The sequence below is a fragment of the Emydura macquarii genome, unplaced genomic scaffold, assembly GCF_026122565.2.
Source record: "Emydura macquarii macquarii isolate MOO-44397 ecotype Brisbane River unplaced genomic scaffold, CSIRO-AGI_Emac_v2 contig_746, whole genome shotgun sequence".
Taxonomy (NCBI): domain Eukaryota; kingdom Metazoa; phylum Chordata; order Testudines; family Chelidae; genus Emydura; species Emydura macquarii.
The window spans coordinates 409,321-866,394 of NW_027130883.1; the positions used below are offsets into that span (position 1 = coordinate 409,321).

General features: G+C 53.7%; 16 protein-coding genes, 2 long non-coding RNA genes and 1 pseudogene across 34 annotated transcripts; 7 read left to right on the plus strand and 12 right to left on the minus strand.

Moving 5' to 3' along the window:
* The first annotated feature begins 349 nt into the window (after positions 1-349).
* ZBTB32 (zinc finger and BTB domain containing 32) lies at positions 350-8,106 on the plus strand. Its single transcript, XM_067542976.1, has 7 exons — positions 350-1,096; positions 1,256-1,842; positions 6,071-6,162; positions 6,487-6,567; positions 6,936-7,094; positions 7,296-7,463; positions 7,877-8,106. Exons 1-7 carry the CDS (start codon positions 350-352, stop codon positions 8,104-8,106), a joined length of 2,064 nt encoding a protein of 687 aa, XP_067399077.1.
* A 3,009-nt stretch (positions 8,107-11,115) lies between these two features.
* KMT2B (lysine methyltransferase 2B) lies at positions 11,116-37,925 on the plus strand. Its single transcript, XM_067542890.1, is given in 40 exon segments — positions 11,116-11,360; positions 15,761-15,836; positions 17,560-18,771; positions 18,774-19,591; positions 19,890-19,988; positions 20,125-20,287; positions 20,571-20,811; positions 21,157-21,212; positions 24,711-24,733; positions 24,897-25,143; positions 25,352-25,446; positions 25,809-25,907; positions 26,410-26,523; positions 26,686-26,832; positions 27,359-27,454; positions 27,576-27,693; positions 27,816-27,929; positions 28,109-28,293; positions 28,645-28,737; positions 28,870-28,977; positions 29,166-29,239; positions 29,336-29,457; positions 29,582-29,685; positions 29,918-30,055; positions 30,357-30,515; positions 30,801-30,921; positions 31,138-31,216; positions 31,899-32,053; positions 32,453-32,677; positions 32,975-33,079; positions 33,082-34,390; positions 34,627-34,725; positions 34,832-34,929; positions 35,270-35,407; positions 35,545-35,619; positions 35,846-36,023; positions 36,295-36,402; positions 36,589-36,672; positions 36,885-37,014; positions 37,229-37,925. Coding segments are annotated over 38 exon segments (7,698 nt in total). The 5' UTR covers positions 11,116-11,360; positions 15,761-15,836; positions 17,560-17,666; the 3' UTR covers positions 37,505-37,925.
* A 1,079-nt stretch (positions 37,926-39,004) lies between these two features.
* IGFLR1 (IGF like family receptor 1) lies at positions 39,005-41,762 on the minus strand. The gene is made up of 8 exons (XM_067542952.1): positions 41,716-41,762; positions 41,216-41,382; positions 40,948-41,137; positions 40,721-40,826; positions 40,290-40,440; positions 39,993-40,094; positions 39,467-39,559; positions 39,005-39,405 (listed from the first exon to the last, which is right to left on the minus strand). The coding sequence occupies exons 2-8, from the start codon at positions 41,355-41,357 to the stop codon at positions 39,050-39,052; spliced, it is 1,140 nt and encodes a 379-aa protein (XP_067399053.1). The 5' UTR covers positions 41,358-41,382; positions 41,716-41,762; the 3' UTR covers positions 39,005-39,049.
* Positions 41,763-44,640: 2,878 nt separating this feature from the next.
* U2AF1L4 (U2 small nuclear RNA auxiliary factor 1 like 4) lies at positions 44,641-48,153 on the minus strand. Of its 2 annotated transcripts, XM_067542977.1 has the most exons (8): positions 48,086-48,146; positions 47,793-47,880; positions 47,460-47,526; positions 47,168-47,217; positions 46,803-46,901; positions 46,394-46,527; positions 46,095-46,190; positions 44,641-45,576 (listed from the first exon to the last, which is right to left on the minus strand). In XM_067542977.1, the coding sequence occupies exons 1-8, from the start codon at positions 48,127-48,129 to the stop codon at positions 45,492-45,494; spliced, it is 663 nt and encodes a 220-aa protein (XP_067399078.1). In that variant the 5' UTR covers positions 48,130-48,146; the 3' UTR covers positions 44,641-45,491. The 2 variants fall into 2 exon arrangements, with proteins under 2 accessions (XP_067399078.1, XP_067399079.1); XM_067542978.1 differs by lacking the exon at positions 46,095-46,190 and having other exon boundaries at positions 48,086-48,153.
* A 9,526-nt stretch (positions 48,154-57,679) lies between these two features.
* On the minus strand, positions 57,680-69,039 carry LOC137149436 (IgGFc-binding protein-like). Its single transcript, XM_067542953.1, has 11 exons — positions 68,269-69,039; positions 67,435-68,028; positions 65,973-66,549; positions 64,725-65,314; positions 62,974-63,541; positions 62,022-62,623; positions 60,797-61,370; positions 59,840-60,039; positions 59,006-59,386; positions 58,150-58,438; positions 57,680-57,765 (listed from the first exon to the last, which is right to left on the minus strand). The coding sequence occupies exons 1-11, from the start codon at positions 69,037-69,039 to the stop codon at positions 57,680-57,682; spliced, it is 5,232 nt and encodes a 1,743-aa protein (XP_067399054.1).
* Positions 69,040-70,448: 1,409 nt separating this feature from the next.
* Positions 70,449-86,506, minus strand: LOC137149437 (keratin-associated protein 16-1-like). Its single transcript, XM_067542954.1, has 2 exons — positions 86,455-86,506; positions 70,449-72,742 (listed from the first exon to the last, which is right to left on the minus strand). The coding sequence occupies exons 1-2, from the start codon at positions 86,504-86,506 to the stop codon at positions 70,449-70,451; spliced, it is 2,346 nt and encodes a 781-aa protein (XP_067399055.1).
* A 9,347-nt stretch (positions 86,507-95,853) lies between these two features.
* On the plus strand, positions 95,854-96,506 carry LOC137149402 (uncharacterized). Its single transcript, XR_010918770.1, has 2 exons — positions 95,854-95,960; positions 96,172-96,506. It is a non-coding gene; the product is annotated as an uncharacterized lncRNA (long non-coding RNA).
* Positions 96,507-105,316: 8,810 nt separating this feature from the next.
* On the plus strand, positions 105,317-290,966 carry LOC137149438 (IgGFc-binding protein-like). Its single transcript, XM_067542955.1, has 58 exons — positions 105,317-105,407; positions 105,783-105,836; positions 107,756-108,982; positions 109,613-109,953; positions 110,723-111,296; positions 112,832-113,430; positions 114,152-114,701; positions 115,208-115,797; positions 116,253-116,826; positions 117,730-117,929; positions 119,907-120,048; positions 120,472-120,803; positions 122,016-122,589; positions 123,304-123,899; positions 124,573-125,137; positions 125,731-126,326; positions 127,564-128,134; positions 130,639-130,838; positions 131,656-131,787; positions 193,269-193,288; positions 218,166-218,496; positions 221,417-221,990; positions 222,450-223,027; positions 223,514-224,084; positions 224,772-225,367; positions 228,720-229,293; positions 229,551-229,741; positions 230,200-230,341; positions 230,969-231,309; positions 232,724-233,297; positions 234,504-235,081; positions 235,571-236,141; positions 236,770-237,365; positions 239,178-239,751; positions 239,981-240,174; positions 240,766-240,907; positions 242,050-242,390; positions 255,859-256,432; positions 260,385-260,962; positions 261,425-261,995; positions 262,723-263,318; positions 266,159-266,732; positions 266,955-267,148; positions 267,599-267,740; positions 268,580-268,908; positions 269,260-269,833; positions 271,531-271,859; positions 272,373-272,958; positions 273,803-274,131; positions 277,636-278,209; positions 279,424-280,022; positions 281,841-282,405; positions 283,440-284,035; positions 284,153-284,723; positions 284,906-285,105; positions 286,876-287,250; positions 289,313-289,599; positions 290,752-290,966. Exons 1-58 carry the CDS (start codon positions 105,317-105,319, stop codon positions 290,771-290,773), a joined length of 25,161 nt encoding a protein of 8,386 aa, XP_067399056.1. The 3' UTR covers positions 290,774-290,966.
* Positions 136,388-155,951, minus strand: LOC137149392 (IgGFc-binding protein-like). Its single transcript, XM_067542891.1, has 14 exons — positions 155,848-155,951; positions 154,696-154,746; positions 152,461-153,693; positions 151,810-152,135; positions 150,529-151,105; positions 149,029-149,627; positions 147,073-147,592; positions 145,914-146,482; positions 144,862-145,393; positions 142,652-142,851; positions 141,793-141,928; positions 140,900-141,228; positions 138,472-139,036; positions 136,388-136,498 (listed from the first exon to the last, which is right to left on the minus strand). Exons 1-14 carry the CDS (start codon positions 155,936-155,938, stop codon positions 136,452-136,454), a joined length of 5,775 nt encoding a protein of 1,924 aa, XP_067398992.1. The 5' UTR covers positions 155,939-155,951; the 3' UTR covers positions 136,388-136,451.
* On the minus strand, positions 160,465-180,238 carry LOC137149378 (IgGFc-binding protein-like; annotated as a pseudogene).
* LOC137149425 (IgGFc-binding protein-like) lies at positions 203,734-216,595 on the plus strand. The gene is made up of 5 exons (XM_067542945.1): positions 203,734-203,845; positions 207,647-207,703; positions 211,215-212,485; positions 213,234-213,240; positions 215,316-216,595. The coding sequence occupies exons 2-5, from the start codon at positions 207,649-207,651 to the stop codon at positions 216,593-216,595; spliced, it is 2,613 nt and encodes an 870-aa protein (XP_067399046.1). The 5' UTR covers positions 203,734-203,845; positions 207,647-207,648.
* A 5,001-nt stretch (positions 290,967-295,967) lies between the features above and the next one.
* On the minus strand, positions 295,968-360,548 carry LOC137149439 (IgGFc-binding protein-like). The gene is made up of 29 exons (XM_067542956.1): positions 359,441-360,548; positions 358,906-359,246; positions 357,679-358,252; positions 355,400-355,998; positions 353,043-353,610; positions 351,755-352,344; positions 350,695-351,268; positions 350,228-350,427; positions 349,874-350,015; positions 348,912-349,243; positions 347,990-348,563; positions 344,970-345,568; positions 343,478-344,042; positions 342,045-342,628; positions 341,349-341,919; positions 339,856-340,055; positions 337,003-337,383; positions 334,313-334,532; positions 323,421-324,689; positions 318,483-318,805; positions 315,683-316,256; positions 313,739-314,337; positions 308,378-308,942; positions 305,854-306,449; positions 305,140-305,710; positions 304,449-304,648; positions 302,522-302,902; positions 301,057-301,343; positions 295,968-296,016 (listed from the first exon to the last, which is right to left on the minus strand). The coding sequence occupies exons 1-29, from the start codon at positions 360,546-360,548 to the stop codon at positions 295,968-295,970; spliced, it is 14,136 nt and encodes a 4,711-aa protein (XP_067399057.1).
* A 34,422-nt stretch (positions 360,549-394,970) lies between these two features.
* Positions 394,971-397,267, plus strand: LOC137149440 (sushi, nidogen and EGF-like domain-containing protein 1). The gene is made up of 4 exons (XM_067542957.1): positions 394,971-395,150; positions 395,920-396,201; positions 396,564-396,701; positions 396,896-397,267. The coding sequence occupies exons 1-4, from the start codon at positions 394,971-394,973 to the stop codon at positions 397,070-397,072; spliced, it is 777 nt and encodes a 258-aa protein (XP_067399058.1). The 3' UTR covers positions 397,073-397,267.
* Positions 397,268-407,700: 10,433 nt separating this feature from the next.
* On the minus strand, positions 407,701-414,843 carry LOC137149394 (membrane-spanning 4-domains subfamily A member 4D-like). Of its 6 annotated transcripts, none has more exons than XM_067542897.1 (8): positions 414,779-414,843; positions 412,041-412,177; positions 411,212-411,367; positions 410,000-410,116; positions 409,130-409,186; positions 408,610-408,744; positions 408,163-408,282; positions 407,701-407,967 (listed from the first exon to the last, which is right to left on the minus strand). In XM_067542897.1, exons 3-8 carry the CDS (start codon positions 411,356-411,358, stop codon positions 407,851-407,853), a joined length of 693 nt encoding a protein of 230 aa, XP_067398998.1. In that variant the 5' UTR covers positions 411,359-411,367; positions 412,041-412,177; positions 414,779-414,843; the 3' UTR covers positions 407,701-407,850. The 6 variants fall into 6 exon arrangements, with proteins under 6 accessions (XP_067398998.1, XP_067398999.1, XP_067399001.1 ...); XM_067542898.1 differs by having other exon boundaries at positions 412,041-412,160; positions 414,779-414,807; XM_067542900.1 differs by lacking the exon at positions 414,779-414,843 and adding an exon at positions 413,373-414,613 and having other exon boundaries at positions 412,041-412,160.
* A 1,968-nt stretch (positions 414,844-416,811) lies between these two features.
* On the minus strand, positions 416,812-421,176 carry LOC137149442 (membrane-spanning 4-domains subfamily A member 8-like). Its single transcript, XM_067542958.1, has 7 exons — positions 421,113-421,176; positions 420,477-420,662; positions 419,704-419,820; positions 418,951-419,007; positions 418,171-418,314; positions 417,745-417,864; positions 416,812-417,405 (listed from the first exon to the last, which is right to left on the minus strand). The coding sequence occupies exons 2-7, from the start codon at positions 420,600-420,602 to the stop codon at positions 416,812-416,814; spliced, it is 1,158 nt and encodes a 385-aa protein (XP_067399059.1). The 5' UTR covers positions 420,603-420,662; positions 421,113-421,176.
* A 1,342-nt stretch (positions 421,177-422,518) lies between these two features.
* LOC137149396 (FXYD domain-containing ion transport regulator 5-like) lies at positions 422,519-427,039 on the minus strand. Its single transcript, XM_067542904.1, has 10 exons — positions 426,956-427,039; positions 425,775-425,832; positions 425,096-425,164; positions 424,747-424,818; positions 424,010-424,063; positions 423,691-423,753; positions 423,535-423,570; positions 423,369-423,443; positions 423,110-423,158; positions 422,519-423,022 (listed from the first exon to the last, which is right to left on the minus strand). Exons 1-10 carry the CDS (start codon positions 426,959-426,961, stop codon positions 422,998-423,000), a joined length of 507 nt encoding a protein of 168 aa, XP_067399005.1. The 5' UTR covers positions 426,962-427,039; the 3' UTR covers positions 422,519-422,997.
* Positions 427,040-429,844: 2,805 nt separating this feature from the next.
* Positions 429,845-434,299, minus strand: LOC137149401 (uncharacterized). Its single transcript, XR_010918769.1, has 4 exons — positions 434,187-434,299; positions 430,663-430,695; positions 430,250-430,324; positions 429,845-429,874 (listed from the first exon to the last, which is right to left on the minus strand). It is a non-coding gene; the product is annotated as an uncharacterized lncRNA (long non-coding RNA).
* A 3,695-nt stretch (positions 434,300-437,994) lies between these two features.
* On the minus strand, positions 437,995-444,764 carry FXYD1 (FXYD domain containing ion transport regulator 1). Of its 7 annotated transcripts, none has more exons than XM_067542905.1 (9): positions 444,631-444,764; positions 442,998-443,124; positions 441,610-441,674; positions 439,975-440,007; positions 439,646-439,720; positions 439,113-439,149; positions 438,839-438,888; positions 438,545-438,583; positions 437,995-438,185 (listed from the first exon to the last, which is right to left on the minus strand). In XM_067542905.1, the coding sequence occupies exons 3-8, from the start codon at positions 441,665-441,667 to the stop codon at positions 438,561-438,563; spliced, it is 276 nt and encodes a 91-aa protein (XP_067399006.1). In that variant the 5' UTR covers positions 441,668-441,674; positions 442,998-443,124; positions 444,631-444,764; the 3' UTR covers positions 437,995-438,185; positions 438,545-438,560. The 7 variants fall into 7 exon arrangements, with proteins under 7 accessions (XP_067399006.1, XP_067399009.1, XP_067399007.1 ...); XM_067542908.1 differs by having other exon boundaries at positions 441,610-441,677; XM_067542906.1 differs by having other exon boundaries at positions 442,998-443,213; positions 444,631-444,725.
* Positions 444,765-447,810: 3,046 nt separating this feature from the next.
* On the plus strand, positions 447,811-454,961 carry LOC137149393 (leucine-rich glioma-inactivated protein 1-like). 5 transcript variants are annotated; one of them, XM_067542892.1, is made up of 9 exons: positions 447,811-448,271; positions 450,460-450,531; positions 451,383-451,454; positions 451,613-451,684; positions 452,271-452,342; positions 452,602-452,771; positions 453,198-453,362; positions 453,558-454,069; positions 454,547-454,961. In XM_067542892.1, the coding sequence occupies exons 1-9, from the start codon at positions 448,087-448,089 to the stop codon at positions 454,850-454,852; spliced, it is 1,626 nt and encodes a 541-aa protein (XP_067398993.1). In that variant the 5' UTR covers positions 447,811-448,086; the 3' UTR covers positions 454,853-454,961. The 5 variants fall into 5 exon arrangements, with proteins under 5 accessions (XP_067398993.1, XP_067398995.1, XP_067398994.1 ...); XM_067542894.1 differs by lacking the exon at positions 453,198-453,362; XM_067542893.1 differs by lacking the exon at positions 451,613-451,684.
* Positions 454,962-457,074: the final 2,113 nt, after the last annotated feature.

Genomic DNA, 457,074 nt, shown 5'->3' on the forward strand with positions numbered 1-457,074 from the left:
CAAGGCCGCCACCCCTTCTATGCACCCCCCTGGCCTGTCCCCACATCCCTGTCTGTCCGTCCCCCAGACTCCTCTCCCTCCTGCACAATCCCACCCGGGGCTGGCAAGGGGGGGGGGAATGAGGGACAACTGTAGCCCCCCCATATCTGTGGGACTAAAGTGAAATGGGAGGGGGCGGGCGTCCAAATGCCTCTGAACAGAGCCAGGCAGCCATCTTTTGCAGCCCCCCCACCCGCCCCACTGATGGGCTCCCTCTCCCTCTGTCCCCAGAAGGAAGAGCCGCACAGCTGATGGAGGAGCTGCCGCCCGGCCAGCAGCGCCCCTGAGCCCCGCGCCCCACGGCGGGGAGATGGCGCGGCGGGTCAGGCTGCACAGCCCCTCGCACCCGGGCCTGCTGCTGCACCGGGCCGGCGAGCTGAGGCGGGCGCGGGCCCTGTGCGACGCCCTGGTCCGCGTGGGCCAGCGGGACTTCCCGGCCCACAGCCTGGTGCTGGCCTGCGCCAGCCACACCCTGGCCCGGCTTCTCCTGCCGCAGGGCCCCAGCAAGCGCTGCAGCCTGGATTTCCTCACGGCCGCCACCTTCCAGCACGCCCTGGACTTCGCCTACACCGGCAGCCTGGAGGTGGCGGCGGAGGAGCTCGCCAGCCTCCTGGACGCTGCCCGGGTCCTGGAGATGGAGGAGCTGGAGCGGGCGTGCCTCAGGGCGCTGGGGAATGGCGGCCATGACGGGGTTGGCGACGGAGCTGGCGGCCATGACAGGGTTGGCGACAGAGCTGGCGGCCATGACAGGGTTGGCGTTGGCGACGGAGCTGGCGGCCATGACGGGGTTGGTGACGGAGCTGGAGGCCATGACAGGGTTGGCGTTGGCGACGGAGCTGGCGGCCATGACGGGGTTGGCGACAGAGCTGGCGGCCATGACAGGGTTGGCGTTGGCGACGGAGCTGGCGGCCATGACGGGGTTGGTGACGGAGCTGGAGGCCATGACAGGGTTGGCGTTGGCGATGGAGTTGGCAGCCATGACAGTGTTGGCGTTGGCGATGGAGTTGGCAGCCATGACAGGGTTGGCGTTGGCGATGGAGTTGGCGGCCATGACGGGGCTGGCAACGGAGCTGGAGGCCATGACGGGGCTGGCGTTGGCGATGGAGTTGGCGGCCATGACGGGGCTGGCAACGGAACTGGAGGCCATGACGGGGCTGGCGTTGGCGATGGAGTTGGCGGCCATGACAGGGTTGGCGACGGAGCTGGCGGACATGAGGCAGTTGGCGACGGAGCTGGCGGCCATGACGGGGCTGGCGGCCATGACAGGGTTGGTGCCCAAGCCGCGAGGAAGGAGATGGCAGATGCGTGGTCCCAGATGAAGTCTGTGGTCACCAGCCCTGCTGGCGAGGCTGTCGCGCCAGGCAGCCACGACCTCGCTTTCCTGGCCGACGGGCCCTGCCTGGCCCTGGCTCGGCCCGACAGCCAGGGGAGCCAACTCCAAGATGGCGGCTTGGCCCCCAGTTGGGTCCTGTTTGAACACTCCTCCCGCAAGCCGCGGGGAAGCGTCATCACAGCCACAGCCCGGACCCTGCCTCAGGAGCGCCGCGCCCATCCCTGGCCCCCGCAGGCGCTCTGGGGGCCGGAGGGGATGGTGGCCGGCTACCAGCCCTGCCCGCCATTGCTCAGCTACCAGCTGCGGTCGCTGCCTTCGCCCTTGGGCAACCTGGGCCCCCCGCACGTGGCCCTCTCGGCGTCTGTGGGGTTCCACAGCTACGGCCGCCCCTTCCCCTGCGGGCTGGAGACGGGGAAGCCGGGAGCCCTCAACGGGACGGCGGGCAGGGAGGAGCAACTGGACGACCCGAGGTGAGCGGGGTGAGCGTGGGAGAGAAACCAGAGATGATGGGAGTGTGTGTGTGTTGGGCGGGGGCGGGCTGGGATGCAGGACTCCTGGGTCCTATCCCTGTCCCTGGGAGGGGAATGGGGTCTAGTGGTTGGAGCAGAGGGGGCTGGGAGCCAGGACTCCTGGGTTCCATACCTGGCTCTAGGAGAGTCTAATGGTTAGAGCAGGGAGGCTGGGAGCTGGGAGGGGGGCTTCTGGCCCCCCTCCCCCCGCGGCTGCGAGGCGCGCTGCCTCTGTGGGAATGGGCTGCGTTGCACATTTCCTGCCTGGTTTCCTCGTGGCGCCTTCCAGCCGGGCGCTGCTGCAGCTCTGAGCGGGGCGCCGGGGCAGGCAGGGGCCGGATGCCCCCGCGCCTCGCCAATTGCCGCTGTCCTTTCGCAGCCTGGCCCCCGGCGCCGGGCCGGCTCGATTAACGCCCCCGCAGGGCCTCAGTGGGGTCCAGGCACTGCTGCCGGGGGGGGCGCTGGCCATGGGGGGAAGTCCTGACTACCCCAGCCCTGGCCTGGCGCCGTGGGGCTGCTGGGGGGGGGGGAGCAGGGTGCTGGGGGGAGAAATTCCCCTGATCTCTCTGCTTTGCAGTCCTGCCTGTCACGGCGCAGGGGCCCCCCCAGGGACCCCCCCAGCCCCTGGTGACGTACAGACCCTCAGCCGAGCAGGTTCCTGCCCCAGAGATGAAACGGGCCTCACGGGTGGGGGTGGGCGGGTGACTGGGCTGTGGGGTTTCCCCCAGCCAGCCCCACACCCACACACCCGACTTCAAAGGCCTGAGTTGTTCCTAGATGACACATTCCCCCCTGGCCCAGAGCGGCTCACATTTTCCTCTAGGCCAAATCACTAGGGAGGTGGGGAAGTGAAGGGGTTTTGGGGAGCTGTAGGGATGGATCTGGGTGGGGGGCAATGGGGCAGTGGGGGATATGGGGTGTAGGGGTGGATCTGGTGGGGGCAGTGGAGGATATGGGGTGTAGGGGTGTATCTGGGGGGAAGAGGGGGGATATGGGGTCTAGGAATGGATCTGGGGGACAGTGAAGGATATGGGGTGTAGGGGTGGATCGGGGGGGGGCAGTGAGGGATATGGGGTGTAGGAATGGATCTGGGGGACAGGGTGGATCTGGAGGGCAGTGGGGGATATGTGGTGTAGGAATGGATCTGGGGGACAGTGGGGATATGGGGTGTAGGGGTGGATCTGGGGGGCAGTGGGGGATATGGGGTGTAGGGGTGGATCTGGGGGGCAGTGGGGGATATGTGGTGTAGGGGTGGATCTGGGTGGGGGCAGTGGGGGATATGGGGCTTAGGGGTGGATCTGGGGGAGATGAAGGGGATATGGGGTCTAGGAATGGATCTGGGGAGGACATATGGGGGCTGGACAACAGGCAGCCCAGTTCTCAGTTCTCATAGACCGGACGGGACCACCATGATCACTGCTCTGACCAGCCCGTTGCCGGCCACAGACCCTCATCCTCTGGCTCCTGTAACAGACCCAGCCTCTGGCTGAGCTACTGACCTTCTCAGATCATGGTTCAAAGACGTCGACCTTTCACCCCCTGTGGGGTGCCCTGGGGGCCAGGGATTGTGCGGTGGCTGTTCCCAGCCGTGTGCATTGCACACGGGGTACGTGCCCTTTCCCCTCGCCCCGCACACGCCTGGGGCCTGATTTCTGGGCTGAACGTATCTGGCTTGAGCTTCCAGCGTCAGATCAGGGCAGATCTTCCTCTGAGGAGCCAGTTATTAGCTGGCCGTTCCCCCGTCGGTGCGTACAGACTGCAACCAAATCACCCTCCGCCCGCGCTGGGCCCCGCTAAAGAGATCGAGCCCCTGGACTTTCTCACTCGCAGGCAGCTTTTCCCATCCTCGAATCATCCTCCTGGCTTTTCTCTGACCCCTGTCCAACTGATCCACATCCCTCCCGGAAATGTGGGCTCCAGGCCTGGACACAGGACCCAGCTGCGGTCACACCGGTGCCAAACTCAGAGGTCAAATAACCTCCCTTCTCCTACTCCAGATTCCCCCGTCTATGCACCCCTGGCTCACATTAGCTCTTCTGGCCGCATTGTGGCACTGGGAGCTCATCTGCAGCTGATTAGCCACCCTGGGCCCCAAATCCTTTCCGGAGTCACTGCTCCTCAGGAGAGAGCCCCCATCCCGATAGTCTGCCTGACACACTTTGGTCCCAGAGGGACACGTTGATATTTAGCCGTATTAAACCGCATCTTGTTTGCTTGTGCCAAGTTTTCCAAGCCACCCAGATTGCTCTGAATTGGTGACCTGGTCTCTTCCTTATTTCCCACTCCTCCGCTTGTTGCGTCAGCGGCACACTTTATCAGGGATGATATTGGGTTTTTTTCCAGGTCATTAATAAAGATGTTAAACAGTGCAGGGCCAAGAACATTTAGGGTTCCTTTCTGTTCCCAATATGCTTTAAAAACTCCTCATTGTCCTTAGGTCTGCTGGCCATACAGTGTGCCTTGCATCCTTTTGCTTCCCTTATCCAATGTCTACAATTCCAAGCTTCCAATTTATGGTCATTGCCCTCCACTTCCCCCTTTCCCCATTTGTTATATATTTTCTTTTTGTGTTTTAGAGCCACTTGCACTTCTCCACTAAGCCAGGTTGGTTTCAGAACCGGCATGGCCTTCCTTCTCCAGTTTGGTTTTTGGGGCACCTAGTAAAAGTGTCCTTAAACAATTCCTAATGATCCTCACATTTTTTCTGCTGCAATCCTGTCTCCCAGCTAAGCATTTCTTCGCACGTGGAGCCCTCTAGTGCCCAGCTGGGACAGACACCACATTGCTCAGCTCTGAGTTCCCAAAACCACCTCAGAGCTGGCATCAGCCAAGGGTTGTGGGGGTGTCACAGAGGTGCAGCATTGGGGCTGCACCCCCGGCTTTGGAACAGTTTGGAACAAGGGGGCTCACATCCTTTGGCCATGCGGCCTCAATGCCTCCTAGGCGGCACCTTGGGGCCTGCAGCTCTCCTGCTTTGCCCCACACAACGGAGCCAACGGAGCCCGGCTCCCTGGAGGGCCGCATCTGCTGTGCCAGAATTGATGCCGGTTCCTGTGCCCCCCACGGCTCGTCCTTTGTTCTCGAGCTGGGAGGGGTCTCTGCACAGCTCCCCTGCAGCGAGGTGGGAAATCCCAGCTCCTTTGGGGGGCAGGTGGCCAGGTGACTCCATCTTGGGGACGGGCATTGCCCATTGATACGGGGTCAGCCAGTCCGTTTTCATGACCTTGTTAACGACCCGTCCCAGCTTGGCTGCCGGGTTCTAGGGGGATGGGGATCTGCAGGGTGAGCTGCGGGGAGCTGTGGGATTCTAGGGGGCAGGCCAACGCACCCAGAGTCTGGGGCACAGGCTGGCCATGCCAGCGGGATCTAGCCCAGTGGGGCATGGCGCACAGGAAGGTTTTAGATCTGGCACCCAGCTTTGTCCGATCTCGGGGGGGGGGGGGGGGTGTCCCGGCTCATGGGCACCCCGGTGCGTGGCATGGCCTAGCTGTGCCAAGGTCATGCCCACCGGTGCGCGCCACCCAGAGCCGTGTGGACTAGAGCGAGGGCCAGAAGCTCCCGGCGCTGGGCTGGAGTGGGACAGTGGACTGTGGGCTCAGGGCAGCCGCTGCTATGGGGCGGATCCTGGACCCCCAGGGTCAGTGCCACGCCCCAGCTTTCAACCTGGCAGCGTCCCAGCCCCCGTGGGCTCTGGCTCTCGTGGTCCCTGCCCCACCCCCAGGGCTTTGCCCCCTGCCGTGCTTTGCCCCGGGTCTGGGCCGTGGGGAGTCCTGCAGCTGCGGGGTGGCGTGTGGCCAGAGGGCAACATCTTCTCAGTTTGTCCATCGCGATAGGTCGGCCTGGGTCAGCCCCAGAATGACCCCATGGCTGGGACAGATAGTGACCCCCCTCCACGTGGGTCCTGGGCCGCCCCCCCGCACAGTCTCCACCCTGCAGCCCCCACTGGGAGCAATGGGACATGTGGGGAGCCTGCAGCATGTGCTTTGTCCCAGGGGTCAGAGCCGTGGGGCGCTGGGGGGCAATGGGGGTCTAGGGAGCGATGGGGGGATGTCAGAGCAGTGTGTGGGGGGGGGGGGAACAGAACAATGTGGGTCAGAGCCAGGAGGGTTTACGGGGGGAGATTTTGCCTGGCCCCATCCTGAGCCCTGTGGGTCAGTGACTGTTTAACCCCTTGTTTCCCTCCACCCAGGCTGCTGGCGGTTCTTGCCAAGAGCTCCGGCTGCGACCTCTGCCCCTGGCAGGGCCCGGACGCCCTGCGCCCCCCGCTGCTGTGCCCCCCACGTAAGGACCCCCTGCCCCTCCCCCCTCGCTGTGTCACCCCCCTATGGACCCTGCCGCTCTGCCCCACCATGCCCTGTCTCCCGCTACGGGCATTTCCTGGACCCCTGCCCCCAAACACCCACTGCCCCCTCACCTCTCCCAACCCTGCCCTCACCCCCCACATCTCTCTCTGGCTCCCCTGGCCTCCCCTCGACCTCTCAGCCACCCCCCTGCCCTCCTCCCCGAGTCCGGCCCGCCCCAGCTCTCCCTCCCCCCAGCTCCTGACCCTCCCCATACCTCAGCCCTGCCCCACACCCTGTCTGACAGTCACCCCCATCTCCCCAGGGCCCCAGCCGCTCCCCCACCCTCCCTGCCGGGCCCAGCAGAGCTGTGACAAGGACCCCCTGAGCACGGCACCCCCAGGAGGTGAGAAGGGTGGGGGGAACCTCGGGGGGGGGGGCAGTGACAGCGGGGGGGACCCCAGAGGCAGTAACGATGGGGAGGATCCTGGGGGGTCAGGGACAGCAGGAGTCAGGAAGGGGTTTCTCCCAGCAGGGGGTGCTCTGTCCCAGGCAGAGGGAGGTGGATGTTTTGGTTGTTTCTGATGGGCAGGCTGTTATTGTAGGGTCACCCGAGAGCAGTGGGACTGAAAACCCTGGGTTGGCCAGGCCCATGGGTCTGATTTGGGTGGGGGGAGGGAGGGAGGGATCAGAGACCAGCAGGGCCCATTGGGGAGGGACTGGTGGGGCCGTCTCGGCCCGTCTCTGAGCCACGTCTCTCCTGCCCCTCCCCAGAGTCAGCTGCCACAGCGTCGCCCACCCTGTACCTGATGTGTGGCCCCCGGTGCCCTCCCCGGGCCCTGCCGGCCGGCGCCTGGAACTACATCTGCCAGCTGTGCCAGCAACGGTTTCCCAGCCGGACGGCCCTGCGCAGCCACGGCCGCAGCCACAAGGGTAACGGCTGGGCCCACGGGTGCCCCTGGGCCCCGCAGCCAGCTGGCGCCCCTCCCCCCTGACCTGCAGCCCCTGCTCTCCCAGCCCTGGGATCCCCCTTCCCCCCACAGACACCCACATTCCTGACCCGCAGCCCCCTGCTGGGCCATCCCGCAGTGCTGCCGGTGCCCCTCCTTCCTGACCCTGGTGCCGTCCCTGCAGGAGAACGGCTGTTGGAGCGCGAGTTCTGCGTCCCTGGGGCCCGGGAGGAGGCCGGGCTGCGGGGGCACCGGCGGGCGCACGCGGGCGAGAAGCCGTACCAGTGCGACGCGTGCAGCAAGCGCTTCACCCTCAAGCACCAGATGGAGACGCACTATCGGGTCCACACCGGTGAGTGGGACCCTCCCCCACGGGCCTCAGCCCCTCAGGTCACCCTGAGAATCGGGGTGCTTCCCTGGCTGGGTTTGCACCCCCCATAGCTCCTGGGGATCAGGGATGTACCCCACTTGTGTTGCAGGCTGGGGCGTAGCTCCCAGCCCATCGCCCCCCACTCCCAGCCCTTTCCCCCACTGGGAGTCGGGGCATTCTTGTCCCCCCACCTTCCTGGTCCGGTGGGGCATCCCACGATCCTTTTATGCCCCCCCAGCCCAGCATCCAGCCTGCCCCAGCCCTAACCTCAGTGCTGCCCCCAGGACAATGAGGCTTGGGGGGGGGATGAGAGAGGGAGGGGGTGTCTGCCCTGGGGGGGGGAGGGGCTAGGGCTGCCCCCCTCCCCACTCTCATTTCCCCATCGCCCCCTGCAGGCGAGAAGCCGTTCCAGTGCAAGCTGTGCCCCCAGCGCTCCCGTGACTACTCCGCCATGATCAAGCACCTGCGGACCCACGGCGGCGCTGCCCCCTATCGCTGCACCCTCTGCTGCCACTTCTGCCCCAGCCTGGCCGCCATGCAGAAGCACATGAAAGGCCATCGCCCCGAGGAGCTGCCCTCGGACTGGACAATCGAGAACACCTACCTCTATTCCACCTCCTCCTGAGCCGGCCCCGCCCGCTCCCCGCGGACACCGGCGGGGGGGCATGTGCCTGGCACGGGACGGGGGCAGGCACCGCTGTGGCAAACAGATCTGCGGCTGTGCCTGGCCCGGGGAGGGTGCAGGGACCAGCGTAGGTGTGGCAGAGAGAGAATTGCGAGTGCGCCTGGCACAAGGAATGGGCACAGCTGGCCATGGCTGAATCTGCAGAATATGAATCCGTGGCTCCCCGGCTCTGCCCGTCACACGCGGCGCGCCGGGAGCGCCGCCCGCTGGCTGGGAGTCGCGCGTTGGCACTGGCCACCCATGGTGTGAACTTGCCGCAGGCCAGAGATGAGAGCCCATGTGACGTGGATCCGTCCCTGCTGTTCTCCGCTCTCCCTGTAGGGGGTGCTGCACATCACCCTCAGTGGGGGGCTGGGGAGACCCCAGTTACCCTGTGGGATGGAGAGGGGGCTAGGGGTGCTAGGTGAACCCGGATCAGTGGGGATTAATTTGTTTTGGGGGGGAGGTGTCTGCCATTAGCCTGGCAGGACCCCCTGCCCCACATGGCCAGTGCTGACAGCTGGGACTGGAGCGGGCCATGGGGCGGGGGGGGGGAGAGTCTCTGCCAGCCCCCAGCTGCAATGTCCAGGAGTCACAAGCAGCTGGGGAAGGGCCTGCCTTGGTTACGGTGGGTCATTAGCCCGGTGGGAGCAGGGTGGGGGGCAGGACTCGTTAGGCCGCGGGAATCCAGGTGACACTAAACCAACCGGAGCAACAAGCAGGGAACAGGGAAATTATCAGGGGAGAAAGGGGGTAAGAACTAGCCCCGGGACAGGGACTGGGGAACTGGGGGAGGGGATAGATGGGGTTCCCCCGGCACCACCCCGTCTGTCCTTCCACCCCCACCCCTTGCTCCTACGTCCTCAGCCTGCTTTGGCTCCTCTGTCGCTCCAGGCACTGTACGGAGCCCTCCCCCTCTGCAACGGGACCGGGTCCCCAACACGCCGAGTCAGAGATGCTCCCTGCCCCAAAGACCTTCCCAATCTAGACAAAGGCAGAATCTCCCCATTGCATGGCTGGCGAAACTGATGCCCAGCGAGCCACAGCAACCGGAGCACCGGGACAGAGCCACCAGCACCCAGCTTGGCGCCTCGCCTGCCAGACCTTCGTGTCCAGCCTTCACCTTGGGTTTGCCGGCTGCGTTGCGGTGCCAATGGCCGTTGGGTGTTGGGTCCCATCCCTCGCCCCCTTTGTGGCCAGGGCCCAGAAGCTGTGTGCGTGTTGCCGGGGAGGGGATTTTCGTTTCCTATTAAACATCTCAGGGATATTGAAGCTCTCTTTTATTTTCTACTGATCATAAAAGTTCTGTGCCCCGGCCCCTGCCTGTAGCGACATTTTGGACACATGATCTTTCCCGCTCAGCGCCCAGCTCCGGGTGTCCCATAACTGCGGAGAGTCTCACAGATCCATTCAGACATTGGCTCTTGCCCGGCGGATGGCAGGGAATAAAGCTGGCAAAGGCACCCCACAGGGTCTCTGCTGTGTTTTTTTCAGCACCATGTGTGTGTGTGGGGGCCTGGAACCCTGTTTCCTCAGTGCCCCTCTCAAGCCAGTTAAAAGGGGCACCCGCCAAAGCTATTTGTCATGTGGGATGTCTTTGATAAAAGGATGTGCCACGACTGGATGCAGGCCCTGCTGCCCCATCCCCCTTCCCCATTCAGCAGAACCTCCTCAAGGAGAATCCCCAGTGGCTGTATGCGGTATGTGACACATGGATTAGTAGGATGCCTGCAGGCTAGACAGCTGCTGCAAAATCTGGGAGCAGGGGGTTGCCCAGCCTGACCCAGGACTACATCTCCCACAGTGCATATCAGGCTCATGCAGCGCAATGCTTACTGGGAGTTGTAACCTTTTATCCTCTTCAGCCTGTGGAGTGATGGGTCTCAGAACTACATTTCCCATGGTGCCCTGGGCTAAGAGTGGGCAGGCTGAGCCCAATGTATGCTGGGAGTTTTAGTAGAATTGCCACCACCAGGCAATGTGAGACGGAAAGGAGCATTTAGGATAGTGTTTTCCATGGTGCACTGCTGCTGAGCCTGAATGGCCGGCACAGCTGCGTGGGCACAGGGCCTGCTGGGAGCTGACCACCCATTGCTGCATGGGGACGGAAAGGGAAACTGAGTCTGCATATCCCAGCATGCACTGCATCTCTCCTACCTGGGCAATGCCTTCTGGGATCTGTAGTCTTTATCCCCTTCTAAGAGCAATACATGACTACAACTCCCATAATGCATTACTGACCCACTGGACTCCATCACCCATGATTCAACATGGTCTTTCTCTCTCTCTCTCTCTCTCTCTCTCTCTTTCTCCCCCTCCTCCCCCAGCTTGGCAGCTGCAATGCCTGCTGGGAGCTGTAGTCTCCTCGCCATTATTATCTGTGGGTCCTCTGAGTACACTGCCCCTCCCCCAGACTCCATGCCCCATGGTGCCCTGAGGCCAGTGGTGCTGCAGTGCCTGCTGGGAGTTGTAGTCTTTTCATTCCCTCGAGGCTCGCTCCTGCGGGAAGAGAGGCGCTGGGACCGCCTATCCCAGCATGCATGATGTCTCGCCGAGTGGAGCAATGCCTTCTGGGAGCTGAAGTTTTCTCCCCTTCCTGCAGGCCCGAGAGGACTACAACTCCCATGGTGCATTGCAGAACGGATCTCGCCCCATGGACTCCAATCCCCATGATGCAACGGAGCCTCTCCCTCGGCTTGGTAGCAGCAATGCCTGCCGGGAGCTATAGTTCCCGCCATGCTGCGCTCCTCCCCGTCCGGACTCCATCCCCCATGGTGCCCCGCGGCCAGGCTGGGCTGGGCTTGGGACCGCAGTGCCTGCTGGGGGCTGTAGTCTCCGCCCCGCGGTGGCCAATGGGCGGCGCCCCTGCTCGGACTCCATCCCCCAGGGTGCCCCGCGGCCGGGCCGGGCTGTTATTGCGGCGGCCCCGCCCCCCGGGCCAGGCCCCCTCCCAGCGGTTAAAGATGGCGGCGGCGGCGGCGGCTGCGGCGGGCGGCGGCGGCTCCGCCTGGGCCCGGGGCCGCTTCCCCGGGCGGCCGGGCGGGGGCCGCCCCCTGCCCCGGGCCGGGCTGCGCACCCGGCTGCCCCTGCGCGGCGGGGCCGGCGGGGACGGGCCCGGCCTGGGGGACCCGGCGCTGCGGAGCCTCCTGGGCCTGGGCTGGAGCCTGCGCCGCCTGCGGGGCCTGCTGGGCGGGGGCAGCAGCGAGGAGGAGCCGGTGAGTGCGCGGAGGGGCCGGGCTGGATGTGGGGGGCGGCCGCCAGGAGCTGGGGGGAGAGGGGCCTGGGGTAGGGCTGCATGGGGGGAGCGGGGCCTTGGGGGTCGGACTGGGGGGGGCTGCATGGGGGGGGCTGGGCCTTGGGGGTCGGACTGGGGGGGGCTGCATGTGGGGAGCGGGGGGAGGGGCGGGATGGGGGGCTGTGACTTGCAGGAAGGTACTTGGGGGGGTTGAGGGGGGTAGGGGCTGGAGCTGGGGGCTAGGAACTTGGGGGGCTAGAGGCTGGGTTAGGCAGGGGTTGGGGGGCTGCCTGGTGGGGTGGAGGGAGAAGAACTGGTGTGAGGAGGTGGGGTGGCTGGAGCAGGGGGAGGGGATTGGTGGGGAATTTGAGTGGAGGGGTTGGGGGGTGAGGGTTGTGGGGCTTTGAGATAGGAGCGTGAGGGGGTGAGAACTGCTGGGGTCTGGGGGGAGATGAGCTAAGCTGGGGGCTGAAGAGCCTTGGGGTCGGAACTTGGGGGTGGGTGGGAGCTGGGGGGCCAGGGTGGAGAGGAGCTGAGGGGGTCTTATAGGAAGGGGGCTGGGGGGGATGATGGAGGGGAGCTTGTGGGGAGGGGGCTGGAGTGCAAGTTGTGGGGCATACTGGTGTGGTACATGGGCAGGCAGGAGAAGTTGGGGGATGTTATGGGGAGGGAGTGGTGCTCGGGGAGAGATTGCGGGGAGCCTGGGGGGCTGCTCTGTGGTGGGGGTGGGAGGTGAGGCCCCAGGCCTGGGGTGTGGGTGAGGTTGAGGTTGGGGGATGAGTGCTGGGACCCCAGGGCTATAGGGGGATTGAGCGGTTTGCAGGGGAAGTGGGAAGTGAAGGGAGAAGCTGGGGTGCTGGGAAAGCCTACAGAGACAGGAGCCGGGGCCCCAGGACTGGGGGTGTGTGGGGAATATTGAGGGGAGGAGATCAGAGAGGGGCTGTGGTTCTGGGGCTGGGAGACCTTATGGGGATGGGTCCCTGTGGAAGGGTATGGGGAGAGAGGGGCAGTTAGGGGTTGGAGGACTCGGGGGGGCTGGGAGCTGAGTTGGGAGGGGCCCCTGTGTGGGACTGGGACAGTGTTGGGGTTTTGGTCTGGGGGAGGCATTGCTGCCTATGGGACTGCGGAGTTGTGAGGCGCAGCCCCCCAGCATGTAGAGGGGTTTGTCTATGTGATTGGAGGTGGCACCTGTCTGGGAGGGGCCCATTCTGTGTGCCCCCTGCCCAAACAGCTCTGCTGGGCTGGGGTCTGGCAGACGGGGGTCGCTGGGGAGGGCACAGGGGGCATGTGCAGTGCCCGGCTCACCCTGGCTGGCTCATCCCGGCTCTCCCTGGCTCTGGGCTTGGCTCATCACAGCTTTTCTGTGTCCTCCTCCTGAACCAGAGTTTGGCTTCAGAGTGTGGGCGGCGACTGGCAGTGCCGCCCCAGCAGCTTCCAGGCCTGTCCTGGCCATGGTGCAACTCGGAGCCCTCCCCGCGCCCTCTGGGGGCGGAAAGTTGCTGTGAACTGTTGGCATCTGCCCGGGAACCAAATTTGGTTTCTCACCTGCCTCCTCCTCACTGCTTGGGTCCCTCTTTGCGGGCACAGATAGACTGTCTCCCCCCTTCATCCCTCTCTGGCCAGGCCTGCGTGCAGTGCAGTGGGGGGTGGGGGGTTCCCCTGCACTGGGGGACCCCTGTGAACGGCTAGCTGGCTTGTGCTGCTGTGGGTAGCGGCCGGCAAGGTGTGAAGTCGCCGCACTGGCTGCTCCCTCCCTGCCCTGCTCCAGGAGTGAGGCTGAGTCTTTGGCGCAGGCATTCCTACCCCTTGTTGTCATGCCCTGTGCTCCTCCTGCCTGGCATGGGCAGGCTGTCCCTGTGGTCACGCCGGCTGGCACCGGAAGTGCAGACCTGTGACGCTGGTGCTGGGTTTAGCTCTGAGCTGGCCTCCCCTGCAGCGCAGTGTCGAGAGCCCCCTGACCACAGTCTTGGTGCATGGGGTGGCAGCGGCATTGGCGAATCAGGATTTGGGCCCCCGGATTAGGGAACAGGCAGCACTGGGGAGACGGTGTGGCCTAGCGGATGGCGTGCTGGCACTCTGGAGACCTGGGGTTCAGCCCCAGCTCTGCCACTGGCCTGATCCCCCTCCATGCCTTGGTTTCCCTATCTGTCTAAGGGGCGTGATGCCCCTGGCCTCTTTGGAAAGCAGTTGAGGTTTACAGATGGAAAGGTGGGGCTGTCCTAGTGCGTAGGGGTCCTGGTCCCGGACAGGCCCCTCTGCGCTAGATGCTGCACACATCAGTCTCTGCCCCAGAGGCTGAGCTGTCACTCCCATGGGCCGGGGAACTTGCCCTTCATGTTTTGAAAGGAAAGCTCTTTGTCTCACCTGGTCACAGGACTCCGGGAGCACAGCCTTGGTGAGAGGCGCCAGCCCTGCTGGAGTGGGCAGTGTTTGGGGCTGAGGCCAGCCCTGGCAAGGGCAGCCAGCTGGCATGGGTCCTGTGGGACTGGATCAGTCTGCCCTCCGGATCGTCTGTCTCCTATTAGTATAGGGAAGCCGTGTGCCCTGCGGGTGACCCTGGTCCATATGCCCTCAGGCTGCCCAGTGGTGGGTGCCCATGGACAGGGCAGTGCTGCTGTCTTCTGCAGGGGGTGTAGACAGATGAGACCCCGACTCGCGGGGGGGCTGCAGAGTCCAGTAAAGGTGCTTGAGATAAGGTCAGTGCAGACCTGGGGCCAGATCAGAGGTGGTGCCCCCTAGAGGGGAAAGGTCCCACGACCCAGTCCGTGCCCTGGGGCCCACTCAGTTGGTGCCCCGTTCCCTGCTCCTGCTATTTCCCGGCTCCATTTCACTGCAGCTCTGCCAGCGTGAGGTCGCTGACTCCCTGATCTTGCCAGGGATTCTTCATGGGGCATGAGGAGTTGGGCGCCAATCTCCAGCCCTCCCAGCAGAGGGGGCTGTTGCTGTTTGCACCCGGGGCAGAGTTACATGTGTACCAGCGGGTGGCGTTGTCCTGGCTCCCGCCTCCAGGAGTGTGCCTAGCGGTAGCTTGGCCTTCCTCTCCTGCTGCCCAGTGAAACGCTGGGTGTACACGCAGCTCTGTGCCCAGGCTGACCTCCGGCCAGCCCCGGCTCTTCCCAGCGCAGAGGTGAATATCGCCTCCTCCAGGTGCCTGACGCCCCCAGCGCTGGCCGCTGCTTGGAGGGGCATCTGCGGAGGGAGAGTCTGGTGGCGTGAGCCTGCAAAGCCCTGCACGCTTGTGGGCGTGCACCCAGCAGCTCCCATGCATGCCGCGTGGCCTTGAACTAGGAAAGCAGCTGGTCGCGAAGCGTCCGCGATGGAGGCACAGCACCGCCTGACTGGCAGAGAGGAGGGGCAGTGCCATGCACGGTTTGCACCACGACGCCACTTTTAGCCTCTTACTGTAGTTAACTGCTGGGGCCAGTTGAGCCAAAGTGTATTACGCAGGGACGGCTCATCCGGTGCTGAGGTGCGGCTCCCTCTGGGGTGGGGCAGCTGTGGAACAGTCTCTCAGTGACAGCTTGCCTCTGCTGAGATGCAGCTGTTTCTGGGGTGAGGTAGCTGGGCATGGCTGCATGATGATAAAGCACTTGTGTCTTGTGCGTCTGCCACGCTCCTGTCTGAGGGCAGTGGCATGTCAGTGCTGTGTGGCGTTGTATGCGGCTGTTTCCCAGCTGCCCTGTCCCAGAGGTGGCTGCATATCAATGCTGGATGAATGCAATCTGATCCCCAGCCTCCATGTGTGACATTGGTTGGCTGCTATGTCTCTCTGCCTCAGTTTCCCCCGTACACTGGGGCAGGTGCTCCCCTCGCTGTGGCTTGCATGCTGGTTGGGGCATGGCTGTCTCTTGGGCATCTGGGGGACCCTGATTGTGCCCGAGGCTGTGTCTCCGTGTGCGGCAAGGAAGCTGGGCGGCCCCGCATGGTGCAGCAGGAAGCCTGAGAGCCAGTTACTTTGTGGTTAGTGCTGGCTCGTTCCCTGAAGCTCCTGGGGTTCCCCTGCGCACCCCATCTGGAGACTGTGGGGGGGGGGGCCCTGGGTACAGTCCTGCTGAGAATGGATGAGGAGCCTGCCCCACCTGGCAGCTCAGGGGTGTCCATGTCCTTGTGATGGGGAGCTGCCCAGAGTAGGTCTGTGTAGCATGGGGTTGGGTGGAGCCTTTTTGCTGGGCGGGGTCTAGGGAATGTCATTGGGGCCATACATGGGGGGGGGTGGGTGGGCGGGAGGAATCTGGAGGCATGGTGTTGCTTGGAATAGGTCCGTGTGGCATGTGGGGTGGAGCCTGGGGTGGTGGGTGGGACTTGTGCTGGGGGGCAGAGCACTGGGGTACAGGCTGGTGCCCTCCATCTAACCACAGCCCTTCTGTTCTCCCCCCACAGGAAGAGTTCCTGGGCTTCCCTCCCGATGAGCCTGTCTCCCAGAGTTCCCTGCGTGCTGCCCTGCGCTCCCAGAGAGGTGAGAGCATCGGCCGGCCCGGCCCCACGGGGATGCCTCCTAGATCCAGCGCTGGGGAAATGTCAGCCCTGGCGTCCCAACGTCCCGTACCTCCTGCCCCCCCGTCACGTCTCCTGCTCTGTGGTTCTCCACGGGGACGTTGGGGTTCCCCAGCTGCCTCGGCTTAGCACTGCTGCACCGGGGCCTGGCTTGGCCGTCTCCAGCGGCAACCACCTCCCTCCCACGGGGGTCAGCTTGCAGGGCCTATCTGATTCTCTGAAGCCGTTGACAAATGGGGTCTGCCGGTGAAGGGCCTTGGATGAGGCTCTGATCCTGTTATAATGACTCAAACCTGGATGCTTCCCTTCTCCCTGGATGCGGTGGGGGTGCTCGGGGCAGGAAATCTAACAGGCAGGCCCCGCGGGGGGCTCTCGCTGGGCACACCAGGGCACGGTTGATCCTGAACTGCCACTCGCCCCTCTGCCGCCAAGCGAATCGACTCGCCGCTGACTTCCCAGCCGCTCTCCCGCCTTGTCCCTGCACCTTGGCCGCGCGAGGCCTGGTGTGATCGCGGCTCTTGTGCCGGTAGATCAGCGGCGCTGGGGGGAGTGAATCTTGACTAAGGCGTCGGCTACACTAGAGTTCACAGCGGCAGCTCCCTGAGTAGCCGCTCTAAGCTGCCGGCCGGGGGAGCGCTCTGCTGTCTGCTTCACTCCTCCAGCCCATGGGAACCACGGTAGCTTAGTGGGCGGGAGACTCTCCCCTGCCGACACAGGGCTGTCTGCGTCGGCGCTTGTGTCGGTGTAACGTACGTCGCTCGGGGGTGATTTGGTGACCTAAGTGATGCTGACGTAAGCTGTAGTGTAGACACGGCTTAAAGCTTCCCCCACCTGCCACCTGTAGCCTCGTTACGCCAGCCGTACTTGCCCGCTCAGGAAGGGCGATTGCTGCGTCGTCTTCCCCATCTAACAGCATCCCCTCTGGGGTCAAGCTGCCAGCTTTTCCTGGCAGAGTTAAAGTGAGACAACTTGCATCCCCACTGAGAACGTGCTTCTCTTCTGCCGGCCACTGCTTGGCCGTGCCAGCTTCCTGCAATGCCCAGGGGCGCCTGGTCAGGGCGAGGGCCCCTCCTGGTGGATGCCAGTGCAGCCCCAGCCGGGGAATCCGGGATTCTCTTCGTCCAGCACCACCAGCCCCTGCCAGCTGTGGCTTCCCGGCTGTCCGTCCCGTTTCCCCTGGGGAAAGAAAAGGGGGCAGGGGGGGGGGCGCTGGGAGGAGGGACACGGGACAGGCTGGGGCTCTGCTGCTGATTCCCAGCATCACCCCAGGCAGGTCACTGCATCTCACTGGGCCTCACTTTCCCTATTTGTAAAATGGGGATAATCTGCCCCTGGCGGCTGTTGAGGCTGTGAGCTCTTTGGGGCAGGACCTGTCTCTGCTGTGTGTCTGGGCAGCACCTGGCATGCTGAGGGGACCCCACTCTAACAGATATGGGGGTGTCTGTGAGTTGAGGGGCCCTGGCATGACTGGGGCTCCAGTCTCACTAGCTCAGGTCACACAGCATCCCCCAGTGTTAAGCTGGGCCATAGTTGAGGTGGATGTTTGCTGTGTCCCCCCCCAGCGGTGGGGGGGCATGACGCCTGCTAACATCCCTTGCTAGCTGGGTCGGCAGGCGTGCGGTGACGCCGCGGGCAGGGTCCTGAGTCCTGGATGCCAAGATCACCCCCCTCCCCTCTCGTTGCAGGCACATTGCCCCAGGCCAGTGGCAGGAAGAAGAGGGACGCGGCCCTGCCCGCCGCCCCCTCCAAATCGCCAGCCAAGCCGCGGAAGGGCGAGGCCCAGCGGGAGCGCATGGTCAAGGCCCTGGCCGAGCTGCTCCAGAGATCCAGGCCCCCGCCGGCCAGGCCAAGCCCATCCCCAGGCGCCAGCCCCAACCAAGTGACCAGGACGCCACCCGAACAGGCCGAGCCAGACCCAGGGCCCTCTGAGGCCGTGTCCCCTTCCTTCTCCCCCAGCAGCCCCCCCAGGGGGCAGAGCCACGACTCTACGGCGTCCCACCGGCCGCGGGGCCGCCCCCGGGGCTCCTTCAAGAAGAAGCCGGGAGCCCCTCGGCAGGGCGCCAAGGCTCCCGGCGCTGCCCCGGCGCCCCCCAGGAAGAGCCAGCAGCCGGCCCAGTCTACCGGCTTGAGTGCCGGGGCGAAGGGCCCTGGGCGGGGGCGGCAGAAACTGCCTCTGCTGCTCAAGTTCGTCTCCAAAGCCAAGCGGCTGAAGTCAGGGCGGGTGGCGCTGACTGGTGCCCGGCTGAAGCCCCCAGCGGACAGGAAGCCGGGTGGCCAGAGGAGGAAGAGTGACCCACTGAGGAGGAAGGATGCTTCGGCTGGAGGCTCCCCTGGCCCCCCTGCATCTCCCCCGCCTCCCACTTCCCCTCCCCCTCCGGAGCAGCCCCCCAACGAGGGGCTGGCCAAGCTGGCCTCTCCTGCCCAAGCCCGGTGGAAGCGGCGGAGGCGGGCGCGGCAGCTGGCCAGGGCCAAGGGCACTGGGGAGGAGAGGCCGGTGTCCCCCCCACGCCCACCCCAAGTGGAGGAGGCAGCGGTGCCCCTGGCCTCCATTGCCCAGTCCACGCGGGCGCAGTGTCTGAAGCGGGGACGGGGCCGCCCGCCCCTCACCCCCAGCCAGCGGGCCGAGCGCGTGGCAGCTGCCCAGCGGGAAGGGGCCGGGGGGTTGGGCGAGGAGCCCCCCGGGCACAAGCCCACCTTCCTGAAGAACATCCGCCAGTTCATCATGCCCGTGGTCAGTGCCCGCTCCTGCCGCCTCATCCGCCCTCCCCGGCGCTTCATCGACGAGCCCCCCCGGCGGGCACCCCGGGCCAAGGCCCCTGAAACTGGGGTGCCACCCCCCGTGGAGCCCCCGGCCCCGCCGCCGGTCCCCAGCCCGGAGGGGGCACCTACGCAACCCCCCGCTCGCCTGCCGGGGACCCCTCCCCGCTCTCCTCACCCCCCGCCTCCCCTGGCCTCTCGCCCCCTGCCTCCCCACTCCCCACCCTCCCCGGCAAGCGGCGCTCCATCCTGCGGGAGCCCACCTTCCGCTGGACCTCGCTCAGCACCCCAGCCCCTTCGTCCCCCGAGGCGGGCAAGCCCCTCTTCCGGTTGCCCCCCGAGGAGTCCCCCCTCTTCTCGCCTGGCCCCCTCCCTGCTGGCCAGCCGCACCCTGCTCCCTCGCCACCGGCCAGACGCCCCCCACTGCTCCGGGCGCCTCAGTTCACCCCCAGCGAAGCCCATCTGAAGATCTACGAGTCACTGACGGTGCAGGCCGAGGAGCCGGAGCCCGTGTGCCCCGGCGAGGCAGGGAAGGAGCCTCCCCCGTCCCCCATGCCCCGGCCAGAGCCCCCTGTCCCGCACTACGAGCCGGTGGTGACCCGCAGTGGCAAGCGGCTGCTGGGCCGCACCAACCACCTGACCCTGCCCCTCTTCGGGGAATCCCCCTCTGCTCCCCTGGACACGGAGCTGATCAAGATGGAGGATGTGGATACGCCGGGCGTGGTGCGCAAGGTGGCCATCCGCCGCGTGGCCTCGCTGGCCGGCCGTGAGGCCGAGGGGGAGGAGGGCTCCGGGCTCGAGGCCGAGAAGCCAGGAGCTGTGGCACCTGCCCGGGAGGGGGCGGCGCTGGCCGCGCAGCCGGCCCAGCTGTCGGGCATGGACAAAGTGTACAGCCTGCTGACCCGCGCCAAGGTGCAACTCTTCAAGATCGACCAGCAGCAGCTTCTCAAACTGGCCCCGGTAAGAGATGGAGATCCCTATCCTGGGCGGGAGGGGGGGGGGGGGGGCTGTGCATGCTGACCCAACAGGACTCCTGGGTTCTCGTCCCCGCTCTAGGAGACTTAGCTCCCAGCTTCCCTGCTGTAACCCCCTAGATCCCACTCCTGTCTCAGATCTGGGGGCAGAACCCAGGAGTCCTGGGTCCCCTGCCCCATCTTAACCCCAACCCACCACCCCCCAGAGCCAGGGAAAGGGGGTGGATTCCTGTAGCTCTGGCCTCTCTGTCACAGCCACCTCTGTGTCTGTCTCCCACCTGCAGCCATTACCTAGTGTCAAATCCGAGGAGAGTGCGGAGGCTGCGGCAGGGGAGGCCGTGCCGGACCCTGGCAGTGCGGACCGGAGCGAGGCCAGGAAGTTGGTACGCTGGGCCAGGAGCTGGATTTTGCGGGAGGGGAGGACTCGGTGCAGAGACGATGGGGGAACACAATGGTGGGGGGGGGGGGGGGAGAGGGCTGTCTCTGCCGCTGGTGCTCACCCTGTCCGTGTCCCTGCAGGGCCAGGAGTCCCCGGTGCAGGGTCCCCGGATCAAGCACGTGTGTCGGCATGCCGCGGTGGCACTGGGCCAGTCGCGTGCCATGGTGCCCGAGGACGTGCCCCGCCTGAGCGCCCTGCCCCTGCGTGAGCGGGAGGAGATTGCCGCCTCCCCAGCTGCCGAGGGTGAGTACGGAGGCGGTGCCCGCTGCTCCAGGGGATGCAGTGCCCGGGAGGGAGACCCCGGGTGACTTTCCCCTCGCCATCAATGCTGGCCTTGGGGTGGCACCGGGGGCGCTGTGCCATGGAGATGGGCTCAGTAGGGAGTGCTGGGGGGTAGATTGGGAGGGCTCGGAAGGGGCGCTGCGGTATGGGGCGCCCTCTTGCAGGGGGCCTCGTGCCACACAGGATGGGGCAGGGAGACTCGATGTGGGGGCGCCCCACGGTAACCCTGTCGCGTCCCCTGCAGAGACCTCCTCAGCCTCCGAGAGTGAGGGCGGGCCGGTGCGGCGGGGGAAGGCGGAGTCAGCAGTGGTGAAGGCCCCGCCCCCTGTGCGCCGCCCTGCCCCCCACCACCCGGGCAAGAAGAACCGCATGACGCGCTGTGGCAAGTGCAAGGGCTGTCTGAAGCTGCAGGACTGCGGGACGTGCGTCAACTGCCTGGACAAGCCCAAGTTCGGGGGACCCAACACCAAGAAACAGTGCTGTGTGTGAGTGCCCCCCGGGGCTGGGCTCAGGGCGCCTGGTGGCTAGCTGGCTCCAGGAGGGGAGGGGAGTCTAGTGGTTAGAGTAGCAGGGGCTGGGAACCAGGACCCCTGGGTTCTCCCCCTGCCTGTGCCCTTGTGTGGCTTAAGGGCAACGCCTGGCTGGACGGCTGCCCCCAAGGCCCTGCATGAGTGCCCTCCCTCTCGCTAGTTCCCCTCTGAATCGCAAGTGATGGATGAGCCCCCTCTGCCCCCCATGCGTGTGGCTGCCCCCCTGTGTCCCTCCCGCTCCCGGGGCAGGTCTCTGCATTCAGGCCCCTGCGCTCTGACCGGCTGTCTCTGCCCTGGCAGGTACCGCAAGTGCGATAAGATTGAGGCACGCAAGATGGAACGGCTCTCCAAGAAAGGTGAGGCCAGCACTGCCGGAGCCTGGCCGGGGGGCTAGAGCAGGGGGGCCTGGGAGCCGGAGCCTGGCCTGGCCGGGGGCTAGAGCAGGGGGGCCTGGGAGCCGGAGCCTGGCCGGGGGCTAGAGCAGGGGGGCCTGGGAGCCGGAGCCTGGCCTAGAGGGGGCTAGAGCAGGGGGGCCTGGGAGCCGGGGCCTGGCCGGGAGGCTAGAGCAGGGGGGCCTGGGAGCCGGAGCCTGGCCGGGGGGCTAGAGCAGGGGGGCCTGGGAGCCGGAGCCTGGCCGGGGGGCTAGAGCAGGGGGGCCTGGGAGCCGGAGCCTGGCCGGGGGGCTAGAGCAGGGGGGCTGGGAGCCAGGGCTCCTGGCTTCTCTCTCCGGCTCTGCCAGTGACTTGCTGAGTGACCTTTAGGCAGGCCCCAGGTGCTGTGTGCCACACGTCCCCCCCCCCGAAACTGAGCACAGCAAGCGGGGGATGGGGGGTTTGTGCCGTATGGGGAGTTGGGGCGTCTTCTCTCCCCGTCTGCTCTCACTGGGGCCCACACCTCACCATGCTACAGGAAAATCACCATGGCGGAGCCTGGTGGGCGCTCTCCGCTGGCTACTGCTCCCCCACACCCCCGCTGCTCTGAGCTACATGTTACAAGGACCGTGAGAGACACCCCCCCCACAGCACAGCGCCCCTAGCGCCGCCCTGGGGTATCGGGGCCAGCAGTGAGAGGGGAGATCGCTCTCTCCTGAGCAGGACCCCCTCCCTTCGCTGCATTGTCCCTCACTGAGACCCCTGCCCCATGGCAACCCTCTTGAAAATCTCTGGGGCGCTCCGCTCTGACCACTGGAGCGGGGAGTCTGGGGGAGCAGCCTACATCCCCTGCCCCAGCTGTGGGCGTGATGTGAATCTAGAAGCCGGCCTTGCAGAACTCCTGGGTTCAGTGGACGTTGGTGCAGGGCGGGGTTCGAACGGAGCCGCTGCTCGCTGCCACTCGCTGCCTCTCGCTGCCTCCTTGCTAGGTCACTAGTGTCTGAACGTGTTTCGTGGCGAGGAGCTGCTCCCTTTCGGGAGCGGCGCCCCCCACTCTGCATCGATCCAATCTCCCCTCCCCCCGCCAGCTCCTTTTCCCCAGCCCTGTCTGTGAAACACTCAGCAGTTGTAAGCAGCAAGGGTTACGGTGGTGTCATCATTAGACTCCAGAGTTAACACTACGATGATTGCAGGGTGGTGGTTAGGGCTCTGGGTTACCATGGCCCGAGTTGCCATGCTGTTGTCGTTCAGTTTTAATGGAGTTGTTAAGGTGCAGGGTGAGCTCGAGAACAAGACTGCTGCGTGTGGCCAGTAGGGTTCAGAGTTAACATGGCTGCAAGGTTGATGTGTTAACTCTGGACCTTAATGACAACACAATGTTGCAGTTAATGTGCCTGCCTTAAGGTTCTGAGTGAACTTGCCGGCAAGGTTGGTACATGCATGGCCAGGAAGGGAAGAGGTTAATGTGGCAGCCAAGCGGGCATGTACGCAAGTGATAGGGGTCAGTGAGCACGTCGATGAGGTTGCCACAAATGGTCACTAGGGTTCAGAGTGAACGTGTGACAAGGTTGGTGCTGATCAGGGTTGGTGAGGCTGCAAGGTTGGCATCTGTGGAGTTGTTAGGGTTCAGAGTGAACGTGATGAAGTTGGTGACTGTGTGTTGCCAGCAGGAGATGGGGTTAACACAGTGATGAGGTAGGTGGGCACGTGCTCATTAGGGACCAGAGTCAACGCGGTGCTGAGATTGGCGTGCACATGTTGCCTTGAAGGGACGGGATTAATGTGGTGGCGAGGCTTGCGTGTGTGGTCATTAGGGACCAGAGTGAACATGGCAGCGAGGTTGGTGCCGTGCAGTCAGTAGGGTTCAGAGAGTGGGAGTCCTCAACTGGCCGTCCCCAGGCTCCTTACAGCTGTTGAGTACCACGATGGTGCCATAGAAAGTGGGGTGGGGGCCACCTGCCTCACACAGCCCCTGTGGGAAAAGGCCCTGGGTGCTGCCAGTCAAGGGCTGAGACCTTGTGGCACTGCTGGGCCCGTGTCCTCGCTGGGGCGTGAGAAATGCCCAGCAGGGGGATGGGGGGGTGGATTTAAACATCCAGAGCCGGGAAATGGACTGGGGTGAAACCCACTGGTGGGTGTTGGCTCCCAGCTCGTGCAGGCGGCATGGCCTAGTGGATACAGCTCTGGGCTGGGACCCATGGGAAATCTGCCTTGTCCCCAGCTCTGCCACTGGCCTGCTGGGGGGAGTGGGCAAGTTGCAGCATTGCCCCGTGCCTCAGTTTCCCCACCTGTGCTATGGGGATAACCCCCCTTTGTCTCTGTGTGGCAGCTGCCCTGCTGAAGGGGCAGGGTCTATGGGTCCTGCACCCCACCCGTGCTGCCATTGGTAGTTCAGCCCCCTCCCCAGTCTGCACCTGCCCTGTAGCTGAGGAGGGAAACTGACCCGGCCCGGCCGCCCCATCCTTTGTCCTCCCCGCCCAGAGCCGGCCCCGGGGGCTGAGCCAGTCAGCCAGTCTGTCCCCAGCCAGCCGGGAGCTGCTAGCACGGCCTGCAGTGCTGGGGGGCAGGAGGTGACCCCAACAGGTATCTGGGGGGCGGCTGGGGGGCACATAGGCTGGGCTGGGGCCAGTGGGGTGACGGGGGTCCCATCCCCTTGGGGGAGGGGAAGTTGTTCCCAGTGGTTGTATGTACATGGGGGGGGAGGGGAGGGAGCCATTGTGCTCTGTGGCTGGGTGTGTGAATGGGGCGGAGGAGGGGCGCCGAGGGTGTGTGAATGGGGGAGGGGAGCCCTGGGGGTGTGTGAATGGGGCGGGGGAGGGCAGCTTGTTGCACCCACTGGCACTGTGCTGGGAGCCAGGACTCCTGGGTTCTGTCCCTGCCCGCTCTCTGCCCTCCGCGTTGCAGGCTCCTGGGGCGGCCCCTCCGTACAGCGCCTGGGGTCAGTGTTGGGGGGGAGGGTCTGTGCAGAGCCCAGTGGGGTGGGGGTTGGTCTCTGGGCACCCTCTAAATGCCCCGACCAGTGAGGTGGCAGCGCCCCGGCTGACCCCAGCCCAGTGTATCCAATGGGGGGGGTATCTGGGGAGGTGGGGGCAGGCATGAGGGGTCGCCTTGGCTGGCGGTGGGTGCTGTGGGCAGCCGGCAGTGGGGCAGGTCAGGAGTGGACATGGTGCTCGGTGGGGTGGACGGGTCTGTGCCCCACTGAGAGGAACAGGGCTGGGGGGCTGGCTGGGCTCCAGCAGGCAGGAACTGAGGGGGCCTGCTGCAGCGTGGCTGCAAACCAGTGTCTCTCGGCAGACGGGGCGGTGGTGGGGCCACGGTGTCAGCCGCCTGCAGGTTGCACTGCGCCGTGGGGCTGGCAGCGCCGCGGGCCCATGTCTTAGTGATTCTCGGCCGCCCACAGGTCATGGGGCTGTGAGGCTGGCATGCCAGGGGCCCAGCGGTGCCGTGGGCCCGGGGTCAAGCTGTCGCTCGGCCGCCCTGCAGGTCGCGCGGTGGTGGGGCCGGCGGTGCCGTGGGCCCAGGTTCTCACTGTGGCTCGGCCCCCCTGCAGGTCGCGCGGTGGTGGGGCCGGCGGTGCCGTGGGCCCAGGTTCTCACTGTGGCTCGGCCCCCCTGCAGGTCGCGCGGTGGTGGGGCCGGCGGTGCCGTGGGCCCAGGTTCTCACTCGGAGGTCGCGCGGTGGGAGCCGGTGTCGCAGTGGGACTCGGAGGACTCGCAGGAGGAGTTCCCGGTGCCCTGGGAGCTGACGCTGGGGGCGACGGAGACGGCGGAGCAGGAGGCGCTGCTGCAGCGCAAGTCGGCCCGGCGCTGCGTCAAGCAGAGACCCTCCTACGACATCTTTGAGTCCACGGACGACTCGGACGCCGAGCTGCGGCCTGGCGCCACCACGCCCCGCAGGAAGCCCTCCCGTGACTCGGGTGAGCTGCCCCGGGCCTGCTCCGCTGGGACCGGCCCGCCGGCATCGGGGCGGGCTCCCCTCTCCCTGTGCCAGGTTGCCGGCTCCCCTGGGCTGGCTCCCCCCACCCGTGCATGGGGGTCCCAGCCCCAGGCTCCCCTCCCGGGGTGCGGAGGGGCCAGGACCTGGGGGAGCTGCTGGCCCTCTAACAGTCTCTCTCCCTGCCCTAGATCTGCTCCCCATGGAGGCAGAGGAGCAGAGCAGGCCGCGGAGGACGCCGCTGCAGCCTGTTGTGCAGCTGAAGGCCAGGAGGAGGCTGGAGAAGGTGAGGTGCCCCTGGGCACAGAGTGGGCGCTGACTGGGGCACAATCGCCTCCCCCAGCCCTCAAAGGACCCAGCCCCAGGGCAGAGGGAGAGGAGCCTGCATGGGGCCCTGGGGTCCCAGCCAGTCACTGGCGGGTGGGTGGGCAGGCGTCTGCCAGGGCTGCGACCCCCACACTTGTTGCATCCAGGCCACACGTGGCTGGCACTGGCTAGTGCCGTGGGAGGGGAGATGGCGGGGAGGGCGTGAGGCTCCGTGTCCCATTCCCTGCCCCCGAGCCAGCCTGTGCCCGGCCCTGAGGCTGGATTGGAGCCGGCGCCCCATAGAGGGTGAAGGTTCCCTGACTCCCTGCTCCGCCCCCCCAGGATTCTCTCTCCTCCGGCTCCTTCCCTCCCTTCCCCAACGGCTGGAACGGGAAGCAGAAATCCACCGACGGGATCCACCGGCTGCGCGTCGACTTCAAGGTGAGGGGGGCAGCTGCTGGCGGGCACTCCTTAGCCCCGATGGGGCAGTCTCCGTGCCCAGCTTGGCACCGCTGCGGGAGGTCGGCCCTGGCTCACTGGTTCAGAGCAGGCTCCCGGCCCCTTCCCTCAGTTGTCTGGAGGGTTACCACGCCCTGGCCCTCCAAGCGGGTGTGCTCAATAGTTGCTTCTTGCCTAGTGCCCACACTTGGGGTGGGCGGGGCCCTTGTCACCCTTGCCCTCTACCTGAGCAGTGCCACTGAACCATGGGGTTGGCATAGGGGGCTCTGGCCAGAATCGCCAGCCTGTGTCCCACGGTCTGACGCTCCCCACCTGTGATCGCGTGGGGTGGGCGGGTACAGAGGGGGGCAGCCCCAGCCCTCAGACACAGCCTGAGTCGCTCTCTGCTGCCCCAGCCAGCCGTCTCTGGGGCAGGGTGGGGGGGGGCTCAGCCCTGGCCCAGCTCTGGGCGCTCACAGCCGTGGGGCGGGGACCTGTCTTGCAGGAGGACTGTGACCTGGAGAACGTGTGGCTGATGGGCGGGCTCAGCGTCCTGACCTCCGTGCCCGTCACCGCCCAGCTCGTGTGCCTGCTCTGCGCCAGCAAGGGCTTCCACGAGGTGAGCGTGTGGGGACCCCGGACGCCGGGGTTCTCTCTGGGCTCGAGGAGGTGGGGGGGAGTGGGGTCTGGTGGGTAAAGCAAGGGGGTCTGGGAGCCAGGACTCCTGGGTTCTATCCCGGCTCTGGGCGGAAGCATCTCATTGGGCCCCTTCCCTCCCCAGCTGGTGTTCTGCCAGGTCTGCTGCGACCCCTTCCACGTCTTCTGCCTGGAGGAGGGCGAGCAGCCACTGCGGGAGCAGGAGGAGAATTGGTGCTGCCGGCGCTGCAAGTTCTGCCACGTCTGCGGGCGCAAGAACAAGGTCTCCAAGGTAGGTGCCCTGGTGGGGGGCTTCCTTCCAGCCAGCCCTAGCCTGTGCCCCAAGGCGCCACTAGGGAGCGCTGTGGGGCAGGGGCAGGGGGGGGGCCTCTCCCTTGGCAGTCAGGGCTGCCCCGATGCCCCAGAGTTGGCCCCGTGCGCTGTACACCCACCATCCGACAGTCCCTCGCCGCCAAAAGCCAGGCTGTGAACCCCGGTGTCCGGGCCGCCCCTGAAATCACCCCCGTTGGCAGCGCGATGGGGGCTCTGCCCAAACCGGGTATCCAGCAAGGCCGGGCACTTGGCGACTCCTGCACCCCGTCCCAGAGGAGCCGGGGCTCGGCACCAGGCAAGTAGCCCGTGGTGGACCAGTCCCTGCACCCCACCCCAGAGGTGGCTGCATCTCAGTCCTGTCCCTCCAGTTAGCGTGGCCGGGCCGTGGCCTCTGGCTGCCAAGGGGTAGGCTCGGGGCGGAGGGGGGCGCGTCCGTCCGTCTGTCTGTCTCACACTTCTCCCCGCTCGTTTCTGCCCCGTCACAGCAACTGCTGGAGTGCGAGCGCTGCCGCAACTGCTACCACCCGGCCTGCCTGGGCCCCAACTACCCCAGCAGGCCCACCCGCAAGAAGAAGGGCTGGGTGAGCGCTGGGGCGGGGCGGGGGGTGGGAGGGGTCTGTCCTGGGATCGGCAGGGGTCAGGGTTGGGGGGGGTTCCTGCCCCCTCTCTAACGCTCCTGTCTTGGCTCTGCTGGCTCCCCAGATCTGCTCCGCCTGTATCCGCTGCAAGAGCTGTGGGGCTGCCCCAGGGAAGAACTGGGACGCGGAGTGGTCCCACGACTCCAGCCTCTGCCCCCCCTGCTCCCTGCTCTACGAGAAAGGTGTGTGGGGCGGCAATAGCGGGGACTGGCTGGCTCGGGGCGGGGTGGGGAATGGGGCGCGGGGCCTGTTCCCTCTGGGGGTGCCGGCTCCATGGGCTGCACTCACCCGCTCTGCCCCCCAGGTAACTACTGCCCCATCTGCTTGCACTGTTACGAGGACAACGACTACGAGAGCAAGATGATGCAGTGCGCCAAGTGTGAGCACTGGGTTCACGCCAAGTGCGAGGGGCTCTCAGGTCAGTCTGTGCTGGTGGGCCCAGTGCCCCCTAGCGCCCCCCTGGGGCAGGGCAGGGCCCTGCTCCCTGCCGCACGGCGCTCCCAGTGTGTCCCCCAGTCCCCTTTCGCTTGGGGCTGCCATCTAAGCCCTGGCCCCCAGGTGGGGCTGGCTGCCCCTGACCGGCTCCGCTCTCCCCAGACGAGGGCTACGAGATCCTGTCCAACCTGCCGGAGAGCGTGGTCTACACCTGCCGGCCCTGCTCGGGCAGCGACAAAGCCAAGTGGCGGGACGTCCTCAGCTCGGAGCTACGCAAGGGCCTGCGCAACGTGCTTCAGGGGCTGCTGGCCTCCCAGCACGCCGGGCCCCTGCTGCAGTGTGCTCAGGTATGGCTCCCTGCGCCCCAGAGAGAACCCAGGCATCCGGGTTCCCAGCCCCTCCTGCTCTAACCCAGCAGACCTCACTCCCCTCCCAGCGCCAGGGAGAGAACCCAGGTGTCCTGGCTCCCAGCCCTCTCTTCCCCCGTTAGTCTGTGTTGTGGTGATACTGGCTGGCAGCTGCTGGCGGGGGGGGGGGGGTCTCTGGCTGTGCCGGGGGGTCAGTTCGAGCTTCCAGCCCCTGCTCTGGGCACAGTGGAACACACAGGTTGGGGGGAGGGAAGAGATGGTGGGGGGAGCAGGCCCTTCTCCCCAAGTGACCCATGGCTGTCTGGGGCACTGACCCCTGTCTCCCCCCAGTGCTGCCCGGATGATGGCGTGAAGGTGCACCGGCGCCCCTGCGACCTGCGCACCGTCAGCAGGCTCTTTGAGCAGGGCCTCTACGGCTCCGTGGTGAGAGGGGGCGGGAGCCCTAGGGACAGGAGGGGGGAGGCCCAGAGAGTGGTGGCTGGGGGGCGGGAGGTGTGGAGGGGGGGCAGGGCAGGGCGGGGAGTAGGCCCTGCCCCCACTGTCGGTCTCCCCCAGCACGGGTTCAGCGAGGACGTGGTGGCCATCTTGCTGCGGCACCTGGAGCAGAGCCAGAGCCCCGAGGAGGAGCAGGGCGGCCCCTCCGCCAAGGCGCTGTACATCGAGGTACCGCGGGCACGGCACACCGAGCGTGGGGAGTGGGAGGGGATCCCCTCGGGCCCCCTCGGTGTGGCTGGGGAGGGGAGGGGGGGGACCGGCGGTGGGCGGGGCCCGAGGCGGGCGGGGCCCTGTGGGGGTGGTGGGCTCTCCCAGGTGCCCCCGTGCAGCCCCCACCGCTCCACTGTCTCCCGCAGCTCATGGCGCGCTCGTTCAGCTGGTTCAACGCAGAGGATGCCAAGCGCTGGCAGCGGCCCAGCTGCCTCCCCAAGTGAGTACCGGGGGGGCGGGCGGGCGGCGGGGACGCTGGGTGGGTCAGGGGCCCTGGCTCCCCCGTCCTCACACTGTCCCTCTGCCCCCCCCCCAGCGGCATGCTGCCCGACGCTGTGTTGCCCCCCTCCTCCGACCACATGTACGCACAATGGCGCCGGCCCGAGGAGCCCGGCGCCACTGAGAACGGCCAGCTGGCGCCCGGAGACACGGGCACCGGTGAGTACGGGGGGAGGGCCTAGGAGCAGGACTCCTGGGTTCTGTCCTGGGCTCTGGGAGGGGAGTGAGACCCTGGCCGTCGGGGTCGCCCGGCCCGCACAGCTCTCATCCCCTCTCCCTGCAGGTGGGCAGGACCCGGCCGCGCCGGCAAAGCAGGGCCTGGGCGGTGGCCCGGAGGACAAGCGGCAGTGTGCCCTGTGCCTCCAGCACGGGGACGCGCCCTCCAAGGTAAGGCCTGGCTGCAGCAGGGACCGTGCTGGGGGCAGGGAGCTGTCAGCTGCAGAATGTGGGGTGATCCGGGAGGAGAGGGGGGCTCGGTCCCCAGCTCTGGGAAGGGAGGGGGGGTCCAGTGGTGAGAGCAGGGCTGGGCGCCAGGACTCCTGGGTTCTGTCCCAGGTTGCTGCTGGAGTTTGTGCTCTTGGCTGGTGATGCTGATCCTGATCCTGTCCCGCACCCCCAGGACGCGGGGCGGCTCCTGTATATCGGCCAGAACGAGTGGACCCACGTCAACTGCGCCGTCTGGTCGGCCGAGGTCTTTGAGGAGAATGACGGGTCCCTCAAGAACGTGCACGCTGCCGTGGCGCGGGGCCGCCAGATGGTGAGGGGGCGTGTCCCGGCAGGTGGTTTGACTGAGGGGATGGGGCTGAGGCCTGGGGGCAGGGCCTGTCTGCCAGTGGAGGGTGGGGCCTGTCTGCCAGTGGATGGTGGGGCTGCGGCTTGGTGGGCGGGGCCTGTCTTCCAGTGAGAGGTGGGGCAGGATGGGTCTGAGTGGTGGTGGAAATGCCTTCTGTCTGCCAGTGGGTGGAGTCTGTCCCCATCTGACTGAAGGGGTGGGGCTGAGGCCTGGGGGCGGGGCCGAGCCGTGGGGCTGCCCCGTCTCACGCCCGCTCTGCCCCCAGCGCTGCGAGCACTGCCAGCGCACCGGGGCCACCGTGGGCTGCTGCCTGTCGGCCTGTCTCAGCAACTACCACTTCATGTGCGCCCGCCTGCGCCGCTGCACCTTCCAGGACGACAAGAAGGTTTTCTGCCAGAAGCACACGGACCTGCTGGACGGGACGGTGAGGGGCCGCGCCGGGGGCGTGTGGGGCAGCCGCAGGGATGGGCCCAGCTGCTGGCTGGGGGATGTGGGGGGTGGCATGAGCCGGGGGAGGATGGGGAACGGGCCCTGGGGCTAGGCCATGACCTCAGCTGGAGATCGGGGGCTGGGGCTCTGTGGTGCATTGCGGGGTCCCCATGGCCAGGCTGTCCCTGGCAGGAGGTCACTGCTAAGCCACGCTGACCCCAGACAAGGGGGGCAGGGCCAGGGGGTTCAGCCTAGTGCTGACACCCCCCCACCCCTCCAGGAGATCGTCACCGAGGATGGGTTTGCGGTGCTGCGCCGGGTGTACGTGGACTTCGAGGGCATCAGCTTCAAGAGGAAATTTATGGTTGGCCTCGAACCCGACACCGTCAACATGATGATCGGTGAGTGCGGAGGGGGGGCTCCCCTCTAGGGGGTGCTGGCTTCTTCCAGAGCAGGGACTGGCTGCTTGGGGGGGAGCAATTGGGCACAAGGACCTCTTCCCTCTAGGGGGCGCCGGCATATCTCTAGAGCAGGGGATTGCCTGGCTTGGGGGGCAGGGAATGGGGCACGGGGCTCTCTCCTTTAGGGGTCTGGGCTCACCCCATCTCTGGTTTTAGGCTCCATCAGGATTGACAGCCTGGGGTTGCTGACGGACCTGTCTGAGTGCGAGGGCCGCCTCTTCCCCGTTGGCTACCAGTGAGTACCCTGCCCCGGCGTGGGGCCTGCCCCACTGGTCCCTGCCCTGGGGTCCCTGCTTGTGGGATTCTCCCCCATAGTTCCGCTCTGTGTTTGCTGTAGGGATAATCCCACCCCTTGTTTCTACCCTCCCAGCCCTCCCTTGGGGAGCTGAGCAGGCAGCTGGGGAGGGGCCGTTCTTCGGTTTGCGACGCGCTGGAGCAGCCGGACGGGGGGGTGGTGTCAGTCTGTCTGTCTAGCAGCGCGAGGGGAGGGCTGCAGAGGACACGCACGGTTCCCACCCAGCCCTGTGAGCCGACGGCGAGACCCGTTGGGCCGCGCGGGCATCCGGCCGCAGGCAGGGGAAGCTCCCACTGGCAGGATCCCTGCACTCGCTGGCTGCGCCCCGCTCAGCACTGGGGGGCGTGGGACGCTAGGCCCCGGGACCTCTTCAGAGTGCCGGGGGGTGCTGGCGTCCTGGCGCGGGGGGAGGAGATCCCGGCTCCTGCAGAGGGGTGCTTGTGGCTGGGCTCAGCGCGGGGGTTCCTGGAGAGACTCAGGCGTGTGCTGTCCAGGAGCTGAGATGGTCAAACGGGCTTGTCTGGTTCTGAGCGGTGCCGGGGGGCCCCCTCGGACTGCAGGGTCCCCAACCCCCCCCATGGCCCTGCTCTGACAGCTGTCATCAGAAGCCCCCTCCCTCCAGGTGCACCCGGCTGTACTGGAGCACGATGGACCCCCGGAGGCGCTGCTGGTACAAGTGCCGGATCCTGGAGTGCCGGCCCCGACCGAACCACGAGGAGCCAGACTCGCTGGGGGGGCAGGAGGAGAACCGGACCATTGCGCACAGCCCTGCGACAGGTGAGGGGCAGCGGGAGGGTTGACCCTGCTCGGGTTTGCGGGGCGGGGGGGACACTCTCCACCACTCAAGGGGGCGCTGTGGTCCCGACACAAGCCAGGCCAGTTGTGGGAAGGGGCTCCTGTCCCAGGGGGCCAGGCCTTCCTTGTCCTGCCTGGGAGCCGCCATCCTCCCACCCTGGCAGAGGATAAAAGAACCACTACTGCTGCAGCTAGGGGAGACTCCCTCCAGCTCAAAGTATGGTGTTATGCGCGGCTGTTCCCTAGCCGCCTCGCCCCAGAGGTGGCTGCATCTCAGCACCAGGTGAGCATCCCAGGGCTGTCTCCAGGGCCATGCAGTCGGCTCTTCATGCTTGGGCGGCTCCCCACATTAGCTGGCGCATGCTTTTGCTCCTGTTTCAGACGCTCACCTCGGGGACCTGCACCTCCCATGCGCAGCGCCTGCCGTGCTGGCACCGGAGCGCCACTCGCCTTCTCACAACCCGGGGCCCCTGCCTCCCCCAGAGCCGGCCGTCCCTGCTGCCTCCGTGCCCCGCTCCCTCTCCGGAGCTCGCATCAAAGTGCCCAGCTACTCACCCACGCGCCGACCCCTGGCCGGCATCTCCTCCCGCCCGTTGCCGTCGCCTGGTAAGTGCCCCGGCATGGCCGGGGACCAGCTGCCCAAGGGAGCAGGGAGGGAGAAGGACGTGCTCCTCATGGCCCGGCCTCTCAAAGGATTCTGGGAGGCAGGCGTCGTGGGCGAGGGTGTCGTGGCCCAGGGGATTCTGGGAGGTGCTGTGTGTGGTGGGGTGTTGTGGCCCAGAGGATTGTGGGATACATTCTGGGGGCTGTCTAGTCTGATCCTGCCTGGGAGGGGCTGGAGTGAGGAGTGCGGGATCCCCCCGCCGGTGCCCGCGTCTCACCCCCCTTCTCCCCCCTCCCCAGGCAGCACGTCGTCCATGGCCCACCACATCCTGACGGTGGGTGACCCGGACTTCACGCCACTGCGCCGCCCCCGGCGCCACAGCCCCCTTTCGCCGCGCCCGCCCCCCGCCGGCCCCTCTCGCCTCTGCACCCTGCCAGGACACGGCCGCTAGGCGCCACCTCTCTCAGGGCCGGGGCCGCTTCCCTAGGGAGCAGCCCCCAGCACCCCCCTACCTCAGCCGGGCCCAGCCTGTCCCTGGCCCACCCGCCTACCTCCCCGTCGGCGCCGCCCTCGCCCCCCGAGCTGGCCTTTGAGGAGCTCAATGTCTCGGACCTGGAGTTTGACGACAGCCTGCTGGACGAACCCTTCCAGGAGGGGGCGGAGGGCCGGGGGCCCTGCCCCTCGCCCGGCCTGCCCCTGGCCGCCCCCAGTGAGGACGAAGAGGAAGAGGAGGAGGAAGGGGCGGAGGGCGCCGGGCGGTACTTCCGCTTCCCCCGCACGGTGGTGACGCGGGAGCTGGACCTGGCGCCGTACCCGCTGGACCTGCCGCTGCCCCACATCGACCAGCTGGATGGAGTGGATGATGGGGAGGGCGAGGGGCGGGGTGCCAAGGGCAAGCGGGCGGAGCCGGGGGCGGAGCAGGGGCCAGCCGGCCCCGCCCCCCCGCCTGAGGATCTGCCCTCGGAAATCGTGGACTTCGTGCTGAAGAACCTGGGTGAAGGCAAGGCGCCGCCCGCCCCGGAGCCCAGCGTTAACGGCAGCGAGCCGGGCCCCGCGCCCGACCCCGGCCGTGCCTTGGGCTGGGTGCCGGGCAGCCCGGGCGTCCGGGTGCTGGGCCCCGAGGCGCCCGCCCCCCCCAAGCCCGGCTCCAAAGTCATCCTGGTCAACAAGCTGGGGCAGGTCTTCGTCAAGATGCAGGGTGGGGAGGAGGCGCCGGCGGGGGGCAGCCAGGAGGGGCCGGGCGCCCCCACCAAGCCGGGCCCGGCTCTGCCCCCGCAGCCCCCGGCTGGCCTGGGCACGGTGATCTTCCGGGCCGCGGCCCCACTGGGCGTGGCCAGGAGCCCGGTGCCCACCTGGACCATCCGGGCGCCGGTGCTCAGCATGGTGCCCATGGTGAATGTGCTGCGGCCGCCGGGCGCCAGGGGGCAGCTGGCCCTGGGCCCCTCGGCCCTGGTCACGCCCTCGCTGGGGCTGCCCCAGCCCTGCCTGCTGCAGCGCCTGGCCCTCAACTCGAACCTGCTCCACCTGCCTCCTGCCCCCTCGCCGCCCTCCCACCAGCCCCCCAGCGGCGCCAAGAGGGTCTCTGCTGTTGCCAGTGGGCCCCCCAAGAGGCCCAAGCTGGAGGAGGAGGAGCCGCCGCCGCCCCCCACGTCGCCAGCTGGTGCCCCCGAGAGCCAGAGCAGGAACGGCCTTGCCTGCCCCCCGCCGGGCCCCGGGTAAGTGTCTGCGCTCCCTGACCCACGGGGAGCAGTGCATTCTGGGACATGGGGAGCCCCAGCTGGTGTCAGCTCTGTGCCATGGGATGCTCCTTGCCCCAGCCCCGGGCTCCCCACAGCCCCCTGCAGCACTGCTGTGCCTCACTCCTGACCCCCTGCTCTGTCAGTGCCCCTCAGTCCCGACCCGCAGCCCCCATGGCCTGCCCCCTAAGTCCACTGCTGTGCTGGTGTTGCAGGCCCGGCCGTGTGCGCATGAAGACCCCCTCGGTGCGGAGCGTCCTGGAGCTGGCGGCGCTGAAGGAGCAGGTGGAGCTGAGCGATGGGGGCAGCATGGGGTGAGTGACAGCCCTGCCCCCCCCCCACTTCTCCCCCCCCCCCCCGGCTCCTCCGTCCTGGCCCACGGCCCAGCTGTGTTGAGCTCCCTCTGCCTGCCCCCTGCAGGTCGCCCACGGACCCCTCCCTGGCCCCGGAGTGCAGCCCTCGAGTGCCCGATCCCATCCTGGAGCCTCTGCCGGAGCCCACGTGGCAGCGCTACGCAGGTACCGGCCGTGCTGGCAGCCCCCTGGGCACAGGGGAGGGGGCGTCGGGGGGCACCAGATCCTGGGGAGTGGGGCGGGGCCGGGGTGTGCAGGGGCTGCAGGGCACCGTGCCACCAGGAGTAGGGTTGAGGGCCGGGGCACCCTGCTGCAGGGGCATTGAGGCCTGCCATGCCATCAGGGGGGCTTGGGGGGCACCGTGCTGCAGGGCTGGCTGGAGGGCACGGGGGGCTCCTGCTCCCAGCTCTGTCGGGCCTGCGATTGGCACAGGGCGCCCGTGGAGATGTGGGTTGGGACCAGCCCGCTGTGCCTGCCCCTCCCCATCCTCCCTCTCTACCCTCAGGGGAGCTCTCCAGCTCCGACGAGGATGCCCCGTTCCGTGAGGATAAGGAGAATGAGGCGCCGCCCAAGAGCCAGCCGCACCTGCGCTTTGAGATCAGCGCCGAGGATGGGCTCAGCGTGCAGGCGGACAGCATTGATGGTACGGGGCCTTTCCCTTGTAGGGCGGGCTGCTGGCCCCATCTGGGTGTGGGGGCATTGCAGGGAGTGAGGCATGGGCCATTCCCCTGTAGGGGCGCCAGGCAGCCCAGGGGCTCACGCGCTCTGCTCTCTCCCCAGGTGCCTGGAAGGCCGTGATTGAGAAGGTGCAGGAGGCACGAACCAACGCCCGCCTCAAGCACTTGTCGTTCGCTGGTTAGTGTGTGGGGAGCCCTGGCCTGGGGTCTAGGGGTTAGAGTGGGGGTGGGGCTGGGAGCCAGGATTCCTGGGTTCTTTCCTGGCTCTGGGAGGGAGTGGGGTGTAGGGGTTAGAGCGGGAGGGGGCTGGGAGCCAGGACTCCTGGGTTCTCTCCAGGCTCGGGGGGGGAGGGGCAGTAGCGGGGCTCATGGCTGGCCACTGACGCCTGTGGGGGCTCCCTCAGGCATGAACGGGGTGCGCCTGCTGGGCATGCACCACGACGCCGTCACCTTCCTGGTGGAGCAGCTGCACGGCGCCAAGTCCTGCCACAAGTACAAGTTCCGCTACCACCAGCACGAGGAGGAGGAGGAGACGCTGCCCCTGAACCCCAGCGGCTGCGCCCGTGCCGAGGTCTACGTCAGGTGGGGCGCGCCTCGGCTACGCACCCCCGCCAGCAGGGGGCGCTGGGTGTCCGGGACATCCTGGGGTCTCTCTGGGTGGGGTTAGGCTTGGTCTCGGGGGGAGGAGGGACGGGACACCCCGAATTGGGAATCCATCCTGGGGTAAGGATGCTGTTGGGGGCGGGGCTAGGGACCTGGGGCATGGGTGGGTCAGAGGCTGTGAGGTGCGGGATGGGGGTGGCTATGGGGGGGGGGGCTTAATGGTGCTTTAATTCTCCGCCCCCCATCCCAGGAAATGCACCTTCGACATGTTCAACTTCCTGGCGTCCCAGCACCGCACGCTGCCCGAGGGGGGCGCCTACGAGGAGGAGGAAGATGAGGTGCAGCTGAAATCCACCAGGTAATGGGTGCGGGGAGCCAGGACTCCTGGGTTCCCTCCCTGCTCTGGGAGGAGGGGAGTGGGGCTGGTGAGTTAGAGCCGGGGGGCCTGGGAGCCGGGATGCCTGGGTTCTGTGCCCGGCCATGGGGCGCCTGGGCGGCGGGCAGGCTCGGCTCTGACCCACTCCATGCCCTGCTCTCTCCCCAGACGCGCCACCAGCCTGGAGCTGCCCATGGCCATGCGCTTCCGCCACCTCAAGAGAACCTCCAAGGAGGCTGTGGGCGTGTACAGGTAACGGCCCCGCCCCTTCCAGCACCCCTCAGCCAATCCTGGGGCCTGGCCCATGGTGTGTGAGGGGGGGCGGGGCAGAAAGGGGCACCTGGCTCCAGCTGGCATCTCCTGCTCACCCTGCGCTCGCTCGGCTAGTGATGCCTGGCCCCCGCCCCATCTGCTGCCCCGATCCCGGGTCAGACAGCGCTGACCCCGTGTCACCTCCCCCCCAGGTCGGCCATCCACGGGCGGGGGCTCTTCTGCAAACGCACCATCGACGCGGGCGAGATGGTCATCGAGTACTCGGGCATCGTCATCCGCTCGGTGCTGACCGACAAGCGGGAGAAGTACTACGATAGCAAGGTGCGGGGCTCGGCCGTGGGGGGGGGCTCGGCTGTGGGGGGGAGCAGGGGACTTGGAGAGGGCTGGGTGGGACAGGTGGTGCGATCCATGGGCTTGGGGGAGCAGGGAGGGGGCTGCTGATTGGGGGTCTGTGGGTTGGGTGCAGGTGGCCGGGGGGGGGGGGGAGGCAGGAGCAGCTGTGGGGCACCCCGTGATCCCCCCCCGCCTCCCCCAGGGCATCGGCTGCTACATGTTCCGCATCGACGACTTCGACGTGGTGGACGCCACGATGCACGGCAACGCCGCCCGCTTCATCAACCACTCGTGCGAGCCCAACTGCTACTCGCGCGTCATCCACGTGGAGGGGCAGAAGCACATCGTCATCTTCGCCCTGCGGCGCATCTTCCGCGGCGAGGAGCTGACCTACGACTACAAGTTCCCCATCGAGGACGCCGGCTCCAAGCTGCCCTGCAACTGCGGGGCCAAGCGCTGCCGCCGCTTCCTCAACTAGCCCCGCCGGGGTCTCCTGGCTTCCTGCTACCTCCCCCCCCCCCCCACTTCCAGCCCCAGGCACTGGGCTTGCGGGGAGGGGGGCAGGGGGAGGAAGCTCAGCCCAGCTGTTCGACGCCCCCAGGCGCTGGCCTGGCTTGGGGAGGGAGGGCCCCTAGCGTCTGTGCTGGGGGCCAGGGTCCCGTGCCCCAGACTCCTCTGCTGTGATTTCTTCCCCTCGTGGCTCCTGCCCCCCTATTGCCCTCCTTCCCCCGGGGGGAAACAAGACTTGACATGGGGCAGGCCCCTTTGGGAACAGGGTCTCGCCCCGTTTTTCAGAGCCCTCCACTTTGGCCGGGCTGTCGGGGCTCACCCCAGAGCAGGGGTGCGCAATCACTCCCCCAATCTGCACTATCAGAGGCACGAGGGGGGGGGGGTGAGTTTGCCCAGCCCCTGCCTCCTGAATCTGGGCTTCCGGCTCCAGGCGGGGGGGGGCTGCTTTCCTTTTTGTATGGGGAGGGTGTGGGGGGGTCAGGGTGGGGCCCCCTGCAGCCCCCCCCACGGGCCACCCTGCTCTGTAGATATTTGTACAGATGTTTCTAAACCTGTTTATTTTCTATGCACTTTTTTATTTAAGGCGGCGAGTCGGCCCCGTGCCCCCTGGCCCCGCCCTGTTGGTATAATTTTAAATAAAAGGCCATTTTCACATGCTGCGCACTTCCCTGGGGCAGTGTCAGGCTGCTGCTGGGGGGGGGAGGGGGGACAGGGAGAGGGGCCAGAGAGTGGGGGTGTGCTGACACCTGCTGGCAGGGGGGAGAATGGCTTCTGGAGATGGGGCAGTGGGTCCCAGGGCTGGGGTGCTGCCCCATAGGCTGGGAGGTTTGGTTAAGGCCTGGGGCACCACAGTCTTAACCTACTCAGCTGGAGACTTGGGAATGCTGCTGCGGCCGGGTTCATTGCAGGCGCTGGCCCTATGCCGTGTTATGTGCAGCTGTGCCCCACCCTAGAGGTGGCCGCCTAGCGGTGCTGGGCGAGTTGTTGCCATGGTTTGTTGCTGTGGCTGTTTCCCAGCGGCCCTGCCCCACAGGTGGCCACATCAGAAAAGTCCCAGCCGTGGGTCGGGGTCAGTTACTGTGTCCCGGCTGGGGGTCGGCATCAAGGTCTCGCTGCAGCTTTGGTGCCTCCTGCTGGCCCTAGCGCAGGGCCTTTGACGTGACCGGCTTTGGCACCGAGTCCAGGGCTAGGCGGGGGTGAGGGGGGGTAGCCCCCCTCCGCTGCACCTGGCTCTGGCGGGCTGCCTTTTTCTGCAGTAATGCTCCATGGCTGCCCTTGGTGCAGGGCGAGGCTAATGGCTCAGATCCCAGGTGTCCTGCCAGCCTGCGCTCGCCGTGATCCTTGCAGCCCCTGCCCTCCTGCCGAGGGGCAGTTGGCAACCTAGGGCTGCTGCTCCGAGCCCGCTGGGCGTTCAGCCGTACGGCTGGGCCGTGAGAGCGGACACAGGTGAACGACGCCCTGTCTTGTTACCTTCCTCCAGCGGCAGGTGGCGGGGGGGGGGGGGGCACTGGTGTCAGAGCTGGGGGCTGTGGGAGGATGCTCCCAGCTGCACCCCCTCCAGCACCTGCAGGGCATCCTTGCGCCCCATGGCAGCCAGCAGCCCAGCCAGCTCCCCCAGCGTGGCGTCGGGCTGGCGGGCAGCCACCGTCTCCAGGGTGGCGCGCAGGGGGCTGCGGGTGCTGCGCAGGGAATAGGCGTAGTCGATCCAGGTGGCGGAGAGGCCGTAGCGGGCGGCCAGGTGCCGGGTGCCCCCCCCAGCCTTTCCCTCGGGGTCCAGCAGCATGATCAGCTGCTCCAGCAGGTCGGCGTCGTCCAGCAGGCGCTGCAGCGGCGCCCCCCCAGGCCTGTGGAGCAGACAGAGCGGGTGAGCTGGGTCCGGGGGGGGGGGGGGGGGGTGGCATGGCTGGTGGAGGGAGGGAGCTGCACTTACCTACACAGCCAGCCGGGGGCGCTGCGAGGCTGGTCGCTTCCTCTGTGCTCAGTGGGGGCGGCAGGAGGCGGTGCTTAGCCATGAGGCCACAGGCTGGGGAGCAGAAGGGGAAGGGTGAGAGTGGGGCCCGGGCCCCTCAGCGCGGGGGGGGGGAGCCAGGAGGCCAGAGCAGAGCAGCCTCCAGAGCCCCAGCCACTGCCCATGGAGCTGAGCCTCGCCCCCAGGGGCTAGGCTCCACCCACTTCAATAACACTGCATGCAGGTTGTGAGCTCCTCCCTTGTAGGCAGGCCCCTCCCACTCTCACAAAGGGCCCCTCCCATAGTGGGTCAGGGCCCTCCCCTTCCTAAAAGCCCCGCCCCCATGTGGCAGGCTCCTCCCAGCCTTTGCCTCAGGCCCTCAATGAAAACGGGGGTGGGGGAGGGACAGGCTGCAGCCCGGGGGAGGAGCTTAAAGGGCAGAGGGTGGGGTCTATTGCAGCATGGGCAAAAGGGGAGTCGGTGGGTACGGGGCGGGCTGGCTACTCACCCTGGCAGGGCCGCTGGCTGCACCGCATCCAGACAAGAACGAGGGTCCCAGCCACCAGCATCAGCACCACTAGCGGCAAGAGGGTGATGTATCCAACACAGCCTGCAAGGGGCGACAGCGGGTCATGGGGGGCAGCTCCTGGCTTCTCTGGCCATGCCCGGGGGGGGGGGGGCGGTGGCTGTGGGGGGAGTGTCTGGCCTTGCCCAGCCGGGGTTGCTGTGGGGCAGGGGGTGGGGGCAGCTCCCGGCCTGGCCCACTGGGGGGGCGCTGACAACCGTAACTGCGCACCCCACGTACCGGCCGTCTCGCTGGGGGGTCCATGCCCTCCGGGGTGCTGAGGGGTCCCAGGGATGGAGGTAGGAGCGGAGCCAGGAGTGTAGCTGGAGCTCTTCAGAACCTCAGCAGGCAGAAGCGAAGTGGGGGACCCAAGGGAGGCCCCGCTGAGGGTCTGAAAGGCAATCGGGCAACAGGGAATTAACACATCTGAGCCCCCCCCCCCCAATAGAAACCTGGAGTCCTGGATCCCAGCCCCGCCCCCTCTAACCACTAGATCCCACTCCCCTCCCAGAACCAGGGAGAGAACCCAGGAGTTCGAGCTCCCCCAACCCCCTCTAATCACCAGACACCGCTCCCCTCCCAGAGCCCTGGAGGGAACCCAGGCGTCCTGGCTCCCAGCCCCCCCGCTGTAACAGTCTCCCCTGCCTTCGAGGGTCCACTCCGGCACGTACCGTGGCGGGGCTGGTGCAGTCGAGGGCGGCCCGCACGGCGGCGTGACACTGCTCGGCCGGGAAGCAGCACCGGGTCTGGCACCTGCCGTCCGGCCCCTGCCGCTGCCTGCGAAGGGAGCGAGAGGCCACGTCACAGGGGGCGAAGAGCAGCCCCCCTCCGACCCCCCGAGAGAACCCAGGCGTCCTGGCTCCCAGCCCCCTGCTCTAACCCAGGCTGAGCCACGTACCCGGGGGCGCAGCAGTGGGCGTCGTGCAGGGGCGTGCAGGGGGCGAGCTGGGCGCCGGGCGGGCAGGCGGAGCAGGGCTGGCAGCGCAGGAAGCGCCCGTCGTTGAAGGTGCCGGAGGGACACTCCTGGCTCGGCGACGCGAAGCGGCCGCCTTGGTCCCTCATGCCGCAGTTCTCGGTGAACTCCCGCCCTGGGGAGACCAAAGGGTGGGTCAGAGTCCCCTGCCCCACGGCACGGTGCCCCCTGGCTGAGCCCCCCCCCCACTCACCGAGCAGCGGGACGTGGTGCGCGTAGCCGATCTCGCAGGGGACGCAGGCCTGGGCCCCCTGATGCCAGTACTGCAGGCGGCCGCAGCGGCTGGAGAAGGGTCGGGCGCCGGGCAGGAGGCAGAGCAGCAGGTACAGCAGCATGGCGGGGCCAGGAGCGGGAGAGGGGCTGGGAGACGGGGGCAGGGTGAGTTGAAGGGGGGGGGTCACCTACACCCCCCTTGCTGCTTCGTCTGCCAGCTCAACCCCAATTCTCCATCACACCTACCCCAGCCCCTGCTCTACTGGAACCCCCCTGCTGAGTCCAACCACACTCAGGTCCTTAAATCGCCCCCTGCTTACCTCAACCTTCCCCCAGCTGCACCCCCCTTCTCACAGTCCCCCTCCAGCCTGTGCCGCTGCCCCACACCACCTCCCCTTCACAGCCACCACAACCCGTGCCTCCCCCCAGCTCACCCACCCACCTGTCCCCCCAGGCTCTCCCCCCTGCTCTGTTTCCTACTGTCCCTCCACGTCTGTCTTGGCTGGTAAGTTACACGCGCGTCTGTTTCGCCGTTCACCAGGGGAAGGGGTGTGGACTCGGTCAGGCTGGTCCCCCCGCCCCTCAAGCTGCACCCCATTTCCTGTTCATCCTGCAGGCTTCCTGAGCGTCAATAACAACCATGTCAACTGAAGCGGATATATTCCGTGAGCTCACCAGTGCCAACCACAGGGGGATTACCCAGCAGCCGCTGAGATGCAGCGACCTCTGGGGTGGGGCGGCTGGGGAACGGCTGCAGGTAACACCGTGTTTCTCAATTATATTTCGCCGCGGCACCCTTGCGCGGCCATGCCATACCCTCCGCCGACAAGTCCAGGAAATCTTCCCCTTTCCGGCGGTGCGCTCTCTGTTTTCTGCGGCGCGCTCTCTAAGCTGTTTTCCGCGGCGCGATCACAGCTGTTCGGCGGTGCGCTCGCGGCTTTTCGGCGGCGCACGATTTCTGTTAATTTCGGCGGCGCGGTTCCGCTTTTTCGCAGAACCCTTCAACTCAGCCTGCAGGACCCGAACACTATGTGAGAAACACTGCCGTATAGGGATGCCTCACCCACCCTTGAGATACAGCTACTTCTGGGGTGGGGCAGCTGGCTAACGGCTGCACGTAATGCTGCACTCACCACCACTGAGACTCAGCCGGCTCTGGGGTTCTTGCAGCTCATGAATCTAGGCAAAACGCAGAGGCTGTGAGTGCAGGAAAAGACGGTGACAGTAAATGCCGCAGAACTCAGGGTGTGTGGGCAGGACTGCAAACGGGCGGGAGGATTCTTGGTAGAAGGATGGGCACTGAGTGGAACTCTCGCTCCTACAATCCGAGGGTGTTGGGTGCACCTCAGGGCCAGGGTGAGCCATCCATGGGTGGCATTATGTGTGGTTGTTCCCCAGCTGCTCCTCCCCAGAACTGGCTGCATTTCAGCGAGGGGCATGCCGTCGCTCTGTGGCTGTTACAGTTTCTGTTGGGGAGAAAAAAACTTTCCACCTTTGTGAGCTGGGATACAGATTAGGGGGCAAGTGCAGAGGAAATATTTTCTGCCTTTTGGGCCTAGCTCGTTCCAAATCACACCGCCGCCTGGGAATTGAAAAAACCAGAAGCTTCTTTTCCCTCTTTCTGCAAATCCAAAGCAGACGGGAGAGGCCGAGATCTGAGTTCTGCAAAGCCACCGGGCCAGATTTGGATAGGGGCTTAGGACTCGAGAGGTGCAGGGAGTCGCTTTATGGGACTTTCACAGGTTCCCAAGTTACGTTTGTGACGCTGGCAGGCCAGATGCCAGCTCGTGCCCGGCTGCAGGTGTTAGCTAAGACCTCGCAGACTGGGAGCTGAGTCACCAGTGTGCTAGTTTTGCTCAAAATACTGATTAGTCAGGAGAATGTGTTCAGCCCCTATGCAATGCTTGTAAATAGCTGCCTGCGGTAATCTCACATGCAGCGTCGCTATTCCTGGCAATAAGGAAAGATGTAATTTTTGCTTCCTAACTCGGAAAAGCGTTTGCTCTGAACTTGTGAACCGGGGGCCGGCACCCAGCCAGGAGGACAAGCGAAATCAGAGAGTCCTCAAGAATCATTGCAATACAACGGATTGTCCCACTTGGGAATGCGACGTGCAGGGACGCTCGGTCTGCGGGCTTGGAAGCAGAATGAAAGAACTCGAATGAAGTCACAGGAAAAACGTCCGGCTTTTTGGCTGCTTGGCTCTGCCAGGGCCAGAGGCTCTGAACCGAATGAAGCAGAGATCCCTGCGGGGGGCCGCCTGCAAAGACAGATCACTACATCCCGCCACTCTTCAGTCAGATGGCAACTCATTGGTGTGGGCATGGTTAGAGCCTTGCGTGACCTTTACAGACGAGGTAATTAAATTGTATCCGACCCACCATCCACACTCCAGCTTTTATATGGACCCGCATCCATGCCCAGCGGTTCTGAATTGGACGTCTGTGGTTTCAGAGTGTCCGTAAGCAGAAGCCTAGAACCCCCCATGAGTTGAAGCCCGGGGCCCTAGCGTGCCCACCCCGTGGGGCTTTATCTCTAAGGAGGGCGCTGGGGCTCAGGGTTTTAACCCCCGTTGGGCAGAGCCCCTGAAACCATGCTCCCCCCCATTTGACAGCCATTGTTCTAGAGCCCGTGCAGATAAAAAACGTGGCTCCACATCCCATCCACCATCTGCAAAGATGGTAAACAAAGAGCCGCATCTGCAGATACAGATGAGAGTCGTGGATGTCCACAGATTTGCAGGCCTCTCTGTATGTTTGGTTGCCTTAACCTCTAAATAAGTCTCTTATTCCTCACCCACAAACCTTTTAGCTAGTTTATGAGGGGATCGGCGCCAGCTGCTGTCTTTGGGGGAAGACCTAGGGCTGGTGTTTTCAACCTTTTTTTCATTTTCGGCCCCCTAAAACATTTCCAATGGACGTGCGGCCCCCTTTGGAAATCTTAAGACAGAGTGTGGGGCCCCCTGGAGCACAGGTTGAAAACCACTGATCTAGGGTCCCAGTGGATCTGGGGTAAGTGACCAGTCGCGACCTGAATGTGGTGTGATTTTTGGTGTCAGTGCCCATTGCTCACACAGGCCCCTTTGTCTGGGTGGCGAAATAGACTGGACAGCCGAAGGAGACTGTCTGCACCTCCATGGTGAGACTGTTCCAGTGATCCAGGCGTTTACATTTGTTACTGGCCTTTGGGGAAATCTAATTCTAGACCAGTCCCCCCCAGCCTGTGGGGATCTGCCCTGTTACTGACAGTCTGCGTGAGTCATGCCCAGACGGCCTGACACTTAAACACCCAGCCGGGTGTGGTACCAGACCAGGTTGTGAAGCGTTGGAGGGCAGCTGCTGGGAGGCACTAGCTAAGAAGGAAGGTTTGTAATTATCTGCCTCTTTAGACCTCAGATCACACCCCAAAACAACCGCTGCAGTCACTAAGGGCGGCTCATACTTAACGCGGAAGTTCCTTTCAAAGGCCAAAGGTTTTGATCCACTTTTTCTCTTCTTCTGGCTCCTGCCTACTGAGGGCGATTTCTCGAAGAAGGGAAGAAGCCTTGGAAAATAGCGGGTCGGGGTGTTTTTACTGGAATTCCATGTTGCAGCTTGATACGACCCCGGCGTAAAAAACACAGCCGCGGCAGGGAGGCAACACAGCCGGCTCGGTTGAAAAGGTCAAAATGAAGACGCTGACTCAGTGGTTGTGCTGCTACAGAGCTGGGTAAAGAAGCGGGCCCAGACAGGCACCGTGCTACGTAGGCAGAGGCAGTGCCACGGTGCGCGGGAAGGTTGGACGCGGGGTCAAGTCAACATGGGTACTGGGAAGGAGCCTCACTTCAGGAACGGGGCTTGACAGGACACGTGCAAAACCAGATTTAGTTCCCCTCCTGCGCTCCCTGCAGCCCGGAGCCCCCTGCCCTGCCCCCCATGGCATGGCCCCTGCTGTGAGTCGCTGTAAGCTCTGATTTGTGCTGCCTCTGGACTCAATGAGACGGGGGTGCAGGGGGGGGTCATGTCTAGTTTATTGCAGCTTTCATCATTACATCCCATGACCATTGTGCCCAGGCGACCCCCCCAGTCTGGAAGAGGCCTCTCCCCAGTATAACCATGGGCTCTGCAGGGTTAGACTAGCAGAGTGTAAATATTGAGAAGCTTTGGGGATCCCCCAAACCTTCCCACCCTGGGGGATCCAGTCATTGCACCCTGCTGGGTCTGCGGCAGGTCGGGGGGCGGCCTGAGTCCCGGTGGCTTGGAGGAGGCAGGGAGCCGTCAGAAGCGGCCATAGCGATGGTCATGTGAGCGCTGGCGTTTCCTGCCATGGGGCCGGTCCTGGGAGCGTGAGGGGGACGGGGCCCTGGGGGAGAGAACAGAGTCAGCACGGCCACAGCCTGACCCCAGGGGGCTCTGTGCCCCCCTCCAGTCCCCAGGGGGGGTTGTGTCCCTCCAAGCCACTAGAGATCCCTCTGGTCCCTCTATGTCCTGCCCTGCCCCACCCCGCAAGCTGCATTAGAGTGTGCTGTGTTCCACTCCCGCCCCCAGGGGGCGCTGCATCCCCCTCCAGCCCCTGGAGACCACCACAGCCCCCAGGAGGAACCCCCTTCACTCAGAGCTTTCCCCTCGGCCCTCGCTGTATCACCCCCTCTTCCCCACCCAAAGCTCCCTCCAGGGGGCATGCCCCTCGGGGGCCACCCCTCATCTTTCACCCAGCACCCCCAACCCTACCCCCCATTCTACCCCAGAACCCCTTCCCCATCCTCATGAATATTAGCCCAGAGACCTCCCTACCCTGCCCCCGCGGTACCCCTGCATCCCCCTGCTCTGGGAGAGCACCCTGCAGAGCTGCTCACCCCCCTCCAGCTGCCCCTCACTCACCGCCGGCGCCGGCTGCGCCCGTACAGTTGTCTGCGCAGTTCCCGGGATATGGGCCGCAGATGCATGAAGTTGCAGAACCCCCCACGTGTGCACTCCCTGCGGGGCAGAGAGCCAGGGAGTGACGGGTCGGCAATGGGGATCCCTCCTGGCAGCTGGTACTGGGAGTAGGGGGCACTGACCCTGAAGGGTCAATGGGGCTGGAATGCCTGGTGGGTACCTGCCTGGGGATGGGGGGGGATCCCCGAGGGGTTAACGAGGGCAGAGTCCCAGAGGGGCCGTGCCCATGCCCGGTCACTTACCCCATCTCGTACTGGCGGCAGCAGGATTCGCGGAAGTCAGTGACTGGGGACAGCTCGGCCCGCACGGCCTGGCCGTTGAACCAGCGATTGTTCAGCTCCGCCACGGCCCGCTCGGCGTCTTCCTCCCGCCGGAACTGGGGAGGGACGAGGGTGTAAGGGGCCTGCCTCTAGGGGGTGCTGGTCCCAGTCCGGCCGCAGGGCAGGGACTGGCTGGTTTGGGAGGGTGGGGAATGGGAGACAGGGCCTTTCCCCTCCAGTTGGCAGCGGTTCTGATCTGGCCTGAGGGTGGGGACTGACTGGCTAAGGGGGGGCCGGGAATGGGGCACAGGGTTTTCTCCTCCAGGTGGCCCCGGTTCTGATCCCAGGGTGAGGATTGGCTGGCTCAGGGGAGCGGAGAACTGGGGGTTACCTTGACATAGACGTTGCCGACTAGGTGGTCCCCGAGATTGTCACAAACGTTCATCTCCTCGATCTGCCCGTACTTCTCCTCCAGCTCCGTGAAGACCTCCTGGCAGAGGGACAGAATGAGCTTCATGGAGCGAATGCACAGTGATGCAGCAGGGGGACGGCTCGCCCGATGCTCAGATGCAGCCACTTCTGGGGCGGGGCAGCTGAGGAACAGCCGCATAGCGATGCCACAGGAGGATGGCTTGCCTAGCACGAGACGCAGTCAAGCCCCCTGGCTTCTATTCCCAGCTCTGGGAGGGGAGTGGTATCTAGTGGTTAAAGCCAGGACTCCTGCGATCTATCCCCAGCCAGTTCTCAGTGACTCACCTCAAAGAAATTGTCGTAATGCTCCTGCACTTCCACATCGCTGACATGACCTGAAGGAGAGACAGACAGACAGACTCACTCACTCCACGGTCGGACAAAGGGCAAGCCGTCCGCTGTACCTCCTGTCGCCATGGGAGAGGGGCATCTCCAGAGGCTGCGAGCTTCCTCCCAAGCAAAGTGGCAGCCAGGCTCATGGACGGAGGCCCGACGATGGTGTTAAGGGACGAGAAGGCCGGGGAGGCTGTGCACTTCCCATGTAGCTGAGCTGGGAGGGGGGGGATCAGGTACTCACAATGTGAGCCGTCTGCAGACTGGGCTGTGTTCTGCGGGTTCCGGTAGAGATTCAGCAGCACGATGGTCTAGAAACGGAGACACAGACACAGTGAGGAGCCCGTGTTCCCTGGCTGCCCCGCCCCAGAGGTGGCTGCATCTCAGTGCTGGGCAAGCCCTCCCCCTGCAGAGTTATGGGTGGCTGTTCCCCAGCTGCCCCACCCCACAGGTGGCTGCATTTCAATGCTGGGCAAACCCTCCCTGTGCAGTGTTATATGCGGCGGTTCCACAGCTACCCCACCCCAGAGGTGGCTGCATCCTGACGCCCCCCTCCCCACCCCTCCGCCCGGCTCACCTGGCTGAAGGTGGGTTTGTTGTGCAGGCGGGAACACCTGTCTCCGTGCCGACAAGCCCCGATCTTAAAGTAAAAAGAGCAGTTAACCCTGGAAAAGGGCCAGAGACGTGTCGTGAGCGAGGGGCTGGCGGCTCCAGCACCCACCAGCCTGCCTGGGACCCCTCCCCCCGCTCTAACCACTAGACTCCCCTTCCCTCCCCACCCCTCCCTTCCCCCAGCCGGGGATACAACCCAGGGGTCCTGCTCCTCTGACCTTTGACCTCTGGTCACCTCTGACCCCTCCCCCCACTCACTTGTCTTTCTCGGTGCCGAAGATGGAGGCCAGGTACTCGGCCATCTTGCCTCGGCCGCCTGCCTCGCCTCGGCCCCGCCCCGGAGCACGCTGGGAGTTGTAGTCCCTATCTCCCCAGGGGGCGAAAGCCGGCCTCGCCCGGGATCCCCGCCCGTCTCCATCCTCAGCCCTCGCACTCGCAGGGGCCGAAGAGCCCAGAGGGGCCGGTGGGGAGCGACGCGCCCCTTCACCCTCCGTCAGAGAACGGGACTACAGCTCCCAGCACGCACCGCGGCAAGATGGCTGACACCTCCTCCCCCCGTAAGTGCAAAGGCAGGGACTGCGGCCCCCAGCATGCTCCGCGGCAAGATGGCTTCCTTATATTGGCCGTTGCAAGGACAGGGGACTACACTTCCCGTAATGCACCGGGGCAAACAGCTCTTTCCCCTCCCCCCTGCCTGTTACACAAGAGGGGAGCGATTCCCAGCATGCAGAGCGAAGGCGACGGCCCCAGGGCTGGAGTCCTTCCCGGACTACAAATCCCGGCATGCCCGGGGCCCTGGCTGGCGGGGAGGCGGCGTGTGCGCTGATTGGATCAGCCGGCGGCGGCGGGGCGGGGGTGGGTCACGCTCAGTCACAGGGGCCGGGCCGGGCCTTGGGCGCGGGAGTGGGTGGGTGTGTCTTGGTGGGCGGGGCCCGTGATAGGGAACCAGCGTCTCCGGCCTCGTGCGTGGCTGTCTGAGGTGGTGACGTCCGGCCGGGCCGTTAACGCCTGCTTGAGGAGCCTCCGAATTGACTCCGGCTTCGGTTAGCAGCAGTGTGAACACGCCCAGCCCCGGATCGGTGTGTCTGCCCCGCTGCTAAAGGCTGGTGCCTCTTGGCAACGTCCAAACTGCTCAGGAGGTTTTCACTGAGCAACTCGTGTCAGTCCTGGGCGCCGGGCCAGGATCGGGCCCTGGTCACCGGGCCGGGATCAGGCCCTGGGTAGCACGTGTTTTCTGTGCTCAACACACCCTCTTTTACATTCATCCCTTTTGGGGGCCCAGGATGAGTGGAGGTCGCCCAGGGGCTGTTAGACCCTCTTCATTTCCACCTGGATTTGCCCCTCCTGTTCCCTGGAACAGGGCGCTGGATGTGCGGCGTTGATTTCAGGGATCGCCTCCTCAGCCTGACCCGGCTTGTTGGAAAACACCTGCTGGGGCGTTTCAGCACGGTCGTGATTTCTCACCTTTCCCCTGGGACTGACCTTTAACGTAGATGGTCTCTTAGAATACGTGCTAACTACGTACGCTAAACAATCTGTTCCACCTGGCATTTAGCTGTGATGCGAAGAGTACCTTTCCCAGAGCGTCTTCTTCCCTCTGTCTAGCGTGAAAGCGTGTCTCTCTCACCAGCAGTTTTCTGAACCTCACTTTGGGAGTGACCTGAACTCTGCAACCCAGAGTTTTAAAAATCATCGTGTTTCAATGCCTCAGCCACATCCATCTCATTCAGTACTCACAGTGTTTTACGTGGCAGTGTGGGCTATTCTTTTCTCGTCCGGAAACTTTTGCAGTACACACATTCTTTTGAAAATGGTGGTATACTCCTCAAAACAATCCCTGTCTGTATGCAGGGCACATTTGTCCCTGCTGGGTGACTTTGGGGGAGTAATATCCGTGAGTTGAGGGGTCTGCTTTTGTAGTTCATTATGTTCAGTCTCTCCTCTCTTCTTTTCTTGGGCTCCAGTTTCTGCCAACCTCTGCTGGTGTTCATGCTCTCTCTTTTTCTTCTTCCTCTAGAGTAGTTTGAACCCAAGGCTTTCCAGCGGCAGCCTTTGCCTCTCCAGCTGTATCTGTTTTGGGCGTTCAGTTGTAGGGTTGAAGGCCTGTCTCTGCCCTGCTCTGCAGCCTCCAATCTTCAGGCCTACTGGGGAAACTTGTCTCTCTTTTGTGTGGCTTGTGATAGGCCTTGAGAAGGACTCATCCACGTTTTTTTCCTGCAGTGAATAAGCCCTTCTCGCACAGCTCTTCCAGCTGCTTTTTGCTGTGCTTAGCATCTCTTTCATTGCTCATCCTTCCTCTTCTGCAGTCCTGTTTCCTTGCCTGAAATAAACAAACTGCAAATAACAAACATCTTTCCTTATTCCCCACCTTCACCCTCTTTAGTCTCTCAGTAACTGGCGGGCAAGTGCTGGGAGCGTGGTTTGTGGTTATCTAGAAAATGGGGAACAGATTTTGCTGACAACACCACTGTTTGGTTTCTCAGGGTTACCCAGTAGTTTCCTTCCATGAGAGGGCATCTTTCTTGTCCTGGCACCGCCTCGTCCTCTGGGCTATTCCAGCCTTGTCTTTATCTTGCTGGTTAACAGTAGATGCACCCCAACATCCTTTGAATAATTCCCGTGTGCGATCCAGCCTCTGTCACTGGCCCCTCCCAGAAATTCCAGATCCTCTGCACCCAGTGTGCCCCAGTTTATGTTTTTTCTTAAACCACTGCTCCTGCAAACCACACAACACTTGCGAGCACTTACAATAAAAGAACTAGGGGTTATTTAAGAAAGAAAAATCTAACTAGAAATGAGAGAGAGGTGGAAACAAGTGGCTACAATACAAAACATAAAACCTGAAGCAGGTTGATGCTAATCAACCGTTAACTTTCCTCTCTAATAAAGTAGATTTTCCCTTCTGCACGTTCAGGCTTATGTAGAGCTGGCTGATTTCAGACAAATCAGAATCACGGGGTTCATGAATGGCCCCTCTGACTTCCCCACTTCTCAAGGGGTTTCCCTTTGTTGCACTGAAAACCCTCTTTTGTTTCTATTCACAGCCAGGGCCGATGCTGTCTGTCGCAATGCTCCTTTTGCACCTTTGAGTGGTTACAGCGGATTGAATGGGAAACCATCTGAGGCAACGACAAAGTCTTAGTCACGTGCAAGGCTAAACGCTTGAAGCTTGTGTTGCAGCATCGGCCAGTCAGCATGGGGTGAAGACTTCTCTGCGCCTGAATGGCCCATCACCGAGACATCCTGGTGACCAAGTGTAATGAAGTGGAAATTTTCTGTAATATTTTTATGATGTCTATTCATGCCTCAGATTCCCCTGTATTTTGCATGGCTGCCCAGTGGTGGAAAAAAGGTCCAAGTTTGCTCTCAGGGCAGGCTAAAGACATAGGTGGGTTTTGCCTAGATGTCTGACTATGAATGGGCCATTAAAAAAATGATTAGGAATCTTGACAAGATACGAGCTTTCTGTAGATACTTTGATATTCTGCTGGCCCTGTGGACAGTGATGTGGAGTCTTGAGAGGAGACTGGCCCGTTATGTCTTCTACCTCACTATGTTCCGGCCTCACACCTGGATTTCCCACTTGGTATCTGAGATACATTACTTGGATCTTGCTACTTCAGGTGCTAAGCAGCTTGCTGGGCGTGACAGCGTACGGCTTGCACACCTGGGAGCTGAGAATCTCCCGTTTTGCCATAAATAGCTTTGTGGTCAGTATGTGCCCTGGCAAAGTTTGCCATTCGCAATGCCTGCTCCCTCTGTTTTGTGGGATTCGCAAGCTCCCTTCTGACTACCTGTGGCGCTCATCGCTGGAGCATCTCCTGGTGGCTGCGTCTGGGGATTAGCTCTGCCCGGTCCAACCGGTCCTTCCTTCGCTCTGTTCGTGCTGCAGCCTCTCTTGCTGTCTAGGATTTGCAGTGCTTCGTCATCATGGCTTGGCCCTTCATCTTAATGGCTTGGCCCTCTGGCCAAATCACTATACAGTTTTCTCCTGCTGGGGTATCAAAGTCTCAGTGGATCAGCTGTCCGGGTGCCATTCCAGGCAGTTTTCTGATTCACGACTGTGCCGCTTTCCCAGTGTCTGGTTGGGGAACCTGGGCCCACTCGCTACTCCAGGGGCTAGCCCATGGACCCTACAATCACAGCCAAGTCTGCACTGTCCCAAACCCTACTGGCATTTCCCTGGGCTTCTTCCTACTCCCGCCTCTGCAGACCCTTTCTGCGCACACTTCCTGGTTTTGTACAAGCCTCCACCCCCCCGCCCAGATCGGCCCCCACTTCAATTAGTCCTTGTCAGTCCAGCCAAAATTGCCCCCTAGATGCAGCGTTCTAGGTTTATTAGTCCCTTCTGAGCCACCTTCACCCGTCACACTACTCTGGCCTTCATTTCCTTCGAAGAGATCCATTCTCTGTACAACAGATTTTTATCCCAGGTCACTTTGTCCACCGTGGCCCCCCTATATTCACATTCTACATGCTACGGCCATGATGTTTGTCCAAAACATGCCTTGTAAGGCATCACTGGAAAATGAATAGCAGCCTGGTCATGAATATCACTGTAAGATGTGCGCGTTAGCCTTGTATGTGAAGTCAGGAAGTAACATTACTTCACCAGGGCTGTCCGAGTCAAAGACTGTGGGTCTGCCTCAATTCACCGATAAGCCAGAAGCGAAGCTCTCAGGCAAACCACCGGGGCTTGGCTTGAGCTTGAGAGACAGAGGCCTGGTCTACACTAGAAAATGAGGTCGACCCAAATATGTCGCTCTGGGGCAGGAAAAATCCACACCCCTGAGCGGTGTGGCTAAGCCAACCTAAGTCCCTGTGTAGACAGCGGCGTAGGGAGGGTCTCCGGTGCCTGGGGGCCAAACCTACATTTGCGCCCCCTGCAGACCTCACGCCTCCCCCGCACAGGGCAAGAAGGATCCCAGCGCTGACCCCCAGCTGCCCCGGGGAGGGCTTCTGTACCTGCGGGGGGTGCAAATGCAGGCTTGGCTCTGCCGTCCCTCCTGCAATTACCCAGCACGTGGCACCCACCTCTCCCACTGCAGCCCGGCGCCAGCTTGGAGGGGGTCTGGGCCGGCCCTTCAAGATGCATGGGGGGGGGAGGCGCTGAGGAGTGCTCCTCAGAGTTTCCTGTGCCCCCGGTTCCCCACCCATCGTGAAGGGCTGGCCCGGCGCCCCTCTGCAGGCTGGCGCTCGGGGGCCTGGCCCCCCCGCCCTTCCCCTCAGTACGCCGCCGGTGCTAGGTTGATGGAAGAATTCTGCTGTCGACCTAGCTACCGACTCTCAGGGAGGTGGATGACGTACAGCAGTGGGAGACCCCTTCCCATCAGTGTAGGTAGCATCTACACGGACGCGCAGCATCTTAAGTGTAGACAAGTCCTGAGAATTAACACGGCTCCTGCGTTCCAAGGAGACACAGGAAACAATCCCCAGGGGGCTCGCCTAACTTTGAGAACAAAGACAATTCTCTGGCAGGATAAGGAACTGGGACTCCATCTTTACTTCTCACCAGAGAAGACAAGGGAACCAGCACCTCATACTTCTGTGGAAGGTCCTGCCTGAGAGACAGTCAGCCATGATGGACCAAGAGTAATCGGTGAGTGAAACCATCTTAACCAAAGGCCATGCCATGCTAGAGTAAGTTCTAGACTTTTCTGTGCATGTTTTCACTTTTATTTGCTTGTGACCGTCTCCGCCTTCCTTTGTGTTTCCTCGGCATCACCTCACCCATGTTCTGTTGTTAATTAGCTTGTCTCATTTTACTGTAAACTAACCCCGTGCTGTGTTGGAAGGGGAGTGATGGTTAACTCCAGTCAACGTGGCAAGCTGCTGGGGATTGTCTCTTTAAAGGAGAAAAGGAACCTTGTTATTTCTCTGAATGGTCCAGGAGATGGCTGGGCATGTCAGGGTTGATTGTGTCGGGGAAATTTGGGACTGGAAGGGTGGTGGTAGGGTCACCCCCAGAGCTGGTGGAAACCAGGGTGGGGCGGTCGTGTTGTCAGCAGGTTGCTGGGCGCAGAATCAGGTTGGTGTACAACAGGGACACTCAGGGTACTGCACGCTTGTCTGCTGGCTGTTGGTGTGTGAGCTGTGGGTCGCAGCCCCCCAGAGCATGAGACCTCTGGCTCCCAGGGAGAGAGGTGTCCTCTTTCCCTGTGGCTAGTTCTCCGAACTTGGCCAAAGATCCATCATAGAATCATAGAATCCCCAGAGGTCATCTAGTCCAACCCCCTGAGCAGGACTAACCTCTGGCTCCCCCAGGGCTTTGGAGACCTGTAAGGATGGAGATTCCTCACCTCCCTAGGTAACCCATTCCAATGCTTCACCACCCTCCTAGTAAAAAACTTTTTCCTAATGTCCAACCTAGACCTCCCCCTGCAACTTGAGACCGTTGCTCCTTGTTCTGTCATCTGCCAAAGATCCATCCCTTTCTGCTCCATCTCCAGCCTCTCCTCTCTAATCACCCACTCTCTCCATCTTTTGTAGTGGGGGGCCCATCCCTCTGCTCCATCTCCATCTCCACCCATTTCCAATTTCCTCACTACGCTTCAATCCTGGCAGGGATCCTGTTTCAAAGCCGGGGCTTCCCCTTTCATCTCTCTGCTCCTCAGCCTCTGAGTTTTCAGAAGTCGCATCATTCCCGTCACAAATTCATAGACTCCAAGGCCAGTCATCTCGGCCGACCTCCTGTACATCACAGGCCAGAGAACGGCCCCAGAATAATTCCTAGAGCAGGAAACACCACCAATCTTGAGTTCAAAATTGTCACTGATGGCGAATCCACCATGACTCTTGGGAAATTGTTCTAATAGCTAATTACTGTCACTATTAAAAATGTCCACCTTATTTCCTGTCTGAATTTGTCGTGCTTCAACTTCCAGCCGTTGGATCGTGTTAGATTGAAGAGTCCCCTATTAAATGTTTGTTCCCCATGTAGATACTTACAGACTGTGATCGTGTCACCCCTTCACCTTCTCTTTGTTAAGTTAAGTAGATTGTGCTCTTTGAGTCTATCATGGTAAGGCAGGTTTTCCAGCAGTGTTCCCTTCAGGACATCGCAGGTGATGGCTCTATCTGCTTTGTGACCATGAACTTATTTTTCTGATGATTTGCAGCCCGCTTTTCCCTTTGCTTGCATGTGACCATAAAGGCAATATTGGCATCTGTTGCCGAGTCGTTACCCACAAGAATACCTGCACGCGTTGAGTCTGATAATCCAGCTTCAGCCAAACTTGAATCCCCAAGACATTTCACGTTTACACAGGACAGAGGAACCTCAAACAACACACCCTCAGTGCCTATCGGAGACATCCCCCTTGCCGGAGCGAACAATCTTTGGCTCTGTTGAATTGGACTGACTCATGGTAAACTGAGACTCGGCATCTCTCCACCCCTGCAGGTCCTTTCCATCAACCACATGTACCCCGTGTGATGAATTACAGATTTCTGTAGTATGGTATCAAAGAAATTTCCACTGGAAGGAACCTCGAGAAGTCATCAAGTCCAGCCCCCTGTGCAAATGCACGACCAGGTGAACCTAGACCTCTTTGTCCAGCCTGTTCTTAGATACCTCCAATGACGGGGATCCCACACCCTCCCTTGGAAGCCTGTTCCAGAGTTTAACTCCCCTTAGTGTTAGAAAGTTTTTCCTAATATCTAACCTTAATATCCCTTGCTGCAGATTAAGCCCATTTCAGCTTGTCCACATTTATGACCCATATGTATGACCTGTACCTAACCACTAATTTTGTGCTGTTACCCACCGTGTATATAAGGGATAAATTGCTTCCTGTAGAACAGGGGTATAAGGACAAGGCATAGCAGCTGGTTGCTTGGATGGTCTGACACAGGTCATTAAACATATGGGATGAGGCCTCAGTCTTTGGCTGACCAGATTAGGGAGGTAAATAAATCATCAGGCTGGAAATAAAATGTTTGTGCTTACCAAGATAAGTGAATGGGTCAGTAAGCTAAAAGACAAGACGTCTGAGCTAGCTAAGATAAGAGGGAGAACACCCAGGGAAACATTTCCTGTGAACAAAATTACAGCGGACAAGATAAATTAGGAATGCAGAGTTGAGGTAAAGAGTAGGTCGAACATGGACAGTACGTGGCCAGAACACGCTGCACAGGGATTGGTTCCTACCAAGTAACCACGCCAATCTGAAAATGTGTGTGCAGTGAATGCAATGAGACGTGTAAATGTATTTAAGGGAGAGGGTTTCTGTGTAACTTGGGCGCGGTGATGTACCCTGCATTTGCATCCCATCTGTGTTTGCATCCCACCTGTGCATCGCAGGCCACAGACGACACCCACCCACCCTGAAACCTCTGGCTGAGTGATTGAATTCCTCAAAACTTCAAGTTAGAGGAACTCCACTGTTTACTCTGGCTCAGACCGGCAAATGGCCTGTGCCCCATGCTGCAGAGGAAAGCAAAAGCTCCCCAGGGTCTCTGCCAATCTGGTCTGGGGGAAAACTCTTCTTTATAAAGGTTGATCATGCCAGACCAACCTGATCTCTTTTCTATAGCTGCATATTTCATTCTGCCGTCCTGCCCGCCTTTGGGGCAGCTTTCCCCAGGTTTTTCTCTCTTGATCCAGTTACACCAAATCTCTTTTCAAAGGAATTAACAACTCCCCCATCTCCGATGCCTCTCTATGGCTCTCCAAAACATCAGCCAGGTCAGCTGCCTCCAACACTGTGGCAGGTTTTTATCCACAGGTTTTGCCTTGCGCGCTGATGGAGAACCATTACACAATGGCTCTGGACCAGCATAATACTATTTCCCGAGTGTCTGCTCTGTGCATCTGCTTCTCTAGACACTCCTCCAATGGGGAACAAGTATGGAATACCCGGCTCTTCCATCTAACAGAGAAAGGCCTAACACCATCCAATGGCTGGAAGGTAAAGCTGGACACGTTCAGACTCGAAGTGCGGCGTACATTTTTAACAGTGAGGGGAATTAACCATTGAAACCATTTCCTAAGGGTCGTGGTGGATTCTTGGTCACTGGCCATTTTTAACTCAAGGTTGGGTGTTTTGCTAAAAGCTTGGCTCTGGGAGTTATTCTGAGGGCAGTTTTCTGACCTGGGTTATCCAGGCGGTCCGACTAGGTGATCACAATGCTCCCTTTTGGCCTTGGAGTTCATGAATCTATGAATCTGCCTCCTGGTGCAAGTTTCCCCCCCTAGTCTGTGCATTTCCCTGAATTTCGTTCTCCAATGCTCAGGGGTCCCTGTGATATTGCTTTTCACCAGTCTAGTCCTCGCTCTGTCCTTTGGTGCATCTACTTAGTGTTCTATTAGTCATTCATCGCTCTCTCTTTCTCTCCCTCTCTCTCTGTTTATCTATCCAGAGACTCAGAAGAGGTGCCGTGCTACAGAGAGCAGGGCAGGGGGGCTCAGTAGAGGTTATTTGTTTTAGCCACATGCAAAGAGAAATGGCTAACTAAGATGTAGGTGAGAGACAAATGAAGACACAGAAGCAAATCTAAAGCCTTTGCCAGAAGCATTTATTGATTCGTAGATTCTTACAGCGGTTTCAGTTGAATTCAGGATTCTCCTTCACTTCCTGTCCCAAAGTGTTGCTGTGCATCTGTGTGTTAAACACCTGTTGCACCCACCCCAGAGGAGGCTGCATCTCAGTGCTGGGCGAACAATCCCCATGCAGCGTTGCTGTGCCGCTGTTCGCCAGCTGCCTCCCCAGAGGTGGCTGCATCTCAGTGGCAGGTAAAGCGACCGCGACATAAATAATTGGCGTAACACTTTGAGACAAAAAGGGGCTTGATAATATTAAGTAAAAAACATGGAGAGTTTTGAAATCAGGCATTAGTTTGCAATCTAGATCTTCAGCTGGTGAAAATCCGGGGCTGGGTCAATGCCGATTGACAGCAGCTGCGGATCTCTGCTGCCAGAGTTTTTAAAGGCAGCTGCTCTGCACAGGGATCCAGGCAAGAGAATTTAGGGCTGGTGCTAAGCTGGGGTCCGTTGCGTCTCAGAGAGTGGTGGCTTTCCGGAGTGCGACCCGAATCCTTGGAGGGCTTCAGAAATTCGTATCTCAGTCATCCTCTAAAAATAAATATAAAGGGAATAAAAAAGCCAATCACTCAACTTCCTCTTTTGTTTGGAATAAAAATTCTGCTAGTCCAAAAGCACAGGGTTAAACGGGCCCGTGGGTCTGAGGTGGGGCAGGAGGTGAGGAGGGAGGCTGGGTTGGATGGGCCCATTGGTTTGATCTGGGGCAGGGGATACCAGTCTGGGGCACTGGCCCCATGCCTCCCTTGGACACAGGCTCTTGGTTCTGCTCTGCCCCACCTACCGTTCTGGAGGTTCTCGGAGAAACTCCAATAGCTGAGGACCTCGCCGATGTTGTCCACCACCGTCCCATCGGGCAGGCGTAGGTCGTCGGCACCGTTCCCGTTGTAGTTCCCGCAGGCGGCCTGCACTTTCCTGGCTAGCTTCCCGTCAATTCTCACTGTCACATCCCCGTTGGTTCTGAAGAGAACCCTCAGCGCCGAGCCCTGGGCCACGGTCACCACATTCCCTGCCCGCCGCACCGACACGACTCTGGAGGGCCTGGCCGGGAGCCGCACTGGACGCCCATTCACCTGGAATGTACAGATGGAGAGGTCGCTGCCCGAGACACCAGAGAGACAAAGAGGGGGGGATAGAGGAACACCTCCGTCTGAGGGGAGGGGGTCTGCGTCGGATGGGTACCGAGACAGATATTGTAGGTGCAAGGGAGGGATGGATGGACGGACAGACATTGCAGATGGCATGGATGGACAGACACTGTAAGTGCAAGGGAGGGATGGTTGGATGAATGGATACTCAAGGCACAATAGCTAGATGGACAGATGCTATGAGTGCTATGGGTGATGTGCGGACACTAGGTGCTGTGGATGGATGGAAGAGGGGATGGACATTGTAGGTGCTATGGATGGATGAGTGGGTACTCGAGGCACAATAGGCAGACGGATGGTTAGATGGATGGACAGATGCTATGAGTGCGATGGATGGAGGGACACTAGGTGTTATGGATGGAGGGACACTAGGTGGTATGGATGGATGGATACCGTAGGTGGGATGGATGGATGGATGGACGGACACTGTAGGGGCAACAGGCAGACAGAGTGACAGGCCCCCAGTGGCACCTCTCTGGCTTTCCCCCTTACCAAGACCCTGCCGTTGCGGTTGACCAGGATGGTGAGCCTGTGGAAGTAGACGGTGACAGCCGTGGCTTTGGGCGCATTGCACCTGCGGCAGGTCTGGAACTGTACCACCACGCGGAACCAGCTAGCAGCCTTGGTGTCGATGAGTGAGGAGATCTCGTAGGTGCCGTCCTGGGGCACCTTCCCCGAGACCCCGTCATAGGAGGTGAAGACGTCGCCTCGGGTGATGGTGCAGTTCCCGTCCCGTCTCACGCAGCCCCACCGGCCTTGGCTCAGCTCGCAGAACTCCCCCACTGGGCACTGGAATGGCTGGCATACCACCCCGCCCCTCGGGACGCATCTGCACCGCTGCCGGCACCGTGCTGTGAGCACCCTCTCACCCGGCTGCCAGGAGAGAGAGACACAGGGTCAGAGAGAGAGCAGGACACCTGGGTTCTATCAGCAGCTCTGGGAGGGGAGTGGGGTCTAGTGGGTTAGAGCCAGGGGGGTTCGGAGTCAGGACTCCTGGGTTCTATTCCCAGCTCTGGGAATATCCAGAATGGAAAGTTACATCCTTTCTGATTTCATAGGAGCAGCTTCAGACTGGAGGATTCAAATGTTAGAGTATTTCAAGCTACCTACACCCCTTCGAACCCCTCCATCCCTCTCTCTGTCTCCCCACAGCCCCCTGTCTCTCTCTGTCCCCACCCCATCACATGCCAATCTTGTGCTGAACCTTTGGTTCCACAGCTCAGTGTGGGGCAGCCGTGAGTTCTCATTTGGGTCCTTCTCTGCCGCCAGCTGCCTGGCGTGCTGGGCTGGTTTCAGCTGGGCTGGCCCTACTGGGCAGGGGCTCACCTTGTAGTATCTGCCGTTGCGGAAGCAGTGGCAGTGGCGAATGGAGACGCACTCGTAGCCGGCCCAGAAAAAGCCTTTGTTGCACTGGCAGCCCTCGGCGCAGACCTTGGGGCACTTGGTGATGTTGGCCACCCCTTTGCAGCTGCTGGAGCAGGGGTTGGCACAAAGTTTGTAATGGCTGTTGGCCGGGCAAGTCTTGGCTAGAGGGGAAGAGAGGGGAATGGAGAGGATTAGTGCATGGAGAGAGGAGATGGGGAGGGATGGAGCAAGGTGCAGGAGGAGGGGGAAGAAAGGGTTTTATGAGAGTGTCCTCTTTCTCCTACTCTTGGATGCATGGATGGACAGAGATGCTGCTGATGGATGGATGGACACAAATATTACTGATGAATGGAGGGCTGGATGGAAGGATGGATGAAACTTCGGGTAGATGGATGGACAGAGACTGCAGATGGATGGAAGAATGGCTGGATGGGTGGACAGAGATACTGTGGATGGATGGTTGGATGGACAGAGATATTGCAAATGAAGGGCTAGGTGGATAGACTGGTGGATCGAGGGAGAGAAAGCTATTGTGGGAGGATAGAGGGATGGCTACTGCCCCCGGCTGAAAGGATGAAGAGAGAGATACCATGGATGGTGGAATAGCCGGGTGGAAAAATGCTGTGGATAGAGGGGTCTGTGGAGAGAGAGATCCTGAGCAGGCATGGAGGGAGTGAGAGAGAGATTTCAGACGGATGGATGTGGAGGGAAGGATGGACGGACAGACAGTTGGGTAGAGATAGAGATGTTATTAGTAGATGAATGCTGTGGATGAGCGGAAGGAGAGAGAAATAGATTCTGAAGAGAGGAGGATGCTATGAATGGATGCACCAAGAAAGAAGTGGATGGAGGGATGCAGAGACAAGCAGAGGGGTATCGAGGCGGGATGGATTGATATTGGCCATGGGTAACACTCACGGCAGAACTTCTTGGTCCTCCAGGGCTTGATCTTGACGCCAGCAGCCTGGCAGGCCGTGACGTAACTGTGGATGGCCCTGCACATCAGCCGCCGGTTCCCACCAGCCTTGCACAGATCATGCACGCAGTTGTTGAAGAAGACGGTGGGGTTGAGGGTGGAGTAGCAGGCGCTGAAAGGCCCGTAGGGTGCCCGGATGATGCCGCAGTAGTTGTTGTGGACGTAGCTTGCCTTCCGGGACTCCTGACAGGCAGGGCAGACCAGGCTGGCGCAGCCGTGGTCGCATACGGCCCCAGGGACTTTCACCCTCCAGGAGACACCCAAGTCCCGCAGGTCCCTGGCCAGGTGGCCGTTGGGCCGCAGCAGATCGTCGTGTGGTTTGCCGTTGTAGTTGCCGCACAGGCCACAGGTCTGGCTACGGTAGCTCTTCGGCACGGTGATGGCCAGGTAATAGTTCAGGTCGAAGGAGAGGTGCAGGCCAAATTTGGTGCGTAACACCACGTTGGCGCCATGGTAGTAGACGCGCACCAAGCCGCTCTCCAGCTGGAAGGGAAGGTAGTAGGACATGCCATCCACCTGGGGCAGGGGAGGGGAGAGAGGGAGGTTAAAGAAGAACCGTGGCATTTTTACTGTGTAATGCGTCTATTACTGTATAGGCTCTCTTACACATCCATCCACCCCTCCTCCTTATCCTTCCATCCCCCCATTCATCCATCCATCCATACATCCATGCACCCCACACCTTCACCTTATCCATCCATCCACCCACCGTATCCGTCCATTCCCCTTGTCTGTCTGTCCAGCCGCCCACCCCCCTTCCACCAGTTCACCCACCCACCCACTTTATCCATCCATCCCCACACATGACCCACCATCCATCCATCTCCCCATGCTCCCGTCCATCCATCCATCTCCACCCTTGACCTTCCATCCATCCCGCAGATTCTCCTCTCTTCATCCATCCACCCACGCACCAGTATCCACCCCCCAATGAACTGTGTCCGTTCATTCACTAGTATCCATTTATGCATATCCTCATCCACCCACCCAGCAGTCTAGTGTATCCATCTCTCCACCCTTTTCTCTTTGCATCCCCTTATCCCTCCACCTGCCACCCCTCTGCATCCTTCTTCCCCATCTCCACACCCTGCCTTTCCCCTATGTCTTGCTGATTTGGGCTGCCAATTAGAGGCAGAGGCTCCCCAAGACCCCCATACCCGCTCTTACCAGGACAACGCCGTTCCTGTTCCGCACCAGGGTGAACGTGCGTCTGTAGACGATGATGGACACGGTGTTGGTGACGGCGGCCTTGCTCTTGCCTAGCCGTTCATTCTTCACGTGGATTGCGAAGGAGGGCAGATAGCCCTTGCGGACACAGCTCTTGGCAAGCACATAGGTGCAGTTGCCTTGAAAATCGAAGGGGAAGCCATCGAAGGTCAGGTAGTGGGGGTCGCCGGCAGCATGGCACGTGCCGGTCCTGGGCACCACGGGGTGGCACTTCTGGACACCGTCCACCACCCGGCACTCCTCGTTGGGGCCGCAGGAGAAGTCGTGGCACTCCACGATCCCGCCCGCCTGGCACGAGCACCTCTGCTTGCAGAAGCCATTGGGGTAGAAGGTCTCGCCCGGCTTGTAGTAGAAGCCCCGGTGGACGCAGCCACACTGGGAGAGGGGGACGCACTGGTCGCCGCTCAGCACAAAGCCTTCGTCGCACACGCAGCCCTCCCGGCACTTGCTGGGGCAGCGGGATGGAGCATAGAGGCTGCGGCAGGTGGCTGGACAGCTGCTGGCACACATTTCGTAGTGGCTGTTCTGGGGGCAGGGCGGCCCTATAAGGGAACATCAGAGGGATGTGGGTGTGCAAGCTTCCTAGTGCATCTGACCCCTATTCCTGTGCCCCTCCTCTCCATCCCCCTCCTCCCACATGCCCCTGCCCCACTCTCACCCAACCAGATACTGGAGAGAGGACCAGCCCCTTGGATCCCACCCCATCCCTGGATGGCTGCGATGGGACATTCAGAAGAAGTGGACCATGGAAGTGTCACCAGCTGGCTTGTCCGGTGGAATGAACTTATACGGTGTGCCCAGTGGGAATCGAACCTGGGACCATTGGGTCTAAAAGCATGAGCCACGGGGATGCGGGCGGGAAGAGAGGACACCATGGGGTGGGCAGACTCACGGCAGAATTTGTTGCTCCTCCACTCGTAGACCTTGGCACCAACTGCTTGGCAGGCTGCAGCGTAGCAGGCGAGGATGTGGCAGACCACAGTCTGGTTGTCCTTGTGGGAGCAGCGGTCGAAGATGCAGTCTTTGAAGTACCCCTCCGGGTTCACCTTGTTGTGGCACTTCTTGAATGGGCCATCCTTACTCAGTAGGAGCCCGCACTCCTTTTTGCCCTTTCTATGCTGCTTCTCCACCCTGGCGATGTCCATGCAGTCTTCCTTCTCCATCTCCGTGCAGCCCGGGATGTCCCTGGCCTTCCAGCTCCTCCCAAAGTCTGATGGGGTGGGCGCCGGCAGCAGGTTGCTCATGGTCATGTCGTTGTCATCCTTCCCGTCGAAATTGCCACACAGGCCGCACACCGAGCGTCCGTAGGTGGTCGGCACCTTCACCCGGACGTGGTTCTGGCCGTCAAAGGTCACTGTCAGGCCGAAGGCCGTCTTCACCACTATGTCCCAGCCTCGGTGGTAGGCCGAGATCTTGTCGTAGTCGATATTGTAGGGGAGGTTGATCTGCAGGCCGTTCAGCTGTGGGGGGCAGTAGCGGAATATGAGGGGAGAGAGAACGCTGTGGAATTCAAACTGACCTTTTGGCCAGGGAAACATCTTTAGCCTGGGATAAAACACCCAGCGGTGTCTAGGTGAATACAGACCCCAATCAGTAGGGAGGGGACTGAGCTTGGAACGTCGGGGGTACATCTTTGACGCCCGGAGCCTAATCCTGAGTCCTTAGTGTTTAGTCAGTAGTTTTAATTCATTACTCATGACTTACTCGTGATTCCTTCCTAGCTCAGTAGTTACTCATCCTCTACTCATGATGTACTCATTCCATATTCAATAGTTATTCATTCTCTACTCGCTACTTATTTATACCTTATCCCTTAGTTACTCATTCCATACTCACACCTTACTCAGTAGTTACTCATTACCTACTAAGAAGTTATAATATCCTTGCTCCTTACTCAGTATTTATGCCTACCTTCCTTACTCAGTATTCACCACTTACTAAGAAGTTACTCCTTCATCAGTATTTATGCTTTATGCAACCAGTTCTTACTCTGTCCTTACTCATCTCTTACTCAGAAGTTACTGTTTCCTTGCACCTTATTTAGTACTTACTCATTCCTTTCTCAGTATTTACTTGATATTTATTCATTCATTACTCATGACTTACTCATTCCTTACTAGTTGCTCAGTAGTAAACTCATTTCTTGATCCTTTGTCAGTATTTATTCACTTGTGCACTTATTATTCAATACTTGTTCCTTATTTAGTAGGTAGTCATTACATATGCCTTATCCAGTGCTTATTAGCTACTCACTAATAATTCCTTACTCATTCCTTACTCAGCAGTTACTCTTTCTTTTCTCAGTACTCTCTCTTCACTCATTCTTTTCTCAGCACTCACTTTTTATTCCTTCCTTCCTCCATGGTTACTCTTTCCTCAATACTGACTCATTCCTTACTCAGTAGTTCCTTATTTCTTCATCATTCCCTACTCTGTGCTTACTCACTTTTTACTCGTTCAGTATTCTGTGGTTACTCATTTCTCACTTGTTCCTTACTCAGTACTTTCTCTTTACTCATGCTTTATGCTGTATTTACTTGCTCTTTACTGGTTAATTACTCCCTGTTTTCAAAAGGAGGAGCCTGCATCTGTGTAGCTACATGCTGCTACTGCATACTTACCCCACAATGACTGCACACTTACCCTGACCTTTCCGTGGATAATGACGATTTTCACTCCATAGACCTTGATCTCCACCACCTTGGTGGCAGAGCCGTCCTTGCCGCCCTTCCTCTCGTGCTGCACCAGGACCTGGAACTTCACCAGGCTGGAGTTCTTGTGGCACAAGCCAGCCAGGAGGTAGACGCAAGTGCCACGGAAGTCGTAGTGCAGCCCGTCGAAGGTGATGTAGTGCGACTCCCCCAGGGCGGTGCAGGTTCCATAGCGGGTGGGGTAGCAGCTCCGGATGCCGTTGGCCACTCGGCACTCCTCACCCTCCTGGCACTGGGAAATCTGGCAGGTGACCTGCCTGCTATGCAGGTTGCACTGGCACTTCTGCCGGCACATCTTATCCCCCCAGAACTGCTCTCCCGGGGCGTAGAGACGTCCCTTGTGGACGCAGCCACAGCGCCCCTTTGGGATGCACTGACCCCCATCCAGCATGTAGCCATGCTTGCACTGGCAAGTCTCTATGCATGGCAAGCGACACTTGTCCTGGGATGCAAAGTCATTGCACGTGGAAGGGCAGGCGGAGCCACAGAGCTGGTACTGGCTGTTCTCTGGGCAAGGCAGAGCTGTCAAAGGGAAAGAAACCGGCGTCAGTGGTTTACTGCTCCCTAAAAAGCCATGGCCACCAGAGTCTCTGCTGCATGCTATGGGTGCCCCGGGGTCTCCGCCACACATCAGAGGCACTCAGAGCCTCCTGATCTGCAAACATGCCCTGCTTCCTGAGCTAAAGGAGAATCACCCTCTGTTGATAGCTGTATGGAGGGTATGACACACAGCTGTTCAGGTCTGATACCATCCAGCAGAGGGAGGTGGTAGTTATATGCATGAACACCACACACAGTACATCCATCCAATTACAGTCCGTCTCCACCCACAGCATACATCTAAACACCCTTCTGTAATATCTATCCATCCATCTTCCATCTGTCTCCACCTATCTGTTCATCTCCCCATCCATCCATGGTTTCTATCTATCCATCTAACATATGTGTCTGTCCGTATATCCTTCTCCTCTATCTATCCACCCTTCTGCAGGATTTATATCTGTCCTTCCATCCAGACATTTACATCACACTCCGTCATATCAGGATCCAGAGCCCCATCCTGGTGGAAACCAAGTGAAAAACACCCATTGGGCACAACACCTATGTCCCCAGCCTCTCCCCACACTCCCGGCACCCAATAATATGGCTGCCTCTGGCCCCGTCTCCTCTCATTACTCACGGCAGCCCGCCTGCTTCCTCCAGTTTTTCACCACTGCGCCCTCCCGCTGGCAGGCGTCCGCATAGGTCTGGAGTGCCCGGCACAGGATCTGCTTGTAGCCGTCGTAGGTGCAGAGGTCGGCCACGCAGTCGTCCAGGAAGGTCTTGGGGTTGATCAGGGCGTGGCAACTCTGGAAGGGGCCGTTTTTGGCCGTCTTGGTGATCAGGCCACAGTAGGCCTCTCCACGGTATTGCCTCACCAGCTCCGGCAAGCAGCCCCCGCACTTGCCCTTGCAACCGTGCCGGCACAGTGTGTCGCCATCCTCCACTTTCCAGCTCTTGCCGAACTCCATGGCGTTGGCGGCCGGGTGCCCCGAGGGGGTGAGGAAGTCATCGCCGGGGTCCCCGTTGTAGTTGCCGCACAGGCCGCACAGCCGGCCCAGGAAGGCCTTGGTGACCTTAACCACCAGGTAGTAGTTCCAGTCGTAGTAGACCTTTAGCCCGAACTCAGCCTCAACGACCAGCTGGCCTCCCCGTTGGTGGAGGCAGAGCTTCCCGTCATGCAGGTTCACGGGCAGGCGGGTCCGCTGACCGTTCACCTGGGGAGGGGGAAGGGAACAGTCTCTATCTGGATGAACACTGAGCATGCAGATGAGGGGAAGGGCAGCCTTGTGGCTGAGGGTCCCTGAGTTCAATTCCCACCCGTGCCACAAATTCTCTGGGTCTCTCGCTCAGCATCGGCTTTGGAGCTGGGCCAGGCATTAGGAGTGTTGATTCCTGGCTCTCTCAATGACCTCTCATATTGGGGTGGGGTTTTTTCTCACACCCCTTTACACGGGATCTGGATACCAATTCTCCATGGGACCCAGGCAGCCTAATCGGAAGAACTCAGCCATGCTCTCCCAGCGCCGCCTTTGGAAAGGCTGTTCCTTGGATGCTCCTCTGAGCTCCTCCGCGGGAGCGTCTAGGGCCCTCGCAATCATTAGCGGATTTAACATCACAAGCCCTGCGAGGCACGACAGGGCTATTCTCCCCATAGTCGAGGGGTCAAACAGAGACTCTGTGGCACAGCGGGGAATTATAAACCCAGGTCTCCTACCTCCTAGGCTGGTGCCCAAATGTCTGCAACAGCCTTCCACGCCTTTTCGGCTGCTGGATTTAGACTGTGAAGTCTTTGGGGTAAGGCCTGTCTCTGGCTGTGTGTGGGCAGGACCCGGCACAATGGGGCCCTGATCTCAGTTGGGCAGGGCCTGTCTCTGGCTGTGTCTGGGAAGCAGCCGGCAAAAAAATATGGCCACTGGATGCATCTGATCCACTCTGTTACAGTCAATGGAACGGGATTCCCCACTCATACACAGAGGTGTAACTCCATTACTCCAGGGGAGCCACTCCGGATTTACACCAGGGTGAGTGAGAGGGGACTCCGCCCCATTGGCCCCAGTGGTGGCCCTGTGGATTGACCCCGGGTTGCGCTGGGTCCTTACCCTGGTGAGCCCGTACTCGTACTTGACCATGGTGATGTTGTAGCCGTAGGCCTTGACGGTGACCTGGCTGACGAAGGAGACCCGGGTGTCGCTGTGCTTCTGGCTCTTGGCGGTGATGTGGAAGGCCGGGAGCTTGGGCTTGTGGCTGCAGGTCTTGACCACGGTGTAGCTGCAGGTGCCGTGGAAGTCGTAGCTGTGCCCATCGAAGGTGTGGTAGTGAGGGTGGCCCGAGGCCCAGCAAACAGGGTGGGAGCGTGAGGCCGGGACGCACTGGGGCCAGCCACCAGCCACCTCACACACCATCCCTTTGCTGCACTGGACAGTGTCGCAGGACTGGTGGGAGGGCACACACTTGGGCCAGCCATTCACCATCTGGCACACGGTGCCCGGTTTGCAATGCACGCCGTCACAGGAGGGTTTCTTGGGCACGCACTTGGGCCAGCCGTCTACCATCTGGCACACGGTGCCCGGTTTGCAACGGATTCTGTCACAGGAGGGTTTCTTGGGCACGCACTGGGGCCAGCCGTCCACGATCTGACACACAGTATCTGGTTTGCAACGGATGCTGTCACAGGAGGGTTTCCTTGGCACGCACTGGGGCCAGCCGTCCACGATCTGACACACAGTATCTGGTTTGCAACGGATGCTGTCACAGGAGGGTTTCCTTGGCACGCACTGGGGCCAGCCGTCCACTATCTGGCACACGGTGCCCGGTTTGCAACGGATTCTGTCACAGGAGGGTTTCCTTGGCACGCACTGGGGCCAGCCGTCCACCATCTGACACACAGTATCTGGTTTGCAACGGATGGTTTCACAGGAGGGTTTCCTTGGCACGCACTGGGGCCAGCCGTCCACTATCTGGCACACGGTGCCCGGTTTGCAACGGATGCTGTGACAGGAGTGTTTCCTTGGCACACACAGGGGCCAGCCGTCCACCATCTGGCACACAGAGCCCCGTTTGCAATGCACGCCATCACAAGAGGGTTTCCTTGGCAGGCATTTGGGCCAGCCGTCCACCATCTGGCACACGGTGCCCGGTTTGCAACGGATTCTGTCACAGGAGGGTTTCTTGGGCACGCACTGAGGCCAGCCGTCCACGATCTGACACATGGTATCTGGTTTGCAACGGATGCTGTCACAGGAGGGTTTCTTGGGCACGCACTTGGGCCAGCCGTCCACCATCTGGCACCCGGTGCCCGGTTTGCAATGCACGCCGTCACAGGAGCGTTTCATGGGCACGCACTTTGGCCATCCATTCACCATCTTGCATATGGTACCCACTTTGCAGGCGGTTTCAGCACAAGATGGAGGCGACAATGGGGCAGCTCTGAAAAACCTCATACACTTGGGCCAACCATCTACGGCCTTACACACCGTCCCTTCTTTGCAGTGTACTCCGTTGCAGGCCAGTGGGTTGTGCACGCACTCAGGCTGGCCATTCACCAGTTTGCACACGGTGCCCTCTTTGCACCTGAAGTGGTGGCAGGACGGCACTGGGACACAACGGGGCCAGCCTTGAACAGTCTCACACGCTGTCCCCGGCGGGCACTGGAAATTCAGGCAGGATGGTGGAACGGGAACACACTTGGGTCCATCTTTCCCCATCTCGCACATGGTCCCTTCTTGGCACAGAAAGGAAGCACATGAAGAGGGCGGGGAGGGGACACACAGGGGCCACCCCTGAGCCATCTCACACACCATCCCCTCTTTACAATGGGTGGTCAGGCAGGACGGCACAGGCAGGCAGTTGGGCCAACCATTTACCATCTTGCACACTGTCCCTTCTTTGCATTGAATTCCTTTGCAGGATGGTGGGATATGGACACATCTGGGCCAACCATCCTCTACCTTGCACACGGTCCCCTCTTTGCAGTGGGTATTCTTGCAGGTGGGCACAGGGACACACTTGGGCCAGCCACCTTCGTCTTGGCACACGGTCCCCTGTTTGCACTGGGTGTTCTGGCAGGATGGCACAGAGACACACTGAGGCGAACCATCTACTATGCTACAAAAAGTGCCCTTCTTGCAGTGCGTGTTGTGGCAGGAGGGCACAGGGACACACTTGGGCCAGCCATCTACAATTTGGCACACAGAGCCCTTCTTGCAGTGGGTATTCTGGCAGGAGGGCACAGGGACACACTTCGGCCAATCATCTATGATCTGGCACACGGTCCCCTTTTTGCACTGGGTATTCTGGCAGGTTGGCACAGAGACACACCTGGGCCAGCCATCTACTATGCTACAAAAAGTCCCCTTTTTGCAGTGGGTGTTCTGGCAGGACGGCACAGGGACACACTTGGGCCAGCCATCTACAATTTGGCACACAGTGCCCTTTTTACAGTGGGTGTTCTGGCAAGATGGCACAGGGATGCATTTAGGCCAGCCATCTAGGACCTGGCACACAGTGCCCTTCTTGCAGTGGGTGTTGTGGCAAGATGGCACAGGGACACACTTGGGCCAGCCATCTAGGACCTGGCACATGGTCCCCTTTTTACAATGAGTGTTATGGCAGGAGGGCACAGGGACACACTTGGGCCAGCCATCTAGGACCTGGCACACAGTGCCCTTCTTGCAGTGCGTGTTGTGGCAGGAGGGCACAGGGACACACTTGGGCCAACCGTCTATGATCTGGCACACGGTCCCCTTTTTGCACTGGGTATTCTGGCAGGTTGGCACAGAGACACACCTGGGCCAGCCATCTACTATGCTACAAAAAGTACCTTTTTTACAGTGGGTGTTCTGGCAGGACGGCACAGGGACACACTTGGGCCAGCCATCCGTAGTTTTGCACACAGTGCCCTTTTTGCAATGTGTGTTGTGGCAGGAGGGCACAGGGACACACTTGGGCCAGCCATCTACAATTTGGCACACAGTACCCTTTTTGCAGTGGGTGTTCTGGCAAGACGGCACAGGGACGCATTTAGGCCAGCCATCTAGGACCTGGCACACAGTGCCCTTTTTGCACTGGGTATGCTGGCAGGAGGGCACAGGGACACATCTAGGTGAGCCATCTATTATGCTGCAATAAAAGATGGCACAGGGACACACTTGGGCCAGCCATTTGCAATATGAGTGTTCTGGCAAGATGGCACAGGGACACATTTGGGCCAGCCATCTAGGACCTGGCATATGGTGCCCTTTTTACAATGAGTGTTGTGGCAGGATGGCACAGGGACACACTTGGGCCAGCCATCTAGGACCTGGCATATGGTACCCTTTTTGCAGTGGGTATTCTGGCAGGATGGCACAGGGACACACTTGGGCCAGCCATCTAGAACCTGGCACACAGAGCCCTTTTTGCAATGGGTGTTCTGGCATGTCGGCACAGGGAAGCACCTGGGCCAGCCATCTACCATGCTGCAAAAAGTACCTTTTTTGCAGTGGGTATTCTGGCAGGACGGCATGGGCACACACTTGGGCCAGCCATCTGTATTTTGGCACACGAAGCCCTTTTTGCACTGGGTGTTATGGCAGGTTGGCACAGGCACACACCGAGGAGAGCCATCTACTACACTGCAAAAGGTACCCTTTTTACAGTGGGTGTTGTGGCAAGATGGCACAGGGACACATTTGGGCCAACCATCTATAATTTGACACACAGTGCCCTTTTTACAATGAGTGTTGTGGCAGGATGGCACAGGGACACACTTGGGCCAGCCATCTAGGACCTGGCATATGGTGCCCTTTTTGCAGTGGGTATTCTGGCAGGAGGGCACAGGGACACACTTGGGCCAGCCATCTAGGACCTGGCATATGGTACCCTTTTTGCAGTGGGTATTCTGGCAGGAGGGCACAGGGACACACTTGGGCCAGCCATCTAGGACCTGGCATATGGTACCCTTTTTGCAGTGGGTGTTCTGGCAAGATGGTACAGGGACACACTTGGGCCAGCCATCTAGGACCTGGCATATGGTGCCTTCTTTGCAATGGGTGTTCTGGCAGGATGGAACAGAGACACACTTGGGCCAGCCATCTATATCTTTGCACACAGTCCCTTTTTTGCAATGGGTGTTCTGGCAGGATGGAACAGAGACACACTTAGGCCAGCCATCTATAATTTGGCACACAGTCCCTTTTTTGCAATGGGTGTTCTGGCAGGATGGAACAGAGACACACTTGGGCCAGCCATCTATATCTTTGCACACAGTCCCTTTTTTGCAATGGGTGTTCTGGCAGGATGGAACAGAGACACACTTGGGCCAGCCATCTATATCTTTGCACACAGTCCCTTTTTTGCAATGGGTGTTCTGGCAGGATGGAACAGAGACACACTTAGGCCAGCCATCTATATCTTTGCACACAGTCCCTTTTTTGCAATGGGTGTTCTGGCAGGATGGAACAGAGACACACTTAGGCCAGCCATCTATATCTTTGCACACAGTCCCTTTTTTGCAATGGGTGTTCTGGCAGGATGGAACAGAGACACACTTAGGCCAGCCATCTATATCTTTGCACACAGTCCCTTTTTTGCAATGGGTGTTCTGGCAGGATGGAACAGAGACACACTTAGGCCAGCCATCTATATCTTTGCACACAGTCCCTTTTTTGCAATGGGTGTTCTGGCAGGATGGAACAGAGACACACTTGGGCCAGCCATCTATAATTTGGCACACAGTCCCTTTTTTGCAATGGGTGTTCTGGCAGGACGGCACTGGGACACACTTGGGCCAGCCATCTGTATCTTTGCACACAGTGCCCTTTTTGCAATGGGTGTTCTGGCAGGATGGCACAGGAATACACTTGGGCCAGCCATCTATGATTTGGCACATGGTCCCGTCCTTGCAATGAGTGTTCTGGCAGGACGGCACTGGGACACACTTGGGCCAGCCATCTGTAGTTTTGCACACAGTGCCCTTTTTACAGTGGGTGTTCTCGCAGGATGGCACAGGGATGCAGTTGGGCCAGCCATCTAGGACCTGGCACACACTTCCCTTCTTGCAATGGGTATTCTGGCAGGATGGCCTAGGGACACACTTGGGCCCACCGTCTGCCATCTGACACACAGTTCCCTCCTTGCAATGGGTGTTTTGGCAGGATGGCACAGGGACACAGCTGGGCAAGCCATTCTGAAGTTCGCATACTGTCCCCTGTTTGCATTTGGTGTGATGGCAGGATAGTGGGTTGGGGACGCATCTGGGCCAGCCGTGAACAATATCGCAAGTAGTCCCTTCTTTGCAGTATACTGAGGAGCAGGTTCGAAAGTCAGGGATGCAATCTGGCTCTCCATTCTTGTTGATGCACTGGTGCCCCCTTTGGCACTGTACCCCACTGCAGGGATCTGGGTGCTTGAGATGCTGGGGTTGAGCATCTGAGAAAGAAAAATACACCTAATTAATTTAAAAGGCCACAGTGGAAGAATCATTCAGGCTCAGGGCAAGTTCTGTCACTTGGGTGGTAGCGAGCAGGAGCTGGAAAGGAAGCTGGCATCTACAAACAACAGTGTGAGACAGGACAACATAGGAACACACCAGGGCCAGTCATCTGTGGCATTGCACATTGTCAGCTTGCATCTCTCCCAGCTATTTGCATCTAAGATGTAATACATCGGGGGTAAATGACTGGGAGGAGAAAGAGCTATTGAAACTGTAGGAGAACTTTGGCACAGGAACCAATGGGAAGAAACTGGCCATGGCTGGAAATTAGACGAAGCTTTTTAACCACAAGAGGAGAAAGTCTGTGGCACAGCCTACCACTAGGCATTGTGGGAGCTGTGATACAGGAACTTCTTGATTCCAACTAGTGAGGGATCTTAGAGATTCACAATCAGATATATGCATATTAAGTTTACCAAAGGGTGGCATATGAGGTCACTACCAAGACCCAAAAGCCCACTAGTCATCTTAGTTGTTGCAAAATGTACATATGGATAGTGTTTAAAGAATTACACAACTGTGCTGAAAATGCTGTTCTGAAAGCCTGTGAATTAAGGCAGGTCCCCATATTACGAGCGAATTGGACTTGACATAACCGCAGCCATTTTGTATATTTAGCCACCATCACCTGGAAGTGAGAACACCTCGTAGTCAGGGATAATTTGGTCTTTGTCGAAGCAGAGCAGACAAAACAGCTGCACAACTTCAGTGTTGTTAGCAAGGATAGATAAAGTAAGAGATTCATGGGAATGGGAGGGAATGTGGATAGCTATGACTGGTTGGCCACCCTGAGTTAGAGTGTATACTTGGGGGAAGTTTGTAGAGAGATTTCAACAAGCTAGGAGCCTGACATCCAACTCCCTAGCACCTAAGAGAAAGGCTGGCCACCGAAAAACTGCTGCTGACCACACGACACCACCTCAGACTTTGGGTAACTATATCTAGGGTGCTGTAGATTATTGTTATTTTTGATGTGTGCTTTAGACCCAATAGAAACAAGGATATTTGGGTGAAAGCCCTCTTTGAGTACCAATCATTTATCAGACGGAGGAGCTGTATCCCCATTGATTTATGTCCTGAAACTGCCTGGAAAACAAAGACTAGTTACCATAGTTTTGGGTTCAGAAAATCCTGGTGAGCCAGCCAGGAGTACTGGAGAGGAAAGGGAAGATTGGCACATGCACAGTTTGCTGCAATAGAGACTAGAGGACACTGGAACAGGGTCACAACCTGTAATTCCTGTGCCGTAGTCCACAAGTCAATTTATGGATACATTTTGTTACTGGGACACAGGACTCAGGCTGGTAGCCTGGTCAAGTGAGAAAATATGTCAGAAAAGGGAATATCTGGAAAGACAGAAAGATTGGAAATGGTTTTGGATAACAGTTTGACAGCTTTTGTACAGGAATATGGTAATGGTCCTTGGAAGCCTGGAGGCTGGCCTGGCCCCGGGGCGTTCCTGCAGCTCTGTAAGCAATGGGAAACCTGGGCCAGCGTGGGAAAATGGAAATCTTCAAATATAAGGCAAAGAAAAAGGCAGCATTGAAGGGATTATGGATGGTAGTGACGGTATTAGATAAAGAAATAGATCAGTTGAAGGAAAGAGTAGAGGAGTTAGAGAAAGATAAAGTTAAGAAAGAAAAGGAAGCAGTTAGCTTGAAGGCAGAGTCAGACACCCTCATGTCTAGCCCCTACAACTCTGACTGATGCAGCACAGATAGTGGTGTGCAGAAGCAAGTGTGTGACAGTGAGAGAGAGAATAAGAGGCTGGAGCAGGAAATCTGTGAATGGAAAATGCAGGCACAGGAAAGCAAGACAGTGGTTGGCACCTTACTGAAGGATTCCCAGAACAAGACCCAGGCAGACCACGGGTAATGTAAGAAACAGATTTGGGCTCTCAGAGCAGAGTTGGGAGAGCAGAGGCTAATTGGGTTTGAAGCCAAAGGGGCTTGTAGTCTGGGGGAGGGAGATGGGTCAGAGGGGGGTCTCCATACAGCCCTTTGCTCCAAACACTGGAAGTGCTGTGGAAGCCCCCGCCCATAGCGCCCATCATAAACACCACGGTCAGGAAAATTGGTCCCCAAGAGGGTAACCAAGGGTGGGAGTAATGGGTAGAGTCTAGGATCTTCTCCCCTGATGGCGTTAGGGCCTCAGGGAAATCAATAGGTCCGCTAAACCAGAGTCCAGCCTTGGGATGGCGGGCGAGAATAGCTGACACCCCTGGTCTCATTTCAATAGATGTGGTGGCCTTGGCCAGGGAATGCACGCCCCCTCGAGGACTTTACAGGGTTCCCTTATGCTATCCAAGTGGGGACCTCTCCTGAAGATGATGATTCCCAAAGGCATCACTTGTAGGGGAAAGTGATAAAGACCCTCTTACCTGAAGAAAGCCCTGGAGTGCTATACCAGAGGTGGCCAAAATTACTGACCCGCTGAGCCACATACAACAATATTTAGAAGTGAGAGAGCCAGGGTGTGCCTGCCGGGACCCGGGGCTTCAGCCTTGTGGTGGGGCTCGGAGCTTCTGCCCCATGGAGCATGCCTGCCAGGGCATCAGCCCCACTTTTGCTGAAGCCCCGAGATCCCCCTCCACGCTGGGCCGAAGCCTCTAGCCCCACCACCTCACCGCAGGGTAGAAGCCCCAAGCTCCCTACCCCAGTCTGGTAGATGGAGACTGCAGGGGGGGGAAGGGCCTCCGTGAGCCGCACTTTAATTGTAAAAGACCTGCATGTGGCTCACGAGCCGCGGTTTGGCCACCCCTGTGCTATACCATCAAGAGACACAACAGGCAGGGGAAAGGCCAGAAAGCTATATGGCTAGAAAGAAGCTGGCTTTTAAATGTTCTGGGTTGCTGGCTCCTGCACAGCCTGGATATGCCATTCGTGAGTTTAAACAGGCCTTAATCCGAGGGTTTCTCCTCATGATTCGTAATTTCGTGTGGCCCTGGTAGGTACAAACACAGAAAACACAGTGCTGGGAGAAAGAGGGAACAGGGCCAGAAAAGCTTATGAAGTGCAGCAGGGTATTTATCTCCCCAAAGAAGAAATTCACTAAAAGAGCTGCAATAACCCTCCCAGACAATGCTCTAAAGGCCAAGGAAACAGGGGGAAAGGGAAGGACAAGGGAGACAGGCCGTACAAAAGAACCCCTGATCCCCGGTGGGCCGAAATTTGGAGATGGCGCCTGAGGTCTGAACAGAGGGAAAAGATAGATGGGTTGCCCACCCTGGAACTTTGATTAAAGGTGGTTGAGCATGAAGGGAAGACACCGAGTATGACACCTGTCGCCTCCCTATCGGGAGGCTGGGCACCCCTTGCTTCACAGGGCTTTAATGAAGCAGAGAGCATTGTCCCTTTTTTGCAGGAAGATTCCATATAGGGTGGGGCAGAGGGAAAATAAGGGCTAATTTGGCTTGATGGATCAGTTCTGCAGAAAAGAACCTGGGGGTAACAGTGGATAAGAAGCTGGATGTGAGTCAGCAGTGTGCCCTGGTTGCCAAGAAGGCTGATAGCAGATTGGGCTGCATTAGGAGGGGCATTGCCAGTAGATCGAGGGAAGTGGTTATTCCCCTGTTCGGCATTGGTGAGGCCGCGTCTGGAGTATTGTGTCCAGTTTTGGGTCCCCCACTACAAAAAGGATGTGGACAAACTGGAGAGAGTCCAGCGGAGGGCAGCGAAAATGATGAGGGGGCTGGAGCACAGGATTTATGAGGCCAGGCTGAAGGAACTAGGTTTGTTTAGTCTGCAAAAGAGAAGAATGAGGGGGGATTTGATAGCAGCCTTCAACTACCTGGAAGGGGGTTCCAGGGAGGATGGGGCTAGGCTGTTCTCGGTGGTGGCAGATGACAGAACAAGGAGCAATGGTCTCAAGTTGCAGTGGGGGAGGTCTGGGTTGGATATTAGGAAAATGTTTTTCCCTAGGAGGGTGGTGAAGCTCTGGAATGGGTGACCTAGGGAGGTGGAGGAATCTCCATCTTTAGAGGTTTTTAAGCTGCGGCTTGACAAAGCCCTGGCTGGGATGATTTAGCTGAGGTTAGTCCTGCTCTGAGCAAGGGGTTAGACTAGACACCTCCTGAGGTTCCTTCCAGCTCTAATCTTCTATGATTCTATGATGTGGGAGGTGAAGGAATCCTAGGATTAGCGCCACTCCATGGCCGGTTCTTGAAAGTGGCAGCAAGTCATGGAGGCTCATGGTAGATTTCCTCTCGCTTAACTGGGTAACTCCACCGATGGCCCCTGTAGTGGCTAAGTATGAGGAGGTGATGGCCTCTATTACAGGAGGGGTCTGGTGGTTTTCTGTTTTAGATTTGGCCAGTGCTTGTGCTTGGAGTAACTCTGGGGCAGGAGGGACCCTCCCTTGCCTGACCGAGTGTGGAGCTGATGCCTAAACTCCCGGCTCTCAGGTCCTGTCTGGGATGGCCAGTTTCTCGAGAGTTCATTGAAGGGTTTTCGGAGAAGGCAGCCCTGCTCCACCAACTTTTAAAGAAAGGAGCAGGGTGGCAATGGGGCCCTCTGCAGCAGGACGCCAGGGGTCAGTTGATGCCAGCTTGAGGTCAGGCCCCGGCCCTAGCACAGCCGAAGGCGGACCCGTCCTTTGTACTTCAGCTGGCAACTACCGAGAGGGGGATGGGAGCGGTAGGGAGCCAGGCTCATGGCTCAGGGCTCCGATCTCTGGCGTGTGCCTCCAAAACTTTAGGTGAGGTAGAAAGGGCGGTTTTGGCATTGGCGTGGGCTGTGCAGCACGGGGAAGACCTAGTGGGATTGTCACCCGTCCCGTTAAGAACCGTTCACTCCCCCGGGAGAATGTGTGCTCACTGGCAAGATTAACAATGGCCACTTGTCCAGGTTCCGGACTGGCGAAATGGACCCTAGTCTTGTTAAACAAAAATGCGGACATGGGAAAAACTCCCGTGCTGTCCCCGGTACCCTCTGGCCCTTACGATTAAAGCTGTGAGTCTGCCATGGAGGTTGCGAAATTCCATGACTTTCCGCGACCTCCCTCCGTGACTTCCTCAGCTGCAGTGGCTGGTGCGGTTGACCTCACGGCCGGCTGCTCAGGTGGCCTCGTGGCTAGCTGCACTCCAGCTGGTGCTGGAGCGGCCCCGTGGTTAGCAATACTAGCTGCTGCTGGAGGGGCCAGCGTAGCAGTGTTCCAGGGGGCGGCCTGATCAGCGGCCCCGGGAGTAACCCCAGAGGCCATCGGAGAGCTGTCACTGGGGGTCTCAGAGCAGCAGGTGTCTGGGGGCAGTCAGCCACTGCCTCTGGAGCAGGGGTCAGCCGTCAGCTTCCGGGGCCCCCCAGGGCAGTGGTGCTCCAGGGCACCGCCAGGGCAGTGGTGCCCCCAGCCCTCCCCAGAGTAGCAGCGCCCCCTGGCCTCCTCCGAGCAGCGGCATCCCGGAAGCAGCTAAGATTTAGTCAGGGGTATTTTTAGTAAAAGTCATGGACAGGTCACAGGCCGTGAATTTCTGTTTATTGCCCCCAACCGGTCCATCACTGTCACTAAAAATACCCCTGCCTAAATCTTAGCCTTACTTATGCTAGAAGGAGAGGTCCATGATTGTCCTTCGCCGGCGCTGGCCCTCCTGGAGTCCCCACTCCGGGTGGGTCCTGTTATTATGACCGGGGGAAGCCATACACCGGGCATGCCGCCGTGAGCGTTCCCACCGATGAGGTCTTAAGGGGGCAGAGCTCGCCACGCGCCGGTCTGGCAGTCGAGATTGTGGCTATAGCAGCAGCCCTTGAGAACAGCCCTGCTGTGCAGAAGGTAGCCGTGTTTACGGATTTGGGTTGGGTCCTCCGAGCCCTAGCGACCTGGGCTCCCAAGTGGGAAAAAAGAGAGGTCTGAAGTCGGCGGGTGAGAAACCCGTGGTACATACCGCCAAGTTAGTGTGCGTGTGGGCACTGGCAGAGGCACGAGGTACGGTCAGACACGTGGGAAAAGTGAGAGCTCATAGGGAAGGAACTGAGGAGGCGAAGTGGAATAATGGGGGTGACGAGGAAGCAAAAAGGGGAGGTGAAGGAAGAGGAGATGTGACAGCCAAAGGAAGGCAGAGCTCCTATGGCAGCAGTAAAAAAGCAAGTCCCTGAGCAGATACATTGAATTTCCCTTCCAGGTCAGGATCCCAGGCTGGAAGAGCTAGAGGAAAAGGGAAGGCACAGAGAGAGGAAAGTGTGGCCGAATGAGTCCAGGTTGCTCCTACCGTCTAAGGCTGGGGAAACAGAGGCAGTGTGGGGCATGCCCACAGCACCGAGGATGGAAATGAATTTCCCTAGCCCGTGCTGGGGGACATTTGGGAGCAGAGAAAACTTTGGCCAGATTGCAAACTGCCAGCAGGTGGCCGAACATGAGTAACGATGTGGAGCAGTTCATAAATAATTGCTGCTGTGTGCAGCCGACAATGCAAATTCCAAGGTGATTAAAGGGCCTCCTGCACACCAGAGAACAGAGGGACCGTGGGTGGGCCCAATTGCAACTTGATTACATTGGCCCTCTAGCAAAGACAGGCAGGGATAATCAGTATTGCCCATGTGAGCCGTCCGTGCCTAGGGCAGCCACCTGAAAATGCCAAAGTCAGGGCAGGCAGCAAAAGGAGAGCAGATTCTCCCAGCACTGGTGGGTGACACTGAAGTCAGACTTCCCAGCCAGCCACAAACAGTGCTGCTGATTCCCCACACTGGTTATCAAGAAGCCAACACAAAAATACACACAGCCCCCTTTACTGCATTCCAGTCTCCGGCTCCCAATCAGCCTCTAGGTCAGTAAAGAGACCAGTTATTTAAACTCTATGCTCTTTACCAAAAAGGTTTCTCCTGACCCCAAAGGATCAGCCACAGCACCAGATCAATGTAAGTTTGGATCTTACCCAAAATCCCACGCTGCCAGCCAATCCTTTAGTAACTAAAACTAAAGGCTTATTACACAAAGAAAGAAACAAACTATAAGAGAAATGTTAAAGGATTAAAGCAATCAGACACATACAAATGATTTGAAAGTCCATAGATATCAGGTTTCTAGGAGAATTGTGGAGTTAGCAGGCTTGTATAGTCCCTGTGGTGCACATCCAGTACCTGGATGGGTCTCAGTCCTTTGTTTCACAGCTTCAGTTATAGATGAGTTGATCCAGAGGTAGATAGGGGCTGAACAGGATTGAAGACAGACTAAAGACAAAATGGATCCCGGGCAGCTGCCTTTATGTTCTTTGGTCTGTGCCATGCTGCTTGTGGAATTTTACAGGGACCCAAAATGGAGTCCAGAGTCACATGAGTAAGTCGTGGTGACTCATCAGGTGTATCCCTGGCTTCTCGCCCTGGGCCCCTTGCACCTGTGAATTTCTTAATGGGCCATTAAGCAGGCCATTGTTCTGCAGCCATCCTGTCTGGGGCGTTACCCAGACACAGCACAATTTGAAATACAAATATAGCAACCGTATCCATAACTTCCATCACACACATAACATAACACAGGAACATAAACATCATCATCTTACTTAGCACATTACAGCCTTTCTACCAGTCCCTGACACGGCGTATCTCACACCGATTATTATGATTTTGACACACTGATGTTAAATATTATAATAAATGCTCTCCCCCATCCAGCCAGTGTGACACCCCCAACGCGAGATTGGTGTAATCAGCGCTCCTGAATACACCTCAAGGGTCCCCCTGATCAAGTCAGCGTCACAGCCTAGTAATTGCTGACCCATTTATGAAATGGATTGAGGTGATCCTCACCCAAAGCAACACAGCCCAACAACGGCTCCGTTGCCTACCAAACGTACGACAACTAGGGGAGATATCCCAAAAGAAATTGATTCAGATCAAGGACCCCATTTCCCTGGGGATAGCACTCCAGGGATTTGTCAAACATTTGGAATTAGAGGTTGCACATAGCTGGACCCTGCCAGAGTCCCGGCCACGCAGAGCGGGTGAACCACACCCCGAAAACAGCGCTGAGAAAAGTAGGACACCAACAAGGGAAGGACGGAGACCAGAGATCGCTGTTTGTTCTAATGGCCATAAAGGATCTGTGGTTCTGCTTGGAGTAACTCCATTCAAAGCCATGGCTGGAAGAGACGTGCGCCGGCTGACCCGGGCCAGTCCTGGGTGTTTTATTGCAGTGTAGATGTGCTCATGGACTCATAGACCTTAAGGCCAGAAGGGCCCAGCATGATTATCTAGTCTGACCTCCCTGCACATGGCCGGCCACAGAGCCTCACCCACCCGCTCCCGTAATAGACCCAGACTCTCTGGCTGACTCACCGACATCCTCAAAGCCTGGTTTAAAGACTTCAAGTTACGGAGAATTTGCCATTTACACTAGTTTAAACCTGCAAGTGCCCCATGCCCCACGCTCTCTGCCTGTCTGAGCGAGGGGAAAATTCCTGCCCGACCCCAAGTCTGGCGATCAGTGAGACCCTGAGCGTGTGGGCAAGACCCACCAGCCAGACACCCGGGAAAGAATTCGCTGCAGTCACTCAGAGCCCCGCCTTCCAGTGTCACCGGCTGTTGGAGATATTTGCTGCTGGAAGTCGCAGATCGGCTACAGGCCGTTGTAGGCTGTCCCGTCACACCCTAAACTTAGCAAGCTCAGTTTTGAAGCCAGTTCGGTTTTTTGCCCCCCCCTCCCGGCTCCCCTTGGGAGGCTGTTTCAGAACTTCACTCCTCTGAGTGTTAGAAACCTTTGCCTCATTTCAAGCCTAAATTTGCTGATGGCCAGTGTCCATCCGTTTGCTCCGTGTCCGTTTCATATCTAAGTGCTGTGGGGGCGGCAGCGCAAGGTGTAACTGGTGAACTGGGGTGTGCTGGTCCTGTGGGAGCAGCGGCTCTGCGCGCCCAGGGGAACCAGGAATTGGACGCTCCTGGGGGACGCTCAGCAGGCTTGGGGGGTTGGCGTGTCCGATTGCTAATGTCAGCAAGGCAGCGGGCCTGCGTCGGCCGAGAAGCGGGTGCTTGTATTGCCCGTGGTTGGGGGAGGCGGGCAGCTGATCTACGGCCAGAGAGGATGTGTAACTCATTGCTGGGGGGGGGGGGGCACAATTTAAAGGTTCTGGGGGACCCGTGACCGCCCCAACACATTGCCTCTGAGCTGAGGAGAAGCAGGAGCGCCAGGGCAGCGGCGAGCGTGCGCCTGGGGGAGCACTGCATGGCAGCTGGGCTCCGGGGGCAGGGGCTGCCTCTAGGGGGCATCGCCGGCCCGTGCCAGGCTCCTTCGGGGGAGAGGCACGAGCATGTCAGGGCAGCTTGGAGCTGTGCCACCCCCCCTGCCTGGGGAGTGCTCGGCCATGCAGAGGTGGCTTGGCTCAAGGAGAAAGACAGAGAGGGCTGCCGGGCAGCCAGCTAGCACCCCGGCTCCCGCAGTGCGGAGAGCCGGGCCCGGGCCGGCCGGGCGGCTCCCACCAACTTCCCATCGTGCCCCACAGTTTGAAAACCTCTGTTCTAAATGGAAGGCAGAAATCTGGGGGGGGGGGGGAGGGAAGGAGGAGGTGGGGTTTTCCTGTCTCGTGCTCCCCCCATCATGTGTCGCCTCTGCCTATGGCAGGCGTCATTTAATTTTGTTTCGGGGAGACCTTGACGAATTTGTGAGTGGGACTGCGTAACAAGGCTGTTGGTTGTGTGTGTGTGTGTGGCGGGGGGGGGGGGGGGAGGGGAAGGGGGACAGGGCTCGGCTGCTTTGTGGGGTCCCTTCTGGTTTATGTCTGTATATATGTATATATCTACAGAAGAGAAGAATGAGGGGGATTTGATAGCAACCTTCAGCTACCTGAAAGGGGGTTCCAGGGAGGATGGAGCTAGGCTGTTCTCGGTGGTGGCAGATGACAGAACAAGGAGCAACGGTCTCAAGTTGCAGTTGGGCAGGTCTAGGTTGGACATTAGGAAAAAGTTTTTCACTAGGAGGGAGGTGAAGCAGTGGAATGGGTTACCTAGGGAGGTGGTGGAATCTCCATCTTTAGAGGTTTTTAAGCTGTGGCTTGACAAAGCCCTGGCTGGGATGATTTACCTGAGGTTAGTCCTGCTCTGAGCAGGGGGTTGGACTAGATGACCTCCTGAGGTCCCTTCCAACTCTATGATTCTATTCTATGTTCCTAGACTCTCATGCTTCAGGGCTTCAGTCAGTCACCTGCAGGGGTCAGGAAGGGATCCCCCCCCCACACTGTATTTTGGGTAATGATTTTTCTCCTGTCTCTGAAGCACGGGGGATGGCCATGGCTGGATAGTGGACACTGGGTGCCATAGGCCAGGGCTCTGTGATGGGCATCCGGCATTCTCTCGCTCAGGTGCTTGTTTGGCTGGTTCTCACCCGCATGCTCAGGATCTAGCTGATCACCATAGGTGGGGTCAGGAAGGCATTCCCCCCCAGCTCAGACTGGCAGGGACCTTGGGGGATTTTTCACCTTCCTCTGCAGTGTAGGGGGAGGGTCACTTGCCAGGTTTATCTGGGTGTTTCTCACTTAATCATTGCCCTGCCACTGGCGGACCTTGGTCCCTCCTATCCTTTGCCTGTGACACTTCAGAGTCCCGTCTCCTGTGAGCTGTAACGTTGGTCTCATTTTGGTGGTTGGGATGAGCGTGCAGGTGCTGGGGGGTGTTGGGGGACTGTGATGTACAGGCGCTCAGGCCGGTTGATCTGATCCTCCCCTCTGGTCTTCAACTCTATGGCTCCCAGATTCTCTATATGATCCTAAACTGGAGTCACTCCCTTTGACACCAGATGGGCTATGTTTTTACTGGTGTGGCACTCCACTGAGATCCAGGAGTGATGGGGGGCAAGAGGGAGGCTGAGGGGGATGGGGATGTGAGGGGCCGGAGAACATAAGAACGACCATCCTGAGTCAGACCCACAGACCATCTAGCCCAGTATCCTGTCTTCTGACAGTGGCTGGTGCCAGATGCTTCAGAGGGAATGAACAGGACAGGCAAGCATGGAGTGATCCATCCCCTGTCCACACACAGTTTCTGGCAGTCCAGGACTAGGGACACCCGGAGTACAGGGTTGCGTCCCTGACCCTCTTGGCTACTAGCCATTGCTGGACCTCTCCTCCAGGAACTTAGCTCATTCTTTCTTTAACCTAGTTACACTTTTGGCCTCCACAGCATCCTCTGGCAGCAAGTCCCACAGGCTGACTGCGCACTGTGTGAAGAAGTGCTCCCTTATGCTTGTTTTAAACCTGCTGCCTATTCGTGACCCCTGCTTCTTGTGTTCCATGAAGAGCATCACGATATTTTTTGTCTTAGTATCGATCCCTTTCGTCCTAACTTTCTGGTAGCTCTTTTGACAGCTGCTGCACACTGAGTGGATGTTGCCAGAGAACTATCCACCGGGACGCCAAGATCTCTTTCTTGAGTGGTAACAGCTAATTTAGACCCCAGCATATTGTTCGGATGATGTTTTCCAACGTACGTTACTTTGCATTTATCAACATTGAATTTCACCTGCCATGTTGTTGCCCAGTCACCCAGTTTGGTGAATCCCTTTGTAACTCTTTGCAGTCTGCTTTGCATTCAACTATCTTGAGTAATATTTTTTCCATCTGCAAACTTTGCCAAGCTCACTGTTTAGTCCTTTTTCCAAATCATTTATGAATATGTTGGACAGCACTGGTCCCAGTACAGCTCCCTGAGGGGCCCCGCTATTTACCTCTCTCCACTGTGAAAATTGACCATTGATTCCTACCCTTTGTTTCTTGTCTTTTAATTAGTTACTGATCCTTGAGAGGATCTTCCCTCTTATCCCATGACTACTTACATTGCTTTGGGGACGGATCTTGTCAAAGGCTTTCTGAAAGTCCCAGTACATTATATCCACTGGATCACCCTTGTCCACATGTTTGTTGACACCCTCAAAGAATTCTAGTAGATTGGTGAGGCATGATTTCCCTTTCCAAGAGCCATGTTGACTCTTCCCCAACAAATCATGTTCATCTATGTGTCTGATAATTCTGTTCTTTACCAGAGTTTCAACCAATTTGCCTGGTACTGAAGCTGGCTTATCAGCCTATAATTGCCAGGATTGTCTCTGAAACCTTTGAAATAATCAGTGATACATTAGCTACCCTCTAGTCATCTGGTACAGAGGCTGATTTAAGCAGTAGGTTACATGCCACAGTCACTAGTTCTGCACTTTCACATTTGAGTTCCTTCAAAACTCTTGGGTGAATCCCGTCTGGTCCTGGTGACTTACTACAGTTTAATTTATCAATTTGTTCCAAAACCTCCACTACTTACACCTCAACCTGGCCCCTTTTTGCTCTGCTGTTTACCCATAGTGGTGTTTTTTTGGTCCTTTCTCTGAAGGGGAGAGGAAGAAGGATGGGAGATGTGGGGGGCCGGAGGGGGGGTGAGGAGGGATCAGGGGGATGTGAGAGGCAGGAGGGAGGCTGAGGAGGAAGGAGGAGTATCTGGGGTAGGGAGAGGGGGCATGCTGGGGAGAGAGGCAGGGGATAGAGGGGAGCTGTGTTATGGCAGGTGAGGGGGTCCCATGGTTCCCCCTTTAGCCAGTGCAGGGGGAAGGGGGGGGGGCCCCAGGTACAATAAACATCGTCTGGTAACATACTGATGAATCGTGACAGCGAGGAGCATCCCCCCATATACAGCACCTGCCCCCTCCTGTGTATAGCACATCCCCTCCAGCACACAGCATCTCCCCTCATGTACACAGATCCTCCCCCTCCAGGTATACAGCACGTCCCCGCCAGCTCGGGCCCTAACAGATTCACAAGCCATTTTGGTAAATTTCACAGTCGGGATTTAAAAAATCTGAAATTTCCCGGCTTCAGCTATTGAAATCTGAAATGTCTCAGGACTGTAACCGTGAGGGTCCTGACCCAAAAGAGGGCGGGGCTGCGGGGTTGCAGGGCTATTGTAGGTGGGTTGCGGTATTTCCACCCTCACTGCTGCACTCAGCTTCGACGGCCGTGCAAAGGAGGGTGGCATGGCATGGTTTTGCCATCTTTACATCTGTGCCACTGCCAGCAACAGCCATGGAGCTTCCTGCAGCCGGGGGAGGTTCCTGGAGGTCGGTCTGATCCGGCCCCAGGAGCAGGGGAAGAGGAATTCCTGTCCTGTCCCTCCCCAGATCAGCCAGGACTAGCAGCTGGAGCCCGGCGCATGGTAGAAGTCCCCGGCTGGGGCAACCCCAGCCCTGCCCCTTCCTGGCTCTGGCTCCAGTGGGTTAAAGAGGCCTTGGGCTGCCTGTGTGTGTGGGGATGGAGATGACCATGGCGCCCCGTGACCACAGCACCCTGGGTGGTCGCCCATGTCGCCCATCCGTAAGGCTGGCCCTGTTTCCCCAAAAAGTGACAATCCCCCCGCCCCATACCAGGCCACCTTCTCCTCTGCGGTGCTGCTGGCATGCTGCTGCCTTCGGAGCTGGGCGCTTGGCCAGCAGCTGCTGCTCTCCAGCCACCCAGCTCTGAAGCAGCACAGACAAAAGGCGGCAATACCACGACCCACCTGCAATAGCCAGATTTCATGGGGGAGGCCTGTTTTTCATGGCCATGAATTTGGTAGAGCCCTACCACCAGCACATGGCATGTCCTTTGTGTACACAAATCCTCCACCCTCCTCCTGCTGGTATCTAGCACACGTGCCCCTGTGTACAGCACGAGCCCCCACCCTGTGTACAGCACCCGTCCCGTAGTTCAACTCACCGCAGAGGAGAGCGAGCCAGGTGCAGAGCAGCAGCATCGGGACGGCCCCCATCTCTGCAACAAACAAGGGAAAATAAGAAATGGGAACTGGAAAAGAAAGAAGGGCTGGGGCCTAGAACTCAGGAGTCCTGACTCCCAGCCCCACCCCAACCACTAGACCCCACTCCCCTCCCAGACCTGGGCATAGAACCCAGGAGTCCTGACTCTCAGTACCATCCCCCCACTCTAGCCACTAGATCCCACTCCCCTCCCAGACCTGGGCATGGAGCCTTGGAGTCCTGACTCGCAGCCCACCTGCTCTAACCATTAGATCCCACTGCCCTCCCAGACCTGTGGATACAGCCCAGGAGTCCTGGCTCCCAGACCCCCCCACCCGCTCTAACCATTAGACACAACTGGATTTACCTCGTCAGGGCCATCTGGCTGAAGCCCCATCTGGATCGTCAGGCTTTTGTACTGTCTGCATCCACGGGTCCAGCCAATGGCGCGAGGGACATGCCCACTTGGCACCCTCCAGCAATATTTCACCCCCAGCTCCTTTTTGGGTGGGTGGAGCCTCCTGCTCATTGGCTGCTCAGAGACTCCATGGGCGGGAACGGTTGGCTGGATAGCCGGTGGGACCTTCCCAGTGCTGTTTTGCAATACTGCTAGCTACCACGTGGGGGCAGCCATGAGTGCTAGGTGCAGGATTTATCTATCTATCTATCTATCTATCTATCAAGTGCCCACCTCCTCATCGCCATGAGGACGAAGGTGAGAACGTCACGCTGGGACTCAAGGTCCATGTGCCAGTGCCGAGGTCTCTGGGCAGCTTCCAGGAGTGGGGTGAAAGCCCCATCCTTGGGGACATGAAACGCTAGGACTGGGTAAAGCCATGAGGCGCAGCCTGTCGGGAATCAGCCTGCCTTGGACACGTTCCAGATTTTGGTTCACACTCATCTTTTGGCAAATCACTTTTGCCATGGGGAGGGCAGTGGGGTCCAGGGGCAGTGACACCGTCCTGGGGGGGTCAAGGGTCCTGGGATCTTTTCCTGGCTTTGCCATTGATGGACTGTGGGACCTTGGGCAGGTCTCTCTCCCGCTTTGTCCTCCTTCCTGCTCCCTTTGTCTATTTAGATTGCGAGCTTTTTGGAGCAGGGACTGCCTCTTGCTGTGTCTGTGCAGCGCCTGGCACGATGGGACCCTGATCTCAGCTGGGGCAGGGACTCTCTCGCTGTGTGTCTGTGCAGCATTTGGCACAGCGGGGCCCTAATCTCGGGTGACAGTTAAATCCTGCTCTGGAGATGTTTCTAACAGAAGAGCTGAGAATATAAACCAGGAATCCTGATTCCCAAGCTTCAGTGCTAACCACCACATCCTACTCCACTTCCAGGGGATACATCCCAGGACTCCTGACTCCCAGCCCCCCGGCTCTAACCCTCTAGCTCCCCTCCCTGATCTGGGAGCAGATACCAGGCCGTTGTCAATATCGTGAGCCCATTCTGAAAAGCATGGCCCGTTATGAGATGAATGTGCAATCAGTGCCAGCTGATCGGAGGGGGGGAATGGCGCTTTGTTTGAATGGCCGTGACCCAGAATGGAGCTACCCAGACTGATTTTATCCGTTTTGCGTTGGGTCAACTCTACACTATCGCTTCTGCCTTTTCTTCTGATAATTGCTGAGCAAAGGAACACCTGGGACCTAATCATTTTCCAGGACGCAATGCTCCCTATTTCTTAGTGAAAAGTTTGATTGTATAAAACCACAATCTCGAGCCAGAAAATGCTGGTTGAAAGGTTTTTTTTCCAGGCTGGGGATTTGTGTATCAAAACATTGCAATACAGATGTATTTACTTATTAACATATCTCTTCCAGTATCCGCTAGAGGCCGCTGACTGAGATCAGGGCCCTATTGTGTCAGGCACAACACAGATACACAGCAACCAAGATGAGGGCCCCAGTGTGCCAGGTGCAGTACAGAAACACAGTAATCAAGATCAGGGACCCTTTGTGTTGGGTGCTGCCCAGACACACAATGAGAGACAGTCCCTGCACCCATGAGCTCAAAGTCTAAACAGAGATGTCTGACAAAAGATGGATGCCTTGTCTATATTCATAGTTGCACTGTTTTAACTTTAAATCAGATTTAAATCAGTTTACTTAAATGGATACCAAATGTGGTGTGGACATGCTTAATCTGAATTAAACCTACTTTATTATAAGCGGCACTGGTTGCACTGCTTTAGTTCATGTGGCCCGAGACATCCCGTTATGACAGCCTAGATTGCTTATAACTTTGCCAGATTTAATCAGTTTGGGCTGAAATCTCCCATGCTGGGGTCTGACTCAGGCTGCTGGGTTTTCGGTTGGAAGTTTCAGCATAAACAGTTTAGCCATTTTCAATGTTAAGGGAAAATACCTTGTTTTGCCCATGTTATTATTTATTATTTCACAACTGTTGCCTTGAGAAGCTCTAGCACATCTATGCTGTAGAACAGGGACTTGACATTTGGAAGCGGGAGGTGTTACCCTGGTGCCAGGGACGCGCTTTTTCCCGTGTTCCTGAAAATCTGCCAGAATTTGGCCAAAAATCTCCGTTTGCACATGCTCAGTAGAGACACTTTGGCAGCTAAATTCACCAGTGATTCCATCTGCACTGAGCATGCTCCAGCTCCGGCGTCTACATGTGCTCGCTCTGCCCTTCCCCACAGACCGGGCAATAGTGCTACAGCCTAGGGCTGCTGGGTCTCAGCAGGACTTTCCCCGGACCTGCTCCTCCACAATGCTGTGGAAATGAAACAGGCATCAGCGCCTGTGTTTGTCCTGTGGTCAGCGCCCCGTCTGCTGGGCCCAGGTAGCGTGGAGGAGGAAGTAGCTGGACTTGAATGGAGGGGAGACAACAGCCGGATCTCAGGTGTGGGAGAAGATTGGGACAAGGAGCCTTGCGGGGGAGACTGGGACTGGCTGGGGAAGGTGCCTGTGGGGAGACTGGGAGCCAGGGGGTGAAGACTGGGCCTTGGAAGGGGGAACGTAGAGGGGGAGACTAGGAGTGTCTGGACAAGGAGCCTGGGATGAGGAGGGACTAGGACAAGGAACTAGGAGTGGAGAAGAGACAGGACTGGGAACGGGACTGGCTGAAAGAGTGGGGCAGAAGTGGTCAGGATTGGGGGGAAATGAGCAGAGGGGTCTGTGCCCACTAGAAGACACTCCCCTCCAAGGCCGGGAGTGGAATGAGGTGTCCTGAGTTTCACCAGTCCTCTGCTATCAGCCAACATCTATTGGCAAAGTGCATGTCTCAGCCGCCTCTAGTGGCTGGTCTGCACAGAGGATAACAACCTACTACTGCGATCAGTTACACCATTAGCACAAGGCTGGGGTCTTCTGGAAACAAAAATGTATACGATCCTGTAATCAGAGACTGTCTCACACTGCGGATGCACAAATTAAGGTTTCACACGCAGCATTAACTCTGGATTTTCCTACCTTTGAAGTGGTTGACTTTGCAACCTTAATCATGTTCTTTAAAAGCATGTTTGATGAAATAGTGATTTTGCTTAACTTGCTAAGGGCAAGGGGGGACTAGCTGGGTCAGGGAATGGGATGTGGGGCCTTTGGGGACCTGTGTCACTGCATCTATTGCACTCGGTACAGCTCCCTAGTATCAGAGCAGTCAGTTCAGGCTCTCTGCAAACTCAGGCAGCAACACTGTGTTGGTTATGCTTCCATCACATTTTCAAGGCGTTTTTGCGCCCATGATGGCTAGAGCGTCATGTCTTTTTGTTTAATGGGAATTGAGATTGTGGAGCACAATTGATTTTTTTTCTCTGCACACCTCTGGCTAGAGCTTTGTGCCCTGGGTGGCAGGAGTGCAGGGGAGGGCCATCTCGGCTCAGACTCTAGGCTGGGCCTCAGGACACCTGGGTTCTTTTCCTGGCTCTGTCATGAACGCCCTCTGTGGCCTTGAGCAAGTTACTGCCCCGCTCTGTGCCTCTGTTTCCCTACCTGACAGTGGGGTCAGGGGGAGAAAACCTATTCATGACTGTGAGGCACTGAGATAGGCTGTTGATAGGGGCCATATAAGCGGTTAGTGAGATAAGAGGGGCTGCCTCCAAGACATGGCTGAAACCCACTGGTGGCAGCATGGGGATATTTGCCAACACATTCTGACCACAGAGTTCCCTCCACACAAAGATAGTAAAGGATGAGCCCATCTTCCTAAAGACGATGGTTTAACATCAGCCTGTGGTTCTGTGGAGAATCTGGACAAAGGTAAAGATGCTGAGGCTGTTCTCTGATGTGATGTCATCTAGTGGTTAGAGCACGAGGGCTGGGAGCCAGGCCTCCTAGCTTCTCTCTCTCCCTCTAGGAAGTGAGTGGGGTCTAGTGGTTAAAGTACAGGGGGTAGGGAGCCAGGTTCTAGTCCCTGAACTGGGCTCCAGAAGAGTTTTTACAGGGACCCCCCAGGGTGCACGACAGGAACGCTCACACTGTGAACCGAATCGGTATCATTTTATAAGCTTTTATTACGAGAACATAAAATGATAGACAAATGACTGATTAAAAGAAAATGAATAAGCAAATGGATAATGGGTCGGATTACAGTCTTACTCTAAAGACACGTGTGATATATACATATACGGGATGCTTTGGATTAATATACTCACACCCTTCCCTGGTGACCTGGTTGAGAGAGATGTCCGGTTCCTCAACTCTTGAGTGGAGGGGTGGGGAGCCAGGTGATGTTCCAGCGCTAAGAGCTGTAAGGCTAAGACTACAAACAAGAACAGATTTAAAAATTGTATTAAAGATAATGTTTAAAAAATGGTCAGATACAGAGTTTAAACGGAAGAGTTCCTGGACATCCAGGCGTAATGTACAGATAATCAGTGGGTACAGAGTTTGGTTGGGAGTCAGGGAGTACAATGAAAGGATAATGTGTGGTATCCTGGATGGGGGGGTAATAGGTATGAGGGTTAACAGTACAGGCGATCAGTAATTCGGGAGCATCACTTATTGTAGGGGTTACATAGAGTGCGGTTAATGGGGAGCAGATATGTCCGTAATAGTGGGTTGTCCCTTATTGAGTCAGTGATGTGGTGAAGATAGCCCGTTAGTCTGTAAGTTCCTCGCGGTGGTGCTCCGGCTCACTCGTCCCGGTACTGTCTGTGCCCGGAGATGTGCTCAATGTAAATGTCTCTCGACCACCGGATGGCGTCAGACACCATGAGGCGCCGCATCAGCCGGGCGTGGCGCCGACCCACGCCGCAGGCCCGCAGCACACGCTCGTTGCGGGGATCCCAAGCGCCCAGGGCTCCGACGATCAGGGTGTGGGTCTGAACCTCGTAGCCCTATTAAGGATGAGCTAAGAACAAAAGCTTTTAACAAACACCAACTAACAGGAGCTGAAAGACGCAGTCGCTGGTGATCCCCCTGAGTAACATGGTTTTGCCCCTTTGTACACCCGGAACCATAGGGGTCCTCCTTCGAAGCCCAAACTTGGCTTCCTCACCCCCAAATTATTCGGGTACACTTATTTGATAGGCTGGCAGGTTGGTGCGTATTAATGACGGCTCCATCTCCTTTCCAGATGGTTTGCTCACCTCACCTTTGTTATTCCTGGCCCTTTCTGTGGGTTTTGTGGTGTACCTGTGAATTTTACTTGGGGGATAAACTGAGGCAGCCCCCCGTCTTAATGCCTCTTGATTTATCTAGGGTGAAGGTTATAACCATGTGTGTCTTATCCTTTAACTCATCATTACTTAGCTGGGCCAAAGGTCCCGAACGTATGTATGCTAACGGCCTTAGCTCTCATCCCGGATATGGCCTGTCGGGTACCTTACGTTACAGCTGTAATACGGTAACATGAAGCTGTGATTTGAGTACAATAGTTCAATCTGTAAGGAAAGGTGTATATATGCGAGCAAGCCGGCTCGTTTCACAGGCTACATGCCGAGGGGTTTTCGCCCCAGCGCCCTGGTTAGATGCGGTCGGGAACTTTTCGGTAAACGTTTTTCCCTCGGGGAAAAAAGCAGACTCAGTGAAAAGAAAACTTTTCGGGGACAGGTCTGGGCCACGAGGGCAGGGAGTCGCTGGGCCAGCATGACGGTTTTGCATCCAGCGTGCGCACGCTTTAATTAGCCAGCAGCCTGGGGGGGGGGGGGGGGGGGGGGGGGGGGGGGGGTGTGTGTGTGTGTGTGTGTGTGTGTGTGTGTTAGGGTGTTGGGCCGGGGAGTGGAGACACAGGGTCAAGCCCCTTCTCTGTCTGGTTTGAGACTTGAAGCTGGATCCCCTTATCTCAGGTGAGGAATGTGCTTGACTCTCTAGTCCATCGGGTAGGGCCCTAACCGCCGGGTATTGGCTACTCCGGGATGCGGCTTTCTCAAGCCCTCCATGAGCATTTTTGAACGATCTTGGGGTGTTTTTGTCCTGATGAGGAAGAAAAACCAATTTTGAAAACTTTTCATGAAATGGACGTCTTGTTCTCAGCCCAGCCCTCCTCCTGATTAAAGTCGTATCCAGGCCACCCGTGCAAAAACTCCCCCTCGAAACAACAGAGTTGGATTAGATACAGGATTCCCTTTCCCATCACATCCCAAACTATGGTGCGGCTGTATGGGTGTTCCCCAGCTGCCCCACCCCAGAGGTGGCTGCATCTCTGTGCCAGGTGAACCATCTCCATACACCGCCTGTGTACAGCTGTTCCCCAGCTGCCCCACCCCAGAGGTGGCTGCATCTTAGCGCTGGGTGGGTGCTCACTGCAGAGTGCTGTGAGTGCCTTCTTGCTGGAAAGCATTGTTTCGAAGCAGGAGAATTGGGCTCATGAGACCCGAACCTGCAAAGGGGCCGAGGTCCCTGACGGGGGTGGGGGCTGCGGGGGAGGGTGGCTATGAGTTACTATTGTTTGAAGGAACAAAAAGATCCTGAGTTAATTCCTTTACAGCCTCAATTATCATGAGCAAGGGAGCAAGAGAACCTGTGAGGACACAGCCACCCCCCAGCAACCAGCTAACAATAGGCGCTGACACCAGCCAACCCAGTCCTTGGGACCCAGCGACACCACAACCCGGATGTCCCTGCAGACACCAGCTGGGAGGCGCCGGGGGAGAGGTGTGAATTGTCTAAAGGCCAAAAAAATGACAGATCCCGGGTTCTATCCCTGGCTCTGGGAGAGGAGTGGTGTCTAGTGGTTAGAGCAGGGGGGGCTGGGAGCCAGGACTCCTAGACTTTGTTACTAGTTGTGCCACTGAGGACCTCTGGGGCCTTTTGCAAGTCCCTTCTCCATGCCTCTGTTTTCCAGGCTATAAAACCACTTCTTCCCAGGGGAGTCGGGAGAACTGAGTCCTTAATATGTCTAAAGGGTTGAATAGGAAGCATGTTGCCCCTGAGAAGCAGCCCTGTCTGGGGTGGAGCACTGCACACAGCACAATGTAACAGGGGTGGGGAGTGGATAAAAATTGGCAGAGGGCAGTTGGGAAATGCCTGGTCCAAGAAATAGATAGCTTCAGTGCAAAGATGAACTAGGCTTTTCAAAACCCCTCCTCCCCCAATATCCAGCATGGGGTGCAGTTTATACCCTTTGGACAGGTCTGATATTCCCAGGGAGCAACATATTTCAAGACCGACAGGTGCACTGGTGCAAAAAATATTACTGATGCCTACCTGAATCTGCGCCTGTTGCTGGGAGAGGAGAGAGCTGCCCCTAGTGTGACCGATGCAGCAACGCTGCCTGAGTTTGCAGAGAGTCTGAGCCCATCACTCGGAGGGGGGAGTTCTCAATGAGGGTTAACCTCCCCCCCACTGCTCTCGGGGTCATGCCAGCCCCACCCAAGCAGGGAGCTGTGTAGCACAAACATCCCCGTTGCAGGACAGCAGTCCCTTTCTGTTACTTTGGTGGGGCAGGAGGTGGCTCCATGCTGCCGGGGCGAGGCATGGCACAGGGGGTGGAGTTGCAGGGGTCTGCAGTTGTCTTAACCCAGGCCTGGATAGTTACCAGCCCCATTGGGCAGGGAGGAATTGACAGCCCCATCGCACAGACCTCCCCATTGAGCTACAGGAGCCAGAACCTTAACGTGCAGTAGTAGTAGGTCGTTATCCTGTATGTGCTCCAGGGAACTAGGTGACACCCACACAAAGCCAGGGACTCCTACACCCGTCTCCCCGCCCTGGGATAGCAGCCACATCTGTCTGATTGTGATTCCCAAAGGAGGAGGGATTCTGGGCAAGAAATGCCAAGGGGCAAAGGTGCCGGGATATGAGCTTGCGTCCACCCTTCATCAGCTGCTGCCACGGGTGTGTAACCATCAGGGAAAACTGAGCCACAGCCAGCGGAAGCAACTTGGATACAAGGTCACACACTGAACTCAAAACAGAACCCAGGAGTCCTGGCTCCCAGCCCCCCACTGCTCTAACCACTAGACCCCACTCCCCTCCCCGAGCTAGGGCTAGAACCCAGGAGTCCTGGCGCCCAGCTCTAACCACTAGACCGCCCACCCCCCGTCCACCCTAGAGCACAGAGCTGGGAGCTAATATTCAGCGGCAGTGTGTGTGGAGCGCGCCCCCTGCTGGAGGGAGCGTGTCCCCGCCGCTGAGAGGCCCGTACGCCGAGGCCCCGTGTGCGCTGCGGCCGGGCGGGAGAAGGGAGCAGTTCCAGGCACTGCCCAGCCGGGGGCGCCCGCCCACAGGCGGCGCGACGCCGGCTCCGTGCGGTTGGGGAGGATTCGGTTTCGATTCAGTGTCGGGATCGGGGCGTTTGACGGAGGCCGGGGCTCGCGGTGCGGGGCTCGCGTTTTAATGCGGAGCCGCTGAGTTAGAGCCTCAACAACTGCTGGCATTAAATCATTGTCTGACCGCCCCCACTGTCTGACCCCGCCACCAACGCCTAATCCCCCCCCCACTGTCTGACCCCGCCACCAACGCCTAATCCCCCCCCCCCCACTGTCTGACCCCGCCACCAACGCCTAATCCCCCCCCCACTGTCTGACCCCGCCACCAACGCCTAATCCCCCCCCCACTGTCTGACCCCCCCAGCGCCTAATCCCCCCCCACTGTCTGACCCCGCCACCAACGCCTAATCCCCCCCCCACTGTCTGACCCCGCCACCAACGCCTAATCCCCCCCACTGTCTGACCCCCCCACCCCCCCACTGTCTGACCCCCCCACTGTCTGACCCCGGACTCCCAGTGTTTGACACCCCCCCCCCCAGAGTCTGATTCCCACCAACTGTCCGGCCCCTCCAGAATCTGACCCCCCCCCCACTGTCTGATCTCCCTGGTGTCTGCCCCCCGTCCCCAATTTCCTGCGTCTGTGGACATTTAAATCAATACAAATTGTATAAAAATTGATATAAAAAATCAATCTCTGTCAAGCCTAGGTGAGAGATACACAAAGTCTGGCTAGAGACAGCCCCACATCTCATCCCCCTGCTGTCCCAGCCCTGGGCTCCTGGCCCCCCCCCCCCAGCTCAGCCGATGCCCTTGAGAGTTGGAAAGATTCTCTGAAGATCTACCCTCAATCTCCCCTGCTGCAGGTTAAGCACATTCCTGCTTGTCCTTCCCGCAGCGGACATGGAGAACAGCTGCCCCCCATCCTCTTTGTAACAGCCTGTTACATGTCGGGAGCCGGGCGTTGGGTCCCCCTCGGTCTTCCTGCTTCTAGGTCCAGCAGGCCCAGTCCTTCCGACTGTTCCCCACAGGTCGGGTTTTCCAAATCGCTGATCACGTTTGTCGTCCTCCCCCCAGACGCTCCCCAGTGACGCCACATCTTTCCTAGAGCGCGGCGCCCGGAACTGGGCCCAGGCTTCCAGCTGCGTCCTCCCCGGTGCCGAGCAGAGCGGGACCATTATCTCGCGCCTCTTACCCGTGACCTGAAGCAGAGCGCTGCGTTGCTGGAAAGCTGCTTCCCCCAACAGAAGTTGGGCTGATAGAAGAGATTCCCCTGGCCCGCCTTGTCTCTCTAGTGTGACACTCCTGTTTATACAGCGCTCACAGATTCACCACCCCAGCTGGCACCCAGGCCCTTGGGGGGGCTGACTCCCTTTAGTTTGCTACCATACAGCTCCAGGGGGGTGACCTGTGACCTTCACGACCTACAGGGGTTAGCTCACCCCATGGCTTCCTGCAGTGAATCCAGCCCAGCCATGCTGTGGTAGGTACCAGCTTTGCCTCCTCCCTCTGTGATCTCTCTATCTCCCAGATCAGAGCCCTTATATCTCTGCCGGCTCAGCTCTTTCCCCAGGTGCTGGACGCCTTTCCCCTTCCTTCTCCAGCTCAGGGCTGCTGCTCTGCTTCCCTGATGAGCGGTGGGGGGAAATCTCCTGCCTCCTGGGTGTTAGTCACTTGATGGTCCCGGCCACTGGGCTTCACACTGTCCCTGCCAGACCCTCCATTCACCGTGCAGCGCTGTCCCATTTGTTGAGGACTCAGATTTCGTGAGGCCAACGCTCCATCTCCCTCCCTTCCCACTCAGTACGAGTGCACAGCAGTACGAAGCACCAAGGGAAACAGAGGCACGCAGCGGTACGATGATAGATTACTCAAACTCCCATATTTGTCACATTTCTTCCCCGAGACCACACTAAGCAGGGTTACTGTAACCAGAAGCCTCGGTGAGCTCCAACCCTCAGCTAGTCTGGGACTTGTGAGTTCACGCGAAACCACGGCTGTTATCCGTTGATCTTAAAGCATCTTTTCTGTCCCCTTTTCTACCTCCTACCTGGCGTGTTCAAGATCCTTACAGCCCAGTTTCTAAGTGATCAGACGTACCGTTTTCATAGCACACTGCCGAGCAGGTTAACAAGAGGTTTTATCCTTTAGATGAAACAAGCAGGATGCATCTGGGATTCTCCTGCCATCCCAAAGCCTTTGCAGTTTGAAATTGGGATGGGAAATTGGAAAACCCCTTCATCTCCCAGGGGTTTTCTAGGCATAAGCAAGAGATCCCCAATGCTTAGCCTGCGTTAGCTCTCAGGAGCATATAGAGCTTGCTTATTATAGACTCTGCTATCGCCTTTTGAAACTTAAAACTAACTCATTTGTGTGTGTGTGTGTTTACCTGCTTTAACCTTATGAATAACTCTCTTATTTCCTTTTCCTAGTTAATAAATCCTTAGCTAGTTTGTTAGCGGCTTGGCGTTCTCTTTGGTGGGAGGTCTAAGGTGCAATTGACCTGGGGTAAGCAACCCGTCCTTTGAGACTGGGAGTAACCTGAAAATTGCTGTGATTTTTGGTGTCACGGACCGGCTATCACAATGGCAAACTTACCTAGGTGACGTGATAGATCGGAGTGCCCAAGGAGACTGCGGTGACTCCATGGCTAGGCTGTTATAGGGCCGGAGGAGTTTACACTTGATAGTTGGCCGGTGAAATCTAAATATAGATCTCACGGTCGGCTTGGGGTGTGTGCCCTGGTTCCTAGCAGTCTGCTCTGAGGGTTGGTACCCACACTCCTGAGCCATGGCAGGACAGCTTGACACTCACAGCTTGCCACAGTCGCCCTGAATGACCATTTCTTTTCTGCAGCATCCTCACCCTGCCTTCAATATTCCTGAGCTTTGCGCTGCCTTTTTGTTCTCTCTGGCGTCTCGCTGTCAGAAGCAGGGATCCACTACAGTGGCGCACAGTCCGCGTGTTAGCTTTAGGGACAGGGCCCCTGCTGACCAGCCCCGCAGGGTCGGAGCGGCGCTGCTTGGCCCGAGGGACGAGCAACCGAGGAGTTGGATCGGCTCACGAAGCACTTGCAGCTGGGGGAGGCTGCGCTCCTGGCTCCGTGGACCGCAGTCACCCCAGCCCTCCCGCACAGAGATGCCGGAACAAGAGCGTTGGGGGTGTCACGCTGGCTAGATTGGGGGGGGGGGGGCGCATTTATTATAATATTTAACGTCAGTGTGTCAAAATCATAATAATCCGTGTGAGATACGCCGTGTCAGGGACTGGTAGAAAGGCTGTAATGTGCTAAGTAAGATGATGGTGTTTGTGATGCTGGTGTGTAATGGAAGTGATGGATATGTTTGTATCTATGTTTCAATTTGTGCTGTGTTTCTGGGCGACACCTTAATGGCCTGTTGAGACATTCACAGGTGCAAGGGGCCCAGGGGGAGAAGCCAGGGATATACCTGATGAGTCACCACGACTTACTCATGTGACTCTGGACTCCATCTTATTCCTGTAAATTTCCACAAGCAGCATGGCAAAGGCCAAAGGACAGAAAAGGCAGCTGCCCCACATCCATTTTGTCTTCAGTCTCCAGCCTACCTCTGGATCAACTCATCTACAACTGACCTGAAGCTGTGAAACAAAGGACTGAGACCCATCCAGGTACTGGATGTACACCAGAGGGACTATACAAGCCTGCAAACTCCACAATTCTACTGGAAACCTGATATCTATGGACTTTCCAGTTATTTGTATGTACGTGATTGCTTTAATCCTTTAACATTTCTCTTATAGTTTGTTTCTTTCCATTTATAATAAACCTTTAGTTTTAGTTACTAAAGGACTGGCCGGCAGCGTGGGATTTTGGGTAAGATCCAAACTTACATTGATCTGGTGCTGTGGCTGACCCTTTGGGGTCAGGAGAAACCTTTTTGGTAAAGAGCATAGAGTTTAAATAACTGGTCTCTTTACTGGACCTAGTGGCTGATTGGGAGCCAGAGACTGAATTACAGTAAAGGGGGCTGTGTGTATTTTGTTTTGGCTTCTTGATGACCAGTGTGGGGGAATCAGAAGCACTGGTTGTGGCTGGTTGTGAAGTCTGGCTTCAGTGTCACCCACCAGTGCTGGGAGAATCTGCTCTCCTTTTACTGCCTGCCCTGACCTTGGCATTTTCAGGTGGCTGCCCTAGGCACGGACGGGCCACAGTTGGGATGGCAGGGAGGTTGATGGTTGGGGGAGAGACATGGGAGATTTGGTTTGTGATATTTCTGCCACCCAATAAAGCAAACAGGGATTTTCAAAAGCAAACTTCTCTGAGTGCAAACTGCTTAACAGCAGCAAACACTGAGGGGTATCCCAGCTGGGAAATCTCACATGCAGCCTTATTCAAAGGTAGCGCAACTGACCGCGATTATTTGGGGTCGGGAAGGAATTTTTCCCCCGGTCAGATTGGCAGAGACCTTGGGGTTTTTTTTTGCCTTCCTCTGCAGCATGGGGTACGGATCAGTTGCAGGTTTAAACTCATGTAAATGGCAGATTCTGTGGAACTTGACTTCTTTTAATCATGATTTGAGGACTTCAATAACTCAGCCAGACGTTGGGGTGTATTACAGGAGTGGATGGGCGAGGTTCTGTGGCCTGAGATATGCCGGAGGCCTTAAAGTCTACGAGTCTTACACACACTAAGCCGAAAAGTGCTGGGAGCTTGTCCTCTGACCCTGAATGGGTCCCAGCATGCAGCATGGTAGTTCTCTACATCTTCCACCCGCCCTGTGTCCATCCCGCTGTCCATGGAGTACGGAGATAAGGGGGTGGTTTGCGCCATAATGTTCTGCAGCGATTGTGTTTGCTGCTTGAGAAGAGTCGCAGGGGACTTTATGTAGCTCCCTGTCCCCTGTCTCTGCTTTTCTTGGAGCACGCACATGCATCTTTCAATCCTGGTCTTTCCAGCTACTCTCCAGGGTCCCTGCCGTCCCAGTCGGCAGCCTCTGAGGACTGGAGAAGCACAGCTATGCTGGCATAAACCCCTTGTGTAAACACAACCTACCACAACAGCTGCAGTTTTCCTGCTGGGGACACCCTGTCCCCAAATGCTGCTCGCTGTGGTGACAGAAGCGCTCTTCTGGTGGCATAGCTGGGGCTACACTGGGGTTTTCGCCGGCACAGACCAGCCAGCTAGGCTGGGATACAGTTTAAGCAAGACTAGGCCATCTTCACATGTGCCTTGTCCTCCAATCCCAGCTTTCACACTGGCCAGCCCGGCAGAGCAGGAATTCCCGGCTCTAATAGTTTATTTGCCAGCTTCATGTTGACTTGCTACTTAACACTAAGAGAGTGTTTAGCAAACAGCTTTCTCATAATCCCAGCTCCAGCGACAGGGCAAATATGCGTGGCAGCCGGGGGAAGGGCATGCAAGGAAGATGTCTGACCTAAATCAGTGGGGCTTTTCTGCAGCTGTGGTTTGTGGCGTTAGGAAGACCTGGGATTTCACTTGCGCGTGAGAACAATCTTTAGCAGCAGAAGGGTCCTGAGCAGCGCACTGGAGAATGGTGCTGTAGGCCTGGTTCCAGGAAGGGCGTGGGGTGTAGTGGTTAGAGCAGGGGGCGGGGATCCAGGACTCCTCGGTTCTATTCTGGGCTTGGCTACTCAACCTTTGGCTGTGAAACAGCTCCAGTGCTGGCTCTGGGCCCTGCAGTGTTGTACCACGTAAAGGGAGTAGGTGAAGTGCTGAGGGATTAGCAGTTCAGGGACAAAAGTGAGGTTGCTCCAGGTCATTAGATACACACCTGAAATCTGAGAGAAGAGGTGCCGGTGCAGCTACGGAGTCAGAGGGATGGAAGAACACAAGGGGGCCAGACACCCCAGCTGGGGTCAATGGGCTGCAGCGCTACTGAAATGCATGATTTACACCAGCTGAGGATTTGGCCCTTTGGATGGTGGTGTGACTGGTCCCGAAATGAACATTTGTACTGAGAACAAGTAGAAGTCAGACTCCTGGGTTCTATTCTTGAGTTGGGGGGGGGCACTGATGTCTAGTGATTAGAGCAGGGGGCGCTGGGAGCCAGGACTCCTGGGTTCTTTTCCCAGCTCTGGGCTGGGAGGGGTGCACCCTGGTTACAATTTGCATGAGTGGCAGATCTGACACCAGCGGGTGTTTTGCACACGGAAGTATCATGCCCGTCACGGAGTCATGAGGGGAAAAGTGTCTGCAAATATTGACTGACACCCTGGGCTAACAGGGGTGCAGTGTGTGCTCAGGGCAGTGGGCCAGTCACACAGGGAGCAGGGCCATGCACAGAGCCACGGGGGCACGGGAGTGATGATGACAATGGCTCTGTTATACCCCAGTGAATACAGCCCCCATTTCAGTTACGCTGCAGGAAATCAGGAGTCACTGGGGCTGAGTCCCCTCTCATTAACCTTGGTGTAAATCAGGAGTAACTCCATTGGGGTCACTGAGGCCGATTCCTCTCCTGCTCACCCTGGTGTAAATCAGGAGTAACCTCACTGGGGCCAGTTCTGCTCTCACTTCCCCCGGCATAAATCAGAAGTAACCCCACTGCAGGGGGAAGGGAGGGGGGGTCACTGGGGCTCATTCCCCTCTCATTCAGCTAGGATTAACTCTGTAGCACTGCCTTCCTACACTTCACTTGTGCAGTGTATTTGGACGGAAGCCGAGGGTGCAGAGATCAGCATCTAGCCCTACCGCTACTGGGGTGAAAAGGGTGAGAGCAGATTGACAGCAGCCATCAGAATCTGGATTAACATCTGTGGCGTTCCTCTGGGTTTCCTCCAGGCAAAGTGTGTTGGGAATCAGGCCCTGGTCCCATCACGGTCAGAGAGCTACTCCGGATTTCCCCTGCGCGATTGAGAGCAGAATCCAGTGACGACCCCACTGCGATCAGGGGGCCAGGAGTGACTCCGGAGTCACTCCAGGGAAGTGAGATCAGGGTCTGGCTGTCCTGAGTCCGGCCGGGTGCTGTTGACACATAGCAGCACTGAGGTATTAGCGCCTCCCGGATTAGGCGCAGGGACCATATCAGAACTAATTGGGCCCTTGCAGCCGTTGCTTTGAGCCTGTGTGTATCTAGCAGAGGGAGATCAGAGTCACTTTCCTTTACAGTAGGATAAACAGAGAACTGACCATCTGAGGCCAGGTCTACACTTACCTTGAAATTCGGCGGCAGTCGACGGGAGTTACGCAGAGCAGCTTGTGTAACTCCTGTTGCCTTCGTAACTCCTCTTCTTCGTCGTGTCTTTGCTGCGCTGCGCCGATGGGAAATGCGTTCCCAGTGACGCAGCGTTGCGCCACTCGGGGTGGTTTTAACGCGTTGACTTCCGGATCCATTGAGCAGGTCTTCGCTGACCACTCAGCCGATCCGGATAGATCGATCTGCCGGTGGCGAATTTGCAAGTGGCGTGAGATGCAACACCAGCAAACTGGCCCCGATTCCCTCCCACTCAGCCTGCTGTAAATCAGGAGCGACTCCACTGGAGGGTTGAGTTGCCATTAAATCAGTAGGGTTGAGTTGCCAATTAAGTCACTCCTGATTTACACCGGGGGCAGCGAGAGGAGAAGGAGCCCCAGTGACACCTGTGGAGTCACTTTGGATTCACCCTGTGAGACTGCAGCTCCATCGCGTCTCCATTACTCACTAAACATATTGGAACAGCTAAAAATAGCCTCCAACTTGCCCCCTCGCCACCCGCATCCCACCTTCCCTCCCCATGTAGGGTTTCTGGGCCCGTTCCCCAGCTTGGAGCAGTTGGCCGGAGCGATCTGGAGTCCCAGAAGCGGGGCCGGTTCACAGATGTGGGGGAGCAGGCTGTGAGCAGGTGCTGCGGGAAGAGGGGTCAGTTGAGGGGGGGAGGCGCCATGCTGTGGGGAGTGGGGTAGGGGGCTCAATACTCATCCCACACCACCTCTCATGGACACTCACAGCCATGGCTCCCCACAGCAGCCCCTCCAGCTGGGTGCTGGGGCCTGGGCCCTGGCGCACTCCTTGTGGTCAGGCAGAAAAGTTCCCCAAAGATCGGTGGTTGTGAGATAACGTGTCCGGGGTGCGGGCTCCCCTGAGCTGCGATGGGCCACGGGCTGCCTGGCACGGGTCCGGCAGCTGTGCCCTTCGCGCTGCCGCGGCCAGTTTGGTGGGAACCAGCCGTGCCAGCGATGGACACGTGGGGCCTGCCATACCCAGCCCCCCAGGAGTCCCCGAGCTATCCCCAGGGTTCATCGGGGAGGGATCTCGGCAGCAGGAGAGGCAGGCGGCGTGGGGCATACAGGCTGGGGGCAGGGGTGCTGAGGGGTGCAGAGGCAGCTGCTTGAGGAGCACAGGATGGGGGAGAGCGGGCTCGGGGGGGGAGACCCTGGCAGCAGAGCAGCTATGCCAGTGCCTGCAGTGCCTCCGCTGGTGTCAGCGGTGGGATGACGAGGCACTGCCTGGTGTGGCCCTGCCCCGCCTCTGCTGGTGTGAAAACAATCACAAATATTGACACTAATAGGGGAGTGCTGGGCCAAGGGGTGGGGCCACTCGGAGGAGGGGCAGGGGAAGGAGGGACTTTGGGGGCGGGGGCAGGAGGATTGGGGGGCTGGAAGAGGAGCCTGCTCATTACAGCAGCTGCCCACAGGACTGGGGGGAATTGGGACTTGAAGGAGGCTGGGCGCCAGGACTCTTAGGTTCTATCCCTGGCTCTGGGAAACGAGGGGGATCGAGTAGCTGGAGACAGGGCCCTTCGGCCGTGGCTCCTTTATTCCTGGGTGAATGGAGACGAAATAAATTGGGCAAACATTTTCTCCCAGGGCAGGCGCCTGACCCATGTCCCCCATGTCTGCCACCTCCACTCCCTCATTGATGCTGCAGGGGCCCATTTACCCTGGAATCCTGTCTCTGGTGGTCTTATGGTTGGGGTTTGTCACAAGAAAGGCAGCGATCCCCCCTAATGGCCAGTAATGGAACAACTCCTTGTGGGGGGTGTTTCCCCTTAATCCCAGGCATTGTGGGTTTCCATCCCATAATACTTTGAAGCTCCTGCCTAACTCCGGGTGGTCTCGGCAGCTACATGAGCCTCCTGCTCTTTTCGCAAGCCCGGCTGAGGTCCTTGACTGCAGTTGCACCTTGTGGCGAGGAGTTCCGCAGGCCCCTGGTGCCTCGTCCCTTCCCCTCGTTCTTTGAATGACAGGGTGACGGGACCTGACTACCTGGTCTGCCTTCTTCCCCCCAGTCCAGAGATTTAACCCTCTGTCGCAGCCCCTCCTATTCGACATCTCTCTATGCCTCATTTTGCAGCTCCCTTTGCCCTGAGTGGACCCTCCGCACGGAATCGCCCTCCTCCAGGAAGCTGTGATTGAACCCAGCCCAGTTGCCTCACCCATGGGTGTCACCAAACCCTCCCAAGGAATCCTTTGCTATATAAACCCCTCACGCTCCACTGTTGGGCTAGCCAGGTGCTTCCAGCAGGTAAGTCGGATTCGTTCCTTTCTCTCTTGCCCCAGCCCCTCGCCCTGCATGCGGGTGGCGGCGGGGAGGGGAACGGGACATTTTGGGGGCAGGCGATTTAATGCAGCATGGATTCAAGTCCAATAGGAGTCGGATAGACAGACAGATGGAGGGTGTGTATGGGGATGGACAGAGCGATCGATCGATAGATAGTGTATCTGGGGATAGACAGACAGATAATCAGAGGGGGTGTATGGGGATGGACAGAGCGATCGATCGATAGATAGTGTATCTATCTGGGGACAGACAGACAGGTAATCAGAGGGTGTGTATGGGGATGGATGGGTAGCTAGCTAGAGGATGATATGTATGGACATAGATCGCTAGACACTCAGATGTGTACTGAGGCCTAGGGGGAGGGACGCAGACGCTCAGATAACGGATGGTGCCAGAGGAAAGCGCAGGGCGAAAGGAACAGGAGAAGGTGGTTGCTCTGGAGCAGGAAGGGAGAGATAAATGACCGAGGGATGCTTCCATGGATGATGTTTTGGGGTGGGGCGCATGTTGCAGGGCCCATATGAGGCATCACCTCCCCCCAGAAGCTGGGAAGAGCCACACCGGACCAAAGCAATGGGCCCCTCTACCCTGGTATCCCATCCCCCATCCCCGTGGCATTAGAGCAGGAGCCAGACACCGCCTGGTGGCCAATGGAGGGATGACCTGCCCCAGGGCAAGTTGCTGACTTACCCCATGCCAGGAGGGATGAGTCTCAGGGGGATCTGTTGGTATCCGACCACATGCCGGGGAGTCTGCAGCTCCGTCCCCCAATCTCCATTACCATCGCGCTAAGGCGATATGGGGCAGATGGTCCTATTGTAACCCTTTGTGGTTGGGACAGAATGTGGGAGGGACTAGGGGATAGTGGACAGCGAGATTCATCAGAGGAGACCCTCTGAGAGCTGGGGATAGGATCTGACTCCCAGCCTCCCTCCACCCAGAGCTGGGAATAGAACCCAGGAGTCCTGGCTCCCAGCCCCCCTGTAACTCACTAGACCCCACTCCTCCCCACCCAGAGCTGGGAATAGAACCCAGGAGTCCTGGCTCCAAGTCACCTTGGGAATCCCAATTCCCTATCAGTGCTGCCCCTGGTCTGCCCACCTCCGCTCCCCCCAGGATCCCCAGCTTCTGAGGGCGAAGGTGGCCCCGATCGCCTCCCACCCCATTCCCCCAGATTAACCCTCTCCCCTACCCCTTGTTTTGCAGCCATGGCACCAAGGTGGACGCTGCTGCTCTGGGCCGGGCTGGCGCTGCTGGCGGGTGAGTGGGGATCCGATGCGGGGCTGGGGGGAGCTCGGGGTGTGGGGAGGGTCTGGGGGGCGGAGCAGGGATGTGGGGTTACCAGAGCTGGGACGGGGGCAGAAAAGAGCATCCAAGGGCTGGGACCAGACCCGGGCAATGGGAGGACCCACAGGGCAGGGAGGGCGGGAGAAGTCTCCACTCGCCCTAGGTAAATCAGGAGTGACTCCACTGGGGTTAATGGGGTCACTGTCCTTCTCCCTCACCCTGTGTGAACAGGAATAACTCCACTGGGGTCACTGGCGGCCAGTTCCACGCTCCCTTATCCTGGTGTAAATCAGGAGTAACTCATTGGGGTCATTGGGACCGATTCCCCCCCTACTCACCCTGGCGGCGATGGGCCATGTACATTTAAGCACACTGCTGGGCCAGCCTCCACGGTGCCCCGTGCAGCCTGGGTCCTTGGGCTGCTGTTCCAGACAGGCACAAGTTCAAGCAGCCTCAGGGCTGCTGTAACATTTGCAATGCAAACTGCTCCTGGCCTGGTTCTGGGCTGCAAGGCAGCCAGGGGGTGGGTGTCTGGGGCCACGGCCTCTTGCCTTAGCCACGCCCTTAAATTGAGGAAGGGGCGGGGCATAGCAGCAGCTATCGCTGCCTTCTGCCTGGCAGCTCTTCCCGCCCCTGGCAGGGGCCATGCCCCAGGTGTGCAAAGCTCAGGGACATGGCTTCAGTTTGCACACTTGCAGGGTGTGCCCACAGGGTGCCGCACACTCAATCGGCACATGCGATGGGGGCAGGGTGAGCGGCATAGAGCTCATCTGGGTGTGTGTGTGTGTCTGTGTGTGTGGGGGTACGTTAGTGTGTGTGTGTGTATCAGCATGTACGTGTGTGCCAGCATTTTTCTGTGTGTGTGTGTGTGTGTGTCAGAGTGTGTGCACGTCAGCGTGCAGGGGCAGTTTAGCGTTTCCCTTCTGCCCTGCCCCTCCTTCAGCCTGGTTGCCTCTGAGCTGGGCTAGACCAGCTGGGGAAAGAGGCTGCGAATACAGCTGAAGATGGGCACAGAGCAAGGGTCTGCTGACCACACCCACTTCAATTTGACCACACCCCTTCTGACCACACCTCTTTTTCTGATAGCCAAGCCCCTTGTCCATCTGGCCACACCCCTTTCCCCTTTTTTTGCCAGTTTTTCCCCCTCTGGCCACGCCCCATTCCCAGCTAGACACACCCACCCTTCAGCCATGCCCAATTCCCTGTGGCTCTGCCTTTCCCCCGGTGCCCGGGCCCATTAGCCCATCGTGGTGCCGGTGTCAGGGAGGGGCACAGTGCTTCTCCTGGAGAGCTGGTTACACTTGAGTTAGGGCTGTTTCCTGCCAGGGTTGAGCTGGGTTTTGAGGCCTCCAAGAGCAAAGGTGGCTGGGAGCCAGGACTCCTGGGTTCGGTCCCCAGCTCTGGGAGGGGAGTGGGGTCTCACGGCTAGAGCAAGGGGCTGGGAGCCAGGACTTCTGGGTTCCGGCCCCAGGTCAGGTTAGAGCCAGGAATTTTCAGATTTGGAATCTGAAATCAGGTTTCCTGGCTCACGGGGGGTGTAAATCCACTGGCTTTAGAGAGGAACTGGCCCCAGATGGTAACACCACCACCTGGACTCAGCTCTCACACACGCAGTTGCGGGGTGACTGCTCATTCACACTAGACTGAGTGAGAGGTGAATCAGCCCCACTGAGGGCCAGCAGAGCTGTGTGTATGGGGGGCAGCCCAGGGCTGGGGTGGCAGGGATCTATAGGTCAGGAGTGAGGGGCACCGGCAGGGCAGTGTATGGGTTATTGAGGGCTTTCGCCATTGCTATTAACTCTTCCCCATCATTAAGGCACATAAAAGCAGCTCCAAGACCCCCCTAGAGGGGCTGGCTCGGTGACTCCCCCTCTCTGTCCCGCTCCCCTCAGGCTCTAGCATGGCCGGCCCCATGGGCCGGGAGTTCATCACGGCCTTCATGCAGAATTACCTGGTCAGCAACTCCAAGGCCGACTTCCGGCTCTTCGTCTCCGGCTACTCACCCTCCACCGTCGTCACCGTCGAGGTGCGCAAGTCCCATTTCCGCCAGACCTTCAAGCTTGGCAAAGGCCAGACGGTCTCGGTGAAGATCCCGGCCAAAGCCGAGATGCCCGGCACCACCAAGTTCTGCAACACCGTCCTGGTGCAGGCAGACAAGGACGTCTCGGTCATGTCGCTCAATGCCAAGGAACTGACGGCTGACACCAGCGTGGTGTACCCGGTCCAGAGCCTTGGCGTAGAGTACTATGTCCTCACGCCGGCTGGAGACGCCGCCGGGACCTACAAAGAGTTCGCCGTCATGGCGTGGCGGGAACCCACCTCCGTGGAAATCCACCTGAAGGGCAGCGTGAGATTCCAAGAGCGGGTCTACGAGGCCGGCAGTAAAATCACCCTCTCCCTTGGGCCCTATCAGGCCGTCCAATTCCAAAGCAACCAGGACCTCTCCGGCACCCGGGTGGTGTCCCTGAAGCCGGTGGCCGTGCTGAGCGGCCACAGCTGCGCCCAGAAAAACACCAACTGCAACCACGTGGCTGAGCAGCTGCTGCCCGTCTCTGGGTGGGGCACGACTTTCTTCGTGCCGCCGATGCCCTTCCAGGCCAAATTCGACCTGGTGTATGTGGTCGCTGCCCAAGCCACGCTGCTCAGCTACCTCTCTGGCGGGGCCCCGCGGAGCCAAAAACTGGTATCTGGGCAGGTCCTGCAGCTAGAGGTGACCCTGGCCAACCCCCTGTACATCTCCGCCAGTGCCGGCATTCAAGTCTTCTTCTTCTGCATCGGCGGGGCCCAGGGCAGCGTGAGTTACGACCCCTTCTTGGTCAGCATCCCGGATGTCTCCAGCTTCTGCTCCTCCTACTCCATCACCAGCCAGCAGGGCTTCGAAAACTATGCCATCCTTGTGGCCAAGACCACGTCGGCTGCTGGTATCACCGTGGATCAGCGACCCCTGAACGGGGCGCGCTGGAGGCCGATCCCCGGCACAGACTATTCCTGGGGAGAGTTGAACCTGGGCATCAGAAGCGGGGCCATCTTGGTGGAGCACCCCAGTGCAGCCTTCGAACTGTTGAGCGTCGGGATCGCTCAGCGGAATAGCTACGGCCTGGCTGCCCTTTGCCTGCGTGGTGAGTGCGGGGACGGTTGAGGGGAAGGGGGCGATGGGAGGTGTCTGGGGGGTTGTGCTGCTGTTGTGAAATCGTAGGGTGGCGATTGGCATGAATAGACCCTACGGGGGAGCCCATTCATAGACAGGAAGGTCTCCAGGGCAGGGGCGCTGCACAGGGAGCCTGGTGCGGTCCTGCCATGCTCATCCCAAAGAGCATTCACAGCAAAATTCAGTCTCCCATCCGTCCGTCCGTCCGTCCGTCCGTTCATCCATCCATCTGTCCCCATACACCCTTCCATCCATCCATCCCTTCTTCCATCCATCCGTCTGTCCATCCATCCATCCCTCCGTCTGTCCATCCATTCATCCGTCCATCCATCCATCCGTCCCCATACACCCCTTCATCCATCTATCCATCTGCTCCATACGCCCTCCATCCATCCATCCCCATACACATCCATCCATCCCCATCCATCCCTCCATCTGTCCGTCTATCTATCCATCTATTCATCCACCCATCCATCGTCTCCAATCAATCCCCCCACCCATTCTTCCCTTCCATCCACCCCTCCACACTTCACCCTCTGCTCCCTGTTATAATGCCCTGCCTATCTCTCTGCTCGCCCTTTCCTTCCCATCCTATCCCCAGCAATCCCGATGCCCTCCTGCAGCTCCATGCAGTGCCGGAAGAAGGAGACTTGCCAGATGACCAGAGGCAGACCCGTGTGCGTGGCCACCTCCATGGCAACCTGCTGGGCACTGGGTGATCCCCACTACCGCACCTTCGATGGCCGTAACTACGACTTCGTGGGCACCTGCACCTACACCATGGCCAAGACCTTCAGCTCGGACGCAGCTCTCCCGGCTTTCCACATCACGGCCAAGAACGAGAACCGGGGCAACCAGAGAGTCTCCTATGTGGGCTTCGTGACCGTGCAGGTCTACGGCTACAACGTGTCCGTGGTCAGAAATGAATACGGATACGTGAGGGTAAGAATGTGCCCATCCCCTTTCTCTCTTATCTATCCATCTAGCTTTTCTTTTCTTTTCTTCCTTCATTTTTCCTTCTTTTCTTTTTCTTCCTTCATTACTCCTCATTTTCTTTGCTTTACTTTTCTTTGCTTTTCTCCCTTCATTTTTTTCTTCCTTTACATTTCTTTTCATTTCTTCCTTTATTACTTCTTTTCTTTTGGAAAAAAAAAAATTATTTCAGGTCAAAAACAAAAATAAAAGTGTTAGACATTTTCGGCAAATCGAAAAGTTGACTTTATTTGTTTTGGGGTAAACAAAATGTTTCATTTCAGTTTCAAACACTGTAACATTAAAGGAACTTTTGAATCGAGAAGTTGCCAAAGATGAAAACAATTTGATTCCCCCCCTCCCAGAATTCCAGCAGTGAATTGTTTTGGTATCACCGAATCTGCATTTTTTTTTTTCCTGAAAAACTGTTTCAGTCAAAAATTTCCCCCCGGCTCTACTGCCAGGCTGGGCTGGAGGACCACCTACCTGTGTCCCACCTCTATCAGCAGCAGATGTTTCACGGGAAGGTGCAGGGAACCTGTGGGAAGTGGTGACAGTTGCCCGCCCTGAGAAATCGCTCTTGTAAACACCATGTGGCTCGTGGTGAAATGGGTGCTCCTGACTTGGCCTGGGTGGGCTTTGAATGTACCTGGTTTTTAAGGGAGTGGTTGTTGGGAATAGGACACAGGCCGAAGAGCGTGCCTGCAATGATGACCATTGCTTGTGGCCACTCTCCCAGGTGAACGCTCAGCGCTCCCGCCTCCCCGTCTCTCTGCTGGAGGGGAAACTGAGGCTGTATCAGAGTGGGCGCTCCGTGGTCATCGAGACCGACTTCTCCCTGCGGGTCTCCTACGACTGGGACAGCTCGCTGGTGGTGAAGATCTCCAGCAGCTTCTGGGAGAGCGTGCGCGGCCTGTGCGGCAACTACAACGGAGACCCCGGGGACGACTTCGCCGCCCCAGATGGGGCGCAGACTGCCAGCCCTGTGGAGTTCGGGAGAAGCTGGAAGGTGGAGGACGGGGACAGGTTCTGCTGGCACGACTGCCACGGGAAGTGCAAGAGCTGCTCCCCGGAGCTGGTCGGCAGGTACATGGCCGAGCCCTTCTGCGGCTGGATCAGCAAAGGGGCGGGCGGCCCCTTCAGCCGGTGCCACTCTGTGCTCGACCCCAAAATCTACCTGGACAACTGCGTCTACGACCTGTGCATGAACGACGGCCGGCAGGAGATGCTGTGGCAGGCGCTGACGAGCTACGCCGACGCCTGCCGGAGAGAGGGGGTGGCCGTTTCCGACTGGAGGAGTCTCGCAGGCTTCCGTGAGTCAGATGAACCCCGGGTTTGGTCCTAGAACTGGTGCCAAAGGAATTCAGAGAGCTGGCTGGCTCAGGGGATGGGACCCGGGGCCTTTTCCCTCTAGGGGGCGCCGACGGGGCACGGGCTGTTTTAGGGGGGTGGGGAACATGATGGGTCGTCTCCGGTGAGGATTTTGTGGCCAATCCTCATTGCTAGCGGTCTCCCAGATTTGCGGCTGTGAAAACGGCGTCCCAGACTGTGCAGTCTGCTCTCCGGCTGCCCATCGCTGAAGGCAGAGCGGAGGGCGGGGGCTGCTGGCCGGGCGCCCAGCTCTGAAGGCAGCGCAGAAGTAAAGGGGGCAATACCGCGTCTCTCCCCTCTAATGGGCTGGTAACCCCCCTTCTGGGTTGGAACCCCCCGCTTGAGAACTGCTGCGGAGAAAACACAGTTTTTCCGGGGGTCAGTTGTGGCACAAATAGCAAATTTCGGGGGACTGCGCCGCGATTGAAATAGACCCCCCATCCCCGTAACACATTCCCCCTACAGAGGTGCTGGAGAGGATGGATCCGTAGCTGAAACCCGCACCTCTGGTTTGTGGGGGGGACCCTGGACCCCGCATCTGGTGGCTCCCAGAGACACAGACTCTCGCGCCATACTGTCATGAGGCTGCCCATAATAAATAGGGCAGCTATTCTCCCCCCGCCCCCACCGCCTCCCCAGTGCCTCCACTGGGACTGAAACCAGGCTGTGCTGATGGTGCTCTGCTTCCAGGCAGTTGGGGGGAGATGGTTAATTCGGGGGGGGGGGGCAGCAGGGAGGAGCCTATGGGCAGGTGAATATAGGAGGCAGGAGGGGAAGGGGAGGAGTCTGGGGGGCAGAGGAATGTGGGGGCAGGGAGAGTGGGGGGGGGGGCAGAGAATGCAATGGGGAGAAATGTGGGAGAGCAGCTGACCAGAAAGCTGGATGTGGGGGGTCAAGGAGGGGCTGAAGTAGGGGGGCAGAAAGGGGAAGATGGGGCAGAAAGGTGGGGCGGGGTAGCAGGGACAGACAGGTGCACAAAAACACACAAAAAGCAGGGCTCGTCCCCTCCAGCAGGGGGCGTCAGGGACACCCCCCCCCCACTTAACCTGAGATTATTTTGCAACACCTCCCTCCCCCCACTCCCTTGGGACAGGGCTGTTTTCTCATGATGTGTGAGTACAGCACCTTGCACAGGAGGTGCTGATCAGAGCCTTTAGACTCTGCTGTGCTAACAGCAGTTGTGGGGGGGCTGCAGGTTAAAGAAGCTGGAAACAGACCAACCCCTGCCCCACCCAGGAAATATTTAATTTCACCTATAAAAGTCTCATGATTTTTGACCATTCCTCCATTTTTCGGCGGGTCGGCAGGGGGATGCAGGCTGCAGGTGCTTGAGTTAAAGGAGCACTGCCTCAGTGGGCAGCAGTAGTAGAGCTCTTATCCTGTCTCTGAGGCTGATGCATGATGGTGGTGGTTCAAGCTGTAGCATGTGCTGAACGGAGTGATATCCCAGTGACCCCTCTGCTCATCCATTTGACAGCTCTGTCCTGCCCGGAGAACAGCCAGTACCAGTCCTGCGGCTCGGCATGTCCTGCCACCTGCAACGACCAAGCGACCCCTAACAACTGCTCTTTGCCCTGCGTGGAGACCTGCCAGTGCAACGCGGGCTTCGTGCTGGACGCTGGGAAATGCATCCCCGAAGCCGGCTGCGGGTGCGAGTTCGAGGGGCTCCTCTACGCTCCCGGAGAGCAATTCTGGGGGGACGGCACCTGCACGAGACGCTGCGTCTGTGACCCAAAGAGCAGGAAGGCGAGCTGCCAGCCCACGGGGTGCAGGGCTGGGGAGCAGTGCCGGGTGGAGAAGGGCATCCAGAACTGCTACCCCACCGGCTACGCCAGCTGCATGGCCAGTGGGTACTCCCACTTCCGCAGCTTTGACGGGCAGAGGTTCAACTTCCAGGGCAGCTGCCTGTACCAGCTCTCCGGGCTGACCAAAAAGAGCCAGGAGCTGGTGGATTTCCGGGTCCTGGTGCAGAACGCCCGCCAGGGTGGCCGATTGCTGTCCTTCAACAAAGTAGTGCAGGTCCAGGTTTACGGCGTGGAGATCACCATCAGCTGGGCCTATCAGGGCAAGATCATGGTGAGTCTGTGAGCCTGGGCTGGGGAGGACTGGGCTGGATCCCTGCTGGTCTGATATGATGTCAGCCTGAGGTTCTGCACTTCCTGTCCTAAACTCTCCATGCAGCAGTGGCCTTCCCCTGGCCCCATCAGAGGAGTCCAAAGTACAGGTGTTGATACAACCGCTTGATGAGGCTGGGAAGTGCCCATTTCACAGCTGGGGAAACTGAGGCACAGAGAGATTAATGGGGTCATACAGTCACCCAGCAAGTCTGGAATAGAACCGATCATTACCCCGCCCAGCTCTAACCAGTAGACCCCACTCACCTCAAAGCTGGGAACAGAAGCTGGGGTTCCTGGCTCCCAGCACCTCCTGCTCTAACCCACCAGGCTCCCCTCCGCTCCCAGAGCCAGGGAGTGAACCCAGGAGTCCTGGCTCCCTGCCCTCCTGCTCTAACTCTTTAGACCCCACTCCCCTCCCAGAGTGTAGGATGGTATTGGGAGCTCTGGATTCTGTGTCTTAACCTCAAGACCATCTGTCCCCCCAGTAACTTGTGGGCTGCGAGGCAGCTGCCCTACCCCAGAGCCGGCTGCATCTCAGAGCCAGGGGACCCGCCTCCTTGTGACGTTATGTGCGGCTGTTCCCCGGCTGCCCCAACGTAGAGGCAGTTGCATTTCTGCACTGGGGCTCAGTGATCCCTGCCTAGTCTCGTTGCAAGGTCTCTCTCTCTCTCTATCCCTAGGTGAACGGCGTTTTGACCAACCTGCCGTACCAAGTGGACATGGAGAAGATCTCCATGTACCAGAGAGGCTTTGACGCCGTGATTCAGACAGATTTTGGACTCAGCGTCACCTTCAACTGGCACAGCCGGATCACCGTCACTGTGCCCAGCACCTACGCCGGTGCCCTGGGGGGTCTGTGCGGCAACTTCAACGGGGACAGAAAAGATGAGCCAGCGGGGAAAGCCGGCGCAGGTGCTGGGCTCAGCTGGAGGGTGGCCGAGCCCTCGGGCTGCAGCGAAGTCGACGTGGGGGCCTGCCCCGACCTGGAAGCCCTCGCCAACCGCCAGCGGGGTGTCAGCACCGAGTGCGGGATCATCCTGGAGAAAACCGGCCCGTTCAGAGAGTGCCACAGCCAAATCGACCCCGAGAGCTTCTTCCTCGACTGTGTGTTTGACCACTGCCTGTCCAAGGGGCAGCTGGCCGTGCTCGGGCAGGTCATTGCCGGCTACGCCTCGGCCTGCCAGGCCGCCGGGGTGACTTTGTACCAGTGGAGGCAGCACGTCTTCTGGAGTGAGTGTGCGCCAGTCACACGGTGTTGGCGGCGGGGCCGGGTTTCCTGGGCCGCGCGAGGGCGTCGGGAGGGCTGGCTGGCGTGATGCGCCCGCCTAGCCTTCCGCTCTGCGACACCGTGCAGTGCTCTAGTCCCTGATGAGGGAGAATATTTACAAACCTAGATAATCCAGCCAGATAACCGCCGGCGTCAATGGGCCGTAGCGCGGCTGGAGTCAGTGGGGCAGATCCCAGCTGGTGTAAATCAGCACCATTGCATTGAACTCAATCCCGTTCCACTGACAAACACCAAGGAGGGTTTTAACCTGTTCCCCCAGACACCCCCTGAGCCAGCTCAGGGAATGGGCCTTTCCCCTCTAAGGGGTGCCGGCTCGGATCCTGCCCCAGGGCAGGGGACTGGCTGGCTCAGCGGGGTGGGGAATGGGGGGTGGGGCCTTTCCTCTCCCGGGGGAGCCGGCCGGGGTCCGAATTTGCTACCCTGACACGTCGTTCTGCTCCTGTCGTAGAGCTGGCCTGTCCCCAGAACAGCCACTACGAGCTCTGCGCCCGAGGTTGCCAGGCGACCTGCAGCAGCCTCTATGCCTCGACCCCGTGCCCGGCCCAGTGCCAGGAGAGCTGCGTGTGCGACGAGGGCTTCATGCTGAGCGGCGACCGCTGCGTGCCCACGGCCCAGTGTGGCTGTGTCCACCGGGGCTTTTACTACCAGGTCGGGGAGACCTTCCAGCCGACGTGCCAGGAGCAGTGCGTCTGCCAGCCCGGCGGGGCCGTGGCCTGTAAGGGCTTGTCCTGTGGCCCCAACGAGGAGTGCAAGGTGGCAGGCGGCGTCCGGAGATGCCACCCGCTCGGCTCCGCCACTTGCACCGTCTCCGGCGCCTCCCGCTACACCTCCTTCGACGGCGTCGCCGCCAGCCTCCCCGGCGCCTGCACCTACGCCCTGGCCACCACCTGCGCCGACGCCCGCCAGCTGCCGCCCTTTGCCGTCCACCTGGAGAACCGGCCGTGGGGCAGCGGGAAGGTCACCGTGGCCAAGCTGGTGTCCGTCCGCCTCTACGGGACCACCCTGGCCCTGCTGCAGGGCATGAGGGGGATAGTCAGGGTAAGTCCTGCTCAGGGGAGGGGCCTGGGAAGGTCCGACTCTGCAATGGGGTAGGCGCCGGGCAGGACCTGTCCCTGCATCTCAGAGACGGCAAGGTGGTGCCCCCAGCTGCGTTCTGTCTCCCGCCATCTGCATCTGGGACTGGCCTCTCCGGGGCAGGAGGATTAGATCTCCCTATGCGGGGGCAGAGAGCCGGGGGCAGAGAGAGAGGGGCTGATCCTGAGTGACTCTGGAGTCAGTCCTGTGCAATCTGTGAGCTCGCTCTGGATTTATCCCGGGGACGCTGTGATCAGATTCTGGCCCTGACCCTATCGCAGTCAGGGAGTGACTCTGGATTTACACCGAATCTGGCCCGGAATGGAATTCAGCCTGCCCGCTTGCCTGCTGCATCCCTCTCTGCCCCTGCCCCCGTGTCCACTGCCCCATGCTCACAGGGAATGCTCTGTCTCCCCCAGGTGGACGGGGTGTCCTACAAACTACCTATGGTCACGGCCGATGGGCGGCTCCGGGTGTATCAGCACGGCACCAACGTCCTGGTGCAAGCCGACTTCGGCCTCACCGTGAGTTACAACCTCCTGTACAACGTGAGAGTCACCGTCCCGGGGAACTACCGGGGCCAGACGTGCGGCCTGTGCGGGAACTACAACGGGCGTCGGGATGACGAGTTCCTGCTGCCCGATGGCAAGGCGGCCCCCGACCCGGCGGCGTTCAGCTCCGCCTGGAAAGTCCCCAGCCCAGGGGTGGCCTGCGAGGCCGGATGCGCTGGGAACAGCTGCCCGGTTTGCGACGAGACCAGGAAGGACGTCTTCAAACAGCGCAACTACTGCGGGCTGCTCACGGCCTCCGATGGCCCCTTCGCCACCTGCCACGGCACCGTCAGCCCCGGCGTGTATCTCAACAACTGCCTGAACGATGTGTGCCTGGCCAAAGGGGACTCCCAGGTCCTCTGCCAGAGCGTCCACAGCTACGTGACGGCCTGCCAGGAGGCCGGAGCTCCCATCCAGCCCTGGAGGAGCGCCTCCTTCTGCCGTAAGTGCTGCTGGTGTCGCACGGGCCTGTCCCATTCGCACCCCTGCCTCTGGGGGGGGGCGCGTCAGTTCTGGGCATCTCATTCCAGCCCCTTCGTCTGTTTGTTTCTTCTCATCCACTCTCTCCTCGTCCTCCCGCTCTGGCTGCATCCTTGCTCCCTCCAGGTAGGCTGTCGGTCAGATTTGCAGGCTGGGTGCGGGAAGGGAGCTGTACCCTGGAAAACAATGACTCCGGAAAGGACCCAGGTGTCCTGGTGGAGCCAGCTGCCCATGCGCTCCCCGAGCAATGCTCTGGCCAAGATGACGGCACGAGCCGGGGCTGGAGAAGCAGGGGGATAGCGAATTGAAGCTGGGAGGTAGGGTCCCCTTGAGATACGGCATCAGGGAGACCATGACTGGAGGCTGCGCCCAGCTCTGGGGGGCCGCACGTCGAACAGGATGTTGGGGAATCGGGGAGGGTGACGGGGATGATTCAATGCTGGAAAACCTGCCTGAGAGCCAGGAAGTGAAGAAGTTTAACCCAGAGAAGGCTCAGAGGGGACTAGATCCCGGTCTATCAGCACCTCCCTGGGAAGAGATTTTGGTGAGCAGGGGGCTTATTAACCCAGCTGACAAGGGCAGAGCGAGAGTTGACGGCCGGGGGATGAAGCCAGACAAATCGAGACTGGGAAGAAGGGGCAGATTTTCCCCAGGGAGGGGAATTAACTCTGGGAACGACTGCCCCAGCGACAGGGCAGAGTCTCCAGCCCTCGGAGTCTTTCCATGGTGACCGGCTCTCTCTAAAAGCACCGCTCTAGCTTAACCCCCAGATCTGGGCTGGGGCCATGCAGGAGGGCAGCCTGGTGGCTCACGATGCTCCCTGCAAATCTGTGACTCTGGGAATCGATAATTTCTCCTCTTGAAGCTCTGAGCTGTCCGGCCAACAGCCACTACGAGGTCTGCGCCGACCTCTGCTCCACCACCTGCGCCAGCATCACCGACCCCACGCCGTGCCCGGAGACCTGCGCCGAAGGCTGCCAGTGCGACGACGGCTTCTTCTTTGACGGCCAGGGCTGCGTGATGGTGGAGAGCTGTGGCTGTTTTGAGAAGGGGAGATACTACCAGGTACTGCTCCCTGCTGGAAGATGCGGGTCGGATCCTATCACCCCTAAGCTAAGTGGGAACTAAGACAGTTCCTTAGCCTAGAGGTGCATATGGTGGATCAAAACATTGGTCTACGGGGCTTGGCACCTCACCCCGGCTGGCCATGCTTAATTCCCGAACTCCAGAGAAAGACACAATCCTGATGTGCCTCTTGTCACTAAATTCTATAGGCAGTTCCTGGATCCCACTTGGATTTGTTATGAAAGATACTCAAGAGACTAAATAACCACCATCAATCCGCTTTATTGCTAAAAGTCCACAGTAGCATAGTTAGGGTGATGCAGCCTCGTTGTAGCAGTGTTGGTCCCAGGATATTAGAGAGGGGCCGAGGTTGTAGAGTTTCTCTTGGAGTTGTTTGGGGAAGAACTTGATGAGCTCCTTCAATTCCTGGGTAAATTGTGGTGTGAGGTGTACTGTGAGTTCTTTACAGGAGTGTTGTCATCTTTCTTGTCTCTCTCTAGTTAGACTTGGCAGATTTCAGTTTTTACGGTTTAATCATTTCGACGGATAATATCGATGTTTGTTTAAGCATTTATTTTTATTTTTATTGATTTACGTTTTCACAATGAGCAAAAGTGTGGGTTTGAAGCATTTTATTTTGTCTTATTTCAATTTTCACAGCTGCGCAAAGCTGTGGGTTTTAATCATTTACAATTTTGTTTTATTTATTTAAACTTTAGCACTTGCGCCAAATTATGGGAGTGTGTCAGACAATGGGGGAGCCGGACGATAATTATTTAATGACAGAAGCCACTGAGATTCAAAAAGTTACAGCTTTATAACCACGACAGAACAGATTGTCAACATCACATGTCAAAATACACACAGTGAATAGCCTTAAATCAAACTCTGAGAAGGTTGCTGCATTTTTCTTACTTTGCCTCTCTGAATTTCAACTATTATGGATGGAAATGCTTTTCCCATGGTTTGTCTGTGTACGGGAAAATTCATGTTTAGCGCCATTTACCGATACAAATCTAATCCTTCTGAATCTAAGAAATAGCACAGGAAAACAAAGTTCAATACAAGACCAATTTCTGGGAATCTGTCACATCCTGCGTGGTTGAATTCCCTTTAGAAAGAACACTGGCATCCAAAGTTACCCCTCCTTTTTATACCCATCCTGTTTACAAGTAAAAAGATATGTAAATATCATCTAGACTCGATTTAACCCATCATCTTTGTACCTTGTTTTTTGGGTACTCTTTTCCCTTTGTTCTGAACACATGGGTGTGACGGCATCTTGTACCAAGAGAACACCCCATCCTAGTTCTGGCAGTTTTTCTATCAACTTCAGCCAAAGTTATTGCTGGGTGTTATGGGATACTTTGCATAAGTAAACAGGTTTATAGGAAGACATCGGCCTGTTTAGGCCAGGTAATTGTCTGTATACACAATATAATATTACAGTGCTATTGTCTGCTTAATGCATATTCATAGGTTAATAGATTCATCGTTTCCAAGGCCATTGTGACCATCTAATCTGACCTCCTGCATAACACAGGCCAGAGAACCGCCCCTCAAATCATTCCTAGAGCAGATCTTTAAGAAGGGGAGCAGGGTGTAGTGGTTAGATCAGCGGGCTGGGAGCCAGGACTCCTGGGTTCTGTCCCTAGCTCTGGGAGGGGAGCAGTGTGCAGTGCACTGGTTCTCAACCCGTGGGTCACTTGTGGCCCAGCCAGCCACAGCTGTGGCCCATGTGACATATATATTGTGTGGATGTGGCCCACATAACACACAGAGAGCTGCATATGTGTCCCACAAAAGTAATTAGGTTGAGAACCACTGGTCTAGTGGCTAGCACAGGGGGCGGGGAGCCAGGACTCCTGGGTTCTCGCCCCAGCCCTGGTTTACCTCCACCAGAAGTGCTCATCAGTGAAACTGAAAATGTGATTGTCCTTTTCGGTGACGTGGGATTATTTCCCCTTTCCCAAACAGCCCAATGAGACGGTCCTGGTGAACGGGTGCCAGCAAAGCTGCGGCTGCAGCCCGACCCAAGGGGTGACCTGCAAGGCCCAGAGCTGTGCCAAAGATGAAACCTGCGAGACCAAAGACGGTGTCGTGGGCTGCATCAACAAAGGTAAAGGACAGTGGCTGCTGTAAACGGGCTGTGAGGGGTTCTTGTAGGTCATTATCTGTGCTACCAGCTAAGAGTAGGATCTACTGGTTAAAGCAGGGCGGGGGCTGGGAGCCAGAACTCCTGGGTTCTGTCTTTAGCTCTGGAAGGGGAGTAGAGTCTTGTGGGTGGGAACCAGGACTCCTGGGTTCTGTTCCAGCTCTGGGCAGGGAGTGGGGTCTAGTGGTTAGAGCAGGGATGGAGGCTGGGGGTCAGGACTCCAGGATTCTTTCCCCAGCTCTGCTACTGCCTTGCAGTGATTTAAAGCCTAGTCCTGACTCCAGCAGGGGGATTTGACCGACTGAGCTAAGTTCTGGCTGGACACCTTCTTAGGCTGACGGGGGTGGCTCAGACCTCACCCCTCCCTCTCGGGTTCTCCCCCTTCAGACCCCTGCAAATCCCTGAAATGCCGGACCAAGGAGACATGCAAGGTTGAGAACGGCCGCGCGACATGTGTCCCCAACTACAAGGCGGTCTGCTGGGGCTGGGGGGACCCGCACTATCACACCTTCGACGGGCTGAACTTCAACTTCCAGGGCACCTGCTCCTACACGCTGGCCAGATACTGCGGGAGCGACCCCAGCCTGGAACCCTTCGCCATTGACGAGAAAAACGACAACGCGGGGGGCAGCCAGGCCGTCTCCTACGTGCGCCTGACCAACATCTACGTCTACGGGTACAACGTCTCCATCTACAAGAAAGAGGTCGGCAGAGTCCGGGTGAGTCTCCCCGGGTCGGGAGTCAGCACAGTCGCGACACAAAGATGCTGCACACCAGCACAACTGCCATAGAGCACAGCACGCCCGCGGCACGACGCACCGCACACCAACCCAACATAGCATCATGGCGCAACCGCAACACAAAACACCACAATATCACACAGCGCAGTCACGGTATGACAGCCCACAAAGAGTGTCACATATCTTCTGATACACCTGTACCGCCAACACAACGCAGCACCACAACACTGCCACTGTACTGTGTACAGCATCTTCCATAGCACCGGTACCCACAACACAAAACACTGACACTACATTGTGTAAAGCATCTTCCATAGCACCTGCATCCCCCCCACAATACACCACAACTCACAAAATGGACACTATATTGTGTATAGTGTCTCTTGTACCACTAGTACACACAATACAGTCACTGTATTGTGTATTGCATCTTCCACAACACCTGTACCCCCCAACACTCAATGCTGCCACTGGGTTGTATATAGCATCTTACAATACACCTGTACTCCCAACACAACATGCAATACTATCACTGTATTGAGTATAGCATCTTCCATTGCATCTGCACCCCAACACAATGTACCCCAACACACAATGCCGCCACTGTATTGTGTATAGCATCTTCCATTGCATCTGCACCCCAACACATTGTACCCCAACACACAATGCCGCCACTGTATTGTGTATAGCATCTTCCATTGCATCTGCACCCCAACACAATGTACCCCAACACACAACGCCACCACTGTATTGTGTATAGCATCTTCCATTGCATCTGCACCCCAACACAATGTACCCCAACACACAATGCCGCCACTGTATTGTGTATAGCATCTTCCATTGCATCTGCACCCCAACACAATGTACTCCAACACACAACGCCACCACTGTATTGTGTATAGCATCTTCCATTGCATCTGCACCACAACACAATCATTATATTGTGTGTAGAGTCTTCTGGAGCACCTGTTCTCCCAACACACAACGCCGCCACTGCATTGCGTATATTACAGCATCTTCCAATACAGCTGAGCTCAACACAACACACAATCCTGACCCTATCCTGCCTAAAGCATCGTCTGTAGCAACCGCACCCCGCCGCCTCGTGTCCCCGCTGCTGCGTCGTCACATGCTCCCTTTCCTGTCCCATGCGTGGACGGCCACGGCCCTAACGCCCCTTCCCCTCTGCAGCTGAACGGCGTCATCGCCAGCCTGCCCGTCACCCTGGCCGATGGCAAGCTGCGGCTTTTCCAGAGCGGCCTGAGCGCCGTGCTGCAGACGGACTTTGGCCTGGAGGTCTCCTTCGACTGGGACTGGCTGGTGCAGGTGACTCTGCCCAGCAGTTACAATGGCGCCACCTGTGGCCTGTGCGGGAATTACAACCAGAACCCGGCGGACGACATGCTGACGCCGGAGGGCACCCGGGCCAGCTCGGTGGTGGAGTGGGCCTCCAGCTGGAAGGTGAGGGACCGCGACCCGTTCTGCTGGCACGTCTGCCAGGGGAAATGCCCCACCTGTGAGGAGGAACAGCGGCAGCGCTACCAGCGCGACGAGACCTGCGGCCTGCTGGCCAAGGTGGAGGGAGGCCCCTTCCGCGAGTGCCACCACAAGCTTAGCCCGGACAACTTCGTGGACAGCTGCATCTACGATGTCTGTCTCAACGGGGGTGCCAAGACCATGCTGTGCCAGGCGCTGGGCGCCTACGCTGCCAGCTGCCGCAAGGAGGGGGTCGCGGTCAACGACTGGAGGACGCCGTCCGGCTGCAGTGAGTGTCGGGCAGTGGGGAGTGGGTTAGATCAGGTGGGGCTGGGAGCCAGGACTCCTGGGTTCTGTCCCTGGCTGTGGGATGAGAGTGGGATCTAGTGGTCGGAACAGGGGGCTGGGACCCAGGACTCCTGGGTTCTGTCCCTGGCTCTGGGATGAGAGTGGGGTCTAGTGGGTTAGAACAGGGTGGGCTGGGAGTCTGGATTTCAGGGTTTTATCCTCAGCACTACATCTCCCATGATTCACCAGGGCTATAGACTCCCATGATGCACTGCTTCCCCTTCCCAAAAGGGGAGAGTATGGTGCATCGTGGGTGATGTAGTCTGAACATGGAGCTTGGTTTACAGACGAGAATGAGGCACTTGAGCTATGCCCCGCGGCGGCACTAGGGCAGCATTTCTGAATAGAACCTTTTTTTTTGAAATTTCTTTTTGTTTGTTTGTTTGTCAGCTGACATTTTTACCAAAAATGGACATTTTCCATGGGGAAGCGAGACCCCCTTTTTTGATCAACTCTCACATTTCAGGGCATGACTGACTGAAGGGGCAGGAGGGGATTTTTCTCCAGTCTGCAGCTAGCTGTGGGTGTGATGCTTGCGTGTGTAGCATCCTCGAAGGGAGGTGAAATACAGGATTGGCTGGACCACATTCTTACACATCGGGATTGGTGTTTGATCAGTTTGACTGTTGTTAATTCTCCCCCATTCTGATCCCAGCCCTGCCCTGCCCTCAGAACAGCCACTATGAGGCCTGCGGGAATGCCTGCCCGGCCAGCTGCTCCGACCGAACTGCCCCCTCCTCCTGCCGCGAGCCCTGCGTGGAGACTTGCCAGTGTAACGACGGTTACGTCCTCAGCGCCGGCCAGTGTGTCCCTGTGGGGAGCTGCGGATGCGACTACAATGGGCGCTACTACAAACCCAGCGAGGCGTTCTGGGCCGATGAGAACTGCCGCTCTTGGTGTAGGTGTGACCCCAGCCTGGGCATGGTGGTTTGCCAGGAGACCAGTTGCAAGACCAGCGAGAGATGCGCCGTGGTCAACGGGGTCCGTGGCTGCCATGCAATTGGCTATGCCACCTGCACGGCCTCCGGGGACCATCACTACACCACCTTCGCTGGGCTGAGATACAACTTCCAGGGCACCTGCCTGTACCAGCTGGCTGGGCTCTCCTCCAAGGACCCCACGCTCACCCCCTTCAACGTCACGATATGGAACAACCGCGGTAGCAGGGCCACGTCCTTCACCGAGGTGGTAAACGTGGAGGTGTACGGCAGAATCGTCACGGTCAGCCAGCAGTATCCCCGCAGGATCCAGGTAGGAAAGCAACCACGGCGGGGGAGCAGGGATCTTGGGGCCAGTTCCCCAGCTGGTGGGAATCAGAGGGTCTGAGTTCTGGGGACTGGGTGAACCGAGGATCCAGCCATCAGTGAAGCAGGGGGCCGACGCGTTGGAGAACCTCAGCGCTGCGTTGTGTGTCTGATATGCTGCTACATACTGGGAGCGGGAGCTCAGAGAGGGGCCGTCGCCTCTCAGCGTCTGTGCTCTGCCCAGCGCTGAGCCGCGGTGCAGGAAACAGGGGAGGAGATTATTGTTACAAAGGTCAAATTTTCCACTCGGCTGTTCCTTGGTGATTTTCAAACGCAGGGCCTCCAGGCTCTTTAGAACAGATACACACCATTCCGGTTCAATTAACAGGGAAACTGAGGCACGGAGCAGGGCAAAAACTTGCCAAAATTTACATAGGCAGTCAGGGGAAGGGCTGGGAATGCAGCCCGGGCGTTCTGTCCCTCCCAGCTCTAACCACTAGACCCCACTCCCCTCCAAGAGCTGTGGATAGAGTCCAGGAGTCCTGGCTCCCTGCTCTGCAGCTTTAACCACTAGACTCCACTCCCCTCTGAGAACTATGGATAGAACCCAGGAGTCCTGGCTCCCAGCCCTGCCCCCTCCATGTAGTGCACATTTAAGAATTAAGCCACGTCTCTTCCAGGTGGACGGCGTCTTCGTGGCGCTGCCTTTCTACCACGAGGAGACGCTCCAGGCCTACATCAGCGGAGGCCAGGTCCTCATCAAGACCGCCTTTGACCTGACGGTGACCTTCGACTGGGGCAGCCTGGTCCGGGTCACCGTGCCCAACACCTACACCAACGCCCTCAGCGGCCTCTGCAGCATCGGCAACCAGAGCTCTGGCCAGGCTCCGATCCCGCAGGAGGGGAGCCGGGCCCCCGACGGCGTCCGCTTTGGGCAGAGCTGGAAGATGGGGGAGGTCCCGGGCTGCTCAGATAGCTGCCCCGGGGACTGCTCGGTCTGCAGTGAGGCTCAAAGACAACCCTACAGGGGAGACCAATATTGCGGGGTCCTCACCAGAGGGGACGGGCCGTTCAGGGAGTGCCACGGGGTTGTCAACCCAGCCCCCTTCTTGGAGGATTGTCTCTCCGACACCTGCCAGTACCAGGGGCATTACTCGGTGCTGGGCAGCGCCATCGGCGCCTACGTGGCAGCCTGCCAGGCTGGGGGCATCCGCCTAGGGTCCTGGAGATCGGCCTCGTTCTGCAGTGAGTGGTGCCTGTGAATTCTGCTTTAGGGATGGGTGTGTGCGCACCAGCCACTGCTGCTGGGGGGCCGGGGGGAGATCAGAATTTCTCGCCTGTATGCCCCCTGCATTTATGTGTGGCTTATTGCTATCTAATGGAGATTGGTCTGCGGCTCACGCAGTCGGGGATGGGTTAGAACCCAGGAGTCCTGGCTCCCAGCTCCCCTGCTCTAACCTCTAGACCCCACTCCTCTCTCAGAGCTGGGCATAGAACCCAGGAGTCCTGGCTCCGAGCCCCCCCGCTCTAACCACTAGACCCAACTCCCCTTCCCAAGGCCAGGAATAGAACTCAGGAGTCCTAGCTCCTAGCTCTGACCTGCTCTGCTCTAACCACTAGACCCCCTCCCCTCCCAGAGCTGGGCATAGAACCCAGGAGTCCTGGCTCCAAGCCCCCCCTGCTCTAACCACTAAACCCCACTCCTTTCCCAGAGCTGGGGATAGAACCCAGGAGTCCTGGCCCCCAGTTTCACACCCACCCCATCTCTGTCTACTATACCTCAATGGGCCTTTTCTCTCACCCCCGTCTGCCCGTTCCTCTCTCATCTTCTCCTGCAGGCCCCACCTGCCCCCGTCACTCTCACTACGAGCTGTGTGGGAGCGGCTGCCCTGCCACCTGCCACGGCCTCTCGGCGCCGGACGGGTGCGACGCCCCCTGTGCCGAAGGGTGTTTCTGTGACCCCGGCTTCCTCCTGAGTGGAGACCGGTGCGTCCCCATGGCGCAGTGCGGCTGCGTGCACCAGGGCAGGTACTACCAGAAGGGCGAGGAGTTCTACCCCAGCGCCTCCTGCCAGGAGCTGTGCCAGTGCAAAGACAACGGGGTTGTCGAATGCCAGGAGGCCTCCTGCGGAGCCAACGAGCAATGCCGGGTGGAGAACGGCGTCCGGGGCTGCCACGCCATGGGCTGCGGCAAATGCATCCTGGCCGGTAATTCCCACTACCTGACCTTTGACGGACAGGCCTTCGACTTCCAAGGCTCCTGCGCTTACGCCTTAGCCAAGGTCTGCAGCACTGGCCCCCGGCTGGCCAACTTCTCCGTGGTGGTGGAGAACGAGAGCGCTGGCGGTGGCCGTGTGGCCGTGCCGAGGAGGGTGGTGGTCTCCGTCCCTGGCTACGCCGTCGCTGTGGAGAGGGGCAGGAAATGGACAGTCGTGGTAAGTCCCCGTTCGCTGCTTGTTCCGTAGACTCGCCCTGGTGCCCTGACGTCCAGAGGTAGCGTGGTTTAGAGGCTGGAGCGGATGGGGAGAGATGGCTCCAATGGTGAGGGTGCGCCGGAGATTTGGGTGCAAGTCTCTGCTCCACCAGAAACTCTCTGTGGGACCTTGAGCAAGTCCCTAGACATTTAACCTGGGTTTTAGCCCTAGTGAGGACGCAGACTCAGTCTTTCGAGTGCAGAGAGAGAGAGGAATTGTGGGAAGGCACTGGAGGACTAAGGACAGGGGAGTTCTCTCGCAGTTGATGGGGAAAGGATCCCAGAATGTCTCATCACAAAGAGCCTCAGGCGATGTCCCCCAGACACGCATGGGTGAGCACGGAAATGGCAAAGGCATGGCAACATGGGTAAGGCTGTGCAATGGGGATACACCCACCCAGGCGAGACTAAGCTGGATGTTCAGACCTGAGTAAGAATCACCCGGGTTAGCGGTGCAGCGAAAACATACTCTTTGTCCATCTGTGCCTCAGTTTTCCCAGTTGTACAGTGGGGCTAATGACGCTGCCCTGCCTCCCAGGCAGAAATTGTCATAATAAATATGTTAAAGGTCGTGGGCTGCTCAGATATCAAATTAATGCCGGTCAGATAAAGACCTAAAACAGAGCAAGGGCCACTTGGGCTCTGTTCCCAGTTGTTCTGCCGGTTGGCCCCGAGCAGGTACCACGGCGCCATTTCAGAAATAATTGGGTGTTTTGCTGAAAAAAGTTGAAATTTTCCTTGGGGCCAGGGTGGGAAAAAGCCCATTTCCTGACCAGTTCTACTAACTCAGAAATGCCAGTGGTCCCATAAGTGTCTATATGTAGCCTAGCCCCAAGAGAGGGGCAGAAACCTGTGTTAGTATGGGTTACATCTCCATGACCGTCATGGCATTCACTCCCCGAAATCCACCCAACCTCTCCCAATTGCATTTAAATCAAGATCCTGTGTTAAGAGAAGAGAAGATGAAATAAATAAACAGAAGGCTACGAAAGAGGCCTTGGAGATTTTTCTTGCCCAGGTATGCCTCCTGGAAGACTAGCTAGATGAGAGACAGAGCTTGACCCATTGAACTTGCCGCGGAAGATAGCCAACATTGGCTCTGAGTCATGGGAAGCGCAGGTAGATCAGCCTATGCAAACTCAAATCCGTCTTTCTGAAATCTAACCCAGTGATGGCAAATGTCCCTTTCCTTGGCACAGGTGAACGGCGAGCTCTACACTCTGCCGCTGGCCCTAGACAGCGGGAGAATCCGCGTGAACCAGGAGGGGAACAATGTCGTCGTCCAGACCGATTTTGGCCTCAAAGTCCTTTACGACGCCTCCTATTACGTCTTCGTGTCCATCCCGAGCTCCTACAAGGGGCGCGTGTGCGGTTTGTGCAGCAACTTCAACGGCGACAAGAATGACGACTTCCTGCTGCCCAGTGGGAGGAGCGTCCAAGACGTGAGCGAGTTCGGGGCCTCCTGGAAGGTGCCCGTTGATGGTGCCACGTGCTCCGATGGCTGCGGTGAGAGGTGCCCTGTCTATGATGCGGACAAGACGGCGCCGTACCAGGCCGAGAACTCCTGTGGGCTGATCAGAGCTGCATCGGGTCCCTTCGGAGACTGTCACTCACTGGTCAGCCCTGTGGACTGCTTCAACAACTGTCTGTATGACATGTATGCTACCAGTGGGGCAGGAGAGACCCTCTGCCAGAGCCTCCAGGCCTACGCGGCCACCTGCCAGGCAGCTGGGGCCAAGATCAGAGCCTGGAGAACGTCCTCCTTCTGCCGTAAGTTTATAGAGCAACCTGCAGACCTGGGTTGAGGTAACTTCCCAGACCCCTTCTCTCCTCTCTCCGCTCCCTGTGACCCCAGGTCTCCTGAGCCCAACCCTCTCCCCACCCTCACGTTGCCCCCCCTAACTTGCTTGTCCTCATCAGCTTGTTTAATAGGAAAGTCTTAAACAAACAAACAAACAAAGCCTAGGAACCGAATCCAGAAAAAAAAAAACTTGAGTTGGTCAGGCCAGGAAGGCACTGGTGGAGCTGGGAATTGAAACCAGAAACCTGGTGTCTTAAGGGTGCGTCTACATGGCAACACAAACCAACAACCAACCCAGCAAAGAAACCAGAGCTCGGCCTGTGAATAGCGTTGCCAACCTCCGGGATTGTCCTAGAGTCTCCAGGAATTAAAGATGGTGAAAAAACCTACAGGCCTCGGGCCTGTAAAACAGTAACTTAGCCAAACGCGGCGAGGCGCAAGGCCTAAAGTCTTGATAGAAGCTGCTAACCAATAAGTGACATCTTGTGCTACACGGTCACAAGACGAGAGCGCTGTCACAAGCTAAAGTGCTGCCGGGTAACCACACGATGGCAGAGAGAGGCAGGCTGGGGCAGGTGATATTGGTGGAAGAGTCAAGCTCGAAAGAGATGAGTGAGTCCAATAAAAGAGGTTAAGGCCACCCCCTCTCCCCCAGTTCTTGGTTCTCTGACAGAAGCTGAAGTCCAGCATCCAGCGGCTAGGCAATACAATGGGTTAATTGGGATAATCCAGCAAGCATCAATTCCAATGCATCACACCAGTAATTTTTCCTCCCTACTTCCTGTTTGACCTCAGTTTTTATAGGGTACCTTAACCAATCATTTAAAAAAAAAATTACACGATAATTCTTTAACATATGGTCACATAATTCTCTAACCAATCATTCCCCTACCCCTTAACTGATTACAATTAGTTATGCAACAGACAGAAACAATCAAAGCATCAGACAGAAATAATCAGAAAAGTGGGTGCCACAGAGACCAAACAATACGCAGTGTAGGTTCTACAACCACAACTGTTGAGAAGTGCTTAAAAACCAGACAGAATGTGATCAGACACAGCTTTCTTTAAGCATTCTAGGATCTTTTCTTTATCTGGAAGCGTCAGACTGTATCGCCTTCTAAACAGCCTGGTATTACCGTGTTTTACTGTCATTTGATTGGGACGTGCGGATGTGACCGCATGCTTCCCAGCTTATGGCTGCCTCTCTTGCTTGTTTTTGCTTAGCCAAAGTACATGGCCTCAGACAGTCACAGTGAGAGAAGGCCCATAGACAGGCGGCCTGTGCTTTTGATTCTTTGTTTCTATGGCCCTATAACTAGCTAAGTGATAAGAATATGCTTAAAAAATATAGGCCTTTACAGGCAGGCCTAAATATCTATATTCACCTCGCCCGTTTGGTCTCTCTAATATCCTGGGAATGACGTGGCTAGGACAGCTCTGCAAACAGCATGGTAACTAATTGATGTATATGCTAATAAGCTTGAGGTAAAAGTCCTAGCGACTTATTGGAGAAGGGCACCCCAACATTAGTAGGGTGAGGAAACACAGATAAGGAAAAGGGGCTGAAACCCCTACTGAATATGCATTAGGCAAAGTGGGCGTTGGCGTAATTTAGGACAAAATGTGGCCCTCGATCCATGCCGTCCTGGGAGATTTCTTGATCCTGCCAGGGGCAAGGGCCATGTGTGGGTCATCTTAGCTGCCATGTGGCTCCCGCAAAGGAGGGTGTGAGCATGCAAGCGCTGGGTGCTCGTATTCTCTCTGTCCACTTTGCTACGTCGTAGTGGTTGTGATGTTGCCGATCGTGCTAATAAAATTCTTAGGGGGAGAAGCTGGGGGAGGGAGAAAGTTGACCGTGCTCTCCTTCGGGTCTGAAGTTCTTCAGAGGTTCTGCGGTGACCTGAAGAAGAGCTCTGTGTCGCTCCAAGGCTTCTCCCTTTCCCCGGCAGAAATGGGTCCGATAAAAGATATTACCTCCCCCACCTTGTCTCTCTCATGTCCTGGGCCCAACATGGCTCCAATGCCACTGCACAGAAAAGTTACGAATTCAGAAGGTCTTCGCTCACTCCTACACTAACCGTAATGCCATGGCTGGCCGAGGCAGCTGAGTGAGCCCTGCCAAAACCACGCCATGTTAATTGGAAACTCTAACTAAGATCTAACCAACAGATCAGCCAACACCTGGGCTCCAAGGCTCATTGCTACTCCGGGTATTTTTTTTTCCTCTTGCAGTGAAGCCGTATCCATAAGCACAAAGCTGCATTTCCTTAAATCTTCAGCTCAGCTCCCCATGCATGTGAGTGAGAGGGAGATGTATCTTATTCACCTGGCTTTGCTGTACCAGACCTATCCCCCTGTATATTTCTGCAGGCGTGTGATGGATCTAAAGCACATGGATTTGCTGCAGTGTTGCTTGGGCATTTACTCTTCGTTTTATTCCTTCCTCTCTCATTTCTTTCTCGCTGTCCAGCCCTTGCCTGCCCAGCCAACAGTCATTATGAGCTGTGCACCAGCTCCTGTGATTTCACCTGTGCCGGCTTGTCTGCCTCTGCCCAATGCACCGGGAAATGCTTTGAGGGCTGCCAGTGCGACGCCGGCTACGCGGCTGACGGGGAGGCGTGCGTGTCCATGGATCGGTGCGGCTTCATGCGTGACGGACGCTACATCAAGGTGGGTGCTGGCTTACCGGGGCATTACGTTTCTCAGGCCGGCCGCTGCCATTGGTGCCTGCTGACTTGTAGGATTAGCACAGGACGGTAAGAGGAGGGAGAGCTGAGTCGAGGACACTGGCTTCAACTGGGAAAACAAAGAGGGGGGCGGTACTTTCCCAAGCTCCACCCATGAGTCGCTGCTCAGGTCAACCTCGAAACAAAACATGTTGATTTTTTCTGCTTTTCTGCTTCACCATTTCCTTCAGTGGAATGAATGAAGCCAGTCACGAGGGTTTAAAGATGGGGGACGTTGAAACAAAACATTTTGATTTTGTTCAAACAAAACGGTCGGTTTGTCTCGACACTACATTTTTTAGGACTTTTCAATGAGGTGAAAGTTTTGACCAAGTTCCTTTTCAGTTCGACCCAAAACAATTTGTTTTGGAGTTGTCAGCCAGCCAAAAAAATTGCTGTTCACACAATTTACTCACGTCTCTATTGCTGTTTTCTGGTCTCGCGCTGCTTCATTCCAGGGGTGTTTTGACACCCCTGATTCCAGATCCATTGAGATTTGATTCCCTCAAGCTGAAAGTTGAAGGGAGAGATAAGCAACCACTTGAAAGGCTGGGAAAGGCCCCTGAAATCAGGCGTCTCCCAGTTGATCTGGGCAATCTGTCTCTGCATTACCAGTGCTTCTGCATCTGTTCTTAGCAAGGTCCCAGTCGGCTGCCCACGGTGTGGGGGAGGGAGGCATGGCTGTTTCCCACCTCTGACATGGAGTCTTGACTCTCCAGTGATAGTTTAACAAAGTTGTTTGCCTGGGAATTTCCCTGCAGGTCGGGGAAAGTGTGGTCTCCGGAGACTGCTCCGAGAAGTGCACCTACCGTGCTGCTGGCGGGCTTGTCTGTGAGCAATACAGCTGCTCCGCTGGAGAGGACTGCACGCTCCAGAACGGGGTGCGTGGCTGCGTGAAGCGGGAAGGCCGGTGCACGCTGGTCCCCGGAGCCCAGTTCACTTCCTTCGACGGTGCCTCAGGGAAATTCCTCGACAGCGGGACCTATGAAGTGGCTTCCCTCTGCAACGGCAGCTCCCCCTCCTGGTTCAGGGTGGTGGTAGAGGTCCAGGAGTGCGGCGCTGGGGGAGTGGCGGCTGGCACAGCCATCTATGTCTTCTCCCAGGAGGCTTTTGTCATCGTCAAGAGGAACAAGGAGACGTGGGTAAGAGGGGACCGGGTTAGAAGTGGCTCAGACACCGGGGAAAGCGTCCTGCAATTAGAGCTATGCTCTCACTAGATAATAAAAACCCAGGGGGTCTCACCCATTGGGGACCAGCACTCACGTTATACCTGGCTGTTACACAGCACTTTCATCAGCAGATCTCAGAGCATTTTACAAAGGAGGTTGGCCTGATTCGTCCCAGCCAGGGCTTTGTCCAGCTGTCCTTAAAAACCTCTAAGGATGGAGATTCCACCACCTCCCTGGGTAACCCATTCCAGTGCTTCACCACCTGCCGAGTGAAAAAGTTTTTCCTAATATTCAAATGAGACCTCCCCCGCTGCAACTTGAGACCATTGCTCCTGTGATGATTTAGGGGTTGGTCCTGCTTTGAGCAGTGGGTTGGACTAGACACCTCCTGAGGTCTCTTCCACCCCTCATCTTCTATGATTCGGTGACTCCACAGTTGGGGAAAGTGAGGCAGACAGGGGACCGAGGATTGGGCCATGGTCAGCCAGCACGCCGGGGTGGAGTTAGGAGTAGAATGCAAGTTTCCTGAGTTCTAGGCTGGTGCTCCAGGCACTAGGACACCCTCATTTGTTCCACCACGGTAACGTGGCCAATAGACGTTAGCCCTGTGACGTGGCCCATGGACTCTAGATCCTTGCCGCTCATTCACCATTCATCTCATCCTCCTCTCCTACCCCCTTTGTGCATTCCAGGTGAATGGGCGCCCCGTGAAGCTCCCGGCTCAGCGCTCCGGCATGTCCGTGAGCGAGTCTCAGGGTGGCGTGGCCGTGGGTCAAGGCTCGGAGATGCAGGTTCTGTTCAGACCCAGCGGGGAGGTGGTGGTGAGGGTCAGCGAGAGGCTGGCTAACAAGCTGTGCGCGTCCTGCGGGAACTTCAATGGCGACAGCGCCGATGACCGGCGGCTGCCCAACGGCCAGGTTGCGGGGAACATCGCGCAGGTCATCGCTGCCTGGAAGGCCAGAGACTTCGCTGGCTGGTGAGTGGCTCTGCAGACAGCCTATTTTGGCCACCTCAACCCCACCTGCCTAACAACTGATTGAGCGGGTCTTCGGCCAGATCTCTCCTATGAGACATGGGCTGGGTCTCCAGAGGATGCCCCGAGCCCACTGATTTTCAGACCCCCACCCCCTTCCTCATCTCTCTCTCCAGCCAACCTGGCTTCCCACCGCAGCTCAGACCTTACCCTCTTCTGCAGATGAGGAGAGGTAGTACAGAGATGAAGTGACTTGCCTTAGCTCACCAGCAGGCTGGTGGGAGAGCTTCTGAGTCCCCGTCCAGCTTGCTATGCACCAGATCAGGCCTTTCTTCCACCTCCAATCCCCCAGCCATTCCTGCCTAGACCCCCATTCTTTCCCTTTGCCAACACATCACCCTGCTGACCCCCATCCCTTACTACAGCAGAGCATGGCAATGGTGCTATGGGGCAGCTCATCACTGGGCTGGGCAAGGAGGCCTCTGAGACGGAGGTCAGCTCTGGCTGGTGGTGGTGTAGACAGGGCTGCAGGCTGCCTTGAACTCCAGGTTCTACATCTTGCTGGTGGAGCCATCACCATTCTGCTTCCAAGTGCCAGAAGCCGGGCCTGGCTCACTCGAAAAATGCACCGTCCTGTTCATCCCCTCTGGTATATCGGCCCATCAGAGGCAGGCTATAGGGTTAGATGGACCATTGGTCTGACGGTATCTGGTTGCTCTTACGTCCTAGAACTGGGTGAAGCTTTTTGCATGCAATTTTTTTGGCACCTAATTGAGGGAAACTGAAGCGGTTTCGATGGTGCTGACTTGTTTGCTTATTAAAAAGCTTTCGGATTCTGCCAAATTTTAAACTTTGTTTTGACATTCTTTGAAACAGGACATTCTGATTTCACTTCGAAATGGACTTCAAGCTCTCCCTTACTCGTTTCACATTTTTTAAGTGGCCAGCATCAGCCTGTTCTGATTTTTGTCCAACCAAATTTTGTTCCAGCTAAAACCAATTTTCAATTTGCTGAGTGTTTGAAAGTTTGTAATCTGATCCAAACTCAATTTGACCTGCAAACACTGCCCCCAACCCCCTTCAAAAAAAGTCTGTGGCCCAGCTTTAGCTGAGTTGTATTTTTGATCATGGTGGAGGCTAATTGTTCTCTCTCTTCTAGCAAGGAATAACTTCACCTGGGACCATCAAAGATAAGCACTGCACCTACCCTGGACTCTGCATGTCATCTGAACAACTGCTAACCACCCGGTGCTATTGTGATATCAGAGGTCCAGTTGTAAGACACTCTGTAATATCAGTCATCTGCTGAACAATAAACTCTTCACTGCTATCTTGCAGCGTCATTATTGCGCCTTGCATTCCTATTACACCTTTTAGCAACGCATGCTCAGGAGGATTTGGGAGAGCGTCTCAGAGCCACCAGTGGGTTAGGTGAATCGTGATTTCATAGACAAGAGCGGAAGGGTCCATTGTGGTCATCCAGTTTGGCCTGCTGTATAACACAGGACTTCTCTGAACTGAAGTTCCTGCACTAATTAGTTGAACCAGAACGGATCTCTTAGGAAAAGCATCCAATCGGGATTTAAAAGCCCTTGAAGAATTTACCCATGACCTTGGTGAGATGTTCCACTGCTTAGTTACCCTCGCCATTAAACGTTTTGCATCTTACTTCATCTGAATTTGTCAAACAAGATCCGCTAGCTGGAAGCTGATGCTAGACCTTTGGTTGCTAGATTGAAGAACCGTCTATCAAGCGTCTACTGCAGCACCCAAGAGAGTCCTAGAGAAGATCAGAGCCCTGCTATGTCTGAACAGGGCCACACAGCACCTACCCTTCTGAGCCCACAGTATCAGCAAGTGATCCTTTTACATGTGGGAAACCAGGACAGAGTTCCTGCTTCCCAGTAGGTCAAGGCACCTTCCTGCTGCTGCCCACAGTCACCAAGGAAGCCTCAGAGTATATCTGGGGCTGAAACCAGCATATCCCACCCCCTTTCAGTCCAAGGTCATGTCCAGGCACCAGAGGTGTAGCCAGAACTGATTTTTTGGTCAGGCCTGTGATTGACAGGGGTTGGTATAAGCTAAACAGAGGCTGATAACATGGCATCAATTGTTTCAAGTCTGATTGGGTGGGCCTGCTTTCAAAGTGGAGGGGCCATGACTCACTCAGGCCCACCCTTCGCTACACCACTGCCAGGCACTACTAAGACAATCTTCAATCTGTCCACTCTACAGATCTTGCATGAGGAAGGGGACAGATGTTTTTAGAAGGCAATGGGGGCGGGGGGGGTTGTATCTCTTTTGGTGCAAGGCCCAGTGTTTCATTGGCCATGCACAGGAAGGCCTTAAAAACCACATCTTATCAAGGGCTAAGCTTCAGGAACTGCTCGATGGCACCCCCCAAGCAGAAGCCCTCCCCATTTTGGTTCACATTGGAGCAAAAGGACACATGCAGTGAGCAGAGAATAGATCTGACTGAAGGTGTTTTACCTCCCCGAGTAAAACAAGGAGGCCCCCTTCCATCACAGCCCATCCTCCGCCAGATTATAACAGGCTGAAAACAGAAAAGATGGGGAAAGGACAGCCAGAGAGCCCCTGCCAGGGGGAGATGGGAGGGCAGAATCCCTAAGGGGGGGGGGGAGAAGAGAATGAGAGAAGGAGCAACGCAGTTCAGTGTGCTAATGGCCCAAGTTGAATACAAGTCACATCCATGACTTGCACTAGCTCGAATGAAAACAGGAGAGGCCTTGACAGAGGATTGGGCTCCATCAAGGCCAGGCTACGTGGGGAGAAATTAGCCTTCCCCTATTCTTTCTGGGTGTGGGAGATTCATCTGCAGACCCTTTTAGAAATCTCAGCTGCTCTGGGGAGAGCAGGTTGTAAGCTACTGGCCTAGAGAAAAGAACTTTGGCTTTTTCCTCCCCGCTACTAGAGACAAACTTGCCTGTTAAACTTTCCGCAGGTGGGGTGGGCTGAAATTAAGAGGGCAGAAGGGGGGGGGGGGGTACTAGATCTCCTGTGTGCATATTCCAGGCCACCAGCACCAGCCACACCCTAAACCCAGCCACCCAACTTAGACTCAACTTTTACTCCCAGCCACTGCACAGGGAATGGAAGAAGAATCGGTGAACATGGCCCAAACACTGCAAAGCTTGTCATTTTGAGGACTAGGCCCCTGTGTTTCTGGTTCAGGCCTGCCCCCAGAGCAATGGATATAGTGTGAGGTGGGGTCCAGACTCCATGTTCCCCTACAGGGGAAAAAAAAAAAAAAAAAAAAATCATTCACCGGAAAAAAAACAAACAAAAAAAAAAAAAAAAAAAACAAAAAAACCCCACACACCAGGTACCAGATTCTGTTCCAGAGATTTCAGTTTATTTGGGTTACATTTCAACATGGTGTCTTTGTTTGCCACTCCTAGCCCCCAATCTGGACTGGATCCTCCATTTCGGATTCCTCCACAGCTGGAAAAAAAAAAAAGCAGAGAGGAACATGAATGAGTGGAGAGATGTAGGTCTGACTCGTGGCTGGAACAAGGGACCTCTCTCAAGAGATGCCGCAGCCGGTCAATGAAGTCCCTCCTACAAGAGGAAGCTCTTACGCCCTGATTTGGGGCAGGAGTCGCATCTCAGTGCAACTTGGTCGCATTCAGGAGCGTAGTTATGTAGCCAGATTTCAAGGGGAGTTCCACACTTAGCAGCCCCCATAGAGAATTAAAGAGAACCCAGGAGTCCTGGCTTGCAGCACCCCCTGCTCTAACCCCCCAGACCCTACCCCCAAGGGGAGGATTAGGAGCTAGCAGGAATAGTGATGTCCTTTCAGAGCGGATGTGGAGGGCATGACAGAAGGGAATGAGACACCAGCTGGTATTTGGGTAAATCTGGAGTTGAGAGACAGGGTCACGTGTCTGCAGGGGTCAGGGAGGAAGCCAGCACTGAGGTGCTTCGCATTTATACAGCGGAGGGCAACACCTGCAGCTGGCTCTATGGACCAGCCACTGGAAAAAGTCACGTCAGGGATTTAAGGCCAGGCGGGACCAACGTGGCCCATCCAGTCTGAAGCACCAACACAGAACTTCTGAGGTGCAGCCCCGCAGGGAGGAGAGGCTGGGGCAGGCCTGAGGGGATGGGGGGGAGGGAGGGGGGGCAGCCTGGGCCACAGAGCTTGTAGTAGCTGTGCAGGGGAGAGGGGGGGGGTCCATCTACTTGCCATGACCTCACTAGCAACCTCCCCCCCTCCTTGCCCAGCCCCAGGATCCCAGGCCTGCCCTTCCCCCTATTCACACCCGACACCCTGGAAGACCCATAACTGACATGGTCCCCTCCCCACACCCATTCTTTAGCGAGACTGAAGAGCACAAAGCTAAACCTGAGGAGGAAGAATCGGAGCAATGCCCGAAGGTCCTCAGGGGGCGTCTGAACAGCCACGCACCTTCCACTGCGGCCCAGTAAGCCCTGCTCCCTCTTCTCAGCTGCCCCAGCTCGCCCCACCGAGGGCCCAGCCTGCTGCTCACTCTTCAGGGGGGCTCTGGGCTCACCCCTCCCTAGCCAACATCTCCGCCTTGACTGTGCTTCCCCACGGCCAGCTGCTCCCCCCAGGGTGTGTGTCCTGACTCTGCCACGGACTCCACCACACAGCAGCTGGTTGCCCTCCAGTGGCCAGAGGGTGTCCAGGACCCTTCGGAGGCCATCAGTACCACCTGCGAGTTGCGGACTTAGATTCTCATGGTGTTAGGCCCAGGAGTTCAAACCCCCCCGTGACAGCTCATCCAGGGAGGTCATCGCAGTGGTGAGGGCTGTCCCCTGTCCTCAGGGGATCCCAGATGCAAGCCTCCCTCAGTGAGGTTCTGCAGGAGGCCCAAGGAGAGGATCCCTCCCAGCGTCTCCGTGACTAAGAGCACCCAGCCATGCCCTGCTAGGTTCCCCCCCCCCCCAAAAAAACAAACAAACAAAAACCACACTTTTGCCCACAATGATCTGCGCTCCAGGGCTTTCCCCAGTCTGGAGACAGCCAACGGGGCTGCCACCCTCCCACTCCGCAGGCAGAGACCTCAATAGCCCTCATTAGCCCCCCCCGGCTCTCTCCAACCCCCCACATTCAATGGGATCCATGCCCCCCCCTGCTCCTAGACAATCCTGTTTTCAGACAGGAAGCTGTTAGGGGCTGGACAGACACTGATTGCCTTGGGGGGGAGGGGGAGAGAAGGAGGTGTGGATTAGAGCCCTGGAACAGGAGGGCCGTATGAAAGGCAGGCAGATTAGTTACTCCCTCAGCCAGTAGCAATAGTAAGCTGTTGGCCAGACTCTAGGTGCTATTGCACCAGGCCAGAGCCCCACCAGCAGAAGTGGATGGAGGAAAATATTGCCTTAAGGGGGCTGAGAGGCAGCCCCCCTCCCCGGTCAAGATCCTGTAAGCAAGAGCCAAGACGGTCACTCACCGCATCCAGCTGTGGCTCTCCAGTCCAGGATGATACCTTGGTACCGACAGGTGGCTGCGTAGGCCTCCAGGGCCTGGCACAGGACACGCCTGGCACCGGTGTAGACGCAGACATCCGCCATGCAGCGCTGGAAGAAGCTCTCTGGATCCACGGCTGCGTGGCAGGGCTGGAAGGGCTCCCAGTTGAGCAGGCCGCAGTAGGCCGCTGAGTGGTACAGCCGCAGTGCCAGGGGCCCACGGCCACACCCCAAGCGCTGCCTTTGGTGGGAACGCCAGCACGATCCCTCGAGGGGGACCGACCAGCTGGCTGCCCACTCCAGGTCGGACTGCATCGGCGCGTGGCCCGGGGCCATCCTCTCATCTGCCGTGTTGCCGTTGAAATTCCCACACAGGCCGCAGGTGCGGTTGGCGTACGTGCTGGGGAGGGTGACCACCAAGCGCCAGCCCCAGTCGTAGGACACGCGCAGGCCAAAGTCGGTCTCCAGCAGGGCGCTCAGCCCACTCTGCCACACCCAGCCCCTGCCAACTCCAAGGGAGACGGGCAGGGGGCTGGAGACATTGTTAACCTGGAGGGCGAGAAGAGCAGGTATTGTAGCTGGGCCGTTGAAGTATCCATGTTCCAGGCCAAGCCAGGGGTTGGGGCCTGGCAGACCAAGTTCTTGGCCTACTAGCTCGTGGAGAGGACCTAGATGCTGCTTTCAGAAGAGCGCCCCACACCAGAAGCACATCAGGTGGGCAGAGATGCCCAGACACCTCCCCCAGGGGGACTCACCCCAGTGGTACTCTGCCCCCACCCTAGCGGTGGCTGGGCCATAGAGGAACCCCCAACTTATAAACCATGCTCCAAGGTGGGTTAAGATTCAGTCCCAGTCACACCTCCTTGGTCAGAGGCATGTGCGCCAGTGCTGGGCAGCTCAGTGGGTGCTCAGCACCTCAGAGATTGCCCTAGATTTTGGTTGGAGGCCTCAGATCCTTCTGGTGCCCAAGACTGGTGGCCACTTCTGAAAGTCTGGGCTTCCAAGTAAGGAATTTGCCAGACTGTTCGGTGCTTGGGTTGGATGTTGTGGACTTGGTTATGGCCTGGAGAAGCCGGCATGTTGGGTTGGAAGGAGGCATGGTGCACACGAAGTGGAGACACTGAAAGATTTGGTATTTGTTTCACAGGGTTTGGATTGGAAGACGTGGTACTTCAGTGACCTTTTCCCACAATGTTTTTAAATTCAGAGTTTCTCCTCAGAAGCACTAAATGCGGGACAATTCGTTCCAGAAACTTAGTCCAGGCCCACCCCCACTAACATCTGGGTTCCTTCTCCCACTCTAGGAGAGGGAAAAGGAACCCAGGAGTCATGACTCCAGCCTTTCCACACTACTTCACTTTCCAAGTGGGAGGTCTTGAAGCTAGAGGAGGGGTTGGATTTATTTGTTCTACCATAGCTTTCCTAGAGATAATAGTGTCTTAGAAAGCTAGAGTAGAAACCACCACCACTGACTGATGGCCATTGCCAGAGATAGATGCTTGAAGTCTCAAGAAGCCCACAGCATCTATTTCATTCTGATCTCCCCCTCACCATAAGGAGGGGGGGGGGGGAGATGAGGCCCAGAGCCTGACTTAATCCTTGAAACATGGAGTTTAATAAGACACCTGGTCAGAATTTGGAATTTCATCCTGCAGGACATTTCAGAGTTTGGTCCCATTTGGGACCGAGGCAAAATTTTCCAAGATCTGGAATATTTCATCTCACTAAAAGTGGCTTGTTTTGAATTACAATTCAAGACATGATTGTAAATTTACTGCCAAAGAGTGTTCTGATGTTGAAGCGATCATGGGATATCTGTCACGTAGCCAGAAAAGATTGCTGATCTGACAGTTTTGGAAAACAAAGATCTCTGGTGAAACAGTCAGCTTTGTTTTATAGCCACTCCCAGAATTTGAAAGCATTAACCCTGGATATAGGCAGTCTCATCTAGCCAAAACTTGGCCACATTCAAGGACAGCCTGTGCCAGGGAGCTGCCGTTTCCCTTCATGTGAGGTGTATTTTCCTGTGATCACCTTTCAATTTGCCTCCTTTCACATCTATTGAGTATCCCCTTATTCCTAGGCCAGGAGTTGGATTTCCTGTTCCTATCCTAGAGATATAGGCCATTTGCTTGCTTCCAGAGGTGAGGCACCCTAATCATTTTCATGTTCTCAGAGGAGTTTCCCCACACCCTTAATCAGTCTAAGTCTTGAAAGACAGGTGAAAGCTGAGAGGATGAATTGGTGTGTGTGGGAGGGGGGTGGGTGGGGGTGAGGAGGAGGAGGAGTTCCCATCTGGGATCTCCAAGAGATGGATCAGAGGGACAGGCCAATTAGACATGCCTTTGCAGAGATGGAGCCCAGAGGAAGCGGTCACTGCAGGTTCATCCCCACCCTACAGGCTGTTCTTACCCAGATCCTGCCGTATTCCAGCTTGTGCATAGAAATGTTGTAGCCATAGACGCCAATGTAGACCCAGCGGGTGGATGTCACAGCAGGGTCTCCAGGAGGATTGTTGTGAGCACGGATGGTGAAGGGCACCTGCTGGGCATCCTCACCGCAGTATTCCGCTATGGTATAGAGACAGGTGCCATGGAAGTCGTAGTCATAGCCATCAAAGGTGCGGTAGTGCAGGTGGTCCCAGACCAGGCAGGAGGCTGTGGGGAGGGGCACACACTCCACCTGGCCCTCCTCCACGTGACACATCTCATTGGGCTGGCATGTGATGGACTGGCAGAGATCTGAGGGGAAGAGGGTGTGTTAGATGGACCTGACCCTAGCAGCTCCAGGGGGTCTGATGTGCCCATAGGATGATGCTAGAAGCAAAAGGTTCTAAGACCTGGCATGTTTAAGGGCAGCCAGATTGGGAGATCTGGTAGCGGAGGCTAGCATTCAAGATCGGGATCAGAGCTGAGCCCCACAGAACTTTAGCAATAACCTTTCTAGCAGACTTCGCATACAGCAGCACTGAGGCCAGAGGGAAGTAGGGTTCACGCAGCTGAAATCTGGACAGCTCAATGATCTCTTCCAGGAGCTCAAATGGAAGCACTTTGTCCATCATCCTTTCCTCCCCCAAGCTATCAGCTGTTGTGGGGGGTAAACTGAGGCACAGTAAGGCTGAGACTCAAAGTCCCTTCATGGGCCAGAGCCAGGGATTGAACCCAGGAGTCCTGACTCCCAGCCACCCCTGCTCTCCTCTGCCATTGGCAGGTGTTCTACAAGCCCCTGAAGTTGTAACCTTTGGGCCTGCTGACCTCCCCGGGACACATGCCTCAGTCAGCAAAGTAGGGAGCCCGGCTCATTACCGTAACATCCCACGAGACCCTCTCTGACAGCGCAGCTTTCCTGTGCGGTGCAGGCGTTGGCTTGGCAGACGAGTTCTCTGGCCGGACTGCAGGTGCACTTCTGCTGGCAGTGGTCCTTCACCACCACTGAACGTGCCTGCCGAGGAGTGGGCAGGTTGGTCCTCGATGAGCGCGCGAAGGACACCGCCCCACACATTCCCCATGGAGGCCTAGGGGCAGGCTACTTCCATGTTTGCTTGGAAACGGGCACTTTGAGGGTAGACTTCCAGCCCACGGAACAGGAAAGGAACCTCCAGGGTCACCACATCATCAATCCCTTGTGTTGCAGCCATCCTGCCAATTCTGTGCCAATTACAGGTGGCCAGACTGATTGCACCAAACGGTCCTCCCCAGCCATCGCGTTATAGGAGAGGTTCTGCTGTTTACCCTTTTCTGTTCCCTCCTTCTCTGGAGTTTTTCCAGGTAACTATTGGTAGTAGAAATATCTACATGGGCAGTCTAGTAGACCGTCTAATTGGCTGTTTTTCCCTCCACCCCACTTCCCATATCAAAAGTTGATTTGTCCCACGTCCCCAGAAGGGGACATTTCAGCACCTGCTGCGGTGCCTCATGGGAGATGTAGTCCCAATCCCACCAGCTGCACCACGTCTCCCATTAGGCGCCCACAGATGAAAACCAGCTCAAACACGGATGTTCCCCTGGTAGTTCTGGAGCGGCCTAGTTCTAAAGAGGCTGGTGCTTTTAGCCTCACCCTGATTTGGGTGAGATATTGGCTTTTCCCATGGGATGAAGAGCGCCATCAGCTCCCTCCGAATCCCCTCTGTGCCCCATGGTGGCAGCACCGCATTTGGTTCCCTACCTTGTAGGTGGTGCCGTTGCTGTAGCAGCCGCAGCTTCCAGGCCTCACGCAGGTGGCGCCATCCCAGTAGTAGCCCTTGTGGCACTTGCAGCCTTCCATGCAGCCCCGCTGACATGGGAGCCCAGCCTCCTTGGCCAGACAGGCTGCAGAGCACGGGTCCATGCACAGGGTGTAGTGACTGTTCTCGGGGCAGTGGAGGGCTAGGTGGAGGAAGCCAGAAGCATCAGTCTCCATCTCTATCCTGACTTCACCTGCTCTGGCCACAGGACCCCCCCCCCACATCTGGGAAGAGAACCCAGGAGTCCAGGCCCCCAGCTCCCATCCCCCAGCTGTGGGAGGGACTAGAACCCAGAAGTCCTGCTACTCAGCTCTAACCACTGAACCACACTGTTAGCACCTGCATTCATAAGCACCCAGCTCTAACTCTGTTCAGCCATACATCTCAAAGCACTTTGTACAACGGGTTCAACCTTTTGTAGATGGGGGACACTGAGGCAGAGAGGTGCCAGACCTGTCCAGCACTATCTGGAAAATCAGAGGCAGAGTTGGGCTAGGACTTAGGTCTCCTGGATCCCAGAGCCCTAGCCAGGTTACACGCCCCCCCCACCCCCCTCCAGCCATTGTGCTTCGCTGCCCAAGGCAGGAGGATTCTCTACACCGAAGTAGAGACCAAAATCTTCACTAGATCAGTCTCTAAAAGACAGTTTTCTACCCTCCATGGGAAGGTAGAATCAAAATTCAAAGCTAACTTCACAGAAGAGGGATTTGTTTTAAAAAAGTCACTGGAGTTCAATTTGACAGGAGACAGTTTTCCTCAAGGTGGAAACTTTGAAAGTTAAACACTCAGCCCCAACGTGAGACAAGTTGGACCAGCTCTGCGGGCACATCTAGACTACAAAATTAAGTCGCCCTAACTTGCGGTGGCAGACAGCGGCCAGAGTAATTACCTCACTTGTGTACGTCTACACCTGTCTCCTTGCGTTGTTGGAGCGTGGTCCTCATCACGAGTGCTTGTACTGTGACTGGCTTTAGGTGCCAGCCCACAACTCCTCACCCTGACGGTACAGTTGGTTTAGCAACTGTGTCTACACCGACACCACATCCTAACTACATTGGCCTGGACTCAACGCTGCTTGGGGAGGTGGAGTTAAGTTGGCCCCGTTACTTCGGAGGAAGAGACGTTTAACTGTCGACACTTCCACAGAGAAGTGGACATAAGCGGCCTTGTTTCAGCCTCGCTCTGTAATGTAGGCCAGACCAAAGTAGCATCAAGTCTTAGAGCTGAATGGCTAGATTCCAAGAAGGAGACACCCCCCACACCCAGTAAGGCCTTGTCTAGGCTAGCACTTATGCTGTGAAAAACTGTCACTGGGTGCGAACCGCCTTCCCCACAGCAACAGAAGTTTTGCCGGCATACATGCTAGCGTAGAGAAGGCCTCAGAGCGCAGCATTGCTGGTACAACTGCATTACACGAGTGGCTGCTTCCTATCTCACTATGGTCAGGGATCACGCCTGACAGCCATGCCTGAAGCAGCTTGTCACCTAGGGCACATCTACACGTCACACGGCACCGAGGCAGCGTTTACGCTGACGGAAGAGTGTTCCCCCATCAGCGTGGGTAATCAGATTCCCGGAGAGGCAGTAGCTAGGTCGACAGGAGAAGCGCTCGCTGTCTGCACGGGGAGTGGGGTTAGGTTGGTATCCTACATCCCTCCGGGGTGTGGCTTTTTTACCCCTCGTCCCAGTGACGGTTATACTGGGAAGGTCTGGTCTACGCTGCAGACCCATAGGCATGGCCTAAGTCAGTGGGCGTTTGGAACGTTTACGTCTTGTCTAGACTATCCTCAGAGGCCGTGTCTACACTGCCAAGCGGTAGGGCTTGAACCCCAGATCCCAGCTTGACTCCAGCTCAGAGCTGCCACCCCATGGGGTCCTGGGCTACCATAGTGGTGTGTGGATGGAGGGGGTTAGACTGAAGGTCTTGAGCAAGAGTTTAGACCCTGGAATTACATTGCTGGGTAAGTCAGGGGGTAGAACCTGCCTTTAGTCCTTGTCTGGAGGAAGACACTCACCACCTATCCTGGTGAGTGGTATCCCCGACTCCCTCTCTCCTAGAGTGCTGGTTCTGATCCAGCCTAGGAAGAGATCCACTAACGCATTCCCCTTTGGGCACCCGCCACGCCCCTTATTCTAGGGAAGTGGAACTTACGGCAGGAAGCCAGGTCCCTCCAATGCTCCAGTGTGACTCCAGCGGCTTGGCACATGGCTGCGTAACTCGACAGCGCACCGCAATGTACGGTGGAGCTGCAGTTCCCTGAGCAGGCGTCGGAGAGGCAGGCATTGACATAGGGCAGGGGTTTGACGGTGGCATGGCAACTGGCGAACGGGCCATCCTTGGCTATCAGGAGTCTGCAAGGCTGGCTTTCGTTGCCGGTGCACGGCGGCCACTGGAGCTCCCCTTCCACGTAGCAACCTGGTCCCACGTCTGCAAAGGCAGATGCATTGGGGGAGATGGAGCCATCCAGCAATGTGCTGGTGTCACTGGAGGAGCCATTGTAGTTGCCACAGAGGCCGGCCACGTGCCTCTGGTTAGGTCCCGGGATGCTGACAGTTACAAGGGAGGCCCCGTCGTAGGCAACTTGGAGGCCAAAGTCTGTCTCCAGGCGAAGGATTCTGCCATGCAGGAAGACACGCACCGAGCCACTGAGATCCAGGGGCAAATAGCCCCACACCCCATCCACCTGGGAAGGAATAGGCACCCGTGGTCAGTGGCTGGGGTCAGCAAGACCATGGGCTAGAGAGACTCAACCCCCAGGTCATCAGCAAAGCAACTGTGGCCTTTGACACAGGCCTGTCAACTGAGCTAGCAGGGGGCAGCTGTTCTCCGCTGGAGCAGCCACAGAGAGACAAGGGCCACCAAGTCCTTGTGGTTGCCTTGGCCCTGATCATCTCCTCGCTAGCCAAGTCTGTCCCTTCCACCATCCAGTTATTTGCTCCATCAGCTGTCAGGGGAGCCTTGGAGTGCTGGCATTGGACATCGGGGAATCCCCTAAATAAAGCAGAGTTAACGCCCCCCCCCCCAGCCCCAAGAGTACTCAACCTCTGAGGAGGCCAATCAGTGAGCAGGCTGCATTTCCCAGGGAGCTTGGGATAATCAGTCCATGCTCCCTGCCTGGAGCTGGGAGTGGGACCCAGGAGTCCAGACCCCCAGCCTCCCACACACTTTGAGCCAGTATCAGAGCCCACACGCTTTGCACGAACCTGGATGGCTGCGGTGCCCCGGGACAGGGTGAGCCTATGGCCAGGTACCCTGATCTCCGGCCAGGTTGCCTGGCTCTCCCCGCTCAGCAGGGAGACAGAAAAAGCAGTCAGGTTCCCCGCTGCCGGCATCTCGGCCAGGACACGGCTGCAGTTCCCCCGCAGGGTGAGCGCCATCCCATCGAAGGAGATGTGGTGGCCGCTGCCGAAGGCTGAGCAGGTCACGAAGGGGGCAGGGAAGCAGCCTCGCCGCCCTCCCTGGATGCTGCACGCCTCATGGGCCCCACAGATGTGGGGCTGGCACTCCACCCTCCCAGGGGCCTGGCACGTGCACCTCTCCTGGCAGGCCTCTGTGTAGAAGGAGCTGCCCAGCGGCCAGTACATCTCTTGATGCAGGCAACCGCAGCCTGCTGGGAGCACACACCGGTCCCCGCTGAGCACGTGGCCTGGGGTGCATCGGCAGCCCTCCCGGCACGGCAGCAGGCAGGGGCCCGGGAGGGAGCGGTTGCAGCAGGTGGCAGGGCAGGCCGGGGCACAGGGTTCATAGCGGCTGTTTGGAGGGCAGCTGGGACCTGTGGGAGAGAGGCAGAGGGCTGGATGAAATCCTCTGGACATCCCACCATGGGCAGGGTGCAAGCCCAGAGCCTTTGACACTGAGCTACAGGTGCAGCTATTTCCCCCCAGTGGGGAACAGGATCCCCCCCCCCCCCCATGGCCACTGGGCCTCCCCCTTCCAGCATGACATCTGTGGGTCCCTGCCAAGGGCTGGCAGCTCTCCAGGGCTTCACCCCTCCATCGTTGGGTCCGCAAAGCAGAGCCACAATAGTCTAGCCGGATTATGCTAGGAACAGAGACTTGAGCACATTCTCCCCACCCCCCGCTAACAGGGGTGGAGAGTCAGATCTGGGCTGGCCATTGATCCAGCCACATTCCCATGCATTGGGCAACAGCTGGGAGGTGGCTGCCGGGATCAGGATCCAGGTAATGGAGGGGGAAGGTCTGGCTCCCAGCCTCTCCCGCAGCCAGCCCACCCCTTTCACGCTCCCAGGTAGGCAGGAGCCCCTGGGCCACCCGCTAACTTCTTAGCAACAGAACCCAGGAGTCCTGGCTCCCAGCCCCTCCCCCCTCATGCCCACCAGACCCTGCCGCCCTCCTCACTTACTGCAGAAGCTCCCGTTTCTCCACGGGTCGACGGACGCTTGGGCTTCCTGACAGGCAGCTGTGTAAGCAGCCAGAGCACGGCACAAGACGGTCTCATCCCCCTGGTGGGCGCAGAGGTCCGAGATGCAGTCCCAGAAATACCCGCTGGGGTCTACGGTGCGGTGGCAGCCCCTGAAGGGCCCGTTCGCAGCCGTCATCATGCCACAGCGGTCTACGGCCCCGTATCTCCGAGCCCTGGCGCAAGCGGTGCAGTTCCCCTTGCACGCGGCAGGGCCGCATCCCACGGCAGCGCTTTGCACGTCTCCAACACCTGGGGATGCTCCTCCGCCCCCAGGCACGTTGCCACACAGGCCGCACACCCCAGCGACGTGGGTGGTGGGGAGGCTGAGCCGGAGCCGGCCGTCCCCGTCAAAAGCTACCGTGAGCCCGGAGTCTGTCTTCACCAGCACATCCCAGCTGCTACGGAAGACCATGAGCTGGTTCTTCAGGAAATAGGGAAGATGGACCAATAACCCATCCACCTGGAAGGAGATGGAGGGACACAATTAGCTGCAAGGGTTTGGGGAGCAGAGTTTAGCTGGAGCCCTTTGCAGGGAGTAGCGGAACTCTGTTTGAGATGCCTTTCCTGCTTGTTGTGGGACTCTTGTTTAGGACTAAGCCACCAGGGCACCTCTCCAGGGGTCTTAAAATAATCCTGTTTTGGTTCTCTTTAAGCCACTTTTCTAGCATTTCCTGCCTGTGAAAAAACCTCAGACATCTGAAATCTTGAAGCTGCAGGAGAAAGGGTCTCCCATTCCGGGCATGTCTCAAGATGTGAATGATGCTTTGCTGATAGCAGACAGCAGCATGTCCCAGCATGCTGGGACAGCTTCCTGCACAGATAGGGGGATGGAGCTGGAAGCTAGCCTCACAGAATGGAAATGAAGGTGCAGATCTTAGATTTTTGCCTACAGGGGAAGCCATCCTGATCACCAAGTTCAAAAGCTGGTCTCACTAGCAGCAGTTGGTCCAATGAAAAGATCTTCTCCATCACGTGAAGATGTCTCTCAACTTTGGTTTCAGACAAGGTGGATGAGAAATTTTTTATTGGATCAACTTCTGTTGGTGAGACAAGTTTTTGAACATCAAAGAGCAGGTACCTGGAGAAGGTAACTAGAGTGTCCAACCTGAAATCCATGGTGGGACATATTTAACCGGCCATAGAACCCACTCTGGCCCACCATGGATTTAGGTTGGACACTCTAGTTACCTTCTCCAGAAATGAAAAAAGTGTTGAAGCTCAAAAGCTTGTCTCTTCCCTCAAGCAGATGTTGGGCCAATAAGAGATGGGGTTTTTGACAAGCCAGGTGAGCCAAAGATCTGCTCCAGCCCAAGAACTTGGTGTGAGCTAGACGCAGGAATGACAGAGAAACTGGCTTGGATTACAGAGGTCAGGCCAGATGATCAGTGTTCTTGCCTAAATTAAGGCCAAGAGAACCACCAGATGAGTAGTAGGTTTATGGGCATCTCAGAACTAGATTCGGGCAGAGATTCTGTAGGAACTGGGTGAGTTGCAAGTCTAGCAGACACAGGAGATCAGGCATTCAGCTTAGAGAGGAGTTGTTCCTAGTAGCTCATCAAAACATGGGTTCTCTCCAGGGAACATGCCAATGAACACTTTTGACTTCGTGAAATCAGGTTGCCAAAAAAGTTTCAGGTTTTCAGTCAAAAATTAGGATTTTTGGTTGGTTTGGTTTTATTGACTTTCAGATTAGATTCAATTTTTTGTATAAAGTGGATAAAAGGTTGAAGTTGGAGGTTTGGATTTGAACAGGGAATGTTTTCATCCATCTCAAGTGAGGGGTTTTGGGTATTTTGTTGCACAGGAAGGTTGTTTTCATTCTCTTCCAACACCCTCAAGTCAATTTCCCCCCCCAACAAAATCCAGTTCCTGCCCAACTCTGCTCCATCTACTCACCAGGACTGTCCCTCTCTGCTCCTGGCTGAGAGAGATCACTTTATCATACACCCCAATCTCGACAGACTTGGTGGCAGGGCCAAGCCGGCTCGGGTCAGGGCGAGTGTGGACTTGGACGTAGAAGGGGACCGTGCCAGAGAAGACATCCTCAGAACAGGACCCCGCCAGCCGGTAGCTGCAGCCGCCCTGGTGTTCAAACCGGCCCCCGCTGAAAGGGACGTAGCGAGCGTCCCCGTAAGCCAGGCAAGAGGCATAAGGAAGAGGATGACAGCCCCATGCCCCGTCCACCAGATGGCAACTCTCCTGGGCCCCACAGCTGGTGTTGTGGCATACCACCTCCCCGGTGGCTGCGTGGCAGGTGCAGACACTCAGGCAAGACTCCCCCCAGATCTTCCCTGCCGCCGGATAACGTCCCTCCAGGGCACAGCCACATTCCCCCCGAGGGATGCAGGCCGCAGCACGCTGGAGGAAGCCGTTCAGGCAGACGCAGGTCTCGTGGCAGGGGGCAGGACACTTGTCGGGGGCAGCGAGATCGGAGCAGGCTGCCGGGCAGGCAGAGGCACAGGTCTGGAGGCGGCTGTGTGGGGGGCACTGGAGCGCTGAAACAAGGGGGAAAAAAAAGAGGCAAGACCCAGCAGTTGCTAGTGCGTTAGCACAGACTTTTTCCATTCCTCAAGCAGCCAGGAGGGTTCGTGTAACCCACTGATTCTCCAGGCCCCCCACCATGGCTCCAGCCCCTTCATAGGGTATTTGTGCAGGTCACCCCAGGGCAGGCCTATGCAATGGCCTATCCATTGTCAGACCCACATGGGACACCAGGCTACTTATGTGGGTCAGCTGAGCTTTGGGAGAGACTCACCCGATAATAGCTCCTGCTCCGATGGCAGAGACCCACCACCTCAGCTAGGAGGGAAGTTGCCCTCAGTCTAGACCTACAATGAAGCTGCCCCATGTCAACCTGCTCTTGGCTAGCAGGCAGCCTGGCCACCCCCATGTGGCAGAGGGGATCTGGTTAGCCTGTGGCCACACAGCAGATGGGAAGTGGAGATGGAACCCAGGAGTCCTGGCTCCCAGCCCCCCAGCTGTAAGCAATTCCACACTCCCACAGATTTAATTTCACATCAGACAAGAGGCAGCTGGGTTTAATCAGCCCTTAAGAGATACCAGTTTTGCATCCCAGTGGAGACAGACAGGACACCAGCCCTTACTGCTTGAGAGAAAGTAGCTGGGAGCCAGGATCCAGGGTTCGGTTTCCTGATCTGGAAGGGGAGTGGGATCTAGTGGTTGGAGCAGGGGGTGCTGGGAGCCAGGACTCCTGGTTTCTAATCCAGGAGCTGGGAGGGGGACTGGTCCAGCAGTTGATCCAGGACTCCTGGGTTCTTTGCACTTTGATGGGGCAGCTGGCAGGCTCAGCGACTCCCGGGCAGCAGGTGCTATGGGAGGGTAGCACACCGCCAGCTGCTTGCTTAGAGCACATCCCTATGCACTTGGGATACTCACTGCAGCTCGACACCTCCCGCCAGCCATCCAGGGTGATCCCCTCAGCCTGGCATACAGCCGCGTAGGCCGCCAGAGCCAGGCACAGGGACCGCCGGGCTCCCCCACTCATGCACAGGTCGGACAGGCAGCTTTCATAGAAGTCCTGGGGGGGAACCACTAGATGGCAGGGGCTGAAGGGTCCCCCCGGAGCTCTGACCATGCCGCACAGTTCCTGGCTTCCGTACAGTGCCGTGACGTTGGCAGAAAGGCAGCGACGGCACCGCCCCGGGCATTTGCTCCAGCAGGGCCGCTCATCTGGGCCGGGGACCCTCCAGGCATTACCAAAGGCGGCAGAATCCGGAGCCTGAGCGCCCCCGGGCATGACCAGATCATCACTGGCATTGCCATTGCTATTCCCACACAGCCCCTGGACCAGCCCCTGGTAGCTGCCGGGGATGACAACGGTGATGTGGGGCGGCTGGCTGAAGGAGAGCCGCAAGCCAAAGCTGGTCTTGATAACGCTGGACACTCCGTGCTGGGAGATGCGGACCTTCCCTCCTCCCATGGAGGCAGGCAGGGGCCGGCGCTGATGGTTGACCTAAAGGCAGCGAAAGCCAAGCTGTGAGGGGGTGTCATGGGGGGATCAGCAGCTCTGGAACTGGGGCTACTCTGGCACCTGAGCTGCCCGAGTGTCAACTGACCCCAGCTGTGAGTGCCCAGGGAGGCATGGGACACAGACATTTTGCAGTAGAGGAGGCCAGGCAATTAAGGCCACCAATGCACCTCTTGGGAACCCAAGCGGCTGGGTATTTCTTTCCTCCAAGACGGCGGCTGGGCCTGCTCAGCTCTCTGGCCCTCCCATCGCACGAGTGCAACGCTCAAACCCCGTTAGGCCAGAAGGGGACCTGAGCTCTTGCAGAGACGCCTCCTCCCCCCTGCACCTGCTCACAGGTGGTGCTACCTTCAAAGATCACCATTGGATGGGTTTTTTAGCAGCACAGCATCCCCTAGGGGCACAATGGGGACTGCACTCAAGGGACAACACTCCACGCTGAGCCCCCCCCCCCGCGCCCCCCAGCACACCCTAGCACCACATGGGGTCAGCACGGATAGTAAGGGGAGAGCACCCCAACCCGGCAGAACCTAAAGTTGGCTGGAATTCCCTCCCCACCCCTTCCCAAAAAAAAAAAAAAAAAAAAAAAAAAAAATCTAAAAACCTTAGCCAAGCCCAGCCCAAGAGTCAGCATCACCCCCTCCCCCCATAGCAGAGCCACAGGCCCCATACGCCCCTGGAGAACTCACCCAGGCATGGCTGGCATCTGACCCCATTAGCCCAACCACGAGTTCGTCATCAGGCAGTTCCAGCACCACCAGGGAATCCAGGCCAGCCGAGCCCTTCTGGGCGGTCACGGTGAAAGCAGGCAGCCTCTGGCCGAGTCCATCTGTCTGGACCAAAATGACGGTGCAGCCTCCTGGGAACTCGTAGCTCTGCCCATCAAACGTGCGGTAGTGGGAGCGGCTGGAGACCCAGCAAGTTCTGCTGGAGGCTGCATAACAGAATGCAGCACCACCGGTCACCTTGCATCTCTCCGCTGGTCTGCAGTGCATGGAGCTACAGGGCCCTAAGACTAGCGGGAAGAGAAGAAGGTGGAGGGACAGTAGCCCATGCTGAGGCGGGATCCCTCAGTGTGCTGGACAGAGGCAATGTGGCCTAGTGGTTAGAGCCAGGACTCCTGGGTTCTATGCCCAGGATGGGCAGAATTCTTGGGCGTTTGAGGAGTTAAGCCCTAGGAAGCCATGAGATGGTCTCCTCTGCCCCATGCTGTAGGAAGTGGGGGATATCAAGCCATCTGGAGAAGAATGGCTTTGCCCCAGGTCCAGAATAGATCCAGCTGTCCCCACCCCGACTTTCATCACTTCCCCAAGCCCACTGCAGACCCACCAATGACCCACCTTTGTCGAGACACACCGCTGGGGAGCCGTAGCCATTCATGTGAGAGATCCCCACGCTGAGCAGCCCGAAGGGGGCGTGGGGATGAGCCAGGACGTTGTAACCCGAGTCTGGTGGCAGCGCCATCGCAGCCCAGGTGAAGCTGGTGTTGGCAATGCCCTGCCAGTCGAGTGGGGGCATCTCTTTGCCATTGAAGGACAGCTCGGAGACAGCAGAGGTGGGTGTGACGAGGAGGACGTAGCTGGTGAAGGAGGGGTGGGAGATGGCCAGGTAGGATGTGCAGTAGCTCCCAGCTGCCGGTATGTTGAGGAGGAATGGGTCAAAGGAGAGATTGTCCATCAGCCTGCCCCCGGTACTAAAGAAGATCACCTGGACAGCTGCTGTGCTGGAGATGTACAGTCCCTGAGACTCCCCAACCCACTGTTCTAGCACCTGCCCTCTGGTCATGTTCACCAGCTGGACGTGGGCCCCCCTGTGGACAGCGACCTCCACTTGCTGCGCTGCGGTGATGTACACCAAGTCGTGACCGGGTTGGAAGGGCAGGGGTGGGACCAGGAAAGAGCTGCCCCAGCGGGGCACTGGGAGCAGCTGCTGGAAGACGTGGTTGCACTGGCTGTTCCGCCGGGCACACGTGTTGCCGGAGAAGACGGCCACGGGTCTCTCTGCTACCACGCGGCTGCCCGAGAGGTCGTCCTTACTTTGGAGCTGCACAGCAGATCGCTCCCCCAGGGAGAGACGGAGCCTGCTCCTGGCCCGGTACCGGAAGTTCTCAAATATCACCGAGCCTTTCAAGTAGACATCCACCAAGTTGCGTTGGCCGTGGTTGACGATGGCAAACTCCTTGAATGCGACATCTGGCTCCCCAGATGGGGTAAAGATGTAGTACTCCCGGCCCCACTCCCGTACTGGGTAGAGAACAGAGGCAGCCGTTGTGTAGAGCTTATCGTTGAAGGCTACCACCAAGACTTCCTTATCCGCCACCACCAGAACCGTATGATTGGTCCTGGAGCTGCGTAGCATCTCTGTGTAGGAAGGAAGCTGGACAGAGACTGGTTCCCCAGGCTGGAGCAGCAGCCGACTGTGGAAGGAGGACCGACTCACCGTGACATCCACCGTGGTGTTAGGTGAGTAGCTGGCAATATGCAACTCCAGGTTGGGCAAGCCATAGGAAGAAACAAAGTTCTGCATGAAAACAGTGACAAACTCCTGGCCCAGTGGGTCTGCCGAGCAAGGACCTGGAAGGGAGATGAATCGGATCCATTACAGGAGCGATTTGATTTCCTCCCTTCCCTATACAGTGGGATAGCAGGAGAGACTAGAGCCGGATAATGTGGCCAGAACATGGGTCACTGACAAGGTTTTGCTATGAAGTTTCCTCAAACAGATGGTCAAAAAGCATTCTGAGATCGGCAGGTTTGGCTCAAATTGGACTATGAAAACTGATCTTTTTCCTTCCCAAATGAGGAAAAGTGTCCCATTTACTTTCAAATTTAGTCAATTTTTAAAGCCAAAAAAAGAGGATGCAACATGCCACCCCCAAAAAAACCCACCAAACCAAACACTGGTCAAATGGAAATTTCAAACTCAAAAGTTGTTTCAAACCAAACTAAATGTTTTGGCCAATCCAAAGTGAATTGGAGGTGGGTTTTTTGTTTAATTCCAAGTTGATTTGGTTTGACTCAACCTGGATCTCAGTTTGGTTCCCAAACAATACAAATCTCTTCACGGCACTCTAGTGTCAACCCAGGGCCTTAACAGCCACAACCTGCACCTCTGTCACTTGAGATGAGGGATGAACTCCACCAGCCAGCAACAGTAGTAGACACTTATCCTCAGGACCAGCCAACAAAGGGGTGGCATGTAGCCTTTTGCAAATATGCTCCGTTAGCAAAGGGGAGGCAGTGTGGCCCAGTGAATAGGGCTGAGAATCAGGACATCTGGGTTCTCTGCTCAGTTCTGCTGGTGACCATGGATAAGTCACTGCCCCTTTCCAGGGTTTTTAAGCAGCTCAGACTGTAGCTGCACAAATCCACATGCTCAAGATCTTACCATGGTTACAACCCTATTGCCACTCAGCAGCAGGGCCTGGATTGCTTAGAGAAGACTCACCACATGAGGTTACACTATAGTGACCATGACACAGCTGAGCAGTCCCAGGCTTGTCCTGGAGAGGGCAGCAGATGCACAAGCACATTCATTAGCATGAATAGTGGATCAGTTTCAGACCCTTTACTCACCCAATAGCAGGGCCAGGATAAGCCACAGTAAGTGTCTTTTGGCTGGCACAGCTGAAACACAGCAGAAGATCATTAAATCCATCAGGACCAACAGCTAACTGTGTGTCTGTCTATGCCACCCCACCCCCACCTTCTTGAGTGCATTTGTTCCCACAAGACCCCCTGGGAGGCAGGATAGTGCTATTAACACCCTTCTACGGATGGGAAACTGAGGCAGACTGATTTGCCCAGGAAGTCAGTGGCAGAGCAGGGCTGCCTAATCTTCAGCCACTGCCCCGGCCACTGGGCCAGCTCTCCTTCTGTGCAGGGCTGGGCCTGCGTTTCCAGGCATGGCTAGTGGTTTTGAGCAACTGCTTCAGAAGAGGAAAAAAAAAATCAGAACCCATTAAAGTCTGAAATTAGGCAGGCAAAAAACAAGCCCAGGGAGGGATGTTTGAGGGCCCCCCAATACATCATAGTCACTGGTGCAGGGCCCCACCCTTCCCTATGTCACTTTATTTACTGACTATTTTGGGGGCTCTGGTGTCACCATCCCCTCTTCCCCCACCCACAGCAGCCCTGCCAGAAGAGAACAAGGCCCCTCAGTTCAGGCACTTTTGGGCACAGGCTGTCACACCTCACCCTGTAAGAAGCCACTTCCGGGGCCCAGAGTAACCACAGCTACGAGCCCCCACCATGCACCAGGCCTAGCTAAGCAGACCCCCCCAGTCTGCCCCTCAGAGAAGCTGGTGAGCCCCACTAGACAGCTCACCAGCTATTTAAAGGTATGCTGGCCTGCAGCTGGAACTCCAGAGTGATCCTGAGGAAATCCCCTCTCCCAGTGCCTCAGTTTCCCCTCCCCCACACTAGCTTCCTCTCTGTAAGGCCCTTGGAGATCAATGGATGAAGAACCAGGGCCTGTTATTCCCACATTACATCCAGGTCAGCAGAGGAAGCCCATTAGAGGGAAGCTGGGCTCCGGCCTGGAGGTAACATCTCCTCCCTACTCCTGAGGGACACTTCAGAGCACTGAGCCTCTGACTGGCCATGGGGAGAAGGGGGCAGACATCAGAATTAGCAAGATTAGCCTAGTACTTGTCCCCTCCCCCCAGGGCTAGCCCAGAACAGAGCCATCAACATCCCCCAGTCTCTCTCCTCCCACCCCCCATTTACCTGCACAAGCTGGAAAAACCCAGGGCTGCCCCAGACCAGAGCCGGTGGTTAGCCAAGCCCCAGGGAGCTGCTCCTGCCTTCCCCCCTCCATTGCTAGAGCAAGCCTGGGCCATGAAGCTAGTGAGGCCTGCCCGGCTATTTAACCCTTTCCAAACGCTGGCCTGATTGGCCGAATCCTGACGGGTGCAAGGTGAAGCTGGGAAGCCCAAAACCAAACAGGTGCCAGCTGCAGGCCCTTACGGCTAACACAGCCCACGGCTGATTCCGTGACTGGAGCAGGTCTGGTCACCAGCATCGGCATACAGGGCTGGAAGGGGGCTTGACGGGTCTTAAAACCCAGCCCCCTGTGCTGAGGCAGGGTCAAGTAACCCCAGATCCTCCCTGACAGGGGTTTGTCCAACCTGCTCTTGAAAACCTCCAGTGACGGGGATCCCAAGAACTCCCTTGGACGCCTGGTCAGGGCTGAACTCCCCTGAAGTAGGAAGTTTTTCCTCATATCTACCTTAAATCGCCCTTGTTGCAGATTAAGCCCATTACCGCTTGTCTTATCTGCAGTGGGCATGGAGAACAACCGAGCCCTGTCTTCTTTATAACAGCCCTAAACACAAGCCTGTTACCAAGTCCCCTCTCGGTCTTCTTTTCTCCAGACCAGTGGTTTTCAGCCTTTTCTCATTTGCGGACCCCTAAAACGTTTCAAATGGAGACGCAGACCCCTTTGGAAATCTGAGGCATAGCCTACCGTCCCCCAGGGGTCCGCACAACACAGCTTAAAGACCCCTGCTCTGACTGGACTAAACATGCCCGGTGTCCTTACCCTTTCCTCACTGGACAGGGCGTGGGGGGTGTCGGGTTATTGCTGTCCAGTTAGTTATACATTTGGGGGGGAATTTGGGCAATATTTTTTTACGAGTCCCTGGCCTGCCTCAGTTTCCCTCTGGGCTGCAGGCTGCTATGCACTTTGAGCGTTTTTGTCGCCCTCCTCTGGACTCGCTCCAGTTTGTCCCCATCTCCCCTGAGGGGCGGTGCCCAGTGTCAGAGAGCGCGGGGCTGGAGCACGGGGCAAATCCTGAGGCCTGAACCAGAGGCTGGGAACCAAAGTCAGGCCCTGGGTTAAAGCAGCTGCTTACAAGTTCCCCGCCCGATGCACGGCCTTGGCGAAGGGACTGCGAGTGTGGCTAGAACACGGGCACCCCTGAGAAGCAACCGGTGCCGGGGACGTGTGTGAACACGCTGCCAAGGATTAGCCGGTGCATCCTGACCTGACACCAGATAAGAGGGTTTGACAGAAGTGACAGACAGGGATGCTTTGCCCGAGACACCCAGGAGCAAAGTAGCAGATGTCATGAAACTAAGGTGGGACGCCAGTTGTTTGTCTCAGTCTAGAAATGTCGGTACTGCGCCTTCACCCTTTGTGGGGCCGAGGGGGTAGCAGAGACTCCTGCGGCTCAGCCGCTCCTTGCCCCTGGGCCCTCGTTTGTTAGTGTCCCTGTAACCCCGGAGCCAGGGCGCTTGTGCCATGCCTTGAAGGCAATAAACCTGGCCGAGCGCCTCTGTCACCGAACCGTGCCTGTGGTCTTCGTTTCTGGGTAGCACGATCGAGGGCTGCTGATCCGCCTGTCCGTGCAGGGCTGGCACATCGCACGGCGAGAGCACGCCCGCCTGCCGGCTGACCACACCAGCCACTGAGTGCAATACTCGTCACGAGGCCTGGCCAGTGCCAAGCGGAGCGGGACAGCGATCTCCCGGGGCCTGCATACCCCATGCTTGTTAATGCACCCTACCAGGATATTAGCCTTTTTTGCAGCTGCGTCACGTTGTTGATGCACATTCAATGTCTGCTCCGCCGTCACCCCCAGATCCCGCTCCGCAGCGTCGCCCCCCTCACCAGTTAAGTCCCCATTTTGTAGTCGTGCATTTGATTTTTCCTTCCTAAGTGTCAGACCGGGCGCTTGTCTTTATTGACGTGTTAGCTTTTACCACCCCGGCCGTGCACTGAGCAGCGGTCTCCACTGAGCAGTCTGCAACGCCATCCAGGCCTCCTTCTCTGAGGCCAGCTTCTCCGAACCCACTCAAATTCTGCCCCCTGTCTGTGCCACCCACATTCCATTTCTTTTGTGGATGGGGGGCACCTACTTATATTAATCACTTCAGTGCAACGGGAGTGATTGGCTGGGCGCGGGAGTGTCGGGTTATTGCTGTCCAGTTAGTTATACCTTTGGGGGGGGGGAATTTGGGCAATATTTTTTTACGAGTCCCTGGTCTGCCTCAGTTTCCCTCTGGGCTGCAGGCTGCTATGCACTGAGTGTATAAGTCAGGCCTTAGGTTTGTAGTTTGTTTAATATTTCCCAGGAATTTATCAGTGCTTATTACAAACATTTTAACAAAAGGGGTGACAATTGGTAAAAAACGAAAATAAAAGGCCATAGGCAGCTGGTGCTTGTTCGAGGCAACAGTCCCAGTCCACGCTGGAGATGGGCTGCATGCCTCCATGCTACCACGATGTAGCAGCTGAGAACACATCCCGCTCACTGCTGGCTGTTCTCAGCTGCCGGGACCCTGCTCATCTTGTCCGCCCCACCCCCCCTCCGCCCCCATTGGAGCAGCAGCCACCCACCGGCAGTTCCTCTTCTTTGCGCAAGCCTGCTGTGTTGGCTGGCAGGGTCTTTCCGAGGGGAGGGCATCCCCCGGTGTCCAGCCCCAGCCCCCCACTCTGCAAGAAGAGATGGCAGTTACCCAGTCCATCCTGCACTAAGCCCCTGCTCTGACTCAGGTTTGAGCCCAAGTCCCTGTCTTCTGTCCACACACCAATCAGTCTGACCCAGGTCAGCAAGCGCTCAGGACCTGGGTCCTAGGACCTTGCTGCGGATGGTGGGTCATAGCCCGAGTCCCCTCCCAGGCCTGTCATTTTGCAGTGTGGACACAGTTCAGGCGCGGGGTTGGAAACGTTGAGTTCACACGCCTAGGGTCCCGCAGACCTGGGTTTACAACGCCGTGTAGACATATGCCTACGGGCCTGGCTGCAAACACTCAGATATAACTGTGCCCTGAACGTGCCTCTTGCAGGAGCCTGCCTGGACTGGACCGGCTGCAGGGAGCCGAGGAGAGAGACAGGGGTGCATGGGGGAATCAAAGGTTACTGACATTTACCGATAACCGTCTATACTGGTGTTATACAGTGACAGGCTGGGTGAAGTAATACCTTTTATTGGACCGACGTCAGTTGGTGAAAGAGACAAGATTTGATCTTATACCAGGCTCTTCCTCAGATCTGGGAAATGAAGACGGGCTCCGTGTAAGCTCAAAAGCTTGTCTCTCTCACCGATAGAAGTTGATCCTCACCCAGCTTGTCTCTATAGTATCAGGAGACCAAAACAGCTAAAACACCACTACCCGCAGAAGGCGTTAACATCTGCCAGCATAGGGCGTCTTGGATCCAAAGCCCATCGCAGGTCTCTTTAAAGCCCCGTGCTGTGCCAAACAGAAAAAGCAACCAACTCTCTTTATGTAGTAAAAAAAGTTACAGGCCATGGGGGTGTCTGCCCCAGGCAGTAGGTCATGGGTCAGGTCAGAGCCGACCCTGGTGGATTAACAGGGGGTCCTCCATTTGCAAACACAGGGGTTCGGATCAGTGCTTAATTTGTAATGGAAGAGGTGCTGGGACTCAAGCAATTAGGTGCCGGCACTGGAGTAATTTTTTTTGCTTTCATATCGGACGTGGTAAGCCCAGAGATGCCAGGGCTATGAACTAGAGGTGCCCAGGCTCAGCCCTGGCACAAATTAAGCACCGGTTAGGATGCTGGTGTCAGCCAGGAAGGTAGGAGAAGCAGGAGCGTGAATCTGAATTTACTCTTGCACTCAGCGCCCTAACGTGTGTTTGACTAAAACATATTGTCCAAAAAGGCGCCCAGTCTTAAGCTGAAGGCTTTGAGAAATGGCGAATCCACCACTCCTCTTAGGAGTTTGTGCCCGTCGATAACCACCCCCAGTGGGAAATGTTTGTGCCGAATTTCTAATTGGAATGTGTCTGGCTTCAGGTTCTAGCTGCTGGTTCTTGATCTGCCTTTCTCTGCTAGTTTCAAGAGCCCTCTGGTAGCTGGGATTTTCTCATCATAACAAAGTCACCTCTTGATTTTCTTGGTTAGCTAAACAGATTGAATTCCTTAAATCTTCCACTGTAAAGCGTTTTCTGCAGGCCCTTAATCCCTTATGTGACTTTTCTTCACCTTCATTTTTTCTTGACTGAGTACCTGCCTCTGATTTTGTTGCAGGGAGAATGGACAAAATGCAGAAGGTGGAGGGGCATTTATGAGCACTAATGGTTTCTACAGTGATGTAAGTGGGCATGTCACTTCACGGAGCAGTGAAAGCGATGGCGTCTGGCTCCAGGAAGCTTACAATTTATGTGCTGAATGTTTGGGAAAAAAATGTCTTTGAAAAGATCCAGGGTGCCATTCACTGGCTTTTATGAAGTCCAGGTTTGTATCGTGCAAGATTTCACAGAGGAAAACAAAGTGCAAGGTCTGCTGATCATGGGGTGAGCTTGTCAACTTTTGCAAGTATAAGATGTGGGCAGCATCTGTCCCCTTAGAAATTATAGTCCATCAGAAGCACTACCGCAGAGACAATCCACTTTACTGAGGACAGAAAGAAATGCACCACAGCTACCACACAGCATCCTTTGAGCTCTCCTATACATTTAGTTAACAGAAATGGCAAAACTATTGTCACAGCGCCGTCTGCTGGGCCACTGGTAATATTACAAAACACAATAATTCAGAAGCGCAATGGACGCGCATCCATGTAATGGACAGCACCGTAGAACACATTCAAATAAAGCAGCTGCCATGCCAGCTCTAAGTTATATGCATTCTAACTCGTCCACTGTTGGGCGCCCCAAATCCTCATTATTCTCCCTCCTATGCGCAGCCGTACGTGCCGTTCTTGAGCATGCAGCTCTGTCCGGGCTCACAGGCGACTTTCTGACACACCAGGTTGCTTCGGAGGTAGCAGGTGCAATTCTCGGTGCAGTTGGCGGAAATCACAGTCTCCATGGACTGGGAAAGAAAGCAAGAGTCTGATGTGAAGCGCTTGTCCTTGGTCAGAAACAGGGGTTAACGATCTCCATTCAACCCTTTCAATGGTGTAAATGTAACTGCCATGCCCACCGCCCGTGAAAATCCACTGGCACCACTTGAGTTACTCTTTATTTGCACGAGAACCCACTCCCTGCCGGGGGCGAGGGGCGGAGACTAGAACCCAGGAATCTGACTCCCAGCCCACCCCAGCCCTTATCTGATCCATTAGATACCACTTCTCTCCCACAGCTAGGAATATAACCCAGGAGTCCGGACTCCCAGACTTGTTACTTCCTCACAAGACCAAGCTCCTGCAAACGGGTAGTCACTGCAGACATTATTCTGTGGCTGAACCTGTTGATTACTATTAGCTGAGGACTGGGCTCTGAGCGCTGGACTGTGATGTTCAGCTCCAAAAGTACATCAGAAGGAGTTCTTTAGTGCCGGACAGGATTTTTTTTTAGCTCAACTGCTCTAATGGCCTAGAGGCCAGGATTCTGGCAGCTGGGATGAATCTTAACTAGACCCAGGCCTCAGTGTAACCAGTAGAGCTTGGTGAAATGTTTTGAATGAGGAGTTTATTTCTCCCAAAATGCAACTGTTGGGAAATTTGGGGTGAATTCGGCAAAGTTCTGGGCGAAAAAGGAGTCTAAAGGTCTAATTTCAAGCTTTTCGAAAGGAGACATTTTGATCTTTCATTTCGAAACACCATTTCGTGCAGAGATTTTGCTAGATTTCATTTTCTTAACAGGATAAAACCCCCTCAAAACTAAATGAAATGATATTTTTTCTTCAGTTTTTCGTTCTGGCATGAGAAAACAAAAGAGTTTCCTATCTGACCCGTAACAATTCCCCCCTCCCTCAATTATTTTCTCAGTTGTTTGCTCAGCTCTAGTTACCAGGTACCTACCTTGACATATCTCCCGTATCTGAAGCATCCACAGTCATCCAGAAACACACAACTCTCTCCGTCAAACAACAGCCCGTTGTTGCACTGGCAGCCTTCGAAGCATCTCTCTGTGCACTGGGGTGAATTGGCCAGGGTGGCGCAGGTGAAATCACAGGAGCGGGTGCAGAGTTCGTAGTGACTCCGAACTGGGCAGCTCAGAGCTAGATTGTGTAACAAATGAGATGCAAAGATCAGTGAAACACAAACCCCGCCATATACACAGACCACGTTCCTCTACTGACTTCTCCTATAAACACTCTGGTTAAGTGTGTGCACTCTGTCCCCCTCTAGAGGATAACAGTCTACAACTGGTGCCAGTTTTCCATTAAGAAATACTTATTCCTGCAAGGTTATATATGTAGGAATAAGCAATGCCGGCCACACCCACAGAATGGAGGACTGCATCCTGAACAGCAGTGACTCTGGAAAGGATCTGGGGTCACTGTGGATGAGCAACTGGATGCAAACGCGCAGAGCAATGCTGTGGGAAAGAGGCCAAATTCCAGTCAGATGTAAGACACACATTTTTAACCGGGGAGGGGGAGAGACACGAGATTAAACGTTGGAACAAACTCTCAAGGGAAGTGATGGATTCTGCATCTCTTGGTGCTTCCAGTCGAGACTGGGGCCAATGTCCTGAGGCCAACACTCCAGACAGGCATAACTAGGTGAAATTTAAGGTCTTGTGATTGACAGGACAGACTAGAGCAGTGGTTCTCAACCGGGTGTACGTGTACCCCTGGGGTACGCAGAGGTCTTCCAGGGGGAACATCAGCTCATTTAGATATCTGCCTAGTTTTACCAACAGGCTACAAGAAAAGCTGTAGTGAAGTCAGCACAAACTAAAATTTCATACAATGACTTGTTTATACTGCTCGGTATACTGACATGTAAGTACAATATTTCTATTCCAGTGGATTTATTTTATAATTCTATGGTAAAAATGTGAACGTTAGCAATTTTCCAGTACTAAGGCGCTGTGGCACTTTTGTATTCTTATGTCTGATTTTGCAAGCAGGTAGTTTTTAAGTGAGGTGAAAGACAAGACAAATCAGACTCCTGAAAGGTTGAGAACCACAGGTCTAGAGGATCCAGTTGTCCCTTCTGGCCTTAGCATCTATGAATCACACTCTGCAGAAGGCCCCAGATCCTAAATGTGGTGATGGCCGAGGATGGAGTCAGTTCCCTTTCCTCCACAGTTCAGTTTGGCCCCGCATCCCCTCCTCTCCCTCTTCCTGAGCCGACATGCGGTTTGTACGGGCGTTAAGTGACACGCAACAAGGGGAAATCAGTGGGACCGATGTGAAAGGCAGCTGAGGGCGGCAGGTTGCTCTATAAACTTACGGCAGAAGGAGGCCGTTCTCCAGGCTCTGATCTTGGCCCCAGCTGCCTGGCAGGCGGCCGTGTAGCCCTGGAGGCTCCGGCAGAGGGTCTCTCTCGTCCCGTTGGCAGCACACATGTCATACAGACAGTGGTTGAAGTACTCAGCAGGGCTGACCAGCGAGTGACAGTCTTGGAAGGGACCCAAGGCGGCTCTGATCAGCCCACAGGAGATCTCAGTCTGGTACGGGGCTGTCTGGGTGGCGTCACAGACGGGGCACCTCTCACCGCAGCCATGGGAGCACGTGGCACCGTCAGCGGGCACCTGCCAAGAGGCAATAAACACTTCCACCTTCTGGGTGCGCCTCCCACTGGGCAGCAGGAGGTCGTCGTCCTTGTCACCGTTAAAGTTGCCGCACAAGCCGCACACGTGTCCCTTGTAGGTGCCGGGGACGGACACTAGGAGGTAGGAGGCAGTGTCGTAAAGGACTCGGAGGCCCGAGACGGACTGGAGGATGATGTTGTTCCCTTCTTGGTTGACCAGAAGCTTCCCCTCATCCATAGCCAGTGGCAGATTGTGGAGCTCCCCGTCCACCTGTGCCAATGAGAGAGAAATTTACCCATCCCTGGTGGGGATTCAGCACCATGTCCTGGCACCGCACGCATGCACAGACTTACAAATATGGCCAGGAACACACTAGAGTCAGCTGAGGAACACATTAGCCCGAGGAGTTACTGGCATCCATGAACTTATTCTGGCTATGCAGTGGTGTCAAAGTAACTCCAGATGCGCACCAGTATTAATGGAGTAACTCCAGATATACACCAGCATCAATGGAGTCATTCTGGATTGACACTGGCATCAATGGAGTGCCTCCAGATGTGCCCTGGTCTCAGTGCAGATACTAGATATATACCAGTGTCAAATGAGTAATCCTGGTATCAGTGGAGTTACTTCGGATATACACCGGCATCAATGGAGTTATTCTGGGTTTACACTGATGTCAATGGAATAACTCCAGATATTCACCAGCATCAGTGAAGTAACTCGGGATATATACCGGCATCAATGGAGTTATTCTGGGTTTACACTGACATCAGTGGAGTAACTCCAGATATTCACCAGCATCAGTGAAGTAACTCGGGATATATACCGGCATCAATGGAGTTATTCTAGGTTTACACTGACGTCAATAGATTTACACTTGTACAGGTATGAGCAGAATTTGGCCTGGAACTACAAACACTTCTGTCCCTTCTGGGGCTTTGAATAGCTGCAGATGAGGTCGCCTGAGTTGACCGGAACCATCTGGCCTTTTCATTTGCTCTCCACTTTCTGAACTGAATCAAGTTGATTTCTCTGGAGGATATATGGTATATCTATCTATCTGTCTATCTCTGGATATATAAATTTGAGGGTATGTGCTCCAGGCTGTCCCCAAGAGAAGGAACTGGGAACTCAGGGTCCACAGCGATCTGGCTGTGGCTAGAGATCCCTGCTCTGATGACCGGGTCAGTCATGGATTAGACCTGAGATTAATCGGAAATGTGGACTTACCGCAACCTTCCACTGCCTCCCCCTTTCCATGGTGACGGTGGAGCCATGAACGGAGACCACCACTGCCCTCATCTGAGCCACACGCCCACCGCCAGCGCTCTCCTTCTCCACCACCACGGAGAAGTTCACCAGCTCAACGTCAGCGCTGCAGACTCTGGCTAAGGCGTAGGTGCAATTGCCGTGCAAGTCGAAGGCCCGTCCATCAAAGGTCAGGTGGTGGGAATCACCGGCCACGGTGCATCTGCCTGCAGGATAGCAGCCCTGGACGCCGTTCTCCACCCGGCACTCCTCACTGGCTCCGCAGGAGGACTCCTGGCACTCGACAACCCCGCTGTCTTTGCACTGGCACTGCTCCCGGCAGGAGGCGCTGGGGTAGAACTCCTCGCCCTTCTGGTAGTACCTGCCCTGGTGCACGCAGCCGCACTGCGCCATGGGGACGCACCGGTCTCCACTCAGGAGGAAGCCGGGGTCACAGAAACACCCTTCGGCACAGGGGGCGTCGCACCCGTCTGGCGCCGAGAGGCCGTGGCAGGTGGCAGGGCAGCCGCTCCCACACAGCTCGTAGTGAGAGTGACGGGGGCAGGTGGGGCCTGCAGGAGAAGATGAGAGAGGAACGGGCAGACGGGGGTGAGAGAAAAGCTTGTGGACTGACTCAGCCAGTCTGAAAATAAAACACCCCCAAAACAATTTCATGTGAATTTAAAGCATTTTGGTTCCATCCATTTTTTAAATATTTTTTTCTGCTGATTTTTTTTTATCATCTTAATTTGTTTGCTTCCAAAATTGATCATTTCCCGAACCCAATATTTTTCTGCTTGGGCAAATACAAGGATCAAAACCTTCGATGGAAGATCAGGCCCAAGCAGTCCCTCAAGGACACATGATCTGCATGAAACCAAGTGGCCAGGGGACTGAATAAGAGGTGGAGGAAGGTGAATGTAACCATCAGAGACACAAACGAATGACAATCTCATAATTAAGGGCAAAGGAGAAGGAAAAAAGGCAGTCGCAAAATTCAGACACCTAGAAGGAGGACAAACCTGGAGGGGGCCAAGAACTTTCCAGCAGAACATTTTTCCATTGGAAAATGCCTTTTGTTAGAACTGAAACTTTCTGTGGGAACCCCAGAGCTGGGGAGAGAACCCAGGAGTCCTGACTCCCAGCCTCCCCTGCTCTAACCCACTAAACCCCACCCAGAAGCCACTTGAAGGATCTTTGGTGACAAGTTCTCCCTCCATCCTGAATTCCTTTTCATCCCAGAGGAAGAGACCAAGAGGAAGACAGTTACCGCAAAAGCCATTGGATCTCCAGGGCTCTATCATGACCCCAGCAGCCTGGCAGGCCGCGGCGTAGCTGGCGAGGTTCTGGCACACGACATCCTGCTGCCCCCTGAAGAAGCAATAGTCATAGGTGCAGTCTTCGAACTGGCCCTCGGGGGGGATTTTGAGGTGGCACTCTCGGAAGGGCCCGGCATTCTCAAGGATCATCCCACACTCCCCACGGATTCTCCTCTGGTGCCTTCTGATGGCTGCGAGGTTGGAGCAGTCCGGCTTTTCAGCTTCAGTGCAGCCCGGCGTTGCTGCCACCCTCCAGCTCTGCCCGAAGGCCGTTGCGTTCGGGGCCACTCTGCCATCCCTCATGGTCAACTCGTCTCCCTTGTCACCGTTGAAGTTTCCACAGAGACCACACACGGCGCCGGCGTAGGTGCTTGGGGCGGTCACAGTGACTCGGCTCTGCCAGTCGAAGGCAACGGTGAGATGGAAGTCGGTCTGGATCGCTGCCTCCTGTCCTCTCCGGTACATGGAGATTTTGCCGTCGCTGGTGCCATAGGGCAGGTTGAGGAGCACGCCGTTCACCTGTGAGCAATTGGCAAGGGACCCGTGAGAGTGACGGAGAGACGTCATCTCACCAGGCCCCAATGTACCGTCCAGCAGTGGAATGCAGCATGTCTAACAGCCATGCAGAAACACTGCACAGGGATCACCCACTAAGCACTGAAATACTCCAGACTTATGAAAACAAACCAAGTTTGGAGGCTGTGGGTTGGATTCTGATCTCGCCGTCACTGCTTAAAAAAGAAAAAGAAAATCGCAAAAAATCATCAAAAGCATTTCCATGCCTTTCACACTGGCTCATTTTGGACTTTTCAGATTTTTCAGTGGAATATGTTGGTTTTCTTTCCCTCCCCCTCACCCCCATTTTTGAATAAATTGTACCTTGTGAAAATTGGCAACATCAAGTGACCAAACACGAAGAAAAGATTGAGAATGTTGTTACAATCTAAAGCAAAGAAAAACTTACTCATCTACTTTCTGCAGCCCCTTCACATACAAGGTCAAGTGTTCTCTGTCAATTTCTCAAAACACCGCACCAGTTCAATACCAGCGGCTCTGGTCCATTTTTGACTCTTATGGCAAATGTAAGAGGGCTGTGAAAACCTTTGACTTCGAATAAGGGGCTGCCAGTTGGAAAAGCTTGTGGGGAAGACTTTTGGGGCAGTTCTCTGGGCAGTGTTGTACAGCAGGTCAGCCTAGACGACGGTCCTCTCTGGCTTTGGAATGGATGAAAATCTGGATGATCACAGAGGTCCCAAGCGAACACACAAAAAGATCAAAGAGGTAACCGTGGCTGACCACGAGGGCTGATGAAATCTTTCCTGTCAAAACTCTTTTTTGATGGAAAATTGATTGGTTTATTGAATGAAATTTTCTGCAAAAAGTGCAGGTCACAACAAATTGGATTTTGTTTTTTTGGCAGCAAAACTGTGTTTCCAACCCTCCCCGCTCCAGATCAGGTTTCGGCTGAAAACAAGAAATATTTTATCTGACCACCAAAATATTTTGATTCTGAAATGCCACGTCCTGCTTCATGGGAGTTGTAGTTTGGGATGCCATTTTCCTTTATGTGCTCAGCCCCCCGGCTGGCTTCCATCTCCTATGATGCCCTGTGGCTATGGGCCTGCCATGATGCACGGCCTTTCTTCACCAGGCAGGGAGACCGTGATGCATCATGGGAGATGTTGTCTGATGTGGAAGCCCAGACTACCGAAGAATCCAAACTACAACTCCCATGAGGCACTGCGGTGGCATTTCAGAATGGAAATATTTCGGTTTGGGGGCAGAATGTTTCAGATTTAGATTTTTTGGGGGTGAAAGCTTGAAATTTTCCCTGCAGAATCTCTGCCCTCTCCCCGTTTTCCACCCAGCTCCATTGGTGAGACAGGTAGAAGGAAGATGAAAAGTGCAATGAGGAGTGAAGACAATGAAAACGATGATGACGGGGGGGAGATTGGATGACGACCCAAACCAGGAAGCTGTGGACACAATGCAAGACAAAGCAAAAACTCTAACGAAGGGTGACTCAGGACTGAGCAATGACCGAACTCACCAGGATTCTCCCCGGATAGTCCCGGCTGACCGTGACATTCATGCCGTACGCTTGGACCTCCACAGCTCTGGTGAAGGACACGACTCGGTGGCCCCTGTTGCCATTCTGCACCAGGACCTGGAAATCCACCAGCTCTTCCCCCTCCTGGCACCGCCCGGCCAATTGGTACAGGCAGCTGCCCTGGAAGTCAAACCTCTGCCCGTCGAAGCTGGTGTAGTGAGGGTCCCCGCTGGCCGTGCAGCTGGCGTAGCTGGTGGGGTAGCAGTTCGGGATGCCCTTCTTCACCCGGCACTGCTCCCCAGCCCTGCACCCCCTGGCCTGGCAGCTCGCCTGCCTGGTCTGTGGTTCGCAGACGCAGCGTCTGGTGCAGTCGCTGTCCCCCCAGAATTGCTCTCCGGGGGCGTAGAGTTGCCCCTGGAACTCGCATCCGCAGCCGGCCTGGGGGATGCATTTCCCAGCGTCCAGCACGAAGCCCGCGTAGCACTGGCAGGTCTCCACGCAGGGCAAGGAGCAGTTGCTGGGCGCCTCTGGGTCGCTGCAGGTGGCAGGACACGCGGAGCCGCAGGGCTGGTACTGGCTGTTCTCCGGGCAGGGCAGAGCTGTCAAAGGGACAAGACACAGGCATCACTGGGATATTGCTGTGTTCAGCATCGATCATCTTGGCACAGAGTCAAGGGGGCCCAGCTAAACGCTCTGCAGCAGAGCAGCCCCCAGCGATGCCCCCAAACTTGCTGGGAGCCCTGACCCACAGAACTGGAGCTGGCAGAGCCCCGGCACATCCCCTCTCCTCCATCCCCCTCGGCCAGGGAACGAATGACCCCTGGTCTGTTCTCCAGCCTACTGTTAAATGCCCCTAGCAATAAGGCTTCTCTGGGGAGAAGTTCCCCCCCCACCCCACGGATCTCCCCATTTGCACAGGCTCCCTTGCTGGTTTCCCTTGTGCTCATGCTCATCCCATCACCCCTGGGACCACCCTACACAATCCCCCTCCTCCAGGGTTTACTCCCGGCACCCTACGAGACTCCTCCAGTCGGAAACGGCCACCCCCTCTCCCCGGCAGGCGTCGGCGTAGCTCGTCAGCGCCCGGCACAGCATCTCCTGCTGGCCGTCGTTCATGCACAGGTCGTAGACGCAGTTGTCCAGGTAGGTTTTGGGGTCGAGCACAGAGTGGCACCGGCTGAAGGGGCCGCCCGCCCCTTTGCTGATCCAGCCGCAGAAGGGCTCGGCCACGTACCTGCCGACCAGCTCCGGGGAGCAGCTCTTGCACTCCCCGTGGCAGTCGTGCCAGCAGAACCTGTCCCCGTCCTCCACCTTCCAGCTCTTTCCGAACTCCACAGGGCTGGCAGCCTGCGCCCCATCCGGGGCGGCGAAGTCGTCCCCGGGGTCTCCATTGTAGTTGCCGCACAGGCCGCATACATTCTCCCAGAAGCTGCTGGAGATCTTCACCGCCAGCGAGCTGTCCCAGTCGTAGGAGACCCGCAGGGAGAAGTCGGTCTCGATGACCACGGAGTCCCCACTCTGATACAGCCTCAGTTTCCCCTCCAGCAGGGAGACGGGGAGGTGGGAGCTCTGGGCATTCACCTGGGAGGGACGTACAGAGCAATTGTTGAGGACCCCAGCTGCTGAGACCCCAAGACCTCCTGCATCACTTCGATTGGCTCCTGCAGCTCCCTCTTCACTAGCCTTCCAAACAGTCCCAGCCCCAGATGTGGAAAACCTCTCCTGGGCATTTATCCTGGGCTGCTTTCCTCCCTCGGGGACCCATGAAATCCAGCCCACCGTGAGATACGATGAACGAGGCCAACCCAGATTTCAGCATTCCCCCTTGGATCCAGGTTGCGGGTCGGGAGTGAGGGGCACCAGCAGACCTCTAGGGTGGGGGAGCCCAGGGCTGGGTTATCAGGGGGCGTTGAAATTCACAAGAGGCCAAGGCAATCCTACAGTGTGGTGGACTCTCACCTGCACTCTCCCCTTTGTGTATCTGTCCATCGAGATGGTGACATTGTAGACATGGACCCTCACGAAACCAACAGAGGAAACACGTGTGTCGCTCTGGTACTCGTGCTTGGCCTCGACGCTGAATGACGGGAGAGTCGTGTCTGAGTTGCAGGTCCTGGCGATGGTATAGGTGCAGGTGCCCGGGAAGTTGAAAGCCTGCCCATCGAAGGTGCGATAACGCGACTCTCTCTGCACCTGGCAGGTGGCTTCTGACACGGCCACGCACTCGAAGTTGCAGTTCCTGATCTGGCATATTTCCTGCTTCCTGCACTGAGCGGTGCTGCAGGAATGTGGACTGTCTAGAGAGAAAAGATTTGCCAGGCCACAAAACCCCACACCAGTTGTGATACAGACACTGTGTTGTGTCACCGACTCATACATCTGTGGTGACACCTACTAGCGAAGAGGAGAGCTGGTCCTGCCCTGAAGAGGCGCTGTACCTCGAAAGCTTGTCTCTTTCACTAGCAGAAGTTGGTCCAATCAAAGATATTCCCTCACCCCCTTTTCTCTCTAACACACACAGGCTTGGCAGAGTTTGATTTTCATTGTTTTATAATTTTGACGGATAATATTGATGTTTGTTTTCAAGCATTGTTTGCAGTTTGTATCAATATAAATTTTCACGGCTTTAAGCAATTCCCCCCCCGCATTTTTTACTGATTTATATTTTTACAGCTGTGGGAAATTATTGGGGGGTGGGGAGGGTCAAGTGACGATGATTTAATGACAGTAGAGGTTGAGATTCAAAAAGTTAAAAACACAAACTGTCCACACTGCTTGACAAAATCTACAAAGTAAATAGCTTTCAGTCTAACTCCAATAAGTTCTCGTGCAGCCATCTTTTTCCTTTGCCTATCTGTAAATTTCAATGATCATGGATGGAATTTTTTTGGTTAGTTTTGTGGGTGTAAGGTGAAATGGACATTTATTGACATTTACTGATAAAAAATGTAGTCCTTCCAAGCCTAGTTATATGCTACCAAATTCACTAACAATAGATAGATACGCTTGGAAGCACCAGATTTGTATCAGTAAATGTTGGTAAACATTGATTTCATTGCACATGCAAAACCGATGAAAAAGTATTTCTACCGATGGTCAAAATTTACAGACAGGCGACATGGTAAAATCTCAAGCAGCATTTTTCTTAGAGTTTAATTTAAAGATATTTGCTTTGTAGATTTTGACAAGCGATGTCAAACTATAAAACTATAAAACTAACTTTTGGAATCTCAATGTCTGTCATCAAATAATTATCATCTGATGGCCCCAGAATTTCCCACAACTGAAAATTTAAACAGATACAAATTAAAAGAAAAGTTGAAGATGCATAATTCTGTGTAGCTGTGGAAATTTAAATGTATAAAAATAAAATTCTTTAAAACAACAATTGATGTCATCTCTCAAAATTATGCAACCTATACAATGCATCAGCTCAAAGCCAAAAATGTCTGGTGACACCTACTGGCAAAGAAGTGATCCACATGAAATTCCTTCTACTGAAATTTTTTTCCTATTGTTAGTGTATTTGGTAGCATCTATTATAATAAAAATAATTATTATTATACCCCACCACCAACAAGCTCTTCTTTAGCACTTGTCATCCATAGATATCATTGTGCTTTACTGAGGAGGTCAGTATTGTTATCCCTATTTGAGAGAGGGGAAACTGAGGCAGAACATGGGGAACATGATTTACCCAAATTTACCCAGCAGCAGAGCCAGCAATAGACCCCCAGGTCAATTGAGGGGCACTCTAGTGCTCTACCCATTTAACTATGCTGCCATCCCCCCACTCTAGAGGCTCCAACCAAGACTGAGGCCTGGTTGCGCTAGGTGCTGTACAGATACATAAGAGTCAGTCCCCGCACTGAAGAGCCAACCATCTAAAGAGGGAAGATTGCCATCCCTGAAAGGGGCCGGGGCTGTCTTATTTGTTCGGTGTCTCTGCAGTACCTGGCACAATGAGGTCCTGGCCTAGGGCAGGGGTGCCTCGGTACTAGCATCACTCTGACAATGTCCCCATTTTTCAGATGGAGAAACTGAGTCACAGAGTGTCAGTGACTTGTCTGAGCTGGATGGGAGTCAGGCACTGAGCTTGCAAGGCAGCGTGGGGACTCAGGTGGCTTTGTAGCTCCAACCAGTGGAAATGTAGGCACCTAACGGGTGAGGTGACAGATGCTGGATTTCAGCATTTAAAGAATAAATGGGGCACCTAAAAAGGGGTCAGATCGGGGAGTTAGGTGCCCAAGTCCCCCTTCTGTCCGTACACCAATCAGTTTGACTTGGGTCAGCAAGCATCCAGGACCCAGGTCCTAGGATCCTGCTAAGGACTGAGTCAGAGCCCGAATCCTGCTGCGACTCGGTGCCAAGCCTCATCATTTTGCAGTGTAGACGCAGCTCCAGCTGCAGACCCGAGCCCGAAGGGCGGCGCCGTGTGACACGGACATGCTAGCACAGCTGTGAGATCTGCATCCAGCAACTGTCAACCCAGGTTTACAATGCAGGGCGCATACTCACGCCTGGGCTTGGAAACACACAGACCCTGCTTTGCCGGGCAGTGCGGACACATCCCTTGTGTGTCTCAGATCTTCAGCTGTACTGTAACACCCAGCGCTCACTCAGCCTTTGTGACATGATTAGACGGGGACGGATTCGATTTTTATCGTGAAATGTGGATGCCAGAGAACACACACAAGCCGACGAAGAATATTTCCATCGATTATAATCGAAATTCATAGTTAGGCAGAGAAAGAAAGAGACTGCCTGAGGCTGAGAGAGAGTTTGGTATGAGGTTATTTACTTGGGCTCTTTTGACACAGGATGCTGACAATATGCCTTTTGATGGCGATACAGCTTTACCTTTTTACATCTCAGTCGCTGCTGTTACTAAATAATTATTGTCTGAGCTCCCACAATTTCTTGCAGCTGTGAAAATTTAAATGAAGAATAAAAAGGCTTAGAAATAAACGTCAATATTATCCGTCAAAATTATAAAACCATGAAAATGGAATTCTGCCAAGCCTAGACATAATACAAGCATGAAAGTCGTTTGGGTTTGTTTTTTGTTTTTAAACTGTGGCGGTCTGCTGCTCAGTACAGATTGAAACATTTGATCGTCTTCCCTAGATCAAAGTGTGACCTGTTTGCCATGTAATGAGACAGTCTGACACAGTGTCAGTGTGTTTCCTCTTAGCATTAGCAGGAGCCATTTTGATCTAAAGAATGAGATAAGATTTTTCAGTCTGGATTTAGCAGCCTTCAGTCCCTCCCCCCCCCCCCCCCCAAAGCAAAGTTGTCACCCATTTGGTGTCGTAAAGAAACAGAACCCAGGAGGACGGGCTGATCTGGAAAAGAAGATCAGATGCTTCCATCTCTGCTAAGCAGCAACTCTCCACTTGCGGCTTTTTAAAATTTATTTTTGAAAAATAAAAAAGGAAATTCTCTAATTCTCGTTATTATCATTATGCACGGCTACTCCTTGAACTAACACAAAAGTGATTTAAAATAATATTCAAAAACCCCCTCAAATAAATTGCAATGTGAAAATTTCATTTTCAAGCCAAGCGTTGCAATTTTCCTCAAGTGGAAGATTTTTCTGTTTCGGGAAATTCTGGCAAAAAATCAGCCTGGTGACGCGAAGCGTCTCGGTTTCATTGGAACAACCTTTTTGGGTGGCAAATCGTTTGGGGGGAAATCTCCCTACCAGCTCCAATCAGTATCTCTTCCCTCGCTTTACAGGTGGGAAATTGGCACCTACAGTAGAAGTAACTTGCACAATGTTACCAAAGCAGCAGATCTGGGAACAGAACCAAACTCGCCATGCAGTGCGCTAGCTACTAGGCAACACCTCCTCCAAAGCAATTTAGACACATCCCTGCTTCATGACTTCCAAAGGGGTTGAACTCGGAGCTGTGGCTTTCATCTGTAATAACCAATGGCCTAAGCTATGTAATGAGGATAACGACGCTTCTCTCCCTCACCCCGGAGATGTGAGACTAAGGTAAAGAAGGGAGGCATGCCTACGCTAAAGGCCATGACAGAAACAGCACTGGGTGAAGAGCTGATTTTTCCGTTCATTGACAGTTCTGAAAACATCAGAAAAAAACTGGTTTGGGTTGAACTAAACGTAATGTTTGTTTGGAATTTTTGGCTGATCGGAAAATTCCATTTTGGGTGGAATGAAAATATTTCATTCATCCCCGAATGTTTTATTTCTGGCCATTTCTAAAGGGCTAAATTCACCAACCAGGAGGCGATGTCTCTGTTATAAGCTTCAGCCAAGTGCTTCGGGCATGCATGTGAGAGATCCAGGTTCAAGTCACTGCTGTGAAACAAGCAAGCACCTTACCCGCCAACCTATAGGGCATTCTGGGGTAGCGGAGTCTCAGCATCTCCTGTGAGAGCTGTTCCACTTTGTATAAAATCCTTGATCAGTCACTGGGCCAGCAAAAGAGAACAAGTCATAGATTCCCCAGGCCAGAAGTTGGGCCATCTAGTGCAACCTCTGTATTGCTCAGGCCAGAGAATTGCCCCAAATATTTCCCAGGGCAGATGTTAGAAAAACAGCCAATTTTGAGTTAAAAAAACGCACGTGATGACAAATCCACCACGACCCTTGGGAGATTGCTCCAATGGCTAATTACGTCTACCGTTAAAACATTACGCCTTCTTTCCAGTCTGAATGTCTTTCATTTCAACTGCCAGCCCTTGGGTCGCGTTAGATCTTTCTCCGCTAGACTGAACATCCCTGTAGTAAATATTCGGTTCCCCAGGTAGGCATTCATGGATCAGGGTCAAGTCACACCTTAGCCTTCTCCTTGTTCAGCTAAATAGATGGTGCTCCTGGACACTACCATGCTAGGGCAGTTTTCTAACCTTTACGCTTGCGGCTCCTTCCCAGGGTAGCCTGGGGGTTAGCAAGGGAGTAGCCCCGCCCTGCATTCAAGCCCCGCCTGCCAGGAATATTTAATTATTTCTACAAAATGGAACAGCATAAACAGGTTTGGTGGCTCAGACATTCGCCTCTACGTAGCAAAAGCCAGAGTCAAATCCCTGTCCAGACTGGGAGATGTCTCCAACAGTTCAGGGAAGCGCCGTAACCACTAGGCTCCAGCGGCTGCATGGATGGTTTTGAAGCCCCCTTGTGAATCTCACCCAAATGTTTATTTGTCAAATTCACGACTAGTTTCCGGGCGACCCAAACCTGCCTTTTTCGGCAAACAAACCATTTGTCTGGAAAATTTCCCCCGCCCCAGCGCCACATACCAGGAGCGAAGATAGGCAGAAAAATTGGACTCACCACATGCGCAGAGAGCCTGCGAGCCGTAGCCTGCAAACTCTGCCGAGATCCCGACGCTCAGCACCCCGAAGGTGGAGCTGGTGCTCTCTAGGGAGTGGGAGCTGACCCCTTTGCCCAGGTCATATGTCGCCCAGGAGAAATCTGTGTCCGGGATTGGTTGCCATTGGACGTTGCTGAGTGATTGTCCGTCCGTGGTGATACTACCAGCTTGGGAGCTCTTCGCCATGATTAGCGCGTAGTTCTGGAAGCCCTTTATCCCATCCAGGTGGTAGGACATGCAGTAGCTTGTGATGGGAGGGATATTGATGATGAAGGGGTCGTAATTGAAACCGTCATTGCGACCCCCCGTGCAGAAGAAGACAACTTGGATTCCAGCACTGGAGGTGAGATACAAGGGCTTCAGTTGTGTGATGTTGAGGGTCACCACCTCCCCAGCCACCATGTCCTTCCTGAACTTCTCTGGCCCCCAGTGATAATTCAGGCTGCTGGTCTGGGAGGCTACGATATACACAACGTCATACTTGGGCTGGAAAAACAAGGGTGGGACGATGAAGGCGGTGCCCCAGCTGGAGACCGGCAGGAGCTGTTCCACCACGTGGTCGCACGAGCTGTGTTTGGAGGTGCACCTGTGACCACTCAGGAGGGCCACCTGTTTCCAGGACACGATCCTGGAGCCAGATAAGTCCTCTCGGCTCTGGAACTGGGCAGCTTCGAAAGCCAGGAGGAAAACGGTGAGTCTGCTTCCTGCTGCGTACTTGACCCCTCGGAAGGTCACGGCTCCTTTCAACTGGACACTGACCGTGGTGGGGAACTGCCAAGCCACCACGGCAAACTCCTTGTAGGCGTCATTTGCCTTGCCGCTTGGTGTCAGGGCATAATACAGCCTCCCCATGCTCTCCACAGGGTACACAACCGTGGTCTCAGACGTATACTGTTTATCGCTGAGGGACAGAATGGTGATGTTTTTATCGGCACACACCAGCACGGTACTGTCGAATGTCCCGCTGGCCACCATCTCCACCGCAGGGGGCAAGTGCACAGTCACTGTCTGCCCCTGCTGTACCGTGACGTCCCTCCGGAAGGTGGAGTTGTGCACGGTGACGGTGACCAAGGTGTTGGCAGAGTAGCCGGTGATGAGCAGCTGGAAGTCAGGAACTTTGTCCCGGCCATTGTTCTGCATGAAGGCGGTGATGAACTCTCTTCCGAGGTGGCTGGCTTTGCAGAGGCCTGGAAGGAGCGCACACAGCAAAGAAAAATAAGGCAATTCCAGAGACCGTCTGGACACAAGACCCACCAACAGCACCTAGCACACAAAGGTCTCAGAAGAGCCAATGGCTGGAAGTTAACGCCAGGCAAATTCAGACTGGAAACAGGGTGCAAATTCTTAGAGTCCCACTAATTCATTACAATTTACCAACGGTCCTGGTGGATTCTCCACCATGGACCATTTTTAAACAAAGATTGGATGTTTTCCTAAAAGCTCTGCTCTGGTTCAAACAGGAATGAATTCGGGGAAATTCTCTGGCCTGTAAAAATCAACGGGAGTTCTGTGGCACTTTAAAGACTAACAAATTTAATTTCTGCAGGCATCAGCTTTCGTGGGCTGCAGCCCACTTCGTCAGATGCCTTCATCTCTGGCCTGTGTTATACAGGTCAAAAGAGATGGTCACAGTGGAACTGTCTGGCCTTGGAATAGAAGAATCTATGAATCTGAAGCAATTTTGGGGAAAGCAGAGATTCGCCGGAGGGTTAGATTGCATCTCGCAAACTTAGAACACCAAGAGTTTCCAGATGCCTGGAAGGGTGTTAATGACGTGATGGCTCTAGACTGGTTACTTTGACAACAAGCCTGGGCAAAATAATGGGGAAATGGAGACAGGAGTATGGGAATGTAATTCCTGCCAGTCAACCTGGTTTTAGGGTATAAGAACAAGGAGAGCCATACTGGGTCAGACCAATGGCCCATCTAGCCCAGTATCCTGTTTTCAGAAGGTGGCCAATGCCAGGTGCTTCAGCGGGACTGAACAGAACAGGCCAGTTATTGATGGATCCGTCTCCTGTCATCCAGTCCCAGCTTCTGGCAGTCAGAGATTAGCGACATCCAGAGCACGGGGTTGTGTCCCTGACCATCTTGACTAATAATCCCTGATGGACCTGGCCTCCAGCTACGTCTCTAAATCTTTTGTGGAACCCAGTTATACTTTTGGCTTTCCCAGCGTCCCCTGGCATGAGAAAATAGGTCTGGTCAAACACGCTCCATTTCATTCTTTAATGAGATTACAAGTTTGGCTGATGAAGGTAAGTGCGTGGAAGTTATAGACTTGTGGAAGGCGTTTGACTTAGCAAGACACCACATGCTGATTAAAAAATTAGCACTGACGCAGTATCCCCAGGGCACATGTTCAATGGGTCGAGAACTGGCAGATCTCAAAAGGCAGTTGTCACTGGGGAATGCCGGTCGGAGGAGGGCTCTGCAGGGATCAGTACGTTTTCACCAGTGCTATGGAACTACATATAGAATTACTGCTGAGAAAATGGGGAGATGGCACAAAGTTTGGTGGGATGGGAAAGAATTGTGAGGGCGGGGCCAACATCCAGAGCCACCCGGGTTGCTTGGTGAGCTGGGCCCCTTCCAATAAAATGTGTTTTAATATCTCTGCATGCCCAGTTCTACATCTAGGAACCAGGAACGCAGGCCAGAGCTGGGATGGGGGGCTGCACGCTGGCAAACAGTGACTCTGAAATGGATCTAGGAGCCATAACGGACAAGCAACTCAACATGAGCTCCCCGTCAGACACCGCAGGGCTACTGCAGTCCTTGGCTGTATAAACAGAATAGTGTACAGGAATTGAGAAGTGATTTCCCTTCTGCATATGGCTTTGGAGAGCCCGATACCGGGATAGTGAGAGAGCCACAGAGCTCGCTCTGTTTAGTTGGTGGACAGAAGATTGAGAAGTGCCTTGACTCTAGTATGTAAATAATTTCATAGGACGGGAAATAGCAGGTCCTGAAGGAAGGCGGAAGAAGAGCCGAGAGCTGGGAGTTCAAGCCAGACATATTCCAAGTGGAAAGTAGGCCCAGCATTTTAACCATGAAGGAATTAAGCAGTGGCACAAGCGTCCAAGGGAAGTGCTGGCTTCTTCTCCTGTTGGGGTCTGTCTACGCAGCAAAGAGAAACGCACGGCTGACCCGTGCCAACCGACTGCAGGGATCTTTCAGTGCCGTGTAGACTTCTGGTCTTGGGCTGGGATCCCTCAGGGCCATTTTGGCTGGTCTATATGGGAGGTCAGACTCCATGAGGGGCCCTTCTGGCCTTAAAACCCATGACTCTCTAAATCCCTTTAGGCTTTAGCAAAGGCACCTCCACAACCCTCCGGCCCCCCCCCCAGCCGAGCAGGAAATTGGCAGAGTCTTGCTGATGTGATGCATGGCCCAGCAGAGCTGAGAGAGAGAAGTAGCTGGTGCTAAAGATTAGCCGCAAGTTGCTGCCTCCCACTAGAGCAAAGGGGAGGGAAAGGCGCCTCTCAGAGGCATGTTCCCACCCCGGCTTTGCTGCTGGCACCGCCCCACACTCAGGGCTTGTGTCAAGGCTCCCTCCGACCCCGAGCGAGTTCCCTCCGGCAGAAACTCAGCCTGGGCCGAGGGCCGGCACCAGACACCACTTCAACCCCAGTTAGGGGCTCAGAACTCTGCACATCCGGCCTCCGCCCCAGCTCCCAGGAGAGGCATGGTTAGTTCTATCCAGCACGGTACGGCGCTCTGACACACATGCACATACAGCTGCAGAACTGACCCTATCCAGCAGGGGGCAGCGTTCTCTCTCTCTCTCTTTCTCACACACACACACACACAATCCTCTCCAGCAGGGGCACTCAGGAGAAATGGGGGTTTAAGTGGCTGTTTTTGCACCTTCTGGCTTTACTCGGCCTTTACCAGCTCTGGGACGCAGAGAATTAATTCAGGGAGCAGCAGGAGGATTCTCCACTCTCCTGCACTTTGGGTGACCAGTGATACTAGTGTAAACTGGGCGTGCAACACAACCACACCAGAGCGCCCCCACATCACACAGTTTACTGGGGTAGCCCCCCAGGGCATGTGAAAGTCACAGTCCTCCTAAACTGCTGCCAAACAGCCAGATTTCCAGGACTGGTGGAGAGGCAGGCTGGGTTTTGTGCCCCCGTCCTCGAGGGGCTGGGTCTGTCACAGAGACGGGGAAGTCATGGCCCCAGAGATTACAGCGTGAGTCATTGGCAGAATCAGGAGTCCTGCTTGCCACCCCCGCCTACTGTAATCCATTAAACCCCACCCAGAGCCAGGATAGAACCCAGGAGTCCTGGCTTCCAGCCTCCCCGCTTTAACCACTACTCCCCACTCCTCTCCCAGAGCCAGGATAGAACCCAGGAGTCCTGGCTTCCAGCCTCCCCGCTTTAACCACTACTCCCCACTCTCTGCCCAGAGCCGGGATAGAACCCAGGAGTCCTGGCTTCCAGCCTCCCCGCTTTAACCACTACACCCCACTCTCTGCCCAGAGCCAGGATAGAACCCAGGTGTCCTGACTCCCAGACCCCACTTCCCAAAATCTTGAAAACTCTCCTGGGATGGGGAAACCCTTTCCCTGCTGGCTCCAATCCAGCCCCCCTTTGGCAGCTGAGGATACCCAGAGGCAGCGGGTTGCATCTTCTTGAGCAGAGACCCCCACGTCGCAGCCCCCTATTGGGATCCCCCCCGCGCCCCACATGTCACACTCACCCCCCAGCAGCGCCAGCCCGGCCCAGAGCAGCAGCCTCCTCCTCGCCGCCATGACTGCAAAACAAGGGCAGGGGAGACCGTTGAGTTAATCCGGGGAGATGGGGCCGCGACTGCCAGCCCAGGGGCCCCTAGGGGCGATAGGGGGCCAACTTCATCCCCAGAAGTGGGGGAGCCCCTGGGGAGTGGAGATGGGGAGGCCAGGGGACCAACTGAGTATGGGGATGGGGGAAATGTACACCATCAAATCCAGACACTTTCTGACCTGACCTGCTGTGAGGGTATCACAGAGTAGCTAGTGGTGAAAGCTCTCCCCAGTTCTAGGAGGGGAGTGGGGTCTAGTGGTTAGGTGGTGGTGGTGGGGGGGGAGGTCTGGGATACAGGACTCACTGTCTGACCTTTATCTATGTCCTTATCTATCCCTCCCCCTACACACCCCTCTGTCTATCTACCCCCTCCCTCCCCATACACCCCTCTGTGTGTCTCTCACCCTCCTCCCTCCCTCTACACACCTTTCTATCTATCTATCCACCCTCTTCCTCTCCCCCATACACACCCCTCTGTGTGTCTGTCTATCTAATCGGCTGTTTTCCGACTCAACATCAAACTCCCAACCCCTCATTCAGTGCCCTCCTTTTGGGGGACTTTGGGCATCCCTGAACCCCAGGGACCTCGCCTGGACCCGCGGGTGTCTCCATCAGTTGGGCAGCGAGGGGCCATTCAGCTGGGAACTGAAGCAGGGATCTGGGAGCCTCATTTGGCTGGTTTCAGCCTCCTTTCTCTCAATCCTCTGGGTCCAGCTCTCTAGTGTGTCTCTGGGACCAGCTGTCTGTGTACAGCAACTGGCTGGCTGCGTCTGCACCGACTTCTCGCATCCTGCGCCTCTCCCTGCTGGCCCCCACAGCCCGTTTGACGCCCCCGGAGCTCAGAGACCCAGGGATGGGAGAAGGAATTCTGTGGGCCAGGAGTTCAGCCTCCGCCCTGGGAGACGGAGCCGAAGTGTGGCCGGTGGGGTGAGAAAGAGAGGAGAGAATTGGACTTACCTCTTCAGTGCACCTGGGCAGCCGAGCACCGGAGTCTGAGGGGTTTATATAGCCAGGGACACCCCGCCCGTGTCTTCAGGTGACACCTGTGGAGCAGGATTTTAGTCACAGCTTCCTGGAGTGCCGGCACACGTTAGATATGAGTAAGCTGCAGCTGGGCAGACAGGCATGTGCCTGGGCTGTTCCTACCAGAGGGCTAAAATGAATGTGACACTAACACAGGCAGTCACTTGAACTAGCAGCCTGATCCCAAACCCACCCACTCCCCTGGGTCCAAGATTAGGGGCAAGCCCCAGCCACTGCTCACACCGCAGCGTCTACATGGCAGTTCTGTAGCCTGGTGTCCAAGATCTGGGTCTCATCGCGCTAGGCACCGCACAGACACCAGATGAGAGACAATCTCTTGCCCTAAAGAGTCTGTAGTCAAAACTGGCAAGGTGGGAGGGCAATATTGGCACCAAGAGGAGAAGGGACATGGCCAAGGTCACAGAGTTAGTCAGTAGCAGAGCTGGGAATAGCAGCCCTGACTTCTGGTCCAGCACCCAACCTATGGCAGCTCTGTCTGTTCTGCTGTTAGTCCATTTTGTGACTTCAGTACCACTGGCTGCAGGTTTCAAAGAAAAACATTTTCCACCCCAAAATGGCCTCCTCCCCACTGGAATTTTTCATAAAAAAATTTCAATTTCCTTCCCTACCTCCACTCCCCAAAATAATTTTTTGGGAGAAATTTTTCTACAGAAATTTTAAACAAAAATGGTTGCTTATTGGTCTGTCTAAGATATAGGGAAAGAGATGGGTGCATATGGGGGTAGATAGAGAGATTTTTTGGTTTGTTTCTTTAGATTTAGGAGGCCAGAATTTTTCCTACTAAATTTTCCATGGGAAAAATTCCCCTTTGGCAGTTTGAAATTTGTTTTCTGCAAGACATAAAAATGAACTGAAAAATGTAATTCCATTTCAAAACCTTGATTCAAAATGAAAACTGTTTTGTTTCCACCTAAGATACCATTTTGTTTTGGATTTGGAAACAAAAGAAAAACATTAGTTTGTTTTTTCCCCTCCTTTTATCTTTTTTTAAGCTGGAAAAGGAGTTTAAAAAGGAAGAGAGAATGCAGAAACTACTTTCCTACATGAAAACCGATATTTTTTTTCCAAAAAGGCAAGTGCAACGTGGACAAATGTGAGGAGGTTTTTCACCTTTTTTCCATTAGAAAATAGGAAAATTGTCAGAATCAACGTTTTCCCACCAAACATTGCAGTGAAACCAGAGTTTAACTCGGGAAATTTTCCAGTTCACAAATTCTGTCCATCACTAATTTCAGGGTTTTTTTCGAGGGGTCTGAATTGCCATTTTGATTGGTGGGTTTAGTCACATGGGAAGATTTTTACCAAAATTAAAACAAAATTCTTTTTCAGCAGTTATCGTTTTCCAAGGGGAAACAAATACTGAAAAAAAAAAACCCAATTCTGCAAAACATTTCCTCCAAAAAGAAAAAAAATCAAAGCATGAAAAATGAAGGGAATTAAAACTCTTTTCAGTTTGCTGAGAAGTCACTAAATGTCTCTTTCTCACCAGATCTAGCTGAGATCTTGTGGATTCTCACGTAGTGAACTGGTTTCTTTTGGGTCTCTTTGCTGGGAGACCCCAGGATTGAATGAACTACTGAGACATAAGGATCGGCAGTGCCGTGAACTCTGTGTAAGTGTGAACGCTGCCCTCTACTGCAGGGAATCAGAACTGCTTGATTGAAGATGGCATTTGCACCCGTTTAATTAAATCGATTTCAAACCCCATTCGGAAAGCAGGGCAAGTTTGGTATGTAGACAAGTCCTGAGTACCTCAGGCTAAATCAACTCAATCAAATGAATCCAGTGTCAGTGCATTTACACAGGGAATGGCATCTGTTTAACTAGATCCAAAACCCTCCTGGTGTCATTCATCGATTCTAGATCAGCATAAAAACAAAAGGAACCAGAATAAAATTCATGGCCGAGCCCTGCTCCTGCTCGAATTTCATATCAAAGCCAGTAGCAAGCCCTAAAAGTTTGCTCATGATTTTCTCACAAAATATGGAGAAATTGGAGCTGGCTGGGAAATAACTTTCTTTATCCCCTAAACTCCCAGCTCCCTCTGCTCTACCTACTAGACCCCACTCCCATTCCAGTGCTGGGGATAGAACCCAGGCGACCAGACTCACAGCCTCTGCTCCTTGAATCATCAGACACCCCCACTCTAACTCTGATTTGGGGGGGGGGGAGTGGTTTGACAGCCCCACCTAAACATTTTCACCCAAAATTGCCATTTTTTTTGGCAAAAACTTGTAGAAAAAAGCATTTTCCATGGACCGATCAGAGCTTCCTGCGGAGGAAGGAGTCTGTGGTTTGCGCTGCCATGTGGATCGTGGAGTGGATAGTTCCGCAACGCAAACACTCTGGTGTGACGTTCAGAGCAAATGCAAGTGACACCCTGGGAGCACGTACTGAACAAAGCTGCAGAGGTCAAGTGCAGCATGGCAATAAATGGTGCCAGGCCTGGCTAGTGATCAGTTGCTCAGCTTGAATGGGAAAGCAAAGGGGATTTTCTTCCTCTTAATGATGAATCAGGTCACAGCTGGGGGGGATGTGAGGCAGAGATTTGCAGGGCAGGGAGCCAGCTGACATGACACGGCTGGGGGTAGAACCCAGGAGTCCGGATGGCCATACCCCTCCACCCCCCCTGTTCTAACTACTAGACTCCTCCCCAAGCTACAGATAGAACCCAGGAGTTCTGACTCCCAGCCTACCCTGCTCTAACCATTACACCCCACTGCCATCCCAGATCCAGGCTAGAACGCAACAGTCCTGACTCCCAGCTTCCTGATCCCACTCCCCTTCCAGTGCTGGGCTGGGATAGCACCCAGGCTGCTGTCTGGTGCTCTCTAAGGAAGCTGCACTGCACAGGATTTTATCGTCTCCGAACATTTATAGGTTAGCAGATCCTGCCTCTTGGCAGGGGGTTGGATGCACTCGATCACCCTTGCGATCCCTTCCAACACTCCGGTTCTATGATTCCAGGGCTCCTCTTGCATAGCTCAGGACCCTGATGACATAAAGGGAATCACAGTCACTCCTCAGAGCTATAAACGACCCCCTGTTAGCAGCCTGGGGCCAGACCCCAGCTGGGGTCAATGGGCCATAGCTCCAACAGGATCACTGGGGCCAGGTCCCCGGCTGGGGTCTATCAGCTGTAGCTCCGTTGCAGTCAGGGGGTGACTCTGGAATGATTCTGAGGCGCCTGAGATGAGAATCCGGCCCTGCCCCACTGCAATCAGGGGGGGGAGTGACTCCAGGGGAACTGAGGTCACAATCCAGCTCGGATCCCATTGCACTGAATCCTTCTTCTGTTCCCAGGATTGATGGACACTGGGCTCCCCTCCTGCTAGCACTGGCTGTGTTCAGCTAACCCAGCTCCCATGCCCTGTGGGACGCGCACGGAGGGATGCAAAGCAGTTCCAGGGAAGTAGGGTCAATGAAGGCAGGCTTCCAAGGCAAACCGCAGAGCCCCGGGGGACATACTTTGCGGTCTGAGTCTGGCTGCCCAGTGGTCTGGGCCAGAACTGCCCAGATCCTGCAGTGAGGGAGACACCCAATGGCAGGGCCTGAGCTGACGGCTCTGGGCCCGATCCCCCCTCACTCACAGCGGGCCACTGCTCCGGGGCACGTTCTGCCCTGCTGAGTGCAGGGTGTGCTCATCTATACCCACCTCATGTTCCCCAACTCATCCAGTCACCCCCCTGCGGCTGGATGAAAGCCAGCACCCCCTGAAGGGGAAAGGCCCTGCGCCCCATTCCCCACCCCCTCAGCCAGCCAGTCCCCCGCCCTGGGGCCAGATCAGAGGTGGCATCCCCTAGAGGGGAAAGGCCCCATATCTTATCCCTCCCCCCACCCCAAGCCAGCCAGTGCCCTGCCTTGAGGCTGGGAAAGGCCCCCTATCCAATTCCCCATTCAGCAGGTAGCCCTGAAGAGGAAGAAAAGCCAGTGTTTACTTTGCAATGCACAAGGAAGGAATGCAGCCCCTGCGGGTCACTGAATGAGCTGGCCGGGGCTGTGCACTGGAACGAAGCTTTCCAGTGAAGTGGGTATTTGCTTTGTGTAAATAACCTGAGCTCCAAAAAGCAGGCTGAATAAACAGCTCCAGTTCTTAAAGGGCCAGTGGAAGAGGACTCCAGGTTTGCACCTGGGCCCTCCAAGAGGATTCGCAAGCTAATGTTCGGGGATTATTGATGGTCAGTGATTTAATACCGTGCTACTCAGCTTAGAGGGGAGGCTTTTCGGATCTGGTTACAAACAGGTGTATTGTTCTCCCGCTTCTCTAATGACCCCAGTTGGATCACACGGGGGGGGGGGGGGATTGAACTAGCCACCTCCAAGTCTACAACCACAGACCAGTTGTGTGTCTGACAAAGAAGCACTTGCTTAGAACAGGTGTTCTCAACCTTTTTTCATTTGCGGACTCCTAAAAAACGTGACATGCTAGTTGCGGCCCCCTTTAGAAATCTTAGACATAGTCTGTGGACCCGCAGGGGTCTGTGGACCACAGGTTGGAAACCACTGGCTTAAAAAAAAGCAGCCAACTGGTGAGCTGATGTGCAAGGTGTCACTACTAGCGGGCAAAAGGGCCCTGCTGGGTTAGTGGGGCTTTTGGATGAGTGGGGAAACTGAGGCGCACAGCAGGGTGTCACCTTGTGTGGCGAATGGGGGCCAGCATGCCTATCAAAATTGTTCTCTCTCTTTCAGCCTCAGTAAAAGTCTTTATTCCCAGACTGACTCCCAGTCCCAGCCCTTGCCTTAATCCCCATAAAGTAAACCCCACTCTCCCCTGGCTTTCACCTCCCCTGTAACTACTAGACCCCACTCCCCTTCTACACTGGGATAGAACCCAGGAGTCCTGAGACCCAGTGCCTCTCCACACCCCCACTCCCCTCCCAGAGCCATGGAGAGAACCCAGGAGTCCTGACTCCCAGCCCCACTCTCACCTACTGGACCTTGAGGGCTTTGATTTCTGTTGGGGTCTGTAAAACGCCTGGCATGACGCGGGTCCTGATCTCAGCTGGGCCCTGATACAGAGTCCAATGAGGATGGTAGGACTCAGCTCCCCTTACCCTGTCTCTGGTCGGATCCGTTCTCATCACTTCTCTTCTCAGCTCTGGGATGGGGCAGCGAGCAGTAGGGTGCAATCACACCATTGCTAGCTGCGCCTCTTCGGGCACAGAAGAGAAGAGGAGTTCGACAGACAGAGGGACCTAGTGGGTGGATAGAGAGAGAAGGTAACAGATGGACACAGGCACAAGACCCAGACTCGGTGCTCCCCAGTGCTGGCTGAGGGAGCCGGGGAATGGGTCAAAGGGCCTTTCCCCTCTAGGAGGTGCCGGCTCCCATCCGACCCCAGGGCGGGGACTGGCTGGGTTGCGGAACATGATGTGTCGGTATAAATGAGCACACCCAGCGCTCAGCAGGGCAGAACGTGCCCCGGAGCAGTGGCTCTGCGTGAGTGAAGGGGGAATCGGGCCCAGAGCCGTCAGCTCAGGCCCTGCCACTGGTCCATCGCAGCCGTGGGTGTCTCCCTCACTGCAGGATCTGGGCAGTTCTGGCCAGAACAACGAGGCAGCCAGACTCAAACCACAAAACTCGTCCCGCGGGGCTCCACGGTTTGCCTGGGAAGCCTGCCTTCACTGACGTACGTCCCTGGAGCCACATTGCTTCCCTCCCTGCCCTGGCATGGGATCTGGGCTAGCTAAACGTGGACAGGGCTAGCTTCGAATCTGTGTACAGCCTGCGCCTCTCTCCAGCCAGCCCACAGCTTTCAGGGTCTCTGCCTCTCTCCCTATCCATCGACAGGCTCCCTCAATCTAGTGAACTCTTCTCTACGCTGTCTTTACAGCTAGTTATTGTACCTCAGCCTTGTCTAGCCTGGCTCATCTAAAAAAGGGTCTCATAGATTTAAGGCCAGATGGGACCCTCTTGATCATCTAGTCTGACCTCCCGCATGTTGCTGGCCACAGAACCTCACCCACCTACTCCTGTAATAGACCCTAACCTCTGGCTGAGTTACTGATGCCTTCAAATCATGATTTAAAGACGGCGCGTTACAGAGAATCCACCATTGACTCTAGTTCAAGCCAGCAAGGCCCCCAGCCCCACGTTGCAGAGGAAGGAGAACCCCCCCCCAGGGTTTCTGCCACTGTGACCTGAGGGAAAATTCCTTCCCGACCCCACATATGGTGATCAGTTAGACCCTGAGCGTGGGGGCGAGATCCACCAGCCAGACACCTGGGAAAGAATTCTCCGTCATAACTCAGAGTTCTTCCCATCTAGTCTCCCATCAGTGGTGACTGGGGATATTTGCTGTCAGCAGTTGAGATGCACCATATACATCATACCAGCCCCTCCGTGAACTTATCCAGGTCAGTTTTGAAGGCAGTTAAGTTTTTTGGCCCCCACTGCTCCCTTTGGGAGGGCGTTTCAGAACTTCACTCCCTTCCCTCTCTGGTCAATACAAGAGGGGAAAACAGCCCAAATCCAAGCAAAATGATTGACCTTAACAGAACGTTTTCTGGTTTGTGAACATTTTCATGATTTCATTCAGCTGCAGAGCCCTGAAATTCCACTACTCTGGCCTCGGGCTTTGGACAGTTTCAGGCAGGAAGCTGATGTTTTCATTTTCCCAAAAAGAAAATGAAACGTTTTGGACAAAACTGCAGGTTTCCCCCGGAACACTTGAGTGTTGCAAGAAGGGTGTTTGGTGCCAGAAACTCATTCTGACACCACGTGCCTGGTCAGCTCAAGCAGTTGGCATGACAGACGCCTGGGCACTTGGCTTTGCTTTTACAGGGACCCTGAGACTGGTTCCAGGATCCTGTGATGAAAGATCAGGCTCTGGAAGTCCTGGCTCCCAGCCCCGCTGCTCTAGCCTACTAGATCCCACTCCTCCCTCCCCAAGAACCAGGGGTAGAACCCAGGAGTCCTGGCTCCCAGCCCCCCACCAGCCCCCACTCCTCTCCCAGAATTCCTGATCCCTAGCCTCCCCTGCTCTAACCACTAGACTCTACCTCTCCCCATCCAGAGCACAGCCACCCACTGTGTCCTAAATTTCTTCCACTACCAGTGCTATTCCAAGAGGGGCAGATTCTTCTTTGAAACTCAGATGTCTTGATCACCAGCAAAACGCTGCGCTGACACCCGGCTGTCGCTTTTCTGGGGTTACCTGCGTTAGGAGAGAGGGCAGGCCTGGAGCACAAGGCATCGGGCAGGGCCCGAACCAGAGGCTGTGAACCGAAGTCAGGCCACGCATTAAAAAATGCGCTTACAAGTTCCCTGTCGACACATGACCTTGGCAAAGGGATTGTGAGTGGGGCTGGAACACAGGCACTCCTGAGAAGCAACCGATGCCAGGAACGTGCGAGAACACACTCACAAGGATTAGCCGGTGCATCCTGACCTGACACCAGATAAGAGGGTTTGACAGAAGTGACGGACAGGAGTGTTTTGATCAAGACACCTGGAGCAAGGTACAAGGGGCGGTAAAAAGCAGCTGTCATGAAACACGTTAAGTGGGATGTCAGTCTGTCTCAGTCTGTGTCAGGATATCTTGCTTGCAGTCATGTATCCGGCCTCTTCCCAGTGACAAGTAGGGGGAGGGACCCAGGCCAGGTCCAGGACCTGTTGCACGTCCCAGCCCAGAGAGCCTGTGAATCGCAGCCTTTTGCTGCACCCCTTCCTGCTGCTATCTCCCTGGGCCACTTCCCCCCAGGCCTAGCACCTTCTTCACCCACTCTCAGGACCTACCACGATCAGCTTTCACCATCCCACCCCATCCCCTGCCAACCATAGCTCTGCCTCAGGGACTACCGGTTCCTCAGCCTATAAGAGACACAGCCTTCTCTCTCAGCCTCCAGGCCTGCACTGCTCTGTGCTGGCCTGCAGTTGATTTTATACGGGCCTGCTGACCTTTGATTGGCTGGTCCTCCCAGCCTCTCTCCTACTGGCAGCTTCCCACGCACAGGGCCCAAGCATAACTTTTTCGGGCTCAGTACAAACTTGTAACACGGGCCCCCTCCCACACACATCCCACAATCCCTCGTCCCATCCATACAATCTCATGAGCCATGAAAAAAGTTTGAATTCTGAAATTACTGTTACATATTCTACATTTCTGAAAAACGCCCCCCCCCCTTTGCTATTTTTGTTTAACATAACACCCAGCCTGAGAGTCCTACAAGTTTGCTGACTATTTTATAACTTTTGGGTCATTATAAAGGTATTAGATCCTGGCAGTGTCTTGATTTTTTTATTTTAATGGACCAGTGTGACTGCAAACATTTTATAATCAGGCCAATTCACTTTAAAGCTTTATTTTTCTGGCCTTTTTCATTGCAAAATCATGAATTAGCCCCCCAAAGTCAATTTCTCTTGCAAGTTCACACTCAATGGACAAGATAGCGAGGTGGCTTAACTGTTCTTGCCCCATTGTAGAATGCCAAGATCTGGACAATAGATACATAGATCCAGGGAAATAAGTTTCTATAAATATCCTCAGGCATGATCTACAATTTAGCCTCAATTTTTTTCTCATAGTAATGGGGCCTCCGGTCCCTGGTAAAGTGTATCCTTCCCCCCCGCCAGGTGGGGGCCCTGACCACGCAGCATCCCTAGGGCTGCTTTTAACCCTTTAAGTGCCAGTGTGGGGCAGACGCCCCACCACAGACACGCACTGAGTCAGACACAGCAGAGATCTGTGGAGTGGGACATGGTAACTGTGTCCATGATTTGTGTTTCACGGATCACTGTAACTTGTCTGCGTTACAATCAAGCCCTCGCTTGTCCAGCTAAGAGGCGCTATGGACTCTGCCTCTGCTCCAGGGATTTCCCCTGCACTGGCCTGTCTGGTTCAGACCTGTGCCCACAGAGATGCTTCAAAGGCTTGCTGTGCAATGAAGAGCCCCTGTTGGTCAGGAGATGCATGTGTCTGTGGGAAGCTGCAGGTGCTTCCACGAGGAGAGATATGTGAAGGTAGACTCTTGGTGATCCTTTTTTGACCAGCCCTATCACAGATGAAGGATCATTACCCCCCTTTTTTTAATGGGGAAACTGAGACACAGAACCAGGCTGTGACTTACCCATGATCACGCAAGGATTTTGTGGCAGAGCTTGGGTTTGAACCCTGACCTCCTGCTCCAGTCCCTTAGCACCAGGTCTTTGCTAAATACTCAGCTACCCCGGCACATCTTTGATGAACCTACTTCATTCCCCCTCAATCACTGTTCCTTCTGCTAACTGCACGGAGGATGTCACTTGCTTCCCTAGAGGTACATTCATCTGTGAGAAAGTGACCTGCCCGGTGGGACAGACCTACGCACTGAAGGATGGGGTGCAGCCGCCAGGCACCGTAGACCGATAGCTAGCCTGAAATGCCTCATCACAGTTTGACAATAGATGCCGTACGCTCACTGCTGCTTCTGTGTCATACTTGCTTATATTCCCACCGCTTGATGTGCTTTCCTTCGTGACACCCTGCACTGTATAAACAAGCTTAGACGGATTAGGTTTTTACTGGTAATTGTCGATTTCACCATACACACAGGCTCCCACGAAAAAGTACTTTCACAGATGCTAATTGGAATTTACAGGTGGGCAAAGTAAGAAAAATGCTGCTTGAGAACGTCTTAGAATCAACTTCCAGCGATTTAGCCTTTTGAATTAGGTTTGGGACACTCGGCCAGAAAGGGCAAAGCCACTTGGCAAGTTGCATGGCCTAAATCTGACTTTTAAAGACATATTACAGGAAAATACAAACGGTCTGAGGGTCATTCCTTACAAGTAGACTACAGCTTTGATATGCAAGTGTATTGGTGGTGGTTATTTGATGTTGTTTACATATACCTTGTTAGAGGTTAACAATATAGATCAGCTGCTTTCCTGTCTATTACTGTTGTTCTATTGAGTAAGAGTTCAAAAGGGAATATTAACATCTACATGGACCTTCGTTGCAATATCATTTGTCTGTATTACTGTTTGAGGGTTAAGTAAACTGTCTGTTAACTGTGCTGCTAATGCAACCAATACCAATGTGTGCTTAGGAAATGAAGGTTTTACTTCAAAGAACAATGTACATTACTATTCTCCGCTCAGCAGAATATCTGTGGGAGATATTTAAACGGCTATTGCTGCCTGTATTGTCTGAGGAAGGCCCCTTTGCATAAAGATCAAAGCATCGCTTTCATCGAAGCCCCCGGGAGGGAGTTACCTGCATGCGCCCTTGCAGCTATAAAGGAAGCTTCAGGCCTGATTCTTTTTATCTCACATCTGTCCAGGCTTGTAGGGGAAAGTTTGGATCTCAAGATTGGGATTCCAGCACCAGGGATTCCAGAATCACCCTGCTGATTCTCATAGGAGAAACTGAACTAACTCTGCGTATGGACTATTTAGTCTTCATTTCTCTGCACTGGATATCTAAGAAGGAAGCTCTGAATAAGGACTGATGACTCCCCAAGCTGTCCAAGTAATTTCAGAGACTTTGCAATTTAAGAACTTTGCAACTCAGTTACCGTCTCTGCTTTGAAACTGACATAACTTTATTTTTCTCCGTGCATGTATACTGAGCTTTTAACCATTACTCTCTTTCCTTTTATTAATAAATACTAGTTTAGTTAATAAGCATTGGCTTTAGGCATGTATTTGGGTAAGATCTGAACTATTCATTGACCCATTTGGTAATATGTTCGATCCTTTCGGATTGGGAGAACTTTTTTTATATATGATGGATACAGATTTTCAGTAATCCCCGTCATGTTTGACTTAGCTGTCTGGGTGCTAGCCAAAGGGCTGGGTAGTTTTAAGGAAACTGTTTTGTCTTCTGAATGACCAGTGAGGTGATCAGAAACTTTGTTGCTGGCTTTGTATATCCTATGGAATAAAAACCACCAGTATTTAGGTCTTTGCCTGCCCGGTTCTTTGCAGTTTGCCCTGTTTAAACTATCCCCGGGAGACCAAAGGCATAGGCTTGTTACCAGTGGACTAGTGAACGGATTGGAAAAATGGGCACAATTTGCTGATTTAAGGGTATTTACTTTCTACCTTTGGACAGGACGTTGACAGTTTATGTATGAACGGTTTATCAAGCTTGAATCTCAGCGTCTACTGTCATTAAAGAATTGTCTGAGCTCCCTGCTCCGAATTTCCGAGTTGTGCAAATTGAAATCCTTAAAAATAAAAATGCTTCTCAATAAACATCCGTCTTAGCCGTCGAAATGATGAAAACATAAAAACCAAATTCGGCCAAGCCTGTGCGTAAAGTGGGATGAAAGACGAGCTTGGCTCTTTGTCAAAGGGATTGTTGAATTTGGCATCTGCTATGTCAAAAATTTGCTGCGTATTTCTTTTTATCCTGGGCTTGGGGGTGTGTGTGTGTGTGGGGGGGGGGGGGAGGAGGTTGTTATCTGACACTGTTAATGTTGACCCACTGCCTCTTCCCTCTCAGTAAAACTAACATGCATAGGGGGCAACTGTCTTCTTGTGAAAGAGACCCAATGGAGAAAGCTTTCACGGTGTAGTTGCCTAACGCTATCTTCGGTCTGTATGTACATACCCTTTGCTCTCTGCCTGACCCAGTTTTAGCTCTGTGGTAAAGGCACAGAGGTGGAGGAGCTGTCTTCAGCTTCTAGCTCTGTCTGATGTGACTAGGGGTCGGTTCACCTGGGCCGACATTTCAAGAGGGTTGGGAAATGGGGCCTCTTGTGTTGAAGGGGTGCTGGTTCCGATCTGGTCCCTCTCTGGGGTGGGGGGTACTGACTGGCTCAGGGGAGCGGACAATGTGAGATGGGGCCTTTCACTTCTAGGGGATGCTGATCCCAATCCAGTGCTAGGTCAGGAGGACTGGCTGGCTGAGGGCATCTGGGGAATGGGCTATGCCTGGGTCTTTTCAGATGTAGGGCACCAGTTACAATTTGACCCCAAAGTCAGATCACACACCCGTGGCTAACAGCCTGATAACAGCAGTGCACAGAGATCACTCAGTCAGTGCCACAATGCAGCTGCCTCTGGGGTGGTGCAGCTGGGTAACAGCCAGCCAGATGGCAACACCACAGGGCGATTGCTTGCCTGGTATTGAAATGCAGCCATTTCTGGGGCGAGGCAGCTGGGTAACAGCAATATGGTTCACAGGACTGCCCACCGTCACTGAGATACAGCTGCCTCTAGGTTCACAGTTCTCAGTGACATCTGCACCCCGGGTGTGAGAGGTTTCTCCTCTGGTGCAGAGGGCCCCCCCTAGCCCCACCACTACATTCACTGTAGCCACTGACTCAGATATATTCTACCTTGGGTTGTCCCAGCACCACTACACCGATTGAGAGCTCTGCTCTATCTCTTTGTGAAGGTTTTGTCATAGTTCAAAGTTAACTGCACCCTGCCTGGTCTTCCTTGAGTGCAGTCACTTAAAGTTTCAGGGTCCTGGCCTTCAGAGACCTCTCGGGCACAGCCCTGTATCTCCCTCCCTTCAGACAGAGGGCTTCAGCTTGCAATCCCTCTGCACCTCACTGTGATTTCCTGAGCCTGCCTGCCAAGCGTCCAACACCCTGTTGTGAATCATTCTCCAGGGGCTGTCTGCCAGTTACCAACCAGCCTTCGCAAAGCAACGTACATTTGTTCTTAGAGTAAAAGCACTGCAGAGAAAACGAACTAACCGAAGCCCCTAGATGCCTGCCACCAGCTTTCCAAGATCACCCATCAGTTTTAGGGGCCCTCACTGGACAAAGTCTTGCCAACTTCTCTGCAAGATGGGGGGGCCTCCTCAGACTGGGCGACAAGAATGGCAGATGAAATTCACGTTGTTAAATGCAAAGGTATGCACCATGGAAAAATAATCTCAACTATCTGTACACAATGATGGGGTCTAAATTTGCTGTTCCCACTCAGGCAAGAGATCTTGGAGTCATTGTGGATAGTTCTCTGAAAACATCTGCTTAATGTGCAGAGGCAGTCAAAAAAGCCAACAGCATTTTAGGAACCATTAGGAAAGGGATAGATAATAAGACAGAAAATATCATAATGCCGCTATCTAAATCCAGGGTTCGCCCAACCATGCAGACTATGTGCCGTTCTGGTTGCCCCATCTCACAAAAAGATATATTAGAATTGAAAAAAGGACAGAGAAGGGCAAGGAAAATGATTAGGGTGTGGAACAGTTTCTGTACGAGGAGAGATTAAAACGACTGGGACGGTTCAGACTGGTAAAGAGATGATTGAGGAGGGGTATGACAGGGGTCTATAAAATCATGACTGGTGTGCAGAAAGTGAACAGGGAAGTGGTATTTACCCCTTCATGTAACACAAGGACCAGGGATCACCTGATGAAATGAATAGGCAGCAGGTTTAAAACAAACGTAAGGAAGTACTTCTTCACACGATGCGCAGTCAGCCTGGGCACCTTGCTGCCAGGGATGTTGCGAAGGCCAAAAGTATAACTGGATTCAGGAAAGAATGAGAGACGTTCCCGGAAGATAGGTCCATCACTGGCTATTAGCTAGGATGGGCAGGGATGCAGCCTCATGCTCCGGGTATCCCTAAACCTCTGACTGCCAGGAGCTAGGACTGGACAGGGATGGATCACTCGATAATTGCCCTGGTCTGTTCATTCCTTCTGAAGCCCCTGGCATTGGCCACTGCTGGAAGACAGGATGCTGGGCTAGCTGGACCACTGGTCTGACCCAGGATGGCTGTTCTTAAGTTCTTTGCCCTCTCACAAATGTCTGCAACCAGGATCCACATGCAGTCAACCAGGGGTGGATAAATGCACGGGCCCATGGGCCCTGTGCAAAGGGACCCCTGCCAATTTGGGCATCCCCAGCAGGAGTGCACGAATCTCCGTAGAAGGGAGGGGGCCATAAGACCCTGCTCCTCTCCCCAGCCTTGGCCCTCCTCTTCCCCCAGAGGCCCATCACCCTGGCCAGTCTGGCTTTCATTTATACCAAGAGCAATTGCCACACCCTAGTTTTTCAGGACTCACTGGCTAAACTCCCATAGACACTAAGCAAGACCAGAGTTTGAAGTGAACCACCTAGATCCAAACTATACAAGAGGCGAAAGCAGCAGTGCCCTGAGCTGTCGCCCCCTTGGCTCAACTCTTATCCTGAAGGCTGTGCACACGTTAGTTCTTGTGCACTCTATAATCATCAGCAGGACAGTGGTAATTTACCAGGCTAGAGAAACTAATTTATTTCCTTCTCCAGAGTTCCAAAAAACCCAGTATCTCAGGAATTCAACTGGTGAAATGTTTTTTGTAGTTGTTTGGCATGGGTCGGAGAGGGGGAGGGGGGGAAGGTCCAAGCAGAGGCGTATTGGCTAATCAGGACTTGGCAGCGTATGGGATATTTACAGAATTTACCAGAAATTAGTCAGTGTCTGGGCAGTCATTGACCTGAATTCAAACAGTGTAGCAATTCCGCTGTGTTTGCTAATTCTGCAGATTCTACGCCAGACATTCAAATATCTGCAAAGAGGGAGATCCGGGAACCCTTTGTTTGTCTCTTTGGGTATGTCTACACTGTACTAAAACACCCGCGGCTAGACCACATCAGCTCAGTTGGGCTCGCGGGGCTACACATCGGCAGTGTAGATATTCAGGCTCTGCAAAGAGGGTCCCATTGCCCAGGCTCCAGGCTGTGCCGGACTGTCTACACTGCAGTTGTGTAGCCCCACAGTCTGAGTCCACGTCAGGTGATCTGGACCAGCTGCGGGTCTCTTATTGCCATGTAGACATATCTTTGAGAGAACTGGGGCCCGGCTCTGTCATTAATTAACTTGAGAGCCAAGTACAGACATCAGTTGGCAGGATGGCGTGGGTTCTGAGTGGAAACAGATGTTGCCTGAAAACGCAGTGAGAAAAGCAACCACCAGCTTCCAGAGCCTGGCCATTGCTCTTGGTACAAAGGAAAGACGCAGAGATGCAGAGAAGGAGAATGGACAAATCTCTCTCTCGCTGCTTCTCAGAGGTCAATTGAAAGCACCAAGGGGCTGACGAGAAGAAATCTGGGGTTGTTCTCTGGTATTCCACTACCTGCTGCTTGTTTGATGGCTGGAGGAACGTAATGGCTTCACTGGATCAGAAGCATGGTCTGTGCTGACCTACGGGCCTCCTGTCCCGGGTTCCAGTCGACTAATAAACCTGACTTCTTTGACAGCGCTGGCTGAGTGTCACTGCAGACGCTGGCAGGGATGCATTGCTTCCTGAGATTGCACAAGTCTCCCTTAGGCGTCTGTCTCAGCTGGCGTCGCTGTACAGAACTCCCAGTGGGCAGCAGCGGTGCTGAAAGCCGAGAAGTCCAGTCTAAGGAGGGGGTGATGCTGCGTGGCTTGCCCTGGAGAAAGAGTGAGACCCCTACGGGCTCTGGAACACTGAAGGGTTCTTACCAGAGACCGTTCCACAGCTGGGGCCATAGCACTGATCCCGTGGATCCATGACAGGAGGTCAGACTAGATGGTCACGATGGTCCCTTCTGGGCTTCAAGTCTATGAGTCAGGACTCCTGGATTCCATTCCAAGGCCTGGGAGTGGAGTGGGGTGAGATGGTTGGAGTGGGGGGCTGGGCATCTAGATTCCTGGGCTCTATCCTCAGCTTTGGGAGGGGAGTGGAGTCTAGTTGTTAGAGCAGGGGGGGCTGGGAAGCTTTGGGGGGGCCAGCAGGGCTGTCAAAAATTCAGGCTCTGCAAAGTCTGCACCACGCTCCTGGTGTCCCTGGGTTATGGGTCAATCATTTTTGTCTTCCTGATGGAAGCAGTTTGTGGTGGAGACACAGGGCTCAGGAGCTGCCAGTGGAGGCCACGGCCACGAGTTTAGGGGCAGAGATGTCCAGACCTCCCAGCGGTCGGCAGGAGCTGCAGGCACGAAGGGCCGAATCTCGCAGGCCAGAGGATCCTTAGACACATGGAATAGGTGCTCAGAGACAGCCACTCCCTGTGCATTGGCAGGGGAGGCTGCTTTCACACTGGAAACATGGGTAGAGTCCTCCGGCCCCTCACTCCCCCCCAGGGCCTGCTCGGGGAGGGGGCCAGTTGGCCACTGGGGACAGGACCATGGTGCTCCCTTTCCCACTGCAGCGCCCCGTGAACCCACTGCAATATCTTTAGAGATCTTATCGTCCCTCGGGTGGGTAGGGGAAAGCGTCGTTCCATCTGTGGCCAGCAGGTCTGATTGCCCACTCCGCCTCCCTGGGGCCTGGGCATCCCTGGAAAGGCCAGCTGCCCCGCAGCGCACAGGGGTAACTGTGCGACTGCACCTCCGCAGGGAGGGAGCCTCACAGGCCGTCCGCCGACGGCCTGTAATGTTCGTGCTGAGCCGTGCACCCTCCAGACTGCGTGCCGCCCGCCTGCCGCGCCGTGCACCCTGGGGAACGGATCCATCTGATCGGAGCGGACGGTGATAGCTGCTGGGAAGACATTCACCGGATGGAGACTGGGACTGTTACGGCGACTGTTTAGCCCCGCGCCGTGAAACCCCATCAAACGCACCCCGGGTGGGTTACAGCTCCTGCTATGAAAGCCTTCATTCTGCCTACAGTACAGATTTCACTAGAGCCCAGCGGGGGGCGGGGGTGCCGGCTGTAGGGGTATTGACAGATCTTCCTTATTCCGTATGGCTGAGGAATGGGATTATGACTTTACAAACCGGCGAGGGCAATCCGACCCTGCTCCATGAATAGCTGATTGGGGGTGGAGGGGGTTGTATGCCCCTGGCCCATATCAGAGAGGAAATAATCTCGAGATCAAGGTACCTCCCCAAACTTCTGAGACTGGTGGGGGGTGGGAGGGAAGAGACAGCCTCCTCCATAGGTGTAAGAAGTCCTACTGACTGGAAAGGGAGATTTCTCCGCATCCTGAACCTCAGGGGAGAGGAATACTCTTTGCCCCTGCCATAGCTGGAACCAGAGGCAGAGCATAGACACGCACCGGGCAGGGATGGTCCAGAGAACACTTACCTAGACCTGTCGAGGTCCCTTCCAGGCCTATGTTTCTGTGGCTCCATGGTGACAGCAGTGTGGGGACACTGAGGCAGCTGCGGTGCTCTGCCCAAACGCTGGTACCCACCCACCGGTGGGAAATGGCCAGCTAAAGAGCAGGATGGCCGCTTGACGGAGGTAACTACAGCCAGGAAAGAAAATGAACTTCTCCCTGCAGTCTAAGACTGCCTGACGGTCTGTGAAAATGTATCGGCCCCTGAGCCGGGTGGGGGAAGGACTGCTGCTCGCCTTGGCCCTGCGTGGGGAGGCTCCAAAGGACACCCCAATGGGGTGGGACATCACTATTCTTCCTCCTCTCCCTAGCTGTATTTAAGCCAAAGGGGTCCCCAGCCCCAACCAAGCAGGTGGGGCAGAGAAAGGAACTGGGTGATGGGGAAATTGGAAGAATCTTCCTTGCCCTATCCGTCTGCTGTTAAAAGCCAGGCATGGCTGAGAGAGACTTTGCTGGGAGTCAGCCCTGCCTTAATTCTCCCTTTGGTCCAAAGCATTGCTTCCTGGGGCAGCCAATGCCTAGAAGGACAAAGGAGCACCCCCCACGCTCCCTAGGACCCGGATGGGAGGTGGGATAAGTGTAAAATGAAAGAATTAAAGTGATCTTAAGCTCGGTTACGGGAATATATATATACGCTGGAAAGACTAGCAAACAGGAGGAAGGCCTTCAAAATAATAAGTGGCGGGGCCAGAAGGAATGAAATAGGGAGGACATCGGGTTCAAAGACTAACTATCGAGATCGGAGAAGTGTCTGCAAAGAAGAACTCTGACCAACAGGGGCGATTGCAGATGGTTTGAAATAAAACAAAGAGAATCTGTCTTGAAATGAGCCGACACGGCCCTTCCGCAGCCCACATACCAGTGGCCAAGGCTGTGTGGATCCAATGGCAATCAAAAACTTATTGCACAGCAAGAAAGTGGGGAGGAAAGGCGCTGGGGAGAAAGGAGGCTGTAAATCTGATCTGGATTAAGGCTGATAATAGGGGTGAAGCGTCTTCAATTAGATTTTAGCTGAAGTCAGCAACTGGCAACATCACTTGTTTGTTAAAGGATATAAAAAGTAATCTCTTGTTAAATTTCAGCTTTAAAATCTAACTGGCATGTTGGCAAATTCACAAAATTGGCTCCACCTCATTTGATTTAACTCTATGCATTCAGGCAGGCAGCAATACAAAACCAAGCAAGGGAAATCAAATCACACATAATGATCATAAAAAATAATACTGATCTTTTCCCCGTCCATCACATCTCTCCTACCTTTGAAACAGGACTTGTGTTCACAGGAACACACAGAGAGTTAGGGGGAAAACATTTATACTCTTCCCAAAAGAATGCACACTTCTTTTATTTTGTTTTATTTCCTTATTCTACTTTATTTCTTAGACTCCTCAAATCTAACACACACCAACCAATTACAGAGAGAGCGAAAGCAGACTGCTCCTAAGTCAGAGAGGCACAACCCAATGTACCGTCCCTCCTGGATAAAGCATCCACTGTTACCGCTTTGATTTCAAACCTCATGCAGTTCTCATCACCCAACTTCCACACTTCTCGTATCCAGTGTAGGATTGGTAGGGACCTTGAGAGGACATCTATTTTGTCTCGTTGTGCTGAATCAGGACCAGGAGTCAAATCAATGTTAAAAAGAAAATATGACAGAACAGTTCAAATCCATCACCTTTATCTTTCCCCAGGGCCATCCCTATGGGGATGTGGGGCCCAGGGCAAACCACACTGTGTGGGCCCCCTGCCCACAGGCCAAGCCTGCATTTGGGCCCCCACAAGGCCTCATGTACCCCTTCCCCCGCGCAGGGCAGGAGGGATCCCCAGCTCTCGTGGTGCCGCCCACAGCTGTCCTGGGATGGTGCGGACCAGTACCTGCGGGGGGAGGGGGAGGAGGGGTCTGGGGTGTGGAGGGGAAGAAACACGCTGCTTACCTCCTCCTGTGCGGGGACTCCCCCATAATTATCTGCCACGTGGCACCCGCCTCTCCTGCTCCAGCCCCACAGCCTGGTGCTGGTTCCGACGGGGTGACTTCACGATGTGCAGGGGGTGAAGGAGGCTCTGAGGGGTGGCTGTCGCTGCATGTTATGAAGGGCCGGCCCAGCGCCCCCCAGCAGGCCGGTGCCCAGGGGCCTGGCCCTCTCAGTATGCCACTGCCCAGCTCCTGCAAGATCCTGGTGCGAAGCTGGGACCCTGGTGGCTGCAGCCTGCCTCCCCACTGCACGCTGCCCACCCAGTCTGGAGTGGGGCCACCAAAGCACGGGGCCTGGGCGGGCACCCTGACCCGCCCTACCCGAGGGATGGCTCTGCCTTTCCCTCTGGAGCTTGCTGTGGCTAAGCCTACATGACCTGCCACTTTTGGCAGCGTATAGCGCACGTGTGGCTGCCCACCACAGTGAAACGTACGCTGCGTCGTATGAGTGAAAGACTCCGGCAGAGGGGAGGCAGTGGGAAAGGTGGAGCCTTTTCTTCCCTGCCTTCCCACACCGCAGGAATCTTTCCCTGTGGCGGGGAAAGGCTGCGGCAGTGGGATGCTCCACTTCCAAACATAGCAGTGTAGATGGGGTGGCACAGCTTGGGGCAGGAAAGAACACATTGGGTGCGTACTCTGGGTGTGCACCCATGCTTTTCAGGCGTGTCTTTACGGCTTAATCCTTGCCTCACGGTGTTATTCAAATACCAAATGTCACAGGATCCTCTCCAGGGGATAAGGCAACAAGCCACGTTTATTGTGAGTACAGAAATTTGGTAAATAGTATTGTGATAAAGTCAGGCCAGAGGGCCTCAAAAGGGCGTACCAGGGCCAGAGCGTGAGCTCTAGAAGGCCAAAACCCCTTTTTCCTGCAAGCAGGGGAGAGATGATTGCAGGGCAATTAGAGACACCTGGACCCAATGAAGAGCTAGTCCAGGTGTGCTTAAATCCTGCGTTCCCTAAAGGGAGGGGGAGAAGCACAGGAGAAGGAAGCTGTTAGAAGGCTGGTAGCAGAGGAGAAGGAAACCCTGCAGGCTAGGAGACAGTGCTTCTCTGCAGCTGCAGAAGGAGAAAACCCCTGGCCCCAGCCAGCAGAAGGAAACTGGAGCAAGGTACCTCCAAGGGGAGACAGGGTCACTGGGAACTCCCTGGCCCACTACGAGGGGTTGAAGTGTGAGATCCACTAGGAAGAAACTGGCTGTTGACCACAGTATCAATAGTGCATTACAAATACAGAGACTCGTGGTAATAAAGTCTACTTTGTTGACACCTGTTTCAATGGGTCCCTTCATTCACACTCCTACACACAGACAGGGGGACAGACAAACATACACAGGGGTCTCACAGATGTTCTAGTTAGCAGCCTCTGGGTGCTCGTGGTAGTCACTGGCCAGGTGACTGTAGCACGAGGGTGAGGAGCAAGGTTCTGTCGTTGCGCATCGGTACTCCTGGCTGGTTGGTGATGTAGACCCGAACCTTCAGCCTTCATCTTTCTGTCCCATTTTATAGGGAAAAGACCTCATGTAAGTCTAGGGGTTTTTACTCTGTTATGCTGCATCTGCATTTGGTGTGAACCTTAGTCACCCACATTATTGCAAGCCTGATCAGATTTTGTCCTTTGAAGTGGGCTGATTCCAAAGTTATGAGGGTGGACTCCTCTACGGCCAGTTGAGTGGCAGAAGTTGTTATCTTCGCTCCTTTCTTCCTCCCTCAAATGTTTGAGATGGGGCTGGTGTTTTCTTCATCATGTTTCAACATCCCTTTCTGAGAGCAATTGTTCAATCACTCTCCCTGTCTACACCCACCTCAATTGCTCAGCCATTCACACTGCAATCCTCAGTGTCAATTCCTAGCTGAAGAATTCACATATCTTTTAAAGCAAACATTTCATTTTTGCCAATGTCTTTCACAATTAGGTAGGTATATTACATTTCACCATGTGGCTTCTTATACTTAAAATAGGATTTTTACAAATATTCTGCCAGCGGGTAAAATCAACAGCTAACATTTTCAGGGGAGTGGTTTTACAAACAATCTCAAACTAGAATTATTCAAAGTGAAGCCAAACTTGAATTTATTACTAAATAACCATGAATGTAGGACTTGCAGAGAATAGCTTAGACAAAACGGGGGATCTCTGGTTCCAATGATATGCAGTAAGTGGATATTTTAAAAAGACTGAAGTGAACATTTCAAAGGGTAGAACAATAGAGTCAATTGAGGTTTTAGCTTTTGATTAAAGGTACAGTGTATCAGACTGAAGTGCCTCTTGGTAGGAAGAGGCGGGGTTGTGTTTGTGGCTCTGTTCTTTCACGTATTTCATAAAAGCGGGATTGGGCCAACAAGGGGGGTGGGGCAAGGGGGCTGAGTAATGTATACTACACACTACTCAACAAACCCTGCAGTGTAGACGCATCCTATCAGGGCACACATGGGGAGTTTTTCATGCACCTCTGCCCTCCCTTGTCTCCCTAAATCTTTCAATTTAACCCTGCTACATTATTTCCCAATAATCGCGCTAAAGGAATATCCTCCAATATTCCCCTGATCAGCATCCCTGAGCCTTCTGAAGTGTCCCTCATGTCTTAGGCTGTTAGCAGCGCAATGGAGATCCCTTCAGCAGCCTTCTCTCAGGTGTGTTTCCCGCCAGCCCCTGATGCAGATGCATGGCTTGGTCGGGGGCATGCAGCTCCAGCATCCTGTTGTGCCACAGATTCGTACCACCCGCGCCCTTCGGATGGCTGGCTGTTCACTACTCTCTCGGCTACAACAAGGCATATGCACAGAGAGGAGGGTCTGCACCCATAGGGATAGCTCACTGCCCCTATGGGCAGCACTCCAGCCCCTCTGGCTGGACTAACACAAAGATAATCTGTGACAGTGCATAGCCAGATCCCTGGTGTAAGGCCACTGGGCACTTTGCATATTTATTCCCCCTCTCCTGGCCGGGGTAACCCCACAGATCCCTGAAATCTTGCCCCAGGAGTTGGCGTGGCCAGCCTCCTGATTGTTGTCTCACGGCACGCACAGACACAGAAGTGAGAGAAAAGCATAAACGCTCTCGCTGGAAGGTTGCAAGATAACATGACTTTCTTTCTTAGATTTCAGAATGATCGCACACAAGAGACCAACATCAGAGAGAGAAAAAGAAGGCTGCTCCATACCTTCCTATAAGCTGTCTGCAGACTGACTGCTGCTCCCAGGCACTTCACTATAGAACTCCGCAGCCTGCAAGCGGCACCGGGAACCCCGGCCTCTGCTGTTAAAGCGAGAGTTGGCAGTCCCAGCGCTCTCCTCAATACCCAACACTGCTGAATGGATGTTGCACAATAGGACGTTTTTCACAAGCGTCAAGATAAGAGTTGATCCATGGCTTTGCTATATTGATTCCTCTGAAACGTTGGTTGGATCTCGGATATCATGAATTCAAACTTTGGTCAGCAGGAGGTTTGCCAGTGAGTTCCGTGGAATTGGGACTTGCCAACTGCTCTCTGTATAAAAGGAAGAAGCAGAGAGAGTGAAAGACAGAAAGCGAGAGAGATGCAATGGACACATCTTTCCCACACTGCTTCTCCGAGATAAAGCAGTGAGAGGGGCTGAAGGTAAGATATTCTGCACTGTTCTCTAGCATTTCAGTAGCTGCTGCTTATTTAAAGGCTGGAGGAATGTAGGATTTGCTGCTGTTCAGCTCCATAGCCTGGCTCCCCATAATGGACAAATATGCTATAACCTGCCCAGGGGGGAAATTTCATCTTAGCCCTAGTTAGTGAATAGTATCTGTTGCTCTGACCAATAAGGTGCCAATAGCCTTTAGATAATTATGATCCCAGCTAGTTTGACTGTGGAAGGTCTTATTGATATACAATACTACTAAATACTTTCCCTGAATGATCGATCTGTCTTAGGTACTTAAGTTTGCCCTCATTAATATAGTATCCGAGCTCCTCATAAGGTATTTATTCTCGGGACACACCTGTGAGGTGGGAAACTGCTATTAGCCCCATTTGACAGATGGCAAACTCCAGTCCAGAGAGATTAAGCAGCTGGGAGCTGTGATTCCCAGCTCAGGTTGACACCCCCGCCCTCGCTCTGCTACAGCTAATGGGCCTAAAGTAGCGGTGTGGCCGCGGCCTAGCTATCTGCATGCAATCCTGCCCAACCCACCGGAGAAGCACTCTGGCAGCTAGCCCATTCTGCCGCCCACCGTGGCCATGCTGCTATTTTAGTAGAGCTGGCGTGTGTCCATCTGCCGAAGCCGGGAGTTACCTCTCTCGGCTGCTGTGTGGACCTGTCCTGAGGCCTTCTCTACACAAGAAAAATAAGTCTAGTCAAGTGGTGAAATTGACAAGTACGGCAGCCCCTCCACCGCTGTAAGGGGACACAGTGTCTAAGGGCAGTTTTGTCAGCGGGGTGTGTGTGTGTGATTGTAGTGTGTACCCCAGCACTGTTTTGTCAACAAAAGCTGACTTTTGTCGACAAAACTCTCTAGTGTAGACCAGGCCTAAGGGACTCGCCCAAGGTCACAGAGTAAGTCTCTGGCAGGGCAGGTACGTGAGTCTTCTAAGACCCAGGCTAATGCCCTAAGCACTGGACCATCCTTCCTCTCTATAACCATGAAAAAATGTATTTCCTCTTATCACTCTTCAGTCTGTTGCTGTTTTATTTCATTTGGTGTCCCCTTGTTACACTGGGCGACAAGATAAATGGGAGCTACCAACAGACCCATGCAGTATTTTATATTTTTGCTGAAAGCTAAGGTTCTCAAAGAGAGAAATATAACTCTTACACCAGCTGCATCACAAGAGCGGCCGCCTGAAAGCATCCCAATGCCAGCACTTCCCAAAGGTTTCCTAGATTCATTGGCTAACCCTCAACTTGATAGAAGCAAGATGGGTGAGGTGCGATCTCGTATTAGACTAGCGGTTCCCGACCTTTTCTCTACTGGACCACACCTTAATACCTTGAATTATTTTGAGGCCCCTCCACCATATCGTCTCGAAATGAACTCGTGAATATGCGGGAGCCAACCCAGAGCTCTTCAAGTAGTTTTTCAAAAAATGTCGTGGCACAGCTGCTCAGGTCTGACGGCACACTGGTTGGGAAACACTGTATTACACCAACTTCTGTTGTTGGAAGGGATAAGCGTTTGAGCCACACAGAGCTCTGGGAAAGGTAACCAGAGTGTCCAAGTTAAATATAAGGTGGGGAGATTGGTAAGCAGAAGGGGTTAACGCATGTTGCAAGAAACCACTTGAAATGAAGTGGGCAATGAACACCGCAGCAGGCATAGGACAAAGGAGGGTTAGTGAGTTACAAAGTGTTGTAATGAGCCATAAAACCATGTCTCTGTTTAGCCCGACATGCGCATGCTAGTATCTAGCAGCGTTATCAGTTTAAGTTCCCAGGCTCATTTTTTTGAAGACATTGTGCAGGTTTGCTTTGAGGATGAGACCTGAGAGCTCATTTTGGAGAAATCCGTCCTGACCCCTCTCTTCTGGCCTTCAAACAACCCTCCAGTCGTGCCAAGCTCATCATCAGAAGCAAGCTCCCCACAGAGCCGGACGCTCCGACGCAAAGCAGCACCAAACCCTGCCAGAACAACAGATGCAAAACCTGCTGATGTAGCTCCATTGTTACAATGATCAATGCTCCCCGCCACGCAGCGTTCGAGATCCATGGCTCCTACACGGGGCTATTACAACATGTGGCGTACCTCATCCAGTGCATCAAATGCCACAGCAATAATGATGTGGGTGAACCCAGACAAACACTGCACTCTCAGATCGACTCTCACAGAAAAATGATAAAAGACAAAAACACCCTCGCACTCATGGGCAAATACTTTCCACCAAACAATCAGTCCACCTCTGATCTCTCACTCCTCATTCTCAAAGGAAACCTGCAGAATACCTTCAAATGACAAGCCTGGGAACTTAAATTCATAAGTGTGCTAGACGTTCAACACCATGCTCTTAGCAGAGACACGGGACTTATGGCTCATTCCAACAATTTGTAACCTATTGGCTCTCCTGTGGCCTATGCCCGCGAGCCTGGCTTGCAGATATATCTTAAGATTCGGTAAAGCTACAAGCAAGTTTGTAACGACCTAATACAAACAGTTATAATAATTTTGTGAATATCTGTTTCTACATTAATATTGACGTGTCTCCCCTGCACCACTAACCTAGTGCTGGAACAATTCTCTCAGCATATCACACATGCGATACAAAATGTGGTTTGTGTTCTAAATTAATTGTTTCTAAAAAAAACCTAAGGTAATTCCTGCCAAATCTTTGTTAAGCTACTTCAGTGGTTACAGATAGATCACACACACTGTGACAGGGTCAGACTAGATGGCTACCGGAGAGGGCTAGAAGGCCAATTGATCAGCCCCAGGCTCCCTTTTCCCCTGGTAGCTGAGCAGGGTTTAATCCAGGTTAATTAACACACCTGGAGCCAATCAAGGCCCAGGCCAGGACTTGTTAAAAGCCTCCCCTCCCGGTGTGAGGGTGAGATGAGCTGCTAGAGTGTGTGAGCAGGCAAGATGCTGTCAGAAGCCAGGAGGGTTACGGCGAAGGAGCAGAATGCTGGCAGAAGAGAATCCTGCAGGTACAAACCCTGCCCGAAGAGGGCAAAGGATCTTTCTCAGGCCTGGAGGCCTGAGGGAAAAGACCCAGCCATAAGGGGAAGATAGAACTGGACATTTGGTTTGGCATTACCATGCCCAGGCTGTCTGAGGTCAAGAGCCTCCCCTGACAAGGAGGCCAGGAAGGGCCCCTGTCCAAGCAGGGTATTGACATTAAGTCAAGAGCACAGGGAAGCCAGCAGCTTTCCTGAAACCACAGCATGAGGCTGCTACTTGTAGGTTCCCTGGGTTAGGGTCTGGAGCTGTGTGTGGGACTGGGCCCCCCTCCCAGCCATTCACTGGAGGGGCAAGAGCCCCAGTGAAGAGGCAAAGGCCTGTGAGAACCAGAGGCAGGACTGGGACCCAGCAGGGAGCGGCCATCTTAGAGAGGCTGTATTACCCTCCCCCACCACTAGAGGGTGGAAGAACACGAAGGGGTGAAGCATTCCCTGACCTACCACTAGAAGGAAGCGCTGGACCCACTGCGGTAGCTTTGTCACAATACATTCAACCAACATTATTGGTGGAGCTGGTTAAAATTATCTTTTAATTCCAAGTGTTTATGAATGTCATGATTTTTTTTTCCAGCCTACTTCAATGATTAGAATATTCTAGTTATGGAAGAGCTGGTGACAGATACATTCATTCAGACCATCACTATGTTGCACTTTTTGTATATAATGCACAGGCCTGGAAGCCTCTGTTCATGTTTCACAAAGGTACACAAAAAGTCACTGTGTTCTTAATTCATTTTTATGTCTTTTGTTTCTCTTTTTAGCTATGGGGTTCGCAAATCTCATCCTATACCACTGGGCCTGGATATTCATGCTATGGAGTGAGTATTCAACAATAACACAGAAATTGGTCTGGCTTTCACCGGGTGTCCATATAAATTATCGCTGCATGAAGTTCAGCATTTTCATGTCATGTGGACATATCCCTCCTGAATTTTGTGATCAAGCAACTGGAAGTAGAAATGAACCCAAATCTTAAAGCAAAGAACATAAGAATGGCCATATTGGGTCAGACCAATGGTCCATCTAGCCCAGTATCCTGTCTTCTGGCAGTTGTCAGTGCCAGATGTTTCAGAGGAAGTGAAAAGAAGAGGAGAATTTATTGACTGATCCATCCTTTGTTGTTCAGTCCCAGCTTCTGGCAGTCAGAGGTTTAGGGACACCCAGTGCATGGGGTTGCACCCCTCACCATCTTGGCTAATAGCCATCGATGGACCTATCCTCCATGAACTTATTTAATTTTTTTTTAGCCCAGCTATACGTTTTGCTTTCACAACATCCTCTGGCAACAAGTTCCACAGGTTGTTTGTGCGTTGTGTGAAGAAGTACTTGCTTATGTTTGTCTTAAACCTGCTGCCTATTAATTTCATTGCGTGACCACTGGTTTGTGTATTTTATGAAAGGGACAATAACACATCCTCATTCACTTTCTCCATACCAATCATGATTTTATAGACCTCTATCATATCAGTCCCTTAGTCATCTCTTTTCCAAGCTGTAAAATCCAAGTCTTTTTACTCTCTCCTCATATGGAAACTGTTCCATACCCCTAATAATTTTTGTTGCCTTTCTCTGTATTTTTCCAATTCTAAGATACCTTTTATGAGATGGGATGACCAGAACTGCACACAGTATTCAAAGTTGTGAGTGTACCATGGCTTTATATAGTGGCATTGTGATATTTTCTGTCTTCTTTTTCACCCCTTTCCTAATGGTTCCTAACATTGTTAGATTTTTTTTACTGCTGATGCACATTGAGCGGGTGTTTTCAGAGAGCTATCCACAATGACGCTAAGATCTTTCTTGAGTGGTAATGGCTAATTTAGACCCCGTCATTTTTTATGTATGGTTAGGATTATGTTTTCCAATGTGCATTACTTTGCATTTATCAACATTCAATTTCATCAGCATTTTCTTCCCCCGTCACCAAGTTTTGTGACTCTTCACTGTCAGCTTTGGACTTAACTATTTTGAGTAGTTCTGTACTGTCTTCAAATTTTGCCATCTCTCTGTTTACTCCTTTTTCCAGATATGAATGTGTTGAACAGCACTGGTGTCAGGTCCTTGGGGCTATTTAATTCTCTCCACTATGAAAACTGCCATGATTTCCCTTTACAAAAGCTGTGTTGAATCTTTTGCAACATATCATGTTCATCTATGTTTCTGATAATTCTGTTCTTTACTATAGTTTCAGCCAATTTGCCTGGTACTGAATTTAGGCTTATCAGCCTGTAATTGCCAGGATTGCCTCTGGAACCTTTTTTAAAAATCGTCGTCATGTTGGTTATCTGTCAGTAACCTTGTACAGAGGCTGATTTAAGCAGTAGGTTACATACCACAGTTAGTAGTTCTGCAACTTCATAAACGAGTTCCTTCAGAACTCTTGGGTGAATCCCATCTGGTCCTGGTGGTTTATTAGTGATTAATTTATCAATTTGTTCCAAATCCTCCTCTAGTGAAACCTCAGTCTGGGACATTTCCTCAGATTTGTCACCTAAAAAGAATGGCTCAGGTGTGGGAACTTCTCCCATGTCCTCAGCACTGGAGACTGATGCAAAGAATTCATTTAGCTTCTCCACCACAGCCTGGTCTACTTTGAGTGCTTCTTTAGCATCTTGATCGTCCAGAGGACCCATTGATTATTTGACAGGCTTCCTGCTTCTGATGTACTTATAAACATTTTTTGCTGTTAGATTTTTTTGTCTTTTGCTAGCTCTTCTTCAGATTCTTTTTTGGCGTGACTTTTTTACACTTGACTTGCCAGAGTCTGTGCTCTTTTCTATTTTCCTCAGTAGGGTTCAACTTCTAATTTTTAAAGGATGTCTTTTTTTGTCTCTAACTGCCTTTTTCACTCTGCTGTTTAGCCATGGTGGCATTTTTTGGGCCTTCTTACGGTTTTGCTTTATTAGGGGTATACATACAGTTTGAGCCTCTATAATGGTGGTTTTAAAAAAGTTTCCATGCAACTTGCAGGCATTTCACTCTTGTGACTGTTCTTTTTAATTTCATTTTAACTAGCACGTGTAGAGTAATCGCAGATGATCTGATGGAGGACGCTTGTGAAAGAGGCAAAACAGGGACAGTGACAGAGTGGGGAGGGAGTAAAATGGGACCCAGTTGGGACCACCACTCCACACAGCACCCCCCTGCACCCAGAACTGTGCAGAAGAGAAACCCCCTCCGACTTTGGGGGCAGTAGAGGGTGCCTCCTTCCCCCCTCCTTGTCCCATGACCTTGGAGATAAATTGCCAGAGACTCCAGCCTGTAGGAGCAGCTGCAGAAGTAGACAAAGCAGGGACCTTAGGCTAGAGCTTTGCAGGATAATCTGGGCTCTGTCCAGAGTTGCCACTGATTGAGTGATCATACATAAGATACTGAGGTCAACATTTCAGGGGCTAAGGGAATGGGATACTGGGCCTTTCACCTCTAGGTTCCTGGTTCCAGCTCAGCCCCAGATCCAGGGGAAAGATTGGCTGGCTCAGAGAATGGAATATGGGGACTTTCACCACTAAGGCAACGTTTTCAGTCTGGTCCCAAGTTCAGGGGACTGGCTGGCTCGAGGACAGGATAAAGGGCCTTTCACCTTTCTAGGGCACAATTTCAAATCTAGCCTTGTGTGTGTGTGTCTGCCAGGCTCAGGGATATGGACAAATAACACGTCCTGTAGCCTCTGTGACCAGACACTAGGGAGAATCATGAGCACGCACATTAGGTCAGGCGTATTCCACTCAACTTTGTGAGACACTGGAGATTTGTGAACGTTCCCATGAATGCGAGGCGGTCGTCCGAATGCTGAGGAATAAAGAACAATGTTAATGGACTAAGAAGGGCAGCGAGAACGTGATACTTTTAGTCATGAAAATATCCAAGACTCAGGTTCTTTCATATTCAATCCACTCTGGCCCCAATCTACATGCTCATGCAGAGGAGTTGCTGTTTTATCAGTAGAATTTGATGGCTTTCTTAAAGACCCAGCTCCTGAAATCAATACATTACAGGAGAATCGCAGCTTTCATTTTATAAAAAAAAGTGGCTGTGAAGAAAACATTGGAAAAAGCGTGTCCTCAAGGTTCAGAGAACAGGAGGCAGAGAAACAGAGCACTACAATTACTTAAAAACAAAACAAAACACCAAACTAATGATCTGAAGCCAAATTTATGATTTTCTGGAACATGACATGATTTTTGAATGTTTGGGGTTGGAATGTTGTCACAATGAAGTCTCCTTAATAAAACTGATACTGAATCAAAACAGGGTGTTTCAAAAGGTGGGAGTGAACTGATTTGTGATCTTTTTTTTATGCCTATCTCCTCCATCTTTCTGTCTCTGCAGGTGTTTCTGATATCTCCGTCGCAGTGCCATCTGAAGAAATACTAGATCCCCCTTGCTCAGGCCCCCAAGGGACAGAATTTATCACAGTCTTCATTCAGAATTTCATGCCAAGATACGGCAGTGCAGACTTCAGGTTGTTCATCACCGGCTATACCCCTGACACGTTGGTCACTGTTTCTGTGAACAAAGCAGGTGTTAGGTTCAATGTCGAGGCAAATCCAGGAGAGACAACAGAGGTGCAGATCCCAGAGTTTGTGGAGCTGACTGGAAGCAAAATATCTGATCACACGGTCATCGTCCGGGCTAACCATGAGATCTCCATCCTCTCTCTGAACTATAAGATCCATACGGCTGATACCACTGTGGTATACCCTGTGGAGCAGCTCGGGACAGAGTACTATGTGGTGACTCCAGTGGGGGATACAGAAGGTCTCGAAAAACAGTTTGCTGTGGTAGCCTGGCAGGACCCCACCGTTGTTGAAGTTTACCTTAAAGGGGCTGTAACTTTCCAAGAAGAAACCTACAGAGCAGGATCAAAACTGGTCATCTCGCTTGGAGCTTATCAGGCCGTTCAGCTGCAAAGCCACGATGACTTATCCGGCACCAGGATCGTGTCCCAGCATCCTGTGGCGGTCTATAGCGGACACGTATGTGTCAAAAAGCACACCAAATGTGACTATGTGGTTGAGCAGCTGCTGCCGGTGGCCGTGTGGGGCACCACGTTCATTGTACCGCCCTTATCCTTCCAGCCCAAATCTGACCTGGTGTACGTGGCTGCTTCCCAACACACGCGCATTGATTATCAGTCTGGGAGGGAGAAATCCAGAAAGAACCTGGTTGCTGGCCAGGTTGTGACATTTGAAATTAAAATCTCTCAACCTTTGTACATCTCTGCTAGTGCTGGGATCCAAGTCCTCTTCTTCAGCACTGGTGGGGCCAAAGGGAAAATTGCGTACGATCCCTTCTTCCTGATGATCCGAGGTATCTCTGGCTACTGCCAGACCTATAACATCCATGGGCAGGAGCTGTTTGAGAACTATGCAGTGATTGTAGCCAAGACATCTGAGACTGCTGATATTATCATTGACGAGGAACCACTACATATGACTCTGTGGAGGCCTGTTCCAGGAATACCATACTCTTGGACTACATACAGCTTGGGAAGTGGACTTAGCGACCACACCATAGAGAACCCTATCTCCCCATTTGGTCTTCTGAGCGTTGGGATTAAAGACAAGGCTGGATATGGTTCATCAGCTATTGGTGGAAGAGTTAAGTACAATACACTTGATTGTTTTTCTTACCCTCCCAGCCTGCCTTCCACCACCTTTCCCTCTTCCCTTCCTTTCCAACCCCTCAGACAACACTCCCTCTCAGAATCAAAGGCTAGAACCCAGGAGTCCTGCCTCTCAGTCCTCGTGCTCTGAGCACTGGATCATTGCGACAACAGATACCAAATGTATACTCTGATATGTAAGTGAAATAGGATTTCTCTGTCCTCCGCTCCACATGTATTTTGAACCTGCAGGGGTGTCTGGCAGACATCCCCTGTGAAGCAGGAGGAAACTGGCCCCTCTTCTCTGCCACAGATATACATCAATAAGGCTCATAAATGAGAATCATTAAAAGAAAATGGACCGAACCATCCAGACCGTAGCCCCAACCATTCACCTAGATGGCCAAAACTGGTTGCACCACTTTAACTATACCGATACAGTGTTATATCAGTATAAAGGTGCTTGTACCAGTGTCTTGTAAGGGAAAGGAAATAAGCGCATAAGATGTATTGGAGTAAGGGCTTGTCTACATGACGGTGCCTTGGCTAGTATAGCTATGTTGGAAGAGACCCCTAGTGGAAATGCCGTATAAATCAGCAAAGAAGATCTGCTTTACCACCTCTCCGAAGAACGTTAGCTTTGCAAACAAAAGCACTTCTCTGTTGGCATAGTTGTGTCTACCCCAGGGATTTTGCCACCGTATGTCGGCTAAATGGTGTGATTTTTTTTTCCACACTTCTAGCTGACAGGTATACTGGCAAAACTTTGTAGCGTAGACAAGGACTAAGCCCCCTTCACATTGAAAGAACTGCACCCACACTAGTGGTTGGTGTTACTAATTTGGCATAACAGCCCTAACTGACTTAGTTATATCAGTACAAAATCTGTGTGTAGACGGGGGCTTGGATGAAAAGTGAGAGTCTGGAGTGCGCATGCATCATCAAAAACATGCAATGACCAATCCATGCAGGGGGCAGAGTTAAGCGCAAACACGCAAATGTATGCAGCAGGGTGACTCAGGCTCAACCACCTGATGCCAGAATTCCTGGGTGGATGTCTCTGGCGTGTAGCATGCGGCTATCTCCATACAGGAAAGGGAATAAGCAGCTTTTCCCAGCTATAGCCGTGACACACAATGGGCTGTACTACTATAAGTATCTGGGCAAAAAAGAAGTTTTACTAGTATAAGGATTTGTCTCCACAGGAAAGATTTTTTTGGTTTGAATATAAACCAATGAAGTGTACTAGTATAACCCCCTGAATAGACACTCTGAGGCAAGGTCTACACTAGGAGCAGTTGGCTGGTATGGCTGTACCGGTACGCTAGACTGGCGAAGCACTCCTAGGGTGGACCCAGATTATACCAGCAACACAGTGTTTTTGCCAATATATTTTATTGCACACTAGCTCTCGAGCTACTATGGGGAAAAGGAGTTCTTTTGCCGGTTTAGTTAAACCACCTTCCTGAGCAATATCAGCTAATCTGGTAAAAGGAACCTTGCCACAACAAATTGTGTCTACACTGGGGTTTTTGCTGGCATAGCGGTGCCCATTAGGAGTGTTTCCCCCCCCCCCCCCCACTTTTCAAGCTGAGATACTTATGACAGAAAATCTCTACACTTTAAACTCTAAACTATACCCTACTCTCAGCTATGTCTACACTAAAACACTATAGTGGCACAGTGTAGACACGACAGCGGTGAGGGGGGTTCTCCCATCACTGTAGTCAATCCATCTCCTTGAGATGTGGTAGAGAATTCTTCCATCAACCTAGCGCTGTCTACACAGGGACTTAGGATGACCTTAACTATGTTGCTGAGGGGTGTGGATTTTTCACGCCCCTGAGAGACATAGTTGGGTCAAACTAATTTTCTAGTATAGACCAACCATCGGTAGTGAAAATCTGGTCCAAGTCAAATACCCTATATCAGCAAAAGAGCAGGTTTGTCGGCATAAACTGTCTACACTAGAGGCTTTTGCTGGCATAGCTATATCGGTCAGGTACCTGGTCTGTCTTCTGACTGACACAGCTACTCAGGTTGAAATCTGTAGTGTAGACATGGCCTTATTCCACTATGAGGGCCCTTTTTATTGGATTAGTTTGTCACTTGGGAAGGGGTGTAAATAAAACTGAAAAAAGACACTCATCCTGGAACACGGGTGTCCACACTGAGAGTTATACCAGTAAAATAATACCTGTATTACTATATCGTACAACCAGTGAAACTTTATTATGTAGACAGGACCTTAGGCATCTTTACAGCAGTATAACTGGATCTAAACAGGAGTTACATTTGTATGATTCTGTTGGTATAAAATCACATCCCTAAACAAAACAGTTATACTGGGACAACTAGTGTGTAGATTAAGCTAAATTTAGCTGCCCAGGAAAATTCAGTTGAGATGGGGGAAAATGCATTTCTCAGTACAAATGTGGATGGACCCTGAGACAAAGGGTAAGACACTCCAAGGCCTGGTCTACTCCAAGAATTAGGTCGGTTTAACTATGTCAATCAGGGGTGTGAAAAGTTCACCCTCCTGAGCGACTTAGTTAAGCTGACCTAAGTCTCCGTGGAGACAGCGCTAGGTCTCATATTCATCTGGGGGTGAATGAGAGACTAGAGGGAGAGAGAGAAGTACAGCTGGCCTTGAAAACGTAATGACGACATTCACTCCCAGAACCAGGAGTCCCAACTCCCACTCCTGTGTCTGTGCTCCTTGTTAACAGTACTAGGAGAGCTGGCACCAAACAACAACAGCAGGTCTTGTAAAATGTTGGTGTCCTGGTTTGTGATGCTCTTTTATATTTGTCTCCTTTCTCTAGGCATTTCTAGTACTACCCCCACTATTAAACCTATAGATCTTCCCAGTACTTCTTGCTCAGACCTCCAAGGGACAGAATTTATCACTGTCTTCATGCAAAATCACTTACCAAGTTATGGCAGTGCAGACTTCAGGTTGTTCATCACCGGCTACACCCCTGGGACATCCGTCACCGTCTCAGTCAATAAAGCAGAATTCACAAACACTATCACTGCAAATCCTGAAGAGACAAAATCTGTGGCGATCCCAGCGTTTGTGGAGTTGGCTGGAAGCAAAACATCTTACCACTCGATCATCGTCCGGGCTGACTATGAGATCTCCATCCTCTCTCTGAACTATAAGTCTTATACGGCCGATACCACTGTGGTGTACCCTGTGCGGAGCCTTGGGACAGAGTACTATGTGGTGACTCCAGTGGGGAAACCAGATGGTCTCGAAAAACAGTTTGCTGTGGTAGCCTGGCAGGATCCCACCGTTGTTGAAGTTTACCTCAAAGGCGCTGTGACTTTCCAAGAAAAAACCTACAGAGCAGGATCAAAACTGGTCATCTCGCTTGGAGCTTATCAGGCCGTCCAGCTGCAAAGCCGTGATGACTTATCCGGCACCAGGATTGTGTCTTGGCATCCTGTGGCTGTCTATTGCGGACACATATGTGCTTTAAAGCACACCAAATGTGACTATGTGGTTGAGCAGCTGCTGCCGGTGTCTGGCTGGGGCACCACATTCATTGTCCCACCCTTATCCTTCCAGCCCAAATTTGACCAGGTGTACGTGGCTGCTTCCCAATACACTCACATTGATTATCTATCCGGGAAGGTGAGAACCACGAAGGATCTGGTTGCTGGGCAGGTTTTGACATTGGAAATCAAAGTCCCTAACCCCTGGTTCATCTCTGCGAGCGCCGGGATCCAGGTCCTCTTCTTCTGCACTGGTGGGACCAAAGGGCAAATCAAGTACGATCCTTTCCTCTTGACGATCCCAGATGTCTCTGGCTACTGCCAGACCTATAACATCCATGGACAGGACCTCTATGAGAACTTCGCACTCATAACAGCCAAAACATCAGAGTTTGGTGGTATCACCATTGATAAGGAACCCTTGAGGAACATTGCATGGAGGCCAGTTCCAGGCACAGCATTCTCTTGGGCTGAATACAGGCTTGGCAAAGGGTTTAAAAGAGAAACCATGGAGCACCCCAGCTCTCCATTTGGTCTTCTGAGCATCGGGATTGCAGCTGGGTCCGGGTTTGGTTCACAAGCTATTGGTGCAAGCAGTGAGTAAAGTCATTTCCGTTATGTCTTCTCTCGCCATCTTCATTTAGCCTTGAGCCCTGACCTGTAATATTACAGAACTTTGCCTTGAAAGATGAAAAGACTCGTTGGGTCTCAATCTTTGCCCTGTGCAGCTTCTGGGGTGCCCAGCAGAGCCGGCTGGGCAGCTGGCAGGGCGTTGATCACACTCTGAGATTTTTCTCACTGCGTGTTGCCTGGGGGCTGCTCTAAAGGGAGCCAGTGGGGCTATGGGGGGGCCATTAGTCAGCTGGGCACTGTGAGATCCCATCACATCCCAGCCACTCTCCTTTGCCTGATGTGCCGCCCATGGCGTGCGCCTCTCTGCTCCACCACCTGCCCTTGGTGTTGCAGGGACGGAGATGTAGAAACTGGTTCTGTTGGCCGCGTGCCTGCTATTTTCTCACCCATGACACTGATTTCCCAGTAGGGGCTTGTCAAAGGTTTCTGTTTCCTTTGTGCCACGTGCCAGGGATGGTCTAGATAACCCTTAATCCTGTCTTGAGTGCAGGGGACTGAACTAGACCTTTTGAGGTCCCTTCCAGCCCAAGAGTCTATGATTCTGAGAATGGTGCAAAGGGCACGTGTATGGGACTAGATAGATGTTTGTGTGTTGATAGATTGATATCGAGGGTGTAGGGCAGTGGTTCTTAACCTTTCCAAACTACTGAAGCCTGAGTCCCACCCCCACGGGGCTGAGGCATGTAACTTAGTTTCATGGCGCCCCTGTGGCTCCAGGCAATTACCTTTCTTGCCAGCCCCAATACCAGCTCTGCACTTGCGACCCCTCTAAAACTCCAGGTTAAGAAACACTGGTGTAGGGGGTAACATATGGATAGACAGATATAGAGGTCGTTGACAGACACATAGAGATGGATAGATATAGACAGAAAGATATAGAAAGTGACATGGGGAAATAGGTGGACAGAGATTAGAGGGGACAATAGATATTTAGATAGGTGTGGGGGAATAGATGAGTGTGTGTGTTGAGAAAAGATGGTGTGGGAATAGTGTGGGGGGATAGATAGGTTGATCAACTTCACTCCACAACTGCCCCTTTTATTCTCTTCACCCCAGCCTTGTCCCCCTCGGCACCTTCTTTTCACTTTTCACACTTTTCATTCCTCCTACGTAAACCCACCCAAATAAAATAATAATTAATAACAATAATAAAAATCATGGCACTAACATGCTGTTATGTTATTCGGTCTGCTGGTGCATTACCCCTGTTTTCCCACCAGGTGTCTGTCTTGTCTATTTCAATTGTCAGCCCTTTGGGGCAGGGACCATCTGCTGATCTGTGTTTGTGCAGCATCTAGCACATGGGGACCCCATTCTCGGTTGGGCCTTAGGCATAAGAACTATGGTTAAATTTAAAAAAAAAAAAAAAAGAAAAGAATGATCAATCATCTTGTCTGTTTCACAGACAGACCGTGGGATTCTGTAGAGAATAAATGTAGTTCAGATTTTTCCACCGTCCCTCAGCCTTTCTTTGCTTTTAAGTAACTGATTAGTCTGGTGTTTTTTGTCTTTCAATTGCCTTTCTGGCTAGATATTCTGACACCATCCTGCAGTTTGGTCCTCTGCAAAGAAGGAGCAATTTGTAAGATGATAAATGGGGAGCCAGAGTGTGTGCTAACTTCTTCGGCGACGTGCTGGGCTGGCGGCTACTTGCATTACCACACCTTCGACGGCCGGCCGTATGACATCCACGGCGCCTGCACCTACACTGTGGCCAAGACCTGTGGGTGTGACTGCGACCCGCACACCTTCGACATCACGGCAGAGAGCAGGACCAGGGGGACCACGCAGGACTCGTACATTGGGGCGGTGACCATGCAGGTGGATGGAGTCACTGTCACAGTGGCCAGGGCGGAGGTCGGCTTTGTGAGGGTGAGTGCCGGGTGTGTGGGAGTGGTGTGTGTGGGGGGGGGCACTGTCCCTTCAGAGTTGCGCTGACCCCAGTTCCACAGCATGGTGCCAGAAGGTGGATGACTTGGCGTGGGGGGCTGTCGGCCGTGTCTCAAACACACAGGATCTGCTGTACGACGCTGGGCAAAGTGTAGACCCGAGGAGTATGGGAATTACGTCGTCCCCGGCCCGCCGTGCAGGAGCAGGGCTGGTAACCCAGCTATCGTGGGCAAATCCCAGCTCCGCTGAGTCCGTCCTTCTGCAAGTTCCCCAGCAATTTCTAATGTAACAGGGACCCCTCTGAGGTCCCGCCGGAGGAGAAGCCCCACTTCTGGATGCAGGAGGACATTGCCTGAGCTGTAAAATACAGGGAAACTGAGGCACATCTAGGCAGGTCACGGGCTCTGCTTTATGGAGCCTGCTCTAAGTGAAGTGCCTCAGAGGCTTCGGAACATTCTAGACATTTCTTTGAGCCCTCTCGCCCCTCAAGTGCTGCTCCTAACGGCTCCAACCGACGCAGGCCCAGCGTTGCCGCGTCTTGTGGTTTTTTCGCAAGTGCCGGGGCTTGCAGGGGGCCGGGGCTTGTCTGGCGATGGGCGCGAGAGGCTCCAGCCCCCAGGGAAGGCCAGCCCCACCGGTAGCCGCCAAAGTCGCTCCCCTCCGCTCATCCCTCTCGTTCAGGGTGACGGAGCCAAGAGCCCAGCACAGCTCCTACCCCTCCCCTCCCCTGTCCCAGGAGCGGCTCCTCTGCTCCTCCCCCCCTGCAGCACCCAGCCTGGAAAGGGGTAAATGGGGGTGAGGAGCCTTTGGAACTGCCCCCATCCTGCTGTAGGCTCCCCCCCCAGGCCTGGGGCGGTGTGAAGAATCTCAGGGGGAGCAGAGGAGAGGCTACGGGGCCTGAACTGAGGGGTGGGGACTGCGGGGTTGGTCTGAGCAGGCTGGACTGGTGGGGCGAGGTCTGGGGGGGTTGAACTGATGGGGGCTGAACAGCTGGAGGTGAGGGTTTGGGGGGTGAACTTGGAGGAGCTGGGGGGTGGGGACGGACTGGAGGATGGATTAATTCCTTCGCAGAGGATGGGTAAATGTGGGGGTGACAGCTCCTGCAACCTTCCCCTAGAAATTGTCACGCACACGCACTGAGACGGGGGAGTTCCAACCTCAAAAGACAGGCTGAAAATTGCAGTGCACTCTTCGTTCAAAAAGCTCTTGATTTCTTGGGGCTGATCCCATGATTTTGAGGGTCTAACTCACGATTTTTGGTCTCTCGCGATCGGCACTATTGTAGACCACTCACCCACGGGGGTGGCTCCAACCCACACGGTCCCCCTCCTGCATAGTCGGTCTCACTAATTCCTATTCCGACGCCTTTCGTCTACAACAGGCTTGTAGCGGGTTCACGTAACCCCCCCCCACTCCCATTGATCAGGTCCTCTGCACCCACAAACCGCGCGCAGACGTCAGCTTGGTACTCCCATCAGAGCTCTTTATTTACAACGTATATCCCACCACTATCTAACAATATACCGTCCAGCCTACCAACCCCAGGGGCCTCACTCCTCCGGCTACAGATCAAGGGAGCTCACCCTCCTGCTTCTCCCTTTGCTGCCTGTTTGCACCCCCCCTTTGTGCCCCGCACTTCCTTCCTGGGAGTCTTTATAGTGCCTGGTTAACGAGCCCAGCGGCTACTCCCCATCCACCCATTCTGTGCAGGGTTTACTCAGCCTTTTCCAATTCCCTCCGATTAGGACACCAGGACTATTTGAGTAGCAGGAGGTGGGCAGAGGCAAGACTGCCCACAGCAAAAAGCCCCTCCCCCAGCCTAAGGGGAGAAGTTACTGAACCCGGGACTCAAGTAATTGCGGGGAACAATGAATGAAAAAACAGGGACGGGCGTGAAGGTCAAAGGGCTAAACAGAGGGAACCTGAAGGGGACACTGAGCAGAGAACCCCAGATAGCGCCCACTGCTCCTCAAAAGTAGCCAAGGAGTCAGCGGACGTGGCCCAGAGGAACTCTGCTCAGAGATGTGATTGGACGGAAAAATGGAAATAGGCTCCACAGTCACAGAGAACCTCCTCAGCCAACCTCGTCTCCCGGTTTTGTAGATGGCCGCTTTGGCCAAGGTGAGGAGGAGGTGGATGAGGAGGTCCCACGACTTCGTGGGGCCACGGATGGGGTGCGTGTAGATCAGAAGTGTGGGGAGAAGTGCAGCCGGAACCTCAGGAGGAGGTTCTGGAGGAGCCGGAATAGGGGCTGCAACTTGGCACATTCCAGGTAGATACGTGCCAAGGTCTCCCTCACGCCACAAAAGGGACAGGCTTCAGGATGGGGGGTGAACCATGCTGGGTACACGCCTGAGCTCAGGGCTCTGTGAAGGAGCTGTTTAGGACACCAGTGGCAGGGGACTGAATCAGCCCTGGTCTCTCCCAGCCCCCTGACCCCAGGCTATACCAAAATCATGGATCGAATGCAGGAACTGGATGGAAAAATCCCAGTGAAATTGTTTTTCTTTAGTATTTGCCAATTTGTCCAAATCAAAAGGTTTTGAGGAGACGGTCCAATGGTTTTCTCCCACATTACCGACCTCACTCTCTGGCTTCTTGCCAAGAGGACTGCCTCCAAGCCAGGTCTCCATTCCCCCTCCCAGAAAATTTTTCGATTTTTTGGATTTATTCTAAATTGGGACACAACTCAATATTGAAATCCTTTGCCATAAGAGTTATTTTTCTCTGGCCAGATCTATCTAATGTCATGCTACAATCTTTCTGGTTCCCCTGTGGGTCCAGATTCACTGAAAATTTGGGGTGGGGCCCATTGCCAAGTCGAGGAGAGGTCAGAATGAAATGTAAACGAAAGACCAGTGCATTCGATTGTGACCTTTGCCCTTTCTTTCTCACCACGAAGGTGAATAACACCAGGGCCCACTTACCCATCTCCTTCAACAACGGAGCACTTCGGCTCTATCAGAGCGGCACCTCCCTCATCCTCCGCACCGACTTCAACCTCAGGGTGTTCTACGACTGGAACAACCACCTGAGAGTCACCGTCCCCAATGACTTCTCCGACAGCCTGTGCGGCCTGTGTGGCAACTACAACAGGGACTCCTCTGATGACTACTGGACCCCAGATGAGGACGAGGATACTGATGTCATTATCCTGCAGCAAACTCAGATGATGGAAGATGAGGACCAGTTTTGCTGGCGCAGTTGCATTGGAGGTTGCAGGCCCTGTGACGCCAACATAGCCAGAAAATACAAGGCAGAGTCCTCCTGTGGCCTGATAAGCAAGGTCTCCGATGGGCCCTTCAGCCAATGCCACACCAAGGTGGATCCTACAGTCTACTTGGACAACTGCGTGTCCGATCTGTGCTACAACGACGGCTACAGGAATATCTTGTGTGAGGCCCTGAAGGCCTACGCGGACGCCTGCCAGCTGGAGGGGATCAGGATTGGGGAATGGAGACAGCTGGCCAGATGCCGTGAGTACAGATTCACATGCTAACATTATAGCAAGGAGCCTGGGGCTCAGCGCTCCTGCGTTCTATTCTTCACCTTTGAAGGGAGGGTGGCCAAGGGGTTTGAGCAGTGGTTGGGGTCTGAGGATTCCTAGGCTGTACTGTACCCACAGTATCTCTATGCCTATCTGTCCATGGTATTCTAAGGTGGCTCTCGCTCTGAATACCTAACGTCCACTGACGACACATGGGAGGCTTAGGTGAGATTATGCCAATTTTTAAGTCAATCATCCCTTTGTGGGCCTGATCCTTGAAGGTGTCAGGCACTTCCTGCAACGTGCGGAGCATCTTTGACTCTTCTAGAAGTCAGTGGGATTGGAGAGCCATCAGCGCCCAACCTGATAAATCCCTTTCTCTTATTTTAAATAATGCTTTGGCATGGAGAGGATTTGCTGCTAAATCTGTGGGTCCTTCTCTCCCCAGCCATGGAGTGCCCCCTGGAGAACAGCCAGTACCAGCTGTGCGGAACGGCCTGCCCGGCCACGTGTGTGGACCCTTCAGCCCCCAGCAGCTGCCAAGACCCCTGCGTGGAAAGCTGCCAGTGCAGGGATGGTTTTGTGCTGAGCCAGGGGAAATGCATACCCCAGGGCAGCTGTGGGTGCCTGTTTGAAGGGCGCCTTTATGCCCCCAACGAGAGCTTCTGGGTCGACGAGGCATGTGGGAGACGGTGTATATGCAACGCAGCCACTAGGCAAGTCCAATGCGTGGCTGCTACATGCAAACGTTCAGAGAGGTGCGAGCTAGTGAACGGCGTGCGGGGCTGTTACCCCACCAGCTACGCCACCTGCTCTGTGACAAGGAATCTGCACCACGTCACCTTTGATGGACAGAGATACGACTTCCAAGGCACCTGCCGCTACCAACTCACGGCCCTGTGTAAGAAGGCGGGGGGTCTGCTGGACTTTGAGGTCTATTTCCAGGAGAACAGTACTATTCCCGTTCAGATCAAGGTGTATGAGACTGACATCAAGGTCAACAATGAATTCCCTGGCAAAATCATGGTGAGTTTCAGAAATCACCTCTACTCTCTAAAACATTTCTGGAATGTCGCCTGTGTGATCAGAGGTTAGCATTTGCCCTGTTTTTCAAAATCCTTCCATGAACTTTCTACAACTAAGTGGATTCTTATGTGAATGGGAGGCCAGTGGAGAAGCTGATGGATTGGGGTAATGCGGTTACACTTCTTCTGTGTGAGAAGGTGTCCATAACATCCAGTATATGTGGGAACTTGGGGAGCTGGGGCTCAGGTAAGACAGAGAGGAGGGACCTGCAGTAGCCAATCCAGGGAAATGAAAGTCTGGTTGGAGGATCCTTCCCATTCTGGATATCAGGGATTCAGGCAGGCTGTAGAGGGAGATTAGACCAGATAGGACAAAGATTTTGTGAGAGGTAGATTATTATTATAATCAGGGGTAGAGCTCTGTGCTGGGGTGAGGTTCCATCAGAGGCAAGCAATGTTTAATATCCCGCGTGTCTTGCTTTTATAGGTGAACAGTTTCCTGATTAACCTTCCTTTCAACCTCGATGATAACAAAATCACTGTGTATAGAAAGGGCTGGGCCACGGTGATCCAGACAGACTTTGGACTCACCGTTACCTTTGCCGGGTGGTCAGGGCGCACCACGGTCACTCTGCCAGTCACCTACGCGGGCGCCGTGTGTGGTCTGTGTGGCAACTTCAACGGTGAGAGGGAGGACGACTTGCTCATGAGGGATGGCACACTGGCACCGAACCCCAGCAGCTTTGGCCAGAGCTGGAAAGTGGGAGACCTCCCGGGATGCTCTACAGTAACGATACCACCGTGCGCAAGTCTAGAGGCTATTGAAAAACAACAGCGAGGTAGCAGAGGGCAGTGTGGGCTCATCCTACACAAGAGCGGCCCCTTCAGAGAATGTCACAGCAAAGTGGACCCCGAGGGATACTTCCTAGACTGCGTGTACGGCTATTGCGCCCTCAGTGGGCGGGACAGTAACGTCTGCCAGGCCGTTGCTGGCTATGCCGAGGCATGTCAGGAAGCTGGAGCTACGATTCATCCCTGGAGGACTACAAAATTCTGCTGTGAGTTCCTCGTGTTCACCACTGCCTGCCCCACGGGGATTGTTAATTCCTGTTGGCTGGTAGATGTGGATCTAAACACATTTTATCATCTTCCACAGCACATAGTTACAAAATGTCCTCTCGCCAAAGGATGGGTACAATACAGGTAGTGGCCATCGGACCTGTCCCCATTACATGCTCTGTCAGTGTGGTGTACCTGGGGCCAGAGAGATGCTTTCTAGTGATGTAGTGTATTTCATGGCCCATCCAATCCCGGGCTTCCCTGTTGAGAATGGGACATAATCTGAGCTGGGACTGGTGGTGGCTTAGTAATTGGGATGTTTGTCATTTAGGAACTGGGCCAGGAACCCACAAACTCATCTCACACAAGCCATTTCCTGGGAATGAATTTTAACCACTACTGACCCGGATTCAAAACAAAAAGCTAGTAGTGAAACCATGAATCCAAGACACAAACTAGAATCTTAGGTTTTGGAGAGAGATTATCTATCTGTATCTCATCCCTGGCCTCTCTGAGGAAGCCAGTCCTTCAGACCTGGGGCTGGATTTCAGATGGTGCCTTCAATTATTTAACCAAACCAAGGAAATAGAACATTAGATGATGTAATAAAATTGCCTCTTCTCGTGATGCTTCATTTTGCACATTGTTAATGCACTATTTGAACCAAGTCTTTGTTCTAATTACAGCTCCATCCTGTCCCCTGAACAGTCACTACGAATTATGCAGCAGCAGCTGTGATCTGACATGCAGCACCCTCTATGCCCCGGTGCAATGCACATCCCAGTGTAAGGAAGGCTGCGAGTGTGACGACGGCTTTGTTCTCAGTGGCGACAGCTGCGTCCCCATTTCCCAGTGCGGATGCCTCCACAGGGGACTTTACTACCAGGCTGGGGAGACCTTCCACCCAAGCAGTTCGTGCAAGGAGCAGTGCGTGTGTCAGGCTGGTGGGGAGGTTGTGTGTAAGGCATTCTCCTGTGGTGCTGGTGAGCAATGCAGGGTGGTGGATGGAATCCAGAAATGCCATCCATTTGGATCTGCGACCTGTTCTGCCACTGGGCATTCTCACTACCTCTCTTTCGATGGGGTGTCCTTTGACTTCCAAGGCACCTGCACCTATATCCTGGCGAAGACCTGCACCGATGCCAGGCACCTTACAGCGTTCACCATCAATGTAGAGAAAGAAGCCTGGGGCAGCGGGAACACCTCCATGGCCAACCTGGTGTCCATCCAGGTGTACGGAATCACGCTCACCCTGCTGCAGAAGAAACAGGGGCTCATCATGGTTAGTCCTTCTCCATATTCTCATTTAGATCTTTCTTCATCCCACATGGACAGAAGAGATTCTGTTCTATTCAATTCACCCACGTATCACCATAGTATCTGAGCATCTTCTGGCAATGCATTAAGCAACTTGATTAACATCGATCACATTTGTTCTTGAATCCTTTCCCCAGGGGGAGTGGTGTACCCAGCAGAATTTTTCATATTGTGTGTGTGTGTGTGTGTGTGTGTGTGTGTGTGTGTGTGTGTGTGTGTGTGTATCACACACACACATGCTGGTGTATAAAGATGTGGAGAAGGCAAGTTCATAGAAATGCACTTGGTGCCTTGCACTTCGAGCAGAAGGTGGTGGGGTTTGTGCTGGTCCTTCTTTCCGGTGAGTGTTCATTCCTCAGGCTTGGGATGGCTTCCAAGAAAGCTCTGTTTTCTGGACAGATGAGCATTAATCTTAATCACAGAATCATAGAAGTGTTGGACTGGAAGGGACCACAGTCGGTCATCTGGTCCAGTCCCCTGCACTCAGGCAGGACTACATAATAACTACTCCTGAGAGGCGTCTGTCTAATCTTCTCTTAAAAACCTTCAGTGATGGAGATTCCAGAGCTGCCCTAGGCAAGTTAATCTAGTGCTTAACCAACCAGACAGCGAGGAAGTTTTTTCCTAATGTCCATCTTAAACCTCCCTTGTTGCAATTCCAGTCCATTGCATCTTGTCCTATCCTCAGAGATTAAGGAGAACAATTTTTCAGCCTCCTCCTTTTAACAGCCTTTTATGGACATGAAAACTGTCATCATGTCCCCCTCAGTCTTCTCTTCTCCAGACTAAACAAACTCATTTTTTTTCAATCTTTCCTCATACGTCATGTTTTCTAGACCTTCCATCATTTTATGTTGCTCTCCTCTGGGCTTTCTCCAAATTTTCCACCTCTTTCTTGAAATGTGGCACAATACTCCAGTTGAGGCCTTATCAGCGTCGAGTAGAGCGGAAGAATTATTTCTCCTGTCTTGCTTACGACACTCCTGTTAATACATCCCTGAATGATGTTTGCTTTTTTTTGCAACAGTGTTACACTGTTGACTCGTATTTAGTCTGTGATCCACCAGAACCCCAGAGCCCTTTCTGCAGTACTCCATCCTGGGCAGTCCTTTCCCATTTGTAGAAAGTCCACTTGTGCTAGAGGAGCAAAGCTGTTGACCACCGTCTTCATCCCGGAGCTTAAATCAATCTTTAACGTACCCTCTACTTCAAGGATAGGCAGCACTTGAATACCTGAATGATTTTAGATGATGGTGGGGACCTGACTACCCTCGTTTGTACCAAATAGCCACATCTCCTTGAATTAAAGTCCTCCCAGAGGAAATGACTGGTGGGATTACATCTTGTATAAGATAAAACCCAACTGGTCCCTGAAAGCGCCAGCCATCAACATCAATGACTCTGGTCACCAACAGTAAATCTGATCACCTTTATGGCCGCTGAGAGTTTGGTATTAAGCTTGTCACGGATGTCATGATTGCTGGGAAAGTGTCCATTGCAGCAGCATAACGGGGTGCTCTACTCACTGCAGGTGGCGCCTCCTTCTGGTTGTTCTGGGGATTAGCTCTCTTCCAGGTCCAACACCTCCCCTTGTGGTCTCTCCTCTCGTTATCCTGTCTCTCACTCTGGGGCCCCCTCTCTCGCTCCAGGAGCTGCAGCTTCCTCTTCCTGACTCGTCCTCTGGCCAGTTCACTATGTGGTTTCCCCTTCTGGGGTCTAGAGTCTCACTGGACCCGCTGGACAGGCAATGCCGCTCTGCCAGTGGCTGGTAGTGGAACCCAGGCCTGCCCACTACTCTGGGATCTGGCCCAGGGACTCTACAGCATGCAGCCAAGGTCTGCTCAGCCTTGCGGCTGTCTCCCTGGGCTGCTTCCTCTGCCTCCCACAAGCTTTCTTCTCCACCCTTCTCTCTTCTGGGTATGTACTTCCCTCTGGGCCAGGCTCCCACTCCTTCCCTGGGTTCTCTCTTTCCTCTCTAACACAGAGAGGGTGCTGCAGACTTCCTCACTGCCTCCCTCTCTGTTGCCAGCTTCCTGGCTTTATAATAGCCCAGCCCACACCTGCTCAGCTGAACTTCATCCTCCAATCAGAGGTTGCTCCTCCAGTCCAATCCCCTCGAGTGTGGCCTGTCACACTAATTGGCTCCATTCCCAGCTTCCTTCACCCTTTCAGAACCGATATGGGGTGAGCCCCCCCATCCCAGGCAGGCTATGGTGATGTCGGCAAAGGTGTTGGGCGAGCCTGGAGAAGCTTTGGAACAAGAGTTTTCATCATGGAAATTGATTCAATTAATTCCATGGTGTCTCTTGTTGGAAGGCAGTTGAGCATCTTGAAGATAAGGACTGAGACCTTGAGTGGGATTTGATGTTCTGTGGGCAGCCAGGGTAAGGAGTAGAGGACAGGTCTGATGCGTTCACAGTAGACCGCGCTGCCGAGGAGATAAATTCCAGCGCTTTGCACCAGCTGGAGTTTCCTAAGAACTGAAGACTCTTTGCCCACGTATGTCACTTGGTGCAGTCCAGCCAAGAGGGGACAAAGGTATAAATATCGGAGGCCAGGTCATCCTCTACCAGGATGGGACAGAGCCTCCCAGTCAACTGGAGATGATGGAAAGCATTACTCATGAATGTTGCTATGTGAGAGCCTCTGTTCGGCAAGCTGAGTATTTTGTAACTCAGCTGCATCTTTTCTTCCTCTCCTCTTGATTCACAGCCCATATTTATGAATAATAATTATTTGGGAACCCCCCCTCCCTCCCATACATACCTCATATTTTACAAACATGGGATGAAATTCCTCCCCATGGTAATTCCACTGGCCATTCTGTTCAAGAATCTGTCCCATGGTCAATTCCCTTGAGAAGCCTATAGTTTAATTTGGAACAAAGTGAACCTGACATATAGAATTGGTCCGGATAGGAGAGGAAGGGAAGTGGTGAATGGAGAAGGATTCATGAGAAAAGTGGGTTTTCGGAGAGAGAGGGAGATGGAAAAGCAGTGGGAGACTACTTTGAGTTCAGGAGTTGCCGTGACAAGGAGGTGGCCAAACATTGGTGGAGAAGACAGGGATGGAAAAGAGAGAGGATCGGGAGGCATGTGGAGGGATAGGGAGATGAGAGAAGAAATGTAGGCCAGGGTAACAATGTCAAAAGCTTGGAAGATGAGGACAAGTCATTCCAAAGTGAAATCTGAAGTCATGGGTCATTCTGGATTTACTCCATGGGGAGAGCAAGAGCCGATTTATGAAAACTCATTGTCCCACCCCTTGTCCAGTGTCTGCTCCCCCCTGCTCACACAGGAATGCTCTGTCTCTTCCAGGTGGATGGGGTGTCCCACAACCTCCCTGTGATCACAGCCAACAGGCGGCTCCAAGCCTATCAGCACGGTACTAACATCCTGGTGCAAACCGACTTTGGCCTCACTGTGAGTTATGACCTGGTTTACCAGGCCAGAGTCACGGTTCCGCAGAGATACCAGGGCCACACATGTGGTCTGTGCGGGCACTACAGTGGACGGCAGGATGGCAAGTTCCTGCTCCCCAATGGCAGGCCAGCGTCTAATGCGGCAGCATTTGGCTCTGCTTGGGAAGCCCAGATCCCAGGCACGTCCTGTGTAGACGGATGTGCTGGGAACAGCTGTCCTGTTTGCGAGGAGAAGAAGAAGGACGTCTTCAAAGGGCGCAACTCCTGTGGGCTGCTCACAGACCCCGATGGCCCATTTGCCACCTGCCATGCCACGGTCAGCCCCAGCGTGTATCTGAGCAACTGCCTCTATGATGTGTGCCTGGCCAGGGGAGACACTGAGATCTTGTGCCAGAGCATCCACAGCTACGTGACGGCCTGTCAAGAGGCCGGGGTCACCATCCAGCCCTGGAGGAGCCGCTCCTTCTGCCGTAAGTGCCCTGATATTGATGGAGCTCAGATATCCAAGGTGCACTGGCTGGGGGACAAGCGGGGAGAGGGAGACCACATTTATGGGCACAGAACTCTAGATTCCTGGGATTCTTCGAGACTCTTCTGGGTGTGAACCAACAACCTCAGATGTCCTTGTCCTCTCCTTTCTGTGCTGTTCTCCTCTCGCTTGTCTCTGTCCCTCTAACCTGTGGCATGAGATCTGTCCAGCTACTAATTATTTTTATCTCTATTTAAGCTATGAGCTGCCCGGTCAACAGTCACTACAAGGTCTGCAGTGAACTCTGCACCAGCACCTGTGCTGGAGACATCGTGGACTGTCCGGAGACCTGTGCCGAAGGCTGCCAGTGCGACAGGGGCTTCTTCGATGGCCAGGGCTGTGTGACTGTGGAGAACTGCGGCTGCTTCGAGCACGGGAGATACTACAAGGTACTGCCCCGAGCAGTCTGGATCGGATCTAATTTTTGCTCTACACCTCTTAAATCCTCCATTTAGGACTACTCAGGAATAGGGTTGGCTATAGTGGTCAGAGCATTGGCGCATCCGGCCTGGCATCCCCGCCCTGCAAGGACCCAATACCCAAGGGTCCAGAAAAGGCAAGAAGATTAAATGCATTTTGCCAGTTTTGGGGAAACGGAGATGCATAGAAAGGCAGTGACTTGCTCAAGGCCGCACAAGGAGTCAGGAGCAGATGGGGGGACAGAACCTAGGGGTTGTTCCTGGCCCTCAGCTCAGTTCCTAGCCCATGAGACAGAAATCACATTATGACACGATACTTTTTCACACACCTCGCCCCACAGCTCTGGGTTTAGCACTGCCAGAAATGACCAGAAATAACCGTTCCCAGTCACGCTGCGTTATTTCCCCTTTTCCAAACGTCCCGTCAGCCCGGTGAGACGGTCCTGACCAACGAGTGCCAGCAAAGCTGCAGCTGCGTTCCCGCCCGAGGGGTGATCTGCGAAGACCACAGCTGTTCCAAAGGAGAAACCTGCCGGATCAGAGACGGTGTCATGACCTGCATCAGGACAGGTGAGGGACAGTCACTGATGGCGACGTGCCTGAGGGGTTATTGCACAGGTGTCAGTAAAGTCGTCGTGTTTGTTTCCTTTTCACTCTCTCACCCCCTTTATTTAGCCTGTAACTCTGAGCTGTAATACAGAATTCTGCTGTGCACTGCCAGGGAGCTGATTAAAACCTGGGGGCTGCTCTACATGGAGCCCGCTGGCAATGACCCGATAGGAGCCATCAGTCAGCTGGGCACCGTCCGAGCCCATCACAGCCCAGCCACTCTCCTTCGCTGGCTCCATGCTGCCCGCAACATGCCCCTCAGTACTGCATCACCTGCACTGGATGTTGTGGGGACGGAAACATAGGAGACGGCTCTGCTGGCTCTACGCCAGGAAAGATCTCACCCAGGCAGGGCTTCCCCCAGCAGGGAACGTGTGAGAGATTTCTGAAGGGCGCCTGTGAAGTGTGTATGGAATGGATGGATGGATAGATCGATCATTCGGTCCATTTCACAAACAAGCTATTTTTAGAAGAAGGATTCCAATAACACTAAATTTCATCCCGATTTTCACACCACCCTCCCCCTCTGCTCTTCACATAACTGATTAATCTGGTGTTTCTTGTCTTTCTATTGTCTTTCCCTGCTAGTTATTCCAAAGCCATCCTGCAGTGTGGTCCGTTGCAGAGAAGGAACTGTTTGCAAGATGATAAATGGGCAGCCAGAGTGCGTGCCAATCTCTCAGGCCACGTGCTGGACTGGGGGTTACTTGCATTACCGCACCTTCGATGGACGGGCGTATGATTTCCACGGCACCTGCAACTACACGGTGGCCAAGACCTGCAGGGCTGACTCCAGCCTGCCCTCCTTCCATGTCACGGCCAAGAGTGAGAACAGGGGGAACACACAGGTCTCCTACGTTGTGTCGGTGACAGTCCAGGTGGATGGAGTCACCGTCACAGCGGCCAGGGCTAAGGTCGGCTTTGTGTGGGTGAGTGCTGGGCGCACACCTGTGAGCTTTGTTAAATAGAGGGCAGGAACCTGCGGCCTCCACCTCCCCATTGAATTACAAGCTAGACAATGTCCGGCGTTGTCAGTACTTGGAAAAAAGGATTGCAAGATGTTGTAGTGGGTAGTACCGTTGATTTAGTAAGGGGAGCGCTGCCACCAGATCAGTGCTGTCTCCCATGTATCAGCACTGTTGCACTGCACTATATTTAGAGGTGTAGGTGTCTCAGTGACAGGAACTTTCTCCAGAGTTAGCATTGAACTCAAAGCCCAGCAGTTCCCCAGCATGACGCTAGAGGGTGCTGTGCTGAGAGGAGCAGGGTGTGTGGCTCAGGGTGGGAGCTGTCAGCTCTGTCACAAGCACATGGGATCTACACGCAAGATAGACCTGAGCACTTTGGCCAATACATCTCCCCAGCCCATCATGCAAGAACAGGACCATCACCCTAGCTACTCTAGGCAAATCCCAGCTCCACTGAGTCCATCCTTCTGCTACTTCCCTGGTAGTTTCTAATGTAACGAGATTCCTCTGAAATCCCATCTGAGGAGAAGCCCCACTTCTGGATCTGGGAGGACGTTGCCTGAGCTGTAAGATATGGGGAAACTCTGAGGCACATCTAGGTGGGGCAGAGCCGCCTCCAACCTGAGGTATCTCAGGGGCCCTAGAACGTTGGAGACAGCTCCTTGAGACCTTTTGCCCCTAAAGTGATGCTGCTAACAGCTGTCACCAACTTAACCCCTCTCCCAGTGGAGCTGCTCCCTAATGGCTCTAAGTAATGCAGTTCCCATCGTCTATAGCAGTTCTCAGCGATTCGTATTGGCAGCCCTTTCGTCCACAATGGGCTACGCTGAAACCAGGGATCCAACACTGGAACCGTTTGGAAAAATTCCAGTGAGTAGCAATGGACCCAATTCACAATTTTCAGTGCATCTGGACCGAAATCTGAACCACAATTAGATTGTAGCATGTTGCTAGATCGAGCTGGCTGAGAAAGTGGGAGAGGATTTCAATAATGTGAAAATTAGTTTCATTCCAATCTGGAACAAACCCCCAAAATTACTAAATTTTCTATGATGGAGAATGGAGTCCTGGCTTCAGGTCAGTCTTAGAAACCAGGCAGATTTCAATCAAAACTGCATTGAAGAGGACCCATCTCCTGAATACGTTTCCATTTTGGAGAATAGTCAAATACTTAGAACCTTGCACAGATAAAAATTTTGTATCCACGTTTGATCTGCGATCCACCAACGTAGTCCATGGATATAAAGTGGCTAGCGACAGATTTGCAGGGCTCTACAAATACTAGTGAAAAACTATATCTGAGAAGAGGTCACTCTGTAAATGACAGACCTGTGCACCCGATTGTGACCTTTGCCCTTTCTTTCTCATTGCGAAGGTGGATAACACCAGGGCCCACTTACCCATCTCCGTGAACAACGGGGCGCTTCGGCTCTATCAGAGCGGCACCTCCCTCATCCTCCGCACCAACTTCAACCTCAGGGTGTCCTATGACTGGAACAACCACCTGAGGATCACCGTCCCCGGGGTCTTCTTGGACAGACTGTGTGGCCTGTGTGGCAACTACAACGGAGATCCCTCTGATGACTTCCGGACCCCGGCCGGGGCCTTGGCTCCCAGTGTCTCCGCCCTGGGGGCAAGCTGGGCAGTGGAAGATGAGGATCAGTTTTGCTGGCACGATTGCATTGGAGGTTGCAGGCCCTGCGCTGCCAGCATAGCCAGAAAGTACAAGGAGGAGGCCTCGTGCGGCCTGATAAGCAAGGTCTCCGATGGGCCCTTCAGCCGGTGCCACGCCAAGGTGGATCCTACAGTCTACTTGGACAACTGCGTGTACGACCTGTGCCACAACGACGGCTACAGAAATGCCCTGTGTGAGGCCCTGAAGGCCTACGCGGATGCCTGCCAGCTGGAGGGGGTCAGGATTGGGGAATGGAGACAGCTGGCCAGATGCCGTGAGTGCTGCTTTTTATGCAAAAGTCTATGATTCTCGGGTTCCAGTCCTGACTTTGGAAGGGCGTTTGGGTTTGAGCAGTGGTTGGGAAATCGGGACACTTGGGTTCTATTATACCCACAGCACAGGTCTGGTCTTGTCTGTCTGTGATGTTGTTCAGGTGCCTGCAGAATGTTGTGTTGTAGACTTGTTATATCAACGTACAGCCACCGCAGTAATTGAATTGGTTTCACACATCCACACGATGCTCCCCGTGTCGGCGGTGCATGTCCTCACCCAGCGGCGCTTGCACCATTTTAACTGTCAGCAAGTGGGACAGCTTCTGAAAGGCAGCAAAAGTCGATCTAAGCAATGCAGCGTCTACACTGACACCAGGCTGACCTCAATACGTCCGACTAAGCGCTGCGCCTCTCGTGGAGGCAGAATTAAGTCAGTGTAGTGGGTGAGTTACAGAGGTGGGAGCTACGTTTTTGTGTAGACGCTGATAGAGAGAAGTCGCCGTAAGGCAGCTCACTTCGAACTAACTGTGACCAGGCTTCAGGCTTCTGACCTTTTTGGTTAGACTCCAGGTCAGAGCCCCAACTCCTGCCAGCTGCCAACCCTTTATTTTCCCCACCTCAGACTTCCCAGTCCTTTGTTCTGGAGCTGGGGTAGTTTTGCTCCACTTCCCTGCCGAGAGGTGGGGCAATCCACCCGCCCCAGGGTCGTTCATTACTAGCTGTCAGTGTCCTGATGACTGGATTTGCCGTTCTGTTCTCGGATTCTCCTTTGGTGCACCTCGGCCAGTCCTTTTTAATGACATTCAGGCCTATGTCTCTTAGCCCTGAGAGCAAACAGTCTTTTTGCATCCACTGGGTACCAACAATGGCATATGGGGAAACTGAGGCGCACATAGGGTTATAAAAATAGTACATAAAATTCCCACTTCATCACATCCTGTCACTTGGAGTATCTAATGTCCACTGATGACATAGGAGAGGTTGGGCTAAGATGATTCCAGTTTTTAAGTCACTCTTTCTACTATGGCCTCCTCCTGTAAAGTGCTAAGAACCTCCTGCAACATGCTGAGCACCCTCTGCCCCTGTTGAGGTCCCTGGGACTCGAGGACTCTCAGAGCCCCACAAGATACAGCCCTTTGTGTCTATTTTAAATAATGCTTTGGCATGGAGAGAACTTGCTGCTAAATTGTGGGTCCTTCTCTCCCCAGCCATGGAGTGCCCCCTGGAGAAGAGCCAGTACCAGCTGTGCGGAACGGCCTGCCCGGCCACGTGTGGGGACCAGTCAGCACCCAGCAGCTGCCAAGACCCCTGCGTGGAAAGCTGCCAGTGCAGGGATGGTTTTGTGCTGAGCCAGGGGAAATGCATACCCCAGGGCAGCTGTGGGTGCCTGTTTGAAGGGCGCCCCTATGCCCCCAGTGAGAGCTTCTGGGTCGACGAGGCATGTGGGAGACGGTGCATATGCAACGCAGCCACTAGGCAAGTCCAATGCGTGGCTGCTACATGCAAACCTTCAGAGAGATGCGGGCTAGTGAACGGCGTGCGGGGCTGTTACCCCACCAGCTACGGCACCTGCTCTGTGACAAGGAATCTGCACCACGTCACCTTTGATGGACAGAGATACGACTTCCAAGGCACCTGCCGCTACCAACTCACGGCCCTGTGTAAGAAGGCTGAGGGACTGCTGGACTTTGAGGTCTACTTCCAGGAAAGCAACACTGCTCCTGTGCAGATCAAGGTGTATGAGATTGACATCAGGGTCAGCAATCAATTCCCTGGCAAAATCATGGTGAGTTTCAGAAATCCTCTCTACTCTCTAAACACTTCTGGAATGTCGCCTGTGTGATCAGGAGTGGGTTACAGAACGTGCGTGGAAGGGTTTTGAAAAACAGGGCAAATGTTAAGTGGATTCTTATGTGAATGGGGGACCAATGGAGAAGTTCAGGGATTGGGGTGATGTGGTTATGATTCATATGTGTGAGAAGATGTCACTAGCAGTTCCCTCCTCTCTGTCCTACCTGAGCCCCAGCTCCCCAGGTTCCCGCATACAATGGATGCAATAGCCAAGGCCAGAGAGAAGGAAGGTCTGGTTGGGAGCTCCTGCCCAGTCTGGAGATCTGGGATTTGGCTGGCCACCAAGGAGGGAGCAGGCCAGCCTGGATGAAGATTTCAGTAGCAGTAGTTTATTATAATAATCATGGGCCAGAATTTTGTGCCAGTAGCTAAGATTCCACCAGAACGAGCAATGTTTAATATCCTGTGTGTCTTGCTTTTACAGGTGAACCGGTTCCTGATTAACCTTCCCTTCAACCTCGATGATAACAAAATCACTGCGTATAGAAAGGGCTGGGCCACGGTGATCCAGACAGACTTTGGACTCACCGTTACCTTTGCCGGGTGGTCAGGACGCACCACGGTCACTCTGCCAGTCACCTACGCGGGCGCCGTGTGTGGTCTGTGTGGTAACTTCAACGGTGATAGGGAGGACGACTTGCTCATGAGGGATGGCACGCTGGCACCGAACCCCAGCAGCTTTGGCCAGAGCTGGAAAGTGGGAGACCTCCCGGGATGCTCTGCAGTAACGAAACCACCGTGTGCAAGTCTAGAGGCTATTGAAAAACAACAGCGAGGTAGCAGAGGGCAGTGTGGGCTCATCCTACACAAGAGCGGCCCCTTCAGAGGATGTCACAGCAAAGTGGACCCCGAGGGATACTTTGTTGACTGCGTGTACGGCTATTGCGTCCTCAGTGGGCGGGACAGTAACGTCTGCCAGGCCATTGCTGGCTATGCCGAGGCATGTCAGGAAGCAGGAGCTATGATCTATCCATGGAGGACAACGAAATTCTGCTGTGAGTCCCTCGTTTTCACCACTGCCTGCCCCACGGGGATCGTTAATTCCTCTTGGCTGGTAGATGTGGATCTAAAGACTGCAGAACAGTTTTAAGAGACAAAGGTCCCTCTCAACAGGCTGGGCTCAGCACTGCTCGTGGCCTTGGCAGCTGAAACCGGGGACAGAAAAACACGGTTCATGGATGTCGTGTGTTCTCCATGGCCTGGCCAGTCCTTCGCTTCCCTTCTCAGATGGGGATGTAATCAGAGAGGGGCTCAGGGTGGCTTACTAATTGGGATGTTTGTTGATTAGGAACTGGGCTGAGAACCCATCAACTCATTCCACACAAGCCGTGTCCTGGGAATGAATTTTAACCACTACTGAACTGGATTAAAAACGCTAGTAGTGAAACAATGAAATGTATTGGAAGCCTCACCTAGGAGAGAGATTGTCTGTATCCCATTGCCTGGCCTCTCTGAGGCAGCCAGTTCAGTAGACCTGGAACTGTATTACAGATGGTGTCTTTCATTAATTAACCAAACCAAGGAAATAGAATATTAGTATCTTGAATGAAATTGCCTCTTCTATAATGCTTCATTTTGCACATTGCTAACACACCATGAGCTAACTCTTTGTTCTAATTACAGCTCCATCCTGTCCCCTGAACAGTCACTACGAATTCTGCAGCAGCGGCTGTGATCTGACATGCAGCACCCTCTACAACCCGATTCAATGCACATCCCAGTGTAAGGAAGGCTGCGAGTGTGACGACGGCTTTGTTCTCAGTGGCGACAGCTGCGTCCCCATTTCCCAGTGCGGATGCCTCCACAGGGGACTTTACTACCAGGTCGGGAAGACCTTCCATCCGAGAGGTTCATGCGAGGAGCAGTGCGTGTGTCAGGCTGGTGGGGTGGTTGAATGTAAGGCGTTCTCCTGCAGTGCTGGTGAAGAATGCGGGGTGGTGGAAGGTGTCCAGAAATGTCATCCATTTGGATCCGCAACCTGCTCTGCCTCTGGCCATCCGCACTACCTCTCTTTCGACGGAGTCCCCTTTGACTTCCAAGGCACCTGCACCTACATCCTGGCCAAGACCTGCACCAATGCCAGCCACCTTACACCATTCACGGTCAGCGTAGAGAAAGAAGCCTGGGGCAGCGGGAACGTCTCCGTGGCCAAGCTGGTGTCCGTCCAGGTGTACGGGATCACACTCACCCTGCTGCAGAAGAAACAGGGGATCATCATGGTAAGTCCTCCAGATTCTCATGGACAGAAGAGATTTTATTCTATTCTATACATTTATTTGTTTTGTGTTTGGCTACCTCTAGTGCCCCCTTGTGGTGCTGCTCTCTCAGCGTCCCCTCTTGGATTCCTCTATAGCTCACTAGACATGTCAAATAACAACTGACCTCCTTGGGGTCTGGCTTATTCCATTAGCAAACATTCAAAATAAAGCTTTCAAGTCCATCCATTTTTCTCCAGACCAGGTCAGTCCGAGGCTTTTCCAGCCTGTAGTCATGCTCCTCATGTTTCTGGTTTCCCTGCTGGAGCCTATTCACTCCCGGCAGGCCCTTCAGTCCTCTTGGCTCTCCTTGAGAGCTCTCTCTGCAGGGCCAGCCCCCCATCTTCATCCTGCTGCTCTTCCAGGGGAAGCAGGTTATTCCTGCTCAGTGTGTCTCCTTCGTAATCAGGGTTGGCTGGCCCTTGGCCTTAAAGGACAAGCCACCCAGTTACAAATTCTTATATCAAACTCATCCATGTAGTATTTGAGCATCTTCCAGCACCACACTAAGAAACTTGACCAACTCTCTCATATTATCGCCAGGAGAAGTTGTGCGTGCAGGGCAAAGTTTTGTAATGGATTCACTTTTAAAAGATACAAATGTGCACATGTGTTGCCACATATATATATGGCAGTCAGAGAAACGCACCTTGCACTTGGGACGGAAGTGGTGAGGTTTGTGAGCTTTCTTCATTGCCGCGGGAGTTTATTCCCCCGTCTCAAACTGGTCACTAGTAAAACTCCATCTCACAGGCAACGTTATCTTCACTGAAGAGAGGTCCGTTGTGCCAGAGAAACGGAGTTGTCAGCTACGCTCGCCATCCCGGAGGTTTAATTGATCTTTTAGTTACCCTGAGCCCAGGCCATTGAGCGCTGTGAAGATAAGGATTGAGAACGTGAACTGGATTCAGTGTTCTCTTTGGGAGGCAACAGAGGGAGCCGATGAGTAGTCAGTGATGGTGAGGAGATGCTCCGCAGAGTTCTGTATCCTCTGAAGATTCCTGAATGCTGTAGGTTTCCTGGTATATCACATTGCTGTAATCCAGCAGAGAGTTGAGAAGCCATGAAATAATTGAGGCCAGCTCATCATCATTGGGATGAGACAGAGTTTCCTGGCCAACTGGTGATGGTAGGAAGCATGACTCATGGATGCTGCTATGTCAGAGCATCCTCTTAGCTCAACTTGATCTTCTTTGCCTCCCTTCTTGGTTCATCCGCCATGTTTCTGGGAATTAATGATTTGGGGAACCCCCTCCACATAATTCACATTTTGGCAACTGTAAACTTCCTCCCCATTTTAACTCCATTTGGCCTCTGTGCTGAAGAGTGTCTCCCATGATATATTCCCCCAAGAAGCCAGCAGTCTAACTTGGGACAAATACAACACACAGGAAATTGGTCAAGATAGGAGAGGAAGGCAAGGGGGGAAGGAATGAGGCATCACGGGAAGTGGGGTTTTTGGAGACAAGGGGGAGATAGACAAGAAGTAGGAGCCTGTTCTGTGTGCAGAAGTTCTCATGAAAAGGAGGTGCGAGACAAACAGGGGTGGAGAAAATCGGGACGTAAAGTGAGAGAATCGGGAGGAAGGTGGGGTGAAGGGGAGAGGAGAGAAGAGATGTAGACTAGCGTGACAGAGTGAGACGCTTGGAAGGTGAGGACAAGTCGTTCCAAAGTGAAATCTGGAGTCATTCTGATTTATGCCATGCGTCAGTGAAAGCAGAATCTCAAAATGTATTGTCTCCCACTTGCTCATGGGAAATGTTCTCTCTCTTCCAGGTAAATGGGGTGTCCCACAACCTGCCTGTGATCGTGGCTGACGGGCGACTTCGTGCGTATCAACACGGCGTGAACGTTCTGGTGCAAACCGACTTCGGCCTGACTGTGAGCTACGACCTGGTTTACCAGGCCAGAGTCACCGTCCCAGGGAACTATGAGGGCCAGACGTGTGGCCTGTGCGGGAACTACAATGGACAGCAGGAAGACGAGTTCCTGCTCCGTGATGGCAGGACAGCCCTTGATGCAGCAGCATTTGGCGCTGCTTGGGAAGTCCAGATCCCAGGAGCATCCTGTATAGACAGCTGTGCTAGGAACAGCTGTCCGGTTTGCAAAGAGAATAAGAAGGAGGTTTTCAAAGGGCGCAACTACTGTGGGCGGCTCACAGACCCCGATGGCCCCTTCGCTGCCTGTCACAGCACGGTCAGCCCCGGCGTGTATCTGAGCAACTGCCTGTATGATCTATGCCTGGCCAATGGGGCTGCACAGGTTCTGTGCCAGAGCGTCCACAGCTACTTGACAGCCTGCCAAGAGGCCAGGGTCTTCATCCAGCCCTGGAGGAGCGCCTCCTTCTGCCGTAAGTGCCCTGAGACTGAAGGAGCTCTGGGAGGCGCTGTGGGAGGGGAGGAGGTGAGCATCACTGAGAATCTTAGTCAGGGGTGGGAACCAACAATCTCATGTTCCCTTCTAAAGGGGCCCTGGCCCCGTCCTCGCTGTCCTGTTCTCCTCTGCTTCTTGTCTGTCCCTCTAGGCCGCGGTGTGAGAATCTCCCAGCCCTCAATTATTTATTTCTCTCACTATTTAAGCTGTGAGCTGCCCGGTCAACAGCCACTATGACATCTGTGCCGACCTCTGCACCAGCACCTGCACTGGAGACATCATGAACTGCCCGGAGACCTGCGCCGAGGGCTGCCAGTGCAACGACGGCTTTTTCTTCGATGGGCGGGGCTGCGTGGCTTTGCAGAGATGTGGATGCTTCAAGCATGGGAGATATTACCAGGTACTGCCCCCTGCTGGAGCATCTGGGGCTGATCTCATTTTTGCTCCTCCCATGGCTTAATCCCTACACTGGTCAGGAATAGAGGGTTTGCTATAGTGGATCAGAGCGTTGGTCCATCCGGCCTGGTGTCCCCACTCTGCTAGTGCCCAATGCCCAAAGTGCCAAGAAGGACTAGAAGATTGAATGTCCTTTGCCTGTTGTTGGGCAACTGAGGCACAGAGAGGGGCAGTGACTTGGCTAAGGTCACCCAGTGAGTCAGGAGCAGATGGGAGGTTAAAACCTAGGCATTGTTCCTGACATTAAATCTAGCCCTCAGCCTGTTAGACAGCCTTTCTCCTTAAAGGCAAGAGGAAACAATATCCTGACACAATGGACATGTTTTTTAGATTCCAAGGCCAGAAATTTCCATGGTGATCATCTAGTCTGACCCCCTGTATATAACACAAACCAGGGAACCGCCCCAAAATAATTCCTAGAGCAGATCTATTAGAAAAACACATCCACAGATCTGGGTTTAGCGCCGTCAAATTATTTTAAATCATCGTTTCCAATTACATTGCGTTATTTCCCCTTCTCCAAATGTCCCATCAGCCCAATGAGACGGTCCTGACGGACGAGTGCCAGCAAAGTTGCACCTGCGTTCCCGCCCGAGGGGTGACCTGCAAAGCCCACAGCTGCTCCCAAGAGGAAATCTGCCAGATTAGAGATGGCGTCCGAGCATGCATCAGCAAAGGTAAAGGAAAGTCACTGTTTGAAACCTGTCCTGAGGGTTTATTGCACAGGCAGTGAGTAAGTAGCTGTGGTTATGTCTCCCACCCTTCTCGCTCTCTCTCTCCCTTCATTTAGCCTGGAAACTGACCCATAATATTACAGAATTTCGACTTGAAAGATGTTAAGACTTGTTGGGTCAGAGACTGTCCCCTGTGCCGTGTCTGGTGCGCACAGCAGAGCCGGGTGGGCAGCTGGAAGGGAGCTGATCACGCTCCGTGATTCTCTCCCCGGGCACGACCTGGCGGCTGCTCTAAACAAAACATCCTGGCTATGGCCCATTGAGGCCATTAGTCAGCTGAGCACTGTCAGAGCCCATCACCTCCCAGCCGCTCTCCTTGCCTGCGCTGCTCTGGAGGTCTGCTTGGGCCTAATTTTTGAGGAGTCCAACCCCAAGAAGGTCAAGTCATGTTCTGACCCAGCCTGACTTTTCCCATGAACCTGAATGAGCGCTATGGCCATCTCCTGCTCATGGGGTTGGCCTGGCTGTGGCTACATATAGCATCCACCTCCCCAGAGCTGCAGTGTGTGTGTCGTGGGGCAGCTCGCTCACGCCACAGCCCACACAGAGCAGCCAGGTGGCGGTGGCTAGTAGGAGCTGGGCATACAGCTTCCTCCATGCTGATCCAACAGCCAGGAGGAAAACCGCTCACCCAACCCAAGCAGGTCCCGTTGATTTCCCACTCAACCTGACCCAGACCCAACACTCGTAGTCAGCTACCATTGGTTTGGGTTGCGTTGCAGGGCGCTGCTCCATGCGACCTGCCACATGCCTTCTGCGTTCACCCCTCCACTGGAGGTTGTGGGGCAGAGATGTAGGAGCTGGCTCTGCAGGCTCCAAACCTCCTATGGTCTCACTCAGGCAGAGATTTCCCAGCAGGGGACCTGCGGGAGATTCTTGAACAATGCAAGGGAAATGTGTATGGAGATAGATAGACAGATAGATAGGTCATTCGGTCCATTTCACAAACAGGCTATTTTTAGAAGAAGGATTCCAGTGACGCTACATTTCATTCTGATATTCACACCGCCCTCAGCCCTCACTCTGCTCTTCATATAACTGATTAATCTGGTGTTTCTTGTCTTTCTATTGTCTTTCCCTGCTAGATATTCCAAAGCCAACCTGCAGTGTGGTCCGCTGCAGAGAAGGAACAATTTGCAAGATGATAAATGGGCAGCCAGAGTGCGTGCCAATCTCTCAGGCCACGTGCTGGACTGGGGGTTACTTGCATTACCGCACCTTCGATGGACGGGCGTACGATTTCCACGGCACCTGCACCTACACGGTGGCCAAGACCTGCAGGGGTGACTCCAGCCTGCCCTCCTTCCATGTCACGGCTAAGATCGAGAACAGGGGGAACACACAGGTCTCCTACGTTGTGGCGGTGATCGTCCAGGTGGATGGAGTCACCGTCACAGTGACCAGGGCTGAGATCGGCTTTGTGTGGGTGAGTGCTGGGTGCACACCTGCCCCTTGCTCCTACACATCCCCTGTAGGCTTTGTTGAACAGAGGGCAGCCCCCACCTCTGTGTCCAATCACAAGCTGGACAATGTCCGGCACGGTCAGTACTTAGACAGGCTATCTTGAAAACATTTACCCAAGGCGTTGCAGGGGGGTAGAATCGTTGAGGTAATAGTGGGTTCTCTCCTGCTTACTAGCTGCTGTCTCTGAAGCTCCACGCTGTGCTGGGGGGTGCTGTGCGACGTGGAGATGTACAGGTACCCCGGCAGGGAGCCTTCTCCCCCTTGGAGTCAGTGCTGATCCCAATGCCCATCAGGGCAGTACCAGGCGCTGTGTGTTCATGGAGTGGTGACCCGATTCCGAAGCACTGTGCATGGGGCTACTGCCAGCAACTGGGACGTGGCTGGTCAGACCTAGTGGTTGGAGCAGTGGCAGTTAGGGCTAGTGGCCAGATCTGGGGACAGGAACCAGGAGACGCAATACCAGGGCGAAAACAACCCCCTCAGGAGCTTCTCCCTAACAGCTCTAACCTCCCCCACAGGACGCCTGCAGTTTCTCATCCCTCCTCCTTGTCTCTACATTAGGCCATACCATAATGATGCTTTTAATATTGGAGCTGGTCAGACAGATTCAAATGAGATATTTCTCGTCTGTGTTTCCTGATCCATGGGCTAGTCTAGCAAATTCGATTGACCCCGATGTGTCACCCAAGGGTGTGAAAAATCCACACTCCAAGCAATGTAGTTAAGCCATCCTAAGGGCCGGTCGACATTTACAGTGCTGCACCGGTGCAGCTGTGCCACTGTAGTGCCTAGAGAAGACTCTCTCTATGCTGAGGGGATGCTTCTCTAGCTGGCGTAGGTACTTCACCCGGTCTACACTACCGAGTTAGACTGACACAGGCAGCTTATGTTGACCTAACTACATAAGCATCCACATTAAAATGCCTCTCCCACCGATATAACTTCCCCGCTGCACCAGATTAATAATTCCATCTCCACGCGAGGCGTGGTGTCAATGTCGATGTAGTTAGGGTGACGCAGTGTCAGTGTAGACACCGCGTTGCTTACATCGACCGTTATCGGCTTTCAGAAGCCATCGCACGATGCCCCACACTGACAGTGCAATCAGTACAAGCGTTCCTCATGAGGACGCACTCCAGCGACACAAGGATGCGTACAAACAATGTAATCACTGCAGCGGCCGTATGCCAACATAAGTTAGGTTGACTTAATTTTGTAGAGTTGACGTGCTCTGACAGGTGGTAGCTGTGTCAACGGGAGAAGCCCTTCGCCCCCTCCCGTCAACACAGTGCTGTGCACACCGTGGATTGGGTCATTATAACTGTCTTTTATAACACATATAACTGTGTCACTCAGTATAACCGTGTGACACAGTTATATCAATATGAGCTGGGAGCGTAGGCCAAGCCTCAGTTAGGACAACAGAATAATTCTTCCATCGACCTAGCTACTGCCTCTCAGGAAGGTGGATTACCTATGCCAACAGGAGAACCCCTCCCATTGGCACAGGTCATGTCTACGCTTTAATGCTACAGCCGCAGAACCGCAGTAATCCGAGTGTAGACAAGCCTTTGGAGTGTCAAAGCAAAATGCAAGGTGGAACAGATCGTTTAGCCCAGTGTTTCTCAACGTTTTAAGAAGCAAGTACCCCCTAACCTCTGAAAATTTTAATAAGTTCCCCAACACTCAATATTCCACAGGATTTTATATTTACAGACTAATGGGAGTCATAACTTGGAAGAAGGGCTGAATATATAGGGCCAGGATATGACGGATGTCGGATCTAGTGTGGGTAGGGTTACCACCTTTACACCGGGGGTGCACAGCTCAAGTATGTACCTGGGCTAGAGGTGATGTTGGCCAAAGCCAGGAGGCTTTGAGCAGCATGCCAATGCTGGAGGATATAAAGCGCTGGGCCAAATTTTTTGCCATAGATTTGAGAGGAGGAAGGGGTGAGAGAGAGTTACCCTCTTGTCCTGTCTCTCTGGTAAACTCTGGGGCTGCCATAGAGCAGTGAAATTGACAAGTTTACCGGGCACTAGGCTTTGAGCCAGTGATAGGGGGCTGCTGTCTGTCTGCCAGGCCGGGAGGTGGGCGACTGCCACCCAATCTGAGCTGGGGCAGAGGAGGCTTCCGTGCCGGCTGGGACCCAGGGATGTGGGCAGGCGGCTGCTGCCCTTCTTCAGTCCAGGGCACTGGAGACTTTCACTCGGCTCGGAGCCAAGGTGCAGGCGGCTGCCACCCAGCTGTGACCCCAGCTCACGAGACGCAGGAGGTTGCCACCGGGCTCCCACCTGGGAACTGGGACCCAGTGGGGGATGCAGGTGGTTGCTGCCCGCCTTCCCCAGAAGCTGGGGGCTGCCGCCTGTCTCCCAGCTCAGAGATGGGACCTGGCAGGAAGTGGGTGGCTGCTGCCCGCCTCCCTTAAGAACCAGCGGCTGCCACACACCTCCTAGCTGGGAGCTGGGACTGGGTGGGAAGCGAGCTGCTGCCGCCACCTGGCTTTCCCAGAAATCGGCAACTGCAGCCTACCTCCCCTTCACTCTGTTTTTCTCTGGGTACCCCCGCCCTGTGTCTTGCGTACCCCTGGGGGCATGCATACCACAGATTGAGAAACTATGGTTTAGCATAAGTAGTTAACACCCCTGAAGTCATAGGACAAAAAAGGGGGATAAGCGGGTTACAGATTGTTGTAATAAACCATAAATCCAGTGTCATTATTAAAACCATGGTTTTTAGTGTCTAGAAAAGTTATGAATTTAGGCTCCCAGGCTTCTCTTTGGAAGGGGGGGGGAGCTGCCATTTTTAAATCAGCTTTCAGAACACTGAAATCCTCCGCAAAGTATTACCTTTCTCCACCCACCTCTAGTTAATACGTTTTCACCTAATTCTGGTTCCGATTTGGGTTTTGATTCACTGAAAATTGTGGCTTGCACCCTCTGTTAATCTGAGTAGGGGCCACTCTCCCTGGCCAGTGCACCCAATTGTGACCTTTGCCTTTTCTTTTTCACTGCGAAGGTGAATAACACCATGGCCCACTTACCCATCTCTCTGAACAACGGGGCGCTACGGCTCTATCAGAGCGGGACCTCCCTCGTCCTCCGCACCGACTTCAACCTCAGGGTGTCCTACGACTGGAACAACCACCTGAGGATCACTGTCCCCAGGGTCTTCTTGGACAGACTGTGTGGCCTGTGTGGCAACTACAACGGGGATCCCTCTGATGACTTCCGGACCCCGGCCGGGGCCTTGGCTCCCAGTGTCTCCGTCCTGGGGGCAAGCTGGGCAGAGGAAGATGAGGATCAGTTTTGCTGGCACGATTGCATTGGAGGTTGCAGGCCCTGCACTGCCAGCATAGCTGGAAAGTACAAGGAGGAGGCCTCGTGTGGCCTGATAAGCAAGGTCTCCGATGGGCCCTTCAGCCAGTGCCACGCCAAGGTGGATCCTACAGTCTACTTGGACAACTGCGTGTCCGACCTGTGCCACAACGACGGCTACAGGAAGACCCTGTGTGAGGCAGTGAAGGCCTACGCAGACGCCTGCCAACTGGAGGGGGTCAGGATTGGGGAATGGAGACAGCTGGCCAGATGCCGTGAGTACAGATCTGTTTGCCAACGTCTACGGTCTGCTGGTTAGACCGGTGAGCCTGACGCTCAGCCCTTGAGTTCTAGGCCTGGTCTGGGGAGGAAGCAAGTGCCCGTGGTTTTGGACTGAGCAGTAATTTCAGAAATCAGGACTCCTGGGTTCTACTGTACCTACAGTACTCGTCTGTCCATGGTATTGTTAAGTGTCTGTCACTTTGCGTATCCGACGTCCACTGACAACAGCTGGGGCTGGGGTAAAACAATGCTGTCGGCCTGATCCTGTAAGGTGCTGAGCGCCTCTTGCAACATGCTGAGCACCTTCGGCTCCTGCTGAGGTCACTGGGATTCGGGAGCTCACAGAGCCCCGCAACATACACCCCTTTGTGTCTATTTTAAATAATGCTTTGGCATGGAGAGAACTTGCTACTAAATTGTGGGTTCTTCTCTCCCCAGCCATGGAGTGCCCCCTGGAGAAGAGCCAGTACCAGCTGTGCGGAACGGCCTGCCCAGCCACGTGTGTGGACCAGTCAGCCCCCAGCAGCTGCCAAGACCCCTGCGTGGAAAGCTGCCAGTGCAGGGATGGTTTTGTGCTGAGCCAGGGGAAATGCATACCCCAGGGCGGCTGTGGGTGCCTGTTTGAAGGGCGCCCCTATGCCCCCAGTGAGAGCTTCTGGGTCGACGAGGCATGTGGGAGACGGTGCATATGCAACGCAGCCACTAGGCAAGTCCAATGCGTGGCTGCTACATGCAAACGTTCAGAGAGATGCGGGCTAGTGAACGGCGTGCGGGGCTGTTACCCCACCAGCTACGCCACCTGCTCTGTGACAAGGAATCTGCACCACGTCACCTTTGATGGACAGAGATACGACTTCCAAGGCACCTGCCGCTACCAACTCACGGCCCTGTGTAAGAAGGTGGGGGGTCTGCTGGACTTTGAGGTCTACTTCCAGGAGAACGGTACCGCTCCTGTGCAGATCAAGGTGTATGAGACTGACATCAGGGTCAGCAATCAATTCCCGGGGAAAGTCCTGGTAAGTTTCCCAAATTGTTTCTAGTCTCTCTCAAACATTTCTGGAAAGTCCCCTCTGTGATCAGCACAGGTTATAGTGCATGGAAGGATTTTGAAATATAAGGTGAATTGTAACCAGGTTATTCTGTGACTAGGGAGCTAAGGGAGATATTGAAGGATGAGTGTGACGTGGTTACACTTCGGATGTGGAAGAGAGTGTCTGTCCATCACAGGGTGCTCTCTTCCACACTGGGTGCCTCCTTGTGGCTGAAAGTTGGGATTAGCTCTGCCTTTCTGAAGCCCCTTCCTGGAAGGGCTCACTCCAGCACTCTCTCTCAGGACCCAACGGCTCCCTCCTTGTGGCTTGGCCGTCCAGCCAGCTCACTGTCGTTTTCCTTTTCTGGAAGGTTTGTCTCTGCACCAACCTTCCCAGGCTCTCTTCCCAATTCACTGTCCTCAGTTGTGCCACTTTCCAGTGGCTACTAGGGGAATCTGGACCCAGCCTTGTCTCAGAGTTCCAACCCAGGCACCCTACAACCAGCAGCTAAAGTCAGCCCTGTCCCACGCCTTGTTTTTGCTTCTCTGGACTGTTTCCTACATTGCCTCTCTAAGTATCCTTCTCCACCCTCATCCAGGAGCACCCTTTCCTCCTGGCCAAGACCCCTTCTCTCCCTACCCTCAGAAAGCATGACTCCAGACCTCCTCCCTGAAGCCCCCTTCTGCCCTCAGCTACTTGGCTTCATACCAGCCCCACCTGTTTCTATCCAAGTGAGATGCAGCCTTTAATTAGTCCTCATTGCTCCCTGGCGTCTCTTCCACGTGCAGCCTAAGTGGTATATTGGCCCACCTGGCCACCTTAACCCCTTTCAGGGCTGGTGTGGGGCGAGCACTCCCTCAGTGTCAATAACATCCAGCATCTGTAGGAACCTGGCGAGCTGGGGCTCAGGTAGGACAGAGAGGAGGGACCTGCAATAGTCAAGCACAGAGGAAATGCAAGTCTGGTTGGAGGATCCTGCCCAGTCTGGAGAGCTGGGACGCGGGCAGGCTGTAAGGACCCGGAGGCTGGACTGGATGAAAATTTGAGCCGAGGTGGATTATTATCGTAATCATGGGGCAAGCAATGTTTAATATGCCATGTGTCTTGCTTTTATAGGTGAACGGTTTATTGATTAACCTTCCTTTCAACCTCGATGATAACAAAATCACTGCGTATAGAAAGGGCTGGGCCACGGTGATCCAGACAGACTTTGGACTCACCGTTACCTTTACTGGGTGGTCAGGACGCACCACGGTCACTCTGCCAGTCACCTACGCGGGCGCCGTGTGTGGTCTGTGTGGTAACTTCAACGGTGAGAGGGAGGACGACTTGCTCATGAGGGATGGCACGCTGGCACCGAACCCCAGCAGCTTTGGCCAGAGCTGGAAAGTGGGAGACCTCCCGGGATGCTCTGCAGTAACGATACCACCGTGCGCAAGTCTAGAGGCTATTGAAAAACAACAACGAGGTAGCAGAAGGCAGTGTGGGCTCATCGTCCATAAGAGCGGCCCCTTCAGAGGATGTCACAGCAAAGTGGACCCCGAGGGATACTTTGTTGACTGCGTGTACGGCTATTGTGCCCTCAGTGGACGGGAGAGTAACGTCTGCCAGGCCGTTGCTGGCTATGCCGAGGCATGTCAGGAAGCTGGAGTTATGATCTATCCCTGGAGGACAACGAAATTCTGCTGTGAGTCTCCCGTGTTCACCACTGCCTGCCCCACGAGGATCACTATTCCAAGCTGACTGGTAGATGTTGATGTAAATATTCAGTTCAACATGTGCTGTTCCCTAATTAACAAAGAAGGCCTCTCTCCAAAGGATGGGTAGAGCACAGACAGTGGCCATAGCATGAATTTTTTGGCACTATTGATCTGAATTCAAAACAAAACCCTAGTGGTGAAAAGCTCAGCAGAACATTCCCAGGCCCATGAGCCATCCAATCCCTACACCTTGATGTTGGTCCAAATTAGAAGCGTAGCCCTGGGAGAGAGATTACCTGAATTGCATTGCCTGCTGTCTCTGGGGCACCTGGTTCCCCAGATCTGGGACCCGATTACAGATGTTGCTTTTTTATTAATTAACCAACCCAAGGAAATAGAAAATGAGAAGCTTTAATGAAATTGCTAGTTCTGTGATGCTTCATTTAGCACGTTGCTAATGCACCATGAGCTAACTCTTTGTTCTAATTACAGCTCCGTCCTGTCCTCAGAACAGTCACTACGAATTCTGCAGCAGCGGCTGTGATCTGACATGCAGCACCCTCTACAACCCGATTCAATGCACATCCCAGTGTAAGGAAGGCTGCGAGTGTGACGACGGCTTTGTTCTCAGTGGCGACAGCTGCGTCCCCATTTCCCAGTGCGGATGCCTCCACAGGGGACTTTATTACCAGGCTGGGGAGACCTTCCACCCAAGCAGTTCATGCAAGGAGCAGTGCGCATGTCTGCCTGGTGGGGAGGTTGTATGTAATGTTTTCTCCTGCAGCCTTGGTGAGGAATGCGGGGTGGTGAATGGGGTCCAGAAATGCCACCCATTTGGATCCGCAACCTGCTCTGCCTCTGGCCATCCGCACTACCTCTCTTTCGACGGAGTCCCCTTTGACTTCCAAGGCACCTGCACCTACATCCTGGCCAAGACCTGCACCGATGCCAGCCACCTTACACCATTCACTGTCAGTGTAGAGAAAGAAGCCTGGGGCAGCGGGAACACCTCCGTGGCCAAGCTGGTATCCATCCAGGTGTATGGGATCACACTCACCCTGCTGCAGAACAAACGGGGGCTCATCATGGTAAGTCCTTCTTCTGACCCTCCTATAGATCATTCTTCACTTGTCTTGGACAGGACAGATTATCTTCTGTTCTGTGCTGGTTTGTCACCCAGCCAACCACCTCCTGAGTCTCCCTTTGTGGACAGAAGTCATTGTGTGTGGCCTGCCTTGGCATCCTCATTAATTTACAAAAGGCTTTTAGAAATCCAACAGCAACAGGCCTCCTTAAGGGTCTCATTCAAATACAAGTTTTCACATATACCAAGTATCTCCTTATCTGATCATTCCCACGTATTTCCTGCCTGCCATCTCACTCCCTTAGTTTCAGGGTTCTCTGCAGGAACCCACCAGCCTCTATTTTCTCATTTCTCCCTGAGAACTCACTCTGCTGGGACAGGAGCCTGGCTTCTTCCTACTGCTATTATAGGGGACTCGTGATTCCTGATGAGGTATGCCTACTTAGGAATAAGAGTTGGCTGACCCCCAGGCCTCTAGTCCCTAAGGGGCAGGCCACCCTGTTACAAGGTTCTTGTAACAGGCTCATCACTGTAGTATTTGAGCAATATATTAAGCAATGTGACTAATATCTTTCTCATGTTTCTTCTCTCCTCCTCTCCCCAGGGAAGGAGGTGTGTGCAGTGGGGTGGTTTGTTGTGGATTTTTTTGGTATAATAATAAATGTACATGCAAATTGCCATATATACGTATTGGCGAAAGGAGGTCAAAGCAGGCGCCTTGGCCTTGGAGAGGAGGGTGGCCAGGTTTGTGTGGGTTCTTAGCTCCTGAGGCAGTTCATTCTCCAGTCTTGGACCAGCTCCCAATAAAGCTCCGTCTCCTGCAGAGACAAAGTTTATCCTTATTGCAGAGATCCCCATTGTGACAATGGAATGAAGGTGTCAACCAAGGTCTTCATCCTGGTGGTTTAATCAATCTTTTAGATACCCTGGTCCCGGGCCTTTGAGCTCCTTGTGACAAGGACTGAGAACTCGAATTAGATTCTGTGTTGTCTGGGAAGCCAGGGTAGGTAGCGGAGGACAGGTTTGATGTGTGCAGCAGCCAGTGTTGCTGAGGAGACGTGCTGCAGAGTTGTGTAGCACTTGAAGATTCCTACGGGCTGAAGGCTTCATGCCCGGGTATATCACCTTGCTGTAGTTCAGCGGAGAGGAGACAGAGCCGTGAATGGTTGAAGCCAGTTCATCTTTTGTCAGAATGGGATGGAGTCTCCTACCCACCTGGAGATAGTAGAAAGCCTTACTCATGGGTGCTGCTATGTCAGAGCTTCTCTTGGGCAAGATGAGCATCCTCCTGCTCAGTTCCATCTTTGCCTCCCTTCTTGGTTAGCCCCCCTATTTATGAGTATTAATTATTTGGCGAACCCCCTCCACGCACCTCACATTTTGCAAACACGGGGTGAAATTCCTCCCCATTATATCTCCATTGGCCTCTGTGTTGAAGAATCTGTCCTGTGGCATAGTCCCCTGGGAAGCCTACAGTCTAACTTAGGACAAATCGAACCCAACACATAGGAAATCAGTTGAGATAGGAGAAGGGGTGAAGGAAGGAAGCGTCACCAGGGACGTGGGTTATTAGCGGGGGAGATGGAGAAGACATAGGAGACTGTTCTGAGTCCAGGAGTTTGGTATGACAAGGAGCAGGCCAAACAGGGGTTGAGGAGTTGGGAAAGGTAAGCGAGAGGATCGGGAGGGAGGGTCCTGGGAGATGAGATCAGAAAGGTAGGTCAGGGTGACAATGTCAAGAGCTTGGAAGGTGAGGATGAATCATTCCAAAGTGAAATCTGGAGTCACGAGTCATCCTGGATTTAAGCCAGGGTGTCGGAGAGAGCTGAATCTCAAAACTCGTTGTTCATAGCCCCTACCCGGAGATGCAGCGTCCACCCTCCCTACTCATAGCGCACGTGTTGTCTTTTCCAGGTGGACGGAGTGTCCCACAACCTCCCGGTGATAATGGTCAACGGGCGGCTCCAAGTATATCAGCACGGCATTAATGTCCTGGTGCAAACTGACTTCGGCCTCACCGTGAGCTACGACCTGGTTTACCAGGCCAGAGTCACCATCCCAGGGAGCTACCAGGGCCAGACGTGTGGCCTGTGCGGGAACTACAATGGACAGCGAGATGAGTTCCTGCTCCCCGATGGCAGGACAGCCCCTGATGTGGCAGCATTTGGCTCTGCTTGGGAAGTCCAGATCCCAGGCGCATCCTGTGTAGACAGATGTGCTGGGAACAGCTGTCCTGTTTGCGAGGAGAGGAAGAAGGACGACTTCAAAGGGCGCAACTACTGTGGGCGGCTCACAGACCCCGACGGCCCCTTCGCTGCCTGTCACGACATGGTCAGCCCTGGCGTGTATCTGAGCAACTGCCTGTATGATCTGTGCTTGGCCAACGGGGCTACACAGGTTCTGTGCCAGAGCATCCACAGCTACGTGACGGCCTGCCAAGAGGCCAGGGTCTTCATCCAGCCCTGGAGGAGCGCCTCCTTCTGCCGTAAGTGCCCTGAGACTGAAGGAGCTCTGGGACGTGCTGTAGGAGGGGAGTGGGCCAGCATTACTGGGCATCTTATTCCAGGTCTTCGGGCTTCTTCTGGAGCTCTTCTGGGTGGGAATCAACCATCTCATGTTCCCTTACAAAGGTTCTCCTCCCTGTCCTGTTCTCCTCTCCTTCGTGTCTGTTCTTTTAGGCCACGGTGTGAGATCTTTCCAGACATCAATTATTTCTCTCTCTATTTAAGCTGTGAGTTGCCCAGCCAACAGCCACTTCGAGGTCTGCAGTGAACTCTGCACCACCACCTGTGCTGGAGACATCATGGACTGTCCAGAGACTTGCGCTGAAGGCTGCCAGTGCGACTATGGCTTCTTCTTCAATGGTCAGGGCTGCGTGAGTCTGGAGAGCTGCGGGTGCTTCGAGCACGGGAGATACTACAAGGTACTGCCCCAAGCAGTCTGGATCTGATCTAATTTTTGCTGTACACATCTTAAATCCTCCACTTAGGACTAGTCAGGAATAGGGTTTGCTATAGTGGTCAGAGCATTGGCGCATCCGGCCTGGCATCCCCACTCTTTTAGTACCCAAAAGGACAAAAAAGGCAAGAAGATCCCTTTACTCATTGTGGGGGAAACTGAGGCGCAAGGAGGGCAGTGACTTGCTCAAGACCATCCAGTGAGTCCGGAGCAGATGGGGGGATAGAACCTAGGCGTTGTTCCTGGCCCTCAGCCCATTAGACAGCCTTTCTCTTTCATGTTAAGAGACATCACATTATGACACGATACTTTTTCACACACATCACCCCACAGCTCTGGGTTTAGCACTGCCAGAAATGACCAGAAATAACCGTTTCCAGTCACGCTGCGTTATTTCTCCTTTTCCAAACGTCCCGTCAGCCCAGCGAGACGGTCCTGACGAACGAGTGCCAGCAAAACTGCAGCTGCGTTCCCGCCCGAGGGGTGATCTGCGAAGACCACAGCTGTTCCAAAGGAGAAACCTGCCGGATCAGAGACGGTGTCATGGCCTGCATCGGCCCAGGTGAGGGACCGTCACTGACTGAAACACACCCTGAGGGGTTATTGCACAAGCGGTAAAGTCGTTTTGATTACGTCTGTTCATCCTCACACTCTCTGCTCATTCATTTAGCCTGGAGCACTGACCCGTAACATTACACAATTTCCATTTGAAAGATGGAAAAACTTGTTGAGTCAGAGTCTCTGCCCGGTGCAGCTTCTGATGTGCACAGCAGAGCCAGCTGGGCAGCTGGCAGGGAGCTGATCACACTCCCAGATTTCCTTGGGTGTAGCCCGAGGGCTGCTATAACTGGCTGTGGGAGGCCATCAGTCAGCTGGGCGCTGTCAGAGCCCATCACATCCCAGCCACTCTCCTTTGCCTGCTCCACGCTGCCCACAACATGCCCCTCAGTGCTACACCCACCTGCGCCGGGCGTTGCAAGGAGGGAGACACAAAAGCCGGTTTTGCTGTGGTCTCACCCATGCAGAGATTTCCCCAGCAGGGGACTTGCGGGAGGTTGGTGAATGGTGCAAAAGAAGTGTACATGGGCCAGAGGGAGAGAGACACAGAAGGAACGTGTGGGGATAGATCGATATAATGAAGTGTGGGGGGAGGGACAGAAAGATAGATGGACAGTACTGATTAGTCGAATGTTTCCTGTCTTTCTATTGTCTTTCCCTGCTAGATATTCCAAAGCCAACCTGCAGTGTGGTCCGCTGCATTGAAGGAACTATTTGCAAGATGATAAACGGGCAGCCAGTGTGCGTGCCAATCTCTCAGGCCACGTGCTGGGCTGGGGGTTACTTGCATTACCGCACCTTCGATGGACGTACGTACGATTTCCATGGCAACTGCAGCTACACGGTGGCCAGGACCTGCGGGGATGACTCCAGCCTGCCCTCCTTCCACATCATGGCCAAGAGCGAGATCAGGGGGAACACACAGGTCTCCTACATTGTGTCGGTGACCGTCCAGGTGGATGGAGTTACCGTCAAAGCGGCCAGGGCTGAGGTCGGCTTTGTGTGGGTGAGTGCTGGGCGCACACCTGCCCCCTGCTCCTACACACCCCTTGTTGAATAGAGGGCAAGATACTGCAGCTCCCACCACTGACCAAGGCATGTTGTGGGCAGTGTGGAGCGGGCAAAGGAGAGTAGCTGGGATGTGCTGGGCTCTGACCATGTCCAGCTGATTGATGGCCCCTATGGGACCACAGCCCCCAGGCAACACGCAACATAGACAAGGTCCAGATAGGTCCGAATAGGGAACACCCTCTGCTCAGAGCCAGTGTTGACACCAGGGCCCAGCACGCACTATGTTGAGCTGTAGGGTGCCGGGTGGGTGACCTAGAAATCAGTACTGACCCCAGTGTCTAGCTAGCGGGTGCTGTGTGGCAGGGAGTGGTGATGGGGGGTCAATCAGGGGCACTGTCCCTCGGAGTTGTGCTGATCCCAGTTCCCCAGCACGGCGCTAGAGGGTGCTGTGCTGAGTGGAGTGGGGTGCGTGACTGGGCGTGGGGAGCTGGCGGCTGTGTCCCAAGCACACAGGATCTACATGCCAGATAAAAGTGCAGACCTGAGCTCTTTGCTCATTCCATATCCCCCGGCCCGTTGCGCAGGAGCAGGGCCATACCCCAGCTTTCGTGGGCAAATCCCAGCTCCGCTGAGTCCATCCTGCAAATTCCCCGGCAGTTTCTAATGTAAGAGGGACCCCCTCTGAGATCCCACCTGAGGAGAATCCTGACTCCCGGATCCAGGAGAATGTTGTCTGAGCTATAAGATACAGGGAAACCGAGGCACATCTAGGCAGCTCAGGGGTTCTGCCCTACAAAGCCTGCTCCAACCTGAGGTATCTCAGGGGCCCTGGAACATTCTGGACAACTCCTTGAGATCTCTTGCCCCTCAAGTGCTCCTCCTAAGGGTCTCACCCACACTGCCCCTTCTTCCCACAAGAGGCACCTCCTAATGGCTCTAACCAATGCGCCCCCAACCCCTAGAGTAGCGCCCACTCATTCTTCTCTCCAGTCCTTTCCTCTACAACGGGCTACATCAAAATCATGGATATAATATTGGACTGGGTTGGAAAAATCTATGAATGACCATGGGGCCAAATCATAATTTCCTGTGAATCTGGACACAAACCGGAACCAAATTTAGATGAAAACAGCAGATTCGATCGAGCTGGCCTGAGAGAGCTAATTCCATTGGCTGAAAGATTTCAATATTTTGAAAATTAGCTTCATTCCAATCTGAACGAAATCCATCAATTGCTAAATTTTCTAAGAAGAATGAAGCCCCAGCTCCAGGTCAGACTCCATGGCAGGCTGCCAAGGAGCTGGTGGCAGGGAAAAACTAAACAGATTTTGAAATCTGCCTCGTTTCCTTCAGGACTTCTTGGAAACCTTATGATTTGGATGAATCAGCAAATACTAGTGGAAAAACCGTAGCTGAGTAGAGATCAGTGTGTAAATGACAGACCTGTGCATCCGATTGTGACCTTTGCCCTTTCTTTCTCATCGTGAAGGTGAATAACACCAGGGCCCACTTACCCATCTCCCTGAACAACGGGGCGCTTCGGCTCTATCAGAGCGGCACCTCCCTCATCCTCCGCACCGACTTCAACCTCAGGGTGTCCTATGACTGGAACAACCACCTGCGGGTTACCATCCCCAATATCTTCTCCGACAGTCTGTGCGGCCTGTGTGGCAACTACAATGGAGATCCCTCCGATGACTTCCGGACCCCGGCTGGGGCCTTGGCTCCCAGTGTCTCCGCCCTGGGGGCAAGCTGGGCGGTGGAAGATGAGGATCAGTTTTGCTGGCACGATTGCATTGGAGGTTGCAGGCCCTGCGCTGCCAGCATAGCCAGAAAGTACAAGGAGGAGGCCTCGTGCGGCCTGATAAGCAAGGTCTCCGATGGGCCCTTCAGCCGGTGCCACGCCAAGGTGGATCCTACAGTCTACTTGGACAACTGCGCGTACGACCTGTGCCACAACGACGGCTACAGGAAAGCCCTGTGTGAGGCCCTGAAGGCCTACGCGGACGCCTGCCAGCTGGAGGGGGTCAGGATTGGGGAATGGAGACAGCTGGCCAGATGCCGTGAGTACAGATTTGTTTGCCAACGTCTACGGTCTGCTGGTTAGACCGGTGAGCCTGACGCTCGGCCCTTGAGTTCTAGGCCTGGTCTGGGGAGGAAGCAAGTGCCCGTGGTTTGAGAATGAGCAGTGATTTGGGAAATCACGGCTCCTGGGTTCTACTGTTGTACTACAGTACTTTATCCATGGTATTGCTAAGGTGTCTGTCGCTCGGAATATCTAATGTCCACTGAGAACACCTGGGTGGCTGGGGTTAGGTGATGACAATATTTAAGACACTCATAGAATCCTAGATTCTAAGATCAGAAGGGACCATCATGTTTATCTAGTCTGACCTCCTGCACACCGCAGCCCATACAACCTCGCCCACCCACTGATGTAATAGACCCAGGACCTCTGGCTGAGTTACTAAAGTCCTCAAATCGTGATTTAAAGACTTCAAGTTACAGCGAGTCTGCCATTTACACTAGTTTAAACCTGTAAGTGACCTGTGCCCCAAGATGCAGCAGAAGGCAAATAAACCCTAGGATCTCTGCCAATCTGACCTGGGAGAAAATTCCTTCCTGACCCCAAATCTGGCAATCAGCTGGACCCTGAGCATGTGGGTGAGACCCATCAGCCAGACATCTGAGAGAGAATTCTCTGTTGTAACTCAGAGCTCTCCCCATCTAGTGTCCCGTCACTGGCTATTGGAGTCATTTGCGGCTAGCAGTCACAGATCAGCTACAAACCATTGTAGGGCAGTCTCATCACACCATCCCCTCCATAAACTTGTCAAGCTCAGTCTTGAAGCCAGTTAGGTATTTTGCCCATATTGCTCCCCTTGGGAGGCTGTTCCAGAACTTCACTCCTCTGATGGTTAGAAACTTTTATCTAATTTCAAACCGAAACTTGTTGATGACCAGTTGATATCCATTTGTTTTTGTGTCCACATTGGGGCTTAACTTAAATAACTCCTCTTCCTCTCTGATATTTCTCTCTCTGATGTATTTATGGAGAACAATCATATCTCCCCTCAGTTTCTTTCAGTTAGGCTAAACAAGACAAGCTCTTTGAGTCTTGTCTCATAAGGCAGGTTTTCCATTCCTTGGACCATCTAGTAGAACTTCTCTGCACCTGTTCTCAGAGCCGTCCCTAGGGTAGGGTGGGTCGGAGCGACCGCCCCCGGCTCTGTGCTTTGGGAAGCCCTGCTCCAGACCGGGTGGGAGGCAAGCAGCTGCAGCCCTCCCGGCTGGGAGCGGAGACCAGGAGGGAGGCAGGTGGTTGCCACTAGGGTCCTGGCTTTGTGCCGGGACCTGGCGGAATTGGGGAATGGCGTACCAAGGGAGCCAGGCCCCCAGGCGCCAGCCTGCGGAGGGGAGCCAGACCTGCCCTTCACAATGCACAGCAGCAGTCACCCCTCAGAGCCTCCTCTGTCCCCTGCACATTTTGAAGGGCCTGTCTGGCACCCCCCCACAGGCGGGGGGGTGAGGCTGCCCTGTCCGACCCAGCACCAGGCTGCGGGGCTGGAGTGAGAGAGGTGGGTGCCACTGGGCTGTAAGTGTGGGGGGGAGGCAGTGGAGCCCCCGCACAGGAGAAGGTAAGCGGTGTGTTCCCCCCTCAGGTACAGATCCGCCCCCTCCAGGGAAGGTGGGAGCGGCGCCATGGGAGCCGGGGACCCCTCCTGCCCTGCGTGGGGGTATCTGAGGCCTTGGGGAGGTCCAAATGCAGACTTGGTCCCGGGCGCTGGGTGGGAGGCCCACACAGTGTGGTTTGCCCTAGGCCCCGCACCTCCGTAGGGATGGCCCTGCCTGTTCTAGTGTGAGTTCACCTTTCTTAAACCTGAAAGACCAGAATTGCACACACTATTCCAGAGGAGGTCTCACGAGTGCCTTGTATAATGGTACTAACACTTCCCTGTATCTACTGAAAATACCTCGCCTGATGCACCCCAGGACAGCATTAGCCCTTTTTCATGACCGCATCACATTGGCTCATAGTCATTCTATCGCTTCCAACTGATAAGTCTCCAGTTTATAGCAAGAATTTTTGTTGTTAGTCCCTAAATGCACAATTTGCACTTTTCAATTTCATCCCATTTCTATTACTTCCGTTTTTTAGATCATCAAGATTTTCTTGTATGATTTTCCGGTCTTCCTCCATATCGGCAATATCTCCCAACTTTGTGTCATCTGCAGATTTTATTAGCACGCTCCCACTTTTTGTGCCAAGGTCATTAATGAAAATGTTAAATAAGATTAGTTTGAGTCTGATCCCTGATGGACTCCGCTAGTAACCTCCCTCCAGCCTGACAGTTCACCTTTCAGTAGGACCAGTTGTAGTCTCCCCTTTAACCAGTTCCTTAACCACCTTTCAATTCTCATATTAATCCCCATCTTCTCGAATGTAACTAATATTTCCCAAGTGGAACTGTATCAAATGCCTTCCTGAAATACAGGTAGATTAGATCTTTGTCTAAAAAATCAGTTATCTTCTCAAAGAAGATCAGATTGATCTGGCATGATCTACCTTTTGTAAAACCATGTTGTATTTTATCTCCGTTACCATTTACCTCTATGTCCTTAAGTGCTTTGTCTTTCAAAATTTGTTCCAAGACCTTGCATACAGTTGAAGTCAAACAAACAGGCCTGTAGTTTCCTGTATCACTTTTTCCTCCTTTCTTAAAAATAGAAACTCTATTAGCAATTCTCCAGCCATAGGGATGACCACTGAGTTTACAGATCTATTAAAAATCCTTGTCATTGGGCTTGAAATTTCATGTGTCAGTTCCTTTAATGTTCTTGGATGGAGATTATCCAGGCCGCCTTGATTTAGTCCCATTAAGATGTTTGAGTTTGACTTCTGCCTCAGAAGGGGTCATTTCTACTGCCATATACTCGTTCCCATTAGCTACCCTGCCACTACCCCTAAACTCTTCATTACCCTCTATAATAACTGAGGCAAAGTATTGGTTCAGGTGTTGGGCCATGCTTAGATTATCTTTAATCTCCACCCCATCCTCAGTGGCTAGTGGTCCCACTTCTTCTTTCTTTCTTATTTATATGGCTATAGAAACTGTTACTATTGGTTTTTGCAAGGTCCAGATCTGCCTGACTTTTGGCATTCTCACTTTATCCCTACGCTTTCTGACCTCCAAAAGAGAGTTTTCCTTGCTGATCCATCCTATTTTCCATTCCTTGTAGGCTTTCTGCTTTCTCTTAATCACCTGTTTGAGATGCTTGATCGTCCAGCTTGGTCTGCAACCCTTCTCCTGAATTTTTCCCCCTTGCTTGGGTGCAAATTTCTGATAGTTTCTGCAACTTTAAGTCAAAGTAACTCCAAGCCTCCTCCATAATCAGATCCTTGAGTTCTTCAGTCAAGACCATCTCCCTAACTAATTCCTTTCATTTTTAAAACTTTGCCCTTTTGAAATCAAGGTCCCTAGTTGCAGATCTATTTTTGTTTATCCTTCCATTTAGTTTAAACTGAATTAGCTCATGGTCACTTGAACCGAGGTTGCCACCTACAACCAGTTCTTCTACAAGGTCCTCACTACTCACCAATACTAAATCTAAAACGGCATCCCCTCTTGCTGGTTTAGTGACTACTTGGTGAAGAAATGTGTCAGCTATCCCATCCAGGAAAATCTGGGCCCTACTATTATTTCGTAACACCTTTCTTCCAATCTATATCTTGGAAGTTAAAGTCTCCCATAATCACACAATTCCCAGTAGTATTTATTTCATTAAAACCATTAACAAGGTCTCTATCCAATAACCACTCTTTCTACTATGGACCTGATCCTGTAAGGTGCTAGGCACCTCTTGCAATGTGCTGAGCACCCTTGACTTCTGCTGAGGTCACTGGGATTCGGGAGCTCACAGAGCCCTGCAAGATACAGCCCTTTGTGTCTATTTTAAATAATGCTTTGGCATGGAGAGAACTTGCTGCTAAATTGTGGGTCCTTCTCTCCCCAGCCATGGAGTGCCCCCTGGAGAAGAGCCAGTACCAGCTGTGCGGAATGGCCTGCCCGGCCACGTGTGTGGACCAGTCAGCCCCCAGCAGCTGCCAAGACCCCTGCGTGGAAAGCTGCCAGTGCAGGGATGGTTTTGTGCTGAGCCAGGGGAAATGCATACCCCAGGGCAGCTGTGGGTGCCTGTTTGAAGGGCGCCCCTATGCCCCCAGTGAGAGCTTCTGGGTCGACGAGGCATGTGGGAGACGGTGCATATGCAACGCAGCCACTAGGCAAGTCCAATGCGTGGCTGCTACATGCAAACCTTCAGAGAGATGCGGGCTAGTGAACGGCGTGCGGGGCTGTTACCCCACCAGCTACGGCACCTGCTCTGTGACAAGGAATCTGCACCACGTCACCTTTGATGGACAGAGATACGACTTCCAAGGCACCTGCCGCTACCAGCTGACAGCCCTGTGTAAGAAGGCAGAGGGACTGCTGGACTTTGAGGTCTACTTCCAGGAAAGCAACACTGCTCCTGTGCAGATCAAGGTGTATCAGACCAACATCAAGATCAGCAATCAATTCCCTGGGAAAGTCCTGGTGAGATTCCCAAATTGCCTCTAGTCTCTCTCAAACATTTCTGGAAAGTCCCCTCTGTGATCAGCGCAGGTTATGGACAGTGCATGGAAGGATTTTGAAATATAGAATGAATTGTAACTAGGTTATTCTGTAAACAGGGATCCAATGCAGATATTTAAGGACTGGGGTGCTGTCATTAGCATCCAGCATATGTGAGAACCTGGGGAGCTTGGGTTCAGGTAGGACAGAGGACTGAATTGCAGTAGCCAACGAAAAAGGAAACGAAAGTCTGGCTGGAAGATCCTGCCTAGTCTGGAGAGCTGTGATACAGGCAGGCCATAGGGAAGGAAGCAGGGCAGACTGGACAAACAGTTGAACAGAGGTGGATTCTTATTATAATTATGGGCCAGAGCCCAGAGCTGGGGCAAAAGGTTCCACCACAGGTGAGCGATGTTTATTATCCTGAATGTTTTGTTTTTACAGGTGAACGGTTTCCTGATTAACCTTCCCTTCAACCTCGATGATAACAAAATCACTGCGTATAGAAAGGGCTGGGCCACAGTGATCCAGACAGACTTTGGCCTCACTGTCACCTTTGCCGGGTGGTCAGGACGCACCACGGTCACTCTGCCAGTCACCTACGCGGGCGCCGTGTGTGGTCTGTGTGGTAACTTCAACGGTGAGAGGGAGGACGACTTGCACATGAGGGATGGCACGCTGGCACCGAACCCCAGCAGCTTTGGCCAGAGCTGGAAAGTGGGAGACCTCCCGGGATGCTCTACAGTAACGATACCACCGTGCGCAAGTCTAGAGGCTATTGAAAAACAACAGCGAGGTAGCAGAGGGCAGTGTGGGCTCATCCTACACAAGAGCGGCCCCTTCAGAGGATGTCACAGCAAAGTGGACCCCGAGGGATACTTTGTTGACTGCGTGTACGGCTATTGCGCCCTCAGTGGGCGGGACAGTAACGTCTGCCAGGCCGTTGCTGGCTATGCCGAGGCATGTCAGGAAGCTGGAGTTATGATCTATCCCTGGAGGACAACGAAATTCTGCTGTGAGTCCCCCGTGTTCACCACTGCCTGCCCCACGGGGATCGTTAATTCCTCTTGGCTGGTAGATGTGGATCTAAATGCTCAGGTTATCATGGGCTTCAGAACATTTCTAAATTGACAAAGAAGCCCTCTCTCCAAAGGATGGGTATGGTTATTGGAGCTGCCCCCTCATCCTGCCCCATCAGTGTGCTGCAACCTGGGCCAGAGAGGCACTGTCGAGAGATGTAGTGATGCCCTTCTTAGCCCATCTAGTCCTTGGCTTCCCTGCTGAGACTGGGACATCATTACTGCTGGGACATGGCGGTGGTTCACTAACTGAGATGTTTGTCCACTAGGAACTGTCCTGGAAACCCATTAACTCATCTCCCATGAGCCGTCGTCTGGGAATAAATTTTAGGCACTACTGACCTGGATTCAAAACAAAACCCTAGTGTTGAAAAGCTCAGCAGAACATTCCCAGGCCCATGAGCCATCCAATCCCTACACCTTGATGTTGGTCCAAATTAGAAGCGTAGCCCTGGGAGAGAGATTACCTGAATTGCATTGCCTGCTGTCTCTGGGGCACCTGGTTCCCCAGATCTGGGACCTGATTACAGATGTTGCTTTTTTATTAATTAACCAACCCAAGGAAATAGAAAATGAGAAGCTTTAATGAAATTGCTAGTTCTGTGATGCTTCATTTAGCACATTGCTAACGCACCATGAGCTAACTCTTTGTTCTAATTACAGCTCCGTCCTGTCCTCAGAACAGTCACTACGAATTCTGCAGCAGCAGCTGTGATCTGACATGCAGCACCCTCTATGCCCCGGTGCAATGCACAGCCCAGTGTAAGGAAGGCTGCGAGTGTGATGAGGGCTTTGTTCTCAGTGGTGACAGCTGTGTCCCCATTTCCCAGTGCGGATGCCTCCACAGGGGACTTTACTACCAGGCTGGGGAGACCTTCCACCCAAGCAGTTCATGCAAGGAGCAGTGCGTGTGTCAGGCTGGTGGGGTGGTTGAATGTAAGGCATTCTCCTGCAGCGCTGGTGAGGAATGCTGGATGGTGGATGGTGTCCAGAAATGCCACCCATTTGAAGCCGCAACATGTTCTGCCTCTGGCCATCGGCACTACCTCTCTTTCGACGGAGTCCCCTTTGACTTCCAAGGCACCTGCACCTACATCCTGGCCAAGACCTGCACCAATGCCAGCCACCTTACACCATTCACTGTCAGTGTAGAGAAAGAAGCCTGGGGCAGCGGGAACACCTCTGTGGCCAAGCTGGTGTCCATCCAGGTGTACGGGATCACGCTCACCCTGCTGCAGAACAAATGGAGAATCATCATGGTAAGTCCTTCTTCTGATCCTCCTATAGATCATTTTTTATATATTTTGGACATCAGAGATCCTCTTCTGTTCCGTACTGGTTTGTCCCCTCATGGCCAGAGGTCATTCTGCAGGTGACCTCCTCGGCTTCCCCTCTTGGACCTCAGAATAACTCTTCCAAAATCCAATAACAACCCTCCTAGGGAGCTGGTTTATTAAATTAACAGATATTACAAATAAAGTTTTCACGTCCATCCATTTACCTCCTTATCTGATCACTCCCATACATTTCCTGCCTGTCTTCTGACTCCCCAAATGTCAGGTTTAATAATGATATCTGTACACACATGTTGCTATATATCTATGTTGGAGAAGGGAGGACAAAGAAATGCGTCTTGTACTTGGAGTGGAAGGTGGGGATGTATGCAATTGTCCTTAGTTCAGTCCACATTCTTGGGCAAGCACCTAATAATGCTCTTTCACGTGCAAAGACAGTTTACCCTTATTGTAGAGATTTCCATTGTCCCAGAGGACTGAAATTGTCAGCCACGTGTAGCCCTTCTGCCAGATGGAGTCAGCAGCAAGAAAGGCCGGGTTCAATATCTAGGGGTTCCTCTTAACAATACAAAACAGAACCGGCTTCAGCCCTCACCCAGTAATCTGGGAAAATTAAACACCTCACCTGGGCATCTCTAAGAGGCAATACTTCCCCGCTTGCACAGAAAAAGGGAGAAGGAACCCAGCATTAATTTGGGGAAACACCACAACCAAGATTCAAAAGCATGTGACAATGAGCAAACAGAGTACAATGGGAGGGGTCTTTTGCCTCAGTTTTTCACCTTGTGGTGTTCAAGTCCGACAACAAATGTTCCTTTAACATATCACCCCCTCTCCCTGCACTGCGCCCCACTCACAGTTGCTGTCCTAGGTCAGTGCAGACCCAGAGTTCGGAGGTGTGTTCGTGTGAGTTCACCTCCCATCCCAGGGGGGAAAGTGTCCAGCAATACCTTGGCTCACAGTTGTTGCTGTTCACTCTGACGCTGCTGGCTGTTGTGCCGTCAGCCACTGCCCCGCTGTTTACTCTGCCACTGCTTCTGCCACCCCCACCCCACCCACTCCTGCTGCTGCACCCCAGCCTGCTACCACTGCCTCTCCGCTGTGATATCCCGTTCTGAGGTCCCACCACTTGACCCAGCTCTCAGTGATTTCAGAGGGTACAGGGGAGCCTCACTGCTAGAACAGGCTGTGCGGCCTCTGACGCTGCAGCACTGACTAATGCCAGATCTAAGACTCAGCTTCTGGTCACCTGTGATTTCAACTCTTGCAACCACCCAACAAAACAGCGGAGAGTCAAACAATGTCTAGGACTCCTTAGACTGCACCACCATCACCATTCTTTCCCTGGGATCTGGCCTCCCTACCCCCTACTTAGCGAGTGAGCGTCAGTCTATGGGGGAAACAGTGCCTCAATCAATCAGGATCTGCTACGCATGGGTTTTGCTACCCTTTACTCGAACAATCAGGGTAACAACATTTCATTAACCCTGTAACCCAACACCAGCCAAAATTGATCACTCTGGCAAAGCAGCCTCCTCCGCTGAATACCTAGGCAGAGTAGGTGTTCCTGAAGTCCTTTCCCCTAGCTCATCACTAGTCGTCAGGGGAGAGCTCATTCACACCTACTTAAACCTCTGGGATGAAAACCGAGCGTGACTGATCTTTCAGATACCCTGAGCTCATGCCACTGTGCGCCTTGAAGGACAGAGAACTTCACCCAGACTCAGTGTTCTCTGAGAAGCCAACGTAGGGAGCCAAGGACAGGTTTGACGTGTTCACAGCCAATGTTACTGAGGAGATGTGTGGCAGAGGAGTGTCCCAGCTGAAGTTTTCTAAGTGCTGAGGGCTTCATGTCTGGTTATATCAAATTGCTGTAATCCAGTCAGGAGTTGACACAGACATGAGTAACTGAGGTCAGGTCATCATCCGGGAGGATGGGATGGAGTCTGGTAGCCAACAGGAGATGGTGGAAAACATTAGTCACGGGTGCTGCTATGTGAGAGCTTCTCTTGGGCACAGTGAGCATCCGCCAGCTCAGCTCCATCTTCTCTGCTTCCAGTCTTGGTTCAGAACTGGGTTTTCAGGAGAGGAGGTGATGGAGAAGGCAGTTCTGAGTGCAGGTGTGGGCATGGAGCAGAGGCGCAGGCCAAAGATGGGTGGAGGAGACGGGGATGGTAAAGAGACGCTCAGGAAGGAGGTGGGCGGTTAGTGAAAGGACAGCAGAAATGTCCACGGGGGTGAAGAGCTTGGAACATGTGGACCAGAAGTTTTCCCTTGAAGATTTGCCTCCATTTTTTTATAACCTGAGTGTTGACGTTGAACCTGAACTCTCCTCCTCCTCCTAACCCCACTCTCACTGCAAATCTGCCTGTAGGCAATGGCATCTTTATCCTTCTCCGCCACTGGTTTACTCAGCCTGGGCTGAAATCCTCCCTCAGGCCTCCATCTCCTCTCCCCTTGACTTGCTGGGTCTTGTTTGTTTGAGCTTTGTTGCTGAGATGGAGGGAGTAGGAAAGAGAGAGGATCAGGAGTCAGATGAGGGGCGGAGAGAGATGGGCCAGAGTGACTATGTGATACTGTGATTAGGGCTTTTACTGCCTCTCATTTATTGCAGGCTTAGGACCAGATTCTGATCTCAGTGGCACTAGTGTAAATCTGGAGTAATTCCAGAGTAAGATCTGGAGTCATTCTGGATTTAGGCCATAGTGTCATTGAGAGCAGAATCTCAAAAATCACTGCCCACAACTCAACACCTACAATGTCCGCTCCTCACAGCTCACAGGGGAACGCTCTGTCTCTTCCAGGTGGACGGGGTGTCCCACAACCTGCCGGCAATCATGGCTGATGGACAGCTCCGAGCGTATCAGCACGGCACCAACGTCCTAGTGCAAACCGACTTTGGCCTCTCTGTGAGCTACGACCTGGTTTACCAGGTCAGAGTCACTATCCCAGGCAGCTACCATGGCCAGGCGTGCGGCCTGTGCGGGAACTACAAAGGGCAGCAGGATGAGGAGTTCCTGCTCCCCGATGGTAGGTTGGCTCCCGACACCGCATCCTTCGGGTCTGCCTGGGAAGTTCAGATTCCAGAGGCAACATGTACAGACCAATGTGCTGGGAACAGCTGTCCAGTCTGCGAGGAGGGAAAGAAGGATGTCTTCAAAGGGCGCAACTACTGCGGGCTGCTCACAGTTCCCGACGGCCCCTTTGCCGCCTGCTACGGCACCGTCAGCCCCGGCGTGTATCTCAACAGCTGCCTGAATGACGTGTGCCTGCGCAATGGGGACACCCGAGTCCTGTGCCAGAGCGTCCACAGCTACGTGACGGCCTGCCAGGAGGCCGGCGTCAGTCTCCAGCCCTGGAGGAGCGCCTCCTTCTGCCGTAAGTGCCATGATGCTGATGGAGCCCTGGGACGCACTGGGGGGGAGGGTCATAATTTCTAGGCATCTCATTCCAGACCTCTGGGTTTCTTCCGAGACCCTTCTGGGTAGGAGCCAACCTTAAAAAAAGTGTCCTGGTCCTCTCCTTCCCTTCGTGTCTCTGTACCTCTAGTTCATGGTGTGAGATCTTTCCAGACATCAGTTACTTCTCTCTCTATTTAAGCTCTGAGTTGCCCAATCAACAGCCACTACAAGGTCTGTGCCGACCTCTGCTCCACCACCTGTGCTAGACACATCATGGACTGTCCGAAGACTTGTGCTGAAGGCTGCCAGTGTGACGATGGCTTCTTTTTCGATGGCCAGGACTGTGTGGCTCTGGAGAACTGTGGGTGCTTTGACTATGGGAGATACTACAAGGTACTGCCCAGTGCTGGGGTATCTAGGTCTGATCTCATTTTTGCTCTGTGCACGTCTTAATCCCTACATGAGTAAGGAATATAGGTTTTGCTAGAGTGGATCAGAGCATAGTTCCAGCCAACCCGGCATTCCCGTTCTGCTAGTACCCAAGCGTCAAGAAAGACAAGAAGATTTCATTCCCTTTGCCTGTTGCAGGGAAACTGAGGCACAGAGAGGGATAGTGACTTGCTCACGGCCACACAATGAGTCAGGAGCAGATGGGAGGTTAAAACCTGGCCCTCGAGTCAGTAGCCTTTCTCTTTCATGTTAAGAGGAAATAATATTATTATAGAATACATATTTTCATACACAGCACCACACAGCCCTGGATTTTGCACTGCCAGAAATGACTTTTAATAATCTTTTCCCCATTCTGTTGCGTTATTTCCCCTTTTCCGAATGTCCCCTCAGCCCAGAGAAACCGTGCTGACAACCGAGTGCCAGCAAAGCTGCACCTGCGTTCCCACCAAAGGGGTGTCCTGCCAAGCTCACAGCTGCTCCAGAGAAGCCACCTGCCAGATCAGAGGTGGCATCATGGGTTGCATCAGCCCAGGTAAAGGAGAGTCACTGACTGAAACATTCCTGAGAGTCAGCCCAGGTAAAGGAGAGTCACTGACTGAAACTGAGGGAGGAATAATTAGTTTACAAGAGATTATTTATGAAGCTTTCCTTTCCGAAGAAATACCCCTCCTCAAACCAACCAGCCTGATCCTGCTTAGCTAACACCAGCTCACAGACACAGGTGGCCAATTTGTAGTTCAGCAATGTGTCTGCCCCTGCTAGCAAACCAGCAATGGTGTAGTTCAGCATTTCTCAGTGTTCATAGGCCATAGGCGGCGGTGGAACCTGTTCGGTGGCCTTCAGAGGGAAGCAGCATAAGAACTAAGCTGTGGGCAACTTGGGAGTTAGGAGAGGAGGGAAATCCCTGCGATGAACTTTTCCTCCCATGGGCGTCACAGGTGCTTAGCACCTCTTAGAATTTGACCATTGGCACCTGCAGCTCCCACTGATTTATGGACTGAATTCTCTCTCCCAATGGAGACACTGGGAGTTAGCCAATGTGACTTCAGTGCCATATCAATGCATTATTGAGGGTGCTCAGCACATTGCTGGATCTGAGCCATAGGCACTGGAGCACTCACATACCTTTAAGCATGTGTGTAGCCTCATTGATTTCAACTGAATTCACTTGGTTAAGTGTTTTGCTCGATTGGGACTTCCAGAAAACCAGGTGCCACTGAGTATCCTGGGCTTCCCAACTTCTCAGAGTGCTCTGGGTGGCTCAGCTGGTTCAGCATGAATGCTGTGCCCAGGGCAGGGATGGCTTCCCCAGCCTAGACACTGGGCTTGAGTTCCCTGCCCTGTTGATGTGACTGGGCTTTCTCCTTTCAGATGCCTGCAGAACCCTGAAATGCCGGACCAAGGAGACATGCAAGATTGAGGATGACCAAGCGTTATGCGTTCCTGACTACACTGGAATCTGCTCGGGTTCGGGGAACATGAAGTACCAAACTTTTGATGGCCTGAAGTTTGACTTGCAGGATTCCTGCAAATACACAATCGCTAAGTACTGTGGCAGTGACCCCACCCTGGTGCCCTTCACCATTGATGAGAAGAATGACAACCGGGGGAGCCAGGATATATCCTTTTGGCAAGTGACCAACATTTACATCTATGGGTACAACATCTCCATCTACAAGAGGGAAGTTGGCATAGTCCGGGTGAGTTTCCCAGCTCGGGGCTCCTTTTCCACTTATACCAAACAGATTTTTGTGTAGTGTCTCTCACACAATGGAATCCTCATAAGCTGAATATATCATGTTGGCAATGCAAGTACATAATGCATCTGGTCTTGTATGGTTGTGATAGATAGATAGATAGTGTAGTGAGAAAAATACTCTGTTTATTCAGGGAAATTCACGTTAATTTCAGTGATTCTTTTACACGCTGCTGGTTAGAGTGACAATAAATTACAGCCAAAATGAGTGGCAAGGTGACAGCTGCAGTAAGAACAAGTGAGGATGAAAGAGCAATAACACCTATCATGCCTCCCTCCTCCTCTCTGTCTCTAGCTGAACAGTGTGATCACCAGTCTCCCAGTGACGCTGAAAGACGGTAAAATCAGACTGTACCAGAATGGCCTTAGCACTGTCCTGCAGACGGACTTCGGCCTCCAGGTGGCATATGACAAGAACTGGCATGTGGCGATTACCCTCCCCAGCAGCTATTACGGGGCTATGTGCGGCCTTTGTGGGAACTTCAACCAGAAACCAGAAGACGACATGATGTCATCCAACGGCATCAAAGTTTCCTCCATCGTGGGCTGGGCAGATAGTTGGAAAGTCCAAGACCTGGATCCCCTTTGCTGGGATTACTGCCGAGGGAACTGCCCACTGTGTGATGCGAGCAAGATGGTCCTGTATAGGGGAGAAAATCACTGTGGGATGATCAGCAAAGCACCAGGAGGGCCCTTCAGAGAGTGTCACTCCAGTGTGAACCCTGATGATTTCTTGAACAACTGCATCTTAGACATGTGTCTGAATGAGGCAGACAAGAGGATTCTGTGCGAGGCGCTGGAGGCCTATGCGGACGCCTGCAGGAAGCAGGGGGTCACTGTCGATGGCTGGAGGACAGCGTCCGGCTGTGGTGAGCCTAGCAGCTTGGTTTCTTCCTGTCCGCAATAGCGCTAATCAATCTATTTACCCGGTTGATGAGCATGGGGATAGAAATATCCAGGATCCCTGGGCTATTGGGGTCAGGTCTTAGGGTAGAGCTCCCCCAAATTCAATGTTCCCTGGCAGTCATTCATCCGAGAGCTAACCCACCTGGCCCTGGTAGTTAATGAGATCTAAAACAATCACCGAGTCAGCTGGTTTGGGTGCATGTGCACAGCAGCTGGGAGGCATAAAGCTCAGATGGACATTTCATGCAATCACTCGACTTGAGATAGCATCTAAAAATATCAGTGTGGATGCAACGTCACAGGTGGCAGTCGAGGCTAGCTGCCCGCGTCTCCTATGTACACAAACCTATAAGTGTGATGTATCTGGCAAACAGCAATGGTGAAGTTCAGTATTTCTTAGGGTCCATGGAGCATAAAGGTCTGCGGAACCTTTTTGGTGGTCTTCAGAGAGAATTAGGATGACAAGATAACCCAATTTTATAGGGACAGTCCCGATATTTAGGGCTTTGTCTTATATAGGCGCCTATCCCCATCCTGATTTTTCACATTTGCTATCTGGTCACCTTAGAATGAAGCAGCTATAAACCATTGTGGAGTTAAGAGGGGAGGGAGCGCCATGAGATGAAACTCTTCTCCCACTGAAATGCATAGGGACTGAAGATGCTAAACTTAGCACCTGCAGCCCTTGCTGACTTGTAGATTGAAATCCCGTTCCCACTGGAGTCATTGGGAATTAGCCAATGACTTCAGTGCAACAGCAACGGCTTATTGAGGGTGCTCGGCATATTGCTGGATCACATCCAGACGCACATGAGCACATGCGTGACTTTAAGAGTGTGCGTAGCCTCATTGATTTCAATGGACCTACGCACATGCTTTGCTGGATTGAGATTATAACTTGAAGCAAGCCAAATTCTGTTGATTATCATGGACTTGCCATCAGCTCTGCATGCAATGGGCGTCTTAGCTGGTCCCGCATGAAGGTTTTGCTCATGACCAATCTGGCTCTCTCATGCTATTATTTTGATTAATTGAGAACTTGCAGCTTTGCCACTGAAGTTTATGGTTGTATGGTAAGTCTAAGTGGGGGTAGGCAAGTGCTTGTGTTTGTGCTGAGAAATTTTGGGAGGGTAGCAAAAGAGGAGTGTGTGTGATGAGGGGCTTAGAGTTTGGGGTTATTGTGTGTTGGCTGTGTTGTCGTGTTGGTAGTTGTGTTGATTTGTATCTGGGGGGACTGGGCTGGAGAATTTTGTGTTGGATTGTGGGAATGACAAAACAGGGGTGTGCGCCTCGGGGATCATGCTTGGGGATTTTGTGGATTTGTTTGGGCATGGGGACTGTGTTGGCGAGTTTGTGTTAAGTTGTACTGGTGGCAAATCAATCTTTAAAGAACTATGGGGCAGGCTCCCTTGTATTGCTGACTCATTACAATCAATGAAATTGTTGAATGCAAACTAGGTATAGAGTAAAAGTGGTGATTGGTGGAGGTATCTCTAAATCACAATGGTCTAGGACTCTTGGCATGGCATAGGCACATGCCTTACTGGTTTATTATATATGGATTATTACTTATTTATTTATGCTACTGTAGCGCTTAGGAGCCTAGATGCTGGACTTGAGTTCCCTGCCATGTTGCTATGACCAGTGTTTGTTCTTTCAGATGCCTGCATAGCTCTGAAATGCCGGACCAAAGAGACATGCAAGACTAAGGACGGCCACACAGCATGTGTTCCTGACTACATGAACACCTGCTCGAGCTCCAGCAACACGCACTACCAAACTTTTGACGGTCTGAAGTTTGACTTCCAGGGCACGTGTACCTACACCCTGGCCAAATACTGTGGGAGCGACGCCACCCTGGAACCTTTCACCATCGATGAGAAGAACGACAACAGGGCGACCCGGGATATCTCCTTCCTGCGAATGAGCAACATTTACATCTATGGGTACAACATCTCCATCTATAAGAAAGAAGTTGGCAAAATCCGGGTGAGTTTCCCAGCTCAAGGCTCTGCCACTTTTCAATTTACGAGGCACAGGACTTTAGTGCCGTGTCTCACACAAACAGGATGAGCTGCATATGTCATGTGGGCTATACAAGTACCTAAATACATCTGAGCTGTATGTCTGAAAACTTTGTCAGAGAGAGAGACAGAGAACGAAAACAAGACTTTGTAGCTCGATCAATATGTGTTTCAGAGAGGTTGAATCTATATAGAGGCATAGCTAATGCAGCAGACAGATCGATAATGTAGGTAGATAATGAAGCTAGATAAATACTGTGATTATTCAGGGAATTTGCATTGATTTCAGTTGTTCTTCCCGAGTAAGGAATGGGTAAAAAGTACTTAAGGATTTGACCTCTTTATCTTGCTTGCTGCTGGTTAGAGTGACAATGAATAACAGCCACAATGAGCTGTGAGGTGACATTCGGAGTAAGAGCAAGTGAGGAGGAAAGAGGAATAACAGACATCATGTTCCTCCCCTACTGTCTGTCTCTAGCTAAACGGCGTGACCACCAGGCTCCCGGTGATGCTGAAAGATGGTAAAATCAGACTGTTTCAGAGAGGCCTCAGCCCCGTCCTGCAGACGGACGTTGGCCTCCGGGTTGGGTACGACAAGAAGTGGAATTTGGAGATCACCCTCCCCAGCAGCTATTACGGGGCCATGTGTGGCCTTTGTGGGAACTTCAACCAGAACCCAGATGACGACATGATGTCATCCAGCGGCATCAAAGTCTCCTCCATCACGGGCTGGGTGACCAATTGGAAAGTTCAAGACAGGGATCCCTTTTGCTGGGATTATTGCCAAGAGACTTGCCCGATGTGTGAGGAGAGCAAGAGAGATCTGTACGGTGACGACAGTCACTGTGGGGTGATCAGTAAAGCGCCAGGAGGACCCTTCAGAGAGTGCCACTCCAGGGAGAGCCCGGACAACGTCTTTGACAACTGCCTCTATGACGTGTGTCTGAGTAAGGGGAACAAGACCATTCTGTGCCAGGCACTGCAGGACTATGCGGACATCTGCAAGGACCATGGGGTCACAGTTTATGACTGGAGGACACCGTCCAGCTGCGATGAATCCAGAGGTTGGTATTCTGTTGAAACAGGTGACAATGGGATCCAATCCAACAGCTTACCCTATTGATGGAGGGGACGGCGACTGATCTGAGCGTGAGGATGGGAATATCCAAGTTAGTGGGGCATTGGGGTCTGCTCTGATTCTTAGGGCAGAGCTCCCCCTGCATTGTTTCCTTTATTAGGGTAAGTGCAAAAACTCACAAGCCTGAAAGAATGACAGACAGGTAGCTAATCTGCAATTTGGCTGTAAGTACAATGTATGTAGCAAGCAGACAATGGTGCAGTTGAGTGTCTTTGGGCCACAGGAGTCTGTGGAACCTTTCTGGTGGTCTTCAGAATGAAGCCGCATAAGAACAAAGCTATGGGTGATCCAAGAGTTAGGAGGAGAGATCCAGGAGATGAACTTTTCCTCCCATTGAAATCCATGGGACTCAAAGGTGCTTACAACTCTCAGAATTTGACCCCTTGCACCTGTCATTCTCTCAGATGCATGGACTGCAATCTCCCTCCCAATGGAGTCAGTGGGAATTAGCCAATGACTTCAGTGCCACAGCAATGGGTTATTGAGGGCATGCTGGGTCAGAACTAGGGGCATTTAAGCACATGAATAACTTTAAACATGTGAGTAGCCTAATTTCCTGATTTCATAGCCTGATTTGGCTCACACGGTTGAGTGTTTTGCTGGACTGGAGCTTGCAGCAAGCCAAGTTCTGTCGAGTATGCTCGGGGTACCTTGGTTGGTTCAGTTGGTTCTGCAAGAATGCTGTATCCATGGCAGATCTTGCTCCCCCAGCCTAGACGCTTGACTCGAGTCCCCAGTTCTGTTGAGGTGACTGAGCTTTTTCCTTTCAGAAACCTGCAAGAGCTTGAAATGCAAGACCAAGGAGACATGCAAGACTGAGGACAGCCGCGCGACGTGCGTTCCTGACTATGTGGGAACTTGCTGGGGCTGGGGCGACGCACATTATCACACCTTCGATAGTCTGAAGTTTGATTTCCAGGGAAACTGCACCTACACCATTGCCAAATACTGTGGCCATGACTCCTCCCTGGAGCCCTTTACCATTGATGAGAAGAATGATAACAGGGGCAGCCAGGCTATCTCCTTTCTGCGAGTGACCAACATCTATGTCTACGGATACAACATCTCCATATACAAGAGGGAAGTTGGCAAAGTCCGGGTGAGTCTCCGATTTCAGGACTCTTCACCTTTCTGAGTTCTAACACACAATAATTTGGCATAGTCTCTCTCTCGCACAAATGGTGCCCTAGAATCAGGGGTTGTGAGAGAAAGAAACAGGCAAATGGGAAGAAAGATGTTTCCAGGTGACATTTCTAACCTCGGAGAAGGTGGGGCGGTTGTTTCAGGTGTTGAAAGATGCCTGGGAAAAGGCTCTCCCTCCTGTAGAAGGGACAGAGAAAGAAAGGAGAGTTGGTAGATAGATACTAGGAGTGAAATCGTGACCCTGTTGAAATCAACGCAAGTAGGTGGCATAGCTCACAGGTCTCAGGAGATGGCTATATTCTGTATTTAGTTATGGCACATGTGTCGCAGCGTGAATTCAGAACTATATACTCCCCACAATGCACAGCGGAATGGCCTGTCAGAAGTTTTCACAGAGATTAAAGGGAGAATACAGCCATTATTTAGTAACCACACCTTGAATACTGCATGCAGTTCTGGTTGCTCCATCTCAAAAAGATATATTGGAATTTGAAAATGTACAGAGAAGGGCAACGGAAATGATTAAGAGTATGGAACAGCTTCCAAATGAGGAGTGTTTAAAAGACTGGGACTTTTCAGCTTGGAAAAGAGGAGATGAAGGGGGGACATTATCACAGTCTCCAAAAACTTGAAAGGCTGCCATAAAAAAGAGGGAGATAAAATGCTGTTTTTTGTCACAGAGCACAGGACAAGAGGCAATGGGTTCAAACTACTGCACAGCAGATTTAGATTTCCTAACCGTAACAACAATAGAGAATGGAGCAGATGGCCTGGGAAGGTTGTGGAAGTGCCTTCACTGGAGGTTTTCAAAAGGAGGCAGAATAGCCATCTGTCTTGGATGATTTAGACATAACGAATCTTGCATCTTGGCAGGGGGGTAGACTAGATGACCCTTGCTGTCCCTTCTGATCCAATGGTTCTATGATTCTAGGTGTGGGATAAACATCCCATCACACCCTTGTCGTTTTAACAAACTGAATGGGGTAGGAGCTGGAGGTTGCTACAAAGAATGAAATACCAAAAAAAAGGATGAGGAGATTCACATAGACAGGTCAGGAAAAAAGAATCAGTAAAAGGAACAGGCAGAAGATACAGGAACAAAGAGCAGAAATGTATCTGAGCCTCTAATGGAGCAGATTTTCTCACTATGCAATGAAGGGAACAAGAAGGAAATGAACCCTAAATAAATAAATACACATTTAGTTACTACTAGAGTTGTGCAAATAATAGATTTTTCAGTGCATTGGTAATTCTGAAAAAATTGGGGGGAAAGTTTTTAGTGAACTGAAAACAAATTTTTAAAAAAATTTTGGTGAAAAGTCAAAAGAAAATTGTTTCCACTTTCAACAAAATGTTTTGGTCCCATTTCAAGCATTTTAAAAATATTTGAAATTTTTTAAAAATAAAATTAAAGGAAATTTCAAAACAAAAAGTTGTTTCAGATTGGAAAAATTGAAATGTTTATTTTAAAAATGTTGAAACAAAACCTCTCCGCTTTTTTGGATTATTTTTTTCTCCGCCAAAAGAAGTTGGTGAAACTGATGCAAATTGATGAATGGTTTCAGTGCACAGAATTTGCATTTTTCGCCAATCAAATGTTTTGGATGAAAATTTTTGCCCCGCTCTCGTTAAAAACATACGAATGGCCATATTAAATCAAACCAATAATTCATCTAGTCCAGTGTCCTGCCTTCCGGCAGTGGCCAATGCCAGGTGCTTCAGAGGGAATGAACAGAACTGGGCAATCGTCCCTTCACACCCCGGTCATTTTAACAGACCAAATGGGGTAGGAGCTGGGGATTGCTACAAAGAGTGAAATACAAAGTAAAGGACAGAGGAAATTCACACAGACAGGTCAGGAAAAGAGAATCAGTAAAAGGAACATGCTTTGTCGCTTGCCTCTGGATCCTTTCCAGTGTCTCTACATACTTTCTATACAGCAGGGACACAGTACTCCAACTGAGGCCTAACCAGCACCAAGCAGAGTGGTGCTATCACCTTCTGTGACTTGCATGCTATGCCTCTGTTAATGCAACCCAGAATTGCATTTGTACATGCCATGAAAAGGTTAATATAGGCCAATTAATCTGCTTGCTTGCACCTGGAGGGTGGGCCAGGCCTGATGAGAAATAAAGCCCAGCTGGGGGAGAGCAGGGCTTGTCTCCATAAAGTGCTGGGGGAGCCCAGATGGAGAGAGAAAAGACCCAGAGGAGAGGAGGTGGGGAGTTCTCAGGGAAGCAGCATGAGGAAGGCTGAGAAGGAGAAAGCCAAATAGGCTTCTCCAGGGACAAACTGGAGGCCTCATGGGAGCCTGCCTGAGCCCCTGAGTAAGAGGAAGAGTGGGCCAGCCCTGAATTGTGGGGCGGAATGGGGCATAGGACAGTCTACACCTGGAGAGGCACCTGTGACTAGGTGGCCATGTGGGCTGAAGGTTGGGATTTTGAATGCATTCCTTTAGGACTTTAGTAAAGGATTCTGGTGCCATGGAAGGGACAGGACTGTAAAGACATCTGTCTGGAGGGCTAGGACGCTCCTGTGGCCAGATTAGGCCAAAGGAGAATGGGGGAAGACAGATGCACATCTGTCACAATGCCTCATCTGGCCACAAGAGAATATGTGGGGGCAGCTGGCAGTACTTTTGCCACACAGGGCTTAATAGCTGGGGTTGTCACTGAAGTGTTATCTAGGGGCTTTAAAGTGGATGTTCTGATCCGCTTAGTAGGGGCAGGGGAGTTTACACCTTTGGGGTCATCATTTCAGGCTCTCTGCAGACTCAGGCAGACATCACTGAACTAGTCACCCTTGGAGGCTTGAGAGGCAGAACATTATTTTTAACTAAATAAATAAAAATGAAAGCTTAGATTCTGGAGATTCTCAGTCCGTCTTGTGGGCCACACAAATATATCAGATGGGTTGTACGTTAACACATAATTAGATATTGTAGATAGATACTGTGGGTGGGTAAATAATATAGCTGGATAATGTGGACAGAGAGATTGGTGGGTGGGTGGACTGGTGGATGGATGAATGGTTCGATTCTGTAGATGAGTAGCCAATATAGCTAGGTAGTGTGGATGGATAGATAGACATAGAGAATTTCGCAGACAGATACAATAGGAAGATATTGTAGATAGAATAGTAGAAATGTAGGGCCAGAAGGGACCTCAAGAGGTCTTCTAGTCAGCTCCCCAGGCTGAGGCAATATTAAGTGTACCCAGTCCATCCTTGACAGATGTTTGTCAAACCTGTTCCTAATATATTCAGGCCAACTTGCATTGATTTCACTGGTTCTTCCTGAGTAAGGAACAGATAAAAGTGATGAGGATTTGGCCCCATTTTGTACATGCTGCTGGTTAGAGTGACAATGAGATATAGCTGAAACAAGTGGCAAGGTTACGTCTGCAGTAAGAACAAGTGAGGATGAAAGAGCAATAATGCCCTGTCCTGTCCTTGTCTCTAGCTAAATGGTGTGATCACCAGTCTCCCGGTGACCCTTGAAGGTGGTAGAATCAGACTCTACCAGAGCGGCCTCCACGCCATCCTGCAGACGGACTTTGGCCTCCGGGTGGCATACAACTGGAACTGGCATCTGGTGATCTCCCTCCCCAGCAGCTATTATGGAGCCACGTGTGGCTTATGTGGGAACTTCAACCAGAACCCTGAAGATGACATGCTGACATCCTATGGCACCAGAGTCTCCTCCATCGTGGACTGGGCTGCTAGTTGGAAAGTCCGAGACCTGGATCCCTTTTGCTGGGATTCCTGCCAAGAGAACTGCCTGACATGTGATGAAAGCAAGAGGGAGTTGTACAGGGGCGACAGTCACTGCGGGTTGATCAGCAAAGCCCCGGGAGGGCCCTTCAGAGAGTGTCGCTCTCGAGTGAACCCCAACGACTTCTTCAACAGCTGCATTGATGACGTGTGTCTGAATGGGGGGGCTACGAGTCTCGTGTGTCAGGCTCTGGAGGCCTACGCAGTCACCTGTAGGGACCAGGGGGTCACCGTCTATGACTGGAGGACGCCATCTGGCTGTGGTGAGCCTCACAGTTCGGGGTCCTTACTGATGCGGGCGGTGATCGGGCTAGTCAGTAGAGAGGGCTGGATGTTCTTCGTCGGTGGTGTTTCGCGGAAAAATGCCATTCTTGTTGAATTCAAAATGTTTAGAAAAAAGCGCAGATTTTGATAAAATGTCATGTAAAAGGATAAGGCAGAGTGTAGGTTGATTACATTTAGAATGGAGCGTTTTGATCTTTCATTTCGAAATGACTTTTGACACCACAATTCATTATTCGCATATATATATATATATAAACATTTTTTTAAAAGTTTGATGAGGTAGAAATCAAAGTAGTGTTTTGATTTAATCAAAACAAAACACTTCGATCCACCTGCAACGACGTCTGGGGCAGGAATTTAACGTCTGTTCCATCGGAACAGAAGAAAATCCAGTGCGAGCTCTCTACTCCACTCCTTGCAGTACAGCGCCCCCTAGTGTCACCCTGGGGCAGAGCCCCCACATGGGTGGGGGGAAAGGTACACTTAATGGGGCCCTGGAGGCCCTGGGGGGCCCGGACCAGGCTGCAACCCCCATTGCCATGAGGAAAAAAATGTTCATGGCTCATGAGATTGTATGTCTGGGATGAGGGATTGTGGTATGTGTGTGGGAGGGGCCCATGTTACAAGTTTGTCCTGGGCCTGAAAAAGTTATGCTTGGGCCCTGCTCTGGGGAATTAGAATCAGTTCAGACCCCAAGGAGAGAACATCCCCTACTGAGCTTCCACCCCGGTCCCTGAAGCACAGTGCCACACTGGGGCATGGGAACCAGCACTGACTCAAGTGGAGAACACCTCCTAATCAGAGCCTGCTCCTCTGTCTGCAGCACAGCACAGCACAGCACAGCACTGCACCCCCTAGCCCCACACTGTGCCATTAAGGGCAGCACTGACTCTTAGGGCAGTACCTTTACTGAGCACTCCAGGCAGACCCGACGTGTTCTTTATACCCAAGATCTGACCCTGATTGGCTCCTGGCCTGGGAGATTTGGCTGCCAACACAGATGGCATTTTGGTTCCTGAATGCAGAAGTTAATTCCGCGGTCCTTTTCCTTTTGGCCGTTTCACGCAGCGTGGATGATGCCCTGGCTGCTGATTACATGTAACAATTGGTCCGTAGTTCTCACTGTGTCTAGGCTGGTTGTGTCATTCATTTCCTATATTTTTAAATCTCCCCCTTTCCAATCCCATCCCAGCTCTTTCCTGCCCTAAGAACAGCCACTACGAGGCCTGCGGGAACGCCTGCCCAGCCAGCTGCTCCGACCGAACTGCCCCCTCCTCCTGCAGGCAGCCCTGTGTGGAGACCTGCCAGTGTAACGACGGTTACGTCCTCAGCGCCGGCCAGTGCGTCCCTGTGGGGAGCTGCGGCTGTGACTACAATGGCCGCTACTACAAACCCAACGAGGAGTTCTGGGTTGATGAGAACTGCCGCTCTCGGTGCAGGTGTGACCCCAGCCTGGGCACGGTGGTTTGCAAAAAGACCAGCTGCAAGGCCAAAGAAAGATGCTCTGTGGTCAACGGGGTCCGTGGCTGCCATGCAACCAGCTACTCCACCTGCATAGGTACCGGAGACCCTCACTACACCACCTTTGATGGGAAGAAGTATGATTTCATGGGTAGCTGCATCTACCAGTTCGCAGCTCTCTGCTCCGAGGACCCCACGCTCACCCCGTTCAACGTCAAAGTGGAGAACAACAACCGAGGCAGCAAGGCCGTGTCCTTCACCAAAGTGGTGACCTTAGAGGTCTATAACGTGACCATCAGCCTGAGCCAGGATCATCCGCGCAAGATCCAGGTACAGATGGAGGGTCAATGGGGAACGCTGTGAGTTATTTCAGTGATCTCTTGTCTGGGTGTTTTTTTTCAGGTCTAGGAGGGGAGTGCGGTCTAGTGGTTGAAGCAGGCGATGCTATGAACCCCAGCTCCAACCTTCTACTTCTGTCTAGGGGAAGTGGTTTGAGCTAGGATTCAGACATTTTGGGTTTTATTCCTTGCTCTGCCTCTGACTGGATTAACAATCTAGGGCTTCCTGTCTTTGTGCCTCTATGGGCAGTCCTACGCTCACAGTGTAGCACTTCCGGGAAGATGTTATTACGCTGACAGGAGAGCTAATTAATCCACCTCCCTGACAAGCGGTAGCTATGTCAAGAGACTAAGTCCTACCTTTGACATAGTACTGTCTACATCAGGGGTTAGGTTGGTAAAACTGCATCGCTTACGGCATGAACTTTTCACATCCCTGAGCAGTCTAGTTATACTGATGTAAGAGTATAGGGAAGACCTTACCTATTTCCCGAACTCTACAAGGAGGATCATCATACCTCTTCACTTCACAGGGATGTTGTGGGCAGAGCTCAGCAAATGACTGGTTCTTTGATTCCTTGCCAGTTCTGAAAAAATTGACAAAAGTTCTGCTTTGAGTCAAATGAAATGTTTCATTCAACCTGAACGGAAGCTATTTGTTTTCTTTCTTGGCATTTTTAAAACAAAAAGCAAAGAAAACGGTGGGCTAGATTCACGCAATGGCCAGAGGTGCTAGTGACTTCCTTTAGGCCAGTAGTTAAGCAATCATGTGGGATATGGAAGACCTGGATTCAATTCCCCTGATGGGGAGAAGGAATTTGAATTTGCTGGAAAGTCCCCTAGCTAGTGGACTATGGAATATTCTGGGGCAGGGCTACACTTAAAATTTAGATCGATCTAAGCTCCATCACTCAAGGATATGAAAAATCCATCACCCTGAGCACCGTAGTTAAGCCAACCTAACCCCTGGTGTAGACGCAGCTAGGTTGATGGAAGAATTCTTCCATTGACGTAGCTACCACTGCTCAGGGAGGTGGATTACCTACCTCCATTGGAAAAACCTCTTCTGTCAGTATAGGATGTGTCTAGACCTCGATGTGACAGCAGCACTCTCCTGTTGAAGCTGTTCCCCTTTACATCACATACTGGCCCAGAGAGCAAGAATAAAAATGATTCTATACCTGGTTGTTAAGCACTTGGCTGGGACCACCCACATTCAAATTCTTTCTCCATTGGGTAGTTAGTTAGTTATACAAAGTAAAACAGCTTCCTCAGGAGAGACTGAGATTGTCTTGCACAAGAGTAGGTGGGTAGGTCATTCTGGTGCTAAATGTGATACTGAAGTTCAATTGCTGTTCTTTATCAGGTAGTTTGGGGAATTGAACCCAGGCCTGTTATATCCCAGGGGAGTGCCCTAATCATTGGGCTAAAGGAGACTGCTCACGCACCTGGCCTCTTGCAGAGGCAGCCAGAAATTGTTTTTTCCCCCACCACAACTATCCCACCAATTTTTATTGAATTTGGAAATAGTTTCGGCTTGATAAAAAACTGCATTTATCAGCAAGTACGTTATTTGTGCGAGATATTTCACCCAGCTCTAGTCTTTAATGCTTCAGCTCTGTAGTGCTCCTTGGATAGAAGGAGCTTTGGAAAAGGAAAGGGTTATTAGTAAGGGGCAATGGGGTGAAATATTAATACATTGGGTTATCCTTCTGAAGCCAGCCCATCTATGGCAGCTCTGTGGAAGTGGAATTATTTCAGGTTGAGTGCAGAGTGAAATCCTTGACAATCTCTACTGTATGTTTTCCAGGTGGATGGTGTCTTTGTGGACCTGCCCTTCTCCCACCAGGACAAGTTTAAGGCCTACATCAGCGGAGTTCACGGCTTTATACAAACTGATTTCGACATGAGAGTGAGCTTTGACTGGTACAGCTACGCCAGGGTCATCATACCCAATACGTACGCCAACGCCGTCTGCGGCCTCTGCGGTAATGCCAATCAGGATCCCAGGGACGATCTGACCATGAGGGATGGAACTCGGACATCTGATGAGATTCAGTTTGCCGACAGCTGGAAGGTTGGGGAGGTCCCAGGTTGCTCGTCCAGCTGCACCGGGGACTGCACAGTCTGCAGTGAGGCTCAGAAACAACCCTACAAGGGAGACCAATACTGCGGGATCCTCACCCGACAGAGCGGGCCATTCAGCCAATGCCTTAGGGCTATCGACCCATCTCCCTTCTTGGATGATTGTCTCTACGACACCTGTCAGTACAAGGGTCACCGTGATGCTCTGTGCAACGCGATCAGCGTCTATGTGACGGCCTGCCAAGCCAGGGGCATACGGATAGGGCAGTGGAGATCGGCCTCGTTCTGCAGTAAGTCCTAGAATCTGCTTTAGGGACTGGCTACTGCATGTATGCACCAGTGCCCTCTGCAGGGTGGGGTCGGAATACCTCACCCACCCAGTTCTGTGTTTTAATTAACAGTCTGCAATCTCTTTGTTACAGGTTCAAGACCTAGACAGTTCCACCGTGCGATTAAAATGTATATGGTCCCTGAAATATTTTTTTCATGCCATGTCATGTTACTTGATGGCTAGATGTCCCGTAAACTTTCTCTTACAGCTTATCTTTTCTATTCCTCACCTTTTTCATGGCTTGTCTACCCTTACAGTGCTGTAGCACTTAGTGAAGATGCCACCTATGGTGATGGGAGAGCTTCTCCATCAGCAAAGGTAATCCGTCTCCTTGAGAGGCAGTAGCTAGAACAATGGGAGAAGCTCTCCTGTCACCATAGCGCTGTCTACACCAAGAGTTGGAGGGTATAACTGTGTGGGTGTGGATTTTCCAGAACCCTTTGCAATGTACTTATACCGATGTAAGTCTATAGTGTAGACTAAGCCTTAGACTTTGCCTTCCCATCGTAAATTGAATTAATACTTTGGCATTTAGAGATGTAGAAACACTTCATATACGTTCATTAAGTCTTGTAATCCACTGTGAGGTAGGTAAGTATTGTTATCCCCATTTGATTGGCTGGGAAAACAAGGAAAAGAGCTGTTAAATTATTTGGCCAAAGGTGCCCCCCATAAGTAAGTCCTGAGCCCCCCTGTTTGCAGCATAATGGAGGAGTGCTGATTCCCAGTACTACAGTCTTGAGATGACCCTTCCTCCCACAGAGGGAATAGAACCCAGGAGTCCTGGTGTTCAGTCCCCTAATTTAATCACTAGACTATACTTTTCCCAGAGATGAAACAAAAACCAGGAATCCTGATTCCCAGATACCTGCTCAAATCCTAATGGATGTGAAAAGAAATAGCCTTTCAAAGCCATTGATCAAGATGGTGTGTTAGTTCAACCAGATTTCTCCTCACGCAGCTATTCAAATTCTCTCTGATCTTTTTCTTCAGGACCCACCTGCCCCCTTAACTCTCACTATGAGCTCTGTGGAATCAGCTGCCCTACCACCTGCCACGACCTGTGGGCTCTGGATAGGTGTGATAAGTCCTGTGCCGAAGGGTGTTTCTGTGATGCTGGATTCACCCTGAGTAGTGACAAGTGCGTCCCCATGGCGCAGTGCGGCTGCGTGCACCAGGGCAGGTACTACCAGAAGGGAGAGGAGTTCTACTCCAGCGCCTCCTGCCGGGAGCGGTGCCAGTGCAAAGACAACAGGGTCGTCGAGTGCCAGGAAACCTCCTGTGGAGTCAATGAGCAGTGCGTGGTGAAGAACGGAATCCTAGGCTGCCACGCCGTGGGATATGGAATGTGTGTCACATCCGGCGGAGCTCACTACATCTCCTTCGATGGACGGGCCTTTGACTTCCAGGGCTCATGCACTTACACCTTAGCCAAGGTCTGCCGCAGCGACCCTGGTCTGCAGAACTTCTCGGTGGTGGTGGAGAACGAGAGATCTGCCGGTGGTCACATGGCTATGATGAAGAAGGTGGTGGTCTCCGTTCATGGTTACGCTGTCACCATGGAGAGGGGGAGGAAGTGGAAGGTTGCTGTAAGTCCCTGTTGGAGATTAGTTTTATGTGACACTAATGCCATGTGCGTGTGTGTAACATCCGTACACTGCTGAGTCCCCACCAGTGACGGGTGAATTTGCCTCTCGTTTGCACAGGTGGACGGGGAGCTCTACACCCTCCCGCTGGCTATGGATGACGGGAAACTTTGGATCAACCAGGAAGGAAACAACATCATTGTCCAGTCCGCCTCTGGCCTCCAAGTCTTTTATGACACAGCCTCCTACCTATTAGTGTCCGTCCCCAGCACCTACAAGGGACGCGTGTGCGGCTTGTGCGGCAACTTTAATGGGGATAAGAATGACGACCTCCTGCTGCCCAGTGTGAAGAGCATCCAGAATGTGGATGAATTTGTCGCGTTTTGGAAGGTGCCCGTTGATGGCGTCACGTGCTCTGATGGCTGTGGTGAGAAGTGCCCCGTCTGCGATGCAGCCCAGACGGCACCATACCACACAGAGAACTCCTGTGGGATGATCACAGCCACCACAGGTCCCTTCAGGGACTGTCACTTGCTGATCAATCCTGCAGAGTACTTCAACGACTGTCTCTATGACATGTGTTTCACCAATGGGATGGGAGAGACCCTCTGCCAGAACCTCCAGGCCTACATGGCCGCATGCCAGGCAGCTGGGGCCAAGATCGAGACCTGGAGAACGGCCTCCTTCTGCCGTAAGTTTACCGGCCAATCTACAATCTGTGCGTCATTAACCCATAGTTTCTTGTGCTATCCGACCCCGCAATGCCTCTCACACTTCTAGGCTAAGTAAGATCCTGTTTATTAAGATGGGAGACCTCAGCTTAACTTGGGTTTTTGTCTGTGATGGTCGTTAATTTTTCTTCTGTCCCTCCAGCCCTCACCTGCCCGGCTAACAGCCACTATGAAGTGTGTACCAGATCCTGTGATTTCACCTGTGCCAGCTTGTTTGCCCCAGCCCAATGCACCAGGAAGTGCTTTGAAGGCTGCTGGTGTGATCCAGAATACGTGTCTGATGGGGATGCATGCGTGTCCATGGACAGGTGTGGTTGTGTGCACAACGGACGCTACATCAAGGTGGGTGCTGAGTTATTGGGCCTGTCTCCTCCCTGATGCCACCATTCTCCTCTGGCAATGGGATTCCCAATGGAAGCTGAGTGACTGTAGAGTGGCATGTCCTGTATCCTACACATATGGCTACATGTAAGACCTAGAGCCAAATTCTGCCCTCCGAGTCATCCGTGCGTAGGGCCCTACCAAATTCATGGTCCATTTTGGTCAATTTCATGGGCATAGGCTTTTTAAAATAGTCAATTTCACAATTCCAGATGTTTACGCCTGAAATTTCAAGTGTTGTAACCATGGGGGTCTTGACCCAAAAGAGGGTTGTGGGGGTCGCAAAGCTATTGTAGAGGGGTTGTGGGATTGCCACCCGCACTTCTGTGCTGCCTTCAGAGCTGGGCTGTGAAGACAGAGCAGCCGAAGAGCTTCCTACAGCTGGGGGAGGTACTCGGAGGTGGGTCTGATTTCCCCCCGAGAGTGGCTGTGCGTGAAAGAGGAACTCTTGTTTTTCCCCAGCCCCGCCAGGACTAGCAGCTGGAGTCCGGTGCATGGTATGATCCCCTGGCTGGGACACCCCCAGCCTCCCCCCCCCCCCCAGCCTCCACCAACAATAGCTAAATTTCACAGTTGAGCTCTGATTTCATGGTCCATGATGTGTTTTTCACAGGCATGAATTTGATAGGGCCCTACCCATGCGGTTTCCATTGCAGTCAATAGCAGCTGTGCGTACAAAACACGTCATTTCTATCACAGTGATGGCCTTCCATAGTCCAGACCTAGAAGACCTTTTCCCATTTCACACTGAGCCCAGAGCATTCTGGGAGGATGCCAGGACTTCAGGAGTTTAGTTGGTTCTGAATGGTTGCCCGTGCAGGGCAGACTTGATCAATGACGCTCACAGTTTATGGGTCTCAGTGGCTTGATCTAAGGAACTCCCCAATAACCCGGGACATTACATGGATCCCAGAAAGTTCTGAGCATGGGTTCAGATCAGACAGGCACCCAGATATGCAGGCACTGAGATGAAACTTGTTTGCTGGAGATTGTAAAACAGAGCTGGAAGTACCAAGAGGGAATGAAATTACGTGCAGCACGTTGGAGACTGAGCAAGTGTAAAGTAGGGATGTGTCTAGGGAATGGAACACAGGGCCTCTCTCTTCTAGGGTTGCCAGCTCTGATCCAACCCCAGATCAGAGGGACTGCTTGGCGAAATGGGACACAGGGCCTTTCTCCTCTAGGGGCAATGGACTCCAATCCAGCCCCAGGGTTGGGGGGATTGGTTGGCTTAGGTAGGCGGGGAATGTGATATGGGGCTTTTCCTTTTTGATGGGGCATCAAGTAGAATATGAGGCCTTTCCCCTCCACAAAACCAGTTCTGGTCTGGTTCCTTGGAAACAAGATCATTGGCTGATGGCCTCTCGGTAAAGAAAAGTGTTGGTGCAACTCAGCCAAAAATCTGGTTGACAAATCTGCCTTTCACGTGAAAATCACTACAGCAGCCGGCCCCCTTGTTAGCCCTAGGGGAAGGGGACATTGTTAGGTGTAATACCTCAGCCTGGAGGCTTGTCAGTCCTGCACCTTTATCTCTGCTGTACCCACCTGCTCTTTCTCTCTGTGATCAGCCTTGCTGGAGCTGTTGTTTCGGGAAGGTACCTGACTGCTTCTCCCTAGTGATCTCCTCATGCAGGGCTTTTCCATATACTGCTGCTTCCAGTCCCTCCTGCTGAGGTACGATTCCCTTTGCTTTCACTTAACAAAGTTGTTGGTCGGGGTATTTTCTTGCAGGCCAGGGAGAGCTTTGTCTCCAGCAACTGCTCTGAAAAATGCACCTGCCAAGCCTCAGGTGAGGTCATCTGCGAGGAAACAAACTGTAACGAAGGGGAGAAATGCACGCTCAGAAACGGGGTGCGTAGCTGTGTGGAGCAGGAGGGCCGGTGCACGCTGGCCCCAGGAACATGGCTCACTTCCTTTGATGGCATCGCGAGGGAAGTCCTCCTTGAAGGCAACTACGAGATGTCTTCCCTCTGTGAAGGGATCGACCTCCCCTGGTTCCGGGTGGTGGTCAGAGTGTTCAAAGAAGGTGGCTTGGCTGTTCCGGAAGGCATCTACGCTTTCTTCGAAGAGGGTCTTGTCCATGTCAATAAAAAAAAGGAGATTTGGGTAAGAGGAGGCTGGGTTAGCACGCCCTACACCAAAGAGGGGCAAAAATCTGGGAGGAGAGGGGGGAGTCACTACTGAGATCCCCACTTTACTGAAGGGAACTGATTTGCCCAAAGTCATATGGAGAGTCAGCAGCAGAATCAGGACCCAGTTCTAAACATTAGACCCAGGGATAGAACCCAGGAGTCCTGGTTCCTAGCTCATCCCTGCTCTAACCCCCTAGACTCCACTCCCCTCCCAGAGCAAGGGATAGAACCCAAGAGTCCTGTCTTCCACCTTCCTGCTCGACCCTCCTGGAGATGGGACTAGAACCTAGGAGTTCTGAATCCTAGCCCACTCATTTAATCAGGGGATTAAGCACCACACGGAGCTGGGAATAGAGCCCAGGAGTCTGAAACCCCTAACGTTCTCCTCTAATACCCAGCTTGCGCTGCCACCCATATAAAGGTTGTTCCTGACATGCCAGCATTCTCACCGGCAGTAGCTCAAGGGAGCTATTGTGAGGAAAAGAGTGTGTGTAAAGCGTGTGTGGTTTGTTGATCAGGATGATGGTGATTTGAATAGAACCGGTTCTGATTCCGGCTGGAAACTGGGAGTGAAAAATCCATATCTGTTTTATGGTCAGGATTTTCGACAAAACACTTTTGGACAAAAATTGCCTATTTGCTGAACCCAAAACTTTTCGTGAAACAGGCTTGGTTTTGATGAAGTTCTGAAATGGAAAAAAATTCTGAAAAAAAGTTTCAGAATGGTCAAAGAAACAGCTCGATATTTTCAAAATGAAAAACAGTGGTTTTCCATTTCAGAATAACTTTGTGTTTAAAAATTTCAACTAATTAGTCTAAAAAAAAAAAGTTAAAAGGAAAAAGATCAAAATAGAAATGATCCAACTTTACTGAAACATTTCAATTGACCCGAAACAAGCAACCAAAAATTCAGGCTTTTGATTTGCAAAATTTTTTAAAACTTTTCATACTGATTCAGGATGAGAAAAAATTTCAAACTCTCAAAAAATTGTGGCAGTACTGGAAAACTCTTCCTCACTCAGCTCTAATCTGCATATTTACAGATCTTCCAACAAATCTGGTTTGAGTCTGGTTCTAATGACTGAAGGAATAAGTTTCGAGAGAGCTTTGTTTTTCCTGTGCCAGTTATTATTATTATTTCTATTACAGTAGGGGGTGGAGGAACTGGGAATCAGGACTCCTGAGTATGATAGCACAACGAGGCCCCAACTATGACCAGGGCCCCATTGTGCCAGGTGCTGCACAGGCACACAGAGAGAGACAGTCCCTGCCCACCTGAGAGCAGGGTCTCTGTTACACAGAGCTTTACAACTAACTAGACAAGACAAGACAAAGGGGGATACACTGGATCAGAGTCACACAGGAGGTCAGTAGACAGTCGACGAGCTATAGACAGAGCTGAGGTCTCCGGTGTGGCAATCGAGAACTTGGACTGGGATGGACACCCTTGCCTCGGACGACTGGTGGCCCCTATTTATTGCCTTTCACAGTCAATATGATTAGATCTGTGCTTTTGGTCTGTGTTTGTACAAAGCTTGGCACCATGGGGTTCCAAACACCCCTGGGATTCCTCGGTGCTGTTGCAATAGAAATAGTGCATGCTACTACAGAAATGTGAGCTAGTAAAGAGCATGTTTGTGTCAGAAAAGACGTAGAGATGATTCCCTTAGTCACACCACAGAATGAGGAGCAGAACTGGAAAGAGATGGCTTCATCTCCCAGAGTGGAGGGGCAGATCCAGCTCTCTGTTACTTCAGACTCAATCCAGAACTACTCCCTTGACTATAATGGATTTACTCTGGTTTTGTACTTGTGTGAGAGCAAAATTTGACCTAGAGACTCCAAACCCCGTTACCTGGTAACGTGACCCATAGAACTTAGACCTCCCTGCTCTATAACATGATCGTTAGAGTCCAGACCCACTGCCTTGTAATCGGGTCCATAGACACTAGACCTCATTGCTTTGTTATGTGGCCCATAAACTAGCTTTGTCTCCCTCCCAGCTTTTCTCTGACCTCCCTGTCTGTGCCTTCCAGGTGAGAGGGCACCAAAGGCAGCTCCCAGTGACCGTGTCCAAAACCTTGTCCATAAGTAAGTCTCAGGGCACCATCATGATTGTCCAGGCCTCTAGAATAAAGATTCTGTTCAGCCCAAGCGAAGAGGTGACGTTGATAGTCAGCGAGAGCCTGGCTAACAAGCTGTGCGCACCTTGTGGGAACTTCAACGGTGACGGCTCCGATGACCTGCGGCTGCCCAGCGGGAGGGTCGTGGGGAACATCACAGAGGTCTTCGAAGCCTGGAGGGCACGAGACTTCTCAAGAAGGTAAGGGCTGTTCCTTCGAAGACAGCATGGCCATTCGCTCTCCACATGTGCGACCATGTCGTTGGCCTGGTTCACAGATTCCATATATTCCAATGCCAGAAAGGACCATTGTGATCATCCAGTCCTGCCCCCTGTGTAATGCAGGCCAGATAACAGCCTCAGAATCCTTCTTATTAGAGCGGATCTTTTAGGAAAGCATCTGGCCTTGATTAAAAAATGTCCAGCAATGGAGACTCCACTATTGGTTTTTGGATTTTTGGTTGTCTGATGGAAAAAAATAAAAAATGTTGAACATTTTCATTGGAACTGAAAAGCCGGTTGTCTGTGGGAAAGACAGCCTGGACAACAACATTTCGACCAGCCCTACAAAATTTCAGTTCCTCCCGTTGTCCATGTAAACCCAATGTGCCAGTGGAAGGGTAATATGGTCTTGTTCTTGTGCAACCCCCCTGTACCCAATAGGGTTGAACAGGTGCCCCAAAGATGAAGCCAGCCTTGCTGAATCTGAACCTACCCATGCTGCAGTCACACCTCCCGATTGCAGTGTAGACGTACCATTGGATCCCAGAAGGAACTTTCAGGGCTGGCAACTAGGAACTCCCACTCCCACTGCCCATGGCTTCCTGCAGTGCCACTTTTATTGGAGTAAAGACCAGGGCTCTGGTTCTGTTCTGGGCCACCTTTGCGCTGCTTCCGCTTCGGCCTCTGGCATATATTCGAGCAGCCAGGGCTGCTTTTGTTTACAGCAGGGCTGCGTCACAGCCTGGATTGGCCCAGAATTGCTGTCGGGCCACAGAGGGTGAAGACTACCCCAGTCGCCCCTGACCCTGCTCTTGCCCCATCCCTGGGGCTTATGAAGTGGACAACACAGGTCTGCCCTTGCCAGCCCTACATTGCTGCTGTTCTGGCAGGATTCTCCTGTCACCTTTATGGCCCCAGAGCGAGGTGTGGGTCTGGGGAAGACACTCTTCCCTGTTGTAAGGACTGGGGGGTTCTTGATGACACCAGTGTCAATGGATTTCACTGGATTTCAGGAGGAGGGGGGGCCTCACGAAGTATTTTGAGGTGGTTGGAGGAAAAGTGTTGTCAATCTTGATCTGCCCTCTGACCCAGAGGAGGGACTAACTTTTGTCTTACTTTTTCTCTCCTTAGTGATGTCCAGAGCTACAGATGACCACCCCCTTTCCCTTCCCTGCGTTGGACTGGACTGGCCGTTTACTCAGTCACAGATCATAGCTTAGCACACAAGCACACATTCCTTCCCGTAGGGTGCTCCCTGCAGCACGGGTGAGTTCAGTGGCGCCGGGTGCGTGACAGAAAATCTCCTCTGTATTTGTCAATAAAGACGTTTGCAAAAGCGGCGCTCTCTGACATCCCTGGGGAAACGGCTTTCCAGTTATGCTTTGGAGCTGATTGTGCTAAGGTTCCTTCACGCCACCCTTTAAGGCCTCTTTATGCTGGCAGTGCTGTAAAGGAGCCTCAGTCGGCATAACTCAGCTCAGGCTGTTGGTCTCTTTCCTCTCAGTGCTAGAGCGATGCAAAGAAGGGCTGAGTAAGTGGGAATTCGGGCCGAGGCACACTGCTGATGCACTACAGCAACTATGGGAGAGACGTGCAAAGGGGCCTAACCACGGTCTCCCTCTCTGTCGGCACTGTGTGATAAAAGGTGCCTTTCCTAACCTGATCTTCCACCAAGACCAACACACTGGTCATGCCCACAAATCATTCCCATTCTGAGCTCTGGCTTCGCTCACCAGGAAATTAACAGCGCCATATCAGAAAGGTCAGCCCGTGCCTTCTGATTGCTCACCAGGAGGTAAACTGTGCGCTCCTTTACGCTGGCATGCAATTCCAGGGTCACTCCTGATTCACACAGCCGGGAGGGAGAGGAGAATCAGGCCAATTGTCCTCATAAAGGAAGATACCAAGAAGTCTTAGTTGTTACCCATAGAAGGAGCAGCCAGCTCACAAATTAAGCTCCATCTCTTGTCCAAGGTGTTATCAGCTTGTGGAGCTATTCTGGGCTTTCATCCGTGTTTAGGGTTAGTCTCCTGCTATGTCTCCTTCCAAGGTACACTGGTACATTTTCCCTTCCACTAAGTCCACCTTGGGCTGGGTGGGTGGCCAGAGATAGCTAGTGGAGAAATCTCCCTGTCCAAAGGATCTATCCATGGGCAAATATCTAGCTACACCCAGCCACTCCCAGTCCCATCAGAAGGACTGGGGGGGCTGAGCAAGGAGATGGCATTGTGTGGGTGAGTCAGGGAGGGAAGCAGGTGTGGCAGGGTGAAGCTCAACTGTTGGGTAACATGTATGGTGCATTTGAGGAATGTCAGAGAGAAATGCTAGAAACCCAAGGATGTGGAAGAGCTGAAGAGTGTGATCTTGCTCTCAAACACATGCTACACTCTAAGAATTGCCACGCTGGATTCAATCAATGGTCTATCTAGTCTGGTATCCCAGTCTCTCTGCCACCCGGGAACCTTATATCCAGAACTGCAGGGAATTTTTTTCCCTCTCCTGCAGCCAACTGTAATGAAAATAAAGGGGAAAAAGAGCCTTCATCTTAGTTATCTGTGGCAAATTTCAACTTTTAATTGAAAAAAAAAAAATCCCTACTGTGTGTTTTTTGACAACGGGTTAGAATTTTCTGCAGAAAGTAGACACGTTCCATGCAAAATGTCATGTAGCCACAAACCCATTTTCCCCCCAAGCCAGTAACCAGTGTGATGTCCTAACATACTACAGCAGTCTTATAATGGAGTCATAGACAGTCCCCTGAGACACTCCAGTCTGTCTCGCCACTCAGAGAAGCTAGACTAAGTGAGAAATGGTCACTTACCCCCCTGCTGAGCGGGTGGTGGATCTGCTTTTTTTTTTTTCCCCTATGAATTTAATTGGCAGTGCCTCCACCCCCGCCCCCTTGCTCCTTCCTGGTAGGGTCACCAGGTCAGCTTGGGAAGAAAATTCGAACCACAGGATAACTCCGACTTACTTGCCAGATAGTTAGAGACTCCCAAGGAATAATGCAAACCCATACAATGTGTTCCACACGGCCATTGTATTAAACAGGAGATCCATATAACACAATAGGGTAAAACATTATTCTTAGGAGCACCAGTGCCCATGCTGATAATACCTGTGAATTTCCCCGGTCACGTGACCTGATGTAGCAATTGTCCTGTTGGTACGCGTACTTTGTGGGGCCCTTGATGACCTGTGGCCACAATACCGGCTGGGCAGTGGTTTAGCAGTGTGGCTGACTGGGTTCAGCACAGCCCAACAGGCTTACAGTTTGGATAAGGTGGTCGGTCCCTCTGCAGGTTTAATAGGCAGCAGATTATTAAAATCCCCCAAATCCTTACCTCCCTGGCTTGAGGACACAGACAGGGAGGAGGGGTCCCCCAAACAATTTCCCTGACTAACTAACTGACTAAAAGCCAAAGCACTCACATGCTCTGGGATTGAGCCTCAAGTTCAGAGATGACTCTGGACTCCAGAGTCACTGCAGAAGCGCTGGTCTCTGCCGGCAGGGATCTTCTGCATGCAGGCGTCAGGCTGCTTCTGATCCCAGGATTTCCCCTCAACACCAAGGAGTGCAGGACGCAAGGTGCAAATTACAAAACTACCCCACACATCCAAACTTCAGTCTCCCGCCCTGGCACACTCACCGCAGGCCGTGGCCCTAGACTAGGACTTGCCATGTGGTGACTCCCGCGTAGGGAGCTGGGGTTAACTCAGCCTGCGGGGGGAAGTTTTCCCAGCAGCGCTTGACAAACTGGGAGACACCTTGGAGCAAGAAGGGCTCTAGCTGAGGGATCTTGCTTTCCAGTGCCCAGAGGCCAGTTCTCAGGGGGAGCCCTGCCTGCAGGCCTGGGCTCACCGGCTCCCCACACAGCCAATCCTGCCCCTTTCCCCTCTGGCTCCAGACTGCCCCAAAAGGGCCTCTCCCCTCTCCTGAGCTCCCTGGGAGGGGCATCTCCATCCCTATTGGTTGCAGGGCAGATTCTGAGTCTGCCTTGACTCCCCGTCCCTGAGCTACCAGCACCCAGCGCCCCAGGGATCTAGGGAATCTCCTTGGGGGTTACATCAAGAAGCTACAAGAAGAAATACATGGCTTCATTTACCGCAGCAACTGGATCCAGTAAAGAGAAAACTCCATTCTCTTTACCAGCAACGTTCTCCTGATCCCCAAAGACGCAGCCACAGAACCAGGCCAATGTGAGTTTGGATCTTACCCAAATCCCACGTCGCCAGCCAATCCTTCTGTAACTAAAACTAATGGTTTATTATAAAAGGAAAGACAAACCAGAAGAGAGCTGTTAAATGGTCAAAGCAATCTGATACACACAAATGACTTCAAAGTCCACATAGATCAGATTCTTAGCAGAGTTGTGGAGTTTGCAGGCTGGTACAGTCCCTCTGATGTACATCCAGTTCCCGGATAGGTCTCAGTCCTTTGTTTCACAGCTTCAGACGTAGACTAGTTGATCCAGAGGTGGGAAACAGGAATGAAGAGAAGATGGAGTTGGTGCAGCTGCATTTTATATATCTGCCATGAAGTTTGTACTTCCTTTGTCCCAACCCAGCCACACCGCACATGGCATGGAAAAGCCTCAGAGTCGCCTGTCCCTAGACATGTTCCTACATGTCCTGGTGACTCCTAAGGTACAGCCCCTGGGTTCCTTCACTGGATTCATTGTACATTTGAGTTCCCTCGATGGGCCATCAACCAGGCTTAGTGCTGCTGCCCTCCTGTCTGGGGGTGTCACCCAGAAACACCGCACAAGTTTGAAATACAAACATACCAGGCATATTTAGAACTCATAATACAAAACTGATACATACATATAAACGTGCTTAGCAATCTTAGCCAGTTATGGCTTTTCTATTGACACCTTGCATGGCATCTCCTATGTGATATTTATTTACTGTAATATTGGTATCAGTAATATTATAAATGATCACTTATATTCCAGACAGCATCACAGAGGGACGGAGGTGCACCAACACCCAAGGCTCCTGCAGTAGCAGGGAAATAATTAAGAGATCCCCAGATAACCCCGGCAAGTGCAATCTATGATTTACGTGTTCCCAATTAGTATTTAAAGATAAGGAACAAAACTAACCTGACTTATTAAGGGTCGAGTCTCCGGGGCGGTTATAGATCATTTAAATTAGAGAAGAACTGTGAACAGACTTGATTTAAAATAAAATAATTAGTTAAAGCGATTTACACTCACATCCAAAAATGCAATGCTGCGTTTTGGAGTGATCATTTCGTGGATCAAATGGCTGGATAAAGTTACCAATAACGAGGAATGTAGTCACTCCTCAGGGATTAAAGCCACACTTAATGCATCGCAGTTACGTTGGGTTGGACATGTGTTGAGGATGGGCAACAGCAGCAGCGTGCCAAAACAGCTGCTGCATGGCAACCTGGAAGTGGGCAGGCCACACGTGAGGAGGCCAGAAGAAATGCTTCAAGTACACACGGAAGCATAACGTGAAACGGTGCAACATTGACGTTGAGAGCCGGGCGGCGTCAGCCACAGACAGATCACGCTACAAGCAGTAGTCTGCGATGGGGTTGCCAGTAAGAGATTAACCACCATATGGATCTTGATTTGTATGAAGTGTTGTAGCCATGTTGGTCCTGTCCCAGGATGGTAGAGAGACAAGGTGGATGAGGGCATATCTTTCATTGGATCATATCTTTTATTAGATCTGTTGGCAAGAGAGACAAGCTTTTGAGCTTACACAGAGCTCTTCTTCAGGGCTGGGACATGTATTCCGAGCAGCACAGGTAAATGCAAGGTGGAACAGATTTTAGCATAAGTAGTTAACACTTATTTCAAGGTACCATTTAAGGTTAAGCGGCCTGTTAACATCGCTCCAGTCATGGGGAGTGGGAACCTGGAGGGGTGGGGATTAGTGGGTTACAGACTGTTGTAATAAACGATATATCCAGTGCCTCCAGTCAGTCCTTGAGTTTGAGTGTCTAGCAAAGTTATTAATTTAAAGTCGCAGGCTTGTCTGTTGAAGATGTTGTGCAGGTCTCCTTTGAGGCTGAGGATTGAGCGGTCAGATGTGAGGGGATTGTTTTATGAAGATGTTTGCCCCTGGGTGCTAGGATGTTTTTGTCTTTGATCATTTTTCTGTTTGAATTCATTCGAGAGCATAGTGAGTCTCTGGTTTCTTCCACATAGCTGTTATTGGGGCATTTAGTGCCCTGGATGAGGTGCACCACATGGTGGGATTGGCCTGTGTAGGACCCATGGATCTTTGTTGATCATTGTAGCAGTGGAGATATGACTACAGGTTTTGCATCTGTTGTTTAGGGAGTCTGGGGCCACTTTGAGTTAGTGTCACTTGCTTCTGACGATGCGCTTGGTGAAGTTGGGGGGATGTTTGAGGCTAGAAAAGGAGGTTCAGGAAAGATTGCTTTTAGGTTGTGGTCCCCATCAAGTATGGGATGTGATTGTTTGATGATGATACCCCACTATGGATTCCAGTATGGGATGGTAGGTGACAATTATGGGTGTGTGGAAGGAGGGGGATTTCTTTCTGTATTGAAGCAGGTTGTCTCGAGGTATCTGGGTGGCCCATTCCATGATGTGATCTACTAAGTAATTACAGAGCTCGGTGGGGGGGAAGGATCTCAGGGCTAGGCTAGCAGGTGGCTGTGTGTTGGGACCGAGGGGCATCGGCAATGTGGTCCCAGTGCTCTTGAGGAAGGGGGACCCCCCTTTCCAGGGTAGGTTAAAAGGATAGTGAGGTATGCCATCAGACTTCCCTTTGGACTCAGGTCACAAGCTGACCCGCTCTTGGGGTACAGGAAGGAATTTCTGTCTTGGGGCATTAGGGACAGTTTAGCTCTTGCTCTGAACATTCAACACTGGCCACTGTCAAAAGCCTGACTCTGAGCTAGATGGGCCTGTGGGTCTGACCTGGCACACACACCGGGCTAGATGAGCTCGCTGATCTCCTATAGAATGGCAGGGATGGGGCAGGAGGACCAGGCTGAGATTCAGCTGCAAAAAAACCCAACAAAACAGTGACAAACGTTTGTAAAAAAGTTTATTGCTTTATCCACTATTCAGCAGGGTTGGCCGGAAACGGACAACGAGAAAGCAGCATTTCAGTCGTTTAGAGTGGAATTTGCAAAGGAGCCACTGGGAAGCGTATTCCCAAACCTGGTTGTGCTAGCTGCCTGGTATTATTTAAGATAAGGGCCAATGTTGACACAAGAACAAATGGCTATAAACTGGCCATCAATAGATTTAGGCTCGAAATTAGACGAAAGTTTCTAGCCATCAGAGGAGTGAAGTTCCGGAGCAGCCTTCCAAGGGGAGCAGTGGGAGCAAAACACCTAACTGGCTTGAAGACTGAGCTCAATAAGTTTATGGAAGAGATGCTATGATGTATACGGCCCATCCCCGACTGCTATTAGCAAGTATCTCCAACAGCCGGAGATGGGACATGAGATGGGGAGGGCTCTGAGTTTCTGCAGAGAATTCATTCCCAGGGGTCTGTCTGGTGGGTCTTGTCCCCATATTCAGGGTCCAACTGATCACCATATTTGGGGTCAGGAAGAAACTTTCCCCTGGGTCAGATGGGCAGAGACCCCGTGGGTTTTGGGTTTTTTTTTTTTTTTTGGTTTTTTTTTGCCTTCCTCTGCAGCACGGGGTCTGGGACTCTTGCAGGTTTGAACTAGAGAAACTGGCAGATTCTCTGTCACTTGAATGCTTTAAATCATGATTTGAACACTTCAGTAACTCAGACAGAAGTTATGGGTTTATTACAGGAGTGGGTCAATGAGGTTCTGTGGCCGGTGAAGTGCAGGAGGTCAGACTAGATGTTCACGATGGTCCGTCTGGTGTTAAAGTCTCTGGGTCTAATAGAGATGGGCAAATAATTTATTTTTTGGTTCATTTACAATTTCAAAAAGTCAGGGGAAAAAAACTGTTCTGGATTGGACCAAAAATGAAACTTTTCATCACTTTTGGCTCATTGAGAAGTTGAACAGAAATTGTTTGGGCTTCAAATGAAGCACTCCCTTGAAATTTTGACCATTTAAAAATGTTTTTGGATGATTTAAAAATAAAATTAAAGGAAATTTGGAAATTAAAATTGAAACTTTTTGTTTGGAAAACATCAGGACAAAACACTTTGATATTTTTTTGGCTTGGATTATTTTTTCTTAATGAGCAATTGGGCAAAATTCCATGCAAATTTGTGGAACATTTTGGTGTCACTGGTGCAGCCATCTTGGCCAAAAATGTTCAACCAAATTCCTTTGGATGCTTTTGATATTTCCACCCTGACGGTAGATATCTATATACAATGGGTGTTTGCGCTTGTGTGTATAGGCTGAGATATTCAAAGCTGGGAAAGCAGCTCGCCCAATTCCCCCACACAGCTCTGCACACATCAAACCAGGGTTTCATCCACACGCACAGCCCGGTGAGTCCCAAGTGCCTCTAGTGCCGCCTGTGGTGAGGAATTCCTGAGCTGAAACACACACTGCTGTCATCTAATGTCCAGGGAGCAACGGAGCTTCCAGGCCAGGTTGCATGACATTATAAGCACGGCTAGAAGAGAAAATATGTCTGGGCGTGAGCTGGGACTGACGCTCCGGCTGCCTCTTGTAACAAAATCCCTCTGTCCGTCCTCCCGGGCTCCCTTGGTCGCCTAGACCGCTCTGCAGCGCCTCGTGCTCCGGATTGCCTCTTCCTTCCCTGCTTGCCCCAGGAAGGGGAGGTGAAGATTCTGGCATTGCTTTCCTGTCGTCCCCCCCCCCCATCATCCCCAGGACTCTGCACCAGTTAGATCCAGTTTGGGAGGCTAAGGCTCCCAGTTCCGTGTCCGTCCGCCCTGCATAGGTGGCTGCTAGCTGGCTTGGAACTGTCTCCTTCCCCTGTTTCTGAGCTCCTGGGTGCCATGTTCTTCTGCCCACATCATCCCCCCCACCTGACCCCTTCTCCCAGCTGCCCCCTAACCATTCGTGACATCTTGTGCCTCTTTTGCGGGGTGTCCAGCCACCCCCTCCCTCTACCTTCTCCTCCCATTTCGTGGGGGGAGCTGCTGAGAGTGGCCACTCCCCGCCTCAAATCCCACAGCCCAGCCTCGCAGGCACATGGCTGGAGTAGCTTCACCCCTTGTTAGGGTGAGTTTCAATCGTCCCCCATCAGCTTTCCCCTCCCCATTATTTTTAGCAAAAGTCACAGACAGGTCACGGGCGTCTGTGAATTTATATTTATTGCCTGTGACCTGTCCGGGACTGTTACTAAAAATAACCGCGACAAAATCTTAACCTCGGCCAGACTTCAACTCTTCAGGCTGAAAGTTCCCATGCGCGGCATCTGCCTCACTTTGTTTGGTTGAGAGTTACAACTAAAACAGATCAGCCCTTTACGGGAATGAGATGAAGGGACAGTCCCTTGTTTTGCCCATGTTAAAAAAAAAAAATCTGATCTCTGTCTTTTTAAGAAACTATCGCACCCCTGCAGGCTTTGGAGCAAGGACTTAAAATTTAGCAAGACAGTCAGCCAGGGGTCAGGGAGGTGCCTCTTGCCACCACTGTGAAAATAAACCTAACTCTGAGCAAGTTCTGAGCCTCTTAAAAACCTCAGCCTAGTCCATACACACTCAACAGAGGCTGTGAGTTTTGCAACTAAACTCTCCAAAAATTCCATCCTCACTGAGCATGCTCCAGCCCCGCTCACAGCCCCGCCCAGACTGCACATGCACCATCCCCATAGAGCGACTGAGCAAGCTCCAGCCCAAGGCTCCCGGAGCTGAGCAGGACTTTCCCGTCCATTGTTCCACCCAGCAGCTGGGTTTCCAGCATGGCGGAGGAGGAGGAAGACACAGCCAGAAAGTTGAGAGCTGGCACAGTGAGGAAGGGGGGAAGATATTCAGGGAGGGGAGACAGTGACAGGCTCAGAGGGAACCTTAATTCACCCCCTTGAGCATTTGCATTGTGATACAACCTTCAATGATATGATCACAGACTATTTTTCCCACAGGACCCCACCTCTGTCAGTGAATGGGCAAACTTAATGTTCTTTTAGTGTAGTTTATTTTTAATGTAATGTCTTTTCTGGTGTTGTAAAGTAGGTTTAAAATGGTGCCTCTTGGGCATTTCACATAGGATAGGCTTTTATTGAATTTGAATTTTCTGTAAAGTTTTTGTTTAGTTTCTCTTCATATATTTCTAATCCAAAGTCTTTGAAATTGAGCTCTTGCTAAAAGTTGCCGTCGGAATCTTTCTTTGTTGACATATCTTTTAAAAAGTGGTCTATCCACACAAAATTTCTCTTGCGTGTAACAAAGAGATTTTTGGGGGGCGGGGTGAGGGATGGGTTTCTGATCATTTTTAGCCTTTTGTCCATCATAACTGAACTCGTATGTGCCAGTGGATAAACGTTAAATGCTGCACAGATAAATTATATGGTCATGCGTCTAACTGTTATGTGCTGTACCCATAAGCTTGATGGGCCATGTGTGCATAAGCATAATCTGTGTGTGCTCATAAAACAGGTACACACTGTGTGTGTAAGCTTGGTCGATGTGCACAAATAAGCAGGATTCATAGATTCTAGGGCCAGAAGGACCACTGTCTAGTCTGACCTCTTGGATGGCACAGGCCAGTGAATCTTACCCACTAATTTCTCCAGCAATTACGTAACTTCTTGTTAGACCTATACCATAACTTTTTAAAAGATATCCAGCCTTGACCCAAACACTTCAAGTGAAGGGCAATCTGAAGGACAATCTGCCCCAGCCTAGGTCAGTTGTTCCAACAGTTAATTCTGCTCACTGTTAAAATGTGTGTCTTATTTCTAACCTTTTAAAACAACATTTTTCAGTGGGTTAATTTAAACTTTTTTTTTTAACCAAAATACCCAAATAATTTTGACCAAACCAAATATCGTCCATGGAAATTTTCTAGTTTGGTCAAAAAGACATTTACGATGAAAAGGGTTGGAACTATTCTCCCTTTTACTCCCTTCATAGATCAATTTCCACTCTTTGCCCAGCCTCCGACCCATGCTGAAGCATTAATAAAAACCTAGGAAATTAATACACAGAAAACTTGGTTGTGAAGCAATTAGAATTGATTAGACCAGCCCAATTAAGCCATCAGAGGTATGCAGAGTTGATGGTGTGATGTATAAGATAAAGCAGGTCACTTACCAGCCAGAGAAGTAGCTTGTCTTTGTGTGTCAATCACTGTGGACAGAATCAAAAAAGATGGAGAAGTCCCATTGAATGCCCATCTACTATAGCTTGTTAGTGCTCAGGATAGGACTGTCCCCTACACTTTGCTATTGCCGAGAGTTTATTAAACCACCCAGTTCAGTATCCCAACGACAATTGATTGCAATTGACAATAGATAGCATTAATTGATTGCTTACATTGCTAAGCACTACATCTACAGAACCACTCACCAGCCTAAAAAGTCTCTGGCCTTCCAGGCATCGATGACCTCCGCTATGCTCCCGGCGACCTTCCCGCTGGGCAGCCGCAGGTCATCAGAGCTGTTGCCATTGAAGTTCCCGCAGGGTGCACACAGCTTGTTAGCCAGGCTCTCACCAACCTTTATCATCACCTCCTTACTGGGGCTGAACAGAACCTGCAGCCCCGAGGCCTGGGCCACGGACACACCACCCTGAAACTCACTCACAGACACGGCATTGGAGATCTTTGCTGGGAGCTGCATCTGGCGCCCATTCACCTGGAATGCACAAATGGGAAGGTCAGGGGAGAACTGGGGAATGTAGGGGTGTGTGGGATGGAGTGGCAGGAACAAGAGTCTATGGGCCACATTACAGGATGACGGGGTCTAGAATATGGGCAACATTACAAGGCAATGGGATCTTCAGTCTATGGGCCATGCTACAAGGCAATGGGGTCTAGAGTCTATTCCAAGATGTGGGAGGGAAGTGGGATCTAATGAATGCAGCTTCAGGGGGATTTCTGGGATCTGATGGTTAGAGCAAGGGGGGGATGTAGTCAGGACTCCTGGGTTCTATTCCCAGCTGTTCAGCTGACTCCCTATTTGACCTTAGACAAGACATTTTATCTCTTTGCCTGATTTTCTGGGGATACTAAGACCTGTCCCAGTCAAGGGTCAAAGCAGATTGAAGCCATAGTGGGAGATCTCCTTGCATTCCCTGAGAGCAGCATGGAAGGGTACTTTCTGCCAGAGCCCAGGAGAGACAGTGGGCCTGTTCTTTTTCTTCTGTCAGAGACGGGGCTCTCTATTTTCTAGAGCTGGGTGGGAAATTGTTTTCCTAGCCCATGAAAAAAAAAAATCTAGCGTTTTTACATTTTTTGCAATCCTGAAATGGGAAGGAAAGTCAAAATCTTGAAAAAAATCGATCTGAAAATTGTTTTGGTTCGGGTCAGTTTTAATGTTTTGTTTCTGTAACTTTGAAATGTTTCATTTCAATTTTGGCTTTTAAAATTTTTGAAATTGTTTTGCATGTATAAATTAACTAAAATTTCTAAACAAGAAGTTGTTTTGAATTGAAAAACAAATCTTGTCATTTAGAAAGTGTCAAAATGGGACGTTCCGATTATTCCTTTGGAATTTTTTCAGCCATTTTTTTAATTGGGAGATTTATTGAAATTGACCTTCCCAAACAGATTTGGTTTTGGCAAATCAATATTTCCTAATGAAAAACTGTTTTGTCAGAAAATTCCCGACCAGCTTTGGTATTTTCTCCCTGATGTCCCATATGTTAGCCCCTGGGCCAACCTCAGAAAGGGGTTATGGGGATTAATTCACTAATATTTCTCCAGAGCTTGGAGACACTAGATCAAAGTGAAGGATTTTTCACTTGTGTGCTGTTTGATGTAGAAAGCTTTTGCCTCCTTGGCTCAGCATGTTCCAAACCAGCTCCCTCTTACCCAGGTCTCCATGTTGTTGTTCACCGTGATAAAAGCTTCTCGGAAAAAAACAAAGATGGCCGCACAAGCTGGTATTCTGTCATCGGTGCATTCGCTGATGTCTACCACCACCTTGAACCAGGAGGGGGAGCTCTCATCGCAGAGGGAGGCCAGTTTGTACATCCCACTGTAGAGGAGTTTCCCGGTGGCACCATCAAAGGTGGTGAGGTATGCACCTGGAGAGACCATGCACCGGCCTTCTTGCTTCACGCAGCCGTGCATTCCATCTTTCAGCAGGCAGATCTCTCCAGCAGCGCAGCTGTTTTTCTCACAGATGAGCCCACCTGATGCATGGCAAGTGCATTTCTCTGAGCAGTCATTTGAGACGACGCTCGCCCTGGCCTGGGGGAAATTCCAAAATAAACAACTTCTTAAAACTTTCAGCTAGGTCAGCTATTTGCCATCATGGACCAGCGGCAACGGTGTTGAAGTCCCCAGAGAAATTATGGCCAGGAAGGGACTAAAGGCCAGGTGGGAAAGACAAAGGGTGACAATAATGAGCAAACAAAGAACAGAAAGACAAAGGGAATGATGTGAGAAAGAAGGAGAAGATAACAGACAATAGTGATGATCAAAGAAACACAGACACTTCAGAGGAGGAGGGTGCCAACTGATGGGGATACCAGTCAAAGAAAGAAGGAAAAGACAAAGAGCATCACTGGTGACGGTGGCAAATTGCCGGCTCTGCTACCGTGGGTCCTGCGCTTTTCCCCCTCGTGGTCGATCAGGTCGCCACCTGTTACCCCTGTTTCTGGGTGTTTGCCACCCTGGTAGTTCCCAGAGGGGGAGGGGAAGAGGAAGGGACCCAGGTCCACCCTCTATTAGAGGTCCCAGCCCAGGGGCCCTCTTAATAGCAGCTATGCGCTGCTGACAGTGCTGGCAGCTGCAATTTTTCCCCTGGACTACTTTCCCCCTCTGCCCTTCCAGCTTCTGGGATTTCCCGCCCCCTTCTTGAGCAGGGTTTCTTCCAATCTTCCTGCCTGGGGGAGGATCTCAGTTCTGTTCCCTCCCCTACTTTTGGCAGGGTTCTTTTCCCTCAGGCCTCTGTACCTTTGAGCCAGGGGTTTGGGAAGGAAGCCGCCCTCCCGGCGTTCCCCTTCACCTGGTTCTTTGGTCTTTCCATCAGTCACCACACTCCTCCAACACTTGCACCAGCTCTCTTCCTCTCTCTGCCTGGCTGGAGCAGGGGTTTTTATCAGGTCCCTGGTGGGGCCTTAATTGGCTCCAGGTGCTCTAATTAACCTGTAGTAACCTCCCCTCAGTCCACAGAGAACAAGGCCCTGATCACTCTGGGGCTTCTCTACCTCCCTTCGACCGCTCTCCGGCAGCCCTCTGACCCTGTTGTGTCACAGTGACCCAGCAAAGAAGGAAAAGACAAAGGATAATGTCAATGGTCCAGGAAAGAAAGAAAATTATTATGTTTATTACAGTAGTGCCTAGGGGCCAGTCAAGAATGAGGCCTCATCGTGCCAGACACCGCACAAGCATGCAACAAATGAGCCCATGCCTCAAAGAGCTTAAAATCTGAACAGACAAGACAAACAACGTACAGGGAAACAGGCAAAGGATGAGCATGATGACCAAAGAAAGAAGGAAAAGACAACGGAAGCAGGTGATGACCAACCACAGGCAGGGAGGGCAATGAGGACAGATGGCAATGAGGGGACATGGAAATGACACCCGAACAGAATGAGAACGGTGAGCGAAAATCAAAGATGGGGAAATGAAGAGGGAAAAATGAAGCCTGGGTCTCTCATGCCAACAGGCTCTGTTCTCCACTAGTGGAGTCTACTGGAAATGCTTTGAAAACTCATATTGTTGTTGCCAATTCTGTCCTGTTAGGCGAAGGTGCTGAAGGCACCAACTGCCCAGAAGAGCCAGGACCCACCTGGATGTAGCGTCCATTGTATACGCAGCCGCAACCGTCCATGGACACGCATCCTTCTCCATCAAACATGTAGCCGGCTTCGCACTGGCAGCCTTCAAAGCATTTCCGGGTGCACTGGGCAGGGGCGGACAAGCTGGCGCAGGTGAAATCACAGGACCTGGTGCACAGCTCATAATGGCTGTTGACAGAGCAGGCGAGGGCTGGAGAGAGACAGAAGCGAGAGAGAAAAAGGTTGGAGAGAATATTTACACTTTCTGCTTTCGTCTGTTTTCTGATGGACACACAGAATCCTCCAGCACTGGGTGCTGCAGGGGTGGGAACACCTCAGATATGGAATAACCCAGAGCATCTGCTGCCGCGCAGTGTCCCAGAGCACCAGACATTGGAGTCAGCCAGAAGAGAGTGTGTCCCCCATAGGGTCACCGACATTTCTCCAATCCTGACCCAAATACTGCTGGAGATCTGACCCAAGGGTGGTCTGGCTGGATAACACCAATGAGAAACAAAGAGGAGGAAATTGCAATTAGGCATGATGTAAATGACGTGGCTGCAGGGAGGCCACAGACACCCCAAGTTATAATAAACCTGAGCTCTAAGTTGCTATCAGAAAAAACCCCCCACTCTGTGGGTTAATGAACTGGAAATGAAGCCAATGGAAAGACCAGGGCTGAAGATTGTTCTATAAACTCACGGCAGAAGGAGGCTGTTCTCCAGGGTCTGATCTGGGCCCCGACTGTCTGGCACGCGGCTGCGTAGGCCTGGATGCTCTGGCAGAGGGTCTCTTCTGTCCCGTTGGCAGACCACATGTCGTGGAGACAGTTGCTGAAGTACTCGGCAGGGCTGATCAGTGAGTGGCAATCTCGGAAGGGACCTGATGTGGCTCTGATCAGCCCACAGGAGCTCTCTGACTGGTATGAAGCTGTCTGTCCTGCACTGCAGACGGGGCACTTCTCACCGCAGCCATCGGAGCACGTGGCATCATCAACGGGCACCTTCCAAGAGGCAACAAACTCGCTCAAATTTTGCGTGATGTTCCCATTGGGCAGCATGAAGTCATCGTTTTCGTCACCATTGAAATTACCGGCCATACCGCACAAGTGTCCCTTGTAGGTGCTGGGGACGGACACTAGGAGGTATGAGGCTGTGTCATAAAATACTCGGAGGCCAGAGGCTGACTGGAGAATGATGTTGTTCCCTTCCTGGTTGATCCGAAGTTTCCCGTCATCTGTAGCCAGCGGCAGAGTGTAGAGCTCCCCGTCCACCTGTGCCAATGAGAGGGAAATCCAGCCATCACTGGTGATGACTCAACCGCTGTATCCTGGTTACACACACACACAGCCAATATCACAAATGGTGTGAGTCACTCATGAGGCTTCAATGAGACTAATCTCAAACAGGGACTTACCATGACCTCCCACTTCCTCTCCCTCTCCATGGCAACGGTGTAACCATGAACGGAGACCCCCACTCTCCTCCTCCGAGCCGTGCGGCCCCCGCCAGCGCTCTCTTTTTCCACCACCACGGAGAATCCCACCAGCCGGGGGCTGCTGCGGCAGACCTTGGCTAAGGTGTAAGTGCAGGAGCCCTGAATGTCAAAGGCCCGTCCGTCGAAGGAGACGTAGTGAAGGTCGCCCAACACCACACAGGTTCCATACTCCATGGGATGGCAGCCCAGGACTCCGTTCTCCACCCGGCACGCCTCATCGGCCTCGCAGGAGGCCTCCCGGCACTCAACAGCCCCGCTGTCTTGGCACCGGCACCGTTCCTGGCAGGAGGCGCTGGGGTAGAACTCCTCGCCCTTCTGGTAGTACCTGCCTTGGTGCACGCAGCCGCACTGAGCCAAGGGGATGCACCGGTCTCCGCCCAGGACGAATCCGGCATTGCAGAAACATCCTTCTACGCAGGGCTCCTCACATCTGTCCGGCGCCGAGAGGCCGTGGCAGGTGGCAGGGCATCCGCTCCCACACAACTCGTAGTGAGAGTGACGGGGGCAGGTGGGGCCTGCAGGAAACATTGGATTGAACATGCAGATCTTTGTTAACACCAAGAAGTCTGGGGAAAGAGATGGTGTGTACTGCTTTGAGAGTCAGGACTCCTGGGTTCTATTCCCAGGCCTAATGGGTTGGAGCAAAGAGAGCTGGGAGCCAGGACTCCTGGGCTTTATCCCCAGATCCAGGAAGGGAGTGGGGTGTCATAGGTTAGAGTGGGGGGTGGGGAGGCTGGGATCCACATTGCCTGGGTTCTATGCCCAGCTTTGGGAGCTGAGTGGAGTCTAATGGTTAGAGAAGGGTGCAGTCAATAGTAATATCAGTTTCTATGCAAAACATATAGTAAATGGAGCTAAGGCTGAGAATACATCTCAGTAATTTAAGGTCAAATACATTATAGGGATGTTGCAATTATCCTATGACCAGGCATTGAGGAAACTGACATTTAAAGTTAAACTGAAAAACAACATAGACATGCTGCAGCATGGAAACAAACAATCAGAACAACCAACCTACTTTAACTCTGCCATGTCATAACACCATGAAATCATCATATGACTATCAAGTTATTTTCATTGTTGTGGTCCTTTATTAGATTTATCTGATTTTTGAAGACACAATCAATATTTTTTCTAAAGCTGGCCAGAAAACAGTTTTATCCCTCCCGCAAGAGTTTGAGATTCAGAATTTGGTCCCTTTTTGAAATGGTATGAAAAGCTGTAATCTTTGACATTTTCACAGTGCAATCATCTGAAACCAGTTTTGATCAGATCATTTGAAGCATTCTGCTCTGACAATTTCAAAATGTTTCATTTCGATTTTGACCTGTTAAAATATTTGCCATTTTTAGTCTAAATGAACTAAGGGTTCAGAACAAAGTCATTTTGACTCAGGAAAACAAAACTTTTGTTTTAAAAAATGATAAAACAAGAAGTTTTGAGAATTTCAAAACTCTGCTTCTTTTCTATTTCTCAAATAATTTTGATTTTGACAAATTGACGTTTTCCAACAACCAAACAGTTTTTGGGGAAAATTCCTGATTCGTTCTATTTTTTCCCCCTTCTCTTGATGTTGTGGGGTGAAGGGCTGTGAGGCAGGAGTTTTTGTTTTTATTGGACGTCTGGTACCGCAGAACTGCTGGAGATTTTGATTTAACCAGAAGGTCAAATTGCCATATTATCAAGAGAGATCACATCAGTTTTAGAATTAAGAAACTTTCTTAGAGTAGATAAAATTGTTCATTCAAAACTTGTTTTGGATGAAACAATGTTGTTTTTTTCCTACACCAAAAGCTTTCAGTTTTTCATCAGCTGATAATGTTGATAATTCAAATAGATCTTTGATTTTCCTGTTTTGCCAGTGAATGCAGTATAAGAAATAATGTCTGGTTTGGGGGCTTTTCCCCTCCATTTTTCTCATTTTTACTTATTCCACTTTTCAAAACTTCCTCCACGTTGAAAAATGAGAAAAAATGAAATTCTGTGATGCTTGAGAAGATTTGAAATGTTCAGACTAATAAAAGGGGGAAAAAAGAAATAAAGAAAAGTGGAAAGAGAAAAACAACCTAGCTATTATTCATTTTATTGCCCTGTGACAAAAAACAGAGAGAACAAAAGGTCAATACAGAAGGAAAAATGAAATTTTGAAATGTCTAAAATTTGAAATTATGAAATGTCCAAAATTCTAATATCAAAAAAATCACAAAAACTTGGAAAAATGAAAAATTGTTACATTTTGAACTCTGCAAAATGGACACAAACCTGAATATGTAGGGTTTTTTGTGAAATGTCCCTGTTCCACCTGTTTTTTGAAAGGCTCTGCCTATGACACATGAGAGAGCAATTCTGATTCCACCCAGCAGAGGGCGCTGGAATATGCGCTCGCTGGCCAGTTTGTGATTGTATTAAACTTATAGCAACATGTTCAGGAAGTGACACTTACTGCAGAATGAGGCCGATCTCCACTCTCCTGTCCGGATGCCCCTGGCCTGGCAGGCCGTCACGTAGACGCTGATCGCGCTGCACAGAGTATCACGGTGACCCTTGTACTGACAGGTGTCAAAGACACAATCATCAAAGAAGGGGGTTGGGTCAATGGCCGCGTAGCAATCTCTGAGCGGCCCGTCCTCTCGGATGAGGACCCCGCAGTATTGGTCTCCTTTGTAGGTTTGTTTCTGAGCCTCGCTGCAGACTGAGCAGTCCCCAGTGCAGCTGGACGAGCAACCTGGGACCTCCCCAACCTTCCAGCTGTCGGCAAACTGAATATTATTAGATGTTCGAGTTCCATCCTTCATGGTCAGATCGTCACTGGGATCCTGATTGGCATTACCGCAGAGGCCGCAGACGGCGTTGGCGTACGTATCGGGTATGATGACCCTGGCATAGCTGTACCAGTCAAAGCTCACTCTCAGGTCAAAGTTGGTTTTGATGAAACCATGGACACCGCTGATGTAGGCCTTGAACTTGTCCTGGTAGGAGAAGGGCAGGTCCACAAAAACACCATCCACCTGGAAAAGACATGGAGTGGACAGTCAATGCTCTATTCCTACATGCACGGAGCTTGCAACAATTCCACATACCCTTAGATGGACCAGCTTGGACAACCTAACTCCAGAATTGAATGTTTCATAAAACTCTTTGAACAGGGATAGCCAAGAAGTTTATCTAGGAGCAATAGGCTATGGGGGACCTGCATAAATACTAGAACCGGTCACATTTTCTTTTATTTCCTCCAAAAGAGAAAATTTCAAGTTTTCTGTGAAAAATCAAAATCTGCAATATTTCTCTGTCGAAAAGATGGTGGTGCCTCTTGGGAGTCATAGTTTGGCTGCTTCATGCTGCCATCCTCCTTTATAAAAAACTGGGCATGTTTAGTCTTGAGAAAAGAAGACTGAGGGGGAATCTGATAACAGTCTTCAAATATGCTAAGGGCTCTTATAAAGAGGATGGGGATCAATTGTTCTCCATGTCCATTGAAGCTAGGACAAGAAACAATGGCCTTAATCTGCAGCAAGAGAGATTTAGGTTAGATATTAGGAAAAAATGTTCTAACTTTACGGGGAATTAAGCTCTGAAACAGGGAGGTTGTGGAATCCCCATTCCTGGAGGTGCGACGCTGGCAGACTAGGTGCCAGCTCATGCCAAGGTCTGCATGCCTCAACTGAACACTGACAAATATGTAGCCGGACTCACTCTGGCTCACTGAAGTGTTGTATTGTTAGACTTATAAGAATGTGTTTAGTGTTTCGACTTGATGGAACGCTGGTGAGTTGCGCCTGCATGAATCTCACCTATAACATCTGGATCCCATATTGTAAGGTAATATTTGAGCATTTGCATTGTGAGTCTCTGTGACTGTGTAAATCACCAGGTAGGAGAGAGACATTAACTTGTGGGAAGTGTTGGTCTCCAACAAAAGGTGTTGGCCAACAGGGAAGACTCACTGATGCTAGACAGATTACTGTGGAATGATTAAGAGGACAAAAGACTTTGTCACTCTGCTCTTTGCCACCCCCACCCAAGATGATGAGTCACGCAAGTGGATTCCTCACATCTGATGAATTCATAAGGGAGGATGGGGATAAAAACCCCTTAAAAGAGGGAACTTCATCTTTATGCTGCTTGGACTCTGAGGTGCACGGTTTGCCAGGCATAAGCAAGAGCTCCCCAGTACTTAGTACTGGGTTAGCCCCAGAGCAGTGTTTATCAATCTTTTTGTAACACCAGGGATCGGCTTCCTATACTATGTCAGGGAGATCTCAGGGACCGGTGCTGGTCCATGAACCGGTCGTTGAGAAAAACTGCCCTAGAGGACATATAGAGCTTGCTTATTACAGAAACTTCTATTACCTTTTGAAATTTAAGATTATAACTTGTTTGCATATCTATGTTTGCCTGCTTTAACCTTGTAAATAATTCTCTTGATTGCTTTTCCTATATAATAAATCTTTAAATAGTTTATTCTAGGCATGGCTACAAGCGTTGCCTTTGGTGTGAGACCTAAAGTGCAATTGACCTGGGTTAAGTGACTGGTTCTTTGGGATTGGGCGTACCTTGATTATTGTTGTGATTTTTGGTGTAAAGGATGATCTATCACAAGGGTGGGCTTGCCTAGGTGACAGACAGACTGGGGTATCCCAGGGGACTGGCTATGACTCCATGGTTAGGCTGTTAGTGTCTGAGGAATTTACACTTGATACTTAGTTGGTGAAATCTAAGTATAGAATTCACAGACAGTTTGGGACGTGTGCCCTGGTTCCTAGCAGTCTGCCCTGAGGCTGGTACTCACATCTTGGGCCACTGCAAGACAACTTGGCACCATTTATTGGATATTGATGGAAACAGCAGAGAAATGGAGAGAGATGAAGCCTACAATCACATTTGGCTAGTCTAATAGAAATAACAGCCCTGCCCACCCTAGTGAACCCTCAAATGGGGCTGTAGCAAGGTGCTGTGGCCTTCTTCGGAGCCTGGGCCCGAGGAAGGGTCACAACGCTTCTACTGGGCAGAACCAGGCCCCGCAGGCCAAGCCACCCGGAAGCAGAGGGGCAGAGCTAGGGCCGGGGAGGGAAGTATAAAAGGCCAGCCCAGCAACTCAGTCAGGGGGAAGTTGCCGCTGGAGGCAGACGTGTCTTCCCTAAGGCTGCGGTCTGGGCCTGACCCAGGCCCTGCACATGTTCGGAGCAACCGCCCCACCAATCGGAGCCTCCGAGGCCTGCCTGGGTTGTCGGGCCTGAGTGACTGGATAGGGCCTCCAGGCCCAAGTAGCTGGGAAAAGTTATCCGAGACCCCTGAGTGGGAGAAACCCCCTGAGGCTGGCCCTGACCTGGAGGAGCTGCCCGATGTCGGGGACCCACTTGAGCGGCCTGAGCCCGGTGTGCCGGAGGACCCCCTGGGACTATGGGATCTGGAGGAGCTGCCCTCCGCTGACGACCTTGAGGAGCTTCCGGACCTGTCGACGGTGAGGGACTCGTGACGCCCGCTCGCCGTCTACCCCAGCGACCCGGAGGGAGACGATTAGCTACAGGTACCAGGGGACAGGGTGGGAGGAAGTAGCCCAGGGACAGCCGACTCTAGAGTGGCTGAGTCTGGGGTTGGACCAGTTGGCGTGTTGCGGCTGGATCCCCGCTGACTCACTGGCAAACCACTTTGCCACTGGTAGGGCCCTGGGCTGGGACGCAGTGGAGTCGGTTGGGCCTGTGTCCTCCTCCCCCCTTCCCTAACCACCCTGGGAGCGCTTGGCTTCCTCTGAACTGCCTGCCAGAGGACAACAAGCTTTGCCTGCCCGCAAGGCCGGGGGCTTTAGACTATTATACCTCCCTGCCTGCTTGAGGGCTGGGGGCAACAGACTACTTACCAGCCCTGCCCTGTTTGAGGGCCGGGGGCTATAGATCGCTTGTGTTTGCCAGCACCACTCGAGGGCCAGGGGCTAAAGACTACTTTGCCTGCCCCACCCTGCCTGGGAGCTGGGGGCAATAGACCGCTTGCTCACCTCACCTGTTGGAAGCCGAGGGTCATGGACTCCTTACCAACCCTGCCCTACGGGAGAGCCAGGGGGCTACAGACTGCAAGGGAAGCCCGCCCCACCGGGGCTAAAGGCTCATAAGTGGCAAGCTTATCCCCCTAGACCAAGGCTCTGTGGCCTTCCTCAGAGCCCGGGCCCGAGGAAGAGTTGCGATGCCCCCGGCTGGACCGTGCCACCAGCTTACAGGGGTATAAAAACTGAGGACACCATTTGGGATCTCAGAGTTTGCTGAAACTCCCTGGATAGCCTCTCCTCTACTCCAGGGGGTCAGGGCTAAGACAAGGAATTTTGCTGATGGCACAAATGGTGGCTGATGGCACAAAAAATGGTCAAATAATTTCACCTAGCTATATTTGAAATGGCATAAATGTATCGGAGATAGTAAAGAATTGAGGATTGACCGTTATAAGTAAATATAACAACAAATCTTGGTGATTTGTATTGTTTTATGGTATAACTGCTTGACTACTCCCAGTCAATCTCTTGCAAGAGAGCATGTTATATTCAATAAATGCTTAGAACCTCTGCTGTCCTAAATTAATCTGTAAAACGATTGATTATACACCTGTGTGGTTCTTGGTGAATTAATAAAGATTGGTTAAAAACATTTAAGTGTGCTGAAATGGTCCAAGGTAAAAGCAGATCGGAGAAGAACCTGATTTATGAGCTGACACCCCCTGAACTCAATAAAAGGAATGCGATTCTCATTAAATTCTATTCAGTATCAGCTATAACATTTACCAAATTGGCACCAGAACATCAGAACGGCCATACTGGGTCAGACCAATGGTCCATCTAGCCCTGTATCCTGTCTTCCAACAGTGGCTGGTGCTAGAAGCTTCAGTAGGAATGAACAGAACAGGGCAATTATGGAGTGATCCATCCTCTGTTGGCTAGTCCCAGCTTCTGGCTGTCAGAGGTTTAGGGACACACAGAGCATGGGGTTGCATCCCTGACCATCTTGATTTACAGCCCTAGATGGACCTATCCTCCATGAACTTGTCTAATTCTTTTTTGAGCCCAGTTGGAATCTCATTTGTTAGAATTTAGCTTCAAAATCTAACCAGCATTTTAGGAAATTCGTAAAATTGACCATCATTGCTGCTTACAAAAGGACAACGAATGAACAGGTATGAGAAGGACAAGAAGGGCCAGTTTGGAGCAAGAGAGATTGAGATTAGATATTAGGGAAAACCTCCTAACTCTAAGGGTAGGTAAGCTCTGGAACAGGCTTCCAAGGGCAGTTGCGGAATCCCCATCACTGGAGTTTTTTTAAGAACAGATTGGACAAACACCTGTCAGGGCTGGTCTAGGTTTATTGGGTCCTACCTCAGCACAGGGGCTGGACCAAGTGACCACTCAAGGCCCCATCCAAACCTACATTTTTATGATTCTATGACAGGGGCAATTTGGCAAACAACGTCCGTGGGGCTGAGTGACCTGAAACAGATGCGAAGGAAACCAAACGTGACAATAAAAAGAAAACCTAAAAAAAAGGAAGATGAAGAACAAACCAGCTACAGTTTGCATTTCTAGCGCCCATCAAATATTTTTCAAAAACGAAATAATTCCACCCAAAGTTTAATCATTTTCATGAATTTTCTTCCCAATGAAAATAGGTAATTTTCCAATCAAATATGTTTTTATATGAAAATCTTCAACTATCTCAAACTCTGCTCTGGGAAGACAGAAACCACCTGGGTTGTGTTTCCTGGATATAGATTAAGCAGCAAAATTTCATCCCAGCAAGTGATCCCGATAATGATTCTGCATCCCTACCTGGATCTTGCGTGGATGATCCTGGCTTAGACTGATGGTCACGTTATAAACCTCTAAGGTCACCACTTTGGTGAAGGACACGGCCATGCTGCCTCGGTTGTTATTCTCCACTTTGACGTTGAACGGGGTGAGCGTGGGGTCCTTGGAGCAGAGAGCTGCGAACTGGTAGATGCAGTTACCCATGAAATCGTACTTCTTCCCATCAAAGGTGGTGTAGTGAGGGTCTCCCGTACCAATGCAGGTGGAGTAGGTGATCGCCTTACAGCGGTGGGCACCATTCACCATGACGCATCTCTCGTTCTTCTTGCAGCTGGTCTCTTTGCAAACCACCGTGCCCAGGTCGGGATCACACCTGCACCGAGAGCGGCAGTTCTCATCAGCCCAGAACTCCTCATTGGGTTTGTAGTAGCGGCCATTGTAGTCACAGCCGCAGCTCCCCACAGGGACACACTGGCCGGCGCTGAGGACGTAACCATCGTTACACTGGCAAGTCTCCACACAGAGCTCCTTGCAGGAGGAGGGGGCAGTTCGGTCGGAGCAGCTGGCTGGGCAGGCGTTCCCGCAAGCCTCGTAGTGGCTGTTCTCAGGGCAAGGCAGGGCTGGAACAGAATGAGAGAGGGGAAGATTGCAGTGAACTAAATAACCTGCCTAGAGACAGTGAGAGCTACAGACAGATTCATACATGTGATTAGCACCCAGTGCATTATCTACCCTGCAGGACAGCTATAGACTGGGGACCGACGAGCTGGGCAGCAGCTCTGCAGAAAAGGACCTGGGGGTAACCGTGGATAAAAAGCTGGATCTGAGTCAGCAGTGTGCCCTGGTTGCCAAGAAGGCTAATGGCATATTGGGCTGCATTAGGAGGGGCATTGCCAGCAGGTCACGGGAAGTGATTATTCCCCTCTATTCGGCATTGGTGAGGCCGCATTTAGAATATTGTGTCCAGTTTTGGGCCCCCCACTACAAAAAGGATGTGGACAAGTTGGAGAGAGTCCAGCGGAGGGCAACAAAAATGATTAGGGGGCTGGAGCACAGGACTTATGAGGAGAGGCTGAGGGAACTGGGCTTGTTTAGTCTGCAAAAGAGAAGAGTGAGGGGGGATTTGATAGCGGCCTTTAACTACCTGAAAGGGGGTTCTAGGGAGGATGGGGCTAGGCTGTTCTCGGTGGTGGCAGATGACAGAACAAGGAGCAACGGTCTCAAGTTGCAGTGGGGGAGGTCTAGGTTGGATATTAGGAAAAGGTTTTTTACTAGGAGGGTGGTGAAGCACTGGAATGGGTTACCTAGGGAGGTGGTGGAATCTCCATCCTTAGAGGTTTTTAAGCTGAGGCTTGACAAAGCCCTGGTTGGGATGATATAGCTGAGGTTAGTCCTGCTTTGAGCAGGGGGTTGGACTAGATGACCTCCTGAGGTCCCTTCCAACTCTATGATTCTATGACATAGTACGAGCCAGCAGGGATGGGCCAGGGAATTAATTCCCATATTCAGACAACAAAAGGCCATGCACAGTGTTCTCTGCTCTCTGCATGTCTGCAGCCAAAGCACCCGGCACTAGGGACCAGGCAGATCTCAGCGGCAAAGGAGAAGCAGAGATTGAGTGTAAATAATAACTTAGCACTGTAGGACGCAGGGCAGGCAGCTCAGTAGAGGGGCACAGTGCCACAGGAAATGGTGGTGATGGGCTCACTGGGGGCACCATGCTGCAGGGACCTGGGTGGGAGGCTCAGTAGGGGACACCGTGGGGAAAGGGCAGGGGGTCAGTAGGGGTGCTGTGCTGCAGGGAGCAGGGCAGCAGGTCAGTAGGGGGTGCTGTCCCCTATCAGAGTCAGTGCTGACCCCAGCGCCCCAGGAGTCTGGGCATTTCCACCCTCCTCAACAGGGTAAACAGACAGAGCAGCCCTCTTGCCTCCCGCATCAACAAGGGAAACAAGCTGCCGCACTCACCACAGCCGGAGGGTGTCCTCCAGTCGTAGACAGCGACCCCCTGCGCCCGGCAGGCGTCTGCGTAGGCCTCCAGCGCCTGGCACAGGACGCTCTTCTCTCCCTCACTCAGGCAGACGTTGTAGACACAGCTGTGGAAGAACTCATCGGGGTTCACTCTGGGGTGACACTCTCCAAAGGGCCCGCCCGGGGCTTTGCTGATCCTCCCGCAGTGACTGTGGCCCCCGTACAACTGCCTCTTGCTCTCCTCACACACCGGGCATTTCCCATGGCAGGAATCCCCGCAGGCGGGGTCTGAGTCCTTCGCTCTCCAGCTATCAACCCAGGCCAAGACAGAAGAGGCTTCGGTGCTGTTGGGGAGCATTGTTTCGTCGTCGGGGTCGCCGTTGAAGTTCCCACACAGCCCGCAAGTGCTCCCCAAATAATTGCTGGAGAGAGTCACGATCACAGCCCAGTCGCTGTTGTACCTCACCTGGAGCCCGAAATTTGTCTGCAGGACGGCACGTCGCTCGCTCTGGGAGAGCTTGATCTTACCACCCTCCAGGGTGACTGGCAGGCTGATGCTCTTGTCATTTAACTAATGAGAAAGAAGGGGGGAGACACCGAGGCGTTATTGCACCTTCCACAACACCTGCTCTTACTGCCACTGGGAGCTCTCTGTGCCACTGATCGTAACGATTCACAGCCACAAATATCCAAAAAAGAAACCAAGACAAAAAACAAGGGAAATTCACAGTCAAAAAACTTTGTGAATGCAGGGTTAAGGTAACCCAGCGCTTCCAAAATCTAGACTGTGGCTGAACGTAAACATCTCAGAACCCAGGAAATAAGAAGTTAATTACTGGTCACTTGCAAATAATAATACCTAGTTCTTATATAGTGCTTTTCATCAGTAAATCTTCAAGTGCATTTCTGAGAGGGTCAGCATCATTATCACCATTTTACAGAAGGGAACCTGAATGACATAGAGGAGAAGTGACTCACTCATCACCCAGCAGGCAATAGTACTCAGGTCTTTTGAATGCCACCCCACTGCTCTAGCCAGGAGGCCACACTGCCCTCCCCGGCATAGAACTGTGAGTCAGTCCTTCACTGAGGTCAGATCTGACCAGGTAAGTTCAATTTAGGGCAATTCGGTACCATAGTTTGAGCAGCAGGCGTGCACGAAAACACCACAAGGACAGGTAAAACATAAAGACCAGCCTTTTTGTTCTAGTCACTGTATCTCTGGAACAACTCTGCATAGTTCTGGTCACCCCATTGCAAAAAAGAGATATTAGAATTGGGAAAGGTGCAGAGAAGAGAACCAAAAATTATTAGAGGGATGGAGCAGCTTATACAGGAGGAGATTAAAAAGACTGGGCCTGGTCTACACTTACCTGGAGATTCGGCGGCAGTCGACGGGAGTTACACAAACTATGCAGAGCAGCTTGCGTAACTCACATCGACTGCTGTGCTTCTTTTCTGTGTGCTGTCTACACTGCGCTGACGGGAATGGTGTTCCCATCAACGCAGCGCTACGCTACTTGGGGAGGTGGTTTACCATCGTCGACTTCCTGATCAATTGAACGGGTCTACACTGACTGCTCAATCGATCCAGAAAAATCGATCTGGTGACGGTGAATTTGCCGCCGTCAGTATAGACATGACCTGGGACTGCTCAGCTTAGAAAAGAGATGACTAAAGGGGGATATGGTAGAAGTGTATAAAATCATGAATGGTATGAAGCCGAGGAGTAAAGAAGTGTTATTTACCCATTCATGTAACAAAAACTGGGGGTCACCTGATGAAGCTAATAGGCAGCAGGTTTAAAAGAAACATAAGGAAGTACTTCACACAACGCACAGTCAGCTTGTGGAATTTGTTGCCAGGGGATGTTGTGAAGGCTAAAGGTATAACTGGGTTCAGAAAAAGAACTAGAGAAGTTCCTGGAGGACAGGTCGATCAATGGCTATTGGCCATGATAATTAGGGATGCAACCCCATGCTCCAAATGTCTCTACACCTCAAACTGCCAGACGCACCTGGTATTGGTAACTGTCAGAGACAGGATAGCATGGGCTGACCCAGCCTGGCCATTCTCATGGACAAACTTCTCCAAATTCACACCACTATCCCTAGCCCCAGCCTCAAGCAAGCATACCCATTTTCAAGACAATCTGAGCATGCATGTGGATTCTAGAGCACTTTGAAACATTTGAAATGTGATGTTTCCAAAGCAAAATATTTGGGAACTTTTGTTGCATGAAAATTTTTGGTCTTTTGACTTTTCATCCTCACTTGCAACGGCAACGAACATTGAAACATCCAGACTTGACACAAGGAACTGAAATTCTGAATTTCGCTCACTTTCACAGTTTTTTCACTCCCACACAGTTTGTGTGGAGGGCTCCTTAGATAATAACACTGTATTGTACGTAGAATGGGAGGAATAACTGATTTTTCAGTTTGGTGGTGGTGGTAGCAAAAAATCAAAAAAGAAAAATAGGTTCAAATGGAACTGAATCTGAATTTTTGGGGAATTGAAAAAGGTATATTTGGGCCCGTTCTAGAGGTAGGATTTGAACACAGGTCTTTTATTTCCCAGCTGAGCACACTAACGATTGGGCTAAACACTGGACGTGCAATTACCACCCTCAGCAGCAGCTCCTTTGCCTATTTTGGGACTGACTAGAATCCTCTGTGTCAAATTCATGAATAGTTTTGGGCTGATTGACTGCCTTTTTTTTGTCGAACGATTTGTCCGAAAAAACCTGCCCAGCTCTAATTGTAAGTGGAAAAGTGAACTGAGCCAGACAACTCACCCTGACTTCTCCACTCTCTCCCTTGTAGATGGAGATGTTGTAGCCATAGACGTAGATGGTGGTCAACCCAAGGTTGGAACTGTCCTGTTTCCCCACGTTGTTCTTCTCCTCGATGGTGAAGGGCTCCAGGGTGGGGTCACGGCCACAGTACTTGGCCATAGTGTACGTGCAGCTGTCTTGTAAGTCCACGGTCAGACCATCAAAGGTGTAGTACTGGGAGCTCAGGTACTGGCAGGCTCCCATGTAGTCGTGGAAGCACATCGCCTTGCCGTTCTTAATCTTGCATGTTTCCTTCTCCTGGCAATTCAGCGCTATGCAGGGATCTGAAAAAAACCCATAATCTCCAACGGATTTTGCTGGGAAGTGGGGCCTGACATGGCCCCAGGGTTCAACAGAACTAGTGGAGCTGCCAGGCATGCATGGGCAGCTGGTGAAGCTACCCCTAGAGAAGGCTAGCTCCCCGTCCCACCTCTTCTGCTCCAGGCCCCGCCCACACTCCACCTCTGCTCCGCCCTGCCCCCCCCCCCCCACTCACTGCCAGGTGTCTCTGCTCCCTGGGGGACTCCCTCATCTCTCCCTCTCCTTCCCTGTTCCCTCCCACCAGGTCAGGGTGAGCTGCTGTGCGCCTCCATAGGCGACTGGCTGGGCTTGGGACTGGAGCCTCAGCCTGTTCCTCCCTCCCTGGCTGAGAGGGGGGCAGTGAGAAGTTACCAAACATGGGTAGGGGACAGGGGTGCATGAAACAGACTCCCAGGGAGCTTGGGAGAGATGCAGGAAGGTGGGGCAGGAGGAAGGAGGGGGTGCAGACAGTCACACGAGAGGAGGTGAGCTGGGGGAGAGAGAAGGCTCCATATCACAGTAGAAGGACCTGGCTGGCTGGGCAACCTCCCTCCCGCCCAAGCTGATGCAAATGCTCACACACCTTCCTGCTGTGGTGCTGCTCTGGTTTGTGTGCTGCTGCAGCAACCTCTCCCCCCCCACCATCCCAGTACTGCTACCCTGCTCCTAAAACCCTCGCCCCTTTCTAGCATGCCCCCAGACTGCTGCCCTCACCCACACTCTGCCCACTGCACGGTTCCCAAACGACCTGTCACCCAATGCTACACAGCTGTGTTGTGTCCCCAAATGCTGCTCCACCCAAGGAACCACCCCCTACACTAGTCTAAGAAACGGCAGCCAATGCCATATTGCACCAGGCAGGCTCAAAAAACACTTCCCCTTTCTTTCACCCGCCCCTCAGCCCTCTTGCCACATGTGCAGCGCCCCCTCCCCGCTCGGTCCCTCTCCTCTCCACACACACCCTTCCCCCGAGGCCCTGCCACTCCCCCACCGAGCTAAGAGCTCCCCCCACCAGTTGAACAAGTAAAAAAAAACTAGGGGGGAGCATCTGCTTCTCCCAGGTGTCCCTAATTGCGGCAGCCTCCTGCTTACCTTGTGGGAACGCTGCCACAGGCTCTGGGCCAGGTGGAGGGGGATTCATTCCTCCCGGCCATGTATTGCTCAGCTACCCGGCCCTGAGGACTGGACAGCATAGCAGTGCCTGCCCCTGCCACACACTGAGTGATCCAATTCCAGGCCAGCCCTGGAGTGGCTTGGAAGAGAGGGAAGGGAATGGCCCACTGTACTATTTGTAACCCGGGAAGTGGGCGGGCTCTGCTAAAGGCCCCTCCCCCTGAAGGGGAGGAGTCACTGGACCCAGGACACAACTAAGTGCATGGGACAACTAATGAAAAAAGGAGTGGGCGTGGGGGTCACAGGTTTAAACGAAGGGAATCAAAAAGGGACACCGAGCAGAGAACCTCAGACAGCACCCACTGCCCCCGGAAGGTGTCAAGGGAGCCAGTGGACGCTGCCCAGAGGAACTCTGCCCGGATGCGTGAACGGACAGAGAAACGGAAGCAGGCCCCACAGTCGCAGAGCGCCCCCCCTCGGCCAACCTCCTCTCCCTGGTCTTGTGGATGGCCACTTTGGCCAGGGCTAAGAGGAGGTTGACAAGGAGGTCCCGTGACTTTGTGGGGTCACTGTAGCAAGGCGCTCTGGCCTTCCTTGGAGCCTGGGCCCGAGGAAGAGTCGCGACGCCCCTACTGAACAGAACCAGACCTTGCAGGCCAAACAACCCGGAAGCAGAGAGGTGGAGCCAGGGCTAGGGAGGGAAATATAAAAGGCCAGCCCAGCAGCTCAGTCAGGGGGAAGCTGTTGCTGGAGGCAGATGTGTCTTTCCAGAGGCTGTGGTCTAGGCCTGACCCAGGCCCTGTGGCTGTTTGGAGCCACTGCCCCACGCACCGGAGCCTCCGAAGCCTGCCTGTCCTGCCGGGCCTGAGTGACTGGAGGGGGCTGTTGAGCCCAAGTAGCTGGGAAAAGCTACCCAAGACCGCTGAGTGGGAGAAACCCCCTGAGGCTGGTCCTGACCTGGAGGAGCTGCCCGATGTCAGGGACCCACTGGAACGGCCTGAGCCTGGTATACCGGAGGACCCCCTGGGATCATGGGACCTGGAGGAGCTGCCCTCCACTGACGACCCTGAGGAGTTTCCGGATTTGCCACCAGTCGATGGCAGGACTCATGGGACTCCCGCTCGCTGTCTACCCCAGCAACCCGGAGGGAGACGACTAGCTACAGGTACCTGGGGACAGGGTGGGAGGAGGTAGCCCAGGGACAGCCGACTCTAGAGTGGCTGAGTTTGGGATTGGACCAGTCAGCGTGTTGCGGCTGGATCCCCGCTGACTCTGTGGCAACCGGCTTTGCCACTAGTAGGGCCCTGGGCTGGGAGGCAGTGGAGTCGGTTGGGCCTGCGTCCCCCTCCCTCCTTCTCTAACCACCCGAGGAGCGCTTGGCTTCCTCTGCACTGCTGGCCAGAGCATACCAAGCTTTGCCAGCCCCACCTGACTGTAAGGCCTCCTCCGCCCCCCCCACATACACACTCACACTCCTGTTCTGCAATTTGCCCCAGCATCAGCGGGAGGAGAAGTCCCATAAAATCTCAATCTCCTGTGACTGAGGAGGAGTGCATATGACTGAAAGGTTAATTGTGAAAACACTTCGCACTTCTAAAGCATTTTCCATCTGATGACCTCCAAGCACCTCACCAAAAACAATGAATTAAGCTACACAATACTCCTCTGAGGCTGGCAAGTGTTATCCCTGTTTTTTGGATGGAGAAACTGAGGCAGAGGCTGTTTAAGTCCCCTATATCCACTGCCTTTTAAAACCAATGAAAAGACTTCCCTTGAGATCAAGCCTTAAATGACTGGGGGTCCAATGTCACAGGGCATGTCTGTGATGGGGGGGGGGGCATTATAAAACCCCAAATCGTCACATTCCTAGCTCTGCTTTCAACACCAAGCCATGCTGCTTCTCCCCTTACATTTTACTTTCCAATTCCTTAACTGGAATTCCCCCATTTCCAATTCCCTTATCTGGAAAACAAACGAGTGTCTTTCAAGGGACTCTTAATTGGTCACTGAACAGTCTAGGGGGTGAAGGCAGGGAGGAGAGGAGGAACCGATTTGGCAAGCACAGAGAAGCACTGCAGCAGCAGCCGGGAGTCGACTCAGATTAGGGGCGGGCAGGCTGAGAGCAGATTCAGACTGTAGCACTGCCCACGCCCAGCCAGGTAGGCAGCGACAGGCAGAGAGTGAAGTGAGATTGACTCTGAGACCGGAGAAGAGAAGTTACAACGCGGGTGGCGTGCTGAGCTTTGTATGCTCCATGCAGGTAGGTTCCCAGGAGGCTGAGGGAAATCTGCATGGAGCAGAAAAACTTCTGCCTTCCCGGAAGGGAAAGAGCCGGGGCCACCACGGTCCCTCAGGGGAGGCTCAGCCTTCCTCCACCTTTAATACCAACTGCCCGTGCAAGCATGGGATGGACAACAGAACCCAGAGGCTGATCCAGATGGAGCCAAGCAACTGCAGTTCCCACTAGCTCATAGACTTCAAGGCCAGACGGGCCTACGTGATCATCTAATCTGACCTCCTGCATGTTGCAAGCCACAGAAGCTCACCATCCACTCCTGTAACCGACACAAAACCTCTGGCTGAGTTACGGGAGTCCTCAAATCATTATATAAAGACTTCAGGTTACAGAGACTCCACCATTTACTATAGTTCAAACCAGCAAGTGACCCATGCACCAGGCTGCAGGGAAAGGCGAAAAAACCCCAGGGTCTCTGCCAATTTGACCTGGGGGAAGATTCCTTCCTGACCCCAAACAGGGCAGTCAGCTGGACTCTGAGCATGTGGGTGAGACCCGTCAGCCAGACACCTAGGAAAGAATTCTCTCTCATTACTGAGCCCTCCCTGTCTAGTGTCCCATCTCCGGCCATTGGGGATATACATCATACCATCCCCTCCATAAATTCATCAAGCTCAGGCCATGTCTACACTACTCTTTTGTCGGTATAACTTATGTCGCTCAGGGGTGTGAAGAAACACCCTTCTGAACAACATAAGTTACAGCGACAGAAGTACCAGTGTAGACAGCGTTATGTCAGCAGGAGAGCTTCTCCCGCAGGCATAGCTTCTGCCACTCATGCAGGTGGTTTTATTATGCCAACGGAAGAGCTCTCTCCCATCGGCATAGAGCGGCTACACAAGAGGTCTTACAGCAGCACAGCTGCATCGGTACAGTTGTGCTGATGTAAGCTTTCTAGTGTAGAAATGGCCTCAGTCTCAAAACAAGTTAGGGCTTTGCTCCCCTTGGAAGGCTGTTCCAGAACTTCCCTCCTCTGATGGCTAGAAACCTTCATCTAATTTCAGGCCTAAACTTATTCATGGCCAGTTTATAGCCATTTGTTCTTGTGCCAGCATTGATTCTTAAATGACTTCCCTCTCTCCCTGGTGTTTATTTCTCTGATGTATTTATTTAGAGTAATCCTGAGGCTGAATCAAGGGGAAAGGAGGTTGCTAAGGAGAGGTGGGAAGAATCCCCAGTACGATACTAACCGCTGGTACAAATAGCCGGGGAGCCGTAGGCCTTCTGGTTTCCAATCCCAACACTCAGCAGCCCGAAGGGGGAGGTGGCGTGCTCCACGTTATGGAAGCTGGCCCCTCTGCCAAGGTTGTATTCAGCCCAAGAGTATTCTGTGCCTGGAACTGACTTCCACCAGGCGTGGCGCAGTGGTCTTTTACTGATGGTGACCCCTGCAACTTCCGATGTCTTGACGATGATCAGTGCATAGTTCTCAAACTCTCTGTGTCCGTAGATGTGATAGGACTGGCAGTAGCTCGAGACGGCTGGGATGGCCATGAAGAATGGGCCGTAACTGATGCCTCCTTTGCTCCCACCATCGCAGAAGTAGATGACTTGGATCCCGTTGCTAGCGGAGACATACAAGGCATTGGAACCAGGGAGTCCATGCATCTCAAACTTCCCGGCAGTCATTTCCCTTCTGCTCTTCCTCGCCCCATTTTGAACTTCCACCTGAGTCACTTGGGAGGTGGAGATGTAGACAATATCATAATGCGTCTCAAAGGACAGCGGGGGCACAATGTAGGTGGTGCCCCAGCTGGAGACAGGCAGAAGCTGCTCAGACACGTGGTCACAGTGGATGGATTTTGTTACACAGGTGTGTCCAACGTAGACAGCCACAGGCTGCTGGGAAATTATTTTGGTGCCTGATATGTCCACTAAGCTCTGCAGCTGGGCAGCCTGGTATTCCTTCAGCTGGAAGGTGAGCGTGCTCCCTTTGGAGTGCATCTTTCCTTGGAACATGACAGTTCCTTTCAGGTACACGTCAACCACGGTGGGGCCCTTCCAGGCCACGATGGCAAACTCTCTGTAGCGTTCTGTGCCCTCGGTCGGTGTGACCACGTAATACTCCGTCCCCAAGCTCTGCACTGGATAGACAGGGGTGGTGTCGGCCGAGTCAGGTTTGGCATTGAGAGAGAGCAGAGAGACAACAGCGTCAGCCCGGACAACAACCGTGTTATCGAAGACATCGGACCCTATCATCTCAGCGTAGGGAGGGATTGTCACCAATGCGGTCTCGCCAGCTTTCACCTGCACAGATGCCCTGAGTGCCGGCTTCTTCATGGAGATGGTGATCAAGGTAGCTGGGGTGTGGCCTGTGATGTGTAGCTGGAAGTTGCTATCGAGTTTTTGTTGTAAGCCATTCTGCATGAAGACCGTGATGAATTCTCTTCCGAGAAGGCTCGGAGGGGAAGATCCTGGAATCTCGTCAGATACCACACTGATAGGAAGGTTAGACATGCCTGCAGAGACAGGTGGAAGGAGAAGACAGCTGTTATAGGAGTCGCATTACAGATCGTGGATCACGACCTCATGCAAACACAGAACAAAAAGATGTGTTTATGATCTAAGTATAAGACAAGTGACCACAGATGGATACAGACAGATGGGGGAGCACTGGCAAACAATGTAGGGATGCTAATTTTGGTTGGACGTATTCCTGGAGGTTTCATTACATGAATAAACTTTCATTAAAGATTAATTTTTAATTGCTGGAGACTCCAGGACAATCCTGGAGGGCTGGCAACCCTAAAACAATGAGACGACTCCACTCAGCATGGTGGGCTGTCAGATGACCAGTGGCATAACCGTTGTCACGTTTTTTGTCATGGAGAATGAGGTGTCTGTGTGGAGGTTTGCGGGGCACTCCTGCCCACCATACAGGGCAGCTTAGGGGAAAATATGAAGAGGCATGATTGGATATTGGTACAGATGCCCATCACACGCGCTGATGAAACGGGTTGCTGTCATTTGATGCCAACTCGGTTGCAGCTCAGCGTGCAGTGGAGCGAGCCGGGGGAGGCTGAATGGTTTATAAATAGAGTCATGGCCGGTGCCGTGAATTGAAGCACTAAGTCCAATCCACGAGGAACCGCTGGCTCGTGCTGTTATGGTCGAGTGTTCAGACAGCCGGGCCAAAGAGGAACAAGGGTCTTGTGGTCAAGGCCCTAGATGGGGGCTCGGGTGACCTGGGTTCAGTCCCCAGATCTGCTCAGATCAGCAATGAGTGCAAGGGAAGAGCAACCCCAAACACGTTTCCCCACCCTGCTCCCTGCAGCATGGCGCCCCCTGCTGAGCCCCACCCTGCCCCACAACTGCAGCACAGTGCCCCCTACTGAGCCCCGTCCTGCCCCACACCTGCAGCACAGCGCCTCCTGCTGAGCCCCCAGCCCCGCTCCCTGCAGCACAGCACCCGCTGCCTAGCTCCCACATTACCTGCAGCACAGCACCCCCTATTGAGCTGCTCCTCCCTTTAGCTTAGTGTGCCCTACTGAGCCCCCACCATACTGCCTGCAGCACAGTGTCCCCTACCGAGCCTCCCATCCTGCTCCCTGCAGCACAGTGCCCCCCGTCAGGACTCCTGGGTTCTATCCCCAGCTCTGGGAGGGGAGTGGGGAACCTAGTTAAATCTACATGGCCCCAAACCCCCCTGGGCTTCACCCGTACAGAGGTGATGACAGTTGGCACGCTGCACAGAAAGAGACAGAGGCGCCTCTGTGAGCCGGTATCACTCACCCCAGAGCACAACCATCCTGGCCCATAGGTGCAACTGGGCCTTTGCGACTCCCACGGCCAGGTGCATTGTTCAGCAGCTGAAAGACACATCTGGAATTAATAGAGAGCACCTGGCGTGTTGCCAAGAAACCGCCCAGAGCCGAGATTCCCTGCTGCAGCCATTCCTCCCCAGTCAGCCCCTGAGGCTGGGCAGAAGTGTCCACCCATGGGCAGGTTCTTACAGCAGTCTTTGCTGCTGTTACACAGGCAATGTTGCCTGGTGAGTAGCAGGCTGGGCTGGTGGGTGTGAGTCCCCGGTTCTATTCCTGCCGCTGGTCGGGTGACTTTGGGTAAGTCACGCCCCTCCCCGTGCCTCAGTTTCCCCATCTGTACAAGGGGGATCATGATACTGCCCTGCTTTGTAAAGCACTCTGAAATGTACTGACGAACAGCTGTTGTTATGTATCTTTGATGCTTACTTTGCTTTCTATTAGCAAAGGACCCCACAGTCTTCATGGCTCTTCCCTGCGGGTACAGGGAAGTGGTGGCATCCCCATTATACCGGGACACCCAGGAAGTCTGTAGCAGAGCAAGGACTTGACTCCAGGGCACCTAACTGATGGGTTAGTGCCCTAATCTCTAGACTCCCCGTCTTCTGTTTAGGAAGAGTCATACCTAGTTCTTCAGCTGTGGCTCTCAAAGCACTTTACAAAGGCTGCCGCTATAATTATTCCTATTTTCTACACAGGGAAACTGAGGCACAGACAAAGGAAGTGACTTTCCCTAAAATCAACTAGGAGCACAGCCAGGATTAGAACTCAGGAGTCCTGAGTCCCAGGCCACATGACCTCATCCAGTCAAAGCACTCGGCAGACTTGCCAAAGACTTGCTGATACACATCTGATCCACGCCGGGTAGGATCGGGGGCCTCACAATCTGGGACACAAGCCAACTGCTTGTGAGCCGGCATCAAGAGGAAATGTCCTCTCTAGGGCGGTCTGTTTCTGGGGGTTTAGCTCCCTTCTCTTGGAGCAGCCTGGCTCAAGATCGGCCGTAGGATCCTGGGCGGGATGGATTACTTACAATCAGCCTCTCAAGAAACAGCAGCAGCTGCTGAGACAGAACAAGACACAGCAGGAGTACTTACCTCCAGCCCCTTTGACTTATCTCAGCAAAGGTGGAGCACGAGAAGGAGCTGTCCGTTTTGTCCCTCTCCCTCTGTCTGTAGCTCTGCTTCTGCTTCTTCCCTTTATATAGAGACCAAAAGCCAAATCCTCGTGATGATGAACTAACTGGGGAAGCGTCCCTCGGCCTCATTGGGACTGGATTTTCGCCATCACACGCTGGCCCGAAATGGGAAGTAGCAGCCTGGCCTTTCGCTCTTTGGATCCTCCCGCTTCATGGAGGCTTTGACTGACTCATGTTTGGCCATCAAGAAGCCAGCTGTAATCAACCAGGGGGAAAGAAGTGGGTTTATTGACTTTCCTCGGAAATTCCAAAGAACTGGCCACTCCCAACACACAAGCCATGTCAGTGTATGCCTCTTGCAGCTAAGGATGAGTTATTTATTGGATTTGCAGTGTTCTTGCAGCCATGTTGGTACCAGGATGTTAGAAAGCCAAGGTGGGTGAGGGAAATATCTATTATGGAACCAACTTCTGTTGGTGAAAGAGACAAGTTTACACAGAGCTCTTCTTCAGCTTGTCTCTTTCAGCAGCAGAAGTTGGTCCAATAAAAGATATTACCTCACCCACTTTGCCTCTCTTATTTATTGGGTTTCAGGACACAGACAGAGTTAACTAGCCCAGGGCTGGCCAAGCTTGTGAATTTCAGACACACTAACAGCTGCCCAGTTGCTTAGATCCAAAAGACGTTAGGGCCAGGAAAATTGAGCGGCGAGTTTCTTAATGAGCCAACCAGGCATTCAGGAATCTGCCCAGGGGTCAAGCTGGGATTCCCCTTGCATATGCGGGTAAAACTGGGTGCGGTTTAACATCGGGGCAGCCCAGAGCCAAGACTATCTGGTGGTTATTTGCCAGAAGAAAGTGGAAACAGATGCTGGCCCTAGGGAAAAGCCTAGTATTATAAACAATAGTAATAGATTTTAAAACACAAGGAAAACAAATGACAACAAAGTGTAAAAAGTGAAAAGAAAGAAAGAACTAGGGAAGGGAAAATAAAAAATACGGAAGTAGCAAAAAGTTCAATAATTATATGGTTCAAGAAAAATAACAGACAACGTTTAAGCAGGGGAATGGTCCTGCTATTGTGGGGAATTTTCCTGGCTCATACACTACCCCGGTGGAGTTGGCTAGTCCTGGCTCTCACTCCCTTTACCCAGAGGCCTGCCTGGCCTCAAGGACCCCTCTCCCACTCTCCCATGCAGCAGAGTCCTTGTAACCCCAACAAGGCTGGGCCCAGGATCCCTGGGGGGCTCAACCCCCAACCTTGTCGGGGTTACTTAAGGCAGGGGCTTGGGTGTCCCCACTCCGGGGGGCTCTCTCTGCACTAGACAATTCCCTGACCCCACTGATCGCTGCATAGATTCTAAAGCAAATACAATTTATTCAACAGCAACCAATTAAAAAAATAAAGAAAAAATGGGAAAGGTTCAAGGAAAACACCTCACGCCGCCCCGTGAGCCCGGGGACACCACGCACAGCGTCTCTGGGGTACAAGGGATGCTCGCAGCCTGTTCCTCACATGCCCCAGGCTGGCTGCCCAGGCCCTGGCTGTGCTGCAGGGATGCCACGGGTCAGACCCTTGTTCTGGGCATGATCCCCCTCCCAGTCCAGCCTGCCAGGCCTCTTGGCTGGTGGTGTCTCCCTGCATGGAGCCCTCTTCCCGGGTTCCCCTCACTCTGCCCCATGTCCCAGTACACTTGGCTCAAGCCCCAGCCCCAGAGCAGCTGCTGCTTTGCCTCCAGCTCAGCTCCCTGGGTTGCTCCTCCAGCCCCTCTGCAGCTGGCTGCTGCGGCTCTACTCCTAGCACAGCTCAGCTCCCTGGGCTGCTCCTCTGCTTTGCTCTGGGCCTGGGCCTGGGCCTCCTGCTCTTTCTTTCCTTAGCTGGGCCCCACTCTGGCCCAGGCAGCTCCAGCTTGCACAGAGGATGGTACCCCACCCCCCTGGCCTCCTGACTCCCTCATTGGCCTGCCCGCCCTGTCAATCAGGCTGACTTGGAGCGTTGGCCTCTCCCTATTGGCCCTGGGGACAGTCAGTCTCAAGGTCCTGATTTCTCATCGACCCTTTCCCTTTGGTACTGGGAGATGCCAACCAAAAAACCTCCCCTCAGTGTCAGTGAGGGGCCTGGACCCCTGAAACATTTTGCTTCAAACCCTCTATTTTCCCTTTTGTCACTAACAACAGAAACAGCCCCTGAGCCTGACACTGCGGAAGCCCAGCACCCCAGAGGGTCACCTGGGTCGCCTGCCCCAAAATCCGGCGCTGTGCACGGGTTATTGGGCTCCCTATTGTCTTTTTGATTTTTCCATTGATATGAAATGCTTAATGAGGGATTCACGTCGGCTATGGTTAGCGGGAGTCCTTCCTTGTTCTAGGTTTACTTTTTTTACCATGCTTTGTAATGCTTGGTTTTTATTTTTAATTTTGCTTTTGGATTTAACCATGTCTTTTAAAAAAAATTTTGTTTGTTTGGTTTTTTTTAAGTGTCTTTTGGAGGGAATTTAATCGATTTTGTGTCCCCATAGCAGAGGGTTTCCAATTCTCAATTTTCTTGTCTGCCTTATCTGCTTTTTTGTTAAGGGAAGTGATTGCTTCCTGACTTTTTGCCAAGTACAGGCAGAAGCTATTACAAGCATCCCACAGCAGACACACTGCTGCGGATTCCTTCTTGCTGGAGCTGGAAGGGTTATATACCACCAAATATTATGCCAATTTATTCTCTAAATCTGAGATAGTATGGACATCGGCTAGGACTTGTTCTGTGCATGAGCTGTGTCCAAATTTATGTAGTATATGGGAAAAAGGTGTATCTTCCTTGATGAAGGGCAGGGAAGGTGGTAAATTAAGGTCTTCTGCAGAGGGAAAGGGGGTTTTGACCTGTTTTCTCCTAAACATTTTTGTGTTTGCAGTACAGTCTGGTACATTACGAGCTCCTACACCAGGGAAGTGGCAAAGAAAGGAGTTTGACACAGGGAAGCCCTTTCTGTGCACACAGTTTTGTCAAGAAAATTTTCCTGCACAGATTCTCCGGGCTCCAATGTGTAAACAGCGCGCAGTGCGAACTCCTAACGTGTGAGTAACAGGGACCGTCACGTAGTACGAGCTCCTTCATGTGATGACTGTAGTTATAATATTGGCACAGCTACAATGCCCTGCCCATGGTAATTTTCAAAACGAGGTACCTTTCTTAATGGTGTGCACACCAGATTTATCCCCTCTCCAGAGCCCAGGGCACGACATCCTTCTCCCTCCGGCCCATGGGGAAACAGATACCTTCCCCTAAAGCCGTGGGGGTGAGGATCCCCCTTGGCTGGGGCTGGTGTATGATCTCACACTGCGGGGAAGGTGACTCCTGGGACTGATACCCTGCTCTGCACAAACCAGTACTCCGAGTGACAGGACGAAATTAAGAGGGGGAAACTCAAAGCAATCCGAGAAAATCTTCCAAGCAGTGCGATCTCTGTCTTAGGGCTTGTCTTCACTTACCCCGGAGTTACGTGAGCTATGCAAAAAACTTGTGTAACTCCCGTCGACTTCTCTGCTTCTGTTCTGTGTGCCGTTTTCACTGCACTGCACTAACGGGAACTGTGTTCCCGTCGATGCAGCGCTATGCCACTCGAGAAGGTGGTCTTAATACGTGGATTTCTGGATCGACTGAGCGGGTCTTCACTGACCACTCAGTCGATCCAGAGAAGTCGATCTGATGGTGGTGAATTTGCCACCATCAGTGAAGACATAGCCTTAGACTGTGGAACAGCCTCCCAAGATCTGGGACTTTTAAAAGGACACTGGACCAAACATGCTGTAAGGAGCAGCCCAAGGAACGTTGGTAGAGATAGACTGAGACCGGCTAATCACAGAGGGTTTTTTCTCCTCTAACTTCTCTCATTCCATCCCACTATTCTGGGTGTACAAATTCTGGTACTAAAGACCTGGTGCCTGGATCCCATTGCATGGGATTGTGAGTTAGTGCCCTGACGTGCAACTCCTCGTGGGCCAATAGTGTAGATCCTTAGTACAGCTGTTTGCAGGTGCCTGTGTATTTAGCTGAACCCTTGCACCCAATCCATGATTCCATCCCCACTATAACATGAGCCTGGCATTCTGGCACTGCTGTCCAAATGTGTGGATCCCAGTGTGCCTGTACTCACTGGGAGTGCCTGGCACTCACACCCTGCTATATTTATCTCCTTGTGCTGGTGCCCTGGTGTAATGACGACATTCTGCTGGGAATATGAATCCTGCCCTGGTGGTATGAGTCACCTGGTGTGATGGTCACTCTGGGCTGTCAGTGTGATTCCTTCATTTTTGAATGGAGTGATGTGATAGCCGTCTGCTGTGGAAGCTCTGTGGAAGCTTGAAAACTTGTCTCTTTCACCCACAGAAGTTGGTCCAATAATAGATAATCCCCTCACCCACCTTGCCAATAAATAACTCATCCTCAGCTGCAAGAGGCTTATTAACGATCAAATTGCTGACATGGCTTGTGTGTTGGATCTGCCGGTTCTTTGGAATTTCAGAAGAAAGATCCCGAAGGAGAGTTCTGTGGAAATTGGAAAGCTTCTCTCTCTCACCAACAGAAACTGGTCTAATGAAAGATATTACATCACCCACCTTGTCTCTCTAATGTGAATCCTGTCAGAATGGCCCTGTTGGGTGCATCCTAATATACCGAGAGCATGAATCTTGGCCACTAGAAGAGAAGTGTAAATCTTGATGCTAGTAGCCTGCAGTTTAGATCTTACTCCACTCAGAGCCTGGGAGTTTTAATTTTGGCACGTGTATCCTGACTATAAGCGGTAAAATGCGAGTGACTTACAATACATGAAGTGCAAATAAAAAATGCAGTCCCGATGCGTAGAACTAAAGTTGTCTTAGTTTTTTCATTTGTTCATACTATAATTATATTGTAAGTATTATCATGTGGCTACATTTTTTATTCTCGATCTTTATGTTACAGTTGTACTCCACAGGATATTTAGGTCGTATTTTAATTTCCCGCCACTCTGGCCTTGGTCCCCCACTTTTACGAAGTTTACGGCATCCCTGGGTAGGTTGACAAAAGCATTCTTCTGTATTAGATCTTTCTCTGCTAGTTTGAGGAGCCCATTTTTAAACATTTTTTCCCTATGTAAGTACTTATAGACTGGAATCAAGTCACCCCTTAACTTTCTCTTTGTTAAGCTAAATAGATTGAGCTGCTGGAGTCTCATTAAAAAGGCTTGTTTTCTAATCCTTTAATCATTCTCGTATCTCTCCTCTGAACCCTCTCCAATTTATCAACAGGTTTCTCGAATTGTTGATGCCAGAATTGGACACAGTTTCAGCTGCTCTGTATCCACAGTATCCAGATTATCCAGAGCACCAGTGCCGAATACAGAGGTAAAATGATCTTTTCAGCTTGTCTGTGATGAAGATAGAATCTGCTATTGGTCCTGTTCTTGAGACATTCTTGCAGCTCTTTGCTGAAGTCTCTCCCACTCTGTCCCCAGTGATGTAGCCAGCTTCGTAACTCCTGCATCTTTGCTATCTTTCTTTTCCCCCTCAAGATCAATGTTGTACCCAAGTGTAGAAGGGGTGGCCTGTCCCTCCCTGTCACTCTCAGAGGGAGGCCACGCCCCACCTCGGCCACACCTGTGTGGGCAAGCTTTAGGCAGGGGACTAGCTCTCTATAGTCTGTCACCCCAGGCCCTCAGGCAAGGTGGGGCAAACAAAGAGCCTGTAGCCCTGGGGAGGTTCCACAGGCTGTGGTCAGGCTGTCACCGCAGGGTTGGGGTGGCCAGGAGGGAGGGGGACACGGGCTCTCCGAACTCCACCGCAACCCCGCCCAGGACCCTCACGGTGGCAGAGCGTTCTGCCACAGAGTCAGCGGGGCTGCAGATGCAATGCGCTGACAAGCGTTCGGGCTCAAGCACAGCTGGACAGAGGTCGGCTACCCCGGCTACTTCCTTTGCCCTTGTAACTGTGTCCCAAGTCATCGTCCACCTCCTTGGGGTAAATCGTGAGGGGCAGCCCCATCAGGCCCTCAGCATCGCCAGCACCAGGCAGCTACTCCAGGTTGCTGGTGGTAGGTAGCTCCAGCAAGTTGCAGGTGGCAGGCAGCTCCGAACCTTCCATTTGAGACACAGACTTTTCTACCTCTTGGGCTAAAGCTTCATCCTTACTAATGAGTTTTACTAGCAGGATGCATTACTATAATTATTAACTATTTGTATTGTAGTTACATCGGGAAACCCCAGTCATGGACCGGAACTCCATTGTGCTAGGCGCTGTACAGACCCAGAATGAAAAGACTGTCTTGTTCTCTTCCAGTGAGTCAGGAAATTACATTAACACAGAAAAAAATAGGCTGCTAAAATGAAATCACTAGATAAGATTTGCAAAAATGAGTTTACTGCTTCACAATTATAGCTGCAGGTTTGTTTGTTTTTACTGACAATAAGAACAAAGTTTTTTTCTCATTAATTACACAAGATGACACAAAAAATCACAAAAGCTACAATTATGGTACTATGATCAATTCCTAGGGAAAATGGCAGTGCGGTTCACTTCGGGAAGGGTAGATGCTTCAGCGGCCAGGATTTAGACGTCACTAGAAGACAAAAACAGGAGAGGAGTTAGTCAGCCTCCTTTAGGAGAGGGAAGATGTCTCAATAAGAATCCTTTGCAATTAATTCATAGATTTCAAAGCCAGAGGGGACCATTATGCCATTTAGACTGACTTTCTGCAAAGCACAGGCCAGAGAACTACATCCACTGTTTCCTGCAGTGTGGAAAGAAGTACGCTACAATATAAGTGGATACTTTCATGATCAGTAACTTGTGGCTGGACTGCAGTGTATCTTTTAAATGGCTAGACAGTCCAGATACGAAGACTAGCAAGTGATGGAGAATCTACTCCACCCTTGAGTGAGTTGCTCCAAGGGTTAATTATTCTCTCTGTGGAAAAAGTTCCATCTTATTTCTGATCTGAACCTTTCCAACATCATCTTCCAGATGCTGAGACCTGTTCTGCCTTTGTCTGCTAAATTAAGGAGTCCTCTGCTATAAGAAATCTCCTCCCCATGGAGAAGACTGTCATAGAAAGATAAGCGGAAAGGGCAGCATCTGCAGAGCCACTCACCATCCAGAGAAGTCTCTGGCCTTCCAGGCATCGATGACCTCAGCCATGTTCCATGCAACCTTCCCACTGGGCAGCTGCAGGTCGTCGGAGATGTCGCCATTGAAGTTCCCGCAGGATGCACACAGCTTGTTAGCCAGGCTCTCACTGACCCTCACTGTCACCTCCCCGCTGGGCTTGACCAGAACCTGCAGTCCCGAGGCCTGGACCACGGCCACGCTGCCCTGAGACTCACTCAGTGACACGGCATTGGAGACATTCGCCGGCAGCTGTACCGGGCGCCCGTTCACCTGGAACACACACACATAGGTTAGAGGAGAGCTGGGGAACGTGGGGGTGAGTGGCAGGGGCTGAGCTACCGTCTATAGGCCCCATTACATGGCAACAAGGTCTAGAGTCTATGGCTCACACTAACTGTCAGTGGGGTCTAGCATCTACAGGCCCCATTACAAGGCAATGGTCTTAGATTGGGAGGTGCAGAAAACACTATGACGGACTGAGGAGCCAATCAATAATCAGTGCCCTGGAGAGCCAATTGTTCCGATTCTCTCAATATCCGATGAAGGTGCAATCATTTGCACAAGCAACCTGATTGGCTAACATCCCTCCTGCCCTCAGGGTTATCGACCTATGAGCAATAGTGTCTTTTACTGGGAAAAGTCCAGAAGTCTGGAGACTTTATGCAAATTACTCAATACCCTCATTTTCATATTTGATGACGTATACATGCCCTTGTTTGGATAAATGACAGCAGCCGTTCAAGAGAGACACAAGGTGGGTGAAGTGATATTTTGTATTGGACCAACTTCTGTTGGTGGAAGGGACAAGCTTTCAAGCTACACAGAGCTCTCCTTCATGACAATGTCACTCGAAAGCTTGTTCCTTCCACCCGCCGGTGTTGGTGCAATACAGGATATCACCTCACTCACCTGGCAGGGGTGCCAGGACTGGAGGGCCAGGGGGCCATGGCCCATCCCTTTTAAAAGTGGGAGAGCTACACCCTCCCATTTGTTACTGGCCTCTAGGGCAAGTGATTGGGAATATGGGCCGGAGAGCAGCGGGGCCTCAGGGAGAAGAGGCAGCGCAGGGGCGGGGGAAGAGGAGGCACAGGGACAGGAAGGGGCTGGGTGGGGCCACAGTACAGGCACTGCTGTCTCCCCAACTTCTAGGGAGCTTCCAGCACAGCCACCATCAGTATCCTGGGACCAGCATGGCTACAACAACACTGCAAACAGCTGTTCAGATTACTAAGGTCTGAATGTGACACCAGGATACTCCCTCTGTCCCATGGGGGCAATTTTTTCCCCCAATGGGTAGGGCCCCCCCATGGAATGGCCAGGTGCCCCAGAAGGAAGGATCTCTGCCAGAGAACCTCCTGGGTCACAGAGTCCCTTCCTAAAGTGGTTCCCTGGCTCTCCTCCAACCGTAACGGGGCATGCCGCAGAGGGTGCTGGGAGCCAGGACTCCTGGGTTCTGCCCCCAGCGCTGGGAAGGGAGCGGGGTGTAGCGGGTTATGTAAGGGGTCCGTTAGCCCCTTACAGAGACTTAGTGGGTCTTTGTGGTTGGCATCTCTTCAGGAAGCAGGGCCCTGAGATGGACACAGCCCCCAGGGCCAGGGGAGAGAGGCCAACTCAGGTCAGCCTGATTGACAGGGCGGGCCGGCCAATGAGGGAGCCGGAAGAGTGGGGGGAGTCCCGTCCTCCGTGTGAGCTGGAGCTGCCTGGGCCTGGGCAGCGCTGAGGGAGCTGAGGGCAGAGCAGCCAGTGGCTGGGAGGCCAGAGGAGAGGCTGAGGGAGCTGAGCTGAGCTGAGCTGAGCCAGAGGGGATCCCAGAGAGCTGAGCCGAACCAAGCGACGCAAGAGCTGGGGCTGGAGCCGGGTGCGGTGAGCAGCTGGGCAGAGCCAGGGGGACCCTGGGGGCGGGTGGCCACTGCCAGAGCCAGTGTCTGACTCTCTGCGTCCCTGCAGCACGGCCAGGCCTGGGCAGGGGACCTGCGAGGTGTGACACAGGCTGTGAACGCCTCTGACGCCCCAGAGACGCTGGGTGTGCGGCCCCCGGGCCGGGGGGCGGGGGTAGGTGTTTTCCTTTTACCTTTCTCCTCTTTTCTTTATTTTTTAATTGGTGGCTGTTTAATACATTGTATTTGCTTTAGACTACAGGTGATGATCAGCGGGACAGGGAAACGCCCAGTGCAGAGTTAGTACCCGGAGTGGGGACACCCAAGCACCTGCCCTAAGTGACCATGACAAGATTGGGGGTCGAGCCCCCCAGGAATCCTGGGCCCAGCCTTGGAAGGGGAGCCCTCCTGGTCAGGCAGACCTCTGGGTAAAGGGAGTGGGAGCAAGGACTCAGATCCTTTTGCTAGCCAACTGCACCGGGCTAGTGTATGAGCCAGAAAATAGTGGGGCCATTCCCCTGCTTACAGTGAGAACAAGAGGAAGTCAGAACTCCTGGGTTCTGTCCCCAGCTCTGGGAAGGGAGTGGGGTCTGGTGGGATAAAGTGGGGGGAAGTCAGGACTCCTGTGTTCTAATGCAATCTTTGCTACTGAATAATTGTTCAGCCATAACTTGTGTCATCCCCCAGAAGGGTTTGTGAGGCTGAATGAATTGATCTTTGTAAAGTTCTTTGAGCTGCTCAGATCGACCTCTGTTATGATGATCAATATCACTGTACTTTCTAGGCTTTTCCTCATTTCGGTGGCAGCTGAATGAGCTTCCTGCCCCTTCGCCTCAGTCTATTGCAACACGATCTTCTCTTACCCAGGTCTCCTTGTTCCTTTTCACAGCTATGAAGGCATCTTGGAAGAAAATGTAGGCAGTCGTCCCGGCAACCACTCCCCCATCGCAGCACGCCCTGACCTCCACTACCACTCTGAACCAGGAGGGAGCGCTATAGTTGCAGAGTGAGGTCATCTCATAAACTCCATTGTAGAGAACTCCTCCAGAAGCACCATCAAAGGAGGTGAGCTGGGCTCCAGGGACCAGGGTGCACCGGCCTTCCTGCTTCATGCAACCACGAACCCCGTCCTGGAGTGCACAGATCTCTTTGGCGGGGCAGCTCTGTGGCTCGCAGATGAGCCCGCCTGAGGCCTGGCAGATGCACTTCTCGGAGCAAGTGCTGGAGATGATGCTCTCCCCAGCCTGCAAGGAAATTCCCAAACAACTTTGTTACAGGAAAGCAGCGTGAGAAAAGTCTCACGATGGGAGCAGCTCAAAGAGTCCTTTGATTATTTAAATTACAGGAGGCAGCCTAACTAGGTTAGCGTCCCATTGTGCTGGGTGCTGTACATACAAATAGTGAGCGATTCCCTTGCCCCAACTGAGATCAGGATCTCAGAGTAAGCATCTTTGTCTGGCCAAGTGAGGAATGGAAAGTCCCACCATTTACTTAGCCAGTCCATTGTCACGGCATGCATGTATTATGTGTACTTGTCGCACATATAGGGCGCTTTTTATACAAAGATGCTTCTTCTGAGACCCTCTTTTATACACTGATACAAACAAATTGTTTATTGCCCTACTGAAGTGTGTAGTTGCCACCCTCTAACATGGGAAGATACCACCCTTTACCTTGCACAGGATGATCCAATCAAAACATCTCTATCATTTTGTCACAACATCTCTACCTATCACATTGACATCTTGGCCTTAGAGAGGAGTCAGTGTATCAGGTATGGTATCAGGATGTTCTGGTACCAGCTTTCTGGAATGTGCTTGCTGAGTGATCTGTGCCTAGCACTTATTTAGGGATGTGCGTTTTTGCAATACCAGCTCTGTTCTCGCCAGGTTCTGTGAACTTGCATGCAGGTGCACAGCCTGACTTCTGCTAACAGCAGAACAGCAAGGCTTGATGGTTACTATAGGTCAAGCCTCAGGCCTCGTACCTGGCCTGTTATACTAGGCCTCATTTCTCAGGCTTTCTACTACACTTTCTACTACACATCCCACCCACACCCCTCACAACCAGCTGGACCAGTTATACTTTTGGCCTTCGCAACACCCCTGGCAAAGAGTCCCACAGATTGATTGTGTGTTGTGTGAAGTACTTCCTTTTGTTTGTTTTAAACCTGCTGCCTATTCATTTTAGCAGGTGACCCCTGACATAACACAAGGATATGTGAAGGGGTAAATAACACTTCCCTACTCGCTTTCTCCACACCATTCATGATTTTGTCAGCCTCTATCATATCCCCCCTTAGTCATCTCTTTTCTAAATGAACAATCCCAGTCTTTTTAATCTCCTCCTGTGGAAGCTGTTCAATCCCCTTAATCATTTTTGTTGCTCTTTGCACCTTTTTGAATGTCTTTTTTGAGATGTCTAATATAATAATAATTTTGAGATGTCTAATATCTTTTTGAATATGTCTAATATGTCTTTTTTGAGATGGGGTGAGCAGAACTGCAGTATTCAAGGTATGGGTGTACCAAGGTTTTATATGGTGACATTATGCTATTTTCTGTGTTATTATCTATCCCTTTCCTAATGGCTTCTGACATTCCGTTCTTTTTTTTTACTTTTTTGAGATGTTTGTGTATGAATGGGGGGGTGGGAGGGTGGTGTTAGGGGCAACATTCAGGGAAGACCCTGAGTTAACTGTGCAGTGAAGCTGTCCCCCAAGGGGCTAGTAATTCAACTAGAGAGCAGAGAAACCCAGAGCTTACAAGCTGAAGAGGGAAAACTGAGGCACAAAGGTGACGATTTCTCCTAAGTCACTGCAGAGCCAGGAACTGAACCCTGGTGTTTTAATTCCTAGCTCAGTGTTCCAACTACTCTGCTATTGTTGCCTTTGAGAAGAAATGGGCATTAATTATAATAATAATAAATAAAAATAACACCCATCTCTTCTATAGCGCTTTACATCAGTGGATCTCTATGTGCTTTACAAAGCAGGTCAGTATCATTCTACAGATGGGGAAACTGAAGCACAAAAAGGGGTAGTGTCTTGCCCAAGTTCACTCAGCAGAACAACAGTGGAACCCTGGTTTCCTAAGTGCCAATCCAATGTGCTATCCACTAGGCCACCCTTTCTTCACCCATGATTTCAACAGAGACAAAGGGACATGAATCAATTGAGGCTGGAAATCAGACAAAAGTTGCTAACCATAGGAGGAGGGAGGTTCTGGAATAGCCACCCACAAGAAGAAATGGGTGAAAGCAACCTGACTAGATTGAAGATGTATCTTGAGAAGTTAATGAACGTCCCATCCTCTTCCCCATCCTCCAAGCCAGCCACTTCTCCTAACTTGGGTCTGGATTGGACCTAGGGCCCCCTACAGGGGAAAGGCTCCCTGTCCCATTCTCCATCCAATCTCATGGTTTTCCTGTGATGAATCCCTCGACATGGCATACAGTTTCATTTCCATGTGCAAGGATCACACAGGACAGGAGTTTGGACGCTCATCTAACCAAATGGCGTTGACTGCAGCAGAAGTTGCATGGGTGACTGAAGGCAGGACTTAGCTCTAGGTTTTTTGTGTCACGACACTGTGGGCACAGACACACAGTCACTACAGCTCCCATTGGGAAGCTGGGACAATCCCACAGCTACAAAGGCGTCAGATGCAAAATGACAGCATCGGGGACAACAGCTGGAACGATATCCCAGCACCCACCTTGATGTAGTGTCCATCACGCATGCAGCCACATCCTTCCAGGGATACGCATGTTTCCCCATTGAATGCGTAGCCGACGTCACACTGGCAGCCTTCAAAGCATTTCCCAGTGCACTGCATAGGGGCGAACAAGCCAGCACATGTGAAATCACAAGATCTAGTGCACAGCTCGTAGTGGCTGTTGGCTGGGCAGGTGAAGGCTGGAGAGACAGAAGTAAATGAGAGAGAGTGATGAAAAATGGATTCCACCACAGATATAGTTATTAGAGCTGTACGAATAACAGAGCCGGGCCAAATTGTTTTGGTAACAGAATTTTTGCTGAAAAATACATTTTTCATTTGGCTCAAATTCAATGAATATTTTCAGCTAAAAGAAGCATGTAGGTTTTTTTTTTTTAAATAGTTTTAAAAAAAATTTCAACTTTTTATTTCAAAACGGAATTTTGTCTGCAAATTTGGCCAATTAAAAACAAAATCACACACACATACACACAGAGAGCCAAGGGTGAAAGCCACCACCAAATAGTTGAGTTGAAATGAAAAACTTGGCCAAAAAAAGTTTCAAGTCAACCCCAATGTTTAAGTCAATTAAAAAAATATTTTTTGTGTTTTTCAGTTAAAAGGAAAAACATTCAGAAAAAAATGATTTGATTCCAAAGAAACCAGATTTTTGGGATGGATTGTTCAGTTTAGCCTCTGAATAAAAAGGTCCGTTATTGGTTCACCTGTGGTGAATAACTGATTTATTTTTTTTTGGTTCACTGGCTGAGTTGAAATGAAAACAAAAGGATTTTTATTTTAATTTATTTTTCAGGGTATTTTTAACCTTAAAAAATAAAATTGGAGTAATATTAAAATATGAAAAGTCATTTCAAATAAAAAAAATCAAATCGTTTCAGTTTTTCCAGATTTTTTTTTTTTGACCGAAATAATTTAGCAAATTTGAAACAAATTCACAAAACATTTTGGTCAACCTCAATATGCATTTTTGGGTGAAAAAAAAGTTTTTTTCTGAAAAACATCACCCAGAGGGGATAATTTATACTTTCTGGATTAAATCTCATTTGAGCACTAGAAGAGTCATTTTTCTGACTGCACACTGGAGGCTGGGTCTACAGACAGTCTGGTATGCGTTACCCCCCCAACGGCATGGAGCCCTCTAGTCCAACGCTGGCATATTAGGCAAGCATTGACTCCCATGGAAGAGTGCCCCCTACTGAGTCATTCACACCGCTCCAGGCAGCTCAGCATTTCCTAGCACAGCTCTGGGACACTGACTCAGAGTGGTGATTGTCTGGTTCTGAGGCTGTCTGCACTAGAGCAGTGACAGCAGCATAGCAACAACACTGCAGCCCCACCCCCTGCAGCTTGCTGGCCCCTCCTAATGGTATTTAGCTTGGAGATCTGACAAGCAGAGAGCTTGTGATACCATCTCATTAACTGCAAATACAGCGGAAGATAAGAGCAGGCTATAGCTTGTTTTGTAAACTCACGGCAGAAGGAGACTGTTCTCCAGGCGCTGATCGTGCCTCCCGCTGCCTGGCACGCAGCCACGTAGGCCTGGACACTCTGGCAGAGGATTTCTCTTGCTCCTTTGGCAGCACACATGTCATAGAGGCAGTGGTTGAAGTATTCGGCAGGGCTGACCAGTGAGTGACAATCTTTAAAGGGACCTGATGTAGCTGTGATCAGCCCACAGGCGCTCTCGATCTGGTATGGTGCTGTCTGGGCTGCATCACAGACAGGGCATCTCTCACCGCAGCCATCGGAGCACGTGACGCCATCAATGGGCACCTTCCAGGAGGCCCCGAACTCATCCACATTCTGGGTGTTATTCCCACTGGGGAGTAAGAAGTCATCGTTCTTCTCGCCATTGAAGTTGCCGCACAAGCCACACACGTGTCCCTTGTAGGAGCTCGGGATGGAGACTAGGATATAATAGGAGGAGTCGTAAAGAACTTTGAGGCCAGAGGCAGACTGGACAATGATGTTGTTCCCTTCTTGGTTGACCCAAAGGTTCCCATCGTCCATAGCCAGTGGGAGAGTGTAGAGCTCCCCGTCCACCTGTGCCAACGAGAGGGAAATTCACCCGTCACTGATGGGGACTCAGCAGCTGTGTCCTGGTTACACACACACACAATGTTAGTCACTGTAGGCTACAAAGAAAGTGATCTCAAACAAGGACTTACCGTGACTTTCCACTTCCTCCCCCTCTCCATGGTGACAGTGTAACCATGAACGGAGACCACCACCGTCCATGCCACTGACACTTGGCTCTCCTTTTCTACCACCACAGAGAAGTTTGCCAGCCGAGCGTCACTGCTGCAGACTTTGGCCAAGCTGTAAGTGCAAGTGCCTTGGAAATCAAAGGCCCGTCCATCAAAGGTCAGATAGTGATGTTTACCAGACGCTACACATTTGCCGCAGCCCATGGCATGGCAGCCCAGGACTCCATTCTCCACCCGACACTGCTCATTGGCTCCACAGGAGGCCTTCTGGCACTTGACAATCCCGTTGTCTTTGCACTGGCACCGCTCCTGGCAGGAGGCGCTTGAGTAGAACTCCTCTCCCTTCTTGTAGTACCTGCCCTGGTGCACGCAGCCGCACTGCACCATGGGGACGCACTTGTCTCCACTCAGGAGGAATCCAGCATCACAGAAACACCCTTCGGCACAGGGGGCATCACACCCATCCGGTGATGAGAGGCCGTGGCAAGTGGCAGGGCAGCCGCTCCCACACAGCTCGTAGTGAGAGTTAGGGGGGCAGGTGGGGCCTGCAGAAGAAGATCAGAAAGAACGTGCAGATGGAGGTAAGAGAAAGTTCTTAAATTAATATACCACTGCAAGAAAATGTGCAGGTAAGTGGAAAGAAATCTCTCTCTATTCAAATCACTTACAATAGGAGTTGGGAGCCAGGATTTCTGGCTCTGGGAAGGGAGTAGGATAAAATGGGTCAGAGCAGGGGGACTGGGAGTCAGGATGCTGGGATTTTATTCCCAGTGCTGTGAGGGGATTAGGATCTAGGGGGTTAGAGAAAGAAGGGCTGGGAGTCAGGGCTCCTGGGGTGTATCCCAGAAGTAGAAGGGCGGTGGGGTCTAGAGGGTTAAAGCAGTAGGGACTGGGAGCCAGGATTCCTGGATTTTCTTTTGGACTCTTGAAAGGGCGTTTGATTTAGTGGTAAGAGCTGCAGACTAGTGTCCCCAGTTGTGTCTGGAATTCTGGCAGTGGGCTGCACTGTATTGTTTAGTGATGGAGGAGTTGGAGTCAAGACTCCTGGGTTCTCCCTCTGGTTTCCCATGAGACTTTGAGCAAATTACTTTAGTTCTTGCTGCCTCTGTTTTACTGCAGGCTGATGGGAAGGATAACTAGTGTTTGCAAAATATGTCTAGCTGCTGGGAGAAAGGTGCTGGCAAGGGGAGAGGATTATATTACTACCCCATAAAGTTAAAGCAGAGCCGAGGAGGTGACCCTTACTCTCAGTGACATTGGAGGAAAACTACTGCCAGACGGTAGCTGTGCAGGGCCCCTGACACATGGCTGAGCTGTTCTGAGCTCACCCTGCAGAAGGTGCTGCACATACACACTAGCCAGTTCATAAAGTGAATTCAATTAGGAACACTCACTGCAGAATGAGGATGATCTCCACTGCCCTGTCTGGATGCCCTTGGCCTGGCAGGCCTTCACATAGGCGCTGATTGCGCTGCATAGAGCATCACGGTAACCCTTGTACTGGCAGGTATCAAAGACGCAGTCGTCAAAGAAGGGGGCTGGGTCGATGACCCTTTGGCACTCTCTGAATGGCCCGTCTCCTCTGGTGATGACCCCACAGTACTGGTCTCCTTTGTAGGTATTTTTCTGAACTTCACTGCAGACTGGGCAATCCTTGCTGCAACTGGGCAAGCACCCTGGGACCTCCCCCACCTTCCAGCTCTCTGCAAACTGGATGGCGTTGGCTGCCTGGCTCCCATCTCTCATAGTCAGGTCGTCAGTGGCAGTTTGGTTGTTGTTGCCGCAGAGACCGCAGAGGGCATCGGTGTAGGTGTTGGGCACAGTGACTCGGACCAGGCTGCTCCAGTCAAAGGTCACCATAAGGTCGAAGGCGGTCTTGATGAGGACATGGGATCCACTGATGTAGGCCTGGAGCTTCTCCTCATGGTAGAAAGGCAGGTCCATGAATACTCCGTCCACCTGGAAGAGATATTGAAGGGCTGGGGCTTAATTCCAAATGAACACCGCAAGGAGGGGGCAAGGAATGAGGACTCCTGGGTTTCATCCACAGCACAGCTCTGGGAAGGAGTGGTGTCTAGTGATTAGAGCAGGGGGTCTTGAAGCCAAGAATTCTATTCTCTATCCATTGTTCTGAGAGGGGAGTGGGGTCTAGTGGTTGGGGGTTGGTTGGTTGGTTGGTTGCCAGGATTCCTGGCTTCTATTCTCAGCTATGGGAGAGGAATGGGGTCTAGTGAATTAGAGCTGGAGGGGCTGGGAGTCAGGACTCCTGGGTTCTATTCTCTGCAAGGGGAGTGGGGTGAAGTGGTGTGAGCGGTGTAGAAGGACAGTTCCATAAAGACGTGTGAGGGATGGTCAAGGTCCGAATTCCCAGTTACACTGACTCTTTCACACCACTTGGACAGTGTAAATGCAATTTACTCCACTTGTGTGCTGTCAAAGCACTGTAAAGAGCCTTAGCGCAACAGAATTCAAGATCAAGTGCCTTAGTGGAGGAAGCTTTTAGGGCTGTTAGTCAATAGGGCCAGTACCCCAGCTGGTGTCAATAACACACAACTCCACTGGAGTCAATGGGGCTGGATCCTCAGCTGATATGAACTGGATGTTGTGCTACTGGAGTCAATGGGGGCTGATCCCCAGCTAAATTAGTGAGTTGTTTGAATGCAAATGAGTTAACTGGCATAACTGCACTTAATGGGAGGAGAAAATCAAGCATTATATTTTCACGAAGAGGCACTGAGTTATTCCCCACACGCCCACCAGCAGCTCAATGTACAATGGAAGCAAGGTCTCAGTTCCGCAAGATGGACAGATATCAGGGGCAACATATCAAGAGCAAGAATTCCTGGTCACATCAATCCGAGTAGCCCTGTGGCTCTGCAGCCCTACCTTGATCTTGCGGGGATATTGTTGGCTGACAGTGATGTTTCTGCCGTAGACCTCCAAGGTCACCACTTTGGTGTAGGACACGGCTTTGCTGCCACGGTTGTTGTTCTCCACCTTGATGTTGAACGGGGTGAGCGTGGGGTCCTCGGAGCAGACCCCAGCCAGCTGGTAGATACAAGTGCCCATGAAATCGTACTTCTTCCCATCGAAGGTGGTGTAGTGAGGGTCCCCGGAGGCTGTGCAGGTGGAATAGCTGATTGCATGGCAACCACGGACCCCATTGATCACGGCGCATCTCTCGCTGGCCTTGCAGTTGGTCTCCTGGCAAAGCACCATGCCCAGGCTGGGGTCACACCTGCACCAAGAGTTGCAGTTCTCATCGGCCCAGAACTCCTCATTGGGTTTGTAGTAGCGGCTGTTGTAATCACATCCACAGCTCCCCGCAGGAATGCACTGACCAGCACTGAGTACGTAACCATCGTTACACTGGCAAGTCTCCACACAGGGCGCCTGGCAGGAAGAGTTGGCAGTTTGGTCGGAGCAGCTGGGCGGGCAGGCATTCCCGCAGGCTTCGTAGTGGCTGTTGTCAGGGCAGTCAGGGACTAGAAGAAGGTCAAGGAGGGGGAGATTTAACAACACAGGAAATGAACCAAAATATCCTCCTTAAAAGCAGCAAAAACCATAGACAGATTCTAATGTGCATTCAGCATCCGCTATATCACAGGCATGATATGGAAGCAGCCACATTAAGGCCACCTCTGGAGCATAGCAAGGGGAGCAATCCTGTAGGGGAAGGGAGTTTGCTAGCTGGGACAGCAGGAAGTGCCCTCTTCTTATAGAAAATCCAATGATATCTGCAAAGTTCACCCAGAAAAGTTAAGACCTCCCTGTTCAAGGTCTCATCTGGAAGCCCCATCCATACCATATGGCTTGGGACTCAGCACACATGCGGCAGAAGTGGAAAGGTTAAGTAGATCCTGCTGGGGTATGATCCTGTATTTTCAGGTTGTATTTCAGATGAGTCTCATCTTTCATCTCTTTCTGATCCAACCCTCTCTTCCATCCAATCCACCCATGAAACCCATCCCTGTGTTCTGTTCATCGGTTACGTCCCTCTTTAAAATATGTTGATGACCCCTTATTTTAAGTCACTCGTTTCCACAACCTCCTTACATTTACTGGTGGGAATAAAAACCTACATTGATGACAACAACAATATGGCAGCATAATTTGTATGTGAATGCGTTTCCAGAGATTGACCCAGACTACTTCACTTAAAGGAATGGGGTGCACAGGGAGAGAAGGAAGTGAGATTTTTTTTACTTTACATTGTAATAAAATTGTCAGTGCTCACCAGACCCCTTTTGTGACCTCTACTGAGGGCACGGGACTCACTGGTTGAGGAACACTGCTCGAAAGCATTCAATCCATCCATTAACCAAATCCATTTCTCTAAGCCATCCCTACGATCCAATAAATCATCAAATCCACTGCATCAAAGACTATTTGTCTATTTTTGATAATGATACAGCATCCATTACTGCAGTATGTGAGCATCACACTGGAAGCTTGTGTCAGCTGATTATCCACCACAACCCCCCCAAATCGTTTTGAAAGTCACTACATCCCAGAATAGAGTCCCCCCTGTAAGTATAACCTACATGTATTCCTAGATGTATATATTTAGTCATATTAATACATACTGGTTGCTTGCACCTAGTTTACCAAACAAACCAGATTGCTCTGAATAAGTAACCTGTCCTCTTCTTTATTTACCACTCCCCCAATTTTTGTCATCTGCACACTTTATCAGTGAGGATTTTCTGTTTTCTACCTTGTCATTGATGAAAATGTTATGCTGTATAGGGCCAAGAATCAATCACGGCAGGAACCCACTGGAAATACACTCACTCAGTGATGATTCCCTAACTATCCCGCAACCGTCTTGTCCCCGACATGTATGTAATAGTAGTGGATAAAAAAAACGTGAAGAAAACATTTTCCCATCGGACAATGGGGTTTTCTCAAAATTGAGATTGTCTTTGGGAAATATAAAGTGAAATGGCAGAGTCTTGGTGGTCCATCAAGGGGCAGGGAGGGACGATTGTGCCTCATGGTAGATGGTTGGGGAGCAAAGCCCATAGGAGAGAATGGATGCATGAGGGGTCTGATGTAGCCCATGTGGCTACTCGGGCAAGCACAGAGATTAATGTTGATGGGGAAAAATGTTTTCTTTCTGGACCACAATCTGAAATGTTTGATTTGGGAAGATCATAATAATTTGTTTCTAGCTAAACATTTCATTTTGATATTTTTTAATTTAAAGGTTTTCAGAACTTTTCAATCCATCAGAGCATCAATATTTTTACCTTTTGGGACAAAAGGACATGTTGAAACATCAGAATTTCCCATGGGATGGAAATTCTCTTTACCGATCAGTTAGTCTACCCCATGCCTCCATCTAATTCATGTGTGCATCCAAGAGTATCTACATCTGTCTAATCTATAACCTAATCCATTTAATTTATCTACCCATCTATCTGTCTAAGCATCTAACCTACCAATCTTTTCCACTAACCAATTTTATTTCCCTGTGCATCAAATCCATCTATCCATTCATTAAATCCATTTAATCTCCCAATCCATTTTATCTATTTATCTTCCATTGAATTTATTTAATATCCCTATCCATCTAATCTGTCATCCATGTAAATATTAAATATATATTTTATCTCCATATCCATGTAATCAATCCATCCTCCTAAGAATATATTGAGGGTTTCCCTTTCTCTAATCTAATCTGTGGAAGCCATGTGTCTATCCATTGTCAGTCTAGTTAGTCTACTACAGAGATTTCCCATGCACACATCCTGTTGGTGTCTAGGTGCTAAGGTGCAGTAGTGGAGACTGGTATTGGTTCCTGCTGCTCAGCCTAATCGCCATCACATCTAACAGTAGAGTAAGTAGGCTGGCTGGTCTTATTGCTGCTTATGTCAATAAAGAAACTAAACCACAGAGCTCACCACAGCCGGATGGTGTCCTCCAGTCATAGACGGTGATGCCCTGTTTTTTGCAGATGGCGGCGTAGGCCTCCAGCGCCTGGCACAGGATGTTCTTGGCTCCCCCGTTCAGACATACATCGTAGATGCAACTGTCAAAAATGTCCTCAGGACTCACTCTGGGGTGACACTCTCTGAAGGGCCCTTCCGATGCTTTGCTGATCAAACCGCAGTATTCGTCACCCCCGTAGGTCTTCTTCTTGCTCTCATCGCATGTTGGGCATTTCCCTTTGCAATCATCCCAGCAGAAGGGGTCCCGGTCTTTGACTTTCCAGCTCCTGGCCCAGTCTACAGTGGAGGAGACTCTGGTGCCGTTGGGTGACGTCATGTCATCTCCACGTATTTGGTTGAAGTTCCCACAAAGGCCACCCATGACACCATAATAGCTGCTAGGGAGGGTGATGATTAGCTTCCAATTCCAGTCATATGATACCCGGAGACCAAAGTCTGTCTCCAGGATAGCACTGAGACCACTCTGGTAGAGCTTGATTTTACCATCTTCAAGGGTCACCGGCAAACTGGTTGTCACATCATTGAGCTAGGGAAAGAAGGAAAAAAACCCACTGTTCTTTCTATTTCCATCTCAGCAATTACAAGAGTTGTAATCCTCTTGGATAATACAGGTCAGAAAGCACAAATTAAGCACTTCAGAGCTCACAAGTAAAATGTTCTTTGGCCAGGGCACCTAGCTGTAGAATGAATTTCCAGTGTAGTTCAGATAAATCAAGAATCTGACCCGTTTTAGGAAATGCTGGAAGACCCTCCCCTTGAAGAAAGCATTTCCATCATAACAACAATGATATTCACAGCATATATAAATAGGGAGATATTTTTAGTCCAAATGTAACCTCTCCAATCGTTTTTGCTTTTTGCTTTTTATACTCACTCTGATTTTCCCAACTTCCTTCTTGTGGATGGAGATGTTGTACCCGTAGACGTAGACGTTGGTCAGACGCATGTAGGAGACAGCCTGGTTGCCCCCCCTGTTGTCGTTCTTCTCATCGATAGTGAAGGGCACTAGGGTGGGGTCGCTCCCACAGTACTTGGCAATGGTGTAGGTGCAGGTGCCCTGGAAATTGAAGTTCAGGCCATCGAAGGTGTGATAGTGCGGGTCCCCCCAACCCCAGCAGGTTCCAGTGAAGTCAGGAACACACATCACACCATCCTTCTTGATATTGCACGTCTCCTTGGGCCGGCATTTCACAAATTTGCAGGGATCTAAAAGGAGAGAGATCCCAGCAGGCCATGAGGGCTAGATGCCAGGTGAGTTTGGCTCATCACAGGCCCAGTTATCCTCCAGAACCCACTGGCCCACCAAAGCCACTTGGAAGAGGGGCCAAACAGAGAGGAGTCAATGGAAGGTGAGAAATCAAGTTCATATGTCCCCACTCAGTGGTTAATGGGGAAGAAATTCCCTTGACTTCCATAGAAGCTCTGCCTGACTAGGGATTAAGTAAATATGCAGAGTAAGGACCTCAACATTTGACCTCAGTGGCAGGCACAGAAGATACTTTTCTTTACCTCCTGACAGTCAATTTGCTGGTCCAAAGCTGGGGATAGAATCAATAACTTAATTTGAAATGTCCAGCCTCTAAGCCCTCCACCTCCAACCTAGATAACCTGCTATATAACCTACCCTCTCCCTTTCCAGAGCTGCGAAGAGAACCCAGGAATCCTGGCTCCCAACTCCGCTGCTCTAACCACTAGACCCCATTCTTCTGCTAAATTTAAGGATGGAAATTCTACTCTGTACCAGATCCTCAGCTTTTGTGACTCCATTGAGTCTATTCTAATGGCACTCCAGCTCTAAGATCACATCTCTTGTTTTACTCTTGCACTCCCCTTCACCTTTGTTGATGCATTGCATGACTCCATCTCTGATCTGACAAGTTTCATCACTGGCGCAGCTATGGGCTTCACAGGTCACCCCTTGGGCAGGAATGCAGGTGCAGTTTTGCTGGCACTTGTTCGTCAGAACCGTCTCATTAGGCTGTTTGAAAAAAGGAAAAGAGTATAATGTAACCAGGGCAAATGTAGATTTTCAGTGAGGAAATGTCCTGTTACATAGCGGCCATACCTGGGACTAGAACTCAGCATCTTATCTCCCAGCCCGCACCCGTTCCACTCTGCTAGACCCCACTGCCCTCCCAGAACTGGCAAAGGAAACAGATAAGAGATAAAGACCACAGCAGAGGGAGGTACCTTGTAATATATCCCCTTCTTGAAGCACCCACAGCTCTGCTGAGCCACGCAGCCCTGGCCATCGAAGAGGAAGCCATCGTCGCACTGGCACCCTTCGGCACAGGTGTCTGGGCACTTCCTGGCATCAGTGATCCCAGCACAGGTGCTGGTGCAGAGGTTGGCGCAAGGCTCATAGTGACTGTTGGCTGGGCAGCTTAGAGCTAAAACAGAGAGAGATGCAATTGATGGCTGGAGAGATCTCACACCACAGCCTGGAGGGACAGACGGGAAGGAGAGGAGATCCTGACAGCGAGGAGGGGACCAGATCAGCTTTATGTCGGAACATGAAGTTGTTGGTTCCCCCGCAAAGGAGTCTCAGAAGAAGCCCAGAGGCCTGGAATGAGATACCTAGAATTGCTGTCCCCACCCCTCAGAGGCAGGGGTGCGAGTGGGACAGGCCCGTGCGACACTAGCATCACAGCACTTACGGCAGAAGGAAGCGCTCCTCCAGGGCTGGATGGGAGCCCCAGCCTCCTGGCAGGCTGTCACGTAGCTGTGGACGCTCTGGCACAGGACCTGGGAGTCCCCTTTGCCTAGGCACACATCATACAGGCAGTTGCTGAAATACACGCTGGGGCTGACTGTGTCATGGCAGGCGGCGAAGGGACCGTCAGGAGCTGTGAGCAGCCCACAGTAGTTACGCTGTTTGAAGAAGTCTTTCTTCTTTTCCTCACAGACTGGACAGCTGTTCCCAGTGCATCCGTCCTCACAGGCCACCCCCGGGATCTGGACTTTCCAAGCGGAACCAAATGCTGCCATGTTAGAGGCCGCCCTGCCATCTGGGAGAAGGAACTCATCGTCTCGGCGCCCATTGTAGTTCCCGCACAGGCCACACATCTGGCCCTGGTAATTCTCTGGGACAGTGACTCTGGCGCTGTAAATCAGGTCGTAGATCACGGTGAGGCCGAAGTCAGTTTGCACCAGGATGTTCACGCCGTGCTGATAAGCTTGGAGCTGACCATCTGCCATGACCACAGGGAGGTTGTGGGACACCCCATTCACCTAGGAAAGACAGAGCATTTCCTGTGAGCAGGGGTGCGCTATGGGCAAAATATTGGGTCTCAGTGACACCTGGGTAAACCTGTAGTGACTCCACTGAACTCAATTAATTTAGGGCCAGATTCTGATCTCACTTACCCAAGGTAAATCCAGAGTCAACTCTTTCAGTGCAATAGGATCTGGGACTGATTCCAGTCTCAGTTCTCTGGGATTAAACTGCAATCATCCACTGAGCTCACTGAGGTTAAGGCTGCATTCTGATCTCACTTGTAACAGTGAAAATCCAGAGGGACTCTGCTTTCTTCAGGAGACTGCCTCTGGATTGGCACTGGCGTCAGTGAAGTGAGGACGAGATCCTGTGTGTTTGACCCCTCCTGCCTGCAGACTACTGACTGACCCATGAGACAAGAGTCCCTTCCATTGCCACATCAGTGGGGTCGCACCCATGGCAGGGTTCAGCCCCACTGGATCACCTTCAGCAGGACTTACCATGACGAGTCCCTTCTTGTTCTGCAGCAGGGTGAGCGTCAGCCCGTACACCTCCACGGACACCATCTTGGTAACAGACACCTTTCTGTTGCCCCAGGGCACATTCTCCACCTTCACGGAGAAGGACGTCAGGTTCCCAGTGTCAGTGCAGGTCTTGGTCAGGATGTAGGTGCAGGTGCCTTGGAAATCGAAGGCGACCCCATCGAAGGAGAGGTAGTGGGGGTCTCCTGCAGCAGAACATGTTGCAGATCCAACAGGGTGGCATTTCCGGATGCCATCCACCAGCTTGCATTCCTTATTCGGGCCACAGGACAACTCCTTACATGACACGTCTCCGCTGGCCTGGCACACACACTGCTCCTGGCATGTTGGCTGGAAGGTCTCCCCAGCCTTATAATAGAGTCCCTGGTAGATGCATCCACACTGGGATATAGGGACACACTCCTCGCTGCTGAGCACGTAGCCTTCGTCACACGCACAGCCCTCTTGGCATTGGGCTGAGCACTGAACTGGTGCATAGAGGCTAGTGCAGGTTGACTGGCAGCCCCAGATACAGACCTCATAGTGGCTGTTTTGGGCACAGGAGGGACCTGCCATTAAAACAACAAGACGTTAGCATTCCAGAAAAGAAAACTAGATAGATGCTGAAAAGTGTAACAAGGGAAGGGTTGGAGAAGGGTCTGTTGGGTTCAGTATGGGCAGCTGCCGGGCAAGCTTCCTTCATACTTTGCCTTACCAATGTATCGCTGCAGGACCACTTGTGAGAGGAGAGATCAGTCTCCATGGCCCATTCAACTTTTGACCTCTTCTGAGACCAGCAACTCATGGGTATTTAGTTCCACTGTGATCTCTGTGACAAGTCACTTCTCCATGAGACCCACACACTCATGAAATACAGTCCCCGTATCCCATTCCCTGAACAACCCATATTGAGTCAACTTCACACCCCCAAGACACAGTGTAGATTGGAATTCAAACCCTCTAGGGGATGGGCCCTGTATTCCAGTTCCATGCCCCGATCCAACTAGTTGCCCAGTCTTGCAGCCAGATCAGAGTTGGTGCCTTCCACAGGGGAAAAGTTTCATATCCTCTCCGCTGCCGACACTGAGGCAGCTGTTTCCCCCACCCTGGGCTCTGATTGGAGCCCGTGCCCCCTAGGGGACAAACAGCTCAGATCCCCTTCCCCAACCACCAACCACTTGTCTTTCACTTGAGCAAAAACCAAGATTTCTCTCCCTCATGCATTAACTTTCATCCCACAAAATGATCCCAAGCTGCTTCCACTTACTGCAGAAGTTGTTGGTTCTCCAGGCATTTATAATCACCCCAGCGGCCTGGCAGGCTGCAGCATAGCTACTGATAAGCTGGCATATCACAGCTTGTTGGCCTTTGAAGAAGCAATAGTCATACACACAGTCTTGGAAGTAGCCCTCAGGGTCGACTTTGCTGTGACACTCTCGGAAGGGGCCGCTCTTGTCTAGGAGAAGCCCACACTCCTCAGTCATTCCTCTTTGACGTCTCTCAACATCTGCTAGATCTGAGCACTTGTCCTTGCCAACCTCCACGCAGCCTGGGATGTCCTTCACCTTCCAGCTCTGCCCAAAGGTTGTTGGGTTCGGGGCCAATGTGCCGCCCCTCATGGTCAAATCATCTGTCTTGTCCCCATTGAAGTTCCCACAGAGACCACACAAAGTTTCAGCGTAGGTGCTTGGCGCAGTAACCGTGATCCGGCTCTGCCAGTCAAAGGTGACGGTGAGACCGAAGTCAGCCTGGATTGCTGCTTCCTGCCCCCTCCGGTATATGGAGATCTTGCTGTCATCAGTGCTATATGGTAGGTTGAGCAGCACGTCATTCACCTGTTAGCAATGGCCAAGGGATCAGTGAGGATGGTCCGACACTGAGTGAGCAACTTGGAACCTGCAGAATCGTACCCCTCTAAAGAACTTTACAGGTACCAACAAAACAAAACCCATGTGGTGAATTTTGAATTCATTTTCATTCTCTTCATTTCAGATTTTCCTTTTTAAATTTTTTTTTTTAAACTATAATGTTTCAATTTTCCATTTGCAGCATAAGTAGTTTTTGAAAATGGAATTTTATTGATTCCAAAACCGAAAACTTTCAGTTTGGGAAAGTGTTTGGCTTACAAAAAAGTCCCACTGTTTTGTCATCAGTGTGACTGATTAAAATTGTCAGTGCAAACCTCCTACCAATGGAACCCCACGAACAACGACTGATGAGGATTCTCCATCATAATGATTTTCCAACAGAAAATAGTTTCTGAACATTTAAAATTTACTAACAGAAAATTTTGATTTTGCTGAAAATTTTCTATTTTCCAGAAAGGAAAATCAAAATGAAATTTTCCTTTGGGTCTGTTCAACCTGAACTGCAATATTTTATTTTGAATTAGTTAAAAAGAAATTAAACTTATTTTCCCTATGGCACATTGCCTTATGGGAGTTGTAGTTCCAGTCCCCATTAGCGCCTATGGGCTGGACTCCATGGAGCACTACAGCTGCCTATAATAAATTTCCATTGCTTGGAGTATCATAGGTACATGACTCTGGTTGTTTTATGGGAGATATAGTCCCCCAGGAGAAAATGGTTTCAGGAACTACAGCTCCTATCAAGCAATAGGGAAATAAAATTTAATGCTGAAATGTGGTTCAACCAGATGAAACAAAACATTTGTTTCAGTATTTTGACATCTTGAAATGCTTCACTCACTTGAATATATTAAAAAGTAATATTCTGACATTTCAACTTTTTGTCCCGTTTTGGTATGGAAACAAATTTGGAAATGTCTAATCTTCCTGAGGCACACATTTTCACATTTCACTCAGCTCTGGTTGCCGTGCAGGCATGCTTGGAGAAGGGCATATTTGTATAGCAGCAATGCTGGAAGTGAGCTTGGCTCATTCTCTACATGAAATTGCATCTGAGTGGGGGAACTGAGAGACAGGCCAATTTGTGGATGTGTGCACCTCCAAGAAATGCTGGATGAAGTGCTAGATAGGACCAAATTAAAGCTGGATGAACAATGGGTTTTTCAGGGTGCTGGCAATTGTGTGTGTGTGTGTGTGTGTGTGTGTACACTGAGGGAAACTAAACTTTTCATTTGACCCAAAACAAAAAGTTTTGGTTTAATTTTGAGTATTTTTTGTGTTTTTAAAAGAAAATTAAAGGAAATTTTGAAATTAAAGGTTGTTTGAAACTGAAATGTTTTGATTAAAAAATGTCAAAACAGAACACTGGATTTTTTTGGATTTTTTTTTTTAGGGTTTCTTTTCAATTGAAGCAATTTGATTAGACCGACACAAATTTGCAAAATGTTTAGGTGTCGCCAAACCTGCATTTTTTAGCAAAAAGTGGTATTTTTCTATGGAAACTGTCAGCCAGCGCAAGTGTAAATATACATCAGTATTTTCAGTATATTGTGAGAGTTGCCTAAGTGTGTCAGAAATGTGGGTGAGTTAAACACTTAGTCACAATGACCTGGAGAAAAGAAAAGGTAAAATGAGCAAACTCAGAAAAGAAAAAAAGAATAACTGCTGAAAAAGAAAGAAAGAAAGACTGAACATTGCAAAGGAAGATAGGTCTGATGACTGACCAGGGAAGGGAAGAAAGGTTTGATAAACTCACCATGACTCTGCCGGGGTTTTTCCTGCTGATCACAATGTCGACCTCATAGACTTTGACCTGTACAACGTTGGTGAAGGACACAACTTGGCTGCCCCGATGGTCATTCTGAACAAGGACCTGGAAATCCATCAGACCCTGGCTGTTGTTGCACAGCCCAGCCAACTGATACAGGCAGGTGCCCTGAAAGTCAAACTTCTTCCCATCAAAGCTGATGTAGTGAGGATCCCCTGAAGCTGAGCAGGTTCCATAGCTGATGGGGTAGCAGTTCTGGATGCCATTCTCCACCCGGCACTGCTCACCTGTCCTGCACTCAATGGCATGGCAGCTCACTTGCCTGGTTTGCGGGTCACAGAGGCAATGCCTTGTGCAGGTATTGTCTCCCCAAAACTGCTCTCCGAGGGCATACAGATGCCCCTCAAACTTGCACCCGCAGCCAGCTTTGGGGATGCATTTTCCAGCATCCAGCACAAACCCCTCATTGCACTGGCAGGTCTCCACGCAGGGTGAGGAGCAGTTGTTAGGGGCCGCTTGGTCATTGCAGGTGACAGGACACGCGGAGCCGCAAGCCTTATACTGGCTATTCTCTGGGCAGGACAAAGCTGTCAAAAGAACAGGACATAGAAGTCACTGGGAATAATGCTCCCCTATAACATTAAATAGTTTGGCACAGGTCTGAGACAGCCCAGCTGGAAGTTATGCATCAGAACCACCCCTAATGATGCTCCTGAACCTATGGTGAGCTCTGACCCATAGAACTTAGATGTCACAGCCCCCATCACCTTCAGTCCATGGCTTTGTCCAGTCTAGCTTTAAATGACTGAAGCAATGGGGCTCCCACCCGTCCACTGAAGAAGATAATTCTGTAGGCTGATAGACCTCACCATTAAGACAGTTTTTCCTGATATATTTCCACTCCTTGTCCCATTACTATTAGCTATACTCGCTGGGACCACCGTGAACATTTTCCCTACCCACTTCCTCACCCGTCAGATCTTTTTAGATAGTTATTTCTTCCACCTCTTATGCCTAGTCTGCACAAGAGAGTGTAGGCTAGTATAGCTCTACCAGCAAACTCCCCTAGAAGAGAGCAAACGAGTTCTTACGCTGATATAGCTCATACCATTTCCCTAAATGAAATAAGCTATAATGGCAAAAACGACTTTGCTGTGTCCTGTATCCATCTGTGGTCACCTCTGTTCAAGAAAGATTTGTTCAGACTGGGGTAGGTGCAGAGACGGTCTAGTAGGATGATCAGGGGAATGGAGAGCCTATTTTAAGAGAGTAAACTAAAAGAGCTTGGCTTATTTAACCTAACAGAGGAGGGGATCTCGTTGCTGTCCATGAACACATCCAGGGGAATACCAGGGAGGGAGAAGAGGTATTTAAATTAAAGGACAACATTGGCTCAAGAGCAAATGAGACTAAACTGGCCATTAGTCAGTTTTGACTTAAACTAGAAGGTTTCTAGCCATCAGAGCAGAGTGAGGTTCTGGAACAAGTTTGCAATAGGAGCAGTTGAGGAAAGAACCTAACTAATTTGAAGATGGAGCTTGATAAAATTCTGCATGGGATTGTAGGATGGGGTGGCTGCAACAGGAAGGACTGGATGCGATGACCCAGGAGATCCCTTCCAGTCGTATGTTTGGTGGTATAAATGTGTCCACATCAGGGTTCTTTTGCTGATATAGAAATGTCACATAGAATCACACTTCTAACTGCCATTATTATACTGGCAAAAGTTTCTGACATATAGCTGGCCTGAGTCAGCAGTTAGCCAAGGTATGCACAGGCAAACTTCTGACTGTTTCCTTCTTATTCAGTCCCCCTGTTTCTTCAATGATTTGTGCTGGCTATTTTTCAAATTCCCCAAACTGCCAAGGTTGAGGCCAGAACCTCTGCTGAAGTCAAAGAATTCGTGCCAATTTCCACAGGGAAGGAACTGACACCTTATTGTTGGTTTATGGATTCCTAAGAAATAGCACAAGTATTGAGAGAAGACAGATCTATTCAAAAGAAGCCAATTGGAGACCACTGAGGTGTGCTACGGAGAAATCAATTCTCACTGTGTTGTTCCAAAGTCACCTAAACATCTATCTGTGCAGTCCTACCACATCCCTGATATCTCAGTGCCTCCATGATAGTTTCACTCAGTTCTACAAATCTCTTTAGATTTCTTAGGGACGTGTTCCCGTTTGTCCAGTGACGTCAGACTTTGCTATTAAAAACTGCTGCCTTTAGCTCATGACCCAGCATCTCTTTGTCACCCTGGATATACTCACAGCACCCTGTGGGTGTCCTCCAGTCGGAGATGGTCACGCCTTCTCTTTGGCAGGCGTTGGCGTAGCTTGTTAGTGCCGAGCACAGCATCTCCTTGAGGCCATTGTTCATGCACAGGTCATAGACGCAGTTGTCCAGGTAGATTTTGGGGTTGATTATAGAGTGGCACTGTCTGAAGGGGCCGCTTTCCCCTTTGGTGATCCAGCCACAGAAGGGCTCAGCCTTGAATCTACCGACCAGTTCTGGAGAGCAGCTCTTGCACTCCCCGTGGCAGTCATCCCAGCAGAACCTGTCACCGTCCTCCACCTTCCAGCTCTTTCCGAATTCCACAGGGTTGGCAGCCAGCGCCCCGGCAGGAGTGGTGAAGTCGTCCATGGGATTCCCGTTGTAGTTGCCGCAGATGCCACACACACTCTCCGAGAAGCTGCTGGAGATCTTCACCACTAGATAGCTGTTCCAGTCGTAGGAGACCCTCAGGGAGAAGTCAGTCTCGATGACCACAGAGCGCCCACTCTGATACACCCTCAGCTTCCCCTCCAGCAGAGAGATGGGGAGCCGGGAGCGCTGGGCATTCACCTGGAAAGGGAACCACAAGAAAAGGAATCAGTCATTGTTTTGTGTGCATTACCCCAAAGAATCTGGCATAATGAGGGACTTACTGGCCCTGCACTAAGGCTGCTATGTGCCACCGCAGTACAAATAATAAATAATGATAACAGGTTGCGATTTAGCCACGCAACTCCCATTAATTGCAATGTAGCTGCATACTCAAGTCGGCCACAGATTTTTCTATACACAGCTACCATGTAGCTTGATACGGTGCTGAAAACAAAGCTGAAGACAGAGGTAGGAGGTTGCATGAGCTGGGATAGTGGAGCTGTGTATATGTGGGGACTGGAGGTAGCCCAGGGCTGGGAGTGTGGGAGGACACTGGATCTGGATTGTTGGTCTCCAGTAGAGCTGTGTGTGATGAGAGCCCAGGACTGCGATAGCAAGGGGCTGAGAGTCAGGATTAAGAGGCACTGTCAGAGCTCAGAGAAGAGAGAGGAGCCAAGGGCTCAAAGAGCAGGGAAGCTGTTGTTCATATCTGAAGTACGAGTGTGAATCTCTGTAGTAAAACTTACCAGCAGCTACTTCTAGCAAATGTGATTATGTTAGAATCATCAAATTTACCCTTAAAACATAAGCAGAAAACAAACTGTCATTATTTATTCACATTGCTTTCTTACCCGCACGAACCCAGTCTCGTATCTGACCACTGAGATGGTGACATTATAGACTTCAACTGTCACGTAACCAACATAGGAAACACGTGTGTTGCCCCTGTTGGCGTTCTTGGCCTTGACAGTGAATGACGGGAGTGTTGAGTCTGAGCCACACGTCTCGGTGATGGTGTAGGTGCAAGTGCCCATGAAGTCAAAATTCCGTCCATCAAAGGTGCGATAATGTGGGTCTCCCTGAGCCCAGCAGGTGGATTCCGACTTAGCCACACACACCGGGCGACCATCTACAATCTGACATGTCTCTTTCTTCCTGCATTGAACCGTGCTGCAGGAGGGGCTCAGTTTACCTAGAAAAATTCAACCAGCCAATTATACAAGAACTCGCTTATGCCATGTACGTAGGCATTGAAATGATCTGTTTGTTTGCAGTGCATTTTTCAGGCACTGAGTTTCTTTGTGCAGGCAGAGGGGGTCATGAGACAAAGCTGGAACTCAGGCTGTGTGGGGAACTGGATCTTATTTATATAAAAAAATGACTTACTGTGTGCACAAATGCCTGATGAGCCATATGCACCGTCCTGGTTCCCTCCAAAGCTCAGCAGACCGAAGGGGGAGCTCGAGTGCTCTATGGAATGGGCAGTAGTCCCTGTGCCAAAGCTGTACTGTCCCCAAGAATACTCTGTGCCGGGGATCTGCATCCACTGGACATTTCCTATGGCTCTCTGATCAGAGGTGATCCTGCTGGACTCTGAGCTCTTGACTATGATCAGCGCATGGTTCTCAAACTCATTCAGCCCATCAATGTGGTAGGACTGGCAGTAGTTCGTTATAGGTGGGACGTTGATGAAGAATGGGTCATATGTGGATTTCCCATTTTTAGCACCAGTGAAGAAGAGAAGAACCTGAATGCCAGCACTAGCGGAGATGTAAAGTGGCTGAGAGACTCGAACTTCAAACTTGACAACCTTCCCAGCCAATATGTTGCGGTCAGCTCGTGTGGACCCTGACTGATATTTGATCCGAGTGTTCTGGGAGGTGACGATGTACGCAGTGTCAAACAAGGTCTGGAAGGACAGAGGAGGGACAATGTATGTGCTGCCCCAGCTGGAAACGGGCAGGAGCTGTTCAACAGCGTGATCACAAGCGGTGTTTTTTACAGCACAGCTGTGCCCAGTCAAGACGGCCACATGTTCTCGAGACTCAATCTTGGTACCAGATAAATCATGTAAGCTTTGCAGTTGCAAGGCTTGGTAAGGTGCGAGGGTAACAGTGAGTTTGCTCCCAGCAGTATAGAACCATCCTTTGAACAGTACAGTCCCTTTCAGGTAAATATCAACTGTAGTGGGAGCCTGCCCTGCTATGACAGCAAACTCTTTGTAGCCGCTTGAATGTGTACCAGGCGGAGTTACAACATAATATACGGTACCCAGCTTCTCAATGGGGTGCACTACAGTGGTAGCGATGGTATTGGGCTTTGAGTTAACAGACAGTACAGAGATGTCTTTGTCAGCCCGAATCAGGATGGTGCTATCAAACGTTCGGTTCCCAAACATCTCTACAGAGGCTGGGATCTGCACTGTCACCGTCTGTCCTTCCCCGACAGGAGTCACTCTTTGGAACGTACCCTTGTTAACTGTCACAGTAACCATAGTGGAGGCATGGTAACCAGTGATGAACAACTTGCAATCTGCACTGATAGTTTGGACATGGTTTTGCATGAAGACCGTAATGAATTCTTTCCCACGGAAATTCGCTCTACAAAGACCTGAAAGTAAAAGATTGTAGGTTAAGAAAGAGAGTCAGCAACCCCACAGAAAATCACAGCTGGAAATATAATTCCATATCCCAACTTCAAGATTCACTGCTCTAAGCAAGAGATGCTAGTCACCTACCAGAGGTGGGAATAGAACACTGGCATCCTGACTCCTAGCTCCTCTTGGTTCAATTTTAAATCCCACTTTCCTTCCAGTCTTAAAAATAGAAACCAAGAGTCGTGACTACCAGACCCCTCTGCTCTAACCATTAGACTGGGACTCTCCTACCAGAGAAAGGGAAACATGCAAAAGAAGACCTAGAATAAAGACCAAATACAAGGAAGTAGATAAAAGTAAAAGAAAAGTATGAAGACGCTTAAATGTGAAAAAGACCAGACATGAAGAAAGCAAATCAACCATCACAGAGAAGCCTGAGCTTGAAAAGCAAAGACAACTGAATATGAACACAATGAAGAAGAGTAAACACAAAGAAGGACCACCAAACACAAGGACAAAGAAAACCTAATGTGAAGAAGACAGAAAACAAAAAAGATGAGAAACAAACATGAACAAACCCAGAAATGATGGAGAAGAATGACTGAGGATGAATGAGAGAAAAGATTGAGTAAGAAGAAGCCAGAACAAGATGAAGAGTGAGCATAAGAAAATCCAAATGTAAAGAAGATTGAGCATGAAGAGGACAGAACAAGAAGAGTGACCATGAAGAAATCCAAACTTGAAGAATAATACTGAACATGAACAAGACAAAACAAGAATGAACATGAAGAAAAACAGACTTGAAGAGGATTGAGCATGAAGACAATAGAACAAAAAAAAAATGAGCATGAAGAAATCAAAATTTGTAGAAGAATATTGAACACAAAGAACAAGATTGAGTATAAAGAAGACAAGAAGAATGAACATTAAATAATCCAGACTTGAAGAAGTTTCAAGCAAAGAAGAAAATCAAATGAAAAAGGAATGAATGAAGACGATTAAAAACAAAGATGACTGAGCACACAGAAAGCTAAAAATGATGAAAAAAAATCAAAGAAAAAAACAGAAAAGCCAATCGACCTCATTTTTGTTGACAGTGTTTGTTTAAATTTTTCAAAAAACAAAAAATTTCAAGGTGGGGAAAAAACCCATCAGTTTCACAAAAGCTATTTTTAAAAGGCCATTTTCAGTGAGAAATCGTTCATTCAAAAAACCTGAAACCAGCTTGTCTATTTAACCTTCTGAAGACACCTGTGCACCTTTAATTGCTGCTCCAAGGCAGTGCAGTATAGTGGATAAAGCTAGACACTAAAATTCATAAGATATGGGTTCTGTTCTCAGGTCTGACCAGGGCTTGTTGGATGACTGTAGGCAAGTCACTTCCCTTTTCTGCACCTTAGTTTTCCCAACTGTAGAATGGGAATAATAATGACCTGCTTTGCAAATAACTTTGAGATCTACTGATGATAAAGGCAGGTAGGTAATTGTATTCCTGACCCATGAGAATTTTCAATATTTCTAAAAATTTTCCCATTCCAAATTGGGATGAAAAGTGAAAATACTGAATTTTTTTGCAGCATGAAACTCTGAACTTTTTTCAGTTTGGATCAATTGAAACATTTTGATTTGATAATTTCAAAACATTTCATTCCAAATTTGATCTCTTATTTTTCACATTGTTTTAGAACAAATTAATTTACATTTCAAAACAAAAAGTCATTTTGAAATGAAATAAACAGATTTATTTTTTGTTGTGAAATTGTCAAAATGAGGTGTCAGATGTGGGGCCAGAGAATAGACACAGCATTAGTTAATGAGCATTTTGAGTGTTTGGGGAGAATCTGTGAGCGCCGCACAGTCTGACAGCATTTTATACAGATCTGAGCGCTTTCATCTCAGTTGGGTTCTTTAGCAAGGTTCTTGCCCTGAAGCAGGGACAAAAATCCCATAAGTCACTGTATACAGAGCCAGCAGCATTGTCAGGGTTTGACTCACACACACACACACAAGGATGGTGGGGAGTTCAAAAATGAAGGCAGTCCAAAACACACATTATCATCTTCATTTAAGAAAACCTCACGATTTTGGGGCTAATCTCATAGTTTTTGGGGGCAGAGTTTGTTTCATGATTTTTGAACTTTGGGAATTGGAGTTATTGAAGATGTCATTGATGCTCCCATCTGCAGTCAGTACAACTGATCAGAAAACAAGATTTCTATTCCACAGGAAATTCTGACATTTTGGGGGGAGCAGGGCGGTGGAGGGAATTAATTCCAATAAATTTCCCGTGAAATGAAAATTCCAAAAAAAACATTCAGTTTGGGGCTATTGAAACATTTCAGTTTGATAATGTTGAACTGTGTCATTTCAATAAGGTAAAATGTTTCATTTTGACTTTATCAATTTCATGTATTTTGTTTGACTTTCATATTTTATTAATCTATTCTAAGGCCAGAAGGGACCACTGTGATCATCTAATCTGACCTCCTGCGTAAGAGACTCCACAGAAGTTCCTCAAAACAACTCTTGTTTGATCTGGAACATGTCTGTTAGAAAAATATCCAATATTGATTTAAAAATTGCCGGTGATGAAGAATACACCATGACCCTCCGTAAGTTGTTCCAATGGTTAATTACGTACCCTTTTAAAAATGTATGACTTATTTCCAATCTGTAGTTGTCTCGCTTCAACTTCCAGCCATTAAATCTTGTTAGACCTTTGCTAGATTGAAGTACCTATTAACAAAGCTCTGGCTGGGATGATTTAGTTGGGGTTGGTCCTGCTTTGAGCAAGGGGTTGGACTAGATGACCTCCTGAGGTCCCTTCTAACCCTAATCTTCTATGATTAAATATTTCTTCCCCATGTTGGTACTTACAGAATGTAATCAAGTCACCCCTTAGCCCTCTCTTTGTTAAACCAAATAAATTGAACTCCTTGAACTAGAAGACGTGCTTTCCAATCCTTTAATCATTCTCATGGGTCTTCTCTGAACCCTGTCCAGTTGATCAACATCCTTCTTGAATTGTGGATGCTAGAAGTGGACTCGGCAGCATTCCCAGCAGAGTCAAATTTCCTATTCCTATTGGGCATTCTCCTGTTTATCTTAAAGTAAGTGACTATGAGGATATAGCAAAAACAACGTGAGTTCTGTAGCACTTTTTAAAGACTAACAAATTTAATTTCAGTAGGCATAAGATTTCATGAGCCTCAGCTCACTTCCTCAGATGCAGTTGGTAGAAATGTGGATTTAATGAAGTGAAGTGATTTCAACCAGATCACATGGTAGTGTTGGAACAATCACTCTGGTCTGCTGCAGCCTTTTATGACATTCTATCCACTAGACCAGTGGTTCTCAACCTTGGATCCGTGACCCCCTTGTGGGGGTTCCAAAGATTACAGGGGGTTCGTGAGACTTCAGTAATATTAAGGACCTGTGGAGCCAGTCTGATATGCGCACCAGCCAGCCGGAGCAGCCTCCACGAGCTCCATGCATGCTGGATGCCTAGCTGCAGAAGAGAAGCAGCCCCCCCAGGAGGCGTGAGGCTCAGGTGGTGCTCTGGCATGAGGGGCTTGGGCTTCTGCTCCCTGGAGGGGTGGAGGAGGGCTGCTCCTTTGCTCCAGTGGCATGGAGCTCAGAGCACCCCGAGCCCCGTGCTCTCCTCCCCTCCCCTGAGCCCTGCACCAGCGGAAGAGAAGGACCTCCACCAACTGAGCCACAGCTCTGAACTCTGCGCTGCTGGAGGGAAGCAGTAGCCCTCTTTCCCCCACCCAGGTAGCAGGAGTCCAAGCCCTGCTGCCAGAGCACTTCCGGACCTGCACGCATCCTGGGTGCAGCAGTTCCCCCGAACCCTGTGCCCACGGGAGAGAAGAAGCAGCCACCCAAGCCACGCACCTGCTGGGCACAGCAGGCCTGCTCCAAGCTTCGCACCAGTAGGAAATGAGAAGCAGCCCCCCCCCTCCCTGGGAGAAGCAGCCCCATGGTTCCTACTGGCCAGATTGGAGGAGCAGCCCCCCCAGCTCAGGAGCTCGGCTAGTGTCGGTGAGGGACTGGAGCAGCCCTGGCCAGTCCGCCAGTGCCCGCCTCAATTAAAAACTTCAGTATGACAACAAAGCATCCTGCAAATGAAAGAAAGAAGGAAAGAAAGAAGGACAACAAAGGAAAGAAAGAAGACAAGTTTATACTTTGACAGCTACCTAGAGTTAGGATTTATGGAAGGACTTCCTGACAAAACACGGCTTTAATGCGTCATCTGTGGTGAAACGCTTGCAAATGACAGCATGAAGCCAAGCAAATTAAAAAGACACTAGGAAACAAAATACCCCAAAACCACAAATAAAGACTGTGAGTACCTCTTAAGAAAGAGGGAAATTGTGATTGCAAACAAGCTAATTAATATACAGGAAGCTTTTGCAAAAGTGGGGAGCGATGCACAGAAGATCAGTGAAGCTTCTTTTCGGTGTTCACTTTTAATTGCGTAAACAGAAAAACCACATACTATTGGTGAAGAGTTGATCAAACCAACTTGTATTGAATTGTTCCAGAGGGGTAGCCGTGTTAGTCTGTATACAGCAAAAACAACGAGAGTTCTGTGGCACTTTAAAGACTAACAAATTTGATTTTAGCAGGCATAAGTTTTCGTGAGCTATGCCTGCTAAAATTAAATTTGTTAGTCTTTAAAGTGCCACAGAATTCTCGTTGTTTGTGTTGTATTGAAATGGTTCAGACAATTTGTGGACCCCAGATTGCAGATAAATTAAAGGCTGAACCACTATGGAACAGTACAGTCAAGGACAGAATAAACAAAGTGGCAGAAAGTTGTGAAAAAACTCTAACTGAAAAATTGAAAAACAGTCATTTTGCTATCCAGCTGGATGAGACAACTGCAGTGGTATGTAAGGTGGTGCTTCTTGTTTATGCACGGTATATTGATGAAACAGAATTAAAGCAAGATATCTTAATGTCAGCGAACCTTTCCACTACAAAAAGAGGTGAAGACATTTTTCGAGAAGTGGACTCTTACTTTGCAGTGCATAGCCTGCCATACGAAAATCTTGTTGCATGTCGTTCTGACGGTGCAGTTTCTATGTTGGATAGTAATAAAGGCTTCAATAATTGCTTGAAAGAAAAAGCTCCCATCTGTGTAATATTTCATTGAATGATTCATCGACAAGCACTAGCAGGTAAAAAACTCTCAGAAGACCTTCATGGCACACTTATGACAGTTGTTAAAATTATAAATTACATAAAAGGTCGATCAACTAACAAACGACTTTTTGCTGAATTCCGTGAAGATGAAGGTCACTAAACTCTCTTATTACATACTGAGGTTAGGTGGCTTTCATGCGGAAAAGTGTTAGTTCGCTTTGTTGAACTGGAAGACAAAATCAAAGAGTTCTTACACATACAGAACCCTGCTTTGTCGGATCAATTAAGTGAAGATTTTCTAATTAAAACTGCTTATCTGGCAGACATTTTTAGTCTTTTCAATGCAACAAATCAACTGCTACAAGGGGCTGACGCTAACATACTGCAGTGCAAGGAGGCGATTGATGCTTTTAGTTGGAAACTGGAGTTTCAAATCGCCAACCTTGAGAAAGGAGACCTCACTCAGTTTTCCTTGCTGTCGAAACAGTGTGAGGGCAAGCCATTCCCGTCATTCCTTGGAGAGTTTATTAACCACATGAAAGCACTTAAAGAGAAGCTTAAATCACAATTTTCTAATGTTGAATGTTTTTCTAGAGACGTATGGGTTTTGGATCCGTTCCTTGCAAAAACAGAGGCTGTTGAATACCTGAATTTTGAAGATGAACTCCTAGATCTCCAAGAAAATTCACTCTGTAAGCAGTACTTTCAGGAGCATGGATACCAAAAACTTTGGCTTGTTAAAGGACCAAATGTTGCCCCTAAGTTATCTTTGCATGCAATGACCAGAATCATTCTTCCCTTTCCAACCACATATCTGTCAGAAACTGCATTCAGTGCACTTGTAGCAATCAAAACAAAAGCACACACCAAACTTGATGTGCACAATGATTTCAGACTCACTGTTACTAATATAACGCCAAATATCCCATCACTTGTGAAGGACTTAGAAGCCTATGGTCCTCACTAAGATGGTGCAGTGTGCATGGAACAGGTAAGAGTAATTTATTATCATTATTATTAATGTAATTTATTGTTATTATTATCATTATATGTATTGATAGGAGTTATATATGTTTATGGCTGCTGAGGGGATGGGTTGGGGTGGTGTTACATGTTTTACCTAGTGTTAACTGGGGGGCTTTCACTCAAAAAGATTGGGAACCACTACACTAGACCACACCATATGGCAGGAGTAAGGTCCTGCAGGTGCACCTGTTCAGTACTCTGGACCCCCTAATGAGTCAGGGAGGCTGCCTGATGGCCCACCCTGCCTGATTGGCTGAGGAAGCTAGCAGGCCAGTTTTTAAGCTCAGCAACTGCCATCTGCTGGCTGCTTAATGCACATACCCGTGGAGTCTCTGCATCCCTGTGCTTCTGTCTTTCCAAGCCCTGCTCCTGCCTTGTTCTTCTGTTGCTCCAGCCAAGATCCTGCCCTGCACCCAGTCTTAATCAGTCCTGTCCCAGTCTTGCCCTTGCCTTCCCTGATCCTTGCTGATCCAGTTCCAACCCTCAGTTCTTATTCCTGAGTCTGACTCTGTCTTGACCCTTGGCTCTGACAGTCAGATTCTGGCCTCGGTTTTGACCTTCAGCCATGATTCTGACTCTCTCAACCCTTGGTTCTGGCATTCAGACTCCTGAGTGCCTATGACCCAGTCTCCTGACAACATACCACCTGGCCTTCCTTCTATTGGTGTATTGTCTGACTGCTAAGTGCAGTAGAGGTTAATTACTAGATTGTGAATTCTTTGGGTCGGGGCTGTCTTCTTGGTCTGTGTATGGTGTAAGGGATATATGGGCCAGATAAGCTTTGAATGATTAATAACTAATGATTCCTTCTGGCCCTCAACAATTAGAAAATCTCTCTTATCTCTGTTATCCCAAAGGATCCATTTATGAAGACAATAAGAAAATGGTTCACATCATGTGAGATACTTTGTCTAAGGATCAACAGCTCAGTCAAGGTTGGGAATTCCCCTCTCCAACTAAAGAAATTAAAATGGCTAAATTAAAATTAGAACCTAGGCAAGAATCTCTTATAAACCTCTTTCCTCCTCCCAACCTAGTTAAAAAACTCCAAGTTACTAAACAAAAGTCACACCCTGCTTTTCTGCGCAAAGTGTTCTATTGCACATTGAGTGTATCAAGAAGAGATGGGTGGGGAAGCTGCAAATTAAACAAACTAGAAATGTGGCTGTAAGGTTGAAAGTCCAATTGAGCAAATTGTTACCCCAAGGAATCCAAGCCACATATTTTCACCCCAAATTATAAACTATATATTGTTTTCTTTGAAGTCAAATATATCGTGAATAATCTGTCTTTCACCCCAAATTAGAATCTGCACATTGGTTTGCCTTTTGAGTCAGATCTGCATCCTTCTATATGAGGAATATGTCTCTCATTCTAGTGTAAGTCCTAAATAATGTGAATTTCTTAGTATAATAAAAGACTGTATGGAGTATGTCCTCCAAATTGAGAAGATAAGGCATTTGTTGATTTCCTTTGTAAATAATTGTTATGCTGTAGAAGTATTGTAATGGGAATTGTCTGGCACAAGGAAGGAGAAATGTTAAAAAATATAAACCAGGATATAACTGTGGAATATTATGAGAAATTGCTTTAAAAGGGGAGATCCCACCTGATAGAAAGGGACAAGAATGAAATACCATCTGTGAAGTTCTTTGCTATAACTGCTGAGTCTCAATTCCAGTCTGTGATAATTGCCTGCAAGAATGTATTTTGTGTGTAGTAACACAATTGGTGGAGTCTACATTGGAGTGGTGAATGGTTGATTATATCTTAATGTGGTTCTGGGTTTATTAATAAATTGTTGGTTGTTTAAGAATAAGCAATGGATTTGAGAAATCCTGATATGAAAAACACTGTTCCAGTTAAAAGTTGACCCGAAAAGAATCCAGCGTTAAACTAGTAAGCTGACACTTCCTGGACTCAATAAAGAGGGGTTATCCGACCTTCTTGGATTCTGTTATATATTGAGAAACCTAGTTGGTTAGGTTTCAGCTTTAAAATCTAACTGGCATCCTGGCAAATTCATAAATTGACCCCCTTCCACACTTACAATAGCTGGGGCCCTATTGACCCCTCTTGTATTATTAATATTAATTATTTTGCAACAGATGAAAAATCTGCAGACGTCTACAATGATCAGCACTACCCACAACACAGCTTTCAAGATCCCTAGCTTCTACACATGACCATCACAACATGTGGTGTACCTCATCCAGTGCCCTGAATGCCCAAATAACAGCTAAGTGGGTGAAACCAGACCATCACTATACACACGAATGAACTCACACAAGAAAATGCTAAAAGACAAAAACACCCTGTCACCTATGGGCAAACACTTTTCGCAAAACCATCCCTCGATATCTGACCTATCAGTCCACATCCTCTAAGGAAACCTGCACAACACTTTCAAAAGACAAACCTGGGAGGTTAAATTCATAACTCTGTGAGACACTAAAATCATGGACTAAACAAACAGAGGCACTGGATTTATGGCTGATTACAACACTCTGTAACCATAACCCCCTCTTTTTGTCCTATGACTGCAGAAGTGTTAAAGGGCCACTCTACCTTGACTGTTTCTTTAGAATATGTGCTAATTAGTCAGGCTAAACTATCTCTTCCAGCTTGCATTTAGCTGTGACACTCAGAGTATCTTTCCCAGATCTGAAGAAGAGCTCTGTATGCCTTGAAAGCTTGTCTCTCTCACCAACAGAAGTTGGTCCAAGAAAAGGTAATACCTCACCCACCTTATCTCTCTAAAGTCCTGGATCGATGGGGCTACAACTACAGTCTCTTACATCGGTGCAGTTATCAGCTAATCCCATCTCCCAGTGATGTCACCATGCCAAATGGCTGAGTATTTAATGCTGCTGATTTCAGCCCATGCTTTATCTACAGCGATCCCAGACCCAGAGGTTCCTAATAGTGAGCTCTTGAGTTCACTAGGAATGTGTCCAAATTAGAGTCAGATAAGATGTTCCGGGGTTCAAAGAGATGGTATGGTTAGGCTACCAGTGTGCTGAAACTGCAGTCTATCGTTAGGCTTGGAAGGGTTATATTTTTATAGGTAAATTTCAAGGTCGCCATACACGCACACAATTTGTATTTTAACCATTATACAGCTTTAACACTTTGAATCTGAACATTTACTGGCATTAATAATTAGTGTCTGAGTCCCCACAATGTTTAGACACACACCCCAATTTCCCACAGCTGTGAAAATAAAAATAAAAAAATGTTTAAAAAGAAATATTAATATTATTATCAAAAGGATAAAGAGGTAAACACTGAATTCTGCCAGGCATACCTGTCATTCTGACCACAATTGTTTTCTTGTCCACCCGTCTGTCTGTTCTCTTATACTTCTACTGTAGGGACCATCTTTTTGTTCTGTTTGTACAACCCCATTCACAGTGGGGTCCTGGTCTATGACTGGGGCACCTATTTGCTACCATAACACCTAATAAATAGCAATAATAATTTATCAGGATTTGGAACAACATTTTCAAATGAGGGTGCCTAAAATTAGACCCCTAAATAGAACTGATCCAAACTTGGAAATTTAATTCCATAGGAAATTCTGAGATTTCAAGATTTGCTTTTGTCCCAAATCAGAACGAAGCATCGATTTTTTTCCCCCTGAAAATAAAATTTTATTTTGATTCAGTTGAACATTTCAACCAAATTGAAATGTTTTGTTTTGATTTCGAAGGCTTTTATTTTGTGAAAAAATATAACATACGATAAAATTCATTTCAAAGTGAAAAGCTGTTTTGAAATGAAAAATGTCCATTTTGACATCATCAAAATCATAGTCATAGAGTTTAAGTCCAGAAGGGAGTATCAGATTACCTAACTGGCCTCCTGTACATCACAGGCCACCAAAAACCACCAAGAACCTGCACACTAAATCCAACAACCGAAATGAGATGAAAGTATTACAATCCACAGGAGAACAAACTATTACGTGCCATTGGAAGAGGAGAGGAGGGACTGAGAACCACCAGTGCCCGAGGCTGCTGCAATGGCAGGGAAATGATTAAATGAAATATAGGCAGAGAATCCTGGCAAGTGACCTGCACCACCCACTGCAGAGGAAGGCAAGAACCCTTCAACGTACTTGCCAAATTCCTTCCCACCCCACCTATGGTGATCAGTTAGACCTTCAGCATGTGAGCAAGATCCATCCAGTCAAGCACACGAGAGAGAGAATGCTTGGTGCCACATCAGAACTCTGGTCCACACTGACCAATGCCCCATCTCCAGCCATCACTGTCCCTGATGCTTCAGAGGAATTAGATTTTTAAAAAACCCAGAATATATAGGAGCAGGAGGTGACAGGGGGAGATTCCCTTCCTGCCCCATGCTGGTGGCCAGCTGAAAGTCTGGCCATGATCCCCAGGGTTGCTGAGCCCTGCCCCCCACCATCAGGAACAACCCCGTCATACAAGCTCACTCATAAATGTCTCCAGCTCTCTCTGAAAACTAATTAATTCGCTGCTGCCTTTTGATTTTCTTTTTCTGAAACTATTACTTTGAAATCAATACATTCCCATGGAAAGTTCAGCAAGGCCTCATTTTCCTACAGAAAACGTCCCGTGGGGAAATTTCCGAGTAGCTCAATTCTTAGATCCATATTTAGGCACCCAGGGCAAAATGTTCAACAGTGTCTAAGTGATTAAGGAGTACCAATCCCCCCAGCTTATTTGGCTTAAGTATCCCACCCCGAGATGCCTAAAGTCAGACACCCAGGGTTGAAAATGCTGCCCTTGTACTTTACTCACCGCACAGAAGCACCAGCCAAGCCCAGAGCAGCAGTGTCCCCTTCATTGCCATTGCTGGAAAACAAGGAAACAAAATGTGTCATATTAATCCAGAAAGAAAAAGGCAGGGCCATCAGCCTCTGAGGACACTAGGGGGGATCAGATGCCAAATTTATCCCCCTCCCTCACCTGGGAAATGGGGACAGAATGGCCTGCATGGAAGGCAGATAAATATTATTCTCTCGATGAGGAAAGTGAGGCACAGAGAGTTGACGTGACATGAATAAAGTTGCAGAGTCAGTGACACTGCTGGGGATAGAGCTCCCCCTCCCGCTCTAACCACTAGACCCTACTCCCCTCCCAAAGCTGGGGATAGACCCCTGAAATCCTCACTCTCAACCCCCCCATCTACTCTTACCAACACAGCATTCTTCGCCTGGAGCTGAGGATAGAACCCAGCCCTTCCTCCTGTAACCATTAAACTCCACACCCCTCCTAAATAAATACAAAAGAAAAATTTGAAACTCAGACTATGTCTTCACTGACAGCGACAAATTCACCACCATCAGATCGACTTCTCTGGATCGACTGAGCGGTCAGTGAAGACCCGCTCAGTCGATCCAGAAATCAATGTATTAAGACCACCTTCTCAAGTGGCATAGAGCTGTGTTGACGGGAACACGGTTCCTGTCGGCGCAGTGCAGTGAAGATGGTGCTCAGAACAGAAGCAGAGAAGTCAACGAGAGTTACGCAAGTTTTTTGTGTAGCTTATGTAACTCCGGTCGACTGCCGTCGAATCTCCAAGGTAATTGAAGACAAGCCCAAAGCAATATTAGATGTATTGCATCCAAAATCCAACTTCTCAAGCAAAGCAGAGGACCATATATGGCAGGTATCTGTCTGAGAGAAATAAGCTGGGTGAGGTGATATCTTTTATTGTATCAACTTCTGTGGGTGAAAGAGTCAAGCTCTGAAGCTTCACAGATCTGAAGAAGCTTTGTAGCTCAAAAGCTTGTCCCTTCCACCAGCAGAAGTTGATCCAATAAAAGATATTGCCTCACCCATTTTGCCTCTTTAATATCCTGGGACCAAAATGTCTACAACAACACTGTAAACATGAATCTGACAAAGTGCATCTGATGAAGTGGGTTTCTGCCCATGAAAGGTTATGCCCAAATAAATGTGTTAGTCTTTAAGATGCCACAGAACTCTCGTTGTTTTACTGTAAACAATATCTATCTACTGCCATATGCATCTATCTACCTATCTATCCCCATATACACCTGCTATCTATCTATCTATCTATCCCCATTCACACTCCTCTTTCTCACTATCTATCTATCCTAACCCTATCTATCTAGCTATGGAATTTTTAATGTTCCTAATGCCCTCTGATCTAAGCAGCTTTGCCTCAAAAGGGAAAGGACAAGATTGTGCTCACCTGCCCCATCCACCTGGCTAGCCTAGTGCCTAGGTACACAGGTGTTATATAGCCAGGAATGCCTTGGGGAAGCAGCCAATGTTCTACAGTGATATTTATGGGTGGGGTGCGGGCAATGAGTAAGTGTGGGATTTAATCACACTTTGCTGAATTAGAAACCTGTTCACACATTATAGAAGCCTATAAAACCGATCTATATTTACTTATCTATCCCCATACACACCCATCCCTTTGTACTGGAAAGAATGACAGATACCCCACTGTGTGCCATAGGCTCTACGCTGATAAAGTTAATGGTGATTTTCCAACATAAGTTAAGCTATTAGGACTATGACCAAAGTAAGTAAATAGCGCAGCCTTTGAAGACTTCTAGGAGGTGCAAGCTTCCTTGGATGTGCTGTTCAACCCAGCTGAACACATGTGATGTTGTGCTTCAACTTCTGCCCATTGGTTCTTGTTAGATCTTTCTCTGCTAGACTGAAGAGCCCATTATTAAATATTTGTTCCCCATGTAGGTACTTATAGACTGGAATCAAGTCACCGCTTAACCTTCTCTTTGTTAAGTTAAATAGGGTGAACTCCTTGGGTCTGTCACTATAAGGCAGGTTTTCTAATCTTTTAACCATTCTCCTGGCTCTTCTCTGAACCCTCTCCAAGTTATCAACATCCTTCTGGAATTGAGGGCACCACAACTGGACACAGGACTTCAGCAGTAGTCACTCCAGTGCCAAATACATAGGTAAAATAACCTCTCTACTTCTAATCCAAATTGCCCTGTTTCTGCATCCCAAGATCACAAGTGATTCATTTTGTAATTCTTATTTCCTGTGTCCTAATCATGGGGTCCTTTCCTCAAGGGGAAGGTGGGCTGAGTAAGAACTAGATCTATCTATCTATACATTTCCATAGTGACTTGACAAAGAGTTTATTATGCAAATGTATCCAATTCTCCTGGTAATGGAGTTACTCGTGATTCACACCAGGGTGAGCAAGAGGGGAATCAGGCACATTGACCCCAGTAGAGTTACTCCTGATTTACACCTGGGCCTGATCAGAACCAGGCCCATTTTCTCACTTGCAATAAGAATTCCGTGGTATTTCTGCTCAGTTCTGAAGAAGAGTATCTTTGTTTACTGAGGCTGTGTCTACAGAGCCTGTGAGCCAGCCCAACCCCAAAGGCAATAAAATCCCACATATGTTAAGCAATCTGATTGCTATCTGGGGAATTGGTGCCATAAACAAACTGAGGCGTGGGCCAGCTCCACACATGGAAAGGGTCTGAGTGACAGAGTATTATACTTGGAGAGTTCTTGGGAGCTTACTTCCTTCTAGCTGGACAAACGGGAATGTTAATCAGTGAGATGGTCTGTAACAGGGAATGTGCGATTTCCTCAGAAATCATGAGTAATCTGAGAGCCGGTGTTTGTGATGTTTCATACACACTGCTGGGGCATAGGGGTCAGCACTGGCTATGGGAATGTGCCCCTTACTGAGACACGGCCCTACCTCAATCCCCAGAACAGCACCTCTAGGCCCAATCTGGGGCAATAGAGTCAGAGTGACCAGATGGCAAGTGTGAAAAATCGGGACAGGTGGGAGTAATAGGTGCTTATACAAGAAAAACCCCCGAATATCAGGACTGTCCCTATAAAATCGGGGTATCTGGTCACCCAAAATAGAGTTTGCACAGATTACCAGGGGAATGCACCCCTATTTAGCCACCAACTCACTTCCTGTAGCACAGCACCCCTTGGCGTCATGCTGGGGCATTGAGGTGAGGACCGGCTTTGTAGGAGAGCATCCCTACCGTGATCTCTACAGCTCAGTGCACCCTGAAACCATGCTGTGATCACTCAGACAGAAGAATCATAGAGTTGGAAGGGACCTCAGGAGGTCATCTAGTCCAACCCCCTGCTCAAAGCAGGACTAACCTCAGCTAAATAATCCCAGCGAGGGTTTTGTCAAGCCGCAGCGTGAAAACCTCTGAAGATGGAGATTCCACCACCTCCCTAGGTAACCCATTCCAGTGCTTCACCACCCTCTTAGTGAAAAGCTTTTTCCTAATGTCCAACCTAGACCTCCCCCACTGCAACTTGAGACGGTTGCTCCTTGTTCTGTCATCTGCCACCACTGAGAACAGCCTAGCTCCATCCTCCTTGGAACCCCCTTTCAGGTAGTTAAAGGGTGCTATCAAATCCCCCCTCATTCTTCTCTTCTGCAGACTAAACAATCCTAGTTCCCTCAGCTCTCATCATAAATCCTGTGCTCCAGCCCCCTAATCATTTTTGTTGCCCTCCGCTGGACTCTCTCTAACTTCTCCACATCCTTTTTGTAGCAAGGGGCCCAAAACTGGACACAATACTCCAAATGCGGCCTCACCAATACCGAATAGAGGGGAATGATCACTTCCCTCAATCTGCTGGCAATGCTCCTACTAATACAGCCCAATATGCCGTTAGCCTTCTTGGCAACCAGGGCACATTGCTGACTCACATCCAGCTTCTTATCCACTGTTACCCCCAGGTCCTTTTCTGCAGAACTGCTGCCTAGCCCGTCGGTCCCCAGTCTGTAGCTGTGCATGGGATTCTTCCGTCCTAAGTGCAGGACTCTGCACTTGTCCTTGTTGAACCTCATCAAATTTCTTTTGTCTCAATCCTCCAGTTTGTTTAGATCCTTCTGTATCCTATCCCGACCTTCCAGGGTATCTACCTCTCCCCCTAGCTTAGCATCATCTGCAAACTTGCTGAGAGTGCAATCTACCCCATCCTCCAGATCATTAATGAAGATGTTGAACAAAACCGGCCCCAGGACCGACCCCTGGGGCACTCCACTTGTGACCAGCTGCCAGCTAGACATGGAGCCGTTGATCACTACCCGTTGAGCCCTATGCTCTAGCCAGCTCTCTATCCATTTTATAGTCCATTCATCCAACCCATGCTTCTTTAACTTGCTGATAAGGATACTGTGAGAGACCGTATCAAAAGCTTTGCTAAAGTCACAGGTTGCTTCCGCTCCAACACTTCTTACCCCAGCTGATTGCTCTTGGAGTTTTATGATCCATCCACTTACCCGTGTGGCACTGACAAACAGAGAGGTCATGGACAATAATCAAAAATTCCTGGATGCCCACGACCAGTCCCTGACTTTTACTAAAAATACCCTTGGGAGAGAGGGGGGGACAAACAGAGCACATCTGGGACTTGCAGCTGCTCCAGCCCTCTTTGCTGCTCTGGTGGCCTGTGCCTGGCTGCTGGTCAGCTGTTCTGCGACCCCCAGCCTGGCCACCAGTCAGCAGTTTGGCAGCCTTGGGGCTGACCACCAGCTATTTTTCTGGCGCCCTAGGAGCCGCTGCTTCGGCAGCCCTAGGGCTGACAGCGGCTCCAGCCCTGCCCCCAAAGAAGTTGCAGTGGTCCTGGAAAGTCATGGAATCCGTGACCTCTATGGCAGACATATAATTGGAGGTACGATTCTCTCTGTGAATCCCCAGACAGAAGAGAGACATTAATTAGTGTAAAATGCTGGTCTCCACCCAAAGGTGTTATGCCCTGCCCAACAAGGGTTGCCCATTCACAGCCGACAAACTATACTCAACTGGAACATCAAAGAGAACTAAAATATTTGTCGATTGCTCTCCGACACCCAAAATGAAGAGGAGACAGGTGAATTCCACCCATCAGCTGAGTTTGCAACTGGAAGGGAAGGGATACAAATGCCTAACAAGAAGGAACTGTATTTCTATGTTGCTTGTGCTCTGGAGAGCAAGGTTTTCTAGGCATAAGCAAGACATTTCCAGTGCTTAGCCTGGGATACCCCTAAAGGACATACAGAATTTGTTTATTATAAAAACTCCTATTACCTTTTAGGACTGTAGCTCATTTGCATGTATGTATATTTACCTGCTTTAACGTTGTAAATAACTCTCTTGTTTCCTTTTTACTAGTTAATGTATCTGTAGATAATTTATTATAGAACTGGCTACAAGTGTTGTCTTTGCTGTGAGATCTAAGCTGCGATTGACCTGGGGTAAGTGATTGGTCCTTTGAGATGGGGGCTAACCTGAATATTGCTGTGACTCTGGGTCTGAGGGACCATCTATCACAAGAGTAGGTTCACCTAGGTGGCAAGATAGACTGTCTGTGACTCTATGGTTAGGCTGTTATAGTGCCCAGGAGTTCACGCTAGAGAATTGTTTGGTGAAATCTAAGTCTGGAACTCACAGCCAGTTGGGGGTTTGTGCTCTGCTTCCCAACAGCCTGCCCTGAGGTTGGGACTCACGCTCTTGAGTCACTGCAGGCAGCTTGACACTGACATAATCACACACCACAGCTCGATGAAGTTTATGGATCATAACCCCAGCGCTTTTAAAGTTTAAACTTGATATTGAGAGTTTTAAAGGTTAAAGAAGAGACACGAGTGAATCACAGTCAGATGCTGGTCTTGGGAGAAAAGACCTTGAAGATGATGTTTGGAGAGGGGAATATCCTTTAAAAGGAAAACCCCAGATCAGGAGCTGAGAGTTCTGCTCGTTAGTTTGACCAGGCTCCCACGAACCTGTCACCCTAGTCACCGCAGAGAACATCGCTGGGCAGCTGCCCCGACTGCAGCCCCTGAGAGCCCAGGAAGAATGCCAGCACTGGAGACTGAAAGCTGAATTGCGGATCAGGGAGACTGAAACAGCCCAGTCCACAGGCAGGATCAGAAAAGAAGCTGAGTGGAGGGCACACCGGAGACAGATGGAAACTGAAACATTGCAGACCAGAATACTGGAGCAGCAAATAGAGCTTCCCCAGCCAAGGAAGTGAAAGAAAGTTTGCCCAATTTATAAAGAGGCTGACTGCATAGAGGAGTTCCTGCTCACTACAGAGAGACTACGCATGCTATCCCAGTGGATAAACAGATGTCTTGCCTCTTAATCAGATTAGCTGGGAAAGTCAGAAAAGTTTTTAGTGATATAAAGGCGGGTGATGCTGAGATGTATAGGAAATTTAAAGAAGCTGTATTTAAAAGGTTTAAGATTACCCCTGAGACCTATCGATGGAAGTGTAGAAACCTCAGAATGTTTGACAATGTCACTCGTTTTGAATATGTGCTTAAAATGTGTAATTTTAGGAGAAAATGGATAATGGGATGGAGGGGCTGGAGGTGATTATGGAAAACTGTTTGATCTGATGGCCCAGGAAAAATTGTTGTGGGTGGTTATAGTTGAGGTAAAGGCAGCCATCTGCAACAAAAAAACATCCCCAGTTTCTGAGGCTGCAGAAATTGCAGTTGAATATTCAATCAAGGGCCCATGGGGGGCACAATTCCCCATGTCACTCAGGTTGAGGGAAGAGGGGATTAGAAATAAATCTAAACCCAGCTTTGATTTAAAAAGACCCCAAGGGAATACAGGGTTCAAAAGCCTCTATCAAAAGGGAAAACCAGTAGTTTGCCATCACAGGAGGGTTCCCAGCTATACAAAACGGAATTGCCCCAATTTGAGATAACCCCATGATCCACACCCCCACTTGCACAGTGAATGCCACCCCGTTGCTCCAGAGGTAGCACCAGAGCAGGAGAAAATCGTAGTGAATTATATTAGAACTGAGCCATGGGAGAGGAGTGAAGAATTAGATGTAGGTGTGGTATATCTTGACTTTAGTAAGGCTTTTGACACTGTCCCGCATGACTTTCTCTTAAACAAACTAGGGAAATACAACCTTGATGGAGCTACTGTAAGGTGGGTGCAAAACTGGTTGGAAAACCATTCCCAGAGAGTAGTTATCAATGGTTCAGAGTCATGTTGGAAGGGCAGAATGAGCGGGATGCCGCAGGATCAGTTCTGGGTCCGGTTCTGTTCAATATTTTCATCAGTGATTTAGATAATGGCATAGAGAGTACACTTATTAAGTTTGCAGACGATACCAAGCTGGGAGGGGTTGCAAGTGCTTTGGAGGATAGGATTGTAAAGCACGAAGGATTCTTTCCCCAAGAATCAGGCAGCACAGACAATACTGAAGAGGTTTATTTATGATACTGGGAAGTCTGATAAATCAGCTTCAACTTCACGGTGTTACAGTGGTCCATTATATACGCTTTCTTATCGATTACATAGTACGTTTTAAATTCTTTATCTATTCACTTACAAATACAGACTTTGCCCCATCCGGAGAGAACAACAGTGAGAATACATGCAGAGACACTTTTAATCACTCTACTTACATCAAGGATGCTAGGGCTGCACTCGGAGTGGGGGTTAGGGTGGAGGAAGAAAGAGGGGGTCCTTACAGATAGGTGGCAGACAGACAGAAATTCTAAAAGCAAATGTGCTGTTCTCATTGGAATTAGAATCACTCAGAGGACATCTGGCTTCCTGAGCCATCGCATGCTTACACTAGCCATTGTCCTTGAGGCTCACGTATGCTCGTTAACCATTTAAATGAGTTTCGACCTACAACTTTTAAGCTGAAAACAAGCTCAAACCTTACAGGATTATAATTCAGAATGATCTGGACAAACTGGAGAATTGGTCTGAGGTAAATAGGATGAATTCAATAAGGACAAATGCAAAGTGCTCCACTTAGGAGGGAACAATCAGTTGCACATATACAAACTGGGAAATGACTGCCTAGGAAGGAGTACTGTGGAAAGGGATTTGGGGGTCATAGTGGACCACAAGCTAAATATGAGTCAACAGTGTAATGCTGTTGCAAAAAAAGCAAACATGATTCTGGGATGTATTAGGAGGAATGTTGTAAGTAAGACACGAGTAGTGATTCTTCCGCTCTGCTCCACGCTGATTAGGCCTCTGTTGGAGTATTGTGTCCAGTTCTGGGCGCCACATTTCAGGAAAGATATGGACAAATTGAAGAAAGTCCAGAGAAGGGCAACAAAAATGATAGAAGGTCTAGAAAACTTGAGCCATGAGGCAAGACTGAAAAAACTGGAGAAGCCTGGAGAAGAGAAGACTGAGAGGGGACATAATAACAGCTTTCAAGTACATAAAAGGAGGGAGAAAAATCGTTCTTCTTCGCCTCTAACGACAGGACCAGAAGCAATGGGCTAAAACTGCAGCAAGGGAGGTTTAGGTTGGACATTAGGAAAAAATTCATAACTGTCAGGGTGGTTCATCACTGGAATAAATTGCCTAAGGAAGTTGTGGAATCTCCATCACTGGAGATTTTTAAGAGCAGGTTAAACAAACCCCTGTCAGGGATGGTCTAGATATTCCTTAGTCCTGCCATGAGTGCAGGGGACTGGACTAGATGACCTCTCAAGGACCCTTCCAGCCCTATGGTTCTATGATTCTATGATCATTTATTAAGCATGCTAAGGTAAGCGGCATAGACTGTAAGCATCGCAAGTCACTTTGGTTAGGGAAATATTGATAAAAGAGGAAGACAAACTTCGTGGTATTAGCTTTGGCCAAATTCCCTGTAACTACAAAAGCTTCTATTATCTTGTGAAACTTAATATTGGAACTCATTTGCATGTATGTATGCTTACCTGCTTTAACACTGTAAATAGCTCTCATTTCCTTTTTACTAGCTAATGTCTCTGTAGATAGTTTATTATAGGATTGGCTACAAGCATTATCTTTTGTCTGAGATCTAAGGTGCGATTAACCTGGGGTAAATGACTGGTCCTTTGGGACGGTGGTGGGTAGGCAAGATAGATAGAGTACCCACGGGGACTGTCTGTGATGCCATGGTTGATGTAGTGCCTGATGACTTTACACTTGAAAATTGGTTAAGTATAAAACTCACAGTCAGTCGGGGGGGTTGTGCCCCGTTTCCTAGCACTCTGCCCTGAGGTTGGGACTCATGGTCTTTGGCCACTGTAGGACAGCTTGACAGTGAGAATCTGCCTGCCTTCACTTCCAGAACAAATAGGGACAGATGCTTTAGCCTCCACTGTCTATTCCAACCCCATGGACTATGTGTTTGTGTAACAGGAAATAGGATTTGCCATAGCAAATCACCTGTCCACCTAGCCCAGATAGTCCGGGAGGGGACTGTACCAGCTGAGATTAAGGCCCCCATTGTGCCAGTCGCTGCACAGACCCCACCTGAGATCAGGGCCCTTGCTGTGTCAGGCGCTGCACAGGCCCTTCCAAATGGTGTGTGTGTTTCTTTAGTTGCATGAGATCCTGTTTTCTTTCCCAGTGACTACAAGACGCTGCTAGAGTAGACAGTCTATGACTCTTCCTGGCCCTCCAGGCCCCGGCTGTGCCTTCAGGATTTAGGGATCCAGTTTCAATACCCTGCAATGGCCATAGTGATTGATGGCCTGCAGCTAGGTGTATTTTGTATTTCCACTCCACCCTAGCAGATGCCAACAGTCCCCACTCACCTTCTGTTGGGTGTGGTTTGATCTCTGAGTGAATTGAGTGCTATTCAAAAGAGTGTCTGTCTTCTGTCTGACTAACATCTCCTTCCTTCTTTGCAATTATTTGCTCTTCTTGGGCAAGGGTAGGCACGGGGTCCCATAAACATCATGTTTATCAGGCCACTGTCTCCATGGCAAGAATGTTCTATGGCTGTTGGATACCTGCATGTGTATCACTCCCCAGCCAGGCCTTTACATGGTGTAAAGCAGCACAGTTCCACTGACCAAAGAAACCTGCTGGAAATATTGGGCCCACTTACTCCAGGAGAATTACAGCCGATCAACACCAGCTAGGGATCTGCCCCATTGACTCCAGTGCAGCTACAGCCAGTGGACACCAGCTGGGAATCTGGCCCACTGGCTCCAATGGCACTTTGGCCAAGTCACACCAACTGGGGTCTAGACCCTTTGATTCCAGGTGAGCGATGGCTCACTCACACCACCCGGGAATCTGGCCCCATCGACTACAATGGAATGGCTGCCAATTCACACCAAGAGGGGACCTGGCCCATTTAAATACCCACCAAAGTTTTTGCGGCCACAACTCTTCCTGTCAGCTGCTACCTTTTCCCCAGCGCCAACAGCAGGTTTCCGGCGTGATGTTATGCTACTGTTTGGTCCTTGGAGGAAGTAATCAATTTTTTTTATGCTGCAAGGAGAGGAGTATGGGCAGGCAAAGCAGATAGGTGGCAGACAGACAGAAATTCTAAAAGCAAATGTGCTGTTCTCATTGGAATTAGAATCACTCAGAGGACATCTGGCTTCCTGAGCCATCGCATGCTTACACTAGCCATTGTCCTTGAGGCTCACGTATGCTCGTTAACCATTTAAATGAGTTTCGACCTACAACTTGTTAGCTGAAAACAACCTCAAGCCTTACAGGATTATAATTCAGAATGATCTGGACAAACTGGAGAATTGGTCTGAGGTAAATAGGATGAATTCAATAAGGACAAATGCAAAGTGCTCCACTTAGGAAGGAACAATCAGTTGCACATATACAAACTGGGAAATGACTGCCTAGGAAGGAGTACTGTGGAAAGGGATTTGGGGGTCATAGTGGACCACAAGCTAAATATGAGTCAACAGTGTAATGCTGTTGCAAAAAAAGCAAACATGATTCTGGGATGTATTAGGAGGAATGTTGTAAGTAAGACATGAGTAGTGATTCTTCCGCTCTGCTCCATGCTGATTAGGCCTCAATTGGAATAGTGTGTCCAGTTCTGGGCGCCACATTTCAGGAAAGATATGGACAAATTGAAGAAAGTCCGGAGAAGGGCAACAAAAATGATTGAAGGTCTAGAAAACGTGAGCCATGAGGCAAGACTGAAAAAACTGGGTTTGTTTAGCCTGGAGAAGAGAAGACTGAGAGGGGACATAATAACAGCTTTCAAGTACATAAAAGGAAAGAGCTCAATCTATTTACTTTAACAAAGAGAAGGTTAGAAGCGACTTGGGCCTTGTCTACGCTAGCGCTTATGCCGGCAAATCTTATGTCGCTCAGGGGGGCATTTTTTTCACACCCTGAGAGACAAAAGTTTTGCTGGCATAAGTCCTAGTGTAGACAGGGCCTTGATCACCATCTATAAGTCTCTATATGGGGAACAAATATTTAATAATGGACTCTTCAAACTAGCAGAGAAAGATCTAACACGATCCAGAGGCTGGATGTTGAAGCTAGACAAATTCAGATAGGAAATAAAGTGTAAATTTTTAACAGCGTGAGTAATTAGCCATTCAAACAACTTACCATGGTAGATTCTCCATCCCTGGAAAAGTTGAAGTCAAGATTGGATGCTTTTCTACAAAATCTGCCCTAGTTCAGTCATGGCTTGAAGCAGGAATTAATTCAAGGACATTCTGCAGCAACAGATATTCAGTGAGACCTTAGGAGGCACTCTTTAACTATAAGGAATAGGCTTCAAGGGAACCTCCATCATGGGAGGTTTCTAAGAACAGGTTGGACAAGCCCCTGTCTGGGAGGGTCTAGGTTTCCTTGGTTCTACCTCAGCACAGAGGACTGGCCTTGATGATCACCTGAGGTCCCTTCAAACTTGACATTGCTATGATTCTATAGGCTGTGTTATGTGGGTCAGACGAGATGATCACCAAAGTTTCTTCTAGTCTTAAACTCTATGAATTCTCACATATTCACAGCACTGTAGGAGCTAAGAGCCTTGTGAAAAGCAGCCGCTATCCCAAGTCTTGAGAGGTGGCAACACTGCCGACTCAAGGAGATATAGGGTGCTAATTACAGCTGATATAGTCAGTCCAGTTCCATTCACTGAGTAAAGTCCCAAGAAAAAGTCCCTTTCCCTTACAAATTGAATAGACAAGGCAGACAAAGGGCTTAGGGATAGAACAGAGAAGCCCAATCCCAGTGGGTGAAAAAATCGTGGATCCACTCCTGAAAAATCATGAGGTTGGCTTGACAATCATGAGATTAAGTAATAATAATACATTTGGGTTTTTTTTCTTTGCCTACTGATTTCTGAGCCCTGAGGCAGCACTTGGAACCAACTTTTAGAGCTTTTCCCCTGAGGGCTAAAAACTTACTTCTTAATTTTTTTTAAAGTACATCCCAGTGAATCCAGGAAGTGGGGGCATGAGGAAAAGCTCCCAGTGTCATGAGAGTTTCTCAAAGCTGAGAATGTGCCAGCAGAGGGACCAAGGGGGTGGAGGGTTAGTCAGAGGTTGAGTGGCCAGGGGTTAGATGGTCAGCACAGCCATACCTGTATTTCTTCCTCTGTGGTCCTACAAGGTCACCCACACCCAGGCTCCCAGTTCCCCAGCCATCACCTCATGTGGGCGGAGATGCACGTCTCTCTCCCTCCTGACAGGTTGCACAACCAAGTCAGATGGTCTAAGCAGGCCTGCTTTGCTGTTTTCCTCAGAGACGGTAAGCAGTGTAACTGCCACAGTTACATCACTGCCTTTCCACGCAAGCACTTTTATTCCTAAGGTAAAAGGATTACAGAGACAACATATTGCAAACAATAAAAGAATCCACCCGCATGCTAATTAGCTTCCCAGAGATCCCTCCCAACCCCAACATGGGCTGGCCACTCACAGTCCTTCAAACCCCACCCAGGGGTTTTCTGGGGTTACAAGTTTGTAACGCCTTTTGCTCAGAACAAGAATGTTCAGCCGACGTCCTTCCACCCTAAGGATTGGGGCCTGCCTGGGAACAGAGGTCCTGTCCATTTCCTGGGTCAGAAAGCAAACAGTCCCCCACCCCCCGCCATCAGTTTTAACTCAGGCTATTTAACCACAAGTCCTTCCTTTGTCTATTCATCGCTGCAGAATTCAGTTTGAACTAAGTGGCGTCTTCCTGGAGGCGTTACAAATGGAGTGAATTTGCCTAGCCACCCCTTACTGTTCTTAGGTCCTGGAGGGCTGTGATTACCTTCCCCCCATGGAATACAATCCTTGATCTGCAATGATACATAAACTTAATACAATAAGGTTTGCCCCGGATATTGCAGGAAACTGCCCCCTGCTGCAGTCAACAAATGTACTTACCGGAGAAGAGCACGGCGATGCTCAGAAGCTTGGTCCTTCCACCAGCAGACGTAGGTCCAATAAAAGACATCACCTCACCCACCTTGTCTTTCTCGCAGCCAGTAAATCAGGAAGGGGAACGGACAGAGAACAAGAGGGAGAAAACATCACGAAGTTCCCTGTGGAGTGCTGAATTCTGCTGCTGTTGGAGTTTTTGGACGGGTTCTCACAGCAGTAACGCCTATTTCTCATAGAACGTGGTTTGTCGGCCGATCTCAAAGCACTTCACAATTGCTGATGCATTTATCCTCACAACCGCTCAGTGCTTCACAATCATCGATGTGTTTATCCTCCCACCCACCCTGTGCTTCACAATCTTTGATGTATTTATCTTCACAACGCGTTCTGAGACAGGGCAGTACCCCATTATCCCTACTGGAACAAATGACCTAGGGTGAAAACTCTCCAGCATTGGGGGTTTTTAAGAACAGGTTAGACACACACCTGTCAGGGATGGGCGAGATAATATTTCGTTCTGCCTCAGTGCAGGGGACCGGATTTTATGATCTAGCAAAGTCCCTTCTCTTCCTATCAGGTGGAAACTAAGGCACAACAAGGCTAAGTGACTTGCCTACATCATGCAGGACGTCTACGACAGAGCAAGGAACTGAACCAGGCTCTCCACTAGCCTAAGCCACTGCCTTAACACCTGGACAGTCCTTCTCCTATCCATACTGTCCCCCAGTTTCTTCTATCCCTGAGCAAACAGAGATGCAAGGAGTGATGGAATCTCACAGGCCCTGGGTGTTCCAGAGTGGCTGGTCAGTTCTAAGCGGAGTGGGAGGAGTAATCCCAGCTGGATCTCCCACCCTCCCCCTATAGTGCATCTGTAGGTCATTGATGAGTGTGCGCTCCAGGCTGCACTCTATGCCATGGTGTATAGGTTCTGGGCTTGTCTACACTTGTGCTTATGCTGGCAAAACGTTTGTCATTCAGTGGGGGGTTTTCATACCCCTGAGTGACAGAAGTTTTGCCAGCGTAACCGTGCATGTAGACAAGCCCTATGAGTCTGTTTTAGCCGCCAGCTACTGAGCTCTGACCCTGAAGCACCAGCTGTAGCAGCTCATGCTTTTCCCTCCCAAGTTCTCGAGGTCAGTTCCCAAGAAGTCAGCCCATCTCACAGCTGGACATGCTTATCTTATCAGCAGCTGTTTGAGCAGGGTGTCCCTCTGATCATGGGAAAGGTTTGCCCAGCTTATAGGCAACTTGCACCACAAAGAGCATGTTTAGCACTCCCATCTTTATATCCCCAGAGGTGCAGCAGCCCTGCTTGGGGGCACTCTGCTCCAGCAATTAGATGGGTGACCCATAAGAAGTGCTGGGCAATGCATTCCCTGCGCAAGCGAGGGTGGGTGGCAGTTGCTGGTCTAGGTTTTGTCAGAGTAAAGGGGTGAGGGCTGGAGGTACAGATTGAGGAAGTGTCATGATCGCAGTAAATGTTAACATAGGAGTTAAGATTAAATGAGACTTAAAGGTCCATGGGGCTGATCTCCCTCTCTCCCACACCCCTGTAGATCAGGAGTAACAATTAAACATTAACAAAACCCCAACAACGAGAGATCTGTAGCACTTTAAAGACTAACACATTTAATTTCAGCAGGCATAAGCTTTTGTGGGCTTCAGCTCACTTCCTCTGATGCAGTTGGTAGAAATAATACAGCAAATATTGGCAACATATATAGGAGGCAACATGTGGCAAAACTGTTGCCTGGTCCTGGGATGTGAGCGAGACAAGGTGGGTGAGGTCATAAAGATCTCAGCCACTGTGTCTCATCCAGGCCTTGTCTACACTACACCGTTTTGTCCATGGGTGGCATGTGACTCCTGGTTTTGGGGAGGCTGTGTGGGGGGCACCGGCGCTCAAACCATGGCCCCCGCCCCTGCTCTGCTTCCTCCCTCACAAGGCCCCACCCATGCACCACCCCAAGCTCTGCTCAGACCCCTCCCCTGAGGCCCTCCTGCACCTCTTCACCCCTTCCCCTGAGGTTCCCTCCCCCGGCCTGCTGCTCGCGCCGCTCAGGGGAGAGGGCAAAGAGGCAGAAGCGGGGGGTGAAGGACCCTCCTTTAGGACCTGCCGATGCAGCAGACTAACACGTTTGCCAGGCTCTGGGATGCAGCCCCCGTTCCTGGGGGGAAGAGGGCACCGAGGGATGCTTTGCAGAGCCGGAGGCACCTGCGGGGCTGGGGCTCCTGTGAATGGCAGTTGTGTGTGGAGGAGTTGCGGAGGCTAAAGTTGGGGTTTGTGCCCCCTCTTGTGGCCAACATGCATATCGTGCGGGCATATCGTGGCAATGTCTGGAGTGTGGTGTCACCGCAGGGTGGGGCTGCCGGGGCTCAGGCTCTGTGCAGGAGAGACCAACCAGCTGGCAGGGCAGTGAGCCGGGGAGCCTCGGGGCAGGGGGTGGAGTGGGAGCAGGGCCGGGGGCGGAGCATCAGAGAGGTGGCATGGGAGCTTCCAGCCGCGACCTTTTATACCCACCACAAAACCGTGGCAGCGCACGCACTGAGCTGCTCCTCCCGCAGATGTGAGCCCCCCCGGCTACGCCAACATAACAAAACCAAAAATAAAAAAGGGGCGGGGCTTTTTGCAAGGTGGTTAGCTCAACGCAGCGTCAGTGTAGACACCGTGCTCGGTTATGTCACCCTAACTGGCCTCCAGGAGGTGTCCCACAATGCCCAGCCTGACCGCTCTGGTCAGCGGTTTGAACTCCGCTGCCCTGCAGCACACGGTCTGGGCCCCTCCCCTGGTTAAAGGCCGGGGAATTTTTGAAATGTCTCTGGTTGTTTGCTCAGCATGCACACTTCACACAGCGTCTCACCAGCTGCAGCAGGCAGCTTTCCGCCACAGACGCCCTCCCGCATGGAGCACACCGGAGCTGTTGGAACGGCAACATCCATGGGGAGAGGAGGCTGTGCATTCGCAGCCTCACGCCAGCCGCAGGAGCTTTGATCCCTATGGGCTGATGGCTAGCGGCATGCAAGAGGGGCATGAAAGGGACACGCAGCAGTGCCGTGTGAAGATCAAAGAGCTGACGCTGGCATGCCAGAAGGCAAGGGAGGCCAACCGTCGCTCTGGTGCAGCACCGAAGACATGCCGCTTCTACAAGGAGCTGCAGGCCAGCCTCGGCGGCAACAAGGACAAAGTGGTGGATGAGGAAGTGGAGCTGGAGGACGATGAGGAGCACACGACAGGGTCGTCTGGTGGCGTGGCGAGTCAGGACCTCTTTCTGACTCCGGAGGGGTCTGTCCAGTCCCAGCACTCTGGCTCTGGTGCACAAGATGCCGGAGCAAAGTTCTGGTAAGCGTTCCTTTTGCTTTGATACTGCACGGTGAGAGGAGATTCAGCTCTCATGTACTTTGTTATATGCTAGGGGAGGGATAAGGGACAGAAATTAACAGCACAACTTGTGCCTCTATGCAGTGGGGCCCGGTGGAAAAGTGTGTTACTGTACACTGGGATGTGCCGGGAATTCTCCACAGAGATCTCTAGGAAACTTTCCTGTAAGTATTCTGCAATCCTCTGCCGAAGGTTCCTTGGCGGGGCTGCCTTGTTTCTCCCCCCGCTGAAGGAAACTTTGCCAGGCTACCTGGCAATTATTTCTGCAGGGACCAGAGTGGCACACAGGCGAGCAGCATACGGAGCCGGTCTGAAGCCACACGCACGCAGGAGATGCTCCCTTGCGTCTTAGGTTATCCTTAGGAGTGAGATTTGATTACCATAGCCTGTGGAAAAGGGGACCAATATTCAGAATAGTCTCCCTAGGCATTTGTAATAACCCCCTTTGCAAACAGCCCACACCCTTCTCCCTTCCCACTCCCCCAGCGAACTCACCGTATTTGGGATGCATGCCAAGCTGTGCGCTAGCCAAGGGACAGTGAGAACGAGGTGTGGGTAACTTTGGTGCTTCACGGCTGTGAGCGCACTCATGATACTGTTCCTGTTCATTGTTTCTTTGGCTTCTGCAGATGTGCCCTTGAGGACCCGCTCCTCTGTCAGGTAAGGTGGTGGCCCAGGAGAAGTAAGGAGGATTTGTTTCAAGCAGTGTTGCAGTCAACAGATACAGCACACAGCGAAACAAGAGTGTGGAGGGAGACAATTAAGAAAAGACCGGTTAGTCTGGAAAGGACCCAGGGGCAGGAGCGGCTGAGAAAGCTCCTGGGGGGCCAGCCAGAGATGCTGAAGTCCCTCATTATGCTGCAGCCTGGGCACATCCGTGCACGACTCGCCCTGCAGGCAATACAGAACTCCGATCCATGCCCTCGCCAAATGCCCCCACTGCATTCTTCATGTGTTCCCGGTCCCTCTCAGGACCCTGTGCACTCCACACCTACGGACAGGTTCACAGTGAAAGCTGGAGTTACACACAGCTGAGAGAGCCCTAGCTGAGCGACCGTTCCTCATTGCCACCTCCCCTGTTTGACCAAAAATTTGTGTTTTGTCCTGTTATTAAGCTTGTCTTTGAAATAAAATGAGTCTTTATTTGTGCCTTACACACATTGGTTGGGGCTAACATTCAAACACAGTGGCTATAGGCAGGAATATTTGCTCAGGACAATTAATGTTCAAGAAGCAAGCACTGCAGGGGTCATTCAAGGTGGCAAGGAAACATTGCCTGGCCAAACGTGTTACACAAAGACACATTGCTGGGAATCATTGTCAAAGTGCTTCTTCAAAGCCTCCCTCGTTAAAATAGCTTCCTGCTGTACCCCTCTAATGGCCCTGCTATCTGGCTGCTCAAAATCAGCAGCCAGCTGATCAACCTCAGAGCTCCACCCCTGGGGAAAATTTTCCCCCTTCGCTTCACCAATAGTATGCAGAGTACAGCAGGCTGCAATGACCATTGGAATATTTTCCTCTCTGAGGTCTAACCAGACAAAAAGGCAGCGCCAACGACCTTTTAATTGGTCACAGGCACATTCAATGGTCATTTGGCACCTGCTGAGCCTGTTGTTGAAGCACTCCTTGCTGCTATCTAGGTTCCCGATGTAAGGTTCCATGAGCCCCGGGAGCAAGGGGTAGGCTGGGTCTCCCAGGATCACTATGGGCATTTCTACATCCCCCATTGGAATCTTCTGGTGTGGAAAGAAAATCCCAGCGTGCCGCTTTCTATACAGTCCAGTGTTCCAAAAGATGCGCGCATCATGCCCCTTCCCTGATCACCCTGCATTGATGTCAGTGAAATGGCCTTGGTGATCCACCAGTGCCTGAAAGACCATGGAGAAGTAGCCCTTCCGGTTGATGTATTCCGTCGCAGGATGGTCTTGGGCCAAAATTGGGATATGCGTTCCATCCATCGCCCCGCCGCAGTTAGGGGATCCCATTGTCTCAAAACCATCAATTATTTCCTGCACATTGCCGAGAGCCACAGTCCTTCATAGCAGAAGGCAATTAATGTCCCTGCACACTTGCATCACAGCAGCACCCAGGGTGGCCTTTCCAACTCCAGACCAACTCACAACTGACTGGTAACAGTCTGGAGTTGCCAGCTTCCACACAGCGATCGCCACTTGCTTTTCCACTTGCTTGTTCCTAACACTCAACACCAGACTGTTCAGCGGTTACCCATGCTGTCAGGCAGAGATGGCGGGCACACAGTTTACAAGGGCTGTTGAAAAACAGCACAAAACAAAGTCAGAAGCTCGTGGAATGATGGGACGGAAACAACTGCATCATGGACAGCGAGTACATCCCCGTGATCCATTCCCAGAGCCCCCAGAGGCAGAGGGGGACAGAGGCTGGCGAGTTGCGCAGTGGGAGAGCCAAGAGCAAGACCGTGGATGCTGTCCGCTGACACAAGGAGCGTTGTGTGGACGTGCACAACCGATGTAATTCAAGCGGCTCATGATGATCGTTGACATAACATAAACCAACTTGACTCTGTCGTGTAGACCTGGCCGCCGTCACAAGAGCAGGGTAGATGTGGTGGCATAGGCTTACTCAGGCTGCTAACCCGTGCCAATATGTCCACACTGCTATTGTTACCTAGGCTAGCCGGACAGACGCTGGCACGTGCAACAACCACACCTTCACTTGCAGCGTAGCCGTGTCCTCAGTGTCTAGCCGTGCAAAGCACACAGAGAAACTGAGGCATGCCTAGGCCTCATAAAAACTTTACTACAATGTCCACATTCCTCACCATCGTTCTCTGGGCAAGGGGGAGGGGGGGTTGGTGGCAGCTGTTGGTCTCGTTCTTCTCGCTTGGATCTACGCGGGCTGGTCTGTGCCCCAGCCTGGTATCAAGTCCTTGGGAGCATGGCCTTCACGCTGCTGAAACTGGGCCTCCAGCACCAGCTAACCCTGTCTCTCTTGGTGGCTCCTTGCAGCCACACCAGACTCCTGTGGGAAGCTTCAGGATGCCGTGCTCCCAGGGAGTGTGTGCAGAGGCACCAGGTGACCTTTGCAAAACATGGGAACAATGTATTAGTCACCTGGCCTCCAGGATGTGAAAATCTTGAGATTAGCACAGAGAGGCAAAAGTTAAGACGGAGAAGTGGCCAACGCCCAGCCGTCATAGACATTATGATTCTGTCTTTGTTTCTGTCCCTTTGTCCTTAATCCCATCTGAAAACTGCTGGATCTCATCCAACACCCAACACTTATCCTTCCCTGTTGATCTATGCTGAGTTCACATCTTCCACCTGCCATTGGTTTCAGCCAATCCTTTAATGACCCGTTCATTCCACCCTACAGGAGACAACACGTCACGTCTCCTGGGCTGCTCCAGGGTCAGCTTTTTAACCCTGTTGCACGCATTGTGCAACAACATAAAGTATGAAGGGAAACTGAGGAACGCATGGCAATCATAAAATACATTTCAGAAAATTCCCACTTTGTCCCAGAGGGATCAAGGAAAAGTTGGGTAAATAATGGATTCTTCACTGGGCTGGCGGGTCCAAAAGATTGAAAAACAAATTCATTTTGGGATGACTTGCAAACAAAATGTTTTCGGGTTTTTTGGCACCTTGAAAAGTCGCTAAAAATCTTCTTTTGGGTCAGGCAAAACATTTCGTTTTGATTTCAGGCATTTTGAAACATTTTTTAAAGCCACACAAAGAAAGAAAATTTCAAAACAAAATGTGTCAACCCAAAAGAATTGAAGTGTTTGGAGTTTTTTCTGATTTTCTTTAACTGAGAAAATTTGTGGAAATCAGTAAAAATCTCCAAAATGTTTTGGTTGTCTCAAATCTGAATTTTTCACTGAAAAAGTGTCGCAGTCAAAAAATTTCACCTGGTTTGGGCAGACTTTTGTTCTAACCACAGGACAAGCTGCTGCCAGATCAGCTTTCCTGGATAAGATGTCAGTGAGTGTCCAGGCAAGCAACCCTACAATAACGTGTGTCTGTCCCAGCACCCCTGTAATAACAAATCTGTCTGTTAGCAACCCTCCACTAACAAATCTGTGTCTGCCAGCAGTGCTACAATAACACGTTAGCAACCCTGCTAACTAATCGCTGCGTTAGCAGCCCTACAGTAATCTATGTCTGTGTTAGCAACCCAACAATAACAACTCTCTGTGTGTGTGTGGTGTTAGTAACCTCACAATAAACTATTGTGAGTGTCAGCAACCCTACAATAACAAACCACTGTTGGTGGGAATAAGTCCACACTAGGAAAACGGCTTGTGTATGTGCACGACAGAGCGCGAGAGCATATCTCTGTGTGGGTTAGCAAGGTTACAATCACAACCAGCATGTGTTTGGGAGTAAATCCATACTAGAAAAACAGCGTGTGTGTGTGTGCGTGTGTGTCTAGGCAACACTACAGTAATAAACCAGTGGTCAGTGAGCAGTCAATGTCCTCAGCACAAGGCAGTGCCCAGGAAGTAAGAGCGGCACCTGGGTTTTGGGTACTTCTCCCTGACCTCATGTCTGTGGCTTTGCCCCTGTCTAGATTGAGCCCATCACCCTGGCCTGGTGGCTGGACGTTTGTCCTTTGCTCAGTCGCACCCTGACAGTATCTCTTGGGCCCTCCTGCCCCTCCCCTGGCATCTCTCATGAGGCCAAATACACACACACTAGGCCAAACACACACAAACAACAATAAGCAGGGTGCCTTGGGAAGCCAGCCAGAACTACACAGGGCGGGAGGGGCAGATGGGGAGAGGGGGCAGCTTCTGTTGGCGAGTGCCTTGTATTGCAGTAGCATCTGTCAATGAGATCGGGGTCCCCACGGTGCCAGGCTCTGTACAGACCCCGACCAAGACGAGGGCCCCTGTTGTGCTGGGTGCTTACAGACCCCGACCAAGATCAGGGCCCTCATTGTGCCAGGCGCTGTACAGACCCCCAGGGTTTCCATTTGCCGGGCGCTGTACAGACCCCAGTTGAGATCAGGGCCCCCATTGTGCCATAGATGCGCCCACTTAACAAATGATGTTATTTATTAGCATTCCCATAGAAAGGCTTGTAATGGTTACAGTGTAGGGAGAGGTGGGGGGGCTGGAAGTCAGGACTCCTGGGTACTCTACCTGGCTGTGGAAGGGGAGTGGGGTCTAGTGAGTTAGAGCCAGGGGGCTATGGCCCAGGACTCCTGGGTTCTCTCTCTGGGTCTTGGACCAGAGCGGGAAGTCAAGGTGAATTCAGAGGTGTTATTTCCTTATGTCCCTCTGCAACCCCAAGCCTGTCTCTGCCCTCTTTGTGCTGTGATGTGGACTAATAAAATAAATGAACTAATATTTACAGAAGGTGGCTCAGATGCCATCTGGTTCGGCTGGGGTGATTGATAGATGGACGGGTATAGCCAGGGGGTGGGAAGGGGAGGATAGGGCAACCAGGGATATCTGGGGCAGTCATGAGCCCAGAAAACTGGCCAGCTCAGTCTCCTGGGACAGCCAAGGCAGAAAAGGGACGATCCCGGGAAATCCTGGACAGGTGGCAACCCAGTACAGTAGGAGAGAGAGAGATGGTTGTGTAGATAGATAGATAGACGGACGGACGGACGGACATAGACAGCAGGGTGTGTATCGGGGGAAGAGAGGTCGATAGATCCCAGGGACAATAGCTAGTTAAACAGGTAAAGCAAGGGGTTATTCCCACCCTAACTCTTTCTCCCGGTCCCCGCAGTCTGGCTGCTGCTACATACACATATCCCAACCCAGCAGCTCCCGACTGAAGGAACTGGCCGAGATGAAAACCCCCCTGGCTTTCCTGCTGCTGCTGCTGGGTAAGTACAGCCCAGGCCCAGTTCTGGGTCAGGAGCCAATACGGCATGGGGGACTGGTGTCAATGTGCTGTGGGGCTGATGGTTTGATCCCTCCCCTCTCTAGGGTCAGCACTGCCTGCCCCTGTGGAGATGGCAAAAGGTAAGAATGGGTCATGATGGGGGGGGCGTGTATTAGGGGTGAGGTGGGGATCGAGGTGGGAGGAAAAGCATGTATTAGGAATAGGGGTGGAGAGTCAGGGTGGGGGCTGTGTTACAGAATGGGGGCTGTGTTACAGGTGAGGTGGGGATAGGGGTAGGGATCTGTATTGGGTGGGGTTGGAGAGTCGGGGTGGTGGACTGGGTTGGGGTGGGGGTGGAGAGTTGGGTGGGAGGGGCTGTGTTAGGGATGGGGTTGGAGAGTCAGGGTGAGGGGGGTTCTGTTAGTGGTGGGATTGGATAGTCGTGCTAGGGACCTGTATTAGGAGTGGGGGTGGAAAGTCAGGGTGGTGGACTGTCTTGGGGTGGGGGTGGAAAGTCGGGGTGGTGGACTGTGTTGGGGTGGGGGTGGAAAGTCGGGGTGGTGGACTGTGTTGGGGTGGGGGTGGAGAGTCAGGTTGGGAGGCTGTGTTAGGGATGGAGAGTTGCGGTGGGGGACTGTGTTGGGGTGGAGATTGGAGCAGGGCTGTGTTGGGGTGGGGAGGATGGGGATGAGGATCGGGGGAACCTGGTCTGTTTCTTCATGGCTCTGGAAAACAAAGGCCAACAAGGAGCTCTCCTGGAGCAGCGCCTGACACTGCGCGGGGGCATCACTGATCCCAAAGGGCATCAGGCTGTGGATGAAGTGGGAGGGGCTCTCTGGGGACCAGTGGGACCCAATGGGGGAGAAGCTCTGGGGTCTCACAAGGCATGTTCTCCTCGCCCCAGAGTCCCTGCTGTATCCCTATGGCTTAGGCCAGGGCGACCAGCAGAACCCCAAAGAAGATGATGGGGCGTCACCAGAGATCCCCATCTCCTTGAACTTCACCTTCTATGGCAAGAAGCACCATTCCCTCTACGTACGTATGGCAGGGCCGATTCCGCAGCCAACCCCACGGCACACAGCTCACACACAGCCAGCAGTAGAGTGTCACACAGATCTAGCCAGCTAGCTATCCCCAGACACACCCGCAATCTATCTAACCAACCCTATAGACATCCTCGCTATCTATTTATCTATTGTACCAACAATATTTAGCCAGACAGCTCAGTTTCTCCCGGAGAAGGCAAAGAGAGGATTTGATCCTGGTCAATCAGAGCCTCACTGGGTAGAAGATTGCTGAGCGCAGAGAGCTCCTAAACCCAGCAGGCCAGGGCAAAGCGAGAGCCAACGGCTGGGGGAGGAAGCTGGACAAATCCAGGCTGGAAATGAGGGGTGAATTTGCTCCAGGGAGGGGAACTGACCCTTGGAATGACTGCCCCAGGACTGGGACGGGGGTCTCCATCCTGCAGAGTTTTTCCATGGAGATGGGGCATCTCCCTCCAAAAGCTTAACCCCCAGCTCTGAACTGGAGGCCAGGATCCCCAGGGGAGGTTGTGTGGCCAAGGCCAGGCAGGAGGGCAGAGCAGGTGGGCAGATCGAGCCCACCTGGCCTTAGACTGTATGGATCTCTGTGTCTGTGGCCCCCATCACCAGCCAAGATGCTGCACATCCCACTGGGCACTGGGGGGTGGGGGATGAGCCTCAGAAGGGGGCAGCATTCTGCAGGGAGCAGGGCGGGGGTGGCTCAGTAGCGGGCGCTGTGTTGCAAGGAGGGGCATTAGCTCCTCGGCTCTCCACCCCCGCAGGTGAACAACAATGGCGTGGTGTCCTTCGGCGTGGCCGTCTCCCAGTACACCCCCGACCCCTTCCCTTTGGCCGACGGCCACCCCTTCGTGGCTCCTTACTGGGGCGACGTGAACAATGTCCTGAACGGGGACATTTACTACCGGGAGACCCAGAACCCTGAGCTGCTGCGCCGCCTCACCAGGGACATCAACCAGTACTTCCCAACAATCCCCTTCAACGCCATGTGGGCCTTCGTGGCCACCTGGGACCAGGTGGCCTATTTTGGCTCTACCTCCCAGAAGGTAGGTGGCGCCTCGCTCCCCAACCCCCCTGAAGCACCCCTAGGGGCAGGACAGAGATGGGGAGGGGGGACTGGCTGGCAGGGCTCCTGGACTCTGTGGTTCCTGCAGCTGTAGCTCCTGTGGGTCTCCCCATGGATGAATCTCTCCCACCCACGGAGCAGCAGGTTACACTGGCACCTGTAATTAGCACAGCACGGAGGGGGTACCCTGTGGGGAGTCCAGGGCGAGGCTGCCATGGGCCAGCCCCCCGCCAGACATCTGGCCTTGGCCTCCTACAAACCCCATGCTGGAATCCCCCCCCCTCCAACCCCTCCCGTACCTCCCAGACTGATTCACCCAGGCCCCCTCCCTCTCCGCTGCAGGTGAACACGTTCCAGGCTGTCCTGGCCAACGACGGGAGAGTCAGCTTCATTATGCTGAACTATGGTGATATCCAGTGGACCACGGGGACGGCGAGCGGCGGAGACGCCGATACCGGCCTAGGGGGCAATCCCGCCCAGGTAGGTCCCGCTACACAGCACGCGTGGGAATGTGGCACTAGGGGGCACCATGCTGCAGGGAGCGGGGCGGGGGCTCAGCAGGGGGCGCTCTCCCCTCATTGGCAGTGCAGTTCCCAGTACCTCAGCATGGCAGTAGGGGGCGCTGCGAGGGGGCTATTGCATTCACCTTTGCTCCCCTGCTTCTCTGCCCTCAGGCCGGCTTCAACAGCGGTGACGACAAAAACTTCTACAACATCCCCGGCTCCCGCACCGAAGCCGTCCTCCACATCGGGCAGACGAGCAACGTCGGGGTTCCAGGGCGCTGGGTCTTCCAGGTGAACGAGTTCAAGGTGACGGGGGTCCCCACCGAGGACACCAAATGCTGGCTGTGAGTGGCGCTGGCTGTAGATTCACGGGCCCAGTTTGCAAACCTCAGGTCTCTGCCACGGGACACATTCCACCTTCAGCCCTGCCTGGGCCCCCTCTCCAGCCCCATCCACACTGGGGGCGCTGCAGCCAGACTCCCTGCTCATGCCAACCCTGGCTCGGAGGGGCCCTTCCTCGACCCTGCTGAATGCCGTCCGACCCGTCCCAGCTGCTGGAAGGATCCAGGCTCCTGCCCCTACCGGCAGGGCGCCCCCTGCAGCCAGTGCTTAGTGTAGTGTAGCAATAAAGGGCCATCTGTGAACCGCAGCTCTACTGTGTCTGTCACCTGGGGGAAGGGCGTGTGTGTGTGTGTGTGTGTGTCCATGCGCTGGCTCCTAATGGAGAGAATTAAACCTGCTTTGTGCGTGTGCGTGTCACAACTACACGAGATCACACCAGTTGTGTGTGTGTTTGTACACGCGTGCACACTGCCTCTAGTGGAAAGAATTAAACCTGCTCAGTGTCTGGGTGTCAAAGCAAGGTCTTAAACAGATAGCGGGGATGAATGCTCTAACCACTAGACCCCACTTCCCTCCTGGGGCCTTGGATAGAACCCAGGAGTCCCGCCTCCCAGCTCCCTCCCCGCTCCAACCACTAAAGCATTTTCCCTCTGTCTATAACAGACTGTACATAAGAATGGCCATGCTGGGTCAGACCAATGGTCCGTCTAGCCCCGTGTCCTGTCTTCCGACAGTGGCCAATGCCAGGTGCTTCAGAGGGAATGAGCAGAATAGGTCATCATCCAGTGAGCCATCCCGTCAGCCGTCCACACCAGTTATGATGTGATAGACCTCTGGCTTAGCCCCTTATCTTATCGGCTCATTTCCAAGCTGAAAAGTCCCAGTTTTATTAATCTCTCCTCATACGGAAGCTGGTCCGTACCCCCTAATCGTTTTAGTTCCCTTTCCTGTATCTTTTGTCCCTGCTCGCTGCCCTGGGGTGCGTGGGGGGGGGGTGTGGAAGAAAGGAGGGGGGCTGAGTGGGAAGGAGAGACGCGGCGCGCAGGGGGAGGGCGCGGGACAGGGAGCTGTTCTGTCCTGGGACCTGGAATTGCTATCAGTGGGTCTGAAACTCCCCTTGTAGCTGCTCCTATTTGCTGGCTTTTCTGGTTTCTTAGGAACAAGCTTCTTAAACCCTGGTTCCCCCTGAGCAACCTCACCCCATGGTTAACGGTTGATGGGTGCTAAAGGGCTTGGGGCTCAAAGCCTGGGTAAGAAGCTCAGCCTTCCCTCGCAGGACACTAGGATCAGCACCCGGCTCAGCTTGGCTCAGTTCCTATGGGACTGGACGACAGATCTCTTGGGTTCTCCAGGGCTGCGCCGTCTCACTTCCGTACTGGCAGCAACATCTGCTCGGTGTTTGCTCAACTCCTTGAAAGCACCAGCCGCCAACGTTCAGTGGCAAGCGAAAGGGGAAATTCTGCCCAGATGTTTGTCACAAAGAGTGTGTGGGGGAGGTTGGATTTCTGGCACTGGGGCGGGCAGAAGCTGCACACTGATTTAACTTCCCTAAAGACCTGTGGTTTTCCAACCACACAGAGCCAAGAAGCAAAGAGTCTGTTTAAAAAAAAATCTCTTGTATCTGAGGAATATATAATCCCCTGCACCAAAGATGGGGCGTTGTCTAGTGGTTAGAGCAGTGGGGGCTGGGAGTCAGGACATCTGGGTTCCATCCCAGCTGTGAGTGGGGGCTAGTGACTGCGACAGGAAGAGGAGGCAATCAGGACTCTGGGGTTCTTTCCCTGCCAGCTCTCTCTGGAGCAAACACTCCTCATCTGTAAACAGAGGCTCATGACCACACTGGAAAATTCCAAAGAAATTCAGCAAATCAAAATAGCCGCTTCTGGGTGGATTGAGAAATCTTTCAAGAGCTGGATTCCCAAAGCAGCTGGAGGAGGCATTAGCCTCTTATTAGCTGGAGAGCATTGACCCGGTCTGGGGAAACCACAGGCTCCGTTCCTTTCTCTGCTAGAGACAGCACAGGTCTTTGAGCAGGCGTTTCCAGTCCCTTGGGACCTGGCACTAACCAATGAACTTGCAGCTTTCTCAGTCCTTCCCCTGGAAGCTGAACCTCTTTGCAGAAAATCCTTGATTGATCAGCTACTCCCACCTCCCAGGTTGGGTCTCTAACCACTAGGGACTACAGTCATTCGCTCTTTGGCCCAATGACTGTTTAACGATTAGGCCTGGATTTTTAGCGGTAGACGTTGATTTCGCCACCCGCACACACAAACAGACGACAAATACTGCCAGCGAAATTCACAGAGAAGCAACATCAGAAAAATGCTCCTGGCGAGTTTGATTTCAGGCTATTTGCCTGGCGTCGTCTCTCCGACGGCGAGAGTTTGCATTTTAACGGTTAGAAATCGTTAACTTTGTGAATCTCAACCTCGATTGTTAATTATTGTCTGAGTCCCGCCTTGGCTGATCCCCTCCATAATCTCCCCCAGCTGCGAACCTTTAAATGGGATAAAAACGCTAAAAAATAAACGTCGCTATTGTCTGTCAAAATTAGATATTTTTAAAAAATCGAAGGAGAAATGCATGAAAAATGCAAAAGAGAAAGGTGGGCGAGGTAATAGGGTTTATTGGACGAGCGAAAGAGCTGTGCAGGGCTCGGAAGAAAAGCTAGGCCAACAAAAACTATCCCCTCACCCACGCCTTGCCTGTCTAATCTCCTGGGACCAACACGACGCTGACCAATTCCAAGCACCTTGGGTTAGCACTGCAGCTTAACGCTGACCCAGACGCTCTCCCCTCACTTTATGGTGCAGCTGGAGATTTGTCGCATCTGGAAAAATGAATTAAAAAAGAACCAATGTAGATGAAATGGAATTGTGCCACGTCGGTTAATGTATGCTCATGATTTCTGCACAGTAGAACAGCTTCAACCGGGGAGACTGAGGGAGCCCCAGGGGACGGAGGCCTGTCTGGAGAGCTGGGGAACCCCGGTCAAATTCCTCCCTCCCATCAGCCAGCAAAGTCTTGGGGCTAACTAATGGACTAAATGGGCTAACAAAGGACTAAATGGGTGGGACTTTCCTTGGCAAAAAGTGCTTGAGAAGTCCATGGGATTTGGGGTCTGGGCTGCTTTTGGAAACAGTTCCCCAGAACAGCCAGGGGAAGCAGACCAGGGCAGGGGGAGGAGAGGGCCTGGGGCAGCTAGCGACACAGTGGGCCGGTTCTGACCCGGAACATAGGCTCCTGGCAGGCCTGGTGGGATCTCTCGGCTTCTATTAGACAGACACACAGGAGGGGAGAGATGTGACCAGATCAGCCGCCTGTTCCCGGCCCGGCAGCAGAGACCCCGACACGATACAGACTCAGCCCCCTCAGCAGCCGGGCTGAATGGAACGAGGTGCAAGGGGGATTGGGGGGGGGGGGCGCTATAGTGGCAGCGTGGCCTAGTGTGTGGGGTGCTAGGCAGGTTCTAGTCGCAGCTGAGCTGCTGGGTAACCACAAGCAAGCTCTTTGGCCACTCTGTGCCTCAGTTTCCCCTCCCACATTGTGTCTCTTCAGCCTGAACACTAGTCAGGGGAGAGATTCTCTCTCTCCGTGCTCAGGGCCGAGCACAACGGAGCCCGGATATGGGCTGGAAACCTCCCCCGCCTCACCCCCCCCCAGCCCAGGCAGACAAGAAGGGGAAGTCTTTAGCTGGGCTCCTCGCTCATTCCCAGCCTGAACTGCCAAAGGGACACCACTAGGGGTCCCCCTAGGTGCTGCATGTCTCGTTTCCAGCCCCACTCCGGGCCGCCTTTTCCCACCTTGCGTTCACTGCCGGCCGAGAAAGAAAATGAAGAGGCTTGGAAGCAAAAGCTGGGAAAGATACCAGGAGGCCACAGCAAGTTAAGCTGCAGGCGGCCCGAGAGGGTGCGGCTAAAGGATAGACTAGGATTCCTGGGTCCAATCCCCACCTATGGAAGAACAGTAGGGTCTAGTGGTTAGAGCAGGGGGCTGGGATCCAGGACTCCTGGGTTCCACAGATGGGGCAGGAGCCCTACCCGTCTGATGCTTTCACACACCGGCAGGGTGCCAGTGGTGACACTGAACTCCGGGGGGGGAGCAGGACCAGCAGGCGGATGATCCCCGAATACAAACCCTGCCCCAGAGAGAGAGAGATCTCTGGGGAACCCCACAACGGAGCCGAACGCTCAGCCTGTGATCGCACAAATGCAGCAGCCGCAAGCTGCCTTACAGAGCAATAGGGAGCGGGGGGGGGGGGGGGCACCGCAGGGGGCACTTGCCCCTCGGACTGAATGCTCGCCCCAGCGCTGGGCTAGGGGGCCGTGCTGCAGGGATGAGTGTGGTGAATCAGTAGGGTGTGCTTTGTTGCAGGGAGTTGGGGGGCTCACTAGGGGGCGCTGTGCTGCTGAGGGCAGGAGAACATAAGAAAGGCCACACTGGGGCAGACCAATGGTCCATGTAGCCCAGGATCCTGTCTCTGACAGGGGCGGGTGCCAGATGCTTCAGAGAGAATTAACAGATCCATCCCGTCATCCACGGCCCAAGCATAATTTTTTCAGGCCCGGTACAAACTTGTAACACGGGTCCCCTCTCACACACATCCCACAATCCTTCATCCCAGACATACAATCTCATGAACCATGAAAAAAGTTTGAATTCTGAAATGACTGTTACATATTCTACGTTTCTGAAAAACTCCCCCCTCCTTTGCTATTTTTGTTTAACATAACACCCAGCCTGAGCGTCCGACAAGTTTGAGGATTATTTTGTAACTTTGGTCCATTATAAAGGTATTATATCCTGGCAATGTCTTGATTTTTTTATTCTAATGGACCAGTGTGACTGCAAACATTTTATAATTACAATTCACTTTAAAGCTTTATTTTTCTGGCCTTTTTGATTGCAAAATCATGAATTAGCCCCCCAAAGTCAATTTCTCTTGCAAGTTCACACTCAATAGACATGATAGCGAGGTGGCTTAATGGTTCTCGCCCCATTGCAGTTTCTGAGGAGGGCTAGCTTGCAGAAACTTCTTTCAGCTTCTGCCACAGTCACTGGCAGCGTGCAAAAAATCCGTAGGGCTATGCATGCTTCCCTGAAAATGAGTTGCAGTTGTTTTTTGTAAATCTCATTTAATAAGATCAGGGGCGGGGAGTAGTTGAAATTCTCTTCCAAAACTGGACTTGAAGATTTTTTTCAGGTGCAACATTTCACAAGGAAAATTCTCAGCAAGCTCTGGTGGATACGTGTGAAGGGGACATTTAGAAGCTTCTTCCAGTTCCCCAGGCTCTGGTGTCACCTCTGTTAGCACTGACCGGAATGTCAGCCAAACGTTATTGGTTGCTTTAAATCTGTGCTCAAATCTCTCAGGCTCAAACCACACGTCCTAGTTAAAGTGCCCAAGCGCTCACCCTCTAGTCTAGAGAAGGGCCTGGGGGGGGGGGGGCCAGCAACTCACTGAGACTGCTCGAACACTGCTTCTGATTGGTGCCAGCAAATCTCACAAGATCTGGACCATAGATACAGGGAAATAAGTTTCTATAAATATCCTCTGGCATGATCTACAATTTAGCCTCAATTTTTTTTCTCATGGTAATGGAGGTTGCAGCCTGGGCCAGGCCCCCGAGGGCCTCCAGGCCCCAGTAAAGTGTACCCTTCTGCCCCGCCCCCGTGGGGGGGCCCTGCTCCTGGCATCAGGCAGCCAGAGGTTTAGTGACACCCGGAGCACAGGGTTGCCTCCCTGACCCTCTTGGCTAACTACCATCAATGGATCTTTCTCCAGGAACTTCTCTAGTTTTTTTTTGAACCCAGTTATACTTTAGGCTTTCCCAACATCCTCTGGCAGTGAGTTCCACAGGCTGACTGTGCCTTGGGTGAAGAAGCTCTTCCTTTGGCTTATTTTAAGTGCTGCCCATTAATTCCTTATGTGAAGGGGTAAATAACACTTCCCGATTCCCTGTCTCCATACCGGTCAGGATTGTAGAGCCCTCTGTCATATCCCGCCTTAGTCGGCTCTTTCTAAGCCAAGCAGGGGTGTGGGAAGTGGAGTGGGGTCCAGTGGGTTTGTGCAGAAAGAGGCGGGAGCCCGAACTCCTGGGTTCCAGCCCCAGATCTGGGGGCTAGTGGTTAGAGTGGGGTGGCTATGTAAGAAATAAACTAACCATGGGGACATGTGGTAAAACTTCTATCCACCGCAGGGCCCTTTCCCAGCTGCCGGGGACTTTCATCAGCACAAAAGCCAGGCAATTATTTGCTTAAGATAAAGTTTACAGTTAGGTGCCAACAGCCACAAAACAATTTGCAGAACCACGCAAGCAGCTGGGCAAAACACAGCAGCAACTTCTCTTGCCCACTGCCCAGCTCCCGCCCTGGCCATCCGCCCCACACCAGCCCCCCAAACTCCAGCAGGCAGCCTGCCTTACCAGAGAGGGACTGGGGTTCCTGACAGTTGCCACCGATAGGGATCCGGATCCTTTTATCAAATGACCCCAGATCTGTAATAAAAATTGCCCCCCAGACTCTGAGTTGGCATGCCAATTTGCAAGGCGCTCGGATAATGCCCATGGATTTTAGAACAGTTTGGATATCCCCGTCTCTGCACAAATGTGTATGAAAATTAAAATTTAAAAACTGGGGCGTTTAGAGGGGCTGTATCTCAGGAACCCCTTTATCTAATTACTCCAAATTTGCATCACAAACTCTGCCATGGTCCCTGAAACAGCATGTCAAATTTCAAGTTAACCTGACTAAGCATGTCGGTGCAAAAAAGATTAATGAGCAAGTTGAAATTTTAAAAATGTGTCCTTTTGGGGAGCTTTATCTCAGTATATCATCTTGGGATCTTTTTCAGTGACAGACGCAAAGAATCCCAAAATACCACTGGCATGAATTGTTGCCTCAGTTTTCTATCTAGCTAGCTATTCTCATACACATTAGAATAGCACAAGTTAGTGGGGACTAAATCAGACAGGCTAAGGCACAAAATGAATTACACCTGGCAAGGAACATAACAGGCAACAAGAAAAGGTTCTATAAATACAATAGGAGCAAGAGAAAGATGAAGGCAAGTGTAAGTCCACTACTTAGCAGAGAAGGAGAACAAATAACTCATGACATCAAGAAGGCTGAGGGGTTTAATATGGGGCCATCAATTAATCGCAGTTAATGCATGTGATTAATACAAAACAAATGAATTAGATTTAAAAATTAGTCACGATTAATCACGGTTTCAATCACACTGTTAAACAAGAAGATGTGACAGGGGCTACCGGAAGGTAGTAGAAGGGCGCTAGGTTAGCCTAAGAATGGCCAAGGGCCTGTTCCCCTAGCAGCTGCCCAAGGTTTCCCTCAGGTTGATTAGCGCCAGTTGAGGCTAGGGTCAGCTGAGACCAATTAAGGGCTGCCTGGGAGCAGATAAAAGCTTCCTGCCAGGCAGGCAGCTGGGGTGCTCTTGGAGTTGGAGAGTTTAGATGTCGGGAGCTTGAAAGGGAAAGGGAACTGTGAGTGGCAGGAGCCAGAGGAAAGCAGTGGGGCTTGCCCATTGGAGTGGCTACTTATCCCCAGCAAAGATCAGGGTAGGGAAGCAGCCCAGAGAGGAGATTCACACAGTGCCTTATAACAGCAGCCAGCCACTGCTGTTAATCAGGGTCTCTGGGCCAGTGTCCGAAGAAGAGGGTGGGCTCGGACACCCCCAACCTTAGAACCTCAGGTCTCGAGGGCACTGCTTGGCCTGAAGGAAGACTGGGTGGAAGCGAGACGGCCGCCATCTTAAGACTGGTGGGAGCCCCGGGTGGCCATTTTGTGCCCAGCACACTGAAAAAGCGCTCGGCCCACGGGAGCGCGAAGGCCACCCTACCACAAAGAGAATACTAATTGATATTTATTATACACAGTTGTGGATGTTTTTCTCCATTTTCAAATATATGGATTTCTATTTCAATGCAGAATACAAAGTGTACAATGCTCACTTTATAGTCTTACTTTTTATTACAAACAAATATTTGCACTGTAAACAAGATAAACAGAAGACACAGTATTTTCAGTTTACCTCGTACAAGCATTGGAGTGCAATCTCTTTATTGTGAAAGTGCAACTTACAAATGTAGCATTTTTTATATATATAACTGGGCTCAAAAACAAAACATTGAAAAACTTTAGCTCCTACAAGTCCACTCAGTCCTACCTCTCGTTCAACCAATCACGTAGATAAACAAGTTTGTCTACGTTTATGGGAGATCATACTGCCCACTTCTAATTTGCAATGTCACCTGGGAGTGAGAACAGGTGTTCACATGCGACTGTTGTAGCTGGTGTTAAAAGGTATTTATGTGCCCGATACACTAAACGGTCGTATGACCCATTTTTCAAGTTCAGCTCTTTTCTTGCATGATATTAAGGGACCTGAGAAAAATTTATGGTGCAAAATTTTGGTCATTTGGCCATGGGTTTCCCAAGATACAGTTCTCCCCTCAATGACCCATTTTTAAAATGTCAATGTGCTTATCATACTTTTTGCACAGAGACAGAGATTTTCAATCCCTTCTGAAGACCACATTCCTGGTCAGATTATCTTGAAATTTGACACGCTGGTTCAGGGGCCAGAGCAGAGTTTGTTGTGCAAATTTGGAGTCAGTTATTAAAGGGTTTCTTTGAGATACAGCCCTACCAAAATCACAATTTAAAAAAAAAAATTCAGCATCCTAATCACACTTATTTGCACAGAGCTAGGGGAAAATCCATAGGCATGGTCCACTTCCAACTTTTTCCACTGGAGAGCCCCTGTCAGAAAGTAGGGCTGTGCACAAAACCAGCACCCAAACCCAGTACTTAAACAGTACTCGAGCTTTTTTTCTGCACAGATCACAGACCCCTGAGTGCCAGACAGACAGCCCCTCCCACAGAAAACCCCCTCTAGCTTTGGGGAAGGTGCATTAGGCTGGGAACCAGGAGAATTTCCACTGAGCAGTGTTAACATTTCGGTGCACCTCACAGCTCATACTATTAGCTTCGTATTTATACTTCCAGTTGTAGCTCCATCCACCTGCCCGTCCTTTTCACTGACCCAGTATGGGGTTATTCAAGACAGCTTAAGTCTGCCTGCTGGATATTTGTCCACAACTTTGGGACACTGGGCCTGAGATCCCTCAATGTGCGCTGCATGGCGTCCTGGTGTGTATCCACCTCAGCCCTGATCCGCTCCGACAAACCAGCCGGAACAAAGTTTTATTCTGTCAGGAAACACAGAGCAGGAGTCCAGTCCTGCAGCCGCCTCTCTGCTTGCTCACCTTGCATGCCCAGCCTCAGTCAGCGCTGAAACTCCCCGCTGGGAGGGTGGAAGGTACCCCCGGGCAGGAACCAGGCCATACTCTTGACACGCAGCAGTTTGCAGTCCACAACTTGTACTTCCCACTGCCGCTGCCGGAACACACAGGACGTTGGGCGGCAGAGTGCTGAGGGATTGTAGTGCTTACGACTCCTGAAAAAGGGCCGGATTTTCATAAAGCACCAAGCACCCACCATCTAAAAGGTTTTTGCCTCTTTAAAGTGTTCCCAAGCTGGGCGCCTTGAAAACTGAGGCACGCAAAATCTGTGCGAAAATGTAGACCAAGGTCCTTGAAAGGGACAGAGCCATGTCTCCTTCACTCAGCTGCACGTGCCTCTCAGAATGAATGTGCTAAGGTGCGCTGCTTGCATACGGCTGACCTGGCCTAGCAAATGCTCAGTGATGGAATTTGTGCAGGGGATGAAGCGGGAATTACGGGGAGGGGAAAATTGCTGTTCCCCGGGTAGGTACTTATAGTCTGGGCCCAAGGAGGTGGCCACTGGTCTGAGATTGGATCAGAGAACTCCCCTATAGCAGCACTGGACTGGGATGCCGGAGGGCTGGGTTGAATTCCCACTAATGACGCCAGCCTTCCCTTTGGTTTCCATAATACCACAGTGCAAAGAATTGAGTCCCTTGTAGGGAAGGAGACCAAACCTAAAAGTTTGGTGCTAATTGGAGGCAGTACAGGCCAAATTTTGGAGCACAGAAGCTGGCCCAGAGGGGCCAGTCCTGCGGATACTGTCAAAGGTCAGGGTTAGTCAATGGGGTAAAAATTCAGAGGCTTCAGAGAATGGGTCCCTGGCTCCTAGCTGGGCTCCCATCTCAGATGTCTCCTGCCCCAGAACCAGACGGAAGCCAAGCGAGCTGGAGGGAGGGTGGGCTTGGGAACTGGGGTCCCGCAGTGAGTAGGTGCTCAGCAAATCACCCTGCCGAGGTCTCTTGGGGGAGGGTCCCAAGTCAATCAAGGGGGGGGGGTCTGGGAGGGAAGTGGGAAAGAATCATAGTGATCTAGAGCACGACGGCTGGTAGGCAAGTCTTGTGGGTTTTATCTCCGGGACTGGCCCTGTTACTGGGGGGCAGCAGGGACAGTCCGGAGATGCCCCCCTACAACCTTGGGCTGGAGCTTAGGATGAGGGGATCCACTGAACATGGGAGTGAAGAAAATCGGGTCTGGAGGACAAGACAAGAAGGTTTTATTGGAGGCAGCCCGGATAGAGTATGGGACCCGGGGCTGAGATCCCAGCCACAGGGGCAGGAGGGATAGAACCATGAGACCGGCAGATCGATTGTCCCTCTCCATCGGCAGTGCGATCAGTGCATGGGAGTAGCAGGCGCAGTGTCAGAAGCAAGGAGCCATGCCCAATTCCACTCTGCTCCCTTGGTCTCCAGCGAGGCACAGGTGTGCAGGGTACGTAGGGAGCTGGCGATCCAGGCAGCAGCTGCCGGAGGGCACAGCTCACGAGGTGGCGAGGTCCTTGTAAGGAGGAGAAGCGTAGGCAACAGCATCAGTGTGGGTGTTGCTGGCAGTAGTGGGATCATCTGGAGGCACCAAGTTCTGGTAAATGACCACAGACTGGAGGGAAAGGTGAGGACAACCTATCAAGAGAGGACTCAAGTGCGCCCCTCAGCCCAGCAATACCCCAGTGATGTGCTTCTACGCTAGAACCCCGGAGTCCTGGCTCCCAAACCCCCTGCTCTAAGCCACTGGGCCCGACTCCCTTCCACCCTCCCTGACATTAATACAGGGCCCATGGTGAAGCATCGTTACCACTTCGCTGTAGCTGTCCCGGCAGACAGTTTTGCACCCAAAGGCTGCAGTGGAGATGGAGATGCAGAACTCCAGGAGGGTGAAGAGGAGCAAAGCCACAGTGAGGGCCAGGGTTTCATTCTGTCAATGGGAAACCGTTGAATAGGAAAGGCCTCATGTCCCATTCCTTGTCGCCGGTCCCCTGCCATGGGCAGGATCAGAGCCACCACCCCCAGAGGGGAAAGGCCCCATATCCCATTCTCCACCCCCGGGAGCCAGCCAGTCCCTGGTCCTGGGGCTGGATCAGAGCTGGCTCCCTCAGATGGGGAAGGTCCCATCTCCCATTGCCTGCCAGCTGGGTATGGCAGTCCGTAGGGGTCGCCCTGGCAGGGCACATTGGTCTTTGTGGGAGCACGGGGGTGGACACAACAACAGGCCTACCCTCATGCTACAATACCAAGCACTCACATAAATGATGCACTCCTCCGGGTGCCAATTACAGAAGTGTTGGTGCCTGGTTTCCATCAAGGTGATGAGATAAATAACCAGGGCAGATCCGGCCATCACCGAGCTGATGATGTTCATTCCCAGGCTGCCTTTCACCTGGATGGGAGATTGCGGGGATGGGAGGGGAGCGCTGAGAGCCCAGCTAGACACACGTGGACGATGCAGCACAGAACCCAGCCCTTCTCTTGGAAGACGCCCCCGCACCCTGCCCTGGCTGTGGGGTGCCCCCACACGACGACATCCCTTTATTGTGACGATCCTCATTTTAACTCGCATTGCTGTGGCAGTGGAGCCGATTGGCCGAAGCCAGGCTCCTACAGGGGACATTTCGGGTCGAAAACTCTACGCTGGATCCAAGGACGGTTAAAATAATTGTGCTCACTTTGGAAAGAAAGAGCGAGAGATTGTGGGTATGGGTGTGTGTGTGTGTAGATAGATAGATAGATAGATACATATTGGAAGCTGTGGCATCAGTTCATACCAGTGGTATCTTGGGTTTCTTTGCAGCTGCCACTGAGAGGGACCCCGAGATGATGTACTGTGGGGAGAGAGATCGGGTTAGGGGCACAGCTGTGCCTGTATCTAGAACTAACTAAGCCGGGCAGGGGTGGATAAGTGCTGTGCATGCTGGGAAATTCTTGGGGGAGCCTGGGAAAGGTAGTCCAGCAGGAGACAGGGTAAAGGCCAGTGACCACCTGGGAACCAACATCTGTGCTGCTCCACCCACAGCCTGACCCTGCACATCTGTATTTTTCGCTCCTGCTTCCTGACGAGCCGCCTGGCGGGCTCAGAGCCGCGTGTATCCTAGTGTAGGTGCTGCTGCTAGCGCCGCCTAGAGGTAAGGTTGCCCGACGCATCCCATTACCAGACCCTGCTTTCCGCGGCTGCTCACTTTGCCAGGCGTTGACTATTTGGACTGAAATTTCCCAAGCTGGGTGTCTGCTGCAGGCTGAATTTCGGGAGTCAATTTCAGTCGGGATGGTTCAGCCATTTCTGAGAATGAGGCTCGGGGGAAAATACGGGGTTCTGCCCGTGTTACAAATAATTGTTACAACCGTTTCACTGAGAAGCTCCAGCGCCTGCATGCCTCAGAGCAGGGACTGGGAATGTGGCCAGGAGGGTCACCCTAGGGTCAGATTTGTGCCGTTTGCTGGCCCCTAAAAAGTCCACCCAAATTTGGCCAAAGCATAAGCCTCTGAAAAACATCTCAATTTGCACATGCTCCATAGAGTCATGTTAGAGTTTGGCAGCTAGATTCTCCACAGGGTCTGCCTGCACTGAGCATGCTCCACACCTTCCCGGCTCCTACGCGTGACCCGATGGCAGAGGGCGGGGTGGGATGGTGACTTACCAGCATCCCGCTCCATACCGGGAGGTACATATTGAATGATAACAACCAGAAAGGGTCGGCCATATTTACTGCCACGCCAACAGCAAACTGCACAGCTCCCACTAGGATCTGGGTGATCTACCAAGAAGCGAAGCCAAGAATTTCATCAGTTCACCCTGAGCTCTCTATGGGTCACTTTCCCCTGTGTGCTGCTAACAGTTCCCGCTATCTTGGGTGTTTATCTGGTGTCCATCACCATAGCCTCTGATTGTCTCACAGTCTTTAATGCATTGATCCCTCCCTCTTCTCATCCCCACCCCCGGCTGGTAGCCCAGAATATGCTGTTATCCTTATTGTACAGGTGGGGAAACTGAGGCACAGAGCAAGATGAAGAGAGTTGCCCAAGGGGCACATGGGAAGTTTATGGCAGGGAAGGGGTAAGTAGGCCCATTGGTCAGATCTGTCACAGCAGGGAGAGTTGGGAAGGAGATTGCGTTATATGGCCCATGGGTCTGACCTGGGGTGGCATGGAGGGGACAGGATACCAGATTAGATGGGCTCCTGGGTCTGATCTGGATCAGCAGGGAGGGGACAGGATACCAGGCTAGATGGGCCCCTGGGTCTGATCTGGATCAGCAGGGAGGCAAATCTAATGTTTCTATGGTTTTTCATCGCAAAATTATGGGAATTATAATCCCAGCAGGAGCCAGAGTCCCTGTGAACCGTCCCATTGCTCCCACCATGCTGCTGGAAGTCAGAGCTGTTGAAATAGAGATGGGGCTGGATGCAGGCGCTTGGCCTGGGGGGGCTCTGGGCTTGGAAAGCGACAGGCAGAGGAAGGCACCAGCACAGTGGGGCAGTGACCCACAGTCCAGGAGGGACATGAGGAGCAGATGCCCACTGTCAGGGTGTTACACTGGCCCCAGCTGGCTGCGTTCTCTGTAAGAATGATGCTGGTAACTGGGCCAGGCTCCTCTTTGACACGACGCTCCCATTCGGGCAATCCTGAGGGCAGTGAGAGGGCAGGGCTGGGTCATCTAAGACCCACCTAGTTTATCCAAAGAGCTGGAGGGAATCGTCTTCTGGAACTCCGCCTCCCAGCACCCTCTGGCCAATGGGACATCACCTTCAAACTACAACATCACCAGAACAAGCTCTCATTGGCTGATCATCCCAGGCAGGTAGGGCAGCTGTCACCCCCCAGTTAACCCTTTCAGTTTGCAGGGTACTCACCCCCAGGGCCAGCGGTTCTCCCTTGTAGAACTTCTCCAGGGGCCGTGGCATGGCTGGGGCCGGGGCGCTAGCCGTGTGGGGCTGGTTGCTGATTCTGTTGACGATGGTGATGGGGCCATCCGGGCAGGCTGCCACAGTGGTGGCCATGGCGCCACCCTGCTGAGATAACAGCTGGGCTTTCTTTGTGTCTGCAGAGCATTAGGGAGGTAATCCCCCCTCCAGGGGCATAACCGACAACCCTCCTCCCCAGGGTCATCTGGGTCACCCCTTCCCCTATCTGGGGGAGACACAGGTCAGGGTTTTCCTTGTGGTGGCTGATCACCCCCATGTTAATATCACCCTAATTCACTCCTTTAATATTACCATACCATGCCAGGGGGCGTTTCTAAACCAAACATGGCTCCCATGAAACCTGCCCCTTCCCCCCACATGGCAGTGGAGCGATAAGGTTGTTGTTCCTTCGGCTGACACCGATATCCCATTTCTAAAACCAGTTTCCCATGTCTCACCCCCCAGTATCCCACAACTCACACCAATATCCCACTTCTAACACCAGTATCCCACCTCTCATACCAGCATCACACAGCTGACACTTGTATCCCACCTCTTACACCAGTATCCCACTGCTAACACCAGTTTCTTACCTCTCACACCAGTTCCCACCGGACACCTGTAGTAGTACCAGTATCCCACCAGTACCATTTCCCACCACTGACAGCAGGATCCTATAGCTAACACCAGCTTCCCACCTCTCACATATGTTTCCCACCACTGACACCGATATCCCACAGCTGACCCCAGTATCCCACCTTTCACACCAATATCTCACCTCAATTACCAGTATCCCACCGCTGACACCAATATTCTACAACTCACACCAGCATCACAGCAGAATTCCAGAGCTGTACGAGCCAGCTTCTCAGGGAAGGAGGATTCAGTGAGGCGTAGCCTGGATAGAATCTAAGTCTAATCAAAGGGTAGGAAACATTCAAGGTCTTTTTCTGCCAGGAGGGAATGGGATGATGATCCATTTATAATTCAGGTGCATGATACCCCCCTCTCCCCACACACACCTCCAACCAGGTCATGTTATCATCACCCTAGCTCTTGAATTGGCATCTCTTCAGTGAGCAGCAGGGGGCACTGTGGAGTCCAATCTGTCTCCCCACTCTCCCTGTGGCCCAGGTTGGGTTCCACTGGGAACTTCCATGGTAGAGAAGAACCCACCCGGCTGGGTGTAGAGGGAGAGGGGGTGAGAGGCAGGGCTGAGCCTGGGTCCGGCCGAGCATGGCGGGATGCGCCATTTTTCTTGCCTGGTAAATAGCAGAGCCTGGGCTGAGAAGTCCCAAGAACTGAGGTAAAATGAAGCCAGAAAGACACCCTAACCAGCAACCCCACCTGGAGCTGGAGTGGGCAGGAGACAGACCCCCCACTAGGGAGTGCCATGCTGTGGGGCTCAGCAGGGGGCCCCAGAGGAGATGGATACGGCAGGGAGACAGGCTGGTCTAGAAAAGGGACAGGACCTGGGGGTCAGGAGAGATGCACAGACCACGGGTGATACAGAGTGCGTGTTGGGGGGTATCCCGCAAAGCACCATAGTTATACCCAGAGCCCGAACCCCCATAAGGCGCCCAGATTCTGCCCCATCGAGCTGCTACAATGGGCTAAGATGTGTGCGGTGATGTGCGTCTGTCTGTGGGTGGGACTGTCCATGTGTCTGTGTGTGCTTGTGACACTCTTGTGTGTCTGACTGTGTATGCACAGGACGCTCCGGGTGTCTGGGTGTGCATGTGACTGGTTGTGTGTGGGACTGTCTGTGTGTGCGACTGTCCATGCGTGCATGTGATTCTCTGTGCCTGACCGTGTGTGCATGTGACTGTCCATGCATCTGTGTGTGCTTGTGGCTCTGTGTGTGTCTGTGTGTGCATGGGACTTTCCATCTTTCCATGGGTTCTGCGTGTCTGACTGTCTCTGGGTGGGACTGTCCATGTGTCTGTATTGCAGCTCTGTGATTGCAGCTGGCTCTGACAGTAAGTGTGTTTCAGTGGCTGTGTGTGTGAGAGAGAGAAAGAGTGTGTGAATGTGTGTTTCCGTTGTGTGTGCTAGAATCATCTGCACAGCTGTGACATGCAGCAACCAGAACCAGATGGGACTGACCTACCTGGGCTGGCCAACAGGGAAAGTCCACCTGCCTGATCCGGATTGGTGAGCACAGCACTGTATGCTTAGCACGTGGACCTTGTTTGGTCTTTGTTAATAAATAGAAGTTAAGGTTATTTCTGTGTGAGACTCTCTCACTGGTAAAAGGCCCTGCAAACGCGCAGTAGAAAACATCCGGAGCTCGGTGAACTGGGAAAGGTGTGGGTACTTACATTCACCAAGTTAGTTTCACCCTGAGCCCTACGAATTGAGTCTGGGTGACCCAGAGTCCTACAGTGTGAACTGGGTATGGCAAGGTGCCTTTGCCCCGGAGCCCTACAAACTGGGGAAGGATGGAGGTGCCTACATTAGCCAGGTTATGCCTGGAGCCCTACGGATTGGTGAAAAGGTGGGGTGTCCCTAGTGTGCGGGTTACACCTTGTTATGAGTGGGGTTAAGACCCTGGTGATGTTGCCAGGTGTGAATTCACCCTCCCGTTAACACAGTAAACATAATCCTCACCAAAGAGAAAAAGCGTGTATGGCCCTTTGTCCCCTCGAGCTCCTGGGCTTGGTATTGTGTTGGGCAAGGCTGTGTGCGAGAACACACACACACACACCGAGCTCACACACAAGCAGTGTGTCTAGACTACAGCCGCACGGCTACAGCGCTGTAGTGCAGACCCTCGCGACGTCGATGGCAGGAGTTTTTCCATCTCGGTGTTGAATCCACCTCTCTGAGACGCGGTGGCGCGGCTGACAGAAGAATCCTAACGGGCCTGGCCGCGTCCGCACTGGGGTAAGTGGACCTAGCTGCACAGTTCATGGCATGGAGTTTTCCACCGCTCGGAGGGCTGTCGCTAGGTCAGTCTCATGTTTAAGTGTACACCCGGCCAAGGACAGAGAGAGGCAGAGGATAGAAAAGCCAAGCAGGTCCCTGGAAGCACACTGTGGCCCTGGAAAAACTAGAGAGAGACCTTCAGGGTCTGGTGTTGCCTACGGGGCCTGGGGGGCTGTAAACTGAGCGACTGTTTGATTTGGGTCCCCTCTGCGTGCTGCAGAGACGCAGGACTTTGTACCTTGCTTGCAAATAAACAAAATGGCATCAAAGCCAATACCCGGCTAGCACCGATTTTTGCTCCGAGCTGGAATATTCCCAGCGCCCCACATTCATGTCTGTCTATTGTGTGTGTGTGTGTATCAGCATGTGCTGCGCGCAGTTCCCTCCTGTCCCTGAACTCCCAGCTCCGTCTGCCCCATGGCAGCAATGTGGGGACACAATCCCTGACCCCTCCACTAACTGACACCTCCCACCCCAGCAACCTGGGACACGCTCCCCCCTCCCCGTAGGGATCCGGCCAGGGCAAATCCCCCAGCACCTACCACCCATGAGATCCCCCTCCCCAGTCCCGTCCTGCCTCCGGCTCACCCTCCATCCGGCTCTGCAGCTGGCAGGAAAGAGCTGAGCTTGGACCCCATCCCGTAAACAAGGGGACGCTCCAAGGGGCCCCTTCCGAGAAGCTCCAGAAACATTCGCTGCCCTGATTGGAGCCGAACTAAGAATGAGGCAGGACGGGGGCTGGACAATGTTTCACTCCCTTTATTCCTCTTTGTCTCGCGCACAGATGGTTCCTGGCAGCAGCCTGCAGGCAATCCGTTGCTCACCACCAGGACCTCTCCAGCCAAATCATTTCCTTCCTCCTGCCCAAAATAAGGTTAAGCAGAAGAGGGAGGGAGGTCCCGAACCGGCGTGCAAAGTGAGCGCCGCGCTTCGAGGAGGAGCAGGAGGGAGGGTTTCCAGGGGGTTATTTTGCAGTGGGAAAGTGCAGATTTCTCGTGGGATTTTCTCGCGCAAAGAGCAAATGCGACTAAGCGGGGATTTGATGACAGTCCTGAAATAGGGTCAGGGCAGAGGACAGGGATCAGCTGTTCTCCTTGTCCAGCAGAGGTAGGATGAGACGTGATGGGCGCAGTCTGCAGCAGGTGAGGTGGAGGTTAGATAACACTGCAGGAACGACTTTCTCACTCTAAGGGGAGTTAGGCACTGGAAGAGGGTAGCAAGGGAATCTCCCCCATGGCAGGGCCTCTCTGTGCCCCCTGTATCCGCTGCCCCATATACCAGGTCCCACCCATTCTCTCCCTTATGCCAGGGACCTTGTGTGCCCCCATTTCCCCCTCCCACCATACCAGCTCCGTCCCCATTGTCCCCCCATGCCAGTGGCTCTGTGTGTGTCCCCCCCACCCCATTTTCCCCTTCTGTTTTTCTGGCGGCCCCCCAGTTCGACAGGGTTCTGTCCATCGGTGCTTGGCCCATTCCCTGTCAGTTTGGCATGGATCGGATGTGGTGTTCAAACACTGTCATGAAACACCCACCCAGACAGACAGCTGGACAGAAAAAGACATGCCACTGAGTGGCGTCGGGCCTTACTTCACCTGGCCGGCTGAGGATGGGGGAGGGGCGCAGATGCTGCGGGGCTGGGGGCCAGCGACGCCCCAGCCATAAATCAGGACACCCAACGAGCGGTCGCCCTGAGGACTCCCAGAGGTGACACGGGAGCTTGCCCAGCAGGCCAGCAGCAAGTCTGGGGGCAACCTCCAGCTCTCATAGCCCCATGGCCAGTGCCCCAGTGGCCGCTCCGCCACCCATGGCACTGCCAGCTGGGATTCCAAAGACCATTGGCCATGCTCTGGGAAGCCGGGTTCGGGTCATGGTGCTGGCGCCTAAATCGCCTTATGGTGAGGATTCGGAGATGACGTCCTCCTTGTTTTCACACCCCGCCTTAAATCCTGCCACCCGGATTTACCAGCATCCCAGTCCAAAGGGGTGTCCCACCATGTATCAAAAATAACTACAGTTCATCCCCAGGATCAGGAATCCCATGAGTATCTGGGAAATCTGCTGAGAGATCAGGGGGCGGAGCATGTGACTGGGCAGGAGCCGCATCCTGGGGAACTTACTACATGGTTACTCAGTCTCTACTACACAACTACTCAGTCCCTAGTACACAGTTACTCCATCCCTACCACATGGCTACTCAGTCCCTACTACGCAGGGGCAGGAGGAACAGCAGGGGGGCGCTGCACTGCGGGGAGCAGGAAGCTCAGTGTTGCTCCCTCGGGGGCAAGATGGTGCCCCACGCTAGCTGGGGTAAAAGGCGAGTGACTGAGCCTGCCTGGGGCAGGAGCCAGGCCTCGGTTTGACCCCTCGGTGTCTGCAACAAAACACAAAATGAGGCGAATCCCTTAACTTTAAGAAAAGCTGTTTTCTTGGGGGAGGGGATGTATCTCAGGAACCCCTCGTTCAAATTGCCCCAGATTTGGATCTCTAAACCTACCAGGTAGCCTCATGAGGAACACCAGATATCAAGGCAATCCAAGTTCCCACGCAGATTTTAGAGCACGTCATTCACTCCCTTTATCTCAGCACCGCAGGCCTGTGCCATGCATTGAGTTTGCCCGGTCTCAGCTTGCTGCCTGTATCTCAGTGCTGTGACATGCACCGGGCACACACGTTCTCAGGTGCCCACCCCAGGTCCAGCACTGTGGCCGCACCTCCAGTACTGATACTTTGCCTGGGGCCGCCCCGTCCCTTGGCCAGGACACGGGATCCTGATAAATAAGAGAGACAGAAACTGGAGCTGGTTGATCGTATGAGACACGTTTATTGCGTGGGCGGAGCTCCAGAGTGAATATGAAGTGGAGAGGAATCGGGACTGGTCTGCAGGGAGAGAGGAGGGGAAAGAAAGAAAGAAAGAAAGAAAGAAAGAAGCTATAATTTGCCAAGCTGTTGCCTGGTTCCGTCGCTTTAAATTCATGGTGGGAAGCTGTCACACCATTAGTGTAGATGGTACCATCAGAAGAGTCCTGGGTGTCGTCACCCACGATGCTGGTCCAGATGCTGTGCTGGCCACTGGAGACAGCAGCTCCCAGTGGTCGGCCGGCGGCTGCTGTGGGGTGCAGCTCAGGGGGCCTGGGTGTCCTGGTATGGGGGTGGGGATTTGGGGGCTCATTGGCGGGGGCAGCTGGGAGCCCCATGTTCTGATAAACCACCACAGACTGGAGGGAGAGACAGGAGCAGAGTATGAGGGGCAGCCTTTGGGCCAGCTACTCCTCTGCCCCCCACATTTCCCTACCTCCAATCCTCCCTCCTTGCCCCCCATCTTCCCATGCAGCCCTATAGGGGAGTGAACAGCCACTAGCTGTTCATAGAGTAACTCCCAGGCTCCCTACCTAGGGACGTACGGGGGCAGGTCCCACATCCACTCACTGATCTAAAAGGAGACGGGCTGGATGAATTTTTCCCACGCCCAGGGAGAGCCCCCAGGAGTCCTGACACCCAGCGCCCCACTCTGACCCCTACGCCGCCCTCCCCGAGCCCAGCCCGGAAGCTGTCACCATGTCGCTGTAGCTGTCCCGGCAGACGGTTTTGCACCCGAAGGCGGCGCTGGCGATGGAGACGCAGAACTCCAGGAGGGTGAAGACGAGGAGAATCATGACCACCCCACGCATGACATCCTGGCCAGGGGAGATCGAGCGGGGACTGAGTGTCCAGAGCAATACACACAGCGCCCCCTGCTGAGCCCCCCGCCCTGCTCCCCGCAGCTCAGCGCCCCCTGCTGAGCCCCCCACCCTGCTCCCCGCAGCTCAGCGCCCCCTGCTGAGCCCCCCACCCTGCTCCCTGCAGCACGGCGCCCCCTAGTGTCCTTCATGGCATGAGGCCCGACTCCTAAACCAGAGACCCACTGAGCAGTGTCAAAGCATCACCCCGGTGCCCCCGGCTTCCTTTGCAGCTGGGCAGGCCCGGCGGGCGCATGGACTCACCACGGTCTTTTCGGAGGACGACTCGCAGAATCTCCCGTAGCATCTTTGGTACGGGTAATGGTAGATGAGTGATAAAGAAGTGACGATGATGCTCACTCCGGCGGCCACGGCGCTGAGCGTGTTCATAGCCAGCGCGCCTTTCACCTGGGAGAGGGGGCGTCAGAGGAGGCCCAGCTTCGTCGAGACACCCCCCGCCTCCCAGCCCTGCATCCCCCAGTGCCCGCCCACCCCGCAAACCCCCGACACTCCCTCCAGACGCCCTCGGCTTGTGCCCAACAGACTGGGACTGGTGCAGCTTTTGGGACTAGCGAGACAAGGTGGGTGAGGCCCCGGCTTCCGCGGGGAAGGGAGATGCCGGCCCCCTCCCTGGAGAGCTGTTCGGTTTTACAATGTTCGGGCCGAATCAGGTGCTTCTCAGCCATTTGCTGCCGTTTTCAGTGTCAATGTTTTGGAGTTTGGGGCAATTACAAACACTGGGGGGAAAAATAATTTTTTGGTGGCTTTGCTTTGGATGAAATGTTTTAGTGTGGGGCAGTTTCCACCTGGAAATGCTTCCTTCTGCGACCCTTTTTGGGTGACATTGTATAATTTTCGGCAGTTTGGGACAGTTTTTGGATGGGAATTTTCACTGTTGGGGCAAATGACAAAATTTCTATTAGAATTTTTAGTGACCCCCCCCCCACTTTTTCATGTTTCATTTAACTCTCCTATCGGGGGGGGGGGGGTGCTCAATATATTCCAACTGGCTCAAAGAACAGGGGACAAACCTTCATTCCTTACCAGTGAGATCTTGGGGTTCTTGGCAGCTGCCACACAGAGGGACCCCGAAATGATGTACTGGGGGGAAAGCAGAGATGGGTGAAGGCTGCTGCTCACTTTCTGCCCAACAAGTGAAACTGTCCCGGTGTCCCCCTCTGCTCGCTTGGTGCCTCGGTTTCCCCTCCGTGCATTGGGGATAACGGCATTTCCCTCCCTCACGGGGAGGTGAGGACCAATACAGCGCGGATCACACATTTCACAAGCTCATTGCACCCCCCGAGGTTCCCTCCGCACCATGCCAAGGGCCTTAGGTGTCCCCCACTTCTCCCTCCCCTCCATGCCAGGGGGTTTCTCACCCCCCCCCCCATTCTTCCCTTTCTCCCCATGCCATAGGGACTCAGTTGAAGCTGGGGGAGGGGCACAGATGCTGCGGGGCCGGGGGCCAGCGACGCCCCTGCAATAAATCAGGGCCCTGCACAGACTCCCAGCAAGTGGCCACCCCGAGGACTCCCAAAGGGGACATGGGAGCTCGCCCTGCAGGCCAGCAGCAGGTCTGGGGGCAACCCCCAGTCCTCTTAGCCCCACGGCCAGTGCCCCAGCAGCCGCTCCGCCACCCCTGGCCCTGCCAGTTGGGCTTTCAAAGACCATTGGCCGTGCTCCGGGAAGTGGGGTTCAGGGCATGGTGCTGGCCACCTAAATGGCCCTGCAGTGAGGATTCTGAGGTGACGTCCTCCTTGTTTTCACCCCCCCCGACCCCGCACCATCAGGATTTACCAGCATCCCAGTCCAAATGGGCGTCCCCAGGTGTGTCACAGCTATCCATGTGTTGTCCACCAGGATCAAAATGATGCCGAAAGCTACCTGCACAACGCCCGTGAGTATCTGTGTGATCTGGCGAGACACCGCAGGACAGAGCATGTTACTGGCCAGGAGCTGCATCCTGGGGAACTCTCTACAGGGTTACTCAGTCTCTACTACAGGGTTACTCAGTCCCTACTACATGGTTACTCAGTCCCTACTCCAGCCTAACCACACGGCTACGCAGTCCCTACTACATGGAGACTCTGTATTTTCTAAATGACTAATCACGCACCAGAGGATAAAACCTCTAGACTAAGGCTCAGGAGGCTTGCGGTCTATTCCCGACTCTGCCACTGAGCTGCTGGGTGACCATGAGCAAGTCCCTTACCTGCCATGTGACTCAGTTTCCCCATGATACCCACCTCCTCTGTATATGGACCGAGTTCGACTGATGACAAGCGCTACCTATGTGCTAAGGATGATAATTAGATAGCTACTCAGTCCATACTATGCAAATACTCAGGCCAAGGTTTACAAAGGTATTTAGGCACCGATGACAGCCGGTGGCCCAGGACTGAACCCCTGCATCTAAAAACCTGAGCTTCTTCCATCCCAGCTAATCAGTTGACGACGCAAGGGCAGCAGCCGCCTCCTATTAGTGGCTCGGCCAGCAGAGGGAGCCAGAGAGGCCCATTGTGTCCCCCTGGGTCCCTTTGCAGGCCAGCCCCTGGCCGCGCTGGACTCACCCCCAGAGCCAGCGGCTCCCCCTGGTACAGCTTGCGCAGGGGCCGCAGTGGGGCAGAGGCGGCTGCCGCGTGGGGCTGAGGTACAATCTGGGTCAGCAGGACGACTCCGGAGGGCTCTGCCTCCATGAGGACTGCGGGCGGCGCTATCCCCGGCCTGCCAGCCGCAGACAGGAGCTGTCAGAGCAACTGAAGAAGGGAGAGGAAAGGAGAGAGAAGGCGGGGAAAAGAAAGACGGGTTTCACACCTAGGATGAGAACAACTGGCAGTCATCACACCTGGGTCCTAACCCCAGTTCTGGGAGGGGAGTGAGGTCTACTGGTTAGAGCAGGGGGCTGGGAGCCAGGACTCCTGGGTTCTATCCCTGGCTCTGGGAGGGGAGTGGGGTCTAATGGGTCAGAGCGGGGACAGGGGAGGACAGAGCCAGTTTTTCACAGGAAACCTTTCCCCTCCCTTCTCCGCCTCCCCTCTCGCTAACGGGTCTCTCCCCGGGCTGTAGTGGGAGGGCAGCAGGCATGGTCCTCCCTCCCCAGCCTCCGTCTGCCCTAGCCCCAGCCAACCCAGCCCTTCTGGGTCCAATGCACCCCAGAGAGCCCCCCTTCCGCCATCGCCCAGCGCCCCTGCCGTGATCAGACCTACTTGCCCTGGGCTCCCAGCGCCCCAGGCCGTTCCTGCAGGCCCCTCGCAGTTCGGGCTGTTCCCTGCGTGGGTAGGAAGCGGCTGGGCCTGGCACTCAGCCAGGGGAGGGAACGGAAGCGGGAGAGGCCTGTTTCGGGGGGGGGAGAAGCCAGCGGTCGCTGGCGCTGGGGTGGGGCAGGGCTGGTGCCTGGTGTAGCTCCCACCACACGTGAGCTATCGAGAAGAACCATCCGGCATCTGTCTTGATCCAGCAGGCAAGGCGCCGTGCTCCAAAATCTGGCTAGGTCCCGTGGCTCCCGGGACGGCGGTGGCCTTGGGGGCACGTCGTATGCAGAGGATTTCCCTAGAGTTGTGGAAATGCGAGGCTGGAAGGGACCGCGAGAGGGCGTCGGGGCCAGCCCCCTGCACCGAGGCAGGGCCAAATGACCCCAGACCGGCCATGATGGGGTGTATCAAACCTGGTCTTAAAAACCTCCAGTGACGGGACTCCCTTGATAACCTGTTTGTGTTTCGTCCCTGCTGTTTGTTTAGGGGTCGCTAGGGTCTCCGTGGAGCTGAGAAACGACAGTTGCATGTGCAGGTCCCAGCACTGGGCGAGTGGCCACAGGGAAAGTTCTATGTGGGTGTTCCGCAGCTGTCCCGCACCAGAGACAGCTGCATCTCAGTGCTGGGAGAGCCATCCACCTGCAGTGTTATGTGCGGCTGTTCCTGAGCTACCCTGCTTCAGAGATGGCTGCATCTCAACGCCCGAGGAGCCATCCCCATGCAGCAGTTCCCCAGCTGCCCCACCTCAGGTGTGGCCGCCTCTCAGTGCTCTGCATACACAACCCCAGAGGACGTGGGTCTGATGATGTGTGCTGATCAGTACATTTCTGTTGCAGGAGTGATGGCGTGAGTGAAAGCCTCATGCTATTAACCCTCCACTTGCCAGTCCCTGAGCCTGAACCACTGCCCCCACCTCTGGGGTGGAGCAGCTGAGGAACAGCCACACATAGCAGGGCATATGGACGGCTCGCCCGGTGCTGAGATGTAGCCACCTCTGGCTCATTATCTGTGCACAGTTCAAGCCCTGAGCGACTGGCACAGAGCTGGTCCCACCCAGGGGGCAGAGGGGAAATTCCTGCTCTTGTTTCATTCGCTAAACCAGGCTCCAAACCCTCAACCCCTGAAACCAGGCCTGGGAACTGGGCTGAGCTCAATGCAGTGGTAATGCGGCCTGCTGCCACCAGAGGGGGAATGGAGCTGCCAGCTCAATGTGCTTGTTCCTCCCTCCCAGAGCCAGCCACAAAAGAACCCAGGCGTCCTGGCTCCCAGATCCCCACCCCCACTCTACCCCAGATCCCACGCACCCCGCTGCCAGAGAGACTCACAGACAATTGGCTTCCCCAGGGGGGGTCGTTTAATGTCATCAAAACACAACAGGGGGCGACCTGCGCTCTGAGACAGGGGGAGGGGAGGCAGATGGGGGAGGGACAGGGATGGGGGCGTCCAGGCCCGGAAGGGGGAGGGGAGAGGGATGGTGGGAACCGGGCCAGGAAGGGGGAGGGGACAGGGATGGGGGGACAAGGCTGTCAGGGGGAGGGGAGAGGGATGGGGGGACACAAGGCAGGCAGGGGGAGAGGACAGAGATGGGGGATCGGGGCCAGGAAGGGGAGGACAGCACTGGGGAGTCGGCTGGGGGATGGAGGGGACGGGCTGGGTGGATCCGAGGCGGAGGGCTGCCGGGTGGACCACGGCCTGGGCAGGGGGTGCTCGACAGCCCTCGGGGCTGCGCTGCTGGTTCGGCCCTGGCCCGTCTCAGGAGCACAGCAGCGCTGGGGGCCTCCGAGATCTCGGCCCCTCCGAGCAGCATCGGCCCCACGGGGACCCCCCGGCAGGGGGCGTCTCAGAGCCGTGAGATATCGTAGGCGCTGCAAGGAAAAGGGAGAGATGGGTGAGGGGGGGCAGGGCTGGGGTAACCCTGTGGGGCCCAAGGGTGGGGTGGGGGCGGCTCTCACCTCCTCTGCTTCTGGCCCCCACATCGGGGGAACTTCCTGTATTTACCACCTGGGGACGGAGAGAGAATGAGTGTGAACTGAGCGAACCCAGGCGTCCTGGCCCTCAGTCCCGCTCTAACCACTAGGCACCACCCCCTCCCAGAGCCAATGGGAGAACCCAGGCATCCTGGCCCTCAGCCCCGCTCTAACCACTAGACGCCACCCCCCTCCCAGAGCCAATGGGAGAACCCAGGCATCCTGGCGCCCAGCCGCTACTCACAGGTGAGGATGAGGATGCCCAGGACGAAGAGGATGGCTGCGGCTATCAGACCCCACTTGCGCAGGGAGTAGTAATCTGCAAGGGAGGGGGAGGGGAGATTGTGAGAGGAGCGGGGCTAGGGGGGCAGTACCCCCTTCTGCTGAGAGCAGGGACAGCAGCTACCCACCGTAAGAGAAGATCTCCTCTTGGCTTCTCTCGGCTCCTGCAGGGGACAGAGAGAGAGAGTTACCCCCAATGCCTGGCTCAGTGGGGAGGGGGGAATGGGGCATGGGGCCTTTCCCCTCTGGGGGCACCAGCCCCGATCCAACCCTGGGGCACTTGCCTGATCCAGCTGAGTACCCCGGCTCTCTGTGGTGCGGCGTCTTGGTCTTGGGCCACTTGGGGCCTGAAAAGAACAGAGAGAGATCCTGTTCTCAGGTGACAAGGGTCCAGAGATCCCAGCTGAGACCTGCCCTCATCCCAGCCGCCTCTGGGGCGGGACGTGGGGGGGAATGGTGAACCAGGGAGCCCTCGCCCAGCGCCAAGATGCAGCCACCTCTGGGGTGGGACATGGGGGGGGGGGTTAGCCAGGGAGCCCTCGCCCGGTGCCAAGATGCGGCCACCTCTAGGGTGGGATCCGGGGGCCCAGTTATTTCTCCTACCTGAAGCGGTTGTGCTCGTGCTGCTAGGACTGGAGCCTTGAGGACCTTCCGTGCCTACAGGGAGATGAAAGGAGGATGGGACTCAGATCTCGGGCCCTTCTATGTTCCCTCGCCTCCCATAGCTCTGCCAGTGCCCCTCACTCCCGACTCGCAGCCCCCTGCTGTCCCGGCCCTGGGCTCCCCATCACCCCACCTCTGCCTGTGCCCCTCCTCCCATCCTGCAGCCCCCTGCTCTTCCAGCCGGTCATTCTTCCATTTCTAAGGTCCTCGTCACTCTTTTCAGGCTGAGCTTTTACGTAACAAACTTTTCCCAGCCAAGTCACACATAACTGGGGTGCTGGTGCTTGGGGTGGGGGGAACTGGGGGACACAGTGTGTGGGAGAGCAGTTATGTGCTGTATGATTGAGGGGAATGGACTGGGGCTATGCAAGGGATCTGGCTTGGCCTGGAGTGGGGAGCTCTCACCCTTGGCCACCCTGTCTTCCACGTGATGCCCATTTCCTGCGCTAGACATCACGTTTTCCCCCTCTGCATCTTGGTCCCAAAGAAAGAACGGAGATTAGAAATAACGGATTAAACCCATGCAGCCACCGCTGGGGCAGGGCAGCTAGGAAACAGCTACACATAATGCCATACGCTTGCCCAGCACTGAGATGCAGCCACCTCTGGGGCAGGGTAGCTGGGGAACAGCTACACATAACACCACACAGGGATAGCGACCCAGCATTGGCAGTCACCTCTCAAGTGGGAGTCAGATGGGGTCATGACTCCAGAGTCCTGTCCCGGATTGTAGCGCGGGGTGACGATTTCTGATGAAGAAGGATAAAAATCTCAGCTCCTGCATGTATGTGAGACACAACGACCCATGTGGCAGCTCGCCCATATCACACACACACCCCACCCAGCGCAGGTCTGATCCCAGCCAGCAGGGCCACACACACAGAACCGCCCACAAGGCACACACTGTCCCAGAACTTGTCAACCCTGCTGAGCCCCCCGCTCCCCTCCCCGCAGCACGGCGCCCCATACTGAGCCCGCACCCCGCAGCATGTCTGTCCATGCAGTGGACACTGGACTGGCACTTACCCCGCTGCTCATCTTCAGAGGTCAGCCCAGTCGGCTGGGGCATCTCTGTCTCATCCTCCAGGGAGTTCCCTGTGTGAGCAAAGGGCCAGACACTCACCCTCCCACCACGGTTTGTTGTCCTCAGCCACAGAGTTTTCATTGTGTGTGTGTGTGTGTGTGTGAGAGACCCTGCTGCCCTATGTATGTGTGTCCCTGCCACCCCCTGCTGCCCTGTGTGTGTGTGTGTGTGTGTGTGTGCGTGCGCATGTGTGCTGCCCGGAAACAGACCTAGACTGCTACATGTCATACTCCCTGTACTGCTCCTGACTGAGGGGGAATCCCCTCACCAGCTCCAATCCCGCAAGGAGCTGAATCTTAAAAAGAAGGAACCTGAGACACAGAGAAGCAAAGGCACATGCCCAAGGTCACATAACAAGACAAAAGCAGAGGGGGGAACAGAACCCAGGAGTCCTAGCACCCAGTCCTCCCTGCCGCTCTAACTATTAGACACCACTCCCCTCCTGGAGCCAGGATAGAACCCAGGAGTCCTGACTCCCACCCCCACCATGACAGCCAGTCCCTCCTACAGACGCTTCCAGAAGCTGGATTTCCTGGTCACCCAAGGGGTCCATGCCCCAGAGCTGTGGGTGCTGGCACTGCCTGGTGTGTGGTGCTGTAGGGAGAGGCAGGTGACACTTACCTTGCTCGGCCAGGACCGGGATCAGGCCCAGGAGCAAGAACAACAAGGACACCCGGACCTGCAGCGGAACCAGAGAAACAACGGGCTGTCCTGGGCTCCTCACTCCCGTCCTGCAGCCCCTACTAGCCCAGCCCTGAACTCCCGCCCAGCCCCAGGCATTCATACACATTGGTGTAGCTCCTCACTGAATCAGACTAGCTGTGAGGGGGCTACTAAGTTGGCCAACGTGTGTGAGATATTTTCAGAGCCGGAGACACCCTGGAGGAGAGGCCCAGCCCTGCTGGGGATGGGGTGGGGGGTATTTGCCTGGTTGATTTATGAGCTACTGGGGGAGCTGCTGCCTGCAGTGATGGGCGCAGGCTCTTGGCAGACCCAGGCAGCGTCATTGTGTCAGGCACATGCTGAGCAGATTCCCTCCTCCCCTAGCAATGGGCGCAGGCTCTCGGCAGACCCAGGCAGCGTCACTGACTCACGTTCGAGCCGCGAGCTCGAAACTTCCTTTTTTGCCCATGCAGACCGAACCCTGAGGCAAATCCCAGGTGAGGAAAACAAAGGAAAGGGACAAGAAACAAAGGGAAAAAACCCTGCCCTCACCCTGCATGGTGAATGGCCCAGAGGGGTCACGCCAGGCTGGGGGGTTGCTCTCATCTCGGGGCAGGTGACTGCTTCAGAGCTCACACTGGCTCCCAAAGGCCTGGTGACTCGGGCCTAATGTTTCAGCTAATGGGGCAGCTGCTTCAGAGGGGGAGTGCGGGGGGGGGCGGGGGTGTACGAGGATAGATAGATAGATAGATAGATAGATAGATAGATAGATGGGGTCCAGATAGCATGTGGGTTCGGGGGGGGATACGTAGATTTGGAACCGTTAGCTGTAACCCCATCTGCACATTGGGTTGGTGGCCTGGTTCCCATCCTGGCGTCCCCCCACCCCTTGCCGGCCCCTCTCCCCCCACACCGGACCCTGCAGCCAGGACACCTGGTTCCCATCACCAGCCCAGTTCCCCGCACCCCTCCCCACTCAACGCCCGCCTTCTGCAGCTGTGACCCACCGGGACGGGGTCGCTCGTGGCAGGAAGTTGGGGGCCGCAGCGCTGGGCTGCGGTGCGGCTGATTCTGATCAGAGCCCGGGGACCCTGGTGTCCAGAACGGGGCTGGGGGGGGGGAGGGTACGGGGGACTCACCCTCATGGCTGCAGGCGCTGGGACGGCGTGTGAGCAGAAGAGGGAGGGCAGCACTGGGGCGGCAGGACAAGGAGGCCTCACAAGTCATTTCCTCTCGCCTGCACTTCCTGCGAGGCGCGCGCGTGTGTGTGAGAAACCGTGTGTGTGTGTGTGTGTGTGTGTGTGCTCACACACGCTCAGAGGAGTGTTTGTCTGCACATTGTGTGGCCGCGAAATGAAAGGGAACCCCAAGGAGCGGAAAAGAAGAGGAAAGAGAACTGCCCCGCCCCAGAAGTGGCTGCATCTCAGCACATTCCTTCCCTCCTCTACCCTGCCCCACACAGCCAGGGCCTGCCCAGGGGGAGCCTACCCATGGGGAGGGCCCTGGGCAGGCTGGGGTAGGGGAGGAGCTTCAGGAACAGGGGCAGGATAGGAGGCAGGGCTGAAGGCAGGAGTGGAGGTGAGCCCCAGTGCATGCTGGGAGTCCTGTTCTTATACTGGTGCATGTTGGGAGTACTGCTCAGCACTGATGCATGCTGGGAGTCCTTCTCTGTCAATGGCGCATGCTGGGATAAGGGGTCAGCCTCCCTTTTACAGGGCGGTGCCCCGAGGCTGGGACTTTCCTGCCCCCTCTCTGAGGGGAGGGGCCAGTTCAGGAGCCTCCGGCACCTGAACCCGCCTGTCCCCAGGGCACTGGATGACCAAGAGCCGTGGCTATTAATGATGTAGGGCCAGATGGGAGCCGATGCCCCCCAGAGGGAACGGCCCCATGCCCCATTCCCCGTCCCCCCTGAGCAGCCAGTCCCTGCCCTGGGGTCAGACGGGAGTCAATGCCCCCTAGAAAGAACAGCCCGGTGCCCCGTTCCTTGCCCCCTTTGTATAGGGCCATGTCCCAGATTTCCCTCCATTATCCCCAGGCAGGTCCTCTGCTTGGTGCTTCAAAGTCCTGGTCAGTGCTGGGGCCTCCAAGTGGTCCCCACACACACCCCAGAAACCTTCGCTCAGCCCTGGACCCTCTTGAGATCTGTCACCCCAACTCCTGAGGAACGGGACAAGCAGTCCTGGCCCTGGGGAACTGTGGCATCATTCTGCAGCTGCCCTGCCTGAGAGGTGGCTGCATCTCTGTGCTGGGAGAGCAGTCCACATGCAGTGTAATATGTGGCTGTTGCCCGGCTGCCCCACCCCAGAGGTGGCTGCATGGGATTCTTTCTTTGCATGGTCCTGGACATATGGAATCAAGATGCGGAGGGTGAACCCCAGGGTAACAGCTGCCCTCACAGTGGAAAGATGAGAAAGAACTGTCCCGCCCCAGCAGTAAGGGATGTGTGTGTGTGTCCCTGCTGCCCTCTGCTGGAAGGGATCCGTTTTGCTCCGTGTGCCATGAGCCCTATACCGCCGACATCTGTCTGCTGGGGATTCCCTCTCACTTCAGCAGTGGGCCCGTAATACTGCACTGGGGAGGGTCAGGAGCCAGGGGCACCAGCAGACGTGGGGCTGGGGGAGAGCTGGGGCAGGGCTCGCAAGGGGCTGCGAGTCAGGAGTGAGGGGCATCAGTGTCGCGGGAGGAGATAGGGGGCAAATAACGGAGTCGGAGCCGGGTAAGAAACAACCCCACGTTTATTGAGCACTGGGTTTGCTCTGCCCCGTACACGGAGGTGGTGGGGAGCAGTGATGGGGGCGGTGTCCCCTGGGGGTGGCTGAGAGCATGTCACGAAAGCAGCACCCCATCAACATCCGACCCCAGCTGCCTGCCCAGGGGCCTCGGCCTACAGGAGCCTACGTCAGGCCTTCGGGGGGAGTCTTGGCGGTGCATGGCTGTTCCCCCCCCCCAGGGGTCACTCCCCCGGTGCAGCAGGATGGGGGGTGCTGTAAGCAAAGCAGTAAAGATGTGGGGGGGTCACGTGCACTGGGGGGGCAGGCAGTGAAGAGGACCCGGTGGGTCAAGGTGGGTGAGGCTAAGGGACCATCCCTCCCTCTGGCACATGATGCCTGTTCCCAGCATGCAATGGGGCTCCCCAGCCAATCTGAGGCAGAGGTTTTAAAAGACTGGGGGGTGGGGAGATTCGGATAATGGGGATCCCGCTCCCCGTCCCAACCGGATGTCGCCGGGCGCTGGAGCCGAGGTCTTGGAGCCGTCCTGGGAAAGGGGGGGCGGCGGGGTCTGCACCCTCCGGCCAGAGGGGGGCGCTACATCCGAGGCAACAGGCCTACGCGCTGCCCGCTGGAGCTGCAAGAGAGATGGGGGGGCAGTGAGAGAGGGATGGGGGAGATCAGGTCCCCAGGGGACCCCGTCATCCTGGAGCTGCCCCCACCCCCACCCCCACCCCCAGCTGGGATGATGCTACAGCAGCTGCAGGAAGGCGTTGCCATGGCGTCACCATGGTGCCCTCCCACCCCGCCCCCTGCATCCCTGGCAACAGTCAGGCTCCAGTGGAGACAAAGGTACAGCTGGTAGCGGGGAGCATCCGCTGCCCTCTCCCCCCCCAGCAGCCTCCCCCGACAGCTGGACAACCCCCCCCCCCCCCCCGGCAGATCTGATGCCAGCCAGCGGGGGGCAGCAGGGACACCCCCCACACACCTCAGCACACACCCCCAGGCCCCACCCTCCTGGTCACTTACTTGGGGACTTTCCCGGTGGCCGGGCATCCGACAAGCTGTGGGGGGCACAAAGGGGGAGACAGGTGAGTCAGGGAGCTGCTTTAGCAGGGCTATGGGGGGCAGTTAGAGCTGGGGAAAGTGGGAGGAGCTTCCCCAGGGGGCTGGGGGAAAACAGGTGGCAGTCAGAGCAGGAGGGCAGCAGAGGGGAGCTATCCCGGGGGGCAGTGGGGCACAGTAAGAGTGGGGAGAGCTGCCCCAGGGGCCCGGGCGGCAATGGGGCAGTTAGAGCAGGGGGGAGCAGCACCTACCTGGAGTCGGACTTTTTACATTTGAATTTCTTACCTGCAGGGAAGAAAGAGAGAGACCGTGAGGGGGGCAGATGGGGGGTGGAGGGGATTTGGGGGCAGATGTTGGGGCGGGAGCTGAAGGGGAAGGGGTGGCGGGAGCAGTTGTGTAGGAGAGGGTGGGGGTCTGGGAGGCAAGGAAGGGGCTGTCTGGGGGCGGCTCTGGGAGTGCAGGGGGGCTGACCAGGGGGTGGGGGGCAGGGGGCAGCCAGGAGGGTTCTGGGAGCAGGCCAGAGGAGTTAGGGGGCTGGCCGGGGAGGGTTTGGGGGGCCAGGTGGGGGGCGTTTGGGGGGCTGGCTGTGGGAGGGGTTGGGGTGGGGGATGGCCAGGGGAGGGATTCGGGGGCAGGGGAGCCGGCCGGGGGGTCACTCACTCAGCGCTGTCAGGATACCCAGCACAAACATGACGATGGCCAGGACGAGGCCGACCAGGCGCAGGGAGTCGTAGTCTGAGGGGAAAGGCGGGGTCTGAGACAAACAGTCCCCAGCCCCCCCCAGCCCCACTGCCTCCCTCCCCACCTCACCGCCTCCCACTGCCATCCCATGTCCCCCAATGCCCACCAGCTGTAGTGAGGCCCCATGGCCCAGCAGACACCCCAGCCAGGAGCTGGGCAAGGGGGCGCCGGAAGGGGGGATCCTTGCTGGGAAGTGCCCCCCCCCCAAAAGAGGCACTCGACCCGGGAGCTGCAAATGGGGGCGACTCCGGCTCCCAAGGCCCCACTTGGCCCCCTCCCAGCAGCACGGAGACACCAGCCCACGGGGCGGCCACATGGGCGGCGCCACTCACCATAGAAGAAGGGATCTCCTTGTCCGTAGGCATCTGGAGAGAGAAGAGAGGAAGAGGAACCCCTGAGCTACTCCAGCCAGTCCCCCGGCCCCAGAGAGGACTAGCTGGGCCCTGAGATGCAGCCAGCTCTGGGGCGGGGCAGCCGGGGAGCAGCAGCACATAACGCCCAGTGGGAGTTTGGGATAGGGAGGGACAGGACGCCCCTGTCAGATGCTGCAGCAGGATGGTTGCTGCAGGGCAGATGGAAGCTCCTGGCGAAGCCTTTGACCCGGACGCCGGGGTTCGCACTTTGGTCCCCTCCCCTCCCTGGCCGCAGAGAACATTTCCTGCAATGAGCCAAGTCATCGGGAATCCAGGACAGGTCAGCGTAAGGCGCCCCCAAGCGAGCCCCCCTCCCCTCAGCAGGGCGCCCCCTAGTGAGCCCCCCTCCCCTCAGCAGGGCGCCCCCTAGCGAGCCACCTTTCCCCGCGCCCTGCAGCTCCCGGTGGCGCTGTCCGTTGTGGGGGTTTGGGGGGGGGGGGAGCGGTGGTGCTGCAGGGATGAATAATGCAAACTCCAATGGGGGGGTTGCTATGGAAACCAGCGCATCACAGAGTCTCTGCATCCTCAGCTGGCTGTGGGGAGGGGGGGGGGGCAGGGAGGGAATTGGGAACCTGGCACCTGGCCACCACATGCGGGAACCAGCCCTGGCACGGGTACTCCTCACTCCCGACCCGCAGCCCCCGGCTAGCCCAGCCCTGGGCTCCCCCCTCCCCAGCTCTGCCGGTGCCCCTCGCTCCCGACCCGCAGCCCCCTGCTCGCCGAGGCCTGGGTCCCCCTGGCAGAGGGGATCCCCGTCCGGGTATCGCTGGAGGTTCCCAGCTCTGGCACCTGGTCAGGAAATCACGGGCAGACGGAGCGAGGGCTGGGGATAGACAGACAGATGGAGACAGACAGGGAGTGGTGTCTCCCCCTCCCCCAACTCCAGCGCAAGGAGGATGGCTGCAGGGAACCCCGGAGTCCGGGCCCTGCCTCGGGGACGGGTGCCCAGGCGCATGGGCCATCTCTTAGCAACTGGGATGGGGGGCAGGGAGCCTGTCCATCAGTTCCCCCCCAAATATTAGGGTTCAGCCTCAGGAGGGGGGTGAGATTGCCCACAGCTCTGCCCCCCACCTCTGGGCCCCCTCCCTTTCCCCCACCTCCCACTTCACCCCGAGCCCCCATTCCCCACCCCGTCCATCTCCCCGCCATGGGCTGCCTCTCCCCACCTCCACCCCACCCCTGGATCCATGGGATCAGCACTAACTTTGAGGGGAGCATGCCCCCTGCTGAGCCCCCCCCGCCCTGCAGCATGGCGCCCCCTCCTGAGCCCCCACCTTGCTCCATGCAATAGGACACCCCCTAGCACGGCACTGGGCCATTGCGGTCAGCATTGGGGGCAATTCCCTGTCCCCACCCCCCTTTGCGGCTCTGAGGTTTCCTGTTCACTCCCAGACTTCTGCCCCAGTTTAGGCAGCAGGCTCAGTGCTGGACAGGGGAGGGGAGATGGGAGGATGGGGGACCTCTGGTTCCCCCCAGGCCCCGAGTGGGTGCCCTGACTCACGCCTGGCGGAGTCAGGGCCCAGATCTGGCCCATGCCCAGGTTGCTGGGTGGCTCCAACCACCCCCCGGATTCCCCTTCCTGCTCGGGGCTCTGCAAGCAAACCAGCCGCGCCCTCGCCCAGCGGCATGTCAGCCTCCAGCCCAGACGCTGGCAGAGAGCCTGTGCCCACTGCTGGGAGAGGGGGGAGCAGCCCCCAGTGTGACTGAAAGCAACACAGCCTGAGTCTGCAGAGAGCCTGAGCCCGTCTCTGGGAAGGGGAGGGACTTTTCTGTTCATCTCAAGGGAATGTTAACCCTGAAGCCTAGTGACAACAGTGTAGATGCCCGTGTACCTCTGTGCTGCTCAGCTGCTCATGTCAGCAGGACCAGAGGTGCTTGTCAAATCTCAGGTGCACAACTCCAATGGCCCCCTGCTGAGTGCGAGCCACACACACACAGCTTGCACAAACACACACGCACACAACATTCACAGTGCTGTGATGGCTTATCAGTGCGCAACTGGAGGGGGTGAGTGTGCGGGGCCAGGGAGGCTGATGGGGGATCACAGTGAGAGTGGATGTGTGAGAGAGTGGGTGTGTGTCGTGTGTGTGAGTGCAGGATGGATGCTGTCATGGGGAGGTGTAGGAAGAGTGTAAGTGTGTGTAATGTGTGTGCAATCTATTGCTGGAGCTGCAATAGACCCATGCTGTTAATCTGAGCATGCACAGCTCACACACAGCGAGCACGGAACAGAGCACACGCACACTCACACACACACACAGCTAGCTGCAGACAGTTCCCAAATCCCTGCACTGACTCGGGGGCGTGCAGCCAACTGCAGAGACACGGCCCAGCCAGCACGAACACACCGCGCCAGAGACCGGTGCGCTCCCCCGCCCTCTCCCACCCCCGACACACACACACACACACCGGGCCACTCCACGGTCCCCACCCATTGCCCAGCACAGACACCCACTGCATACCCACACACCACACCAGCCCGCTGCCCCCACCCTGGATAGATAGATAGATAGATAGATAGATAGCGGAGGGCTGGCTCCAGGTAACATTAGACCCCTCCATCTGTGGAAGCTCTTGGCCCCACGCTCTGCAGGTTGAGAGTGGCTACAGACCACAACACACACACACTACACAATGCACTACACAACGCTCCAGTATGAGTACATATCTTGCACAACAACCCACTGCATGTGCGCATGTGCACACACAGAGCCCCAAAAGAACAACACGCACACACACACAATCCCAACACAACCGCCCACTGTACAGCCTACACAATACCAACACAACAGCCCACCTGTCCGAGGGGCCTGGCAGGGGGGAAGGCAAACACACTGTACAACCAGACAACAGCTAAAAGTGATTTTCCTGGAGTCAGGTGAAGTGCTGCCCCAGGCAGCCTTACACACACACACACAGTCACCCCCTCACAACTCAGTACATACCCAAACATACATAACCTCACACTGCCACACTCAGTATGACCCAGCATACATACTGCCACACCCTCACAAAAATTCACAAACACACACACACACAAAGTGTCAGGCCCTCACAACCCAACACACAGAGTCACACAAACATCCCACAGCACACGTGTGCACACACACACCTCCCCTGCATGACACCCTGATGAAGGACCTGGGGTAGAGATAGATTCTGTAATAGCCAGACAAACACACACCCTTGCACCCTGACATAACACCCTCATGCCCCCTCCCCCCACACACGCACACACACCATACAATCTGCAGTAACTCCATGGGGACTGCAGGGAAAGTCAATAGACAGAGTACACTTCCCTACACAAACTTACACCTCTACATACACACCACACCACACACACACACACACCGTGCACCACACACACAGCATGTATGGACACACAGCATGCACTCACACTCGCCACACCACACCACACACACCAACACGTGTACACATACCTTCAAGTCAGCTCCCAGCTCCCCAGGTCCTGTCCCTGCTCCTGGCCACTCCCACAGCCTCCGGCAAAGGGGGAGCTGGGACTCGCAGACCAACTCTGGCGAGAGACCCCCCCCCCCCCAGCTCCCTGCTCCCCCAGATCCACCCCCCACCGCACAGTTCCGGGGCGGCTCTCGCTTCCTGTGCGGGGCAGCTGCTTCCCAGCTATTGCTGAAGATGGGAGAGCCCCGGAGCCAGCCCTGAATCCAGTCCTTCATTCCTGCATCCATCTCTGCATCCCTGCGTCGCTCCATCCATCCCTGCATCCAGCCCTGCATCCCTGCATCCAGCCCTGCTTCCATCCCTGCATCCCTGCGTCGCTCCTTCCATCCCTGCATCCCTGCGTCGCTCCATCCATCCCTGCATCCAGCCCTGCATCCCTGCATCCAGCCCTGCTTCCATCCCTGCATCCCTGCGTCGCTCCATCCATCCCTGCATCGCTCCATCCATCCCTGCTTCCATCCCTGCATCCCTGCGTCGCTCCTTCCATCCCTGCATCCCTGCGTCGCTCCATCCATCCCTGCATCCCTGCACCGCTCCATCCCTCCCTCCCTCCCTGCGTACATCCCACTCCCCACCCCTTCCCTCTCTCCATCCGCCCCCTGCCTCTCAGCCCCGCACGCCCGGGCAGGGGGCTGGCATGGCGAGGATGGTGGTGGGGCAGGGGGCAGCTGGGCAGCAGCCTGGACATGGGGGGTGTCTGGCATGGTGGGGAGGGGACTGCTTTGCAGGCATGGAAAGGGGCTGGCTCCTTGGAGGGGGAGGGGCTGGGATCCCAGGGGTTTGGGCACCGCTGGCGCATGGGGAGGAGAGGGCAAGACAGGGGGCTGGGATGCCAGGGACTCATGCGGTATCAGCGCAGGGGGTCTGAGGTCCCGGCTTCAGCACCGTGAATGAAGGGGGCATTCCAGCAGCCTGTGCACAGGTGATGCTGGTATCCCAGTTCTGGCACCAGGGATAGTGGGGCACAGGGGGAACTGGGCACCTTGGGCGCAGGGGAATCGGGCACCGTGAGCACAAGGGAATTGGGCACCTTGGGCACCAGGGGAATCGGGCACCGCGGCAACAGGAGAATCAGTCACCCTGGGCGCAAGGGGAATGGGGCTCCATGGGCACAGGGGAATCGGGCACCCTGGGCGCAAGGGGAATGGGGCTCCATGGGCACAGGGGAATCGGGCACCCTGGGCGCAAGGGGAATTGGGCTCCATGGGCACAGGGGAATCGGGCACTATGAGTGAAGGAGAATAGGGCACCTTGGGCACAGAGGAATCGGGCACCGTGGCAACAGGGGAATTAGGCACCCTGGGTGTGAGGGGAATCGGGCTCCATGGGCACAGGGGAATCGGGCACCCTGAGTGCGAGGGGAATCGGGCTCCATGGGCACAGAGGAATCGGGCACTGTGAGTGCAGGAGAACAGGGCACCGGGGAATCGGGCACCGGGAAGGCAGGGGAATTGGGCACCCAGGGCACATGGGACATTGGGAAGCAGAGGAGAGGGGATTCAGGCCCCTGGCACGGGTGTTCGGGGGGGGGGGCTCACCGTGCCTGGGTGCCTCGGTGGCCATGCTGCAGCCGTGGGTCTCCCCGCTGCCGTCGCAGAAGTGAATGCGGCAGAGTCCGAGAGGGAGGGAGGGGAGAGAACGGGCGGGAAGCGGCTTTTTTTTTTTCTGCTGCGCATGGAGGGGGGAGGCAGCCAATGGGAGCCAGACGCGGCTCAGATGTGGGGGGGGGCGGGGGGGGACTGCATGGCTGGGGAGGGAATCAACGCCTCCAGCCGGCCCCTGCTGTGTTCCCCCCACACCTATAACCCACAGCTACCGTGCTGTCTACCATCTTCAGCGTTTTCCGAGCAGGATATACAAGGAGGGCTCGCCTGGTGCTGAGATGCAGCCATCTCTGGGGCGGGGCAGCTGGGGAACAGCCACACATAACACCACAGAGCGATTGCTCGTCCAGCACAGACATGCAGCCACCAGCCCCCCCATACTCACCCCACCATCCCAGAGCCACCGCCTGTGCCTGTCAACCTGGGTACCCCACCTCTGACGATGCTGGGATCAGTCAAAGGTGCACAGACCTCCCTTCATGGTCCCCGCAGACAAGCATGGAATAACCCACCCATCAGAGATGTTTCCTTCTTTTGTGTAGATAAAGAGCCACCCCATTGCAAAGACCCACAGTGAGAGACAGTCCCCTGCCCCACAGAACTCAATTTAAACACACAATGTGGGAGGGGAAACTGAGGCACCGAGTGGGGAAGAGCCTTTGGCAGTTTCCAGATCCACCAGCCAGAGGAACTGGAGGTCTAAACTGGGTCAAGGCATCTGGGGGTGGGGGGGAGTGGATATAAACGTATGTGAATCACTGCCTGAGCTCATTTGCATATCTGCATACATTTCAGACTAATCAGGAGAGCACTGCAGCTGTCCAGGCTGAGCAGGGCTGGGCTAAGAGAGCTGGGGGATTGTGGGTAAAATGTCAAGCGGACACTGCCCTTCACTGGCCAGCTGGAGGAACTCATTCCTCATGTGCAATGGGGGGGGGGGGGTGCTGTTGTGGGGGGTCACAGGGCAGAGCCAGGGCTGGGGCCTGGGCACATGGACCCCCCCTGCTAGGTCAGGGATTAGCGACATGGGAGCTGAGACCCAGCAAACTCGTGTGTGTGTCCCTGCTGCCCCCTGCTGGAGGGGATCAAACCTGCTCTGTGTGTTGGCTCATGCACCTCCCATGCCCCCCCACAGGCTGGGTTTCCACCAAACCCGAGAGGATGATGGGGACAACTCCCCTTCCCCCCACACTTCTCTTGGGGCAGCTGCCCCAGCTGGACCAGCCCCTGCCCCATGGCACCCTCACAGACCATGCACCGGTGCCCTGGAGCCAGGAAGGGGAGCGCAGGAGGCTGTGGGTGGGGAGTGAGGGGACCAGCAGAGCTGGGGACCCGCAGGATTGGGAAGCGAGCCTGGTGGGGGGAGGGCATGGCGAGTGCAGGCTGGGGGTGAGGAGGGGGTCAGTGTGTGACGCAGTGGCTGCCCCCCGACCCCCTCCGGGGCAGTGAGTGCCAGGAGGCGGGTGGGGGCAGGTAGTGTTTATTGGGAAGGCATCTCCGGCCAGCGACTACAGACAGCGCACCCCGCCAGACACAGCCACACTCGCAGAGGCTGGGGGGGTCCCTGCCACCCCCTTTTTGAGGGGATCAGCCCTGATCCAGGGGTGCAAGCCAGCTGTTCCCACCACAGCCTCATGACGGACACTTCCACAGGGACTCCCGCCCCCACTGTCACCCCATCCTGCACCCCTCACACGCCAGGAGCCCATGGGGGCAAGATGCCTAGAGTGGGGTGTGTGTGTGTGTGTGTGTGTGTGTGTGTGTGTGTGTCTCCCTGCTGCCCCCTGCTGGAGGGGAGGGACCCTGCTCTATGTGTGTGTGTGTGTGTGTGTGTGTGTGTGTGTGTGTGTTCTGCTGCCCCCTACTAGAGGGAGGGGCCCTGCTCTGTGTGTGTGTGTGTGTGTGTGTGTGTGTGTGTGTGTGTGTCCCTGCCCTGCCCCCTGCTGGAGGGGAGGGACCCTGTGTGTGTGTGTGTGTGTGTGTGTGTGTGTGTGTGTCTCCCTGCTGCCCCCTGCTGCAGGGGAGAGGCCCTGCTATGTGTGTGTGTGTGTGTGTGTGTGTGTGTGTCCCTGCTGCCCCCTGCTGGAGGGGAGGGACCCTGCTCTGTGTGTGTGTGTGTGTGTGTGTGTGTGTGTGTGTTCTGCTGCCCCCTACTAGAGGGGAGGGGCCCTGATGTGTGTGTGTGTGTGTGTGTGTGTGTGTGTGTGTGTGTGTGTGTTCTGCTGCCCCCTGCTGGCTGGCTCGGATCCTGCGGGCTGCAATTAGAGCAGGCTAAGGGCTACGCTACGCAGCATGGGGCGGGGGAAGAGGGGGTCACTCTTCATATCCAGGGAAGGGTCTGCACCTCCGGGAGACCTGCACAGAAAGCAAACGGGAGAGGTTTATGCATGGACAATGAGCGACACCGCCCCACCCGAGAGAGAACCCAGGAGTCCTGGCTCCCAGCCCCCTTGCTCTAACCACTAGACCCCACTCCCCTCGCAGAGCCAGGGGTAGAACCCGATAATCCCGGCCTTGGTCTCTATGTAATGTGGACGATGCCACACTAGGAACTGGGACTCACAGAACACATAGAAGCCGGCGCCCCCTAGAGGGGAAAGGCCCCATGACCCATTCCCCAAACCCCTGAGCCAGCCAGTCCCCTGCCCTGGGGCCAGAGAGGAGCCAGCGCCCCATGGGGGGAAAGACCCTGCGTCCCACCCCCCATCACTCACCAGCCTCTGGGCCCGCTTATCTCATCCGGGTGGACAAACCTGTAGGGAAGAGTCAAGGGGTCAGGTACCCGTGTCCAGGACATGGTTCTGTCTGCGGGGATCTGGGGCAGAACCTGCGGGGGGGGGAGGGGGGGGCAGGATCGGTCCCTCCAGTCTGCTCCCCACAGAGATATAAGATACTCCCCCCTGGAGCAGGGGAGCGGACCCCGGCATTCTGGCCCCACCCTCCCCTGTGTGGAAACAGAGCCCCCAGGGCAGGAGGGCGAGTCTGGGGGTGGGGCGCCCAGAACTTACGGCGAATGGAGCTTCGGAGGGTCCCTTCCTCCTCGTCCGGCTCACCCGTCCTGGGGGGGACAGCAGCATTACAGGGGTCCCTGTGCTCCCAGCCCCCCCGCCTTACGCATACCCCTCACTCCCAACCCACAGCCCTCTGCTATCCCAACCATCGGCTCCCCTCCTCCCTCAGTTCTGCTGGATGTCCCTCATCCCTGACCTGCAGCCCCCCCACTAATCCAGCCCTGGGGAGCACTGCTGGAGGTGGGGGGGGCGGGGGGGGGGCAGAATTCACCTTTGCTGCTGGTTAAATTTGCAGCGGCAGCGGCGACCTAGAAAAGATAAAACAGTAAATACCCCTGGTGGCAAAGTGGTAATGGGGGAAAGTGGGGGATGGGGGAGGCTGGGAGCCAGGACTCCTGGGTTCTATCTTGGCTCCAGGGGGGGAGTGGGGTCTGGTGGGTTACAGTGGGGAGGGGGAGGGAAAAGGCTGAGTAGCAGCAGGGTGAGCAGCGAGGGGTTAATGAAACCGGGCCTGGAGAGCAGTGGGGTGAGTCGCCCCCGCCCCCCCCAAGCAGACGCAGATGGAGCCAAAGCTCTGGGTGAGATTTATGGGGCTGAAGGGACACAGCATCCCACCAGCCCCCCAAAAACTCTCCCTCCTCTCTGGCTGGGTGACCCGCTGGCTGTGTGGGGGAGGGGAATGGGACACAGGGCCTTTCCCCTCTAGGGGGCGCCAGCTCCCATCCGGCCCCCGGGGCAGGGGACTGGCTGTGCAGGGAATAGGACACGGGGGTCTTTCCCCTCTAGGAGGCGCTGGACACTCACTGAGGATGATGAGGATTCCCAGCAGAAAGAGGATGACAGCGAAGATGAGGCCTCCAATTCTCAGGGACTTATAGTCTGGGGGGAGAGACAGGGTCAGGGGGGGAGGGGACCTGCCCCCCACAAAGAGAGACGCACTGATGGTGTGTGTGTTGGTGCACCTGTCACACCTCAGACCCTGCTGCCCCCTAGTGGCTGCAGCTGGCACCAAACAGGGCCCTGATCTCAGCGCACCAGACACCCCCACCCCACACCCCCAGCAGCTGCCACCACCGGGTCAGAGGCTCCTGGCCCAGCCCAACGGCCGCCTGCCCTGGAGCCCCCCCACTCACCGTAGTTAAAGGGGTCGTGCTCTTTGGGAGGCTCTGAAAGACAGAAAGAGAGAGAGGCATTAAGGCTCCCCCTAACCTGGGATTCAGAGACGCTACAGAGACATGGACTGTGCTCTAACCCCTAGTCCTCACTCCCCTCCCAATGCCTGAGAAAGAACCCAGGAGTCCTGATCCCACGGCTGGGGACAGAAGTCAGTGGGGCTTTCGGCCCTTCTGCTTTAACCTTTACACCCCACTCCCCTCCCCAGCTGTGGACAGAACCCAGGAGTCCTAGCCCCTAGGGTGGTCTACAGTGAAAACGTCTCTCGAAGTAGCTACATCTCTGAGGGGTGTGACAGATCCCCTCCCCCCCCCCCGAGCCACACCAGCCAGCACTAGGGGGACAGTCAAACTCTTCATTCACTGTTGGGAAGGGGGGTCCCCCACGCCAAGCAGGGAGCCCCTCCCGGCGCCGCAGTGAGTGTCTATACGGACACTCTGAGCCACTGCAGCAGTTCAGGGGTAGACACAGCCCTAGTCCCCCCCTTACCTCCTGGGGCCTGGCTGGCTCGGGGGGGGGGGGGTGGGGCATGGGACATGGTGGGGCTCTTCCCCTGTAGGGTAGCAGGGGGGTCAGTGCAGTGCACATGTTTGTCCTGCACCTGGCACCTTTCTGTCCTCACTAGAGAGCTGGACATTTGATGTTTATACCAGAGCCCAATGCCCATCCCCTGCTTGTGTCCGACGCTGCCCAGAGCCGGACCGAGACCAGGGCCCCCCTGTGTCAGGTGCTGCATAGACAGAGATAGCCCCCACCCCACACAGCTCTTAGTCTAAGTAGACAAAGAGCAGGGAAGGGAAACTGAGGCACGGAGAGAGAAGGGACCTGCCCAAAGTGCCACGGGGTGTCTGGGGCAGAGCTGGGATTAGAACCCAGGGATCCTACATCCTAGTTCATTGCTGTAACCATTAGACCTCCCCCTCCCTGCAGCCTGTGCTCCCTCCGCTGCTGGGATTCCCTTCTTCCGCCCTCCCACCCTGCGTGTCTCCCCCTACCGCTGAGATCCTCCCACTCTCCATGCCACCCGCCTCCCCCTCTGCCCAAAACCACCCCCAGGCAGTCAGAGCTGAGGACAGAACCCAGGCGTCCTGGCTCCAACCCCCCCCGCTCTAACCACTGCCCTCCCCCCTGCCCCTGGCTGACCCCTCCCCAGCTGAGCTGGTCCATGGAGTTTTTTGCTTCTCTGCAATTTGGGCTCCAAGCGCAGTGGGTGATCAAAACCCCTCGGCCCCAGGCAACCCGGAGCTGGGTGGGCAGCGCCAGCCCCACGGAGCCAGCCTGAGAAAGCTGGGGGGGGACGGCATGGATGGATGGACAGACTGCCGGGCTCTCCACCAGGCGATGACAGCACGGACCCACTGGGACAGAGTTGGACTTAGATACCGGGGTGTGCGTGCGCTGGTTAGAGCAGGGGGGTTGGAGCCAGGACGCCTGGGTTCTATCCTCAGCTCTGGGATGGGAGCGGTCTGGTTACAACAGGTGGAGGGGGGCGGGAGCCAGGACTCCTGGGTTCTCTCCCCAGCGACATGCCCAGGCTCCAGGGCTGGGGTCCTCGCGCTGAGAGCTCCCCAGGTTCTCCTGTCCCCAGCACTCACCAGCACCGGCTGCTCCCGGCAGGGCCCAGCAGAAGAGCAGCAAGATCCACGTCCCCATGTCTGTCCTGCTGAGACACCAAGGGACAGACGGTCAAGGCCCCCCCCACCCTGCCCCTGTCCCTGCCCCACATTGGGAACAGAGTGAGGTGGGGGACCAGGGGGTGAAGCAGAGGGGCCCAGGAACAACTGGGAAGGGCCATGGCGGGGGGGGGGGGGCATGTGGCACAGCCAGGGGTTTGGGCGGGGGTGGGGGCCAGAGCTATGCAGGGGTAGGGGGTGAGGAGTGGAGGGAGGAGCCATGGCTGGGGTGGGGGTGGGACCGTGGAATGTGGGGAGCAGAGGGAGGGGCCATGTGGGGGGTGGGGCCATGGGACAGATGGGGCGGGGCCATGGCAGGGGCGAGGGGTGGGGGAACTGGGGGGGGGGGCAGGCACAGGGGGTGGGGAAGAGCCATGGCAGGGGCGGGTGCGGGTCCAGGGTCATTCACACCCAGCCCCAGCCTTGCGGGTCTGCTGCTGGGGGGGTCAAAGGTCCGTTGCCATGGAGACATGGCCTTGTGCCCCCCTCCTGCCCCAGTCCGGCAGTGTTTGCGGATGATAACCCTGTCCTGCCTCCTCCCCGCCCCCCCTCGGCCGAGCTAAGGGACCCCAGGGATTGTGGGGCAGGCGAGAGGTCCCGGACCCTGGCCTCACGCTGCTTGGACGCCACGTCCCGTTAGCCCCATCAGTCTCACGCGGGGCTCGGCTCCCTCTGTGCTGGGGGGGCCTGACTCCCCCCTCTGCTCTCAGCCCCCCGCTCCAACCACTGCAGCCCACTGTCCTGCCAGAGCCAGGAGAGAACCCAGCAGTCCTGGCTCCCAGCCCCCTGCTCTGACCGGCCAGCAGAGACACATGGTGGGAAGGGGGGTGGGCTGCTCTGTGGTCTCTACCCCCCCGATTGAGGGGGCCCCCTGCTGAGATATGGTGGGTGTGAAAACTCCCCCCCCCCCGCCTTATGTACAGCCCCTAAAGGGTTAATCTGGGGTATTTGTATTTGCCAGTCTAATCCCTGGCACTGGGCCCCCGTAACCCCGAGTTACGCCCCGGCCCCCTCACGCTGCACAGCCCCCCTGCTACCCCCCACAGAGCAGAGAACATTCCAGCCTCCATGCCCCACAGCCACTATGCTGCCCCCGGGGCCCGCCTCTGGCCAGACCTCCCCACCCCTGTTCTGCCGGCGCCCCTCACGCCCGACCCCCAACCCTGTTATCCCAGCCTTCCCCGCTTCCCAGAGCTCTACCGGTGCCCCTCACTCCCGACCCCCAGCCCCTGTTAGCCCAGCCCTGGGTTCCCCCCTCACAGCTCTGCTGGTGCCCCTCACGCCCACCCCCTGCAGCTCCGTGCACTTACCCCTGCGCTCGGTGCTGGGCCTCTCGCTGGCGGCGGGCAGGACAGGGTGTTATCGTGGGCCGCGGGAACTGGCTCAGGGGCAGAGATTAAGGCAGCTAAATTCAGCTAGGCTGGCGTCCTGACAAGCCTGGGACAGGATGGGAGCCCTTGATAAGGGACCTGCGCGGCATGACTCGCCGGGGGAGGGCTGGGAGCCAGGACTCCTGGGTTCTATTCCTGGCACGGGGAGGGAAGTGGGATCTAGCGGTTAAAGTAGGGCCCTCTACTTACCCACAGTCTGCACCCCCAGCTCTGAGGGGTGCTGGCCAGATACCCCCAGGAGCCCAGGCTGGGACTGTTGAGGGGTCTCCGTGCTCTCCGGCAGCGTGTGGGGCACCCTGTCTAAATATACCTGGGCCATGCGGGGCTGGAGTATAAATACCCCTGACTCAGCCAGCCTGGCATGCGGCACCCACGGCTCGGCTCACATCACAGTGGTGTCCAGGCCACTGCCCGCCCCGGAGGGGCGGGCAGGGGACCATGCCTGGGCTGAGACTCCAGTCCCAGAGTAGTGGGATGGAAGCTCCTGCGTGGGTCTGGCCTGAGGCTGGGGCCGGTGGGACCCCAGGGGCACATGCCACGCCGATGGAGCTGGATCCTTCCTCCGACTCCCCGACCGGATGCACAGGCAGCTCCGTGCCAGGCTGGGATGTGGGGCCCCCCACAGCTCAGGACCCAGCATTGGGAACCCCTGTGCCATATGCCTCCCCCCCGTCTCCTCACCTCCTGAGCCTGTCCTCTACTGCCCCCACAGCTGCCATCAGCTCCACTGCCCCCTCTCTGAGCCCTCCCCCAACCCCCTTCCTATCAGCCCCACTGCCCCATCCCCCCTGTCCCCCTGTCCACACAGATGTTCACCAGGTTTTGTTGGTTGCCACCTGGAAATAACTCCCGGGGGGGCCCGCTGGGGAAGCCATGTCAGTGGGACAGGCCAAGCCAGGGGGGTCTTCTCCCCTCCCCCCAGTCTCTTGGCCAAAGGACATGGGGCCATTTGTCCCACCACTGGCCTGTGGAACTCACTGCCACTGGGCACCACGGCCGGGGGGGGGGGGCCCGGGAAGAGGGGGATCGGGGTCTGAAGAGAGGGGTGATGGAGAGACTGCCTCTCACCGTGGGGGGAGGGCGGACCCCCCCCCCCCACAGACAGGAATGGCTGCCCCCGAACCAGACCTGTCAGAGCTGGGATCATGGGGCAGATGGGCCCCTGGGGAGGAGCCGGGGGGGCCACGTGAGCACCCCAAACCCCTCCCTCCTGGGGTGCTGGTATGTCCACAAACCCTCCCCCTGCAAAAAATTCCCTCCTCCCCCAGGCCATCACCCCAACCCTCCCTCCTCGATAGACCCCCCTTCCTTCCCTGGGGGGGGGATAGAGCCCCCCGTTAGACCCCCGTGGTTATACCCTCCCCTGTCCCCCCCCCCCCCCCCCGTTAGACACCCCCTGGTTAAACCCTCCGTGGTCAGATCCCCCTCCCCTCCCTCCCTGGGGTGGGGGTGTGTGCAGCGCCCCCTCCCCCGTTGCCCAGATCCCAGCCGACCCGCCCCTGTGCCCCTACGGGGCAGCCCCCCGCCGCGCCTCCCCCCGGCCGCTCCTTACCCCGCGTCCCCTCGCCGCTGTCAGCCCGGCCGACCGAGCGCCGAGCTGGGTTCGGTCCGGGCAGCGGGGAGCGCCCCGCCCGCAGCCCGGCCGGGGGAGGGGCGGGGGAGGGACTGGGGGAAAGCGGGAGCCAGGGGGCAGGCAATGGGTGGGAGAGCCGGGGGGGAGGGGGGGAGGGGACAGCGTGGGGAGGGGGCCGGGGGTGTCAATTCAGGCTAAATTCTGTAACTGCCCCCCCCCCACAGCGGGATCTGGGTGGGGTGGGACCGAGCAGCCCCCCAGCAGCGCGGGTGTGGTTGTGTCAGTGTGTGGTTGTGTCAGTGTGTGGTTGTGGCTGTGGGGGGGGGGGGTGTCTGTGTCGGGACATTGGTGTGGTTGTCAGTGTGTCAGAGTATCCTGCAGTTGTCGGGGTGACAGTGCGTTGTGGTACCGGTGTAGCTGTCGGGGTGTCAGGTCTTGGTGTGGCTGTCGGGGTGACAGTGCGTTGTGGTACCGGTGTAGCTGTCGGGGTGTCAGTGTGTTGAGGTCTTGGTGTGGCTGTCGGGGTGACAGTGCGTTGTGGTACCGGTGTAGCTGTCGGGGTGTCAGTGTGTTGAGGTCTTGGTGTGGCTGTCGGGGTGACAGTGTGTCAGTGTGTGACCGGGGCTGTGACCTTGTGTTCCTGTGCACAGCATGGCTGGGTGGATCGTGTTTCCTGGCTCCAGGCTGGCCCAGGGGCAGCTGGGGGGGGGGAGGGGGGGGGAGTCCTTAACACGGGACAGGGAGCTGGGGCAGGCCCTGGGGGGAGAAGGGGTTGCTGCGGGCTGGCTCCCTCCCACTGGGACCCACTGCTGCCCCCATGCGGAATCAAACTGCGGGGAGTGGGGTTGTCCCCCCTATTCCATACACTCCCATTCGGGGTGGGGACAGATGCTGGGCCCTGTCCTTTCACGGCCAGTAAAGATCCCGAGGCGTGAGGCAGGGTTGATAGGCCAAGCTAGGGTGTGAACCTGAGTGTCTGGGCCCAGTTTACACTGCCTCCATTCTACCTCCTGGTCCACACAGGTTGGTTAGGATTTCCTGTCCTAAACAGCTGTTCCCCAGTTGCCCCGCCCCAGAGGTGGCTGCCAGCGTAGAATCATAAATCCATGCAAAGCACAAATCCCAGCGGTTTCCAAGGAGGGGAGAGGTCATGTTTCGGGGAGGGTGGGGGTTATAATGTTAATGTCTTGGTGCCTGGCGGGGAGAGAGGAGTCGGATGGTCATCAAACCTAATGAGATCCCGGCCGTTCCTTGATTATAACCTACCCTGACCAGTTTAGCATGGCCCAGTTATATGTGAGCTCAAACTCTGGGAGGGGAGTGGGGTCTAGTGGTTAGAGCAGGGGAGGGGCTGGGAATCAGGACTCCTGGTTCCTGATCAGTTTCAGCCATGCAACCCCACTCAGGAAGAAAGCACAGGGTGACACACACACACAGCAGGGCACATCTTCTCCAGGAGGGGGCAACACACACACACACACACACACACACACACACACTTCGTTCCAGTCTCACTCCCGCCTGCCCCGCCCGTCCAGCTGTGGATTCCATTGTCAGGGCCCATGTGACCCCCCCGGCCCGGCCCAGGGACACCCTCTAAGTTCCTTGTCCAGCTGCAGCCTCCCTCCCCCTCACCCCTCAGTGGCCCCGGCCTCTCCCTGCTGGGGGTGTTTCCGTCACCCAGTCTCCAGAGTCCACCCCCCTCCCCGGCCCCCTTGCAAGACAAAGGCCCCTGTGTGAGGGGAAATGCCACAGCTCCGGGCTGGGATCCCACTCCCAGGGACTGGCGGGCAGCCAGACAGCTGGGCCCATTGTCCCCGTCCCCCCCAACCCACCCCTGGCGCTGAGCGTCTGAGCAGGCATTTCTGGGCAAGGGGGTGAAGCTGTGATGCCAGGAAGTTTGGGAACTGGCTTGGGATGGGGAAGGCAGAGTCAGGGAAAGCGCTCAAGGGTCCTGACTCCACCACACACACACAAAACCCAGCTCTCACCACTAGACCCCCACTCCCTTCCCAGAGCTGGGGATAGAACCCAGGAGTTCAGACTCACAACCCCCTTACCTGGCTCTCACCACTAGACCCCACTCCCCTCCCAGAGCCAGAGATAGAACCCAGGAGTCCTGACTCCCAACCTTCCCCCACTCTAACCACAAGTCACAACTGCCCTCTCTAGAAGGGAAAGGCCCATGTCCCATTCCCTGCCTGGAGCGGAAGGAAGTGGGTGGGGGAGGTTAATTAGCCATGAGCCCTACCCTCTCTGGTCAGACAGGCACAGGTCCCATCTACACTAGGGGTTGCAACAATCCTGCACCCATCGAGCTCTTGCCTTCTCTAGGGCTTTCTTTGTGTCTGGGACAACTCCAGATGCCCCAGGCCCTTTGGGTGAGGGGCGGGAGCCTCCCAAGGAGCTATGGGGCCATTGTGGGTGTAGTGACCCGTCCTATGGGATCAGCAGGTGGGGGAGCCTGGGTTATTCAGGGATCAAAGCAGGAGAAGCTGGGAGTCAGGACTCCTGGGTTCTACCCCTGGCTCTGGGAGGGGAGTGGCCCTGGTTACACGTTAACTCTGGCAGCAGTGGCAGATCATTGTGCAGGTCATCAAGCACAGGGACGTTCACTCTGAAACCTACTGCTGTCGCCTGTTAGCTCTTCGTAATGGCAGTGGCCTGGGGTTGTGCGCCAGGCCTGCTTCTGTGTCTCTGGGGGTGGAGTTCGGTGGTGGTGGGTGCGGTTCATGGTTAGTTGGTGGGGGAGGGGCTCTCTTTGCGGGGTCTGGGTACTGCAGGCCCTGTTGTCTCACCAGCTAGCTCCTCCCCCCGTTGCTGTCACCCCAGGGTGACCCCCCACCTCCTCCTCAGCCACATGTTTTATTTCCCAGGCTCACGAGTGACTCACAGCACTCCACATTTTGGCACAAACTGGGAATGGCCCAGGCAGCTGCTGAGCCCTCCCAGAGCTGGGATAGAACCCAGGAGTCCTGGCGCCCAGCCCCTCCTCTCAGCCCTTGTGCTAAGCTGCCCCCCTCTTTTTCTTTACTGATGGCCCCACCCCTGGGCAAACCTCCCCCCCCCCCACTCCCCAGCTCCAGCTGGCAATTGGCTGGCAGCACTGCCACTCAGAATGGGTGGGACAGCCAGAGAGACAGTGGGCCGGGGAATACGGGCAGAGGGACTGGCCAAGAACTCGGGGACAGCGGGATTGAACCAGGGATGGATGGAGAGATAGAGGGATAGATACAGGGTAGATAGATAGAGATAGATACGGGGTAGATAGATAGAGATAGATACGGGGTAGGTAGATAGAGGGCTGGATAGCGAGAATCAGAGATTCAGGGGTAGGTAGAAGGACCCCAGTGGGGAGGGAGTCCCAGGGCTATATAAGGGGAGCAGCCCACCTCCCGTGCCCCGTGCCAGACAACGGGCTGGGGGGGGGCTGCCATGGGAAGAGGAGGGATCCAGGGGACCTGTGCTTTCCTGCTCGTGCTGCTGGCGGCTGGGGGGGGTGAGCGGCACCGGCCCCCCAGGCGGAAATGCCCCATCAGCTGCAGCTGCACCCAGGACAATGCGCTGTGTGACAGGACAGACGGGGTCCCCCGAGGACTGCCTCCCGACATCACCTCCCTGTAAGAAGCCCCCAACCCCCTCCCCAGCCCCTTCCCTCCCCCCCAACATCACCTCCCTTAAAAAACCCCCAGCAGGCCTCTGCCACCCCTGCACCTCCACCTCACCTCCCTGCTCCTGTCACTTGATCCCTTGTTCTTTCTGGCTGGGGTTGTGATTTGATTTTGGTTCTGATTCAGTGGTGCTGGGTTTGGTGGGTTCCCTGGCACCAGTTCTGATGCTGTGCCTGGTACTGGTCTATATGCCTGCTGAGGCTGGGATGGCTGACGGCCCTTTAAGGGGTCTGGCGCGAAGCTGATGCTGGTACTGGTTCGATGTCTCTACTTATATTGGTGCTACTTGGATGTCTGTGCAGGGCTGGTATTGGTTCTGGTTTGATATTGGTGCAGGTGCTGGTTCTCGTTCTGGTTTGACATCAGTGCTGGTTCTGGTATTAGTTCTGGTTCTCATAGTGATTCTGGTTTGACACTGGTTCTGGTTCTGTTATTGGCTCTGATTTGATATTGGTGCTGGTTCCAGTATTGGTTCTGGTTTGACATCTCTGCTGGTTCCGATATTGGTTCTGGTTCTGATAGCAGTTCCGGTTTGATGTTGGTGCTGTTCTGGCATTGGTTCTGGTTTGATTTCACTGCTGGCCCCAGTTATGGTATTGGTCCCACTTTAATGGTGCGGGGTGTTTTGGTTAAGGTGCTGGTTCTGGTGCTGGTCCATTCAGTAGCTCCACTACAGCTCTGCATCTGGAGTCGGCTTATGGGCTGGTTTGGCTCGGACAGTGCTGGTGGCCTTGCTCCTGGTGTCTCCTTGGCTCTGGTGTAATGTTGGGGAAGGCTCTGGTGCTGATTCTGGCACTGGTACCAGTCACACTTTGATGGTAGTGCTGGCTTAATGACAGAGGGCTCCTGGTTCTGGCTCGAGCCCCAGATTCCAAGGCCAGAAAGGACCTTGTCGGATGTCCCGGATCACCCGGGCCGGAGAATGGCCCAAATCAACCCTAGAGCAGATGTTAGACAACGTCCAATGGTGATTTAAATGTTGCCAGGGATGTAGAATCCACCGTGGCCCTTGGGAAATTGCTTCCATGGTTAGAAATTTACACTGGTCTGAAATTGTCTAGTTTCAACTTCCAGCCACTGAATCATGTTAGATCTTCCTCGGGTAGACTGAAAAGCCCCTTATTAAATATTTGCTCCCAGGTAGATACTTACAGACTGGGATCCAGTTGCTCCTGAACGTTCTCTGTGTTGAGCTAAATCGATGGTGCTCTTTCAGTCTATCATTCGGGCAGGTTTTCATCCTCCTCCCGGCTCTTCTCTGACCCTGCTCCGACTTATCGACCTTCTTCTTGACCCGTGGGCCGCGGAACTGGCCACAGAAATGCAGCAGGGGGTCACACCAGGGCTGAAAAACCTCGCTGCTCCTCCTCGGGACTCCTCTGTTTATGCGTCCCAGGCGGGCGTTTGACCCTGTGGCCACTGATAAATATGCAGAGAATATATGACGCTCGCTGACATTATCACCAACAGCCCGGAGGAAAACATAAAACCCTCCCTGATTTATATTCCACAATCCCCTTCCTCCCATTCATTATGGAGGTTATAGAGTCGCTTTCACGTCCCCTCTAAAGCAGGTTGGTTTGGACCCCCCGCCCGGCTTCTCCCTCGACTGGGCCTGCGGCGTTCCGGGCACCTTTCTGGGGTTCTGAAACGAGGCCCAACCCCCCGCCACGTTTTTCTGATTAACGTCGTCCTCCCAGCTGGTCTCAGCTCCGGCCTCCAGCTCGTGTCTTTCAACGTTGCTGTTGAACGTGGTTCTTGGCAGGAGGCTGGGGCTGCTTTGATTCGGTGCTGGTTCTGGTTTATGGTCGGTTCTGGCTCTGTGTTGGCTCTGGGTTTGCTGTCGGGACTGGTTTGAAGTCAGTTCTGCTCTCACGTTCACGCTGGTTCTGATCCACCGCTGGTGGCGGTGCTGGTCGTGGTCGGAAGTTGCTGCTGGTTCTGGTTCTGACCGGTGGTCCTGGTCTGATGTTGGTGCTGGTTCTGGACTGGTGGTTCTGGGCTTGGTTCATCTCCTGGCTCTGGAGTTGCCCGTGGTGCTGTGCTGTTACTGTGGGAATCCTGATGATGGGTCCAGCACCAGCGCTGGTGCTGGTTCTGACCCGTGGCCTCCTCACGTCCCGTCTCCTCTCCCCAGGTCCCTGGTGCGATCGGGATTCACTGAGCTCCGAGAGGGGAGTTTCCTGCAGACGCCGTTCCTGCAGCTGCTGTAAGGAGCATGATGCCCCATCTCACTAGTGCCAGCGAGTGTGCAAGCGGGGCCGCCATGTCTGTGCATGTCAGCCCACGGTTGCAGGGAGAGTATAAGCATGCAAATGGGTGTGTGCCAGCCAGTGTGTATGGGGAGGTGAGTGTGCAATCAGGTGTGTGCCACCCAGTGTGCACAAAGAGGTGAGTGTGCAAATGGGTGTGTGCCAGCCAGTGTGTAGGGGGAGGTGAGTGTGCGATCAGATGTGTGCCAGCCAGTGTGTAGGGTGAGGCGAGTGTGAAAATGGGTGTGTGTCAGCCAGTGTGTAGGGGGAGGTGAGTGTGCAAAGGGGTGTGTGCCAGCCAGTGTGTACAGGGAAGTGAGTGTGCAAATGGGTGTGTGCCAGCCAGTGTGTACAGGGAAGTGAGTGTGCAAATGGCAGCTGCAGAGGGCAGCTGAGCTCTTGGGTGGGGGGGCGCTCACGGTTATCCCAGGAACATTCACAGCCCCCACCTGGAATTGGGGCCCCGTCAGCCAGGTGCTACCCCAACACAGTGGGAGACAGGCCCTGCCCCACAGAGCTTGCCCCCTGCACAGACCCAGGGGACAAAGAGGAAACCGAGGCACCAAGCAGCGAAATGACTTGCGCAGACTTACCCAGCAGGTCAGTGGCAGAGTGAGGGAGAGAACCCAGGAGTCCTGGCTCCCAGCCCACCTCCTCCTACTCTAACCACTAAGCCCCACTCCCCTCCTGGAGCCAGGACAGGACTGTCTGGGGGGAACCCAGGGTAGGGAACTAGGGGTTGCATCGGCATTGAGGGCGGGTGATATTTTGGGGTCCCGGCGGGCACTGACTCCCCCTGTTTCCCCAGCTTATTCACGGCCAGCACTGTGGGGCTGATCAGGGACGACGCCTTTCTGGGGCTCCTGCACCTGGAATATCTGTGAGTGTGCGAGGGGGGGAAGGTGGGTGTGCAAGGGGGAGGTGGAGTGTGTGCAAGAGGCACTGTGGAAGGGGGAGTCTGCACAGGGGACTTTGTGGGGGCGGGGAGCGGGGGTACACCGCGGGGCCGACCCACTGACAGAGCCCCCCTACCTCCAGGTTCATCGAGAATAACCAGGTCGGCTCCATTTCCAAAAACGCGTTGAGAGGCCTCAAGGGGCTTGTGCATCTGTAAGTGACCCCCCCTCATCACGGCCCCCTGGCCTCCAACACTGACCGCCCCCCTTACACCACCCCTCTGCGCCCCCAACACCAATAGACACCCAGGGAGCCCCACTGCGCCCAACAGGCCCCCCCAACCCACCAAAACCGACAGACCTCTGGGGACACCCCCCCAACCCCAGACCCTGGAGACCCCTGTGACTCCAACACCTCCAGCCCCCCAACACCGACAGTCCCCCCCAGGAACGCCCTGACACCCCTGTACCAGCCCTGACACTGGGGGCCCCCCGTCCCTTGGCACCAACACCCCACCCAGGGACCCCCGACATCATTCTGACAAGCCCCCCTAAGGGGACCCCTCCCCCAACACTCCTGTCACCCCTAAAATATCTCCCTCTCATGGGACAACCCCCGAGGGAACCCGCCCCCACACTCCTCCTCCACCTGCTGCCAGTCCCCCTCCAATGGGCCCTCCCCACCGCCTGTACTGTGACCCCTCTGTCCCCATGGGACCCTGCTCCCCACCCTGGGGCTGGATGGGAGCCGGCACCGGTTTGGGGGGGCTCCTCCCCATCTCTGGCCTGTCTCCCCACAGGAGCCTGGCACACAACCAGCTGGAGACGCTGCCGCGCCACCTGTTCCGGGGCCTGGATGCACTTACCCATGTGTGAGTGTTGGGGGACCCCACGGGAAGGGGGGGGGTGGAGGTGGGACTAGGGACAGGAGTGGGAAGATGGCGAATGGGGAGCAGGAGTGAGGGAGGAGAGGGGCGGGGGGTAGAGGTGGGCAGAAAAGAGGCGGGAAAGAAATGGGGGGTTGGGGAGGCGGCAGGAAAGGGGGGGGGCGTTCAGGGGTGGGCCGTGCTGCCTGGCTCCAGGCCCCTGCCCCTCATGCCCCAGCCCCACATGCAAATTTCCCCCCCCCAGCGACCTGCGAGGGAACCCCTTCCACTGCGACTGCCGGATCAAGTGGCTGGTGGAATGGCTAGGCAGCACCAACGCCAGCGCGGAGCTGGGCGAGTGCTGGGGCCCAGCGGAGCTGAACGGCACCCAGCTGAGCCAGCTGCGCCTCCAGGACTTCGACTGCATCACCACTGGTACAGGACCCCGAGCCAGCCGCCCCCAGCGCTAGGCAGCCATCCCCGTGTGCGTTATGTGCGGCTGTTCCCCAGCTGCCCTGCCCCAGAGGAGGCCGCATCTCAGCAATGGGTGAACCCATCTGAAGGGGAAATGCTTCTTATTTCATGGCCCTCGCTGTGTCTCAACCCAATTCCTGGTGAGACACAAACTGCTCCATACGCAGCCCCCTAGGCTGGCTGTGCAACAAGCCTCAGGACTCCTGGGTTCTATCCCCGGATCGGGGAGGGGAGTGGGGTCTAGTGGTTAAAGTGGGGGTGGAGAGGCACCTGGTTTCTATTGCCTCAAGGCTGGCCCAGGCAGCAGTGGTAAGGGCAGCATTGGGGTTGAACCCAGGCGTCCGGCTGCCCTCCTCCCCCCGCTGTTCTAATCCCCGCCCCCGCCAGCGCTGGCGCTGTTCCAGTCGCTGCCTTTCCAGGCGCTGTCGGTGGAGCCGTTCTGGTACCGGGGGGAGCAGCACGTGGCCATCACCCAGCCCTTCGCCGGGCGCTGCAGCCTGCTGGAGTGGGACCACCTGGCTGGGGCCTTCCGGGCCTACGCCACCATCAACGGTGAGCCTGACCCCCCCTAACTCCTCTCCCCACCCCAGGGACAGGCCCCCCCAAAACTCCCCCACCTGCTCAGGCTCCCTGAACCCCTCTCCCTCCCTCCGGCAGGCCCCCCACATTCATCCCGACCTGCCTGCCCTCGGACAGCCCCCCGCTCCCTGCCCCTCCAGACAATCCCTGCCCCTCTGCCCCCGGTAGGTTCGTCGCCCGTGGCGTGCAAGCCGCTGGTGGTGGAGGGGCGGCTGCTGGTGGTGCTGGCGCAGCTGGTCGGGGGCTCCCACGTGTGGCGCCATGAGGAGGCCTCGGGGCGCTTCGTGCGGCTGCAGGAGCTGGGGCCGCAGCGCGTCCGCAAGCCCAACGCCCTGACCAGCTTCCGGGTGGACGGCGACTGGTTCCTGGCCGTGGCCGACAGCTCCAAGGCGGGCGCCACCACCCTCTTCCGCTGGGGCGGGCGCGGCTTCTACGCCCACCAGGCCCTGCACGCCTGGCACCGTGACACCCACGTGGAGTTCCTGGAGCTGGCCGGCCGGCCCAGCCTCATCCTGGCCAGCAGCTCCCAGCGCCCCGTGGTCTACCAGTGGAGCCGGCCCGGCCGCGCCTTCCTACGCCACACGGACATCCCCGACATGGACGACGTCTACGCCGTCAAGCACTTCCGCCTGCGCGGGGACGTCTACGTCTGCCTGACCCGCTTCATCGGCGACTCCAAGGTCAGCGCCCGGCCCTGCACCCCAGCCTGCCTGTGTCTGGCCTGCCCTGCGCCCCAGCCTGCCTGCACCCGGCCTGTCCTGCTCCCAGCGTGTGCCCCAGCCTGCCGTTCCCAGCCTGCCCGCACCCGGCCTGTCCTGCGCCCAGCATGTGCCCCAGCCTGCCCTGTTCCCAGTCTGCCTGTGCCCAGCCTGTCCTGCACCTGGCATGCACCCAGCGTGTTTTGCACTCAACACCCTACACGCACCCAGCGTGCCCGGCTCCCGGCACCCTACATGCGCCCAGCCGGCTCCTGCATTCGGCGTGCATCCAATCAGTGCGCGGCTAGCGCACACCCAGCATGGCCTGCTCCCAGTGCGCGCCCGCCGTTCCAAGCCTGCTCTGCTCCCAGCATGCACTCTGCTTCTGCCCCCCGTCCGGCGTTACCCCTGATCCTCTCGGCCGCTCTGGCATGACCCACACCCCTCTCTGCTCCCCAGGTGATGCGCTGGGAGGGCTCCATGTTCCGGGACGTCCAGCACATGCCGTCGCGCGGCTCCATGGTCTTCCAGCCGCTGGGCATTGGGAGCCACCGCTACGCCGTGCTGGGCAACGACTACTCCTTCAGCCAGGTGTACCGCTACGACGCCCGCTCGGGCCTCTTCGTCCGCTTCCAGGAGCTCAATACCCAGGCGCCCCGCTCCTTCGCCCACCTGGCCGTCCACCAGCGGGACTTCGTCTTCGCCGCCAGCTTCAAGGGAGACACGCAGATCTACCGGCACATCACCGTCGACCTGAGTGCCTGAGCCCCACGCCGGGGGGCTGTGCAGAGTCGGCTATGGCCACCATGGAGCACAGACCATGGGGGGCAGCACCAGCCAAGGCCACTGGGTGGCACAGAACCGGACACAGACAGTGGGGAGGGGGGGCATAGCACTGGCCATGGCCAGTGGGGGCACAGAATGGGACAATGGGGGGAGAGTTCTGCACCAGCAATGCCCAGCAGGGGCAGGGACCAATTTTTCAATCCTATTTCGATCCCCCCACACCACCTGCTGCCTTTTAAAATCATTTTTGGATTTAAGAGCCCTCCCCCTTAAATGTATTTAATAGACTTTAAATTTTTTCAACCCTTCACAGAGGTTTGTCCTTCCGCGGCTTCGTGCCTGCCCGTGTTTCACCTTGCAGTAGTTTCTTTGGCAACTTTTTATTCAGTTAAAATTTTCCTTAACTGGAAAAGAAACATTTAATTTTCATTTATTTCCCTTTTTAAAAACAAAAAACCCACAGGGAGGCATTTCACATTTTCCTTAAAGGAAAAAGCTCGCTGCCTTTTTCATTCATTTCAGCTTCTATTTTTATTTAATTTAAAAAAAAAACAAAAACAAACTCCCCGCAGAAAATAATTTAAATTTTGATTCAATTTTCTTTTTCCTCCTCTTTTTCATACTATGGCATGTATTTTCCTCTTTTATTTAAATTACTTTCATTTAGTTTTTAGCCTTTAAAAGTTTGCTCCATCCCCCGTACACTTACTGATTCTTTTTTTTCCTCTTAATTATTTTTTTAAATTCAAGTTAATTTTTTAAAATTTGATTTAACCTTTTAAACCTCCCCCCCCCCCCCCCCAAAAAAAAACAAACCTAATGAACTGGTCCTTTGATTCTGTCACTTTTCTCTTTACTGCCTTTTGACCTGTTTTCATTCCATTTTTAATTTCCTTTATAAAAAACATTAAACAGAAAATTCAGCCTCCCCGCGCCCGGGACACTTTCCCTTCATTTTATTAACAGGTCTCATTTCAAGTGTGGGCGTTTCATTGCCCTTCGTTCGAATGGGATTTTTGTTTGCTTTTTGCCCCGCTAATTTGGAATTTTATTTACTTTTTTCAAACTAATTTGGCCTGTTTTTAATTTTCTTTTTAAAATAAAATTGTAATCAAGGGCCCTGTCCAGAGGCTCCTGGGCCGGATTCTTAGCTGCCGGCCATTCCCTGGGCCTGATCTGGGAGGGGATGGGATATCGGGCTAGCTGGACCCATGCGTGGCAGGGAGGGGGGTGGGATACCCGACTAGATGGGCTCAGGGGTCTGATCCAGGGGGATATGGGGCACTGGGATAGATGGGCCCAATGAGGGGCAGATAACACAGGCCTTGACAGTCCAATGGGCATCTTCTGGCATCTTCTGGGAGGGCAGTGGGGTCTACTGGTTAGAGCAGGGGGGTGGGGCTGGGCGCCAGGCGTGAAGGGGTGTAGCTGTCACCATGGTGAATCGCAGCAGCAGTGTCCTTGCTGGCACGCTCCCAGCACCCCCCGTTGGGCACCCCCCACTATGGGGCGCATTAGGCCCTGAAGGAGGCGCACAGGAGCCAGCAGGATGAGGGTGAAGGAGCCTGAATGAACCAAGAGGAAGGGCTGAGGAGAGAAGCGTGGCCAAAGCCCCACTGCTGCAGGAAATGGGGGGGCCAGTAGGGCTGTCACTCGGTGCCTGTCCCGCTCCACCCCGAGCCCTGGGTCTCGCTCCCAGTCAGCCCTTTGTCCAGCCCCCTTTGTTCTCCAGCAGGGCCGCAGGCTGCTCCCCTTGCTGGGGGAGCAACATCACCTTCGTCTGCTGTGTGGGGCGCTAGGTGTGACCCCCGGACCTTGGGCTCCCAAGGGGACCAGAGAGCAAGTGTGAAAAATTGGGATGAGCATAATAGGCATGGGCGGCGAGACAGAGCTGAATAGTGGGACTGTCCCTGTAAAACGGGGACAGCTGGCACCCTACCATGGGGGTTCTGCAGCCCCCTTTGAGGGGGGGGGGCATTCACACGCCCGCCTCCAGCTACAGCCACAAAGCGCAACTTCTGCCTGGCTCCGGGCACAGCATTAACCCTTCCACACCCCTCAGGTAACAATGCAACGCAGAGAAGGAAACTGAGGCACGCACAGGCTCCACCCAATGACAGCTGTCCTGGCAGCCCCCCGCCAGGGCACAGGCCTCAGCGTCATCTCCTACCAGACCTGCCCCGCCGACTTAACGCTGCCCT

Bases quoted from the DNA above. Each gene is read 5' to 3' on its own strand.
- ZBTB32 (XM_067542976.1), top strand. From the start codon at position 350: ATGGCGCGGCGGGTCAGGCTGCACAGCCCCTCGCACCCGGGCCTGCTG. The intron at 6,163-6,486 runs GTAAGGACCCCC...CCATCTCCCCAG, and splicing joins CCCGCTGCTGTGCCCCCCAC to GGCCCCAGCCGCTCCCCCAC. The intron at 7,095-7,295 runs GTAACGGCTGGG...CCGTCCCTGCAG, and splicing joins CCACGGCCGCAGCCACAAGG to GAGAACGGCTGTTGGAGCGC.
- IGFLR1 (XM_067542952.1), bottom strand. From the start codon at position 41,357: ATGCTGCTGTACCTGCTGCTCTGCCTCCTGCCCGGCGCCCGACCCTTC. The intron at 41,138-41,215 runs GTGAGTGGGGGG...TGGTCTCCCCAG, and splicing joins GCACCACGTCCCGCTGCTCG to GGCGGGAGTTCACCGAGAAC. The intron at 39,406-39,466 runs GTAAGTGCAGCT...CCCCGGACCCAG, and splicing joins GCCCCCGGCTGGCTGTGTAG to CTCACCCGCTCTGTCTGCTC.
- U2AF1L4 (XM_067542977.1), bottom strand. From the start codon at position 48,129: ATGGCCGAGTACCTGGCCTCCATCTTCGGCACCGAGAAAGACAA. The intron at 46,902-47,167 runs GTGAGTCACTGA...TCCCTCTGCCAG, and splicing joins ATTACGACAATTTCTTTGAG to GAGGTCTTCACGGAGCTGGA. The intron at 46,528-46,802 runs GTAACCCCCAGT...GTCCCTCCCCAG, and splicing joins TCGGCAACGTCTATGTCAAG to TTCCGGCGGGAGGAAGACGC.
- LOC137149436 (XM_067542953.1), bottom strand. From the start codon at position 69,039: ATGGGGAAAGATGGACCCAAGTGTGTTCCCGTTCCACCATCCTGCCTG. The intron at 59,387-59,839 runs GTGAGCCCCTGC...CTCTCCTGGCAG, and splicing joins GCAACGGCAGATACTACAAG to CCGGGTGAGAGGGTGCTCAC. The intron at 58,439-59,005 runs GTAAGGGGGAAA...TGTACATTCCAG, and splicing joins ACCGCAACGGCAGGGTCTTG to GTGAATGGGCGTCCAGTGCG.
- LOC137149437 (XM_067542954.1), bottom strand. From the start codon at position 86,506: ATGGGGGCCGTCCCGATGCTGCTGCTCTGCACCTGGCTCGCTCTCCTC. The intron at 72,743-86,454 runs GTGAGTTGAACT...TTTCTTTCTCAG, and splicing joins CTGGCTCGCTCTCCTCTGCG to ATGCTCAACCCCAGCATCTC.
- LOC137149438 (XM_067542955.1), top strand. From the start codon at position 105,317: ATGCCGGGGAGTCTGCAGCTCCGTCCCCCAATCTCCATTACCATCGCG. The intron at 128,135-130,638 runs GTAAGTTTATAG...CTCGCTGTCCAG, and splicing joins GAGAACGTCCTCCTTCTGCC to CCCTTGCCTGCCCAGCCAAC. The intron at 223,028-223,513 runs GTGAGTTTCAGA...TTGCTTTTATAG, and splicing joins AATTCCCTGGCAAAATCATG to GTGAACAGTTTCCTGATTAA.
- LOC137149392 (XM_067542891.1), bottom strand. From the start codon at position 155,938: ATGGAGGGGGGAAGGCAGGAGCAGCTCCCTGGGGCTTGGCTAACCACC. The intron at 147,593-149,028 runs GTGAGTAGATGG...ATCTCCTTCCAG, and splicing joins AGCAGAGAGGGACAGTCCTG to GTGGATGGGTTATTGGTCCA. The intron at 136,499-138,471 runs GTGAGTGACCGT...TTTTTTTTCCAG, and splicing joins GAGAGCCACAGCTGGATGCG to CTGTGGAGGAATCCGAAATG.
- LOC137149425 (XM_067542945.1), top strand. From the start codon at position 207,649: ATGGGGTTCGCAAATCTCATCCTATACCACTGGGCCTGGATATTCATG. The intron at 207,704-211,214 runs GTGAGTATTCAA...CTGTCTCTGCAG, and splicing joins CTGGATATTCATGCTATGGA to GTGTTTCTGATATCTCCGTC.
- LOC137149439 (XM_067542956.1), bottom strand. From the start codon at position 360,548: ATGGTTACTGTGACAGTTAACAAGGGTACGTTCCAAAGAGTGACTCCT. The intron at 355,999-357,678 runs GTGAGTATATCC...TTCTTTTGACAG, and splicing joins GAGGACACCCACAGGGTGCT to CTTTGTCCTGCCCAGAGAAT. The intron at 316,257-318,482 runs GTGAGTTGTCTG...CTTTCTCATTAG, and splicing joins GAGAGAGTGGAGAAGTCAGG to TTAAATGACAAGAGCATCAG.
- LOC137149440 (XM_067542957.1), top strand. From the start codon at position 394,971: ATGGGGGAGAAGCTCTGGGGTCTCACAAGGCATGTTCTCCTCGCCCCA. The intron at 396,202-396,563 runs GTAGGTGGCGCC...TCTCCGCTGCAG, and splicing joins TTGGCTCTACCTCCCAGAAG to GTGAACACGTTCCAGGCTGT. The intron at 396,702-396,895 runs GTAGGTCCCGCT...CTCTGCCCTCAG, and splicing joins TAGGGGGCAATCCCGCCCAG to GCCGGCTTCAACAGCGGTGA.
- LOC137149394 (XM_067542897.1), bottom strand. From the start codon at position 411,358: ATGGCCACCACTGTGGCAGCCTGCCCGGATGGCCCCATCACCATCGTC. The intron at 409,187-409,999 runs GTAAGTCACCAT...CTCTCCCCACAG, and splicing joins CGGTATGGAGCGGGATGCTG to TACATCATCTCGGGGTCCCT. The intron at 408,745-409,129 runs GTATGAACTGAT...TCTCCCATCCAG, and splicing joins AGAAACCCAAGATACCACTG to GTGAAAGGCAGCCTGGGAAT.
- LOC137149442 (XM_067542958.1), bottom strand. From the start codon at position 420,602: ATGGAGGCAGAGCCCTCCGGAGTCGTCCTGCTGACCCAGATTGTACCT. The intron at 418,315-418,950 runs GTAAGGAATGAA...CCCCTCTCCCAG, and splicing joins AGAACCCCAAGATCTCACTG to GTGAAAGGCGCGCTGGCTAT. The intron at 417,406-417,744 runs GTGACAGCTTCC...CTCTCCCTCCAG, and splicing joins GGGACAGCTACAGCGACATG to TCTGTGGTGGTTTATCAGAA.
- LOC137149396 (XM_067542904.1), bottom strand. The intron at 424,064-424,746 runs GTGACTGCCAAT...ATCTCCCTGTAG, and splicing joins ATCTGACTCCCACTTGAGAG to GCACGGAAGGTCCTCAAGGC. The intron at 423,444-423,534 runs GTGGGTAGCTGC...CCTCCCTTGCAG, and splicing joins AGAGGAGATCTTCTCTTACG to ATTACTACTCCCTGCGCAAG.
- FXYD1 (XM_067542905.1), bottom strand. From the start codon at position 441,667: ATGGGGACGTGGATCTTGCTGCTCTTCTGCTGGGCCCTGCCGGGAGCA. The intron at 440,008-441,609 runs GTGAGTGCTGGG...TCTGTCTTTCAG, and splicing joins GCCGGGAGCAGCCGGTGCTG to AGCCTCCCAAAGAGCACGAC. The intron at 438,889-439,112 runs GTGAATTCTGCC...TGTCCCCCCCAG, and splicing joins AAATTTAACCAGCAGCAAAG to GACGGGTGAGCCGGACGAGG.
- LOC137149393 (XM_067542892.1), top strand. From the start codon at position 448,087: ATGGGAAGAGGAGGGATCCAGGGGACCTGTGCTTTCCTGCTCGTGCTG. The intron at 448,272-450,459 runs GTAAGAAGCCCC...TCCTCTCCCCAG, and splicing joins CCTCCCGACATCACCTCCCT to GTCCCTGGTGCGATCGGGAT. The intron at 453,363-453,557 runs GTGAGCCTGACC...TGCCCCCGGTAG, and splicing joins GGCCTACGCCACCATCAACG to GTTCGTCGCCCGTGGCGTGC.